Source organism: Cervus elaphus, chromosome 1 (genome assembly GCF_910594005.1).
Source record: "Cervus elaphus chromosome 1, mCerEla1.1, whole genome shotgun sequence".
NCBI classification, from domain to species: Eukaryota; Metazoa; Chordata; class Mammalia; order Artiodactyla; family Cervidae; genus Cervus; species Cervus elaphus.
The window spans coordinates 28,321,859-28,805,808 of record NC_057815.1 but is presented as its reverse complement, the minus strand read 5'-3'; the positions used below and the strand labels follow the sequence as shown (position 1 = coordinate 28,805,808).

At 41.2% G+C, this 483,950-nt stretch overlaps 3 protein-coding genes across 10 annotated transcripts; 1 reads left to right on the top strand and 2 right to left on the bottom strand.

Annotated features, from left to right (window-relative positions):
- Positions 1-20,127: 20,127 nt before the first annotated feature.
- Positions 20,128-417,405, bottom strand: MAML2 (mastermind like transcriptional coactivator 2). Its single transcript, XM_043897378.1, has 5 exons — positions 415,558-417,405; positions 151,617-153,140; positions 41,437-41,640; positions 28,835-28,946; positions 20,128-24,456 (listed from the first exon to the last, which is right to left on the bottom strand). The coding sequence occupies exons 1-5, from the start codon at positions 416,062-416,064 to the stop codon at positions 23,438-23,440; spliced, it is 3,366 nt and encodes a 1,121-aa protein (XP_043753313.1). The 5' UTR covers positions 416,065-417,405; the 3' UTR covers positions 20,128-23,437.
- A 4,367-nt stretch (positions 417,406-421,772) lies between these two features.
- On the bottom strand, positions 421,773-452,573 carry CCDC82 (coiled-coil domain containing 82). Of its 8 annotated transcripts, none has more exons than XM_043897417.1 (10): positions 452,467-452,573; positions 451,982-452,166; positions 450,146-450,229; positions 446,684-447,417; positions 445,985-446,198; positions 436,050-436,142; positions 434,638-434,762; positions 431,516-431,686; positions 425,810-425,995; positions 421,773-422,047 (listed from the first exon to the last, which is right to left on the bottom strand). In XM_043897417.1, exons 4-10 carry the CDS (start codon positions 447,401-447,403, stop codon positions 421,982-421,984), a joined length of 1,575 nt encoding a protein of 524 aa, XP_043753352.1. In that variant the 5' UTR covers positions 447,404-447,417; positions 450,146-450,229; positions 451,982-452,166; positions 452,467-452,573; the 3' UTR covers positions 421,773-421,981. The 8 variants fall into 8 exon arrangements, with proteins under 8 accessions (XP_043753352.1, XP_043753465.1, XP_043753424.1 ...); XM_043897530.1 differs by lacking the exon at positions 452,467-452,573 and adding an exon at positions 452,401-452,419; XM_043897489.1 differs by lacking the exon at positions 452,467-452,573 and adding an exon at positions 448,529-448,590 and having other exon boundaries at positions 451,982-452,394.
- Positions 452,574-452,630: 57 nt separating this feature from the next.
- On the top strand, positions 452,631-456,595 carry JRKL (JRK like). The gene has a single exon (XM_043897883.1). It carries the CDS (start codon positions 453,241-453,243, stop codon positions 454,813-454,815), a length of 1,575 nt encoding a protein of 524 aa, XP_043753818.1. The 5' UTR covers positions 452,631-453,240; the 3' UTR covers positions 454,816-456,595.
- The last annotated feature ends 27,355 nt before the right edge of the window (positions 456,596-483,950 follow it).

The window sequence follows — 483,950 nt, the reverse complement described above, 5'->3', positions numbered from 1 at the left end:
AAAAGATTTCTGGCATCTTGGGAAGGATGAATTTGTCCTGGAGGAGATTGCATCTTGATGTATTGTTATTGAATCTCCTGGAAAGTGTTGTATGAACTGTCAAGCCTTGGTACCTGCTTTGAGCATCTAATGTTGGATATCTAATGTATATCACATTTATGTGGTGTGAGTTGTCTATACGCCCAAGGTCGTCTACTGCATTTTTGCTCCAGCTCGTAATAACTAAAGGGGGTGTATGAGACAACCACCTCTCCTTGACCTTAAATGAAGATTGTGTTTGGAGCTGAAAACTAATCAGAAACCTACTTGTCTTCACTTAGGGCTGCCATTACTTTGAAACATTCAGAACTGAAGGTAAAATTGAGTCAGAATGACTTGGAGTTTTTTGGTTTTTTGCTTTTTTCTCTCTTGTCATAACATGATGGTTTTGACACATCTTTACTAACAACTTTTCTATCCTAATACTAATGTCCTCACACCTCCATCAAACCTTTGTTCACATGTCTCCTTCTTGAGACATTTCACGTAAATTCTACAAACAGCCCTGCACTTCTATCTTCCTTATCCTCTTCTAATTTATTTCATTCTACTTTTCATGGTAGTCATATACGTTACTTATTTATTCCATTTATTGTTATTATCTGTCACCTCTAACTAGGAATCCTTGTTGGTTGTAGAAAAGAGCTTGGCAAAAAGTGGGCATTTGACAATACATATTTTTTTTTTGAATTTCTTTATTTCTTTTTGGTTGCACTGATTCTTCGCTGCTGAGCCCCGAAGGTGAGCAGGGGCTATTCCCTAGTTGCGGTGCATGGGATTCTCACTGCGGCAGCTTCTCTTGTTGCAGAGCACAGGCTCAAGGGCACACAGCCTCAGTAGTTGTGGTGAACCTGTTTAGTTGCTCCAGAGCATGTGGAATCTCCCTGGACCAGGAATCTAGCCCATGTACCCTGTGCTGGGAGGCAGATTCCCAACCACTGGACCACAAGGGAAGTCCCAATAAACACATATTTGAATGAATGAATGAATGAATATATCTCTCAGGCACTTCCAAGAGAATTCATGATCTGATTTGATAGTGTTCATGAGAACACTGCCTAATCACAAGGGAAAATGATATTCACTGTCAACAATGTTTTGGGTGAGTGAGGGATGACTTCCTGAAGAATATGTTCTCTTGGCGGGATATATTTGTATTCTTTCCCCTACCAGGCAATCTGTCCATCACTAGGTTTAGTTCTAAAATGCATGTTCATTTCTTTGTAATGCTTTCACATTTTTCCTCATCTATAGTTGCCTGTATGTTTCAAGATATAACATCTGTGCAGTATGACAAAGATCAAAAACTAACAACATTTTTTGCAGTACCCCAAAATGGATCTTTGGATCTGCGTATAATAGAGATCTTCAGATCTCTGCTTCTGAATTTCAAAGCTTGAATTCTGTCATCACACAGCTATGTTGATAAATGTTATTCATACACTCGAAAGGACTTATAGCAAATTAAGTACTGATTTTTTTAAAAATAGAGAAGCAAAATAATGGGAAATCACAAAAAATCAGTGACATGCTTAGGAGTAATTTAATGACAGAGCAGAAACACCAACAACTCCCCACCCCCACCCCCTGCATCTCAGGGCTGCAGTTGCAAAATATGAAGAATTCATATATGTGTTTGCTGGGAAGGTCAGCAAAAGGAAACTTGCATGTAGCATTTGAGGGGGGAAAAAAAGATTAGTGCAAACGACTTGGAAGGAAGATAATCATGAAGCGTTGCTTCCGGAGCCCAAATGTATTTAATTAAGTCCTTGGAATACAATTTCAGGTTTAATAACCCTTTCCATACTGAAAACAGATTCAGTAAGAATATTTAAACAGGTCTAAACTGATGCAGTTGACTTCAAAAAAACAAAGAACCTAAACTAAAAAGAGAAACAAACCAGAGATACTGATTTAATAATTCATCTTTGCTATAGATAAGAGAATTTACTAGAAGGTTGCCTTCTTCATCTACATTTTGTTTTTTAAATATTTATCAGAATCTCACCTTTTCCATACAAAAGAGCTTACATAATCAGTTATATCATCCTCATTATCAGAAAAGAGGAATCATGAATTTTTCAGAAGAAAGAAGAGCTTTTTATAGTACTGAAGATATATCTCACAAAAATTTTATGTAAAGGATATTAAAAAAAAAAAAAAGAAAGTGAAAGCCACTCAGTCGTGTCCAACTCCTTACAACCCCATGGACTGTAGCCCACCAGGCTCCTCTGTCCATGGAATTCCAGGCAGAAATACTGGAGTGGGTTGCCATGCCCTTCCCCAGGGGATCTTCACGAGCGAGAGATCTTCCCAAACTGGTGATCAAACCCAGGTCTCCCACATTGCAGGCAGATTCTTTACCGTTTGAGTTACTCAGGAAACCCAAAGGATATAAAGTAATGTATGAAACAGCAGTTTTGTGGTAAGTTCAGTAGTTTATTATATGTGGCTCTTTGTTGTAATAATTTTTTAAATGAACATAGGTAACATGATCAGAAATAAGTTTAAGGTAGTTTGGAAGCACTGATTAGGGATAACTGGCTCAACCTAAGGTCTAGGGGAGGCTTCCTAGAGGAGATGAGTTCAGTCACTCAGTCGTGTCTGATTCTTTGCCACCCCATGGACTGCAGCATGCCAGGCTTCCCTGTCCTTCACCAACCCCTGGAGCTTGCTCAAACTCATGTCCATCGAGTCAGTGATGCCATCCAACCATCTCATCCTTTGTCATCCCCTTCTTGTCCTGCCTTCCATCTTTCCCAGCCTCAGGGTCTTTTCCAATGAGTTAGTTCTTTGCATCATGGCCAATGTATTGGAGTTTCAGCTTCAGCATCAGTCCTTCCAATGAATATTCAGGACTGATTTCCTTTAGGATTGACTAGTTTGATCTCCTTGCAGTCCAAGGGACTCTCAAGAGTCTTCTCCAACACCACAGTTCAAAAGCATCAATTCTTCGGCACTCAGCTTTCTTTATGGTCTAACTCTCACATCCATACATGACTACCGGAAAAACCAAAGCTTTGTCTAGACAGACCTTTGTTAGCAAAGTAATATCTCTGCTTTTTAATTTAAAAACTTTTAATTTTTAATTTAAACCTTTTAATTAAAAAAATATGCTGTTTAGGTTGACCATAGCTTTTCTCCCAAGGAGCAAGTGTCTTTTAATTTCATGGCTGCAATCACCATCTGCAGTGATTTTGCTGCACCCCAAAATAAAGTCTCTCACTGTTTCCCCATCTATTTGTCATGAAGTGATGGGAACGGATTCCACGGTCTTATTTTTTTTAATGTTGAGTTTTAAGCCAGCTTTTTCACTCTCCTCTTTCACCTTCATCAAGAGGCTCTTTAGTTCCTATTTGCTTTCTGCCGTAAGGGCGGTGATATCTGCATATCTGAGGTTATTGATATTTCTCCCTGCAATCTTGGTTCCAGATTGTGCTTCATCCAGCCCAGCATTTCTTGTGATGTACTCTGCATAAAAGTTAAATAAGCAGGATGATAATATACTGCCTTGACGTACTCCTTTTCCTATTTGAAAACAGTCCATTGTTCCATGTCCGGTTCTAGCTATTGCTTCCTGACCTGCATACAGATTTCTCAGGAGGCAGGTTAGGTGGTCTGGTATTCCCGTCTCATGAAGAATTTTCCACAGTTTGTGGTGATCCACACAGTCAAAGGCTTTGGCATAGTCAATAAAGCAGAAGTAGATGTTTTTCTGGAACTCTCTTGCTTTTTTGATGATCCAACAGATGTTGGCAATTTTACCTCTGGTTCCTCTGCCTTTTCTAAATCCAACTTGAACATCTGGAAGTTCTCGGTTCACTTACTGAAAGCCTGACTTGGAGAATTTTGAGCGTTACTTTGCTAGCGTGTGAGATGAGTGCAGTTGTGTGGTAGTTTGAGCATTCTTTGGGATTGCCTTTCTTTGGAATTGGAATGAAAACTGACCTTCTCCAGTCCTGTGGCCTCTGCTGAGTTTTCCAAATTTGCTGGCATATTGAGTGCAGCACTTTCACAGCATCATCTTTTAGAATTTGAAATAGCTCAACTGGAATTCCATCACCTCCACTAGCTTTGTTCATAGTTTGTTCTGAGTGACGCTCTTAAGAGGAGATGATGATCTCTTGAAATTGAGATATATGAGTTAGCCAGGTGAAAAAAGGCAGAAAGGGTATTGCAACAAAGTAAACAGAATATCTATGACTTGCTCTTAAAATAAGCTGATGTTCAAATAGCTATATAGCATAGTTAGTGTGTTTGGTATATTTTCTTTTCTTTTTTTTTTTTTTGGCTTCATCTGCATGATATGTGGGATCTTAGTTCTTAGTTCCCTAAACCTGTTCCCCCTATGGTGTGAGCTCTGAGTCTTAACCACAAAGCACCAAGGAAGTCCCTGATTTCTTATTTATATGAGTAATTCAGCAAAAATTGCAGCCACTACCATTCTAAAAATCTCAATTGAGTTATTTCATTAAGTTATTTCAAACCAAATTTGACCTGGTTCCCATGAGAAGAGAGAGAAATTGAGGGGAAATACTAATAGGTCACACAGTATAATGTGCTCACAGCTGTCCTTCAAATCCCTGTGACATTCCTAAAATATAAAACACTGTGAGATGGATTTAGGGAAGCATAGAGTCCTTAAAATAACACAAACTGGGCCCTTCCTTTGGAGTTAGAGGTTCCAGTGTACAACATATGCAGATTATAAATGCAACTGTGTCGGATACTCTTTTTCTATCATCCACCTCATGACTCTGGAAAAGTAATTGCAGTTGGGAGTATCTTCTAGGTTGATCATCCCCATCTTTTTTTATCCAAGTATAACCGAGATGATTTCTAGAATAAAGAATGGATGATTTAGAATGGCTCCATTCGTCATAGGATTGGCTCCAAACCTATGAAGAAGAGCAAAAGATATAGATAGAGCTGACATATTTCCACTCTGGTCCAATAGAATAGTTTATGAGATGGTGATTTAAGGCTGACGCTTCAGCTAAAAAGAAAGACTATTTGCTTTCCTAGACTGTTGTCTGTGTTTGGAAGCTTGGTCAACTAGTATAATGGCCAAAGGTGGCAGGATAAAACTTTGAAAGTAGGGATCATAAACATACCAGGACTAATACTATACACTTAAATAATCCTTTTTTAACATTGCTTTGATAACAAGGCAAATCAGATAGATCTTTGGAGGCAGACTGATAAAAGTATATTTAAAGCTTTGTGTTTTGACATATTGTGCCCTCCTAAATTAAAAATAATTTACTGATGATTTAAAACCACCTACTTACTTGCTGAAATTAATCCTGCTGATGAATTAGCCAGCTGTGTGACCCTGAGAAATTTATTTATTCTCTCTTTGTTTTACGTTCTACTTCAGTACCAAAGAAATAATCAAAACTTCATAGAAATTTTAAAGATGAAATTAGGACATGCTAAATGTGTGTCTAATATAAAGGAAAAACTTAGTAAGTATAAATTGTTAAAAGTGTAGTTGTTATTATTATCAATATGTAGAATGATCTGAAAATAGACCCTCTCAACTCCCCCTTTCACTAGAATAAATATTGATTGGATAAATGAATGTTTAGTTATGTATCACCTTATAAAAATAGTACTTTTTTTCACTGCTCAAATGGATCTTCTATAGGTAAATATTTTTACCCAATTTATACATTCAAGGACTTCAACACTTAAAGAAATAGGGTGGGGACTAGAATGTTCTAAGGGAAGTTGGATAGACTAGGCAGGGTACACTAGAGACAAACCATCCAGCTTCCATTACTCAGGCTGTGGACAGTCCTTACAGCTTCTTCCCTTATATTAGCTGTTTGGCATTTAATAAGTTTCAAGAGCAGAAAGGAGTAAGAAATAAAGTGTAATACACTCAATGTATTTTAAAATAATCTTTAAAACATTAATTAAACAATATATTGATAAAAGAGAAATGTAAATACCTTTTATCATTAAAAATATTCATCTTTGTTTCATTTAAAATAAATATAAATTTTAAAAAAAAAGAGAACTGTAAGCAGATGGAATAATACAGTAGAAGCAAATATGGGATATAGGAAATGAAAAGAAGAACAAAGAAGGATTAAGAATTATTGATACATCCAGCAAAATAATTACAACTGGAGGACTGACAGATGAAATAGTTTAAATAATAAAATAGGCTGAAACTGTATGACTATATCTCCAATGTGTGATGTTAGGTGGTGGTGGTTTTGTTGCTAAGAGACTCTTTTGTGACCCTATGGACTATAGCCCTTCGGACTCCTCTGTCCATGGAATTTCCCAGGCAAGAATACTGGAGTGGGTTGCCATTTCCTTCTCCAGGGGATTTTCCTGACCCAGGGATTGAACCTTGTCTCCTGCATCGCAGGTGGATTCTTCACCACTGAGCCATCAGGGAAGCCTGTGGTTTTAGGTAGAGCTGATTAAAAAAAAAAATACATGTAAGTTAAATGGGAATATTAGGGAGTTCCCTGGTGGTGCAGCAGCTAAGAATCAATTCTCCCAATGCAGGGGACCCAGGTTCGTTCCCTAGTTGGTTAACTACATCTCACATGCCGCAGCTGAGAGGTCATATGCCACTACTAAAGATCCCGCCTGTTGCCATGAAGACCAAAGATCTGACATGCAGCAGATAAGACCTGGCTCAGCCAAACAAAAGAACAAACAAACAAACAAATATATATATATATATATATATATATTAAAAGCCTGCTTTATAAAAAGAAAAACAAAAGCAAAAACGGGGGAGAGGGTAATAAGTCAGCACTAACAGAAAGGTAATAGGAAGATTCCAGTGAAAGTATATATAATGTCTAGAAGAGTCTCAGCTACTTTTGTCTTCCCAAGTTTTCCTCAAAGATGCCTTAGGCTAATACTCCCAGAACACAGACCAGTATTCTGTGACTCTGCTCTATGCCTTGAGCCTCAAAAGCAGCTTTTAAACTACAGCTATCTATTCATCCTCCAAATTCTTTCCTTCAAAATAGCAGAAGTCAGGTGGTTTCCCTTACTCTGACCCTCTCATTTGAAAACTTACGTTTTTGATATCATTATCTGCAAAGTATCCGATATTATGTGAGACAGTGCTCCTGAAATGTCTTTGGTCTCTGTAGCACTTTAGTGAGGCCAAGCAAACAAACAATGAAAAGACTGGTGCTGACCTTGAAGAGAAATCAGTACCACGTTAGAATTTTATTATCATATAGAAAGTATTTTTTCATTGCAAATGCAAATATATCAAGGTTTGAATTTTATAGAAATGGATATTCTTTTAAAGTCCAGCCAGAATACCCTATTTGGTTAAATTACATAGGACAGCATTTGTCTAACTATACCATAGAATGTCAATTGGGATAATGTGAAAAAACTCAAATAAAATTTTAGGGAATTGTAGTTTTAAAAATAAGTTAAACAGTTTTGTTTACCAAAGAAAACTTTCAAAACACCATATATAAGTGTCCCTTATATAGATATAAAAATGCATTCTAGTACTTTTCAACCTAATCTGACAATGGAAGTCCTTTGTGTGTTGCAAAGCTCGGAACTAGTAGTTCATGAAATATACTTTGGGAAGTGCAGCTTTAAGAACTATACACAGAGATGGGAATTCTAGTTCTCTAATAAAAGCTCTAGATTCTTTAAATCCAACTGTATTATTAAAAGACTAAGAGGAAATATCCATAATGTAGTTTCTGACTTTATATTGCAGTAGGATGAGAAGCATCAGATATTTGGGAAAATGATAGAGTTAAATGAACTTTTAAAAAAATCTGAACTTTCTGAATGGAGCACTACACGTTTTAACTTTAAAACAAAATAGTTTGAATGTATTTCTCGGAGGTGAAATACATCTTGACCGATTTGAATTTTTTTTTTTAAACAAAGAAATACACACATGCAGTGTTTTATTTGTTTAATAACTCGCAACCAGGGTTGGTGAAATTTCGAGATACAAATTTTTACCCTTTTTTTTTTTTTTTGAAATGATCAGCTTTTCTCTTCCTGTCACAAAGAGAGCTCATGTCACTGCCCAAGTGCAAATAACTTCTTCAGGAAAGAAAAACTACTGGGAAACATGCACAAGTTTGATGTTCTAAGACATCTGTGGGTGCAATGGACATTCAGAACTCCCCAGTACACGTTATTTTATAAGCCTTTGCATATTTAGTTTTCAAGTTCTATTATTATTGTATATAAAAGAAGTGAAACTTTTTCTCCCTAATATTATCCATAACCTTTGAAATGCTAACGTGAGAGCCTTTGAAATGAGTTTTGAAAAAATCTTAATAACCAATATCATGATAGATATGTAACACTAAATGAATTCACTCAGTCACTGCCCTTTAACAGCTATGTTTTTTCCTTATAACCTTTCATGCTAATGTTTACAACTGTCTCCTCCATGACTATACTCTCTGGATTAGATAAGGGACGTGGAAATTTTTCCATAATGAAGTAGTCATCTGGATTGAATTGTCAGAATCCAATCTGCACATCACTCTTACTTTGTTATGTGGAATGAACAAAGACGTCTACTTCGACACACTCAGAGCAGGTCTAAGACATCCTTCAAACCTTCCGATTATTCCAAAGATTAACAAAAATTCCCTGCTAACTTTGACTAAAAGACTAGATGTAATCTTCTATTTTTCCAGTAAGTGTTGAAAGGCAGAATCACACAAATGGAGACACATTTATAAATGAGGTTCATGTCTCTCTCTCTTTTTATATATTTAACATTTTCTTCAGTGCTTTGTGAAGTGACATGTTGCTTTCAAGCTAGTGTATGAGTGAGTAATGAGTAAAAACTAGTTTGAAGATTATTTATGTCGTGTCCATTCACATTGGAGATAATCTTCCTTAATATTTAAGCCTTACATCTTCTCAGGAATGAATGTTGAGGATCAAGCTTACTTTTCAAACATATATAACCTCTGTGCCATTCTATCCTCACCTCCCAATAGTTCTCAAAGCCTTATGCAAATTAAAGAAATTTAGTTTATCCCTTAATGTTTAGTAGAATAGATGTCTTCCTGTATGATGTCAACAGAGCTGGTAGTTGGTCGGTTAATTTTAGAAAGAAAATAAAATTGGATTAAAGAGAAAATTATATATCTATGCATACATAGATTATATACATACAAATATACATACAAATTAAAAGTTTTAACAAAAAGTAAATTTTAAATACTAAAATATGTAGCTTATAAAGCACCTTTGTACATAAATTTTTTGATGTGAGGACCCAGGCCTTTCTTTTTGGTATTGTTTTGCAAATGGGAGGTCTCTGAAGCCCTTCTTGCATAAATCACATATGTAATGCATCTTGTATGATTTCAAGCTCTGATTTCACTAAAATGGGGTGAAAACAAAACACTTGCTAAGCAATCTGAGTGCAAAATCCTTGCACTTAGTGATCAATTGTTTGATTAATTGCAATCTTCCTTCTGTCTTTCACATACCTAATATGACAGCACTTAAAAATTGTTTGTCATGAAGTATATCAAATACAAAGTATAAATAAAATGCATATGTATAATTTAAAGAATAACTGGCGTACACACAACCAGGTTAGGAAATAGAATATTGCCTGTACCTTAAATGCCCTTTCTGTTACACACCCCAGAGGCAACTATTAGAATGACTTTTATGATAATCATCCTCCTGCTTTTCTGTCCAGTGTTGCTGTCCTATGTGCATCTTTAAAATATACCTTTAGTTAGCTTTTTAAATGCGAAACAGAATAGACCTGTATTTTGGTGACTTGCTTCTTCCCCTTAACATTGTGGTGATGTGTGTAGCTAATTCTCTTCTGCAGCATAGCATTCTATTTCAGGACAACACTTCAATTTACCCATTCTACCACTGATGGACAATTTGGGCTTTTAGTTTAATTCTCCCCAAAGTAGATCCTAAGGCAAAGATTTGGGTATAAGCAGCTTTTCTGGGACGTGATTCTGGGAAGCATTGTAAAGTAGGAGGAAGTAAGACTCAGAAAGAAGAAAAGCTGATAAAATGTGTGTTCACGAACAAGTGATCACTATGGTTTTATTCCTGCTGGCAGCTCTGAAAGAGTACGAAGCACACAGAAGATATATCCACTAAGGGAGGTGGAACTTAGAATATTTATCCACCCATTCCTGTCCTAAATTGGCTGAACATCACCCTAGGCCATCCACTCCCCTTATGGCTTGTCCCTGTGTGGGTTGCTGAGGGTGCCCGGAAGCAGAGATACACAGGAAGAAATCATCTTGCACAAGAACTGTCCAGGATAGGTGGAGAGAATAAAGTGGAGTCCTTCTTGGATCTGCTACAAAGCGGCCGTTGTACCACTCAGATCCACTCAAGCCCCGAATAGTTTCACTCTGGCCTGTCACTGATTCTTCAAGGTTCAAGATACAGTTCCCTGAAAAGGGGAAAAAACAATAACGCGCTAAACAATGGGTGAGTTAATGGGCCAAAGTGTAGTTGCTACAGCTGTGGTTGGTCCTAAGACTACTATTAATATTCATCAACCCCTTTACCACCCTTTATAAATTTCTCTTGGTCAGAAATTCTCAAGGAGCTTGCCTTGGTGGGGCCATCCACTCCTTCATCTTTGAGGGAACTGAATTCTTGGTTACTTTGCCTTTGTAAAGACTCGATTGTAGAAATTGTCTATATGCTACTATCATTGACATGGAAGCACCAGGAAGTATCCTTGCAAATCCCTCTGCATTGGATAAAGTTGAAGACACTAAAATATGGAATCTTCCTGTCCAAGAACCTGGTATGACTTTCTATTCTATTCTTTCTATTCATTTTAAAATGATTTTTATTAAAATTTAATCTTTTTATTCATACAGAGCTTTATTTATATTCAATACATCCTAAATTTTTGTTTTTGATGTTATCATGAATGATGTTTCTCAAGTTATACTTTTTAATAGTTGGTAGTATACAAAATTCCTTCTATGTATCAATTTAGTATTAAAAAGATCCTCCTTGGATTCTTTGGGGGTTTTCTAGATAATCATATCTATTGGTGATTATCCAAATAATGTTTACTTTGTCCTTCTTATGCAACGTTTATGTGTTTTATTTCTTTTCTCATTTCATTGCGTTGAGTAGACTGAGTGAGAGGGATGATAGCTGGCATCTTTATCTTGTTCCTATCAATTTTTAAAATATCAAACCAAACATATTCCCGGGAGAGACCCAACTTGGTTATAATGTACTATGCTTTTTATATATTATACTACTGGGTTGTGTTGACTAAAATTTGGTTTAGGGATTTTCAAAACTATGCTCATGAGTGTGGCCAGTCTGTAATTTTCCTATCATGTTCCTTCCATCCATGTCTTGTTTTGGCACCAAGGTTATGCCAACTTCAAAAAGTAAGTTGGAAAGTATTACTTGTTTTTCAGTTCTCTGGGAAAATTCATGTAAAATTGAACTTAACTATTCTTTGACTGTTTAGTAAAATCTTTCTGTTAAGCTGCTTTGTTCTGCTGTTTTCCTTATAGTAAGATTTTAAACGAGTATCCCAGTTGCTTCAATGTTTCATGGTATCTGGGTTCTCCATTTTTTATTAAATCAGTTTTGGTGAGTAGTATTTAGTGGTAGTTCATTCATTATCTCTAAATTTTCTAATGTACTGCCATAAATTGATTCATAGTAGTAAATAGTTATATTTATTTTTAATTCTTAATATTTTTTCTCTTTCCTTTGATGAGTGTCTCCAATAGTTTTTTAATGTCTTTAAAGAGCCAATTTTTTATTTTGTTACTCTTTTAATTACATATTTACTTTTGCTTTTATTTTTATGAATTAAACTTTTCTATTTTTACTATTTACCTACACTTCCTTTAGATTTATCATCCTACTGCAATGGAGAAAACCTGGGTTCCACCTCTGTCTTGGGAAGATCCCCTGGAGGAGGGCATGGCAACCCACTCCAGTATTCTTGCCTGGAGAATCCCATGGGCGGAGGAGCTTGGGGGGCTACAGCCCATGGGGTCGCAAAGAGTCGGACACGACTGAGCGACTAAGCACAGCATACTTCTAACTTTTCAAGTTAGGTTTTTAAAATTTATTCTTAGCCTTTTTTTCCCAGACGAGAAACGTTTAAGGGAATAAATTTCTCTTCAGGAACTCCTTAACCAACATACATTTTCTATTTTTGTTTAGTTACAAACACTTTGTATACTGCTACAGTTTTTTCATTGATCTATGAGTTGTTAAGATTTTTAGAACATTTTCAAATGAGTGGAGTTTTCCAAATAATTTTAAAGTTCATTTCTAATTTAAGTGAATTGGGAATGGTGAATGTCGTCAGTGTAATACTGATGCTTTGAAATTTGATAAGACTATTTCATGGTATATAATGTTATTAATTTTTATGAATATTCCTGGCACACTTAAACATTTACTAGGGACAGTATTCAATTTGTGCTGCTATTTCTAAGCTTCTGTTTCTTTCTTTCTGTTTATTTCATTTATATGTATTAAGTTTAGGGGGTTTTTTGGTGTCCTTTCCAACATCTGGGTCTTCTAACTGTCTGTTGTTTATGCTGGTTCTCCCTTATAACGCTTTGTTTACTTGTATGTTTTGTGATTTTTGATAATGGATCTGATGCTGGTTTTCTCTGGAACTTAGTGAAAAACTTTTGAAACTTCCTAAGAGCAACTGGGCTTCCCTGGTGGCTCAGTGGTTAAAAAAAAAAAAAAAGAAAGAAAGAAAGAAATCCACCTGCAATGCAGGAGACTCGGGAGTTGCAGGTTTGATCCCTGGGTTGGGAAGATCTCCTGGAGGAGAGAATGACAACCCACTCCAATAGTCTCACCAGAAAAATCCCATAGACAGAGGAGCCTGGCAGGCTACAGTCCTTGGGGTCACAAAGAGTCAGACATGACTGAGCAACTAAGCACAAAGAGGAATTGCATTTGTTTTCTTTTTCCTGAGAGCGCAACCAACCTGAGGATAATTCACATAAAATTCTACACTCATGTGTTTTGTTTGTTTGTTTGTTTTGGAATGTGCAAATTTCTGTGTATATAAACCCAAGCTCATTTGAATGCTGACTTGATTATATGTTAGGGCTTCCTTGGTGGTTCAGTGGTAAAGAATCTGCCTGCCAATGTAGGAGACCTGGGTTCAATCCCTGGGTCAGAAAGATCCCCTGGAGAAGGAAATGGCAACCCACTCCAGTATTCTTACCTGGACAATTCCGTGGGCAGAGGGGCCTGGAAGGCTGCAGTCCGTGGGACTGCAAAGAGTTGGACACGACTGAATGACTGAGCACTTCCAGGGAAGAATTCATCCCCTTTGTACCGGAGCACGGTTTATTTCATTTTCACCCTTATGCTGTGGTTTTATAATTTTGGATTAGTGGCTTTTTGTAGGGATCTTTTAATTGAACTTCTTATCTTGAACATGCCCTTGCCTCTATATCCTGTTCCCACACCCTGTGAAGTTGCCAAAATCCAAATTCAAGGTCTCCAGATTTTAGCAGAAACCGTCAGGGCCAAAGCTGTTATTGACACTTGCCTATGTTCAGGGATTCCCGGTCTTGTTTCATTTCTGGGCATGGCATATTGGTTACTTTGGTGGCAACTCACTGAGATCTATTTTTTTTTAATGCCCCTTTATTTTTTCTTCTTAAAATAGTTTTATTGTGCTATAAATCACAGAACATAAAATTGATTCATTTGATATGTCCAATTCAGTGTTTTTCATATACTTATTATATGTATGTGTCTGTATAAACATCCTACTAGTTCTGTGATTCTTTTTCTCTGGAGATCTATCCTGATATTAATATTGTAGCTATCTTTTCATTTCATTGATCATTGCCTTGGCTCACAAAAGTTTTTTCTTTGGATGAAGTCCAATCCATCTATTTTTGTTGTTGTTGTTGCTTATGTTTTTGGTGTCATATCTAAGAAACTATGGCTCAGATGGTAAAGAATCAACCTGCCAATGCAGACAAGGGTTCGATCCCTGGATCAGGAAGATCCCCTGGAAAAGGGAATGGCTACCCTCTCCAGTATGCTTGCCTAGAGAATCCCACGAGAGGAGTCTGGTGGGCTAGAGTCCACAGGGCTGCAAAGATCTGGACACAACCGGGAGACTAAGCACAAGAAATCTTGCCTAATCCAAGGTCACAGAGATCTATATCTGTTTTTTCCTAAGAACTTTATACAGTTCTTAATTTAGGTCTTGTGAACCATTTTAAGGTCACTTTTGTATACGGTGTGAGGTAGGAGTCCTACCCCATTCTTTTGCATGTGGATATCCACTGTCCCCACACTATTTTTGAAAAGACTGTTTCCCCTCCCTTGAATTGTCTTGGCATTCTCAAACATTGTTTGACTGTAAATGTGGGGGTTTGTTTTTGTACTCTCAATTCTACTCCATGGGTCTTTATGACTATGCTTATGCCAGCCACACATAGTTTTTATTTTTGTAGCTTTTCAGTAAGTTTGGAATCTTCCTTTTATTTTAAAATTTAGTATTTTAGTTAGGATGGCCTTTCAGTGTATCTCATCTGCATACCACAACAAATCTAAATCAATCACTGTTTATATTCATTCATTTATTCACAATAAAATGTGTTAGTGAAAACTCCAAATAATTTAACTTAGTTTTCATTTCATTTCCAAGAATCTATTTCAGATATATAAAAAGGCATCAAAAATAGCAGTCATGTAATTTTCATTGGAAAATAACATAATTTGAGTCCCTTGTGTGTACCTTCTCAATCACATTTCTCTATAATCCCTCAAAGATGATTAACATCTCGAATTTATTTGTTTTTCATTCTCATGCATGTCTTTATACTCATATTTACCATCATTTCCAACCACCTGTTTCCCTTGCTATCCTTTGCTATAGTGGCTACAACTTTAAATCCTTAATACCCAACCTCTCTTAAAGATCTGAAAGGCCATAGACACAGTCATAGCTAATGAGGTGTGGTAGAAGTCTCTGAGGAGGAGTGACCTTTCCCAAATGGAAAACTAAAGATTTTCTGTAAGCAACATTTCTTGCCCTTCATAATTTTGCCTTTCATGTTGCCAGCTTGGGACACAGACTTGAGGCTAAGGTAACTCTCTTGTCATCACAAGGTGACAAGAATGAGGAAGAAGACGTCTGTGCTTCCTCATGCAGTGGGGAAGAACAAGTCTGACTCTACAGTAGCTCTGTTCCTTTTACTTAAACCTTGTGCTCTGAAGAAAGTGAAAGTGTTAGTCACTCAGTCGTGTCTGACCCTTCGCTCATCTCAGGATGCCCTAATCATCCCATTCAGCTTCTCAGCTCATCCATCACCCATGGAACCAATCCTTAGCACCAATTCCTTGCATCGGAGTTTCTCTGACACTTTAACGATTTGAAGTGGCTCTTATTTCCCTGACTAGAAGCCGGTGATACTTTTTGACAAGCTGAACTCTCAGTCCTAAACTAAAATGACCGCACACTCAAACAGATAAGCGGGAGATATAATTGGGACTTGAGATAAGTCAGATCCCCTGGGCCCCACCCCAACACCTACTGTAATATACTTCCTAAGGAAAGGGGCGATTATTCTTATTGTAAAATGCAGCTGGCTTGCATCCTGAGGAAAGAGGGGAGTTCCTAATGCTTCTCCTGCCCAGACCACTGATGTGAAGGCTCCAAGGCAGAAAAGTCTTGATTCTTCTTGGTCGGAAGGATGTGATGTTTACATGTCAGTTTCTCTTCCAAATAGAACTCCTTATTACCACCATCCTATTCTTTCTCCACCTGCTTACACTGGGAGGGGATAAACATCTTTTGAGCTTAGATTGCTGGTTCATCTTGACCTGGCAGAAGAGAGTGTATCTCACTAGGGTGTGTGGGACTAGGAGGTGGATGCAGTAAGTAGGTTTGATTTGGAAGTTGTTGAGTATGCTCGAGTTGTTAGTGAGATTTTGACACTGACGATGTGAGAAAAACAGTGTGTGTGGAAATACTGCAATACTGCAGTCAAAAAATGATAGTATGCCTTTGGGGTTTTATTTCCAATGTCTTTATCTCCCTCCCTTGCCCTCTGCCCTCCTTCCGTCCCTACTTCCTTCTCTCTTCTTCTTGCTGCAAGAAGGAGTCAATTCTGACTCCAGGTTGGAATTATTTCTTTGACTTGCTTTCCGTTGCTTTTGTTATTATAATCATACGTAAAGGCCTGCTTCAGAGAATCCTGCCCCTCTGCCTGCCCGTTAAAGTTCCTTAGTTCAGGACCCTGTCCACCTGTGGATGTCAGGAAGAAAGAAATTAACACATCCCCTCACATGGCTTGCCATTCTAGGGGGTATTTGCAAGATTAATGGCCTTTCTACTTTGTTTCCTTACCTCCCCCCATCTCTGATCTCTGATGCATAAAAGAACCTGGCATCCAGACCCAGGTAAGACAGTTATTTGGAGATATTACTCTGCAATCTTCTCAGTCAGCCAGCTCTCCAAATAAAGTAATTCCTTGCCTCAACACCTCTTGGATTCATTGGCCTGACATGTGGCAAGCAGAGCGAGCTTGGACTCAGTAACCCTCTTTTTTTCTGACAATACAGATTTTCTTTTGAGAAATCACCTCTTTTCTACCCTTAGTTCATATAGTTTGGTAGTATTAACACTTCGTCTGCCTCCAGGGAAAGGCATTTGACTCCGGGCTTGCTAATCAGACCTCACCTCTCTGGCCAAAGTGATCGTCTGGGAATGGGCACGTGCCCGAATCAAAGCTTGTGAGATGCAAAGTTGGTCACTTGAGACTGGGAGTTCCAAGGATTTGTCTGGAGCTTCTAGCAACCATCTTGCCACCATGAAGAGGGGCCTGCCTGAGAATGTAGTCAAGAGAACAGGGCAGCAAAGGTGAGGGACAGAAAAGAACCAATTCTTGATGATGTTGTTATCTGCTGGATTCAGCTGTGCCTAAACTCAGAACTAGCACCTGGCGTTTGTAGTTACATCCACCAGTAAATTCTTTTCTCTAAGCCTGTTTGAGGTCTTTTTCTCCCTTTCTCCCTTCCTCCTTCTATCCTTTTTGCTGAGAGAACCCTGTAAAAACCTTCTATGTATTTACAATCATTTACATACTCTTCTCTCTTTCTCCTTTCCTTTTTCTGATAGAATTCTAAGTATTGTAAAAAAGTTTCTACATAGTCATGCACATCCCAGCACTAATGTGGAGAAGGAAATGGCAACCCACTCCAGTATTCTTACCTGGAGAATCCCTTGGACAGAGGAGCCTGGTGGGCTGCCGTCTATGGGGTACAAAGAGTCGAACACGACTGAAGTGACTTAGCAGCAGCAGCAGCGGCACTAATGATGATTCAATTTGGCAAAAAGGAAACTCAACAAAAGCCCGCTTTTAATATTATTGCATGCAGGTTAGAGACGACAGCATTTAGTTTTAAAAACCTAAGGTCAATATGTTTTCTTAATTCTCACGGTGTGGTGTTTTAGTAATGTTATTATTGACAATGAAGTTAACAGTAGGGCATTACCTGTACTTTGTCTGTTATAGGAACTTAGGAAGTGTATTTAAAAGATATTATACTGCCATTTAAAACTCACGAAAGTCCATTATTATATAGCCAATGAAGTACACTGCTCATTGTATGTATGAAGTATGGAATTTCTTCTCACTGGTAGGCAAATATTTTATGAAATTCTATGATCTCACAAGAAAATGACCATTTACTATCACACCCCAGCTTTTGATTTTCAGGACTGGTATTTAGTCAGTGGGCACCTACATCTATGTTATTTTTCTATTTGTCTATACACAAGTTCTGGCTTACTTTTGATGAAATGTCATTCTCATGTGATTTAATTTTCAAGGAGAAGGATGCTTTGGTAAATAAAGTTGACTAGAAATCTGAAATTTTTCAAAAGGTTGATTGGACAGTGATTTCTATATTTTGAAAATGATGCTTTGAGTCTTTTTGGTTAACTTTCCACTTAGCTTTGGAAAAAAATCATCACAGAGTTTTAGAGTTGGGAAGAAATGGGAATCATCTCAGCCCCAAGTCCTCATCTTGGAGTGAGGAAACACAGTCACAGAGATATAAAATGGAAATAGCAGATACACCGTTTAAGCCTGTGCACTACCTTTGGCAAGCACAGAGGAAGACTCTGAGCTTTCTCTCTCTTTTGCACTCATATGTCTACCCTCTTTCTTCTCAGGTATCCTTCTATGGGTACATACTAGGATTGATTTGATAATTTTAGAATTATATATTTCATCTTTATTTTTCCTCTTTTATTTCCTTTTTTCCCCCCTGCACTTAAAATGGGTAAATTTTATGGTATATGAATTACATCCCAATGTATCTTTTAAAAGTAAAGTAAGGTTATAAACCATTTGCATATTATATGTTGAAAATATACTTCTCCATTTGTCTTAGGCCAGGGAAATGCAGGAGCTGAAGGACATGCAGTTTCGATTCCCTGGGTCAGGAAGATCTCCTGGAGGAGGGCCTAGTAACCCACTCCCATATTCTTGCCTGGAGAATCCCATGGACAGACAAGCCTGACAGGCTACAGTCCATGGCGTTGCAGAGAGTCGGACACAACTGAAGCGACTTAGCAGGCAGGTAGGCAGTCTTTGTTTAGTACAGAAAAATTAAGTATCTGTGTGATCAAATCTGTTAATCTGGTTTTTTTTTTGTTTTTTTATTTCAATAAAAATTATTATCCTTCAGGATAATTGCTTCACAGAATTTTGTTGTTTTCTGTCAAACCTCAACATGAATCAGCCACAGGTACACATATATCCCCTCCCTTTTGAACCTCTCTCCCATCTCCCTCCCCACCCCACCCCTCTAGGTTGATCAAAAAGTAGTTGTAATGCCCATTACTTTCACACCCCTCCAGCCTGTGACTCCCACCCCCCCCCCCATATCTCATAGTTCCTGTCACCCACCAAAGTTTCTCTCTCATTCTTATTTTTCTATTTTTTTTTCCAAATTCAACTCATCAGGAAGCCATTAGAATGATCCATTCAATAGCTCAACCCTTCATTCATTTATTCTATCAACACAAACACTTGTGTTGTCCCATGTTGATCATATCACCTATGCCTTACTTAGATTAAGTATAAATATAATGTGTAGTGTGTTTACATATACGTGAAGTGTATATTGATGTACACTTAAAAATTTTCCAATTTAGACTCCCCCACTTCTTTTCTCTCATGAGGTTTTCAATCAACTCTGACCTTGCTTCATTCCTAGGGTCTCTTCCCTCTCGAAAGTACAAACTGCATCCTGTAGGAGTCTCTTGCCTTTGTCTTTTCTACCTAGGAATTTTTGGTTGTCATCCATTTTTATTTTTCTTGACTCTTTTTTGGCATTTGGAGACATGATTGCCCCATGGCAGACTTAATAGTACTGGGTAGTATAAGAAAGATGAACAAAAAAGAAAATATAAAAATGTGTCCATTGGCTTAACCTCACCATGGGCTTTCAGATAGACTTTCTAGTTCCTGGACACTTTCTGTCCTTGATGTCCTTCTTGGGTGGAGGAGTAAGTCTTCATAAATCATGAATAACAGTGGATCCTATTGGCTATGGGTTTTTTTTTTTTTCTTTTTTTTTTTAATGTGCTCCTTTTGTTATCTTTTTTTAAAAATTTATTTATTTTTATTGAAGGATAATTGCTTTACAGAATTTTGCTGTTTTCTGTCACACCTCAACATGAATCAGCCATAGGTACACATACACCCCCTCCCTTGTGAACCTCCCTCCCGTCTCCCTCCCCATCCCACCCCCCTAGGTTGACACAGAGCCCCTGTTTGAGTTTCCTGAGCCAGACAGCAAATTCCCGTTGGCTGTCTATTTTACATACGGTAATGTAAGTTTCCATGTTACTCTTTCCACACATCTCACCCTCTCCTCCCCTCTCCCCATGTCCATAAGTCTATTCTCTATGTCTGTTTCTCCACCGCTGCCCTGTAAATAAATTCTTCAGTACCATTTTTCTAGATTCCATATATATGTGTTAGAATACGGTATTTATCTTTCTCTTTGATGCTGATTTTATTTGTTTACAACCTTCCAGAGTCATTGGAGAGGCACTGGACATAAAATATCAATTTTATTATTGCTCCGTTAATAATGCTAATAAAAAGGATAATGTCACACATCTTTTTTTGGCAGAGGAGGGAGGGACAATGGAACCCCAGCAACATATTTCAACAGTTGAGTGAGAAAATTTGATAGAAAGGTTCCCCTTGTCTCCTGCAAAGGCCCATCTTTCTCTCAATCTCCTTGACTCCCAAGAAGGACTGTGTAAATATGCTCAGTGAGGCTGTGTTTACCTTGTTTGGTGTTCAGTCAGCCTGGCCGACCAAATGCCGCACAGCAGGCCAGGCAAGGGTTCACCATGCCTGAGAATTAGGCAATGTTTCTCCAGTATTTGGTAGTTGTTGTGGATCAGGGATCTTAATACAAACTTTCTAAGTGAAGTAAAGAATATTGAAATGAGACAAGTCAGCACTTCACTAGTAGTAGAAGCTTCCCAAAGAATAAATTTGCCCATCAGAACTTTCTGTGATAGTGCAACAGTATTGTTGGTGACTGAAACATGATTTCATACAAGAGAACCACTTCAGAATTTTTTAAGCTATTTTTTTTAACACATGAGATTATACACGATACAAAATACTTGTCTTACAAGTTGAAATCTTTACAGTTATGGGTACAGTTACAGTAATGCAAGTAATATTAGTGCATTTACTTAGAACAGAGTTATCTGTCTTCATTGGGCTTAACACAAAGCCAAGAATGAATTATCTGCTTAAATTACTTTCTAGTCTTTGAATTTAAAAAAAAGGAAAAATCACTTCTACCTCATGGATACTGTGTCAGAATGATAAGCAGTGCCAACAATTAAGAAGTCTGGTATTTCTATAAAAGGGAGATTGCATTCCCATAGCTTTTAAGTTGTAAATCCTGAAGTTTTGGCTGCAAATGTTTATCAAATTGTCATTATCTCAGCTTACATCATCTTTGGTAATAGGCTGCCAACAAACAGAAACTATAGACTACACCATTTTTTTTCCAAAGAATCCTGTATTTTAATGAATAGCTGAATAAATAGACATTAATTATGAAATTCACATTAAGATAGAAGAAAATCCAAACATTCTGATTGCTTTATCTCTTAAATTTGATATCTACTACAAAAACATACTATTTATGTTAGGGTAAAAATAAGCTGAATCACAGGAGTGTAACTGGGATGTGCTGGCAGATATATATACAGTAACATGGAGGAGCCATAAAACAAAAGTGTTCATATGTACATAAATTCTTCCTTACTTTTTTGCATGGAGAAACACTGTTTTATAAAAATGGGAAAACACAGTAGAACATGCAACAAGGACAATACACTGTGCGTAGCAGAATAAACAAGACACGGGAACTATGGGCTTAAAAGAGGATTTGGGAGCGGGAAAAATAAAAAGGAAAGAGTTGAAACCTGGAATGCTTTCTTATTGAGGTTTCAGAATATAAATTTGTCTAACAAGCCTCTTGATAGTTTTCAAAAGTTCCCACTTGACCATCTAGGGTGAAGTGTAAGAGCTAAAAATAAACCATCATATTATACAAAACTTTGTATATTAGCATACAAAAGGTAACAATTTACTTTTTGTATAAAATATAACCTTTTGATAGTATATTTATTTCACATATGTATAAATATAACCCAAAGAATATGCTTTAAGTATTTCTACCAAAATATTCTTTACAAAAGTTTACAAAACAAGTAATTTATTTATATTTACAACCTAGCACAGAAAAGATTCTGGGCCAGTGATGTTGGTATTGTGTAAAAGAAAGAGAGTGCTTCTAGACATTTTAAAGATCACAAGAGGGCTTTGCAGAACTTTCAAAATGTGTTCTTTCTAGAACAAGTATTTAAAGAGTTATTAAATGATTTCAGTTAAATATCTTTTGATAATTGAATACGTGAGTATATAACTAAACAGGCTAAAGATAACCTGTGTTCCTCTGTAATGAGGAAAATGATAGTAATATTTTGCATACATCCCAAATCAGCATACATATTCCCCATTTTACAGCTGATCTGTTTCAATTCAGCAGGAACTCTTTCTTTGATACAGTGCTCTGCCCTGAGGGAGAAAACCTGGATATGAAGGGCCCATCTAGCATGTGGTAATGATTCATCACATCAGGGACAACAGAATGAGCAGACTGCTACTGACAGATCACATTCTATTTAGTTGTTCACCCAAATAATGTGTCTAAATAAGGCCAGATTGGTTTTTTGTTTCAGTTACACTTTCCTTCAAACCCTATGACATAGATGTGTACCCACCATCCCTGGTTCTGACCTTTTGCTTCTTACCTTTAACCAAAACATGACACTTTATAATTTCAGTTTTGGTTTCCAAACTTCATCTTCTTACAAATCAGTCACTGACCATCAAAATAAGCAGACAGGGCCAGGTTCAGTTTCACTCAGTATGGAAACTAACCAGCAGGCATCATCAACAGTAAGTAACACCTCAGGCTATTTGTGGTTAATACATCTCCTTTAAAGCAATGCCCAATGGAGTGTTTTCTCTTTTAAATAGTGGGATCTGATGCAGACTGGTGTGCACTAATATTTCAGTATGATTAGGACAGACCATAATTGAAGCTTAAGATTCAGAAACTGGGTTTGGAAACTGGTTGTAGAAAAAAGTTGACCAGTTCTGCGTTCCTGTTCCTTACTAGACACAGCATCTTGCTGAAGGACAGGATCGGTGGGAAAACTGGAAAAGTAAGGGATGAATCTGGGGAAGAAAGTTGAGAGTTCACTGGATATTCTCTGTGTTCTCCGGTTTTCCCTCACTTAGGACACTGGTTACTCCAAACAAATCTATAACATTTCAACCAACCCTGGAAGTTTTAGGAAACCTAAATGAAAAGATGGAGTGGAGAGGTTAAATCACACATACATCTGTTGGAGCAGATTAAGGAATTTGTGGCTCGTTGCTTGGAACGAGTACCTCTGCATGGGGTTTAGACGAGCTACAAGTTCTATTCCTTTTCTTTCAGGGAGAAGAGGACCTTGGGAAGCCTATTTTATACAACTAATTGTACATCGACATCACCGTTCTGTTTGGATAAACTGGATACTGTGCCCTGGGGTTTAGACAGGCAAAGGTGATCCCAATGCTTTACTTCCAGGTTTGAGATTTAAAACAAGCATTTGGACCAAAACGTTCACCACTACAGTTACTTTCTGCTTTCCATTTTTAAGCCAAGGTATCTTCCCTAGAGTCCAACTAAAAGTCAACAGTTTGGCCTTTCCAGAGTCCTTGTAAAATACCGCCTTCTAGTGCTTGCAGTTTGTGAACTGTCTCCCTCTTCTCCTCTAGGAGTTGTTCCCCAAGATTTCATCAAGATTGATGTCTTTCATCCAGTCATCATTACCAGGCTCTGTCTTCAATAAAGAATCGATGAAATCAGCATCACTGTTTAGGGCAGGGCCCATGTTATCAGTCTGCTGGTTGAGAAAGTCAAAAGCTAAGTCGCTGCCATGGTCAGTTCCTTGAAATGCCCTGGAACTTTGGTTGGGTGAAGGAAAACCGCCGGCTGCCAGGGAGGGTGGCTGGCTGACTGTCCTCGACTGGCTCAGCCCTGTCCCTGCCTGGTTCATCGTCGGCAAAATCTGTGTGCTTAGCTGATTTGGTCTGAGATTCAGACTTCGGAGCGGACCCATGTTTTGTCCATTTAGTGTCTGGCTCATCTGGTTCATGGGTCTCATTTGCACGGCTGGTGTTAACTGATTAGAAGGAGCCACTGCTCTCTGGGAAAACTGCTGGCTGCCTACCGCCTGTTGCAGTGACTGGTTTGGCGCATAGGCTGTAGTCGTGCCGGAGGGGAAGCGCACTCCTGCAGACTTCAGCGCCTCCTGTTGTTTGGCTGTTGTTTCTTGAGAGGCCCAGTTTGGTGCTGCCGTGTTGGATGTGATCATTACATTTGACGTTCTCTGTGCTGGCATGCTGGCCATGCTGTGGGTTAAATTTGGTCTTAACGGTTGCGAACTGCCAACAGATCCAGCCCCAAAAGTGGCCACGTTGTTACTGTTGTTATTACTGGGCCCTAAAGTGGGCGGCCGTGGCATCAGAGGGCTGTTTTGATTTGCTATCAGTTGGTTTGGGTTCCTCGGTTGGGTCAGTTGACTCATTCCTGAAGTGACGCTGTATGTGCTGGGTTGACCACAAGGCAGGTTCCCGAACATCCCTACGTTCTGAACGCCTGTGGGTAAGGACGGCATTCGTGTCCCATGAGGAGGAGACATGAGGCTGGGATTTGGAGTTAGGATGGTGTGCGTTGAAACTGGGTTTGCCAAAGCCTGGTTAGAGTTTAAATTCGCTGTCGATGAGCCACCTAAGAAAAAGAAGAGAATTATGTTAGTTCATAACAGCAGGTTATCTCCTCTCTTAGAGCAGTTGACAATAGCTTATTGGCTCTGAGGCTGCCTTTGGGTATAAGAACAGAGTAAGAGAAATAATCATCACAGCATATTACATAAAAGGACTGACAGCTTTTGGGGGGAAGCATCACCCTAAGTTATCCCTTGGTCAAGAGTTTACACATGATAGAAAAAAGACTGAAATAGAATGGTTCTATTTTTCAGGCTTTACTCTCCTTCTGGAAACACTGAGGAATGATAGTCAATCTTCCATTCTGAATTACCTTTACTCTGTTTCAAGACCAAAGACTACAACTTTGACTTTCCAGCTGTCCTAAAATCCATGCTACAGGTTACCCCCCGGGTCCAAATTAGAACATGTGGATGCATCTTATACATGGCTACTAGATCAATGGTCCAAATCTATGGCCTTGAAAATCATGTCCAGTTTTCATCTTTATCATCCCCACTCAAGAATTTGCCACAAGATGGGTAAATTCCCATCTCTTCAAACATTTGGAATTCAGTGCAATCCCTGCTCCAGTGATAATCTCCATACAGAAAGTACTCTGCTCTAGGAGGTACAGTTATCATGGCATTGGTATCCACACACCATGAGCTACTTCCACTCATGCCATTTCCTTCTCACAGGATGCCCTTCTTACTTCACCAAGTCCTATCTTTTCTCCAAAGGCTCAGACCAAGGTCCAGGCTCCTTCATTAAGCCTTCCCTGATATTCCAGCCTCCTCTCCCAAGCAGCATTTGCTCTTTCAAGTTTTACTTAGCATTTAGCTTCTGTACTGGGAAATCCATGGAGCTGCAGTTGAGGCTACATCGATGCCTGGAAATAAGTGATTGAGCGTGGGACTATTCAACCACAGCCTGCTAAATAGGGAGGCTCCACCCTATCAGATAGTGATTAATCAATACATTGAAATCTTCCTGGCTTGGGGAGGTTAAAATCATCATGGGAAAGACATCTTGAGAGGTAAAAATGGAATGCCAGAAAGGTAAATAAAAATGCTTGCTAGATGATAAGTTACCTGAGAGAAAGAATTTTTGCCTGTTTTGTTCACTATCATATTCTCGAACTGTAGTGGATCAGCATTCAACTGATAATTATTCAACTGATAATTATTGAATGAATGAATGAGACAATGAAACAAAGCTATAACTTGGAAATCAGAGATACTGAGAAACAGATAATTAGACACATATGAAAATCAGAATGGCAGTGTGTGAAAAGAGAATGGCTGCAATTATAACCCAAGGCTCTCCCCTACCGCTTGAGGATAGCTAGCATGGTACACACCTTGAAAGACAGAAGTCCTTGCTGTTTGTTTAAAAATATGTGCTACTAGACTACATTCCTCTTGAAGCAAGAGCTGTCTCTTGTGTCTCCCTGTATCTCCAGGTTTAGCATAGGGCCCTGACTGTGTTTGCAGGGCAGTGTTTAATGAAGAGCGATCAGAGTCAGATAGGAGATACTTGGACAATAACTCAGAGTTCACAGGCTGCTAATGACATTAAGCAATATCATCTTGGTATCTGGAGGTTCACGAAAAGGCAATTTCCATTATAGAAATGCTATGGAAAACACTTTAGAGGCTTTACAAATCACTCCCTGTAGATGCCCCCTATTTTAACAATATGCTCTGAAAAGGTTTGTGAGTAGAGCTGTGCTTTTTTATGTTTTCCAAAACATTTATTGTTAGGGTCACTTAAGTAGCAAGCATCTGGGGTGACATTAGCATAGAATCAATTTTGCAAAAATTCAACTTAATTCAATTTTCCAAAGGTGATAGCCTGTAAGACCAAAGTCTAGGATGGTGATGGTTATGGAGTGAACATGTTGTATTAAGAGGACATCTTTCAAAAGTTGATATATTTGGTTGGTGTTATTAAGTCTTTTTTTTTTCTTTTCAAAATTTGCACCCTTTATTTAGGTTACTTTACACTCTTAAAAATTATTCATTTATTTATCATTCAAAGTATTTTTTAAACTGCAGTATAACTGCTTTACACTGTATGCACACACACATTATTTATTAATTAAAAGGTATTCATTATTTATCAAAGTATTTTTTAAACTGGAGTATAAGTGCATTATTACCACGTTGTCTTATTTCCTGCTGTGAACATGAATCAGCTATACGTACACATATACCCCCTCCCACTCCCCCAACCTACCCCTCTAGAGAGCTATATTTTTAAACGATCAGAAGAGAATTTCCATAAAGATCACAAAATATTAATCACAGTTAACATTTAGAAGCTCCTGATATGTGGTAGAAATTGTTCTAGGTGCTTTTCACATAGCATTTCTAAGATTAACATCTGGCCGAAGTGACTATTATTGTCCTCAGATTGAAATACAGAATGATAAAAGAGCTTGTGTTGTGCTTGATGTTTATTTCCTTCTTAGAAGACATGGGAAATGCAGTACTCTAGAGCAGTGATTCTTACCCGTCTGGGAGTTAGCGCTAAGGATGCCTCCCTTACGAAATGCCCAAATACACTGTGGAAGAGACACAGGTCTAAATCACCAACCTCCACGTCTCCCTTAGAAACACAGCCTTCATTTCGCAACAATGTGCCCAGCTGAAAAGCCACAATTTGCCAAACTTCTTTGCTGATGGGGTGGGGGTGGGGGGGCCCATGTGAATAAATTCTGGCTAAAGGCAGAAGTTACTAGTTGAGTATCCCCAAAAACCCTACTTTTAAAAGGGAATCTGATTCGTTTGGAAGGCCATTTTACTTCTTCCCTTCTTTCATCTTTCTACCCGGAATGTGGAAACGAAGCTGGGTGATGTGGTGGCCAGGCAACCTTTACAATGGAAGCTACATGCTCAAGAAGGCCGAGCAGAAAAATAAAGAAGCCTGGACCCCTGATAACATGATAGAGCCACTAACCAGCCTCTCCCTGCTCTCGCTGGGAATCTCACATGGCTGGGGAAAAAAAAGCCCAAACGTTCGCTTTGAATGTGGCATAGTATTTCAAAGCGTGCTTAGCTTACCCCAAGCCCACTGGTGGGCCAAGAAGGCTGTGGTATAAGAAGCCATGCTCCAAATAAAACCCATCTTGTCATTCAGCCTCGTTGAGGACAGATTCAAACAGCGAATCCTGTTTTTGCCCCGAGGCAAAGGAATCTTAGAGAATGGAATACATATATCGCACTCCCGATTTTAGTGGAAAGAGGCAATCTGTTGCATTTGAAAGAGGTGAAATAAACTAGAACAATATATTGGCTACTACACTTAACAGGATCGGAAAATATTAATGAACAGAAATATTCACATACCCCTCCCTCTTTAGAGCATCTCCTTTATGGTTTCCTGGACAGATGAAGATAACAGGTAAAGCAGAGAGAATCTGGGACACTCAAGGACAAGCTTAATTTACATGAGAAGGTCCAGGGAGTTCTGGACAGAAAAGACTGGAATAGATGCTGACTAGGAGAAAGCAGGGGCCGCGCAGGATAGGTTTGAGAGAGGTTTTTTAGAGTTCAGAGACTGGAAGGAGAGAGATTTTAGGGGTAGTGTCTGTCATCTATGTTATATTGAGAGATCTGTTAAGAAGTTTTGTTTTATATATATATATAACATATATATATATACACACACATAGCTTTATATAAACATATATATGTGTATATACACACATATGTGTATATACATATATATATATATATATATGGCTGCACTAAATCTTAGTTGCAGTATGCCAACTCTTCATTGAGACATGTGGGATTCTAATTCCCTGACCAGGGATCAAACCTGGGGCCCAGGCATTGGGAGCTAGGGATCTTAACCACTGGACCACCAGGGAAGTCCCTTGCTTTATATTTCACATGTAATCCACCTTTGGTATTTTTGAGAGACTTCCTAAAGACATAATTTGCTTTTCAATTATTTTTTGGTAATAGGGCTATTTGTCTTAGGGAGATGAGCCCAAAGTGGAGACAGAAACATTGGACTCTATGCAAATTACAAATGGGACCGTGAGGGTGAAACATCTGCTTATCTTACACTGTCTGGGTCAAAATATGCTGTTGGGAGAAGAATGGTTGAACCTAGCATTTAGAAAATATTTATGCTTTTTAGACTCTCAGAGGTAATCCCGAGAGCAGTGAAAACCATGAATGAGGAACAAAAATAAGTTAGAAAAACTAATGCCTGGACTAAAAAATAGTCCAGTTTGGTCCTGATTGAAAGTTAAATGGGAGCTAGAGAAGGAGTCTAAGAAAGATGTTACAATTAAATATGAAATGAGGAAAGGAGGGAATACTAACAACTGAACAGTGTTCTTCTTTTCACAGTTAGGATTTTTATTAATTTTTAAGAACACTTACCAGAATACTGAGCAGCTGGTTGCATGTTGCCCACATTTCTTCTTTGGTCTTTATAATCTGGGGGTGGCCTTGTCAAATGTCTGTTTATTTGATCTTGTGGAGCAATTTTCTCCTAGAAAACACAAATGAAAATATAATAAACTGCATTGTTAGTTTCCCACTTGTAAAAATGTATAGCTGTTATTCAAAAACGTAAGAATATTATTATTCAAAAGGTAACAAATTCTGAATAAATACTGTTATTCAAAAGGTAAGAACAATTTTGCAGTCATAGTCAAGAATCATGGATCTTAGTTTTTTGGTTTTTTTTTTTTTTCATGTTTTCAAGTCAGTGGCGAATCATGGACCTTACTTAGAGACTGATCTTTTAGATTTCAATTTCCTTCATAAAAGTTTAGTTTCTACCTCTCGTTAACATGCAACATGTATTTTGAGTCTAGTAACTACTCTCATTTTCTTTACTATGCAATTAGCTTTCAGAGAGGACAGATTTTCTGTGACTTCACAGATGGGTATTTCTAGTTTTGTTTTGTAGCACACCTGATATACTTTGGTACCTTTATGTACTTCTGGCCCCACCATGTGTGGAAGTTGTAGGAATAAGACTGTCAGACAAAATGCAGGACACTCAGGTATTCTTTGTTTTTATTGGCTAAATTTGGCAACCTGAGAGATAGGAGGAGATAACCTATCAGGCAACTGACATAGGCATTCTGTGCATATTATCTCATTTTCTCCTTGATAAGGTTGGTTAGGGCAAAGGCTAATAGAATTCTGCCAAGAGAATGCACTGGTCATAGCAAACACCCTCTTCCAACAACACAAGTGAAGACTCTACACATGGACATTACCAGATGCTCAACACTGAAATCAGATTGATTATATGCTTTGCAGCCAAAGATGGAGAAGCTCTATATAGTCAGCAAAAACAACACCGGGAGCTGACTGTGGCTCAGATCATGAAATCCTTATTGCCAAATTCAGACTTAAATTGAAGAAAGTAGGGAAAACCACTAGACCATTCAGGTATGACCTAAATCAAATCCTTTATGATTATACAGTGGAGGTGAGAAAGAGATTTAAGGGACTAGATCAGATAGAGTGCCTGATGAACTATGGACAGAGGTATGTGACATTGTACAGGAGACAGCGATCAAGACCATCACCATGGAAAAGAAATGCAAAAAAGCAAAATGGCTGTCTGGGGAGGCCTTACAAATAGCTGTGAAAAGAAGAGAAGTGAAAGGCAAAGGAGAAAAGGAAAGATATTCCCATTTGAATGCAGAGTTCCAAAGAATAGCAAGGAGAGATAAGAAAGCCTTCCTCAGTGATTAATGCAAAGAAATATAGGAAAACAAAAGAATGGGGAAGATTAGAGATCTCTTCAAGAAAGTTAGAGATACCAAGGGAACATTTCATGCAAAGATGGGCACAATAAAGGACAAAAGCAGAAGATATTAAGAAGAGGTGGTAAGAATACACAGAAGAAATGTACAAAAAAGATCTTCATGACCCAGATAATCACGATGGTGTGATCACTCACCTAGAGCTGGACATCCTGGAATGTGAAGTCAAGTGGCCCTTAGAAAGCATCACTACGAACAAAGCTAGTGAAGGTGATGGAATTCCAGTTGAGCTATTTCAAATCCTGAAAGATGATACTGTGAAAGTGCTGCACTCAATATGTCAGCAAATTTGGAAGACTCAGCAGTGGCCACAGGACTGGAAATGGTCAGTTTTCATTCCAATCCCAAAGAAGGGCAATGCCAAAGAATGCTCAAACTACCACACAATTGCACTCATCTCACACACTAGTAAAGTAATGCTCAAAATTCTCCAAGCCAGGTTTCAGCAATATGTGAATCCTGAACGTCCAGATGTTCAAGCTGGTTTTAGAAAAGGCAGAGGAACCAGAGATCAAATTGCCAACATCCACTGGATCATTGAAAAAGCAAGAGAGTTCCAGAAAAACATCTATTTCTGCTTTATTGACTATGTCAAAGCCTTTGACTGTGTGGATCACAATAAACTGTGGAAAATTCTGAAAGAGATGGGAATACAAGACCACTTGACCTGCCTCTTGACAAACCTATGTGCAGGTCAGGAAGCAACAATTAGAACTGGACTTGGAACAGTAGAGTGGTTCCAAATAGGAAAAGGAGTACATCAAGGCTGTATATTGTCACCCTGCTTATTTAACTTATATGCAGAGTACATCATGAGAAATGCTGGGCTGGAGGAAACACAAGCTGGAATCAAGATTACCGGGAGAAATATCAATAACCTCAGATATGCAGGTGACACCATCCTTACGGAAGAAAGTGAAGAGGAACTAAAAAGCCTCTTGATGAAAGTGAAAGAAGAGAGTGAAAAAGTTGTTTTAATGCTCAACATTCAAAAAATTAAGATCATGGCATCTGGTCCCATCACTGCATGGGAAATAGATAGGGAAACAGTGGAAACAGTGTCAGACTTTATTTTTCTGGGCTCCAGAATCACTGCAGATGGTGACTGCAGCCATGAAATTAAAGAGTCTTACTCCCTGGAAGGAAAGTTATGACCAACCTAGACAGCATATTAAAAAGCAGAAACATTACTTTGCCAACAAAGGTCCATCTAGTCAAGGCTATGGTTTTTCCAGTGGTCATGTATGGTTGTGAGAGTTGGACTGTGAAGAAAGCTGAGCGCCGAAGAATGGATGCTTTTGAACTGTGGTGTTGGAGAAGACTCTTGAGAGTCCCTTGGACTGCAAGGAGATCCAACCAGTTCATCCTAAAGGAGATCAGTCCCGGGTGTTCATTGGAAGGACTGATGCTGAAGCTGAAACTCCAATGGTTTGGCCACCTGATGTGAAGAGCTGACTCACTGGAAAAGACCCTGATGATGGGAGGGATTGGGGGCAGGAGGAGAAGGGGACGACAGAGGATGAGATGGCTGGATGGCATCACCGACTGGACGGACACGAGTTTGAGTAAACTCCAGGAGTTGGTGATGGACAGGGAGGCCTGGCGTGCTGCGATTCATGGGGTCGCAGAGTCGGACACGACTGAGCGACTGAACTGAACTGAAGGTTGATTATTCCCACTTATACATAAGGAATGGAAGTGTTAGGTAGGAAGTTAGGCCTGAGGGGTGGCCTGTCCGAAAAGGATGCATACTGATCTCTAAACCCCACCCCAGACAGGCCCCAAGGCGGTACAGAATTCACAGATACGCTGCAAAATAACCAGAGACGGGGCCAACTCCTGCGCATGCGCCCTAGGCACCCAGTAATATAAACTGACCACTGGGGCGTCTCCAACTCCAGGGCATGGCCATTGATGCAAAGTTGTGTCCTCAAGTGACCTTAGGCAGCCGGGAGTCTATTAAGGGTTCATAAATAGTCTATACACACATGCATCTGATTATAACAGTCTGAATTATGGGAAAGACAATCTGTTGTTATGTAACTCGCAACTGTCAATCAAAACTGTCAGTCCACGCCCACCTAAATGAATATGTAAAAGCCGCGTCTTTAACAACCTCCCCCACTCCGCCCCCACCTCATCCTTCTGGCGCCAGTATCTCCCTGGGCATGGCACACCTCTCTCTTGAGGTTCTCTTTCTGTTCCTTCTTCTCTTTCTGTTCTTCCTTCAATAAACTTGTTTCGGCCATGGGTAAGACCTCAGCTTCTTCTTTGTGTCTTTACCAAGGCCCACGGAGGGAGGGTCCTTTTCGACCTCCCGAAATCCATGGGCAGAAGTTCCCTTAGGTTGAGTAACGTGTCCATCATCACACAGTAGCAAAACTGAAACCCGATGCTGAGTCAAAAACTTAGGCTTTCTGATCACATGATACAAGGTTCTCTCGCTGCTTTGTTTCTCTGCACCCCATTCTCAGAGTCCAGACATTTCCCAGATTCCCTTCTTTTCTTCTTTCTGGTATCAGCCACCTTTAGATCTTTAGAGTAGGTGAGTTTGGAGGCAAACAGAGGAAATGGGGGCATTCTTTTTATATGAGGCCAAGTGTTAGTCACCCAGTCGTGTCTGAATCTTTGCAACCCAATGGACTGCAGCTCCTCAGGCTGCTCTGTCCGTGGAATTCTCCTTCAAGAATACTGGAGTGGGCTGCCATTCACTTCTCCAGGGGACCTTCCCAACCCAGGGATCGAACACGGGTCTCCCGAGTTGCAGGCACATTCTTTATCATCTGAGCCACCTGGGAAGGCCCATGTGAGGCCAAAGAACATCACCAATGCAATAGGGAAGAGCAAATCTAACTCCATGTTAGCTCTGCTCCTCTTCCTTCAACCTTTGTGCTCTGCTGGCTGTGCTTAGTCATGCTGGCTCGGCACCTTCTGAAAAAGAATGTTGCCTAGAGCCTGAAATGTATTAGATATCCCATTCTTGGGGATCTGATCTTTAAAAGTCCATTCATACAGAGATAAAAAATTGCAGAACAGATAATGACGTCTGTCTTCTTAGAGGTTTTCAGGAACATTGTCACCTGACCTACCTGGACAGTTGCAAAAGCAAAGAATTCTGACACCAAGAAGTTTGCCATAACTGACCACTCCCTCCCTCACCTTGCCTTTAGAAGTGCTTTGCTGAAACCCTTCTGGGGTTACGGAGTTTTGGGGCATGTGCCACCTGTCCCCTTGGCCCTGCAATAAATCTTTCTCTGTTCCAAGCTCTGACGTTTTGTGTTGCTTGCACTCACTGTGTGTCAGGGACATGGATTTGTTTTCAGTAACAGGAACATACCTGTTGGGTTTACCATTCGTTGGAGGGAGGACGAAAACACATCACGAGGGACAATAGAGTATCTCAGCAGAACTGTATTAGAATATTACAGGATTTGGGCTTTGATTGGGTGACTTAGGGTGGGTCTAAGGAAGCGAGGATTTGTTCTAGGTTATAAGCAATCAGAAAGTGAGGTTGATTCTATCACTGAGTAAAAAACTATATGTCATGCATTCAGCAAAAGATGGGATATTTTCCTATTTTGTGAATTGCACAATGACCTTGTATGTGTTTGTTTGTAGATAAAATTATGAAGTGGCCTTCTTTTGTCTCATTTTATCATGTCTCAGAGCAATACTGTCTGAGCTTCACATTCTGTAAAACTGTTTAAGTCCAACAGAAAACAAAATAGCCTGGCTGTGAGTTTCATATCAGTTCTGGACACCAGGAAATGCTTTTGTCTTTCTCAGTATGGATCAGGAAGTTTATAGAATTTTTCACTGCAACTTTACATGAAGCTCAAAGGAACTCAATTTTTCGAAGATAAAAAAAATTGGCACAAGTTCAGTTCAGTTCAGTCACTCAGTCGTGTCCGACTCTTTGTGACCCCATGGACTGGAGCACGCCAGGCCTCCCTGTCCATCACCAACTCCCGGAGTTTACTCAAACTCATGTCTGTCCTGTCGGTGATGCCATCCAGCCATCTCATCCTCTGCCATCCCCTTCTCCTCCTGCCTTCAATCTTTCCAAACATCAGGGTCTTTTCCAATGAGTCAGTTCTTCGCATCAGGTGGCCAAAGTATTGGAGTTTCAGCTTCAGCATCAGTCCTTCCAATGAATATTCAGGACTGATCTCCTTTAGGATGGACTGGTTGGATCTCCTTGTAGTCCAAGGGACTCTCAAGAGTCTTCTCCAACACCACAGTTCAAAAACATCAATTCTTTGGCACTCAGCCTTCTTTATGGTACACTCTCACATCCATACATGACTACTGGAAAAACCACAGCTTTGACTAGATGGACCTTTGTTGATAAGGTAATGTCTCTGCTTTTTAATATGCTGTCTAGATTGGTCATAGCTTTTCTTCCAAGGAGCAAGCGTCTTTTAATTTCATGGCTGCAGTCACCATCTGCAGTAATTTTGGAGTCCGAGAAAATAAAATCTGTCACTGATTTCATTGTTTTCCCCTCTATTTCCCATGAAGCGATGGGACCGGATGCCATGATCTTAGTTTTTTGAATGTTGAGTTTTAAGCCAGCTTTTTCACTCTCCTCTTTCACTTTCATCAAGAGGCTCTTTAGTTCCTACTTTCTGCCATAAGGTTGGTGTCATCTGCATATCTGAGCAGATGATTGCTGAGAATCAGCAATCCTGATTCCAGCTTGTGCTTCATCCAGCCCAGCATTTCGCATGATATACTCTGCATATAAGTTAAATAAGCCAGGGTGACAGTGTACAGCCTTGTACTCCTTTCCCAATTTGGAACCAGTCTGTTGTTCCATGTCCAGTTCTAACTTTTGCTTCTTGTCCTGCATACAGATTTCTCAGGCAGGTAAGGTGGTCTGGTATTTAAGAATTTTTCCATCTCTTTAAGAATTCCCACAGTTTGTTCTGATCCATACAAAGGCTTTGGTGTAATCAATAAAGCAGAAGTAGATGTTTTTCTGGAACTCTCTTGCTTTTTCGATGATTCGATGTTGGCATTTGATGTATGGTTTCTCTCTTTTCTAAATCCAGTTTGAACATCTGGAAGTTCTTGGTTCACGTACTGTTGAAGCCTAGGTTGGAGAATTTTGAGCATTACTTTGCTAGCGTTTGAGATGAGTGCAATTGTGTAGTAGTTTGAACATCCTTTGGCATTGCCTTTCTTTGCAATTGAAATGAAAATCTTTTCCAGTCCTGTGGCCACTGCTGAGTCTTCCAAATTTGCTGGCATGTTGAGGGCAGCACTTTCACAGCATCATCTTTTAGGATTTGAAATAGTTCAACTGGAATTCCATCACCTCCACTAGCTTTGTTCGCAGTGATGCTTCCTAAGGTCCCCTTGACTTCACATTCCAGGATATCTGGCTCTAGGTGAGTGATCACACTATCATGGTCATCTGGGTCATGAAGATCTTTTCTGTATAGTTCTTCTGTGTATTCTTGCCACCTTTTCTTATCATCTTCTGCTTCTGTTAGGCCCATACCATTTCTGTCCTTTATTGTGCCCATCTTTGCATGAAATGTTCCCTTGGAATCTGTAATTTTCTGGAAGAAATCTCTAGTCTTTCCCATTCTATTGTTTCCCTCTATTTTTTGCATTGATCATTGAGGAAGGCTTTCTTATCTCTCCTTGCTATTCTTTGGAACTCTGCATTCAAACGGGGATATCTTTCATTTTCTCCTTTGCCTTTCGCTTCTCTTCTTTTCACAGCTATTTGTAAGGCCTCCACAGACATTCATTTAGCCTTTTTGCGTTTCTTTTCCTTGGGGGTGGTCTTGATCACTGCCTCCTGTACAATGTCAGGAACCTCCATCCACAGTTCTTCAGGCACTCTGTCTATGAGATCTAATCCCTTGAATCTATATCATTTCCACTGTATGATCGTAAGGGATTTGATTTAGGTCATACCCGAATGGCTTAGTGGTTTTCCCTACTTTCCATAATTTAAGGCTGAATTTGGCAATAAGGAGTTCATGATTGGAGCCACAGTCAGCTCCTGCTCTTGTTTTTGCTGATTGTATAGAGCTTCTTCAGCTTCGGTGGCAAAGAATGTAATCAGTCTGATTTCAGTATTGACCATCTGGTGATGTCCATGGATAGAGTCATCTCTTTTGTTGTTGGAAGAGGGTGTTTGCTATGACTCGGGCGTTCTCTTGGCAAAACTCTGTTAGCCTTTGCCCTGCTTCATTTTGTACTCCAAGGCCAAACTTGCATGTTACTCCAGGTATCTCTTGACTTCCTACTTTTGCATTCTAGTCCCCTATGATGAAAAGAACATCATTTTTGGGTGTTAGTTCTAGAAGGTCTTGTAGGTCTTCATAGAACCATTCAACTTCAATTTCTTAGACATTATTGCTCGGGGCAAAACCTTGGATTACTGTGGTATTGAATGGTTTGCCTTGGAAACGAACAGAGATCATTCTGTTGTTTTTGCAATTGCATCCAAGTTCTGTATTTCAGACTCTTGTTGACTATGATGGCTACTCCATTTCTTCTAAGCGATTCTTGCTCACAATAGTAGATACAATATAGTTACAGAAAAATCAATAAATAGAAAAGAAAACCTTGTAACAGATGGATAAATTAGATGGAAGTCAAATGTGGTCTACCTAATTTAGAACCCACTTAAACCATGTATTTCTCAGTTTCCCATCAAATTCCAAACCTTCTAAGTTGAATAAATCAACTATAAAGGGGAAAAGAAAGTGGCTTTAAAACAACAACAAACCAAATTCAAATTCTTGTTTCTAAGGAGAAAGACTTGAAAGGCTCAGAGGGAATTTGGGGCATCAAGTAATTCATATAAAACACAATTTTGATGAGCTAAGTGTAAATGAATCAGAAACATATGGCTTACATTTCTTTTAAACATCGGTTTACAAATTAAGGGAAAAAGTGGTTGGTGAAACTCTTTCTGGTTTTGCCCAAGCCCTAAATGTTCAAGAAACAGCTTGAGATGTTCCATGAACCCAAATGTGGTGATATTCAACCACTCCTGCTGTAAACCATTGTGCAAGCTGACAGTTTTGATTTTTATGCCAAGCATGGGACTTTCTGAAGTCTTCTCTTTTTCAGAGGCATCCATCCTATTTTCTTACGTAATTAGGTGTTTTTGTTCAAGAAAACAGAATTCATGCACATACACATGTGATAATTAGGCCCTTGGTTCTCCATTAAGGACTAGATTTCAAATCTGGATTTATTTTCGTATATATTCAACCTACTTATTGATGTTTTGTTCTCCTGAGGGGTTACTTAGGTTGTTCAAAGAGTAGCATATATATCTCTGGAAACCGAGTTTCTTAAAGTACTTGTTCAGAAATGAGTTAGAGTTCCTGGCCTTAAACATGGGCTGGGATAGGACTGCCACCTTGTCACTTTATGGTGCTCCCTTTGTGGTGAAGAGCTACACTGAATGAAGCCTGCTCCATTTGCAAGAGAATGGCATCCCCATTCTAAGCAAGTGTAAACCCACAGACCACCCCTGTGAACTATTTCTGTGCAACATGAAATTTAACTTCACAACTGGTGTCTCATATTCTGGTATCTTGGACCCGAAAAGCTAACATAGAAATCATCTTCTGTGGCCCATATCTGTCTTGCTTCAGTTTTTCCATCTCAAAATGTAAAATGTGGACAATTCTAGGACCTCCCTCAAACTCCCCTTGAAAGGATTAATCCTTTTAATTCTGTAAAAGCTCCACATGGTGCCTGGCACGTACATAGTAGGTACCCAAAACACGTTGGTAATTCTGATGCCCGTTGTTAACAAGTTCTACTCATTTCTCTTCTTTGTGTCTCACTGGTGGGAGAATAATAGAGAATAAGGATAATACACTTTTATGAGAAAAATGTCTCAATTTAGGAGTCTATCTAGTCTTGCCAACTGACTGCAAATGACTACAAAGCATATGCTAATGTAAAGCGGCATCAAAGACGGTTTCTTCCTGGATATGCTAAAAAGCACAGGCACCCTCAATGGTGGCCAAACAAAAAGAAATGTGAATGGCTTATAAAAATCACAAAAACAGCAGCCTCATTCCCATTCACCTCCCATAGCTTATGCCCCTGCCCTTTGCACCTGCCCCAGTGGTGACTCAGCCGGGGCTCCACAGGAGCCAGGATGGGGCCGGGTCAAGACCCTCAGGGGACTTCTCCTCGCCTTTTAATGCGAGCTGAAAATCCAGAAATTCAGCCTCTGCCTGCTGTAAGTCAACAAATTAGTAGTGTTGATGGCAATGATGAACGTGCACCCAGTGAGCCAATCTTAGATGATCTGCTTTTTTCGTCTACTGCCCTTGTTTCCAAGCTGTATTGTTTATTGTTAGGTAGTTAGAATAGGGAAAAGGAGTCCAAAATGGCGATGGCTAAAAGACAAGGAAGGGAAAAGCCCGCGAAAATAGAACAGAGGAAGGTCAAAGGAAGGTCCGAGGACCGGATTGAGGACTTCAGGTAGAACAGCGCTCCTGCCTAAGCCCAATTTGCATAGGGCAGGCCCAGGGGGAAGAAAAAAAACATATAAAAAGAGGAGCCAAAGGGCTCCCTCTCTCTCTCCCCCACACCTGCATATGCTCTTTCTCTCTCTCCCACCCCCACCCCCCACCACCCCGCACGCTGGCGCGCTCCTCCACTCTCTTCTCTTCTTCGAGGATGGATTCTCCTGCTACCTTCTAAATAAAATAGAGCTGTAACACTGATTTGTCTAAGAGCTATGACACGGTTTGTCCAAGACCCGAGAGCTGTGACATGCCGAGGGGACTTTAATGTCTGTCACTCCAAATCTTTGTTGTGACGAGACAGAGAACCGAGGAGCATACACTCGCCTGACATTTATGAAGGTCATCAGAAGGGAGGGAGTGGGTAGGAGGAATGGAGTTTTCAAAACAATGATTTGTGGTAGAAATTAGTTGTGTCATTTAGCCATCCGGTCAGTGGGTCCCCTATACCTTAGGGCAGCATTCAAGTTCACCTGTAAGTTTGTTTCTCACTATTCCTTATTTGAGTCAAATAAATTTATTTCTCACTATTTCTTTTCACATGCTCTGGACTCTAAAATTAATTCCATTTTGTCATATCTTTAAAAAAAGATTGTTATATTGTGATTTATATTTTTCACTATAAATTAAATATTTCATAATACAGTCTCAAACTAACCAACAAATACACACATTAGGCTATCCCTTTTGGTCTCTTTACCAACTGAGCTATCAGAAATGGCAACCCACTCCAGTATTCTTGCCTGGAAAATTCCATGGACTGAAGAGCCTGGTAGGCTATACAGGCCATGGGGTTGCAAAGAGTTGGACACAACTGAGCGACTTCACTTTTGGTCTCTGGCCACCCTCAACCCAGGGATCAAATCTGTAACTCCTGCATTGTAGGCGGCTTCTTTACTGTCTGAACCATCAGGGAAGCCCCCCCCCAAAACCAACTCTTTGGGACCCCATGGACTGTAGCCCACCAGGCTCCTCTGTTCATGGGATTTCCCAGGCAAGAATACTGGAGTGGGTTGCTATTTCCTTCTCCAGGGAATCTTCCAACCCAGGGATCAAACCTATGTCTCTCTCATTGGCAGGCAGAATCTTTACCACCGAGCCTCCTGGGGAGCCCTTTATACCTTTATTATAATGCAAATCAAATCTGAATCAAGTACTTATTTGTTGCTAAGTTACTTCAGTCATGTCTGACTCTGTGCGACCCTATGAACCGTAGCCTGCCAGGCTCCTCTGTCCCTGGGATTCTCCAGGCAAGAATACTGGAGTGGGTTGCCATGCCCTCCTCCAAGGGATCTTCCTGAACCAGGGATTGAACCCACATCTCTTATGTCTCCTGAATTGGCAGGCAGGTTCTTTACCACTAGTGCTACTTGGACAGTGCTTATTATGCTGCAAATCAAGTCTGAATCAAGTACTTGTTTAAAATGCTTTGAAGTCCTCTCCATTGCTTTTCAGACAGTGCAAATTCTGATTTGCAAATGCCTCTGGTCTCTGATCTCTGGCTTCCCTAACTTTCATTCCCTATCTGTGTATACATGACCTCCCTCAGCAAGCCCAGTATGTTGTATACTTCATTGTGCCCGAGTCTTTGAATATGCTGGTTCTTCTGGTTGGACACTCCCCTGTTCTTCCTTCCATCTCCTTCTTCACCTTCAGATCTTCGGTAGCTATAACTTCCTCTCTGAAACCATTTCTGGTAGTTCCCACATCACAGTATTTAATCATATATATTACAATTGCCAGTTTGACACCCCCAGAAGGCTATAAGCTCCTTAAGGACAAAGACAGGGTTGTCTTGTTTATGGCTGTAGCCCCATTGTGAATTAGTAAATGTTTACCAAATGAATTATAGCCCTTATTACACCTGGGCCTCTGCTCACTGCAAAGCTCCTTGAGGATAAATTTGTCCTTATTGTATTTTCTGTGTACCTTAGCTCTATCAATCTGGAAATGGTTAATTTTCCTCTTTCTTCTTTAATTCGGCCAAGCAGTTTGAAAGGAATGAAGAAAATCTGGAGAAAGGGCTTTGGTCTTAGGAGGCAGGAAGGGTTTGGATCAGCTGTTGAATGTATGAGTTTGAGACTACAGAAGGGACGAGCAGATACCTGGGTAATAGGTGGGAGAGAATGATCTTGCCTTTAAGGTAAGGCCACTGAAATGTGAAGAAAGTGGGAAATACACTTTCAGTTTCCTTAAAAAAAAAAAAAAATCTACTCTGAGATGCTTTATTTTGGAAGCCAAATTTTAAGTTTTGGAACTCCACACTGGCTTTTAAAGCTGCTTTGAGAACTCTTTTATCTCTAAAATCAGTTTGGATTTGAGTTGATTAAAGTTTTGTCCCTATTTTCTGCCCCTCGGCACTGGGGAACAACACTGGTTTCTTTTTCCTGATTCCAAGGCCCATGTGGTGGTTCTGAACATTCCTGGGCTGGGCAGGGCTAATCAGTCCAGGTGCTGTGGATTCCAACTGTCCAGCACCTGGTAAATCAAGTTGTTTTTTTTTTTTTCCCCCTGAAGCACTTTATGTATGGAATTAATCTCTCTTACAGTCAAGACACCCTTGTTGCTGTGCCATAGACGGACACATATACAAGTGCAGCAAGTAGAAATGGAAACTGATGAATTCCCTCTGTTGGGTGAACAGGTATGCACAGTAGGAATTAGGAGAACATTTTACCGCATCAGCCAGCATCTGCTGCTGGAGGAGAAGCTGCTGTTTCTGCTCCATGATCTGCCTCTGTAGAGTCTGTTTCTTTCCCATCAATTGCTGATTCAACAGTGATTGCTGGGAGTTCATGTAACCACTTCCAGTGTTTGGATTTGAGCAGGGGTTGGGACTTGGACTGGGGCCCGCGTTCTGGCCTACCACAGAGTGTTGATCCTGAAAAAGAGAAAGGGAGGGGGGCGGAAAGCTACTGTGAATTAAAAGAAAAAAAGTCACGCCGAGATCATAAGCTTAGATTCCAAACATTTTTCAGCTTGTTAAGATCAAACAAGGTTAATGGGTTGGAGATCAGAGAATCGCTTTTTAAATGTAGGAGAAATAATTGCATGTCACAGCAACCAAAGCAGCTGGGTTAATGACATTAAGGAACTGGAAAAGCTCTCATATGACTCTGATGGTGGAACCTCCACATTCCAGAAGGTGTTTATAGAACCTCAAAGAAAATTGTCGTAAAAACATAAGGCAAACCTCTCAATTGCTCAGGAACAAACACATCATAAAGTAACAAGTTCCTCCTTTTCCCTAAAGTTAGCCCATATCATGGCTGATCCTGCAATAAAAATCATTTCAATTCATGTATTTAAATGTTGAATAACCATTTTGGACAGAAAGGGCCTAGCTTTCTGTGATAAGGAGAACCTGTGAGTTTCTATTTCACAAACACTAAAACTTGTTAGGGATTTCACCTTTCAGGGGTTTGTTTCCCTGGTGGCTCAAATGATAAAGAATCTGAAAAAAAAAAAAAAAAGAATCTGCCTGCAATGCAGGAGACCCAGGTTCAATCCCTGGGTTGGGAAGATCCCTGGAGGAGGGCATGGCAACCCTTTCCAGTATTCTTGCCTGGAGAATTTCCTGGATAGAGGAACCTGGAGGGTTAGTGTCCAGATTTGTTAATTTTCCTCCCTGATCAATAAGACAAGAACTGCAGCATATCAAATTAAAAGAACACCACTGACAATTAGAAGTTATTGGTCAAAGACTCACAGTTGCATATTAAATAGTATTGGTGAACTGCCATTCTGATTTGAGGTATCTATCAATCTTTCGGCATTGACAGGTCAGGACACTGAAGGGCACAAAGCTAAACCCAGCCAGAGATTTTACTAATTCCTAATGGTGTGTGCGTGTATAGGATTGATCTGTACACTGTTGGGGTTACAAGAAAACTAGAAAACATAGTCCTCATTTTGGAGAATTTACCAGGAAGAAATTACATGTTTACACATCAGATACAAGAAAATATAAACTCAAGTTTTAGATAAATGATACAAGTACTAAATCAAAGGGTCTGCCTTGCTCCAGAAACTCCGAGGCTACAGATCAGGTACCTACTCAGGCGATTCTAATGCTCATGGGTCCAGAGAATGCTCTTTGAGAAACACTAGATACATGGGAGCAATAAAATCCAACTTTCATTCCCACCTGGACTGTGTGAGGTTACAAGAGATTAAAAAGATAAAGCAGCTCCCATGATGTCTGATGAGTGGTAAGCAGTAGGTACTCCATGTATGGACTTGCCTTCTCTTTCTTTAGTTATCTGTTGAGCTTAAAAAAGAAAGAAAAAGCCACCAGTCCAAAGCCTGGGTATGTATGTGGTCTTGCTTCAGTAGTCCCTGGGGATACAGAGTTCACCAACTGCCTCAAAGGCAAAGGTATACAAAATAATTCTAAAATGACCATGCACTAAGGTTTGTTACAGGCCAGTCACTGTGCTTAAGGGGCTTCCCAAGTGGCTCAGTGGTAAAGAATCTGCCTGCCAACGCAGGAGACCTGGGTTCAATCCCTGGGTCGGGAAGATCCCCTGGAGAAGGAAATGGTAACCCACTCCAGTACCCTTGTCTGGGAAACCCCACAGACAGAGGAGCCTGAGGGGTCACAAAAGAGCCAGACACGACTGAACATGAGCATGATATACGCTGTGCTGAGTGGCTTAGTGTATGGCTCAGCTGGCTTAATGGCTCAGGTGATTTATTTCAATTCTTCCTCCTCACAGAACAATGAGCAAGAACTAGCGTTTTCATCCTAATTTTGCAGATGAGAAATCTGCCTCTGAGAGATCACTTGGCTTTAAGTAGCTGAGGAATATTAAGCGAGGCCTGCCTGACTCCAGAAATCCAGTTCTCAATCACTACACTGTCTCTTAGTTGAGTCAGGAAAGATAGAGCTTCATACTCTGGGCCAAGCCATCTCTCTGTGTAGCAAACGCGTGTTGAGCATTCCTTTCAGGGGTGACTCTCAATCAGGCACCTGGAAAGGGCATGTTTTGGGGAGAAAGGCAGAGCTGGGGGGACTGGTGGTCCTCCTCACCCGTTCATGAAAAATAATTAGAGTCAGCACTGAGGTAGGAAAGCTCTGACAAACCTAGACAGCATATTAAAAAATAGAGACATCACTTTGCCAACAAAGGTCTGTATAGTCAAAGCTATGGTCTTTCCAGTAGTCATGTATGGATGTGAGAGCTGGAACATAAAGAAGGCTGAGTGTCAAAGAACTGATGCTTTCAAGTTGTGGTGCTGGAGAAGACTCTTGAGAGTCCTTTGGACAGCAAGGAGATCAAACCAGTCCATCCTAAAGGAAATCAACCTTGAATATTCACTGGAATGGCTGATGCTGAAGCTGAAGCTCCAATACTTTGGCCACGTGATGTGAAGAGCCAACTCACTGGAAAAGACCCCGATGCTGGGAAGGATTGAGGGCAGGAGGAGAAGAGGGCAACAAAGGCTGATATGGTTGGATGGCATCACCGACTCAATGGACAAGTATTTGAGCAAATTCCAGGAGATGGCGAAGAACAGGGAAGCCTGGGATGCTGCAGTCCACGGGGTCGCAAGGAATCAGACATGACTGACTAGACAACAACTGAGGCAGGAACATCCTCTGAGCAGCTTAAAGGAACGGAACTGTTCCTAACACATCTGTGCCCAACGTTCAGTCAGAGCTCTCAGCCTTAAATCTATTACGACTCTTGGGAAAGATGGTTCTGCAAGCCACCAAGACTCTCCCTTGGAGTGTGCATCTCTTGTGTGGATTAGGGGTTCAGTTTAGGGTCCTGCTACTTTGCTCTTTGCTGTGCTGTTTTTATCATCCAATTTGACAGAGCAATCAGTATACATTTACTAGGTACTCTGTCTTAATTTCCTTGTGTAAAATGAAGGTAATTTTATTTATGACCTAAGATTAAGCTGGATGAAATTTAGAACAGTTCTAGGCACTAGATGAATTGTAGCAATTACTATTTTTCTTATTTCCCTATTGCTGTATTTGTGTGGAGCAGAGATATTTTGGAAACAGCTGCTTTTGTGAAGGAGCTTGGGCTGTATGCACACTTGGACTGCATGTGTGCTGTGTTCAGCGCCCATCATTTTAGAAACACCGAGAGGCTCATGCTCTGCAGGTGGCCACAGTCCCCACTGCTCCTTATTTTATTACTTGCACCCTTTCCCCCTCATTTCTATTAGTTATCTGGCCCACGTGCACATTTGAAGTTAAGATCTCTGGCTTTATATTTTAAAGAAGACATACAGATGGCCAACAGGCACATGGAAAGATGCTCACCATCCCTCATTATTAGAGAAATCAAAACTATACTGTGGTATCACCTCACACCAGGCAGAAAGACCAACATCAAAAAATCTACTAACAATAAATGGGAGAGGATATGGAGGAAAGGGAATCTTCCTGTTGATGGGAATGTACACTGGTGCAGCCCCTGTGGAGGACAGTTCCTAAAAAAGCTAAAGATAGAGTTACCAGTGATCTGGAAGAGATGAAAATTCTATTTTGATGGGTGATTTTTAATAATTTTATTTAGCAAATATGATTTAGTATCTATTGTGATTCAGGTACTATGCTAAATGCAAACTGTACAAAGAAGAATGACCTATTTTATTGTGTATTGATTGGAAGTTAATTTTTTACAACTCCATGAAATTAAAGGAAAATTAATATAATTAAATAACTGTTGGCTGTATTGGTAAGTAGAATGTTAAAGCAATTAAGAGAACTGATTGTTGTTGATTTCAGCATTATACTCCATGAAAACTGTTTTAGCAGAAACGTTAAATTTAAAAAAATAATTGGAAAAGATACATGCACCCCAGTATTCACAGTGGCACTATTTACAATAGCCACGACATGGAAATAGCCTCCATGTCCACCAACACTTACATGGATAAAGAAGATGTGGTATATAAGCAGGCATGTGTGCTCTATAGCTTCAGTTGTGTCCAACTCTTTGTGACACTATGGGCTGGAGCCCATCAGATTCCCCGTCCATGGGATTCTCCAGGCAACAATACTCAGGTGGGTTGTCATGCCCTCCTCCAAGGTAACTTTCCGACTCAGGGGTCAAACTGGCATCTCCTGTGGCTCCTGCATTGCAGGTGGATTCTTTCCTGCTGAGCCACCTGGGAAACCCATGTGTGCCTATATGTACACACACACACACACACACACACACACACACACACACAATGGAATATTACTCAGCCATAAAAAGAATAAAATTATGCCATTTACAGCAACATGGATAGATCTAGAGATTATCATACTAACTGAAGTAAATCAGACAAATATATGAAACACTTATATGTGGAATCTAAAAAAATGATACAAATGAACTTATTTACAAAACAGAAACACATTCTCAGACATAGGAAAAAAAACATAGTTACCAAAGGGGACAGGAGTATGAAGAAAGGGATAAATTAGAAATTTGGGATTAGCAGATACTACTATACATAAAATAGGTGAACAACAATGTCCTACAATAGCACAGGAAACTATAATCAATATCTTGTAATGAATTATAATGGTTTCTATAATATTTTGTATAATATTGAATATACATATAAATATGTGTGTGTGTGTGTGTGTGTCTGTGTGTTAGTTGCTCAGTTGTGTCTGACTCTTTTTGACCACCATGGACTGTAGCCTGCCAGACTATTCTGTCCATGGAATTCTCCAGGCAAGAATATTGGAGTGGGTTGTGATTCCCTTCTCCAGGAGATCTTCCTGACCTAGGGACCAAACCTGCAGGCAGATTCTTTACCATCTGAGCCACCAGGGAAGCCCATATGTGTATATATGGGTTTATGTATATATATATGAACTGAATCACTTTGCTGTATACCGCAAACCAACACAACACTGTAAATCAACTACAGTTCAATTAGAAAAGGATCTCCGGGGACTTCCCTGGGGGTCTGGTGGTTAAGATGCCGCAGTCCCAATGCAGGGAGCATCGATGAACTATCTCAGGTGCTGCGCAGCATGGCCAGAAAAGAAAAGGAATCTCTGTGGCTTACATTTTATCTGGGAATCTATGATACATGCACCACAAACACCACATATATACTGAAATTTACTGCAGTAAAAAGCAATGTATAATAATCTGCATTAGGTGGTATGACACTAGTGCCTGAGGATTAAAGTCCAGATCTCCTTATGCCCAGTCTTGTCACCTGCACATCCATCCATTAATGAATTTGATAAATTTTACTGAGTATCTCCTATGTGCTAGGCAGTCTTCTATGTTCTGAAGACTAAGAACATATTTAGGAGGAAAACAAAGAGAAAGAAGAGTGGTGGACCGAATGCTTGATGTTGGCAGAATTGGTGAACACCATCAACATAATTTCCAGTGAAATCTGGAAAGCCACCCTCTGCTAAGATTTATAAAAGATCTGCATGCCAAGAAAATGTAACTCTGTTTCTTCCTCTCTCTAATCAAACAGATGGACTCTGCCAAATTTAGTCTCATTCCTTTACAATACTAAAAGATACAAAAATAAGGACAGGCTCTCTTTTGGAGTTTTGTAGATTTTTAAACCTTGTAGTCTGTAGCCCGTGGGCCTTACCGTGTATTCTACCATACACGTTCTTTCTGCTCATGATGGAAGGAATATTCGGCTGCCGCTACATTTTTTTGCCCTTATGTTAGCTATGAAACACAAAACACCTCCTTACACAGGCTTGCTGTCATTGCCAAGATGTTGTGCAAACTTTAGTACATAAAATATTTTGAAAGAAAAATATGCTCCCATCCGTTGGCTTTGATTTCCATACTCAGCCTCACTCTTTGCCTTACACTCAGCCCATGAAGAACTTGACTTAATAGAAACCACCTGTTTCTCCTTCAACACTCATTTTCTCCTCAAAAGCTTGAAGACCGTGGTAAAAGGGCACAATCTCAGCCTCTACGTGACAGTGTGTGTGTGTGTGTGTGTGTGTGTGTGTGTGACTGTGAATGAATTAAGCTATTTCTACTAATGTCATCTTTTATATGCTAGAAAACTTATTTCCCAGAGACTAGTGCAAATTATGAACTTGAATGATCTTTCATTTTGTGTGGGTTTTTTTTCTGTTTTTCCAATAAATTACGGTGTTTGATGCTAACATACAAAACAGGCTTCTGATCCTATCCTCCTGGGATTTAATATAAATTTACGTTTAATATGCACTTATAGTTTTCCACATCTGACTGTGTGTGTATGTACGTCTGTGATATGTATTTAAGATTTTGAATTTCTTTTAGAGCACCGGCTCAGCCACTGAGTTAGGGTTGTATGCCAAGTACTTAAACATGGTTAAAGATTCTGAATTTTCATTTCAGCCCTGCGCAGGACTGCTAGACTTGTATCTTTTTAATAAAATTCTGCCAATAATCAAGCTATATCTTCAGAATTATTATCTTCCTCTACTCTTATTCATTCAACAGATAATTTGTTGAACACCTATGGTGCCTCATGCCTTTCTCGGGCCCTGGGGATCAAAAACCACTCAGCTGGTTGAAAAACCCTGAAGTTTGTCTATCCTTCCAAGTTTTCGAACTGGACTATGGATGGGGAATTTATTTTCCAGAATGGTCTTGAGGATGTTAGGAGATCATGTACATGATCAAACCTTTTAGCTGGATAAATCAAAACATGCTCACAAGTGAGTGGCAGTGTGTAAGGTTGATTAATGTTTATAGGAAACTGGATACATATTTTACTGTATGGAAAATATGGTAAACGTATACTTTCCAAATGAGTTACTTTATTGACTTCAGATCTTGTCCATGGATCAGCATGGGAAGCACTAACTTGACAAGATCACAAACTGTGTCAGTGAAATCTGGCAGAAGATTAAGGAAACACCTGAACTCTTCTAAATGAGAACCTCTTTTCCTTAGAGGACAAATTACCTGTCCTTATTATCACCTAAGGACTTCCCCGGTGGCTCATTGGTACAGGAGACGCAGGAGACTTGGGTTTGATCTCTGGGTTGGAAAGACCCTCTGGAGAAGGGCATGGCAACCCACTCCAGTATTCTTACCTGGAGTAGCCCATGGATAGAGGAGCCTGGAGGGCTACAGTCCATAGCATCGCAAAGAGTCAGACACGACTGAAGTGACTGAGCATGCATGCATGCCTTATCACCTGTTTCCCTTTAAACATTTTCAAGTCCTTTTGAAAAAAATGTCCAAAGTAAAAATTAGAAGCAAACCCCACTATTTTAGTCCTAACAGCTAATTCACCAATACCCTCTTCTTTACAATTTTCAGGCATAAAATAATTAAAGAGTATGTATGAAGGAAACCCCACAAACCTCAGTAACAAACACCAGAGTATAGACCTGGCCCCAGGTCTGACTGATAAAATGGCTCTGTAAGTCCTGGTCAATATGTGAGCGATCTTTTTTAAGATCTTTTTAAAAAATGTTAGCTAATAAAAATGCCAGAATTTCCTCTTTCATTTGAAAGGCATGCAGGGGTTCTGTGAAGCAGGATTGATTTCAGCAAAAGGTAGGATGGCGTCCAGTTAGACATGTCCTAAAGCAGCAAACAAAAATATCCTTAGTTGTATTGAAGTATGTTGAAAAATTAAGACTCATTGAATTCAGTCAGCTTTACTGTTAAAGCAGTTTTGTGGGCTGAACAGTGACATAATAAGTTTCACAAAGCAAGAAGTTATCAGACAACCATTGTTCTCTTAATATTAAAAAAAAAAAACAAACTAATAATCTGGGCATCTGGGTAAAATGAGCTCTCTGTTTCTCTTGACTTATTCTGGAAGGGGAGTATATAATGGTTTTTTTTCCCCACAAAAATGAAGTAATGTAAGTTACTTAGGATCCATGAGAGTGTTTTGGCGGGGGATGACTGCCCTTTCTTTTTCTTGGCTCCTAGAGCGAAGCATCTGCAATTTGCAAAACAAATTCAAGATAAAGTACCCAGCTGGGCAAGTCTGTACAGTAGGTCTAACAAACTGGTTTGCTGTTTCAATCAATCTTTCTCTTTCCCTCCCTTGTCTCTTTCCCTCTTCTTCTTTCCCTGTCTCCGTGAACTAACAGCTCAACTGTTCCTCCAGGCTATTCATCTTCTGAGCTATCTGCTTATGAAGCCATTTATTTATCTCTATGCCTGAGAAACAAGCTGCCTTAACTGTTTCAGATTCCCGACAAGACCGCAGGCCCACTTAAGATATTTATTTGGGGGTATGGAGGGTGAGGTGGCTGTGAGTGGCTACAATAAATGAAAAGTTATTGTTTGACACAACAACAACGGTTACAATGATAAGAGAACGAAGATCAGGAAGTCCTCCAGGAAACAACCTTTAAACAGAAAGACTGGAGGGATACAACGCTGCTGTCTTTGGGTTTCCAATCATTTATTTCAAGGGTCGTTAAACTATGACATGATCAGTTGAATCCAACTCGCTACCTTTTTTGGTAAATAAAATTTTATTGGAACATAGCCATACACATTCATTTATATATTGTCTGCAGCTGGTTCCACGCTGTGACACAGTTGAATAGTTCTGACAGAGGCCTTATGACCCACAAGCCTAAAATATTTGCTATCTGGGCCTCTGTGGAAAACAATGTGCTGACCTTCGCTCTATTTGGCTGTACTATCCAAGTCATGCTAAGTATTTTGGTCTTTTACATTAAACTGATAAAGTGCCTTAGAGGAAAGTACCCAGCAATTTTGGTAGGAACTGGCAAATTGGGAATTAAGAAATATCTATCATGAGGTCACCAACTTATAGCATCACTGACTCAACGGACATGACTTTGAGCAAACTCCGGGAGATGGTGAAGGAGGGGAAGCCTGGCATGTTTCAGTCCACGGGGTCGGAAAGAGTCGGACACAACTTAGCAAGTGAACGAGAAGAACAACAATCACGAGATCTGTTTACAATAGCCCTCCAGTCCAGCCACCACTGCAAGTAGTGGAAACTGAAAAGCGACTTACATCATTCATCCAACTGCATTTTACAGTTGAAGACACTGTCCAGAAAGGTTAAGGAATTGACTTATAACAAAGTTACAAAACCCAATGAAAAGATGAAAAACCATATCCAAATCCAGGGAAATACATTAAAGAGAAATGAATGGAATAAAGTCTATATGCTTGACAGAATGATAGCTTGTCGGATACAACTAGCTCGCTGGGGGTTGGGGGATGGGTCCGGAGCTATTGAAAGGTAGAATATGCAAACACAGAAGGATGTATTTCGATTAATGTTTTTGTTTATCCTTTGGAACTCTGAACAGTAACTGCTTTTCTCTTCTATTTGATAGGGCATTTTTCTTTGCTTTGCTCAGAACCTTCTCCTCTACCCCGCAGGGAAACCCTGGTCACATGTTTACAATCTGTTTGGTTCAAATGATTAGAATGAGTTTGTGGTCACTGTAGAGTTCATTCTTCAGATGTTACCTAATTTTCAAGTCACCCGAACACTGTGTCTATTCTTAGCCTCTGGGGTGGACATTTACTTTGGGTTGGCACAGAAGAACAGTTCCATGAGGGAGGAAGCAGCATTCAGGTGGGAGCGTGGCCAGGAACAAAACGTCAGCGGGTCAGGATGGAGTGGGAAGTGTTTGGTAACTCAGGGGAAGAAATGAGAACGTTTTCTTAAAAGAGAAACTCTTCAACTTCAGAAGGGCTCTTTGTGGCAGACCTGAAATGTCTGCTCTGTAACAGCTTTTTGCTTGCTCCCCCTAGAGCAGTGGTTTCAAACTTCTCTTTGGATAACAGTGTCTGCTGAGGATTTTACAAAGCTGTGGATTCGGTCTCTACGGCCCTCCCATCAAGTACACACACAGCCAACAATTTCGTTTATAATTTCAAGGTGCTTACAAATCTTTAAAACATTCACAGACCATCCAGAAACCTCAGGTTGAGCACTCCACCTCCCATCCCTCAAAGGTTGGTGTTTAGGAAAGAAGAGAAATGATTTCCCCCTTGGATATACTCTCTATACTGCAAGTCTGGGTTAAAACCATTCATGGATCCTCCCTGCCTTTGGAATCAATCCTAACTTCCCCAGATAGTAGAGAATTAAGGCCTTTTATGATCTGGCCTCTGTACGTTTCCTCCCATTTCATCTGTCAACATGCCCTTTATTTACTTTACACCATAGTGATATTAAACCACTCGAAATCCTCCAGTATCCCAGACCTCTCTCTCCTCTCCACAATTTTCTATGTGCTTACATCCTTTCTGCCTGGGAGACTCTTCCCATGTCCTTCCCTACCAAGTAAACACTCATTCATTCCAGGCTCAGCTCAGATGTCGTTCTTCAGGGAATCTTCTCTGACTCCCCAAGGCTGTGCAGTGATCTCTCCTGTGCTCCCCTAACCGCTGGTACTGATCTATTAGGTCGCATTTCTCACCCTGTATCCCAGTCACTTGTTTGCTTATATCTATCTCCCGTTACAAATGCTTAGAATTATAAATGTCCATCACGATACTCCCAGGGTACAGTGGACTCTATGCATGTTTTTGTATAAATAAATACATGAAAAAATGAAGCCATGGCAAGTAGCAAATGAGGACAGAACTTGCTGTCAGGCAAATGGGATGAAAACGCTGGCTCTTTTCAAAGGCCACTGGAAAGCCAGTGCAGAAGAGAAGGCAAAGGTGGAGTGAAGCTGTTAAATCCAGTGTTGCTTTAATGGGTGTGCCGCCTGAGACGGGCCCAGGGCATAAAGGATGTGTTAGGAAGGAAAAGAGCTAGTGGTGAGTGATGATGGAGGTTTTGACGATGATGATGATGACAATGACAATTACTGCCTGTCTGTGTTGTTAGGCGGGAGGAAGGCTTACTGATGAAATACAATTTCTACTGACAAGTTACCAGATTTGAAAGCTATATGCCAGGGCATGCATTGCAGGCGTGACATTTATTACCTCTTTAATTTTCACACTAATTCCGTTTAAATTATGATTCCAACTTTAAAGAGGAGGAGACAGGCTAAGAAATTTGATTCTTTTTTCAACACGTATGCCTTGAAAATGCAAAATACTTTGAAGGCTTAATAAAACAAGGTAAAGGGCAAAAATTTAAAAAAAAATCCCTTTGTTCTAAAAGCAGTTTGAGTGGGTAGGTAGCAATGGTGAAACAGTCATTCTGGGATCGAACAAAACTAGGTTCAAATCCCAATTCCATTTTTTCCCAAAGTTGTGTGTGGGTTCTAATACCTCAAAAGGTGGTGGTTAAGAACAAATGACATAAAGTAAATGAAGGGCTTCATATAGTAGCAGATGTGCAGTAGACTTGGAATAAATATTAATATTTCCTCAAGTCAATTTGATATTTACTGAATATGAATACAAATATAAACATAGTCACACAACAAGGCATAGATCTAAATAATATACAATTTCTGATTGTCAGATAGTGAGGAGAGTGTGATCTTTGTAATAATATCAGCAATAAACCAGCAAGCATTAATCATCCAGTGTAGAAGGAAATGGAAACCCACTCCAGTTTTCTTGCCTGGGGAATCCCATGGACAGTGTAACCTGGTGGGTTGCAGTCCATGGGGTTGCAAAGAGTTGGACACAACTTAGTGACTGAACAACAATAATCATCCAGAGATGTGCTCAGTGAGTAGAATTTAGCAACAGCTAAGTATTATCACCATTGCCTCCACCAACTAAAACAAGACTAGGAACTTGTGTTTGAGCATACTTTTATTCTTTGTTGAGTTTATTCTATAAATTGTGTCATATTAATCCCCCTTTCTTCTTTCTTTGTATAATGGATAACTACATTAAGCTTATAATGCCTGTTTATAAAAACATTTATTTCAAAGCAACATACGTTAGGAACCAGGTTTATACCCTAAGGTCTTCCCTGGGGACCCACACAGTGAAGAACCCTCCGGCAGTGCAGGAGACTGGGGTTCGATCCCTGGGTCGGGAAGATCCCCCGGGGCAGGACACGGCAACCCACTCCAGTGTTCCCGCCTGGAGAATCCCATGGACAGATGAGCCTGGCGGGCTGCAGCCCATGGGGGTGCAAAGATTTGGACATGACTGAGTGACTAACACATATACCCTAAACTTGTGCCATTCCTCTAGAAATGTTTTGGAAAGTATTATGGTTTTGAATGGGATGTGTTATCAGCATTTTCTGTTATTATTAAAAGTTAAGGTAATCCAGTAACAAATAGTAATGGAGAATAAAGAAGGGATAACACCACAGTTCAAAAGGAGCCAAAAAATCTCTTTTAAAGGGGTGGTTTTTAAATCAAAATGATGTCCAAATTATATATGAAACAAATCTGGAATTTTTAAGATTTCCAAAGATGGTTTCTATACCTTGAAAAAATATATAAGATTTTTTCCTTTGGAAATAGAACAAAAATCAACATGGAATTTTGGCCCTAGAATTTCAAGTTAATAAAAATTTTATAAACTACTTTTAGCTTTTTGTATCTTTAGGTTGGAGAGATGAGAAACCTGAGAAAATTCTCACGCATCTCATGTGATATCTCATGGCAAAAATACTATAATGATGAAAAATGCTGCTTTTGTAGTCGGAATGCCTGGGTTGAAATGTTTCCTCCATAACTTACTAATTGTTCTTGGGCAAGTTATAAAAGCCTCTATGTCTCAATTCTTAACTATTAAGGGGTAACTAATTAATAACCCCTTCCTCATACGATTGCTGTGTTAGCTTAAATTAGATTATGTAGGTAAAACATGTCTCTGGGTCAGAGCAGGTATTCAAGAAAAGCTAGCACCTATTTACACTATTGTTTTCTTTGACCATTTTAACTTCTTACACATTATAACATTCTTTCATTGACTCTTGTATGAATTTGTTTCCTGTGACCTGTGAACCTTGTTAATTTCGGAGTCCTCTCTTCTTACCTCCCTAGGCTTTACTTTCTCCAACTTTAAGAGAAGGAAGTTAGGTTAAAATCTCAAAATTCCATTCTAGTGCTAGAATAGTTGAAATTCCATTTGTATTGAAATCAAGGTGACAATAAATACCCCTGTGATGAAATAATTTGATTCCTTTCTTCTTTTGAGTCTGGAATGCAATCTAACAACAGGACATGCGGTGGTTTTGTGTATAGTGAACAAATACAAGATCGATCCAGGTGGGAGTGGGGAGTGGGGAATCAGACAGGTTATCTTCTTAAGTGACTGAGGGAAATGAATTGAGCTTGGGGACAGAAATGTTGAAAGATATATTAAACCGAATAATGAACCTGTTCATATGTCTCTGTGTGGAAGATACAACCATATAGACACAACCATATGGCAAGTAGAACCATATATATACAGCTTTGTTAATAATATCTGTCTTTACTGAATTGATTCTGTGAAGGAATCTGTATTTTTCCTTGATTCTGTAAAATATATCTACAAAATATATTGCTAGAGGTAATTTTCGCGATTTGAATATCCATTCTGCTCTAGAATATATCAAGTGTATTGACCTGCAAGTAGCCTACAAATTCTGACGTGTCTCCTCTTATGGAAAAGCAGAGAACCTCTTAGTTATTGAAGGTTGTCTGCTGTTGTTTAGTCACTAACTTGTCTCCAACTTTTTCGCGACCCCATGGACTGTAGCCCGCCAGGCTCCTCCATCCATGGGAATTTCCAGGCAAGAATACTGGGGTGGGTTGCCATCTCCTTCTCCAGGGGATCTTCCTGACCCAGGGACTGAACTTGCGTCTCCTGCATTGGCAGATGGATTCTTTACCACTGTGCTGCCAGGGAAGCCCTGAAGGTTGTCTGACAGACATAGAAATTTAAATGCAATGATATGGGATGGGGAATACATGTAAATCCATGGCTGATTCATGTCAATGTATGACAAAAACCACTACGATACTGTAAAGTAATTAGCCTCCAACTAATAAAAATAAATGAAAAAAAAAAATAAATGCAATGATACAGTACAGTGACTATTGCCATTGTTCTCAAACATGTCCATCTATTCTAATGTGACATGATTAGCTATTTTTGAATGTATTATTAAAATGACCACAAAGGGCATTAAAAAAGGAGCCATCTGCTCTCTGTTAAATGTAGCCCTGAAGTCTCCCTTGGATCAGTGAAGCAAGCCACTAAATACTTCAGTGGGACTTCAAAAAGCTGAGTTCTCCCTAATAATCACTATGGGATGAACTTCAAAAGCTTAGAGGTTTCACTTGGATCAGTTCCCAGAAAATCAAGTTATTTACCAAATCTTATTTATGCAAACTATACAAACACATTTTGATCTGCAGAGTACTAAAATAATGTTTTAGGAAAATGATAACCTTAAATGGAAAGTCTACCACATAGGAATGGGAAAGGTCAACTTTCTTTGGTCTGATTATCTTGTCTGTCTACACTGGTCAAATCAGATGTACACCTATTACCAGATCTGTTATTAGTGTATGACTATGAATCTAGAAAAACACCTAAAATTTAACTAATTAAGTTGAGTAATAAAATAAAGGGTATCTAACACACACACACAGTATTTTAGCTTCTCTGTTTTTGTTCTTTGGAATTACAAGGTGGCGTAGACTAAATTATTTTTAGATGTCAACCAATTTTTAAGACATTTTTTCATCTACAAAAATTTCTAGTTACAAATTTGGGCTCACAAGCTGACTCTTCATATTAATTCATTTGAGTAGAGAATTCAGACAAAGGTATTAGAAAATTCAGACAAAGTCACATAGGTAACTGGGGTAACTGGTGTTGCTTGAGTCTCAAATATATTTTGTGTTTATTTTATAGACTATAAAACTTATTTACTTACATGTTTATTTTCTCTTGCTACACTATTATTATTTTAAGAATATGGACTGTTTTATTCATCTATGCATCCCCACTAGCATACATAAGCCTGGCATAACATAGATACTCAGTATATATTTGTATAAATAATAAATAATTACTTGAAAATCAAACTTCATTTATAACATGATTTGTAGTTATTTAGGTTTTATTAGAAAGTAACATGGCTTATCACAAACTTCAGTGAAAGGCAAATATCAGTATCAAGTATGCAAAATGCGTTGCCCAAGAATATTTCTTATTATTTGTCAGTTCAAGACACTATAAAATCTTCTTATGATTAAAATTGTGAACTTTAATTCAGCATATACAGGGTTATCTGAACTTTTAACCTTTTTTCTCAGCAATCTGGGTATGTTGATTGTGGATTCTGTTATATAACTGGAAACAGATCCTTGATTGGAACATAACTGTCCAGTGATTTTTCAACTGGGTAAACATTTGTGGCTTATGTTCCTAACTGCTGATCAGAAGAGAATGTAGGAAGGGAGACTGACACATTATACAGTTTCCAATGTTTACACTTTTTTGTGTTTTCCAGATCCATGTGGTACTTTCTAAAAAGATATACATCTGGGCCTGCAACAGCTCTTCAACTCCTGGCTGGATCCAAATAACAGTTCATTTAGTATCTATCTGGGCATTTCCGAATATTTAAATCAAACTGTGACTACATTTGAACCAATTGGATTCCTTTTATAATTTGAAAATATTGCTATCTAGCCATCCACATAAGACAAAATAAACACAGAAATAATTTCAAAAATTTCTAGCTTGTCCATAAACTTAACAGAACTTGGGCCAAATATGTGAAATCCCACAACACTGAATATCATGGAAAGTTAAAATCAGTCAACTATTTTTTTGGCTTATGTATTTCCAAATAATTGGCTTGCAAAAGTTATGGTGGTCCAGATGTTAAAAAACACGCCTGCAAAGCAGGAAACCTGGGTTTGATCCCTGGGTTGGGCAGATACCCTGGAGAAGGGAATGGCAACCCACTCTAGTATTTGTGTCTGAAGAATTCCATGGACAGAGAAGCCTGGCAGGCTACAGTCCATGGGGGTCTCAGGGTTGGACACAACCAAGCCACTCACACTTTCATAGTTTTTACCCTTCAGAATCATTCAAGTAGTTTTTTTTGGCCTATGTGTTACCAAAAAATTGGCTTACAAAAGTTATTTAAATTAACTAAATCAACCAGTTGTTTCAGTATAAGCTGCAGCTTGATTATCTTATCTAAAGACTTGATTTACCTGATAAGATTTTTAGTTGAAATTCATCACATTGATCTAATCCTTGCCAGGTCTTGACTTCAGACCTTGTAGACACAGCTGTGTTGACAGCATTTTAAAAAGTTGATTTTTTTTTTTTTAAGATATTGGGCAAGCATTAGTATTTCACTTTAGAAAGGTAATTAAATTAATAAATATTTTGAGGGTTAAGTAAGTTTAAAATATTTTGAGTTCGTTAGAAACAAAGTAATACTATTATTATTATTTTGGTCATGCCACATGGCTTGTGAAATCTTAGTTCCCGACCAGGGATCGAACCTGGGTCCTGGCATTGAAAGCTCTGAGTCCTAACCACTGGACACCCAGGGAATTTCCCCCCACAACACTGTTAAATATAATATTAATATAGCTATCCAGATCATATGATAGGAGGGACAAGTCAGTTCCTTTAAAATAAATACCTATCACTTAACACTAAGATGATCATTCTCTTGTATCTCAGTCCTTCTGTACCCCAATGCTGCAACTTTTCCTTGGCCTTTCAAAAATCTGAATATATTTCTCACACATTTTCTTTATCTTAATCATTTTTTTTGGCAGCTGGATTCATGGTTTTTTCCCAGGAAATATGACATTCATTCATATACTGTGCTATAGATTTCCATACCAAGAAGGTAGTAATCTTTGGATTTCCCCTGGTCCTTGGTCATAAAAGAAAGTGGGATGGTCACTGCTTTTAGAGGAAAAGCAATAAATCTGGATAATACAGCTTATTTTAGTAACTTGATTGTATTTATTACTTATAAAAGATTAAAGAGAGGCTGTTGGTATGTAGTGAATAGCTTTTAGTCAAATTTAACATCAGTGAAACTAACTTGTGTACTTAACTACTACATTGGTCATTAAAGGGTAGAAGAAAACAACATGGGCATTGATATATATAGTCCCTTCAGTTCTTAGGGAAGCCATGAAAAGTATGGTAATTTACTTGTAAGCATCTGTTATAGTAAAGGAAGGCAGTAGTGTTTCTATTTAAATGCAAAGAATAATTCACACTGTTGTATAGAGAGTGATTTATTTTGATACATACTTTTTTTCCCCCAGGATTTTAAGCTAGTTTCTAGAAATATTGCCCAAGGACATCTGTTCAAGGATCTACCTTACAAAATGGTCAAGTATTCCTTACCATTTATATCTCTGGTCAAGGATGAAAACACAGTCAGGCCTACCAAGATTTATAAAGCATGTCTTATTGAAAGATATTCCTTAGTGGGTTGCAGTTCCATGAACTGAATCAAGAATGATTTGTAGCTTTGAGGATAATCCACTTGCTGCAAATTATAATATGTCTTAAATGAACAAATCAGTTACAATTATCGTTATCATTGTGAACCTCCTGATTTCGGTCTCAGTTTAGGATATTTCCCCATTGTAACTTCAACACATAAATACTGTGGTCAGAGAAAATTTACATTCTATATCTTTAATTACATGTGGATACTTATATAAACATAGAGGCAAGACTATGAAAATTGAAGTGTTTACAGGTTATATATATTGTGACTATTCTGGCAAGCAAGCTGGATTTCTATTTAGAGATTTAAATGAAAAACTGGTTTTCCTGTCTGGGAGGATTAAAACAAATCAACTGGGAGATACAGGGGCTGATGAGCTGGCCTTTCCCGGGTCCCTTCCTACCTTTATATATAGGGGGCACTCTGGAAGAGGCAGGGCCTTGGGTGCTACAGGGTCCTCATTGATGTCAGTGCAACATCCATAGTTTCCTGAGGACTAGGGAGAAACATAGGATGCCAACAGAGGCCATATTTTAGATTGCTGGAGCTCCAAACAGTCCCTACCCGACTTCCCTGACTACCCTGTAGACGAGTTAAGGGGAATGGAGAGCAAAAAGGAGAGAAGAGGGAACTTCCTCGGCGGCCGAGTGGGTCAGAATCTGCCTTTCACTGCAGGAGATGTGGGTTCGATCCCTGGTTGGGGAACTAAGATCTCACAGGCATTGGGGCCACTGGGTGCATCTGTCACAACTAGAGAGCATGTGTCGCAACTAAGGCCCGAGGCAGCCAAAATTAATTTTTCTTTTAAAAGGAGAGAAAAATGGGGACACATGATACTCCGAACCAAATAGTTACATATTATGAAAACCAGAAGAAAAGTTGCTTCATGTAGTCATCACAAAGCTACAGCAAGCTTTTCTGTCAGAGAGAAGTAGTTATGGCTAGGGATTAGTAGTCATAATCTGAGAATGTCACCACAGTTTTAGTTCTTCTATATCTTTTAGTACTTTCACATAGGTGTATATTTATAAAGTAATTTAATGATAATGATGCAATAATGGTTATAAGGTCACATTAACCTAGAAGAATAACTTTTCACATTTAAAAATAGTTTTTCTTCCTGTAAAATGTTCCATTGATCTTTTATAGCAATAAAATAAAGATTCAAAAATAGTTATGCAAAAGTCTAGAAACCAAGTAGACAATGACAGAATAAGTGCGATTTTTTTTCCTTAGTCTTTAGGAAAATGCCAATACATCCTTCAGCCTTTCACACAATTTGGTGCTTAAGCATTTGTTTTGCAGGACACAACTGAACATTTTATTTATTGAAGGCAAGAGAAATGGTAACACAACTTAAAATTTTAATTTCCGAACATCTGTGTTGCCAAAAAGGTGTGCATGTATGTGGTTGGGGGAGAGTCTTTATACCGTTATATTCTTAAAATCTACTTTTATGTACTTTTATTATAAAAATTCTCTGTTCTTTGTTTGCTAAAATCTCATATGCTATAATTCAGCGTAGCCAAACTCTTGGCTATCTGCTCTCTACTTTGGGAATGGAGGAACATTTGGTAAACAGCACGTCCAGAGCCTCTTCTCAAAGCACCACTAGCAGGCACTGTTAGAGCATTTTCACTCAAGTTTATTCTGTTCAGGCAAAAAGGGAACAGCGACTTACATCCACTGAGGATCAGTGAACACAATCTCATAGCAACAGACACCAAAACAGTCCCTCATTACAAGCCTTGTCCAACAATCAAGTCTTTAACGAGAACAAAGGTTGACAGTGATTAATCATTAAGCGGCTCCTTGTTCCTTGATGCACGTGTTCTCAGCAGCCTCCCTGCAGAGGCAGTCTGGCGTATTTCCTGTCTCTGTGCTCCACTGTGCCATGTCTGAAGGGACGCCTAGGCAGCCGTCTCACTATTTTAATTTCAAATGCTCCAAACATCTACAGAGTTTCTATGTGCACATGTCTTGACTTTTATTCCAAGCCTGGCAGACTCTGAATGGATATAGGGAGTGAGAATATAATAAGCCATTAACTCCACATCTGCTTACTAGATTATGTTCAAAGATGGTAGGAGAAATTGATTAAACACTGCTTTCTGGAATAAACCTTTGAAATCTGTTTGTTTCCTTAAGCAACACAATGACAAGTTGATATAATTTAGTTGTGCAGTGAACATAACTTCACTACTGTTTCCACATAAGAATAACTTCTATGTTGACAAAGCACCATGTTTTGAAAAGCAGTAAAAATATTTTCAGAATTCCTCCTTCAAAAGACTCTGTTTCACAAGGCAACGGAGTTGTAATGTTAACTAACACCATTACCGTTTTACTCAGCTGTGCTTTTTAGTGACTTGACTAAGTACTACTTATCTGTCTTAGTTGGTCATGCAATAGTATATTCATATTAATAGATGACTTGGAGGTTCTATTTTTTTCTTGTTCACCATGTAAATATCACTAACAGGAACCCCGTTTTCTATGAACTAGGAGGGCAGATGAAGAGGAAAGAGTAGCTATGAGACAGCTTCTAGGAGGCAAGGGGCAAGGGCTAATGCAAGTAACAACAAAATTACCATGGGAAGTCAGTTATAAAAACAAATACATTTTTTTCCCCAATAATAAGCATCACATGTAACAAAATTCAAAATGAAGTAACCCTGAGGATTCTCTGTATTTATTAACTCCACTTTTCCAATGGGTCAAAATTAAGTGATAGCAGGTCTCCTATAGTTCAAGTAGAAGATTTTAACTAGTATGTTTACCATATAAAAGCTAAAGTATGAAATCCAATCACAAAATATAAAATATGCAATTCTCCTGATGTACTCAGTGTTTTAGAATACAGCTGAGTTAATCAATAATTTCTTTAAGCTGAGTTATACTCACTAAGGAGGATGACAATGACATTCTACAAACAAAAAGGCCATCTTATTATTGGTAATTAAGCTCTTCACACAAATGTATGTGACAGGGATGACATAATGGTCGTTGACTCATGTTAAGATCAAAAGCAGCCTGTTAGGAAACCCCAATCAGAAAATGAACATCTTTTGACTGGAGCCTCCTGGGATCAACATTTAAAACTAACAACAGTGAACTCTGAACTGTGAAGGAAAGCAATGATGAACTATAGAAGGAAAGTTTTCAGGGCTTGCGATGGTCTTAGACTCTATTCTTACAAATCAACCAATCTTGATTATTTCAACTGAATTCAACTTGGGGTAATCTACGCTAACTGGTTCTATATATCTCGAGAGTTAGGGTAAACTCACCTCACAACACACAAATTACTTTTAAAATACAACACTTGGCTTCAACTTGTTGCTTATCTTCAATCTTTTTCCAATTACAAGCTAAGTTTGTAACATTTGGGGGCTTATGTCAAAGTGTTTGGACAAAAACCTAAATCAATTACAAGTTAAGGGACTCTCAAACTATGTGTAGATGGCATGGAACACTAAAGCAAGTTATATATCATGGGTTTGCAAATCTCAAGGAAACGCCAATACATATTTATTTGAGTCATGATACATAGATAACGACACGGCTCTCACGTATGGGGAACTATTGGTCAGTCACCATGCTGGGCATTTTATGGACTGTCATATTTCATAACCGAATAAAACTTCTACGGTAGGTGCTATTAATATCCCCATTTTACACATGAGAGAACTGACATTTAGAGACATTAAATAAGTCATCTAAATAGTAAGTGATGGACCTAAAGTTTTAACTCAGGCAGCCTGACTCCAGAGCCCTGCTGTAATACTCAGTTCAGTTCAGTTCAGTTGCTCAGTTGTGTCCAACTCTTTGTGATCCCATGGACTGCAGCACGGCAGGCTTCCCTGTCCATCACCAACTCCCAGAGCTTGCTCAAACTCATGTCCACTGAGCTGGTGATGCCATCCAACCATCTCTTCCTCTACTGTCCCCTTCTCTTCCTGCCTTCAACCTTTCCCAGCATCAGGGTCTTTCCCAATGAGTCAGCTCTATAAAGTTAGTATGTGAAATAATACAAATCTAACTCAGCCAGAAGGCTTCCCAGGTGGCTCAGTGGGAAAGAATCCACCTGCCAAGCAGGAGACATGGGTTTGATTGCTGGGTTAGGAAGATACCCTTGAGAAGGAAATGGCAACCCACTCTAGTATTCTTATCTGGGAAATCCCATGGACAGAGAAGCCTGGTGGGCTAAAGTCCACGGAGTTGCAGAGTCAGTCGTGACTTAGAGACTAACCAACAACAACAAACTCAGCCAGTCTTTGTTATAAAGCAGTGTTATATATATACTTTTTTCACATAATATGAAAATGTAAGCCAATGTGGTCTAGTGTAACAAATAAACAATTTGAAGATATAGGGCCTGCATTTGCTCTAGGAATAACAGCACACTGAATAAGTTGTTTCCTTTTTTTGAACTCTAATTTCTCAACTGTAAAAGTAGAATGATGCTTAATTCCCAGGGTAGCATATGAGATAATACATGCAAAAATTACTTTGTAAACACTATTCCAGTTGGCTAAAATAAAAGCATGGAACTGCAGACACATTTTCTGTTGAGCCAATCCAATCTAATAAATGAGGGAGAGCACAGAATAATGAAATGAAAGTGTTAAGAAGGCAATTCATGGAGGCATATTAACTCTGACCCAAGGATGTTAAAATGTGTAGAAGATTCTTTGAATCACAGGGAAGACAGAAGCCAAAGTTAATTTTCTGCAGGCATTATGGCACAGTTTACTAAGAATGTGGACTTTGCACTTAAACTTCAGGTTAAATCCTGGGCAAGTTGTGTGTGCGTGTGTGCACATTCAGTCACTTCAGTCACGACTGATTCTTTGTGACCCTATGGACTGTAGCCTGCCAGTCTCCTCTGTCCATGAGATTCTCCAAGCAAGAATACTGGAGTGGGCAGCCCTGCCCTTCTCCAGGGGATCTTCCTGACTCAGGGATTGAAACTGTGTCTCCTGCGTCTCCTCATTGAAGGCAGATTCATTACCCACTGAGCTACCTGGGAAGCCTGGGCAAGATACTCAAGTATTAAGATCTCTGTTTTTCTCAATACTGAAATGGAGATGGTGAATGTAGGGACTGCATAAGATGTAGTGTTATATTATAACATATGTATTATATGTTATATTATAATATATATTATATATATGAACAGTGTTTCATATTAATATGTTGCTGCTGCTGCTGCTAAGTCACTTAAGTCGTGTCCAACTCTGTGCGACCCCATAGACGGCAGACCACCAGGCTCCCCCATCCCTGGGATTCTCCAGGCAAGAACACTGGAGTGGATTGCCATTTCCTTTTCCAATGTGTGAAAGTGAAAAGTGAAAGTGAAGTTGCTCAGTCGTGTCCAACTCTTAGCGACCCCATGGACTGCAGCCTACCAGGCTCCTCCATCCATGGGATTTTCCAGGCAAGAGTACTGGAGTGGGGTGCCATTGCCTTCTCTGTCATATTAACATAGCTCAGTTAATACTGGTGACTATTATAATTGCTATTTAATTTATCATGTCATTACAGTTTAAAAGAAAGAGTAAATTTTATGAGAGGTATACATCAGAGACCACATATTTGTGGCTTCCAGAGCCAAAAACAAAGGAAGCTAAGTCCCTGGGAAATATACATTAAAAAAATGGCATTGGGGGCTGCCTTTAGGTTTATCATCAGGTTGGTTCTGAAGTCCTCTGGCTGAAAGCTAAACCTTTACACAAACTTATTGACCTCAACGGCTCTTTTCGGTACTTCAGATTGGGTCTCTGTGACTGTGTGGATAGACATAGATAGTTTCATGCAATGCAGTGTTATTGATCAACTTATGACCTAGCTCTCTGCCCAGTCATGAGGACAGACACTGCCTATTTGTATCTGGTGGTAGTTGGGAGTGGTTCATATTGGGAGAGAACTGAGCCCAAGAAATGAAGTAGAAGGGAAAGACTAGAAGATGAAATCTAGAGATCAAAGAGCCCCAAAGCTAGAGATCCTACTCCTCCCTGCAGTAGGAAGCTTGAGGTGATCAGTTTATCAAATTACCACCCACACCAGAGTCTGGACTTTTCATAGACCTGGTCCCCTCCAACGTGCCCTCTGACACCCTACTCCTGCCAGTATTTTGAATCTCTTCCTCCCCAAGTTTGAAGGGAGCATGTCCACCTCCTCTGGCAAAAGAATGTTAATTGTGGGAATGTGGGATTCCCTCATAGCTCAGCTATTAAAGAATCCGCCTGCAATGCAGGAGACCCCGGTTCGATTCCTGGGTTGGCAAGATCCTGTGGCGAAGGGATAGGCTACCCACTCCAGTATTCTTGGGCCTCCCTTGTGGCTCAGCTGGTAAAGAATCCTCCTGCAATGTGGGAAACCTGGGTTCAATCCCTGGGTTGGGAAGATCCCCTGGAGAAGGGAAAGGCTACCCACTCCAGTATTCTGGCCTGGAGAATTCTATACAGCCCACGGGGATGCAAAGAACCGGACATGACTGAGTGACTTTCACTTTCTTGCTAACTATAATAATATCTTACAAGGGCTTCTGGAAATAGAGGGCTTCTTAGGTCCATTGGTATATAAAGACTCAGAATGCTGGTGTAGGTTGCATTTGCACTGAATTATGGGCTAGAGGAACATAAAGAAAGGCTTCCCAGGTGGTGCTGGTGGTCGAGAATCTGCCTGCCAATGCAGGAGACTCAGGAGGCATGGGTTTGATCCCTGGGTTGGGAAGATCCCCTGGAGAAGAAAATGGCAACTCACTCCAGTATTCTTGCCTGGAAAATTTCATGGACAGAAGAGACTGGTGGATTACAGTACATGGAGTCGCAAAGAGTCAGACACAACCGAACATGTGCATGCACACACACATATAATAAGTCATAAAAGATGAGAGTTGAGAATTGACCGTTGAAATGGACAACTGGGTATCACTGATGGCTTTGACAAGAGCTATGTCACTAGAAGTCTAGAGATAAGAACCTTAGTGGAATGGGTTCAGGATAGAATGAGAAGAGAGGTGAGAGTCAGGGTTTTGAAGAACTTTTTCAAGGAGTACTGATGAAAAGGAGGGCAGAAAAATGGAGAGGTAGCAGAAAGAAATGTGGAGGTTTTGTTTGACTGGGTTTAAATGCTTATGAAAGTAATTTAAGGGGAAATGGCAAATGCCTTAGTAATGTAAACACTTACCTTATTTCATCTGCTTCACAATACATGCAGTTTTGCACATTAGTTTTGCTTATATAGAAAACAATACTACTAATAAGTATTACTAGTGAGGTTATAAAAGTACCAATGATAGTTTTTAGTTATCTTGATCATAGCCATCATTTTCAATGTAAATGTAATATCTACAGGGCTTGGTCTCTAATACCTTTGAAATAGGCAGCTATTAGCTTCATCTTGAAGTCTTCTGGTTGGAAATGCTTGCTGGATATGTTCCAAAAGTTATAGACAAGGTTTTGAATAAAGTACACATTATGGGGAAAATGTTGTAGAAAGAATTAGCCATTCCAGTCAGTTCAGATATAACTCCTGGCATATCAAATTTTACCTAGGCTAAGGTAACTCAGCTTTCTGAGTATACAAATACATTTAAATTGCCCATTACAGCTACATCAGCAGTGAAAGGCTAACAACAGCAGTAATAATAATGTAGAGGTTGAACCAGAGAGCTGGCAGTGAACAGTGGGTGCACTAGCTGCTGGAAACAGCGCAGCTTGGGGAACAGGTCAGATTCAGAAGACCCGAATATTAGAAGGATGTGGTAGCACATGGAAGTCCCTTTTGGGAGAAACTTTTGTTCAAATAAAAAAATCTAGTTGCTAGTTTATAAATCTCCCAGTGCTGTCATGACTTAAAGGACACGAGATTTTGGTTGTCATTGTGAATCCCCTGGTTCTGGAATTTATGCTATTCCATTGTCTAGTGCCATTTAATGAGGCTACGGAGAGCTTTTGGTCAATGGATCCCCGTTCTACATGGCCAATGCTGGGGGCGTAAGTCATTGAAGGGTAGTGCATGTAGATGGAACAATTTTGCACGTGCAGATTTAGCAGGGGAAAAGGAACAGCAACTGAGAAGGGGCCTCCTGTGTCCTTACCTCATTTTAAAAAATTTTTTAAGTGGAGGAAAATTGCTTTACAAAGTTGTGTTGGTTTCTGCCGCACAACAACACAGATCAGCCGTGTGCTGCGCTGTGCTTAGTCGCTCAGCCGTGTCCAACTCTTTGTGACCCCACGGACTGTAGCCCGCCGGGCTCCTCTGTCCATGGGGATGCTCCAGGCAAGAATACTAGAGAGGGTTGCCATGCCCTCCTCCAGGGAAGCTTCCCAACCCAGGGATCAAACCCAGGTCTCCTGCACTGCAGTGGATTCTTTACTGTCCTCAGACAGTCACCAGGGAAGCCTAAGAATACTGGAGTGGGCAGCCTATCCCTTCTCCAGGGGATCTTCCTGACCCAGGAATCAAACTGGGGTCTCCTGCATTGCAGGCGGATTCTGTATCAGCTGAGCTACCAGGGAAGCCCCAAATCAGCTGTAATTACACACATATCACCTTCCTCTTGATTCTCCCTCTCCTCCCCACATCTCACCCTTTGTGGCCACCACAGAGCGCCAGGCAGGACTCCCCGTTTTATGCAGCAGCTTCCCGATGGCTCTCTGTTTTACACCTGATAGTGTATACATTTGTCCCACTGTGTCCACAAGTCCGTTCTCTACATCTGCGTCTCCATTCCTTCCCTGCAAACAGGTTCATCAATACCACTTTTCTAGATGCTATATATGATACAAAGTGAAGTAAGTCAGAAAGGGAAGAACAAATATAGCGTATTTACACGTTATCTATGGAATCTTCCCTCACTTCTAAATGCCGGCTACGGCCACAAGACCATCTCCGAGTGAAAGAGTACAAAAGGCACAAGATGCCTTCAAACTCCTTTTCCCTGCTTCTACATCTTCCCCCTCTGTCATCAGATTTTCATTTTTCTTAAATAATTCTCTTCTGCACACGTCCTGCCGGTTCCCAGGCCCAGCATCCCTCTTCCCATGAAGCTGGGTTTTAAATGTGGTCCTGAAGCAAGTCTTTGGTTCTGAAAGGAAGGCGATGCCTTCGTTCCGAGACCAAGTTCACACCTCAAAGCTGGTTCTGACTTGAGGGGCCCTTTCAGGTGTGGGCAAACACGTTCTGGTCTCTGCAGCACGGACTCCCCAGGGTGAGGGGCACTGTCTAGCTTTTGCCTTCCTGGGTCCCATGACCGTGCTCCCTGTCTGCCTAGATTTCTGCCGCTGCTCCTGCTTCTCTAGCCAGATGATCCACCCGCCAGTCAGGACATCCTGAAGACACTGTTGAATTGCACTGCGCTGAATGAATAACTGTATTCCCACCAGTTATCTTTTGCTGTGCACTGTCTGCCGCAGTGATCTCTATTGCTGGCCCCTGTCCTGAATCTGTCCCCCAATCCCAAAGGCTGCCCTGTTATAATCAGGGAATTTTGTCCCAGTTTCCTGCCTTTCCATTCTGCCCTGAATCACTGCAGTTAAATGGGCCATGTGTATTTGTGTCCAGAGACATAACAGATGGGATCTTGGGGATTATGGTGGCAAACAGAGAGCAGAGTGCTTTTAGAAGGATTAGTCTTTCGCCTGGTGGGGAGTGTAGAGAAGGACACTGGGGAGCTGATTTCAAAATGGTCACTTGGCCCCATGAGCATATGTGATGGTTGCTGGATTTAGTCCACTCTCACTGTCCCTGGTCTGTCTGTAAAAGAAAGAACCCTAGCCTGAAAGTCAAAAACACAGGGTTGAGTGCTAGCCGTGTCATTTACCGGCTCTGTGACCTCACACAGCTAAAGTAACCTCTCTGAGTCTATCCGCTCAGGTGTAAAATGAAGCTAGTAACACATCCTTAATGCGGTCGGCACGATCCCCTGGAGGAGAGCATGGCAACCCACTCCAGTATTCTTGCCTGGAGAATCCCATGGACAGAAGAGCCCAGTGGGCTACAGTCCATGGGGTCGCACAAAGTTGGACATGACTGAAGCGACTTAGCATGCATGCACACAATGTAGCCCTTAATGAGGCTGATGGGGGTTTTGTAAAGATTATGTGTGAAGATCATGTGTTTGCAGAAGCACTGAGCCTACTATAAAGAAGTTGATTAACAATAGGTAGTGTTAAGGCAATGAGGGTGGAACAGACAGAGGAAGATGAACTAGTTCCAGGGGCATCAGGCTGAACCTTAAAAATAAGTGATGGTGGCCTCTTTATATTTGAATAGAACCAGGCAATTGTCACATTGTAGGAAAGGGATGTGAAAGATCCTGGGTCCAAGGAACCCAAGGAATGCAGGGGTCCTCTGGGATTGGAGGTATGTAGACCTGAAACAAGATTCAGTGAAGAAGAGCGTTTAGGACCGTGAAGTCCGAGAGAATCAGGCAGAAGAACCTCTCTGCAGAGGGTGGACCAGAGTCAACTATCCCTGGCAGGACACTGAGCTAATTAGGCTACTCCTGACAGCCCGGACCTTCGTCTCCCCGGCAAGTCCAACCTCGCGGCTTCTCCTCATCTGCAGCTGCGCTGGGCAGATGTGCAAGGGGATAAGCTACAGATGGCACTGTTGCCATGGGATGGAGTCACTGCTCGCCTGTCTTGTTGCCGGGTAGCCTGGAAGCCTCTGGAGGACCTCTTTGCTCTTTGATGAATTCCCAGTGCACCCACTTGCTGAGCCCAGCCCTGTCTCCTCACCTTTCCAGCACAGTTCTCACACATGTGGAAGCTTTGGCGGCTGCCAGGGAGCCAGGCATCAGCAGTTGGCAAGGCTCCCCGGACTGGAGCCTGGACCACCCAGGTAGTCAGAAGGCTGATGTGGAATGTGGGAGAGAGCAAGGCTGGACCACATTGCTGCATGGGGTGTCCCATCCGTGGGAGCGGGATCTGTGGGGCCATGAGGGAAATGCAGACAGACTCCCCGAGTTCTCACAAGAGGCCCTGGAAACATGGGGTGGGGGTGGGGGTGGCCACTCATCACCGGGTTTCTATTAGGCAGATTTTCCTTGAAAGTTGTTCACAGTGCAAACATTATCAGGCTTCGAGCAAGCCGAATATGCCAGGCAGAGGTAAGGGAGGCCCAGGAGAAAAGTAGGGAAGAGGTAGAAAGAATCAAGTTATTGAGATGAGATGCTTCTAACACGAGGTGGTGAACAAGAGGCAATTTTGCTGAATAAGGCCGGAATCACCTTTGAAATGGATAAGTCTCCTGCACGAAAGTGACAGATTAAACTGCAAACACTCTCAGTTGTCTAGGGTTGGAGAAAATGAAGATATAGGATGATCATAAAAATGGAACATCCAGATATCAAAGGCACAAAATAGCTGAAGCAAAGCCTAGGGATAAGCTGGTTAAAGGAGATTTCAGCAGTGTTTTAGAGAACTAAAATAGTGAGGGGAAGATCTATTTTTTAATAGACAGGAGTTCTTATTCAGGGTAAAAAGTCTTACATTGACAGTGAAAGAGTTACAATAGTAGAGAAGGTCATTTCTTTTTTTTTTTTTAAGTATAGTTGATCTACAATAATACGTTAGTTTCAGACATACAGACAGTGATTCAGATGTAAATACATACAATATAATACATATATATATTATATATTCTTTTTCAGATTCTTTTCTCTTATAGGTTCTTATAAAATAATACAGTTTCCTATTCTATGCAGTCAGATTATTTTACATACAGTAGTGTGTATATGTTAATCCCAACCTCCTAATTTATACCCCCACTTTCACCTTTGGTAACAGTGTTTCTTGAGAAGGTCATTTCTGCAAAGTGCCAAGGCCTTAGATGGTTTACAGGCCCAACTCCATGACTTCCTAACTGTGTGATCTTGTGCATGTTTTCCTCTATATGAACTGGAAACCTTAGTGATGCCAAATCACAGGGATAGCATAGGCTTAAAGCAGATCATGTATATGAAAGTTCTCTCTAATCCACAATGTTCAAACAAATGTTAGCTATCATTATCAAAGAATTTCTCTAGTTTCTTACACTGTATTTTTTATATCTTCTAGGTATGCAGCTACATGTCCACACTGCAAAAAGCCATCTGCTTGCTGAGTAGTTTGGTGGTAAGGGGAGATAAAAGGAATTAATTAAAAGACTTTCTTTGGCTTCCTACTGACTATAGAGCAAATTTCCAACCATTTTATCTGCGTGTGTGTGTGAAAGTCACTCAGTAGTGTCTGATCCTTTGCAACCCCATGGACTGTAGCCCATCAGGCTCCTCTGTCCATGGAGTTTTCCTGGCGAGAATACTGGAGTGGGTAGCCATTTCCTTCTCAGGTCGATTTTCCTGACCCAGAGATTGAACACAGGTCTCCAGCACTGTAGGCAGATTCTTTACCATCTGAGTCACCAGGGAAGTTCATTTTATATGGCAGAGATATTATCTCCCCAGCTTGTGTCTAAGCATAATCTTTGGCCACCTTACCCATTCACCTTATAGAATGTCTCTGAAGCGTTCTCTGAATTGTTGCAGTATTTTCGTGACTCTGACTCTGAACACGTTGTTCTGGAGACCCACAATGCCCCTCCTCTGTTTCTTCATATGCTTGCCTCTTACCCCATCCTCAATATCGAGCTTTGATGCCACCTTGGGAAACCCTCGCCTAAGTCAAATTCATCACGTCCTCTCAGTATTCCCTCAGCAGTCTGTTCAGACTCTGTCACAGCCTCTGATAGTAACAGCAGTAAAAACAAGGGGCAAATAAGCCACAGCTAACACTTACTGGGGGCGTACAATGTTCCAGATACCTTAAGACAGATTATAAATAGATAATCTCATCGACTCTTCCAACACATTTTTCCTAACTTAATGCTGTTGTTTTCCTCACTTTTTAGATGAGAAAACTGAGGCTCAGAGAGATTGAGTGACCATCCCCAGTTAGACTATAAGCAAGTCATTAACTTGCTTCCAATTTCAAATGCAGTAATCAATCCTTGACGCATGTGCATCATCCCCCTCTGGTACTATCATGTTATGATTTGCTCATTTGTTAGTCTTCTCAATTTTCCATTAGACCAAGTATATCTAAAGAAGAGGAATCATACTTTAGCCAGCAGTGTACATGCAGGTCCTCAATAAATGTTTGCTGAAAATAGAAATGCACTCACAGATCTGGGAAACAAACTTGTGGGCACCAAAGGGGAGAGGGAAGGAGAAGGACAAATTAGGGGTATGTAATTAACAGGTGCAAACTTCCATATATAAAACAGATAAACTATAAGTATATCCTGTATACCACAGAGGATTGTACCCATTATCTTGCAATAACCTATAATAGAATATAACCTACAAAAATATTGGATCACTACGTACATCTGAAACTAACACAATGTTGTAAATCAGCTGTATTTCAGTTAAAAAGTGTTTCCTGAATAAAAGCATTCATTTATCAATAGGGGTTCTCATACTGAGTTCCCAAGATGGCAGAGTAGAAGGACGTGCACTCATCTTCTCCTGCGAGAACTCCAAAAGTACAACTCTTGTTGTTCAATGCTGAACAACCATCGGCAGGAGAATGTCGGGTCCCACCTAAAAAAAGATGCTCCACGTCCAAGGGCAAAGGAGAAGTCCCAGCAAGATGGTAGGACAGGTGAAATCGCATTTAGAATCAAATCCCATACCCACCAGAGATGCTCGGAGGGCTCAAACAAAACCTTGTGTGCACCAGGAGACCCCACAGAGATGGAGTTTGAATGTCTCCAGCAGAGGTCCGGGTCGGCAGTGGATGCTGCAGGGACAGGGCCTCTGGGTGCAGCAGACCTGGGTATGGCATAAGCCCTCTTGGAGGAGGTCACCATTGACCCCACCACAGAGCCGCCAGAACTTACACAGGACTGGGGAAACAGACTCTTGGAGGGCACAAACAGAACCTTGTGTGCACCAGGACCCAGGAGAGAGGAGCAGGGACCCCACAAGAGACTGGCCCAGACTTGCCTGTGAGTGTGGAAGAGTCCCAGGGGAGTGTGGGTCAGCAGAGGCCTGCTGCAGGGTTGCAGGCACTGAGTGTGGCAGTTTATGCATGGGACCTTTTGAGGTAAGTGGCCATTGTCTTCATTGCCTCCACCAGTAGTTTGGTCTCAGGTCAAACAACAGGGAGGGAACACAGCCCCGCCCATCAACAGCAAATTGGATTAAAGATTTACTGAGCTTGGCCCCGCCCATCAGAACAAGACGAAGTTTCCCCCTCAATCAGTTTCTCCCATCAGGAAGCTTCCATAAGCCTCTTATCCTTCTCCATCAGAGGGCAGACAGAATGAAAACCACAATCACAGAAAACTAATCAAACTGATCACATGGACCACAGTCTTGCCTAACTCAATGAAACTATGAGCCATGCCGTGTAGGGCCACCCAAGACGGATGTGTCATGGTGGAGAGTTCTGGCAGAATGTGGTCCACTGGAGAAGGAAATGGAAAACCACTTCAGTATTCTTGCCTTGAGAACCCCATGAACAGTATGAAAGAGCAAAAAGATAGGACACTGAAAGATGAACTCCCCAGGTTGATAGGTTCCCAATATGCTACTGGAGAAGAGTGGAGAAATAACTCCAGAAAGAATGAAGAGATGGAGCCAAAGCAAAAACAACACCCAGTTGTGGATGTGACTGGTGATGGAAGTAAAGTCTGAGGCTATAAAGAGCCTGGACTTAGGTCCATGACTCAAGGCAAAGTGGAAGTGGTCAAACAGGAGATGGCAATAGTGAACATTGACATTTTAGGAATCAGTGAACTAAAATGGACTGGAATGGGTGAATTTAACTCAGATGATCATTATATCCACCAGTGGGCAAGAACCCATTAGAAGAAATGGAGTAGCCATCACAGTCAACAAAAGAGTCCAAATCCAGTTCTTGGGTGCAATCTCAAAAACGACAGAATGATCTCTGTTTGTTTCCAAGGCAAACCATTCAATATCACAGTAATCTAAGTCTATGCCCCAACCAGTTATGCTGAAGAAGTTGAAGTTGAATGGTTCTATGAAGACCTACAAGACCTTCTAGAACTAACACCTCAAAAAGATGTCCTTTTCGTCATAGGGGACTGGAATGCAAAAGTAGGAAGTCATGAAACACCTGGAGTAACAGGCAAATTTGGCCATGGGGTACAAAATGAAGCAGGACAAAGGCTAACAGAACTTTGCCAAGAGGACACACTGGTCATAGCAAACGCTCTCTTCCAACAACACAAGAGAAGACTCTACACATGGACATCACTGGTATTTCAGTCAATACCGAAATCAGACTGATTATATTATTTGCAGCCAAAGATGGAGAAGATACAGTCTGCAAAAACAAGACCAAGAGCTGACTGTGGCTCAGATCATGAACTTATTGCCAAATTCACACTTAAATTGAAGAAAGTAGGGAAAACCACTTGACCATTCAGGTATGACCTAAATCAAATCCCTTATAATTATACAGTAGAAGTAAGAAATAGATTCAAGGGATTAGATCTGATAGACAGAGTGCCTGAATAACTACGGACAGAGATTCGTGACAATGTACAGGAGGCAGAGATCAAGACCATTCCCAAGAAAAAGAAATGCAAAAAGGCAAAATGGTTGCTTGAGGAGGCTTTACAAATAGCTGAGAAAAAAAGAGAAGCTAAAGGCAAAGGAGAAAAGGAAAGATATACCCATTTGAATGCAGAGTTCCAAAGAATAGCAAGGAGAGATAAGAAAGCCTTCCTTAGTGATCAGTGCAAAGAAAGAGAGGAAAATAACAGAATGGGAAAGACTAGAGATCTCTTCAGGAAAATTAGAGATACCAAGGGAACATTTCATGCAAAGATGGGCACAATAAAGGACAGAAATGGTATGGACCTGACAGAAGCACAAGATATTAAAGAGGTGGTAAGAATATATAGAAGAACTGTACAAAAAGATCTTCATGAACCAGATAACTACAGTGGTGTGATCACTCACTGAGAGCCAGACATCCTGGCGTCCGAAGTCAAATGGGCCTTAGGAAGCATCACTACGAACAAAGCTAGTGGAGGTGATGGAACTCCAGTCGAGCTATTTCAAATCCTAAAAGATGATGCTGTGAAAGTGCTGCCCTCAATATGCCAGCAACTTTGGAAAACTCAGCAGTGGCCACAGGACTGGAAAAGGTCAGTTTTCATTCCAGCCCCAAAGAAAGTCAATGCCAAAGAATGTTCAAACTACCACACGACTGCATTCATCTCACATGCTATCAAGGCAATGCTCAAAATTCTCCAAGCCAGGCTTTAACAGTACGTGAACAGAGAACTTCCAGATGTTCAGGCTGGGTTTAGAAAAGGCAGAGGAACCAGAGATCAAATTGCTAACATCTGTTGGATCATTGAAAAATCAAGAGAGTTTCAGAAAAACATCTACTTCTTCTTTATTGACTACGCCAAAGCTTTTGATTGTGTGAATCACAACAAACGGGAAAATTCTTAAAGAGATGGGAACACCAGACCACCTGACCTGCCTCTTGAGAAACCTGTATGGAGGCCAAGAAGCAACAGTTAGAACCTGACATGGAACAACAAACTGGTTTCGAATTGGGAAAGGAGTACGTCAAGGCTGTATATTGTCACCCTGCATTTCACATATATGCAGAGTATATCATGAGAAATGCTGGGCTCGATGAAGCACAAGCTGGAATCAGAATGTCAGGAGAGAGATCAATAACCTCAGATATGCAGACGACACCACCCTTATAGCAGAAAGTGAAGAGGAACTAAAGAGCCTCTTGATGAAAGTGAAAGAGGGCAGTGAAAAAGCTGGCTTAAAGCTCAACATTCAGAAAACTAAGACCATGGCATCTGTTCCCATCAGTTCATGGCAAATAGATGGGGAAACAATGGAAACAGTGACAGATTTCATTTTTGGGGGCTCCAAAATTACTGCAGATGGTGACTGCAGCCACTAAATTAAAAGATGCTTACTCCCTGGAAGAAAAGTTCTGACCAACCTAGTCAGCATATTAAAAAGTAGAGACATTACTTTCCCAACAAAGGTCTGTCTTGTCAAACTCTGGTTTTTCCAGTAGTCATGTATGGATGTGAGAGTTGGACCATAAAGAAAGCTGAGTGCTGAAGAATTGATGCTCTTGAACTGTGGTGTTGGAGAAGACTCTTGAGAGTCCCTTGGACTGCAAGGAGATCCAACCAATCAATCCTAAAGAAAATCAATCCTGAATATTCATTGGAAGGACTGATGCTCAAGCTGAAGCTCCAGTACTTTGGCTACCTGATGCAAAGAACTGACTCTTTGGAAAAGACCCTGATGCTGGCAAAGACTGAAGGCAGGAAGAGAAGGGGACGACAGAAGATGAGATGGTTGGATGGCATTACTGAATCAATGGACATGAGTTTGAGCAAGCTCCAGGAGTTGGTGATAGACAGGGAAGCCTGGCATGCTGCAGCCCATGGGGTCCAAAGAGTAGGACACGACTGAGCGACTGAACTGACTGAGTAAAAAGCATAAGATGGGCTCATTAAACAGCCATAAAATGTCAATATTCTCTAAGAATTGAAGTCATATGTACCACTTAAGAGAGACAATAGTTAACATTTGATTGGCTCCCTGGACATCATTTTCTCTGTGTCTCATCCTTTTGGTAACACCACTGAAAGTATCAGCTTCCCATGAGGTGAGATGCTCCCAACACTCCCCTTGCTATGAAATGATTCACAGTCAGCAGCACCCTGTAGGGCAGGGGGCTGGACGTCTTCCTTCGTTCTTCATGTAACCTCCTCTGTGAAAGTCCCTGTGATAGGGATCAAAAGTATTCCTTTTGCACCTGTGTGCTCAGCACACATAGCTACAATGGAAAATAGAGAATATATGAGAATATCTTTATATTTATACCTCTATTACTTTGTCAGCAACAGTCCATCTAGTCAAGGCTATGGTTTTTCCAGTGGTCATGTATGGATGTGACAGTTGGACTGTGAAGAAAGCTGAGCGCAGAAGAATTGATGCTTTTGAACTGTGGTGTTGGAGAAGACTCTTGAGAGTCCCTTGGACTGCAAGGAGATCCAAGCAGTCCATCCTAAAGGAGATCAGTCCTGGGTGTCCATTGGAAGGACGAATGGTGAAGCTGAAACTCCAATACTTTGGCTGCCTGAGACAAACAGCTGACTTGTTGGAAAAGACCCTGATGCTGGGAGGGATTGGGGGCAGGAGGAGAAGGGGACGACAGAAGATGAGATGGTTTGATGGCATCACCAACTCAATGCACATGGGTTTGGGTGGACTCTGGGAGTTGGTGACGGACAGGGAGGTCTGGCGTGCTGCGGTTCGTGGGATCACAAAGAGTCGGACACGACTGAGCGACTGAACTACTAGATAGGGGAAGGGAAAGAAGAAATGATGTTGGGGTACAGTAGGTACAACATGAGGTGGGACTGAGGTGGTCCCTGGGTGGCCAGGGGGAGGAAAGTTTCATATACAATGGATTTTTTTAGTATCCTAATAATAAGGAAGACATCTCATCAAACCTCCATTCCATCACTAACATCTCTCCCAGTCTCTGGAATGTAGAAGGTACTTAATAAGTATTTCATGAATGAATGAAGAAGTGAATGAATAGCAGTGTGAGAAGTTTCTTCTTCTACCTGTAGGAAGGCCAGGGAGCTGGGAGTCTGGATTCAGAACTTAGGTAGGATAAAACGAGAAGCTTAGCTCCTTAGGCAGCAGCTGAGGCTGTTGCCATCAGCACCCGTTTGAAGGATATCTGTGCCTCTGGAGCTTCTGGGTAAGGTGACAATGTCCAGGATTGAGCTCATGGGACTCTGATCACTGAATTGGCTACAGTCTATAAAGAGAGCTCTCTTGTAAATAAACTAGACTTCAATAAAAAGAAAAAAGAAGGAAAGAAAGAAGGAAGGAGGGAAAGGAGCACTGAACAATCAATCCTGTGAACAAGCTTGACATTTTCTCATTCATTCATTTCATCCAATTCACCGAATTTTTATAGAGTGTTGTCACAGCTAGACCCTGTGCCACACACTTCACATACATTATTCTCAAATACTTAAAACAGCTCTAAGAGGCGTATACCATGATTACCCCAGTTCTAAGATGAGGAAGCCGAGTCTCAGAATTAAGTTCTCAAGGATACACAGCTGATCTATGATTTCAACTTTTCACCTGATGAACTCTGACATCAAAGGCTATTCATTCCTTCCATTACACTTGTCTCACCTTAGGAACTCAAAATTGAGCAGCAGGGTAAGCTGGAAAACAGACACAGTGTGAAGAGTGTTCTGACCAGAGTGCACAGTGCCATCAGAGAGGAGGGGTGTCTACCTCGGATTGGAGGAGGAAGGACCCAGGAAGGAATCTTCCTTGAGGGGACGATATGCCAGGTCTTGAAGAAGAGTTCGGAGTTCATTAGCCAAAAAAGGCAGAAATACAAAGGAAGCATAGTACATTCTGATTCACTCTCCTCCAGTTTGTATGATGGACTCATTATAAACGAGGCACCAAGAACGTCTGCTGCTGCTGCTGCTAAGTTGCTTCAGTCGTGTCCGACTCTGTGCGACCCCATAGACGGCAGCCCACCAGGCTCCCCCATCCCTGGGATTCTCCAGGCAAGAACACTGGAGTGGGCTGCCATTTCCTTCTCCAATGCCTGAAAGTGAAAAGTGAAAGTGAAGTCACTCAGTCGTGTCCGACTCTGAGCGACCCAATGGACTGCAGCCCACCAGGCTCCTCCGTCCATGGGATTTTCCAGGCAAGAGTACTGGAGTGGGGTGCCATTGCCTTCTCCTGAGAATGTCTAGCTGTCTGCATGTCTTTACATTATTCGAACCAATGCAGGGGAACCATCCACAGTTTGAGTACACTTGTGCTAAATATTAGACACTTTTTTATATAAATATTTTTTAATTCTAATCTGCTTCCTCAAGACATTTATACTCCACTTGCCACTTGCACAGCCACGATTCTCTCTGCCTGAAAGGCTCCTCTAGTCTCCCTTATAAACATTTTACCAATTGTCCTCGGCCAATTGGTAAAATTTATTCTTCAAGGGTCAGGTTAAACACCACTTCCTCTGGGAGGCCTTCCTGATCTCAGGGTTAGGTCAGGTCCCCTGAGAGTATCCCCTAAATCTCTCCCATCTTTACACTCATCATGCTTTCTTCCCCATTGACGTAATTGTCTATCATCTCCTGTAAACTTTAAACGCCTAAGGTTGTCTCATTTACTCCCATATTCTCAGTGATCAACAAAGTAGTACATGATAGACACACAGTAAATATTTGTAAAAGTAATAAATGAATGACCATGTTTTTGATAAGTTTTTTCTTATAAAAAGAAAATTAAAAAGCAAAGTCTGATATCTAGGAAGTAGTCAAAAGAATAAAAACAAGAATTTTTTATTCTAAGAAAAGGCAAGGTAAAAAAAAGAATAAAATAATGCCATTTGCAGCAACATGGATTGGACCTAGAGATTATTATATCAAGTGAAGTAAATTGGGCAGAGAAAAATATTATATGATATAACTTATACATGGAATCTAAAAAAATGATACAAATAAACTTATTTACAAAATAGAAACAAATTCACAGGCATACAGTTACCAAAAGGAAGAGGTGAGGAGTGAGGCGTAAATTAGGAATTTGGGATTAACATATACACACTAATATATATAAAATAGATAAACAACAAGGACTTACTGTATAGCACAAGGAACTCTATTTAATATTTTGTGATAACCTATATGGAAAAGGAATCTGAAAAAGAATATATATGCTTATATGTATATCCATATATGAATCACTACGCTATAAACCTGAAACTAACACACCATTGTAAATCAACTATACTTCAGTTTTAAAAAAAAGGATGTGAATGATGACAACTTAAATGTTGTCCTAAAGGGATTGATAACATACACTATTATGGAAATATACACAATGGTATTCTTTTTCTTCTGGTTTTCACATTTTATTTTTACATATATTTAAATTACCATTAAAGGATAAACTGAAAGGCAGAGTAAAACATGACACATGTGTAGAATTTATAGAATTGCATCCTTTATTGTACCTCCCACCAGTACTTCCTTAAACACATAGTAATTTGCCAGATCTCATCAATAGTAGAATTCAGTTTTCATATATTCCCAACACATGGGCCATTTTGTTGAAAAAAAAATAAAGGTTATAAAAATGTTACTCATCACGTTCAGGGCGGCGCTGCTCTTCGCCAGATTTATGGCATCTGAATAGCATGGAAAGGAAACCCTGCAAGCAGAGGTATTCTCTTTTCAGGCCCCACTTACTATATTCTAAACATTTTGATCTGAATTTTACATTTTTAACTGGCTCAATTTTTCATTTCAGTCCAAAAGTCCCCGCCTGTTTCTGAAATTTGCAACATCTGCTAGGGAAGTGAGGAGTGAAACAATTTTTTGAAGATCAAGAAATGAAAAAAAAAATCTTTCTTGAAGGACTGTGGATTTTCAATTTGTTCCACATGAGACTATTCCAGGAAATTACCTTTTAACTGGTACTCATCTCATTTTGTTTGGTATTATTCCCCTGATAGGGATGGACTGTGATCTGAGAGATTTTCATTATGTAAAAATTCTACTGGTCTGTCTTCCAAAGACAGTATCCGGGTTTCTAGCTGTTTGCCATCTCAGTGGGATTCTCTATGTATGTGGGAGACCACATTTTTTTTTCACTTTCTAAAATGACTCATAATTAAGACAAAATTATTCTTTCCTGTGAACAAACTTTACAGAGGATAGTGTATCTAGATAATGTAGTTTTCCAATTACTGGATATTGGTCAAGGATAGTAATAGGAAAAACTCTAAGAAAAAATGGGCCAGGTTAGCACATATCCCCTCATCTGTTTTCCCATCTTCTCCTCTGACCCTGTCTCTCTGTGGGCTGGAAATCCCCACCATTAGTCATTCACTGGCTTAAAGCTCTCACTTTCTATGTTCAGTTGACATCTTATAAGCTTGGTGAATGAAAGATTTCAAGGGCTGAAAGAAGGGCTTAGAAGTCACATCTAGAGACACCATCTCATGTCAAGTAGAGCATTTATTTTTATTCATTTTGTAGGTCGACAGGTAACAAAATATTATGTTTGGAAGAACTTTTTTTAATAGACTCATTCTAAAATACATGTGGAATGATAAAAGTTCAAAAATAACTACCATATTTTTGAAAAAAAAAAAAAAAGAAAGATAAAATAGGGGGAATTACTCTTGCAGGTATATGATGACTTTTCATTGTAATTTAAACACTGTGAATTGGCTTTGGAAGAAATGAAAAGACCAACAGAGTAGGATAGAGTCTAGAAATAGACTCACAAACACAGGGAAGGTTGTCATATGGAGAGGAAGGACATTATAAATCCACAATAAAAGAACAGAAGTATTCAATAAATGCTTCTCTGACAACTGTCCACCCAAATGGGAAACATAATTAACATCTCCACATCTATGGGAAATTGTAATTAAACCAAACTGAAACAATTTATTTACAACAAAATATCTCAAAGTCATTGATATGCTAAGGTGAACTATTAATTTCCAGAAAGGAGGATTCCTTTACATATTTAAAAACAAACAGTTCTTAAAAAGTTTTTCTCACAATAAATCTTGGCAAAATGTAGACTAAAAGATTCCCTGGATCAAAGGATCCAGTTTTATGCATTCGGTACTTGCCCACAGTACATGGCATAATATGGTCAGGTAAAGGGTTTAATGTACCAGCTACTTGACTTCTGTGTTACATTCTTTAGTTCTTTGTACATCAGTGGGCCAAGATAGGGACATGCTATCTCTCCATCTAAAAGTGAGCCCATGGCCTTAAATTTCCTCAAATTAAACATAGCCAAGGTAAGTCCTGGCTAGAGTATGGACCAGCTAGAACCCTTCAACACTGAGGTCAGGAAAGCAAAATGGTTGCAAACACTTTGGAAAACAATTTGACAGACTTTTAAAAACATACACTTAACACCTGATCCAACAGTCCCAGTCCTAGGTATTTACCCAAGAGAAATAAAAATTTAGGTTCCCACAAATACCAAATTGGGAAGCAAAATATCCCTTAGCTGGTGAATGTTTAAATAAACTGATATACTCATACAGTGCAATACTATTAAGCACTAAAAAGGAAAAATTATTCATACATACAACTACGTGAATCTCAAATGCATGATACTAAGGGAAAGAAGCCAGATGCAAAAGATTCCATATTACCTGATTTCATTTATATGACATTCTATACTAAAAGACTATAAGGTTAGAAAACAGATCAGTGGTTGCCAGGACTGAAGGTAGGGGAAGGATTGGATTAAAAATAACACGGGAATTTTAGGGTGATGAAACATTCTATTAATAGATTCTGGTTATAGTTAAATGGCTATGCATTTGTTAAAATTTGGGAAACTATGCACTTAAGAGAACTTTATAGTATGTAAATTATAAACCTATATTTTTTAAAATGGGAAATCCCTTTCAAAATAGCCTATAGCTTTATTTTCTAAAATAAAAAAATATATATATAAATTTGCTCTTAAAACTTTTTCTTTAGTGGCAAGGAATATATCACTGTAACCTCCCAAGATGGCTGCAGCTCATAATTCATTCAAATTCCTCTTCCTAACCTTTACTTTGTATCTGAGTTGGCTTCCAAAACATTACCTGGGGACATGGGGACAATTACACCTGCTACCACTTCTCTGGCTCGGTGAGTCAAGAATCCGCCTGCAGCGCAGGAGACACAGGATACGAAGGTTCAATCCCTGGGTTGGGAAGATCCCCTGGAGGAGAGCATGGCAACCCACTCCAGTATTACTGCCTGGAGAATCCCCATGGACAGAGGAGCCTGGCGGGCTGCAGTCCATGGGGTCCCAAAGAGCTGGACACGACTGAGCACAGGACAGCACCACTTCTACAGTGCCTACTGCCATACTGCCTTATCTTTTTTTTTTAATATTTATTTTTATTTATTTATTTGGCTGTGCCAGGCCTCAGCTGCAGCATGTGGGATCTGGTTCCCTCCCAAGGGAATGAGCCTGGGCCCCCTGCATTGGAGCACAGAGTCATAGTCCCTGGACCACCACGGGAGTCCCGATACTGCCTTAACTTATAGTTCTTCCTCCATGTCTTATCTTCTCTAGATTTCAAGTTCCAGGCAATAAAGAACCATGCCTTCCTTGTACCCACCAGATTGCCTATTAAAATGCCTGGCAGAAGTGCTATTAAAAATGCTTAATAAATAACCTGTAAGCCTATGAGTCCTTCAAAGACTGTGAGCTCCTTGCAGACAGGGGTTGTGCATATACAGTTTTGACCTAGGCCTGCTGCGCTGCAATGCTCAAGAACTGCTTTTTAGTCATTATTGAATGAAAAGGACTCCCAGGGATTCTGATTATGCTTATGCTTTTGTTAAGAGGTGGCAGGAGAGGAGAAACTGGTTGTTGAGAGCAGACCTGGGCTCTGGGGAAAGGACTCATGAGAGGAGGAGAGGGTGTACCCTGAGACACGTCTTGGCAGACCTGGTGGCAGAGGGTGAATGTGCAGCCTTCCAGGCTGCAGGGCTAGGTTTCATTTCTTATCATGAGCATTTTCGGAGAACTCTTGGAAGGGAGATACTCGATTTGAATCCAACTGGAATGACTAACTGGGGATGGGCTGCAACACTGCACGTGTCCAACTGTGTTTCTTAGGCTTGAAACTGTTCCCAGAAGCAAAGACTATGAAGGTTTCATTTGTTAAGCAGGAAAATAAAAACACTTTATAAAAGGTTTTAAGGCAAATCTTTTCTTCTCTTTTATTCTTATCTCCCCCTACTGTTGGCCAACCCCAGGAAGTTTTAATCTCTTTTGGGAAAGAGCAATATTCCTTATAACTATTTTTCTTAAATCAGATTAAGTGGAAGCAGTGAATCCATTTTATTTGATGCATTTTATAAGGTTTTAATTGTTATAATTATAGTTAAACAGCTCAGCATCCTAAACACCTTAGTCCTTTAGGTGGCCTAAGGGGAATTGGTCTCATAAGGATGTTTAATAACATAATGAACACTTGTAAAGCCAGAGTTTTATGCTCTTTGTATTTGATGACTAACACACTGGATCCAGGAAGCACAGAATCAGACCTCCAGTTCCTTGTTCTTTCGTTGCTTCTGAAACAGCACAGCCAGCCGGCTAGGGCAGTTGGTCAAATACTTTGATGTGTGTGTTTGCATATAATTTCTTCTGGTTTAAAAGTTTGATATTAATAAAAAAACATTTGTTATTTATTAAACCATTTAATTAAAAGTGACTCCATCAGCTTGCTAGAAACCTCCTTCTCACTTAATGCAAAAAAGCTTTCTGGTAATAGAAAAGTAATAAGAAAAGTCCTGTAACATTTCAAGTTTGGCCCAGAATTCCTTATCCTCAAATTATTTTTGATACGTTATTGAGTAATCATGATAGTTTAGGTATGATGTGAAATTTTAAAGGCATAGTCTAAGGAAAAAGATAAGTGCTAGTCCTCAGCATGGGCCTCAGACCATCCACTGTGAATTGGAGTCAGATGTTTGTCTAGTTGCCTATCAGAGAATCAAAGTCTGATCTAACATATAGAGCCTGTTAGTTTTGCCCTGGACCCCAGTCATTGTAACTATGGTTCTTTCCATATATGCTCTAGGTCACAAGGGGACATAGGGGTGTCTGGGAGTTTCAGTTTAAAAGTTTAAAAAGGTTCTCTGCTTTTCAGTATGACCTGAGCTCTTCTCATAGGCAAAGGGACTGGAATTAAGAATAGATGCACGTCATCACTGTGTATGGAGAGGGACCGAATGGAAAGCTACCTAGAGGAAGTAGAGTTGGAATTTGACTACTAAATAAAAGCATTTGCATAACGACCACAAAGAAAAAATATTGGACTCTGAGAATTGTTTGCTAGTCTGTAAGGAGGCAATCAAGATAAGAGTGAGATAGGTCAAGAAAGGGTCGGTTGACTATCATCAGTGGGAGGCATGTGGAAAATAAACAGAACTAGACTAGAATAAAGCTACTGGAAGCCAAGCAACAGTAATTTAAAATTTGAAATAGAATACCTAAAAAAAAGAGCATGTGTTTCACGCATGCCCGTTATTTTCTCGTAACACTTTCCTTTGGAACAGTGTGCTTTGCCTGCTGCTGCTGCTGCTAAGTCGGTTCAGTCGTGTCCGACTCTGTGCGACCCCATAGACGGCAGCCCACCAGGCTCCCCCGTCCCTGGGATTCTTCAGGCAAGAACACTGGAGTGGGTTGCCATTTCCTTCTCCAGTGCATGAAAGTGAAAAGTGAAAGTGAAGTCGCTCAGTCATGTCTGACTCTTAACGACCCCATGGACTGCAGCCTACCAGGCTCCTCCGTCCATGGGATTTTCCAGGCAAGAGTACTGGAGTGGGGTGCCATTGCCTTCTCTGGTGCTTTGACTAGGTCAATCAAATTCCCATTTTTTTTTTTTTTTTTAAGGATGTGAATTCTACGGAACACATGTAGGTTTAGTCTGTCTGTTGTTGGTTCCTGGACTTGTGGTGTAAGAACTGGCATTAATGTAACCCAAAGCTCTTGCAGGCTGAAGTTAGTGGGCAAAAGAAACTAAGATCCTCAAAGACCTAAGAATGAAAGAGACAATGAGGTCTAGAGAGAAATATAATAGAGATGCTACTGTGACTTTCTCATTTTCTTGAATCACAGTATCCTCCCAATATCGGGTTCTCTAACACTTCATTGTATCCATCCAGAAAATCTTTTATTCAAGAGAGGTTGAGGAGATTTCTGTTCCCTGAAATCAAGCAATGTCTCACATACAGAGATGAGATGGAGACCAACAACCTTGGAAAAGGGTGACCTGCATTGTAATCTTGACTTCAATCATGAGACCCTGGGCAAGTTACATAATCTATTGTAAAGCCAGCAGGTAACAAACCAAAAATCCTTCATCTAATGAGTGATTTAAGCCCGTCAGAATGATATCAAACACAGCTCAGTTCAGCTCAGTTCAATTCATTTCAGTTGCTCAGTTGTGTCCAACTATTTGCTTCCCCATGGACTGGAGGACGTCAGGCTTCCCTGTCCATCACCAACTCTGGGAGTCTGCTTCAAGCTCATGTCCATCTTGTCGGTGATGCCATCCAATGATCTCACCCTCTTTCCTTCAATCTTTCCCAGTATCAGGGTATTTTCCAATGAGTCAGTTCTTCACATCAGGTGGCCAAAGTATTGGAGTTTCAGCTTCAGCAACAGTCATCCCAATAAATATTCAGGATTGATTTCTGTTATGATTGACTGGTTGGATCTCCTTTCAGTCCAGGGGACTCTCAAGAGTATTCTCCAACACCACAGTTCAAAAGCATCAATTCCTTGGTGCTCAGCTTTCTTTATGGTCCAACTCTCACATCCCTACATGACTACTGGAAAAACCATAGCTTTGACTAGATGGACCTTTGTCAGGAAAGTAATGTCTCTGCTTTTTAATATGCTGTCTAGGTTGGTCACAGCTTTTCTTTCAAGGAGCAAGCGTCTTTTAATTTCATGGCTGCAGTCACCACCTGCAGTGATTTTGGAACCCAAGAAAATAAAGTCTGTCACTGTTTCCATTGTTTCTTCATCTATTTTCCCAGAAGTGATAGGACTGGAAGGCATGATCTTAGTTTTTTGAATGTTGAGTTTTAAACCAACTTTCTCACTCTCCTCTTCCACTTTCACCAAGAGGCTCTTTAGTTCCTCTTCGCTTTCTGCCATAAGGGTGGTGTCATCTGTATATCTGAGGTTATTGATATTTCTCCCTGCAATCTTGATTCCAGCTTGTGCTTCTTCCAGCCCAGCGTTTCACATGATGTACTCTGCATGTAAGTTAAATAAGCAGAGTGACAATATACAGTCTTGATGTACCCCTTTCTCAATTTGGAACCAGTCTGTTGTTCCATGTCAGGTTCTAACTGTTGCTTCTTGACTTGCACACAGATTTCACAGGAGGCAGGTCAGGTGGTCTGGTATTCCCATGTGTTGAAGAATTTTCCACAGTTTGTTGTGATCCACACAGTCAAAGGCTTTGGTGCAGTCAATAAAGCAAAAACAGATGTTTTTCTGGAACTCTCTTGCTTTTTTGATGATCCAGTGGATGTTGGCAATTTGATCTCTGGTTCCTCTGCCTTTTCTCAATCCAGCTTGAACACCTGAAGTTCTTGGTTCACTAACTGTTGAAGCCTGACTTGGAGAATTTTGAGGATTACTTTGCTAGCATGTGAGATGAGTACAACTGTGTGCTACTTTGAACATTCTTCGGCATTGCCTTTCTTTGAGATTGGAATGAAAACTGACCTTTTCCAGTGCTGTGGCCACTGCTGAGTTTTCCAAATTTGCTGGCATATTGAGTGCAGCACTGTAACAGCATCATCTTTTAGGATTTGAAATAGCTCAACTGGAATTCCATCTCCTCCACTAGCTTTGTTCGTAGTGATGCTTCCTAAGGCCCACTTGACCTCAGACTCCAGGATGTCTGGCTCTCAGTGAGTGATCACACTATCATGGTTATCTGGGTCATGAAGATCTTTTTGTAAAGTTCTTCTGTGTATTCTTATCACCTCTTCTCAATATCTTGTGCTTCTGTCAGGTCCATACCATTTCTGTCCTTTATTGTGCCCATCTTTGCATGAAATGTTCCCTTGGTATCTCTAATTTTCTTGAAGAGATCTCTAGTCTTTCCCATTCTATTGTTTTCCTGTTTTTCTTTGCATTGATCACTGAGGGAGGCTTTCTTATCCCTCCTTGCTATTCTTTGGAACTTTGCATTCAAATGGGTATATCTTTCCTTTTCTCCTTTGCCTTTAGCTTTTCTTTTTTTCTCAGCTATTTGTAAGGCCTCCTCAAGCAACCATTCTGCCTTTTTGCATTTCTTTTTCTTGGGGATGGTCTTGATCTCTGCCTCCTGTACATTGTCACGAATCTCTGTCCGTAGTTATTCAGGCACTCTGTCTATCAGATCTAATCCCTTGAATCTATTTGTCACTTCCACTGTATAATTGTAAGGGATTTGATTTAGGTCATACCTGAATGGTCAAGTGGTTTTCCCCACTTTCTTCAATTTAAGTCTGAATTTGGCAATAAGAAGTTCATGATCTGAGCCACAGTCAGCTCTTGGTCTTGTTTATGCTGACTGTATAGAGCTTCTCCATCTTTAACTGCAAAGAATATAATCAATCTGATTTCGGTATTGACTATCTGGTGATGTCCATGTGTAGAGTCTTCTCTTGTGTTGTTGGAAGAGGGTGTTTGCTATGACTAGTGCATTCTCTTGGCAAAATTCTATTAGCCTTTGCCCTGCTTCATTTTGTACTCCAAGGCCAAATTTGCCTGTTACTCCAAGTGTTTCATGACTTCCTACTTTTGCATTCCAGTCCCCGATAATGAAAAGGACATCTTTTTTGGGTGTTAGTTCTAGAAGGTTTTGTAGGTCTTCATAGTACTGTTCAACTTCAGCTTCTTCAGCATAACCGGTTGGGGCATAGGCTTTGATTACTGTGATATTGAATGGTTTGCCTTGGAAATGAACAGAAATCATTCTGTCCTTTGGAGATTGTATCCAAGAACTGCATTTCAGACTCTTTTGTTGACCATGATGGCTACTCCATTTCTTCTAAGGGATTCTTGCCCACAGTAGTAGATATAATGGTCATCTGAGTTAAATTCACCCATTCCAGTCCATTTTAGTTCACTGATTCCTAAAATGTTGATGTTCACTCTTGCCATCTCCTATTTGACTTGGTTTGACTTGATTTATGAACCTAACGTTCCAGGTTCCTATGTAATGTTGCTCTTTACAGCATCGGACTTTGCTTCCATCACCAGTCACATCCACAACTGGGTGTTGTTTTTGCTTTGGCTCTGTCTCTTCATTCTTTCTGGAGTTATTTCTCCACTCTTCTCCAGTAGCATATTGGGCACCTACCAACCTAGGGAGTTCATCTTTCAGTGTCCTACCTTTTTGCCTTCTCATACTGTTCATGGGGTTCTCAAGGCAAGAATACTGAAGTGGTTTGCCATTCCCTTCTCCAGTGGACCAAACACAGTTAGACAATCACGAAAAGCTGGGTTTAAGATAATCCTGTCTATAGGATGGAGCCACTGAAACAAGATGGTTGTTGTGGTTCTGACAACCTGTTTTTGTGGCCTGAGGTTGTAAGTGGTTCCGGAGTAGTTCTTTCTGCTCACTCTGGAGAGTTCTATTTACTCTCAGAACGAGCAGTGATTTATCATTCATCCATTTTAAACCCTTTTAGCAGTGTTGTGTGCGGGAATATGATGGTGAAGAATGCAACAACCATCTGACCCACAGCCACTGGGACTGACCTGGTGACCACCACGGTCACAGCTGTAGTGAGGTGTCACAATGGAAGACAAGCTGTTAGGTGCACATAACAGGAGTACACTGTGATCTTGGGTTTAGCCTTACCTCTTTCTTATAAACTAGATGATAGTAATAGGGCTGATGGTTAGGGAAGTTAGATCTCAAGATTTGAAAAGATAACCAATATTTTTTAATGACTGTAAACGCAAAGTCAGCTTTAAAAGTTGTAAAAAAAAATTGGCTGCAAAAATTTTTTTGAAAATATGTTGAATCATGTAACTTTAAAATTAGAGATTTAAGCAAGTGGTTCCATTTGGAATGACTCTGGAGTCAAGCTGCTTATGATACAAAACCATGAAAACTGTTCACCCCAAATAATGCTCATTGTCCCAAATCCTCCAGAAATGACCGTCCGTTGCTGACGTCCATGTGCACCGACGCCTTGTGGTTTTAGCTGCTAAGTCGTGTCCGACTCTTTGGCGACCCCATGGACTGTAGCCTGCCAGGCACCTCTGCCCATGGGATTTCCCAGGCAAGAATACTGGAGTGGGCTGCCATTTCCTACTCCAGGGGATCTTCCCGAGCCAGGGATCGAATTCACGTCTCCTGTGTTGGCAGGTGGATCCTTTACCACTGAGCCACCAGGGAAGTGTTGCTTCCTAGTGAACCAAAGTGAAACACCCCGTGACACTGGCAGACATCAGAAGGTGCTCTCCCTCTAGCCCCTACTCCCAGTTTAGATGTCCGCAATCTTAGACACAGGGCATCACCGTAGACAAGTGAAAGCAAAGCAGACAGTTTTGACCATGATCTACCTTGGAAATTTGATTCCAAACGCCGCCTAGGTGGTTCCTGCGCTGTACTTATGAGCCAGTGGCCCTGGGCTCTTGCCAGGACTCACTTTCAGACCAATCAGCAGATGCATTCTGGGGTGTTTCTGCCCACAAGCAAAACTTTGGCTTGTTTTTCTGCACAGCAACGAATGCCTCAGAAAAACCTTTGGCTTTGCAGTTTCCCTGCTGCTTTTAAACCTGTAAAGCTAAGTGCCGCACCCACCATAAAATAAGAATAAATGCTCTTTTCACCTTTTAAAATTTACCAGTGGCTATGAGAATTCTGGCTAAATTTATCCAAGAGTCCAGGAGTCCAAGAGTCCAAGTGTTCCCTCTCTCGCATACACACACACAGGCATTTTGAGACAAAAACACTCAGACACAGTTGTGAGACAGTTACAACTGTGAGGGCTGTTTGCAAATTGAGCCTTATTACATGTCTCTGCTGCTGGCTGATGACCACGGAAAACCAATAAATGTTTACTTAAGGAGGGAGAGATTAGGGAGCAAAGAAACACAGAATGATACTAGGATTGCTGAGTTTTAAGGCCATCACAAGTCATCTAGCGCAATTCACAGAGGACATGCGAAGCGGAAGAGATCAAAAATACACAGACAGTCAGAAGCAGGGGGAGCTGTGTTCAAAGGCTGCTCATTCATGGAGTCTGGATGTATGTTACCACGTAGGACTTACTCTCACTGGGCATTCTGAGCCTTCGTTCTATTCCCTTAACTGCCATTTGTTTATAGCAAAGCTTACAAACCTGTCCTTGATATTTTAGCTCCGAATCCTGACAGCAACCAAATATCCCAACAGACAGCTTTGTTAATAGTGTGAAGATCACTAGATATATATTAAAATTAGGCAGCACAGAGCCGTGAAGATATATACTATATTAACATAGGAAAGAGACTGTTGAAAATCTAGAGTCTTCTGTCATTGATCGAATGATACTGCACTATTCTGGTGTTCATACTTTAATTTAGTTTAATTCTATAAAATTATGAAACAAAGTCAGGTAAATGTTAGGAGTTTAATAAATATGTACTGGATATGAAAATTAAGGAATCTGAAATGACATATTCCAAACTGAATTTTATGAATTCTAGTGTTTTGTGCTTTATTAATGTGTATTCCATGGGAGAAACACACATTAGAAAATAATGAATTAGGCGTTTTGTTTTTTACTGTGAGACTTAGCAATGTCCACGTTATACTGGTAAATATTATGACTCCTCTTTACTTCTTATACTTATTTGACCACAGAACCATATATGTGTGGTGTAACAGATTTTGCATAATTCAGTTCAGGATATATTCTATTTAACACATTTTAGAAATGCTTCTTTCAGTAAAAATGTGAAATGGATTAATAAATGACAAAATCTTGAATAAATTCAATCACTCAGAATTTTCTGCATCTAAAACAGTAAGCTAGGCACCCAAGCCTTATCCCAAGGAACACACATACACACACACGACTCACACAAGACTCACACAGAAGCCTGCTCTAACAGCGGGCCATCTGCACTTGCTGGTTCCTCTGCCTGGAATGTGCTTCCTCATAGTTCACTTCCTTACTTATCTGCATCTCTCCTCCAGTGTTGTTGATATAGGGAAGTCTTCCTCATAACTTATCTAAAACAGCACCCTGTGTGTGTGTGTGTGTGTTCAGTCACTCAGGTGTGTTCAAATCTTCACGACTCCATGGATTGTAGCCTGCCAGACTTCTCTGTCCTTGGGATTCCCCGGGCAAGAATAAAGGAGTGGATTGCCATGCCCTTCTTCAGGGGATCTTCCTGATCCAGGGACTGAGTTTGTGTCTCTTGCGTCTCCTGCATTGGCAGGCAGATTCTTTACCACTGAGCCACCAATCACTTTCCAACTCTTCATCTTAATTTCTTTCAAAGAACTCCAAATAATTGTACATGTGTATTTATTAGCTTATTGTCTATTTACCTACTGGAATTTAGTCCCATGAAAGACAGTTTTTGAATTGAATTTTTGAATTTTTCAGGACTCGAATTTCAGCCTTGAATTTTTCAGGACTTAAAATAGCATCTGGGACTTCCCTGGTGGCTCAGACGGTAAAGAATCTGTCTGCAATGCAGGAGACCTGGGTTCTATTCCTGGGTTGGGAAGATCCCCTGGAGAATGGAATGGTTACCCACTCCAGTACCCTTGCCTGGAAAATTCCATGGATGGCGGAGCCTGGCAGGCTTCAGTCCGGGGGACACAAAGAGTCAGACACGACTGAGTGACCTCACTTTTAAAATATCAGATGCTCAATAAATATTTGGCAAATGAATGAATAAAAACAATTCCAGAAGAGTATCATAGAAAGAGTAAAAATAAGACGCTAGAGGAATTTAGGTTGAGGAAAAACCTCATTGAGGCATTATGGAGAAGATGGCATATGAACTTGCCTTTGAAGATGGGAAGGTTTCCAATACAGGTCAGATGACATAAATATTCTAGGATAAGGAAAAAGCCCTCTTAATTAAAAGTGCTGAAGTAGCTTTGAGAAGCAGCTTTGAGACAGGCATGGGAACGACCATCGCAGCCTTGGGGCTAGCATCCTACCCACCACACTTGGGAAGGGGGACTGCCAAGGCAACACTGGACCTCGACTAGGTTCCACTTGCATCCTTGAGTCTGGGTCATTTTATTCATGCCTTCTGATGCAATGCTTTGTTCATTCATTCTGATACCTTTTGAGTGCCAGGTACACTTCAAGGTCATATAGAGGCAGAAGTGAGTAAAATGCAGCAAAATCCCTGCTCCTCCTACACTCTAATGGGGAAAGAATGTGATAAACACCATAATTGCAGCTTATATTAGAAAGTGATAAGTATTATGGAAACATGGAGTAAGGGAGATGAGAAGTATCTCTGGGGAAGAGTTGCACTTTGAAAATTTTATTGGAGTATAATATACATGTAGAAAAGTACACACATTGAGATTTCCTTGGTGGTCCAGTGGCTAAGACTTCGAGCTCCCAACACAGGGGACCCAGGTTTGATCCCTGGTCAGGCAACTAAATTCCACATGCTATAACTAAAGACCCCATCTGCTGCAACTAAGACCTGGGGAAGCCAAATAAATAAATAATATTAAAAAAGAAAAGTGCACATACCATTAACGAGCCACTCTCTGAATTTTCACACACTGAACTAACCCTGTGTACCCAGCATGCATAATAGAAAACTGAATCTTCCCAAGAATCCATAAACACTTCTTGTGCTCCTCTGGGAACCAACTCCCAAGCCAAAGGTAGCCGTTCAGTTCAGTTCAGTTCAGTCGCTCAGTCATGTCCGACTCTTTGTGACCCCGTGAATTGCAGCACACCAAGCCTCCCTGTCCATCACCAACTCCCGGAGTTTACTCAAACCCATGCCCATCGAGTCCGTGATGCCATCAAGCCATCTCATCCTCTGTCGTCCCCTTCTCCTCCTGCCCCCAATCCCTTCCAGCATCAAAGTCTTTTCCAATGAGTCAACTCTTCGTATTAGGTGGCCAAAGTATTGGAGCTTCAGCTTCAGCATCAGTCCTTCCAATGAACACCCAGGACTGATCTCCTTTAGGATGGACTGGTTGGATCTCCTTGCAGTCCAAGGGACTCTCAAGAGTCTTCTCCAACTGTTACCTGGCTCCAAATCATAGAGCTCAGTGGGGTCTATTTCTGCGCTTTTATACAAATGGAATTGTCTGTTAAGAAGTCTTTTTTAATCAGACTGCTTTTCAGGCAGTATTACATTTACAAGATTCATCCATGTTGTTGCATATGGCTGTAGGTTAATCATTCACTTTGATGACTATATGGTATATTTCAGGGTGTGATTATACCACACTTGACCCTTTCAGTTCTTCTTGGGCATTTGGATATTTTCTACTTGTTGGCTACTGTAAATATCCCTGCTATGAACATTCTGATGTATGACTTTTGGTGGGGGTGTGGATTTAAATAGGTTTGAAAGTGAAAGTCACTCAGTTGTGTCCAACTCTTTGTGACCTGATGGACTATATAGTCCATGGAATTCCCCAGGCCAGAATACTGGAGTGGGTAGCCTTTCCCTTCTCCAGGGGATCTTCACAACCCAAGGATTGAACCCAGGTCTCCCACATTGCAGGCGGATTCTTTACCAGTTGAGCCACTGGGGAAGCCCAAGAATACTGGAGTGGGTAGCCTATCCCTTCCCCAGGGGATCTTCCTGACCCAGGAATTGAACCGGGGTCTCCTGCATTGCAGGTGGATTCTTTACCAACTGAGCTAGGAGGGAGCCCTTAAATAGGAATATCAGGGTAAAACTCATTAAGAAGAGGATGTTCAAACTAAAACTTGAAGGATCTCAAGAAGTCAGACATGGTAATCTGGAAAAGAGTAGTGTAGTCAGTGAGGACACTCATGAGGCAACACATGGAAGCAACCTAAATGTCCACTGACAGATGAATGGATAAAGAAGATGGGGTACATATATAGACGGACCTAGAGAGTGTCATACTCTGTGAAGTAAGGCAGACAGAGAAAGGTAAATATCATATGGTGCTGCTCATATGTGGAATCTAAAAGAAATGATACAAATGAACTTATTTACAAAACAGAAATTGAGTCACAGATGTAAAAAACAAACCTATATTACCAAGAGGGAAAAAGAAGGATAGGGATAAATTGGGGGATTGGGATTGATATATACACACTACTATATATAAAATAGATAACCAATAAGAATCTGCCATATAGTATAGGGAACTATGTTCAATATCCTGTAATAACCTATAATGGAAAAGAATATGAAAAAGTATATTTTATATATATATATATATATATATGTATATATATATATATATATAATGGAATCATTCTGCTGTACATCTGAAACTAACAGAACATTGTAACTCAGCTATGTGAAAAGCGAAAAGTGAAAAAGTAAAAGTGTTAGTTGCTCAGTCGTATCTGACTCTTTGCGAACCCAAGGACTGTAACCCGCCAGGCTCCTCTGTCTGTGGGATTCTCCAGACAAGAATACTGGAGTGGGCTGTCAGTCCCTTCTCCAGGGGATCTTACTGACTCAGGGATTGAACCTGGGTCTCCTGCATTGCAGGCAGATTCTCTACCATCTGAACCCCCAGAAAAGCCCCAAGAATCCTGGAGTGGGTAGCCATTCCCTTCTCCAGGGGATCAACTCAGCTATACTTCAATTAAAAACAGAGTGTGCCTAATGTGTGAGAAACAGGAAGGAAGTCAAAGGAGCTGGAGTGAGTGAAGAGATAGGGGAGGTGGAAGATCCATTGTTTTTCCTGAAGGGTCTTTCAAATTTCTTTTTCCTTTGTTTCCACTGTCTTCCCTGATCTGGGCCCACCTCTCCTCACATGGACTGCGGCCTCAGCCTCCTAACCCGACTTTGAATGCCCACTGGTCTTCCACCCTGAAGTCAGAATTACCCTTCTAATCATTTCTGTCACTTCTTTGTTAAAAGTCTCACTGTGCTTCCCTATTGGATGAAGTCCAAACCTTTAGTCTAAAAATCAAAGTCCTTCACCATTGGGTCTCCTCCTACTTATATCTTTAAGTCAGGGTTGTGTCTCATTTATCCAATGTTACAGGGCAGAATCAAACCCTAGCTAATATTATGCAGATTACTAGCCAATGCTTAACATTCTGTAACCCAGGTACTGCCTTTAAGTTAGGGTGAGGTCCATTGGGGAACGGGCTTTCCAGGTGGTGCTAGTGGTAAAGAACCCACCTGCCAATGCAGGAGACGTAAGAGATGCAGGTTCGATCCCTGGGTTGGGAAGATCCCCTGGAGGAGGGCATGGCAATCCACTCTAGTATTTGTGCCTGGAGAATCCCATGGACAGAGGAGCCTGGTGGGCTACCGTCCATAAAGTCACAAAGAGCTGGACATGACTGAAGTGACTTAGCACACACACAAGCACCGCTGGGGAACATATGAAAAACACCATCTTCTTTTAGCTCAGCTAACTTATTCCTCTATTTACAAGTTAACCTAGGGAGTGAAGGAGCAACAACAAACACTGATATCATTTTACAGGCAGAAACACAAAAGATCAGACACATTAGCAAGTGGATTTGAGTTCTAACTAGCAAAACAGGCTTCCTCTCATAGAATCAGTGCAATGACTAGACAGTAATGGACAGGGAGGTCCAAAGAGAAGGTTCAAACCCTCTATCCAGGAACAGAAAAGCACTTGAAAAGAAGGAGCAACATAAAGAAGCCTTATAAAAATTCTCAAGTGGAAATGTGAAGCAAACTTTGCCATCTGGGTTACAGAGAAAGAGCTGCAAGGGCTGCCAAATGCACGTTCATGGTCATTGGTGGGAAACCTGGTTTCCCCATATAAAGGGAAAGGATTCCAGAACGTATGCTGCACACAGATGGCAAAGCAATTTGCATTTAACATAAAAATTTTCCCACCAGAGGAAGAGCAGAATCAGTCAGAAATCCCTGCTAATTTCCTCTGGTTAAAACAACAACCAAAACTACATGGGCAATAAAATATCTGGTTGAATAATTCAACAAAGAAAAAATATCTTAGGGGCAATTATTACAGACAAGCCACTGTGCTCAGCAAAAATGGTGTTACAGAGGTGACTATGGCAGATGGTTTTCTTTCTAGGAACTTCCAGCTGAAAGGAGTAGAAAGACACATTATATGTAGGAAGAAAGTTGAGAGGAGACTTCCAGCAGAAGCTCTCAAGGAAAGGATTCTGTAAGTGATTTTAGTCACTATGGGATGCCCCTTTCACGGCTTTAAAATAAGCAGACAGAGGTGAGTGGCTATGTTGGTCAGGTGAGTAGGGGGCCAGGGCCTGGGATTCTGGGAGCAAAGTATTTGGTGCCAGAGAGAAATCCCAGAAATCACACCTTGCTTTGCACCAGCACGAAGGCTAAGGTTAAGGTATAATTTCTAGACTGTATTGCTAGTCTAGGGGCAAGATAAGGAACAGAAACCAAGCCGTGGGCCAGAACAGAGTCTGAAAAAAATCCAGGAGCTCAGAAGTGCTGGTATCTGGCTGGGCAAGAGAGAGGCCTATCTGGAAGAATTTGGAGGTAGAATATGCGTGTCTGAAGCAGTTTTCCATGTGGTTGCACTGACGTCTTAAGATTCTGGAGAATATAGAACAGAACAGAACATAAGGCCTCTCTGCCAGGACACGTAGGGTGGTTATGAAGGTTTCCTGACCCCAATTTTCCCCTTCCTGGGCACTGCTTGATGAGACCTGAATCTCACCATTCTTAGAGTATCAGATGCCTCCCATTCTCTTCCCTCCATCCTTTCTCATATATTTATTGAATGGACATTATATACCAGGCATTGTGCTGGGCTTGGGAATTTCTATTAAAACATAAATACCCCAGAAAGGGCAAAACCTTAAACCTGTCACAGGCTGAGTTCTCAATAACTACTTTTCAAATGAAGGCATGAGGCCACCGTCAGCAAACAGCTGGGGAAAGACTGTGACTGCAAGCCAGGAGGGAGGGACAGAGCAGGTAGCTGAGGAGGGTGCAGCCTCTGGCTGCTGAAAGGAGGTGAATCGAGAGGGAAAGAAGTCTTTCTGGTATGTTTCTCTGACTGTGCGGTGTTGTTCAGAGCTGAATTTGGCTCAGTTCTTCGGAAATAAGAGATGCTAAGGAAAAAAAACAAACAAAAAAATCTGTCCAAGTCCTTGAAGATGAGTTTTTTCCCCCTTTATCCACTATAAGGAGAGGGCTCTTGTTCCAGATGAGGACCTCGGAATGACCCTTTGTGAATCAAGGGGCTGGCTGCATCTGTGATTCTCTTGATCCATGAGCACCCCCTGGTCAGGACCCCGACATACATGGTCACACGAGTTTTGCCCACATAAGAGTACCCAGGTGATGGACCAAGTGGGGACTGAAATATATCCAGCCTGCATTTTGCTAGGCTTTGTACTTGGCATAGGGTGAGGGGTGGGGGTGTGGATAAGCCCTGAGGAAGGGGAACATTTTTCTAATTTTCTCAGAGGTAGTTCTGTCTCTGGAGGTTTTCTAATTGGTCCTGGGAAAGTCATGGGTCACTAAACACTGGGCAAACTCTGTCCTACTCATTGCATGCTAAGTCACCTCAGTCCTGACTCTTTGCGACCCCGTGGACTGTAGCCCACCAGGCTCCTCTATCCATGGGATGCTCCAAGCAAGAATACTGGAATGCGTTGCCATGTCCTCCTCCAGGGGATCTTCCTGACCCAGGGATTGAACCTGCATCTCTCATGTCTCCTGCATTGAAAGACAGGTTCTTTACCACAAGCACTACCTGGGAAGCCATCTGGGAAGTCCTGCTCATTAGGTTCTATGTTAACTCTTAGATCCAGGACAAAAAGCCATCCTTGGCAGTTGGCAGAGCCCACTCTCTAATGTTGGCACAAAGGGACTTGGGCGACAGTGTGGTGCTTGCATATATTTAAAACGGAAAAGAGAACAGGACTGGGGCTGAAGATGCCTGGTGAATCTTTGTCCCAGCACCCCTTCCCTGTATGGCAGTGCAGAGGTCACCTCTTAGTCCCCATCTGTAACATGAAGGGTGTAGATCAGGGAATCTCTGAAGTCCCTTGCAACCTCAGATTTCTGTGATCCTCTTCTAATGCCATCAGAGATGAAGGCCTTCATCCTTTCAACAGTCCTTTCTTGCCATTAATAACCAGTTTCAAAAAAGAAACCCACTAACTTCACTCTAAGTCTTGTGGTTGGAATAGGTTGGAATCAGAGTTATCCAGGTATACTCCAGAGATAACACTGAGAGAATTTACCTTCTCGATTCCTTTGGAAAGTAAGACAAAGATAAAAAATGCTAATCGAAGGCTATCGCACAAGAGAGAAAATGAAAAAAGAATTTGACAAGTATTGGAAAGTGTCTCTGGGGCTGATCAAAAAAATCTTTGATTCAGTCCAGTCTAGTTCTTAATTTATGCACTGGGTCACAGAGGGAACTGGAATTCACCAAATGGAAGGAAGATTTTTGTTACCCCTCTAACAGCGTTAAATGGAAAGTGCCCTCCAAATGGGTGAAACTCCCTTATAGGGCCTAGAAGGTAAGTCAAGAGAGATACTGGTGACCGGAAGAAACACGTGGTTGCGAAGTGAGGTAATGATGGGCGTTTTCCCCTCTTAACCTTTTGTTGCCCCCTCTCTAGTTTTCTCCCAGTCAGCAGACTTCTGCTTTTTTCTTGTTTCCACTTCTGTTATGGTTTTTGGTCTTGCCCTTGGCTTTCTCTTTTGCTCGGTCTTATTTCTGAACGAAAGGCTGTTCAACCGCAGGACTGACTTTCGAAAGAACGGGTCTGTTTCCTCCTGCTTTTTCTCTGCTCGCCGGCTGCCATGCCAGCATGCAGGGCTGCTCGGTAGGAGGAGCTGGCGGGGGATGAGTCCGGGGTTGGAGCGGGAGGAGGCGGAGGGAAGGGGCGGGCGGTGGGGGTGGAGGAGCAGGGGGAGGAGTCTGAGCAGCCCAGGTGAGGCCGCGGCAGAGCTAATGAGAAGCATATGCCGCCAACCATTTGAAAGGCTGGCTTGAGCCAAGGGAAGTGATGAATTGCAAGAATGTGTTGTGTTCAGAGCCGAGGAGCTGGCAGAAATAGCCTAGTTAGAGGACTAGGATGGAAGGTTTTTTTTTTTTTTTAAGAACTCAGACTTAAAAATACATTTCTCTTTGTCAGCAAAATGTTCTAGTTTCCAAACTATGAATGGTAGATTACCTCTGTCAGACTAATGCATTCCTTTTTCACCTCAATTTTTCTAAGACATATAACTTCCATTCAAACGAAAAGACAAATGTTTCCAATAAATGGGCTTATGGGATAGTGGAGTTCTGAGCTACTTCGAACATTTTTAATACACAGGACACTCTCTGCCCCTGAATTTGCATAAGCAAACGGCATGTGTATCAGAGGTCCCTGGGGAAGACAGGTGAAATCTGAGCACAAATCCAGGAAGACTTGCTCTTCCCTTCCCTGTTCTTCCTTCCTTCCCTCCCACAATTGTGTGTACAGTATCTTCTAAGTGCCAGGGTCTCCTTAGGGAAAGACATGGTGCAGAAATGGAATCTCGATCATCACCTCCAACAACTATGCCCTTCAGATCAGCTGGGACGATTATCAAGCCTCTCCCAGAGGCCTATAGACTACAACTTTCTTTAATGTTTAGTCCTCAGAATCATGGCCCTGACTTTCTAATGATGTATTTGTTAGGTTTTACGCTGGAGAAAGAGCTCAGCCCAGCTCAGGTCAGAACCTGATGACGGGAAGAATGAATGTTTCAGTTGAAACTCTCAGTGGATGTGTATCAAAGCTTGCCTTTGGAATCCTCTACCTCCCCTTTCTCATCTCTTTCCCCGGGGTTTATAGTGCTGCTTCTGGCTACTCAGTTCTCAGCTAAGTGACAGGAGTACAGAATCCTCACAGTTATCATTCACTCTCGTTTCCCCTGGGGTGTGGCATAGGGCTGGCCCTTAACAGCTAATCAAATAGTTGTTGAATGAATCCATGAATGTTTCCCACCCCCCCACCCCAAATGCCCCTGTTCAAAATTTCCTTTCAATTTCTTGCTACTCAACCAACTCACTTCCCAATCCAAACTCCAAGCAGTTTTATCTCAAATCCCAGTTCTGGCATCTTGTCATAGGAAACCTTGGGCAGACCATCCCATTCTCTAAGACCCTGTTCCTCATCATTCAGTGGGATTAACTGAAATTTATAGTTATGCTCTGAGGATCCACTAGGTGATTGATGATTTAAATAAAATGCCTAGCCCACCTCTTAGCGTATAGGAAGCTTTCAATAGATATTATCTCTGTGTGTGTCAGTTGCTCAGTTGTGTCCAACTCTTTGTGACCCCATGGACTGTCTGTCCATGGGATTTCCCAGGCAAGAATACTAGAGTGGGTAGCCATTCCCTTCTCCAGGGGATCTTCCTCACCCAGGGATTGAACCCAGGTCTCCTGCATTGCGGGCGGATTTTTTTTTTACCGCTGCACCACCTGGGAAGATGATTTTAATAAATATTAGAAAAAGAAATTGCTCAAAGGAAGTCATGCTAAGGTATGAATAAGGAATGGCTTGTCTTCATGGTCTGTGGCAGAAAATATGGAAGTAGTAGCTGGGATAGGTTGGAGAGGCTTAGACCTCTTAGGGTTTCTCTCCACTCTGTGCTATTTCCATTCGTCACATCCTATTTGGACAGTCAGGACCCACTCTAGCTACCCTGACACTCTAGACTAGGTGCCATTATGAGGTGTTCCACTTTGAAACACTGCTAACCCTCACATACACTGCAATTCATATTATCTAACCTTTATTTAATGGGAGAGCAAGTTAACAGAAATCAAAGAAATCTGGATTGAGAAATTAGATTGTAAAAGAATCAAAAAAGGTATTATAAAACTACATGATTAAGGAAACAATGTAAATAAATATCAATTCTCTGTTTTTCCTTTGATGTCCCCAGTAAATAAACTTTAGGGGGATGAAACTATTCTGATAAAATCCATCCTGTATTTGCTATAAAACTAATCTTTTGTACTTTAATTCAGAAAGGAAGGAAATGATTTTAACTAAAAAAATTTTTTTTGTACATAGAGGTCATTTTATTCACACACCTCTTTTCTGAGAGAATGTCTTAAGAGGGGTTGAAGGAAATAAAGTGAATTATAAAGTTTTATTACATTTACTTTCACCAAAAAATTATATGATTGAATGGATTTCTTCAAGTTTCCTGGAAAAAAAAAGTGATTTTATCTGACAGAACCAAAGTCATTCATTTTCTTTTTTTCCCTTCTCTTAGATTGGCATGATCTATGAGAAAACACGCATTTATGGGTTCAAAATGCCGACATGTCTACATTTCTCCCCACACTCCATGCAAGTTTTAAAATTTATTTGACAATTAAACTGCCCAGTTTAGAATTTTTCTTGCCAACTGCAAATTCTTTCCTGCACAGATCTGTGAATTAATCAGAACAAAGTAGGAACGTGCTAGCCGTAAGTAGAAGAATTTAGCTTAATTTTTCTTTTTGGCAGGAATACATGTTCAAGTACAATATAAGTAGACAAAACATGGAGTTGAAATTTTGGGGAAAAGCTATTAAACTTTCCACTATAATAAACCAGTGATGCTTCTAATATCTCAAAGAGAATTTTATTGATTTGGAACCCGTTCTCATGCTATTTAGCATGTCTTCAAGGTAGATAATGAGTTGTAATTACTGCTCCTTTGAAAGGGCTCTGACAAGACCAGCTGTGGTGACTTCAGAATGTGCATGCTATGCCTATTTTTCTTTAGTTCCCTTTGTACTTTATGCCCTTTTTTCCCTGGAGATATTTTAGAATAGATAACAATATAAAATAGAGAAAAGAAATTCAAATAAAATGAGAACTTCCTTTTGTTTCACATATATTTCCATCTAAACTCTTTTTCCTATTTCAATAAAATCCCTTTTCCTTTTTGGGGAAAGGAGGTAAAAATAATTTTTAAAGGCCATGTAAAATCCATTCCTACTGCATTCACAGATTGGCTAAATGGGGATAATGTATAACCAGTAAGCCACCTCCCTGAAGATATCACAGAACAAAGAACATGAGACCCAGTCTAATATTAATACTAAACATGGCCTAGTCCCTGGCTTTGCCACTACAGTTGAGTGACAGTTGGGAAAGTCTTCTATTCTTTCTGAGTTTTGGTTTCTGCTGAGAAATATAGTTAGTGATATTTGATGACTAAATGAGAGAGTGTAAGTAAAGCACTTTGTTAATAATTTAATAAATAGAAACTATTATCACCACTGGGGCAGGGAAATGAATATACTAAGACAAGTTGGTACTCACCAAATTCTCTGGGCTTCTCAGATGACGCTAGTGGTAAAGAACAGCCCTGTAACGCAGGAGACTTAAGAGACCTGGGTTTGGTCCCTGGGTCAGAAGGATCCCCTGGAGGAGGGCATGGCAACCCACTCCCTGGGGTATTCTAGCCTGGAGAATCCCATGGACAGAGGAGCCTGGCTGGCTACGGTCCATAGGGTCGCAAAGATGCGACTGAAACGACTTCACACACACAGAAACTTTCTACCACATCATGGCTGTTTAAAAGATGAAATGATCGGAGAGTTTAGTGGTTCCCGTGGGTCAAAAGAAATATCTCCCCAACTACTTTTAGTAAAGATGGCTATCATCACTAATAATTTAAACCAGGGAAGTTGAGACTGTTCTGTGCTCCCCACTTAGGCAGATCTGATGCCACTCACCTGTATTTGGGATTCACTCCCATTCACTGAACAGGAAAACTAGTTTAAGTTTTTACTATCGTCCTTTCAATGTTTTGCGTCTTTTAATTTCATTTTATCCTCCCAACAACTCTGTAAGGAAGGGCAAAACTCAGAAGATCCTTAATGGTGTGACTTCTACGCTAGGATAATCTATTAAGATGATACGGGTCCAAGGAAACTGAAATCTTTTGTGCGTTTGTAAAAGTGAGTGTGTAAGGGGCCAAAGAACTAAACAGACATTTCTCCAAAGAAGACATACAGATGGCTAACAAACACATGAAAAGATGCTCAACATCACTGATTATTAGAGAAATGCAAATCAAAACCACAATGAGGTACCATTACACGCCAGTCAGCATGGCTGCTATCCAAAAGTCTACAAGCAATAAATGCTGGAGAGGGTGTGGAGAAAAGGGAACCCTCTTACACTGTTGGTGGGAATGCAAACTAGTACAGCCGCTATGGAAAATAGTGTGGAGATTTCTTAAAAAACTGGAAATAGAACTGCCATATGACCCAACAATCCCACTTCTGGGCATACACACTGAGGAAACCAGATCTGAAAGAGACACGTGCACCCCAATGTTCATCGCAGCACTGTTTATAATAGCCAGGACATGGAAGCAACCTAGATGCCCATCAGCAGATGAATGGATAAGGAAGCTGTGGTACATATACACCATGGAATATTACTCAGCCGTTAAAAAGAATTCATTTGAATCAGTCCTAATGAGATGGATGAAACTGGAGCCCATTATACAGAGTGAAGTAAGCCAGAAAGATAAAGAACATTACAGCATACTAACACATATATATGGAATTTAGGAAGATGGTAACGATAACCCTATATGCAAAATAGAAAAAGAGACACAGAAATACAGAACAGACTTTTGAACTCTGTGGGAGAAGGTGAGGGTGGGATGTTTCAAAAGAACAGCATCTATACTATCTATGGTGAAACAGATCACCAGCCCAGGTGGGATGCATGAGACAAGTGCTCGGGCCTGGTGCACTGGGAAGACCCAGAGGAATCGGGTGGAGAGGGAGGTGGGAGGGGGGATCGGGATGGGGAATACGTGTAAATCTATGGCTGATTCATATCAATGTATGACAAAACCCACTGAAATGTTGTGAAGTAATTAGCCTCCAACTAATAAAAAAAAAAATAAAAAAAATAAAAAATAAAAAAAAAGTGAGTGTGTGTGTAGAGACCTATCTGTGCTTGGTCTCTGAAGAATGAGATTGCTGAATGGAAGTGGGGGTGGGTGACAGTGGGGGCAGGTTAGTGTCGAGAATTACTGTGCTTGACTCTTGGTTGTTGAAGGGAGGGTGCAGAATGTGGCCACACCTATATAAGTCTACTTTGGGAAATATATCTGGCAGGTATGAGATGTAAGAATGAGTTTTTCACAGGGATGCCATATAGCTTTCTCAGACTGCGCTGTAAGTAACTATTTAGATGGAGTGGGCATAGAGTTAAAAAGTCTTTCCCTTTTTGCATGAGAATCTGACCTTTGGTTAACTTCTTAGCTTGGTTTCCCTAGAAACAGATAAAGATGGTATGTGTCAACTATGTTACTAGGCAACACTGCATATGGTAAAAAAAATGACCCCTTATTGGTAGACTGCACCTGGACTGGGGGGTGGGGGGAGAAGTACAAATGAACTGTAAGTACCTGATGGGAATGCCAGGCTTTGGACTCCTCTGAGTGCAGCAGTTCTTGTAACTAGAAGTCCCTTGAGAGGACCCTGCAAGCTGTGTCTTTGGAGCTGTTGTAAGAGTTATTGACTGCTGCAGCACATAAGGCTTTTTTTATGCAAAGGCAGCTCCTTCACCTGCCCAGCGTGGAGTCCATCAGCTTACACCTGCGCTGGTAGGGGCTCTGGTTACAGGAGAATGTATGAGGCTGATCTGCTGGCAACTATAGTTCCTATCTTATATCCTTCTCGGTAGGCTGATGTCAAACACGGTGTAACAGTAGTCTTGTGAGTCTGAATGTCTAGCTGTGCCTAAGGAACTGCCGGCTGGATGTTGCAAGGTGGTTTAGTGTCATGGTGACTTCCTTTGTGCAACATGTGAGGCATGACTTTCTAGGAAGGGATCTGGAAAGAATGAGATTTTTTTTTTTGGTAGTGCCTTTATCCACATAAACTAAAATTCATTTATCTATCCAGCCAGCCAGCCAGCCAGCCAACCAACCAGCCAGTATTCATTAAGAATCTACAATGTACCAAGAATTGTGCTAGATACAAAGATATACAAGATCCTTTCTCTTACTTAGCCTTCCTATCTTATAGAAAAAGAGGTATGTATTGATTAGTAATAGTAATATTAGTGGCCAATATTTATTAAAATACCAGATACTATGTTAAATGGGCTTCCTAGGTGGTGCTAGTGATAAAGAACATGCCTGCCAATGCAGGGACATAAGAGACGCAGGTTCGATCTCTGGGTTGGGAAGATCCCCTGGAGGAAGGCATGGCAACCCACTCCAGTATTCTTGTCCCTGAGAACCCCAGGGACAGAGGAGCCTGGCAGGCTACAGTCCATGGGGTAGCAAAGAGTCGGACACAACTGAAGTGACTTCGCATGCATGCACTGTGTTAAACACTTGACATGCATCATCTCATCTAATCCTTAACAAGAATTCTGTAAAGCGGGTATTCTATGTATTTTATAGACAGTGAAGTTGAGGCATAGAGAGGTTGCCTCAAACTTACAACTCTAGTGTGGAGTCTGAACTCAGGCGGTCTGGCTTAACTGGCATATTATGTAATATGGGTGTGCACTTTAATAGTAATTAGCTATTACAAATATTTACTAAATTATTTTCATACATAAATAAATAAGGGAATCAGAAGCCAATCTTCTCTTTTCTACGTCCTGAAAGTGAAAGTGAAAGTCACTCAGTCGTGTCTGCCTCTTTGTCCGACTCTTTGTGATCCTATGGTCTATACAGTCCATGGAATTCTCCAGGCTAGAATACTGGAGTGGGTGGCCTTTCCCTTCTTCAGGGGATCTTCCCAACCCAGGGATCAAGCCCAGATCTCCCACATTGCAGGCGGATTCTTTACCAGCTGAGCCACCAGGGAAACCCTAACACCTCAGATGAACGACTCTACCCTACTTCTGCCCAGTCTTTACTAAACATGGCCTTGACCACCAAGGACTTCCTACAGGAATTTTTCATGAAGGCGCTCCTACCTCTCCATCTCCTACAATGCCTGAGAGCCTACCAGTTATAACTTATTTGCATTAACATGCAACTGCTCAGGAGGCATCAGCATAACCAGGGATATATAGGTCAAGGGCAAAAAAAGGGCTGAAATTTACCTGGATCTGATTGTGGGTCAGGCCCGAGTCTCTCCTTCTCCAGAGAAATCTTAAGCTACTCTCTGATCCACTCTGATCAGCTTCCTTTTCTACTTCTGAAGGGCCTGGCTCAAAACTGGGCAAAAGTGAGCCCTATGACACTCTGTCTCCAACGATTCCTTTTAGAAACAAGATCATGAGGTAACATGTCAAGTGACAAGCACTGTACCTGTCAGGTCATAAGCACTCTATGGTGTTGTTGTTCATTGCTAACTTGTGTCTGACTCTTTGTGACCCAGCACGCCAGCTTCCCCTGACCTCCACCATCTCCCAGAGTTTGCTCAAATTCATGTCCATTGAGTCGGTGATGCCATCCAACCATTTCATGCTCTATATAAGCACTCACTAAAACACAGCGGTTATAATTCTTTCTTTCCTGGTGTCCACGAAATGCTGAAAATTATCAGAAAGGCAGGCATTTCAGTGGCTTTAGCCCCTAGTATCCTCTTTAACCATGCAGCTTCTTTGTGTGTCTTGTCAAGAACCCTCCTTAGGTGCTCACTGGGTGGGCTGTGAGGTCTCAGAGACAAGACAGAGGTCCTCCACTTCCATCAGGATGCCTGCGACACACTCAGGAACACAGACTGGGAAATCTGCAAGTGCCTTAGGAACCCTCACAAAGAGGCTCCCACCACACAGAAATCCAAGTCTCTCCAAGCTCTCCAAGTCTCCTCCAGGAGAGAGGCTTGTTGAACTATGGAGGAAGTTAGCTGTTACTAATACGAACGAAGCCATTTTCACATAAATAAGGGAACCAGAAGTCCATCTCCTCTCTGCCACACCCCAGTGCCTCAGATTGAACGACCCTCCTCTGTTTCTGCCTGGCCTTCACTAACACAGCCTTGACCAGCAGCCAACCTGCCTCAGGTCCAAACACTCTGTCATGAGGAGAAACCATAATGCTGGGCGGTGCTTCCTTCTTGTCAAAGCCATTTGGGTCTTTTCTGGGTCTGGGGTCTCAGGCCAGTTTCCTACTTTGCGATTTCCTTCAAGTCCTAAAAGAACAGAGAACTTCTCTCCAGATTCCACTTCCAGAGATGCTCCAAAGGTTCAGTGCCCATCCGACATTTCGAGACCTCAAGTTCCTGGACTTCTTTGCCGAGGATGAGTCCCAGAGTCAAAAGTAATCCAAGACGAAAGACCTCAGGGGAAGGCCCTCCTCGGATGGGCTTGTCTGGCCTGGATGTCTGGACTGAGACTTCAGAGCTGGTGTGTCAGGGAACCTGACGCTGAATGGTGGACGAGCCCAGACCCTGCTCAGTGCTCAGTTCACCGAATGTCCACTGGGGAGGTACCTGCTACAGTTCAGGGGCAGAATGCTGATGACGCCAAGGTGCCTTCCACTGAAAAACTCAGACTCATTTATTGTTCCTGTAAGATAAAACACACTCGCCAGTTCCGCAGCAGAGGCGGGGCGGGGTGGGGACGGGGAACCACACTGATTCTCAAACTCTCGCAGAAGAAATGTTCACTATTTCCTCTAGCCTGGAGTTCTAACATGTCTGACTCAATGAAGAAAAATGCCATCAACTGCCACCAGAGCCTCCCCAAATGAGAATTCTGTAGCAGAGTGATCCTGATTATCTCAGAAGCCCCAGACAGAAATGGAAACAATATAAATAAACATAAAAGAAAATAGAGGTGCTGTAACACGACTATAAATTGCTCTTCGCCCCAACTTTCCTCCAGTCATCCAGGGCAAAAGAGGGAAGTTGGTCTTTGTGGCAGAGAATAGACCAACAGCTGTTCTATATCCTGCCAAGAGGAGAGAGACTTATTATAAATAAAAGCCAACAATATGTCCTCTGGGACCAGAGACTCAGCCAGTCGGAGGGAGGGGGGTGTGGAGGGGAAAGGGAGGGTTAATGGGATGTGGGGGGCGGTGACCAACACAGCCCAGGATGAGTTAGGAGAAACCCTATCAAATTTTCCTGTGTACTTATGTTTCTATTACCTCATTAGGGTGATTACATAATGCCACTCCATTTATAAACTAAAAGGGAAATAGGGGCAGCATTCTCATTAGTAGTGGCTGATGCGAGACATTAACCCACCAGTAAGTCATGTGGGTGAACAACAAATATGTTTGGGAGCATCTTTTCTTTCTCTCTTCATCTGTTCGGTATTTTGTCTGCTCCTTCCCTCCTTTTAGCCATATATATGGATCTGTGACTCAGAAATGGAGATGGAGCCGACAACTTGGGTGCCCTCGCTCTGAGAGTTCTTCATGTTAGACATTTACGGGCTGGGTTTTACTGTTGTGTAGTCTACGGGTAGACGGGATAAAAAAGAACCATCTTCTAGCAATCTGTGGGTCACTTCCTGCAAACTCCGCATAGGGCTTCCAAGCCAGTTAGTTGCAGACTAAAGTTCTGAAATTTCGTACTTCTTAGGATATTTTTCTACTTGCAGAGAGACACCCTTCTTTCACAGACTGCCTTGTCAATGTCCGAATTCTACATTGTAACTCTAGATGGAGATATTTTGGGGGGCTTCTGTTTATGGATATACTATTAATTTGCATCTCAATTTTTAAAATAGCTCACCAGGAGAGTAAAATGGGCTTCCCTGGTGGCTCAGACAGTTAAGAATCTGCCTGCAGTGCAGGAGACCCGGGTTCGGTCCCTGGGTCATAAGGTCCCCTGGACAAGGGAATGGCAATCCACTCCAGTATCCTTGCCTGGAGAATCCCATGGACAGAGGAGCCTGGTGGGCTACAGTCCATGGGGTCGCAAAGAGTCAGACCAAGCAACTAACAACAAACAGTACAGTAAGATTCATCAAGTAATATTTGACAGAAGAAGTTACTGAGTCCCTAAAATGTGAAGTAACCTGCTTAGGTAATCAGAGGAAGAGCCCAGGCTGGGATCCAGAATTAATAGGAGTTACCTAGACTGTGATTGTAATATATAATTTCTAAGGGAGGTTGGGTAATTTAAGGCATGTCTGCTTTATCCATGGGTCTTCTAATGAGGGGGTGGTGTGGGGGTGTTAGGTGGAGATCAATAGTTTTCACGGGTCCCTTGGAGAACGAATTAGCTGTTTAGCCTGTATTTATGTCTAACATGTGGTTTTGATTTGATACACTTATCCTTTATTCCTACATAACCCTATTTCATCTCTGTCTTTTTCCATTTTCTTTTATATTATCTCTGTTTTAATTTGAGTGGCTTCCAAATGCATTATTACAAGTTATCCTTTCCCTGAAGATGAGCACTTATTTTGCGTTTGTTCTCATGATTGGAAAACTAGGTGAAAAGTCTGAGGGATATAATATTGTGTATGAATAGGAAGGGATATCTTTCTTCAGAGTAGAAACAAAAATAAATTTCAACATTTAGACTGCAGACAATAAATTTGGGACATTGCACTGTAGCTGGGGCCTGGGAATTGTTATGGATGTTGGCTTAAATTAGCAATCAGTCCCCTCTTGAAGGCATTCCATTTCATATGTTTTCCCTTCACACTGATTTTGGTTACAGTATCTTAACTAACCAGCAGATGGCATCTGCTTCAAAACTCTCATAAATTCCATTTACTTTTCAAGACAAACAAGATACTAACATATTGAAACCTCCCTTAATTGGCTCCTACATTTGATACCTACAAAAGCCTGCTAGAAACATACTTAAGAATAGACAATTAATTCCCTTTGGGAAGGTAAGAGTCATTCTTTTTTCCTTGCCAAGCCCATGGCAGCATCATGGCTAGTAGGAAAACCTCGGTCATTTGAAAGGAAACATAATCAGAATTAAACCCAGAAGCTCTCTTTAAAAACCTATTGCTTTAGTTACTTTCAGCACCAAACAAGAGCTGAGTATTAAAGGCAGATTCAGAAAAACAAAGGTAGTCCTAAACCTCCTCTGAGAGAGAGAGAAGGGAAAAAAAAAAAAAAAGGGAGCCAGTTCCTATAAGAAGCAAGGGGTAAATGAATACACAAAGCTTTATGGATAGTTACCATACAGAGCCTTCTTTACTGCGTATGAAGAGATGGGTGTGATTGAACGACTTCTAATGTTTAATGACACCTTTGCTCCAGTGCTTTGTAAAGCTCACACATGAATACACTGATCCATTTCCAGATGATCCTGGGGGCCCCATCCTTTTGTGTCAGGCACAAAGAAAAAGGAGAGAGAGGGAGGGACAGAGACGAAGAAACAGCCCATGTAACCAAGCTCCGAACATGATTTAAACAACCAACTTAGTAAACATCAATCTTAGGATGTGTTATGTGAAATGGAGTCATACTCCAAAAGAAATGTTGGCTACATTTAAAAGATCACTTGGTCGAAAGAAAATGCCAAGTTGAATTTCCAAGCAGTAAGTCATCTTTCTACAAGAAGCTGACAAGACAAAAGCAACAATGGTGAAAAGATGGTTCCTCTGAAAAAAAAAAAAAAAGTGTTATAACCCTGCTACTTTTTTTTTTTTTTTTTAATAAGGGTCTGGTCCTCTTGTTTTATATTACATATTTGTTAGGGATCAACGTGGCTCTGAAAAGAGCAAGGGGTTAGAAATCGGGACTGCTGTGACTTGCTGTGCTACAGGATGTGACGAGAGTCGCCTCCCTGGACCTCAGTTTCCATCTGTGTAGCGGAAGAGGATTGGGTCCGAGGACCTTGGGGTTTCTTCTCAGTGAATGTTTCCTCTGATATGCCTCCCTGTAGCCATGGAGCACCTCTTAGCCCCCAAGTGTAAGTGTGAGTCACAAGGATGGACAGTGGGAGCTTGGACGGGGGTAGGGTCTGGAACTCGTTTGCCAAAACTGAGCCATTGGAAAGGTATGCAGCTCGGAAGAATTTTAGAATCCTTTGAGTTGCATTTTCCCCCTTTTAGTTCCACAGCTATTTTCTGAGAAACAAAATAGAAGCTCAGCTTTGGAAGCAAAGTCTCAGTAATGAATCCGTTTTGTTCTCACTCTCAGCTCAAAAATCAAGTACGTTCTGACCGTTCAATTCTTTGCGTAGAGCATCACACACATCTGTGATTCTCTATTAAGTTCGAGATTTAAAAATGCCTGACACCTCCTCCTGCCTCAGCCGCAGTTCATATATACAACGGATTCTTGAGAAATGCAGAGTTAGAATGTTTGAAGCAGCTGAATACTGATTTCTATGAAAGCTGAAAGTGTACAGTACCAATAAAATGTATCTTTGACATCTTGGCTTCCAGAGAAACACACTTCCTTTGTTCATTCACAAGTCTACTCTATTTCCACCTCAGATTTAATTATCGTCCCAGTTCTCATTTGCGTATGTGTAGGCTACCATTCACAGTGCGCCAAGCCCTACATGCATGCGGGGAGGCACAAATCTTTTCATTCAAAAACAAAACAAAAAAAAAGTGGACAAGCCATTTTGACTGCATAGTATGTGCACTAGACAAAGCTCCAAAGATGTTGGTTCCAAGAATACCAGTGTCCTTGCAATAAAATTTGCTGTTTGTTGCATTCATCTGTATCGCTTAGTTGAGACTTGCAACTATGTGTCAGATGCACAAAAGAATTAATTTTTTCTATTAAATCCTGAGCTGCTGGAATTGGGAGGACCTTTAGAAAATGATCTAGTTCAATCTCCTCATTTTACAGATGAGGAAAATGAAACCCAGAGATGAAAAGGATCTGCCCCAAATCACTGAGATGGATAGTAGGAGAAGGGAGACTCGGGTATTTTTAAACTTCTGCATCAGAATAGGTAACACATTCACGGTTATCACACCCGCCAGATCCACACATCTCTCCATCCAAAACCATATCACCTTGGAGTTGATCTAGACCCGGTAAACAAAATGAAATATCCCTGTTCTTCAGGAAGCTCAGAGTACAGTTGAATTTGACCCTTACTAACCCTCTGGTGAAAAAAGCCAGTTTTCTAGCTGTTCTTAACAAGTTTTAAAAAAATTAACATTATTACAACGAATGTTCCATTTTCCTCCGTCTCCAAATATAGCAACACTTCATTTATTTGACTTGGGCCGTGCACGAGGTCTTCCAAGTAAGTAAACTCTACAGACCACCGAAATCAAAACTTTTCAACAGAACTCTTCTTTAAAGGCTATTTCCTATTGCCTTGCCTTGGGAAACAAAAGATATTGAACATGACTTAATTGTCTTTTTTTTTTAAACATGACTCAGAGTGATCTCTTAGGAATATTCATTATCATACTGGACAGTGACACTGCCCTGTGTCTAATTTTCCAGGTCTCTCTCTTTTTTAAATAGCACTTAAGAAGAGTCAGACTTTTTAAAACATTTTAATTAATTTATTTATTAAATGTATTTTTGGCTGGACTGGGTCTGCGTGGCTGCACAGGCTTTCCTCTGCTTGTGATGCCTCCTCTGTTGTCGGCACAGGCCCAGTCCCTCCACGGCATGAGGGCTCCTCCAGGGGCAGGGATCAAATCCCCGTCTCCTGCGCTGATAGGCAGACTCCCCCCCACGGAGCTACCAGGGAAGCCCCCAGATCTCTCTTTCAATCTCAGGCAGTTGGCACTGGTCACTGCAAGTTGTCCTGACTTCTAGCAGCTTTCTCACAATCTGTGTTAATTTGCAGGGCCATGAGTCATTTCTGAAAATTCATTAATAATTTTATCTTAAATCTGTGTCAGAGGCAGTGAGGCTCCAGTAAGGGTCTGAGGTGTAGGATACACAACTTTAACGGGCATGTTTGGGACCCCGCATGACAGGTTTTCTTTTCTGATCACGTCCAAGCTTAGGGCAGTGCAGGGAGGGTTGGGGATGCCATGCCTTTGGAGTGGGCTGGCCAACACTGCCCGCTTCACACCAGGATCTGGCATCGTATCCCCAGAGCAGAGACCACTGATGAGGCCACAGACCCTCAAGCAGTTTCCAGCAAGAGGGAGATCGCCTCTCTGAGGTGCTTGCTTTAAGGAGAACCCAGTTCTCTCTATTTCGGTTTAGGAACCACCAGAACTCTGCCCAGCTGCGTGCCAGGATACCTCTTGCCCTACGGAGTTCAAGTCCACCAGGCCCAGGCTCCACTTAGAGCGGGACCACACCAAGTCCCATGCCAAGGCCTTTACGCGCCAGGGATTCACGTGTCACAGCCGTGAAGTAAACGCCACTATCTCACTTCACGGGAGGAACCTAAGGCACGGAGAACTGGGGCGATTTCCCTAAAGTAGGCTAGCAAGTGGGGAACTGGGGCTCCTGACTTGACTCTCTTTGCCATGGACATTCAGCCCAAGACGGCGACTGCAAAACTATGACTAAAACAGAAATGAAATTTCTTCAGTCTTGTTCCATTTATACCCGATGACAGCACCAGGTTTGAAATGAGAGCTGCATGGTAGTAAGCAGCAATTTTAAGAAAAATTTCAAGCTGGATTTTAGCTGACTTCTTATCCCTCTGTGGACCTTGGTTCAGGTTTTCTAATCCCCTATTTTCATGACCTCTGTGTACGCTTTATGGTGAATTATCAGGTCAAGGAAAGCAAAAAGAAGCCCAGATTATGTGAGAAGCATAGAAGTGGGTAAGATGAACCTCTCTCATGTATTCCCAAAACATTTCCTGGGAGCTCACCATGGAACAGACATTCTCCTAGTCACCAAAGACTTAAAAAGATGGGAAGAAAGTGGTCCTTGCCTTTGGGTTTCTGATTATCCCATGGGAGAGTTAGGGTTACCCATGCATTCAATGCTAGAACAGAAATATGCCTAACCCTGAACTCTGTAGAAGGAGCTGACCAGTAAACTAGGACTAGTCTATTGAGCAAAGCCAGAAGGCAAGGGGAAGGGTACTTCTGGCAGAGGGAACCGCAGACAGGGACAGGAATGGAGGAGCTTCGTGTGGTGCAGCTACCGTGGCTGAAGACGAGAGTTGGAGTGGTGAGGTGAGGAGGGTGTGTCCTGAAGCTTAAAAGAGTTCTAGAAAATGATTCCATCATAATAAAGCCCATTTTTATAAATGCAATCACTAAGTGAACGTAGGACTGAATTTTCCGGCACAACTGTAAGTTGAAATTTTTGGAGAAAGGACACTTCACACTCCAGTGAATCAGTGATGCTCTGATATCTCCAAGAGAAACCAAGCCATTCAGAATCCGCTCCATGCTATTTAGCACGTTTCTCTTCAATTACACATTTTGGTCCCCATGTCTCTGTCAGTGGATCTGGACTTTTCAGACCATATAATCCTGATTTTTTTTTTTAAATAGAAAATAACACTATCTACATTATCACACAGCAGAAAAGCACCCAAATAACCATTTTATGACATTTCAATGGGAAACATTAATGCAAGAACAGAGGGCCTGTATCTAAATGAGAAAAAGACCTAATGAGAAGAAAATGGGAATTTAAGTGAAAATTACAGGGTGTTGTGCTTTTTTTTCATGAGTATAAATGTGCTGTAATCCTTTAAAGCTGAGGCCCTCCTTTTAAAGACTGAAGTGCCAGGTTCAATGTTACTACTCCTTGGGAGAAAATTAGGGCCCCTTGAAAATTAAATCATCACTTTTACAGTCACTGCTAAGTTTTACTTTACTGACAGTAGTCTTGTGGCTGGAATCTAAAAGAGTTACTCCTTTCAAAACTGTGCAAGGCAGTAGCTCAAAGAGTGGATAATCCAAACCTGTGTCTTGAATATCATAATCTGTTTCTCATGATACCAGAGGAAAGTAGCGTTCTTCAGTGTCATGGAAAGGGAAACCAAGAAAGCAAGATTCTGGGTCTCATGAGAACTTGGACCTGGAATCAGTAGCTTTGACTCCCATGTTATTCTCAAATTGAAATCTGTGCATATGTACAGATGAAAGAAACTCAATGAGCAGATAGCTGTGCCCTGTGTATCTGGTGATTTGGGGACAATCACTATTTGCTTGATCATTTCTCCTTGAGGAACTTGGTTGTCAAATTCCCAAGAAAATGCTCCCATGGAGATGCATTTAGAAATCCTCTAAGTTTGTCTTAAGCACAGTGACAGCTATTCTTTTGATGACAAGAAGTTGTCTGCTTGCACTGTTCTTTCCCTCAGGTTTTTCTGGATGAAGTTGCTCAGTTGCTTAGTCGTGTCTGACTCTTTGTGACCCTGTGGACCTCAGCATGCCAGGCTCCCCTGTCCTTCACTGTCTCCTGGAGTTTGCTCAGATTTATGTCCATTGAGTCGGTGATGCCATCCAACCATCTCATCCTCTGCCGCCCTCTTCTCCTTTTGCCTTAAGTCTTCCCCAGCATCAGGGTCTTTTCCAATGAGCCTGCTCTTTGCATCAGGTGGCCAAAGTACTGGTGTTTCAGCTTCAGCATCAGCCCTTCCAATGGATATTCAGGGTTGATTTCCTTGAGGATTGGCTGGTTTGACCTCCTTGCAGTCCCAGGGACTCTTAAGAGTCTCCTCTAGCACCACAATTCCAGTACCACAATTTTGGATGAAGAGATGGTGTGATTTCCTGAGATGGGTGAAGGACAAAAATTTACCCAAGAGAGTGAGCATCTGAAGGGTAACTAAGGGCTGGAGATAGGAAACCAAAGTAACGCAGGCCCTTTTCCTGAATAACGTCATGAGAAGAGGAAAATACAAAAGTGGAAAGCAAGTTTGAAAAGATGAACACAGTTCTCTATTAAGTGCACCAGTTGTTCAAATAGAAAAAAGGAAGCCAGACTTGTTTCCTTGAAATATGGGTGTCTACCACCAGTCTGGTTTTGACATCTGGATATCAGGACACTAACACAGAGTGGAGGATCCGCCAATTCTATGAGACCAGCAGCTTCCTTTCTGTAGGAAAGGTGTAAACACCTGAACATCAGAGCTTCAAAAGAAATATTTCCAGATAAGTAATTTCCATTTCAAACAAAACTTCCTTTGTTCCTTCTTTCTCTGTTTTTTCCATCTTCTCTTCCCTTCTTCCAGTTTTCTCATTTCTGATGCTTTCTCTGTGTTAGGAGGAAGTATCTCAGATGAATCGTGCTTAATATAAATATGTGGTGTGCTCAGTCGTGTCCGACTCTTTGCAACCCCAGGGACTGTGGCCCACCAGGCTCCTCTGTCCATGGGATTCTCCAGGCAAGAATACTGGAGTGGGTTGTCATTCCTTTCTCCAGGGGATCTTCCCAAGCCAGGGATCAAACTCGAGTCTCTTGAATCTCCTGCATTGGCAGGTGGATTCTTTACCACAGAGCCACTTGGAAAGCCGTATTATAAATATACCCCATAGGTATAAAGGTAACAAAAGAAGAAAAACTAATTTCTCTGTCATTCTTCTAGTACTTCTTCATGAGCAAAAAAGCCTTTGCTTTTCACTTTATCTGGCTTAGAGAGGTACAAGCTTCCCAGCTGCACATGGGGTACACTTTCTGATGGACAAGTTGATCGCCGTGAGTAACAATAATGCTAACTGAAAACAACAGATCCAAAGGGTGACCAGAGGTTACTTAACCTCAGGGACAGAGGGTTCTTCAAAGCAGCGTGAGACACGTTTACTGAAAACCTGCCACGTTCCAAGTAAGGTGAATCAGACAGTTAGCACGAAAGCGGTGTTCGGCACAGGCACGTCACTGAAGAGAAGTCTCAGAACGAAATAGGAAGCCTGCGCCCTGGGAGAGAGAAGTTCCACTCTCACCCCGATTCAGAGAAAAAAGTTTATTTCAAAGAGAAATGGCTGTTTTAGCCACTGCATGAAAAAAATCCGACAGCTCCTTGCCCTGATGTTCATGCGTTTAGTCAATAAAGAGAAAGTAAATAGAAAGTTTGAGAGGGGCGGGAGCAGGGTACTTTTCGTCTTGGTTCATCTTACAGAGAATGACTCAAAAGAAAAAGAAAGTTGCTGCAACTGTGATGTGGCATTTATAATAAATGGCTCAACCTCGTAAGGGCCAGACACTTGGCGATTTAACTGGTAATGCCAGGGGGATGATGTAGAATTTCCTGTACTGTTTTAACTTCTCAATAAGCATGTAGACACGGCAGCGAAGCCCAGGTAAAAAGTTCACAGCTGGAGGGGGTGTATAGGAAGTGCTCTGGAAAGCTGTAAGCTTACATAGGCATCCGGCTGGAAACGGCCCTGGAAGACGGCGTGGGGGAGGGTGGTGTCGGGGGGGTCACACATGGTAATAATTTGAAATTTACAGAATATGGGTTTTAAGCACTACGGTAAAAGTAGCGGAGTTTTCTCCCAACTGGGTTCTGAAATACAGCCTGGCAGAAGGATGGGGGAATGTACAAATAGCACCAGTTAACAGAATCTGGGTGTGCTGAAACAGTACGGCTATAAATTTTACTTCTTAAGGTATCCAGGAGGGCAAGCACCCTTCACCACCAGCTCTCCTCATCCAAAGAGTGCCCATTTTTTTTTTCTTTATTTTTTATTGGGGGTATAGCCAATGAATATACAATGCGATAATTTCAGGTGAGCGGTGAAGGGACTCAGCCATACATGTGGTGGTGGTCGTTTAGTGGCTAGGTCGTGTCTGACTCTTGCGACCCCATGGACTGTAGCCTGCCCGGCTCCTCTGTCTGTAGGATTCTCCAGGCAAGAATACGGGAGCGGGTCGCCATATATGTACATGTACCCATTGTCCCCCAAACTCCCCTCCCATCCAGGCGGCACATAACCACGGGGTTCCCTGAGCTACGGTAGGTCCTTGTCGGTTACCCATTTTAAATACAGCCGAGTGGACCTGTGCACCTCAAACTCCCTAACAGTCCCCCACCCAAAGGCTGCCTATTTTTAAGATGAGTCTCAAATGCTGCATCAACTACCACTCCCTCTTCTAAAGTCTCACCTACAACTTTGTACCCAAGAGTACTCTTGTCTTCCTGGACCTTCTTTCACCGTGTCCTTCTCTTTGTGACCCCTTTCCTCCCCTTCAGCCTCTCCCACCGTGAGATCATAATCATCTCCATGACAAGGATCAACTCCTGTTCTCTGTTACCCTGAAGCCAAGGATGATTATGTTGCCAACATTCCCCCCATCCCCCGCAACCCACAATAAACATTTTAGTGGCTTCCCATTGACTTTAGGATCAAGCCTAACAAGCTCTTTAACGTGGCTCGTACAAGGGTCTCCATAATTCGGCCCCAGTCTGACCCACCCTCCCGTCCATCTCTGGCCCTTGACCCATCTTTTCTTGCTAGCACATTCCTGCTGTCTCACTCCTTGGTTTGTGTGTGCCGTTCCCCTGCCTGGGATAAGCTGCCCGCCCATCTCTGCCCACCTCTGTCTGCCGCTGACTCCCTCCTCACGGCTCCTAGTCTTCTTCGGGGACCCTTTCACACCCGCAACAAAGTTATGCATCCCCGAACTTTCCTGTATTTCCGCTCTCACCGCTCACTCCTCATTTTTATTATTTGTATCTGCTTTAGTGTCTGTTTTCCAGCTCGATGGCAAATTCTAGGAAGTCACGGTCCCCCCCCACCCAGCCCTCTACCTTCAGTGCCTAGGGCATAAGGCGTCGATGTATGGTTCTACTATATGAGAACTCAATAAATGTTATTATTTGAGTCAGTGAATGAATGAATGAATAGCCACTGTAATAAGCACCGCCATGTGTTGAGAGCTTACCAGGTGCCGATGAGCATGCCGCATATTTTATACACATTATGCCACCTGACCATCACAGTGGTCCCATTATTGCCTCTGATACATATTATTACTCCTGTTTATAGACGAGAAAACCAAGTCTTGGAGAGGTTGTTAATGACTTGGGTTACCTAGCTGGAAAAGGACAAAGCTGGGGTCTGTGCCCAAGGCTGCCTCACTCCAAAACCTAGGACTTTTTATGGGGTCATAGGTTTCTCAAATAGCTACCCAGTAAATGCTCATTAAGAAAATACTCGGAGTATTGAGTAGAGTTCCCTGTGCTATACAGTAGGTTTTATTAGCTATCTATTTTATATGTAGTAGTGTATCTACGTCAATCCCAACTGCCCAGTTTATCCCTTCCTCTCACTTTCTTCTCTGGTAACCATACGTTTGTCTTCTACATTTGTGATTCTATTATGGGGAGAGAATCTAAAAGAGAGTGGAGATGTATACACATATGTGTGTATATATATATAATGGATTCACTTTGCTGGTCAGCAGAAACTAACACAATACTCTAAATCAACTATATGCCAAAAAATTAATTAAAAAAATACACACATACAGAAAGACTTATGAATATATAAAGTTCTGATTTGAGAATCCCTTTGTAACTGTATTTGATATGAATTAATGTGATTAGAACTAATTCCAAAAAAGTCTCTAAATTCCTAAATTCCTCACCCAAATCCAGTCCTGAATTTCTTTTTTCTTTTTTTCCTATTAATACAATGTCTTCTGGACCAGAGTTCAACCAAGGGTTTCACTTCTGCTCAGATATTGCCTAAGTGCTTAGAAGTGAGATGAGTTCACGTCTGTACAGCAAGCCACGGATGGCCAGAAATCTTTTACCAAAGGGATCTGAGGCTCATGGCTGGCCAGCTATGGGACACGATTGTATGACACCTTCTTATTCTGTTGCCCGAAAGATACGTGATTTGATGTAGTACCAGGTTAGTACCAAGGTTCCTAAGAACGACAATATTTACTTCGCATATTATAAAACGTGTAAGGTTAGGTTACAGCACATCAGCTTAATATAAGGAAACTCTCCACTAAGAGGATGACTCAGCAATGGACCATCTGTGTTTCTGGAGGATGGATGGATGGAAGTAGGAGCTGGGTGACTACAGATCAAGTCCACTCTCGAAAATGATGTGTACTTTAGGAGGATAGTTAGATAAGGACTTCTAATGTCCTTTCAAATTCTATGAGGAGGAAAGTTTGATGAAATGTTTACATGAAGTATTTTCTGGCTTTGTCTTAACGATGAAAAATACTTGTGAAGTATATATGTACATATTGAATATATTCAAGCTCTGGATTCAGACATCCCTAAGTTCAAGTCCTTTCTCTATCCTTACCAGCTATGTGCCTTGGATAAATCTCTGGGCCTCTCTTAGCCTCAGTTTCCTTTTCCATGAATAATAAAATTCACCTTTATACTTATAGAAGACAATCTATTCAGACTGTTGGATATTCAGATGCATGATCTTGTGAAGTTAAATAATCCCCACACACCTCATTGTGCTGTAATATGTGGAAGATAATAATAATATCTTTCTCCAAAAATTATTACAAGGATTAAATAAATTAAAAACGTAAAGTGCTTGAACTGTGTTTGGCACAGAATAAATCTTCAATTGGTTTTAATTACTGTTATTATGATCATGGAAAAAACTTATTTTTTCTAAAAACTTTTCATGTAGGAGCTTCATACTTCCTAAACTCCATTGCTGTTTGTCCTTTTGCTTGAATTCTAACCGTGGAATAAAAGTTTAGAAATGATTAGAATTCATGCTCTAAACTGGGAAGCCAACTTCTTAACAAGGGACTGTATTCTTAAAAAGCGAGAAGGAATGTTTTTGTGTCAAAGTGGACAGGAAATAGCTGATTTCCAGAACCTAGAGTATCAGAAAAAAGTGATCTTTTGGTAACGATTTGGAAAATGTTCTGAATACATGTCTCGCAGGTTTTAAAATGCTTATATGTATCTTTTTATTGAATAAAAAAGGTACAAGAAGAGCTACTAAGGAATGTGTTGGTTTTATCAAATATTTATCCCAAAGCCAAGATGAATAGAGTTCTTCTAATGCATTCATGTTTACAGATATTAACTCTCATGGCGCAGTGGGGCAGAGCATGCTTGCTTTTCTAAATCTCCTGTGTCATGCCTGGTGCACAATGTGCTCTCTGTCTCTGCCTCCCTCTCTCCTCTCTGTCTCTCTTCTCTCTGTCTCCCTCTCAAACACACGCGCGTGCGTGTGCATGCGTGCGCGCGCGCACACACACACACACACACACACACACACACGCACGCGCGCGCACGCAGATCAAAGAACCTTAGCTTGGCTGTTAGTTTTCCAAAGTCCTCTGGGATGACAACATAGAGACCTAGCAAGAAGAGTCATGATTCATCCCATAAATCTCTCCAATATTCATAGAGGGTGATTCAGGTCTTCTCTGGGGAGTTGCCTTGTATTGTGAACTTTCACGTTCCAGGCACTGCTGAACAAAAACGGTCTCATTTAATCCTTATAATAATCATGTACGGAGGATAAAACTCTCATTCTATAGACGATAAAACACGAGAGCGGAGGTACTTTAGTGACCGTCACACAGTTAGGGACTAACAGTCAGGATTTGAACCAAAGTCTGTCTGACGGCAAAACCGATGCTCTTAATCACTCTCTGCACTGCCCCGTGTCGGAGCCATGGAGGGCAGAGCTGGTGCTGGCGGGATTCGGCCACCACCAGCCTTCTCCTTACGTTCATGCTTGGTCCAGGCTCAACATGGAGACCAGTTAAGTTGGCCTTTGACCCACCCAGCCTCATAGGCCCACTCCCCTTTCCCTCCTCAACCTCTTCCAGAAAGGATTGAAAACTTTGCTCAAAAGAGTCAGTGACTAGTAATCACTAGGTACCCTGCCAGGGAGCTGTGCAATTCAATCAGCAGCAAAACCAGTGGTTCTTCTTCAGAAAAGCAACCCTGCAGGGACAGTGGTATCTTCCTCTGCCCACCTGACTCTTCTTAACACTGCCCGGGCCTTGCTGGTCGGACTCCAGGGCTACAGAAAACTCTCATGGTGACAACGAGCGTGCAAACAGCGTCGCCAATGTGCTGAATGACTCACTGGGGCTGGCACACGCCGCCATTCTGAGCGTACGAGAGCTCTGATGTTGTCATGGAAGAGCAGCAGCTCCCGAAGGAGGACGGGATCAAGGTCTTCATCCTCAAAGGATGCCCTGCCCCTGCTGAGCAGGCACTGAGTAAGCTCAGCGCCACCGAGGCTCGTGGAGGAGGAAAGGGAGGATGCAGGGAGACAAAGGCGAATACGGTGTTGCAGAAGGACTGGATGAGCCGCTAGACTCAGCCTTGAGCCACCTGTCTGTAGACCCTTTCTACACGCTCCTTGGCTTCCCAGGTGGTTCAGTGGTAAAGAATCCACCTGTCATGCGGGAGATGCAGGTTCAACCCCTGGGTCGAGAAGATCCCCTGGAGAAGGAAATGGCAACCCACTCCAGGATTCCTGCCTGGGAAATCCCATGGAGAGAGGAGCCTGGCGTGTCTGCAACAGTCCGTGGGGTTGCAAGAGAGTCAGACACTACTTAGCGACTTCAACAACAACAACGGGCTCTTTATTGATGAAGGCCTAGTGATGTCTCCTTGGATAAGAGTTGACGTAAAGTGAGATCAGATCGCAATGAATCATGGAGCCAGACTTCTAGGAGCAGATTACATTGGATGAGGAGTAGGATGAAAAGTCTTCTACAAGTTCAACAAATATTGATCGAGCATTTCCTAAGTGCCAGACACTGAGATATTGGGTAGACAATAGTGAGTGAGACTAAAAGAGCCCCTGGTTTTCACGGTGCTTACATTCTAGCCAGGGCAGACAGTCAGAAACAGACAGGTAAACTGAACAGTGGGTCCTTAGGTGATCGGAACTATGGAGAAAAGGGAACCTGGTAAGAAAACTAGAGAGGTGGCTGGAGAGAGACTCAGAAGTGCACGCTGAGACGAGCAGGAGCTTGGCACGTTTCGCGGGGGTGAGTGTGGCTGGAGAGAGTGATGGAGTTTCCATCAGAGGAGAGGGGTGTGTGTGTGTGTGCGTGTGTTCCTGCACCCGCGATTTTACAGTCAGATCCTGTAAAGACCTTGAGGACTTAGGCATTTCCCCCTAGTGAGATGGAAACCGGAGGAGGGCTCAGCCGGGGACACACTTGATAGAACACGTGGTCAGAATTCCCCAGGGTTCAGGGCAGCCTACTGCAGACGTCTAACTTGCCTTCCCAAACAGGCCCACTGGCGCCACCCTGCAGAACTCTCGCCTGCGGCTGATGAACTTCCATTTACACGCATTTTTCTCTGGCCATAGCATCTCCAGTCTCAGGGCCCAGCTGTCCAGTAGAGCTTGACACTACTTTAAAAACAGCTCTTAAAGACTGCCTTTCAAAATGTCTTCTTCCCTGAAACAGGGCATGAATTTCAAGAGATAACAATGGGCCATTTCTATTGAAGCAAATGTGTTTCTTGCACCCAACAGCAAGGCCCTAGAACAGTAACGTTTCTATTCCAGAAAGCGAGTCTGTTTTGTCAGCAAGAACCCTTTAAAACCCAAAGCTGTCACATGATCCCCTTATCTATGAAGGATAAGTAAAAACCCAATACATGAAACATTTCTGCTGAAAATCATATCCCTTTTGGATTTTGTTTTAAAATCTCTCATTGATAAACAGGATTTAGAATCTCAAAATTGCCTCAAAAGTTTTGCTAGGAGAGTCAAAGGAAGGAAAGGAAATGATCGTTTATCAGGGCCTACTGAATTCTTTGAACACGATATTTTGTGTTAATATGAAGGTTGGAATAGAGACAGGAAAATGCATATCCAGGAATACCTGTCTTGTTTTAGCTTTCATTTCAAATCCATCTTACTTATACATTCCCAAAGAACAGCTTCAAATACCATATTCTGTAAGTTTGTGGTTTCAAGTTGCTGATCTAAGGTCTTGCTGACCTCTGGACAGAATTTTAACGTTTTTCCCCTACTTTGTCAGCCTGAGGGTGATGACAGAACCAAGTAATGCTTATAAATAGGACCAAATAAATAGAAAATTCTCTCCTAGGAAAGATGCAGTTTTAGGAAGAAATTATCTGCCTAGGACAGTTTTTAAAAAAACTTCTCATCCACTGACATTTCTGGTTCAACAACTTTTCTTCTTAAGGTAGTCAAATGTCAACAAAAGTGTTACTTCTTAATTATCTGAATATCCTGAGTCATAATAGTAATGCATCTATCACTTCACTTAGGAAATGTTTTATTCTCAATGACAGTTATTTTTATGAGAATCTTTACACAGCCATTGAAAAGAAGATAATTTTCCTTTGATGATTCTCTCTACTACAGTAATTGACCTCAGTTGATTCCCTTCAAAATTACGTAAGAAAGCCTGACTTTTCAAAGCTGGAGATAAAGCAAGTCTGTGAACTTCCCCCCTCCCGGTACTTCCCCTAGAACTGTAGTTCTCAACTCTGTTGCACAGTAGAATTTCCTAGGGGAGCTTTAAATATATTTCTAGAAAAAGAGAGAGAGAAAAGATAACCAGGCTCAAACTGAAGAGATTCTGAGTTAAGTGGTCCAAGGTGGCCATGTGTGTGCATGCTAAGTCACTTCAGTTGTGTTCGACCCTTTGCGATGCTATGGACCGTAGCCCGCCAGGCTCCTCTGTCTACGGGATTCTCCAGGCAAGAATATTGGAGTGGGTTGCTGTGCCCTCCTCCAGGGGATCTTCCCGCCCCAGGGATTGAACCCACGTCTCTTACATCTCCTGCACTGGCAGGCAGGTGCTTTACCACTAGTGACACCTGGGAAGCCCTCAAGAAAGTATGCGAAAACACTTATGTGGAACCCCCAAGGAAGTAACTTTGCACAAGATCAGAATTCTCAGGTGAGAAGGTAGAGGAAGAAGCTTGTAGCCTGTGAGATGTCAGTTTTGATCTTATGTGACCTCTCTGGAAAAGGTCAGTTTTCATTCCAATCCCGAAGAAAGACAATGCCAAAGAATGTTCAAAGTACCACAAAATTGCACTCATCTCACATGCTAGTAAAGTAATGCTTCAAATTGTCCAACCTAGCTTCAACAGTACGTGAATCGAGAACTTTCAGATGTTCAAGCTGGATTTAGAAAAGGCAGAGGAACCAGAGATCAAATTGCCAAAATCTGTTGGATCATCAAAAAAGCAAGAGAGTTTCAGAAAAACATCTACTTCTGCTTCATTGACTATGCTAAAACCTTTGACTGTGTGGATCACACAAACTGTGGAAAATTCTTCCAAGAGATGGGAATACCAGACCACCTGACCTGCCTCCTGAGAAACCTATATGTAGGTCAGGAAGCAACAGTTAGAACTGGACATGGAACAACAGACTGGTTCCAAATTGGGAAAGGAGTATGTCAAGACTGTATATTGTCACCCTGCTTATTTAACTTATATGCAGAGTATATCATGTGAAATGTCAGGCTGGAAGAAGCACAAGCTGGAATCAAGATTGCTGGGAGAAATATCAATAACCTCAGATACACAGAAGACACCACCCTTATGGCAGAAAGGGAAGAGGAACTAAAGAGCCTCTTGATGAAAGTGAAAGAGGAAAGTGAAAAAGCTGGCTTAAAGCTCAACATTCAGAAAACTAAGATCATGGCATCTGGTTCCATCACTTCATGGCAAATAGATGGGGAAAAAATTGAAACAGTGACGGACTTTTCTTGAGAGCCACTTGGACGGCAAACCAGTTTGGACTGATCAAAAAGGTTTGGTTTGGGCTAATCAAACCTGTCAATCCTAAATGAAATCAGTCCTGAATATACATTGGAAGGACTGATGCTGAAGCTGAAGCTCCAGTTCTTTGGCTACTTGAGAAGAGCTGACTCATTAGAAAAGACCCTGATGCTGGGAAAGATTGAGGGCAGGAGGAGAAGTGGGTGACAGAGGATGAGATGGTTGGATGGCATCACTGACTTGATGGACATGCGTTTCAGTAAGCTCTGGGAGTTGGTGGTGGACAGGGAAGCCTGGTGTGCTGCAGTCCATGGGGTTGCAAAGAGTCGGACATGACTGAGCGACTGAACAGACTGACCTTATTCGTACTGATGGGCTGTAGAGACGTAGGCATTTGTGTGCACTGGGTATTACCCCATCCTTTTATTTCTTCAGTCACCAAACCCCATGTCTTCCATCTGTACTACCCCAAAGGCCCCATTTCCTTTCTCTACCTGAGTCCATCCTGCATGTGCCTAATATACAGAGATAGATTAAAAGAGGTCAACATTACATATCACCACTGGCCATTCTGAAGATTGGTTGTCTTCACAGGCAGTCAATCAGACTAGCCACAGCCACAGAAAAATTGCCCTGCGAGGCAGCTTTCTCTAATTGCATCAGCAGACCCTTAGGGAGGAGTCCTTCCTTCATTTTTCTTGGCTGTTGAGCCAAATACACCACAAAGCCTTAAAATGCATATTGCATTACAAAAATAAAGGAAACTGAGTTGGTGGAGTATAAGATTTGGGGAGACAAGAGATGTATTTTGTTTAATCTTCGCTTTTTTAAAAAAATGAAAATTTCAAGTTGTTATGGAATTTCTCAGATTCCTCAGTGATAGTCACCATTTCCCATTTACACTGATCTTGCCTAGGCCAGTTGCTGAATAAAGATCTTAAAAGTCAGGCCACATTTCTCTATAGCAAAACCTTGTTTTCAGTGTATATCTTGAGGGTATATACGTTGAGGGACTTTTGCATGCTTCTTACATAGAATTATGTGTATCCTTGGTAATACTCCAATTCTAGAGATTCACGGGAAGCTGACCTTGGGGGTCCATTATTATTCTGGAAATCAGATCACTGTTCCTAATCAGGGGTATGATGAGTGAATTAACTTGGAGAAGCTACTAAATTTCTCTTGTGTTTGTGAAAAGGGAGCAATGACTTTATTAGAAACAGCTCTAAGGTTCATCCCACCTCTACTGAACCTACATTGGAGCATTTACAGAGTTGAAATAGGGGAAACAGTGGAAACAGTGTCAGACTTTATTTTTTTGTGCTCCAAAATCACTGCAGATGGTGATTGCAGCCATGAAATTAAAAGATGCTTATTCCTTGGAAGAAAAGTTATGACCAACCTAGATAGCATATTTAAAAAGCAGAGACATTACTTTGCCAGCAAAGGTCCGTCTAGTCAAGGCTATGGTTTTTCCAGTGGTCATGGATGGATGTGAGAGTTGGACGGTGAAGAAAGCTGAGTGCCAAAGAATTAATGCTTTTGAACTGTGGTGTTGGAGAAGCCTCTTGAAGAGTCCCTTGGACGGCAAGGAGATCCAACCAGTCCATCCTAAAGGAGATCAGTCCTGGGTGTTCATTGGAAGGACTGATGCTGAAGCTGAAACTCTGATACTTTGGCCACCTGATGTGAAGAGCTGACTCATTGGAAAAGACCCTGATGCTGGGAGGGATTGGGGGCAGGAGGAGAATGGGTCGACAGAGGATGAGATGGCTGGATGGCATCATCAACTCGATGGACGTGAGTTTGGGTAAACTCCAGGAGTTGGTGATGGACAGGGAGGCCTGGCATGCTGTGATTCATGGGGTCGCAAAGAGTCGGACATGACTGAGCGACTGAGCTGAACTGAAGCTATTTTTGCCCCCCTCAGCCAGGGTGAGGTTCAGCAAGGAAAAAAGGAAGAGGGTTGAGTCTGCTCAACTTCAAAGAGCTCTCTCTCTAGGAAAGGGCTGTTTTCTAAAACCTTACTTCATTCTAAGAACAGATTTACTACAAAATGAACTCTGTACGGAACCAGGGATCCAATCTCATGCCAAAGTGACTGTGCCTTTAAAGCAATGAATGCCAAAGCTGGCCTCTTGCCCTGAGCTGCCAGAGGAAGCAAGAAGGCAAATCCAAACCTCCCCAAGTGATAAACTCCATTTGTCACCTTCTCACATGTGCCTCCAAGACTAAACGTGTCTCTCGGTGGCTCCATTTCAGTTAAGTACTTTTAGACCTCAGTCCAAACCCCTTCTCTTAGGATTTGGCTCAAAATATTGATAATCATAAATTTCCATATTTATATTTCCAATCTGTGAGGACTTAAAAAAGCTATTATGGAAACCAAGTACAATCTTAGGGAACAGACTGTGTATTTAATTTATACAATGAGACTTGGGCTGCAACATTAATACTGTAACAATACTGAATAATTTAACTAAATTGTATTACATTCTTTATGCTGTAAATTCTGTTACTTTTGAGTCTGGGGCAAAATCATCCACTGAGCCTTGCAAAAAAGACTTTCATTTTGCTTTTACATTCTCCTGTCGCTTTGACATCTCCATTTGAAAAATCTGAGTTCCTTGTTGTTAGATTCACTTCTAACGGAAGGAGTCACTTCAACTAAAACATGACAATTTAATGGTGCAAAGGACATAGACTATTTTGGGTGGACATAATATGATGTGGTTGGCAGTGCCTTCCATGTTCTAGTTGGCTGGGTGCTGGAAAACATGAACACCTGCAGTCCAATGAAGGAGGCGGTGATGCCTCTCTGGTTGGCTTTTCATTTATTTACTCATTTGTAAATTCCAGGGTTGTGCTTAAAATGTAGAGTTGGAAGGAGCCACAGAGATCATCTCATCTAACGGTGTTCTATGGACATGTACCCATTTCCAAGTAGGTTTTCAGTTACCAGTGGAACCAAAATAGAACCCTTGTGTTGTGAGTCTTTCAAATTGCTAAATTTAAAGGATAGACACTTATTCTGCAGGGTTGTTTTTTTTTTCACTTTTTAAATGCTAAGATGCATTTTCTTTCATGAAACAATGGTAGTAGTTAAGTGGTGGTTGTTTTCATGTTTAGTGCCTTTACACAGGAAAATGAAATATAGTAAATTCATGTAAGCCTCCCTATTCTAAAGATGACCTTGAAAGATAGAAGTCTGGGGACCACACATCTGGTCTGATCATCTATTTCATGAGATGTGGGGGAAAGGAGACCGAGTGGTGACTAGTTTGCAAGCAGCCACCCGATTCATCAATGGCATCAAAGCTCCATGGCTGTGGACAGTCTCATACTCTGGAGGTGTAGCAGTGGGTGAGGAAAGCACAGGCTGTACCCACCACACTCGGCGGGCTACCTGGAAACAATGGTAACACGGGATTCTGTGTATAAAGTTCTTGTTCTTTTTTGGTGTCATGAGAGTTACAACCAATAGCTGAGAAATGTAATTTCCATCAAGAAACAACCAGCAAAAAAGTAACCAAGGCGAATGATCCCAAAAGATTCACCTCTTCAATAGACTCTATCTTTGGAGAGGTCAATGTGGAGGAAAGATTCAGGGTTAGTGTACTGTTTGTGCAGGTTATGATGGTGGTGTCAAGGCCACCTAAAGTCATTCACCTTTGCAACAAGCCTTGGGTTCCATCTTTCTGTCTGCATCAAGCACGGAGATGCTGGGTACTGCGAGAGGAATGAAAAGTGTACTGAGGAGCATCCTTAATATGAAAAAGATTTCAAGCCTTTTTTGACACTGGAATAAAAGTTAGATTTCTGTGTCTGAGATCTCAAGTTATCTTTGTTAAATGGCTCTCTCTAATTGAGTCAGCAAACCCTTACGGGAAAGACTTTTCTTCCTTTCTGTTGTCTGTTATGCCTAGCACACCAGGAGTGCTCAATAAATAATGCTATATGGATACAGGAGGCCAAGAAGTGGGTGTAACATATTTTGCTTTGGATTGTTCCTCTGAAAGAAAGGAATTAAATGACAGAGTGACAAAAGGAGTAAGTAGCAAAGAAATGTAAGAGGAAACTTGAGCGTGACTATTTCACTCTTTAAAGCATTGCTACGTGGCCAATTATATATTAGCTTTCAGTTCTGAAGTTCAGAAATTCAATGTTAGATACCATACAGCTGATCAATAGATTTCCCAGAGTAGCTATTGATAATATGTCATATTTTCTTCCTGATGTAATTTTCTCCCAACGAAATTCATAGACTAATTATTATTGATATTGTGCTACCCTGGCAGCAAACTTGAAATGTAAGGAAATAGGATTCTATTCATTATTTATTATTAGGGAAGTTAATAAATCAGGAAGAGAACTAATACAGTTGTCTTTCATCAGTAGGGTTCTCACAAGTTCAACCTTCCTTTGTTTTCTTTTAGAAAGGGTGTTTATAAGTATTAAAAAATTTAGTAAGTTGTCTGATGTCTTGCTTCCCACAGGGAGTCTACTGTCTTCACTTCTGCGTCATAGGCCCCTCAGTACTCCATCAATCGTGGAACACAGGTGGTGGTGGTGTTCAGTCGCTAGCCTTGTCCGACTCTTTGCGACCCCGTGGCCTGCAGCACGCCAGGCCTCCTGGTCCCTCATATCTCTTGGAGTTGCCCAAGTTCACGTCCATTGAATTGGTGATGCCATCAAACCATCACACCCTCTGTTGACACCTTCTCCTTTTGCCCTCAATCTTTCCCAGCATCAGGGTCTTTTCTAATTGTCAGTTCTTCACGTAAGGTATTGGAGCTCCAGTTTCAGCATCAGTCCTCCCAATGAGTATTCAGGGTTGGTTTCCTAATTTAGGACTGACTGGTTTGCTCTCCTCGCAGCCCAAGGGACTCTCAAGAGTCTCCTCCAGTACCACAGTCCAAAAGCATCAGTTCTTCAGCGCTCAGCCTTCTTTATGGTCCACCCCCCACATGTGTACATGGCCACTGAAGCACTGCTGTAGGTGCCTTGAAAGTGCTGGGCTGTGTCCTGCTGGGGTGTGTACTGCGGCTGGGGATTGAGAGGTGACGGTTGTTTCGTGAACAAGACAGATCATTCTGGAAAGAGTGAGAAGGGCCGAGCAAGCGGAAGTCGATGGGGGTGGATCTGTCTGACCAGCTTCCTAAAGGAAGTGATGCTGAAGGGGAAACCTGACTGATGAGTAGGAGTTTCCCCAAGTTCTCTTTTTCTTTGTCTTTTCAGGTTATGGGAAAAGCTGCTGGGGTTTGTGGTTGAGAACATACGGTTTCATGTGTCATCTGCGACAATGGTAGATGCGAAAAAATGTTTCTCCTCTTCCTAACTGGTGTTCAGATAGTGCCTGTCATATCGTCAGTCACAGGCTCATGCATCTGAGCTCCCTGGCCTTGTTGCACAGCCTCCTCATGCATCTCTACACTTGAATCATGAAGTGAACCTCGGGGTGTGGGGCGGTGGCATCCTGTGCTGTGAATCCCCTGTGTCCACATGGAGGATCAACTTGTTGACCAATTCTGCTCTGTCCTACGTCAGGGCAATGCGTAGGTGAAAAGCTTCTTCATTTTAAAAGAATTACAAGTTATTCTGACTCTACGGTTGTGAGATGTGAGTCTCACAATCATTTGAAATATCATCCGAGCTGAGTCTCAGAGACAGTTCGGGGGGAAAGACAAGCCTGTAAAAGACAAGCCTGGAAGTGTGAATGGCGCGCATCTTGTAGTTGACTGAACAGAAACGCCAGCCTTGGAGAGAGAAACCAGCTCCCGTCCTAGTCTCTTTACTGCTTTCTCTCTGTGTAATTTTAAATTCCACCGATACTATAATGGATGGCTGCTCTCATTCTGAAAAAGCACGGATACATGTATACTCATGACTAAATCGCTTTGCTGTACCCCTGAAACTAATGATTTACAACACTGGAAGTCAACTCTAAACTCAAGTATAAAATAAAAATTAAATTACTGTAAATCAGCTAAAAACTTCAATATAAAATACAAATTAAATTAAAAAAATCAACATTTACAAGTTACTGATAAGCACTCTGAATCAACAACTCATAGGAGTTATCACTGCTTTACATACACGCCAGGTATTTTTCTTCTACCAATCTAATGAATATGATAAGGTGTCACATTGTTTTAATTTGTATTGCCTGTTTACCAGGAGTATATTTTATCCTGTGTTTATCGGTCTTATTTTCTAAAAAATTTTCCTTTTTTTAACAAAAGATGCCTGTTGGTGTCATTTTCCTAACTTTGTATTGAGGTTTCCTGTTGCTTTTCTCCTATTGATTGGTGTGCAGTTTTGTGATGCGTGTAACTATACATATTCTAGGTATTAACGATTTTTTAAATTCAAAAAAAATTTTAAATTCTGCATGTACTATAATGCAGTACTATAATGTACTCTATAAAGGCTACTCTCTTTTCACTCACACACACACACACACACACACACACACGGGCACAGCCCTTTAGGGCTGCCTGCTTAACTTCTCCCAGCAACTTCCTCCACTTGGGAGGGGCCGTGGTCCCCCAGGGAAGCCGCGGCATCTGAATTTGGCAGGGAATTCCATTCCCATGGAAGTCGGGGCTGCCCTCACACTCCCAAGGAACAGCTTGCTGAAGTTCTAACCCATTTGCCTCTGGCGTCCCTGGAAGACGTGTGCACCCAAGGTGGACCAAGGAAGGGTCCCTGATATTCCCCAACGTCATGTACACGGGGTGAGAAAATGGCTTGCCTCTAGGTACGAGGAGAAGGAACTCTCTGGGGATCTTCATGAACCCACTGCTCTACAAACGTGAACGTCCACATCAAAATTGTCCCACTGGAGCCTGACCTTTGGGCCTTGGGATGCAATGCTGAGCTCACATCCATTTAGATCTGACCCCATTTCAAGTGTTCAGAGAAATGTGAAAGAATTTTACAGCAGACCCCTCATCACCTACCCTCCTCCACACCGAATGAAACGTGAGGAGGAAGCATGAATGGCGAGATCTGTGAGTGGCTGGCTTCGTCTGCATGAGCAAACAGAAATAGACAATTTGTCAGAGCTTAAATTGCCTTATAAAGTATCTTTATACCGAGGAAGAGATGGTCAGAAATGCATTTTTTGGCCCCAATTTCCTTTCTTTCCCCCTGGGGGTCTCTTTTTCCCTACATTTTACCCCATCTCTCTGACCCTCTGGTTTTCCCTCCGATTTTGGCAATGTAGGCAGTTTCGATGTCATTGCACATGTGGGTGGAAACCTTATTTTAGGAATAATCGTGGTTGCAAGAGAACTGCTTTTTCAGAAGCAAATAGTTCTGTGCACTTGATTTACAGCACACAAAAAACAGCCTCATCGGCCAAGCACTGCCTCCTGGGGCTGGTGTGGAGTCCAGAGCACGGCCTGGTGGGGCCCTGGGCCAGCTGTCTCCCTGGCATATCCCTCACTGCCCGCTGCTCTGTGCGACCCCGTGGGCTGCAGCCCGCCAGGCCCCTCTGTCCACGGGATTCCCCAGGATCTTCCCCACCCAGGGACTGAATGCTGGTCTCCTGTATTACAGGCAGATCCTTAACCTTCTGAGCCACCAGGGAAGCCCCCTTCATAGACTATGCAAATGGAACTGATGGCTCAAAACTGTTCTATCTTGATAAATCAAATTAACAAAATTTAGTCCACGAAACTGGTATAGATGGGCACCTTTAGGTAGATAGATAGTAGGTGACTCAGATGGTAAAGAATCTGCCTGCAGTGCAGGAAACCTGGATTTGATCGCTAGGTTGAGAAGATCCCCTGGAGAAGGGAATGGCAACCCACTCTGGTATTTTCGCCTGGAGAATTCCCTGGACAAAGGAGTCTGGTGGACTACAGCACATGAGGTCGCAAAGAGTCAGACACAACTGAGCGACTAACACTTTCATACTATCAGTTCAGTTCAGTCCCGTCACTCAGTCCTGTCTGACTCTTTGCAACCCCATGAATCGCAGCACGCCAGGCCTCCCTGTTCATCACCAACTTCTGGAATTTATTCAAACTCATGACCATTGAGTCGGTGATGCCATCCAACCATCTCATCCTCTGTCATCCCCTTTTTCCTCCTGCCTTCAATCTTTCCCAGCAACAGCGTCTTTTCAAATGAGTTAGTTCTTCGCATCAGGTAGCCAAAGTATTGGGATTTCAGCTTCACCATTTGTCCTTCCAATGAATATTCAGGACTAATTTCCTTTAGGATGGACTGGTTGGATCTCCTTGCAGTCCAAGGGACTCTCAAGAGTCTTCTCCAACACCACAGTTCAAAAGCATCAATTCTTCAGCACTCAGCTGTCTTTATAGTCCAACTCTCACATCCATACATGACCAATGGAGAAACCATAGCCTTGACTAGATGGACCTTTGTTGGCAAAGTAATGTTTCTGCTTTTTAATCTGCTGTCTAGATTAGTCATAGCTTTACTTCCAAGGAGCAAGTGTCTTTTAATTTCATGGCTGCAGTCACCATCTGCAGTCATTTTGGAGCACAAAAAAATAAAGTCTGTCACTGTTTCCACTGTTTCTCCATCTATTTGCCATGAAGTGATGGGACCAGATGCCATGATCTTAGTTTTCTGAATGTTGAGCTTTAAGCCAACTTTTTCACTCTCCTCTTTCACTTTCATCAAGAGGCTCTTTAGTTCCTCTTCCCTTTCTGCCATAAGGGTGGTGTCATCTGCATATTTGAGGTTATTGATATTTTTCCTGGCAATCTTGATTCCAGCTTGTGCTTCATCCAGCCCAGCATTTCTCATGATGTACTCTGCACACAAGTTAAATAAGTAGGGTGACAATATACAGCCTTGACGTACTCCTTTCTCAATTTGGAACCAGTCTGTTCCATGTCCAGTGCTAACTGTTGCTTCTTGACCTGCATACAGATTATAAATGTCTGTAAATGACCCCTAGGAATGAAGAGCTCTGTGCCCCTTCCCTGTTGATGTTTTATTTTTAAAATTTATTTATTTTTAATTGGACGATAATTGCTTTACAATGTTGTGTTGGTTTCTGCCATACATCAATGTGAATCAGTCACAGGTATACATTTATCCCCTCCTCCTGAACCTCCCTTCCACCTCTTGCTGATGTTCTGACTAATCTCATTTTCCCTCTTCCCTTGGGCTGAGGGCCTGCTTACCTCTGCCATGAAGGTTCAGCAGAAAAATACTCCTATTTTCTGCATTCCAGACTCGGAGCCCGGCTAAGGGGGGGCGCCCCTTCCTGGGGGTTTCCATGGCAAAGAGCTCTATACACACCTGGGGTGCACGTGTCTCCCCTGTCCTGTAATCCTCTGCTTCACCAAATAGATTGCATTCCTGATTCCACCACTGCTTCTGGCTCAATCAACATACATTGAACAAATTTTGTTTTTCTTAATGTAATGCTAGAGAAATCACGGTTGGTGCTCTAATCGCTCACCGTCCACATGAGTCAAATAGACTTTAAACACGCTCGCCTGAGGACTTAATAAACTTTCTTTAAATTGTTCCTATGGAAAAATGCACCAGGGGTGCCAAGCAACCAAATTAAAAATGAACTTTTGGAACCCAACACTCCAAAGTGGAGACTGTTCAAAAAGCAGTTACCTGCTTCTAATTTCTGACCGAGTGAAAGGGTTCATGTTTCTGTCTCCGAGAGCCGATGTACTGAAACAGCCGCCAAGATGATGCTAGAGAACAGTGCTAGGGGTGTGGAGGAACTTCCCCTTTGCTTCAGCCCCAGAATTTTACTGTGTCAAGAGTCTCCCTGCTTTAATGATAGCTGTAGCTGAAGCCTCAAGCCCGCCAGGTGAGGAAAGCTGTCAGAGGGCTTCACTGTGCCAGCAGGAATGAAATGCACCCATGGTATTTGTTTGCTTCCACGTTACTAACATGTCTACTGATTCCATCTTCTTTCAATCATTTAAAAATCCTTTCCTGTGTTTCCAGGCAATGCACTTACAATGTACTTACTATCCTGCTTTGTTTCTGAGAGAGCTAACGGTACAGATTTCCAGGCAATGAGAGCTTGGTGTAACCCGCAGGTACAGTACACAGCCAGAAGCATGTATCATCCCTTCTATGCAGTTAGTTACCCTGGATGTCCCTTTAGGCTGGAGCTAACTGTGATAAATGTCAGCCAATGAACTGACTGGCAGAGAAACCAGAAATCCACCAGGGAGAAGGGCAAAACCACTCTCATATTTTCAGTTGTAACCAGATCAGACTGTAACTGCCTAATCCCTAATAAATAGAGGGGGATAAAGAATAGAAATCTCCTTCGAAGATAGCTCTGTTCCAGAATTTCACAGAAAAAATATACTGAAACAATGTACATGGGACTATGAAAATAGATATTCTATTAACCAGAGTTAAACTGCACACACACACACACATATGTAAAAGGGCAGTCAGCATATTGGGCCAGAAAGTTGTCTGACATTGGATTAAAGACATAGTTGAGCAAACTCCTTGAGGGCAAGGATTCTGCATTCATGCTTGTTGGCTAAGAGACACAGTGAATGGAGTGTGGTTAGAAGCAGAAAAACATGATGTGAATTCCAGCTCTGCCACCTGAGAGCTGTACGTTGCAGGCAATTATTAACACCAAGTCACTCATAGATAAAGAGGAGAGGGACTTCCCTGGTGGTCCAGTGGATAAGACTCCGCCTGCCGATGCAGGGGACATGGGTTCGATCCCTGGTTCAGGAGGATGCCGCATGCCTCGAAGCAGCTAAGCCCATGTGCCACAACTACTGAGCCTGAGCTCTAGAGCCCACAAGTCACAAAGAACCCACTGCAGCTACTAAAGCCCGCGTGCCCCAGGGCCTGTGGTCCACCACAGAAGCCACTGCAATGAGAAGCTCGCATGATACAACTAGAGAGGAGCCCCTGCTCGCTGCAACTAGAGAAAGCCCTTGCAAAAAGCAATGAAGACCCGGTGTAGCCAAAAATAAATAAATAACTTTTTTAAAAAGAGGAGAAACTGATTCTTATTTCTTAGGAATGTCCCATAAGGAGCATTTAGCACACAGTCGGTGCTCAATAATGAAAAGGTCTTTCTCATTCCTTCCTGCACACTGTACAGCTAAGTATGCTTTACGAGGACATTGTCTATGGTCAACATTTTTTTTGCTTCATGTTTTGAAATTTTTTCCCTATCGTCTCAAACGGCTTATGATTTCTCGGAAGGTTTCAAGATTTTCAGGAAGCTACTGGCAGACATGTGAAAAGTCAAAGTCGCTCAGTCATGTCCAACTCTCTGCAACCACATGGGCCACAGTCCAGCAGGCTCCCCTGTCCATGGAGTTCTCCAGGCCAGAATATCGGAGTGGGGTAGCCATTCCCTTTTCCAGGGGATCTTCCCGAATCAGGGATTAAACCTGGGTCTCCCACATTGCAGGCAGATTCTTGACCATCTGAGCCACCAATAGTCTACCAAAATGAGAGTACATAGACAAATAGAGAAACACAAAGGAGCCAGAAACAGGGACTCTGACAAAGGAAAGACTTGAAGGGATTCCCAGCATGGTGGCATGAAGGCCTAGGGTGATGCTGTGTCAGCAGGCCTAGAGAACACCCAGCAGGCTCATCGTGGGTACAGAGGACTCAAGGGGAAACAAACCCAGAAAAGGAAAAGGAGCAGAGAGATTCTCTGACAGGAATCACAGTGAGGAAAATGTGCTGAGATGTTTTACAGAGCTGCTGGCTGGTATAAGACTGAGCCAGAGTCAAAGAAACTTCACAAATGAAAAAAAAAGTTGGACACGTCACTCGGGAGAGGAATTATAGTTATATATACTGCTGGTCTTAGCAGGAAACACTATTTCTCTCTCCATGACCCTGAAAACACTGATAAGGACTTAAGCAAAATTTTGACATAACCCTATGGTAGCAAAGGGGGAGAGGTAGAAAGGGCTGGGAATGGAATGAAAATCTTCATCCATTATAATCAGAAGTAGTAAGCAGTGCTCGAAATGAATAAATCAAGGGTATTTGGTATGGATAAAATTAGAAATATGATGCAGAAAAAGCAATTCAAATGATGACAATGTTTCCCCTAGAGACTAAGGGTAGGAGATGGGGGTGCCAGCGAATGGCTTTTGCATTTTAGCACTGCTTGTCTTTTAGAATTATGTGCATGTTACTTTGATAAAAATAAAAATTTTAAAATGAAGCCACTAACTATATTTTGGGCTTCCCTGGTGGCTCAGCAGTAAAGAATTCGCCTGCCAATCCAGGAGCTGTGGGTTTGATCCCTGGGTTGGGAAGATCCCTTGGAGTAGGAAATGTAAACCCACTCCAGTACCCTTGCCTTGGGAAATCCCATGGACAGAGGACCCTGGTGGGCTACAGTCCATGGAGTTGCAAAGAGTCGACATGACTTAGTGACTATACACAACAGCAACACTTCTATTTTATACACATAAAATTCAGATTGTAGAATTAAACTGTAACAAAAGAAGTAAAGAAGGTCTGATCACTCAAGGTACAATACTGAGCAACAAGTCTGGTTCCAGAATATTCCTGCACTGTATTTCTCATTCCCACGCAGCCCCTTTTCATACTGGTCATGGAGTTTGTATGAAGCTTCAATACATTGGCCACCAGATGTGAAGAGCTGACTCACTGGAAAAGACCTTGATGCTGGGAAAGATTTAAGGCAGGAGGAGAAGGGGGAGTAAACTTCAGGAGATGGTGAAGGATGGGGAAGCCTGGCGTGCTGCAATTCATGGGGTCGCTAAGAGTTGGACATGAGTTAGTGAACAAGAACAATGCAGCCCCTACCCACAGCATATTGATTTGTTGCATGTCTCACAGTAGCTGGCCTGGTTTTCTGTATACACGAGGTGCTTAAAATATTTGTTGGATGATAAATATACCAATTGTTGATTTTTTTTCACGGTGATTTTTAATGAGCTTGGTGAGTCACATCTGAAGTTTAAAGTTTTGTTTTGTTTTATATGGAAGGAGAAGATTATAGCTTAAATGGATTTGAGAAGTCTCCCTGAAATCTGATTCTGAGGTAGACATTCCACAGGTCTAATCTGCTTTACACAGTGCAAGGGTTTGCCAGAGACTCATTCAAAACAATTGATATTTGAGTGAGGCAGTCTAATGGGAATTTTAATTATGCATTCCTATATGATCTCTAAACTCTGCTCTTGGGATAAACCAGAACTCTGGTTTGTAATCTTTGCCCTAAAGGAACCCCGAAAGGGGGAGAAAAGGAAAGAAGTATTCTTGCTAAGAGTGTAAGAAAACCACTGAACAGGGTTGTAGAAAACATTACGTCTGACCACATTATCTCAGCTTGCTGGGGAAAAGTAGTCACTGAATTAAAATCTAGGATGTTGGCCTCAGATTTCATAATGCAGCTTAATAACAGAAACATCAAAGTAAACACTGCCAGCATCTTCACAAGATTCCCAGTGGAAGACATCCGTCACGTTACCTAACTCCCCCAGTGATAAATGGGCCTTGGAATTTACTTCCAGGAAAAACTGTGCTTGCATTGATGAACCAGGACACTTTCTTTTATATTAAAAATAAATAAATAAAGAAAGAACCCTTACATCCCCACATTATTCCTTTTGCTTTAGTTGTCTGGAAACACCGAGTTAAATGAGAGTTCAGTTTTGGAAATCACCCGTTGCAAGTGTCTACTAACATTTAATTTGGATTGTTTGAATGGATTTGGTTTGGAGGGTCCTTATTTTGTAAAGAGAAGCAAGCCAGCACTTGTGAATTGCCTACCAGGTGCAGGCCTTGTATTTGTCATATGTCTTATGGGTTATTTCATAAACTGTATTCAAGAATCCTGTAAAATAGGTGGTGTTCTCACTTACAGATGATGCAGGTCAGTTTCAGGGATATTAAGTGACTTGGCCACGACTGTGGTCATTAAGGCACTTACAACATTTTTAGAAGTAAGCGATGTATACAGTCTCAGTAATGTACATTTGATATTCAGATCAGTGTCAAATTATTCAAGCCTATAATTCAAGACCATACAGCCTTTGATTTCAAGATCACACACTCTCTCTCACACACACACCATAACTTCATTTTATTATCCTTTACCGAGTTTTTAAAATTAATTTTTACTGGAGTATAGTTGATTTATTTCCCTTCCTTCTTTTCTTCTTTCCTCCTCTCTGTTTCTGGGTCTGTATGTTGGGACTTTCTCTGTTAATCCTTGGAGGTACAAAGATGAATGATAAAGAAACTCTGGTTTCAAGCTTACTGCTTAGTGGAAGGGTTAAAATACAGACTTAACGACAATTAAAGGTTGAAAAAAGCAATGAGTGCAATAAGAGATGCAGAATGCTTTATGAGTTCAGAGGGAGAAGGGAAATTCCAGGGTCCAAACTCACTAGGAATTCACAGTTCACTGGGCCGAGCAGATACTGAACTGGAAGGATAATGCAATGTTTAAGAACTGTACTGGAGGAGTTTTCCCTACGCTGCATGCACCAAAGGAGGGAGAAACGGGACTTTCTTTCACAGCCTGAGGACGGCTGGTGACATCAGCAGGGGCTTCCAGTAAGGGCGGGGATGGAGGCGGCCAGGGCTGGTTGTCCAGGACACCTCACAACTGCCTGCGCTGGTGAATAGGATCTGCGGCCAGTGCAGAAAAGGCAGTGGTTGAGCAAAAGACCCTCAAAGGGAGGAGAGCTGCTTCTGAGAAGTGAAGGAGCCTCAACGAGGGATTGGATCTTGGGTAAGGCTGTAATTCCAGTGGGGAGGCCACAAGGGTGTCTGGAACCCCAGCCACTCGTTTCAGCCCTCAGGAGTATAGAGCGAGGCAGAATTCCTTAGACCCGCTCTCCAGCCCACTACTGGGAGGGATGGGGGAATACTGCAATAACATGAACCTGTGGCCAGCAGTAGTGGACACGGAGAAGAGAAAGAGGTGTGGATGACCATCAGCGGCCTCCGTGGTACCAACCCGGGAAAGTGGACAGGGAAGAATTATACTGATCAGAGGTCCTGAGCCTGGTTACTGGGAAGCTGGGGTGTCACAGGGGAGGGATGCTGGTGAGAAGTTTTTTTGAAAGGGTGTTGAAGACTTGAGCATGCTTGAAGATGGAAATGTAGCTATAAGAGATCAAATGGATGGACCAAGTCCTCTGGAGCAAGAGCGGAAGTCCAGGGTTGGCCATAGAAAAGCCATGTGTGAGGGATGGGGTGGGGGAAACAGAGGACCAGTGAACCAGCAAGGACATTCTAGGGTCCCTGCCCTAGACAGAAGGCAGGAGCTTCCTGGGCCCACAGCAACTGCATGTTCAAAATCTCTGGAATGTTCTTGGCATATAGATTTGGTGAAGGTGTCTGTGCCCCTCGCCTGGGGCCCCCCACTGTATTCCCTACACTGCAACTTTTCTGCAGAGCAAATCTGTTTCTTTAACATTCAACATGTCTGAATTTCGCAGCTACTCTGTGGCAGGCAACAGCTATGCCTCTGTTTTAAAACAACCTGTAGCCTTCTCTCCATAACTTCCTGTTGCCCTCGGGATGAATTCCTAACCTCCTTACAATGGTGTTTAAGGCTCCTTATGATCTGGCCCCTGCTTACCGCTCTAGTCTTATCTGTCCTCTCCTGACCTTGCACTCTGCAGTCCAGCCACATTGAACTGCTTGGAATCTTCCAGAAGAACTCAACCCCTGCCTGGAGGGGCTTTTCCCATCTACCTCACTAATTCCTGTTCTTCCTTGAGGTAGGCGCTTAGATGATACCTCCTCCAGGAAACCTTTTCTGGTTCCCAAGGCTGTCCTAGGTGCTTCATCTCTGTATTCCCAGATTACCTGACATTAACCTCTATCAGAAATCTTATAAAACAACACGATAATCACTTGTTCCTGTCAATTACTTATGAGGAGGGATTGTGTTTGGTCATTATTAGTACATTATTGATGTTCTATACCTATGGCTGATTCATGTTGAGGTTTGACAGAAAACAACAAAATTCTGTAAAGCAATTATCCTTCAATAAAAAATAAATTTAAAAAAAGCTAAAAAAATCACATGGAATATCGTTGATAAAACTCTTTATTGTTCTTACCAACAACATTGGACAGCAAGGAGACTGACCCAGTCAATCCTAAAGGAAATCAAGCTTGAATAGTCACTGGAAAGACTGAAGCTGAAACTCCAATACTGCGGCCACTGGATGTGAAGAGCTGATTCACTGGAAAAGACCCTGATGCTGGGAAAGATTGAGGGCAGGAGGAGAAGTAGGTGACAGAGGATGAGATGGTTGGATGGCATCGTTGACTCAATGGACATGAGTTTGAGCAAGTTCCAGGAGACAGTGAAGGACAGGGAAGCCTGGCGTGCTGTAGTCCATGGGGTCGTGAAGAGTCGGACATGACTGAGTGACTGAACAGCAACAACTGCTGATAAACCTCTTACTTACATGATCCCCCAGGGTATAGGTCAGTCCAGCTTCCATCAAAAGTGCTTGTGCCTGATCTCTTTCCACAGGATTAACCCAGGAGGCAGCTGAGAGTGAACTCTCTGAACTGCTGTCAGGCCCAGGGGGAAATGTCTGAAGGGCAGAGTTGGTGTGGAGCAAGGTGGAAGGGCTAGCTCCTTCCCTACCTTCTGAGGAGGAGAGGCGGTGAGTTGGTGACCGTAAGCCCTCAGAACAGAAGGAAGGATGGTGGGCCAGTGGTACAAGTCCTTTGTTCATTTCTTCAGCAAATATGTTGTAGGTGCCAACCACAGAGTAGGCATATGAGGGACTGGAGTATGAGGGTGAGCGAGAGGGACACGATTCCTGGCTTCAAGTGGTACGTAGTTCAGTTGAGGAGACACACAAGAGCAAAGATGATGAAAGAGAGGAAGGAGCGGCAACCAGCAGAGAACACAGCATAGGAGCTAACTCAGATTGGGAGGCCAGGGAAACCCTGTGGAAGAAACGGTTTAGTTGAGATTGAGAAAGCTTAGGGTTAGGTTAGCCAGCCAGGGTAGAGCAGGAGAATGTTCCAGAAAGAAGGAACAGCGTGTCTGAAGACCTGCCTCAGGGCAAAAGCCTGGTACTTCTCAGGACTCGGGGGACACGTCTTTTGGAGCGAGCTGGAGGGCAGGGGTCTGAGGTCACAGAGGGGTCAAAGGGCAGGCCGAAGGGAAGAAGAATGCTGGGAATAGAAGTCAGTCAACCTGGGGTACTTGGTGGGAGCCAGGTCACACGGGGCTTTCAAAGCTACACAAGGAGCTGTATTTCATTCTGAGAAAATGAAGACCACTTAAGGGGCTGAGGCCGGTGACAGACATGGTTAAATTCCCATTTTAGAATGCTCACTCCAGTGGCAGGTCAGGAAGACGGCAAGGATACAGGCCAGGCGGCAAAGACTTGATGCAAGAAGGATACTGTTTTGCCCATGGGGGTGTCCACTCAATTCATTCACCTGCGCCAGAGGCTTGCGGGACCCAGAGGTGGCCTGCCAGCTCACCAGGCTCTCCCCAACACGCATCCTTTTCCAGGAAAAGTCTCTTCACTCTTGTTGCCAACAACAACTCCAGTGGCTAAATGTCCTCACCACCCCCGTTTTCCAGGCCTGCCATAAAATGGGTCTCAGAGGAGTCCAGGGAAAAGAGGCGAGTTCAGAATTGGTCTGTTCCTAAAGAGTGAAACAGGAGACGGTACAGACAAAGGCAGAGGGGACTCGACAAAGACTCAGAGACACAAAGTCGAGATGTGAGCCAAAGATGTGTGGGCCGCAGGGTGCAGGGCCAGAAAAGCTCCTTGTTTATGAAGTTCATGTTTCCTAAAGGTGGAGCTGGACTTAAGCTCCTGTGAAAAGCAAACTGTGGAAAATGCCAGTGATTCATGGTGGAGGGGAATCAGCAGTAGAAAGAAAGGGAAACAGGTCAATTACCTCCATCCTGCCATCCCCAGGGACCTTGAAACTTGATTTTTGCCGAATGCACTGGCGAATACTCACTGGCCTCCCTCTATTCTGCTCTAAAGAAGGTGCCACTTTATTGTTCAGATTCATTGTATAAAATACAAATATTCATCCAGAGTTCTCTAATTAGCATCCAGAGAGCTGCCTTGGCTCTGTGCGTGTAGGTTGAATCTTCCTTGCTTGCACCACAATGTATTAATAAAAGAGTAAGATGATTCACTCACATCACATCTCTCTGATCCGAGAAGTCTAAATATTTATGTGGTCTTTCGTTTCAAACCTAGAACTTATTGTAAGCACCTTCTGAATCTCAAGTCTTTGTGCCTGACTTTAATTAACCATTAATAGGAACATTTACTGACTGGTGCGCAGGCTAAACAGGTTTTGGCTTCCTTTTGATTTCACAAGAAGAATCCACACCACCCCCCTATACCGAACTGATAAGACCTGACATCTGATTAGAAAAGGCAAAACTAATTAGAACTGGTGCAAAGGGGATTGTTTGAGTCACTTACATTAATGCACATTACAGTTAAATATCTGTCAGATTTTCCATTAACCCTCTTGCATTTCCATCTCCAGGATCAAATCTATTTCTTAACCTCATACCCCCTTTTTCCCTAGTTAGAAACTTGGTATTCAACAGGCTAAATTACCACTAATGCTTTAAATGCATAGCTCTTATGGACTGATGCAAGCCATGGACAAAGACCTTGAAATGAGAATAATAGAAGCCATTCCCCTAACGATGGATTTAAACCCTATGTATTATGATTCCAAGGCCAACATACTCTTCTTGCTACTATGTTTATTTCTTCATGGAGGGAATCAAGAGTTAATTGTTGCTTTATACCAATTCACTTTATTGTGATCCAAGCTATTGCATACTAGGATGATAAGGTGAAATATGAATGAAAGTGGAATATCCAGCAGAGTTCTAGTTTATGAAAGGTTAAAATATTATGCTCAAAGTTGAACTTGAAAACTTGGGAAAAAGCCCAGATGATTTGTGCTCAGTTACTACATAAAGTGGATTTCAGGATGACGATGAGATAGTAGGTGTACCCAATGGGAACCCAATAGTATTAGGGACAGATGTCTCCTTCTGATTAAAAACTCACTGAGGAGAGGAACCATGCCTTCCTGATTTTTAGATGAATGCAATGAGGGTTCTTTGGATCACTTAAGCTTTTAGTTTTCAATTCCAGACACACTGTAGATTCTCAATAAATTTTCATCATATGAATGAATGAATACATGCAAAAATTATGGTTTCACCCTCTTGTAAAACTCTGTGACCCTGAACAGTTTCTGAAATCTTGATGGATCATGTTAAAGGAAAAGAGAGTGATTAAATTTTCTTTATCAGTTCAAAAATCTAACAAAGCCTTTGGATTTTTTGCTTTGCAAACTAAATCACATACCACTCCCTTGGGTTTTTCCCATTTTTATCAGGGATCAGAGGTACCAGTAAGCCTGGCAACAAATCAGCCTAGTAACAGAAGCAGGAGTAAGTCCACAGTATGATGAAAATAGAGCAACTTGAAAACACTCTCTGATATTTTAATTTTTTAAAACTTAAAATATTTTATTTTCTCCCTTACTACATCACACCTTCATCTTTTTTCTCAGTTGTAGTATCAGTAAATACTACTGATAGAGAGTAGGGACTCAACAAATATTTTTTTGAATGAATGAATATAGCTATTGCTAGAGTGAAGACTAGAACTGTACTCAATTTAGCTTAGAATCTTTAGTTCTTGGCTCCAGGTTGGGCAAACAGGAGATTAGAGATCTGTAGATTGGGATAAGGCAACTGCAACAAAACTAGCTCAAATTTTGCCTGATGTAGAAAAAAACTGAGAATGTAGACAACAGTGAAATGTCAAACAGATACCACAAAGAAAGACCCTGTTAGCACAACTCAGACCACCTATAGCTATTTCCTTAGGCAGCATGGTGTTTATCACTAGGCTTAAAATCAGATGAGTTACTGACTAACTCTAAGCAAGTTATTTAACCTCTCTAAGCCTCAGTGTACTCACTTACTGATATTAAAAAAAAGATTAATAATATCTACCATTTGGATGGTGAAGGACAGGGAAGCCTGGAGTGCTGTAGTCCATGGGGTCACAATGAGTCAGACACGACTGAGTGACTGAACAACAGCCATTTGGATGATTTATAAATGGCACAGAGTTGGTACTCTTGTTAAAATAAACCAATGAACACCAATAGAATGTGAGCAAAATCTCTTCTGCTAATTTTGCCGGTCAAGAGTTTTCAGTACAGATTATATTAACATGTGTGTCTGGAAATTTACTCTGGATTCTGGCCTTAGCCCTAGTTTCATGGGGCATCAAAAACAGATTTTGCTTCCTTTGTAAACATAAATGATGTACTATCAAAGATAAAATGAAAATATAAAAATAATGCTCCTTGCCTGCCACGGGCAACACTTGCACCAGCTCTTTTTCCTTTTGCCAGCCTAACCCAGCCAAGGTAAGTCATAATGGAAATCATCAAATGGTTGAGGGTCATTTGTGATGACCACCTAGACTTATCTCCCAAGTCTCTATCCTAATTTCAAGTCTAGATTTTAGGTCACTTGTGAAATCATGAGTTTGTTACCATCTTTCAAATTCACTCCTGGATTCTGAGTATACTGACTAATCTTGTTTGCCAGCATTTTTAGGATTTTGGCTAGGTTCTGTCTTTGGCCCTTCATGCTCCTGACTTCCCCTCACTTGATTCTGGCCCCTAAAACCAAACCCCGGCACTAGCCTAACTGACTGACACTTTAACCAACCTCTACCCCCAGCAAAGGGGTGAACTGAATGTTATATTGTTGTAGAACTATGAATACTAGTAGTATTCTCCTACTAGAAAAGGCATTCCCAATTGATTGAAGGTTCTATTTCTTCTCTGGAACTTTCTCTGGGCAATTAAAAGGATTCAGAAGCATTGTCAGTACACGAGAGAATGCTCCAACGTCAGCTAGGCCAATTGGGAAACAATCTTTTGAGTGTTCATCTTTAAGATCAGCTACACCCAAGACTAACTTAAAGATGAGGGGAGGAGAACACTGCTTGATTTATGCCAATGGTTGATATACAGAGTACTGAAGGATAAACTTGGCTAGGTAGAGAGAGTGGGTTGAGGTTCCTAATATATGATCGAAGAACTTGGCTTTAAACTAAAAAGGAAATGTACAAATTTATGTTTTGGTCATAACAAACCATCCATTCACTGGCTGCCTTCCCTCTCAGAATTTTTAGAGATGGGAAAATTCTAAACCAAATATAGAATCCACTCGAGTTTCATGGCTCTAATGTTAGAAAAAAAAAATTCACACTTTCAAGTGTCTGATTATATAGCTCTGAAAAAGACTGTATTCTAGTTGAAGAGGTTAAGGCTTTGAATTGAACTCTCATGAGCCCTGGTCAACCAATAATTCTCTTACACCTTAAAGCAAGTATTCAGTGACTTGAAGATAAATCAGAACTGCATGCACTACACCCCTCTCCTGCCCTCTCCCATAACCTTCCAATAGGAAAAAGAAGAAAATTATTGCCAGGAGGGATTTCCATTTGCCAAGCCCCAAACATCAGCAAGACAGAGTTGCTGAAGACATTTTGTGAAACACCAAATACCATTTGTTCTCCCAGCCTCCAGGGAATGGATTACTTAAAACCACTCCAGGCATGGAATGATAAAAATGTCTCCCAACAATTCGATTATGCTGTATCCAACTCTTGGGTGTCATTCACATCTAGGAGAACAGGGTACCCAATAAAGAGAGAAGGACATATGAACCCCTCAATTTCAGCCTCTGCCTGAGCATGCAGCCCTGGGTGGGTTCAGAGTTCTGAGGCTGAAGAGAAGGTCATCTTTGCCTAACCTACTGGGTAAATTCTAAACAAATGATCAACAAATTCAATCTACTATTTTGTAGCAGAGAGCCGAGATTTCCACCATTCCCGAGCTAGAGTGTCCCAATTAGCATATCTCATTAGTAAATCTTCCTGTGTTTGACACAAAGTAAGTATGACAAGCAGGAAAAAAAAAAAATCCATGACTACTATTTTTGTTCAGGATTCTTTAGTTGATAAACATAAGAACTGTTTAATTTCCAATCCCTGCTTGCCCATAACTTTGGTCATGAGTATCAGAGATTTGGCTAATTTGAAATGAGAACACAGATCTCTACTCTCTGCTATGAATGGCAGAGTCAAAACTACCCTCTCGGAGTTGAGAATACTTGGCAACATACTAGATGAGACAATAAAAATGGAAAAACCTAGAAATATGTACATCCAAGTGAAAATCACTTCTCAAAATGATCATCTTGGGAAGCAACTCATTTACTTCTTTATTATCTTCAGAGAAAGTTCACAAAGAAAATTTGCAATGCAGTTCCATCATACTGTAGCTATTCTTTGTTTTTTTGACCCAATGTAGCAATACTCAGTTTGACTGTTTTAAAAAATAACCCTGACAAGATGAATATTACTGTATTGATAATAATCTCCTTGATGTGCTAAAAGCTTTGAAGACAATCCCTGGGAAAAAACTCTGCAACTGTAACAGCACCATGATGAGAATGGGCCCAACCCCTCTAGACGTGAATGCTTTCAAAAGGGTGACATTTGACTACAGAGCTGTGATACACTTGCTCACAGCTCAGACACAGGACACTTGAGTCATACTTCATCAAACTGTTGAGTCGGAAGGGACAATACAGTTCAACTGATAAGGTTGAGGATTAGGCTTTGAATGGAGAGCCACTGCCTGCCAGCCAATGTCACCCACCATGTCTGCTCCCTGAGGTCCTTATGAAGATGAAAATTATCTTGGCATCATAAGTGTCGCATGTACCAGGAAAAGTAAAGAACTATCTAACACACTGGAAGATGCTTGTTAGTTTGTCCATTAGCACCCATTGGGGTGCTTGGGCCCTGGGGAGCTGGGGTGGAGGCCAAGGAGTCAGAAATGTGGTGGACAGTTGTTGACATGAGCGATGGAGGCGGAAACAGGACAGAGGATGTTGGAGGTGGCAGGAAGGCTCCCAAAGAAGGGCTGATGGGGCACCAAAGAGCTATATTTCCTGTTGCACATTGTTTATTTTGGTTAAGCTCCGTAATGCTCATTCTCAGGAAGGTCAAAGGTCACACAGATATTTTTTGATTTTTTTTCTTTAACAACTCTGAAGGTAATTCAAGATGAGACTTTACTACCCCCCAAACTTAATTTACTATGTAGATTATGTAAATATGGCTCAGTATTATAAGAAATATTTCTTTTGAGAATTTCACAATGATCTACAAACTCATTTCCAAGCAAATCCTACTTGTGAGTGGTACAGCCTCATGGCTGAAAGTACAGCCTTCAAAGTAGACCATTAGAATCATGCCTCTGCTACTTGTTATCCGCGTAACTTTGGAAAACTTACTTAACTTCTCTGAGCCTCAACTGTCTCACCTGTAACATGAGAATAATGGTAATTACTTTATATGAGTAAATGAGATACCAGTAAGGGAGACAGAAGTCATGTTAGTCCTAAGTAGTCAATAAATCATGACTCTTAGTAATATCTCATTATTTATTATTTCCACTTTTACAGTCAGAAGTCCAGGCCCAGGAAAGGTAAATCATTATCCACTCACCATAGTGCTAGACAGAACTAAGTTCTCTTTTATTCCTCGAGTACTGCTTATGTTAAAATCTGAGACTTACTCCAAGGGATCTCCTACATAAAAGTAATGCTTGTTAAAAATATTTTGATATCATATAAGGCCTTTTCCATGATAAGCACAGTAGTAGCCAACTTTATTCTAGATGCTGGTCTAAGAAAGCTATCACCTGTTCTCCCCAAATCCTAGGATATACATTATTACCCTCATTTACAGGTGAGAAAACTAAGGCTGACAGAGGTTCACTGATTTGATTGAGGTTCATACAGCTAGACTATCCGAGTAAGAATTTAAACCCAGATTCAGTCACAGCAAAATGGCTACACATAATATTAGAAAGTAATTCCACAATACTGTTTGTTTTCAAATGATCCCAAAATTACCCATGTTAAAAATGGAACTTTGTAAAGTATACACAGCACTCTACTCCAAGCCCATTCTTCACAATCTACGATGTAGGCGGTTAAGAACCGAGAGCTTTCTGTGGGACACAGCTCTTGAATCTGGCTGGGTCTGGCTTCCTCCTGGCGTGTATCTAGGGCGAAGGTTAGCTTGGCCGCGGTCTGTGCGGCCGGTGGCATTCTGTTCTGGGCAGCAGCCGCACAAACGACTCGAGGAATGTGATTGGAATGAGGCTCTGCGCCGTCACACTGTCCTGACATATTGTTTTGACATGTCACATGCTGTCTTTGTGCTTGGACACTAACAGAGACCTGTCAAATTACATGCACAAAGCAACATCCAGTCTCCCTTCCTGACTTCCTTCCTTCCTTCCTCCCTTCACTTATTCCAGGAAGGATTTTTTCCTTTCAAATTCCCTGGGGAGCAGCTCTGATTCACCAGTGCTCTGGAGACAGAGCTATCTCCTCACACGATTCCTGTTTGGGGCAGAATAAGATCTCCGCTTTATGTTAACCGCAGGATATAAGGTAACCACAGCCTTTTTTTTTTTTTTTTTCTGTTTGTAGTCATGACAATTTCACCCTTTAACATTAACTCACACATTACTTTCTCCAGCAATCTTCCCTGATGTCCCCCTGCTCGGTAAATACCCAGCCTTCGTGCTCCATATATCATTATCCTTTCCACTCAGTATTAAGATGATTGTTTTAAAAGCCTGTCGCCCTCTCCAGACTGAACTTGAAGACAGAGAACACGTCTTACTTGAGGGGGGTACTCAAGCCTTATGCACAAGCGTGGAGTCACAGCAGGATCTACTATGATGGGTTGGACATTTAGACATCTCAGTGGGTTGGTGTGGGTGGATATTTGTCATTCAACACTCTTAATATCACGTCTGGCCTTATTTCAGTACTCAGCATAATCACTACATCATACACACGGCAGGGACTCGGAACACGCATGTTGACTTAATGACCGATTTATCGACTGAATGAATAGGCACCAGGCATGGGCATTATCAGAAGATTACTGCCAACCGGACATGCCACTAAAGGCACTGATCCTCAGGCGACACTCTTAACAAGCAAGAGCAGACCCCAGGGACAGTGGACGATGCTCTTGCCTCCGGACGCCTCAAGGGAACCGTCAGGAGGCCTTCAGAGGCATCTGTCAGGACCACTGCTGTCTCTGGGGTCTTGATTCTGTCCTGACAGGAGCACAGCGGTAACCAGAGCATGCAGAGCGAGCTTTGGGGGACTCTGGGTGGGGAGGGGCGCGGCCCTTACCTGCCTGTGCTGCGGGGAGACTTGGTACCCCAGTCCCGTGATAGGCTGATTCTGCATCTTCTGCAGGAGGATCTTTTGCTGCAGTGGTAACGGGGCCCTCAGCAAGGGCTGGTTCGAGAGCGACTGGGTGGGCTGGGCCGCTGGCTGCTGCGCGGTCGGCTGCGGCTGAGGCTGCTGCGGCGGCGGAGGCGGCGGCGGCTGCGGCTGCGGCTGCGGTTGCGGCTGCGGCTGCTGCGGCTGAACCGTGACGGAGCTCTGCTGCGGCTGCTGCTGGGTGTAATGCAAGAGTGAAGGCTTGCTCTGGGAAGGCAACACGGAAGGCATCTGCTGGTTGGCTTGATCCGAGTTGAAATGGAACAAAGGCTTGGTGCTGCCGTGCCGGGGCTCCATGGCCGGGTGCGGGGTGCTCAGAAAGCTCCGGCTGAGGTCCTGCGGCTTGGGTTGCAGGAGCACGTCCAGCGGCCCCCCCTGGGCCGAGGGGCTGGCCTTGTACAGGTAGTTCGCCATGACCTTCGACGGGTTGCCGCCGCCCGCGACCCCCGGCATGGTGGTGCTCTGGGGGCTGAACGGCTGCTGGCCGAAGGACGGGCTGGGGATCTTCTCCTGCCCGAAGGGACCTGGGGAGGGCCCTGCCGAGGAGGGCAAGGCTGGCCAGCTGGCGGGCTGCTGCTGCTGCTGGTGCTGGTGCATCCGGACGTGCTGCTGCCGGTTGGCGGCAATCTGTTTGAGCTGCTGAGCGTGGGACACTTCCTGCCAGCTGGGCAGGGCCCGGGCCGCTCCGGAGGCCGGCGGGGGCTGCGCCTGGCTCTGGGGGACCGACGGGATCGGGGATGAAGCGGAGAGGCCCGAGCTGGCCATGGAGAACGGGGGCCCGGCGGATGAGGGCCTCAACTGCGGGGAGCCCGAAGAGCCCTGGGTCAGGCCAGGGGAGTATTCGCTTTTGATCACCGTCTTCTCCAGGGGCAAGGACGGCCGGGGAGTGCTCCTCTGGCTCTGCTGACCCAAGTCGATGTTAAACGGGTCATCCTGCTTTATGGTGGCATTGATCATGTTCTCCAGCTCAAGGTCACTCATGGGAGGCACAGATATATTGGTCAGTTCGTTAAACAGCTCCTGCAGTTCGGGATCCATCAGCTGCTCCCCGGGATCATCTCCGTACCTGTTAGAGAAAATATTCTCCTGGGTCACTTGGCCATCCCCGTGCTTGCTGCAAGACAGCGTTTCTCCAGGCTCCTTCTTCACTTCCTTTAAGCCCATGTTGAACAGACCATTTCCAGGAGAGTGGGTAGGAGGGGGCGGCAGCGTGGCAGTCTTTCTCAGGGGTGCTTGGCTCATGGGCAAGGTCCCCGACATCATCTGACTTTGTCCATTATTTACTGGGAGGCCCCCTGGTCCTGCAGCGAGATTTTCACTGACACGGATTCTTTTGATATCAAGAAACGAGTTGTCGACAAAGCCATTGGGCCTCTTGCTGTTGGCAGGAGACAGGTTAACGATCTGTTTTCTTTTCAAGGAACCCTGGAGCTGAAAGACAGATGGGGAATACAAAAAAAAACAGAGCATGAGATATTAATCCAGGTATGTGTGTAGTCAAAGGAGACAGAATATTTGAATGTTCTTACATTTACACATGTGCAGGATGAATTCAAAAAGAAAAGCAAAAATGCGGCCCAGTGTGGAAGATAAGGAAACTTAACAGTAGCACAGACAGGGCAAAATGTTCCTGGAGGAGCATGCCAACGAAGGGTGGGAGGTCACAGAGGTTCCCATGATTGGTACCCTGGTCAGTGGGTGAAGAATCCATCACATGTCATCGGGAGTTATTGATAATACCTATGGTTAATCACCAAAGTGGTGCTGTTTTCTGCAACAGGCCAAACTATTCCACACGCATGCACACACAACTCACACAGACACAGGCCACTGGACTGAGCATAATTTTGACCAAGATGGGAAACAGCACAGAGTCTAAAGCTGAGACCCAATTTCCAGTTTCTTTTGCACAGATTCAATCCCTTCACCACTCTTATCTTCTAAGTGAGTAATTAGAATGTTTGCCTTGTCTAAGGAGACAATCTCTCTGTTGTTTAACTATTTTTCTTCCTATGATTCTGCGGCTTTGCATTCAAGCCCCTGTAGCAACACTGTGTGGGTGCATGGCATCTATGGGATTATCACTTATCATCTGAAACCCTCTAAGCACGGATTTTCCTGGGGATTCATTTTTCATGTGGCCTGTCTGTAAGTCTTTTAGCCAAAGCCGAGGTGTAGAGAGGCAGTACTGCATGATGGTTAAGTACTCAGGCTCTGGAACTAGTTAAGGTGAGCTCAAATCCCAATCTGTCACTGAGCGCTAAGTGATTCTGGCTCTTGACTTCTCCAAGCCTCAATTTCCTTACCTGGAAAATGGGCACAGGACCACTTAACTCATAGAAAGACATGAGACACTGGCTATCTAATTTTACGTTTGGTATTGTATATGTTTCAGTGCTACTCTTTCAATTCGTCCTACCCTCTCCTCCCCACTCTGTGTCCACAAACTTGTACTGGGAACTCAAATGCAGTGCTCTGTGATAACCCAGAGGGGTGGGATGGGTTGGGAGGTGGGAGGGAGGTTCACAAGGGATGGGACATACATATACCTATGGCTGATTCGAGTTGGTACATGCAGAAACCAACACAATGGTGCAAAGCCATTATCCTCCAATTTAAAATAAATAAGTTTAAACAAAAAACCAAAACAATTACCAAAAAAGAAAGACATGAGACATGCAAACATTTGGACAGGCCATCCCCTGGAGAAGGAAATGGCAACCCACTCCAGTACTCTTGCCTGGAAAATCCCATGGACTGAGGATCCTGGTAGGCTACAGTCCATGGGGTTGCAAAGAGTTGGACACGGCTGAGCGACTTCACTTTCACTTTCACTTTACCAAAATAAGAACTCAATAAAGTATATTTTATAAAAAATATGGCTTATTATATTCTCAGAGAGGAGCATCTCTCTAAACAGCAACAAAATATCAAAGGACTTCAGTCACTCATTCAGTGATTAGACTGTATTCCATTAACTTCAGACATTATATAGAGAGATTTAAGAACCAGTAAATTAATAAGAAACATAAAATATACAGATTGATCTTGAGATGCTTGTTGCTTTGCCTCTAAAGTGGGAGGCTATATGTAGCAAAATGTGGCTTTCCCAGTGCAGCTGAACCACTTCAATTATTTCTGTTTGCTCAGGATAACCAGAAATTACCTGAGGCAGAAGGACACTTCCCAGATAAAAAATTCTATCACTTCTCTCGTCCTCCCTTTTCTCTTACCATCACTCCTCCACCCTCCTGAAGATTTCCAGGTAACTTAATTAGAAAGTGAAATTAATATTTTAATTATTACTCTTTAATTTTTAATATTTTAAAAAATATTTATATTTTTAATATTTTTAATTTAAAAAAAAATTAAAATATTTTAAATATTTTAAAATATTTAATATTTTAATTATGAGCACCTATTACTTTAGCCACCTGATGCAAAGAACTGACTCATTTGAAAAGCCCCTGATGCTGGGAAAGATTGAAGGTGGGAGGAGAAGGGGATGACAGAGGATAAGATGGTTGAATGGCATCACCGACTCAATGGACATGAATCTGAGTAAACTCTGGGAGTTGGTGATGGGCAGGGAGGCCTGGTGTGCTGCAGTCCGTGGGGTTGCAAAGTGTCAGACATGACTGAGTGACTGAACTGAACTGAACAACTATTACGTGCCAAGTGTTTAAATTATGATTATTTTATTTTCCTTACTATTTACAACAACCCCATTAAATATGCTTTACTTCATAGGTAAGGAAACCAAGGCTCAGGGAGGCTAAGTAAGTTGCCCAGTGTCGCACAGCAAATAGATGTGGAAACAGTGACAGACTTTATTTTCTTGGGCTCCAAAATCACTGCAGATGGTGACTGCAGCCATGAAATTAAAAGACGCTTGCTCCTTGGAAGGAAAGTTATGACCAACCTAGATAGCATATTTAAAAAGCAGAGACATCACTTTGCCAACAAAGGTCCATCTAGTCAAGGCTATGGTTTTTCCAGTGGTCATGTATGGATGTGAGAGTTGGACTGTGAAGAAAGCTGAGCGCTGAAGAATTGATGCTTTTGAACTGTGGTGTTGGAGAGACTCTTGACAGTCCCTTGGACTGCAAGGAGATCCAACCAGTCCATCCTAAAGGACATCAGTCCTGGGTGTTCATTGGAAAGACTGATGCTGAAGCTGAAAGTCCAGTACTTTGGCCACCTCATGTGAAGAGTTGACTCATTGGAAAAGACCCTGATGCTGGGAAAGATTGAAGGTGGGAGGAGAAGGGGATGACAGAGGATTAGGTGGTTGGATGGCATCACTGACTCGATGGACATGAGTTTGAGTAAATTCCGGGTGTTGGTGATGGACAGGGTGGCCTGGCATGCTGTGGTTCATGGGGTTGCAAAGAGTCGGACACAACTTGAGCGACTGAACTGAACTGAACTGGGTAGTTCTAAAGCATGTGTCATTTCCACTATTTGATGCTGGAGTCAGCTTGTTTAGAGGTAGGGTTTGCCTTGTGTAAGAGGGAGGGGGCAGTGAGCACAGGATGAGGAACCAGAGAATGGTGGGGATATGGTCTAGGGCTGAGTGTGAACAATATGTTCCTTGTCATGTAGTTCAACAATACCTGTTTCATTAATCCATTACCTGAGGTTGTGCCCCTCATAAGTGTATATAGTTACGGAGGATGTACCATGTTGGTATAACCAGTGCTTACATTTTATCACTGCTAATGGGTAATCAGGAAAAGGAACCTGACCCAAGCTGGGCTAATCATTCCTTCCAGGAAGATTTTGAAATTGGAGAAAGTGAAGCGAGGCTCTTTTTGGGTGACTGCGTGGTCATTTATGGGCTTCCCTTTGGCTCAAACAGTAAAGAAACTGCCTGCAATGTGGGAGACCCAGGTTAGATCCCTGGGTTAGGAAGATCCCCTGGAGGAGGAAATGGTAACCCCCTCCAGTATTCTTGTCTGGAGAATTCCATGGACAGAGGAGCCTGGCAGGCTACAGTTCACGGGGTCACAAAGAATTGGACATGACTGAGCAACTAACACTCTTAACACACGGCTGTTTATAAAACCTGTGAAGTGTTGCACCATTAACCAACCAGAACCACAGAGGAAGAAAGTCTGTGGAAAGAGAATGAGGGAGAGAGAAAGGACACAAATTTTAGAGCATCTGAGGGCCTGATTTAAACATGAGGCCACCTCTACCGCTCTCCTTGTTTTCCTTGCTACACTGTGGAATCTTTATAATAAAGTCTCCTTTTTCCTTAAGCTAACATGAGTTGGGCTTCTGTTACTTTCAGCCAAGAGCCGGAACTAATAAGTCCCATGAGATCTAACACTGGGGGATGAGCAGTTTGCAACAAGGGGTACCGTGCGCTTTGTCCCTGGTTGTGGAGCTTTTATTTTCCCCATCTTTGCTGTCTCTCCATGTTTCCCTGACTCCTAATGTCATCTCTCCCCTGATGGAGGCCAACATTATCACAGAACACTGTCAGTCATCACTACATCTGGCGCCCACTGAAAGTGGTCACTGTCCTCAGGGGGTCAGAAAGAGCACACACTGCAGAGAGTCAGCCAAGCTGCCTCAAAAGTGGCCATGCTGATTTATTTCAGCATAAGTTACTTTTTGAAGGTTTTTTTTTTCACACTGAGTAAAGAACAAACAAAGGAAAACATTCTTTTTCCAGGTTTGGGTTATTGCCTTTGATTTATTTTCCACTGCTTTGAAAAAACCTGTTCTTCCAGATTCTCCTACAGCTCAGGCCACTCCCCGGGCAGCTCAGTACATACCCTGGGAAGCAGCTCCAGCACTTTCTCTAAGTTACCAGGACTGGAGAGGCAGTGATAGAATTAGTGGTGGTAGCAGCAGCAGGAGTAGTAATAATAGCGACAACAACAAAGTCGTTTACTGAGGGCTGTGTGCTAGGCCTTATGCTAAGCTCTTTGTATGGGCTTAGCATGTTAATGGTGCTAAATTAAATTAAATCTCATTTAATTCTCACAAACAACTCTAAGAATCTTTGCAACAACAACTCTATAAGGTTGATACTATTTCTACCCTCTCCCTTCCCTTTCACTGGTGAGCCAGTTGAGACTGAATGACTCTTCTAGGTCACACAAATACTAAGCAATAAAGGCCAGAATCAAACCAAGCATTCCCACGGCAGAGCCTGTGCTGGTTAGTAAATGGCACCCAGGCCCTGAAGAGGGAAGCGGTGCCCACACATGGGTATTGAGGACACTGGCCCAGGGTCTAGTCTGATTCTGGCATTAATTTGTTTTGCTGTTTTAGGTAGGAAATTTTCTCTTCTATGGACCATAGTTCCCCCCTTTATAAATAAGGTTAACTCTGAGAATGCTTTCCCAATGAATCCAGAAAATAACAGACACTGAGGGAGTTAGAATTGTTTTTTAGGCACATGTAACATGGTGTAAGGTCACCACCAAGCATAGCTGGATGGATGACTTAAGCTGGGGAACAGAAGTCCTCCCCAGTGACATGTAGAAGACATCTCCATGGATAAAGAGATTCCACTAGGACTTCATCAGGCATGACCCTTAACCAAGAGAACTGGGAGACAGTCTATGTCCTGCCTTGTGGAAGCTTCTCATCACAGTTACGTCATCAAGACCCAGTGAATGCATAGAGGTAGAGGCACAATACAATCTCAGGGATTCTTAAAGCTCAGTCTTTGCTCTGAAATATTTTCTTTGCTGGACTAAAATGCCTCTATCAGATATCTGGCTTGGAATGATGACACAGAGTCTCAAAAAGTTCTGTGACAAAGCGCAGATATTCTAGAAGGAGTAGAGAAGGAGCACAGAGAGTCATATCATGAATACCTCAGTGAGAAATAGTTTGTTAGAAAAATTCAGTGCCGCCTCACCAGGCCAGGAATAGTCCTAAGGGAATGAGACTCAATCAGAAGAGTGAAGACATGGGTTTGCATTGAGAAAGACGGTGGCTGGACGAAGGAACTTGGGAGCTCCAACGGTGTAGACGTTCCAGGTGGCTGGGAAGATGGGAGGGGTAAGGCAGAGGCAGGGTATATCCTGAAGGCCAGAGGGGCCAGACAGTTTTCAGAAAGCAGTTACTAGCATTGAAACGGCAGAGGAAAGAAATTCCAAAATAAATCTGTCAGTCAGGATGGTGCACCCCTTAAACTGCGTAGATACAAGGCCAAGGGACCACAGTAGTCTTAGGGACCCATGAAAATGATTTAAGATGGAAGACAAATTGAACTTTTAGGTTGAGGAAATCTTTTAATATATAATGCGTTGTGTTGTCTTAAGTCGTGTCTGACTCTTTGAGACCCTATGGACTGTAGCCTCCCAGGCTCCTCTGTCCATGGGATTCTCCAGGCAAGAATACTGGAGTGGGTTGCCAGGCCCTCCTTCAGGGGGTCTTCCTGACCCAGGGATCAAACCTGTGTCTTGCATCTCCTTCATTGGCAGGTGGGTTCTTTACCACTGCACCACCTGGGAAGCCCTAGTAATATCTTTATCTCGATGTTAACACAGTCATAAAATATCATTTTTAAAATTTTTTTAAGGAAGAAGGGGCCTTCGAAAGCAAGACTGTCCAAGGCCCCCCAGAGGCGCTCCCCTGAGAACTACTGCATTCTGAATGCTTATTTCAAGACACATGCTCTTCAAACAAGAGTTGTATACAGTCCCATGTAATCATCTCCCAGCTTTCTGCACATGTGTTCTGATCTTCCTCTTACAAGTGAAGAAACGGCCACTCCTAACTTTAACATCACATAGTGAAAAATATGGAGGCGGGTGGCCAACCTGGTCTGATTCCAAATTCCTCCTCCTTAATCAGTAACCAGACTGCTCACTTTCCTCTTGGCCTTTCATTCGCCACATGCCAACATTGTTCTCAACGCGGGGCACAGAAAGCCAAGACAAAGGGGTGATAGAACGGAGACGCATGGCAGGCACGGGGCAGGGGCAAGGGCATTTGGGGCTCAGAGGGATGGACGCGAGGGGGAACGGGGTCGTCACTGGTTGGAGCTGACAGTGAAAGCTCAGAAAATCGCCCTCAAGGCTCCAACGGAAGGAAGGGAAGAGACAAAGGGTCACTTGGTCAGTCAGAAAGATTTACTGAGCATGCAGAGAGGGTTCCGAACCATCCCTTATCCAGTGATCATTGGCAAGGGAGAAAATATGCAGATGATGAAGCTTGTGGTAGCTTGTAAAGGCGTCGCATGAATGCTACATTCCAATGTTTATATTTTCCTAGGTGGACTCAGAGGCACTTTTTTGTTTTGTACAATAAAGCTGCAGCCCAAAATTACTATGTTTAAAGTGTGAGATGATGCATACAATCTCCCCCTTTCACTGGCCATCCGAGGAAGGGACTTCTTTTGGAAAGGATTTCAACGCAGCAAGTCTTGTCTGGGTGGCGTGCAGGACTCACCCTGCTTCCCTTTGCTGAGATCCAGTAGCCTGTTTCCTTTCACTCTCATCCTTGTTCTGACTCTACTTGAACACCTCGATGCTATTTGAGGCCTGCGGTCTCTACGGGGGAAGGTGTAGGCCTGCTCAGGGCAGGGCCCAGACACAGTGGCCTGCCTGCCCTGAGGGCTTTGGATGGAGGTGCCGAGAAGCCAATGGCCAAGAAAAATCCAACGGTGGAATGGGGCCTGCAGCCCCCTGATAAACTCGCCTTTTTGAACAGCTGTGTTCTACTCTTTCAAAGGACTCGAAACATAAACTTCCTGGAGGGATTTAAGAATGCCATGATTGCACAATCCTCTGGTTTCTGTTTCTTTCCCTGCCCCCATCCCTTTCCACAAAATAAATGCATTCTTTGTCTCCCATGCTGCCCTGGAAACAGGGAATATGCTACACAAAGGTAACAATTCAGTCCATAGGTCACCTTTTTTTTTTCCCCTTAAGTAGATTTCTGTCTTTCTCAACAAGAAATAAATTCGAGAACTAAATTTACCACTGCCTAGGTCCTTAAGGGGGTATCTTGGTCCCATTACTAGTAAACGTTTTGCTCAGGCCATTTTACTCACGGCTGATGAGAGATGGGGTTGAGGGTAGATAACATGAGAAGTGGGCTTCCCTCATAGCTCAGTGGGTAAAGAATCTGCCTGCAATGTGGGAGACCTGGGTTTGATTCCTGGCTCAGGAAGATCCCCTGGAGAAGGAAATGGTAACCCACTCCAGTATTCTTGCCTGGAGAATCCCATGGACAGAGGAGCCTGGCAGGCTACAGTCCATAGGGTCACAAGAGTCAGGACACAACTTAGCGACTAAACCACCACCACCACCATGAGGAAACCAACCTCTGCCCCAATAATTTATGACTCTTGATTTGATTCTTGAAGTAAAAATGTTTGAGATCCTGAAACAGTCAGTTCCAGCTCATCCCAGTACTTGAAGGTAAGACTGATTCTTCCCTGGCTCTCCTGCCCCCACACAAACAAGATGGGATTTTAAAGCCTTCTGCTGAAGACATCAAAAAGCTCCTAGTTCTCATCTGGATGTTGAAGACCTCTGAGCTTCTCCTTTAGTGCTCCCCTGTATTTTGAGGTATTGTTTTATGTCCACATAGTAATTAGATTTGCCTAATTTCAAGCTAGATTTCAAGCTCTTTGAGTGCAGACACTGTGTCTTATGACTTCCCAGGTGGCACTCGTGATAAAGAACCTGGCTGCCAATGCAGGAGATCTAAGAGACACGGGTTCTGTCCCTGGGTTGGGAAGATTCCCCTGGAGGAGGGCATGGCGACCCACCGCAGTATTCCTGCCTGGAGAATCCCATGGACAGATAGCCTGACAGCCCACAGACCCTACAGGGTTGCCAAGAGTTGGACATGGCTGAAGTGACTTAGCACGCACGCACACACCTTGTCCTACATTTGACTGGTTGCTTTTGGTCTCACCCACAGTTCTGGGCACATTACAGGTGTTCAAAGAGTAGTTTCTTGGATGATCTCAGTACTTGGGAAGTTGTACCCTTCTAACAGTACCCTTTACTGAGCAGTAAAACAATGTTAAGAAGGCTGTAGTAATTATTTTATTAACCAATTCACAAGCAATTTAGTGGTTCCACTAGAGCTGTGCTTTAGTGATCACTTTCCTCTGAACCCTGAAGTCCAGGAATAAGAAGCCCTGAGAACCGGAACCGTGTTTTCATCCACATAAACCAAATGTGAAGGGGTGTGTGAAGCTTCATGATGGATTCCACGGGGTGCTGAGCCTCCTGAACGGATGCCAAAGCTGGCATGTAATTCTTGACTCCTTCTCGACTCCATGCCCCATGTGAATGAACACATGAAACCACTGCAGCTCAAAGAAGTTGGGCATGTTTCCTATATGATTTTTAGGAATTTCCATTTTTACTCCTTCAGAGTAAAGCTTTTTTTTTTTTTTTTTTTGGTGGGGTGGAAGGTGTCAGAGAAAGCATGTTAGAACTATATGGAAAAGTAATTCTGTAACTTTGTTCCCTAAGGTCTAGACTCTGGGGAATGTGACTACTTAAGTCAATAAAATAGTTCTTTTTTTTTTTTTTTATCAAACCAAAGATAAAATTTTCTATAGAAACCAGAGAAGTGCAAATTCAGGATCTTTGTAGAGAAAACAAGTCAACTGTCCTTCTAAAGATGGTAAATGCCAAAGTGTCCCACATTCAAACCTGCTTTCATGCTTCTCCCTCCCTTCATATTGTCATGGCTACTTCTACAAGAGTAACCAGAAGAGCTGGAAATTGCCCCAGAAACACACTCCTCATTACAGGGCAGAGGGAAGGTGTTTCATTATGGCATTTTTCAGTTTGCACACTTTTATCCCTTGTCCTTGGAGAATGTTTCAAGTCTATCAATTCATAACATTCACAGAGGGAAGAGGGACAATAAATAGGCTCTCTGAGGCAACTCAGAGATGTGGCCATCTCATTTTTTTTTCTCTTTAATTGAAATACAGTTGATTCGCAGTGATGCATTAATTTCAGGTATATAGCAAAGGGATTCAATTATACACACATACGTGTCTATTCTTTTGCAGATCCTTTTCCATCATGGGTTATTACAAGATATTGAATATTGTTCCCTGTGCTATACAGTAGATCTTTGTTGTTTACCTCTTTTATATTCAGCATTGTGTATATATTAATTCCAAACTCCTAATTTATCCCTCTTCTCTTTCCTTTTGGTAGGCATGAATTTATTTTCTATGTCTGTGGGTTTATTTCTGCCTTGTAAATAAGTTTATTTGTATTATTTTTTTCAGATTCCACATATAAGTGATATATGATATTTCAGACATCCTGTTTTAGCTAGGTGAATGGGAGGCTGTGGGATCTCACAAGAGGCTGAATTCAGCTGCTAGTGAGCCTGGGATAGGAAGGCTGCTCCCCTCCTGTTCACTGAGCGTGAACCAGGCCCTTCCGTCACTGTAGGACGGGCGCTCAGGACGAGCAGGGGCCTTGTCGGAAAGCACCAGCAGCGCGCATAGCGCAGGACAGCACTCCGTCGCTGGCGGCTCTTTCCCAGGAGAAGAGACAGAACTTGAGTCTGAGCCTGTGAGATGCTTCCTGCCATCCTGACTGTTACATGCCAGGCATGTGCTAGATAAAGGCAAACTGAAGGCAACAAGATGAGCTTCTCCTCATGTGTAAAACAACATTTGCTTACTCATCCATTCAACAGATATCTACTTAGCGCCAAGGAGATGTTCTGTGAGACTGAGTGTCTTAGGGTTCTTGTTTAGAGCACAAAGAGCCTGCAAAATTTGTTTTGGATCACAGTGCTCAATACATGCGAGAGCTGACAAAACAAACAAATAAAAAGGAAGGTACCAGTCTGTCTGGAAATAAAACGGAAAGTAACAGTGCAATGTGATGGTTGCTCCGCAGAGGGGAGCATAGGATTATAGCTGTGGAGGGGAGTGGCCTTTGCTTGGAAAGATAGGAAGGAGCCCCTCTCCCTTCCAAGGAAATGTCCCCCAGATATGCAAATAATATGATTGATTGATGATATTCTGCTACACTGCTAGTGATGGGGTCAACAAAACTTGTTGTCTAGCAACAGGGGAATGTTGAGATGAAATTAAAAAGTTCAAGGTAGAAGTATTCTGCCATAAAGAAGTCTGAGAGCTGAAGAATTGATACTTTCAAACTGTGGTGCTGGAGAAGACTCTTGAGAGTCCCTTAGACAAGCAAGGAGATCCAACCAGTCAATACTGAAGGAAATCAACCCTGAATATTCTTTGGAAGTACTGACAGTTAAGCTGAAGCTCCAATATTTTGGCCACCTAATGAGAAGAACGACTCATTGGAAAACACCCTGATGCTGGGAAAGATTGAAGGCAGAAGGAGAAGGGGACAACAGAGGATGAGATGGTTGGATGGCATCACTGACTCAATGGACATGAGTTTGAGCAAACTTCAGGAGACAGTGAAGGACAGGGAAGCCTGGCATGCTGCAGCCCATGGGGTCGCAAAGAGTCGGACACGACTGAGCGACTGAACAACGAATTCTGCCATGTTGTCTACTCGCTTAACCAGTTGTCACTCCAGATCTACTTAGCAGTAACCAGTGTGAGTATCCTGGTGACTATCTCCTTGGTCATCCTGACTAGTTGCTACAATCGTCAGAGAGCAGGGGCCTGCAGGGCCACTTTTCAGAGATGGACCCTCTGTGTTTGACAGAAAATGAACAGAAGGGTCTGTAAAAGCCTGAAAAACCCAACCACTTTGTGCATGAAACACTTTAATCATGACTCATTTTTTCGCCCAAAATATATTGAAGCAAAAACCAAAGCAAATGCTTTGTCTACAATGTTGACAATACTCTGGAAATCTCTAAATGTCCTCCTCAGCAGTACAATGTATTAAGTACCATCAATCAAGAGGCTACTCTCCTCCTCAGCTGGAGGGCCCAGTCTGGAAGCTTTCACTCTAAGGGGCCGAGATCAAGGTCAACGCATCTCCCTTGTGAGGCCTCCCTCTTCTGGTCTCCCTCACGTTCTTTCTTCCTGCTTTAATGATTTTAGCACGATCTGTCTAATAGTGTCTTTGGTCACTGATTCAGGTCTGCCTGTCTTTCCACTTCCTTGTGCCTCCAAGGAGTCCATGGGAAGAGAGAGCGTTTGTCCATCTCACGTCACAGGAGCTCACTCCAGCACTAGCTCCAACTCACTGGGGGATGATTGGACTCACTGGGCAGCCAGCGGCCTGGGAACACTCGATGAGCCAGTTTACGGGACGGCCATGAGCCTCTGCCGCTGGCCGTGAGCCACACCCGCTTCATAAACCACAGGACCGACTCTCAGCCGCTCTCCGTCCAATGGCGGGGCCGCCGGGCGCTGGGCCGAGAAGTCCCGGAGTGAGAGGAGAGGCGCGGTGTTCTCAGAGCGCGCTCTTTCCTTGTGCTGGCGGCTGCTGGACTCATTCCAGAACGCTGGCCGGTGTGAACGTCAGGAACACCCCCCAGCTGGCAGAGAGCGTGCCCTCGTACCATCCCAGGGCTGTCGGTCGGTTCATTATTTGGGGGGTTAAAGCCGGGTACGGGGAAGTTGCCCCCTTTTTGTAAAATAATAATAATAAAAAAAATAATAACCCCCTCAGTGACTCCTAATTCCCTGTGGCGTTTCCCTCTCGTCCTCAGTGGTTTGTCCGACTTAAGTGGCTATAAGCTTCCCTGTTCGCTCAGTCTCCGTGTCTTCGACCACGTTCTTCCTTCTCCCCCGGGCCCTCTCTGCTTTCGGCACCAAGTGTTTGGGAACCACATTCTGAGAACCTGACCCCACATTTCGCCTCTCTCCACATGACTGTGCCTCTACCCCCCACATGAATGCCGCGCGGCCCCGTGTGTTCTCATAGCAACGAGACAGGACGTCCCTCTCACGCCTGAGCTGCTGTATTACTTTCTAACAATTTCCCCAAACATCAAAGGTGACTTCAGCTTCAGGTCTTCAGTGTGTGATGTTCTGGAACTCTCCACTCTCTCTACCCTTTCCCATTCTTACCATAGCTAGCTCCTTTTCCTCCAGTGTGACCCTAGCAGAGGTTTTCCGTGACCACTGACCTCAAATATGCCCTCAGGGTTCTCTTCCATCTCAACCTCTTGACTGTTCCCTCTACAGTGCTTATTGTAGTTCTGGAAGACTTGTGTTCATTTGCTTCCATTTTTTAAGTCCGTCTCCCATGTTATAACGAGCCCCAGAGAGGGAGGCTTGGTGTCTTGGTGACCACTGTACTTCGTGTCTGTCTTGGTGACCACTGAACTTCATCTCTAGTGTAACACAAACCAATAGGAGATAAAAAATTTGTTTAAAGTCAGTGAAAATGTCTAGAAGGAAACACTTCAAGATTCTGAAGTACTTTCTGGTTAGCAGGATGATGATTTTTCCCCTCCCACTTCTCACGTGTCTGTCTCTCCTAATTTTTCTACATAGAGCATATATATTACCTATGGAATTAGGATTGCAGTGACCATGTTATTCAGGAGGGCTGCCCTTGCTAAATAACCACGCTTAACAAGAACCTGGTACGGGGCTTGCTTCTGATGGCAGGACACCCCATCTCCCTGGGCCCCAAGCAGGCTGGATCAAGGTGGACATTTGATTCAAGCAGAACCATTTTAATGATTATTTTAGTAATCAGAAATTGAAACAAGACCTTCTCAACAGTCTCTGTGCCCTTGAAATGGGAGAGGCGGAGGGCTGCCTGTTACGGAAACATTCTCAGTTGTGTATGTACAATGAGCGGCCAAGAAAGCAAGTCTATGGAGATGGGAGAATGAAACTGACTGTGGAATTGTCAGGATGAGAAGCCATGCTGAAAGAGAGGCGGAGGGGGAAGAAGTGGGGGAGAGACAGACAGACGAGATTCCTGAAGCTTTCCAATTCCTGGTTCTAGCCCTTTGGGAGTGTCAGTTGTATTTCCCACAATTGAGATACCCTGTAACCTTCCAATAAATCTCCCCCCAACACACACACCTATGCCTCGTCTTCCCATTTTGATACTTTAATTAAGGGGCCTTCTGTTACTAACAACAAATGATTCTCAACCAAAGATGTAATAAAGCCAATAATTACGTTCCAGTTAGAGTTTTCATAAGGTAAACGCACTTTTTTTTTGGATTGATTAAAACTGAAAAGCTGAGCAGAGGCTAAAACACATTTACTTTGGTTTCTCTTTCAACTTTCCACGTGTGGTCATTAACCCAGCTCTTCCACAGCCTTTATGAAAGGAGAGCATTATGAATTAAGAATGAGGGCGGCTGTTCCATGACAACAGGATTCTAACAGGGTTCCCATTGTCTGCACAGAGCTCGACAGGGCCTAACCCAGGGGAGGTCCAGAGATGATATCTCCACCAATTCTCCCTTCAGCGCACAAGAACATCCTGAGCATAAGACTTCCATCTGAATCATGTTTAGACAACCCAGATCTGCAACGTGTTAACTGGTTTGGATGCGATCACCTGGAGACAGAGGTGGGAGGGATGAGCAGACCTTTTAAGAGGTCCCTGCAATTTCAGGCTCATCTTTAACTCCATTACAAAGGAATGTTAAGCAGCATTTAGAAGGTCGTTTGGCAAAGTACCTTAAAGCACCTAACAGCTCCTTTGATGTTCTTGGCATTGAGGTCATCATTCTTTTGAAACTTTTGAAGAAATATTTTTTTTATAGCAACTGTATCTAAGTTCAGTGCAGGGTGTTGATGTGTGTTTTCTCTGGTCTAATGTTAACCCGAGTAACTATGAACCATACAGAGAGATGCTCCTTTAGGGAGACCTCAGCTTTCACTCCAGCCTGTGTTTATTTTCACATCAAAGACACATCTAAGAGGAAACTGCTTAACTGGCTCTATGAAACATGAAGAGGTTTACAGAGATATTTGGTTATAATTGAAAAAAAAACCCAAAAAAACCCCCCAAAACCTACACTTCAGCTAATTTAAGCCTTTCATGCCCGGAAATGAGAATGCATAATGGAAGACAGAAAACTTCCTTTGCTTTCCAGGAAGGTCTCAATGCAGATTTTTTTTTTTTTTTTTTTTCAAGCAGGAATTAAAATCCCAGTATTTGCCATACATTCATGGGAAATGATTGTTGATGATTTAAATGACATGAAATGAGGGACAATAAAGCCTTTATAGTGTTTGCAGTTTAACTGCTCTTTGAAGCAATGTCCTATAGCAACACAATGCCCTCACTTTGATCTAACCTGCTCAGCCCAGTAATTACATGACTGAGATGAATTCTCCACCTGACAGGTTCCAATCCTTCATGTGTGGCCATATTCTTTGAAGAGGGAAAATAAACCCACCTAGATTGGAAAATAAAACTTTAAACAAGTCAAAATTGGGAATCAACAGTAATTCCCTGTGTCAGAGCAGCAGACTAGGCAGAAAGTCTTTCCCAGCTGATGAGAACCTCTGTTTCCCAGGACAGGCTTACATTCTTCTTGAAACTTATCTTTAAGCTGAAATATGTCACGCTTCCTTTCTGTGAATTCATTTCATGATAAATCAACACTTATCATTCTTAAAATAAATGAGAGCAGAATGTACTAACCTGGGCCTTGAATTGACTGCTAACTGACTGCTCCCTGATGGAAAAAAAACAACCACCACCTATCCAGCCCATTATGAATGGCCATGGTATAAATCAGACAAGTAAAAGAGCTCATTTTGCACCATTCTGCTAAGAAAACTGTTTACTATCTTGCTTGAGTCTGCTTAAAATATTAAAAGCACAGTCTTAACTCAGAAAGCTCCTAATCCTCCAAAATATTGCTACTGTTTATTTCATTTGCCTTTTAGATACAACCCAGGACAGATTTAAACTGGGAAAGCTCACCAACTGCAACCTTCTAAATTGCTTTTAATCCAGGATGTCAGCAGGATTGATGCCTCTGGGACTTGAGCCCCTATCCCCAAACATACATTTCTTCCCTGTACCTGGCTCACGATTAATATCTCGTATCCACTAGTTGGATTTCTAGAGGATAAAATACTTCCTTATACATGACTGGTTCTCTGCATTTGTCATGTCTCCCTATATGCCATTTCAATCTCAAAGAGGGTCTTTCTTTTCAACCAGTGTATTTCTTTCACAGTCTTCAAATCCCAGATCAAAACGCAACCCTTCTCAGAGCCTAATTGCAATCACTGCTCTACTATTTTGGTCCCCAGTAAGCGACTCTATCCACGATTTGCTTTCTTTGTGTATTTAAGGCTTCTGGTTTATAACTATTATTATGTCTTTCTCAGTGGCCCCAGAAAGATTGTAAATACTGTTTTCTGTCTTCTAATGTCTTTTGAGGCAATAATACATTGTGGTGGTTAAGAGTCCAAGCTTCGACCTCAGAGATCTGGATTTAAGTCCTGTCTCTGTCAGAGCCCTTGGAGGAAGAAATGGCAACCCACTCCAGTATTCTTGCCTGGAGAATCCCATGGACAGAGGAGCCTGGCGGGCTATAGTCCATGGGGTCGCAAAGAGTCGGACACAACTGAGAAACTAACATACACTAACACTTCTGTCCTCTATGAGATAGTTTGAATAGCTTAGTTAACCTCTCTGAGCCTCAATTTCCTTCTCTGTATAATGGATATAATAGTTCTAACTCAGTAGTTATGTGTGTGTCCAACTCTTTGAAACCCTGTGGACTGTAGCCCTCCAGGCTCCTCTGTCCATGGAATTCTCCAGGCAAGAATACTAGAGTGGGTTGCCATTCCCTGCTCCAGGGGATCTTCCTGACCCAGGGATCAAACCTGGGTCTCCAGAGTTGCAGGCAGATTCTTTTCTGTCTGAGCCCCCGGGGAAGCCCAGCTCAGTTATAGTGAGCCCAGCTCACAGTTATAGTGAGTCTCAAATGAGGTAATGTCGTAAACTCTGTATTCAAAATGTGACAAATAATTAAGTTTTAATAAATATCAGCTATTATTTTCATCTAGTCTTCTGGGTCTCAACAAAACCTGGATGAGTGTTCAGCATACAGCAAAAAAGAGGAGGAGCCAACAGCATTCACCAAGGGACCACTCAGTAGAAAGTACTCTTCATATATCATCTCACTGAATTTCAGCTTTCTGACTCGCTATCACTGTGACCATGGGCAACTTGCTTAGCTTCTGTACCTCAATTTTCTCATCTGTAAAAGGTATATATAGAAATGATACTTATAAAGGTGATGCAAAGGTTAAATAAATTCATGTAGAATGCTTAAAACAGCCCTGACATGCAGAAAATGACTGATAATACCAACTATTCTTATCATTACTATTAAATCCTTACTACCTTGAGAGGAGATATAGGGAACCTCATTTTATAGATAAGAAAAAATGAGGCTACAAAAATTTAAGCCACTTGACCAAGCCAATAACTGAACCAGATTCATCTGACTGTGAAAAGCCATGCTGTTTATGAAATGCATTCACTGGAGAAAATTTCAATTTCATGCTAGGAAGTTGTTCCAGGGAAGCCCTGGAGGTACAATGAGGTCCTCAGGTAACTGTCCATCGCAGGTGAGGCTAAGAGTGAGGCAGGCCTGCAAGGTGGGTAAGAGGTAAGGCCACTGAGAGGCAAGAGATGACCTCCCTGGCTTGCAAAGCATGCAGAGAAAGATGAGCTTAATTGTGGACCCCATACATAGGCATCAAAGGACTAAGCAGGGGAGTGACACGAACTGTTAAGATATTTTAGAAAAAATACGCTACCAACCAAATATTTGTGAGTGGATTGGAGAAAGGAGAGTTTAAGCCAGCAGACCAATGAGAATGTCTCAGCTCTCAGTAAAGGATGGTGAGAATTGGACTTGAGGTAAGATGGTGGCAGTATAAACAGAGGTGACGAGAAAGAACTTAGGAACCAGACACCAAGTGAACTTCGTGAGTAATTCCACGTGAGATATGTGGGAGATATGAAAAGACAGAAATGTGACAGACAGAAAGGCCAAATCCAGATTCCTGGATTAGTGACTGAATAGATGATGGGGTCATGTGTGAGAAAAAGATGGTAGGGAGAGGAGTATGTTTCATAGTAGGGGTGGAGTGTTAATCGTTCAGTCGTGTCCAACTCTTTGTGACCCCATGGACTGTAGCCCGCCAGGCTCCTCTGTGCATGGGATTCTCCAGGCAAGGATACTGGAGGGGGTCACCATGTCCTTCTCCAGGGTTCATGATGGGGGTAGAAGGCAAATAATAGGCTTAAGTTGGCATATGTTGGATTGGAGATGTTGTAGGTCACGTGAGCAGAGATGTCTCCTTACTGATTAGATATTTGGGTCTGTAGGTCAGGAGCAATCTTTTGGCTGCCTACAGAGTTTGGGTTGAAATGCGTCTAAGCATCAGTGAAAGGAATGAACGAGATTGTGAGTCCAAAGAGTTTGGAGTGAGAAGGGAAGAGAGATGGGAAGGGAGCTCTGGGGAGCACCAAAACTAAGGATAGAGCAGTTTTGAGGAATGAGGTAGAGGAGATGAAGAGTTGAAGGAAGAAGGGAGCTTCACAGAGGGAGGCAGCAACCTCACCCAATGATGCAGAGGTCACGTGGAATAAACGCAGAGCTGTGCGAGGGGACGTATGTATACCCGTGGCTGATTCATGCTGATGTATGCCAGAAACTAACACAATGTGTGTGCGTGCTAAGTCTCTCAGTCGTGTTCCCCTCTTTGTGACCCTATGGACTGTAGCCCACCAGGCTCCTCCATCCACAGAGGAGGCATGAATACTAGAGTGGGTTGCCAGGACCTCCTCCAGGGGATCTTCCCAACCCAGAGATCGAAACAGCATCTCATATGTCTCCTGCGAGTTCTTTTCTTTACCACTAGTGCCAACTGGGAAGCCTGACAATCACAATATTGTAAAGTAATTATCCTCCAATTGAAAATAAAACAAACAGAAAAACAATCAGAGCTGTATCCATAGCATCTGATATTTGATGGTGGTTAGGGTAAGAGTCAAATCACAAGGGGCTGAAGACAGACTGGGAAGTCACAGAAGGAAGCAAAGTGGGTACATTATTTTTCCTAAAAGCTTGACTGAAAGAAGGAGAGACAGGATAGCAGCGAGAGGGAGTTACCTGCCTCATCATTTTTAACATCCTTCACAGCAGTCCGTAAAATACTTTGTAAGGATGCAGTTAGACATTTTTGAAGGGATGATTCTGTCATCTTACCTAATTCTGCCCCTTTGTCTCATTCCTTTTCTTCCATGTTTTCTCCTCTTCTCCATTAAGGGAGGTAGTGAGGCTGTTTCCTTGTTCAAATACTAGATAGAGTTCACCTGTTTTTCCATGAGTAGTTAAACAGATTGCAAGCACTAGGAAATTCTGTATGCATTTGAAATCAGCCACGAAATAAGAGAAGTCAGGCCCCAAGAACGATAGGTATCACTGAGAAAACAGAAGTGCTGTATCCAAGTATTCTTTTCCTTGGGCTTCGTGTCCAAATAAATGAATATATAGGAAAATCCTGTTTGAGGAACAACAACAAAAAACTACCCAAAGCAAGATGGATAGCATTGGGTGGCTCCAGTGAAAATTTCAGTAGCACAGATTTGCAGGAAATCTAAGGCTACTAAGTATGAAAATGGAAGTGTTAGTTGCTCAGTCTGATTCTTGTGACCTCCGTGGACAGTAGCCCGCCAGGCTCCTCTGTCCATGGAGTTCTCCAGGCAAGAATACCGGCGTGAGTTGCCATTCTTTTCTCCAGGGAATCTTCCCAACTCAGGGATCGAACCCTGGTCTCCTGCACTGCAGGCAGATTCTTTCCCGTCTGAGTCACAAGGGGAGCCAAGGATACTAGAAACCTATTTAAAGTGGAATCCTACTTGATCTTGATAACTAATGATAGTTCAAAGCATTGGGATTGGGTCTAATCGCTTGTTAAATTATGGTCACATATGGGAATTGCTTTTGCCCAGATAGTTTCTTGCTACAGAACAAGAAGGATCTAATGAAGTTTGATCTTTGGATGCCTATCACCATGTATTATCAAGCCTATCATTTTCTCCATCAAAGAAAACACAGTCAGAGAAGAGGGAGAAGACGAGAGAGAGAACAATCCAACAACCTCAATCCATCTAGGCATCAATTCAGACTATTCTCCGTTATCTGTGTTCACCGAACAAGCACACATCATTTCATTTCTTGCTTTGGCTTCTCATCATATTTTTAAACTTTCAATATCATTTAGTAACATTCTTTTTTCCTCCAGGATATCTCGTGTCACAGGTGCCTTTTTCTTTCTCTTTATTACTTTTGGCAGTAGAAAGAGATTTTTTTTCTTCCTCTCTCCCACTGACCTTTGCCTATTCCTAGCAAATTCATTGCTGGATGGCAAGAGCTAACATGGTCATACGCAGATACAATTTATCTTTGCACGCAGTTGGTCTGCGTGCATGTGTCTGAGAAGTGTGCTCCCATTGTTTGACTGCTTTTAACTCCACTCAGATCTCTCTAATCACAGTTTGGAATTCACCTGAATTTCCCTGCTGTGAGAGCTGAAAACGCTGACATCAAGTTGCCAGGACCACCACAGCTCTGAAAAGGAAATAGCCCTTCTTTATTGGTGGGACCCGTTAAAAGATATGAATGGGCGGTTTTTTAAGTAAGATGTTGCATACATATGACCTTGAGGTGTTTGACAGTGACACTGCCCCACATGTTGGCCATCTCCTCCATAATTAAAGAAATGCTTTGTCAAAGAAGGGAGCTGTTTGATTTTCACACTGAATCATTATTCTGGGAATTCAGAGCCCACAGCTTGCTATGCGCAATCCAATGCATAGAAAAGGTTCATACAAATCTCTTCATGGGGTTAAGAGAGTCTTCGACATTCTAGCTTCATTCTTCTCTGAGGGAGAAATTTTAATTTCTTATGATTTATGTGCCCATTTTCAAGTTTAGTTTTTTTTTTCCCTCAAAAAAAAGTTGCTATAGCAACAACCACCCATCACAGGTTCTTCCTTGAGTACTTATAAAGGCTGCCTGTTAACAACAAGCAGATCCCGATGCCACATGGAAGGCCAGGGAGAAACATAAGCGTGTCAGATGGAAAAGATAAACTAGAGGTGAAAATAAGCAATTTTTGAGATAGCAATGGACGCACCCACTGATTAGATGGGGCACTCCATACAGATGAAGATGGTTTCTCTACAACAAAAACCAAGCCACCGTTTACATGGTGACCAGGCTTGAAGGCCCTTGGGGGAGGTGACAAAGAGGAAATGGGACTCAGGCCACTGCTGAAGAGAGTCCGAGCTCTGGCTCCATGCTTGTGGCGTGTTGGATGACCTGAAGGAACGTCCACCTTGAGAGAGCGGGCTTGGGCCTGCCGCTCTGTGGGGCAGCTGAATTAGCACAGACAGAATAGACTTGAGGGTGACACGGGGGCCAGGGTGTAGGGGAGAATGGGATGGGAGTTTGGGGTTAGCAGACGCAAGCGAGTACATACAGAATGGATAAACAAGGCCCCACAGTACAGCGTAGGGAGCTATAGTCAATATCATGTGATAAACCATGATGGAAAAGAATATCTAAAAGAAGAAAGTGTGTGTGTGTGTGTGTGTGTGTGTGTATGTATAACTGAATTACTTGGCTGCATAACAGAAATTAACACAACACTCTAAATCAATTATACTTCAATTTAAAAAAAAAGAAGGCTGACCAACTGGGTGTGCTCCTTGACTTACCTCAAATTTCACTAATAACCTGTGTGCTGAGTACAGTCTCTGAAAGACCAGTAGGATATGGACACCATCTGTAGAACCAGAAAGGGATCAGTCTTCCACCCTTCTCTCCTCTCTGTGCTTCCACTTCCTAGGCCAGGGCCAGCGAGGGGGCTCTGACCTTCCATCCTTGCCCCAGTTTCACCCTCCATGGTTGTGGATTTGACATCCAGGCAGTAGCCCTCCCTTCCTTGCGTAACTGAATTAGTTCGAAGGAAAGCTGGCAATACATTCCCAAGACTTGACTTGCTCCTCCCCTTCTGTGGAATAAGGAGCATACCTGGTCTAGAGTGAAGTGTCTTCTGAAAGAAGTGGAAAAGGGGAGGCCGGGGGAGAAAGTGTCAAAGCCACTGAGTCAGGTGCTGAGAAGAAAGGCTGAGATTTCCCCTTGGGGATTTGTCAGCAAGGCTCTGCCCTCTGCCCTCTGGGCCCACTCTGACTTTGAGTCATGCAGAGTCGGAGAGCGACAGGCAAGAAGGCAGACATGTGTTCAGCCTCATCTTTTACAAACGATCCGAATCCAGCCTGCCTTGTACAGTGCACAAAAACAGCCCTAGGTTTTCTAACAGACACACAAGAAAGATGCAGAAGAGAAGGAAAATAGAATGTCATAGAAAAGTCTTTGAAAGAAAAAAAAAAATACTTTGTAGGGGTTCCCCCTTCCCCCACTTTCTTAATGACAACTAAGGGATATTCATGTTTAATCATGCCATTCAAAAAGAAACATTACTGGGGCAAAATTTATATGAGGAAAATTTCCCTGCGCTGCGTTGGTTTTATTTCAGACTGCTAGTTACTTTGAGTCTGTATTTTCAGATTCTTTCTTCAAATATCTAGGCCCTTGGGCAGATATATTAGCTCGTTTTGTATTGAGAATCTCATTACATCAAGTAAAAAACCCTAAGCCTGATAAAATGATTTACCCTCTCAATTTAACTTTTATTTTAGTCTCCCACCAGCTTCCCTGAAGTGGGTTTGCTGCCAAGTTATAATACTATTTTAGACTGAGTCATCCCGGCACAACTGAACGGCTTTTACTCTGCTCCTAATGTTTCCCTATCCTTGTTGTTTGAATAAAGAGAATGTGTTCTTCTATGGGTTTGCATTTGAAATGGTTACTAACGAGGGAAAAAAGAAAAAAATGGAGGCTTAAATCCAGGGTGTTTGGCCCCAAGGGAACAACGCCTCCTCCCTGCATCTCTACGGCTCCCTAAAGGCGGGTGGAGGGCTATACATTTTTAAGCTCTACTGATGCCTAGAAACCGCTGGAAGCGCATGAAGGCAGTGATATATCTGAGTACACAATGCTTCATTTATTCATGGGGAGAAAGTATTTGGAGTCACTCAGAGAGGGTGTGCTTAGAGGCACCTTCTGGAAAAATTAAAAATAAAAATGAAACATTAGGTGAAGTCCTGCTCCAGGAAACTGGCATGCCATCATCAGCGTTGCGGGGTTTTGAAAAATAAAAAATAAAAACAGGAATCTAATGAGGGAAATCCAGACCGTTCATTCTTTGATTGCCCAGACTTTGCCCTGGGGCAAAAGATGGTCCAGACTGAGACATGTACAATGATGATTCCTGGTGAGGAATCCGGGGTTTCCCAGGTGGCGTTAGTGATAAAGAACCTGCCAGCCAACAGAGGAGACGCGAGAGGTGCAGGTTCAGTCTCTGAGTCTGGAAGATCCCCTGGAGGAGGGCATGGCAACCCACTCTGGTAATTTTCCCCAGAGAATCCCGTGGACAGAGGAGCCTGGTGGCCTACAGTCCATAGGGTCGCAAGGAGTCAGACACGACTAAAGCCAACAACAACCTGATTTAGCTTCTCTGTCTCAGGGTCATTGTTTTACCCTAATCTGCTCAGCTCCTATTCCTTCTCACTTCCTCCCACCCAAAACCTCAGCTCTAAATGAACTCCTGCAAGCGGCTCCAAGTAGTCTTGGTTTTGCAAGTCCCACTCTCGGAGTTCTGGCTCCTTTGACTGTGATCTCATACGCACACGCCCTCCCTACACATCTAATTGATTTCTGTTGCTGGCTCTGTGGATGGGAAAGCCTGAAATATTTTCAGAAATAAAGCAGCATCTAAAGTTTCACCCAACAGAGAAGCCCCCACCATAAAAGGAAATCGTGGATACTGAAGCATCTCTCTCACTGTTGGACGGCCCTGAGAGCTGGTTCGGTGGCAGATCTGAAGGACGCACACTTAGGCGTCCTTGTCAGCAGAAGCGGCTCAGGCCCCACGTGTTGGGCTCCCGTGGTGAGCAGTAGGTCGAGCTGGAATGTGAAACAGAGCCAAGAACTCCAATCCCAACAGGCAAGAGGTAAACAGGAGCAGGGAGGGCGGGGGCGGGAAAAGGTGAGCTGCTGGGATTAAAGACACCTCGACCCAGAGTCGCCACGGGAAGCAGAGACAGAGAAAGGGAGGCATCATTAGAAACCCAGGGTGTCACAGTTAGGTTTCTGCCGAGGTTCTGAACCAGGAAAACCAGAGGCAAGAGGGGACCGGTAGGTTCCTGTGTTGGCTGAGGCCACCCTGGGAATTTCTTTTCTTTTTTTTTTTAATTTTTTTGTCATACATTGATATGAATCAGCCATAGATTTACACGTATTCCCCATCCCGATCCCCCCTCCCACCTCCCTCTTCACCCGATTCCTCTGGGTCTTCCCAGTGCACCAGGCCCGAGCACTTGTCTCATGCATCCCACCTGGGCTGGTGATCTGTTTCACCATAAATAGTATACATGCTGTTCTTTTGAAATATCCCACCCTCACATTCTCCCACAGAGTTCAAAAGTCTGTTCTGTATTTCTGTGTCTCTTTTTCCGTTTTGCATATAGGGTTATCGTTACCATCTTTCTAAATTCCATATATATGTGTTAGTATGCTGTAATGTTCTTTATCTTTCTGGCTTACTTCACTCTGTATAAGGGGCTCCAGTTTCATCCATCTCATTAGGACTGATTCAAATGAATTCTTTTTAACGGCTGAGTAATATTCCATGGTGTATATGTACCACAGCTTCCTTATCCATTCATCTGCTGATGGGCATCTAGGTTGCTTCCATGTCCTGGCTATTATAAACAGTGCTGCGATGAACATTGGGGTGCACGTGTCTCTTAGAGAAGAGCTAACACCTATCTTACTCAAACTCTTCCAGAAAATTGCAGATGAAGGTAAGCTTCCAAACTCATTCTATGAGGCCACCATCACCCTAATTCCAAAACCAGACAAAGATGCCACAAAAAAAGAAAACTACAGGCCAATATCACTGATGAACATAGATGCAAAAATCCTTAACAAAATCCTAGCAAACAGAATCCAACAACATATTAAAAAAATCATACACCATGACCAAGTGGGCTTTATCCCAGGAATGCAAGGATTCTTTAATATCCGCAAATCAATCAATGTAATACACCACATTAACAAATTGAAAGATAAAAATCATATGATTATCTCAATAGATGCAGAGAAAGCCTTTGACAAAATTCACCCTGGGAATTTCAAACACAGCGAAGCGGGGCTGAAGCAGAGGTGGTCTGTTGCTCAGTCGTGTCCGTGCTCTTTGCGACCCCATGGACTATAGCCCGCCAGGCTCCTCTGTCCATGGGATTTCCCGAGGCAAGAGTACTGGAGCGGGTTGACACTTCCTACTCCAGGGGATATTCATGACCCAGGTATCGGACCCATGTCTCCTGCATTGGCAGGCAGCCTCTTTACCCCTGAGCCGCCAGGAAAGCCCATGAAGCTGAGTGGGGCATATTAAATGTTTGCTGATAAGAGGTGAACTTGTTTTACCCCGAGTAATCGTGCTCAGAAATCTAAGATAATTAAATTGGCCAATATATGCCTCGCCTGTTACCTCCTATGGACACTCATTCTACAAACACTGACGACCTCTGTCCCACACATGTGAGATCTAGTTGTGAACAAGCAGACCATAGTCTTCAAAGACTCCAAGGTCCAGGGGTTCAGATCCTGAGTCTTAGTGTCTGTTGGAGCACCATTTTCAAAGGGCCCTATAGAAACTGGCTTTGATGAACCCACACGGCCACTTTAGCACATGCGAGTCGAACCCCGGGGCTCAGGGGTCCCCTGAAGGCTGGTAAACTTTCTCTCCCGCCCTGACAAATCTGAGGCTGGGAAGCCAGATACCCCTGAGACTCTGACACAGCATCATAGGCAGCAAAGAGGCACCAGTCTTGTCCCAACTCTTGCAACCTCACGGACTGTAGCCCGCCAGGCTCCTCTGTCCATGGAATTCTCCAGGCCAGAATACTGCAGTGGGTAGCCATTCCCTTCTCCAGGATCTTCCCAACCCAGGGATAGAACCCAGGTCTCCTGCACTGCAGGCAGATTTTTTACCTTCTGAGCCCCAGGGAAGCCCAAAGAGGCACCAAGTTCCTGTAAATAACACCAGCTTTCTCAGCAGGAGGCAGGGCGGTGCTTTTTTGTCTCCCTTTATTAAGAGTGGATAATGGACTGCTGCCTGAATTCTATATGCTTTTCATTCTTAGGCAGACTCTTACCATCCATTTAAGTTTGTACATGTCCCTTCCCACTGGACGCATTCATAAAGGGGACTTGAGGAACTGTATGCTTCACCCTCAGGGATGACAGGCCAAGAAGGACAGAGACACAGCTCAAACATTCTAACCTGCACTGCAGGAGGGCCATATTGTGACTCTGAGGATTCAGAATCGGCCGGTTGCTCCTGGAATGCAGCGTGACCCAAACAGAGTCATTCTGTAGCACCGTGTACCTTGCCTGTGTTCGTGTTCCTCTCTGGTCTGACAACATGGCAAGTAGGAGGTGCTGGCTTCTGTGTGGAATTTAGAGACAGGTTTTGTGCTCAGCTGCTAAGCTTTCTGGTGTTCAGCCACTGGAACATATGGAGCTGAGCTGCCTCCACGTATGCAGGGTTGGAAGGAAGATGGTGGAAAAACGAAACAGGTCTCCAAAGCACTTTTCCCCCAACAAATGATTCCTCCAGCTTGAATGTGCTTCCCTAAGTGGACCATCACGCTGATTCGCGTGTGTGGCAAAGAGACTGAGACTTCAATATTCAGTCCATTAAGGGAATCACCACATAATGACTCTGTTGAGTACTCCCTGCTATGGCAACCCACTCCAGTGTTCTTGCCTGGAGAATCCCAGGGATGGGGGAGCCTGGTGGGCTGCCGTCTATGGGGTCGCACAGAGTCGGACACAGCTGAAGTGACTTAGCAGCAGCACTAAATGCAAGGGACTATGGGTAGCCATACAAAGACATACAGAAATAAAATACAGAGCTCATTAAAATAACAATAACAAAAGCGAAGTTCTATACATATTTTTAAAGAACAAAGGAAAAGCAGTTAGTAAGTCTGTGGTTAATGAGTACATCATTCACAAGTGGTGTACAAATGAACTGACAGTCATGAGTTTAGGTGTCTGAGTGAGTCAGAGTGGCCCAGAAGGTTAAAGTCCAACCTCTTTTCCTGGGTCTAAGCAGAGACAATTTGAGATGGACGGAGTTGAGATAAGTGATGTGAGGGGAGGACAGTGCAAGGGATGAGAATGTGATGAGCAAACGCAGGGAGAAGATAAACAATAAACCCTACAAGCAGACGAGGCATGGGTAAAGGACCGGCCCTGTCCTTCCAGAGCTGATTGCTTTCGGAAAGTAACATGGCCTCGGACTCCTTGATGGGTTCAGTACCTGTTGTGCTGTAGAAGCATTCTAGCAACTCTGGGGCTGAGAAAGAGCTCTGGAATACTGCACCAAGAATAGACAAGGCAAATAAACGATCTAAAACATCTAACCCATCACTGCCTAGACAATACATCATCCTCTGCTTAGACAGACTAGAAGCACCTTAGAGCAAAGGTGTTCTGTAGTCCGCTGAAAGCCCACCCTACCCCAAAAGAGCAAATGCTTAAAATAATCATATTTAACTGACAAGAATAAACTCATGCAACCAAGGAACAAAAGGAGGTATATAATAAGTCTGAGAAGGACCTAAGAAATAATTTGATCCAGGCCCTGCCTTTTAACAAGTGAATCCAAACCATCCCAGAGAGGTTTCTACTCTCTTCTTAAATTTAGACAGATCAAAGACTCCCTCACTATGGCAAGAAATCATCTTGATGGTTAAGAAAATGTCCTCTATTTGATTCAACCAACACCGGTTAAACCTACAATTGTAAGTCACTGGGGCTGTACCACAGCAGAAGCCAAGCTATATTCTGGTGTTTCGTCTTCTAGTAGCAACAGCAAGCAGCCACACAGAGAGCTTGGACCCAAGGCAGTGAGTGAACTCCTTGAGGGCAGAGACTGTGTCTTTTTCATCTTTAAATCCCGGGAGCCTAGCATGATGACCAGCATACTGTACTTTCTCAATAAATGTTTGTTAAACTGAGAAAGACATGCAAAAAAGACTAAAAGAAAACGACATGGAAAGACAGATTCACAGTAATGTAGTTGGAGCAATCTTTTGGGTCTGATTTTAGTCTTGAAGGTTGAGAAGGAGCAAAATAAGTCGAGTGATGCAAGAAAATCTGCCTCTTGCTGGCTCTTTCATGAAACGAATATTTCTGACGAGCAACTACCTCATAATATTTCTATATCACTGAGGACAACAAAAAAGTTGCCTTTTTGGTTTGTTTCTTCCAAGATAAACAAACCCCCCCTCCTTTAATTTTTGCTTTCAGCACCTTTCCCCTGCTGTTCCATTCCATTTCTTCTTTTCCTCTGAATCCTCCCACCATTTCTCTATATCAAAATAAATACAGAACTCCTTATAACTACTGATTATTAAGACGTTTGAAAACACTTCTATGCCCATTACCATATTTGACTTCTACAATAACCCTCTGAGGTGGGTTGAGAAAGTAACAATAATCTTGTTATAAAGAGCAAGACAGGCAGGCGTGGCATTGTAGTAGCCAGAACAATATCCCCACCCCCACCTCCCGCCCCCAAAGATGGCCATGCTCTAATCCCTAGGACCTTTGAATACCTGGTACAAGGGACTTTGCAGGTGTGATTCCTTAAGGATCTTGAAATGGGGAGATTAGCCTGGATTTTCCAGGCGGGCTCAATGTCATCACCACAGTCCTTATAAGTAAAGTGAGTAACAGCAGAATCGGCTAGATGTGAGGATGCCACACTACTGGCTTTGGAGGTGGGAGGGAGCCATGAATCAAGACACGAAGGCAGCCTGTAGAAGCTGGAAAAACCAGGAAAGCGATTTTCTTTTAGAGCCTCCAGGAACACAGCCCTGCCAACACATTGACTTTAGTCCAGTGAGACCCATCTTGGACCGGCAATGTAATAAATTCTGTGTTTTCAATGTTAAGCCCCCAAGTCTGTGGTAATTGCTTAGGGCAGCAAGAGAAACTAATACAGGCAAAAAGTTCTCGCGTAGCCCAAGGCTATCAGAGCTGCGTCTAGAGCCCAGGGCAGGCTCCGTCTACCACCTGGCTCTGTCTTTCTTGGAGTTACCGTATTTACTCTAATGACTCTCCCCTGCCTCTTGTTTCCTTTAAACCACTACTATAACTTGTAATACTTTTCTTTATTTAAGGAGGAGTTTGTTTATCTCTCTTCCCACCAGAATGTAAGTTCCAGGAGAGGACCTAGGCCTTCAGTCTGCTCACCCTGGAGTCCCTCATGCTTACGATGGTACTTGGGAGACACTCGGTGCTCAGTACATATGTGTTGGAAAAATCATTCCCTCAAGCTAGACAACAGCTGAGCAGGGCCATAGGGGCTGAGATGGTGGCCCAATGTCTACCGCAGACCTGAAGGATCGGGAGTGATCTGCTTCTTGGGAAGTAAAAGGGAAATTTTGTTGTCCCCATGGCAGAAAGTGAAGAACTAAAGAGCCTCTTGATGAAAGTGAAAGAGGAGAGTGAAAAAGTTGGCTTAAAACTCAACATTCAGAAAACTAAGATCAGGACATGTGGTCCCATCACTTCATGGCAAATAGATGGGGAAACAATGACAGACTTTGTTTTCTTGGGTTTCAAAATCACTGCAGATGGTGACTGCAGCCATGAAATTAACAGATATTTGCTCCTTGGAAAAAAAGTTATGACCAACCTAGACAGCAGATTAAAAAGCAGAGACATTACTTTGTCAAAAGGTCCATCTAGTCAAAGTGATTATTTTTCCAGTAATCATGTATGGATGTGAGAGTTGGACTATACAGAAGGCTGAGCACCGAAGAATTGATGCTTCTGAACTGTGGTGTTGGAGAAGGCTCTTGAGAGTCCCTTGGACTGCAAGGAGATCCAACCAGTCCATTCTAAAGGAGATCAGTCCTGAATATTCATTGGAAGGACTGATGTTGAAGCTGAAGCTCCAATACTTTGGCCACCTGATGCGAAGAGCTGACTCATTGGAAAAGACCCTGATGCTGGGAAAGATTGAGGGCAGGAGAAGAAGGGGACGACAGAGGATGAGATGGCTGGATGGCATCACCGACTCGATGGACGTGAGTTTGAGTAAACTCTGGGAGTTGGTGGTGGACAGGGAGGCCTGGTGTGCTGCAGTCCATGGGGTCACAAAGAGTCGGACACGACTGAGCCACTGAACTGAACTGAACTGAACAAGGGTCGTAGCAGAGGCCCCCTCCACAGGCCCAGGTGTGGGCTGGAAGCCCAGGTTTGAAGAGATCACTTGCTGGTGACATTTTAGCTTCCATTTCTCTTATCAGTAAGCCTATCTCCCAGTCCCCTAAGCACTTTGTTTCCACCCTCCATCTAATTGCCTTTGGATAATTGTATCATTAACTCTTGGAAATGAATAATAAAAAATAAATCAGGTTTGTGTAGGGCTGTGGAGCAGAGGCCCGGGTGAGCCATCTGCAGCTCCTTCCGACTCCTCCTGTCTCTTTCCTCTATTCATCCTCATCCCCTGCTCTCTCTGACCTTTTGCATTAAGAATCTCAGCCAAGCGGGGCCAAAGAATCAGGATTTTTAAAGTGTCTCTGGGTGATTATGAAGATCAGTGAGGGATAGAAACCACTGACCTGGAGGACAGAATCCTCAGAGACTTAAGGAGAAATTACATGATTCCTATGTTTACATTGGTTCTTTGTGCCAAGCTGCTCATGGGATGGTGTCTTGCCTTTTGCAATCACTCCAGGACCACTGCTGTGATTCTCAATTTACAAGATGGGAAAATGGGGCAAAGAGAAATCCTCCTAGACAGGTAGCTAGATCCATCACTGATGAATACATACTCATCTGAAGAACGCCAGAGTCAGGAGAAAGTGAAGGAAAACAGGGACACTAAGCCAGGTTTCTGGCTCATTTCTGGGAGCACAGAGAGCAGTGAGGGTTCCTGAAGCCATCGATGTCAAGCTGGACCCCACAGAGCCCTCGCTGCTCCATGCCAGCCTGCAGACAGAACCCAAACGTCTGTCCGCTCTCACCCTGGACAGCCGGGCTGGCCATGACCGTGACCATGTGGAGTCGCTCAGTCGTGTCCGACTCTTTGCGACTCCATGGACTGTAACCTACCAGGCTCCTCTGTCCATGGGATTTTAGAGGGATTTTACAGCCAGCCTGGCCAAGAAGCTGCCAGATCATGAGAGAATCACCTCAATTGACAATGGAAGGAGCCACAAGGGTCTCAGATCTTAGAAATGAGCAGACTTGCTGGGGTATCAGAAATCTTCATCACAGTGTGTTCCCATTGATACGCAGGAGACGATTAGTACTTGTTCAGCTGTGAACTGAACTTCCTGCTGTGGAGGAGGAGGCCACTCACACACGGGGGCGTGATTCCTTGTTACCAGGAAGGAAAGACTCATGTTTGTCCGGTGTGTATCATTGCCTGACGGCAAAAAGCATTTCATAGACATGGACTAGGGTGCCGTGTGCATAAACCCTCAACAAACATGTTCCAAAGAAGCATCACTTTATTTTTTATTTTTTCATTACTTCAAATCTAAATTTCAGCTTCTCAAACTGTTCCTTGTTAATTATAATGAACTCATCTAGGATTAACTTCTAATCGCTGTGATTAACGGGTGAGTGTCCTGGCAGCCTTTGCACTACCACAGCAAGGCATTCTTTCTGGCAACATGTAAAGAAGAGAGGAAATCAAACTGAAAAGGAAGAGCTGGGAAACCAAGGCACTGTTAGTCTTGTGCCCATTCCATAGTCCTGTCTGCAGGGGTCTTAATTGCCCTCATAACTGGTCTGCCAATGTTGCCCTGGGGCAATAGCACAGATCCACTAGACATTTCTCTAGACATGTAGACACACCCGGGCTTGGCCTCCTGACTTGCAGATAATCTCTTGGAGTTTCTAAGGCACGATTCCCTACTAATGGGCCAGAAAACCTTCCCCCCTCCCATGGGTGCCATTCAAATCACTTCTGCCTTCTCCCCAGTTGCAGAAAATTCTCCTGTCTGCTTAAGTGCCCTATTGTAAAATGGGTTTGTGGGAGCAGCCACGAAGGGAGGGAAAGAAAGCCAGACAAAGGAGACAATTACATAAGAAACGAGGTCGGACGAAGGCAGATCTTTCAGGTCGGTGTGCGTGTGTTTTTCCGAGAAACCATAAGCCATTTAGTCATAAGAAATTCAATCTCCACCTCTGCAGTAAAGCATCACACCTGTGGGCTTTTATTTCTAACAGAGGACCCTGTAAAATCCAAGGCAGCAAATCGGAATTCTGTGCGGTTTAGAGGGAATGCAACCACAGATTCCAGCCAGGAGGGAAAAGATCAATTATCCCATTCTCTACATGCCCAGTCTCGCACTCAGAAAGCCCCGTGTAAGTGAAATGTGAGCCACTGGTCCTGGCCAGGGCAGAGGAAATGTAAGCTGCAAACCTGGGTTATGCCTAGTGAATGCCCTTTATGGCGCTGGTGCTGAAACGACAGGTCTAACAGCCACTTGCCTGATGGGCTTGATGGGCAAGTGAATGATGTCATGGACCATTTCAGGGACCCGAACTGAGCCATGGGCTGGCTGAATCCATTGTTTGGAAACCCTTTAGAGCTGGAGGCTTCTCCTCTTGGAGACATTTGTACACAGGACCATCAAGGAGGAGCTGAGGTCCAAGGTGGTGAGACACCCTCTCTGTCTCATGACTAGTACTACCCCTACTGTTCTAAGCATTCCCTGCCTTGCTTCCCACCTGCTTTGTGCCCGTGACAGCCTTGCAGCTGGCTCCCAGGCAGCCTCCGAAGTAGGAGCCAGGTCTCCAAAATATGTCACTAGAATTTACCTGGGAAAAGTGTGCCTGAGAGACGTTCAAAGTCTTTTTTTTACTGGTAATCCCACAATGGCCCATTTCTACACCTAGCTGAGTCCTCCAGGTCAGGAAGCTCATCTGGTTGTTCACTGCATCCCCGGCATGGCACGCAGTGTCTGGCACCTTAACAAGAGCTCAATAATGCTTGTTCAATAAAGAGGCTGGCAATTTATCATTTGCCCTGGACATGTTTAACGATCCACATGCATCGGGCCTTGTGGTTGCATGCAGTGTCCCCATCCTTGCTAAGGGAGTCTGGTCCTGTCAAGGAAAGACCTAATTCAGATACGTAACATTTTTAGAGCCAGTTCTAAGAGCTTGTCACAGTCACCCAGGGTTTTGTCTTGAGTCACCAAGAGCTGGGCTGGCAAATAAGGGAAGGAGCAGCCGCTCCAGCCTTTATGAACCAGAGAACCATGTGAGCTGAGGAACAGCATCCAAAGATGGGGAAGAAGGGAGAGTGACGAAAGCTTCACGGGTAGGGATGACTTAGAAATGCCCCCATCCTGCCTGCCATGGACCCCCTTCCTATCCTCTCACGGGGCGGCTTCTGCAAGTGTTCCGGAGGACGTGCATCCTCTCCCTCCCCTCCACTTACAGTAGTCCTCCTTGTCAGGCACTGAGCTAGAAACTGACCTGAATAAGACCTACGCCTGCCCGAGTGCTCCCAGCGGACAGCAGGGGTAAGATGATCACTAACTACAATGCTCTGTGTTCTGTGGTTTGACTCCAGTGGGGTAGGCGGGAGAAGCACCTGGGTTAGAGACGGGAAAGAAAGCCTTAACTCCGGCTCTCTTATGATCTTTTATCAGATCAGTTCCAGGTGCCTCATCAGTAAGATGTTCATCATGATATCTACCTTACCTAAGTCAAATGGTTATTTAAAATATTTACTGAGATAATCCCTGGGAAAGCATATTTTTTTTTAATTAGTTGGAGGCTAATTACTTCACAACATTTCAGTGGGTTTTGTCATACATTGATATGAATCAGCCATAGATTTACACGTATTCCCCATCCCGATCCCCCCTCCCACCTCCCTCTCTACCCGATTCCTCTGGGTCTTCCCAGTGCACCAGGCCCGAGCACTTGTCTCATGCATCCCACCTGGGCTGGTGATCTGTTTCACCATAGATAGTATACATGCTGTTCTTTTGAAATATCCCACCCTTACATTCTCCCACAGAGTTCAAAAGTCTGTTCTGTATTTCTGTGTCTCTTTTTCTGTTTTGCATATAGGGTTATCGTTACCATCTTTCTAAATTCCATATATATGTGTTAGTATGCTGTAATGTTCTTTATCTTTCTGGCTTACTTCACTCTGTATAAGGGGCTCCAGTTTCATCCATCTTATGAGGACTGATTCAAATGAATTCTGGGAAAGCATATTTAAAGGGATAAAACCATATAGATACGTCTTCTCCTCATCATCACCATGCTTTTATTTCAAGTCAAAACTGTGTGTGTGTGCATGTGTGCTTGTGAGTGGGGGAGGGGGGCACACATATATGTATATACCCAGTGAAAGAGCATGAGATAGAGAGGAGTCACATAGCACAAATATTCTTAAAAGAGTAAATGTGGATCCAGAAGTCAAATGCTAAACCTTCTATGGTTTGCTAAAAGAAGCTGGTTATGTATTAAGCTCAAATGTAGCTTTTTCTCAACATAATTCCCAACCCAGGGTCTCTTTTGCTTCTTTCTTTCCCCCTAGGTTATCCACTAGTGAGAATAGGTGATGGCCACATTAATTGGCACTTATCCCCTAATTTGGATCATTTATTACCTATCTCATGAGCCACCTTTTATTATTTTATTATTGCCTCTTGATAAAGCATTATCTGCTTGCAGCCATTAAGCCACCACTTAGGAAGAGATGACATTGCTGGCTTTTCCTAAGGGGAGGGTTAATTAGTTGCCCTTGAATGACCTGAAAAGTTCATGATTTATGCAGATTCCTGGCCATGGAGGGAGGGGAGCAAACGAGCAGAGAGAAGAGACAGACAGTGAACAGAGACAAGTGACTGAAGCAGAAGCACTTTGCCTCGGACAGGCTGGATTGTGAGGTCCCTGAGCCACGCTGCACAGGGAGGTCGCGGAAACACCTCCCATCGCCGAGTCTCAGGCCCTGGGATCTGTCAGCAGAAGGGGCAGGAGAGCTCTGGGGAGGACACCTGGGACATGCCAGGAGGCTGCTGCTGGAGGCAGGCACTGATTCTGGAACAATGCCCACGCCACAGAGGTGTGTGCTCACACCCGTCTCTCCGGGTCTGCGCTGCAGATGGGGAGGCAGGTTCCACAGTGTGTGTGTGCCGTGCTGGCACACGCATTACTGTCATTGTGCTCAGTCGTGTCTGACTCTTTGAGACCCCATGGACTGCAGCCCGCCAGGTTCCTCTGTCCGTGGAATTCTCTAGAACTGAATACTGAAGTGGGTTGCCATTTCCTCCTCCCCCTAACCCGGGGATTGAACCTGGGTCTACTGCGTTGCAGGCAGATTCTTTACTGTTGGGGAAGCCCCTGGCACATACCTTATGAAATCCTAAATGAATCAGGACTATCTACCTGTTCTCTGGGTCACAAACGGTTTGGGTTATTTACGACCCCGGCAGCCCTTGACATTACTAATGGTGAAGTGAAAGGCAAGGAGTAAAGGTTCTTCAGTGAGACCAACATTCAATAAAGCCCTTCATCATCTCCTCTTCCCTTTCCTTGTCATTCTCCAGAATGGCTTTTCTGGTGTTACGTTAGGCCAGGCAGTCATGTGAGTCAGGCCGGAAGGATGAAGGAGAAAATAGGGGATCAAAGCCTCCTTTAGAGGATGCTTACTTGCTGGGAAGCAAAGGGTTCTGGTTGTGACTGCAGTGTTAGCATGGGAAAGAGGTCCGCAGTGGTCTCCAGCCTCGGTGTCTGCAGGAACCCAGGCTTCAGGGACCCCTGGAAAAGCCTTCTTCTGACAGTAATACTTTTGCTGGTGTCCTGACTCATGAGTGGTAACCACAGAGTAAGCATCCATGGCATGCAAGGTGTTATGCCAGGAGGTCTGGAGGATATGGGACATCATCTCTAGTTACCAGACACTTAGAGTCTAGTTCCAGACATGCTGTATGGAAACGGAAAGGTAAAAATTTATGAGAGACAATGACAGCACCCAAAGGAGTAATAGAGAAAGCAAGTACTGGGCCAGGGTTCAGGCAGAGATGTTATCTGAGACGTTGAAAATGAGAGAAGCTGCTCAAGAGTATGCTGTACTTGAGTTGGACTTTCGAGATGGGGATGACCTTGGAAAGTGGAGAGAAAGACAATCATGTCAGATTGGCTGGGACACAACAGAAACCTAATGTACACATTCAGTCATTCCACAGACACCACCGAAGGAGCACTTCTGCTGTGCTGAGCACTGCGTTAGGCCCTGAGCATGTAAGGCCGACACAAGGTGGTCCCCACCTTCACGGGGTGTCCCGTCTCACCGTGACAGGAGTCAGTTCAGAGTCCGTGTAACAACAGAGGCGTAAGCCAAGCATTCCTGGAGCATAGGGGAGGCAGATGATTCTGATCAGGGTGATTAGGGAGAACTTGCCAGGAGAGAGATTATTTGAGCTGAGCCTGAAGGATTCCGAGATGGAAGACCAAGAGGCGAGGAACAGCACGGGGTCAAGGGTGGGCACGGGCAAAGACATAAAGGTCTAAAAGTCGGGTCATACTCAAGGATCAATGGCGCTGGACACTGTGTTGTGTGGTCCAGGTACCCCAGGACGAGGCAGGCAGGGGGCAGGCCATGCCATGAACGCCACGCGAATGTCAGACTGTAGATAACGGAGCCACTGAGCGTCTCTGAGCAGACAACTACGCGTGATGACAGTGCACGGAGGGGCAGGTGCGGGAAGCAAATGGAGTTTGAAAAGGCTGGAGCAGCAAGGTCAGGGCAGTAATTTCAGGGATGGCTCCTGCCGGATGCCATAAAACACATGGTTCCCCGATCTCTTGCTGACTCAGTGTTTCCACCTTCAAATTAGGGAAACCACAGCCACTGTTTCTTGAAACCTTTTGTAAAGCTCACCCTGAAAGGAACAGAATACAGGTGGGAAAAACTACCTGAGCAGTTATATGGGCTTCTCTTCACCTGTTCAAAGCGGAAGGGCGACCTGTTGAACGGCACACAGGGAATCATGCTAAGAGGTTGGCCAGCGTGTTAAGACTATAGCTCTCCCTGCTTGGGGCCATTTCAATTACTGCTCAGTTAAGAGAAAGCCTTTTCTCTGGATTGAATGGTCCACTATTATGGGATTACTTATTAAAGAGGACTGGTAGGTTGAAGCTGTTTTCACTTAGGGTTTGTATGACATGTTCATAACTGAAATGGAGAGTTGCCATAGTTACCTGTGTGAGCTGTTAAACAGAGCACAATCTCCGCTAAAAAAAATCTCTCCATCAAGGTCAACTAGACATTTTCAATCAGCACCAAATCATTTGCTGCCTAATGGAAGTTAATGAAATTATTAAAAGAGCAGAAGAACTCGAAAATAAAGTTAATATGATCTACTTTATATGTAAGTATCTTTTAGTGACCAGCCATTTCTATGGGGTTTTTACCAGCTGGAAATTCTACAGTGTAACTGGACATCTGGAGGGAAGTTTAGAGTGAAAACACATTTGAGTTTTGGCACAGATTACTGCCTTCCAATGCAGCCCATCATTAACAGCTTCTGTACAGTATTGTTCTTCCTCTAGGGGCTATAAAAATGAACCGAACCTTTGTTCAATCTAAACTTCCTTTCTTGGTCAGCTATTCCTGCTGATTTCCCATCCTAGTGAGCTTATTGTTTCCATTGGAAATGTCAGAATGGAGAGAAATACAGGCTGCTTGCTTTATAAGCAGCACGTTCCACTCCAGTAGACCAAGGAGAAGAAAACAGACATGTGAATTGAAGTGAATCTTTAGCTCAGTGCTTCTCAAACTTTAATGTGCATATAAGTCACCTGGAGAGCCTGTGAACCTATGGATTCTGAGTCAGCAGGTGTGGAGTAGGGCATGAGAGTCTGTGCTTCTAAAGATCTCCCAGGTGACACTAGAGATGCTGGCCCATAGACTGTGTGAGTAGCACAGTCCTGGTCTGCTTCATCATTTGCCGATTAGCATCATCATAAACATTACCCCTAAAATGCCGCCACACCACCTTTACACATGACACACAGATGATCTGTCCCGTTCACACAGGCGTTAAGAGTTGACTGATGTGGCGATGTCACCCAGTTTCCCATCTCATTAAGCCCAGAGGACCTGGGGCTCCCAGGACTCTCAGATACCTCCTGTTGGATTGAAATTTCTATTTACTTTACCATACAGCATCTAACCAGAAGACAATAAGTAACTCAGATGTGGAGTTAATGAAATGTCTTCATCCCAGGCAAAATAGTGTTGAACTGATCTTAACTCTTTAACAATGAAAGAAGCACAAATCAAAAATTAATCATTTGGTTCAAAGCAAGTCAGAATTCCACTGATGTGACATTGACAAAATATACATAAAGTAAGTGTGAAATCTAAAATTGCAATTTATTTAAAACATGGAGAGATTCCTAGTATGGCACAGGCTGATATTTTAACATTATAGTCTATTTTAGGACAATCCATTGTTGGACTTCCCCATTTTTTTTGGTGGGGTAATGTGCTATGTGGGCTTCCCAGGTGGCACAGCTATAGAGAATCTGCCTGCTCATGCAGGAGATGCAGGAGGCATGGGTTCCCTGGTTCCCTGGGTCAGGAAAATCTTCTGCAGTAGGAAGTGACAGCCCACTCCAGTATTCTTGCCTGGAGAATCCCATGGATAGAAGAGTTGGGCAGGCTACAGTCCATAGAGTTGCAAAGAGCTGGAAGACTGAGCATGCACATGTGCCTCATGTGCTATATATCAGTGGTCCCTAAATTCTTTGGGCTTCCCTTGTGGCTCAGCTGGTAAAGAATCCACCTATAACGCGGGACACCTGGGTTCCATCCCTGGGTTGGGAAGATCCCCAGGAGAAGGGGACGGTTACCCACTCCTAGTATTCTGGCCTGGAGAATTCCATGGACTATGTCGCTAAGAGTTGGACATGACCCACAGACTTTCGCTTCGCTCCACTTTTTTGGCCCCAGGTACCAGTGTTGTGAAAGACACTTTTTCCACAGGTAAGGGTGTGGTGGGGTAGAGGGATGGGGGCGGGTTCAGGAAGTAATGTGAGCGACAGGAAACGACGGGGAGCAGCAGATGAAATTTCAGTCTAGCCCGCCTCTCACCTCCTGCTGTGTGGTCTGGTTCCTAACAGGCCCCAGACCATTTCCAGTCCACGGCCTGGTGGGTTGGGGACCTTGCTATACATTATCCAGAGGAACCATCCACATAGTACACTAGACAGTGCTTCATTCAAGATTTAACAAGCATCCCACTTGGGGAAAAGGTATATGGGGCAACCACTAAATTAAAATTATAGATTTATATAACTCTATACCAGCCTATACCATGGACAACCTCCCCTCCCGCCCTCATCCCCCCAAACTGATTAATTCCTACTAACCATCTTTTTTTCTTTTTTTAATTATTTATTTTTTACTGAAGGATAATTGCTTTATAGAATTTTGCTGTTTTCTGTCAAACCTCAACATGAATCAGCCATAGGTACACATATATCCCCTCCCTTGTGAACCTCCCTCCCATCTCCCTCCCCATCCCACCCCTCTAGGTTGATACAGAACCCCTGTTTGAGTTTCCTGAGCCAGAGAGCAAATTCCCGTTGGCTATCTATCTTACATATGGCAATATAAGTTTCCATGTTACTCTTTCTATACATCTCACTCTCTCCTCCCCTCTCCTCCTGTCCATAAGTCTATTCTCTATGTTTGTTTCTCCACTGCTGTCCTGTAAATAAATTCTTCAGTACCATTTTCCTAGATTCTGTATATATGCATTATAATATGGTATTTATCTTTCTCTTTCTGACTCCAACTTCACTCTGTATAATAGGTTCTAGGTTCATCCATCTCATTAGAACTGACCCAAATGCGTTCCTTTTTATGGTTGAGTAATATTACATTATGTATATGTACCACAACTTCTTTATCCATTCATCTGTCAATGGACATCTAGGTAGCTTTCATGTTCTAGCTACTGTAAACACTGCTGCAATGAACAATGGGATACATGTGTCTTTTTCAATTTTGGTTTCCTCAGGGTATATACCTAGGAGTGGGATTACTGGGTCATTTGGTGGTTTTTTTCCTAGTTTTTTAAGGACTCTCCATACCGTCTTCCATAGTGGCTGTATCAATTTATATTCCCACCAACAGTGCAAGAACAATCCCTTTTCTCCACACCCTCTCCAGCATTTATTGTTTGTAGACTTTTTGATGAGGGCCAATTTGACTGGTGTGAGGTGATATCTCATTGTAGTTTTGATTTGCATTTCTCTAATAATGAGTGATGTTGAGCATCTTTTCATGTGTTTGTTAGCCATCTGTATGTCTTCTTTGGAGGAATGTCTGTTTAGGTCTTTTTCCCACTTGTTGATTGGATTGTTTGTTTTTCTGGAATTGAGTTGTATGAGCTGCTTGGATATTTTGGAAATCAGTCCTTTGTCAGCTGTTTCATTTGCTATTACTTTCTGCCATTCTGAGGACTGTCTTTTCACCTTGCTTATAGTTTCCTTTGCTGTGCAAAAGCTTTTAAGTTTAATCAGGTCCCACTTGTTTACTTTTGTTTTTATTTCCACTACTCTAGGAGGTGGGTCATAGAGAATCTTGCTTTGATTTATGTCATCAAATCTTTTGCTTATGTTTTCCTCTAAGAGTTTTATAGTTTCTAGTCTTACCTTTAGGTCTTTAATCCATTTTGAATTTACCTTTGTGTATGGTGTTAGGAGGTGTTCTAATTTCATTCTTTTATGTGTAGCTGTCCAGTTTTCCCAGCAACATTTACTGAAGAGGTTGTCTTTGTCCCATTGTATATTCTTGCCTCCTTTGTCAAAAATAAGATACCCATAGGTATGTGGTTTATTTCTGGGCTTTCTATCTTGTTCCATTGGTCTATATTTCTGTTTCTGGGCCAGTACCATACTGTCTTGATGACTGTAGATTTGTAGCATAATCTGAAGTCAGGAAGGTGATTCCTCCAGCGCCCTTCTTCTTTCTCAGGACTGCTTTGGCTATTCCGGGTCTTTTGTGTTTCCATATGAATTGTGAAATTTTTTTGTTCTAGTTCTGTGAAAAATGCCATTGGTTATTTGATAGGAATTGCATTGAATCCGTAGGTTGTGTTTGGTAGTATAGTCATTTTCACAATATTGATTCTTCCTACCCAGCAGCATGGAATATCTCTCCATCTGTTTGTGTCATCTTTGATTTCTTTCATTAGTGTCTTATAATTTTCTGTGTACAGTTCTTTTGTCTCCTTAGGTAAGTTTATTCCTACATATTTAATTCTTTTTGTTGCAGTGGTGAATGGGTTTGATTCCTTAATTTGTCTTTCTGATTTTTCATTGTTAGTACATAGAAATGCAAGTGATTTCTGTATATTCATTTTGTATCCTGCAACTTTGCTAAATTCACTGATTAGCTCTAGTAGTTTTCTGATACTATCTTTAGGGTTTTCTATGTACAGTCTCATGTAATCTTCAAACAGTGAGAGCTTTATTATTCTTTTCTGATCTGGTTCCTTTTATTTCTTTTTATTCTCTGATTGCCAAAGCTAGGACTTCCAGAACTATGTTGAATAATACTGGTAAAAGTGGACACCCTTGTCTTGTTCCTGAACTTAGGGGGAATGCTTTCAGTTTTTTACCATGGAGAATAATGTTTGCTGTAGTCTTATCATAAATGGCCTTTACTATGTTGAGGTAGGTTCCTTCTATGCCCATTTTTTGAAAAGTTTTAATCATAAATGGGTGCTGAATTTTGTCAAAGGCTTTTGCTGCATCTATTGACATTATCATATGGTTTTTATCTTTCAATTTGTTAATGTGGTGTATTACATTGATTGATTTGCATATACTGAAGAATCCTTGCATCCCTGGAATAAACCCAGCTTGCTCATGGTGTATGAGCTTTTTGATGCATTGCTGAATTCTGTTTGCTAAAATTTTGTTGAGAATTTCTGCATCTGTGTTCATCAGTGATATTGGCCTGTAGTTTTTCTTTTTTTGTGTTGTCTGTGTCTGGTTTTGGTACCAGGCTGATGGCCTGATAGTATGATTCTACGAGGTAGCCTCGTAGAATGATTTTGGAAATGTTCCTTCCTCTGCAATTTTTTGAAAGAGTTTTAGAAGGATAGGCATTAGCTCTTCTCTAAATGTTTGATAGAAATCTCCTGTGAAGACATCTGGTCCTGGGCTTTTTTTGGGGAGATTTTTGATCACAGCTTCAATTTCAGTGCTTGTAACTGGGTTGTTCATAATTTCTATTTCTTTCTGGTTCAGTCTTGAAAGATTGAACTTTTCTAAGAATCTTCCTATTTCTACCAGGTTATCTATTTTATTGCCATATAGCTGTTCATAACAGTCTTTTACAATCCTTTGTATTTCTGCATTGTCTGTTTTTCCTTTTAATTTCTAATTTGTTGATTTGATTCTTCTCCCTTTTTTTCTTGATGAGTCTGGCTAAAGGTTTGCCAATTTTGTTTATCTTCTCAAAGAATCAGTTTTTAGTTTTGTTAATCTTTACTATTCTTTCTTTCATTTCCTTTTCCTTTATTTCTGCTCAGATCTTTATATTTCTTTCCTTCTACTAATTTTGGGGTTTTTTTGTTCTTCTTTTTCCAGTTGTTTTACATGTAAAGTTAGGTTGTCTATTTGATGTTTTTCTTGTTTCTTGAGGTAGGATTTTATTGCTATAAACTTCCCTCTTAAAAACTTTTTTGCTTTTGCTGCATCCCATAGGTTTTGAGTTGTTTTCATTGTCATTTGTTTCTAGAAATTTTTTTATTTCCCTTTTTATTTCTTCAGTAACCTGTTGGTTATTTAGAAACACATTGTTTAATCTCCATGTGTTTGTGTTTCTTACACTTTTGTCTTGTAATTGCTATCTAGTCTCATAGCATTGTGGTTGGAGAAGATGCTTGATATGATTTAAATCTTCTTGAATTTACTGAGGTTTGATTTGTGACCCAAGATGTGGTCTGTCCTGGAGAATGTTCCATGTGCACTTGAGAAGAAGGTGTATTCTTCTGCATTTGGATGGAATGTCCTGAATATATCGATGAGATCCATGTCATCTAATGTATCATTTAAGACTTGTGTTTCCTTACTAATTTTCTGTTTTGACGATCTGTCCATTGGTGCGAGTGGGGTGTTAAGGTCTCCTACTATTATTATTATTGTGTCACTGTCAACTTCTCCTTTTATGTCTGTTAGTGTTTGTCTTATGTATTGAGGTGCTCCTATGTTGGGTACATAGATATTTACAGTTGCTATGTCTTCCTCATTTATTGATCCCTTGATCATTTTGTAGTGTCCTTCCTTATCTCCTGTAATCTTTTTTAAGGTCTACTTTGTCTGATATGAGGATTGCTACCCCAGCTTTCTTTTGCTTCCCATTTGCATGGAATGTATTTTTCCATTCTCTCACTTTCAGTCTATATGCCTCTTGAGGTCTGAAGTGGGTTTCTAGTAGACAGCATATATATGGGTCTTGTTTTTGTATCCATTTGGCCAGTCTGTGTGTTTTTGTTGGAGCATTTAATCCATTTACATTTAAAGTAATTGTTGATATATATGTTCCTATTGCCATTTTCTTAATTGGTTCGGGTTGATTTTGTAGATCTTTTTTCTTCTGTTGTATTTCTTGACTATAGAAGTTCCTCTAACATTTGTTGTAAAGCTGGTTTGGTGGTACTGAATTCTCTTAACTTTTGCTCTTCTGAAATGATTTTTATTTCTCCATCAATTTTGAATGAGATCCTTGCTGGGTACAGTAATCTTGGTTGTAGATTTTTCCCTTTCAGTACTTTAAATGTATCTTGCTATTCCCTTCTGGCCTTCAGAGTTTCTGCTGAAAGATCAGCTGTTAAGCGTATGGGGTTTCCCTTGTATGTTACCTGTTGCTTGTCCATTGCTGCTTTTAACATCCTTTGAGTTTAGTCTTGGTCAGTTTGATTAGTATGTGTCTTGGTGTGTTTCTTCTTGGGTTTATCCTGTATGGTACTCTTTGTACCTTTGGGACTTGATTGACTATTTCCTTTTCCATGTTGGGGAAATCTTCAACTATAATCTCTTCAAAAAGTCTCTCATGCCCTTTGTTTTTCTGTTCTTCTTCTGGGACCCCTATGGTGCATTTGATGAGGTCCCAGAAGTCTCTGAGACTGTCCTCAGCTCCTTTCATCCTTTTTACTTTATTCTGCTTTTCAGAAGTTATTTCCACCATTTTATCTTCCAGGTCACTGATTTGTTCTTCTGCTTCAGATATTCTGCTATTGATTCCTTCTAGAGCATTTTTAATTTCAGTAATTGTGTTGTTTGTCTGTATGTTTATTCTTTAATTCTTCTAGGTCTTTGTTAATTGATTCTTGCATTTTCTCCATTCTGTTTTCAAGGTTTTTGATCATCTTTACCGTCACTATTCTGAGTTCTTTTTCAGGTAGTTTGCCTAGTTCCTCTTCATTTATTTGGACTTCTGTGTTTCCAGTTTGTTCCTTCATTTGTGTAGTATTTCTCTGCCTTTTCATTATTTTTTTTTTTAAGTTATTGTGTTTGAAGTCTACTTTTCCCAGGCTTCAAGGAAAGCTGAATTCTTTCCTTTAAGAAGGTTGAATTCTTTCTTCCTTTTGGTTTCTGCCCTCCTAAGGTTGGTCCAGTGGTTTGTGTGAGCTTCCTATAGGGTGAGATTCGAGCTGAGTGTTTGTTTATTTGCTTGTTTTCCCTCAGATGGGCAAGGCTGAGGTGGTAATCCTGTCTGCTGCTGAGTGGGTTTGCGTTTTTGTTTTGTTTGTTGTTTAGATGAGGCATCCTGCACAGGGTGCTACTGGTGGTTGGGTGATGCTGGGTCTTGTATTCAAGTGGTTTACTTCGTGTGAGTTCTCACTATTTGATATTCCCTAGGGTTAGTTCTCTGGTAGTCTACGGTCTTGGAGTCAGTGCTCCCACTCCAAAGGCTCAGGGCTTGGTCTCTCCTGTTGCTAGAGGCTCCACATTTCATCTGGAAAGGACATAAATCTGGTGATCTCACTTTAGGACTAGCCCATCCACCTCAGGAGAGGATGACAAGGCCAGCAGGAAGATGCCACACTTTCTTCTCAGCTTTATCCAAATGGCTCCACACTTAACAGTTACATATAGGAATCCAGTGTCCAACATGCCAATGTGCTTCTCTGTAGAAGCAGTGGAATCATCGTCTCCCGGGGTCCCTTTGAAGAGCCATGGTTCAGGCCAAGATTAAGGCCATAATCCCAGAAGGCCTTCCCAGTGCTGGAATAGGGAACCCGTGGGCATGGGGCTGGTGAACAGCCAGCCAGAGCCAGGAGGTGGACACAGGGTGAAGAAGGAGAGCTGGCAGGTACAGTAAGGGCCACGCAACTGTAGTTTTACCCCTGGTGTCAGACGCGTCCTAAATCCTACTAATCTTTTTTAAAAGAACACTTAATAATTAGTAAAAAGAGGCCTTCATTTTAGACCAGTGGTTCTCAAACTTGAGAACACATCAAAATTGCCTGCAGGGTTTTTAAAAACACATTGTGTTGCTAAGCCCCAGCCCCAGAATTTATGATTTAAATGTGTCTAGGCTGGTGTCTCAGACATTGCTTTTCCGCATGAGCTGATGCTTCTGGTACACACTTTGAGAGACACTGTTCTAGACAACAAGTTTGCGTCCTTGGTTATATATTAAAATCATCAAGGGAAACTTTTGAAAATCCTAACACTTGTGTTGCCATCCAGACAAACGAAATCAAGGTCTCTGGGGTGTGGGATCCAGCTACAAGCAAGTTTTAAAGCTCCCCAGATGGCCCCATGGTTTACCCAAGGCTAAGAACTACTAGGTATGATGGAAAAGCTTTTTTTGCAGCTGAGATATACCAAATGATTATCTCAAGCTCATTGTCCCACTTTATGATGATTCCAAGAGCATAAATGAGCAAAATGATGAGCAGATAAAATGTCCAATGACTATAGGAGATATAAGCCCGCGGAAAGTTGCAGTTTTATCGCCTGATTTTCCCAGCATTTACTCTGTGTGTATGTCCACGAGCACACACACGTCTGTGTGTTTGGTACTTGGATTCCATGCAGGAATAGGCTGCCAATCGTCCCATGCAGGGCTTCTTGTGCAGAAGGCTAAACCAGAGGAGCCACCTACAACACTGAGCCACAGAACCTTCTTCAAGACGACTTCCAAAAGAATGTCATTTTTCTAGTGAAATCATAACAAGGTTCAGAAACCCAGAGGGGATATGTGACACTTTTTCCCCCTTCCTCACTCAACAGCTTTCCCTACCTCATGCCTCATCACAATCTTCCAGTTGGCAAGACGTTAGAGAGGGAAAAGAGAGAAGATTCCAAAATGCTCTAAGTTTGCCAAGCCATGATATGTACCATGGCTTGCTGTTTTAATCTTGAAGAAAGGATCCAATCCAGGGACATGAAAGATGAAGTAAGATCTATAACTTGGATTTTAGTTGCAAGAATAATTTGCTATAGTTAGATCATCTGCCATTCCTACATTCAAGGCTCAAGATTTCTTTATAAGGGAAAAAAATCTTAAGTTTCTTTAACTCTAAATTACACTTCTTTGTAACTTCTACCCATTGTCTTATACCAATCATCCAGGATCACTCAAAACTGGGATGATTTTTTTTGAAGTTAGAAATACTTACTGAATATCTACCGTGCTAGGTATGGAATGGCTACAAAGATGAAACAGACTATTTAATTAGGAGTTGAAAGACAAAAACACAAATTATATAGCAGAGATATGGTTATACAAAAGTAGGAGTGAGCAGAACTAGCAGAAAGACTGAAAACTACTTCAGAATAGACAGCATTGAAGACGTGTCTTGAATGCATATAAAATTTTAGCAGGGTAGGCATGAAAAGATAGCCTTGAGGAAAGGGAGCAGCATAAATAAAGGCAGAGAATGATGAAAAGCTTAATCTCTCTAAAAGACAAAACAATTATAAATATACATGCATCTAAAAGCAGCTTCAAAATACACAAAGAAAAAACTGTCAGAAGGAATAAAAAACAGTAATAGTTTTTGACTTCCAACTACTATTAGTAGGGTATTGTACACTCTACTTTCAATAATGGATGGAATAACTAGACAGACCACCAAGAGAAGACTTGAATAACCTTTTAAGCCAACAAAACCTAACATAATATAGAGTACTCCACACAACAGCAGTAGAATACATATTCTTCTCAAGTGTACATAGAACATTCTTCAAGATAGATCACATATTTAGAATTCCATTTATATGAAATGCCCAGAATATTCAAATTCATAGAGACAGAAAGTAGATTAGTGGTCCAAGAATCCAGAGAAAGGGGGCAATGGTGAGTGACTTTTAATGTGTATAAGGTTTCTTGATAGAATAATAGATTCTGGAATTAGATAATGGTGATGACTGCATAATTTTTTAAATATACTAAAAACAATGCATTGTACACTTCAAAGTTTCTGGTAGTCCAGGATCATGTATTTGGCAAAGGAACAGAACACACAGTTAATAGTGTGCACGTATACATATTTTGCTCTCGCCCACACCACTTATAGAAAAGGATCTCTAAAACGTTATTCTCTGAGCAGGAAATTAGGAAAAAAAATTCATATACAGAATGAAGTCAGGCATTTGAGACAACTTATCTATTCATTCATTTCTTCTACAAGAATCTACTGAGGACCTACTGTGTGAAAGGCCTTCTGTAAAGTGCTAAGGATTCAGAGGTGAATAAGACAGACAATAATTTGCCAGAGTCTACGCTTTAGTGAGTCTACACTGGAACTAGCCACACTTCAATCTAAGAGATCAAATGTGAGCAGGAAGCATAATTACTTTTGCATTTATAAAGCTATAGCATAATCATCTGATTTTGTAAAGTTTTCTTTTTAAATTTATTTTTAATTGGAATATTATTGATTTACAATGTTGTGTTAGTTGCTGATGTACAAAAACATGAATCAGTTATAAGTATATATATAACCCTTCCATCCTGAGCCTCCCTCCCACCCCCACATCCCGCCCTCTTGAGAAAGAAACACAGAGCTGGAGGAACCAAGCTCCCTTGACTTCGGATTATACTACAAAGCTACAGGAAATAAGACAGTATGGTACTGGCACAGAACCAGAGATATAGATCAATGTAGCAGGATAGGAAGCCCAGAGATAAGCCTACACACCTATGAACACCTTCTCTTTGACAGAGAAAGCAAGAATATACACTGGGGAAGACAGCCTCTTTATTAAGTGGTGCTGGGAAAACTGGATAGCTATGTGCAAAATAGTGAAATTAGAATACTTCCTAACACCATACAAAAAAATAAACTCAAAATGAATTAAAGGCCTAAATGTAAGGCGAACACTATAAAACTTTTAGAGGAAAATGTAGGCAGAACACTCTTTGACATAAACCACAGCAAGATCCTTTTTGACTCACCTCCTACAGTAAAGAAAATAAAAGCAAAAATAAACAAATGGGACCTAATGAAACTTAAAGACTTTTTTATTTTATAGAGTTTGAAGAAACAATATGTGTGAATGATGGTCAGTATAACAATAAAAGAGGAGGAATCTCAAAGAATAGTATGTCTCAGATAGAAATATGAGCCCTTCTGCAAACATAAACCTGTGGGAGAGATACATATGGCATCCTCTTACCTTTCTGATAACAGCACAGCAATGTTCCTACCAAATATTATGGCTCTGATTCCATAGTCTATGAGGAACTTACCTTGTAATATGTCTCCTTTACACACTGGAAAGGGTGAATTCCTCTGTGCATTTGGGTGTTCTGGTTCTCTGCTGTGTGTTATGGTTCTCACTGGAAAGGTCTAAATTGGTATTTGGGTTTATACATCAATCTTGTCTGGGTTGAGTAATGTGAACTATCTGGAAGTCTGGCAAGATTTATATTAAATCCTGGAACTTAATGATCACACTCAAGATACTGCTACTCTGTGATGTTTGTGGAAAAAACACTAGAATAAAACTACTTAACTGTGACACATCATTCAATAATATACAGTGAGTGCTTTATATTCACATGATACTCTGCTTGGAGGTAGGTGAGATACAAGACATGTAAGACAAAACAACCTCATGTGGGCACTCCTGGATAAAGATATTTCCTGATAACCTTTATTCAAGGTACTTAAAGCACTTCGCAGACATTAATTAAGTTCTGTGAATATCTGATTACACTTAGAATTTTAAATGAAAATCAGTGAGGATATGAATTCATTTGATGTTTAATGGAATGTTTCCTATTAAAAGTTCCTATTGAACTTTTAGGTTCAATATTGAGCATATTAAAAATTACAAGAGAATCATTATAAAAAATGGTTCTATTAATATGAAATAGATATGCTGTTGTCTTTTTTCTAGAAGTCTATATCCTGATTTCAGTTCTTGTTGAACATCACCTGGGAAAAAGTAGCTGAATACATTTGTTCTTATTTTTTATTTGTCTTTATTATTTTTGATTTTAAAGTTCCATAGGCACCTAGATCTGTTATTTCTGGGCCATTTTTTTGTCTCTAGACAAATGCATAGCAATCCATATAATCATTACACACCTTGATTTTCTTCCCTCTGAAAGATGATGTGAACATTCACCCTTCTCTAGGCCAGACCACTTGGCAGGGAACTAGTTTAAAATAGTGAATATATTGAAACATGGAATATTGAATGAAATGGGTTTTATGTTTTTAAGAAACATACTGTACTTCTGAGGAGGAATATGGGCTTTCAATAAAAGTCTTTAATGACTGCTTCTATTACTAGGTAGGAAAGGCTTACAATTATAAATTGGGCTTCCCTGGTGGCTCAGATGGTAAAGCATCTGCCCTGCAATGTGGGCGACCTGGGTTCAATCCCTGGGTTGGGAAGATCCCCTGGAGAAGGAAATGGCAACCCATTTCAGTATTCTTGCCTGGAGAATGCCATGGACAGAGGACCCTGATAGGCTACAGTCCATGGGGTCGCAAAAGAGTCGGACATGACTGAGCGACAATTATAAACTACTGATAACCATTCTTCCCATGTGTTTAGTGCCTTACAGTTCATAAAGCCTTTGTAATGATCTCTAAGATGGCTTCAGATTCTATTATTCCATGGATCTGTGACTTATTCAAGACCATACTGCTAGTAAGTATAGGAGACAGAATCCTATTTATTTCCTTTATAGCCCTTATTACAAACTAGAAATACTTTATTTATTTATTTACTTGTTTATTTTCTTTCTCCCCTACCACGTTAAAGTTTCTAAGTACTTTAAGATTCTGGAATTACTTATTTGCTTAGAAGATTATGCTTCTTATATATTTAAAATTGGCCACACTCTTGTCCAAATAGTATACTGAAATAAAAGAATGAGCCAATGAAGTTTCACTGTATGTAAATTAATCTATCCTCTTTCTCCCCAAATTCTGACATTGCCAATGACCTGACACATAGAAATTTTATCATGATATTCTCTATTCTTACCACATTGTGGTAAAAGCAAGTGGCATGTTCCAACTAATTCAGCTGCAATTGCCTTCATTTCCTCAGCTAAGAGGGGTAAATAGAAATGGTTACCATGGAAAGACACAAATATCACTGACTGCTATTTCCTCATTGGCCATGATATCATTTATTACAAGAAACAGCAAGGGTTCCTTCTAAGAGGTGAGCTTCAGGCATGTACCACATATTCGATCCACAGTGTCTGAAGCCCCTCAGGCTGTCCAGCCATAGCAGAAAGAGGGATCACAATAACAGGGGACATTTACTGAACCTTTGCCCAATGCCAGATACTGCACCAAAGCTTTCTATACATTATCTCATTTCATACACATACTAAGCCTATGAATTAGATCTTACTATTAGTGTACCTTTACAGAGGATGAAACTGATACTGAGACATTTTAAACAATTTTTTTTCAAGCTCACTCAGCTACTGGGTGGCAGAATTGAGGTCCTAACCCAGATCTTTTTTAACTTTTTAAAACTGTGGTAATGATTTTATGGGAGGTTTGTGCTGGAGATAGAAAAGTAACAGAATACGTACTCAAAGTAAAGACTGATTTTTCTTATAATTTATGCAGTTTTATTCCTGAATGAGGATGGCATGTTCTCTGCCACCTATGGAGGAGAGATTCGTCTGGGTCACTGCTCGGGGAGGTCCTCTTAATCCCTGATACTGACACGCGTCTCTGAGCGACAGCACCCTAACCTGTGAACAAAATGATTCTTTCTATTGGGAGTCCAGGGTTGGGGTTTGGGGGGAGAAGGGATGAAGGAGGCATGGCTTGTAACCCAAGTCTTTCTGATTTGAACACGTCAGTGTTCAACCTCCATGGGGCAGTATTCCACTGGCCCTCCTCTCTGCCACAGGATTTCAGTGAACCCCATGTCACGGGTCTCTTGGCCAAATCAGTCCCATCATGCTCACCTGATGTCAGAAGACCCTGGTGTCAGGCAATGGAATGTGTAAGCTTGGAGGTCATCTTACTTTTCTGCTTTTACTTTGGACATCAGACCAGGGGATCATTTTAACGACAAACACATTACAGATTATAATAAAATGAACTGTGGCCCCTGCACCAAGCTAAGGGCCTGGAACACAGTCAGTACTTTTAAGATATTTACTGAACTAAATTACTGCTGAACTAAACTTGCCAACTAATCCAGTTGAGGACCAACATGGAACCACGGAGTCCTGTACTCATGTACCAGTGAACCCGCTTATATGTGTCCATCTAAGCACATCTAGGAATCAATCTGATGACCTGGGGTAGGAAGGAGTACAAGATTTGTAGGTAGACATATTATTGGAGGAAGTCCAAACAATACCTAAATATAAAGCTATACGGTAAATTATAATTTTCTAAATTGTCTTTTTCCTCACCATCAGGTTTCTCCTCTTCCTCTTTTTACCCTGCAGAATGAGCCACATAATTGTTTCAATTTGCCACTTCCCTCTGACAGATCTAGTTATACACATGCACATAATACATACACACTTACATAAACATGAATTGAAGTCAATTTAGATAACAACTGACAAGAAATTAAATATTTAAAGATGTTGTTGATTATGTCGTTGTCACAAATGTCTAGTTAGCATCCTACACTGGAAAAAAAATCCACCATGATGATTTCATCTTGGCAGTCTTCCTTGTCTCCCCCCAAACTACAACTGCTACATATTTACTTAGAAGCTTAATTCACAGTTGTTTATTTCCTGTTTTCACAGCAAAGTTGGGGAAAACATACCTTAGTGAATTTCAAATTTCAGAGTTAATAGCATACTACTGGTATGGTAGGTATTCATTTAACTTTAATGTAAAAAGGTAGGCATCTGTTGTTCTTTTGACTGATGACACAGTTCATTTTCCCCTGAATAATAGACACATTTGAAAATGCATGAAAGCTCACTTTCTGCTTCATTTCCTGTAAATATCTTTACACTTACTTCAAAGCTGACCTTTCATTTAGATTGAAATCCATGTTACTAAAAACTTGCAGAGAAAGAAACTGAATCAATAAGTTGAACATTAAAATAATTTATCTTGCTTGATTTACTGTACCCTGAACACCTCTGAGGGTTTGTAATTTCTGGGGATACCCTGAACAGTCCAAGTGAAATGTCTGCCAAAAATCACATCTGACGAGTGCCCTGTTATTTTTTTTCTTCCACTGCTGTTTTTAAAAAGTGCCATCAGGAAGTTTAACTACAACAATTCTCTTTCACTGTCGTCAACTTTCCATGAGTTCAGGCAGGTCACAGTACAGATTTCAGATACACAGAAAAGTGTAATTGGAAACCGGGTTAAAAGGAAAGGAAATGTTGTGTATACTTAATATCATAGAAATCAAGTATAAAGGAGAGACCACTGAATTGTAGAGTAGAATCAAGTTAACCGTCTTAACTGGAAACAGAATTCAAATTACCTTGCGCTTGGTTACTGGAGAGGAAGGAGGAGGCTTTAAAAATAGACACCACTGTTTTCGGCCTTTGTTTAAAATAGTAATTCCCAAGACTAAATTTCTCTTTGCTGTCTTTAATACGCCTGGATCAAAAGAAGCAAATCTGACTGGTTTAGGAAAATCTTTAGGGAAAACCTAATTCCTTTTGTTTTCTCAGCAAAGACTTTGGATAAGAGTCTAAGTTTACTTTAGCCTGGTGCATTTTGAGAACTGGACGACACATTTACTGGGAGCCAGAAAGAGCTTCCTCACATGATCTAAGCTGTGGAATTCCTTTGTTTCTTGCCTCTCAGAGAGAAGAATAACAAGCATTGTATTGTCCACAAACTCACTGACCATCCAGTCACCAGCCTAACATACTACACACACTGTGTGTGTGTGTGTGTGTGTGTGAGAGAGAGAGAGAGAGAGGAGGAGGTAGGAGGGAGAGAGAGAGTGGAGAAAACTGTATGGGTGTTTATGGCCCATATTAATCCCATAGCTAATGTGTATTATGATGAGCAAGTTAGAAAACTAGAATTGGGCTAACCCTGAAGATTATTAAATATATTGGCCTTTAATACTTCACTCCTTTATTTATAAACAACCTTTTTAATGTACTAATCATATCAAAAAGGCAGTCTCTTTCCATCAAATAAATTCCCTTCCCATACTGTTCCCGACAATATTCCTATACCCATCAAGGAATTGTGTTATAATTGTGCTTTGGCCTCTGTGATTCCCATTTTGGACAGCATGATTCAGAAATGGCTATGGTAAATGTTATTCACCTTAGAGTTATTAGGGCCCAAAGAAGCCTTAATACATCTAGGGTAATAAAAATATAAGATTCTTCTTTTTATATGACTTAAGATCCTTCTATTGTAAGAAAAAATGCAAAGTCTGAAAACGGTGAAGTGAAGCAAAATGGCATATGAAGCAATGAAGAAAAAATATGCTTTCCTTTATTCCATGTTGATACCCATATTAGTTTTCTCTCTCCCCAAAGCCTCCTCCTTAGTCACCCTCTTCAAGTGCTAATTTCCAGACAGCCACCTGAGCTCATGTTACTGTCCCTGGACTTGGAGATCTTTGCTTCATTCCTAGCTCTAAAGCTTTGTGGTCAAAGGAAGTTATTAATGCCATCTGTAAAAGAAGGAGCAAAAACTACTCCTTATCTTGGGTTCCACAAGGCTACTCAGGAAATTTATGAAAAATCTATTTCAGTGGCTGTTGAGCTCCTAATGGCTGCTAATGGGAGATCTTATTTCAGTCTTCCTGTTTTCCTTACCCCCAAGTGGTCGGCCTGTGTGTTGGAGAGGGTGAGAAAGATGGGGGGAGTTGTGAATAATGTTGCTGGGTGAATGAACCACCAGGGGATGGGTTTGATAATGCACCCTCACTTATGAATGCCCGAGCAGGAAGAACCTGTGAACCACAGCACAAGAAGGGCCCGAGAAGCTTCCTAGTTAGAGACCAGTGGGTTTCTACGACCCCCCTCAAACTTGTGAATCTTGGGAAAACTTTACATTGTTCTAGGCTACTGAGTCCCATCACTACCTTTCTCAAACACTTGGGGAAGAGTCCTGTCCTCTACCATACGATGCTGATGAGAACGATTTCACAACCCATTCTAAAATTTAAGTTGTTTCTTCTTCCTTCTTCCAAGAAGGTGAAAAGTAGTTGGTTACACTTTCTTCATATAGTAACTCCAGAACTCTTGAAAATAGTTACTTAATCATCCTGCAACTTTTGTTGCCTAGGATGTCATTTGATGCTTACAGTTCCTTAAAAATGGAATATGCAAGAACCATGTTCTAATAGAACCCCCCCCCATATATATTCATAATGTACCATGGGCCAAATTAGCTCTCCTAACACAAATCTGTACACAAATCAGATATATTAGGCTTATCATCCACAGTCTGTGATAAAAGACAGTGGTATTGGTGGTGGAAATGTAAATTGGTGCAATCACTGTGGAAAACAGGTATGGAGGTTTCTCGAAAAACTAAGAATAGAACTACCATGTGACCCAACAATTCCACTCCTGGGTGTATAACTGAAAGAAAAAACAACCCCAAACACTAATTTGAAAAGATACATGCATCCCAATGTTCATAACAGCATTATTTACAATTGCCAAGATATGAAACAATCTAAGGGTCCATCAATAGAGGAATGAATGAAGAAAATGTAGTACATATGTAGAAAGGAATACTACTCAGCCATAAAGAAGAAGGAAATTTTGCCATTTGCAGGAACATGGATGTATTTGGAAGGAATTATGTTAATTGAAATAAGTCAGACAGGAAAAGATATCACTGCATGATATCACTTATATGTTGAATCTAGAAAATACAGTGAACTAGTGAATAAAAAAAAAAGGCTCATGGATATAGAGAACAAACTAGTGGTCACCACCGAGGGAGGGAAGCAGGGAGAGGCAGTACAGGGGTAGAGGACTAAGGTATTAGGTATAAAATAAACTACAAGGGTGTTTTGTATAACATGGGAAATATAGCCAATATTTTATAATAACTATAAATGGAGCAGAGTAGAAAAAAATTAAAAGTAATAGTCTCACAGTTGTATGATTCTTTGCAACCCCATGGACTATAGCCTGCCAGGGTTCTCTGTCCATGTAATTCTCCAGGCAAGAATACTGGAGTGGGTAGCCATTTCCTTCTCTGGATCGAACCTGGGTCTCCTGCATTGCAGCCAGATTCTTTACTGTCTGAGCCACCAGGGTGTATATATAACCTTTAAAAACCGTGACTCAACTGTATTGTACATCTTAACTTATACAATAATATAGTATACGAACTATTTAAAAAAAAGACAAAGTTATCAACAATTACTATCTCAAATATTGGCTACATAACAATTCCTTTTTCTTGATCTGTAAGAGAATATTAAATCTCCAATTACATTAAATTCTTTATCACAAGACTCTTCTGAACCCTAGAGAAAGGTAACTTGACACCTGGAAATCAAACTTCTGGAGCTCTATCTTCCCTTTTTACTTCCTCATAATTGCTTCAGTCAGTAGTGACTGCTGCTTTTCAGAACAACAGTATAGAAACTTTGTCTCTCAAGACAATACCAGACAATGGCAAAGACCAAAATACAGAGAGTCCCAGACTCAGTGATGGCTCAGCCTAATATTGTTCGGCTTTACGATGGTGCAAAAATGATACATATTCAATGGAGACCATACCTCACACTGGGAATTCTGACCTTTTCCTGGGTTGGCGATACAGAGTATGTTACTCTCTGGTTATGCCACAGCTCCTAGGCAGCCAACCATTACGAGGTAAACAACAGATACCCTTACAATCATTCTGCTTCCCAGGTGGCTCTAGCGGTAAAGAGCCCATCTGCCAATGCAGTAGACATAAGAGATTTGAGTTTGATCCTGGAGGAGGATGTGGTAACCCACTCCAGTATTCTGGTCTGGGAAATCCCATGGACAGAGGAGCCTGGCAGGCTATGGTCCACAGGGGCACAAAGAGTCGGACACAACTGAAGTGACTTAGCACCTAACCACATAATCATCCTGTTTTTTCATTTACAGTACAGAATCCAATAGACTACATGAGATACTCAACACTTTATTATAAAATACGCTCTGTGCTAGATGAGTGAGCCCAACTGTAGTCAAATATAAGTGTTCTGACCATGTTTAAGGTAGGCAGATAGAGAATCTGCCTGCAATGCAGGAGACCTGGGTTCAATCCTTGAGTCGGGGATACCCCTTGGAGAAGGGCATGGCAACCCACTCCAGTATTTTTGCCTGGAGAATCCCATGGACAGAGGAGCCTGGTGGGCTACAGTCCATGGAATTGCACAGAGTCAGACATGACTGAGTGACTAACACACACACAGGCTATGATGTTCAAGTAGATTAGACACATTAAATGCATTTCAACTTAAGATATTTTTGACTTAATTTGGGTTTCATCCTGATAAACCCATCATAAGTCAAGGAAGATCTATAATACAAAATAGTTAGGCAAAGGCAAACATTAAGGACCTTTGAAATTTCCATCTCTGTTGCTTATTTCCACTCTTTCCACCCACATCTAATCACTGTGATACAATAAAGACATGGGTATGTGGGTAGTAATGACTGCATAATTTTGTCTTTTTGAAAAAAAGCTATTGAATCAAGGAAGCTGTAGAAAACTAGGAAAACTTATTGAAAACCTTCTGAACAAAAAGTTCCCAAACCTGAGTAAATTGCTGCCGAGGCTTATCACTGATGATGTTTCGCTTTCTTTATGCGGTTAATTGCTTCCTTCTTCCATGGATGATTTCATCCCTCTTTATCTCCTCTTGTTTTGTCACAAATCCCAGGCATTGGTATGGTTCATCTCGGCCTCCATTAGACTTGTGGCAAGCACAAAAGCCAGGACTGAGGGGAGAAAATTAAGATTCTATCCTGTTCACGTTAATTCATTTTCACATTTCTTGCCTTGGCCTGATTTCATCATACTGTTGACAAATTATATTTTTCTTGTTAGTTATTCAATCCTCAAAGGCTTAACATAAGCCCAGGTAGATGAGGAATAAAGGAAGACAAGAAAATGCCATTATCACTTCTTCTGAGCCACTTAGATTTTTGGGCACAGCATGAGTAGGCTGAGATGAGCCGAGTCCAGTCCCCAGGGCAGAATGGCTGGCAGAAGTCATACAGGGCACACTGGAGCTTGGATTTTCTCTGAATAAAGTCTCAGGAGCTCCCCCATAAGATTCAGCCTGAAGCAGTGGAGCCAGAGGTAGCTTCTAAAATTCCATCTCTCTTATTCTCCAAAGATTTTTCTTTTTAAAAAAAAACATTTTAAAATTGTTGTTCAGTTGTTTAGTCATGTCTGATTCTTTGCAACCTCATTGACTGCAGCAGGCCAAGCTTCCCTGTCCTTCACTATTTTCTGGAGTTTGCTTAAATTCATGTTCATTGAGTTGATGATGTCATCCAGCCACCTCATCCTCTGTTGTCCCCTTCTCCTCCTGCCTTCAATCTTTCCCAGCATCAGGGTCTTTTCCAATGAGTCAGCTCTTCACATCAGGTGGCCATAGTATTGGAGCTTCAGCTTCAGCATCAGTCCTTCAAGTGAATATTTAGGACTGATTTCCTTAAGATTGACTGATTTAATCTCCATGCTGTCCAAGGGACTCTCAAGGGTCTTCTCCAGCACCACAGTTCAAAAGCATCTATTTTTCAGCTCTCAGCCTTCTTTATGGTCCAACTCTAAATTGTATTCTTTTATTTGCATCAGGTCTTAGTTGCACCATGTGTGATCTTCCATATCGGCATGTGGACTCTAGTTGTGGCATGTGGGCTCATAGTTACGGTACGTGGGCTTAGTTGCTCGACAGCACGTGGGATCTTAGTTCCCCAACTAGGGATTGAAACCACATCCCCTGCATTGAGGGGCAGATTCTTAATCACCGGACCACCAGAGAAGTCCCCCAAAGACTTTCACCACTCAAGATATACAAGTAAGACATATCTAGAGTCTAGAACTTGCTGATTTGGTGCTGTGTCCTTCCTTAAGAACCGGGAAGGCCGTCTGGATTGGGGTGAGCCTGGGGATCAGGGGTTCAGAGACAGCTGACAGTCCCATGTGTTCTGTCAAGGGCTGCCCTGGGGCTGTCACTTCAGGGACACACTGGGACTATTACTGTCCCTGCCCTTCCAATGGCTGTTTGTTGCAAGATTGCCTGGTGTAGCAAATAAAAACGCAGGACACCCAAATAAATGTGCATTTTATGTAAACATCAGACGTCACTTTTTAGTAAAGGTATGTCTCATGTAACATCCTGCCTGATTCTCACCACCCTGTTGACCATTTATTTTTTTCTCATTAGTTGTTCAATACTCAAAGGCTTACAACAAGCTCAGGTAGGTGGGGATAAAGGATGACGTGACAATATCGTTATCACTCTGGGGAGGTGTTTACTTTGGGGCCCAAGAGCAGCACTTCTTAAGTATAAGTATATCCTGTGAAGTATTTGAGACATACTTTAAGAATGTATTTGTTGTTTATCAGATATTCAGCTTTAACTGAGTGCCCTGTATTTCACCCCATCAGGACCCTCGACACCTCTCCTGAAATCCAAGGGAGCAAAGTCTGCTAATGCACTAAGAGTTTTACAGAGCAGCGAGAACTGCCATTGTGTTAACCCTCAGAATCAGACGTATTTGAGTATATCAAATGGACACAGGGAAGGGACATCCCACTAAGCTCCATTTAGATCAGGAGCCAGAGAGTATCCTGAGGAAAAACTCAATTCTCAGAAATAAAAACCAAGGCACATGAGTTTGAACCACTGTCACAGAGAAAGTGGTGATGCTGAGCCTGGCGGATCTCGGCTATCAGGCTGCTTTCCTTATCACCTCTTAAGGCCATGCCTAGAATGTCCTAGAAAGAAGGGTGGGGGTGCAAAGACAGAGGGAGTACAATAAGTGAACAAAATGAGGCAGCATTTGAGTCCGGGTCTGTGCATCAGCAGAGGGGCCATGACCCACCCAGATGCTGATATCAGCAGGTGCCCACGCTCTAGCTGATGTTACCAGTGGGGCCAGCCGTCGTCAGGGGAATCTGTGGGAAAACTAGAGGAAACTGGCGAAGGCGAGGGCACAGTCAAGAAAGCTAGTCTGAGAAGATACTAGTTTGTTACTAGTTACTAGTCTGAGAAGATACTAGTCAACCTTTATTAAACACCTACTGTTGGAGAAGGAAATGGCAACCCACTCCAATATTCTTGCCTGGACAAGCCCATGGACAGAGGAGCCTAGTGGGTGTAGTTCACAGTGTCACATAGAGCTGGGACACAACTGAAGCAACTCAGCATGCAAACACCTACTCTGCTGCATGTAGCGGGCTAGATGCCACAAGTCTAACACTGAAAAGACACGGTCCCTCACATCACATTGCTCACAGCCCAGTTTAGGAAACCAACAAATCTGAGATGATCACAGGACGATGTGATTAGAGCTATAGAAGTCTGCACGCTCATGGGAGGGCACCCAATTCCTCTTTGCTTGGCTGAGGTAGGTGTCCTAGAACGATGGTTTCTAACTGAGGTCCCATGGACCAGTCAGAATGAGTCAGGAGGAAGAGACATACTTACTATACATAGCATACATACATACTATACATCTCTTCCTCCATAAGAGATGCCTCTAGAGAATTTCTGATCTATTAGGGAGATATCGAGGAGGCCAAAGTTCCCATGTGAATGGGTGGGAGAGTCAAGGGAGTTCTGATTTGTGTATGTTATCTTGACCTTGTTTTCCTGTTAGGCTACTGTGGCTGCCACTCAACCACTAATGGCTCAGTCTGATCCTTATGTTGAATAAATACCAAGAAGTGTAAATAACACGGAGCTGGAAGACCCTTACAACTCTTAGGTCCAAGTGCCATCTAATTGTAGATTTTCAGGAGCACCTCACAGGGATCCACGCATTACAATAAACAGTATATTTTTACCATACATGCTGCACTTTGAAAGTTCTTTCTTAATAAAGAAAGTATTGCAAATGTCAAGGAATTAACGTATCCCTCTTCCCCACTGTCAGTTCTAGGAAAGGACCCATATACACAAGCGACCCAAATGCAGCATCGATGAGGTTATGCTGCTCCTCTTGAAGGATCTCTCTGTCAGGTTCTGCAAAGCTGATTTCTTTTCCTCTGGTCAGAGTAGCCTCAAAATAATAGGTTTCAGAATAAGAAAACAACAATTTTTTTTTGTTTAATCTTAATAATAGGGTATTTCAGGTTTGTCTAATGAAAACCAGAAGCCGATGATCTAACGTAATCAAATACTAGCTTTTGTGCAAAAAAGAAATAGTAAAATAATGTAGGACCTTGTCTAAATAAGAGTTATAAATGATGCCAGCTAAATGGGAAAAAATAGCAATAACCTTTTAAAACATTAATTTAGACTTTTATTGGAATACAAAGGATCTCTAGTGTCTGAAAGCAGGCATTGTCTCTCTCTTTTTATTTCAATAGAACTGTGGCTTGAATACAACACAGCAGGGTGTGTGTTTTCTAAAGTTGGGTCATTATCAGGGTGTTCACTGCCGTTTGCCAATAAGCCTTTATTTGGCAAAGTTTAAAACTGCTGACAAATGAGATTCTTCCTGTAGCAGTATAACATGGTGCAGCTAAATATGCCTAATTACAAAAGCCCTACAAGGACAGTGGGAAAATGCACACTTTTGAGAAGATTCACAGGGACAGTCCTCAAATAGGAAACAGGAACACCTCTGAGCCTTTGGGCACCTTGTACCTGCTTCTAATATTAGGAATTTTAAGTTGTAGAGATGTGTGCGATGATTCAAAACAATATCTAATTTTATCCAAAGCTGCAAGGCTCTGGAGGCATTTAAAAGACCGTTTTCACTTCGGCACATGTTGGTCCATGGATATCTGTGGGAGTCTGTAACGTTCCTTCCTGTTCTAATTTGTTCCCGTTCAGAGATGAGCACATTGGAAGACTACTATCCAAACCTCCAAACGCTAATTCCTTACACATACCTTGTGCTTTTTTAGTCTCTATGATTGATGATGGACAAGCTGTTTAGAACTGGGAAGGGGAACCAATGTCCAATCATTCTATCACCATCTGCATCTCCCAGCCCCTCTGAAAGAACAGAAGCCTCACTTGAACTGGCTTTGCTGGGAAAATGTGTGCTGCAAACCTTGCTCTCTAATTATAGCTGGAGGAACACGAGGTTTGTTTGGAATCAGATGTAGCTTTCCACTACCATAATTACACATTTTATTTCAAAACACCTAACTGCAGTGTCTGAAGATGTTAGCTCAATTGTACTAAAGATCAGGCTGGAGTTCTCGCTGGGGAGGGCTGGAGGTTATAAAGGAAGAGGACAGCTTTTGAAATGATGGGCTTTTGAGGGCCTAATAATTTTGTGGCAGGAAGGCAGATAGGTAAAGAAATGAGCACTGGGCTTTCCCTTCATAGCTTGGAGTCCTCTTCCAAATTCTGATGCCTAACTCATTAGGCTTTTTCTTAACCGGGTAAGGCAATTAACAACTGAAAACACACTGCTGGGTGGATGCTGAGTAACATCAGTCAGGGCCTTGAGGGACACAAACCAAACGTATAAATACATCTAGAGAACTCTCATAATATGGTCAGGAAGAATGCTTATGTAGGAAAAAAAACCATCAGTGTTTAACACCAGGGCTAGTTGAAATGTTTAGTCATGGGCAGATCTTCCAGAAACTCTAGGAGGAGGGATCTGGGAGAGGAGGGAGGTTGAGATCAGAAAAATACATGATGGTAGGAGATTCTGTTTAACAATATGTGGAATTGTTAAAATGTGCAGCATTTCATCAGCTCAGAGCCCCAGATTTAATCACTAAATAATCCCCCAAATATTTGTGTGGCAACCTTCATGTCACTGACCTTAGAAGACAGGGAGCCCTGGGCTTGCTATCTGATGAATAGCTCTATTTTTACTGTGGAATTAGAGGAAGTGGAGTAAACTGAGAATGACAGAAATAGTAACAAATAATAAGAACGCTCACTGTCCTACTTGGGATCATTTGTTAGGCTATCTGATGGGATAGATTTCATCACTGGAAGTTTTGAAGAAGATGCCAGATGTATATACCAAGTACTACTCTAAGTCCTTACAGACATTTCCTTTTATTCTTTTTCACTAGAGTATAATTGCTTTACAATGTTGTGTTGGTTTCTGCCATACACAAAGTGAAACAGCTGTGTGTGTGTGTGTGTGTGTGTGTGTGTGTGTGTGTGTGTATCCTTCCCGTCTCGAGCCTCCTCCTCACCACCCCCCATCCCACCCACCTACGTCATCACAGAGCGCCAAGCGGAGCTCCCTGTGTTACACAGCAACTTCCCAACAGCTCTCTATTTTAAACATGGCTTCCAAGGTGGCACTAGTGGTAAAGAACCTGCCTGCTAATGCAGGAGACATAAGAGGCCCGAGTTCAATCCCTGGGTCGGGAAGATCCCCTGGATGAGGGCATGGCAACTCACCCCAGTATTCTGGTCTGAGAATCCCATAGACAGAGGAGCCTGGCAGACAATACGGTTCATAGGGTCACAAAGAGTTGGACATGACCGAGGTGACTTAGCATGAAACACAAGCGTATGTATGCCAACCCTGATCTCCCAATTCATCCCACCCTCCCCTGTCTCCTACCCAGCCCTATCTCCTACCCATTCCACCCTGTCCACATGTCCCTTCTCTATGTCTGCATCCTTTTATTCTACAAACCCTGTGGAATAAATATTTTCCCTATATTTGATTCAAGAGGGAAAGAAATGTGATCTAGAGTGAAGTGCAGTGCATTCTTTTAATTCCATTGTTTTCTCAGTGAAGTGGAATCTCTGCGATCCATTAATAATATTCAAAAGCATCCCTTACATTTGTATGGCATGTAATGTGAATAGTCTTCCAGGAATTTGTAATGCGTTACCTTACTGGATTCTCAAAAACAACTCTGTGAGCTGGGCAAAACAGGAACAGTTGCCCTCATTTTAGAGACAATGACACTGAGGCTCAGAGTGTGACCTGCGTTCCTCAAGGCCAGGACCAGAGGCAGCTTCTGTCAGTACTAACCTCACTTCCTGTTTTCTCTCTGCAGACCTTGAGGGAGACTGAGAACCACCGGACAGCTACCCCCTTATTGTTACCCCTGCACTGATTTGTGGACAATAGTCTCATTAAACACTCATGCTCTCTGGATGGAGCCCAAGAACCCTCCTATCTTTGAAAAAGATCTCTACAGAAACATTTTTCTCTCTCATTTTTCTCCTCCTCCTCATTTAAATGCTAAAATCTTTACAGTGATAGGCCAGATAACATCGTGCTATCTTGTGATTTTTCAGGGAAAAGATGAGAAGCACATGATAACACTGGGAACTTTCAACAGCCTACCTAGTATAGTAGAAAGAACGCTGGTCCAGAAGTTAAGAGACGTGGGCGCTGGTCCTGTCTCCTCTGTGAATCAGCTGCATAACCTGTCACTTTAAACCTGCTAGGACTCAGTCTCCTAATCTACAAAAGGGACTGTCATAATAAAATCATAATAAAATCATGATGTGTAAAGGCTTTAAAAAAAGTAGTGTGTGTGCTCAATCATGTCCGACTCTTCGCCACCCTGTGGACTGTAGCCCCCTGGGCTCTTCTGTCCATGGAATTTTCCAGACAAGAATACTGGACTGGGTTGCCATTTCCTACACCAGGGGATCTTCCCCACCTAGGGATCGAGCCCTCGTCTCCTGTGTCTCCTGCATTGGTAGGCATATTCTTTACCGCTGAGCCAACTGGGAAGCCCTTAAAAAATGGTACACATATATAAATGTAAAAGATTGCAATCAGAGCAGTTTGTCACACACTAACATGGTGACATGCAGTATGATCACATAAAATATGGATGACTTTTCCATCCACTTCCAACACCCCAAGGTGAAGGGAAAGGTTTACCTGTCGCAAGTACTGTGTTGGGGTCCTGTCTTATATAGGAGCACCTTTGGGATATAAGTTTGAAGCTATTGGTAGCAGAAAATTCATGGTTTGAAGAAAGTCAGGTTTCTTATAGGAAATTCTATCTCTTGGAACCCTAAGGTTATGCGATCTGGTAGGTTTCGATGAGAAAAAATGGGAAACTATTCTCCAAATCAGTCTGGCTACATATGCTTACTACTGTGACTTGTACTTAAAATTACTAGGAAGAATTGGGTATAACATTGCTATTAGTGGGCTTCCCAGGTGGTGCTAGTGGTAAAGAACCCGACTGCCAATGCTGGAGAGGCAAGAGATGTGGGTTCAATCTCTGGGTGGGGAAGATACCCTGGAGTAGGAAATGGCAACCCACTCCAATATTCTTGCCTGGAAAATTCCATGGACAGAGGAGCCCAGAGGGCTACAGTCCATGGGATCACAAAGATTCGGACATGACTGAGCAACTAAATATACACACACTTGCATGGCTTAGGATGCAAGTTAGGTCCTCACATGACTGTACCATGGAGGTATAAATGTTTATGGCAAAACTTATTTTGACACTCCCTGTACTTGCTTTTAAAAAAATTTTATCCTAGAATTAAAAAAAATTTATCCTAGAATTTATAATAGCCTTAGAAAATGGTTCAAAGATGCATTAACACCCTTCCTTAGTTAGAAGTGTGAAAAAGTGTATCACTAATTTCTTTCCTTCTAAATCACAGATCCAACTTATTGCTTCTACAGTTCAAATCAGAATTTTCTGGATTCAACTCTTCCGTGAGTAAAGGCTGTGCGTTGTAGGTAGAAAAAGTTTATCTACCTTTTGTGCATAATTGAAGAAACAAAGCCAACTAATTTAGCTAAAACTTTCCTTTTTCTTTCTCTCCCGTGATTTCTGGCTGGGATGAGGTTTGCACCAAAGAAAACTGAATGACTGAGTTACTAGGAAGAGAAAATAAACTCAGAGACGATGGAGGCTTTTTGCCCTCCAGTGTGATTTCCAAATCTATTACAGACACGTTTGGGGGTATTGTTAGGAGGAAAACATGCGTTTAGGGTATTTCTATTTCATGTCTTGAAGGAGGGGGCACTGTTTTTGAGACAGGACATAGAAAAGAAAGGTCTGATGCATGCTAGTCACAGCACCTGCCACTCTGATAGAACAGCGAGGGGCTTTAAGCACAATGAAAACGAGGAATAAAACGCCGGGTGTTTATCTCCAGCATTGCAGATAGAAATATATCTCCGCCCAACATGAAACATCGCCTTTAACAAGACTGTCCTGCATTCATCTCTCCTGCATACACTTGATGAGCACACCTCATCCGTCACGTCGAGACATGTTAAAAGAAACCGTCTTCCCCTGTTCCTTTCTACTTTGAATAAGTAATTATGAAAAACAAATCATGACCATGTCTCTTTCTTTCTTTAGTTTTATTGGGTTTTGTCTGCCTGTCTCCCATGGACATAAAGAATTGTTCTGTTCATTCAGATCCGATGATTTTCTTTGGGGGGTTGTTTCAGATATAACAGAAGGTCTGATTTTGTCAGGAATGTAGCTCTGGAAGTCTCTAAGAGCAACTATGCATATGAATTTGAGGGCAAAATGTCACCCTCTAAGTGAACTGAATGGAGAAAACACAATAGAAGTCTGTTAAAATGCTGCTTTGGGCAACGAGAATAAAAAAGCCTGATGCGATCATTCTTTCTGAAGGCCTTGGAGGTGCCGACACTAATGACGATTTGAGGGGCGCCCACCAGCCCGCGTTTGGGTATTCTGCGGATTGTACTGCTCTGGATAAAATCCAGGGAGTTATTTTTTTGGAGAAAATGGCCTTCTAGCCTGAAAAGTCTTATTCTGAAATGTACTCAAGCCTACCTGATAAAAAGCAGAACACAGTAGTGTGTGTGTGTGTGTGTGTGTGTGTGTGTTGATCAGATTATCTCATCAAGCAGTTTGGAAAGTGAAGGGCAGAGGAGTTGGGACCAAGCTTCAAGTTCACCTACATTTTGATGAATGAGATTCTACTTAGGTAGAAGGTAGAGCGGATTCCCAGGTGGCACTAATGGTAAAGAACCAACCTGCCAATGCAGGAGATAAAAGAGATGCAGGTTTCATTCCTGGGTTGGAAAGATCCCCTAGAGGACTGGCAACCCACTCCAGTATTCTTGCCTGGAGAATCCCATGGACAGAGGAGCCTGGCGGGCAACAGTCCATAGGGTCACAAAGAGTTGGACATGACTGGATCAACTTAGCACGCATGCATGCAGAAAGGTAGAGATATGAAACAGGCCTGTATAATCTGAATGTGAAGTTGGTTTCTGGATCTTGACCTCATATCTAAGCCTATTTCCCTGCAGGATCTCTCTCTTGCTGGCTCCTGAAGCCCTCTAGGACTAACATTGCCCTTACGTGGTGACCTGTGACACAATCGTGTCCCTCACATTGGATGTCACAGAAGAAAGGGCTTCAAAAGGAAGCCCTAAAGTTGCTGCCTTCCATCTACCTCCATCTGACCCTGTCTGCTCTCTGACTCGTTCTCTTTGTGACTCTTTTCCTCCGTTGGCTGTCTCTTTCCCTTTGTGTCTCCTTGTCACTGTCTTAATCTGATCCCCTTCCGTACTCTTAACTGTCACCCCCATGCGTAGGACTCCTAAGCCATTGTACTCAAATCTCAATGTCTTTCTATGTTGCACACCAAAATGTCTAACTAGTTGTTGGATATCTTCACCTAGATCTTCTGCACCTCAAAGTTACCACGTACCAAACTAGATTTGATTCAAAATGTAAACAACTTCCTTTCTCGCCAGACATGACAAAAACAAAAGCCACGGCAACCAGGCGAGTAAAACTGCTCTTCCTCATGACTCATCCATTCATTCATCAAACACTGATGAGCCCCTACCTTGTTAGGATACTGAGGTCGCAAAACTGAAAAAGATAAAACCTACACTCCAGAAGCACGGGGTCAATGACAGGTATGTCATCCGACTACACCATGCTTTGATCAGAGACCTCCCAAGATGTCATGAGAGCACATGGGCAGGAGACCGAATCTGGCCTGGGGGAAGGGGGTAGGTGAGGGTACCAGGAAGGCATCCAAGAAGAGATAACACCTGACTTGAGTCGCATGGGTTCTGTAGGAGTTATTCTGGTGAGGGCCTTGAGAGATACATTTCCTAGCATTTCTTTCAGAATCAGCCACATGACACAAGTCCAGGCAGATAGGCAGGCAAGTCCAGAGAACTGTGAGTGGTTCTGGGTGACCAGAGCACAGTCTGAGGGGAGAGGCATGCTCACGGCACCCATGTCTGCAGTCTGGGGGTCTTAGGGTCACCTGTGACAGCTCCTACTCTTCTCCCTCACAGTTTGTGAAGTAGCTGTCAAGCTCACACATTTCACTTCCACCAGATGGTCCTCCACTCTAGTTCAGACCTGCTTTATCTTTCGTTGGGCCAGTGTTCCAAGCCCTGTTTTCCCAGCCTCCAGCCTTCTTCCACTTCAGTGTTTCTGATCTCCCATTACCGCGCATTTTTAAAGCCTTCTTGTTCAGACTGTGCTTTGTAGTCCAGTAGCAGGAACATGACCTGGGAGTTTCTGAGAAATGCACACTCTCAAGTCCCTGCCTGAACCCGAATCTGCATCTTAACAAATCCCTTGGTGATGGGAACACAAAGTGAAGTCTGAAAAGCATTGCTCAGAAGCACAGCTTTACTGATATTCCATCACTGCTGAAAAACAAAATCTTCACTGGCTCCCTCATACCCAATGAATGTAGTTCAAAACCCCCCATATAATTTCTGCTTCTTTCCAGCTCCCCAGGACACATTCCTGTTCTGGAACATGCTCTAGCCTTCTCTCTTCACCCCCTTGCCTTTGCTCCTGTTCTCTTCACTTGGAGCCCTCTTTCACTTATCAAATCCTTTTGATCCACGGGGCTGAGGTGTCTCCTCTTAGATCCTTCCCAGGTGTGTCTCTCTCATCTCTGAATGTCCAAAGTACATAGGCTATTTCTTTTTTAGTCTGTCCTATCTTGCAGTAGAGTTATCAGTGACATTTCCTGACTGCTAGTCATCTATAAATTCCTGAAAAGCAGAGACCACAGCTTCCCCATATAACTGTTCCTCATGATTTTAGCTAATAGGTGCTCTATACATACTTCTGGGCTTCCCAGGCAACCTGGGAAGAACCTGCATGCTAATGCAGGAGACATAAGTGGGTTCGATTCCTGGGTCGGAAAGATCCCCTGGAGGAGGGCATGGCAACCCACTCCAGCAGTCTTGCCTGGAGAATCCCATGGACAGAGGAGCCTGGTGGGCTACAGTCCATGAGGTTGCAAAGAGTCAGACATGACTAAAGTGACTTAGCATACATATTTCTAGGATAAATTATTGAAAGAAAATGTTTGTACTCAAAGGGTGAAAAAGAGTAAACACGTATTTCTATCGATAGCAAAGAAACCCAATTAGCACTTACTTCGTAACATTTGGGAAATGACCTCCATTGACTTGAAATTACCTATCTGAGAAACAACTTATCCCCAAATACTACAGCTATTAAAAAAGAAGGTGGACAGAGAAACTGACCAACTATTAGAGGTTCTGTCCAAACGTCTACATTTCAAATTTTGTGCCTCCCATTTACCTTAAATATCATAGGGTACATGGCTGGCAAGAATTCTACGTTTATAGAACATTTTCTCCTCTGTCCCCACTAAAGACAGGGAAAGTGGAAACTAGCCATAAGCCCTTTGATCTTCTTTAATGTATCAGGTACAGTTTGTAACTAACTATGTTTCAGTCTCCTGACACATGAACACATTTACCACAAATATTCCTTTGAGTCAATTTATATAAAGCAAGGAAGAATCACGGCGGGAGTAGCAGAAACATGCAATTTTCAGGTTAGGAAATACCATGTTGACAGAATGCTGATTTGGACAAAGAAGGAGAGAAGTTTTCCTGGGAGAATACCAATGGAGTTGAACAATGCAGCCCAAACATGTTGGGGCATTCCAGGTGACCAGCTCTCAATGACAAGCCCTCAAGACAAGCAGCTTGCCTGTCTGCCAGAATCTCACAGTTTGGAAGCAAGGAAAATGCTCAATCTCTCTCTCTCCAAAGGTGGACGGACCAAGGAGGGCAGTTATATTAAGTGATTCTAATTATCACATTCCCACAGCCAGAATGCAGAGTAGCTCTCCCCACTGATTCTCCCAGCAGGAGCCAGCCAGAAGAAAAATTGGGAGGAAGCTTTGGAAATCATCTTCCTTTTTCATACTTAAGTTCAAAGATAGCCAAGCTATGAAATTGAGGGCCCATCTGAATTTTCTGCTTCTGTTTCTAGGTGGCTGGGTTTGTTTGCTTGCTTTTGTTTTGCTTGAGGTCCCAATGAGTTTGGATCCATGAGGCACCCCTGTGACCCAAATGCTACTTGCTCCTAGGCTTGGACCCTTCCCTTCCCAATCAGAACACAGCAGTGGGAGTAGACAGGTGGTCCATGGCATCTCCATTGAGTAAGCAGTGTCTGGAGTGAACCAGCCTGGGTTCGTCTTGACTCTGCTTCTTACTGTTATCATCCTGACACGTAATTGCAACCATTCTGATTGTTGGACCTTTGATATCCTGATCATTACTAATTTATTAGCACTATTTTTGATTTTTAAAAATATTACATTAAAATATCATTAACCTTGATTACTGAGTTTGGGGCACCCTCTTAAATTTCTCTCCTTAGGAGGAGATTGCCTCCCTTGCCTTACCCTAGCCCTAGCTTTGTGTCTCAGTCTTCTCATCTACAAAATCAAGTGAAACACAATGACCATTTCATTGGATTGATGCAAGGAATAACGGAGATAATATACTTACAGTGTTTGGAACATTGCCTCACAAATGATGTGAACTCTTACTATCATTTCTTTGACGCTGAAAATCTGTTCTTTCCACACTAGAGGAAGCACATTGCAACGATGCTTCTTGAACTTTAGCAGCCTGAGAATCACCTATAGGGCTTGTTAAAACACAAATTCCTAGACACTGTTCACAAAAACTGCAATTATTAGGAGCAGAGTGGGGGATCAGGAGTCTGCATTTCTAACAAGCTCCTAGGTGTTGCTGCTGCTGTAGACATCAAATTTTGAGTCTGAACAACATGGAGGTTGGGGTGCTAACCCTATATTTAGTCAAAAATTTGAGTTTAACTTATAGGCAGCCCTTGACACACTCGGTTCCTCCATATATCTGGCTTCCCTGGTGGCTCAGATGGTAAAGAGTCTGCCTGCAATGCGGGATACCCGGGTTTGATCCCTGGGTCAGGAAGATCCCCTGGAGAAGGAAATGGCAACCCACTCCAGTATTCTTGCCTGGAAAATCCCATGGATGGAGGAGCCTGTCAGCATACAGGCCATGGGGTCGCAAAGAGTTGGACAAGACTGAGCAATTACAGTTTTATATCCCTGCATCCATGCATACAACCAACCTTGGGTCGTGTAACACTGTAGTGTTTATTTATTGAAAATAAAAATGTGTATAAGTTGACCTGTGCAATTTAAACCCATGTTATTCAAAGGTCAACTGTACTTCACTGCAGGCAACGTAACTGGATAAAGCTTGGATTGATCCTTCACCAGCAACATGTTTGCAATTAATCACCAGCGCATACACTAACTCTCAACTGGGCTGCTCACACAAACATCCTCTGTACAGGTTCACGGTGATAAACAGAATCGGCTGCCTCTGCAGCTTTTATCTACATATTATAGCTTTTGCTTTCCTTTAGAACTGCTAGAGCTGCCTCTTATCAGTGCTTATCCTGACTTTGTAAATGAACACTTAGGAAAACTTCTCAGAAGTTTCTGAGACCACCCAACAACAAAGTCTTTTCAGCATGGGTTGTAAAAGAGGTTCAGTATCCCAGTTCAGTGCCATTCAACCAACTCTTACCAGTACCTGCTGGGTGCTGGGCACTGCAGACAGAAAGATGAAGGGACCCATTCTAATGGGACATCATTCTAATGAAGGGCAGGGCAGAGAGGCACGTGAACAGTAGTCATAATTCAGGATTACATGTGACAAGACAGCCATATGCAGGGAGGGCTGCAGGGAGCAGAGAGGGCACTTTAGCCTAGTCTACATGCTCCGGGTAAGACATCCTGGAGGAGGCATCAGATGAAGTGACTTCACTTTCTGCCAGGTGTCTGTGAAGCCCCACAGTTTGTAACACTGGCCTCCAGGCCCTCAATTTACTCTGCCAGGGGTGTGCGGATCCTGATGCTCTGCTTTCTCTTGGGCACAGCCGTGCAGAGAGTGCTTCTCTGCTTCTCCAGAAGGTAAATCTCACCCCTCAGGCTTTCCTGGTGCGCAGGCCTTGAGAAAGATGTCTGCCTAAACTTGGAGTCTAGTTGGTGAATTAAGTCTCCCACCATAGTCCCTTTTTTTTTTTAATTAATAATGGTGATATTTTCTACTGTATCACAATTTAATATTCTGTAGTAACCTATACGGTAAAAGAATCTGAAAAAAATGGGTATATGTATACGTATAACTGAATCACTTTGCTGTACACCCGAAACTAACACAACACTGTAGATCAACTATGAAAGTGAAAGTGTTAGTTGCTTAGTTGTGTTTGACACTTTTGTGACCCCACGTACTGTAGCCCATCAGGCTCCTCTGTCCATGGAATTTTCCAGGCAAAAGAATACTGGAGTGGACAGCCATTCCCTTCTCCAAGTAGCAAACCCGGGTCTCTTGCATTGTTGGCAGATTCCTTACTGCCTAAGCTACCTATACTCCAATATAAAATAAAAATCAAATTAGAAGAAGAATGGTGATGCTTCTCAATTTGTTTGGGACTCAGTGGGACAGAGGGATGCTGTAGCTCGGGCTCCCTCAGAAACTCCAGCAGAGATTAGTAGCTGAGGTGAGTCAGAAAGGCTGATCAGGGGACTTCCCTCGTGGTCTAGCGGTTAAGAATCCGCCCTCCAATGCAGCGGACATGGGTTCGATCCCTGGTCAGGGAACAAAGATCTCACATGCCCTGGGGCAACTAAACCCGTGCACTGCAACGAAGAACCCGCCAGCCGGCACAGCCAAAAATAAAAATAGATAAAACTAAATAAATATTAAAAGAAGAAGAAGAGGAAGAAGGGGTGAAGGACGAAAGGTCCTGGGAATGCTGGCGGGGCTCAGAGTGATCTGAGTTCCATCTGCCTTCTTGCTGGTTATGGTTCTTCAAAAGGCCCTTTAGGGCAGGGTCAGACTATTAGGAGACCTCGTGCATTTCTCTGAGTCTCATTTGCCTCCAAACCATACCACGCACTGGACAGGGCTGTAACAATTCACTAAGAACACCTAGGAGGAAAATCTTGGGCTCACCAGAATGGCCTGGTCCCATATTCAGTCACTACCTCTGCGTCACTTAGAACAGGGCTTTGTGCTGTAAGAATGCCTGGGAGGCATCGTCACTTCTTTAGAGAAAGGGCGACAGAAGGAACCTCCCCCCGCCCCCACCCCACCCCCGCCCCCTCCTGCTTTCGAGAAAGCAGAGATCAGTGAGCTAACTCATGATCTAAACATATCCAGCCCACAAGGCCTGGGCAAAATAATTGCAGCCCGAACAATGGCTCCTGGCTGATGTAGGTCTGAGACGTAAGGGCGGTGTGGCCTCTTTGGATTGAGTACTATCAAGTATTACAAGAGGAAACATAAAAGAAAACACAGCGCATAAACAAGCTCCCTGGATCACTGACATAACGAGCTCTTTCACTTTGCTTGGTAAGCCCCACAGAGCACAAGGGTTCTGCTGACCACCCCCTGCCGCTTCCTATTTCCAGCTCATCGAAGAACTGGCCCTCCGCCTGCCTGCAGACAGGAAGTGCTCCTGGTTTGCTGACACGCTTCGCCTCCGTCACCCAGGGCCTCCATCTGTCCACATGGTCAGATCTCTTCCCTGACCAGGTAGAGGAGCCCCTTTTCTTCTGAGTCCTGCTCGCATCTCTCCCTCAACCCCCTGCGTGGCCTGAAGATGGCTCACACTGGCCCTGGGCCCAGACAGCCTCCTCCCCCCTCCACCCACCACACAGCAAAGGTTCGTTAAATTAGTCACTTGGACTTTCCAGAGTGAAGCTGAAGGTCACTTGCTGTAACTGTCAGCCGGCGAACAGGCCTCTCTGGGGGACGTTTCGGAACCACCGTCTCCTTGAGTGGGAGGCTTGCTCTCGCCGCCATGTTGCTGCCCCCAGACAGCGCAGGCGCGCAACGGCCCTCCAGCGAGCAGGCAAGGGCGCCCGCCGCCCGCCACCCAGGGCTCCCCAGTGACGGCCCAGGCTGCCGTCCCTGACAGGCCAAGCCAGTTGCCTAAGCAGCTCTTTGTGCTTCATTTTTTCCCACTTGAAAAACAAGGATACTTAACTTCATCAGAGGGTGACCTGAGGACATATTAACCAGTTCCTGAAAACCATCTAAAGAGTTTGACCAGTGGAGGTAAAGAACGGCCCCTGTTCATCCAGAAGCACTGAGATTAAATAACAACTACAACTCTACCTACTTTGTTGGAGATGAAAAACAAATTACGGCTGAAAGCAAACCGGGGTCCCTTTATATAATGTTTCATCTCCAAGTTGGAACTTAAGTGTTATGAGGCAATAAAAACAAAACACAACGGAATCTTAAACTCAGTGTTCTCTTGGCCCCGTGTCTCACTTGCACTGGTGGGTGGACTCTGTAATTACCCTGGTTGAGAAGTCCCCAGCCACGTCTCAGTCCGGCGGGCAGAGCAGACTCGGCACTGTATTAGCAACAGCAGTCATTGGAGAGAGCCATCCAATGGCTTCCCTGGCAGCATCGTCATGATGCAGCAGCAGAAGAAAATGCCAGAAAGCCAGACACTACAAGAAGAGACTGATAAACATTCTGTGCTTTGTATGTCTCTCAAAGCTGGCATTTGGAGAATGCAGTGAAGTTTCTAAACTCCAGAAGCAAAGATATTTGTAGGAGCCGATCAGACCTATACTACACAAGCTTCATTTCTGACAGGGAGTGGTTCCTGGTTGAGAGAGGGGCTGTCCCGCTTGATATTTCAGTGTCCAAACTGAAGGACTTTCCCTAAAACATCTTGACACAAACACCACAGAGCTTTGTCCACGAAATCACAGAAAATACAGAAAACATTGTTAATCCATCTGTGTCGAGAGTAGGAAATGGCAATCCACTCCAGTATTCTTGCTGGGAAAATCCCATGGACAGAGGAGGCTGGCAAACTACTGTCTGTAGGGCTGCAAAGAGTTGGACACAACTGAGCAACTGAGAACACATGCATGTCTAACCACTGTGGTTTGTGGAACAATGGCAGGTACTACAGTAGGAAAGTAATTTTAATCATGAACCTGAGGACTTTGACAAGTTCTCATCAGCCTTCTGTTGAACTAAATGCTAGCTCTTCTACCACCACTGGTTGTTCAACTAACAAGAATGACACACTTATGCAGGAGGCATGAAAATCATATCTTTTAAGTTATCTCTTGCTATATAAAATTGGACTCTTGCAAGTAGCCAAGGAAATGGCAACCCACTCCAGTATTCTTGCCTGGAAAATCCTATGGATGGAGGAGCCTGGCAGGCTACAGTCCATGGGGTTGCAAAGAGTCAAACATGACTGAGCGACTTCACTTTCTATGTAACCAAATAATTTTACTTATCTATACTTATGATCTTTCATTAACATATCTACTTAATATTAATATAGATAAGTAGATATAAAGCTCACATATGTGGTTCACAAACATTTCAAAGAATCCAAATAAAGAAAATTCTTAAAGTCTATGTATTTGCTGTTTATATCACCTCTGTGGGTAATAACTTCTGTAACCTAACTGATCATTTAAGATTGCATTTTGTTTTTTCTTTCCTTTCATTTTTAACCCCTAAAGTACCTATTTCAGACTTCAAGAGGAGGTCCCTGATTCTTGTATTCCATTTTGTTTTAATTCAGTTCAAGGAGAATTATCTATTGTGTTTCCAGGGCTGTGGTTTTAGTATTCAAACAAAGTATAAATCACATATCCTGTTCTCAAGTATTTCAAGTCCTGTAGGGAAGGCAAGGCTAAACACAAAACATGTTTTTCTGAGAGAGTACGATTACTGCTAAAATGAATTATACGGATAAGAGGTGCTACAGAGTTCTACAGACTCCAAGGTTTGGTGAACACTTATAGTTTATTTACAAAAGAAAGAGTCTTAATTCTCATAGTCTGTTGGCATGTGTTGGTTTCCCTAACATGGTGGACCACCCAGTTGTCTTCTGGCTTTGTTTTGTTGGTCCTGGGGTGACCAGGCCCACACATGGAGACAGGCTCTGAAAGCAAGATGCTGCCCAGGTTGACCATCTGTCTAGGTTTTCCTGTGTGACACGGGGGATGTCCGGAGTGATCGAGAATGCTCTCAAAGGTCAGCACACAATGAGCTGCTTGGGAGCGTGTCCAGAGCTGGCAGGAATCGCCACTCCTCAAACCTCTGCAAAGTCTGACGATAGGTCAACAAGAGTAGTCTTGAAATCAGAGCAGATTTCTTTGTGGGGTGAAGGCTGTAATTGGCAAGTCTTAATTTATGTATGAAGCCTATTTTTTAATTTCACAGAGGAGCTGTCACGAGGTTCAAGCTAGAATGATCGGGAGTGAGACAACCCTGCAGGGAATGAGCCAAGGGCATTGCTCTTCCGTGATCTTCCAGCTCTTGTTAAAATTCTCATTTAGAACACGTATCATTCAAATGCCCAGGTAGATGGAATTTGTTAAGAGGATGTGGGTAAGCCTTTTTCTCAGCCTTACCTTTTAGGGAAAGGAAATAAGATTTGCTGTCTTAGCAGAATAAAGCCTTCTTTGGGGGAAAAAGTCAACGGTAGAGGAAAAATGTGAAAATTCCCAAAGTTGCGCCTTTGAGCCTTCCTAATTAACACAAGAGCACAGCTCTCCTTCTGTTTCCTGTTGACTAGTGGGCAAAGGGTGGCTGCTCTTCCTTATGATCCACAGATGTGAAAAATATTGATTTGTAAGAATCCCTGAGGCCCTAATGAAATTAATATGATTTTCATAAATACAAACTGTATCAGAACTGTTGTCATAGAAACCTGAGTGGGAAGAACAGAAAAGACAGGAAAAAGTGGAGAAATTTGTGATTAGTTCTGGTTCAGAGTGTTATGGTCCCTTGAATCTTACTGTGAAGCAGTAATCTTTCTAAATGTAAACTTCATTAAAAGGTTTGCCATCCACACTTCATCCCCTTGCTGAAGTCCCTGTAGCACAAAGTTCAATGCCTTTAAATCAGCAGCCCTGAATTACCTACCCAGAATAATTTGCTGTTGGTCCCTTACCCCATCGCCTAGCAAGCCAAATTCAATTACCAGTCAAATTCCTAATCCAGTGTTTCTCAAACTTCAGTGAACAAAACAGATTGCTGGTCCCCACCCCTGGGGTGGTGCCTGAGAATCTGCATGGCTAATATATTCCCAGGTGATGATGGCCTGATACTGCTGGTCCAGGGACCACATTTGAAAAGAGCCACAGATCCATTGCCTCTACTCAGTATGCCCATTCCACTTTATGTCAAATAATATCACATTCTGAATTTATTGTAGTTAGTTGGCATGCCCTGCACTGTAGTGTTTATGGTCTTGAATTAGGAAACAGTATATGTTCTAACAAACTTTGTTACTCTCTTGCCTACTGCAAGGCTTTTTCACTATAGAAAGGGATCAATAAGAGTTTGTTGTTAAATCAGGGGTGAACTGGGCAGAAATGACTATCTTCAGAGCCTCCAAAATCCCTGAGATGCTTATGGTTACAGAATGCACAGAGCTACTTAAATCAGGGGTGGAGCCCCCGGCTCCTCCTGCTTCCATGGACCCTTCAGGAGGCCATCTGCCTCCTCTTTCCCTTTACAAGTATTCCTGTCATTTGAGCTTGGTTCATAGTAAGGGGTCAGAAAGCCCTGTACTTTTAACTTAATTTTAGTTTCGTATTGGAGTGCATTAATTTGCAATGTTGTGTTAGTTTCAGGCGCACAGCAAAGTGGTTCATCTATACATATGTGTGTACAGTTGCCAGGTTGTGTCTGACTCTTTTGCAACCCCATGGAGTGTAGCCCGCCAGGCTCCCCTGTCCATGGGATCTCCCAGGCAAGAATACTGGGGTGGGTTGCCATTGCCTTCTCTAATACATGTACATATACCCATTTTTTTTCCCAGATTCTTTTCTTATATAGGTCATTACAGAATACTGAGTAGAGTTCCTTGTGTGATACAGTAGATCACTGTTGGTTATCTATTTTATATATAGTGGTGTGTGTACGTTAATCCAAAACTCTTAATTTATCCCTCCCTCCCTCCCCCACCTTTCCCTTTTGGTAACCATAAATTTGTTTTCTATGTCTGAGTTTGCTTTGTAAATAACTTAGCTTGTACCATCTTTTTTAGATTCCATGTATAAGTGATGTCATATGATATTTGTCTTTTTTTCTGTCTTACTTCACTTAGTATGATAATCTCTAGGTCGATCCAAATGGACTTATTTTATTCTATTTTTTAATAGGAAATCCCTGGTTTTGAACCCAACTGTAATACTTTTAAACCCCATGGACTTTGGTAAGTTGATTGACTTAAGCTTCAATTTGCCCATTTCTAAGATGAAGTCTAATGATCCCTAATTTACAAATTTTTCTTAAGGATTAAATAGAATGATGCATAGAATCTGTGTAGCTCTGTGCCTGCTACAGTAGGGACTCGCTTATACAGCCTCTGTTATTTATCACAAACACAGATTTGGGGGAAAGTGTAGTTTGCTCTGCACCCTCTAGGGGTGACCCTTGGTGCCCACTTGCCTATAAATTACTCTACAAGGCTTGACAAACGGCTGCAGGATAACCTGCGAGTCACTGCACCTTTCTGTGAGTATTAGTGACCCCAATTTCGGCTGGGGGGATAAATCTTCTTCCATTTTAATAAAATTTCTCAAGCGTCAGTGGAAAGTAGACATGTCACTGCAAAAAGCCTCTAGAAACTGCAGAGCTGAGAGTGGAGAGCATCCCTGAGGACTAGTCTCTGAGAAGACGCCTGTGTCCTGTGATGGGGAACATTTAGAAGCTGAAACAGTACGAATGTGGTGGGGAAAGCAAGGGAATTCAATCTCCTCAGCCTCCCCCACACAAATCAATCACCAAGGAAATAGGCATTTGAGGGAAAAGTTCCTTTAGAATGTATTTCTATTTGTATTTCTATTACCTCATCTCATAAATCTCATTCCTTCCTAGTATGATTCCCTGAGCAGAACAGCCTGGATCTCTTACAGTCTCTTAAAGGGCTCATTTTTGGACTCTGTAAAGACAGACAAAGGAGTCTTGGAATCCATCAGATGGGACGGGGGCAGGTTAGAGGACCCACGAAGGGTCACGTCAGGCTGAGACAGGATGATGGGAAGCTGACCCTCCAAGTAGCGTCAAGTTTCTGGAATTTTCTACTCCTCTGCTGAAGGAAAAATTCAAGGCAACACAAACATAATTAGAAGATCTGCACTGTAACTTCTTTAAGACTGCATTGTTTCATGTTCGGCATCCATATGTCCTGAATTTTAGTCAACAAGCACAGTGTCATATTTTATTCTTCTGTTTGAATGGCATCCTTGTGTCCAGAAACTTTCCATAGCTTAGCTCCCAAATTGTATCACCCAGCTCGCCTCGTCTCCTACATGATGAGAATTGGAGTAATTTTTGGCTTGGGAAATATAACCATTGCAATACACACCTTTCATTTTGTGAATGAGGAAAGTTATATCTTAACACAGGTTGGTGTCAGCACCAGGGGACTGAAATCCAGTTTTTCTGACACTCAATGCATTACTCCCTTCTAATACACTATCCAGCCATCATATTCATTTTAAGCTTTCAAAAGGCTTTTTCTTTAATTAAAGAAGCACTTTAATCCTGACAATACACTTGTTACTCCTGACAATATACATGTATATATATATAATTTAACTTTATTAACTTTACATATATATTTGTGTATAACATCATTAGGGCCATTCTCTCTTTTTTTTTTTTTTTTAGGGCCATTCTCTTTATCAATCTAAATTTTTGTTTTATTTTACTTTATTTTTGTGTGTATGATCAGCATATCCATGCAGAATCAGGCCAGAACTGTTTTTGCATCTATGAGAGGCTGATCGAATCAAGTGTTGGCCTCTCTATTCAGCTTAAAGCATTTCATATGGCTAATAACATACTCAGAAGCCTTCTCCTCCAGGTCTAGCACCTTCTATGTTCTAGGGACGATACTAGGTATTACATATTAGAAATTTTAAAAACAATAGACCCTACCCTTTACAATTGAGCTTAAGCGACCTGAGAAAGGGTGTCTAGGAAGTGCTCTTAGGCTGTCTTGGACACAAAAAAAAACCCCAAGGTCTGATGCAGTTTAATTAAATGACCATCCTTCCCAATTAGCCATGAAAAACACTGCTTGTATAACTATGTCATTATCACTTCCTGCCTGGATTAGTGTAATCCATGATATGCAAGCCTTCTGTGCTCCAGCATTTCCTCTGGGGATTTGCAACTTTTGCAAAACCCCAGCTTTAGAATGCTGGCTAGAGCCAGAGCTTCATTAGTCACATTACTCCTATGCCAAGCGAGCTTCCCGTGCTTCCTTGACGGTGCAGCGCACACTGCTAACACTCTGCCGTTAGAGGGAGGAGCAGAGAGCGCTCCCCCAGACCTGGGGCTGTCTCGGCAGTTTAAACACACACTTCCCGCACCCCAGGCAAAAGCTGCCAAGTGCCAGCCCCAGACAACACATGTGTTCATCTCCTGTTGCCTGTCAAGGAAAAGTTGGATCTCATAGAAATGATTCAGACCCTCAAAAGGATCGACAGGGTTCTTTCTTCCAACTCTACAATTTTGTTTTTCTAGAATAGTTACTTCCTGAGGGACTTCTTCAGATAGGACAATTGTCTTTATCCCCATAATATCTTTTTTTTTTTCCAATCAAAAACTCACCTTTTTTTTTTTTCAGAAATGAAAGAATACTACAGATCAATTAGAAATATTTCAAATGAGGAAACTGCTGCTGAGAAAAAAAGAGAGAGAACATATTTAGACAAGGCCACAGCGAGGATTAGAATCCAAGTCTCTTAACTGGTCTGAAAAACTACTGGGTGGGAGGGAGGGGACATATGGCTGACTCTTGCCGATGTATGGCAGGAACAAATACAATATTGTAAAGCAATTATCCTCCAATTAAAGAAAACAACAACTGCTGTGTCCTCTCTCATAAATCGTTCAGATTCCAGTGACCTGTGCTTCTCCCTCCTCATTTATGGAAAGGGCCGTTTCTATTTACAAGCGCCCCAGCTCCTCGGTACTGTAGTGGAAAGGGTTCTGAATTCCAAACACCATTTCTCATTGATAATATTGCTTAAGTAAATAACTCAAAATAGATTTTCAGCACCAGAGCAGGAAGACGCCCATGAAAGGAAGTCTCAGCTTCTGAAAAAAATACCACCAGGCTTTCGCAAAGCCAAACTGTATGAAACAGATCAAAGAGCTTTACACTGCCTTCTGGTTATGGTCACTCTACCTCTGTGAATCTAGTCATAAAAGCACCGAAATTCAGAGCTGGGAGGGACCTCAGAGATCATCTTGTCAACTCCTTCAGTTTAAAGGTGAAGAAAGCGAGACCCAGAGAACACGAGAGACTTGCCTCAGGCACAGGCCTGTCTTTTCCATCGTGTTGTCCGGTAACAAAAGGCCGAGGCCACCTGATATATTCAGTGGTTGTGCCAACAAAGCACTTGCTATTGAGCTCTTTACATGAAATTCCCAAGAGTGGAGAAGATGCTCTTTATTTTTTTAGTGATACAGATTGTGACGAAGCCCCAAAGTGACCCTGTCCAAAGCAGAAGACCAGCACATGCTCATTTGCAACAATCCCTGGACACAACACAGAAAAAAACCACCATCCCACAACATAGGAAAAAGAAAGAAAGAAAGAAAATCACCCCGTCATGGTCTCAAAAGAAGTTGAGTCTGAAATCTGATGTTCACCATTCACCACATACCCTTTGATGTACGATGCTTAAGACAGCTAGTGTGGCACTTTCATAACTAAAGCAAGTACAAAAAATGTCAAGTCCTACTTTAAAAACAGTAACACTCCCCACACAACTGAGTAGGGGAGAAATCAACCCATCCTTTCTGTTTCTCTCTTCACTGAACTTGGGCTATTTATTTCCTTAAATGTCTGGTGCTCAGAACTTTCAAGGGTAAGAACTTTGTAAAATAACAGTTTTTACTAGAAAATTGCATATAATTATTATAGAAAATTTGAAAGAGACAGAAAGTCATCAAGAAAAAAACCAAATAGAGCTACATATTTACCATCTGTAGATAAATACTGTTACTAAAAAAAAAATCTCTATTAATATTTTAGCTAGACATGCATACACATAGACATTTTTTCAAGGAAATTGGCCTCACATCATTATATATTGTTTTGTAGCCTATTTCTTCTTGTTTTCACATTACAACTTATTAAGAACCTTTTTTTTTTTTTTTCCCAAGTAGTTATCAAACTTTACTGAACATGAGAATCACCTGGATGGCTTGTTAAGACAGAGTTCGAGTCCCACTTCCAGTTTCTAATGTAGTACCTCTATGGTAGACATCCATAATTTTCATTTCTAACAAGTTTCTAGGAGATATTGATGTGGTTGGTTGGGGAACGCCCTTGGAGGGCCATGGTTGTAGTACAGTGTAACTTTCTTTTTTTTAAATTGAGGTTGTACATAACTAGATTCTCAGAACAGAGTACCAGCAGCATCTCATTTTCTGATTTCCTAGAGCAATCAGGGTATTGTAATTTTGAAAACACTTTTACCAACTTGAGAAAAATAGCACCGTATTGTTGATTTTATTTCTTTGACATCAGTTGAGGTTGAACATTTTCCCCCACATATTTATTTGGCATCAGTATTTATGATTTTGTGAATTGCTCTGCCTTAGGCAGGATATCTGTGTAGGTATCTTGCATAGCACAGACCATGAGGACATCGGCCATCTTAATGGACACAAGGAACAATCCTATGTAAAATGTTATTTCCTTACAATTCTCCTTAAACACCAGCATCCATTTCTGTCTCTTTTACATACACACACACACACACACACACACACACACACACCCTCAAATTGTGAAGGACTGCCAGGCTATGGGCAGTCCCAGGGAAACTTCCACTAAGGTGGCAAAAACACACCAGCCTAAAAACCCCCAACTGAATTTGATGAGTCAGTTATACTACAAATAGCCAATCGAACTGAGGTAAAGGATAAGTGCTACAATGTATATGGAGTTAAATTTAAAAGAAGGTGTTTATCTTAATAGGTTTTTCTCCTTGTTTTCTGCTCTGCTCTGGGGGAGGCGCATGGACTCAGCAGGGCCGTGGCTCCCAGGCTGAGTAGAAACTGGAAGGAAGAAGGTCTGAGGAAAGAGCTGTAACCGCTGATCTTTGAAAACTTTCCTAACTTGCCACCATGGAAGCCTTAAGGTCGAACACCAACAGCTAAACCTTTGGTGGAGGATTCTGCATTCTTGGGCTCTTTGGCATTCACTGGGGGAAATGTCATGTCTAGATTTTCACAGCTGAAGGAGAGCTGGTGTCCAAAGCATCCAGTACAAAAACACTGTGTTCTAAGTTTCAGCTTGTCTACAGAGTTTTGGGGGCTTCCCAGGTGGCACTAGTGGTGAAGAATCTGCCTGCCAATGTGGGAGACTCAAGAGACATGGGTTCTATCCCTAGGTTGGGAAGATCCCCTGGAGAAGACACTAGCAACCCACTCTAGTATTCTTGTCTGGGAAATTCCATGGACAGTGGAACCTGGCGGGCTACAGTCTGTGGGGTTGCAGAGAGTTGGACACAACTCAGCATGTAGACACTCACACCTAAATAGGTCAGAAAGCAAACACACACACACACAGGATTTTTAAGAATTTTCTTTGCCTAAAATTCTTCTGAATAAATACTAAGTGACTCTTCCACTAGACCAGCATAATTTGAAATTATTTTTCTCTGCTTTGTTTGCCGTACTGACCGCCCACCTCTTAAAAGCAGTGTTTTATGAACACTTCCTTAGTCCTCTTCTTTCCTTTCAGTACTTTCTTCCTAAGGATGTTCTTTGCTCCCACGGCTTCAACTCCCATCCTGAGGCTGATGGCGCCAAACATCACATCTCATTGGCAAATATGCTCCTCCACCATCTCGATGAACGCCCTCTGGGAGTTTAGTTTCACTGGAAAGGTTGGAAAAGCTGACAGAAGATGGAAACCTCACCTGTTTAAAAGGAAACTCTTTAACTCTCTCCATCTCAAACTTTCCTTTTTATTTATTTTAATCTCTATTTTATATTTTAATTTTCCTCATTTCAGTTGGTGGCATCCCCACTTACATTAAAAATCACGTCTTATCTGGATATCCTGTATTCACTTGGTCTTTGAATCCTGCCTCCTCTACCTCAAGCAAAGGCAGTCCCTCCCTGTCTACCCCCTGCCCTTAGGCATTAGCTCAGACCTTTCTAATCTCTGACCCTCACTACTTCACCCCTCCTGTCTGGCCTTCCTCCTAGTACACTTCATTCCAATTCACTTTGTGCCTTCCAAATGGCCTCCAGAAGTGCCTTCCTGTTCAAGGATTCTGATCGCCTCACTCCCTGGCCTAAAGATGGCTGCCCAGAGGACCAATCTAAATTCTTTGGCGTGGCATTGAAGACTTTCCACTACCAGTCTCTTCTTTCTCCCTCCTCACTTCACGCCACCCAGCCTCCCTGGCATGCTTTCCTCTACTCACATGGAATCTCTGTTCCCAGAACAAGAGCCATTTTTAACCATGCACTCCTCCAGGTTGTGTGCATTCTTCTTCCTCTTATTTGTCACAAAATTTCCTCCTTATCCTTCAGTGCCCTCTGAAATGAATCACCTCATTCATTGATTCATTCACTCATTCAACATAATTATTTTTAGCATCTAATAATTGCAAAAAAAAAAAAAAAATCATGCTAAAGGAGCCATACAGACAGGATCCCTATTCTTGGAGAGGTATGAATTCTTCTTGAAGACTTTCTTGACACTTGGGCAGTTAATGATTTCCTCTTTACCTGCATAGCATTTTGTTCATCCCACTATGATGGCAGTTGTGTGGGTATCAGTCACTCAGTCCTATCCAACTTTTTGTGACCCCATGGACTGTAGCCCGCCAGGCTCCTCTGTCCATGTAATTCTCCAGGCAAGGATACTGGAGTGGGTTGCCATTTTCTCCTCCAGGGATGATGGCAGTTAATAAGCCATAATGTGATTAAGTCTGGATTCCTGATTAGACCCTGAGCTCCTTGGATAAGGGGTCGAAGGCCTGCACTGATGATGGAGACTCACTCATCTCTATACTTGAGGAGGCTCTTCAGTGTAGTGGTTAAGGCCATGAGTTCTTAGACAACTACCTGGGTTTATATTCTGCTTCTACCATTTACAAGCTCTGTAACTTTAGACAATTTAAAAAGTCTCTCTGTGCTTTGGTTTGCTCCTCTGTTGAGTGAACATAATAGTAGTAATCCATAGGGTTGTAAGGATTAAAGGAGTTAATGTATGAAAGCAATTACATAGAGTATGGTAGGTACTCCATTTTTTATTAATTCTATGAGGCTGCTAGTGATAGGAAGCCCTTCATAAAGGCTGACTTAATGAGTGGATGGATATTATTTAAGTATGCTAAAATTTATTTATTTATCTACCTTACTCTAAGATCATACCACCTTATTCACAGGTATGAGAATGGTCAGGCCAGATGTAACCCACAGTCTAAAGCAGTGATTTTCAAGCTTTAGCATGCTTTAAAATCTCCTAAGGAACCTACTGGGGCTTCTGGTTGCTCAGCAGTAAAGAATCCGTCTGCAATGCAGTAGCTGCAGGAGATGTGGGTTCAAACTCTGGGTTGGGATGATCCCTTGGAGGAGGGCATGGAAACCCATCCAGTATCTCACTTGGAGAGTCCCATGGACAGAGAAGCCTGGTGGGCTACAGTCCATAGCATCAAAAAATGTAGGACATGACTGAAACGACTTAGCACGCACGCAAGGAACCAATTTAAATTCATATCTCTGTCCCCTTTCTGACTTACTTTGGAGTCCATCTGAGAATGTGCATTTGTAATAAGCACTGTTTGGATGGATGATCCATAAGCCACACTTTGAGAACTACTAGCCCTGGCTGGTACCTCAGACTCTTTCACCTGCTGCTAGTCCCAGGACTACACATTATCTCACATGAGGAAAGGGTCTAGAGGGGTCCTGAAGATCAAGGTAATCTCACAGGATCCTTCTATGGAAGGCAATCAGGGAGGGAAATGAAGTACCTAAAATGGATTCTGTGGAGACCTGCTACAAGGACATCTGCGTCACAAAGCAAGGCTAATTGTGGGGGTGGATGAAAAATTTCCTAGTAATCCCTCTTGGGTTATTTTCCAAGAACTGGCAACAGAATGATGGTATTTAGGGCATGTAGATTTTGCTGTTCAGGGTTGAGCTTTATCATCAGTTTCATGTTGAGTTAATTTATGATTATCAATCTGCCATAAATTACCGATGTGACATTTGACAGGTCACTCTGCCTTTCTGGGGCCTCTTCTTTCTATGAAGACTGGTTGGGTTAAAGTTTCTTTAAGAGTGCTTCAATCCTCTTATTCGCTAACTCCTTGGCTGAGAACAGCAAGCCACTGACTGAAGGCCTGAAAGAATTCACGACTCTCCTAAGAGAGAACAGTTGCCTCGGTATTAACCTCAGAGGCAATTTCCAAACGTCAGTCGGTAGCAACACCCCCAGATTCTGAATGGTGAAGAGAGAGTGCCAGCTCCACTGGGTGGTCTGCGCCAGTGCTCAGCTGAAACAGGAACCAAGAAGCCACCTGAAACAAAGAGCTATTCTCTTCCCTCATGCCCTGCTGCTCCATCCAGCACGTTCTCCAAAGGCCTCAGTCTCCCATCCTCACGCTCTAGGGATGGCCATCAGGAGGCAGGTACTTGAGCTACTCCTTCCTGAAGGATCTCACTGGGGCCATCTGTAGGAAGTCATCTGCTCACACCCTTGGGAGCAAATCTGAATGTACTAGCAACAGTGAGTCCGTGCCTGTTTTTCTGGAAATCCAACTCCCGTTCTTGCCTTTATTTCTGTTAGACCATTGTGGTATTGTGACTTATACTAATAAATATATGTATTTGGTCTCTGTTCCAGTTTATGGCGCCAAGCTCCTAGAACTCTTGGAGCTTCCTAAGTGATGAGAGTAATAAAAGCGTCTTTAGTTATGTTAATAGGGCAACTTTTGGACCACATCTAAGGATGGGGGATGGCTGCCCACGGAGCCAAACCTGAGGTTAGAGAGTTGGAACTTTAAGTCCCACTCCCAAATACTCTGGGAGGGGAGAGGGATTGGAGACTGAATCCCATCACCTATAGCCAATGACCAGTCAATCATACCTTGGTAATGAAGCCTCCATAAAACCCCTAAAGGACAGGGTTTGGGCAACTTCCAGACTGATGAATACATGGAAATTCTGGCATGCGAGAGAGGAGATGAGGGCTTTGCGTCTTCTCCCCATAGGGTTCTTAGTCATTCAGTCATGTCCGACTCTTTGTGACCCTTTGGACTGGAGCCCGCCAGGCTCCTCTGTCCATGGGATTCTCCAAGCAAGAATATTGGAGTGGCTTGCCATTTTCCTCCTCCAGGGGAATCTTCTTGACCCAGGGATCGACCCTGTATCGCCCGGGTCTGCTGCACTGCAGGTGGATTCTTTCCCGGCGGAGCCATAGGGGAAGCCCTGCCCTATCCACATACTCTGCCCTAGGCATCTCTTCCATCTGGCTATTCCTGAGTTGTATTCTTTCATATTAAACTGATAATCTAGTAAGCAAAATGTTTCTCTGTGAGCCACTCCAGCAAATCAACTGAATCCAAGGAGGGGGTGCTTGGCACTTCCAATGAGTAGCCACTCAGAAGCATAGCTAACTTGGGTCTGAAGCTGGGAGGGGCAGTCTTGTAGGACAGAGCCATTAACCCATGGGACCTGACCCCATCACCAGGAGATGACACCACAACACCATCAGCAGAACTGAGCCGAAGGACAGGTCACCCAGACAGTGCTGGAGAATTCTTAATTGGTTTGGGAACCACTCTCACTGAAACTGCTGTCAGAGTTGGGGCCATCAGTGGAGAAAGAAAAAGGAATGGGAGATGAATCTTTATTATTGTGAGTGGAAAAGATGCTGTTGCTGGGAAAAGATTGAAGGCAAGAGGAGAAGGGGATGACAGAGGATGAAATGGTTGGATGGCATCACCAATTCAACGGACACGAGTTTGAGCAAACCCCGGGAGATGGTGAAGGACAGGGGAGCCTGGAGTGCTGCATCCATGGGGTCGCAAAGAGTGAAGAGCAACTGAACAACAGAAACCTAACATGTGGTAGGGCCTCTGTTGCTGCTGCCCAGCCATTCAGTCGTGTTCGACTCTTTGCGATCCCACGGACTGTAGCTTGCCAGGCTCCTTTGTCCATGGGGTCTTGAACTAGTCTGCTGTAGATTATATTAATACTAAGTGTGGTCCACAGGGAAAGTGCCTTCCAGATGCACGCTTCAGGAGGACCCAACTTGAGACAATGTAGATGCACGTCTGCATCACACAGTCCCTTTCTTCAGGGTCAGGGCACAACAGGCAGGCGCGTGCAACTCTTTACTCCTGCCAAACCCATGTAGCCGATGCCCCCTTGGCTGATGTGTTCTAAGCACTTAACAAACAAGGAAATCCTAATTTTTTGTCAATTTTCCCTTCTTGGCCCAGATTATGTGACAAAAGATTCTTCTACCCATTAATTAAGTTATAGTGTTTTGCCATTTAAAAACTAATCAGAGACACAGAGAATGCCTAATCAATGCTTCCCATCTTCTCCCAAGTGCCAGTGGAATCATTATTATTGTTCCAGTGAAAAGCAGAAAACTGGCGGTGAGTTTATTTAGTCTTATCACAGATAGTTTGCTTTCAGATGAAGCTTTTTAGAAAATGAAGGCTAGTTCCAGAACTTCTAGGATGTCTGTAACTCTGCATTTTGACAGGAAGGTGAGCAAAGGCTATCTCTCATCACGATGAGAGGTTCCAGGGTGGATGCTGGATTACCAGGTGGTGAAAGATGATTTCTTGGCTAAAAGTGTTAGTCATTCAGTTGTGTCCAATTCTGTGACCCCATGGACTGTAGCCCACCAGGCTCTGTCCATGAAATTCTCCAGGCAAGAATACTAGAGTGGATTGCCATTTCCTTCTCCAGGGGATCTTCCTGGTTCAGGGATCGAACCCAGGTCTCCTGCATTGGCAGGCAGATTCTTGACCGTCTGAGCCACCAGGGAAGCCCCACAACAGATGTGTGCATGCTCAGTCACTCAGTTGTGTCTGACTCTTTGTGACCCTATAGACTGTAGCCTGCCAGGCTCCTCTGTCCATGGAATTTTCCAGGCAAGAATACTGGAGTGGGTTGCCATGCCCTCCTCCAGGGGATCTTCCTGATCCAGGGATCTAACTTGCATCTCTTGCATCTCCTGCATCGGCAGGTGGATTCTTTGCCATTTGAGAAGGCCTTGGCTAAAGCACGTGGCTGAAAGCTGTGGAGAGAAAGGGTGAGAGAGGAGCATGGCTTGTTTTTACTTCTTTGTCTACATCTGACTGGGTGCAAACTCCTTCAACCCTCTGTTTCCACCTGTCCGTTCTCTTTCTCACCTGCCTCTTTTCTTCCTCCGTCCTGTGTGCTGATGGGGGGACCAGAGAGGAGGAGGAGGTACAACCCCCTGCAGAGAAGAGTGAAGCGGGCCACCAGACTGTACGTGGTCTGAGGAGAAGGCCACAGTATTCACTGTTCTTTTCATCTGTCTGATGGCGACATATGGCTTTATCACATAGGTATTTATATCTTCCCCTTGACCCGGCTCCTGCTTCTATGCCTGACTCATTTCTGCTTATGCCTCAAGACTTTGCCCACTCAGAGTAGGTGCTCCTTTTCTGTCTTCCCAAGGCATTGTACTTAATTACTGGCTCATTTTTTTCTGACAATCCCACTCTATTCTGCAAACTATGAGAGTATCACTGTGCCTAGGGCCTCAGTAAAATGCCTGAATATGACGAGTGTTCAACAAATGCTTTTTAAAATGAATTACTAACAATTGGTGTAAATAAATGCCACATCAAGGGTAGTGTTTCACTCTGATTGTCAATGCAGACCTGAGATTGATAAAGCAGAAAATAAGTATTGTCCGAAGATACATTCCAGTGGGAGATGAAACAGTGCCCCCAAACCTGGTAAAAAGAGTCAACTCAGAGCTGGAGACAGGGTGATGGTAGAAGCCAAATAATGAATGGCAGAAGCCGAAGGATGGGGGTGAGGCAAGGACAATCAGGACACGAGGGGAGAAACAATGGCTTTTCTGAGTCTTTGGGGGAGGGGGTCTCTGTGGAAGGCCCTTGCCTTCATCCTTCAACTTCAGTTCTATCCATCTGAAGACAGAGGACTGATGAACTAACCCCTGAATCTGGTGACTTCAGCTAGATGGATGTTTCTTTCGTGGCAGGACCATACCTTCTCTGTCTTTGGGGTTCCAGCAAGAACTTCCCCCAGCTGCTTGTAGAGAGACAAGCTTGAGTAGTAAGCGCTGATAAACAGCATGGCTACCTCTGTCCTTGCTGAGCACTGATGTATTCCAAAAGTCCAGACTTGTGCTTGTCACAATATTCATGCTCAGTAAACATCTGCTGAATGGATAAACGAATTTCTAAAACCTTACAGGAGGCCCCTGTCTCCATGGCCAGAGCTGAGTAGTCTTTCAGGGTAGTATTTTCAATGAACCCTCATCAGAATTACTCAGGACACATCAGCAAAGCAAAAGGAGATAGTAAACCATAATCCGGGAACATTCATCACCTAAGAAAGTACATTGAGAGTTTGGAGGGTCTCCTGATTGAGTGACTTCTGCCTCACTTTTGAAGCCAAATTAAGCAATCCCTTTTTAAGAAGTATGTAAGTGACAGGAACAAGGGGACAGCTTCTTTCCTCAAACTGATCTCTGCTCAGGTCCTGTTACCTAGAAGGGAAACTCTGTGTCTGTTAGCCACTGATGACCACATTTCAAAAGTTATGGGAAAACTCCTCCTTTCAAAGCATGCTTTTTTTTTTTTTTTTTCATCCTCAAATATCAACCTTAAGAACAGTAATATGAAAACACAATACTGGTAGTGGAATAAATTTCACATGAAGCAGCTCATGTGTTAAAAGCATTTACAGCTCCAGAGAACGTGGGTTTACATTTCACTTGTCCTGCTTCAATGTCCTATGAATTGACTCAGCTGGTTTTAATCATCATAATTTTTTTAAGTGGTGGGAATATCTTTCTGTGTGTACATTACCAGATGAGAGACTCTTGCAACAAGAATTTAACACCAGCGAAAGCACATGTGTACAGATGGAAAAACACGAGTAATTCCCTTTCATATGTTTCCCAACCTCTCTGAACATAAAACACCATGCGCTAAAATGCCAGGGGTGGATGTCTTTCTAACGGGCATCCTTTATGCAACTGCCATGGATGCTAAGAATGTATTTCCTCCCTGACATCCTTCCCCTCCGTACACACACCAGCGCAGTCATTTTTGGCATTTACAAGCTATCTCTTGTGAGCTTCTCGCCTATGCAAACCTGCCACCCCTCCTCCCCCTTTGCAGAGGCTCTGGAATGCAGGGGGCAGTGGGAAGATGGGTTCCAGAGCCCTTGGTCACACACAGCAGCCGTTAGCCACAAAGCATCTTGCAGGAAATGTTTCCCTACCCAAGAAAGGCTCTTATATTTGTTCTGTGACATTCAGGAAGCGGGAGAGAAGAAAATGGGTTCTAAGGAAAACGGTCTTGGAAATAAGAGATCAGAGAGTTTCAGTGGGCAAAATCACATTTGTAACAGGTTGAGTCTGAGTGACCTGAGTTGAGAAATAAGCCCTGGAGACAGAGGTCTAGAGCTCAGGCCAGTCTGGTTGGAGCGGCATAGATGTTGAGAGTCATCTGTACTCAGAGGGCAGCTATAGGGGAGGGAAAGGGTGGGAGACACAGCTGAGGCCAAACCTTCCGGGCCACCTGCATCTAAGAGGCGATGTGAAGAAGAACGTTGGGTGAAGGAGGCAGAAGGATTCACAAGAAGAAGAGGTGGACAGGCTCCCTGGATGCCATGGAAGCAACAGGGAGAAAGGATGTTGGGAAGCAGAAGGGGGATCATCAGCCATGCCAAAGGCTGCAGAGGATTCTAGAAGGTAAGGACAGAAGCTTTCTCTCTTGCTTTCTCTCCTCCAAAATCATCATCTTTCTCCAGTTCACTCCAATACCATTCTGACTGTTTTTGTTGTTTAGTCTCTAAGTCATGTCTGACTCTTTTGTGACCCCATGGACTGTAGCCCATCAGGCTCCTCTGTCCATGGGGTTTCCCAGGCAAGAATACTGGAGTGGGTTGCCATTTCTTTCTCCAGGGGATCTTCCCAACTCAGGAATCGAACCCACATCTCCCGCATTGCAGGTGGATTCTTTACCACTGAGCCACCAGGGAAGCCCCACTATTCTGATGAGAATCAGCTGAAAGAGGGTCAGAAGACATGGGAGTCTTCTCTGTTATATTAATATATTATGCTTTTGCACTTTTTAAGGAATGTGACCATTTTATCCCCTGCCTCTCTAGAGGACAAGGGGACAGAAGGAAACATGAAGAGTGGCTCCCATGGGCTAAGCAGTATGTGGAGTAAAATGGTAACAGACACATTCAAATAGCAAAGACTTAAGAGAAAGTGAGCACCAGAATCATCAAGGCAGGAGTGGGAGGCAACCCGGCCTGCCATCCAGGCCTTCCAGACCATGGAAGGGTCCCACTCACCTCTCTTTCCCTTTGTTCTGTAGAATGAAACCTGCCCAGCTCACTCAGTGGTTGTACAGTCATACATGCTAAGTCACTTCAGTTGTGTCTGATTCTTTGCTATCCTAGGGACTGTAGCCAGCCAGGCAGACTCCTCTGTCCATGGATTCTCCAGGCAAGGATACAAGGAGTGGGTTGCCACGCCTTTCTCCTGGAGCTCTTTCCAACTCAGGGATCGAAACCGCATCTCTGATGTCTCCTGCATTGGCAGGCCAGTTCTGTACCACTAACGCCATCTGAGAAGCCAAGTTGTTTGGTCACAGAGGATCTAAAAGGCACTATTGGGGGATGTCTGCCTCTTTTGTCCTGGAAGGCACAGAGGTGACAAATGTGCACCCTACAGGAAGACCTCCCTGGGACACACCAGGTTATGGTCATTTCCCTCCTCTGAAATTTCACACTAAACGTGGAGGCAGCAATTCTCTTTCTTTATTATTTAAGTGCCCCGCGAGTCTGCTCTCCTGAGTGAAACTAATCTCCTTGAGAATAGTGCCTGTGTCCTAGGCTGGTGGGATACTTACAAAGCCTAAAACGCATTCAATTGATAACCTGAATTAAATGTCTCGTGTGGCATCCGGGATAATTCAAATCTCTCGCTACCATTTCCCCCTGACAGTGGATTTGTTTTAAGGAACACTTTCTTGAGTTGGCCTTCGGCTAGAGTGATATTCTTGGAGCCCATATACCCTAAGGCATTGTTTTATAATTGCCATTCAGCGTTTGCAAGCATTTTGGGAAACACGGGGTGAAGCAGCTCCTGACTAGCGTGTGTTGTACGAGCGACGTGGAACAAAGCAGCCAGGGAAAACTAGAGGGAAGGATGGCCCAAACTCCTAGGGCTGACAGCTTCTTAGTCCAAGCCTTCTAATAATGACCACAGAGGAATATTTGTTTCAAGTGTCTTGCGTGCACTTTCATTTCTTCCTCTCGTGCTTGTTTTGTGACCCAGAAAATTTTGACCATCCTTGCAAGAATAAAGGAGTGTCAGGTTTTCTTGCAGTAGAGATGCTATTCCTCATCAAGGGACATGGAAACCAAATTAAACTTTGTTCTGCAATTTAAAAACATATCTCACATGCAAGCCAACAAAAATCTCCCTGGCTCTAGTTGGATTTTTTTTTTTAAATCGTGTACAAAACAAACTGCCAGCATAGCCCCTGGGTGCAGAAGCCTCGAGGGGGCCCACAGACCCTGTCATACCCTGGGGGATGGGGCGAAGGCAGGCCTGGGCGGCACAGGACTTCCTTCCTCTACTGTCGTGCTTCAGTCTGTTTTGCCCTTAACACACCAAGGAAATGGAAAGTCAGGTGTGTTTTTTTTTTAATTAATTTTTATTGGAGTATAGTTGATTCACAATGTTGTATTAGTTTCTGTAGGGCCAAGTGAATCAGTTATACATATACATATGCCCACTCTGTTTTAGATTTTTTCCCCCATAGAGGCCATTACAGAGTATTGTGTACAGTTCCTCATACAGTAGGTTCTGATCTATTTTATATATAGTAGTATGTATATATAGTTAGTGATAATATACTTTATATACAGTTACTTATCTACTTTATACATAGTAGTATGTAGGTGTCAATCCCAATCTCCCAATTTATCCCTCCCCTGCTTCCCCCTTGGTAACTACACATTTATTTTCTCTATCTGTGACTCTATTTCTGTTTTGTAAGTAAGCTGAAAGTCAGTTTCTAATGCCTGTGCTGATGTTTGCTGAAATCTCAGTTCCATAATTCACCTCTTGTGAATGCAAAATACAAGCTGCCCCCAATTCACATAACATATATTTGCCTGGGAGAAAGAAGATGCCTTGATTTGCACGATGCTTTAGTATGTAGAACACAAAATCACAGGCACCATCTCTCTTAACCTTTGTCCCTACCATATGAGGTATTGTGACCCAAATTTTACAGATGAAGATGAGATTCAGAGATGCTGAGTCATAGGAAGTCATGATGAAAGATGGTACTTGAAGCAGGGTTAAACTCCCTGCCAAGCTCACGCTTGCCAAACCTCATGATGTTGTCTCCACATCTGTGATATTAGGAGCTTAATATTTGTTATAATTCACGGTTCCAAAAGACAGATTTTAAAGTTTAACTCATTATAACAATGAATAAGCTATCAATTATTGAATGCTTACCTGGTGCTAGATAGCATATTAGATAACATATATATTATCACACTTAATTCCATGGGATCAAAAGAGTCAGACACGACTTAGCAACTGAACAACAAATCTTAACATAGTTTCTGAGAAAAAAACAGTGTCTTCGCAAGTAAGGCAGGGGGATCATCTCGAGGTAGGAAGGAGCTAAGGTGCCTAGGATCTATTCTGGGGTGCTGCTGCTGCTGGTCAGTAGAAAGGAATCATTAACTTAAACATCAGTTACAACCTAACAGTTGAGTTATGTTTTATTTGGTGGAAACTTTTAAGACTTAAGTCCAGGAGGCAGCATCTTAAGTAACCTTGAAAGAACTGCTCCGAGGAGTGGGGGAGGAGTCAGGTTATGTAGATGTTTTCAACAAGGGGCTGGTAGTTGGAACATCAAAAGTATTTTTGTGAATTAAAGGAAATCAGATATCTCAAGTATTTGGTGCTTCTCTATGTGTGAGAAGATCCAAAAGTCTGGGTTCAATGAAATCATCCCTTTCACATGCATCTCAGCTCTCTGGGGCCCATATCCTGTGTTTTTTCGCATCCTGGTCTCCACACTCACCACAGGGAGTGGCTGCAGCCTCATGGCTGCTGGATAACAGGTACTGTTCTCCTTCCTGGATGTCCTAAAGGGCCCCAAAATTCACATTTGGAGGGCAGTCACTGATAAATGTGACATTCTTGTTTCCTGATATTGCAGGAATACTCCATTTCTCAGAATTCTTTTGGGTGGGCACAAAGTTTTGACACTTAGAAAGTCTCAGTTCCAGCTCTGTCCTATGAGGGGTCTAAGAGAAGACTGAAAAAGTGAGGTCACCTAGCTGTAACAGAGCTAGAAGAGATGATGATTGAGGGAGGGCCATCAGGGGTTCCAAGTGAAAGCCATCAGGTGGTGGGGAGGAAGTAGGTTGGTTGCTTGGGCGTGTGTGTGTGCTAAATTGCTTCAGTCATGTCCGACTCTTTGCAACCCCATGAACAGTAGCCCACCAGACTGCCCTGTCCATGGATTCTCCAGGCAAGACTACTGGAGTGGGTTGTCATGCCCTCCTCCAGGGGATCTTCCCAACTCGGGGATCAAGCCTCTGTCTCTAATGTCTGCTGCACTGGCAGGTGGGTTCTTTACCACAAGCACTACCTGAGAAGTCCCAGCTTTGTTGCTTGAGGGCCAGAAAAATAATGCCAGTCACCTTAACCCTTCCAGAGCTTAAAGGGGCCTTGTGGAGTTTGGATGCAGTGATGGTGATGGATGGGAGCTCAAAACCAAAGATTATTTTCTTGACTGATATTCCACCAGGCAAGGGAAGTAACAACTGAGCACATCATATGCCAAGCACTATTGTAGGCACTAAAAATACAGAGGTAAAAAGGAGAAAATATCCCTGTCTTTTTAGGACTGATTGTCTCATGGGGAACAAATATACCCTTTGCGGTCCTATTTCAGGCCACAGTGGCCTGAAGAAGCAGGAGTTCCATGTGTGAACCAGACAAGGGAATATTTGAGCTGAAGGCCATTTTACCAACATCTCTCCAGATACACTGTTGCCTTAACTCTTGATTGAACCGTAAAAGTATAGTCGCCACCAAACTGCCTGGTGTATTCAATTTCTTGAGTTCACTTGTCACTGGCAGGAGGCCCTTTGAGGATTATGAATCATTACACAGACCATGTTATTAAACGGGAAAAATATGTTACACTAGAATGTGACTGTCAATTTTCAGGGGCATTACAGTCCCCCGGGAACCGCACTGCGTCACAACAGGACAGGGTGACACGGGAAGAGGAGGAAGAATGAGGCTGATATGTGAGTTCAAGTCTCTTCATAACTTACACGGTAACGAGACAGGTTTTATCCAAAGTAACATTAGCAGCATTTGCAGACAACTATCCAAATGACAGCCCACTGCCAAAATTACAAGGCATGTCAGTGTTTAACCCTAAAAAGCTGACAGCGCTGTGGGGGATGGGTTTTCACTTGCGGCCGAGTCTTTCTAGGCCATAAGACACACTTAGAAACACATCTTCCTTCATGCGGAAGCCGCGATGACATTGAGTCTGTGTCTATTGTTTTCAAATCCCTTTGGATCCAATCGAAACATTTATCCTGAAATTATTAGCAATCATAAGCCCACATTTAATCAAAAGAAGAGCCATAAAAGATAGAAAGTGGGGTGGGGGAGAAACGAATATCCATGGGAGAAAGTAGAGCTTGGGGGTAACTCATTTTTTCATATTGGGATACAGACAGTGGGGCTTTTGAGGGGGTTTGTGAGAGAAATGGGAAAGGCTGAAGATCCTGAGACCTTGGTTCTGTGTTTGTATGTATTTAAATATGACACTGTGTCTGAGATACAATTTAAATCCTGATGAGATCTATAATTTTATATTCTTTAACTCTCTAAGCCCCTCTAACTTTCTAACTTAAAACACTAATAATAAATTGAAATAGCATCCCTTTAGGGGAATCTTTCTTTTTCCTTTTTTTTTTTTTTTTTTTTGCTGACACAGCCAGGCTGAGACAGCAACACTTACAAAAACTGTGGGAAAACACATTAAAAGTGATTAGAGAAACAATAAAAGACATCCGTGGGTTTGTACAACTCTCTCAGACAGCTTTATAGGGAGGGATTAAAGACGTGAGCCTCGACTCTGTGGTAAACAGAAGTCGGCTGCCACAGTGAAGACTTGGTTCCACATCAGTGGCTTGTTTTTCCTGCCCTTGGGGAAACAGCAGACATACAGCCTCTGAATGAGAGACCACCTCTCCGAAATGACTCCTGACTATGATCAGGAGACAGAGCCAGGGATGGTACAAATACATATGATCTGAAGAATTAAATTCTCCCCCCCCCACCAGCTTCCAGGGATGGCCTCAATGATGCTGTTTCACCAGCCACAGAGGAATATCAGTTAATCCCTAGCAGAGATCAGGAAATGGCTGCAGGAGTGATTCTCTGTGAGGCAAAAAACGGGAGCTGGGCAACCAATCTCCTAAAACTCCGGACACCACGAGGAATCAGAGGAAGTCACAAAAGCCAGCTTTAATCAAGCCTGATTGTGGTAAACATAAAAACACACACAGCTGAGGCACAATATCTTATTAACCGTCCCCAGTGTTCCAAAAGCTAGGTGTTAATTGTCTCTTGTGCTTCTCTGGACATGTCTGGTACCCAGTTTTGCTGCTGACTTGAACACGGATTAGACGTGAGGAATAACAAAAGGATCAGGAGGATTTCTAGGCAACACGGTCTCTAACAAAAAATGACATGGCTATTGCAGGAAGAAGATAATGCTCTGTGGAATTCTAATTTTGACCCTCTTCTGAAAAAAAAAAAAAAAAGGAATCCAATTTTCATAATCGTTGTCCAATGAAATGGTCATCCTTGCAGTGCTGCAGGCTGGACGCATGCATGAATTTGATTAGACAGCATCCCGAGAAAGGGTTCATTCTGCTTTTGTCCCTGGGAGCTTAGATCTGTGGGACTGTCTGGCAAGTCTGTATTATTCTGCCTGACCTTACATTTCCTTCCCAGCCACGTGGTACTGTGTCTTGTGTCAGTGACCTTACCTTCTAAACGGCTTTAAAAATGAAAAGTCTTGGTCACCTGGGCTCATTATAACTATACATATCCTTTAATCGAAAGAGACATAGTTCACGTGTCCGAAAGGAAGAATGTGAATAGATGTCACAGAAGCCAGGGAATGGTGAAAGTACCTAGGATCAAGTCTCAGTATCAAACCCGACTTCAGGGTCTCTAGTCTTCCCATTACCCTCCAAACTCCTTCTTTATTTCTTTAGCCCCCGTCCTCAAACTCTTAATAATCTTCGTGTTTCTGCTTCTTTCCACCCAAGTCTACCTACAGGGAAGGCTCTAACGTCAGTAATGGCCTGTCTGGGGCTCAAAGGCAGGTGCCCTCACCAAGCAGCTGTGACTCTTATCCTGCTCCTCCATTAGGAGATATTTGGGAGTTGGCCAACCTCCAGATCAAGATGACGTTTACAGTCTTACATATGTTACAAAAACATTAAAAAAAAAAATTCTACTTTTCTGCTAGACCTATACAAACATCAGCTGGTACAGTTTGTGCAACTATTGCAATAACCAAGAAAACCTTCCATTACTAGGAAAACCTTTCTTATCTTTCTTCTCTTTGCTCTGCCATACTCCCCACCACCCCATCTTATCAAACTTTTCAAATATAAATATATTATTTGAAAACAAGCATAAGAGGTAAAAAAATGTAGCTTTTGGACAAGTGTCAAAACAGACTTGACACTGTATATAGACAACTGTCATTAAAGCAGAAGATTTGCCTCTGGTGGCCTGTGCACTAGCCAATGCATGCTGTTGGCCATCAGTGACCATCAAATCTCAGCCTGAAAAGGAACGAGTAAGACTCTTTCAATGCTTTTGTGAAATGCATGGTCACCAATCGATTCTTCTCTACATTTGTTCTCAGCCACCTTTTCTTCATGCAGCATCAAGAGCAACCACTATCTAATGCAGCAAATCTTCCCTTATATTGCAAATTTCCAACTCAGGCTTATGACTCATCTATGGTTTCTTAAGTGCTTAAAATGCAGCCCCCCCACCCCCCCAACTGGTGGGTATAGGGAAAAAAGACATGCTAACTTTCAACAGATACAGTGGAAAAACTGATGTTAAATTAGAAGAGCTGAATTCTAATTCTGTTCTTTTGATAGATTTTTTGGTGTGATTCTCTATGTACCTCAGTTTCCACTTCTACAAAATAGAATCTAAGATCTTTCCTACCTTCCTCCTAGGTTTTGGTTTATCTTATTAAATAGGTATAAATACGCTTTGGAAATTGTGAGGTTCGAAGCAATGCTTCTGAGAACAAAATCAATCAATCTGGACACTCTTGGTCCAGAACTTTTTGCATTTAACAAATATCTGTTGGGGGACTTCAGTGCGTCAGGCAGATGTCTAGGTATGTACTTGCATATAAGCAATCTTTATCCCTCTCCAAGTTTCTTTCCCCACCAAGTGACTTTCCATCGAACTGACCCAACACACCTCTTCAGAGAATTAAACCACAAAAGCAGGGCATTGCTACCAGAAGCTGATTAATTTCAACTAACATTTGCTAAGCATTGACTATGGCTAGTGGTTTCATTTACAATATTTCATCTAATCCTCATAATAACTCCATTATGCTCATGTCACAGGAACACTGTTTTACAGATGAGAAAACTAACAGCCAAAGCTGTTAAGTAGCTTGCCCAAAGCCACATAGCTAGTGGGAAAGCAGACCTGGGATTCAAACCCAGGCCTTACTGTAAGCTCATTCCAGAATGTTCTTTCTTGCTGGAGAAGCAATGGGGTGGGGGAGCACCTTACCATCTACCAGAGGAGCAGGATTTTTTTTTTTTCATTATACCAGTTAATGGTGGTGCAATAATAGGAAACTTTCCGGAAGCCCTTTCTTCTTAAACATCCTTTCTAGAGCTTCTGTATTTAGCATATCTGCTTATATTTTCCAAGGTGATGAGCTTTGCATTTCTTTTATTAACCGACCATTATTTTTTAGAGCCGTTTTAGGTTTACTGTAAAACTGTACTGAAACGACATAGTTCCACATACTCCTCCCTTGACTTTGCATTTTTTACATTATTATTTTTCTCTATTTCTATAACCTACTAAGCATGCTTTTCATAAATCCTTGTTGTACCTTTCACTGTCATTTATTTAAAATATCCAGTATTTTGCTGGAGCTGGGTGAGGGATTCAGAAATAAATCAGTAAGTTTGCTTTTCGGACCGACTGTGGGAAAGCTACCTGGACTATACGGAGGTCAAAAGTTTGTATTTGCATCTGCGAAGCAGGGAGAACCTTTGGTGGACTATGTTCCTAGTGTAGCACTTCATCTGTTGTCACCAGGCCAGGGCAAGCAACACCCCAGGAGCAATGTTAGAGAAATAGGCACGAGCAACGGTAAAGGAGAAGACCTCAACACTTTATAACTCGGTGTCTGTACTAAACCTTGAATTCCAAGTGGAGTACATGGGACCCTGAATACAGTTGTGACTTTTACATCTGTCCAACATTTCTAGGATTTTTAAACATTAAAAAAAAAGGTACTTCTAGGATTTACCCTTTTTCCCCTTCAGAAGAACTGTCAAGGGAAGATGTGGAGACACAGAGTCCATTCTATGTTTTATTGGTCCAACTGGCACCCAAATCCACTAAATATAGACTTCGCACACCTTGATTTTAAAAGCCCATTTGATGTAGGAGTGAGGAATGGTCCACAGAGCTACAGACTGCAGTGACAAAGGTCAAGTCAAGTCTGTGATGCTCCCTCGTGTGGTCTATCAGCCTCTGTTACACGTGATTTTCGAAAACAATCGGGCCTTGGGAGGACCCAGCCTTCTAGAAAAGGAGCCAGCGAAGTGTTGAAACCAGGGCGCTTTCTCTTGGTTGAACAGCTGTGGCCTGACCAGGTGTCTGGCTGCAGGTTTCTCTCTTTTTATAGCCTTGTTTCCAATATGTTGTCACAGGTGCTCGTGTGAGAAGGTGGTGCCTTGCAGTGAGGTTTGGCCATGTCTGTGGGGACTGAATACTGGGTCTTCCACAGAAAAACTGCTGTCCAGGAAACGACCCACGACCGGAGGAATGTTCACACCAATTCCTCAGCCCGGCCCATTCCGGCACTGCTACTGCTTTGGGGTCTAGAACACGGTGTGGGCGGTCGACTAGCAGCCCCAGCATGGCTGGGGAGCTGGCCAGAGACCCAGAAACTCAGGCTTTCCCCCAGACCTGGCCCATCAGAATCTGCATTTCTACGAGACTAGGGATCTATGTGCGCAGGACAAGCAGAAGCCCAGATGCAGAGAACTCAAAATTCCTCCCTTCTGGTGGATGGCATCCCAGATGCAGAGAACTCAAAATTCCTCCCTTCTGGTAGATGGCATAGTGTACTTTCTTACTTCAATAAGCAGCATCAGATACTTGCACGCTAGAGGAAATCATACAGCAATAGAGCATAATGAGGTTTTGCTTCTAAACGAATTATATATTAGCTTTTACAAATTGCCTATCAAAACACAGGAGAAACAGAGTACTTTTTGAGTCCCTGGAAAGAAGAGATGCACACAACTGTATTATAAGAGTGGTCTGGGGATGGCAGAAGGGGCTAATAGAATAATCACTCTGCAAACGTTAGCTACCATGGTGAGTAACTCACATGCATCATCTCATTTTCACAACTCCACTCGGTACGAAGTGTTACCATTCCCATCTTAAAGGCAAAAACTGATGCAGGGAGCTTGAAATCACTTCCCAAGGTGACACAGGTGGTGAGTGTCAGACTCTCAAATGGAACCCAGTGGGTTCTGGCCTCAGAGTCCTACTCCTAACAACTACAGCTCACAGAGCCTCACAGGGAGAGAGTCTTTTTACAAAGGTTTCCATAAGCATAAAATATCATGAGCAGGATGTGACTTGATAAATGCAACTGGATTTAAAGAAACAGGTTTCAGTGACTTTCAAATCACAGCTCAAACAAACAAACAAAACCAATGTGATTTAGCACCTTTGTCCACACTCCTGCTACCCCAGCCCCCTGCCACTTAGCAATTATCTACCCCTCTGTCTTTCCTGGGGCCAAGCTATGTTCCTTTAACTTAATTCCGAACTGCCAGGGTATCCAGGAACCCTCCGAAGGGCTTTTCTCATCTCTGTGACTCAAGCTGCTCCTGAGCACCCCTTTCATTGCCTTCTCCACACCTTTCTTAGAAGTTAAGTGTGATAGAGAAACAAGATATATGAAGTGTACACATAGTAGATCTAAAAGAAATACTTTTATTTGACTTATTATTGCTCAAATATAGATTCTGGGTTCCTATTTTTTTTTTCCCTCAGAACTTTAAATTCATCCATTAGCTATGGCAAGAGACATGTATTTGGAATTTCCTTGACATTCATTGAACCAGTGAAGTTGTTCAGTCGGGTCCGACTCTCTGCGATCCCACAGACTGTAGCCTAACAGGCTCCTTCATTAGGTGCCCTCGAAATATCTGTATTTTAAACGAATGAATGAATAAGTGAAAGAATAAGGGTATTAATTTAACTTCCCTTAAGAAATCACAGCCAATTCTATTCTAGGCTGCCTTGGAAGTAAATGCTTGAACTTCCAGTGTCACTTATCCAACGTGACTAGACATTTTTTAAGTGTCAGAGTCACGGCCGGGAATGGGCCACTTATTACTGTCCTCCGTCTTGCTCCTTTTTCACCCTGGTCTATGGACTGAGCCCTCCTGAGGAGGTTTTGCTCCTGACTCCCGCACTGTGCATACTGATGAATTTGGCTGGCATCTGGCCTGGCACTCAGGCGGCCGAGGTATCCTTGGCCTCTGGTTAAATGGAGTTGTCCCTCAGATGTTTCTGACTTGGCAATGAAGTCTTAGCAACCGGAGTCATCACCACAGCACCCTACTATTTAAACTTTGGTGGAAAGTGATGAACACAGACCTCACTTGTATGAGAATTCTTAGGTTTAGTGAAACGCACGTGAGAAGCTGCCAAGTCTGTGCTTAGACACAAGCACATGTTTGAAACCCTAAGTTTTCTTTTTCTCAAACTTTCTCGAGTTGGGAGCTTATAAACACAGATGCGAGAGTCTGATTTTAGCAGTTCCTATTACCTTCCTAATTCAGTTTTTAAAATCTACTTTTTCTTGCACAGAAATTAGAAACCAAACAAATCCCCCGCCCCCTGGCCACTTCCTCTCTTGAATAATCTAGAGACTTGGGCAATCCTTCCCTTCCCTGGGGATGTGACTGTAGAGTATTATTTTATTGACTCATAATGAAGAACTTCTGATGGGAAAATCAGTCAAGAGGGGAAAATGGCTTGGCGGGGGGGTCCCACAAGCAAAGAGAGAGAAGACATTCTTACTGTGGCAAGTGCAAGAAACCGGCACGAGACGCCCTCGTAGAGGAAAATGCCCTGGAAAATATCAAGTTCTCTCTGTGAACTCTATGCCCTTTTTGAGGAAGTCAATTTTCTTCTCCATAAGGTGTAATGAAAATGTGAGCAGTAGCCCGAACCGCTCTAAGATTTGAGGAGGACACGAGCTGGTAAAATGGCATGTAGGCGGGGACCGACAATGGAAATTTGGTGGTGAACACGGAGTGTGGGCAGAGGGAAAAAAAGCACATGTGAAACATCATTGAAAGGAAGCGTCACAGGAAAAAGTTATGAGGCAGCATTCTACAGAGCCAGTCAGAGCCGCATCAAAGTGCTGTGCCCTAGTTCACGAAAAAAAAAAAAGAATCCAACAAACAAATAAGCAGAAGATTGCAAATGTCCAACGAGCCACTGATGAGAAACCATTCCTGTTTGAACTGGACTAACATTCCTGGAATTCAGTCACATCGTATTAGCCAAGAGAAGATTTCAGTTCAAGTGCTAGGGACTGGATTTTTTTTTCTACATCTGGTTCCACTCATAGAAACGACCACCTCTATACCCATCACTCTCCTGACACATCTAGTTTAATAAAAGAGGTGATTTCCCTACTGGTGCCCTGAGGTATGATTTGATGAGAGTTTGGTAATACATGTAAATGGATTTCCATTATAAAATTAAAGCCAATAGGGCCTAATCTAGACTTCTTACTGAAATAGATTTTGTTTCTAAAGTAGTGCACATTTTCTGTAGTATAAATTTTGTGCTTATTCATTTACTACCTTTATGTTATCTTTTATTATATGTAATTACTTCATGTATATTATATATGGGCTCAGTCATGTCCCACTTTTTGGGGCCTACCCCCCGCCCCCGCCCCCGCCATGGGCTGTGGCCCACCTGCCAAGCTCCTCTGTCCATTGAATTTTCTAGACAAGAATACTGGAGTGGGTTGCCATCTCCTTCTCCAGTATTTTCATATATTATCTGTATATTTTAGCTTTGTATTTTTTATCCCCAAGAATTACTCTTAGGGGAATATGAGCTTATAAAATAATTTTAAATGGATGGTTTAGATTCTCCATTTGAAATATCTGAAACAGTCTTTAACACTGTTGTGGGCTAGACTAGAAAGAAAAGAGTCTCCTACCACGATGACTAATTTCAGGTGATTGAAAATCTATGGCCTTGAAATCATGGTAAAATTGGTTAATTTGTGACAGCAAACCTGTTTTACTCCTGACAGATTTGTTAATTCATGTCATGTTTCATCATATCCATTCTGTAGATACACAGTGCAACTATTAGAACTCCAAATCAACTTACTACCTTGTTGGTTGCAGATTCGATTACAGGTGTCTTTGCTGCATTACCCAGAAACATTTGTAAGAAGTAAAACCTTCATTCAGAAGTGAATACATCACAAGAAGAAATAGCTTTAAAAGATGGAACTAGGATATTTATATTTTTATTCAGTTGGCTTAATCTATTATAATTATAAAATATTAAAGATGACTAAAGAATTTTTCTTCTAAAGTTCAGGGCCAAAGCATACTAGGAATTTATGTAGCTGAGGTTAATGATGCATGTTACTAGATGACATAAAGAAGGAAAAAAATCCTAATTCCTATTTTTTGTAAATCCCCCTTCCTTAAGGAAATGATTTCATACTGAAAAATTTGTTAAGAGGAAATAAAAAAGCCACATAGATGAAGCAATTTTAATACATCATTGAATTTTTTACTTTCAATGGTGAACCTAGACAGAGTCCATGATATTCTTGTATACAAGATGCAGACAAATTAGGTGAGGGAAGGAGCTGGGGAATACTGATGGGTGGGAGGCAGGTGCCAGGCACTTGTCCATAATTCACAGCCAGTGCCTCATTCAGTGTGCTCCCAAGACTTAGGAAGAAAGTATTGTTATAGATGAGCATCTGTTGATGATAAATTTTAATGAACTTGTTCAAGGCCACACAATTAGTGAGGGAAAAGATTGGATTTTGAAATCCACTTCTACTTGACCATAGAACCCATGATCCTACCGGCCACCTCTTTCAGAGGGATTTGTAATGAGTTAAACATCCATACACAGAGCTCATTCACTGAAGAATGACAGCCTGTAAGGCCCTTACAGCACTCCATAGAACTCCAACCTCTTCTCCATCTTGTTTAATAATCTGTGTTGGTGACTTGGTTAAAGTTTGGAAAAACATGCTTAGTCCACTTATCAGTGACATGGAGCTGACAGCAATAAAAAATATTTTGAGCACAGAATTTGAGTACAGAGCAAAAATATCTCAACAAGTTAGAACCATAAGTCAGCTCTAAAAAGATGTTGTTTAATGGGATAAAAATTGAGTCCCTGCACTTGGACATAAAATATCAATTGTATAAAATGAATAGGGTTGGAGAGAAGAAATCTAACAGGGGCTCATGTATAAAAAGGATTTAATTTAAGTAATCAAAGTTTTATTGAGGGCCTGTTCTGAAAGAGATAATGGGGTACCGAGAGTTTCAGTTGACACAGGTCACTCGATGTCGCTGCTGAAACAACTAATGTTATCTGAGATTGCATATATAGGGTTAGTTCTCAATTCTGCTCTTGCCAAACCCCATGAGGAGTGTGCTGCTCAGTTTTTTGGTTTCCCTTTTAGAAAAGAGTTAGCCAAAGTGATACTTGTTTAAAGGTCATGCCAGGCGAGATGGAGAGAGAATCTGAACTACTGTGATATAAGAAAGATGAAACAGAGCTGAGGACATTTAAGCAGTAGAAGATGTACCTCACGGGAAGCTTAAGAGTTATCTGTAATCAGCTGAAATTCCAGCATGGGAAAGAAGGGTTCAACTAAGTGGGTGTAGACTCAAGTTCTTGTCTAGGACTAATTCACAGAGTTATAAGAAGCCCAACTCAGAGGAAATGGACAGCCTCAGGGAATACAAGGTCTGTCGGTGAGAGTGTTAGAGGTCTAGCAGCCCAGCTGGAAGGCCACAGATGGAGATATTCTGGCAGAAATCCCCACATGGATGGATATCCAACTGGATGACATATAAGGCATTTTCACACAAATGCAGATAACTATGTGAAGTTTGGACTTTCGCAGTTGCCCAGACCATGACTAAGCAGAATCCAAAGGAGGACAGTAGAAGCTACAAACTCGAGTGAGGCTGAGCCTGAGCCTTCTGCAAAGACCAGGGTCAAGGGCGGCCAAGGAACAGGGTCGGGAACCTGTGACACTACAAGGCAGGGAGCCACATGGTTTCTCTGAAGGTTGGGCTTTGCTCTCACTTTTGAGAAAAATTATATGCAAAATGCATCAGACCCTCCAAGACAAGGTCCTTACAATCCTCCTCTGTGGTCCTTTATCGCAAGGAGTGTCATTGTGACAGATTTCTTTCTGGTTTGATCTAAGGAAGAAGGAACCCATCAGGTAAAGAGCCTTGGAATAGGAGTTAACATCTCCTGCACACAGATATGGTTAAGGTTCAAAGACCTCTATGTGCGTGCCTGAGTGCTCAGTCATGTCTGACTTTTTGTGACCCCCTGGACTGTAGCCCGCCAGGTTTCTCTGTCCATGGGATTTCCCAGGCAAGACTACTGGAGTGGGTTGCCATTTCCTTCTCCAGAGGATCTTCCCAACCAGGGATCGAACCCATGTCTCCTGTGTCTCCCGCATTGTAGAAAGATTCTTTACCACTGAGCCACCTGGGAAGCTACTTCTAATTGTGAGAACATAAATTTTAAGAAAAACGGAGGTTAAATCTATGATGAGACATTTTGTGATTTTATAATTTCATCCCTTATCTTCCATTCCAAATCTAAACTGTTCAAAGATGATTGTTTTCAAGATTAAGAAGAAATCTGTCTCTAAGATAGCATTCCCTGGAGTGATCCCTTCTAGACACTTAAACTCACAGGCTTCAAATTATCTGGAGGCAGAGTAAGACTATCTTTTAGTCTTATTAAGGGCAGTTAGATTATCCATAACTGGGATGACCTATACTTGGGACATATGCCAGTATGAATGATCAACTGAACTAGACATTGCCTAGTGACCATGAATCATGGAAATTTAGCTGGCCTTCTTCCTGCAGGCCATCTGACCCTGCCCGTATGTGAACCAGAATTGAATTATTTTAAGATAAAAATTCTAGTGGAGCATATGCTTTAGAATAATTTACTATACTGTGAACTCCAGGAATGACATCTTTAGGTACACCACTAAAACTCGGGTAAGTGGTTCAGGAACCATTTTGTTCATTCTCTGGCACTTGCTATCTGCCATTGATTAAAACATGATGTCAGGGAGTGGAATTATGTGGCATTGCATTTCGCCGGCTAGAAAGACACCATCAATTTGATCAGACTGCAACATTCACTTGACAGAACACCATGTTAAAGACATGCTGATAGATGTTTGTGAGCTATCCTATACATAATGTCTATAGCTCCAGAAATAAGAAGAAACTGTAATACAACAGCTAATCCTGTGAGGTTCAAAAAGACAAACTGCATTTTCTGGAATGTTTGCAAAGCAGCCATGTATTTACCAATTTCAAATGAAGCATTTTCCTTTGTAACAAAATGGAAATTGCTCTTCGAAGAGCAAGATCTTTACTTTTCAGTGGTCTTTATCCTTTTCCTTATAAAATGTGAGGAACACATACCTGACTTTTAACCAGACCGTCTCCTCATTTTCGGGATCTGCATATACTACCCTGACCTGAATTTTAAGAGACGTTAACAAAAGCAGCTGACAAGTTCCACCATGTGGTTTGTTTCTCCTTTTTGTCGTTCCTTTCTAATTCTCACTGTAGCTGTGTCTGCAGAGGGAACAGTCCCCAGAGGGGAGAGGATCTAGGCCTCTTTTTAACTGAACCCAAGCATCCTTTTCACACCCCTACTCTTTGTCTAAATGGAACTGAATGAGACAAAGCATGGGTCTCTATCCATCAAAGGGTAAACAATCTAGAACTGGCTTCAAAATAAGGAACAAAACCTGATGGTCACCGAAATTAAAAAAAAGACCAGGCCTCTGTAACAGCACACCAGGCGGTCAGTCTAATAAATTCATGCAAACAAATGGTCAATTGAATTAGAGGAACAGGGAAGCAGAGTGGACGGAGAGTAGGGTGGGGGAGTAGGGGTATGAGTTAACTAGACCAGTTTGGTAATTTTATTAACAGGTTTTTTTTTTAATTTTTTAATTTTATTAACAGTTCAGTCCCAGTGTTTGAACTGGTGTTACTGTGTATACATAGCAGGAGCCTACATCTGAATAAGCAAAGTGAAGGTGAGAATTTATGAAATTCTCCTCATTATTGGGGAAAGAGAGTAGCTAGGTGCTCAAATTATGGAGTTGGGGCTCTTTCTTCAGCTTGCATCCACTAGATAATTTCCTCCATTCTATTTTGTCTGAGCAGAAAAACAAGCCACCTCAGTACAAAGCAGTGTACTGCAAGGAAAGAATAAATTTCTTAAATAATTTGCCCTCTAGTTTACAGCCTAAAGTTGGGTGAGATGAAATCCAGAAAATCTGCAAGTAAAAGAACCACATTTTGAAATTTTGCTTTCTTTTGTTCGGATGAACTAAATGTTCATCTCTTCTTTATTAGCCAAAGGCACAAGAACTAAATACAAAATTCCTTGGGGAAAAATGTTGCTATAGGGCTGAGTCCATTGGCTCCTTTCCCTGCCTTTATTCTCAGGAAGAAAAGACACCGAAGGGAAAGCATTAAAATCCTTTGGAGAGGTTTAGTTCACAGCCCCTCCCTGCCCGGCAACCTCTCCAGTGCCTCTGACATTTAAAGGAACACTGTCAAACTGGTGGGGATTATAATTAGAATTAAAATGCTTAAACATTCCTAATGAGAACAGATACAATTCTGTGATACATATGCTTGCTCGGGAAACAAGAGACTAAAAAATATTCAGACCCTGGATTTTTTTTCCTGATTGTTTTTGTGTGGGCAAAATGAAATTAGAAAAGGCAAATATTCTGAACAGTGTTGGTATCCAAGCTGTAGCAAATCCTCTGACCTCATGTTCTTCCTCATCTGTAGGCTTTTTTCCCTACTGACCTGATCTCTGATAGAACCACAAGTCATGCAATTGATCATTCATTCAAAAAATACACATATATATATATATATATATATAGAGAGAGAGAGAGAGAGAGAGAGAGAGAGAGTTAGAGAGACACCCGACACTCTCTGAAAAAACCTGTGAAAGGATGGTGTATTCCTGAGAAAAATATGATTAGCATATTTATTACAAATATATAAATATATACATGTTCTAATACATAAATAAATGTATAAAAATATAATTAATACATTTAAATCTACAAAATATTCCACAGAGCTCTCTTAGATTTTACCTCTACTTACAGAAACACCCCCAAGGATTATATACCAACTATAGTTCACTACTTGGTGGTGCTCGGTAAGTTCCAGTTAGGGGTAAGAATATTCTCCGAAGAAGACCTAAGGAAGTAAGTGGCCAAAGATGGAAAGCTCAGAGGATGAGTCTACAGGAAGGACCAGGGATGGTGGCATTCCCTAATGCCTCCAGTGGTAAAGGACAGAAGAAGATCAATGTGATTCCTCCATCAGCTCACAAACTCAGAAAACTAAGTATGACCTGTCTGTGCCTTCTGAGTGTCTTCTTCACCAAAAAAGAATAATCTCTGCTACTGAACACAGGCAGAAAGCTGAGTGGAAGAGGGGCATGATTTACTAGAATCCGATGCAAGTGAAAGGTGACTTGCATGAGTAACTGGTTGTGTCCATCTGCTGTGTGGACAAGAATTCCAGATAACTCAGTAAAAAGACAAGTGTGGATGCATATACTTAAAAATGGGATATTAGGAGTTTTTTGGAAAATTATACTCTGAGTATCAAACTATAGTCAATTATTAGACAACAAAAACTACACGTTCTACCATCTTTCCTCTCTTGCTGATTTACAGTGTGACACAAAGAGTTAACATTCGCTCTCTCCCTTAATCCCTACAGCAAGTAGGTTAATGATTAATTGTACCAGTGGGTTTTGTTTATAGAATTGAAACACTGTCATTGTATATGTCAAGAGAATTAAATCTTTCTGATCACCGACACAATCTAAAATGTTTAATTTCACTGCACGAAAGTCTACAGAAAGAGGCATAGACAGTGCATTTTACAGCACCAAAGCAATCAACAATTAAATTTTTAGAGGGCAAATATAAATAAAGAGGGACTATTGTTAATTAATGCTTTGTACACACAATATTATTAGCAGCTGCATGCCTTTTAAAGCAAGACTGGAAGAGACAATAAGATTGTTGTTCATGAGCTTTCTCGAAGCAATCAAGAAAATAAATAGTTCATGCCGGTTGGGTGATTTTCATTCTAGGAAAAGTTATCTCCAATCAGCCTCAGAAGTAGACAAGACTTGAAAAAATCATTTTCAAGGTGACCACTGTCCTGGCCTGCATGAGCACAAAATCTCTCCTCTTGGGAATGTGCTGTCTGTTTGCCTATTCATCTACTTTTTAAAAAATATTTATTTTTTTTAGCTGCGCCAGGTCTTAGTTGTGGCACCGGAATTTTTGTTGTGTTATGCAGGGCTCTGTTTAGTTGCACTGTGTGAGATCCTTCTCAGTTGCCATGTGGGAACTTCAGTTGTCGTACGCGGGATCTAGTTCCTTGACCAGGGAACGAACCCAGGCCCCCTGCACTAGGAGCGTGGAGTCTTAACTGCTGGATCATCAGGGAAGTCCCGATTTATCTACTTTCTGCTGGCCTGTGTGGACCAAGAAAAGGCGATGTGGGCACCTGCAGAGCAGGCAGGGACTGACCATGAGGTGACTGACCAGAGGTAATGCACAGGTGGTGCTGAAAGTCCTACCCACTTAAAGCCAATGGCGCATGGAGAATCTCACAACATAACAGGACGCCCTGTCCTCATGCTGGTAAGAGGAGGTCCATGCCTGGGTCTAAGTTACTCTTCTACTGTCTGCTCAGATCCGAACAAGAAATTGTTACATCTGGAGGGTGTGTGTGTACGTGTGTGTGAGTGTGTGTATGAGCTCAGTCGTGTCCCACTCTTTGTGACCCCATGGACTGTAGCCCGCCAGGCTCCTTTGTCCACGGGATTCTCCTGGCAAGAATACTGGAGTGGGTTGCCACTTCCTTCTCCAAAGCAAGTTAAACAAAGTTATACATTAAATGCAGTTTGTCCTCTACCTGCTCAGCCTACTTGGAGTTCCTGGCCTCTCCTGTTTCAAACTTCTCATTTTTCTACTCCTCACTTACACTTCCTGCAGCCCAATGCTCCAATACATCACAAAAGGATCCAATATATGTCTACATAAATTTAAATCAATGCATCATTCTCACGGTCCTTGAATTTGAGGCCTCATCTCTAAACCTGCAGTGTTAGGCATTAAGAAGCAAATGGCAGTAGGTATCTAAGGGCAGGAGTTTGTTCAGAGCCTGTAAAAATCACTCCAGGAAAAGGCAGACACGAGTGACCAGCCCAGATCACGAAGGTCTGGTGGCCAGAGCTGCCCACGTGCAAACCATGTCAGGTCCCCCAGCGCCGCCCTACTCACTGAGAACCACAGTCATGTTCTCCAGGACAGATGAAAAGCCAAACAAGATTTAAGTCCCAGGACACATTAGCGATAGTCTATATACCAAGGAACCCCTTGCTCCTCCTTCAACATAACTAATTTTGAATAATAGGAAATAAATCTGGGTCAATTTTTTGGAGCTGTAAATCCAGACCCGGTAACTCTGACCTCCATTAACATAGCTAGTATTTCAAATTCCATTGTAACAGTTGCTCTGACTCTTTGGGGGCTAGGAGGCAATCCAAGTAACCCAAGAGAAGTATTTCTTTCACATGCCTCAAAATCACCACTCCAGAAAGAATGTTCGGGGGGTGGGTGGGGGAGGCTGGAGGAAAAGACACTCTTTAATGTATGGTCCCTTCCTCCTGACTCCTGCCTCTATTGCTTCTTCCTCATCCTTAACGTTTATGTCCCCTCAGCTGATGCTTGAGTATCTTCTATAACGTTTCCATATTATTTTCAGGCCCCTAGGATGATCAGGAGACCAGACTCTACTTACAGACAGCTTCCAGTCTAGCTGGAAAGACAGATCATTAAATAAGCAATCATAGTAATCGTAGAAAATGCTGTGCTAACTGAGGTGTCAGAAGTTATGGGAAAATCCCCTTCTGAGGGGGTGGGAGTGGAGGCTTCAGAGAGGAAGCGATGATTCAGGAGGTGTAGGAGTTAGCCAGGTGAAGTGTGAGAGAGAGTGGAGGAGGGCGTTCTGGAAGAGGGAATGACGTGGGCAAAGTTCCAGAAGGGAGAGAAATTTGACACGCTGGGGGAAGTGGAAATTCTGTCTGGAGACTCAGACTGAGGAAGCTAAGACCAGGTCAGGAGGAACTGGGTGGCAGAAAGCAATGGGAAGCCCCTGAGTGAGGGGCAGGGATCTGGGAAGTTATCTGATCTACCTTCTGATCGACATTCAGAAGATGGCCAATGGCAATGTGGAGAACGGACTGGAGGGATAGGAAGACTAGAGCCAGGATAACATGTTAGAAAGATGTCAACGGACCCTGCAGTCACTGCTTCAGTCCCTGGGACCGAAGCAAGTCCGCTTTCTCTGCACAGCTCAAACTCAGGACTCCCCTGAGGACTTGGAAATGCTCCTTCACATGGTACCTCTGGTGAGACTCACTGACTGGGGCACATTCTAATTCAGGTGTTATGTCTTCCCCATGGTTTTCTTTTTCCTCAGAAAGGAGTAAATTCCAGGTGAAACATCACCAGTTCTTCTAGCTCTTCCTCAGGTGACACAGCTTGTTTAACCAACCCTGAGGAAGACGGAGGGTCCAGGCCTCACACAGCCTGGCAATTTACCTCAGAAGTGACTTGTTCACATATATCTCTTTTGCTGTGTGGGTCCTGGGACTGAAAAGCATACCCAAGGTGTTCTGTGACTAAGACAAGGGTAGAGAAGGCTTTTCGCCTCCCGTGGAGAGACCACTAGGTCTCTGGAAGTGGGCCGAGTGCTGGCAAGGTTCCTTCTTCATTAGTCACACCATCCCTGGTTTTCAGCTGCCCACACCACTACTCCAAGTAAAGGTGACATGTCCCCACCACACCCGCAGCTAGCGGTGACCAGGTGACTAAGGCTTACATGGAAGTGTTGTGAGAGACTTCTGGAAGGAGTCCTTTAAGAGAGGGGAGGTCCCTGCTGCCGCTGTGGCCGCCTCCTCCTCCTTCCTGACTGAGCTTGGAGCAGCGTTCTTGTCCCCCACATGGAGGTCACATGTTGCTGAGGCTGGGAAAACAGTGAGGGGGTGCCTGGATCTCTAACACTGGGAAGTGCCTCCCTCTCCTGGGCCAACCCTTGGGACTTCTTTCATAAGAGAGAGAAACAAACATTTATGCTGTTTAACTTCCTGTGATTTTTGTGTTTTCTGTCACTCACAACCGAAGCTAAAGCTGACTGATACACATTCCTTACTTGAGATAATTTATGTTTATTAAAGAAGCCTAAGAATTTGCTGCCCTCCCTACCACATCATGTTATGAAATGACTTTTAGCCTTTTCCTTTTGATCAGCCGTTAAAGTGGCATGCTTCTTCACTGGAATGATATGTTAAAAATCACTAGGAATCTTCAAAGGAAGACTTGGCTTCAAGGATGGACAAAAAGAGAGGTGAGGTATTACACTGGAGCCTCATTCCTCAAAGCGGTTGTACCCTCTCTAAGATCCAGGTTTCTGGGGCTGTGAGTCTAATGAACAAGAGATGATAAACTGAGCACGTCTTTGTCTATCACGTAGAACTTGTGCTGGGGAGACGTGAGGTGCTGGGGAGACGTGAGGTGCTGTGGGGCTACGGTGACTCCACTGTTTTGAAATCTATTTGTCAGTGCTTCTGTCTGAGGTCTCACTGGCCCCCTGTAACTCTAGTTTCCCCCACATCCAAAGCCCTGGTGCACTCAGGATTGCTAAATCCAACTCTGCTTAGTCAAAAAGGTTTCTGTTGACTCATGTGAATATGCATCACTGGAAAACCGTGGCAACATTAATTGGCAGAAAGCCAAACCAAACCAGAAGTCTTCACATTTTCTATAAAAGATGAATACAATAATGAATGCAAACATCCATGTATGCTTCATCAGTTTGGTCTAATGCCAAAATGAAGACCAACCATCTCATTAGGCAAGGTTCAGCTCCCATTCTCTCCAGAAAGGTATCACTTATTAGCATAAAGAGGACTTGCTGAAACTATTTCTTGAGGGATGAGCAGGCGAAGGTCAGGAATCAACTTAGGTAAATGAAAAAATTAAAGTACTTTCTACATATCTGAGGCATTCTGTTATATTGTTATATCACTGACTAGAAGTTAGTAGTTAAAACATGAACGATCAGTCACAATGTCATCTTGTAAAGGAAAGAACAAATCTGACTCCATATTAGATTTCTTTCTTTTCCATTAAACTTTGCATTCTATTGTTTTTGCTACAGGTTAAGAATGTTGCCTATAGTCTGAAATAGCCCATTCTCAAGGCTCTGATCTTTAAAGGTGTAATACTTTTCCATTCATCTAGAGATAAAGAGTTTCAGAACAGAGACTATGATTGTCTTGTTGGAGGTTTACAGGAACATCATGACCTGATCTACCTGGACAGCTGCAAGAACAAACGATTCTACCAAGAAGTTGGCAACAACCAACCACATACCTCTCCTTTTAGTATGAAAGCTTGAATTCTAACTTGGGGGAAAGATGGTTCTTTGGGACACTAGTCCACCATCTTCTCAGTCTATGGCTTTCTAAATAAAGTCACTATTCCTTGCCCCAACAACTCATCTCTGGATTTACTGGCCTGTCATGCAGACAGCAGTATGAGCTTGGACTCAGTAATAACAACAAAAATGTAAAGATGACTCTCATTAATGACACTGCCAACAATCAGTCTCTTTGTAGACATGCATTTGCCGGCTTAGTGTTCTAGGTGACTGGGACTTTCCCTGGTCAGCAGACTACACGGTTGAGCACTATATGCCCCGGCTACAAAACGGAGAAGCTCTAGCATGGACTTGCTGATATTCCCTGTCCCTGGTTTTGAATCAGATCTCAGAGTAGTCACAATTCTCCTAACAACTAGCTCAGCTTCAATCTTTTTCTTCTGTTTCTCTATGAGGAATGAATGGAATCTCTCTTGGGAATTGTCCTGTGCCTAAGCGAAAAACAAGAACAAAAGTTCCCACATTTGGAAAACTAAAAGCCTAACAGATTTCATCAGAGAAAGATGTCCTAAGTTAGCATGTTCCTCCCAGAAACACTCCTGCAATTTGTTATTTCCTTCAGGTCATGGTTAAGCCTCACACGGCCATTTCTTCCTGCAGACATCTCCACAACTTCTGGGCTCTGAAAAGTTAACCACTGTAGTAGTGCGAAGTGTGTGTGTCTGGGGAGGGAGGCAGGGATGGGGTGGAGAAATGACTGAAAACAACCCTTTCAGGAAAGACAGCACCAGTGTATAAAGCAATAAAGGACGGGCAGCGGCACCATCCTTTACTCACATAACAGAACAATGAGGTGGTCAAGGAGGGAAAAAATAGGAAAGGCAATTTCATGTGACAAAAGCAACCACGATGGTAAGTTTTACTTCTGAAATTCTTTGCTTTTATGATTTAGAAGCAATATTTCATAAGATTACAATGACTCATACCTCTTTTGAAAAAAAAAAAAGACTGCTTTTGCTTGTCTTTTCCTTTTCTTAATAAAGAGAAGAAGAGAAAGACCTCATTCATTTATGGCATGAAATCTGAAAATACATTATAAAGGATTACAGCTGACCCTTGAACAATGTGGGTCTGCACTGCCTGAGTCCACTTAGATGTGGATGTTTTTCAATAGTAACCGTGACAGTACCTCCTAGTCCATGGTTGGTTGAATCTGAGGATATAGAACCAAGGATATGGAGAGTTGATATAAATTGTATGTGGATTAATCCCCATGTTGTTTAAGAGTCATCTGTATTTTCATGAACAAATTCTTCTGAGCAATATATATTTATACTATTTTATAACTACTTACAATATGTACCTACTTGAAGAATCTCTCTTACATGTAAATGTGAATATTTACAAAGGGGAAGTGGATCTTTGAATCCTCAAGAAAAAAAAAAAGGGAGAAAAGTAGGAGGGAGGAGGGGGAAATGGAAGGTGGAAAGGAAGAAGGAGGATATTTAATTCCCTACGGGAATGTACACTCCCCAATTATAACAGTGTCTTGCCATGTACAATTCCCTCATAAACTCTGCAACCTTTAGAAATCTATTTGGATTAAGAAACAATTACTTTAAGTTTGGAGTTTTATTCAGTGTGTTCCAAGTTCTGAGACCACTAAGCCTACTCCAGAAGAATGACTCACATCGAAGATGTATTTATAGTCAAACAAGTAAAAAGTGTTTGTGAATAAATCAAAATGTCTGTGAATTTAAAAGCCTGTATAGATTAACTGGAGTCATATAAAAGCCTAATAAAGGACCTTGGAAAGTCTCTAATGGAACCATGACACCCTGCAAACCTCATGTGAACCACAGACAAGGAGAAGATTCTGTTTCTGCCATAGTGGATGAGGTAGAAAAATATCATGCAAGAAAAAAAATAGCCTTCCAGCAGTTTTATTGGAGTAATCAAGTCCACATGAAAAGGCACAACATGGTCACCAGTCACAGAATCCCAGAATAGCATCAGGGGCTCTTTAGGAACTGCTAATTGCTTCAGTATATTTCTGCAAAACTGGCAAAAATCAGAGGTTGGGAGAGTGGAGGTACAGGCTTGCTTTGAGCAGAGGTATTCTGGTGCAAAAGAAAAGCCACTGAGTGGAATCCACCCATAACTCGGTTGTGTTCAAGAGAACATTTTTCAGATGTAGAACATGAGCTCCTAAAAGAAACTCTATTTAAAGAAACAGAATAAGAATGAAATAAATATTGGCTGAGAAAACGAACCTAAATTGTCTCTCTGATCATTTATGAATGACAATATGCAACTGCAAAAACATAATGGACAACAATAATATAACCAAATTCCAAGATATACATTTAACCAACAAATACAATGAACACTTACTAAATGCTAGTCTCTGTTTTAGGCATTGGGGAGTCACTAGTAGACGAAACAGAAAACAGCTCTGACTTCATGGTGCTTATACATCAGTGATAAATGCTTTTACCTATCTGAATTGTGGCCTAAACTGATACATATAACACTCTTTAAAGGTGGACATTTTAATGATTCTTCAAATTATTCTTCCATGAATATACTAACTGTACGGTTATACACTTTCTTAAGAATTGTTGATTCTGGAAAAGAATGCATCAAGTACAATCAAATTAGCCCTTAAAATAATGTGCAAAATATTTCTTGTCAGATATGGTTTTACATTTATTAGTCTGTATTCATCATCATATATATCTAGATTTTTTAAAGATATTTGTCACCCACAGAACCACCAGCTCTGAGGCTTCATTTAAAAAGAAAGAGATGGCACCCTTTCTCTTGAGGCACTATATTCTAACACAAGAGGTTATATTCTAACACAAGAGGTTATATATTCTAACACAAGACATGAGAAAGACATTTAAACACCAATGGCCAAATGTAAACATAAGTAATTATATTACTAAGTCAAATGCAAAACGCATTTGTGGTGTAGACACTGAGATGAATGTGTAACAGCATACTTGGAGGATGGGTGACTCAGAGAAGGACAGTCTATACAAAAACAACTAGCCTTTACAAGGATTTACTTGTCAAAATGTTTATCAAAAAATTCAGGGTGGTTATTCTCAAAAATGTCAGTATCAAGATACATTTTAAACTGAAGTCGTTTTCTTCTCTTATCTACTTTAGCGAGGGTGCTGGCAGGAAATAGGTGGTGTGCTTCAATTAGGATAATTCGTGGAGTGGGTGAAGGGTTAATCACCCAAGTGTAGGTAAGATACAGGGAAATCCCAAGGGCTAGAGCAGGAACCCAGGGCTAATAGCAGAGATGGTCAGCATTACTAAAAGGACTAGAAGAGGAAGAAGATTCTGAAGCCAAATAAGAGAAAGTCCCACAGAGTAGGCTACCTTGAAAGGCAAGAACTTTCTTGCTAGAACAGGGTAAAAACGGGTGGACATGGATCCAAACAGATGGGGCAAATAGAATGTGTCTGACACATACCCAAATGTGCCTGCGCTAAGTCGCATCAGTCGTGTTCCGACTCTTTGTGACCCCATGGACTGTAGCCCGCTAGGCTCCTCTGTCCATGGGATTTCCCAAGCAAGAACACTGGAGTGGGTTGCCATTTCCTCCTCCAGGGGATCTTCCTGACCCAGGGATTGAACCCACCTCTCTTATGTCTCTTGTACTGGCAGGCAGGTTCTTTACCACTAGAGCACTTGCGAAGCCCCATATGCTATTGCTCAATTAAGTTTATTAAATATTCCTTCAGTATTTTGAATGGCTACCCACTCCAGTATTCCGGCCTAGAGAATTCCATGAACTGTATAGTCCACGGGGTTGCAAAGAGTCAGACACGACTGAGCGACGTTCACTCTTTTCAGTATTTTGAGCACTTACTACATGTCAATCCCTACACTATGCAAGGAGTCTAAAAGATAAGTCAGTCATGGTATTTGCCCTCAAATAACGGAGCCTAGTGTGGATGACAGACATACAGACCGTGTAAAAGGCATTGCCTCAGGCAGATTCTGTAACAGAAATAGGAGAAAGTGTTGGGAGAGGAAGCACACTAAAGAAGTGCTCTCCTTTGGAAAGGGGACATGACTAAGAAATGGCTGACACAGCCCAACCTGTAATATCAAGTTAATTATCTTCAGGATAATAAAGAGGTCACTGAATTATGGGCTTATAATTCTACTGATAGTGTTTATAAAGATAATAGCAATTGCATTACGAGGTCTTGGCAAACCCTAAATGTGTTTTGGGTTTTTTAAAACCACAATTCATATCAGAAATTGTTCAATGTCTTCATGTTACAGATGAAGAAATCTGCTTAATCTATTTAGTAGCAGAGAGACAGAGCAAGGACCCAGGTTTCCTGACTCCCTGCCAGGTAGAAACAATGTTAGCTGAGCCTAAATTAAGTCACTTACTTCTCTCTCTCATTCCTCTTCTACTACATTTCTTTTTCATTTTAGCCTTCATTCTTTGTACATTGGTTGGAGGGCCTCTTAAAACTGGCATCAATGAAGTTCTTAAGAATTAGAAGCTCAAATACCTAAAATCTGTTACTAAGCAGTACACTTCAGTAATGTGCTTTTCACTCTACTATTTGTGGTAGCCTGTACTTTCCTGGTGTGATTTCTTTTTATATAATGTGTGAATTTTGCAGCATGATGTCAACATGGTGAGATGCATAACCATATGGTTGCCACGCAATTGAATGCTCCAATCTGTGGACTGTCCTTAAGCAATTACTGTAGTGACCTACTTGTTACCATTTATTGTTTTGTTAGTGACAATTATTCGGAGTACTTTAACACAACAGATCCACCCAATATCTTTCATTAAATAATTTCTACAAGACTGTGTAAGAACTCCCAAGGATTCCATAATTGGTTCATCATTAAACACACATCTAGTGTCTAGTATATTTCAGGTACTGCATTTAGGGGTTAAATATGAGATATAGTCACTCCCTTCAAGAAGCTCAAGCTAAGTTTACTTCAATTTCACCAATTTTAATTGACTCATACTATGTGTCCAAGCACTGTGCTGGTGAAGACATGGTAGTAATCACAGTGGTGAGATTCCTGTAGGGGCTGCATTCAATCCCTCTCCCAACACACTGGAGGCCGTCTTGGCATCAGAACCCTGGTCTTTCCTAAAGAGGTCAAAGATTTGCCTCCTTCCTTCCATCCCCATTCTTCTTTGTTACTTCTATAGAAAGACTCCCCAGTTTCTGGTTGAGAGCAAAAACAGCTAAACATTGAGGTCTTGATCCCTAAAAGAAAGTAAAATTCCATTTTATTGTTGATCCTTCAAGTGTTTTGTTTGGGTTATCCAAGTAAGCCCTCAACAGAAGATTTTTACACATTTAAGGAGAAATTAGGATTGCATATATGCTGAAAGAAAAATCAATGTCTTTGGCAATAACAGTATGTCATATGAGCTTTCTGGTTCTCAATGCCTGCCTAATTTGTGTTTTGAAAAACTTAATTTTCACAATTGGGCAAGTTAAGCAATAAAGGTTTTGATCAGTTACCTAAAATTAGTTCCTCAATCTTTTCAAAAAGCTTTGTGAACATAAAAAACAATTTTAGCTCATATGTCATTAAAAATTGGCTTATTTCAGGCCAAAAGGATAACTGTGGTGATTGATGAGTAGTATTAATACAAGAGAAAAGTAAATAGTTCTGTTGAAAAGTTTTTATTATTGTAGGGATAATGAAATTGCCAGAAGGCCAAGAGTCATCAGGCAATCTATCTCATTTTGCCCTCTTTAGACAAAAAGAAAAAGAATGCAGATTCTTTTTTCTTTTATTTTTGCCTGAACATACCACATATAAATATAATTAACTATGTGAGAAAATAGAGACTGTCCTGAGTATGGAATCTGGGGCAAGTCTGCAACTCCATAATACTGTTTATCAAACACTTTGGACATTTCTGGAAATAATAGAGGTATAAAAAGGAATATTAGGAGGATATATGGTTTTAGCAAGGTCTCTTAAAATATTAAGTTTGGTGAATAATAGAAAGGTAAAAATTATAGAAATCATAAAGTTATGAGGATAAAAAAGGTGAAGGAAAAATATCATCCAACCTCCAGAAAAAACACAGTAAATCTGAGCCATACCATTCTTTCAAAGTATCTTAAGGGAAGATGTTAAATCCACTTCCCTTTTTGTTTTCCTAAAAGAGATTTACTCTGTCCTCAATAAAAGGATTTGTTTTCTTGTCACTGCTCCAGTTAGATTTCTCTATTGTAATCTGGAAATCTATGGCTTTGGGGCGCTCTGAGCATTGTTGTGTGCTCTTTCTGCTGTGTAAAGGATGTCATTTCAATTACCCGCTGGTCCATCTTTTAAGTCCTTTAAAGGTTACAGGGCAAATCCTGCCCAAACATTCAATATATTGCTAAAGTTGCTATTTAAAAGTCAATGGGCAGAACCGTCTTAGACTCCGCGACTCTAGGTTCTCATGGTTTTTGGTTTATGCTCGTGACTCCCTCAGTTGAATGGTAAGATGTGGTTACCTTAATGATATTGCTTCATCCTTAAACGAGAGTGGCCAGAAACAAGTTTCAGCCAGCCGGTATCACATATACCAAACTGATCACAGATTACACGCACTGACATCACTGCCTGGGGCTGCCTCTTTTTACCTACACATACAGCGGGTCTTGTGTGAGGACTGGTGCTGGCATCCTGGGTAATATCCATATCACCTCCGCTACTGTATCTGCAAGGTGAGGCTGCTTCAGGCCATGCCACTGTGCTCAAAATCCAGGCAGTGTATGCTTGGCTGTGAGTAAATCAATGATCATAAAATACAACAAATTCCCAAAAAAAAAAAAAAAAAAAAAAAAAATACAACAAATTCCCAACCAACTAATCCAAGGGCTTTGAACTTGCCATCATCAAATAGAGAACGCACTTACAGGATTTTTTTTTTTTTTTTTTACAGTCGATGTACTGACTGTATAAACATATAGAGTCATCACTAACTAGATGCCTCTCAGTTACAGAGTCAACAAAGAACAATTTTTTTAAAAGCCCCTACTTCCTCCCCAGGAAATGGTCTATGTTCAGAGAGGAAGTTGTCTTCCTGTTTTCTCCATGCGAGCACTCTTGCAAGGTTTTGGTCTAAACTTCCAAACTCAGAGTCTCCATCGTATGGAATACTCTTCTTAACAACTGGCCACATTTTATAGCAGTGAATTAAAAAAAAAAAAAAAAAAAGATTTGTTTCCTACGAAACATAAGAAGTGTTATGAGCCTAATTTGTCATCTACTATATTCCTAAATACACTATCCCGCCCCAATCTCCATTGTATTCAATGTAAAGCAAGGGCACTAGATTAATCCGTTGGGGCTGTTCTGTCAAAATTTTTTTTTGCAAAATATATCAACCCTGAGTTTCACAATTACTAAAGAAACTTGACAGGGCACCTGCTTTTTATTATTTCAGTGTTTTGTGATACAAACCCAATGTGCCTGGCACCCAAGAATAAAATATATTTCAAGAATGTTTTGTACATTCTGCTCTCAACTTTTAGCATTTCTGGGGCTATTAAAAAGAACTTTCAGAAACAAACAAAAGTCACTTTTTTCCCCTTTTGAGTTTTTAAAGTCAGTTAAGGAGCTTTTGTTTCATTTATTTCACTTGGTGATACTTGAAGTAATAAAATTCAGATAAAATTCAGACTAAAGGCAAGGCTAGACCTAGATGATATTTTCAATGAGATGAATTTTGAGTTTGGTAAATTTTCACTTTTTTTTTTAATGTGTGCTTCTACTTCCAAGTTTATGTCAGTTATCCATGAAATCAAGGTTTTTCAGTGTTTTCCAGAAGACCATCTAAATCAGAACAGAAAAGTGCTTGTTAAAATGCAGATTCCTAGATCTCATCCCAAACCTATCAAATCAGAATCTTTGAGACTAGGCCTGGGAATCTGCATTTGACAGCTGCCCAGTGTGATTACTTAATGATATGATAAAGACATACAGGTTTATCTCTCCCAGGAAGAGTTACTTGTTAATAGCAACTGAAGACTTGATAATCTTTAAAACATACAACTTTTCTTTCTTCTTTTTTACGGACAAAATATTTTGGGACAAGAAAATATTTTCCATGCCCCTCAAAACCTGTAATAAAAGAAGTTCCATCTTCATTTGCTATTTATAAATCAAACTCTGGAGATCAAACATGAAGAAAAAATAATTCTGACTCTTTATTGGCAGCCTATATAGCATACTGTGATGAGTAGATATTCTGAAACAATTAACCTGGGGAAAAGCTTTATAATATCTGTAGGCTCTTTTAATCGTGACTATTTTGAGAACATTTACACTTGTACAGTGCCCACAAAACTTACTATCAGTTATTTTCTTTTTAATTATCCTTCAGCAGGAAACTATATTTCCTATATCATCTAACAGACCTGAAAATCTCCCACTGTGTTTTTAAAAATATATTAGTGGTCATTCCTGACAACTGTCCTGTTTAAAGAAAGAATTTTTTTTTATATTTCTACTCAAGAAAGAGTTCTAGTTCCAGGAAACACAAACAAGCATACATTATAGCAAATGAACAAAATTTTTTAAAAAACTTTCTGTTTTTGGCATAAAGCCAATTAACAATGTTGTGATAGTTTCAAGTGCACAACTAATGGACTCAGCCATACACATACAGGTATCCATTCTCCCCCAAACTCTCCTCCCATCCTCGCAGCCACAGAGTTCCCTGTGCTGTACAGTAGGCCCTTCTTGGTTATCCATTTCAAATACAGCAGAGTGCACATGTTGATTCCAAACTCTCTAACTAACCCTCTCCCTTACCATTACTAGTGGTAACCATAAGTTCATTTTCTAAGCCTGTGAGTCTGTTTTTTAAATATGCTCACTTGTATAACATCCTTTATATGTGGCATCTAAAAAGAAATGATATAAATGTTCAATACTTTGATAGAAAAGCAGACTTTAAAGCAAGCTAATGTGTAGATTTAAACAACAAATACTTTTAGAAAACCAATACTTAACTTTGATGATTCTCAATAACGACTATAGCATGTGCCAGATGTCTTATCATTTTAGATGTAGCAAAACAGCTTATACAAATTCATCAAATGATTTATCAATGATTTACTAATTAATATGACACCAAGATGATTGCTGCTGCTGCTGCTGCTAAGTCCCTTCAGTCGTGTCCGGCTGTGCGAACCCATAGAAGGCAGCCCACCAGGCTCCTCTGTCCCTGGGATCCTCTAGGCAAGCATACTGGAGTGGGTTGCCATTTCCTTCTCCTATCAAGATGATTAAAAGGCATTAACTCATGTAACACAGAACAACCAGTTAGACTTACAATGAAACAGCTATAAAAAGTGTTGTTTGTCGTTTCCTTCCATGTCATTCAACCTTTCCAAGATTCATTTTACTCATCTGTAAACGGGAATAGTAACAGGAACTGTCTCAAAGAGGTATTGGGAGGATTAAGTGATGAATGTAAAGTCCTTATCACAGACTCTAGCATATAGTAAGTGCCTGATAAATGTCAGTTATTATAATTATTATCCTTGTTTTCTTATCTCTAGGCACTGTGTTAGACAATTAACAATTCATGATAGTTTTATAAAACTAATATATCATTCAACTCCTAACACTTATTTAATATTACAGCATATGTTAATATAATAGGTTTATTTAAGTTTTGAAATTCTTCCTCTCTTCCTTTTCTATAGCTTCATATATGCATTACTTCCTCAAACTACATGTTATATTGACTTCATTCTATCCATCTATTGGGAAACTTTAAGATTGAAAGTCCTCATCTATCTTTGGATTTAATATAATAGTCAGAAATTTGGAGTCAATGAGTATAAGTATAAAGATTATTTTTTTAAACAATTAAACAATTTAAGTATATTAAAATTAAACTATAGGGAGACCTGAAAGTTGTTGAAAGCCATAGGGTACAGAAATATTTTTGAAATCCTAACTCTCGACTCTTATATCTTGATGTGACAACAAAGCCATTTGTGAAGGCTCTTCTTATTAATTAGTTTGTGGAGTGGTAAGTGAATTATTTAGTAAATGACTATCAACAATCAAATATTTCCTCATGGAAATAGAATGATAAATAATTTTCCTTGGGTCTTAATAATAGTCATAAGTGCATTCATTCAATAAATTTTTATTGAATTCCTTCTGTAAGGCATTGTCCAATATGACAGGGAAATAAAACAGGGAATTTCTTTGAAATTAAAAAAAAAAGAATATTATTATCTAATCTGATGAGCTCAAAGCTTTACTGGAGAGAGATAAATAAAAAGAGACCATAACAGAAAGTTATGAATAAAGGGAGGTGAACGCACAGAAGATGGAACAAATAATTATTCATGTAAAGTGAAGTCACTCAGTCCTGTCCTACTCTTTGTGAATCCATGGACTGTAGCTCACCAGGCTTTTCCATCCATGAGGTTTTCCAGGCAAGAATACCGGAGTGGGTTGCCATTTCCTTCTCCAGGGGATCTTCCCCACCCAGGGATCGAACCCAGGTCTCCTGCGTTGAAGGCAGACGCTTTACCCTCTGAGCCACCAGGGAAGTCCCAATTATTCATGAGAGGGATTTTAAAAGATTCTTTCTTAAAGGCTCACTTGCTGGGACCTAAGGGGGAACTGTAAGAGAAGGGAAGATGAGAAATATGCGTGGGGCCTTTAAGGAAGAAATCACACGTCTCCTGCATGACAAGCACTTGGGGAAAACTGGTCAATTCAACTCACAGGGTACCTAGTGGACGGAATGGGAAGAGGTTAGTGTGTGTGTGTGTGTGTGTGTGTGTGTGTGTGTGTGTGTGTGTGTGTGTGTGTGTGTGTGTGTGTGTGTGTGTAGGGGGGCAAATAAGTTCACTTTTGTTGTGTGTGTGTGTGTGTGTGTGTGTAGGGGGGCAAATAAGTTCACTTTTGTTGTGTGTGTGTGTGTGTGTAGGGGGGCAAATAAGTGCACTTTTGACCAGAACTTGTTTGATATGTGGCTCACAGGCAGCGGTGTTAAAGGGACATCTGGACCTGGAGGTTAAGAAAGAGATTCGGCGTGAAAGATAAAGGACTTGGGAGTCAGTGTCGGATAGATGGTAACTGAGGACAAGCGTGTGTACCGGATCTCCCAGGAGAGCAACAGAATCAAAAGAGAAGTCCAAGGGCAGATCCCCAAGGAACACCAACATTCAAGCCGTGAGCCGCGGAAGAGGATCCCGCAAAGAAGCAACAATTAGAGCAGAACGAGACAAGAGGAAATCTGGAAGACAACGTTGCGGAGGAGACATTTTAGGAAGTGTAGATGGCTGTTGTTTTCTCAGTCAGTAGCCGCGGGTGAGGCTTCTCTCTCAAGAGGCAGGGCTGCCAACAAGGAGTGAATTCACCACAGTTCCCCACTCTTTCACAATCTCCAGGAGAAGTGCTAGAAGAGAGAGAAGGGTCCCATGATAGAGATGGCAGTGGAGAGGAAGAAAGACGGAACAAGACGCTTAGATAACTCATGAATGAGTCATCAGCCCATAAACAGGAGACAGCCAGCAACATGATCGGCCCTCCTGAAATAAAGGAGCAAAAAGAGCTCTCAATTAAAAAGAAAAAAGTCTCCCTTAGAATTGAGGCAGCGTAGTAATTTAGACAATGGCTTTTGAATCCCCGCGTGCACACTGCTTGGGATAACTCAGTGAGTATTTGCTGGCGGATGAACCAGAGAAAGACACCGTCCAGAGGGCTTCAGTTTCCTCCTGTGATCACTCAGGGGAGTAGTCCATTTGGGTCTCACAAGTATCCTACGTGGCAGGGACTATTTTTGGCCCACTTTATAGATGAGTTAGCCAAGATATAGAGAGTTAGGAAATTGGCTCAGACAGGTGACATGCAGCAAAGTTAAGTTTCAGATTTGGGGCTCTCTGCCCACAAAGCTCATGCTTTGCTTCCCATGGGGACTCTTAGAACTTTCAAAGTACTTAAATCTGCTTCATTCCCTCCCCCTCCCCACCCACCCCCGCCTCCATAAATGTAAGGCTATGAGGGAAGCTGGTTAAGTATTGTTACCTCCGCAACAGGTAGACAAACTGAGGATCTGCCTGTCAGTATACGGAACCCAGGTCTTCATACTCTATTTTATGGCGTTTTAAAGATCAGTAAATGTATTACATTAACAAAAATTAACTTTGCGACCAAAATTAACATCTTGGAAAGAAACTATTGCTACTCTTAAAACTGTATTGAATAGCTTTCCTTTCTAGAAATTATAGCACTGTGAATTATAGCAAATGAATCATCTGAGATTCTGTCTTAAGAAGTCGAGATGGCAGTTTAAGTGTAGTCCTCTAAAAAGTAGCAGCTTTTCTTCCATCATCTTACTAGTTAATCTTCCTGGGAACAGGCTGATATTTACTCATCCCAAGAGAGTGTTGAATTGTCTGGACTCCAAAAGATACCAAGGATAAGGTTTTAAGTTCCTCACCATTAGTCATCACATAGAGTAAAGTGACAGAGCTCTTTACAGAGGCATTGCTTTTTCTTTGCTCTTAAAATGGCAGCTGAAACAAAATTCAATGGGTTTAAATGAGGAAAAGTCAGCAAAGAATGCCCTCCCTTCCTAAAAAGTGATCTGTTCCCCGGGTAAGATGTGAAATACTCTGCAGTCTCTAGACGACAGGATCAGATAGGCTAACAATGCATTTGAGAGCTTTGTAAAGAAATGTTAGACAAAATAGATCAGGTTAAAGTGGACACAGACGCCCAACAGCAAATTCTAATTATTTTCACTCCCAGTCTTGGAACAGAGACAGTTGCAAAAAAGACAACAACATAGATTGCATGTTTACGTGTGTGCAGTGAAGGCATTTCCCCCTCATTTGTTGTTGATGTTCAAAATTTCTGCATAATATAATACATAAGCAGCCTAAATACTTGAATAATAAAAAGTTAATCCATCCTTACAACCAGAAAAATGCACATTTCCAGCATAGATTTTTTGAGGCCATGCCCAGGTTATTCTGGTAAACTGATGTAGATAAGAACAAAGTCTTCTGAGTTAAGAAATTCTGGATTCTAATTCCAGCACTTCCATTTCTAGCCATCTAGATCTCAGACAAGTTAACTTTTCTGAGCTTCAGTTTTCTTTCAAGGTCTATAAAACAGATGAAAAAAGTACTAACTTTTAGGGTTCTTACGAGGATTAAATGTAATAAGGGAAATAAAGTCTCCAGAATCATTTGTTCCCATTTTCCTCTACAGATTCCTTCTTCCTCCCTGAAAGCCCACAATAAAATAGGAAACAGTTGCCGATGTTGGTAAGTAAGCCATGAACTCAATTCCAAGGCAGAAGGTTTAAATAACCAAGAAAACTCCAGGAATTGTTGATGCAGTTATCTTCCAGATGAGAAATGCTCATAGTCATGTGGAACACACTGTACACTTGCTTGAAGGTCCCTGGCCAAAATTCCCATCTTGAATAGCAGTGGTTGGCTACCCACACTACCCTCTAAATGCAGCTATATTTCAGCAGTTGTCAAAAAACTAACATGTACCGAAAACTGCAAAAAGTTGCCTTTTCCTCCTTAAATTATCAAATCATATCCGTTTGCACAAAAATGCCCCAAATGGATGAGTTTTGCCTTTCATGAGAAACAAGACTTTAAACTCAGGTCCACTATGAAGTAGGGGCTGAGGATTCAGGAAGAATTCTGTGCCTTTTGAAGTTAATTACCAGTTTCATTCTCTAGCTGATCTTGGATTGTTGAGCTCACATCAAGCTGTTCCCTCCCTGAATTTGCCTCACACCTAGAAAAGACCCAGCCTGCAAGAGACATGCCTCTCTGTGCTCCTTTCCTGTACAAAGAGGGAAGGAAGCTACGTGGCTCATGAAATCATGAGTCATTTGTGTAGTAAAGTGAATTGGCCACTCGTGTTTGTACAAAGTTGAAACGGGGATGGGCTGAGAATGGGGCAATTTCAACATAGAAATAAATGCTCTCGGAAGAATCTATGCTACTTGAGATGCTGGGGACTGCTGGGTTCACAGTGACGAGGTCCCCAGTATGGCCATCCTCCTAAGTCACAAAGCTTTATGGAGGCCTGATGACCTCAATGACACCAGCAGATGACACATAACATTACTGGTCACGGAGTCCTCTCCCTTCCACTTCCTGTTATTCTTACTTCCTTATTGCTTTGTTTCATGTGTTCTAAGGTCTGACGACCACCTCCATTAGCTGCTCTGAATGAGACACTGGGCCATGATTCCCCTGATGAATACACATTGTTAGCTCTTCTTTTGGGATGAGGACATCCAAAGGAGAAAATGGCCAGTGGCTTGCTCAGGGTGGTGCAGAGGGGAGGAGGCCGACCATGCCCGTGAGCAGCTGCCCACTGAACCATGCTGCCACCTGGACGCCCGCCCCTCTTGCCCTTCCGCCTCCACACCTGCAGCTGAACACAGATGCACCCTGCCCTGTCCCCCACCACCGCCTCGGCTCCTGCCTGCCAGCCCCTCTCCGTAACTCACTTCCTCCCACCCTGGGACTTTTTAATCCTCATCATCAAATGACATTTCCGAGTCCAGAAATTGAAAGAGTTATGATTGAGGACCACAGAAGAAATGAGAATGACTTTCTGGTTTTGAGCTTGAGGTCACAAGGGATCCCAAATATAGTTCAGAAAATTATAACAATAGGAAATTTGAAGGGGGAGATAGGTACTGCACACTTTGAGGCAGAGTTATGGACTCAATTTTCTAAAAAATTATTTAACATCTTGGCAGATCTATGTGTCCCCAGCCAACAGGAACTCCACACACAGCGTCTACACAAGTTTTTCAGTGAGAGCTGAGTCCCTTTTAGGCCTGTCTTCTAGACCAAAGGAAGATGATGGATCACTGGATGCTGGAAGAAGAGTCCCCCCGCTACCTGGAGTGAAGAATGGGGAGATTCTAACCTCCTCTTCAACATAGACCCTGCACTCATACTTGGCTCTCTTTTCAGTCCATGTCCTGGCTTTTCTGTCCTGCAGTCTATGAGCTCCCAGGAAGAGGAGGCCACTGCCTTCTCCCGTTTTAATGCCTCTGTCCCAGCCCATCCAAGTTATACCTTCTCCGTGCAGACTTCCCCAATCCTTCCCCCAGAATTTTACTCTCCCTTCTCTCAACTGCCACAATTTCACTGCCAGTATCATTAAGTTTAGAGCGTGACAGACAGAGAAGGGCAAATATCATATGATATTGCGTGCATGCGGAATCTTAAGAAAAGATACAAATGAACTTATATGCAAAATGGAAATAGACCCAAGACATAGAAAACAAGCTGATGGTTACCAAAGGAGAAAGGGGAGGGGAGGGATAAATCAGGAGTTTGGGATTTAACATACACACACCACTCTACATAAAATAGATAAACAACAAAGACCTACTGAATAGCACAGGGCACTGTACTCGGTAACTTGTAAAAACCTATTAGGGAAAAGAATCTGAAAAAAAAAAACCAGACTATATGTATATATATATATAATTGAATGACTTTGCTGTACACCTTAAACTAATACAACATCGTAAATCAAGATACTGCAATAAAAAAATAAAAAAATTTTTAAAAAGTTTAGAGCTTTGTTATCTAGCTATTTTAGATATGTCAGTCTCTGGTATTGTATTTGTCTTATACCACCATCCCTCCTCCAAAGTGCCCAGGCCAGTGGCATATTCCAGGTGACATTGAACAAAAGCCTATTGATCACCCATATGTGTCACATGGGCTTCTCAGGTGGTAAAGAATCCACCTACCAAGCAGGAAACGCAGGTTATATCTCTGGGTTGAGAAGATCCCCTGCAGAAGGCAATGGCAACCCACTCCACTGTTCTTGCCTGGAGAATCCCATGGACGGAGGAGCCTGGCAGGCTACAGTCCACGGGGTCGCAAACAGTCGGACCCGACTGAGTAACTGGGCATGCGCACATGAGTCATCTATCATGCTCTGTTCTGAGAATAAAAGGAAGAAAAAGACACAGTCCCTGGCCTCCAGAAGTGTGGAGCCCGCTGAGATAGGAAAGCAAAGAAGCCACTATCGGGAATCCATGTTAAGTGCTTTCTCATAGAGGGTGTGAATGCAGACTGGAGGAGAGTGGAGAAGAGACTGGGAGACAGTGGAGGGGAGACTGGGAGCAGAGGTCAGAGGGTGCTTTTTGAATTCAGTTTTGAAGGCTAAGCGGAGCTTTACCAGGGAGACAAAGGGCAGAGGGGAAACCCACCACAGGCAGAAGGACACGCAAAAGCAAACAGGCAGAAAGTGGCCATGGCGTGGGGTGTTCAGAGAATTTTCGAGAATGACTGGAGACCAGGGAATATGACAGCAAGGCTGCGGGAGGTGTGGAAATAAGGTCCAGACATTCTACTTAAAAGGATGTATGGATGCATTCAACATAATCACTTTACTTGGTTCTTAGCACATTTTACTGCTGCTCGTATTAAAGTATAACAAGAATTTGCTCAGCTGTTTTATAACTTGTTAGTGTATACCTCTGTGTCATTAAAATGTTTCTCTTGATTCTGGGAAATTTATTGGAGGACGGTGAGAATGCTTACACCTATGCATTTACTAAAAAAAATCTTATACAAGTGTAAATGCATTGTCCATCTTAAAACACACACACACACGCACACACACATACACATGATAAGACTAGGTAACTGTCACTTGACGGTGCTGATGGTACACAATTCACATGGCAGTAAATATACTGTTCCCATTCAGGCCATGGGAGGTAGACAGCTTTCAGATTCGTCAGTTTAAAGCTGACGCTTCATACAAAGAACACGAGTCACTGACAGTGTATTCGAGCATCCTCCCTCATTGCCACATCTGTGCTTTTGTTTTTATGGCTTCCCTTCTATTTTATAGACTCAACCTTCAGGCCCTCCTCTCTTTTTGAAGGTAAGATGACAAGTCACAGATGATGGCAGGAGTGGGTGAAGGCAAATAATGGTTGGCAACTTTCCAGGTGATTACATAGCTGAGAACATGTCACCCTAAAGGAGGTTATCTTTGATAACCACAGCCTGCTTTAGATACGTTACAAACATTAGATTTTACTATGTAGCCACTCTGTTAATTTATGCATCGTTTTCTTGACTGTTCATTTTTAGCAGTATTAACCCAGTGTATTTCAGCACTTCCTTGGTAAGCCTTCCATAGGAAGATTAGAACAATTTTAGTCACTATAAACTATCTAGGCTTAGCAGATGCTGGTAATCTACGGGATTGTGACCTGAAAGGATTTCTGTCCAAATGTGATTTCAAGTGTCTCCCTTTTCAAGACTCCATTTCACATTCTCTCAAATGCTTTACATTCTCTCAAAGTACATTATTTCTCTGCAGAATCCTGTTTTTTGTTTAATAATTACTGGCAAGGTAGATATTAAATTGGTAAATATATTTGCTTTCTGCTTTGGTGGTGTTTGTATTAATTTTGAGTCATTTTGAAAAATGCACTAGAAAAAAATTTTGAGTGTGCCTTTAAATTTTTCCACAATGGTGTCAGTGACAGAAGGCAGCTGCAGCATTGACTTGAACTTGGTTTAAAGGCTGATATTTGACTCCAACTCTAAAAACACTCATCATTCTTACAATTCAATCTGAAGGCACATGCCTCCTCAATGAACCCCTCTTAATCATCATCTTTAATGGGGGCTTTCCTTGGAAATCCAGTTTTCAGTCTGCCCTTTCTTATCCTCAGGGTACAAGGCATGAAATGTATTTTTATCTTGATACAGAACAACTGACTTACTTGGGTCAACCCCAACTATTACCTCAAGATCAGAATTTCTTGAATGAAAATATAAGGTATCAAAACACAAACATTTTACACCAGTTCCACAAAACTATCTTGTGATGTAACTCCTTTCCTGCTCCATTGATTTCATGTGAAAATGGAATACATTTCATAGTACAGTGAAGCCCTAGTGATCATTTTTCCTTTCTTTTTTAGTTGATTTGATGTTTTCGAACAAGGGAGTTTTTACACAGGTCAAAGAAATTCAAATCTCAGAATTTTCCCTCTAATTCTTATCTTGCTATGGTTGACAGACAAAATGCAGGGGCCCAATTAAATGTGAATTTCAGATAAACAACAAATAGCTTTTTTTAGTATAAGCATCTTCCAGTCAATATTTGGGACTACTTGTACTAAAAAGATCATTGGTTTATCTGAAATTCAAATTTAACTGAGCCTCTTGTATTTTTATTGGCTAAATCTGGCAACCCTATATCTGAGGGCAGTTGAATTATGATCAGAATTACATTATCTCTAGATTGCAGGTCTACTGAATTCCCAAGGGGCCATTCTTTTCATGACTATGTGCAAAAGCAGAGACTGTTGCACTGGCCATTCCCCAGGGTCCCATGGAGCCATCTGGCTCGGGGTCTAATGGATCTAGAAGACACTGGAGATTAACCAGTCCCTAAAAAGCTACAAGGCAACAAAAATAATGCCCTTCATAGAGTGGGTGCTCCATGTATTTTTGTTGAAATCTTTCATGTTCATTAGTGCCAATCAAGAGGAATAAGATGATAAAATATGACATCTTAAAAACAGTTTCTACATAAGCCTCACCTCGAAATCTAAGCACATCGGATTCTTCAGGAACCAGATATAAATGCCACCTTGTTTAAGAAGCCTCCCCCCTATCGCCTCACCGCATCTCCTGCCCCATCTTGCCAGCATTTACCATTTACCCCATTCATTTGACATGCGACATAATCTGCTTACTATTCGAACTGACCTTCCATTTATAAATTCCCTGGGGGGAAATCTGTAGGCAGTGGTAGCATAGCGCTGTGATTTAGCATGAGAGCCCTAGAGTCAGACCAATTTTGGTTTCAAATGGTGCTCTTCCCTTCTTAGCTCTATCACCCTGGACAAACACATCTCTAAGGTCTCAACTGATTATCTTCATCTCTCAGTAAATTATAGTGTTGAGTTCAATAAGATGACATATGAGTAGTGTCAACTCTTAGAGAGCACTGACCCACGGTAGGTAATCATAGTCAGCATCATCGTCATATTATTATCATTATCTTCTTTGAATCTACACTCCCCAAAGTGTCCACTGCTCATCAGAACTTATAAGAATTGACTGAAGAATCGGCGCCTGAGACTCCAGGCAGAGACTCCAAATTCCCAGTCACCCAGAGAGAGAAAAGCATTGCTTGGGGACGGATAAATGAGCCTCATTCACTCTACAAGGTAAAGATTTCATTTTCTTATTTCTTTATTCCTCTTCACTCCTCTAAACCTACACATTTAAACCACTGCATTGTGCATGTGACAAGCAGGAAAACTAACTGCCTTAGAGACTTGTTTCCTTAGTGGCACCAGCATAGGGAACCCTCTGGGACTCTGGTCACTGCACACTTCCTGCCTGACTCTTTATTGACTATTTGCTGCCTCTTTATTTTTCTCTCAGTCATCAGTGAGGAAGTTGCATAATTTAAAAGCTAAGTGGGACTCACTTTCTTGCAATCCAAAGTCATGCATGCTATTTTTCCCCCCCCCTGACTGTAACTCCTTTGTAAATGCTGTGGAAAATGTTCTCCTAAATTCAAAATGATTTTGTTTTTTTGCATCCTGGAGTATGCATGAGATTGGAGTTTTGATATTTGATTTCCAGTTTTACTAGAATCACTAGAACAACTGGGGATATATATGTTAAAAAGCAAAATGCAAGTTGCAAGTATGTCCTCTGATTTCTCTAGTGGCTTTTTCCAAAAATCACATTCAAAATCCTTTACGTGAAAACAAAACTGTCCGGGGGCATCCATTCATGAGCATAACATTTGCAAAACTGCAATATCTTGGGAGGCTTCTGCTGTGCCAAATTCATTTTTTTTTGCATTGGGACCCAATGCCTTTCTCATAACAGGTATTCAAGGAACATTTGTTGAGCCAACCAAAGAACAAGTATTTTTTCAAGAAATATTTATTGAGCACTTAGGAGATATATTGCCCTCAAATCCGTTTGCAGTATAGAGTTATTATCACTAAGGTCATTAATAAATAATTATTTCACCGCAACATTGTTTATAATGCCGCCAACCAGCAAGCCAGTATCATCAACTCTGGGAGTCTGGGTGATATAGTTCTTAGCTTCTGATTGTTTAGACTTAATGACAGTTGACCTCGTCATTGCGATTGTTACCCACAGAGAACAACATGTTCCCAAGACCCCACCGATCTTGTTTCTATTGATTAATAAAGTCATTCCAAGCCCATCAAGACTCAGAGGCAGTCTGAAGCCTTTCCTTCTCTAGTGGTCGAGTTGGTTTTGTGAGCAAAGTGCCCCTCCTACAACCTTCAGTGGGACCTGTCTGTTCCGTGTCCCCTGTCATTTTGGGAGCAGTTCAACACTGCAGGGGCCAGGCTGACCCTGAGGTTAGAGACCCCACCTCTAAAACGATTACTCTGGGAAAAGCGGGAAATATTGTTTCAATTATAAGGCGAGCACACGGACAGCCATGAACCACTTAAGAAGTTGCATGGTAGTTGACTTTAACCACAAAACCAAAATCACTATTTAGCAGTTCGCTTCTGCACAGTATAGGGAAGATGGAGCGGCAGCTCAGTCAAGCTAGCCATTTCTTTATTTATTTTGACTGCTCTCCGGTCCTGATTTGGCTATTAAAGATTTCCAAAGCCTCAGTGTACTTCAGCGTTAATAGAAAACAGCTCAATGTGCCCTGTTGGCAGATGCAAATAGAGAGCAAGGTGAATACACTTAGGAGCAGGTCCCTTGTACACAAGGAGTGAGTGGAGTTTCCAGAGCAGCTCTTCACGTGTCTCCATTCTCCACTGGTTTTCATTCCCCCTTTCTGATACATCACTCCCTCGTGTTTCACCTCATTTCCTCCCCGTTTCCGTCTCTACTTTGTCACCTACTCACTGAGACCCTTGTAATCTTTCATTTTCTCTGGGTAGGATCTGGCGGCTTTATTAAAACCAGACTATTTCACAAGGGGAAAAAGTTCACAGGTAAAGCCTTCATGCCGGCAACCTCTATCCCCCACGGCCCCCCCCCCCCCCCCCCCCCCCCCCCCCCCCCCCCAAGCCATCCAGCTGTTGCAAACCTAAGGACGCTGAATCGCTTACAGGTGATGCTAGGGATCAGTCCCAGCCTTGCAGCCTGAGCCTTGTGCTTCGGAGAGCCACAGGGGATCAAAAACACACACAAAAGAAATGTACTAGCAGACAGGTGGTCACTTGGAATTTGACACTCGGGGCTGCCCAACGCCACTAGTCACCATAAACATCCACTCTTACTGAGGAGCAGTGTTCTGGCTCCAGGGGCGTGCTTCTCTGGATCTCCTGCTTTGCATCTTGGAAGCCCAAGGTGGCTTCCTTCTGAGGGTGGGAAGGGTCCTTCTAGCTTCTGATGCTGCCGAGGTCAGGGGACACTTTGGAGGGTGGGGAGATTTGGGCAGTGAAAGCACTTAGGTATGAAAAAGACAAATTAATTAACTTGTCAAGTTTTTCCTCTTGGCATGAATGCAAAAGGATAATGAGGGACCATTTCCCAGTAATGCTGACCTTCCACTTTGCTGCTTCTGTTTGTTCTGATTCTTGGTTCCTCCTATTAGCAGGATATTCCCCACAGATGCACACGTGGCAGAAGAATATCTTATAATATTAAACAAGTCTTATTATTCTTGAAGTTAAACGAAGGGCTAGAAGTGACCTGTTTGATAGTCTTTGGCAATTAGCTTAACACCAATCATTAGAATTGTTCATAGTTTTATCTTTATAAAATTATTTAATAAGATTTAAATTCCCCCCAAAAAAATTTTCATTTTAATCATTTTAATTTAAAATCTACATTCATTCATTATACTCCAAATTTTATCTTTTGTTTTACAGAAAAGTGAAGATTTTAGGGGAAAAATAACTTTTGAGAACACGCAAAAATTTTACTTTGTCAGCTTTCTGTTTAAGCTACACTTGTGATGAAACTTGTGTCCACCTTGAATAAAATTACATTTTACTTTTAATACTTTAGAATTTAAAGCTTAGATCATGACAGTCAGTAGAAAAAAGTTGCATAAAAATCTTTTCTATGACAACAAGATTAGGATTTTGGCATTATGAAGGCAATAAATGAATGTTATAGATTAATAAATACTTTGTTAATTGTGAATAACTTAGTTTTCTTATCATGGAAACATCGCCAATCCAAGAACAGAATATCCAGATGTGCACAACAATAACTAAATCCAGTCATTAGATATTTTGTTGACTTTCAGTCATACAAGAACCCTAGCCTTCCATATATTTTTTCACGTTGTCACTATAAACGTATATGTCAAAGTAGGAAGACAGAATATCTAACTGTTTGTTAGCCCGATTTGTAATTTTTTAATATTTAGACATATGGTATGTAGGCCACCATTTGTCTTGCCTTGAGCTCTGCAAATGTAAGAAGCCAGGTCTTCTCAATATTTTCTTTCTGAAGCTATTCTCAATAGTACTGGTCTTTTGAACCATCTCTTTATGGTCACTGGTGTAGGTGCAATAGGATTGGATTTTTCTCCCCAGGAACTTAATTAATGTATGTTCTCAATAGGTAATTGTCTTACAGATAGAGATAAAAGAGAAAAAGACAAGAATACTAAGTTCTTTGGTCTTATAATCAGTTTACTAAAGTATTTTTTGACAGTCTATGTGCACTCTTCAATATACTTCCATATTTTATGTATAATGTAGGAAAGAGTTATGTATGCATGTTAAAAATATGGTCCTGTGAAGTCAGACAATCCTGGATTTGCACTGTAACCCTGCCAATCACTTGCAGAGAAATTTATTTCAACTATTTAAGCCTTATTGTCTCGATCAGTAAAACAGTGATGGAAATACACTCATAAGGTTGCACTGAAGACTAGAGATAGTACACACAAAGTGCTTAGCAGATAGTAAACATAAAATAAATAGTTATTATAATTCCCACATGTTTTAATTCTTAAAGTATTAGTATGTTCATTCATTTAGTAATCCTCCTGTTCAAAATCCTTTGGGCAGGTACCAGGGTGAATGGGGTTGGGATGTGGGCAAAATGGATAAAGTAGGTCAACTTTATGGTGATGGTTGGTAACTAGACTTGTAATTGTGATCACTTTGTAGTATATAAAGATGCCAAACATACTGTTGTACACAGTGCTCGTGGTAAAGAACCTGCCTGCCTATGCAGAAGATCTAAGAGATGCGGGTTTCTTCCTTAGGTCAGGAAGATTCCCTTGGAGGAGGGCATGGCAACCCATTCCAGTATTCTTGCCTGGAGAATCCCATGGACACAGGAGCCTGGCAAGACACAGTCCACAGGATCGCAAAGAACTGGACACAACTGAAATGACTTAGCATGCACACATGCCCACCTGAAACTTACATGATGTTAAAAAACCCCAAGCCCAATCAAACAACCTTTTCATAGTTTCCACTGCCCAGAGTATTCCTTCTCATGGCATTCGAGTGCTCTAATTTGTCCTTCCATCCTTAAATTCCAGCCTTCCTCTCACCCCATTACAACTCCCCCAGGAGATCTATTCCTTCCTGCCTCTATGTTTTTACTACCACGATTCCATCTATTTGGATGGCCCTTCATCTTCCAAGGGTCAGTTCAAGTGGCACTGCTTGCAAGAAGTCTTCCCATTTTCCAATTTCAATTAAATTTCTTCTCTTTGTGTTCCTATAGCACTATCTCTGTAGCTCTATTAGAAAACTCAATTCAGTGAGCTTGGTATTATATCAAGTTTTGGGTATGCACACGTCATCTCTGCCCCGCTATCCACTTCTTCAGGTTAGATTATGTCTTTTTACCTCTGTATCCATGCCTGTTCTCTTCCCAGTGCATGTAAGTAACACAGTACTTGGTACAAAGTAGGTGCTCTTAATTTTTCAAAATCTGAATTTATTGACATCGACTTCAGAGAAATAGAATACAATAGAACGAAAAAATAAAAATAAAGATTACTATTCAGATTCTTCAAGTACTGGTTATTCTTGGTCTCATGGTTATGAGTTTTCTTGTTGTTTGTTTTTTAAATGGCATTACTTATACTTCAAAACAGTTTGCTGATTTCCAGGAAAAGCACTTTGTCTAAAAGCACTTCTTATTGACAAAGGGAACATTGTGATGTACTGTACCACTTAAAAAACATGTAATTTATGTTAATATATTGGAAAGATTTCAATATTTTGATATCTCAGTGGTTTCCAATGTCCACAAATTCTTTGATATTCCTCCCTTCCAAGGCAGGACCTAAATGTAGGTTTGACTTAGTGACTTACTTTTCTCTTCTAAGAAATAGAATAAAGTGGCAGTGATAGTATGTGACTTGGGAAAGTAGATCATAAAGATGATCTCTCATGGATCACTCCCTCCGGGGGAAGCCAGCTGCCATGTCATGAGGACAATCTGGCTGTTCTATGGAAAGGCCCACATGGTAGGGTCTCCTGCCAACAGCCACACAAGTGGGCTTAGATCCTCCGGCCCTATTCGAGCTTTCAGATGGCTGCAGACCCAGCAGCTGGCCTGGCTGCAAGCTTATGAGAGACCCCCAGGCAGAACCACACAGCTAAGTTGCTCGCAGAAACTGTGAGATAATAAATGTCAGTTGATTCAAGGTGCTAAATTTCATGAAAACTCATATTCATGATAGATAACCGATACAGATAGTATAGAAATATTATGTGCATGCTCACTGTAGATATTCATTTACACATTATTACACATTCATTTACACATTCATATTACACATTCATTTACACAGTTTAACATCTGTGGTCATTAATTTCTGGAAGTGGTGAAAAAATTCGCAGCAGTTACCTAAAGTCATGATCTGGAACCCACTTTGTACTACCTGCAGTGCATTCGGTCAACGAATTACATTATAAATACGTATGGAAGTGTCTGCTATCGGGCAGTCACTATTCTAAGTCTTGGGAACACAAAGACAAATCAGGTAAGGTGCATGTTTTTAAAGGCTCTAAATTCCAGTGTTCTCCACCAACTTACCCACCACAAATAATAAAAGGAGCCCCACCTACTTGAATGGAAAATTATTTAAGAATTATTTTGTGTAACAGAGAAAGAATACAGGTGGAATTCAAGAAAAGGCTCTGGGCCAATTATGATTTTAGCAGGTAGGGCCCCACACAATGCCAGGCCTGACAAACAGCTTCAGGCTTTTAAATCAAGGACAGTTGTCTCAGGGTGTGTGACAAATGGAAGTTTGATAAATGGTCTGTCTATCACACAGAAGAACAATCACTGTCAATAATGCCATCCTCAGGGATGAAGGACAGTGACATCAATGGCAGGGAAAATATTCCATTAGTAAAACAGTCCCTAATTAATACTAATCTGTTCCTTGGAAAAGCTGCTTTAGTGGAAAGATTCCCCACCCCCCACCCCTGCCCCACCCTATGCCAAACTGCTGAGCATTAATTTGGAAAATTTCCCATTTACTTTCAAGAAATATTAAAAAGCTTCACTTAGCAAAAATTAAAAATGAATCTATTTCTTAGCTCACATAATATACAAAGATGAGTTTTTTTGTTTTTTTTTTTTTTACAGGCAGTGTCAACTCCTAATTGAGCATATCAGTTAAAAGTAACTACGTTCTATTATTCTCTGAATTGACATTTACTATCCCTTCTTCCTCTTTACCATAAAAATGCACGTATTAAGTACCCAACTGCATGTAATCTTAGGAACTGTAATACAACAACGACAGATGTAGCTCTTGCTTCCCTAAAACCTTGAGCAGCCCATCAGATAAAATTAGCAGAAAGCAAATAAAAAATGCATAAAGAACAGTGAGAGTATTTTCATATCAGTTCATCTGGGGAAACAGTAAGAAATGTTAGGTTCAGTTGAAGAATATGAAGCACCTTGAAGGTGACATTCTCACTGCAATTCACATTACCTGTGGACAAGCATTCAGAGACTGAGTCAAGCTCTCTTCAGCCTCAGGGTCTAGTGCTTCCTGCTTTGCATGTTCTCTCTGCCTGGTTTTCAGCCTTTCACCTTTCAGACCTAAGAACATGTTAACAAACACGGATGCCAAGGGCCAAAGCTGGGAGGAGACTCAGACCGACACACTTAGACTGCTGCTGACACTGCTTGGAAAACAGACAACTCGTCAACCCTGAAGCTCCAGTACTCTGGCCACCTGGTGCCAAGGGCTGACTCGCTGGAGAAGCCCCTGGTACTGGGAGGGACTGGGGGCAGGAGGAGAAGGGGACGGCAGAGGGTGAGATGGCCGGATGGCATCGCCGACTCGACCGACATGAGTTTGGGTAAACTCAGGAAGATAGTGAAGGACAGGGAAGCCTGGTGTGCTACAGTCCATGGGTCGTAAAAGAGTCGGACACGACTTAGCAACTGAACACCACCACCACCGATGAGAACCTACTGGATAGCCCAGGGAACTCCCCTCAGCGCTCTGCGGTGACCTCAATGGGAAGGAAATCCAAGAAGGGGTATATGTGTATGTATAGCTGATTCACTTTGCTGTACAGTAGAAACTAACACAAAATTATAAAGCAACTATGCTTCAATAAAAATGTAAAAATGATAATAATAATAACAAAAAGAGCATGTGTCTCTTTCTCTGGGAAGTGCTCCTTAACTTCCCCTAAATAATACCACATATTCTCAGTATGCATCCCTTTCCTTAATCTTATTTATCATAGTTCATGGCTCCCTTAATAACAAAGATACACTCATCTTCGTACCTAGGCATTCTCTGTCCCCATCAACTTTCCTTACTATTACTTGTCACAGATTACAGCTATATATTTATATCATTATTTCATGAACACATGAAATAAGTTTCAGGCAATACGGGGAGGAGGGGTGTCTCTTTTCTAGTGCCTGGCACATTGTAGGTACGTAAAACAGATGTGACTACGTGAATAAATGAATAAACGAGCAGTGCAGTGTGTGTCCAGAGCCTGAGCTCTCAAGTTAAACATACTTGGGTACAACCCAAGTTCTTACTATTCAGTTATGTGACCTTTGGCATGCGTTTTTCCTCTCTAAGATTCAGTTTCCTCATGGGTAAAATGGAGACAATAATAGCTTCCTCACACGGCTGTCATGAGCTTGAGAAAATGCATACAGTGAATGTATTTAGCTTGAAACCTGGCATAGAGTAAGCGCTTAGTAGATTACTGTTTTTGCTGCTGTTATTGTCGTAACTGCTTCTGGTTCTACCTCCAGCCGTGGAATGAAATCATGATGAACTTAATTCCCCAGTTTTCCCCTCTTGGTCAGTAGGGTAGGGAAGAAAGGACTCCTTGCTGAGCTTCTGGTCAGCCTAGTCTCGGTCACTTGTGGCTTCCTGTCACCTCAGCCGCCTGGCTCCCTCCCAGCGGCCTTGGCTAACTTCACCCACCCCTCCCTGTAATCGCTGGGCTGCATTTTTATTTTCCTACAAGTCTTTCTAGACCCACTTCTTTAATTTACTTACTTTTATCTTCTGTGACAGCACCCAGTTCCTAGGACCTGGCATAGTGTCTCTGAAGGGAAATGAATTCACACTCGAAAATGGCTGCACTTTCCTGACTTCCAAACACTGTCCCCAGACCAACCGCCTACCCCCTGACTTTCAGGATGACTTCCTGCCCCACTTAGGAGAGTGTCTGGCAAGAAAATGGATGGCTACTGTCCCCCTGTCCCTTGGGACATTTTAGCTTTGGGGACAAACAAGTTTAGTCACCGATGCTGAGGAAGGCCTCGTGCAAAGAGAGCTTGCTTGCTCAGTCAGCCGGACCAGACCAGACCAGACAAGCCTGATTTGCCTCAAGGTCCTGGCTCTCGGACCCTCACTGTATTCATAAGTCTTAACAGTGTAACTGTGAATTCCATTCGGGTGATGCTGCTTCTGGCTGGCGCAAGGCCATGGTTTCCCGTCATTCACAAGCAATTTTGAGGCCTGCTGATATGGGCATGGAAACCACTGGCGTTCTTTTATGTAACCGTGTGCATGCATTCTCTTGTTAAGGTTGTTTGGGATATCTTTTAAATGTATTAAATATTTTCTGAAAATATGGCTACTTCCAGTTGGAAAAAGAGAAAAAAAGTGTTTTCTCTTCTTTCACCTCCAAAGATATTGCTTTGCAGTACACCCTATAAAAATAAAGAGCTTTTTACTGAGTTCAGGATTTAAACAAAGACAAAGAAAAAGCAGTTTCTAAGCAGAAAAATGCAACAAAGACTTTACTTCTTACCAAATAACTTAAGAATGTCTGAAGAAAAACATCCCAAAACCTGGTCAGTGCCAGAATTTCTCAGATAAGTAAGAGAGGAGAAAAACACAAATCCAACCCCAAAGCACCGAGAAATCTATTAATGGCAAAAAGAAAGCAACATGCAGTCGAAAAAGCTGTTAAATACTTAAAGAATCGAATTCTATTTCCTAGAAAGAGCAGTTATACCTCAGAGAGTCTCTAAATGCTCTTTTGGAAGCAGCTGGGAAAACCCTACAGGGGTCTACCTCTTCCTCCAGGAAGTTTTCTGCGACCCCAAGAGCTACAGGCCTTCCTCTCGATCACCGCTCTCTTCTTAGAGGCTCCTTTACCCCATAATGATGCTTGTGCATCACGTTGTAAAGCACTTCCCATTGTTTAGTCCCTTTTTTGCGACCCCACAGACTGTAGCCCACCAGGATCCTCTGTCCATAGGATTTCTCGGGCAAGAATACTGGAGGGTGTAGCCATTCCCTTCTCCAGAGGATCTTCCAGACTCAGGGAGCGAACCTGACTCTCCTGCACTGCAGGTGGATTTTTAAATTCTCAGCCACCTGGGAAGACCAAAGCATTTCCCACCAGGTATCTATAGTCTTTCTTCTAGTCTGTCAGCAGCCTGGGTGTAAAACATAGACTTCTATTTTCATTACCCCTTCAGCACCTACCAAGATGCCTTGAACACAAGAGATCAATAAATATGAACTGATTAACTCACTTCAGAATTCACAAATATTTTCTTTAAACCCATAAAGAATACAAATAGAAAAGAGTGTTTCATTCCATTATACTAGGAAAAAAAAAGTAGAATCTGCTATTCCAGACATTTTAAATTATTTGGGGTATTTATTCAACTTTTGGAGAAACTGTGGAATCTTTGGGCTAGAAAGAAAATAGCCACTTGGTGTCTACTTTCATATAACATTCTACCTTGCAAAATCAAAGCTAGATATAAAAGACAGAAAAGTGGATGTGGATATGGAAAACACAAATTTATTTGCTGTATTTTGGTATCCTAGAATCCTCTGATTCTAATCTTCTCTTAAAAAGGAAAATGTTATCTTAGGATACGAACGTTATTCTTATCAGCAGTTGGCAAGTTTTCAAAATTGTTATCCTCAATAGGATAACGTGAAAATTGAAACAGCTTTAAAAAACACTTTTAATGAAATCTGGTCTGATTAATGAAAGATTTTCTACCATATGACTGTCCTTTGGTCCATTTTTAGAAAGAAAATCTTGTGCTCTTTAGAATATGGATATGATAACATTTGTGCAAAAATTTCCAGTTTACAAAAATACATCAAAATGCATTAAAATATTCTTTCAAACATTTATATATTTTACCTTATAAATATATATATTTATATATATTAGTACATATTGATTCTCAGTTTAAAAGCATTATTTCACTTAATGCTCTTTTAATGATTTATACATATGTTCTTTTGATGATTTATGCATATTTCTTTTAAATTTAGGAAACTGAAGTAGCTAACATGTTGGAAGAACAGCACTGCATCTCATTTATTTTATGGCATCCTATCTGCTGAGATTAAGACCAGATTATACTAGCTGTCTTTCTTCAAATGAGTGAGTACACCAAAATTTAATTATTTACTAAAGAGCATAAAGGGGCAACTGATTCTTGGATTTTCTGATTTTCAAGACTGCTAGCATCAGAATACGATGATTCTGTCTTGGCCAATCTGAGATTTACAGAGTTACCGGGTTCTCTGACTTCATTCATGTATATTTTTGAGGATGGCTGACAGGAAATGAGTTGATACTAAGCTTAATATGTTGTGATGTCTATAGAGTAGATGTGACACTTGCCTGGCTAATTAATGCCTACCTCTCTACCCAGATGGAGGCTTTGTAAGAGATCATCATATTCACTCCTGCACTTCCTTCCTTATTTAATGTTCTCATGGTCACATGAGATCACCAAATGCTCAGGTCCTTAGCTACATTTCCATGTTTAGTAAATCAGGAAATAGTGAAAGATGTGTTTTGTGATTTTCATTCCAAACTTAGATTAGGCATGAGTATTTAATGGCAAGTGAATGGAATGAACAAGAAAGACATCAAGATTTTAAAATCTGAATTGATATCTAAGACAATTTATAATAAAAACTGTAAGTGTAAGGAATTTTAATCAATATAGTTTTCCTCTCAATGAAAACTCTCCTGATTCTCACAAGTAAAATCAATTATTTGCTCTTCTATGTCCCACCATTATTCTCATCATGGCACCCAAAACATGTGATTGTACTTGTTTTACACACTTGTCTTTTAAATATGAACTTACTAAGGAAAGGCATTATATTTTACTCATCTCTGAATCCCTATTAACTTCTAAAGTGCTGGAACATAGTGGATACTAAATATGTTTGCTTCCTAAACACTGAAAAAATAAATGTTTGTGCAGTCAGTGCTATGAAGGATTCTGTACTGGAGCTGGGAGATGATCAATCACTCAATATTTAGTGGTACTTACTATAGGAGGTAGAAGAGGGCAACAATGAGATGTACACCTGAGGAGTCAGAAATGACAGAAATGAGATTTCCCTACATATAATGGGAAATCTCTGCTCTGCTCAGAGCAGAGATGAAAAAAAAAAAAATCAAATTCAAGAGACTAAGACTTGACTGGAAACTAACCAAGTCTATTTAAAGTCTTTAGAAAAAATTTGCTAGTAGGAAAGAAGGTTGGTTGCTCATACATAGGGTCATTGAGAAAGTCACAGAGTAACCATTCATACAAGCGCTGTCTAGAGTTCAAGCTTATCCCACCAAAGGTCACTACCTTTCCAATTCTGTGTGCAGGCTTATCCTTATGGTAAAAACACGTCACCAGTCTTAGAACCAGTCATTAGTCCTTTGTTCTAATCCCTTGACACTCAAATAATTTGACTAACCACGGTCACCTTGATTCCATGTTCACCAGGAGTTCTGATGGTTATACTGGAACTCACACAGCTTGCTCAGAGGTAGCCGATGTGTTCAACTGAGGGCCTGAGTTATCCTAGTTTTCATGTTGAAAACGAATAAACCAGCATTCTAATCAGCTTCCGACAATCAGGTGAAGGTGAGTTTGCCTTAGTTGATGCTGCAACACATGGTATACTGACATTCAAGTCATTGTGCCTGTGGGTCTGAGGGCCAGAGTTTAATTTTAACCAACCCTCCAAGGTAATTCCTCCCTGTGGGTACGTGTGGCCCTCCCTAAGCATCACATCTCAGTGATGTGACTCTCATGAGTCCTCATGAGCCATTTGCCTTTTCTTCAAATGGCTGCACAGGTGATGTGCTTCTTACTATGCTTTAAACCACCAGAGAGTGATCCAAATTAACATATAATTAAGTGAGAAATTGTTTGGCACAAGCTGAAAATGTCATACAAATTCCAAAACAGTAAAGATCTTTGTGGTGGGCAATTATCCAAGGAAAGATCTCTAAAGACCTGTGGTCCCAAGAGAGGGACTTGAGGTCTGGGTAGGATGTGAGTGGGTGGAAAGGAGGAGAAGGGAATTTCTACCAGGAGGACATAGGTCCACGGATGTAGGGGCCAGAAGCCTTGGGTCACACTATTGAAGTATTAGAGCTAGAGATTGGACAACGTGTCCTCTCTTTACCCCCTTTTAATAAGTCCTGGAGACCAATAAAAGAAATAAATGTCTTATTTAAGCTTTGAACTGTAGACATTAATAAAACAAAATAAAATGAAACCCAACATCTTAGTATGTGCTTAGTTTCTGAAGAAGGATGAAAAAGAAGTGAAAGTGTTAGTGGTTCAGTTGTGTCCAACTCTTCGCAACCCCATGGACTAGAGCCCACCAGGCTCCTCTATCCATGGAAGTCTCCAGGCAAGAATACTGGAGTGGGTAAGCCATTCCCTTCTTTAGGGCTGTTCCCAACCAGGGATCAAACCTGGGTCTCCTGCATTTCAGGCAGATGCTTATTGCCTGTGTCACCAGGGAAGCCCCCTCAGAAGGATATTAACCTCTTAATAATTTGCTCGCATAGACCAATTGTTTAAATACCATCAATTATGCAATGAGAACATTTACATGAACTTCTAATGCAAACTGAAGAGAAAAAAAAGTAATATCCACTACCAAAAGAAAAGCAAGTTTGAATAGTCGGGTTATTTATCATCCCAAATTTATTTTAGAGACCAACACGACCACAGGAAATGAGTGAGGCATTATGGTAATTAATTCTTAATAAAAGGAACATTAAAATAGATAACTTTCCTTTTAATTACCCTCCAAATAATTGTTACACATAGATAGAACTATTATCTTTGAAAATGAAACATTTATAGTGGAGGAAAGTTAGATATGTAAATGCTTTCCTCCATTCTTTATAAAATAATACCAAAGTAAAGAAGAAAATGAAAAAGAACTAAAATTACCACTTCTCCCAGATCAACCTTGATTCACAGCTTTTAAAGGTTATACTCCATTTATGCTTATTATAAAATATTGGCTATATTCCCCATGTTCTACTCTATATCCTTGTATCTTCTTTTATACCTAGTAGTTTGTACCTCTTCAACTCCTTCCCTATACTGCCCCTCCCCTCTTTCCACTGGTAACCACTAGTTTATTCTGTATCTGTGAGTCTGCTTCTTTTTTGTTATATTCACTAGCTGGTTGTATTTTGTGTAGATTCCACATATAAGTGATATAGTACTTCTCTTCTTCTGTCATACTTATTTCACTTAGCATCTTCAGGCCAGCTATTGTTAGAGATGTAGGTAATCCCTCTGATTTGCCTCTTAAAGATTTCTATTTCTGTCTCTCCTTCTCTCCCTTTCTCTCTCTCTCTCTCACACACATACACATGTACACACTCATTTACACACACATGCAAACTTAAGAAACTTCAATATTTCTCTGTTCGAAGAGAAATACTACATAAAAATGTAAGGGTATTTTAGAAAAACTTCATTTTCATTTCTTAAGTGCTATTAAACTGGAAAACTCTTTGGAATCCTGTTTCTGAAAAACATATTTTAAAAAATTTATTTACTTTTAATTGAAAACAAGATTTTTAAAGAGATTACTCAAGTTAACGAAATCCAACAGTGACAATAGAAGATCTCTGTGGTGAGTGGGTTTAAATTCTGAAAGGCATATGAAAACATAAATTTTCCACATTTAAGTGAAATAATAGTGACATAAGGACAATCCTGAAGAATGACTCTTCAACACTGAAATTCTCACAACCTTTTCTCAGGAAAGCTATAAAAAGAGTCAGTTTTGCCAGAGTCAGAGCAATTTTATCTAACTAATTGCACCCTCTGGACCTTTGAAAAATTGACATTCTCCATGACAGATCAAATTTGGATGTGGCTCATAAAGAAGCTCCCAAGGAGACTTTCATGCTTATTTTCCTCCTTAAGATCTAGAGCAAAGGTTGGCAAACCATGGCCTGAGGACCAAATGTGGCCCACTAACTGACTTTGTAAATAAAGTTTTATTGGAACACAGACGCACTCATGTTTACATACTGTCTCTGGGGCTACTTTCAGGTACAGGGACAGAGTTGAGTGGTTCTGACAGTAATCATGTGGCTCACAATGCCTAAACTATTTGCTCTCTGGTCCTTTACAGAGCAAAGTTTCCTGTCTCCTGACCTGGAGGAATCTGCATCCCTTCTTTAGACCGAAAGTCAAAATACCTGGATTTTAAACTGCATTCTGCCAGTAAACCTCTATCTGACCTTGGGTAAGTAGTCACTTCCCTCAAGGTTGACTTTTTATCTATAAAAGATGGAGAATTAGCCCACGTGATCATGTATTCCTTATTAATTCCCTCTAAATTTCTATGTGACTAGGGTTAAGACCTTTCCTCATTGTATGATATTTTAAAGAAATCCAAATCAGTTTTAAAAAAGCCTTTCTTCAAAACCCAAGTTTACAGTGAAATGTTTCACATCATTTCAAGCATTTAACAACCAAGTGATGATACCCCCTTGCTACCGTATCATGGACATGCCAGAAAGCTGCAGATTAGAGCTGGAAAGAGAATGTAAACAGCAATAAAATCTGTTTCAGACAAGGCAGCACATCTGGCCCACACTTTCCTAGAACAGATGCACCGTACTGCTTGTGCCAGAGATGAATGCTCTTTTTTGTCGTGTTTTTGGTAAGTGAGCGTCCTGTCTCTGCTGCCGCTTTGGAATCCTGAGGGAAATGGCAGGAGGCCTCACACCAAAAAAGCACTTTGCACTGATTACCAAAGCAAAATATCTTCGCTTCAGGAGGAAGGAGGCTGTGCACTCTGCGAACTTGAATGCTACGGGCATATTCTACATCACACAATTTCTCTCTCGACACATGACAGAAGGCTACAAAATTAACGAAATCATGCTAGAGCAGGAATAGTCTCCTTCCTTCCAAAACTGCCCCAACAACTAAATGAACTTTTGTGTCTGCTGTCTTTACAGAATAAAATACTTGCGATATAATCCTAAAACCCGAACACCTAAAGTGCTTGAAGCAGAGAGCAGAAAAGGCACTAGATCTCAATGCTAATGACTATGATTTTAAAACCAGCAAGCCTATTATCTTCAAAATAAACATTTTTCTCCCATTTCTTTTCTGCCTGGAAAATAAAGGTGTTGGCAGGTATCATTGCATCTCTGAACCAGAAATGATTGGTTCTTGGTCTCCATAGCAGGGCATTTTGAATAAGAACGAGCATATATGGAATTTAGAAAGCAAAATGAATGCTCACACTGAAACACTGTATTTTGAAACATGAAGAAGTACTTCACAAATGAGAGAGCTTTCCCAAACCCAAATAACCCTGAATAATAGAGCTTGGTTACCAACATCTCATGCATATCTTCTATGCATATCTACCAGCTGGCACTAGTGGTAAAGAATCTGCCTGTTGATGCAGGGGACACAAGAGATAGAGGTTCAATCCCTGGATTGGGATGATCCCCTGGAGCAGGAAGTGGCACCCCACTCCAGCATTCTTGCCTGGGAAATCCCATGGACAGAGGAGCCTGGAGAACTACAGTCCATGGGGGTTGCAAAGAATCAGACATGACTGAGCGCACATGCACACACACAAGTGATACCGAGTTCTCTGCATTTACCACACAGGATAGACTTTTAGCTGGCACCTTTGTCCTCTGTAGTGCCTTTCTTTGCAAGAAAAAGACACTAGTGCACCATCCATCATTTCTGCTAGATCATCTTCCCAAATCCCCGAGAACAGCACTATCTGCTTTTCTCTCTCTCTCTTACAGAGAAACCTCTGAACTGGATGCTAATATTTTGCAGACCAAGCATGAGCCAAAATGGATTAAAAAATCTAAGCTGGCATAGCTGCATCAGTCTGAGGAGTTTTCAAAGGAAGAACTGCAGCGTTAAGCTGATTAGCGGAGCTGCGGCTCTCCCTGCCCCCGCCCCTCCCCCAGCCCTATATTTTACTTTACCTTCACTTCTTGGCCAGTCAGTAATTTTCTCATCCGCTGGGATCCTGCTTAAGTCCCATCTCTGTGATCACACTTCTCGCCAGCCCTCACGATGCTTTGAACATAGAAGGGGCCTATAAATACTGTTGGTTTGTTTTGAGAGTCTTCCTAGATGGCCTCAGCCCATGTTGATCTCCACCTTCCTTAATGCCTCTGAGGTTGACTGTCTCTCCCACACAATTAACACCTTATTATTCTAAGCACTAAGAGTCTGGCCCACATAACACATTACACTTCTTCTTTATAACTGGTTCGTGTGAGCTGGCTTTCTTTCTCCAATGAGATTGTCAGCTCCCGATGGATGAAGCTGTTTTCCGTAATATCTAGTGAACTGTTAGGCAGAAAACATCCCATAAATACTTTTTCTCCCCAACCCATAACAGCAGTTTTCATATAGCTTGAAAGCTTATATAGCTTGAAAGCTTACGTAGCTTGCCAGTTGTATTGTGGGTGACTACAAGTCAAACTTTTAGATCAGAAACAGCAGTAAGGTCATACAGTGGAAACCCCCAAATGGGGTAATTTTAATAAATATATATGGAATGGCAGGGCCAAATGAAAGGGACCGTTTCAGTCATTACTTGCAGGCTGGAATATCTAAATTCATAAGAAAAGAGCTAAGTAAATGAAGAAGGAGATGTAGAGAGAACACATAGTAAGATATGAAATTTAACTAACTGATCAAGTACAGGCCAAAACAGTTACAAAACTTAACAGTTCATTCCTTCTTTCTTTAATGTAATAATCATTACATGAGTCTGGCTACGGGTATAACCCATTTGGAAAATGACACAGTCTTCTACAGTCTGTCCAGTTTCTTCAAGGCTCACAGATTTGCACAGTTCACACCTGCCCATTGTTCAGAACGCTTGTGCAATGAGAGGAAACTGCTAAGCTAATGTTTATTTCAACCAACACTTTGGGTGCATCCTGACAACTCAAACATCTGTTTTAAGTAGAAACACCAACCGAGCCGGCTTACTACATTGATAAAATTGGGAAATTGCTCAATATTCTGCTTTGTTCTGCTCGTATGAACACAGCCTAATGTTTTCCATGCCACCGAATTAGTACTTAAGTGGTTAAAGGAACCAGAGGAGCTTTTGCATACTCCATGCCAGCTGCGCTCTAGAGAGAATTAGGCCTGAAATACCCCGCTTGGAGGACAAGCCATGAGTATAGGTTTTACTTGTTTCATTAATATGGAGGAGACAGGAAAACTGCTACTTACACTATCATAGAGTCTGATCTACGCACTTCATGCTCGGACACCTCACCTAAGAAACCAGTGACAGGTTTGTATAAAGGGGAAGAGAAGCATTAGGCTCATCAAACACAAAACAAAGTGAGCCAAGGAACATTTGTGTTATGTTTCAAGTCCAATAGCACATTCTTTACTTCCTAGTGAGAGAAGATCTACTTTTTTCTCTAAGTGGCCAGCCTCTGGAAACCATTTGAGAGACCAGGGAAAGAGAACCCAAATTTGAACGAAATCTCCACAGTGACTCCAAGCCTGGTTGTCTCTGCAATGGCGTTTTCATGACGGCTGTGGTTGTCACTGTTCCCAACGACCCCCCCAGAGAAGTTCAAGTTCAAGTTCAGCTCCTGGATCAACAACTCTTTTTCCAACAGTAGGTGTCATTGTAGCTACTATGGCTGTAGATGAAACTTCCATTTTAGATATGATACGTCAAGGCGTGCTTACTAATGCTTTTTTTTGTCCTAGCTTTATTGAGATGTAACTGACACACCATTGTGAGTGTTTAAGGTAGACAACAGGATGATCTGATAAACATTTATCAGATGCAAAATGATTACCACAATAAAGTTAGCTAATACATCCTAACCTCACAGTTACCATTTTTTGGTGTGTGTGTATGTGTCTGTGGTGGGAACATTTAGGATTTACTCTTAACGACTTCCATTTTTTATGTTTATTTTACTGAAGTATAATTGATTTACAATTTCGTGTAAAGTGCAACTTTCAATATACATTGCACTATTGTTAGCTACAGGTACCATGCTGTACAGTCGATCCCCATTCATTCAGCTTATAAGTGGAAGTGTGGACCTTTTGACCACCATCACTCATTTCTCTCACCTTCCTAGGCCCCGGTAACCCCCAATCTAGTCTCTGTTTCTGTAAGTTTGGTAGTTTAGATGCCACGTATAAGCGAGGTCATCCAGTATTTGTCTGTTAATGAGCCAGGATCTACTAGAAGAGGTAAGACAAGAAATGCGACTTATTCAAGTGTCTGGAATGTACAGAGTCAGTCAGATAAAGAACTTGCTCACAAAATGGGGGAGAGTATTATTGAGTCACTGATGGAGTACAGCTGATGGGAGCTTCTTGGAGAAACCAAACTAAGTGGAAAGGAATTTAACGAGGGGTGTGTTGAAGGGTCATTGTCCAAAGGAATAAGTAGCAACTTTGGGCTTCTGGAGACTGTGGAAAAAACAGAATGAAGAGGTGCATGCATGCCTGCATGCTAAGTTGCTTCAGTTGTGTCCAACTCTGTGACCCTACGGACCATAGCCTGCCAGGCTCCTCTGAGCATGTGATTTCCCAGCAAGAAAACTGGAGTGGGTTGCCTTGCCCTCCTCCAGTGGATTTTCCCGACACAGGGATGGAACCCATGTCTCTTACATCTACTGCCATGGCAGGCAGGTTCTTTACCACTCACACCACCTGGGCAGCCCAAATGAACAGGTGCTGTGGTCCAAGTCCAAGCTGGAAACAGCATGTAACACCAGGATGAGACCTAAGAGGCACAGACTGGCCAGCCAGGGCGGAGGCAGGTTGGCGCAAGTACAACTGCAATAAAAGACGTAAATCATACTCACACCTTTAAGAATGTAGTGTGTGCTGCTGAGTCGCTCACTCATGTCTGACTGTCTGTGATCCCATGGACTGTAGCCCACTAGGCTCCTCTGTCCGTGGGATTCTCCAGGCAAGAACACTGGAGCAGGTTGCCATTTCCTCCTTCAGGGGCTCTTTCCAGCCCAGGGATGGAACCCTCGACTCCTGCGTCTCCTGCACTGGCAGGCAGATTCTTTACCACTGACCACCTGGGAAGCCCTCTTAAGAATGTCAGAACTGTTTTATTAAAGACTCAAGCTCCCACACTTGAACGCACTGATACGGTCTGGCTCAATCCTTCTGATTTTCTATGACATAAATGCTGTGCTATTCTTTCAGGGGCTGGCAGGTAATGTCAGGTTTGGATGATTCAACACGTTAGAAGGAGGGTCTCTAGACAGCAGATCACTGGGGTAAATTTTCTTCCTTCTCCTGGGTGACGGCAGCGCAGCAGATGCAAGTGAACAGCTTTTGACTCTTTTTGGAGTCGTCACCAGTGTTGCCATTGCTCTAAGGCAGAGCTCTTCAGAAAGCCACGCACAGAATGCGGCAAACACTCTGGATATTTTGGCCAATTTCAGAGTGAAGGCAAATCACTGGGACAGAATCAAGAACTTTCAAAGTTTTGGTTTTCCTAAAAACTGAGGCCATACCTAATGTGATTGTACTTTTTCATGTTTAAGAGTTTACACATTCAGTGTGAATTAATGCACTTTGAGTTTCTTTTATGTTTTTCACTTCAAGGTACCAGGGAATCAATTAAAAAAAAAAAAAAAAAGTCACAGATCCTGGTTTCAAAATTCCAGGGCTATCATTTACAAGCTGTCCACATAGAGTTTCCACTTAGAGTCTGTTTTTTATCTTAAGAAAATGGAATAATGGCACCTGCATCTTAGAGCACAGTGGTAGCCGCATAACAGAGCAGAATGATGGTCAAAGAGGCAGATACATCAGGAAGTTCTGGAATATTTGTATCCCTCCCTCCCTGATCCCTCTCACAGCTATGCTGACCTGCTCATGTCTTCATCACACTTCCAAGCTGCAGTTTTCTCATTGGTAAAATAAGAAAATCATTGATTCTGAACAGAGTGGTTGTAGGGATCAATTGAGATTAAGGGAGTATATTCTTGTTATTAAAAGCTTCACAGGCACCGTCATCAGTTACATTGTATGAGGACATATTAACCAGTAACTTTTTTCTTTGTTGCTATAGAGCGGTTAGATTTATAATCTACATTAAAGACCAAAGCTAAACAAAAGCTAAGGGTCTGTGCCTTAAAATGCTAAATCACCATTAAAGTAAACCATTTGGAAAACACGATTAGCTGTTCAATTTTATACAGTAATGATTCTTTCCCCATGTTTTCCTCACAGACAAAAAAAAAAAAAAAAAAGAAAATTTGGTTTGTTTTTCACAGTATTAAGAAAAGTTGATGAACTGTCTGTGTCAGTGTTATATATTTAGTGGATTTATTATTACTTTTGCAGTGCTTTGGCACAGCTCAATTTTAGATGCAATTACCACATTATAATCTTGGCAAAACCCACTGTTCCAAATAATGCTCTGATGTACAAATGAATCTTCCTCACAAATGAAAACTGCCAAGGGAAAGGTACCGTTACAATATGTAAAAATGAAAAGTCTCATCGAAGCACAGAATAACTATAAGTTTTACTTCAAAGGCACACACTATATACACACAAACTAAAAAAAAAAAAAATGTTATAATTAAGATGTCTAACTCTCCCGAAATAACACTCTAATATATAATAATTCATTGTAGGGTATGTAGGCAGCCTGGATCAAACAGCATCTCCCCACACTGTGAACTAGAAATACTAGACTCAAATGTGTCAAAATATTTCTGCCACATTTTTACAGAGTATGAAGATAAACACTGTGTGGTCAGAAGATTCTAGAATCATTTTATCACTGACACCATAAATTGGTGTGAGGGCAAGTTTCTATAAAAGTGTGTGCTTATAAATAACTTATAACTTCTATAACTTACAGTATTTTCCTTAGCTCTGCCTCACAATAACACCATACATGGACTTTCTAACATAAAGGGCTTCTTGCTTTAGTAGAAGAACCAGCTCTGAAATGAAGACTAGCAGGACTTACTATCTATTAGGTGATCCTTCTGGGCAGATAAATGTATACAGCTTTTCTTTCCAATATCTCCTGGACATTAATACAATCAATACAACTGATATAACAGCATTTTGGAAACAATGTTGATGACTACCCCCCCCCCCCAACCCCGGCCGCCAAGGAAATTATCCAGTCTAAACTCGAGTTGCACCAAGGGTGAGAAACATCGTCCTTTGGGGTTTGTATCTCAGGGCTTCCCTTGTGGCTCAGCTGGTAAAGAATCTGCCTGCAATCTGGGAGACCTGGGTTCGATCCCTGGGTTGGGAAGATCCCCTGGAGAAAGGAAAGGCTACCCACTCCAGTATTCTGGCCTGGAGAATTATATGGACTGTATAGTCCATGGGGTAGCAAAGAGTCAGACACGACTGAGCGAATTTCACTTTCACTGACAACATACCAGGTATTGCCCCTTAACACTTCTTTCCTGAGTCAGTAGCCTTGGATCAGTCATTATCGTGAGGGTCGATATCAGAGCAGGATCCAAACCCTTCACTTCCAGCTGGGATCCCGTAAACAACACAGGAACACTGATCCAGATCGATGAGCTCTTGGTTTGTTTCAGGCTAAGTCTGTGGAATTTTTTTGAAGTTCTAGTTTGGCTTTGTTCAGTCATGTTAGAAAGTACGTAAGTATCGTGCCAGTTTAAACTAGTTCATCAGGCCTACTTATGGACATGTTTTGGTTCAGTTACAGTCTTGACATTTGGGTCTGTTCAGTTCAAGGTGCAGCCCATTCTGCGATTCTGGATTTTGGCTATGGCCATTTGGTTTATGGCCTGCCCACATAGTGTGAGTGAGCAGAGAGCTGTGGCTCACCACCAGTGATGGCCACAGAACCTTCTGTGCTCCAGAGGAGTTAATTTGCTCTTGACTTCGTTTTGCAGGAGGACTCATTAATGCAAGCACCAAACCTAGAGTTTTTAGGATGCATGGACTCCCTACTTTCACTTGGTGTAAGATTCTAAGACTTCACTAAGAAAACTGGCTTATTTCATATTATATTTACAAAAAGGTACAAAAGTCTCAAATGTTTCCAAGTTTTCCTGAAACTGTTTACTTGAGTACACTGTGGAAAAAAAAAAAGAAAGGAAAAAAAGTTCTTAAAAATCTCCAGGGATTTAAAAAAAACAAAAACAAAAAAACACCCCATTTACTCTTATTTTGCAATGGCCCAGGTTGTGAAATCATCAGGCTGAAAAACACTGCAGGCGTGTTGAGGGTGGCTTTTAGTGACAAGATTTCCTTAAGGCTGTAAACAAACCAAATTCATTAAGAGAAAGAAACAGAAGTGGCAGATTTCATCATAAAATGGAGAACACATTTTCCAGCTGAATTATAGATACAGCACAAAACGTGGTTGCTTCATTTTTTTTAAAACCTCAGTTTCTGCAGGCTGAAACAGAACATTTCAATTGGCTCAGATCAGGAAAGCCATCTGCACCTGCTCACAAAACAGCTTAAAGGAAAAAAAAAAAAAGTCTGCACAAAGGATTTTAACTTACACAGACAGTAAGGAATAGCCTCTGGCCCACAGGCCCCCATAAAAGAAGGAGCAGTATGAAGCAAAGATCATAATTAAAAAAAAAAAAAACTACCAATAAATAATCACCTAAGATCAGCTTATAGCATTATTTCTGTTTTACCTGTGGTAGCTCCACTTGACTGTATTGGTTGTATGTTAAAAAGTTAGGCGATTAAAATTCAATTATGAGGGTTTTTCTTTTATGTAGCCTAGGGTTGAATGAATTACTGGCAGGAAACTTTAGCTCATGAACTCAATCAAAAATCCTTTCATTTGTCAGAGCTGCTTCCTGCCCCTCTCCTTTAAACATCTGCTTCTCCAGTTCAGGGACAAAACCAACTCTCTCTGTCCCTCCTTCCCTCCCTCTTTGTTAAAATAATAAGCAATCACCAAAAGTTCCCTTGCAAAAGTTACAGATTTTCTCTTAAACACACGCTTGCTCCCAGTAGAGTTTATTTAATATATCTTTAATAGCTTCCTTGTATTCCTCGCTTCCTTTCCGCTTTTAAATGCTGGAAAATCTCAAGCTGACAAAAGAAGACATTTTTAAAATGCGAACCTTCGCAGGGCTAAGCCCGGTCGGTCTCCAGGCCAATTAGCTGGGAGCAAGGCGGCCCGGCGGGGGAGGGGGCCGACTGTCGGGAATCGCCTGCACTCCTTAAATGGCTGGCACTTCCTGCCAGAAAAGGCCAGCTCTGCACAAACAGAAATAGGGTGGAAAGAAAACAGGAGGCGTTGCTCAAGTTCCAAACAAGCTGCGCGTGTCCACGCGCGCGCCGAGAGGCAGCCCAGCCGCGGCGCGCGGGCCTCGCCGGAGCTTCGGCCGAGGAGCCCACCGCCCGTTGGCATCAGCCTGGGGCCGGGGGGCGCCCAGGCCGCCGAGAAGGGGGGCCCGGCCGTGCAAGTCAGGGGGGAAGCGGACAGTGCCCTTTGAACAGCCAGCCTGCGCTGAGCGCGACCTAACCCCTCCGGTCGCCTGCGCGCCCTCCATCTGCGCAGAGTTAGGGCAGACCTCAGTGACTTACTCTTGCCTAAAAAAATCAGGCTGGTTCTTCCTCTAGAGAAGGCTGGGTGAAAGTTTGTACAATCTGGGGGCTACGCTGCCTAATGATCGCAACCCCATTAAAGATCTTTTATTAATAAAATGTTATCACCCTTTTTGGGAATCTCGGTGTCACCCTAGAGGGAAAGACCTATTTTAAGAATGCTTACCTAGAATTTATAAACATTTTAAACTGCACGAAATTATGCTGCTTTAATAAGGCATGGTACATAATACAACCAGCTGTTGTATCATAGTAAAGCTTCTGAATGTTTTCATATCTAAGCTATGCTTGTAATTCTAAAATTAGATAAAGAAGCTTCCGGTTCTTTTACCCTTCCCTGTTCCTATGGATGGAAGAATTTGAGCTATAGTGATTAGAAAATTACTGGTATCAAATCTGCTACAGTCAATACATTCATAATTCTTACATGTTGTAACGGTTTACTTTTAAATTAAAAAAAAATGGGTTATGTGGTTAAAGCCATGTATTCTTATGTTAATATGAGTAATAACAACAGCTAATATTTCTGAGCCCTCACCATGTGCCAACTGTGATACAAAGTTCTTTACATGCATAATTTATTTTAATCTCCACAACCCTGGCTAGAACTATGATTAAGCACATTTGAAGAAACAGAGGTTTATATCTTTAATTTGCTCTAGTCCAGAGAGTTAGTATGTAGCAAAGCTGTGACTTGTACCTATCCACCTGCACTCAAAGCAACCACCCATCCATCTATCCAATATGAAATGTCTATTATTTGGAAGATGCATTCAATCAAATAGATAAGAGATACACAAAACATTTTTTAAACTTATACATCTATTTTATCAAATTGAAACACAAGAAACACAGTATATTTTTAAAAATTAAAAAAAAAATAAAAGTTCACACATCAGAATAAAATACATACCTACTAAATCATAGAAACAATAAATAGTACAAGAAAAAAAAAGCAAAAAGTAAAAAAACAAACAAACAAACAAAAAAAACACCTGCTAACAAGAAATCCAATATTCCTTTGACATACAAAATCTAACATTCAAGGTATTTCTCAAAAGACCAATTTTTTTCCTTGAATTTTCCAAAGAATTTTCAAAAATAAATTCAGGGAACATTTGGGAATAGCAAGTTTCCAAAACAAAACATGCATAGCTAGATTAGTTTGTCAGTTTTGCCATTTTCTTTTTCAGTGGAAAGTTCATTGGACAAATTACAATCTCACCCCAGACAGGATGTGAGAATGTTTTTGTAAATCACAATTTACGGCATATTAATGTCATGTGAAAGTTTTCCCAAACAAGAATCCACATGAAATTTGGTTATTAAACTTTAAATAAACCTGTTTTCATACCTATAAGCTTCAAGTGGAAATTACCTATAAATGGATTTTTAGATTTCTTTTTAGTTTAATTCCTGAGTGTGGTGGGCAAAAGGTTACATCCTTTATATAAACTTTTGCTTTGGGCTAAAGCCAATACATCTTTGTTTTGATATTTCATCTGAAATGCATCAAGTTGGTTGACTTACTTCAACACGACCTTGCATGGGCTATAAAAATGTGGTCCAATTCAACTATTTCTATATTCATGTCAAGCACACTATCATGCTTAATTCTTTGCATGTCACATTCAACAAAAATGTGAGGGCTCATCACAGCACCAGGTACTAACTATGCTAAGCTCTAAAGACACGATAGTACATAAAACACAGTCCTATACTGGAGAAAGTTCCTGAGAGACCCAGAAGTAAATTCATCTTCAGAACTGGATAAGTGCCCCAAATGAAGCATAACCCAAGTGTGTGGGACTCATCAGAAAAAGTGACTAATTCAGGGAAGGCCCTCTCCTCTACAAAGCATCTGATTTATCCATTCAACAAATATTTATTGGATTTTGAGGGATAAAGCGGATATTTACAGGTGGGGAAGGTCAAAGAAGCATCATATGCGAAATCATGAAGTTCCGAAAGGGACTTCGAGTTCAGGGACACGGGGAAAATACGTACAAAACACCACGAGAGCACCAGTGCTCAAGCGAGCCATCCTTTCCGGGGGTGGAGGAAGGCATCAAGACACCAGAGGACTTTGTGAACCCCACTCCTGTATCCACAAACTCCTCTTGTAAACCGCTAATGCCAAAAGCGGTCAAAGGCACAGTACAGATTAAGCGCTCAATCCCTTTAACATCAAGCCAGTGAGAAAATTCCTGAGACATCTCAGTAAAAGCCCGAATGCAGTCCAGTGGACCTAACTTATTTGCTGAGGAACAATGAAGCACTCCTGCGTGCACAGTAGAGAAAGTTGGGGCCATGCTCCCTTCAGCATCACACCCAGGAAGGGAGCTACGCAAGATGACTGAGATAGGGGGTTCAAGGGGGCAAGTCTGCTCCGAGGACACCATGGAGGAAGGACATGCAGCCAGTGTGTCGATTAAGAACGGAGAACCACCTCCCTCAGACCAGCAATTCTCAGACTCCTCACCCTGTCTCAGTTCTGAATTCCAAGTAAAACAAGGGCATGATTCATATCCCCAGTTGCTTTTCTTTTCATGTGTAGCATGATCAAAAGAATAATTATACAGAAAGAAATTCTGCAAAGACAAAAATTGCGTGTGATTTGCCTTACATAAGGACCTCAGTGTGCCGCTGGAAACCTCTGATTTGTTCTGTTGACTGGCAGCTTCAGGTTACCAGCGGAGAACAGAGAGCCCTCATTAACATCTTCCTGGGCTCCAACAAACACAGAGTCAGCTCAGCACACCACTGTGTCCTGAAAGTATGTATCAGATTCAGACCCTGCAAAAAGAATAAACCTCAGTAAACAGTCTGATGACTTCCAAGGAAAGAGAGAGATGGGTCACCCACAGCTCAGTGAAGCGACCCTGGAGAAAGAACTTGGAGAGCTTGCTAAGAGAAGAATTCTAAGATAGGAGTTCAGTGGCCGAAAAGAAAAATGTCACTATGCTTTTAAACCCTCCCACATGCTCTCGCCTAATGTCTCATCCTCCTCCTCACCCGCCAACCCAGGCATACAAAGCCTAGATCAGGCAGAATAAAGGGCAGATTTCCTATGGGCAAAGTTTAGCATTTTCTACTAGATGGACTGCCTGGTGTCTGCTTTCCAGTCCGTTTCAACCCGGTTCACTCCAACTCTTGTACATGCTGCAGATGCTCCTGCCCCACCTCTGCAGAAGAGAAAGTGGCTGAAGAAAACCACACACTCAGGATTGCATGTCTCACGTTAAATTCTGGACCATTGATCTCAGGTGGCTCAGTGGTAAAAGAATCCACCTGCTGATGCAGGAGACATGGGTTCTCTCTCTGGGTCGGGAAGATCCCCTGGAGAAGGAAATGGCAACCCACTCCAGTATTCTTGCCTGGGAAGCCCCATGGACAGAGGAGCCTGGCGGGCTACAGTCCAAGAGTTTGCAAAGACTCGGACACAACTGAGTGAGTTAACAACAGCCTCAAGGGCACCATCAGTGCCGCCCTATTCCTAGTACATTTTTCCTGTTCCACTCACTCTGTCGTTCTCCTCCACGACTATTCCACATCTTTTCCTCTCTCCTCAAACCTCTAGCACCTTCTGCCCAATTCTCAGTCCCAGTTGCTGGATTACCTTGAATTCTATTTCACTGAGAAAATAGAAGTAAATAGAACTTCTACGATCCCCACCCCCCACAAGGCATAATAAGCCCTTCACTCATTTTTATACCTGCCTTCTCCAGTCTGGCCACCTGTAGCTACTGATGACGTGAACCACATTGAGATGTCCTTTTTTATGCCATATACACAGGATTTTGTAATTTTATCAACCATGAATGTAAAATGTCTCATAAATAATTGCTTTCTATTCAGTACAAGTCTGAATAATTTGTATATATTGGGTTAAATCAAAGAACTCAAATTAATGTTTCCCTGTTTGTGTTTTCAACATAGTGACTAGAATGTTGAGATTATAGCTCACACTGTCCTGTCGGGCAGGGCTGCTGTATTCCCTGCTGGGACTCCAAGGGGACTGTCAGGCTCTCCGCTGAAACCGAGGCCCCCTCCCTGTGCATTCAACCCTTCTCTTTCTCCCACTCAGGGCCTTCTCTCCACCAGTTCTCACTGCTTTCTTCTTCACCAGTTTATAATTGAATCGTTGCCATCACATATAAATATGCTGCTATACCTCCTGTTATTATAAAGAACGCCCCCCCCAAAAAAACCCCAAAACAAACAAACAAAAACTCTTGACCACACATCTTGATCTGGTTACCACCTTATCTCTATATAGCAGAACTCCTCAAAAAATGTTGTCTATACTCACTGTCTCCAGTTCTTCTAGTTTCATTCCCTATGAATCCACTTGCCTCCCCATGCATCCATCAGAACGGCTCCTGGCAAGCAGAGTACACAGGAGCTAGCTGGAGCCAGCGGTCAAATTCAACAATTTTACAAGCTTCCTCTGAAACTATAGGTAGCTTGAGACAGACTACGATGGAAGTATTTACAGCATGGGAATTGGCACACACTACCAACCCGAAGAGCAGCTCTGAATGAAAATCATGACCTTCCCCAAGTTTTATAATCAATTATCAGTCCTCAGATCACCTAATTTATTGGCAGCATTTGGCAGGGACACACACTCTCTCCTTAACTTCTTTCTCTATTGGTCTTATGGGGCACCGTCTTCTCTCATGTCTTCTTCACTGACTGTTCTTCTGTCTCCTTTGCTAGTTCCAGTTAATCTCTCTAAGTACTGGAGAGTCTAAGCACTCAGTCTGAACATCTCTCTTCTTTCCCCCTTAGTATCACTGAATATATGCCATTTATTTCTCCTATTGCTTTTATCACTATAGTATAATATAAAGCTTCTAATCAAGCATGCTATGGTTGTGTATTCGAGCTCAAAACAGTTCTAGGTATCAGGTTGGCTTAGCAAACAGTACCCAAACAAACATCTTACAACGGGCTTTTCCTCATAAACAGAATAAGCTAGCCAAAGGTTTTTTACTTTTGTAAGCTTGAGAGATGGGAATACCAGACCACCTGACCTGCCTCTTGAGAAACCTATTTGCAGGTCAGGAAGCAACAGTTAGAGCTGCACATGGAACAACAGACTGGTTCCAAATAGGAAAAAGAGTACGTCAAGGCTGTATATTGTCACCCTACTTATTTAACTTGTATGCAGAGCACATCATGAGAAACGCTGGGCTGGAAGAAGCACAAGCTGGAATCAAGATTGCCGGGAGAAATATCAATAAACTCAGATATGCAGATGACACCACCCTTATGGCAGAAAGTGAAGAGGAACTAAAAAGCCTCTTGATGAAAGTGAAAGAGGAGAGTGAAAAAGTTGGCTTAAAGCTCAACATTCAGAAATCTAAGATCATGGCATCTGGTCCCATCACTTCATGGCAAATAGATGGGGAAACAGTGGAAGCAGTGTCAGACTTTATTTTTTTGGGCTCCAAAATCACTGCAGATGGTGATTACAGCCATGAAATTAAAAGATGCTTACTCCTTGGAAGGAAAGTTATGACCAACCTAGATAGCATATTAAAAAGCAGAGGCATTACTTTGCCAACGAAGGTCTGTCTAGTCAAGGCTATGGTTTTTCCAGTGGTCATGTATGGATGTGAGAGTTGGACTGTGAAGAAAGCTGAGCGCCGAAGAATTGATGCTTTTGAACTGTGGTGTTGGAGAGACTCTTGAGAGTCCCTTGGACTGCAAGGAGATCCAACCAGTCCATCCTAAAGGACATCAGTCCTGGGTGTTCATTGGAAAGACTGATGCTGAAGCTGAAAGTCCAGTACTTTGGCCACCTCATGTGAAGAGTTGACTCATTGGAAAAGACCCTGATGCTTGGAGGGATTGGGGGCAGGAAGAGAAGGGGACGACAGAGGGTGAAATGGCTGGATGGCATCACCGACTTGATGGACATGAGTTTGAGCAAACTCTGGGAGTTGGTGATGGACAGGGAGGCCGGGCGTACTGTGATTCATGGGGTCGCAAAGAGTCGGACACGACTGAGTGACTGAACTGCACTGAACTGAACTGAAGCTTGCTTTAATATTTTGTCTGATTTTTTTTTCTTAAAAAACTCCCTAAAGATATAAGGATGGTGAATGGCCTCCAGTCACTGTTATAGGTCTGTTTGTTTTTGTTTAAGCCAAAAACTATCTACACTTTTTCTCTGGTGCTTTTAGTCTTGTGGTCCTAAATACCCAAATGTACACCTTTAACAGATCTCACCCATGAATTGCATCCAACCTATCCCCTGCCTACTTGACATCTTCTAAGTTGTCTAGTTGGCATATCAAACTAAACATATCCAAAATAAAAATTCTAATTTTCCTCCTCCTTCCTCCTCTGTTGCCAAACATGATGTTTCAATAATATTCCTCAGCTCAATTAATGACAGTTCCAGGTACGCAGCCACACAGGTTGAGTTATCCTTGCTTCTGCACTTCCTTTGACACCTGACATCCAGCACATTGCACTCCTAATGCTCTGTCTTCAAAACATATCCTCTCTTACTTAGAATAAGAGCAAATCCTCCCAGTGGTCCACAGAGCCCTATAAAGTACCCCTGCTACCTCTCTGACCTCGTCTCCCACCCATCTCCTTGAGCTTCCTCTGATCCAGCTGGAACATCTGTGATGCTGCTGCCTCAGAGGCTTTGTCCTTGCTGTTCTGCCTGAAAGCGCCTCTCCCAAATGGTCACATGGCCTGCTCCCTGACTTCCTTCTGCAGAACCAACTGAAATTAATCCCCTCCATGGCAATTACCATCTTATGACACACGATCTTCACCTGTTGGTGTATTTTCTCATCATCCTAGCCTTAGCAGGCATATTATTTGCTTTGCATTGCTGTACACCCCGCATCCATCAGAATGCTTGGCATCTATTAAAAGTTTAGTCAATGTTTGTTGAATGAATGAAAAATTGATGTCATATTATTAGCTTGGGATCCTCAAGAAAGCTACTGTCACTTTCTGTTCTGTGTGAAGCATTACCTGATGGACACATCTTGAATGGCATAGCATTTGGTTTTTCTGCCAGGCTCTCTTTGCATACAAACTCAGTAGTGAGGGTGAAACAGTGAAATCTGGCTCAATTCGGAATTAACAGTGATAATGACATTACAAACTGTTTTCTTCTAATACTGCCTTTTTAAATGAGGGATTTGAGGGATGTCTTCGTCTGAAAGCCTTTCAATACCATATCGGGAGTACATGGAGGAAAAACTGATGACAAGTGGAGTTATCCCTACAACCATGGCCTTGGGTAATTTGTGGAGAGGTGGAGTGAGGGGTGAAAGGAACATAGGGGACAATAAAACATGCCAAAGGTCTTAATAAGAAAATAATCTTTACAGATGACATATACTTACTAATGGTGATTTTTAATAATGTTTTGTGGTTTTTTTTTTTTGGCTGTGCCATGCAGCATGCAGAATCTTAGTTCCCTGAGCAGGGATTGAACCTCTCCCCCTGCAGGAGAAGCTTAGAGTCTTTTTTTTTTTGAACTTTTTATTTTATGCTGTGATAGTTTTGGGTGAACACCGGAGGGACTCAGCCATACATATATGTGTATCCATTCTCCCCCCAACTCCCCTCCCATCCAGGCTGCCACGTAACATTGGGAGCTTGGAGTGTTAACCCCTGGACTGCCAAGGAAGGCCCAGCACTGGTGATTTTTACCCCATAACCCGTCTTTATTTTCTCCATTGATTTGCACAGAAAACCAAGGCTGAAGTTGCATATTGGAAACCATATCTCCCGAACTCCTGTCTCTTAAGTAAACTAAAGGTGATGGGGACAGACAAGAGGTGACTCCCTCATCCTCATCACCTGTGGGATTTCCACAGGGGGGAGGTCTCTGGTTTGTCCCGACCCAGAAGTCAGACTACATACCTCGACTCATACACGGTTAGCAGAAATGTGCAGTACCATTTTTTTCTTCAATATACTGGGATAATTATATAGGTAGGCTTGAATTTTAATGATCATTGTAACATTATTTTTATGAGGTATTATGCGATCTAATTTCTTGTTTTATAACTGAATTTTGGGAGTGTATTTATAAATGGGAACGTGCCTGCATTGTGATTACTATTAATTAGGTTTCTAGTCAAGCCCAAAAGCCAAGTGGATTTTAGCTTTCTGTGGTGGTAGGAACAATCAGCTGTGATTATTCCTTTGATTTATGAAATATTAGGGGTTCCATCCACAGTTGAAAATGTTTGAGAAGCATCAGTGGAAAAAATAGGCCTCTAAATAAGGACAAAACAGGCACCAGGAAGTATAGGAAGAACTCTCCTAGATGTGTGGCTTGGCTGATATCCATTCTGTCTTATAGACTTCGACCCATAAACTTATGGTTTTTTGTGTTGTTAGGGAATATGTGCTTTTCTCCCTTATTACACACACACACACACACACACAAACACACACGCACACACACACACACACACACGCGCGCACACACACACACACACACAAAGACGTATAGAGTAGACAATGAAGTTAACAAATATTTACTGAGTCCTGAAAACATACCATACGCTGTGTTGAGCTCTCCACATAATGTAATAGTTACTAGTTACCTCCTACATGAGTACCAAGCATTTAATCCCCACAAAAACAAAAGCAAACCCTCAGGTAACGCTGCTTGCAGGGCACTGTTCTCAGTTTCCCTTTCCTCTCTCCCCTTAGATGCTCAGCACCGCTGTGAAGTGGGTACCGGCATCGTCTCCATCTTCAGATGAGGCAGCTGAGGCACGCAGCGAGGATGAGATTTGCCCAAGGCCGCATCAGCTACAAACAGTGCAGCTGGGATTTAAACACAAGCAGTCTGGTTTGGGTCATGTTCTTAGTCAAGTGGCCCTTGCTGCCCTTTCATAGTGACCTCGAGGCAAGAGTCTTTATTACCTCCCTCTTCCAGATGAGGACCCACATGAAACCCTCTGCACCAGGTTGCTCAGATAGTAGGCAGAGGCCGGATCCAAGATGAGGCATGATGTGAAAGCCTGGCTTCTCACAACACTGCATACCCACTCTCACAACTCCCACTGTAATATCTTATCTCTTTAAATGAGTACTTAGTTCCTCAAAGTCAACTGGTGTGCCTTCAAATTATTTTGCATAATCCCCCAACCACAGAAATACCCAAGGCTCTACCTATGACAGATATGCAGTATGGGAAAGAAACTCATATAAAGAGTGATTTCGCATGGAAGGCAAAGATGAGCAAAAAAAAAAAAAAAAAAACCAAAAAAACCAAAACACCCCATCAACACCACAGCTTCCCTTTGTTTCTGAGAAAAGGCCGACGAAAACTGACTTTGATTTTCTGGGTCTTCCTTTGCTTTGCACCACTAGAGGTAAATCAATGCTAAAATAACTATAGCCACCCACCGGAGACATGCTGATTTAACATGACAAATGCCAAGGAATTTAGACATTAAATTGATCTTGGAAGCTAAGCTCCCCTTCTTGAACTCCAACAGAAGAGGAATCACAAAATTCACAAGTAGAAATCTTCCTATCTGGATTAGAGGTGGGGCTTGTCGTTTACTAAAGGCAGATACTTATCTCCAGTGCAATCTTGTTTACCAACCAAGCAGCTAAGGTTGTTCTGTACTCAATGGAATGCTGCCTCTTTATAATGTCATTGGCGGGATTGTTGCTGGCAGCACATGGACGAGGTTGGCCACCAAAATGTGTCTAAAAGGTTTGGAGGCTCTTTTAATATCTTTCTCTTGGTTGAGAAGTAAAACTTGGGACGTAAACCCTATTTCCCCTCGAGAAAATGGGCAGCTCTTCCAGCACATGTTTTAAATGATTTATATCGTCTGACAATGGAAAGGTAAATTCTCTCACAGGATTTACGGCATGATTCTCAGCCATCTGAGTTTTGTTGATTTCACCTTGTCTCATTGCTCAGAGAATTACAATTAGATAAAAACGCCTAATGTCAAGACATCCAATAGCCCCAGCATGGGACATGGTGACAGTTACAAGCATTTTTCTCTGTGAAAATCACCAAAGTTTATACATAACTACCATGCCCTCCACCATACACACATTTTGACACTTTCAGACATATTTAAGGAAGAGATGATAAACTTTTTAACAAGGTAACAGGAATAAACACAATATGCTGAAAGAATCACCCAAACAGGTTTTTTTGAGATTAAAACTTATGTGGGAATTGTGAAGGAATTTTGACAGGTCCTCTTAAGATTATTTTAAAACATATAGGTAAATTTATTTGAAGTTAAATAACGGCAAAAATCCATTTACAAAAACAAAAATAGTCTTTTGAGACTTTCACTCAAGATAAAGTTCGACTTAATCTATGCAAATAGAGATAGCACTTTCTAGAAAGAGTTATAAAGTCAGTCACACACACAAACCTCAGTGGTGGCTCAAAAACATCCTTTGTTGCCGGACGTGAGAAAAACACACTCGCTTCTAAAAAAAGCCATAGGAAGGAAGTGGAAGAACCTCGGGGGCGAGTGGGAGTGTGAAAGGAATGCTGGAGCTCTTCCTTTTTTTTTTAAACATGTAAGCTTGCCGTGGTCCTTAATAGTAGGGCAGTAGTTCAAGTGAGCAAAGTAAAATCTTTGTGATTTTTTTCTCCTATTCTGTAGGTGCACTATCAGCCAAATAGATTTGAAAATCCTGATCAAAGTAATTTGATTCTCTGGCATTAAATTGCCCCAGGGTTAAAATGTTTTTCTAAAAAATCAAAGAAAGTCAAACACCTGCATTTGATTCTCATTTCACACATCTCAAAACAACTTAGATTGCCAAAAAAGTATTAAAAGTCAGCCGGGCGCAAACACAGGTAAGCAAAGCCTTGTGCGGACAATTTGCTATGTCACACAACCGGCTGTATCTGTTAGGGGAGAAACCTAAGGCTCTAACACAAATGTGATTATGCCCCTCCTTGCTTAAAATCCTTTGATACCTTCTCATTGTGCTAAGGATCAACACAACATGATCAATATGACTTACAGAGCTCTTCAGGGCCTGATTGCGGCATACCTGTCAAGCACAAGACCTGAGCTCATATGGGTTGAACGCTTATTATGTACTCAGCACAAAAATTCTTTCAGTTAACCCCACAACAATTGAGGTGGAGAGTCTCATTGTTCCCATTTTTCAGAAGAGGGATTAGAGAAGTTGAGTTACTTGCCGAAGATCATGAAGCTGGAGAATGCTGACATCAGACACTGTTTACTGAGGAAACCAATACCCATTCCCGATCCCTTCTCACTGGGCTGCATCCAGGGTCACAGCTGGTAAATCTACATTCTCACTTTCCCAGTTTTCCTTACTATTTGGGTTGTGTTCTGGCCAGTGACACATAGGCAGAAGTTCACCAGCAGATTTCAGAGAAGCTTCTAACTTTTCTGATAAAGAACTTGGCATTGTACACTCTTCCTCGCCCTCTCCCTTCCAATGGCACCGTCATGCCTAGGACTACTCATGGCTCAGACATGACGGAGCAATACTTAACAAAGCCTATGATGAACTCCTGAGTCTTGCACCAATCCCGAACTGCTTATTTTTAGCCTTTTTGTTTTGTGGGGACAATACATTTAGATTGTACTTTACATCCTCCCTGTTTTCCTGGCTCAAATGGTAAAGAATCTGCCTGCAATGCAGGAGACCCGGGTTCGATCCCTGGGTTGGGAAGATCCCCTGGAGGCGGGCATGGCAACCCACTCCAGTCTTCTTGCCTGGAGAATTCCATGGACGAGGAGCCGGGCGGGCTACAGTTTGTGGGGTTGCAAAGAATCGGACACGACTGAGTGACTAACACACACACACGGTGTACTTGCCTGGAGAATCCCACGGACAGAGGAGCCTGGTGGGCTACAGTCCATAGCATCCCAAAGAGTCAGAAATGCCTGAAGCGACTTGGCATGCACGCACGCACAGCCTCACCAACCTCTGAGTTCCTCAAAACTACCATGTTCTTTCTGCCCCCAAACCTTTACTCTTTCCTCTGCCTGGAGGGATCGCCTACTTATCCTCCAGATCTCAGTTTAAATATCATCTCCTCAGGGAAGCCTTTCTTCATCTTCTTACATCTTCCAGACAAACTCTATTCCCCTTCAATTTATTCACAAAAACCTATACTTGCCCTCTGTAGCCATAATCACAATTACAAACAAATGAGTATTTAATGCTCATTTTCCCATGCTACTTGGTAAGCTCAGGAGGTGAAGAATTGTGTTCCGATTGGACAGAGTAGGACGTCAATATGCATTTATTGAATTAATCAATAAATATCAGCTAGATATTTATTCTTGAGCTAGACATAAGAGGTTATTCATCTTACACAGCTGAAACCACACGGCATACCAGGCTGGAATATGTCTTATTAGACTCTATTAGCTGCCATAAATCTCTCAACAGAAAGGAAGGGGGGAAACTGAGCTGCAGAGGCTGAGTGTGAAGACAGAGGCAATCCCAGTGAGAAAGAAAAGAATGCTTCCGGTCCCAAGATAGTGGTAGTCCCAGAAATAGAAAAATACACCAAGAAGAAAACAGTAAGAGCAGGATGGGAGCTGTGAATGAAAGCAGGGAGGGCCTTGTAAAGACACAATTTTCAGGAGGCCAAATATAGGCACAATGGAGTATTTTCTGCAATCTCAAGTTTTGCGTTAGGCATTTTGGAGGTTTTCCTGGGAAAACATATCCAACTTTATAGTGGAGTTGTAGGAAAATGTTTCAGTTTATATAAATCTGTCTTATTACCAAATTTCCTGTAGCCCATCTATTCCATAAGCAAGAGGTAACTGGTTTGCATCATCCTTTTAAAATTACAGCTCTTTGTGTCATTGTAACGCTCTCTCATCACCCTGAAATTGATCTTTTCATACTCCTTTCTCCTCCATTAGGGGCTTCCCTGGTGGCTCAGTGGTAAAGAATCTGCCTGCCAAGTAGAAGAACAGGCTTGATACCCAGGTGGGGAAGATTCCCTGGTGAAGGAAATGGCAACCCACTCTAGTATTCTTGCCTGGGAAATCGCATAGACAGAGGAGCCTGGTGGGCTACAGTCCATGGCGTCACAAAAATTTCAGACACACCTTAGCGTCTAAAACAACAACAACTCTTCCATTAGACTATAAATTTGAAGGTAGGAGTCTTGCGACTTGTTTAACTTTGGATTTTCAACACAGAGCAAGTGCCAGCACAGAATATGAATTCACTCTATTGTATTATAATGAATCAACAAAATGCATAGGGATGTCAGGCATTTAGTAAATACACATCAAATTGAATCTTTGATACATGACTTGGAATTGTTTCCCTTCCAAGGTATTTTGTTCAGTGAGCATAGTTAAAAGAGCCTACAATCCACCAAGTCTTCTTTGTATACAGAAAAACTAGAAAGGAGCCTTTGAGTTTTCGAGACAATATGAATTGAAATGGCAACCTTTTATCATGTGCATACCTCAAGTGCAAAAACAACTCAAAACCTGCAGTTAAAAAAAACAAACCTATGAAATTTCTCTGCTCACCAATTCTAACCATCCTCTATTCTCTCTTAATTCTGTGTCCTAGAGTGATGGGAAAAGAAGAATGTAAGAAAGAGTAGATTGAGATGAAGAGCAAGGACCATGAAAGGGAGGGTGAGGATTGGAGAAACAACAGAAAATACAAAGAATGGATAGTCAATTCTCCCTTATTTTCTCCGGTCTGATAAAAATGCATGCAGATCCTAATTTTATGGCCTACTCAAACTTCATAACTTATTTTAAAATAAATTAATTTAAAGCTAAATGCCTTCGATTTTTACAACCAACATGTGTGTGACTTTTGAATCTTTTAGTCCTGTTCACTAAAACCATCAACCAAGTTCTAGAGGTATAGAAGAATACCCTTAGTTGATGATGAATGCAATCTATTTCCTCATTTACAGAAAGTGAAACTTTTTTAGTGTACATTATAATCTACCTGTGTCATAAATATGCCGTGTTTCATTTGCATAATGTACTAATTAAATATATGTTGATATGAATTCAGTTACCTGAGTGGCTTGTAGAAATGTGAATGGAATCAAGTCCTGATATGGGATATGACAATGACAAAAAAAATACTGGTAGCAAGAAAAAGAAGTTTGCTTTAAATAGCTGAATTATTCTTTTCTAGTTTAAAAAAGAGTGAAACTGAAAGAGGCAGCTTGAAGAAGTTTACACGTGTTTGAAACCCACATCCTGTTGTTATCCACCGTGCTGGCACAGAGGAGCTGGGAGCTGAACGTTCTCAACAGGGTCCTCTTAGCTCTTATTTGCAGAAGGCTCCCCCCAGAAAGTCACATCCACGCTCACGCCCCCTCCACATGGCTGGGCAATGGTCCAGGCACTACCACTGAGGAGCATCATTTACTGAGTAAACATCTAAGTCCAAGAATACAGTGGTCTAACTCGGTGAGCTTAGGCCTTAAGTTTAAAAGATTCTCCATGCTTCATTCCAGCCGCTATCAGCAGATTCCAAATCACCCATGAGCTCAGGGCCCATCGGCCTAAGGCTTGAAAGACCTTATAATTATAACCAGAGAGGGCTAATGGCAGTCAGCCGCTGAGAATAACAGCAACATTAGTGTACCCAGACTTTTGTTCCTTTTTATTTATTTATTTGGTTGAAATGCATCTGTTGTTGCTTCAGGCAGATGTTGGTATCCTAGCCTTTTGTACAGGAAGCTGTAGAAGGAGGGGGGGATGACTGGTAGGAAGCAAGAGGAAGGCTTGTTGGGTGGGAGCAGAGAATATTTTATAGGCCAAATGACATTTTTTATTGTTGTTGGCCCAACACTTTAAAAACAAAAACAAAAACACTATTTGTAACTCTGCTCAGCACCGTTTCAAAAGTGTAAAAACAATCCTAACAACCTTACAATCCAAAGAATTGCAGATTGTTGTTTTAAACTTTAAAATGGCTGTATCTTGAATTTCATCCTTTATGTTATTCTATTTAACAAGCACTGACGCTTCCTAGGCTACCGCATGTCTTTTTAATTTTCTAAGAGGGGACTGGCCCCCTTTAAGATGTTCCACCAACTCAGCCCTGTTTTCCTCAGATGTTTCTTCGTTTGCTTCTTCTGAATAGCATGTGTTGATAGACTACAGGGACTTGATTAAGATTTATTTTTTAGACAGTGCTTTCCCCTTGCAACTGTGAGCCGGCCTCACTCGGATGGGAAACCAGGGCAAATGATTCTAATGCACTTTCCTCCAAGCTTCCATCTCAATAACCCTTTAAAATGAAAACTGTAGAGAGTGAAATGAAAAATTTGTTTGCATCTGGAAGCGTTTACACACAGAGGTGTCCTTAGCTTCAGTTGTTTGTCTAGAATTTCCATTTCTGAACCGACTTTCTCCAGTGGGGGTGCCGAAGACAACTGTTGGCAGAATCCTTTCTTTTTTTTTCGCAAAAATCCAGAGGCTCCTTCAAGCTTAATCAGGCTGGAAAGGCTAGCCATGACTCATAAGATTCCCCCGACACACACACAAAAGTCAGAAGTCAGAAGGAGAGCCAATCTCTGATTGCCCAGAGCAGCCACCGGCTTAACTGACAAGTCAGCGTATTGTCATCAAGCCAGTTTCCTGCTTGGAAGACCTTGACTCCTCTTAGCAAAGGTGTCAGCACCTCTTTTCCCGAACAATCTCAGCATGAATGACAGGGCCTGAGTCCAACAGAAGATGTCTTAAATCTTTTTATGGTTCAATATAAAGGTTACCTGAAAAAAAGCCTTAGGATACGCTTTCAAGATACTGACTTCTGATTTTTTTTTTATAAAACATCAGTGTATTATGGTTGGATTTGATCATTCTTTTAAAGAAGCAGGGAAGAAGGACTGCTGGACATCCACAGAGAGAGTGTATTCAGCAAAACTTCCTATGTGTTGATGTTTGGTAGAAACCAATGCAATACTATAAAGCAATTATCCTTCAATTAAAAATAAACAAAAATTAAAAAAAAACTTCCTATCACCCTAGGGACACCCGTACAGATTCCTAAAGGCTTGTCAATCAAAGGACTCTTTTGAAATGCAGGTTCCGACTGGCTTGGGTATGTGGTCACTCTGTGCGGTGTGTTTGTGTTGGGGCCACGTAGAAGAGTCTAGAAGGATGGAGGCAGGACGAAGAAGGAGCAAGAAGAGGGGACATCTCAAACTGGGGTGCCCCATAAGACCCAGATGATGCTGGAAAAACAAAACTTTCTTCACGAACAAAGAGAGCGGCAGACACTCTGTCACCCCACACCCCATCTCCATTGCCTAGCCCTTCATCTGACTTTGAATGACAATATGGCACCTGGAGCTTGAGCCTATGAGAGAAAGGAGAGAAAGATCACAGTTACTGATCCTGAGCCTTGTTATTACTCAGCTACTCAACCAAATACCAGTGATGACCTATCTCCAGAAACACGGTAAATGTGAGAAGACACGTCTCTATTTGTTTTAAGCACCATCAATCAGTGTTCGGTTATTTGCAGCCTCGTTTGAGCACACTCCGGGAGATGGGGAAGGACAGGGAAGCCCAGCGTGCCGCCAGTCCATGGGGTCACAAAGAGTCAGACATGACTGAACAACTAAACAACAACGAATGCCCCCCCTCCTCAAAAAAAAATTGATTTGGTAAGGGCAGCAGACCAAATAAGAAGCTTTTGAAGGACTTCCCTGGTGGTCTAGTGGTTAAGACTTCACCTTCCATTGCAGGGGTGAGGGCTCAATCCCCGGTCACGGGCCTAAGATCCCACATGCCTTGCAACCTAAGCAGCAAAACATAAAACAGAAGCAATACTGCAGCATATTTAATAAAGACTTTTTAAATGGTCCACATGAAGGAAAAAAAGTCTTAAAAAAAGTTATCTATTCTTAGAAAACTTTGTGGGGAAAGGAGAGCTTTGAAAAATTCAAGTGAAGCCTAATATTCTTTAGAAGGTAAAAACCAATTTATCATACCCTGCATATGCGAGCTTAGTCCCTCAGTCATATCTGACTCTTTGCAACCCCATGGGTTGTAGCCTGCCAGGCTCCTCTGTCCATGGGATTCTCCAGGCAAGGATACTGGAATAGATTTCCATTTCCTTCTCCAGGGGATCTTGCCAACTCAAGAGATCGAACCCCGGTCTCCTGCACTGCAGGCGGACACTTTCCGGGAGCCTCATAATTTGTTTTAAACTTTTATGTCTGCAACAACTTAGCATCATTACGCCATCCCCTAGTTCACGACATTTATTTAGAGGATGGACAAGACATATCATATAGTTGTCACTATGCAACTGCTTTTGTTGACTGCATATATTTTTACCCAAGTTTCTAATCTTATTTTTCTGTATAAGGCAAAGATATCAGCTAATGGGATGCTTGGCTTATCCTCAGTCCTTTTTATAATACTGAACCAGTACCAGAGAATTTTAAGAGAAATGTAACATAAGGAATCGGAGAGGGCGATGACACCCCACTCCAGGGCTCTGGTAGGAGCCTGGAGGAGCCCATGGGGTCGCTACAAGTCAGACATGACTGAGCGACTTCACTTTCACTTTTAACTTTCATGCATTGGAGAAGGAAATAGCAACCCACTCCGGTGTTCTTGCCTGGAGAATCCCAGGGACGGGGAAGCCTGGTGGGCTGCCGTCTATGGGGTCGCACAGAGTCGGACACGACTGAAGCGACTTAGCAGCAGCAGCAGCAGCAACATAAGGAATGGAAAGAGCAAAACAGTCTTATGTGGTCACTAGCAACCTACATGACACTGCAAGCTACTTCAACTCTCTGAACCTCATATGGCTCATTTATAAAATGAAGAGTTGACTTAGGTCATTCTTTCAGTTTTATGTTCTAAAAAGTTTGATTATAAGCAACCAAGTTGTATAATCACAGACATCTGTATAATCCTTTTTTTGACTAACAGGGAAGATGTCATATTTCTAATCCATCACCATGAACAAAAATTTAAATTTTAAAACTTATATTTGATAGAGTCAGAGTTCATGAAAATCAACGACATTCTCTGGCTCAAAGAGCCACTTCCCTCCTGATTCATGATTCTCTGTTAGTGTTTTCAAAAGGTGGTCTGTGGTCCTTGCATCTGGCTGGGTCCCACTCAAGAGATACTGGCTAGAATTTCTGGGACATCACCCAGAAATCTGCCCTGTTCACCAGCATGTGACACGCTGACCTACACCAAAGTCTGAGTACCACTAATTAGACATAAGTGTCACTAAAAGTGAAATTGAGACATAAGGAGCCTAAAATTATATAGAGGGTGTGATTGTCAAGGGCTTCCCAAGTGGTTCACTGGTAAAGAATCTGCCTGCCAATGCAGGAGATGCAGGTTCGATCCCTGGGTCAGGAAGATTCCTCTGGAGAAGGAAATGGCAACCCACTCCAGTACTGCCTGGAGAATCCCATGGACAGAGGAGCCTGGCAGGCTCCAGTCCACGGGGCTGCAAAGTCAGACACGACTTTACACAAGATGATCAGACAGAAAGCTCAGTCACAAATTCAGCTCTTTATTTTTCTAAATGTGCTGACTTAAAGTAATTTATAGTGTTCTCATAGAGAAGATTAAACTTGACCCTCAATGCAGTCTCGATTGCATACTTAGAATTCACAGAAATCAAAGTAAAAAAACTTCCCCCAGGATTCTGATTCCTGCTCATTTTGTTTCCTCTTGTTTTTCTCTTCCTGTTACCATTTGTTTTCATTTTTAAAATTTAATCCATGTTTTAAAAACCCTTGTTTTAATGCTCTATTTCATTTGCCACCCCAGAAATGGCAAGTTTTTGGTTGCAAGTGCCATAATTTTATGATTTACTATAATCTCATCTGCCTGCACTTTCTGGCTTGTTTTCAATCCTATCATCCATTAATAAACCAAAGAATTTGCATTTACTTTGCATCTATGTGTTTATAGATCTTTACATGGGTAAGTATGACAGTAATCATTATACTGCTCCTCCAGGAGTTAAATGTTTGAAAATTCCTATTCTGGTTTATGTATTTTATTGGATTGAGTATACTATGGTATTCTCATATCTACATAAACAATTTACTTCTCAAGAGTACTTTATTCACCCTAAGATTAGTTGTACTATTACTTCTTTAACCAATTGTGGTTTATTCAGTTTTATCACAAATCAGTAAAAATAAAATGTTCTGTAAAATCCCATGTCTAATTCAGGGATGTTTTGAATCTACTTCCTATGGCTGCTAAAAGTTGGAGCTAGATCTGTAAGAGAACAACACTGCTCGCTAATGTTTCAAAGCCAATAAGACCATTTGAAAGGCAAGATAAAACAAATCAAAACAAACACATTGAGTAAAAAAAAAGGCTGAAGCCCTAATAATTCCAACAATTTAAGAGCGATCTTAGTCATTGTTATTTCATCACAGTAATATGTTCGGCATTTCTAAAGTGTTTCTCAATCAAAAATGTCCGTGTATCTTGTAAAAAATCAAACTATTAATGAATCATCCAGAATGCCATAAAAGGAAGTCTGATGTCCGCTGTGAAGGATGAAGACCACAGAGGCAGATGACCCCACACTGTGCCCTGCACTCCCCCCACGGGAGAGCAAAGACGGTCCTGAAAGAAGGGGAAAGTGGGGTGGGGTTCTGAGAGTTCACACACCCGTGAGCACACTATAAATGCCCTCAGTCCGTGAGCACACTATAAATGCCTGCAGGTGTGGAGGGAGGCTGGGGGGGCACAGAACACTCGGAGCAGTCAGAGTGGTTGGTCTCATTAAAAGGGGACCCGGAAGGCAGGAGACGAATTAGGAGTTTCAGATTAACGGAAGCACAGTGCTGTATATAAAATGGATAACCAACAAGGACCTACTACATAGCTCAGGGAAACATACTCCGTATTTTGTAATAACCTCTAAGGGAAAAGAATCTAGATACACACACACACACACACACACACACATATAATTGAATCATTTTGTTGGACACCTGAAACAACATTGCAGATCAACTATACTTCAATAAAAAATAAATGCAAATACAAAAATAAAAATGAAAGGGCACCCAATTCGGAATCAAGAGACCTGACTCTGTGTATCCTCATTTCTTAGTTGTGTAACCTTGAGCCTGTTGAAATCTCCCGGATAGAGACTGTGTTTGCCCTCATAAAAGATCTGTAACGGTGTGCCAACATACTTCCTTCTCGGGGCCTTTGTGAGGGAAAATTGAGATAATGTATGAAAATCCCTGTGAAATAAATGTTGGTTCTGACTGTAATTCACATAAGAGCCGGATCACTTCCCTGGATCCTGTAACCTGAGTTGTGGCCACGTGTACCCGAGTGTCTCCTGCCTGGGCTGTCTTTCCCACATTTGCCCGCATTTGCCTCAGCAGCTCTGCATCCCCATGGAAACTGGCTGGGTTTGCAAAGCCGCCTGGTACACCAAGGTGTTGCCAGCTGTCGCAGAATTGGCTACAACGTGCGGACCCACCAGTTCATGTCTTGTATGACCCAGACCCCCTACTCAGCTACGCATCTGGAAACTCTGACTCTTGCGTGCTGCAAGAGAAAAAATGATCTCCAAACCAATACCTACCTCTGGCAGGAATGTGCACTGGAACAGACTGAGGCAAAAATAAGTCATTCGAACACAATATGCAACAGTGTGTACAAATATGCTTTATGGCTGAACTTGAGCTTTTTCTGATTGTTAACATGTCCCGTTCTTTTGTGCCACCCACACAAAAATGTGTTCTATTAGCAGTCAGGTTCTATTCCTGACCCTCTTAGTCAGACTGGGCAAGCTGTTTTAATTTCCCTCAGCTTTATTTTATCCATTTTGGAATCTCTCCTCATGGACTCTACCTTATTGAAGTTTCAAGTTATATCTTTGAAGCTAATAAAGGAGGGTCTGCAAATGAAGCATTAGAAATCGTACCCGATGTTGTAATAAAGAGATGTGATACTGGATCACTTCTCAAGATGCTCCTGAAACGAAAAGGCTGAAAGAAGTGCAAGTCCCTGACATATTTGCTGCACTAAATATGCATTTCTTCAGCCATAAACATAAACCCTTTCATCAGAAGAGGAGTTCTGAACAGCAAGACCCTCTGACTTTAGCAAAAAGTTAGCAGATGGCAGAGACTTAACCATACCAGGGCTATAACATTAACATAAGGAATTCAAATTGCTATGGAAACAAAACATATTATTTACTCCTTAGGGCACGAAACAAGAGCTTTCCCGGTGGCCCAGTGGTAAAGAATCCTCCTGCCAGTGCAGGAGACACAGGAGATGTGGGTTCGATCCCTGGGTTGGGAAGATCCTCTGGAGAAGGGCATGATAACCCACTGCAGTATTCGGCCTGGAGAATCCCATGGACAGAGGAGCCTGGTGGGCTACAGTCCGTGGAGACACAAAGAGTCCGACACAACTGAAGTGACGGGGCAAAGCAGAAGGCACGAAACAGCGTCAACTGACTTTTCTGAGGATCTTGGTAGAAACTGCCACGGAGGACGGCAGACTCCAGAAGAGGTCAGAAAGCTGGCAGACCAACACGCTCAGCGCAAAGCATCTTAGTCCATGCAAACGGACGGAAAAGTGAGGCCCCTTTCCTGACCCCAGTGCTCGGAAGAGGAGAGGAGAGTCGGCAGGGGCAGAAAATGCGACAGGAGAATGACAGAGACACCTTGCTCATGAATTACTGCTGGAAGTGGGGCAGTCCTTTGAGGGAGCAACTGAAATACGGCCTCTGAGATAGCGGCACTTCACTGAAGCCTGCAGCGTGGGAGCTGAGCTCAGGAGAAAAAGGAACAGGTAACTCAGCAGTTACTCGGCGGCCCTCCTAAGTCAGTCCTGGGCTGGACTTCTAAGAGAATGACAGCCTTTCAAAACCCATACTCGGGTGCCATTCTGAGCGTCACTGGTAAAGTGAAATTGACCACATCTCTTGAGAAAAATGAATTGTCTCTCAAAGCAGTCAACCAGTTTCAAATGCAGGCTTCACTTCCAGGAGAGAAGCTGGAAACTGATATGTTATTTCCTAGGTGCTGAGTGGCAGGATGCGCGTCTAAGTTTCCTGTGCCATGACACCCTTGCCCCCTTCTGGGGCTGGGTGTGCTCCAAGGACACACCTCGATAATCATCATACTCGGGGAGATGTGTCATAGTGGGGCCCCCCTGTGATGGAATATTCAAGGCATATAAATTTAGAAATACTGGAGACTTACTAAACCATAACCTTATGGAAAAGTAAATCTTCCATTGAGCACATCACATATTCTTTCACATAGTAGGTCCACAGGTCATTTTTAAGAGAATGAAAGAATGGCCACGCAGCCTTCCAAGGAAGGGTATAGCATTCCTAGTGCCTAACTTGTATATGTGCACAATCTAGGAAAAACAAGGAAAAAGATTTCCTTGCAAGTATAGAAAATTTATCAGCTTCTTGGACTTCGATAGAATATACAGTCTTTAAAGGAAAGGGTGAAAAATAGTAATAGAGTCAGTACTGAGCCGATGGCTGAGGTACAGAAAAACATTCTAATAGAGAATGAGCTGGTTTCAATAAGCCCTAAGACAAGAGAAAAATCATGTCTTCATTGAATGAAATTCCTACCCCACATATTAAGGCAGTGGCACACACATAGACCGAAGAGAGGAAATATATGATTATAGGTGCTGGGCTCGGCCAACACAAATGCAGCATGCGTATCTATTTCAACAACAATGTGGAACTGCTCCGTTTCTAGCCAGGGGACAAAAGAAAAGGAGGCATCAGGAGAAAACAACAACAACAAAAATCCTTCCCTACAGTTTCCCCAAGGCAACCAGAAAGTGAAACTTAATTAAACAACCGAAATGTAATTACCTACCGCTTACCACACGCGGTGCTGACGTGTGCTTCCCATTCTCCGAGCCTTATTAACTGCCCTGTGCTGCCTGGAGGTGGAAGAGAAGCGTTGGATCGGGATAGCCTTGGCAGGCCGGGGAATAAGGAAAGCACTGCTGACTCTGCTCCCCCTTCAGGGGTTCGATTCCTCCAGGAGCTGGTTTCAGCTGGCCGCACTCCAGGCTGACACTGTGAGTTGTGTTTGTTTACACAAAGGTCTGGAGTATATGGTGTACAGACTTACTCCCCCACCAGTGGAGCGGCAAAAACAAAAAGGGGGCTTCTTACACTTCCTAGGCCCTGACTGTGCCTGCTCATTCAGCCCGTTTGTTATTTTTACACTCTGTTTTGAACGACTCAGCAATTCCTCCTATAGGAAGAAGCATCAACATATGGCCCCTGTGAAGCCATATGACATTTGATTTCATCTTGACTCTGCAAACATGCAGTTGGCTTTCTCTTCCTGACAGGCACATACCTCTATAACCAGGAGGATGTCACCTCTGCTCTCTAGGATTTTAGTTTATTATGAAGGTTCTGCTCTGATGGTATTTGGCTAGCTTTATTTAATCATCTGAAACTTCCCCTTCGACCAGAACATAATCAAGCATACACCTTAAAAAGGGTTTCCCTGGTGGCTCAGCTGGAAAGAATCTGTCCGCAATACAGGAGATCCAGGTCCAATCCCTAGATTGGGAAGATCCCCTGGAAGAGGAAATGACAACCCCCTCCAGTATTCTTGCCTGAAGAATCCCATGGACAGAGGAGTCTGGCGGGCTAGAATCCATAGGGTCTCAAAGAGTCAGACACGACTGAGCGATTGAACATACACACACACATCTTACAGGTAAATATATTTTCTTTCTTGTTTGCCCAGAAACAAACATTTGAAAAGTCAAAAATATGACTTTGGAGGAAAATAAATGAAGCAAACGCTGAACTGCTTGAGTGAAGGCATACGTGAATTAGGCTAAATCTCTGAAAACTCAGAAATATCCTCAAAAGTTATACATCAATGTAATGTCAGCATAATAAGTTCACTTCATTCATATACCATGTTAAGGACTTGGCCATTTTTAACTGCAGCGGCTGCCAGTTAGAGGAATTCAAAGAAGCACCACTGTTCTCGAAAATGTGAAGTCACCTGTTATTGAAAATGATTAAGAATAATGGTGGGATAAATTCACGATGGGAATTTTATATCAGGTAAATTAAAATGGGTTTCCCTTCAGGACTTGTCCAAAGTAAGCATCTATGATTCTGTGGCTATGGTGAAATTTCTGGGACAACTGGTCACAGGAATCATGATTGCACACATTTGCTTCAGCTCTCTGGTCAGCCTAAACGGCTGTTGGGTGACATACTCCTGAGACAATACTTAGATGGGTGTGATACTAAAGGGACCAAGGTTAAATAGCTCCTTCTTTCTGGCTCTTCTCACTTTGGCATATCCTGGTAAATATGTGCAGCCCATCAGAAAAGGGCCTTTTGCTCTATGTTTCTCTGAAGTGGGTTCATTTGGCTCCCGATCTGTCCTCCCCTTCATTTGCCCCTCCGTCGCATCTCCCTTGGGTGTCCCTCCCTATCTCCTTTATGTCTAAATGTTGGGAGACCCAGAGCTCAGCCCACAGGCTTCTTCTCGAGCCTCATGCCTTTAAATAATGCCTACGATTCGAGTCATTGATAACTGTCAAATTTATATCTCTAACCTAGGTATCTTTTCTGAAATCCAGACTGTTATGTCCAAATGATATCTCCTCTTAGATATCTGAGATTTAACATGTCTAAAATAAGCTCCTAATGTTTTCCCCCAAAGCTTATCTGTGAAGACAGTCTCCTCCTTCTTAGCCCGGAGCAACCCCATCCTTCTACTTGCTCCAGGAGAAAACTTAAGTGTCTTTGTTGATTCCTCCTTCTTCCCTCAGAGCTAAGCCATTAAGAGTGCAGTCATTGAGACAAGATATCCAGAAGCCAGCGAACTGTACCACTTCTGCCAATATTGGTCTGTTCCAAGACACCATCATCTCTTATTTGGATTAATACAACAGGCTCCTATGCAATCTTTAAATTTATCAGTCTTTCTCCCTCCAGTCTTTTTTTTTTTTTTTTTTTTAAACACAACAGCCAAAATGATCCATTTAAAACCCATGTCAGATTATGCCACCTCTCTGCTTAAATCTCTCCAAGGAGTTCCCCCACCTCATTTAGAACGAAAGCTAAAGTTCTCAATGATGGTCTACAAGGTCCTTCACAATCCATCTCCCACATCCTCTCCCAGACTCCAACACCTCTTTGACATCAACTCCATCTCTCCCTCCCTGGCTTACTGCTCCAGCCAGGCTGGCCACCTTGCTGTTCCTAGAACGTGCCAGGGATGCCCCTGGCTCAGACCCTTTGCTCTTCTAGATCAGGCTGCTGACGCTCTTCCATCCACTCTGCATGGCACTCTCCCGTACCTCACTCAGGTCCCTGCCCAAAGGCCACCCTCATAGTGAAGCTTGCACAATCTTTCTATTTAAAGCTGGCCCCTTTCTTTGCCTCATATTATTCCACAGCACTTGCAATCATCTAACATTTGTTTATTGTACTTTTATTTTGGTTTCCCCACTAGAATGTAAGCTCCAAGACAGCTGAACTTCTGTTTACTGTGTGCCTACTACAGTACCTGGCACATGGCAGGAGCTCAGCAAATATTTGTTGAGCTAATTGATAGTGTGTTAAGAAAAAACAAAAAAAACACACCTTGGTCCACATACTCACATACTACCTTTCTCTTCCATGTTAAAAGGCTTCCATGATCTCACAAAAGATACCCACCTTACCTGGATGAGAATTTTCAGACATCTTTTAAAATGTAAATGGTCAACTGCCAGAAACTTAGTGCTTCCATAGTGGTTTGGTGGGTAAAGAATCCGCCTGTGACACAGGAGACACAGGTTCAATCCCTGACTCAGGAAGATCTCCAGGAGGAGGAAATAGCAACCTACTCCAGTATTCTTGCCTGGAGAATCCCACAGACAAAGGAGCCTGGTGGGCTTCAGTCCATGGGGTCGCAAACAGTCGGACACAACTGAAGCGACTCAGCATGCATGCATGCCAGAAACTTAAGGTTTTAAGAAAACAGACCAGATTATGAGCTAAAAGCAAAAACAAAACCCAAAAAACAACATGTATTTAAATACCTTCCAAGCAAAATTTCAGAAGCAGCCCACCACATATCGTGCGCTTGGCTATGTTGCTTTGCAAAGAGTGGAAACATAAGGAAGCTCTGGAAGTCAGCAAACACCAGTATTTGGCCTTAAACTGATTTAACACACACAAAAATGGCACTGTGCCTTTGCAGACCTGGAATGTAGCATTACAGGTTTTCTCCAAAACAGCTTCATTTACTTAACATTACTCTGACCCTTTAACTTCTAACTTGCTGCACAATTAAGCCATTTAAACCTTCAACTTAGCTCTCTTTGTGCTACAATCTGGGTCTAAAGTGAAGCAAAAACAACCCTACACCTTACTGTTTTGCTAAAGTTTGTTCTGTCCGATGAATATGTTTGCATATGCAAATCTTAGCACCACATCTGATTAGCATGCAATTGTACGGCTGAGACTTTTTTTTTTTTAACTCTTTCATCCAGTAAATGTTTATTCAGCCCTACTATGTATATCAGGCACACAGAGTCAGGTTTTCCTAGTCTGTTTCAACGCAAAAAGTTTTTATATAGTGCTGATCTCAGTAAAGTTTGTTACCATAGAAACAAGGAGGAAGTCACAATCAGAACTGGCGTCAAGTTGCATTGAAAGGATGGTACTGTTTTTGACAGCAATGAGAAACAATCTGAATTCTGCACTGTTTATAAATTAAGGCAATAATCTTGTCTCTCTTGCATGGTCTGTCTTATTTTCCCATAAAATTGCAAAGGTTTTGGAAGAATCATTTATTTACCTCTTGAGAAGTTAAAAAAAAAAGCTCAACTTAGATTAAAAGGGACAGAATTTACTAGGTTTCATCAATATTTGGCTTGGGAAAAATTACGCTAGCCCAAAATAGTAATTTCATGCAAATGAAAGTAATTTACTTTCACATATTTATACAAATGATTGTTAATTTTGGAAAGCTTTTTGGTAGCTTTCATTTCTATCCCTTTGTTTACTTTATTTACATTTTCCCTTTCTATTACAAGTTATTCTCTGCAGTGCTAAAAGAGAAAAGAAAAACAAACAAGCAAACACTGAATTTAGGTTAAAATATCTAAGTTTGAGTCTGGATTATTCTATGGCATAGTTATGTGGGTTAAGACAAACAACTCTGTGACCACGAGACTCAGTTTTCTCATCTGTAAAATGGAGAGAAACTTACCAGAATTATTCTGAGGTTTAAATAAAATAACCTTTAAGATGCCTGGTAAAAAGCAAAGAGATATCATATTTGTGACTTAAGGCAAGATGCTTGCCTCTCCCAGGGCTTCATTTCTCATATAAAAAATGAGGATTAAAAACTACAAAATTTTTAGGACTGTTGTGGGATTCAAATCCTTAGTTTAATTATTATAACACATAATTCACGCTCATTATAAGGTTCAGTTCAGTTCAGTCGCTCAGTTGTGTCCGACTCTTTGTGACCCATGGCCTGCAGGGCGGCAGGCCTCCCTGTCCATCACCAACTCCTCAAGTTTACTCAAACTCATGTCCATTGAGTCGGTGATGCCATCCAACTGTCTCATCCTCTGTATTCCCCTTCTCCTCTGGCCCTCAATCTTTCCCAGCACCAGGGTCTTTTCCAGTGAGTCAGCTCTTTGCATGAGGTGGCCAAAGTATTGGAGTTTCAGCTTCAGCATCAGTCTTTCCAATGAACACCCAGGACTGATCTCCTTTAGGATGGACTGGTTGGATCTCCTTGCAGTGCAAGGGACTCTCAAGAGTCTTCTCCAACACCACAGTTCAAAAGCATCAATTCTTCAGCACTCAGCTTTCTTTATAGTCCAACTCTCACATCCATACGTGAGTACTGGAAAAACCATAGCTTTGACTAGATGGACCTTTGATGGCAAAGTAATGTCTTTGCTCTTTAATATGCTGTCTAGGTTGGTCATAACTTTCCTTGCAAGGAGCAAGCATCTTTTAATTTCATGGCTGCAGTCACCATTATAAGATAATATCATTCAATTGTCCTGTCTCTTTGGAGTTTTGCAAATTTGCTTGGTAGTTTCATTTATTCTTAGTTCTCTTTCAAAGTATTTCTCATCTTTCTCTTTATGGACATCTTTACTCATACCTCTCTATCTCTACTACAATTTTCTTCTTATTATATTTGTATTTCTCTGATCTTAATTTAAAAAATTTAGTGCATTTATGCAATTTTTTTCTTTATATTTTATGAATCTCATAGTTATATCTATTGTGAGTTTTTTAAAAAAAACAGAAATATTAAATTAGGTCACCTATCAATTACATATATTTCTAAATGAAAAGGGCAGCAATGGTGAATTGCACTGGAAAACTAAAACATTATTTGAAACAGAATCTGCATAGAGTGATGTAGTTCATATAGCTATATGCTCATACAACTATTCTTTTTTTACATTTTTAATTTCTTTTAAAAAGATAATCTTTTGTAAATATTCAAACAATACAAAAAAACTCTAAAGAGAAACAAGTATCACCTGCATCCAGCCACCTAGAGGTCATTACGATGAAGGTTTTGTTGAACCGTTGTCATTAATCCCATTGCATATATGTAAATACACATTAGACTTGTATGTGTGTGCATACTCAGTCATGTCCAACTCTTTGCAACCCCATGAACTGTAGCCTGCCAGGCTCCTCTGTCCGTGGGATTGTCCAGGCAAGAATACTGGAGTGGTTGTCCATGCCCTCCTCCAGGGGATCTTCCTGACTAAGGGATCGAACCTGCAACTCTTATTATACTGCATCGGCAGGTGGGTTCTTTACGACTAGCACCATCTGGGAAGCCCTAGATATGTATAATTTCACATAAATGGGTTCATGTACAAATGATATTTTGGTGCCTCCTTTTTCATTTAATATCTTGCCAGGTTAATTCCATGTTAGTGCAATATATATATATATATATCCTAAATTTTAATGGTTGGGTAACATTCCATCATATAGAGCTATCAGGGAAGCCTGACTCTTTGCAACCCCATGGACTATACAGTCCATGGAATTCTCCAGGCCAGAATACTGGAGTGGGTAGCCTTTCCCTTCTCCAGGGGATCTTCCCAACCCAGGAATTGAACTGGGGTCTCCTGCATTGCAGGCAGATTCTTTACCATCTGAGCTATCAGGGAAGCCCTAATATATATAAATGTCCTGAATTTTAATGGTTGCATAATATTCCATTATATAAACGTATCATAATCTAGTCAATTCCTTATGGGTGGACATTACGGTTACTTCCCCCTTCCAACTATTAAAAACAATACTGCAGACAATAACATTTATGCCAGATCCCTTCAGAATAATGGCTCAGAACATATTTGATGAACTAGTTTTTAAACACATCCTAACTTACACATTTTTCTTTGTCCACAAACCAAGGAATTTTTTTCCTTGTTGTAGAATTCAAACCTTGCAACACCTTAAAGTGAAGTTCACTATCAGTGCTCCTGTAAATACAACTCTCCGTATGGGACAGTGGAAAAGGGTAGAAAAACTGTGTTGCCTGATCTATGACTTTTTAGTAATTTAAACATTTTTGCAATATAAATAGTAGCGCTTAGACCAAAATGCTTCCTTATGCTACAAATCAATAAAAATATTTCATTTCCGTTTTTACTCATTTCTATGTCTACTTTAACTGAACATTTTTAGTCCGTAGAAGACCCTATTCACAGCCTCCAGAAATGTACATTTCTTCAGAAAGAGGATTTTACAATGACTAGGAAAAGTCTAACCTGGTGGATGTGTTAAGAATTCATAAAGTTCAAGGCAAGAAAGAGGGCAGGGAAATCACAATTTTCAAATCTCCTGTCCATGCAAATTAGCACAGGATCGCAAGGAAAAAATATGAAATATAAATAACAAGTCTTCTGGCTCATTCTCAATTTCTAGAGAAAGCAATAATGGGGGGTGGCGCTGAATATAGTATAAGAGACTTTTGTTTCGTTTTCTTCCTTTAGCATGATTAATTCTACTTTGCGGAAGACTATGCATATTCACTCTGGATCCCTGATAACTCTGCACTGCCGTGTTGTACTCTGGCCGTTCCTCATCCTGAGATGAGGGGGAGAGGATAGCAAGAACAGTTTCTTTCACTTGTCAATGCCCCCCCCCTTTTTTAAGCTTAGTTTTAAAATCCAAAGGAGAAGGAAATAGCAACCCACTCCAGTACTCATGCCTGGAAAATCCCATGGACGGAGGAGCCTCATAGGCTACATACAGTCCATGGGGTCGCAAAGCGTCAGACATGACTGAGTGACTTCACTTTTTAAAATCCAAAATGGAAAAAAATAAAATAAAATAAAATCCAAAACGGGCTTCCCTGGGGGCTCAGTAGTAAAGAATCCATCTGGCAATGCAGGAGCCACAGGAGACACGGGTCCAATCCCTGAGTGGGGAAGATCCTCTGGAGGAGAAAATGGCAACCCACTCCAGTATTCTTCCTTGGAGAATCCCACAGACAGAGAAACCTGGTAGGCTACAGTCCACAGGGTCACAAAGAATTGAACACTACTTACTGACTAAACAACAACAAAAATCCAAAGCAGAGGGCCACTTTTAAGGAAGGAAACATGCTTGTCTGTCCTTGAACAGAGCACCCCCAAAGCCAAGAGTGATGTGTTAAAGTCATGCCAACCAGTGTTGATACCCACCGTACCAACCAAACAAGATTATATACTTGGGACAGATTATCCAAGCCTGGTAGCTTCTGAGATTGATGGAGTTAAATTAATCCACACTTTAAAATATCTATGCCTTTAAAACACCAATCAGGCAGAAGCCACTTGAGAAACAGCTACCCCCCCCAAAAAAAAAAGAGGGGAAAATATGGTTATTTCTCCATTTCCATAATTATTTCTCCCCTTCTCTTCCATATAAACAGATGATATAACTTCTTAGATGAAAAAAAAAGAAAGCTTTTAATCCCTGCTCTGTGTAGTGCAACAAACTAAACAGTACAAACCTAAATCTGGACAGTACTGTGATAAATTCATGAGTCATTCACTCATCCAACTGATATTTATCTAGTGTTTAGCTCATATGTGGAAGTGAAGTGAAAGTCGCTCAGTCATGTCCAATTCTTTGCGACCCCACTATACAGTCCATGGAATTCTGCAGGCCAGAATACTGGAGTGGGTAGCCTATCCCCTCTCCAGCGGATCCTCCCGACTCAGGAATCGAACCAGGGTCTCCTGCATTGCAGGTGGATTCTTTACCAGCTGAGCCATCAGGGAAGCCCCATACGTGGAAAGTACTATCTAATGCAGAGTAGAGACATAAAACAGGGTCTATACTTTGTAAAAGCTCACAGTTTGAGAGATAAGCCAGCTGTGTAGATATCTATGATTCAAGGCAATATATTCGGAGTGTCACTTCAGTGCCACAAGCCAGTGTAAAAAAGTGAAGAATCACTCCTGAAGAGCAATGAAAAACTGCTTTGTGGAGGATGCACCATTTTCACCTGGCCAGGAACTACTGCAACTCAAGACAGCTGTATCTAAAATACTTTTAGATAGAGAATAAACAGAATGAAAGCTATCTTAGCAGATTTAAATCTTTAAGTGCTAATCTGGCATCATGAAAAAGTTAATAACAAAGTTAACATGGTCTGGCACCTAACAGGCACATAAATGCTAATATCCTTCAGTAGATTTTTCTCTTAACCCCAGGAAGTAGTTGTCAAACTAGGGTAACCACTACGGTCACCAGGAGGATTTGATAAAATAGAGGACTAAACACTAGTGGTAAAGAGCTGACCTGCCAATGCAGGAGACATAAGAGATGTGGGTTCAATCCCTAAGTCGGGAAGATCCCTTGGAGGAAGGCATGGCAACCCACTCCAGTAGTCTTGCCTGGAGAATCCCATGGACACAGAAGCCTGGTGGGCTACGGTCCATAGGGTAGCAAAGAGTTGAACACAACTGAAGCAACTTAGCACACACAGACTCCATCCCCAGGGTCTCCAGTTCAGACAGTCTGGGATGGAGTCCAGTAATCTGCACATGTAACAAGTTCCCAGGTGATGTTGCTGCTGTTCTTCCGGGGACCACACTTTGAGAAGCACTGCCCTAGGGAATATTTTTAGGTGCTGTGGGAATACGTGTCTGTAATTTTTCACATCAGAAATAGGTTCCATAGGTCCCAGCTTTGAAACTGTGTTTTTCTTTTTAATGTTTTACTAAAGAAAAGGGGGGAAAAAAGTAACGCCATTTTATATAGACCTGATCTTTTGGTAAGTCTGGGCAACGACTTCCCATGTGGAGTAAATTAATCCTTCATGCATGCTTTGTGCTCTGGAAAAGGTAAACAGATTCTGTTCACCATTTACCAAATGCTTCATCTGTTGCTGGTCACTGTGCTAATAAGCCCATCAGAACCAGTCTCTGCCTTGAGGAGTTCACAGTGAAGTGAGGTGGACAGCCCAGCAAAACAGAGTTCAATGTGTGAAGTGCAGCGATGGGATACGTAAAACCATACGATGGCTGAGTATTAGGAGAGGGTGAAAGAGGAGCAAACTCAGGCTGGCGAGCTGGGGAGGTGGTGGATCTTTCCTAGTAAGATGACCCATGATTCCCTGAGCACTGAAGCATGAACAGGAGTTTTCTAAACAAAGACTGCAAGAGCATTCCAGGTGGGGGGAACAGCACAGTGACATTAAGGGAGTTTTGTGTTTCTTTTTTTGTTCAGTCACTCAGTTATGTCTGACTCTTTGTGACCCTGTGGACCATAGCATGCCAGGCTTCCCTGACCTTCACCGTGTCCTGGAGTTTGCTCAAACTCATGTCCACTGAGTCGATGATGTCATCCAACCATCTCATCCTCTGTTGCCCCCTTCTCCTCCTGCCCTCAATCTTTCCCAGCATCAGGGTCTTTTCCAATAAGTTGGCTCTTCACATTAGGTGCCAAAGTACTGGAGCTTCAGCATCAGTCCTTCCAATATAGTTCTTGTGTTTCTAGGGCTGCTAACAACTTTGTTCAGCAACATCACATTACAGAGGTTTTTGTGTACTTTGCTGATGATTTTGAACTAATGATAAACATTTTAAGAAACCCACCCTGGCAGCTTCATATTGGGAGGGATTAGCCTGAAAGCAGGGTAACTGCTTGGGATATTTTTGTTGCTGTAAAAGTGAGTAAATGTGAGATCAGGACCAGCTAACATTGTGGCAGTGGGGATAATCGAGAAGATAGGAGAGGTGAGAAAGTAAAGCAGCAGAAAATAGAGGAACTGGGTCATTTATAGAAAACTGAAAGCTGAGTGAGGGTGGAACTTACAAGAACACTCACATTTCTGCAGGAGGATCCTTCACTGTCCCAGCCACCAGGGATCTGGCTGGGATGAAAAGACCATCATTGACTATCATAAAGAATATGGGAGAAAGAACAAATTTGTGAGTTTAGGACATTGAAGTGGACATGACCACCAGGTGTCATCCAAGGAGATGTGAGAATCACACAGCTGACCATGTGGGCTTGGGCACAGGATCAAGGATTTAAAACCCTCGACTTATCCACCAGCACCCAGGAGAGAGTGGAGAGTGAGTGACTCTACTATCAAGTTGATTGTAGATGATATTTTCATTATAGGGAGAGAGGCAATATCAAGAAAGTCTCCCCATTGCTGGGGTGGACTTTGCAGTGTTCAGGGCATAAACTCACAGTCTGTCCTTAATGATGACCTTTTGTTCATTCCTACACTCAGTACACAGAAGACGCAAAGGAGATGCTGTATATCGCAGTCCTCTGCAAACTACAAAGTTCTGTACAAAATTTAAGAGAAGACACACAAGGAGAGGAGAAAGAGGAAGACCACAGACCAACTTCTCAGGGCTTAGCCGAGAACTAACATAGCGAATCTAGTTCTCACTGATCCTTAGTCACCTGGACTTCCTCCAGTACCCTAACATGTTTTTCATGAAAGCACTTTTTCCTTTTATGAATGTGCCATACCTATGGCTAACCTGTGTCTTTGCTGACCCACAGGTTTGAACAACCTGGAACTGGCAGCAGGAACTATTGGGGGCTGATATAGGAGCAGCTGTATGCCCCTACACAGATGAGGATGTATCGTAACCCACGGCATGTCTGTGTCCTTAGGGGAACTGAGCACTTTGTAAAGGGATTTTTCTGCATCTCAAAAAAAGTTATAGAGGAAATGGTAACTACAAGAGCTCATTTCTCTTATTTGAGTGAGGGCATTATCAGAAATAATACTTTATTCATGCTGTTTTACGCTGGGATCAGTTCTACTCTAAATGTATCTGTCATGTATAAAATGCAACTATAAATAGGTTCATATAGAGATAGAGCTCTACACAGCCATTAACAGATTCACACACAATCATTCTTTCATTCCAGGTGTCAACTGTTGTGCTGTTTTGCCCAGTTCAGACACAGGTTGTGGGCTTTCAGACTAATTTTGGAAAGCAGACACTGTGGAGTTGGTAGGTGGAGTAAAAAGAAAACAGAAAAATTAGTATTCATGCCCCTCTGGCCTTATATTTCTCACAGAAAGGGGAAATAGTCTAAAATTATTTAATTAAAAAAAAACTTTAAAGGAATGCAATGATGCAGTAATTTCTCCGTGTCACCTTCTAGAAATGTGTTTTCTGGCAAGTGAAAAGCTACAGATTTTGAAACTCTTATTGAACCCCTTCTTTCTCCTGCACAATGCCCAGACTCATTTCTTTTCTTCAGATTTTTACTATTCTGGTTGGTTTGTTCCATTTTATATCCTCTATTTCTTAAAATTTCCTTCCTAGGAGGTCAGAGATGATTTCAAGGAATCACGGAAACTGGTTAATTGAAAGGAATCTTAGTACATCAGCAATCTGCCTCACAGATAGTCAAGTGGGTTGGGGCCTGAACCCGCCTTATAACGAAGGCTTCACTTGCCTCACACCAAGCTATTTCCATTACTTAAAGACAACCACACCATGCCCTATTTGCAACATGAACTGGAAATTTATATTGAGTCATAATGATGAGTGGTGGCTAGAAGTCCTTTCCCCCGGTATAATTTAATTTTGAACTCAGTTTAATTTACCTTCATAATCCCATTTTGCAGCCTATACCCTTTTCATACAGCACACACATCTCTTACTGTCAACTGTGAGCTCCCAGGGTAGGTACCATATCTTCACTTCTGTATCCCCAACACCTAACAGGATACACTAGAGGAACACAGGACATCAGTTTAACTCTCAGATGAAGGAACTGCAGTTTGCAATGGTAGTTTCAAATGTAGCACATGGGAACATTATTTAAGTAGCAGTGATATTAAAAGGGAAATTAGTGTACTTACTCTTTGCAGCTTTTCAAATCACACACTTACAAGTTTTGCTTTTAAGTGGACCACAAAACTGAACATTCAACATGGTTGTCACTGGGTGTAATCTTAAAAATATTGAACAATATAACTGAATAAGGGGGGAACCATTAAAGAACCCACTCACTGATTCAAGAGACGTAAGAGACGCAGGTTTGATCCCTGGGTTGGGAAAACCCCCTGGAGGAGGGTATGGCAACCCATTCTAGTATTCTTGCCTGGAGAATCCATGGACAGAGGAGCCTGGTGGGCTACCATCCGTAGGGTTGCACAGAGTTGGACACAGCTGAAGTGACTTAGCACAGGCCCAGCACACAGTTCCCACAAGCAGCCACATGAGGGTAATTCCCGGGGAGGACAGCCACGGCTGGGGAGGACGGGGGATGGGACATGGAACACTTGCCCAAGAGGCTGCTAGTGTTACTGCCAAGAGTGCATTCTCCCTGGGGGTCGAATGGTTATGGCCGGAGAGGAGGAGCAAGCAGGCATGGGGCTCTCACACAGGAACCCCAGAGCCTCAATAGGGCAGCCCCTCCATGCCCCCGTGGATTCCCCCCAGGGGTCCCTCCCGCCTGGGCTCACGGGATGGCAGGAGGCACTGGTTGTGGGGAAAGGAACAGTGGCTTCTACCCACATTTATCAGCTGAATTAGGGGTCATCAAAAATAGAAAATCTGCCTCTGATTTTCAAGGGGGAATTATTATATTTTGCAGTGAAAGTTGGATGGATTCCCCACTTTAAGACCCTCTGATATACTGAACAAACTACCATAACAACCAAAGAAACAAGAGTTGAAAAGAAAGAAATGCTTGTGTGTCTGTATTTGGGGTGTGAATGCCCCTCATGGCGGCATTCTCCACTGCACAAGAGACTCACAAAATTCACAACAGATTTTTTTTTTACTTCAAGCCACTTGAGTGGTTTATTTTTTAATCCGAAAATTTGTTTCCAACGCAACTTTTCAAGGACACATCTATTGCCTAAGACAAGGTATGCTGATGTCCACCCTCATACAGCAGGCCAGGCCAGGTCAGGTGGTCAAAACTGGAACAGAAGTTTGTAGCAACTTTCCTGATTTAAAAAAAAAAATTTTTTAAGCTCATTCTGTTTAAAGTAGACTTTCCTTCTTAATGTCAGAAGATATACTTTCTGCTGGAAATTTGGAGAGGGAATAGTAAGATTTCTTGGTTCAAATAAGGCAGAAAATCTTGCTTAGACAACATAACTAAGATCAGATATCATCTTCCTACAACAGTAATCATGTTGAATTTTTATAATTCAAATCTAAATAAATTTAAAAAAATTTATACACTACATTTCAGAGGTAATTTTCTTCATGAATTAGTAAATTACCTTCAAAAACTGGAATGTGAACTCAGTCACCCCCCCTAAATCCCCTCTCCCCTTTTCAATTCAACCTTAAAGTATACACTTGCAAAATTTCTCCCTCTTATATTCTCCTTTAAAGGCCAGTTTCTAGCAGACAATTCAACCAACTGCTGTATTTTTCCATATATGATGCCAGGGAACAGAAACAAGTGAGATAGTTTCTTATATGATATAATTGTTTCCACTAAAAATTCAGGAAAGCAGGAACCAATCCATCAACAAGGGCAAACAAAAGATTGTGTAATCCACAAATTTAACTTTTGATCACTTATAAAACTGAAACCTAAATAAGCCATAAACTAAAGAGATGGTAACTGTCAAGGTGTAGAGTTTCTTCTTCATTACCTGCAGAATTATTAAACTTTATACTCTCTGTGGCCTTAAGATCTAACACCAAAATTACAATTGCAGCTTCTTTGTCTATTTTAATGTCACATCCATTTTTTTTTTTTTAAACCAGAAATTAAGCAAGGGCAACTCCATTTTAAAGTGCTTTTTTTTTGGGAAGATGTGTGAGGTTAGTACTACTTTCTATGATGTCTACTTACAGGGTTAATAGAGAATATCAAGATACCCTTATACCAATAAAAATGAAATGTGCTATAATCTTCTCTGCAAATGGAAATTGACCCTACTGAAACAATCCCATAGCCCTCAAAGAACTAAGTTTGAGTCTCCAGCTGGAGAAGTCATTAAAAAGGTGAGAAATGTGATTGAAGCCAACATTTAAGAAGCTAGAAGAGGTACATGATGACTCATGAACCTACTGGACCAACCAACAGCTTTCCTCTACATTCCAAAGCCCTGCTGTTTTCACAAGTCACCAATCATTCTCAATGGAGCTATTATGCACTAGCGATTTCCCCTGCTTTCTTTTACATTTCAATCTCTTCTTCACTTATTTACGTACTTTGGCCACCTGATGCAAAGACCTGACTCATTAGAAAAGACCCTGATGCTGGGAAAGATAGAAGGCAGGAGGAGAAGGGGACGACAGAGGATGAGATGGCTGGATGGCATCACCGACTCAATGGACATGAGTTTGAGAAAGCTCTGGGAGGTGGTGAAGGACAGGGAAGTCTGGCAGGCTGTAGTCCATGGGGTCACAAAGAGTTGGATATAACTGAGCGAGTGAACAACAGCAACAGCAGCTAAATGTATTCACTGTGCTCACCTAAAAATAATGCTATTCCGATCTCTAATTCCTTTCCTAGGAACTATTTCTTTTTTACACTATTAACATTTTTGAAAGAATTTTTCACAAATGCTATGTCCACAATCTCTACTGCCCCATCTATAACGTCCATTCTCCAAACTTCACTGAAAGTACGTGTCCCTCTGTTCTCTAGATGTTCATGTATATCCTTTTGATTATTACACTTTTCTTTCCATCCTCATCCTCTTACATACTTCTGCAGCATCTGATTCTATAGAATATCACTTTTGTTCTTAAGACTCCTTTCTCCCTTGCCTACTAGTCAAGAGGAAAATCACTTCTCCATAAAGAGCCTTGGAATGTAGGCAATTCCTAATTTAGTAATAAACTTGCAATTTATCTACTTGGTAAGATCTTCCACCTCTACAAATTTCATCTTCAAAGACATGCATGTAGTTTTCAATCACTGTCCTTAGACTTAAGTCCTCTCCAGAGGCCTGGACTGTCCAATAAACATTTCCATCTGCTATTTCACCTGCTAATACTCCTAACTCCACACATTCCATATCAAATGTCACCATCTCTAGCCCATTTTTCCTCCTGTTCTTGCTCCTACTTTTTTTTTTCAATGGTTCCATCTTTCTAAGTGAATAATGGTTTCTTCTCTTTCAGTTTCTTCTCTTTTAGTCCTCAATACTGAATTGATAAGCCATTCTCCAAAGGAGAGATGTGGAAATATAGCGGTGAATCAAGCAATGACACTGAATGCTTCCTGAGGATAGAACTAGTCGTTTGGGGCTTTGAGAGTCAACACCAGTCTGATGGTACCAAAGGGCCTGTGATAGCATTTAGTTCGGCTTGAAAACAGTTTTTGAGCGTGACTTATGCCTGGAGAACCCCAGGGACGGGGAAGCCTGGTGGGCTGCCGTCTATGGGGTCGCACAGAGTCGGACACGACGGAAGCGACTTAGCAGCAGCAGCAGCAGTATGCAGGACTAGAACTCTGCTAGCAATGCAGACTTCCTTCCCCAGGAATTAACGAAAAAATGGTATGAGCTTGAATCAATGTCTTAACTTTCTTGAACAGTCTCCATGAATATTTGTTCCTAATGAAGAGTCAATCTCTTGGGAGTTCCCTATCATTACACAGTGGTTAGGACTCATACTTTCACTGCCGAGGACCCAGGTTCAATCCTTGGTCCGGGAACTAAGATCTCGTGGCACAGTCAGAAAAGAAAAAAGAAAGAGAGAATGTCTTCATTTTTTCTAATTCAGCATTTTACAGTGATAATATGGAGAAGGAAATGGCAACTGACTCCAGTATTCTTGCCTGAGAAACCCTATGGCCAGAGGAGCCTGGCGGGTAACCCCAAACAAAAACAACAGAACCTGTAAGGTGCTAGGCGTTGTTTAAGCGCTTTAAAAATATTTTCTCTGCTAATCCTCATCACTAGCCTCTGAGGCACCCATCATTACCTACTGAATGATGTCACGTAAGACTTCATGGAGTTGTGCAGTGCACAATCTGTGCAACCGTGTCTCTTGGCCTGATTTTTCATTTTACAAATGAAGATATTCAACCACAGAGAGAGGTTAAGGAACTTGTCCAAAATCATGCAGCTACTAGGCCAGTATTAAGCAAGGATTCAAACCATGTAAACGGCTATTCTGACATCTAATTCTCTGCTTAATCATTATACCAAACCACCTTTTCTCGTGAAGCACATATTGAAAACACTTGCTTTTACACTTGTCTCCTCACTTAGAATGTGAATCCCACTAAAGGAAGAAATTTAATTTCTTAAATTGTTATTCTTAGTATTTATAAAAAGAGCCTAGAATCTGGCATATAGCAGACACTCAGTAAATTGTGGCTAATATCATTCATTTTTATCATTCTTATTATTGATCTGTCACAAAATCAGTTATCAATTAATGTTTGTTGAATAAATGACTATGCTAACTCTCTAGTGTGTCAAAATAAATATATGAGAAAAATAAGTATGTGGTGAGGATGGTGAATAACTTTTGCTTCGTATAAGCTTTCTGATTAACATCTGAGACAGAAACCTATTCAACCATTCCAATGGGGAACCACGCAATTTAAACAAATCCTTACACTGTCATGGTATCGACCAGTGATCTTAACATGGCCCGCAAATTATGCAGTCATGGAGAGTTGTATATTTTAGAGCTAAAGAAAAGGTAAGAATGTATTCACAAGAGAGGGCAGTCTGAAGGAATGTTTCAGGGATGAAACTGAATGGATGGAGATACTGTGCAAAGAAATTAGCAGTGAGCACTTAACAGATCTGAAGAAGAAAAGATGTAAACCGAGCTTCCAAGAGTAAAGATGATTGTCACCAGAGAGTTTCATAAAGGAGACCACAGACAACCTGTTATTATGTGTGTTACACCATGGGAGAAAGTGAAAAGCAATAGCTCTCTTAAATTTATTTGATTAATAACATCTGCTAAAATTCTCTTTAACAAATGACCACAGCCAGAAGTATATATGTCCTAAAGAGAAGCTGTTGGTAGCTAAAAGGCCCTTTGGGGGAAATTCATCTGATGAAAACCCTTAGGAGGATGCAGGGGGATTATGTGAATACATATGTCTACTTCTATCCTTGGATGGGATACATTTTTAAAAGCAAAACAAAATTCAATGTTCGGTGGGCAGGGCCTTACCAGTGGTTTTAGGACTGGCAACCTAAGCAAAATATACTAAGAAAACTTAATTTCACACAATTATAGAAACATAAACTTTGATTTTTGTCCTTTTTTCTAGTTTGAAAGACTTCTATGATAGGGCAGACATTTTAAATATAATATTGATTTTAGAATCAAAACACAGGGAGCTGGAACAGTCCTAATAAACAATCTAGTGCAAGTAGATTACAGTAAGTGAACTTACAAAGTGGAGTCATTAAATACTCAGTCATCTTAGTAAGGAAAGAATCAAGCCCTGATGTTATCTTTTCATGTTCTCACCATCATAATACTCTCCTTTTGATACATTTTATTGTTTAATTCCATGTTAGGAGATTAAATAGCTAAAAGGCTAAGGAAAAACTAGTCCTTTATTTTCATATTAACTCACAAAGACTGCATGAAAGGAGGGGCTTATCAACTGGATCATTAAATACACTTTGCTTGCAAATTTGTGGAACTGAGACACTGAATCCCAAAAGGGCCCCATGTGAACTCTGAGACAAAGTGGAATGGTATCCTGACACATTTATCACTGTCACTGAAATATTTACATCAGGTGCTATAAATCTGAATGACAAATCTTGGAAAGCACCTGAAAACCACAGGAAATATTCTATTCTTGCTTAATATATGGAAATACTTAATGGCAGAAAAAGAACTCAGAGTTCAGAGCAGACGTGCAGTATCTTTTAACACAAGCGGGGTCCTGTTACTGGTGGCTGGATATCTACTGTTCTGCAGATTATGTGAATTGGCTACCATCTAGAACAAGGAATAAAAGAGACAAGTACATTTTCCACCTGGCCTGTACAATGATAATCTAACTGCTAAGCCGTAAATGGTAATAGCATGATTCTTCATGTAATACCAAGTCTGACTGCTCACTAGCCTCCAATGTGAATTTAAATTAAGCTATTGAGGGTAATAAATATGTGGCATACAAATACTCAGGCATTATGAATTTAAATGCATTTTCATGATTTCCAGAAAGTTCAGCAAAACTCTAAACGTTTTTATATTATACAGTGAAGGTCACCCTGGAATGATAAGGTCACATTTAAGTTAAAAATGTAACTTTCCTTTCATCCTAAGTGAAGGAAGTCAGACAAAGACAAATATCATATAATGTCAGTTACGTGTGGGATCTAATAAAAAATTATACAAATGAACTTAATATAAAACAGAAACAAACTCACAGATCTCAAATTTATGGTTACCAAAGGGGAAACATGGCGGGGGGGGGGGGGGCGGGGGCGGGGAGTGATAAATTAGGAGATTGGGATTATCATATATACACTGCAATATATACAATAGAAAACTAATAAGGATCTCCTGTATATGTATAGCACAGAATTATTATTCTGTAATAACATATATGGAAAAAGCATCTAACAAGAATGGATATATATATATATATATATATCTGATTCATTTTGCTGTACACCTAAAACTAACACAACATTGTAAGTCACCTATATTTCAATGAAAAAGTTTTTAGAAGATGAAAAAAATGTAACTTTCCTACTAATAAGTGAAGCCAGCAGGTGTTGAATTCTTAATGTTCTTCATACTTTGTGTTTTTCCGACTATATGGCTGTGGCATGCACTTAAGTAGGGTTAGAATTATGAGGAAAGGCAGCATGATATGGGTAAAGCCTGCTTCGTTTTCTAACCTTCTTTGAAGTCTATGTTCAGTTTTACTATTTTAGTCATGAAATGGCACAAGGATAGAAAATGATTTGGACTGATATCGAAGCTTTTAGTTCTACCTGACATTTGGCTTTCAAAAACCATGACTGTGTTCAGCCTGTATTTTTATTTTTTTTGGTTCATCCTTTTAACTCTATGCAGAATCTAACCTCACCTAAGTAACGTTACTTTGATTTATGCATGAGTCAATTAAGCTTCAGGAATAACTGAACTTTTATATGATTAGACAGATTATAAAATTAACTGGAATATATGGACTGTTAATGTCAAGAAACAGAGCCTGATAGCTACACTGCCTAGAACCTTAGTAGGCAGTTCATAAATTTTGTGCAATTCTATATAACTCATGTGAATAAAAAATGATTTTTTAGTTGTTGACAGATTTAAATATGGAGTCCAGAGTTTTAATATATCCATAAATGTTAACCTTCTTGGTTTCTTCTGATGCCTAAAACAATCAAATTTTAGTTAAGAGAAGACTATGCTTATAGTCACTAAGCATCTTACATTGGGTATTTATTTAATACCCATTGGGTATTCATTGGGTATTCATAAACCTAGCTCACCAGAGACCTTTGGAGAGAATTCATGGAATATAAAGTGTAGATAGGACAAGGTAATGTGGCTAGATTTGTTTTTAAGAGCATTTTTTTTTATTTGGCATCTTGTATTTATTTGATGTGTCTAACTTTCTCAGTGAACTGGGCACACACATCACATATTCAGAGGAACAGAATTTCCCTTCTTTGATCATTTTGAATGGTTTGTTTTTGATTACTTAATGTCCTTTTTATTACATAAAACTACTTGAAATGTTCGGAGGGAGATTGAGTATAAATATCAACTAAATTAATACTTGGAATCGGGGGAAAGGTCCTCTAACCTCCCTCACTTTTCTGAAACTTAATAGTAGTGTATTTTATTCCTTCATTAGCTTTTCAGAGAGAATGAACAGCAAGTACCATTGGACCACCTCCTCTTGATGGCTGATAACCATTTGGCCCCATAGAATAATGGGGAAATGTTGGTACTTTGGGCAATATCTTACACCCTGGGGGCACTTAATGGCCTTTATTCTCCCCAAAGCTTTTCTCACATTCAGGTAATATGTTGAACTCTAAGAGCGATGCAGTTACTCTTTCAACCCAGTAGAGTACCGTTTGATTTACCACTCTGCTGCACAAAATGGTACCCTGGTGGCTTGAAAAAGACAGTGGGGAGAATGTGGCTCATTAAATAGTAATTGATGCTACTACCAATGTTAGTGCTACTGCCAAAATAACTGTGGTGCTTCCATTCTGCTTCTTCCATGAGCCTGAGAATAAGCACCGTTCATCCCCATGGACAATCAATTGCCAGGCAAGCCTCGTGGACTCACAGAGGCCAAGCTGACTGATGAGGCAATCAAGATTTCAAGACTCTAATGTGCTCCATGTTGCCTGAATCACACTCTACCTCCACAATCCACAAATGCATTACAAATCCTCACAAATCCTGATGAGATATTGTTTCATGTAAGTAAAATTTCAGGTATTTGATATTTACCCTTGAAGAGCCAAATTTTCCTACTTTCACAAATGAGCCTGGGAATTTGTCAGAAATTGTCTTACACACTGTCTACTTGTTTAAAGAATATTTTGACCATAATCCAATCTGTTTAAATAACTGAGAACCACCATTATGAACAATAATTATTACACTGTACTGAAAAGTGGCAAAGCCCCCAAACCATTCCACATGTAATGCAACGTGCCATAGTCTCTGGCTACTGGGCTTTTCTGTTTTGTTTCATTTTGCTTTTTATAATTTTTCTGACTCCTTCCATCTTACTAGGCTTGTCATTTTTTGCTGCGATCATGATATCAGAGAAATTTTTTTTTTGTAGATGAATTCATACAATTTCTGGAGGCACAAAAAATTTGAAAAAAATGGTGTTTGGTAATTAAAGGCTTGGAAAATAGAATTTATTTTTAAAGAACTACATGATATTTACTTAAAAAAATTTTTTTTAACATTTTAATGGAGGATATTTACTTTACAATATTGTGTTAGTTTCTGCCATATATCAACATGAATCTGCCATAGGTATACATATGTCCCCTCCATTCCACCTCCCGCCCCATCCCAACCCTTGAGTGCTTCAGTGAACACTGGGGTACACGTGTCTTTTTCAATTATGGCTTCCTCAGGGTATATGCCCGGTAGTGGGATGGCTGGGTCATATGGTTGTTTTATTCCTGGTTTTTTAAGGAATCTACATACTGTTCTCCACAGTGACTGTATTGATTTACATTCCCACCAACAATGCAAGAGGGCTCCCTTTTCTCCACACCTTCCCCAGCATTTATTGTTTGTAGATTTTTTGATGATGGTCAGTTCGACCAGTGTGAGGTGACACCTCATTGTAGTTTTGACTGCATTTCTCTAACAATGAGTGATGTTGAGCATCTTTTCATGTGTTTACTAGCCATCTGTATGTCTCCTTTGGAGAGATATCCATTTAGCTCTTCTGCCCACTGTTTGATTGGGTTGTTTTTCTGGTATTGAGCTACATGAGCTGCTTGTATAGTTTGGAGATTAATCCTTTGCCAGTTGTTTCATTTGCTCTATCGTACATATGAAAGTGAAAGTGAAGTTGCTCAGTCGTGTCCGACTCTTTGCGACCCCATGGACTGTAGCCTACCAGGCTTCTCCGTCCATGGGATTCTCCAGGCGAGAATACTGGAGTGGGTTACCATTTCCTTCTCCAGGGGATCTTCCTGACCCAGGGATCAAACCCGGGTCTCCCGCATTGGAGGCAGATGCTTTAACCTCTGAGCAACCAGGGAAGCCCATCATACATATATATAATTGGAATATTACTCAGCCATAGAAAGGAACACGTTGAGTCAGTTCTAATGAGATGGATGAATCTAGAGCTGATTATACAGAGTGAAGTAAGTCAGAAAGAGAAAAACAAGTGTCATATATTAAGGCATGTATATGAAATCTAGAAAGATGGTATGATGAACCCACGTGCAGGGCAGCAATGGAGACGCAGACGCAGTGAACAGACTTGTGGACACAGTGCGGGAATGAGAGCGAGCGACCAAAGACTAACATTGAAACGGATACATTACCATAAGGAAAACAGATAATCAGTGGGAATTTGATTCACTCAAACCTGGTGCTTTGTGATATACATATTAGTTCCTCATAAGCATTGTGTTGTTTACTGCCTGGTCCGTGGATATATTCTATATTGCTGAGATTTCAGGAAAATAACTTCCGGATAAGTGAAATCTTAGTTGATATGACTCAAAACACTGTTCTTAGAATATTATTTTCCCCTTCATTTTGTAGTCTCGTTTTCCCTTTTATTGGTATTACTTTACTGAGGCCTCCTTGGGCCTTTTCGGAAACTTCCATGAGTGTATGCACATGTATAATATTTGTACATGCACATAAAGGGGTTTGTGTGTATGCCCATGTCACCTCTTTATTCAGAAAACATTGCTGCTCATCACAATCACTTTGAAAGGTATAAGAACATCTGCCAATGTAAAAGATAACCACTTGCGATTACGATTTTCATCTCCTGGATGTATATCACCTTTGGCCAGGACCTCCTGCAACACCAGAAGACAGATTCTGAGATGTCTAGCTCTCTCCTGCCACAGTTCTGTGCCACTAGAACATCTTGTTGCAGCATATATTAGGAAAGTCATATATTAGGAAAAGCACTATTATTAGGAATCTTTAGGAATACTTGAATACTAAAGTGCCACCATTCGGTGAACGCATATAACATATTACCTCCTATGTGTTATTGCCATGCACCATTCTACTTTGCAGCACAGAATCATTGCTGTCTTCCTTGGATGGAACTCAGCTCAGTCAGTTTCTCTTAGCTAATCATATTTACTATTGAGTAAGGCAGCATATAATTGGTTCAGTGTAAAAAAACCTGAATTTATCACAGAATCATTAAAGTCTAGTACTATATATTAAGTGGCTTTAAAAATAACACTTTGAGTAGCAGGAATAGGCAGACTTCAAGAAACAAAAGAGAAGTCTGTGAAGGGAAGGAAATTAATTTTCATCCATTGGATGCCCACTGTGCACTGCACTAAATGCTAGAGACACTTTTCCTCACTTAATCCAAAGGACAATTCTATAGGGTGGCTATTATTACCCCGTTTTGTAGAGGAGAAAACTGAAACCAGAAATAGTGCATTCATTTTTCCCAAGCTTATGTTTATTAAATCGAACAGTCATTATGTAAACCTAGGTCTATCTGACTCTGAAGACTGGGTTCTTTCCACTGCTGTACTCCATGATGCCTCTCTTCTGTAGAAATTTCCCTGTATATCTGTTGCCAAAATTCATTTAGATGCATTAGTCATTCCCAGAAACACTTAAAAGACTAGCCTGTTCTAACACCTATTCTTCTGAAACTATTTCAAAAAATTGCAGAGGAGAGAACACTTCCAAATGTATTCTGTAAGGCCATCATCACCTTGACACCAAAACCAGACAAAGATATCATAAAAAAAGAAAATGACAGGTCAGTATCACTGATGAACATTTATCTCAGGAATGCAAGGATTTTTCAGTTTGCAAATCAATCAGTGTGATATACCCCATTAGCAAATTGAAGAATAAAAGCCATATGATCATCTCAATAGATACTGATAAACATTTTGATAAAACTCAACATGCATTTATGGGAAAAACGCTTCAGAAAGTGGGTATAGAGGGAAACTATCTCAACATAATAAATGCCACATGTGACAAACCCACAGCTAACATCGTAATCAATGGTGAAAAGCTGAAAGCGTTTCCTCTAAGATCAAGTGCAAGACAAGGATGCCCATTCTTGCCACTTTTAGTCAGCATAGTTTTGGAAGTTTTGGCCACAGTGATCAGAAAGGAAAAAAATTAGAGGAATCCAAATTGGAAAAGAAGGAGTAAAACTGTCAGTGTTTGCAGATGACATAATGCTATACAAAGTCAAGAGACTACCAGAAAACTGCTAGAGCTCATTAATGAATTCTATAAAGTTGCTGGATTAATTAATTGATGTACACAAATCTGTCACATTTCTGTACATGAACAATGACATATCAGAAAGAAAAATTAAGGAAACAATCTCATTTACTATCACATCAAGAAGAATAAAATACTTAGGAAAAAACCTACCTAAGGAGGAAAAGACCTCTGCTTCGAAAACTGTAAGATGCTGAGAAATTGAAGTGTCTGTAAGATGCTGAATGAAACTGAAGATGACACAAACAGATGGAAAGATATACCATGTTCTTGGATGGGAAGAATCATATTGTTAAAGTGACCATACTACCCACGGTAATCTATAGATTCAATGCAATCTGTATCAAATCACCAATGGCATTTTTCACAGAACTAGAACAAAATTTTTTAAAATTTGCATGTTAATACAAAAGACCCCAAATAGCCCAAACAATCTTGAGAAAGAAGAATGCAGCTGGAGGAATCTGACTCCCTGACTTCACTATCCTACAGAGCTACAGTAATCAAAACAGTATGATACCTGCACGAAGATGGACTTACAGACCAAACAGAATAGAAAGTCCACAAATAAACCTGCGCTTTTGCTTTTTGTTTGCATGCATGCTCAGCTGTGTCCAAGTCTGTGCAACCCCATGGACTGTAGCCCACCAGTCTCCTCTATCCTTGGGATTTCCTAGGCAAGGATACTGGAGTGGGTTGCCATTTCCTCCTCCAGGGATCTTCCTAACCCATGGATCGAACCCATCTCTTGCATCAGCAGGCTGATTCTTAACCTCTAGCACCATCTGGGAATTAATCAATTAATGAATAACAAAGGAGGCAAAAGATACAATGGGGAAAAGATAGTCTCTTCAGTACATGGTGCTGGGAAAACTGGACAGCTACGTGTGAAAAATAATGAAATTAGGACATTCTTTGACACTATATAAATTTATATAAAATAAATAAAAAAAAATAAATTTAAAATGGATTAAAGACCTAAATATAAGACCAGTTAGGGTGAAACTCCTAAAGGAAAACATATGCAGAACACTCTTTGACATGAATCACAGCAATATTTTTTTTGGATCTTTCTCCTAGAGTTTTGGAAATAAAAACAAAAATAAATAAGTTGGACTTAATTAAACTTAAAAACTTTTGCACAGCAAAAGAAACCATACACAAAATGAAAAGACTGGGAGAAAACATTTGCAAATGATGCTACCAACAGGGATTAATTTCCAGAACATACAAACAGCTCAAACAAACAAAAAAAAACCCTAATCAAAAAATGGACAGAAGATCTAAATACAGATTTCTCCAAAGAAGACATACAGATGGCCAACATATACTTGAAAAGATGCTCAGTATAGCTAATTATTAGAGAAATGCTAATCAAAACTACAATGAAGTATCACCTCACACCAGTCAGAATGACCATCATTAAAAAGTATACAAATAATAAAAGCTAGACAGAGTGTGGAGAAAGAGAAATCCTCCTATATTGTTGGTGGGAATGTAAATTGGTGTAGCTACTATCAAGAACAGAATGCAAACTCCTTATAAAACTAGAAAACTGTAATTTGAAAAGGTACTTGTACCCCAGTTCTCAGCAGCACTGTTTACAATAGCTAAAACATGGAAGCTACCTAACAGTCCATCAACAGATGAATGGATAAAGAAGATGTGGTATATATGCACAATCAAATATAATCAGCCATAAAAAGAATGAAATAATGCCATTTGCAGAAACATGGATGAACCTAGAGATTATCATATGAAGTGAAGTAAGTCAGAGAATGACAAATATCATATGCTATCACTTATATGTGGAATACAAAAAAATTTAAATGAATTTATTTATGAAACAGAAATAGATTCATAGATACAAAAAAAAACTTATGCTCAGCAGAGGGGATAGTGAGAATGCAGGGAGAGAAATTAAGAGTTTGGGATTAACATATACACACCATTATGAATAAAATAGATAAATAATAAAAATCTACTGCTAGCATAGGGAACTATATTCAACATCTTGTATAACCTTTGCCCATGAATAGCATGAAAAGGCAAAAAGAGATGATATTGGAAGATGAGCCTCCCAGGTCGGATGGTGTCCAATATACTACTGGGGAAGAGCATGGTGCAACTACCGTTAGCTCTAGAAAGAACAAAGCAGTTGGACCAAGTGGAAATGAGGCTTAGCTGTGGATGTGTCTGGTGGTGAAAATCTGATGCTGTAAAGGACAATATTGCATGGGAAACCAGAATGTTAGACACATGAATCAAGGCAAACTGGATGTATTCAAGCAGGAGACAGCCAGATTGAAAATCAGCATCTTAGGAATCAGTGGGTGCATGGGCAAATTGAATTCAGATGACCATTATATGTACTACTGTGGGCAAGAATCCCTTAGAAGAAATGGAGCAGCCCTCATTGTCAACAAAAAAGTCTGAAAAGCAGTCCTTGGGTGCAACCTCAAAAATGATAGGTGATCTCACGTCGTTTCCAAGGCAAACCATTCAACATCACAGTAATCCAAGTCTATGCCCCAACCACTGATACTGAAGAAGCTGAAGTTGACCAGTTATGTGAAGACCTACAATACCTTCTAGAACTAACATCAAAGAAAGATGTTCTTTTCATCATAGAGGACTGGAATGCAAAAGTAAAAAGTTAAGAGACACCCAGAATAACAAGTAAGTTTGGCCTTGGAGTACAAAAATGAAGCAGGGCAAAGGCTAACAGAGTTTTGCCAAGAGAACTCCCTAGTCATAGGAAACACCCTTTTCCAACAACTCAAGAGATGTCTCTACATATGGACATCACCAGATGGTCAGTACTGAAATTAGATTGATATGTTTTTTGCAGCCAGCGATGGAGAAACTTTATACAGTCAGCAAAAACAAGACTTGGAGATAACTGCAACTCAGATCAAGAGCTCCTTATTGCAAAATTCAGCATTAAATTGAAGAAAGTAGGGAAAACCCCTAGGCCATTCAGATATGACCTAAATCAAATCCCTTATGATTATACAGTGGAGGTCATGAATAGATTCATGGGATTAAATCTGGTAGACAGAGTGCCTGAAGAACTATGGACAGACGTTTGTAACACTGTACCAGAGACAGTGACCAAAACCATTCCAAAGTAAAAGAAATGCAAGAAGGCAAAGTGGGTGTCTGAGGAGGCTTTACAAATAGCTGAGGAAAGAAGAGAAGTGAAAGGCAAGGGATAAAGGGAAGGATATATCCAACTGAATACAGAGTTTCAGAGAATAGTAAGGAGACATAAGAAGGTCTCCCCAAATGAGCAATGCAAAGAAATAGAGGAAAACAACAGAATGGAAAACACCAGAGATCTCTTTTAGAATACTGGAGATATCAAGGTACATTTCATGCAAGGATGGGCACGATATAATGACATATGGTAAAGACCTAACAGAAACAGAAGAGATAAGAAGAGATGGCAAGGATACACAGAAGAATTATACAATAAAGGTCTTAATGACCCATATAACCACAATGGTGTGATCAGTCACCTAGAGCTGGACATTCTAGAGTGTGAAGTCAAGTGGGCCATGATTACGAACAAAGCTAATGGAGGTGATGGAATTTCAGCTGGGATTTCAGATCCTAAAAGATGATGCTGTTAAGGTGCTGCACTCGATATATCAGCAAATTTGAAAAATCAGCAGCGGTCACAGGACCAGAAAAGTTCAGTTTTCATTCTAATCCCGAAAAAGGACAATGAGAATTTTCCATACAATTGCTCTCATTTCACATGCTAGCAGGGTGCAGCTCAAAATACTTCAGACTAGACTTCAGCAGTATGTGAACCGAGAACTTTCAGATGTACAAGCTGGGTTTAGAAAAGGCAGTGGAACCAGAGATCAAATTGCCAACATTCACTGGATCATAGAAAAAGGAAAGGAGTTTCAGAAAAACATCTATTTCTGCTTTGACTGTTTGGATCACAACAAATTGTGGAAAATTCTTAAAGAGATGGGAGTACCAGATCACTTACTTGTTTTCTGAGAAACCTGTGTGCAAGTCAAGAAGCAGCAGTTAGAACTGGACATGGAACAACTGACTGATTCAAAATTGGGAAAGAAGGATGACAAAGCTGTATATCATCACCCTGCTTATCTAACTTATATCATGTAAAATGTCAGGCTGGGTGAATCACAAGCTGGAATCAAAAATGCCTGGAGGAATATCAACTACCTTAGATATGCATATAATACCACTCTAATGGCAGAAAGTAAAGAGGAACTAAAGAGCCTCTTGATGAAGGTGAAAGAGAAGAGTGAAAAAGTTGACTACAAACTCAACATTTAAATAAAATGAAGATCATGGCATCTGGTCCCATCACTTCATGACAAATGGAAGAGGAAATGATGGAAGCAGGACAGATTTTTATTTTCTTGCACTTCAAAATCACTGCGGATGATGACTACAGCCATGGCATTAAAAGACACTTGCTCCTTGGAAGGAAAGCTATGACCTAGACAGCATAATAAAAAACAGAGACATCAGTTTGCCAACAAAGGCCCGTGTAGTCAAAGCTATGGTTTTTCCAGTACTCATGTACGGAAGTGAGAGCTGGATCATAAAGAAGGCTGAGTGACAAAGACTTGATACTTTTGAATCATGGTGTTGGAGAAGACTCTTGAGAGTCACTTGGCCTGCAAGGAGATCAAACAAGTCAATCCTAAAGGAAATCAGTCCTGAATATTCATTGGAAGGACAGATGCTGAAGCTGAAGCTCCAATACTTTGGCCATCCTATGTGAAGAGCTGACTCACTGGAAAAGACCTTGATGCTGGGAAAGAGAGGAGAAGGGGACGACAGAGGATGAGATTGTTGGACGGCATCACCGACACAATGAACATGAATTTGAGCAAACTCCAGGAGTTAGTGGAGGACAGAGGACCCTGGTGTGCTACAGTCCATGGGGTTGCAAAGAGGCAGACATGATTTAGTGACTGAACAATAACAAATAACCTATAACAGAAAAGAATCTGAGAAAGAATATACATATATATACACACATACATACATACACACATACATACATACATATAACTGAGTTATTTTGCTATATACCTGAAGCTAACACAACATTGTAAATTAACTGAACTTCAATTTAAAAAGACTATTCCATTTTTTTTTTGCAATAATTTAATCTTTTTCTGTTCCTCTATTTCCTCCAGTGCATTGATATATGGCTATCGAGATGACAGGGAAATCTGTGAATAAGTCTGCTCTAACAGCACAGTGTGAGTTTACAGGACTGGAATATAAAAACAAGTGAAGAAATAGGGATCAAAGTCTAGCAAAGTCTCACATAAGAGAGCCCCCAAAATACCTGAGTAAATTCAAGTACTAAAAGTGGATCTGATATACGAGTTAATCATTAGTTGTAAATTTTCTACCTTATGCTGATTTTTTTCAAATATTATACTGCCTTTCAAATGAAAATTAAATATATATTGCTTGGATTATGCTTGAAAACAGTATCCATACCTTACAATATGCACAGTTTTTTAAACAACAGCTATGAAGTCATGTGCAACTATGTGTTTTTTAAAAAGAATCACTAGTGAAAATGGGCATGACATTACCTTTGTCATGTCTAAACTATCTACATTTTTACTGTGAAAGCATCCACAAGCAAAGTTTCTGCCCAATTCAGTAGGCGTGTCATACATACTAAAAATCTGGAGCTTGCTCATTTTAATCCACTTATCAAGTACTAAGTGTGAGCCTGTGGCAGATTAGAATATATATTCAAAACCAAAACAAGCAAATAAAACCCACTGTAATCAGATGCAAAATTTTGTTACATCTTTGAATTCATTAGAACAATGAATAATTTTCCTCAGTCTCCCATATGCTGAAAGGGAGTAACGCCATAGGGTTTGCATTTTTGGTCATCTGAAGCATGTTAAATCATACAACTTTTCTGATGCACATTAAGATAATAACTCTAAATAAGTCAAATGCTTTACTAAAAAGAGAAAGTTTGAAGCATTGCCAACTAAAAGGAAATAGCAATAGTAACAAGAGCAGGACTTCAACCTTGAAAACTCAAGCAGTAGGGACCCTCAGAAATGTCAGGCTGAAAAAATTAGACACAGCTTTAACAGCCCATGGAAAGTATACAGAACAATAATCATTTTGAGAGCATGCCATTCTCATGTGTCAGCCCAATCAAAGGAAGTGAAAGTGAAACAGTCACATCTGAACAGACTGGTCAAAGTTTCAAATAAAGATGAAAACACTGAAGGTTTTATACATTTAGCAGAGGAGTAGAGAAGAAAACTATAAAATGGTAAATGGTTCATACATCCAGGGTCTACAAAAGTGGATTGGATAAATACTTTCTTAGCCCTTATTTAACCTTGGCTATTCAGGCAAGCACTGACTATCCAGTTGTAGCTAGAAAATAAATGCTGAATGCCCAAAGTTTAGGAAGCACTCTGGAGGGATACTAGTGAATTCTAAGTGTTATTTTTAGCATTGGCTTAGCTTTCATTTTTCAAACAGTTCTTCAAAAGACTAATATCTTCTTTCTTAATTATTCTTGCCCCGCAGTTCTGTCCCCTAGAAATAAGTACTTCATAAAGGAAACCCATACAAATGCCAAGCTCAAATATTTTCCTTTTGACAACAATGCCAGCTCCAGAAACGTTGTACAAAGAGCTGAGATGTGAATTTTCTGTCCTCTGGAACAAGGATGTTCTATCAAAGGTAACCCATTAGAGAAAACATTTAATGTGTGTGTGTTTTTTTTTAACACACATCAATTAATTCTAAAGATGTGGTTGCCCTAATACCAAAACCACATGGTAAACTTGGGGTGGAAGAAAAAGAAACAACCATTTTGTGAAATTTTCATCAGTTGTAGCTAAATGATCAGCATCTTATTATGAGCATCTTCTGTTTATATTTTTAACAGGGAAAAACTTTAAGGATTCTAAAGGAAAGAGATGGCAGAAATGACTATTTCTAAGAAGCTCACTGTTTATTCAGAGGTTCAGTAATCAAATGTCCCACAAGTAAAAAATCTTAACTTTATATAATTCTCATATAACTGTGATAAGAAGAGAATCTCTTCTAGAATAAACAAGGAGATAGCATTTACTGAAAACTTACAATATGCTAGGGACCATGCTTGGTCCTTTATATGCACTGCCTTGATTCATCGACACTATAATGTAAACAGTATTATTACCTCCATTTAACAAATGAGAAAAATAATGCTCAGGGAGGCTATGAAAATCGCTCTCTGCCACAAAACTAATAAATGTCATTTGGGAACCCAAGCTGTTGGATTTCAAGCGTCTGTGTCTCTAACACCTAAGAGAATTTACTAGGAAATGAGGTATTTGAATACAAGTTAATTTTGTTCCCTTTGGCCAAGAAGACTGAATTCAGTGTAATGACAGCAGCCTCAATATAAGGGCATATTTAGGAATTTCTGCCAGTTGTAGAAATACAATTTCAAATAATCTTGTCCAGCTAAAGTTCAGTCAGATGCTCCACCAAAACTGAGGTAACACCGGGTGAATGAAAGCCTTATTTAGTTTGGATTTAACTTTGAAGTATGCAAATGTAATTTCTATTACAAATTCACTTTTGCAATAGTCAGAATTTTTCTGAAAACACTGATATTTTAAGAGAGTTTTAAAGAGTCACAGAAAAACCACAGGTGAATAAACTTTCAACAAAAACAGAGACGGTCAGGATAAAATGTTTTACTATATATAGAAACATAAAAATGAACTGGCATTTTTCAAACTAATTCGTAAGGCCAGATTCACACCAATGCATTCAAAACTGCTTCCTGCATGCCCAAGTGAGTTGAGCCGTAAACAGAATACAATCCACACAGATACACTGCGGAAGGCCCAAGAGTAACAACTAAATGTCCATCATCTGCAGTCAGTTTCATCCCAAGACCCTCAGAAGCCTACATTATTATTTAACCTGGCAGCACACTAGTGATTAAATGTTCAGTCATGTTATTTGATAAAATCCCAACTGTGTATTAAACTACACTGTGGTTTCAATCAAATTACCACTGTTCCGCTGCTCACGTACACACACATACATGAACATGCATGTACCCAGGGGTGTCTGATGAGAGTGTTAAAAATAAACAATAAAGCAGTAGCTTCAATACTAATACTCAAGTAAACTGCTCATCACTCCTCTAACGCAAATTCTTCTTTGCAAGCTTTGCACTACTTCTTAGTGGTTTTCAAGCTATTTTGACTGTAACCCACAGCAAGAAATGTATCTTAGATCATACCCAGGACATACACACACACACAACTGGAACAAAATTTCAGAAAGTAGTACTCATTCTTACCAATGCAACTCATTAATTTCTGCCCCATTTCACTTTTTCTTGTGGTTACAACTCACTAATTTGGTTTCGTGACCAACCAATGGATCATGGCCCGCAAGTTGAAAATCACTACCCTCAAGTGCCTAACTGTCCGGTCAAAAGTTTAAGGATGAAGTACAGATGTGAATAAGAGAAAGAAGGGATTAGAATGTTAGAGTATTCATTGTTAAACTCTAAAACGTTTAAAGAACATAGAATTATGAGCCTTGTTAATTGTACTGCATCTTAATGGACAAAAGGGAAAGGAACATTTTGGGTTGGTGGCCAAGAAATGATTCAAGATATTTGAAATGACCCTTGAATGACAAAGAAAAAATAGTATAATATCCACTGAACAAACAGGAAAACTGAAAGAAAAGAGGACAAATGCTTCATTTGTTTACTCAGTCCACAGTAGAATCCTCACATGAATTGAATCCTTATTGTGGTACGCAGTCAACTCTTAACAGAAAGAACACCTTCCCTTCCATAAAACTGCAAAGTCTATATCAATAATAAAATTATGGCAATTATAGGTCTGGTCAAAGCAGGAGCCCAAATTATCAGAGAATGTTTCATTCAGTTCAGTTCAGTTCAGTCGCTCAGTCGTGTCCAACTCTTTATGACTCCATGAATCACAGCACGCCAGGCCTCCCTATTACCAGCTCCCAGAGTCCACCCAAATTCATGTCCATCGAGTCGGTGATGCCATCCAGCCATCTCATCCTCTGTCATCCCCTTCTCCTCCTGCCCCTAATCCCTCCAAGCATCAGGGTCTTTTCCAATGAGTCATCTCTTTGCATGAGGTGGCCAAAGTATTGGAGTTTCAGCTTCAGCATCAGTCCTTCCAATGAACACCCAGGACTGATCTCCTTTAGGATGGACTGGTTGGATCTCCTTGTAGTTCAAGGGACTCCCAAGAGTCTTCTCCAACATCACAGTTCAAAAGCATCAATTTTTCGGTGCTCAGCTTTCTTTATTGTCCAACTCTCACATCCATACATGACCACTGGAAAAGCCATAGCCTTGACCAGAAGGACCTTTGTTGGCAAAGTAATGTCTCTGCTTTTTAATATGCTGTCTAAGTTGGTCATAACTTTCCTTTAATTCCCATTAAATAAGAAACAGTGATGACCTTGGCTATAGCATCTAGGATATCAAAAGAACAGGTACAAACTGGCCAGTGACTCACTCAGTACATAGCATAGACTAACTTCCTCTCTCTGCTCTTGTCTTTTCACAGAGCACAGCAGTAGGCACTCAGTAAATGTTTGCAAAATAACAGAACAATCCTAACGGTAAACTGGCACCTATGACAGAAACAGATTTTTTTTTTTTTTTTTTTTGGATATGTTTACTTACTATAGAAAGCAACACCCAGGGGCTTTATTTGCAGTCTGTTAACCTGTTTTTGTCTTCACAATTCTAAAGTCTAAAAACTTCATAGAAGTATTTCTGGTATGCTGATGATGCTTTATATAAGGAGAGAAATATATAAATACCCATATGTTAAATTTTCTTTTTAAATGCAGTTATAAAGATTTCCATTTCCTTGATTTTTAGAGACTATAAATCCTACTCCGTGCCCTAACTCCTGCCTTTCACCTATCACTCATACCCCATCTTCACCTTCTCATTGCTTCCCCCAATTTCCCAGAAAACTACTATGCCCAGGAAACAGGACCATTTTAGTATTTCCCCCCGACGTCTGTATGATCATATTGAAAGCTACCAGCCTTTCTGCAGCACTGATACTATCTTGGCAGGTATGTGATATAAAGGCGTCTTCTAAGTGCTTCAAATTAGTAAACGGCATGCTACATGCTCCAACTGGGGTAAATTAAAAATGAAATGTGTAGAAGAGTCAAATGATTATAACTATTTAAAGAAAGTTTTCTGCAGAAAAAGTGTGAGGATGGAAAGGCTAAGGGATCGGGAGAAGAATGCTAGTAACGGACAGTATGAAGTTCTGGAGGAATAGAAATGGGCTGAGTTAAAGGCTAGCCTTGAACAGGAAGAGGGTCCCTCCCTTTGAGACTCAAGGAATGTATAAACACAGGGTAGGTATTCTGTGCTGAGAAGGCACTGAAAAGTTGTGGAGTCAAGAGCTGATGGCCTGTTTTCTCTGTGAGATCCACAAGGCAAGGCCATTTGCTTCAAACATTGGGATTATACAAGAGGAGATAACTACGCAGATGAAGGGCTAATGAGTTCCCATTATGTGTTAGTCACTATGCTAGGTCATATATCCATACATTTATATCTATATTACATAAAATACATGTTACAGATGTTAATATATGTATGTTTTATTATATACCCACATATATTTATTATTGCATCAAACAATTTATATAACAAAAAAAATCAAGTCAGCACTAATATTCCGATTTTACAAAAGAGGAAAGCATGGCTTGGAGAAGTTTGTTATCTGTCCAAATTCACAATGTGGTAGAGCCAGAATGTGAACTCAATCTATCTGACTGTAATCATAAATCCCAAGGGAAATGAAAGAGAGGCAACAAGTTAAAAGATCATAGAATGTTATTTATGGGTCCTGCCAAGATCAGAAACTAGATATTCAGAATAGCACAAAGTACGGTTGGTATTCAGAAGGCCAATCCCTTGTAGGGTCAATCCCACATTGAGAGTTTTGCAGAGTAGATATATACGAAAGATGCCGCCTGTGTACCCACCCATATAGTCTTGGCACCCACCTTTCCTCTGCACACGGACAACTTCTTAACATACAAGCAGCTGGGACCCTCTGCCTTGGGGCCTTCTCCAGCTGTGGAAGCAGGCTTGGCCTTTAGACAAGGAAGGGACAAGAAGTTCTAGGGAAGAAGTTCCCCTGGAAGCATCCCTCAGTCCATGACCCATGGATGTTGGTGGAGAACTATGCCTCTGGTGGGAAGGCAACCCTGAGACCTGCGGCCCACATTCGCCCGAGCTCCACAGTCAAGCTGAGCCCTGGTTACCCGCAGCAGCAACCTGCTTAACACACCTGTCACGGCTTCCTTCTCTCCATCTCACTTCCCCACGTCCTTACACGGACTTCCCAGAATCACCTCCTGAGGCCACTATCTCCACTCAGTTCCTCATGATCCAGCTTCTGGGGAGTCAAAACCAAAATAATGAGAAAAGGTGCTAAAGAAGTCACAGAATTGAAAGTACTGTGAGAGAGTTAATTCTCCTGCCACCCTTGAGATTCAGTGTGGGTAAAAACAAGAAAAAGAATCAAGAGGAAGTGGAGAGAGGTAGACACTGTGGAACGGTCAAGATGGCTGAGGCCTCCACAAGGAAGACAGGAGGTGAGACACTGGGGACGCGGAAGCAGGGGAGATCGTGTGATAATTAGAGTTTGAGATTTCATTGACAGGACAGACTGAGGTGTCGATAAAGTCAAGGGTGAGGCCATGGGAATCCAGTTCTCAGTGGGGCTGAGGTGAACGCTAATGAAATCAGGAGTCAAGAAACTAAGAGCTGGAGTGTTTGAAGCATTTCCTTCAGGAATGTGAAATCTGCTGGGGTGATGAGAGTAGGTGGGAGGAAGAGAAACCTCGGCGGCTGTCAAAGCGTGGAAGTGACCGGAATAGAGGCAGACAGCTATGACAAAACGTATTAAAGGCAACAAAGCTGAATGGTGTGGATTTCAGAGGAGGAGGGAGAAGCTGAAAGGGGCAGCGTGGAACTAAGGTAACGCTGATACGTCATGTACACACAGTGGTACATCATGGTACATCAGCGCTTTGAGGTACCTCAAGCTCCTCCATCTTTTATCTGAGAGGAAAAGAAGGAAAGAAATGTTCGTAGGAGAGAACCAGGTTTCACTGAAGGGCTGGAGGTAAAGGCAGTGGCATGCCACGTGGAAACAGGATGGGGAGAGGTTTTTTGCACAAAGGAAAAGAGTTTTCAGCATGCACGGTGGAAAGAACTGGAAGGGAAGTCAGTGAAAGGACAATAAGCTGTTGGGAGAAAGGGAGGCTCCCTGGACCAGATGACATCATTAGGGAGGATTCATGACCACAGAGCTTATGGAGGTGAGTAGGATGGAGTGGGGGACTAGAAATAACCTGGTAAAAGGCCAGGATGGTGGTGCCATAACAGCAGGGTCAAGAATGGGAACTTTGGAGTCAGACTCTGAAGTTAGGTGCTGAATCTGTTACTAACTCTGGGACTTTAGTGACTTTGGGATCCTGGTCACATTACCTAAATGGCTATGCCTCAGTGTGGGTGATCTGCACCATGGGAATAGGAATATGTGGAGGATAAAATGTAAAATGCTTAGCTCCACTTCTAGCTCCCAGTAAGCACTCAATAAATGTTAAATATTTTTTATTATAGCTAGCCACATGATTTTGAGTGAATCCTTTGGTACAAAGGATTTTAATACCAACTGACCAATGGTCTCAGGTATTGTTCGGACTCTATCATGCAAAAATTAAACAGAGAGATTGATTGGTAAAAATAGATTCCTTTTTCCTAGAAATCAGCAATTCTGAATCTGTGTAAATGTCAGCTTTCCTGTCAGTAGGACTGGGACTACAGTAAAGTGTAGAATTTATGAAGACACTCACACCGAGTGAGTGCAGAACTTGAGAATGCATTCACTCTTAAATTTTATGCCCTATGTGTCTTGATTTCCTCATTCTAGTCTTGGCCCTGTCTGTGAATAACTCCCTTTAGACTAGGTTGGTAGTAATCAGACTCTAGGGCAGAACCATTCAACTTACAGACCATGGGGCCAAACCAATCGATTTCAGTCTATGGACACATATTAAAAGCAGAATGACTATCTTGCCACTCTGTGTATGACCCAAGACTAACTGATATGAACAAATATATTTCTCAGAACTTTTCCCTAGAGTTTATATATGCTAACAAATTCCTAACTTACATGATGCATCTTTTCACTGTTGTAAATTAAAGTATATGCCCCAGTGACTCAGATGGTAGAGAAACTGCCTGCAACACAGGAGACCTGGGTTCGATCCCTGGGTCAGGAAGATCCCCCTGGAGAAAGAAATGGCAATCCACTCCAGTATTCTTGCCTGAAAAAGTTCATGGACAGAGGAGCCTGGCGGGCTACAGTCCATGGGGTCGCAAAGAGTCAGACATGACTGAATGACTAACACTTTGTTATCTGTTAATAGATCTGTTTGTTATACCATCATCAAGGGCTTCCCAGGTGGTGCTAGTGGTAAAGAATCTGCCTGCCAATGCAGGAGACACAAGAGACTCGGGTTGGATCCCTAGGTCAGGAAGATTCCCCTGGAGGAGGAAATGGCAATCCACTCCAGTATTCTTGCCTGGAAAATCCCATGGACAGAGGAGCCTGGGGGGCCACAGTCCATGGGGTCCCAAAGAGTCGGACACGACTGAGCGACTAAGCATACGTGCACACCATCATCAAAGATGTTCTACGAAACACAAAGCTGGGGAAATTATTCAGTCACTTTATGAATTGTGCTTCTTGGATTCACACTCAGGTAATACACTCAGGTGCTGGCGCTGTTGTTGTTTAGTCGCTAAGTCATGTCTGACTCTTTTTCGACCCCATGGACTGTAGACTGCCAGGTTCCTCTGTGCTGACAATTTTACTTAAAAAAAAAAAAATTAATAGCACTGGCAGAGAAAATCTAACCATAATTCACACATTTTACAGTCATTATCACCTGCCATATATAACTTGGCAGTTGCTTTCTGCCTACTACATAAACATTGAAGAGCTCTTGCAACCTCATTCTTCACACCTAAAAGTCTTTATTTGGGTTTCATATACACTTTCTGTGTGTGTGCTAGTCATTGTGCAAAGAACTTTCTCATGTGTTACATCATTAATCCTCATCAAAGCCCCATCAAGTATTTCCATTTATTAAGATATTTCTACTTAGTGTTAAAGACACAGATTTGCTTTCATGCTTCAGTTGCTTCATGCAGTCAATATTTTCAATGTGTGTTAACTACTGCAACAATATGATGCGAGTTGTCTCTACTGACACTGACTTTCTAAGAGAGACGTGTTGTTGATTAAAATTACTTGATTTTAAAAATATAGGAAAGTTTGGATTACAAAGAGAAGAGAAAAAAATCTCACCATATCCTATACATGTGTTGCTTTGGCCTGCTCCGAATCCACTCTTCTCTCTTCCCTGTGAGTAGTATCCTCCCTACTTCCCTAGCATTGCCACCCGCTCCTTCTGCATTTGATCTGGGTGGGATTGTTGATCATGGGCCTTGTTCCTCTGTTCACAAAGTGGACATGTGATCCAAGCCATATCCAAGAGACTCTGATTCTCTGGAGATTGAGGAGAATGACACCTGGACAGAAATCAGGTAGAACTGACTCTCCCCTGAGGAGGGACCCTCGAGACAGGACTTTCCGGTTCCTGCTGCCTGGAGCCTCAAAGCTGTCCTCATTCCTGTCCTTCCCAAGGTTTGGTTATTCAGACTTTTCTCGGATTCTGTGAGAAACCCCCTGTCCCTCTAACAAATTACATCATCGATTAAATGAGCCAGAGTCATGTCTGTTGCTCGCAACCAAAGACTTTACACAAAGACACACCATCTTAAGACTTCTGTTATAATTTATCTCTATTATTTTCCAGGGCTTTTCATAATCATATTTTCATATAGGTAAAATTCACTTAATTATGTTCCTGTTGTACATATGGATGTTTCCAAGCTTTTCTATTATTATAATAAATAATCTTACAATGATTATTTTCATGCATATCACTTTTTCCATATTTTGGATTCTTTCCTCTGAGAGATTCCCAGAAATGACTTTACTGAGTCAGAGGGCACAAATATTATTGTGGCTCTTGAAAGATATTCCCAAAATGTTTTCTAAAAGGGCTCTGCCAATTTATAATGAATTCAACGACTCATTTTTACTAGACTTCTGGTCAGCACTGACCATCCATGTAAATTTTGACATTGAAGCTGTTTCCTTCACTCATCTTGCTAGAATTATAGTTATCTCTATAGTAAAATAGCAAGTTTTCCTTAACAAATGAGTCATAGAGTAAGGAGCCAGTAGGAACCAGTTTTCATGAGTTCTGCTATAGCACACATGAGTTTTGTGTGCTATACCAACACAAAAAACTGTGGAGACAGCCATCCTAATAATTCTTTATGGTGCATCTAAGAATTTTTAAATAAAGGAAAACAAAGGGACCTGTTTTCCTTTCCTCTTTTGAGCTATTTCCAAGAGTGGTAGTGACTATGTCACAGGCCTTTGGACAATATCTTAAGTGTCTTATAACAACAGACCCCCCCCACCACACACACACACCAAATGAGCCCTAGAGGGACACAGATGGGCAGCAGCTGCCCTTGGTATCCATACAAGGCCAGGGTAGTTCTTTGACTCCTGGATTCACTCTAGATTCTAGAGATGACACCTTCCCCATCCTACCTGACCTCTGATCTCAGCATCTGACAAGGTGAAAACAAACATTCATTAGCATGACAGCTGTAGGTCAGTGAGTCCTATATGAGTAAATACTTAGTGCACAATTACTATTTACAAGTAAGTAAAGAGTAGAAATATTTACAAGAAATTCTTTACAAGAAATTCTTCTTCCTCAATCCAGCACCTTTTGATGCTCACAGGATCCACCCGTTCCAGTCCTTTGAATCTCTGAAGGCTGGGTGGGTCCTACTTCTTACAAGTCAGCTTCGACCCCCCCTTGACCCCAGAGTTAAATTCTGACACCAGTTCTCCTGTTGAGGCCGAGTTCACATTCTCACTGCTCAGAATGAGGAGTCAGGATGACTTCTACTACTGTTGTTTCCAGTAAAGTAACAAACTTAGAATTCACCCGACACTGGGATTCACAAAATTCAGAGTCTGTAAGGAAATTCAGATTTTTTCTGTAGGCCAAGGGTGCCGTTTAAAAGACTTAAAGCAGGGACTTGATAAAACAAGTGATGTATTTAAGACAGTTAACTTGCAAAAGGATGGGAGATATGTTGAAAGGATAAGTGGGCAGTTTGGAAGTATTGCAAGAGTTAAAATACAAAATGGGAAGTGGGCTGAAGTGAATTTAGAAAAGAGAGAGATGCTCCGACCCTGTCTATCCAGCACTGTTTCCTGAGAGTAAAACTAACGTTTGTCTTACAACTAGAAGAACATCCTTTTACGTTTTGTGGCATCTATTTCCAAAAGTTGTTCATGCTTCCCATTAGCCCTAATTTCCTTAACAACCTTTTATAGATCTACAAGTAATTAATAGATTCAAATAACTCTTCTTGGACCAGGCAGAGGAGCCATGGAGACCTGAGTAGATAACTGCAGTCCCAGATCACATTGAGACTACACCAGGTTCATCCAGGAAGAAGGCTCATTGAAAAAGAAAAATCTAAATGTGTCTGTGCCACATTATGCTCTTATGTGTTATGCTATTTATGCTTCTATTCTGACTTAATCACTTTTTGAAATTTCCAGAGCCCCAGAAGGCTGCAATTCCCTTGACTGAGAATGGCATTCTGAAATATATATAGGTCAAGGAATTCCCAAGTATGGTGGAGGAATTATTCCATTTGTAATGAGTTCTTAATGCAAAAATAAAGTTCTGAGATTAAAAAAAAAATCACTTTTATTCATTTTAAGTGGCTTTCAAATTTTTGAGTAAAAATTAAAGATAATGCATGTTAAAACAATAAAGAAAAAGTAAAACTGTGGAGACAGTAAAAAGATCAATAGTTGCAAGGGGTCAGGGGGAGGGAAGGATGAACAGGTGGTACACAGATTTTTAGGGCAGTGAAACTCTTCTGTATGATACTATAATGGTGGACGCATGTTATTGTACATTTGTCAAAACTCATAGAAGATACAACACCCAAAGTGAAGCCTAATGTAAACTATGGACCTTGAGTATTAATGATGTGTCAATGAAGGTTCATCAGTTGTAACATATGTACCACTCTGGGGGAAGGCTGTTGAAGAGGCGGTAGCTATGAATGTGTGGGTCAGAGAGTATATATATGGAAAAATCTCTGTACCTTCAACGCTGCTGTGAACCTAAAATTTTTCTTAAAAATAAGGTCTATTTAAAAGACAATGATGACAACGATGATGATAATGAGACAATTTGTCTTATATTAAAATACATGTGAAACTGTACTAAACAGAAAACACTTGGGAGAAAAAAAAAATCTCATCAATTTCCTAACCCCCAAAACCTAGATATCTGTAACTTACTATTTGAGTCATCTAGTACACAAAGGAATTTTTTCCCTGTATTATAAAAAACTATTCTGAACAGTTAATTGGAAATATAGTAATTGAAAATTAAAGCAGATTAAAGTATCTATTTCTCCATAAAATATGTCCCTCTAAGGTCAAATTCAGTGGAAATAAATAGCTAATCTGGCAACAAATACAAGAATAACACTCTGAAAAGTGTTTCCAAAAGATAAACTGAAATACTCCTAGAAAATGGACATATTAAAAAATATATATGTAAATCATCTTCTGCTAGAAATCATACACTTTCTTTATTCACCCACCTATGAAAGCCTTTCAAATCTTAAAAAAAATAAAATAAAATGAACAGTGAAAATCTATCATGTGAAATTTTTACTCCAGTATTTTAAGACATGAAAAATACCTTTATTCCTGTTATGCCACAAGACAGGTACTTCATTTATCTGAAACATATATATTTCTTACAAGTCTCTGGATGAGAATAAATTGAGAAAACATGGAGTACTTCAGTGGTATCTTTGTGATCACTGTTCAGGCCCAGGCCTCCAACACCAAACGAAGAAGAGTTAACATGTTGACATCTGTTTTAGGCTAAAAATGGAAATCGTGAAGTTCTCTCCCCTTCCAAGAGTTCCCTGGAATGGATCAAAAGGCTTCAGAAGACTTGGCACCAAGGGAACTTCTAGGCAATGTCTACACAGCACAAAATGAAATGGAGACTTGGCATCTTCCTAAAGAATGAGGGCTGTGTTGACTACTGCAGAAAGGGGGCCACAGCCAGCATTTGGGGACCTGAAAAGCCGAAATAATTTACAAAGCTCCATAGTTTTTCTTTACGTGAATCTATATATCAACTTGCCATAGAATCCCAACAAAAACTCCTTGCCTTTGGCGTGACTGGACAATGACTAAACATCTCGGCAGGACCACGTTCTAAGCTGGACCCTTTGGCACACATGGACGAATCTTCCAGATAAGTGAGGCAAAGGCCTGTCTGAAGTATGAATTGAGAAGCAACCTTCCCAAACGTCTACTTTTTTTTTTTTTCTTTTCACACCAAATCAACTCTGCCTGTGAAGTTTTGCTTTTCTTGAAGCTGAGTCAAGATGAACTAGCATTTGCGGGCGGAGTGGTTATTTGAGAGCACACCATTCTCCACAAGGGGTCTTTCTATGTAAAGCAGAAGCAGTTTTGTTTTGCCTTTGAGTTGGGGTGAGCGCAAAGAATTGACTTGTTTTTCCTCCAAAGGTAAAAGAGCCAACCCAGAGACTACCAAAACGTTGGCTTTGTTTATCATTTCCAAGTTGAAATAAAGCATAATGTGAATACTCAGTGCTCTATCTTTCCCTGATTAAAGCGATCCTGCCCTTTGAATTGCTACTCAGGATACTGTTCCGTGCGGCTCACTCACAGGGCTGTAATAAGTCACAACAGCTTGGCACCTCGCCCAACAAAACACAAACTCTCCTGAAGTCTTGAGCTTTCCCATGGCAACACCACAGTCACCAACACAGCAAACAATCGCTCCCATCCCTACCCCCGCTCCCCTTTTCTAACAGCAAAGGGTATCATTGCAGCCAGCCTCCTAGAACTGTGCTCATTATCATCTCTGAAAGGAGATAGCGACAGAGATCAAGTTGCCTTCAGTGCCGAACTTAAAATGAGATCAAAGGCAGGATAGCTCCAGGAGCACACGGAAGTTTTACATATACTTTCACTTTAAAAGAAAAGTGAGAAGCCGTATGTAAAGTATATTCCTGAAGGATTAATGTGCTTTGCTGCCTTGATTATCAAGTGGCTCTGGCTGGCCCGCAACCTTCATACAAAACCCCCATTCACGTTAGCCCGGGCTCTCTCCACAGCGGAGAGGGGGAAATGCCATCTTAAAGCTGCAGCTCCGACACATTCCTCAAACTGCAACATTGGAACCATTTTCAAACCTCAGCTGCTTTCTCCAGCAGAATGCTCATTCTGCTCAGATGGGAAGGCCGCCTAGAGCAGGGTGGCAGCTTCCTATAGCAGATTAAAGCGCTGCCACTTCCTTTACGACCGCCTCTTTTCAGATTCAAATAACATCCTTGGGGGTGACAATCTCTTCTCATGAGAAGTGTCTGGGCTCCCAAAAATCCCCTACAATGATCATCTCTCCTTGTGTATTAATTTGATTTTCAGGCGACGGATGGCCCATGAGAGTTCAGGAGCAGAACTAAAACCAAACCCAAGTGAATGAATGATCTGTGACTCATGGGTGGAGATCACTTTACTGGGGGGTGGGGAAGGCAAGGCAGAGAGTCTCAGCTTCGTGTGGTTTTGAATGCTGATTGTTCCATTCTGAATTCTAGCGAGGGCCTGCACATACTCATGGAAGGTTTTATAATTCTAGACTCAAACCTTAAACAGTGCTATAGATTACACTTGGGATCCCCGCAGCCTCAGAATTAGAATAAAAATTTCAGAGCAAATTTCATTTCAGCACAGCTACAATTTGGGGGGGGGGGGGTTAGTCCATGTAATAAAGACTATAAAACACTAATGACGAAGTATGGAAGTAATTATACCTGGGTATTTCAATGATATCCTAAACCAGGAGGGAAAAAAATCCTGTGATTTGCTAAACAATAGCAGAATTCTGAAATGTAACTGAAGCCTTTTGAAGATACATATGGGTGACTGATGTGTTATTTAAGACTCTACATGTATTCGAATACGAACCCACCAAATCTATTCAAGTGATGATTTAAATAATTATGATATTACTCTAAACTCTGGCATCACTTTTTCACTTACTACAGACTCCACTATGTTTTATTTTCTATTATCCAATCATTTCCCAAACCCCTCAATCTAATGATGTAATATTTATCAATAAGAAACCGATCACAGATATAAACCACTGAGCTAAAAGAAAAAAAAGGTATGGAACAGAGTTGCTCTAGCAGCCCTGAATGCACTTTCCAAGATTATTTCCATAGCTAATTCCTACTCCTCTATGTTAAATTTAAAGAAAGCTGGACTCTGTGGTCAAAAATTACTTGCTATTACAGTATTTTTTTTTGTGTTTGCTTGCTTTTAATCCATTTCTCTGTTAGAATCTAAAGTCCTTGAAGTCAGGAATCATGTCCCTAAACTGGTGTCTTGAATACAATGGATATTGAACAAATACTGGTTGAATGAATGAATACAATGGATATTGAACAAATATTGGTTGAATGAATGAATCCTTCATTTATACACAGTAAACAACACATGTGCTATACTTTCTGCTCTGCATATTCCTGCCCAAATTTAAAAGTCTGCAACAAAAAGAAATAAAACAAAACAAAGACAATTCACTGCTTAAGTTCAGCAAAGTAAAGAGCTAAAGAGAGAGAGAGAAAAAAAGAGAATCAAGTGTCCTTGGTGGAGTTAGCTGGCAATATTTTAATCAGTATGTCTTGAAATTTCTGGATGAATGTTTCTGGGTTTTTGGAGAGAATAAACTCCCACAAAAATGAGTAATCCATTGTATCTGACATCATACTGAGATCTGGAATGCTATTGTATTTTACTGTGAAGGGCTTGACAATGCATTCACACTCAGAGGCCCAAGCCTCAAAACTGCCCTTCAGTTTAACCCGGTAAATGTGGTTTTGTAGGAAAACTGTAGTAACTGTATAATTTTAAGTTTATCACACATTATTCTGCTCATAATTATGAATGATTCATTCTTACCTACAACCACGGAATCTGTACAGAGAGAGGCATACAACTCAGTACCAAGATTACTGAGACCATCATGGATGGTGATGATGGTGATGATGGGGTGATGGGGATGATGGTATCGAACCTACTACTGAGCACACCTTCTCACTTAGTCCTCACAGTAATCCTGTTAGGCAGGTTCAATTACATCATCATTTGATAGAAGGGGAACTAATGCCTTAGAATGAAATCATTTCTCTCAGTTTGCTCAGTTAATAAACAGTAGAGCTTGGATTCTTTCTACTGCCCAAGGCCTTAACTATTATCATATTACATCTCCCAAATGGATGATTTTTGAGACTCTTATTAATTTCCAACATTTGCATGATGACAGATAGGAAGAATACTTGCTACTTGCTCTTTTAAAAACTAATGTCACATTTGGAGCCAAGAAGTTACAAGTTTATGCTGTGATTACGTCAAAAAGGAAATTTTACTATAGATACATAGAGAACTGGTATGCAAAGGAGACTACTCCAGAGGAAACAACCAACACTGCTATTGTTGTGTCAGAAGTGTAAAGTTTTTTTTTTTTTAATTTTACGAATTTATTTATTTTTGGCGGTGCTGGGTCTTCCCCGCTGCACAGGCTTTTCTCCGATTGTCAGGCGACGGCTCCCCTCTAGTTGTGGTTGTGTAGGCTTCTTGCTGTGGCGGCTCCTCTTGCGGAGCGCAGACTCCAGGGCCCGTGGCCTTCAGTAGCCGGGGCCTGTGGTTGCGGTTCCGGGGCTCGGGTGTGCGTTCAGTAGGTGCGGCACACCGGCAGAGCATGTGGGGTCTTCCCGAATCAGGGATCTAACCCGTGTCTCCTGCATCGGCAGGCGGATTCTTTACCACCCAGCTACCAAAGAAAGACTCTAAAGTTTGTTTTCTTTTTTAAACAAAGTAATCTAAAAATCAGTATGTGGAAAGTCAAAGTCACTTAAAAGGGCTAAAAATCCTGAAACAACCTTTTGGAGATTCGTTCTGCTTAAGAATTCATCAGGGTTTCCACCATCTCAACAACGTTATTACCTTCGGGGTAGCTAGAGTATGTCAGATTTCACCCCAGTGTGAGCTGAAACTGCCAGGAACATGAAATCCCTGGAGTCATTTTTCAAGTTACCACATTGTTACACACGAATCAAAAATTTTCAGTACATGGAAGAAAAATAAATATTAAAGCCCTATTCAGAAAGCGTGACTTCTTGGATATATTTTCTAAAAAAAGAATTATTAAAGCAAGAAACACGTAAGCGTTTTCCTCCTAGTTTTAAGTTGGCAATACTATGGTATCAGTGATTAGAAGACACTTCCTCATAGTCACAGAAAGCACTAGATTAAACAGTCTGGACTCTGACTGACTCTTCACTCTGCCTAAATCAATCCAAACCAAGTCTCCTCTTGGGGCTGTTTCCTCCTATGCAAAGACAGGAGAGATCATCACCTCCTCTGATTCCACAGGGTCGTTCTAAGGATCAAAGAAGAAATTCCTTTATAAGCTATAACCTGCTATGCAAATGCACAGGATGCTTAGCACACATATTTTCACAACACCACTTATGCAAATGCTGATGAGTGCATTAACCATATGCCAAAAAAGTGGCAATAGATAGCTCAAGAAAGCATGTAATAATACTAATGGCCAACACTTAATGGAGTTCCAACTATGTCTAGGCACTAGGCTTAGCACTTTACGTGTTTTATCTCATTTAATCCTCACAATACCTTTTTATGAGTTCTTATTCCATTTTATACATAAGAACGCTGTAGCTCAAAGAGGTTAGGTAATTTGTCCACAGTAAAATCCAGGTCTGAATAGCTCTTCATCACTCTACTACATTTCACTATGTTTATTTACAATATACTGACTCAGAGTTTGAGAAATTATGTAAGCACATTCCTGGCATGCAGTAGAATCATATACGAAACACAAGAGGCTGAAGAGTGGGAAGAAAGAGAAGTTGGATAGTCACGAAATAGTTTAATTCCACTTTATGAAATCATTAGAAATCTTTATTACCTAAGATATTCTTGCAAAGCATCTTATAAAATCACACTGTGATTTCTGAAATAGCTCCCACTTTGAATGTTAGTCATTGCTGAGATGTGAACGTACAACTTGCAACCTGCCCCCCATGGGGATGGCAGCAGTGGCTGGTGCTACAGATGGCTAGAGACCGTGCAACCTAGACTGGGTTCTCATAGCTGAGGCCAGCAAAGACCTCTCTTCCTGATTTTCCAAGATCCATCCTTAAGTTTAAACTACAGTCTCACATGTAGAAGGTGTTACAGGAAAATGCATGCCAAGTTATACACAGTGTGCTTACAAGCTTTGGGGATCTAACTTGCTTATAATAGGGGGACCACCTCTGTGATGCTGAGTTTCACTCTGAGTTGGGCAATTAAAAGTTGCCTGTATTTGATTTTCTAAATGATTTTCCCCAGATCCTTCTTATGCTTTTTATCAGGAGGTCTTTTTTCTTTTTTCCTATCACTGTAGTATTTGATTTTAAGAACAAAGATATCTTTTCTTGCCAGGGTAGTATGTAAGCATAAAAAAAGAGGTTATAGACACCAGATAAAGGCCTATGTAACCAGAATGCATGAATGGCCCATATTTCTCCAAGTTCATCATCTTACAAAGGGAACGTTCAAAGCAAAAGATAGGCTGTCTCAGGCCAAGTCCTTAAGGGCATTTTCTCTTTCAATCATCCAGTGAGAATCCAGAAAGGTGGGCTTTTTGTGTATGAGAAGCGATTGCAATTCAATATTAAGGACCTTAAAACATCACTGGATTCATCTTTAAAACTGATTTATCAGAGACTGCATTGACAATGGTAGGCCTAGAGAGCTCTCCCAGAGGATGTACAATATGTGTTTCAAAATCTAGCCGCTGTTCAAACTAAGTAGGCTGATCTGGACAATGGTTGCCAACATATATTGTAAAATGAATTTCCCTATAGGAGATCATAAGGGAGGGAGAGGAAAGTAATACTGAGGCCATCTATCTTATTTTCTTTAATTGTGGTAAAATACATGCAACATAAAATCTACCATTTTATTTATTTACTTTTTCTGATACACTAATTTTTAAAATTTTTTTTAAAATATATTTTTTTTTACTGAAGTATAGTTGATTTACAATGTTCTGTTAGTTTCAAGTATACAATAAAGTGATACAGTTATATACATACATACAGCATAATGGTAAAGAATCTGCCTGCCAATGCAGGAGCTGCAGAAGACAATGGTTCGATCCCTGGGTCAGGAAGATCCCCTGGAGAAGGAAATGGCAACCCGCTCCAGTATTCTTGCCTGGAAAATTCCATGGACAGAGGAGCCTGGTGGGCTACAGTCCATGGGGTTGCAAAGAGTGGGACATGACTGAGCACACACATATACATATTTCTGTATATATATTCTTTATAGATTCTTTTAACTTACCATTTAACTCTAAAAATGTTTTAATCATTTTTAAGTGTACAGCTCTGTGGCAATAACTACATTCATACTGCTGAAATACCATTAGTGCCATCCATCGCTAGTCAGTCCATTTATGCTTACCTGTTGTGAAAATTAGCCTTTGATGGCTTTCTTATCAGGAATTAATTCCAGCTAGTTACATACTATATTGTGACAGAGAAACAAATAGCTAAGTTGGAATCTGATCAAGTCCATCCTGTTATTAAAGCTCTATGAGTCATATCGCCTCTTTCATTAGAATAACAACTATATTCGCTATTTCTCCAAAAATGTAGTGGCACCAGATAAAATAATGATTTTTAAGATAGTGGGTGCTTGGAAGTGTTAGGCTTTGCTAAAAACTTCACATACATCAACTCAGTAAGCCTCGCCATGTTTAACTATCTTTATTATTCATATTACATGTGAAGGAGAATGAGATACAGAGGTTAGGGAAACTGTCAGGGTCCCACAAGTAGCAAGGTGTAGAGCTGGGGTGCATACCCGAAAACCATCTGACTCCGAAGACTAACAGTCCAACTAAACGGTTCACAGAGTTCACTGCAGCAGCAGCTGCATCACCTGGGAAGCTGTCAGAAATGCAAATCCTCAGACCCTGCCCCTGAGCTGCTGAATCAGAAACTCAAGGTGGGGGGAGGAGCAACAGAGGTCTAACAAGCCCTCTGCGGGGCCAGGAGGCTCACTGAGGTTTAAGAACCATTGCATGTACACTCATGGCTGATTCATGTCAATGTATGGCAATAACCATTACAATACTGTAAAGTAATTAGCCTCCAATTAAAAAAAAAAAGAACCATTGCCATAACCACTCTCTCATTGCGTTTCCCTTTTCTCAAGCTTCTTTCTTCATTTGCCAAGATCCACTACGAGTTCCAGTCACACCGTCTCCATTTTTGTGCTCCACCTAAGCCTAGCCTCCCAGAAATTGCCCCATTCTTCAAACTGACTTCCCCCTTCCTCTCTTCTAGTCTGTCTTCCTCCCGTTAAGGATTCCTCTGTCCTGCCACTGGTTCCTGCTATTATTTAGTAGAAGAGCAAACTTAATGAACAAATCCTATGAGGCTTTGTTTCATTTATTCATTCAACAAGTATTTACAGTGCCCTATAATATTTTTGGTATTTTAGGAAGTGATCTAGGTATCCGGGAGACATTTATGAATAAAAGACAAAGATCCCTGTCCTCACGTAGGTTCTCATATGTTATTGAAAATGTTGGTAACGACCTAGGAGGGTGGGATGCGGAGGGAGGTGGGAGGGATGTTCAAGTGGGAGGGGATATAGGTAAACTTATGTCTGATTCATGTTGATGTTTGGCAGAAACCAACACAATACTGTAAAGCAATTGTCCTTCAAATTAAATTTTTCTAAAAAATTAAAAAAAAAAAAGAAAATGCAGCTATTTGGGCCCTGCCACACATTCAGATTCTCTAGCTGTAAGACAGAACCCCAGAATCCGCATTTTGTCAAGCATTCCAGGTGATTCTGATGCCTGAATCAGGTGCTCTGTATATCCTGAAAACACGCCCTGGAGTAGTTTGGTTAGGAGCACCCAGTAATTTGCGTGTTTTTTTCTAGGTTTCTTTTGCTTGTTTTTTTTCCCTCAGTGGGGTCTTCAGGTGGGAAATGAAAAGAAAAAACTTGAGGTACACCGAAGCAGAATGCTTTCAAGAAGGGAAACTCTCCAAGGCCTCCTGGGACTAGTTCTGCAGAGGGGATCTTGCTCAGCTTGAACCCTGGCTGCTGAGATTTTTACAGATAACAACACAAAGAGGCAAAGGGGCTCTGGTAGCCACACCAGCCAGCCCACACAGCTTCTGGGAAGACATGTGCAGCCTGTAGACCCTGGCATGGGCAACATTTCTGGATTTTTCCACAGTCCACGCCTTTAACTCTGCATGGTAGTTTGGAATCATTTTCAAGTCATCTTGGAAGCCCCCTGTTTCCTAATACGAATAAGACCAGTTTGTTTCCTGTTTCCTCATACCAGAGATTTTATTGACGAGGCCTCACCCTCTCCCAGACAATCACTGCATCCTCCCCGTGTTGGCGACCCACGCCGTATCTGAGAGGGATAATGAGCCCTCTGCCCCATGCCACTGCCACGGCCTTCTCTTTGTTTCAATTCCTTCTGCTGCGATAACCTAAAACACAGGGAAAATATTTCAACTTTTTCCTCCCTTTTCCAAGAGGCCTCCCAAATTCCTGCCTGGTGTAAAATCCTGTTCCATTATTCTGTTCAGAAGATAATGGAGACTTACTTTGTACCCAGAATAAACATGAGGCCCCGAACGGTTCACAGGGGAAGCTGCCATGGGCGTGGCAGGGGCAGGCAGGGCTCCATACCCGCCCGCAGCCGTCCAGACTCTAGGCCAGGGGACAAATGAAGTCAGCAGTCTGAGCTGGAACTGGGCGACACAGAAGCCAGGAGGAAATGTGTTCTTACAACGTACAAGACCAAACACTGGTGCTACTCGAGACAACAGGCAGCTTCTACCTATCAACTCTAGAGCTTCTATCCAGGTGCCCAGGAGGCACTGGGAAGCTTCTGAGATACACAGTATCGGGTTCCTAATCTAATTCCAGCAACCTGGGCCATTTACCTCAGTTCTAAAGAACAGGCTAAAAAAGAGCTTCTCAGCCAGACAGGTTTTGTCCCCAAGGGACAATTGGCAACTTCTGACTGTGGTCATGGTATATAGTTCCATGTGTATAGAAAGTGCTGAATTAATATTTACTGAAAGGATAAGGGACTAAATGGTACCAAGGAATATTTTGTGGGAGAATATGGTTATCCTTATTGTAAACCTCAAAGATTAGAAATGATACTCCCCCAAAATCCCTAAATAACACGTTCTGGTCATCTATAAAGTATATTTTGTTGTTGTTGTTCAGTAGCTAGGTCGTGTCTGATTCTTTGCGACCTCATGGACTGTAGCCTGCCAAGCTCCTCTGTCCATGGGATTTCCCAGGCAAGAATACTGGAGTGGGTTGCCATCTCCTTCTCCAGGGGATCTTTCTGACTCAGGGATCGAACCAAAGTCTGCTGCATTGGCAGGTAGGTTCTTTACCACTCAGCCACCAGAGGAGCCATATAAAATATATTTATGTTGATCTAATTTATTTCACACTTCTCTGTTCATTCAGCCTGCTACCTCTTGGGATTAGATTTCCCATAAATTTAGTATGTACTATATAAAACAGAACTACCATTTGTTTATTCAAAGGCTAGCTCTTTTGAACTGTAACATTTGAACTAGCCCTTGAGTCCCAGGATGTTGAGAATGGCTTCCACATTTCTTTCATATGCCCCTTTAAAGAATTTTGTTTCTTTGAAATCAGAGTTTTCATGTTCTATTGGTCCGTGCTAGTGGTTTGTCCTCCGCATTAACTCACCTATACTGACAGATCAGAATGACCTACTCTCTTCCTTCATGGTACCCAGGAGACCCAACAGAGAAGGGAGCAGTCTGGCACGGCCCTGAGGACACCTGGCCCAAAACCTCCTTATCACCCTGTGCTGGGCTATGCAGCTCAGCTCAAGTGTCCGCAGGCACAAAGGCGCTGGCTGCGAGGAAGCTGTGGAGACCCCGCTCCTGTCGACACATGCTTCAGTTTTCTGTAACTTAACTTCAGAATGCATTTCTTTCCAACGATCTGATCAACAGTCAGACCGAGTCAAGAAAGCTGCCAAAAGCACCAGTGAACTGTGATAACCACATGTTCTATCACATGGACCCAGCCTTGCTCTCACTTGGGCAATATGTCAGCCCGCGACTTCTCTGAAGAACAGAATCAGAGCATCTATGGTTCCTCGAATTTCAGTCTGGGTCAGTGAGTCACTTGTGGCACAGTCCTACATTGCCTTCCACTGAATATTCTAGAAGGATGACTGCTTGGGAAACAGAGGCAGTTATTCCCACTAATAATCCTTCTTCATACTCTAGGAAGTCAGAGTACCTCTGCTCATTCAACAAGCGACCAAACACTCACCACAGATACACTGGTGAAGAAGAGAATGCCCTCTAAAGAGGATGATGGACCAAAATGGGAAAAAAAATAAGTAAATTTTAAAGTGTGTGTGTTTATCGCTCAGTCGTGTCCAACTCTTTGCAACCCCATGGACTATAGCCCACCAGGTTCCTCTGTCCATGGGATTCTCCAGGCAAGAACACTGGAGTCGGTTGCCATTTCCTTCTCCAAATTTTAAAAAGACAATGCAAATTGTAATGACTATTGTATAGAAAACAAAGACAGGGCAAAAATACAGAATATCAGGAGAGAAGCCTCTTTAGAAGGGATATTTAGCAAGATCATGATTTAAGTAGGAATCTAAAAATTAAGTGGGAGCCAGTTAGGTGACAAGTGAGAGAAATCACCCAAGAAAGGGCTCGAGGAAGGAAAGACCTTGACTCACTTGGATAGATCAGCGCTCCACACGTGGCTGGAGCATGGTAAGCCAGGGCAAGGGTGGCTTGAGAAATACAGCAGGGAGCAGACTGTGCAGGACTCATAAGCTTGGGCAAAGGGTTTGGACTTTATTTTAAATGCAACAGGCGGCCACTGAAGACTTTTAAGCAGGGACAGGATGTGAAGCAGAGGGTATGGGCTTCCCTGGTGGCTCAGATGGTAAAGAATCTGCCTGCCAATACAGGAGACCTAAGAAATGCAGGTTTGATCCCTAGGTGGGGAAGATCCCCTGGAGGAGGGCATGGCAACCCACTCCAGTATCCTTGCCTGGAGAATCCCATGGATAGAGGAGCCTGATGGGTTATGATCCATGGAGTCACAAAGAGTTGGACATGACTGAAGCGACTTAGCACGCACGCACACACATGACGTGAACACTCTCATGTAGCAAGGTCACTTGTGTGGCTGCATGTGTACCAACAGGGGCATGGGTTCATTGGCTGTTGCAGCAGCTGAGGGTAGAAAAGGAACTGACCTGGGCCAAGACGGCGACCAGACAGAGGATTCAAGCCATGTCTTGGAGGAATCGAGAAAGCGATCCAGCAGACAGAGAAAATCAGAGAACCAGATGATTCCTCTGCTGTTGGGGCTCCAAGTGTCCTTCCTACCCTGGTGGGCAGTCACATTTCAAGGTTAAGCACTCAGCCTCTTGGCCTTCCTTATCTTTCCAAGCCCTCTGGTTTTACTTGTCATTCAGCTTCAGGCCTACATTCCACAGATATTCCTGGGTGTCCTGTTCCTGCTTGCATTTTTAAATGGTGCCCATGGAAAGTAGTAAATGGTTCCAATGGGTCACACAGAAAGCTGACAGATTTTCCACAGAATGGAAGGTGCACCTTCACAAATCTCTACCTTGGTGCCTTCCAAAGCACCCAGAAGGCGCAGGGAATCACCCACTGCTCTAAAATACCTACGGTTCAAAAGCCAAGAGAATGTGTTTCCCATCTGAGCTCCACAAATGTCAAATGTTTAAGCCGAGGTGATTTCAAAACTTTACAAGACTTGGAGTTATTCTGAAGCCTGTGCCTCCAAATGTGGCTTGAGACCCTTCTAGAAAGATCCCACGTCAGAGCTCCTGAATTTCTGCTGGTGAAGCTCAGCAATTTAACACACTCCCCAGTGACTGCTATATACAGTAGTGCTGAGGAGTGAAGTCCTGGAAGCTGCAAATGTCTTTTCCTGAGAAAAACAATGTGATGATCTACATTGATTAACTTAGAAAACTGATAGAGTGTAGGGAGGAAAAAGTGCTTCCTGGGATCTTGTTTTTCGGCTTGTTTATTTTTTTTATTGTTCAAGTTGCTAGGCGATTTACATACTCTCACAGGTTGGTATTATTCTCATTTTCTATATGAATAGGCTTGGATAGGTTAAAAAATACCATTCCTCAAGGTCATAGTATCAGAGTCAGGATTCAAACTCAAGACTGTTTGACTTCAAGCATCTGTTCCTTGCTCCCCAGTCCTCTCCACCCTCCTGGTGTCTTCAGAATTCCTTTCCTCCTAAGCTAATCCAGAGTCCAGAGCCCACAACTGCCTGGAAATTGGTAACATTTGTTTGTGTCTTTCAATAGTTGAAGAGATTATGTATCACCCATGTATAGATTTCTTGCCCAGTGAAAAGGGGTGGGGTGTGTAAAATGCACAGAGTTCCAAATTACCAGATATCTCCAAGAATTATACTGCACCTCCCAAGATTCCCTCGTGGCTCAGATGGTAAAGAATCTGCCTGCAATGCAAGAGACATGGGTTCAATCCCAGGGTTGGGAAGACTCCCTGGAGAAGGAAATGGCTATCCACTCCAGTATTCTTGCCTGGAGAATTCCATGGACAGAGGAGCCTGGTGGGTTGCAGTTCATGGGGTCGCAATGAGTCGTACACAACTGAGTGACTAACACTTTTCCCTCCACTAAAATATACCGAGCTGCTCAATCTGTATATTCTTTCCGGGGCTGGCAGTCACAAGGGTCCCTTCCTCCTCACTGCCAGTTTCTCTAATGGTATTACTCCAGGAAGGAAAGTGAGAGAGGAACCCAGAGTGAGGCCACAGGCTTCCCAGCCTTGGGAAGGCAGGCATCTCTGTGACAGGAAGCAGCTGCCCGCTCAGTGAAAATTCAGGGGTTTCCTAGCACAGGGACCCAAGACTAACATGAGAGAGAAACCCCTGAGCACATGAGCCTGTCTTCTCCCGGTTGCTTTGTTGACAGATGACTTATCAGTAAAGTATATTCAAAAGAAACAGCATCGGTAGGAAACCAGCAGGTGGATATTGAAAATATTTTTACACTTCTAAATGGTAAACTCCTGATGATAAACCAAAGGCTTCAGCACAAATTATGAAGCCCAGATTGAGCTATTCTTCCCACTTAACACACACTAGCAGCAGCCATACTTCTGGAACTAACATCACATTTCTTCTTAATGTCTTGAATGGTTTAGTGCGGGTTGAACTAGGGGTCACTTCTGACAGCACCTTTGGTAATGAGTCTGTGTGCGGCACACAGATGCAGTCAGAATGAAGAAAAGGCAGATAAAACGGAGTGATATCTATGTAACCAAATCTTAAGATGAGTACCTTAAGTCATTTATGGCTTACAGCTCCAAGAAGGATGACATTGTTCGCACCATTTTACAGATGACAAAACTGAGAGTCAGATGAGTTAAACAACACACCCAAGAGAGCACAGTAAGAAAGCAGAAGAGTGTGACTCAAATCTGGGAGGGTACGGCTCTCAAACCTTTATTCTTATGTAACGCACGCTACTTCCCTTAATTCTTAAGTAATGTACTCTACTTCCTCACTTAGTGACCAAAGACAAAGAAGTCATCATTTAAGACAGCGAGTTAATAAAAGAATGTAATCACTAGAGAGATTATATTGTTAGGACATATTTCAAGAAGTCTACCTTTATTCTGGCTGATAAAATAGTTACTGCCGTTCCAGTTGAAGCTGGTCAAATGCAAGTCAGCCTGCAACAATGGTGTGAGATCCAGGTACTTACTGTAATCACTTGGACCCACAGATCCATGGAATCTGCTACATGCAAAGCAGAATATAAAACAGAGTGTAAGATTCATGAGGGTGAGGACCTTTGTTTTACTCCCTCATGTATCCCGAGTGCCCATAGCTGGCTCTCAATAAACACAAGTGAAATGAATGAAAGGCCTAGTCTTAGAATAGTCAGTATAATCTTCCTTAACATCATAGTAGGAGACACGGCAGCCTGGCTCATGGGTCAGTGTTTACTCGCTAATATATTAACTAGCCTCCTGGATGGCTCCCAACAATACCTACTCCTGGTGCTCCCGTCTCGCGCTCTCTCCTCCCACCCTGTATCAGGGTGGGTCCACGTGGCCAACAGAATACGGTGCAAGCAAATGTGCGTCCCTTCTGAGACGAGGTGGTGAAAAACAGTGATCCCCGAGCTGGCTTTCTCCCTCTTGGCCCACGCTGTCTACGGGAAGCAAGCTGCTGTGACCGAGAACACACAGACAGCCTGTGGAGAGGTCAGGGAGGCCAGGGACCAAGGGCCAGCAGGGAACCGAGCCCTGCCAACCACCATGCGGGCGAATTTATTTATTTGTTTAAACTTTTTATTTTATACCGGAGGACAGCCGATTAACAATCCTTGTAATAGTTTCAGGAGGACAGCAAAGGGACTCAACCACGCATGTACACGTATCCATTCTCCCCCAAACCCCCCTCCCATCCAGGCTGCCACGTAACCCTGGGCAGGGCTCTCTGTGCCCTATAGGAGGACACTGTCGGTTATCCCTTTTAAACATAACTCTGCTACCTGTCAACCCCAATACATGAGTGAATTTAGAAGTAGATTCCCCATCTTCAGTCAGTCCTTGAGGTGACTACAACCTCAAGAGACACCTGGAACTAGCAAGCCCCAATTCCTGACCCTTAAAACTACATGAGGTAGGAAGTGTTTACTGTTTTCAGCAGCTAAGTGTTGGGGTAATTTGTTATGCATCAATAGATAACCGATACAAGTAACTCATCTTTTTATTCATTAACAAGAAATCCAACTTTTCAACAAAAATCCATGCTAAAAACTTTTTTATAAAGAATTCTAAGAATTTAATTCTGCAAATTCTTCTCCCACCCGAAAGTTTTAAAAACATAAATACGTGTTCTTCTTATTTATGATGGCCACTTTTTCTTCGCTAATCACTGAACAGTCAAGTGCATTCATTTTAGTTACAGGGGGGCATAGATGTGGTCTTATGGTTCTGTTATTCTGAAAGAGGTTGAGATCAGGGGCAAGTACCCTCCTCTCCCATGGAAGGGAAGAGATATTCTTACTGATCTTTAGGAAAAATTTTCCTACTGATATTAAATTAATTTTAATTCTAAGTTTTTATAAACTCACATTCAATAGTGGAGGAAGTACAACCCGTTAAACAAAATGATTAGATTCCTTTCAGGTTGTAATAAGTATCACAAACTCAATGAACATATCACAGCTCATACAGAGAAGACTTACCCTGAGAGAGAATTGGTTGTGATTTTTCTGAATTCAGCTAATTACCTAAAGTGGTACTTTGCTCAAAAGATTATGCAAAATGACTCAGTGAAAACCATCAGATCATGCTGCAGAAGCCACAGACAACCCTCCAGGATAGTTCAAGGAGATAAGAGACACTCAAACTAGGCAATGATGCGTTTTCCACCAAAAGGGTGTTATGAGTTAGGATATATCTATGAAGTACTTGCAGTTCAACAAGGGGAAAATAAAATGAAGTGGAATTAACTCCTTGTTACACTGATTGGTCTATGTTACCTGTCACCTAATGCCCCACTGGAGACCTAATAATGAAGTACAATCAAAGGTCTGATGACCCACTAGGAGTCTAGGGAAGAAGAGTCACTATGAAACGTACCACTTTCAGCATCACAACAGCCCTAAAGCAACCCTGGTCAGTGGCCTAGAGAACACAGTTTTGAGCTCATTCCCTAACCCTCTGGTATACTCCAGTTCATAGCAACTCAAGATGGAAGCTCAGGGCTTCCCTGTTGGCACAGTGGTTAAGACTTCACCTTCTAATGCAGGGGTGTGGGTTTGATCCCTGGTCAGGGAACTAAGGCCCCACTTGCCTTGTGGCCAGAAAACCAAATAAGACAAACAAACACAAAACAGAAACAATATTGTAACAAATTCAACAAAGACTAAAAGTGGTCCACATCAAAGTGAAGTCCAAGTCACTCGGTCATGTCTGATTCTTCGCCACCCCGTGGACTGTAGCCCGTCAGGCTTCTCCATCCATGGGGTCCTCCAGGCAAGGATGCTGGAGTGGGTTGCCATTTCCTTCTCCAGGGATCTTCCCCACCCAGGGATGGAACTCGGCTCTCCTGCACTGCAGGTAGATGCTTTACGGTCTGAGCGAGTCTAAGACAGTCCACATTAAAAAAAAGAGAAGGAAGTCCCTTTCATTGACTCTGATGACCCTAGCAGAACGGCCTGTCCTGTCCCTGAGCAGACGGGGAAGGAGCAGTGGGCACAAGGCCACTGTGAGGCCGTCTGTGTTTCTCTCCCCTGCTCGCGTTCTTCTGGCATGGAGACGTGCTCTTGCGAATTTCTGGATTTATATACGTGAGAGTCCTCCATTCGTTATCACTTTAAGAAGATGGAGACAAGAAGAGCTTGTGAGGGTCATGTGCATGTTTAACAGAAGGAATGTCCACCAGGACCAGAAGGTTATTGTCTTTGAAAACATGAGAAAAGGTGAGTGACCTAAAAGTCAGAGCAGGAAGAGTGGCAGTGAGACGTCACACCACGTGACAAGGGCCAAGGAGGCCAGTGTCCTCAGCCGCCGTGGAGTCCACCTGCCGCCGGCGTAGGTGCTCATCTGTCTGGGACGTGGGGAGGATGCAACAGCTAGAGGCAGCCTGAGGGGTAAGAATAACACTGAGGAAAGATGCCTCCCGGCAGGATCTGTACGGAAAAGATGCCCTCATCAACTGGCCAGATTTCCAAGCCAGACATCTTCCATGGCATGTGGCTGCCCACTGGGCTCATGACCCCTGAAACACACACACTCCCGTGTGTGTTTATTCTCTCCACCTCGTAAATGCGGCCAATCTTGGAAGCACAGTTGCTTTTCTCTGTTGCAAAAGATTTCAAGAAAGGCTCAGCCCTCAAGGGAAGCTGGTATTTCTCTTATGATGGGGCACAAGAATTTGCCTAACGTTACTTTTAGAATCTTAAATCACAAGTGGAAGACGTCAAAGTTGAACCCCTCCTTTTGAACATTTAAATTCCTTAAGTTTTAGGGCTATAAGTCACATTCTCCTCAAAAGATTAAAATGTGTTTTGTTATACTTGCTGAAATTCCTCCCAGAGATAAAAGAAATAAACATATTTGTGATTCCTTCATCAAATTTCTCAGTAAGACTTTAAGGTCCCCAGGCATCAATGATCCATGTATATAGGTGCACATTGACGAGTCTGGGATATTATTTATATTCTCTTAATGGGACCTGTACAGTACAGTACAGACCAGAATTAAGAGTGTGCAGGAAATATGTCCATAGAAAGCTTTTATTCTAAATATAGAAGATTATAAGGACATAAGCAATTTACTCTGTGTACTGGACTGCTTTTCTTTGGGACTTTCTGGTCAACCATGTAAACAAGTGTAGCAACCATTATTCCCTCCATGCAAGTCTGACGGGCATATGTCAAAGTAAAATGAACTAGCCGTTCCATTCCTTCCTCCCCTCAAATTACCAATATGACTGGACCATCAAATTAAGCAACTAAATGCCAAATTTTCTTTTTTTAGATTGCACAGAGTTTTGAGTTAGACGAGTGGAAAAACAGTTCCAAAGTCTGAACTTTTTTTTTTTTTTTTTTTTATATAACAACTTTTCAACAGTTAAACCACTTTTGGTAAATATGAGTAAAGAAAGCGAGTTCCCAGTCACAGCACATGTTTACAACTAAGTTAAAGGCTCTTAAAAATAGGGTGTTTGATGGTCCACTGCCAAAATGAGAACTGCAGTAGCCTGGAGTGCACAGCTAATAATAAAGAGTCAGTGTTGCTACAAAAAATCCCCGAGACGGAGCTCCAACTCAGCTTTGCCCTTTCCATTGCAAAGCTCCCCACGATGACCCTGAGACATAAATGTGGACTTAAGAAGTCAAGGTGGGAGGGAAGGGAGGCTCAAAATGGTGGGCGGCCACTTAAAAACACAGGAAAACGTTGCCGGACGGGGCTCCTAACAACACAGCAAAACAGAGTGGAGAGTCCAGCCACCACCTGAGGACTGCTTGCCTTTTGGAAAGAAGAAAACGTTTAGATAGATAACAAAATAGGTCACAAAAGTCCAAGTTAAAGGAACTACGTTAGGCATGAAGAAACCTTGCTTGTTGTTCAGATTCCTGAAGCCAGAATGAACAAGGAAACATCCAGATCTCCGAGAACTGGCTGCCCTGTGCAGACTGAAGAATCATACTACCCTAGTTTCTCTGGACCCTTCTTCCCAAAACCACAAGCCTCAGCTCCAGGTTCTTTGGCCCTTGGAAGTTTTGGAGAATCTGACAAAGCTATGGACCAGGTTCGCATGGAAAATGTGTGTACGCCGTCACACAAAATTCTGCATTCAATTCAGGGAGTGCCAAAACTCAAGATGCTACATCCCTTATCTTCTAGGGCGAGGGTGTCCAACCCCAGCTCACCTCCCCTGGCCACAAGGCTGCAACCTATTAGGGACTGGGCTGCACAGCAGGAGGTGAGTAGGGGGCATGCAAGCAAAGCTTCATCTGCAGTTTCCCATCATTTCCCATCACTCACATTACCTCCTGAAACTTCTCTCCCCACTTCTCGGGTGCATGGAAAAACTGTCTTCCACAAAACTTGTCCCTAGTGCCTAGTTGGGGAAAAGGTTGGGGACTGCTGTTCCAGGGTCAAAGCAGGCTTTTGATAATATGCAAATGCTTTCCAAGAGACCACAGAACCACCCCATTCCTGGTGCCTACTCTGGGCTGAACACAATAGCTTAATACAAATTTGCTAAAAATGTTTTAAAAGCAACTATAGCAGGATTTGATTCCCCAAAGAAAGTTCCAGTGATCTCACTTATGTTTAGGGCATGATTTGCTCATTTCTACATTGTTTCTGTCTCTGCTTCTACCAAAACTGGATTTCCTTCAGAATATTGACCATAAATAATGGCATCTCCAGAATTTCCATGTCAAAGGGGGTTGAGGGGGTGGTAATCTTATTGCAAGTTAGGGAGGAAGTGCAGCTGAGTACACTGTACCTTACAAAATACTGAAGAAAGCCTCAGTGACCTTATCTGAGCTCTTGAGAGAAAGCAGATGTTATCATGTCTTCATGGGACTCACTTGTCTTCAAGACACCACCAATGAACTTACATAAACCTAAATTTCTTCTATAAAGGCCCCACTCACAGTGTAATTAGCTCTTGATACATTCCTCCATGGGAAAAGTCAACATTTCACCAGGAATCTATATTCAAGATCCTCCAGGTTTGGATTCCTGAATCTTGAGGGTATCAGTAATGAACCACCATGGCACTCTTTCCCACCCAGTTTGGATATTGCCTTAGAATCCTTTAGGCAGTCCTCTGGGTAACTCCTACCAATCTCCCCTGACTTGCAAGTTGAAACATATTTGTTACTCACAGATCCTATATGTTCAAGCATTTTCTATCTTTTCAAAAACAGGAAAATGGCAACTGTCTCAAAGAATAACCTGTGGCCCATAGGCATTCATTCTGAATTCTATCTGTACTTCAGACGATGATCCTAATCATTATTGACTTTCAAATGTCTCATTGAACGTGGCTTCCAAACTCAAGCCTGGGTCATGGGTGAGCTGGAGTCTGACATTCTCTTAGATGTAGTCAGATACCATGACTAGATACATGGGCGGTGGCATCATTCACTCTGTTCATACCCAGCCTCCACATGCATGACTGAACGACCTGGCCGATATCTCCATCTCATGCCTCAACTTCCTCATCTGTCCAATGGAGATAAGGTCATACCTACCTACTTCATCATGGATTATGAGGAAATATGAGTTAATACTCAAAAAACACTTAGAAGAGTGCCTGACATGTTAAACACTTAGTAAGTGTAACTTTAAAATGCTGAATCAAAAGAATATCTTAAAGATCAATGTTTCACAGTTGCTGCACTGTACATTTAATCACAGAAATATAAAGGATTGGGTCCCTTCAATAATGCGTGCTCACCACATTTACCAAATGCTTGTTTACAAGAGGTTTGATACTACTGTAATAGTGGAACTACATAGAAAACTAGGCACTTCGCCATCTTGAAACAAAAATTCTAACAATTATGAATGCCTATATTTTCTCCAGGTACTGAGAAGACACCCATCAGCCTGGAAAGCACATTCAACCTGGATCTGAGTACATTCAAAATCACTTTTCAGCAGAGAGCTGCTGGTCTCTCTTTTAAGCTGCTTCTAAGATCTGCATCCAAAATAAGCAACAGCAAGGAGAAAAACTTAGACCAATCTTGGTTTTAGAGATGAATCTGCTTCTTTGATTCAAGATCAAGTTTCTCTTCATAGCAACCTTGGAGCCCTTTTTCCCCAGACCTGCGGGTTGACTCACCAGACTCACAAGAAAAAAAGTGTAGGTTTTCATGAATTAAAACAGTTTTCTCACTTCAACTTGTATTCTGACAAATTAATGAATTAAAAACAAAACAAAGCAAGACTCTTTTTCCAGTTTCTCTTATTCTAGATTGGATGTGCCCAGGGTGTCTGACATCCTCATGCCATTCATGCTTGCCGTTCTTTCTAGGCGAGTCATTGCTTCAAAAATATGTGTGGGTGTGCTTCTGGGAGCTCAAGACACTCAATGTCCTCATCATAGATGCAAATTCAGTGGTGCATTTGGGGCCCAGCTACTGCACTCTGCCAGCTGGGCGCCCCGCAGACCCCAGGGGTCAGGATGGCTCTGGTCACTAGCGGAGTTAGCACAGGCCAGGGAGCCACTTAGCTGTCTCTAAAATGGGTATAATAACACCCCAGGGGATAAACAGAGATAGTTTGTGTATACACATGTGACAAACTGCAGATTTGCTATTCAAAAGCAAGATATTATTAGCATTCCTCAGCTGCTCTGACTTTGTTTCCCATAATTAGAATAAAAAAGCTACACTCACGGCATTCACAGCTCAGGGCCTCTGTGAGAACTGTATGGCTTGTGTACGTGTAGGGAGACAGGACAGTGACTGTTGCAAATGCCAGCCCTCGCTTCTGCCTGCTGTCTGACATCCTGCTGTGCTTCCCTCTCCTTTCGGTCCTGGTGCTAACTTCCTGACCATCGCTTTTCTGTTTCTATAGCTAAAAAGATAGATAATATTCTTCTTTTCCTCCAAAGGAGCCTTCCAGCCATTTCTCCTTAATTCTCAAACTTCAGTGACATCCAACAAAACAACCACAACCGTTCCGGGGACAGAAGGTGGCTGACACGGCCCTCCTGCCTAGGAGCATCAGAACCAGCATCTTGCAAGCCTGGCCAAAGCAGCACCTGGCCTGGACCGGCAGGACCCCTGTGCAGGCGGCTGTCCCGGCCCAGAGCAGGCACCGGCCAGAGAGTCCATCTCCCAGCTCTGAGGGTAACTGTTCAGGGGTCATCACTTTGCACCTCCCAGAGCGCTTGCTTCCTTTTAATCAACACAGATCCATCTCCAGTCAGCCACTTAAGGACCAAAGAGCTGTGCTTTATCGTATGACTAGTTAAACGGATCATTCCTTCGCTTCCTCCCTGTCCCTACACCCTTTCCCGCTAAAATATAAACTCCATCCAACAGGAACTCTGTCTCTCCTGTGTGGTCCAAGGGCCTGACATGGGACCCAGCAGAGAGCAGGTTCTCAATACGTGTCACTTCTATTCCAGAATCCTTTCCTTCGCACCAACACTTTCTCCTCACGTGATAGTGGGCTACAAAATTACAATCTGGGAACAATCTTAGATCATCATGTCCCTTTATCCTTCAAATAATTGTGGCACTGAAGCCATGTTTTAATCACACTTAGACATATAAATATATGCCTCATATTTATATATATATATATACACTTTACATATTATATACTTCATATATACATACACATATATAAAGACATTAAGATGCTTATATATATTATATATATTAATATAGATATACACATGTGCCATAGAGTTTATATATATGTTATATATGCTTTATATATATATAAGTTTTTACTCATATGTCTATATTATTTACATATGTGTATATATTATATATACAATATATATATTTACATATGTTGTTGTTTAGTAGCTAAGTCATGTCTGACTCTTTTGTGAGCCCATGGACAGTAGCCCACCAGGCTCCTCTGTCCATGGGATTTCCCAGGCAAGAATAATAGAGTGGGCTGCCAGTTCCTTCTCCAGGGGATCTTCCCGACCCAGAGATCGAACCCACACCTCCTGGTTGGCAGGCGGATTCTTTACCATAGAGCCACCTGGGAAGCCCCCATATAATTATGTATACATACATATATACTATACATATTACATGCATAATACATACACATATACATAATATACCCCAAATTAAACAGGAAGTGGAGACTCTGGAGGCCCATCACTTGCTCCATCATCTCTTTCCTACTTCCATCCCTGAAGGATTCATGAGACATTTCTAGTTTTAAAAGTCACTAATCCTAGTCATTCACGAAACGAATATTTACTGTGAATCCAAAACATCCCAGGAACTGCTCAGCGCTGGGAATACATGGGGTGAACAAGACTGACAAGTTCCCTGGTCTCACACAGCTCACATCCCGTGGAGAAAGCCAGGAAGTGCACAATGAGTAAGGAATCAGCATGAACTCAGACAGTGATAAAAGTCATGAAGACAACAAAACCTCTATGAAGGGGATGGGGAAGACGTGAGAGAAGAGATCAATCATGCATGTCTCCATGAGTTAGAGCAGCCGGGGAGGTCTCTCCACGGAGGTGGTACACAGGCCAAAAAGTGTGTTTCAGGAATAATCCAGCCAAGCAAAGCGTTGATGAATGCAAATCTTTGCTGTTACAGACAGGGATGCTAAGAAACAAAAGAGGACTGGTCCCAAGGTCATGCTGTTAGTCAGCAGTGAAATCTGGACCAAATGGAGATCTGTCACCCCACACTTACCACTGGGATATAATGTTCTCTTTCCTACTTTCTGCGATTTGGCATACTCTTGCCTTCTGGAGCAATTTCCTTTCAAAAGAATTTTCCCTATACTCTTTCATACATTTCCTCACTTCTATTTTCTCTGTAAATTCACCCATATAATCAACTTGTGTCTCTACATACTAATAATACTATACTATATGGATGAAAAATAACCACGGTAAACAAAGGGTGTGTGTGTGTAATGAGAATTTGGGGCACATTTTCTAAGCAAAAGTAATACCCAATCTACTGGGTAAAAAAAGCAACACAACTTCCTTTATCTTAGAATTTTTAAAAAGAAAAGCCACATTGCAAAACGTAATATGAAGCATTTTTGACTTAAAAAAAAATCTTAGAAGTAAAACTAAGGAGTTTAGAAGTTCCTAGGAAAAATATCAGCATCCCAGGTGGAGCTAATGGTAAAGAACCCGCCTGTAAATCCAGGAGATTTAAGAGATTTGGGTTCAATCCCAGGTCAGAGAAACCCTGGAGGAGGGCATGGCAACCCACTCCGGTATTCTTGCCTGGAGAATCCCATGGACAGAGGAGCGTGTGGGCTACAGTCCATGGGGTCGCCAAGAGTCAGACATGACTGAAGCGACTGAGCAGGCATGAACAGGAAAAATATCACCATGTCTCTGGCTCTGCTCTAACAGAGAAGCCAAGTGTGTCTACCATTTGAAACAAAATAAACAACCACCACAACTAACGCCCCATCTATCTCGCTTTGTGAAAGAAAATGCGCTGGACTCAACCAGCAGCCAAAGATGTGATCCACAGGCCCCCAAAATTCTAGGAGCTGTAAAGATTCAATCTGTAGAGCTGTGTTCTAAGTCAAGGGATAGGGAGGAAAAGGGTACTAGTAAACAAATTCTCAAGATTGAATATTCGGTTGGGTAAATTTTCCTTTCTTGGTTTGGAGCAGATTCTGTGCATTTCTTTTTTCCAGTTCTATTAAATCCTTAAACAGATCTGAGTTTTAAGGGCTTAGGATTGCCCTTGGAAAATAGATGATCACACTCTCTGTTTAGGGTTTTAGTGATATGGGGAAAAAAAAAGTAGGCAACGGATTGAATTCCCCTCCTCCAGATCAATTTCTCAGTGACTCTCTTTTGTAGTTCCCATTTAAAGCAGAAACATGTTTTAAAAATGAAGTGGTGACATATAAAATCCCATCCATTAATCTTCATTTTTCAATTGTTATATGTATAAAAGAGAGACAAAGAGATGGAGAGACTGATGCATACAGAAAAAAGATTACTCAATTTCTGAGGAAGGAAGGCTCTACAAGTCTTTTCACTTTACATTTTATATTTCTTGTAATTACTTCACAGGGGTACTAGATTGGAAAACTTCTTTACCCACAGAAATGTTCCAAGTGTAGTTGGGAGGATCTGGGTGAAGAAAATTAGTGTTTTCCCCCCAAAGTCAATTTAATAAATCAAACTCTAGTCCTACAACTGTGTTTCTCATACTGGAATCCTAAATCCCATTAAATAGGGTCAGATATAGAGTGATATACAGTAGAATTTTGAGTCCTTTAGGCAACAAATGCTCAGTTAGTAAAGAATCCCCCTGCAATGCAGGAGACCCCAGTTTGATTCCTGGGTTGGAAGATCCACTGGAGATGGGATAGGCTACTGACTCCAGTATTCTTGAGCTTCCCTTGTGGCTCAGTTGGTAAAGAATCCGCCTGCAATGTGGGAGACCTGGGTTTGATCTCTGGGTTGGGAAGATCCCCTGGAGAAGAGAAAGGCTACCCACTTCGGCATTCTGGCCTGGAGAATTCCAGGGACTGTATAGTCCAAGGGGTCGCAGAGTCAGACGCGACTGACAGATTTTCACTTTCACTTTCATAATGTGATATAGTCCTTTGGACTGCAAGATCAAATCACTCAATCCTAAAGGAAATCAACCTGAATATTCATTGGGACGACTGATGCTGCAGTTGAAGCTCCAATACTTTGGCCACCTGATGTGAAGAGCTGACTCACTGGAAAAGACCCTGATGCTGGGAAAGACTGGAGGGAAAAGCAGAGGATGAGATGGTTAGATAGTATCACTGATTCAATGGACATGAATTTGAGCAAACACCTGGAGAAAGTGGAGGACGGAGGAGCCTGGTGTGCTGGAGTCCATGACATTGAAAAGAGTTGGACCGGACTTAGCCACTGAACAAGAATGTAGAGTTACATGTTCATGACTTCTAGGAACGGTGCTGAGCAATTAAGATGGCTGTGCCCTCGCCCTCTGCCACAGCTGGCTGGACCCTGCTTCCAAGATTACTTCAGACCCTCCTCATGAATACTTCCTCTAAAAACCAAAACAAAGCATTTTCACCCTTGTCACCTCTTCTTTCCATTCTTCCTGTTCATGCTCAGTCCACTCAGTTGTGCCCGACTCTTTGCAGCCCTGTGGACTACAGCCCGCCAGTTTCCTCTGTCCGTGGGATTTCCCAGGCAAAAATATTGGAGTGAATTGCCATTTCTGCCCCAGGGGTTCTTCCCCACCCAGGGATCAAAGCAGCATCTCCTGCTTGGCAGTTCAGTTTCTCAACTGTGTCCGACTCTTTGCGACCCCATGGACTGCAGCACACCAGGCTTCCCTGTTCATCACCAACTCCACAGTTCAAAAGCATCATTTCTTTGGTGCTCAATGCTTGGCAGGCAGATTCTTTACCACTGAGCCACCTGGGAGCCCCTCCATTCTTCCTAGCAGATACCTTTAAGGAGAAATTGAAGGTTGAAAAACAGAAGCCAAATATCAGGGAAGTTATTCAAAGCATATCACCTGAAAAGGGGCCTTAGAGGCAGACCAAGACACTCGCCAAGTGCCCCTCATTGTTTTTCCAAGAAGGAAAGTTAGCATCCAGGGATGTAAAAGGACTTGACTAAGTTGCTACTAGTTGGTATCAGTGGGAGCACTGATATCAGGGGGACCTTCAACATTCAATTCCCAGGCCAGTCCTCTCAATTATCACTAATAAGTATAAGAAGGAAAATATAGTACTGCTATATCACTCCCTCTTTATTTATTTGTTCATTTATTGTGATGCATAAGAGGGAAACAATGAGGCACTCAGAATAATTTGATACCAAAAAAAAAAAAATACAAAAACAATAACAAGGGTAGACAATAGACACTCTGCTCTTCAAGACAGAATATGCTTACTTTCCCCTAGACATCACACTCATGGGCAAAGTCTTCTGTGACCTGGAAGAGGGAAGGCAATTCCATCGCCCATACAGATCTGCTACACTGCTCAACTCTCCCAAGCGCAGCATAAGAGTGCAAGGGGAGTGACGTCTTTCTGAGGTTAACCCTTTTCTGTTTCAAGAGGAGACAATGGAAGGCAGTGGTGTTCTGTGGAGCGTAACAAGAATCGCTGGAAATTTGGTAGCTAAGAGCACCAAGCAGTCATCCAGAAGGAAAAAATAAATTGTGCAGAGGAGCAGTGAGCTGGTGGAGCCTCTGAGAACACTGATGTCCATGAAGTGAAAGTGAGATAGTACAATAGAAGGGTGCGGAGCTGAGTTATAACACAGTGTGAAGAGGCTAAGGATGAAGCAAGGAAACTGATGTCTGTTAAGCTCTGCCATGTGCCAGACAACATGCTGGGTTCTTTTATGTATTATTATCATCACACAATCCTCACAACCTTTGGAGATAATTTCTATTATCACAAAAAGCAGAAAGTGAGTCTTCAAAGATGTTAAGTAACCAGTCCTGGGGTAATACACCTAAAGAGACCAGACTGTTCTCCACACTAAGGTGTTCTGGTTCTGATTCAGCCAACTGCTGCTAAGTTGCAAACCACCCTCAAAACTTAGTGGCTTGAAGCAATTATGCAGTATTTCCCATGATCGTCTAAGCTGTCTGGGCAGGTGCTCTGCTGACTCCACCTGGGCCCATTCGCTCACCTGGCTGCACTGAGCCGGAGGATTGGCTGACCGAACATGGCCTCACTCCTGTGCTGGTAGTGGGTGCTGGTGAGAGGCTGGGGCACCTCGGTTCTCAGCATGTGGACACTCATCCTCCAGCAGGCGAGACCAGCTTCATGATACGGTGGTCTCAGTGTCCCAAGCAGGTTGTTTTATTTTTGCATTGGTTTGCTTGCCATTTTACTAAAGTATGATTGACAATAAAGAGCTGTATCTATTTAACATATACAACTCCATGAGTTGGGGATAAGTAAACACCCAGGAAACAATCATCACCTTCAAGGTCAAAAACATATCCATCACTTCCCAATGTTTTCACCTGTCCTCCATTTTTATTTACTTATTTGTTTGTTTGTGGTAAGAACACTGAAGACCTACCCTTAACAAATTTTAACTCCAGAAGGGCTTTTTAAAGCCCATCCTTAGAAGTAGCATGATGCCATTTTCTGTCACATACTCTTGGTTAAAACAAGTCACAAGGCTATTCCAGGTTCAAGGGAAGAAAGAGCATCCACTTCCCAATGGAAGGAGAGTTAAAGTCACATTACAAAGGGGCGTATGGCATGGAAGGAATCATGTGATCACTTAAAAAACAATTCACCATAAGGTCTGGACTCTGTGTTCCTTCTACTACCAAAGTGAAGTGAAAGTCATTTAGTCGCGTCTGACTCTTTGTGACCCCACGGACTATAGAGCCTATGGAATTCTCCAGGCCAGAATATTGGAGTGGGTAGCCTTTCCCTTCTCCAGGGGATCTTCCCAACCCAGGGATCAAACTCAGGTCTCTTGCATTGCAGGCGGATTCTTTACCAGCTGAGACACAAGGGAAGCCCAAGAATACTGGGGTGGGTATCTGATCCCTTCTCCAGCAAATCTTCCTGACCCAGGAATCAAACCGGGGTCTCCTGCATTGCAGACCTTGAATATAAATCCCACACTACCCTTCAGTGTTCTTTTTATAGATTTATTAATGGGACTACTTTTTATAACCTGGAATAGATGTCAGAAAACTTCTAGCTCTATCTTTACTGCTACTGGAACCTGGAGTGTTTGTTTTTAAATGGGTCTTACTTTTCTCACTTGTGAGAAAAGGATTTGATCCGTTATCTTTCAAAGGGCTTATGAGACTATATGTTGATAGAATAGTGTCTATTTTTAGATCAATATGAACTAGCCCTCTTGGGGGAGGGGCAAGATGGAGATGAGAGAAGGTTAGAAATGAGATGGCTTCTATTTTGCCACATGCTCCCTCTTTCATTGCTGTAGGCTTGGAATTGGGGGCAGAAACGTCCTTCCCATGGGTGGTTGAAATCTTCCACAATCTGGGTGCTGTTCTGATCATTTCCATTTATTATATTCCAGGACGACGTGGGTCCTCCCACATTATACCAAGATTAAGAGTACAAGTCCTCACTCTAAGCGCATCTAGACCAGGTTAGACAAAACATTTCCCATACAACACACACTCACAGCAGCGAAGCTGACAGCAGAGGCAAGAAGGCTCTTGAGCTGGTCTCTTCCTGAGGGAGTTGGGAGTGTTCTCTGAAAGATATTGTTGCCTAGTCTTTGGAAGATCAGGTTCCCAAGGAGAACACTAATGTTTAATTTAGCACAAAGACAGCTCAGAATCTCTCTCTGGGGGACTGAGCCTGCAAAAAGACCCACATGCAAAGAATCTAAGTGAGAAAAGGAAGCTCTTGTGGGTGCAATGACTACAGGACTTGGGCACAACTCTCCTAAACAAGCGCTTCTGCCTGGGTTTCTGTTAGGAGGACCGCTGATCTTTCTCGTTTACCCTTGGGTCTGTACTTTGCTCTTTTTCAACACGTCTGTGAAACAGCCAAAGAGGATAACACCACCGGCACACGGGTTGTGCTGTCTGAAATTACACGGTGCAGCGTGGCAATCAGATGCGCAAGCCTTAGCCGGTTTAGCAAGTATGGGCCTACTTAGGGGAACAACAACGAGAAATCAGCTTCTCAGCTGCTCAGCCAGACAATGTTTTTATTTTTACATAATTTAGACTCCAGAGACCTCCAGAAATGAGCAGTGTACATTGAAGTATGGCAATCGCCATTGCAAAGACACAGTACAGCACACACTGTATTCAATTAAGCCACTTCTTTGCACCCTGGTTGCCATGACTCTAAGAGATTATACTGTGTATCCAACAAACCCCTGGTAAGTTATTAGCAGCTGAAGCAAACTTTGGCCTTAAGTAAATTTTCTGGGGAAAAAAAAAGAAAAGACATGTAATTAACTTTCTGTTCAAATCCTTCAGAACTACCTGAAAAGAAGCCTGTTGTGCAGTGAGGAATTCAAGATGCTGGGCTTCATGTGGGTGGGAGTTATTAGAGTGCTGGAAAACTCAACCATATATTTCTGACAAAAGAGAACTTTTAAAAACGACAATGTTAATGATTCCACATTAACATAGGAACCGGCTGTGACTGAGGAAGCAAGAACACGGTTAAAAACAAATATCAAACACAACGAACCCAAGACGAGTTTGATTCCACCTTTCCACAGAATATTATCCTTCAAGAGGAGGAGCAGGGTCTGAGTTTAAATGATGGGGAATAAAGAGACTGAAAGAAAAGTTTTAACTCCAGTCTGTGCTTGGAGTTAGAACCAGCAAATCTGTCCTTCTTCAAACCTCATCCACCGAGAACAAGACTATTCTCATTCTAATCCTGTCACTTCTTCACAGAAACACTGAGCTTTTGATTAAGAAGCGTCCTCACAGAAACTTGCTTTGAAGCCTTGGCAATGTTTTCCTCGCGTTTCTTATGGAAAGTCACACTTGAGGAGGTACTGAGCGAAGAAGAGATTCCAAGCGAGGAACCACATCAAGGGGGACATTTTCAGCATGCTCCAGGTCGGGGTTGGGGAGAGGGCAGATCCTTGCCGCGCGGTGAGAGGACCGATTCCCTAGCAACTTGAGAGAGGGACCTGGCTTTCAAAAGCGCACATTTAAATCTCCACAGCAGGGAACTGCTACCTCTTTGTGACTCTGTGGCCAGATTCCCTTAAGAATTATTCATCAGTCTGAATGAATAATTCAGTTAAATTGGTAAATTTCGACTCTTCCATTCTAATCATTCCAAATTCTCAACAGATAGTCTCAATTTCTCATTGACTCACACAACCCACCCACCACACTCCCTGGGCAACTGAATGGAAACCGAGCCTTTCTTCTTGAAGAGGCAAGGAGTCAACCTCTGACTCTAGTCAAGTTCTAGATGAGGAGTCGTGCAGTCCCAGGAGTGGAAGAGATAGGAATTGATCCTGTTCTGAAGACGGGTACTATTCAACCCATTTCAGAGAAATGTAAACCCGTCCCAGACAGCATCTGCATAGTAAACTCCTTAAGAAAACTGGATAATGTGGCATACTTCACCATCCATTTAAAAGAAATAAAAAGAGAAAAGCCACATCCTTCCACAAACTATCCCTGACATCACTTTGGAGGTAGAATCCTGAGCGGGGAAACCGTGACTCTGACTTGCGTATGTCACTTCTCACGTTAATAAGAGCAAGTTAAAAGTTACTGAGCCTCCTCTAGGTGCTAGGAAGTTACCTCACTCACTCACCAACCCTCTGTAGTCAGTTCTAGGACTATCATTCCATTTTACAGGTGAGAAACTGGGACTGGAGAGTTTAATTAGCCAAGAAGTGGTGAGCCACTGAGAGAAGAGCTGTGATTGAAACCGGGTCGTCTCACCCCCACCCCAGATTCTTAAGTGCTATGTTTATCTTGTCTCCATCAGCTGATGTTAAAACATCCCCACCCATTTCAGACTGTAAATTCTAAAAAGACAAAGGCTATATCAAATTGCTCATCGTGGATACATTCATTGTCCTGGTATAGAATAAATTGTTTATTGAATTAATGGATAGGTTCCCCCAACTCTAAAAAGCACCCATGTTCACAATCGTGATAAGAAATTTCAGGACTTTTGCTAAAACCATTAAGACCCACGGGGACCACAGTGCATGTCAAATACTGTTATAGCCATGCCTTTGACCCTACTCTCTAGCTTTATTCAAGCTTCACTGAGAAGTATGTAAACCTCTCTCTACATCCTCTCTCCAAGGAAACAGAACAGCTTTCATTCTTTCCACCCGACCCTTGGATATGCATAGGAAAGGGCCAGAGCTGAGTGGTGGAGACAGAGCCCACCAGAGCTGTGCCTAGTATCTTAGCATCCTGCCTGGAATCAAGGAGGGAAGGAGGTGCTAGTTCTTCCCCTCGGCCATCCACTCCACGGTGAGCCTTCCCCGTGCTCTGCGAACATGGACCAAATGGGGGAAACTGCTATTGACCAACCTCCGGGCAAGGAAAATATCTGTAACACACCGGCAATTAAAAAGCAAGGAAGAAAGCCAGCGCATCTCAAACACCATCTGGACTCACAGCTTCTTATAAATTTCTGCGCATGATTTTTTGTTTGTTTGTTTTAACGAAAAGACCTTTTCCAAGTTAGTAAACTCATTTGTTGGAAAGGTCAGTTTACACATCCAGAGAACCCACGGGGGCAATCCTGATTTGCGCTGGAAGGCCTAGCCAGCCTGAGGAGAGAGGTGTAGCTGGTTCTGCTTCTTTTAGCTTCTCTTCTGCGTCTAGCAACTGTGCTTTTAAAACCATCTCCTTTCGATGCCAAAGGCCATGTCACGCTGTATATAACTCACAGTGAATGGGAGAAGTGTGTAAATAGCAAGGCATTAAGCAGCTCAAGGGACTTGAAGATAGGTAATAGAGAACACTTAGGCAGTGCGCGATGAGAAGAGGCTGCTGGAGGGGAAATGTAATACTTGTCTTCAAGTATATGAAGGATTGTTATTGCTTCAGAGACACTGACTCCTCTGAGCCTTCCTTGCCAGACCATTTCCCAGGGCCTCTGATACACTCTTCCCTGGTGGCTCAGATGGTAAAGAATCTGCCTGCAATGCAGGAGACTCGGGTTTGATCCCTGGGTTGGGAAGATCCCCTGGAGAAGGGAATGGTTACCCACTTCAGTATCCTTGCCTGGAGAATCCCAAGGACAGAGGAGCCCGGTGAGCTACAGTCCATGGGGTCACAAACAGTCGGAGGCAACAGAGTGCCCTTCACTTCACTGATACACTCTTGCTGGAGCTTGAGACCCTCCGGGGTGGGGGGGATCGACCTCGCATGGGCCCCTCACTGCTCACACCCAACCACAGGGTCAGCCTGGCTCCACTCTCTGTCCCCAAACACCCAAGGTTTACCCAGATCTGCACTCACTGGCCCCGGTGCTCACTTCCACCTTCTCTCTTGCTCTTCCCAGGCCTGCTGGGAACCCACATTCTACATGCAGCACCACCTGACCTGGGTTTGACTCTCTCTGATGCCGGACTACCAACAGCACTCTTGTTCTGAGCACCCACTATGTGTCAGGCACTGCATTAACTGTTTTGCTGAAGAATATTAGCTTTCTTTTACAGATGAAGATTTCCCAGGTGGTGCAGTGGTAAAGAATCCACCTGCCAGTGCAGAAGTAGACTAGAGATGTGGGTTCGATCCCTGTGTCAGGAAGATCCCCTGGAGGAGGGCATGGCGACCCACTCCAGCATTCTTTCCTGGAGAACCCCATGGACAGAGGAGCCTGGCAGGAGTCCATGGGGTTCCAAAGAGTCGGACGTGACTCAGTGACTAAACAACAACAACAAAAATCCCAAACAGCAATATCACAGAGGGCCACTTTTAAGGAAAGAAACATCCTTGTCCATCCTTGAACAGAGCACCTCCAAAGCCAAGGGTGCTCTGTTAAGATCATATCTGCTTGTATTGATGCCCATAGTTCCCACCAAACAAGATTTTATACTTGAGACAGATTATAACAATGACCCAATTTGGGTTGCTGCTCAGTAACAGATGAAGATGCTCATGCCCTAAAAGAAGAAAATTATTTCCCCAAGCTCACACAGGTAGTAGATGTGAAGTAGGGGGTCACACAAGATCCAACTAGAAAATCTACGCATGAAATTCTTCTCTTATCAAACCTTTAAGCCTCAGTTTCCTTATTTGTAAACTAGTCAAGTGTTGCTTACTCACCTCTCTCTTTTTTTGAGCATTACATAAATATATAATAACAGTGTCTGGATATTCTAGGGCTCAATAAATATTTACTCCTCTCTCTCTGAATTTCTTTTATCAGTTTTGGTCCATGCTACCTAGTTAAGCATTTCACTGTTACTGTGTAAATACGGTCTTGATTTGCTAACTAGCCTGTAAGTAAGAACGGACTAGGTTTTTAGCTCTATTTCCCCATTCTCCCACAGAACCTGTTAACGTGTGAGGGAAATCATCATGAAAATGCAGAAGAAAGAACTTGGAAATGTTTTCCTTAAACATGATCCTACCTATGAATGTATAAAAGAGACAGGATTAAAACACAAGGAAGTAGTCGAGTCTACTTGGAATGGTTTAGCTGCCATGCATAGCAGAACTGGATGGTTTTTGTTTTTTTTTTTCAAATTTCCTTAATAAGCTTTTGGAGATTAAATAGCAGGGCTAAACACACACACACACACACACCACCACCAACAATGAAAACAAAAACAGCCACTCAAGCTACTTCATTTGAAAACCCATGTTTGTCTCGTAACTTAACAAAAGGTTTACCAGCATAGGGGAGTCATACAGCATCAAACTTTAAGGTTTAGGAAAACTTGATAAACATCACCCAGCAATGACATTATTTCAAATAAAACAGAGGCCTTCTATAAACAAACACTGACCTAAACAAGCAAGACGTCTTGGTGACATAATTACACTACTCTGCTGGCAAAACAAGCTTTCTATCCATTTTTGATAAAGGATTGTACCAACTTCTCTCTCCACTTGAACTCTTTTGCCTTTGTGAGATCTTATATTTACTGGAAAGAAGTCATAGGAAGGTCCTGGATAAATAAGAACTCTCTCTTTATTACTTTGTTCTGGAAAACAGAACAAAAATAGGTCAGTTCTTAAGGAAATGATGGCTGCATATATAAATAATGTAAACACTCCTATCACTGTCCCAGGGAGGATATTCATCACATGGACAGCTACAGACTCCCAGATCTGGCCAATGAAGTGTTTCTATTCTCAGCCCCCCTCCCACGCACAGCCCTCCAATTCTGAATTGTCAATTGGAAACTTGATTATTATCAGTTAAAAATAACTGGGGAACTCTGGCAATGATTTAACTTGTTTGACTTTCTTAAGCTAACAATTAACATTTTAGACTATTGTTGACAAAATATTTAACTTTCCTGTGCCATTTGTGCAAACGACTTTCCTAATATTCCTGACACACTCTGACAGACACACCTTTCTGAAGCTGCTTAGGTCTGTGCAGGGGCCGTAAAAGACCCTAAACACCTTCACACTGTTGCACATTTTAACTAGGATTTCCTGGGACCTCTGAGAACGCTTAAGTACACTGATATCTCAGTTTTCTCTTGACAGCACTGAATTTGAAATACAATCCCTCTATTTACAATAAAAGCTATTTCACTATTTAAAACAGAGAACTGAAAGCGTAAGTACACTTTTAATCCCTGGAAAAACTGGTATTATGATTCCTTGTTTAGCATTTATTATTAGTAATACTAGTAATAATGCCTTGCATTTCTGCAGCGCTTAATTTTTTCCAAAGACTATCCAGAAACACACATTCATTTGTTTTCTCAACAAGCCAGGGCAGCATTATTGTTCTGTCTTGCAGATGACTGCTAAGTAACTTGTCCTGGGTCACCCAGCTGGTTAGTGATCAAGCAGGCCCAGAACCGAGGATACAGATTCCTTGTCCGATCTGTTTTCTTTCCTCCACACTATGTTAGGGAGAAGATAATCTCTGAAGCCAAAGATGACTTGGAACCACTTATCTATCTATCCTAGCAACACAGTCTAAGCAACAACAACAACAAAAAAGAGCCTGTCTCAGGCAAAAGGGAAAGATTAATAATGCACCACGGAAGCTCTAAACCTTTCTGTTCCATGGACCAGCAATTATTCAGCTTCACAGTTCATTCAAAGATTCAAACATACTTCACCAGGAAATGATTTAGTGCCGAAAGCCTGCTCCAAGTGGTTAGAAAGGCAGACCTGCTTAAACCCTTACAATCCAGGCTCTCCGAAAGGCCCTGTTCCTGCCATCTCTGCAGTAAAGGGGCTTCCTCTGAACTTGTACTTGAGCTAAATGAAGAAACTGGCTGAGTAAGGGCTGCAGAATTAGGCTATGTGGACAGAATTAGAACCGGCTTGGAGGTTATTCTGACATTGTTCTGGAAACTTAGGCTATTGAAAATCTCAGACATTGTACATGTCTTGCAGTATCACCCCCCCTCAAAGTCAACAATCACCCGAAGAATGGAGGCTCTCTTTCCACTCTCACTGAAATATTACTGCCTATATCCAAGGCATTGTATTAGCAGATATGCAGGATACAGACCTCTCGTCTGAGGGCACTGTGCATGTTCGATTTTAGATGATCAATACGTTCTCCCTTTCTTCAAAGGACATTTATGGCCACTTAGGGCATACGAATAAACTATTAAAGGGATACCTTCCACACACCCAGACAGAAATAAATCTGGTTATGGACAGAACAGTAAGAAAGAATTCTGACACCCATTCTGTGCAAAGGCCCCTTTAAATGGATGGTGTTTCTGAAAAGAAGAGGAGCCTGAGTGAAATGAGACCAGCAGATTTAACCGGCTTAGTGAATCACTCCCGAACGCCCAGGCCTCCCCTTTGGACACAATGTTATCAGGTTAATACAGTACTTGCATCACCATCTCTGAGTACTATGCTGAGTAACAAAGCGCCAAATTTAGAAGCTAAAATGGAGAAGGGAATTTCCAATAACCAAAAAGGGGGCGGTGGATCACCCCTTGCCATGGCACAGGTCTGCAGTGAAGAACCACCATCAGAAATACACTGGTCTTTTCACTCCTTCCATGCACAGCACATCTCATCAATCCTCACGGCGCTTGGGGAGGGAGCCCCTCTAAGCGGGTGTTTCAGGAGATGACTGGTAGTGAGGAGAGAGAAAGCAGATTCCCCTTTAGAAAAGGGGTGACAAAGCAGCTATCTCTGGCTTCTATAGCACCAAGCCTCCAGCCGAGAGAGGCCAGACGCTGCCGGCACGGACACTCCTGTCATAAAGTTACAGTCACCAGTGAAGTTGGTTTCATTTCGCATCCCCAAAACCCCAGGAAAAAGAGGCAGCCTCAGCTTCCTTCCAAGTGGGAGGAGAGCAAAAAAACCGAAAGAGCAAGGCCATAAGCAGACACCTTCCTTGCAGCCGCTGGGATGTGAAGGCCACATCCAGGCTTGGCACCCAGGACAGAGGTCTGTCTTCTCTGGGGCTGGGCGCCTAGTTCCCTGTATCACCCCAGAAACACTTACCAGGAGACTGTGAAGCATACAAGGCTGTATTATTGGGAGACTTGCAGACAGATTATAAATTTACTGAGGACAATCAAGGCATTTAGATGCTTTTGGCCACAAATGCCAGTGACACAGACACATACAAACCTCATTCTTCTTTCCATTCGAGTGATTCTTTACCCGCTCCCCCCACCCCCAGCATCTTTCTTTCACGAAACAAACTCCCATTGCTGTCGTAGGGAATTCCAGAGAGAGGTGAGGATACAGCAGGTGGAAAGGAACGGAAATTAGGCCTGAAAGCATGAAATAACCCCACGGGCTAACTGTATCCAAGGATAAAACAACAAACATTGAGCAGTTTAACTGTTAGCTGTTATCTCTGGTCTGGAATTGGCACCAGGAAGTTGCAGTTCTAGGCATCCCAGGCAAAATGTGTGTGTGGTGGAACAGAACAGAACAATTCAGCCCCCAGGCTTTCTAGAAACTTCACGACCCAGGCCAGGGATAAGGAGAAGCCACAGAGAAGCATCCAGCGGCCTGGCTAGGGGCTCTCCCCAGAGCTCCTTCTCAAGCCGCCTCCAAGAAAGAGCTCGACCTAGTGCCTTCCTCTCCTTTGGGCTTTTTGAGGACATTTCGGCTTGGATGGCCATTTCCTGTTGCTGACTTTCATTAGGGCTGGCTTGGGCACGTGGGAGCTGTTCTGCGAGTGGACACAGGACTTCCGAAGCCCCAAGGAACGCAGAAACGGAGGAAGCTTGCAGGGTCACAGGGCCGCGGGGCTCCACCTTCTACCCAGAGGCCAGGGCCCCAGCAGCTTTGCGGGGGAAGCCCGCACAAGCCGGCGATCACCCGACCAGGACTGGCACAGGAACCAATGAGTCAAGGGCTACTCCCTCTGGGCTGGGGTGTGTCTGCGCCTCTGAGGAAGAACTTCCAGCCAGAAACCGAATCACAACTCTCAGGTAGGGTACTCTGTCGCCAGGAGTGGCAGAGGACAAGGCACTTTCTAGGAGGACAAACTGGAAACAGCCCCTTGGCGCCTGCACACTTCAGTGAAGGCTGCAAGTCAGCACTCTCTGATTGCAGTGCCTGCGGAAAGAAGCTAGGTGGGGACAGTGGGGGAGTCTGGAAGAAACCAGGGAGCAGGCCTCTCAGAAACATTCCCTCACACGTCTTGGGGAGAACTCCCCAAGTTTTTGAGTGAGGGGGCGCTCAGGGAACTTGCTCTGTTAGGGATGACCACTTGTGCTCTCTTGACCAAGGAGAAGGGGCCACTTCAAAGAGGGAAAGGGAAATGGGACAAGAAGGAAAAGGCTTGGCTAAAGGTCAGCTGGACTGGCTGCTAAACAAACGCTTTCAGGCTAAGTGTGGCTTGTCGGGCCTAATCGGCCCTGGCCTGCCAAAGTGAGAGGCTCCTTGAGGCAAGGCCTTCTTCAGTGGCTCAGAGCTTGCCGCTTGGGGCCAACTCTTCTGCAGTCTGCGGACCCCAGAGAAAACTCTGGAAAACTCAAGTTTCTCACCCCTTAAGAACTACTCTACAGGTGGAAGGACACCAATGCATACGCAACCGCAGAACGTGACGAAGAAGGTTTAACAACGCGGCACCAAGCGGCCGCCCAACGGCCTTTGGGGTGGGCAGGCGGGCCCGGAGCCCTCCGCACTGCCGTCCACTTGGCGTCAGGCCGAGGCCAGGGCCGCCCTGACCGAAGGCCACGGGACCGCCGCCGGAACGAGGAGAAAACCAGGGGTCTTACCGCAATGAGGGCCGAGTTCCTCTGGTCCCCTGGGGCGGAGGCCGGCGGCGGTGGCTGCTGCTCGCCGTCGATCCCACCGCTGCCACCGCTGCTCCGCAGGTGCTGCTGGTGGTGACGGTAGTCCGGCGGCGGCGCCGGGGCCGCGGGCGCTGCCGTCGGGGGCGCCGGCGGAGGGGCGGCGGGCGCCGGCGGGGCCGCTGTGACGGGCGCGGTGGAGGCCGTGGCCTTGGCGTGCTTGCCGGCCTTCCTGGCCCCCTGGCCGTGCTGCACGAGGCTCAGGAGCTGCAGGGTACTCTCTCTCTCCCGGTCCGAGCTCTCGGCCCTGCCCCGCTCGTAGCGGCCTTCACAGCTCAGGTGGTGCTGGCGGCAGACGGCGATGCGCGCTCGAAGGCGCTCCACGATGGCACTGTGCACTCTCGGGGTGACCGAGCCCCCTCCCAGGAGCCCCGCCCCGGGGGCCCCCCCCAGCCCTCCCGTGGGGGCCTGCGGGGGCGCTGTGTCCCCCATCTTCCTGGACACAATGACGGCTGCCTGTGGGATGGTGAGGTGGTGGGAGGCTACGGCTGGTTAGCACAGGCAAGTCTGCCTTTGACAATGTGCGCTCAGTGCTCAGGACCACATGAATAGAGGTCTTCAGAGGCTGGGGGCGCTGGTGGGGGGGGGGGCGCGTAGTGGAGAAGGTATGGGGGAGGGGAGTGAGTAAAAAGAGGGTGAGGAAGAAGAATAGAAACCAATGGCAGAGGATAAGTTGGAAACAAGCCCTGATCAACTTGCTCTAATTGTATCTGACAGCTCTGGAGAAGTTGGAGAGAGTTAGTGGGGATTCCCCCCGCCCCCCCCAACTCACCAGGCTGACAAGAGCCACTGGGTACTTTGTAAACACACGATCTGGGGGTTAGAGCAAGAATTCAGGGATTGTCAAGCAAGAGACAGGAACAGACAGCAAAGGGAATTGTGAGAGGTATTACAGAGAGCTGGACTCCCCCCTCTCCTCGTTGTTTCCGAAGATTCTTTTATGGGGATGTTTCTGCAGAGAAACCCATATCTACCATGGTCTCTGTAACCCACGGCCTTTACTTTTCCTCAATTTTTTTTTTTTTAAAGTGCTGTTTCAGAAGCTTTTTGAAGTCAATGTTCAAAACGTACAAAAATCAAACAGAGACTGTCTTTTGGCTTTTAATCCCCCCCCCCTTCCTTTTGCTCCGGTGTTTTCTCCTCTTTGGGGGTGCTGTAGGATGTGGTCTTCTCCCCAAAGAGGGAGACAGCTTTTCAATTGTTAATGTCAGTAATTGGACTTCTGGACCATGCTTTTTTCTTCAGCTAATCCAATCACCGGTAAAATCCTCATTCCCTCTAAGGTTTCCCAGCCTTAAATGAAAGCAGTCTGAAGTCACTAGCCACTGAGAGAGAGATCCTTCAACACATTTTTTTTTTTTTTTTCTTCTTTCCCGCTTACGTTTCTAGTCCTCACCCCCGGCTCGATTCTAATACAGTACCAAGAGAGACAAACTCTTCCGAGAGTAATTTACAAACGATGGTCAAACTTACAAACTTCCAGCAAATTGCACCGAGTCATGTCCAGCCACTTTTCTGTCCACTTTTGTACATTCCATCCCCGGCCAGTGGATCTGAGGGTCTGGACTCGCAATAAGCAATGTGGTTCTATCTCTTGGATTGCTCCGCTTTTAGAGATGGAAAAGAAAGTAGCCGGTCTTTTCCTTTCTCTTTTTCCCGTCTGTTGTTCGCCGCTGGGCTGACACTGGCTCCGCCGCCCGGAGTCACGGCGATACACAGGCTTTCATTGTGCTCCGATAGGAGAGGGAGAGAAAGAGAGAGAGTGAGACAGAGGGAGAAAGAGAGAGCCAGCGAGCTGCAGGGGGGTGGGGGGCGGAGGGCGGGGGAGCGCTCGCCCGAGGCTCCCTGGTGGAAGGCGGGTGCCACTGCACGGGCGAGCGAGGCGGCCGGCGCGGGGAAAGGGGAACGCAGAGGGCCTCCCAGCGGCAAGAAGTGGAGGATCCCGAAGCCTGCGCATCTCGGCGTCGGCGCGCGCAGCTCGCACTCCGGCTCGGCTCGGGCAGGAGGGGGGGACGTTGGGGAAATTCCCCAGCCTCTACCCGACTACTTCACCAGCCCGAAATGGTGCAGAAATTCCCGGCCAGGGGATGTATTTTCCCTGCCAGACCTCCGTTACGCTCCCCCCCTCCACCCCCCGAGAATATCACTTTCATTTTTCAGTATGTTGTCTATGACACCCCTGGGCACTCTAGCGAGAGCTGGGTGAACACGGAGGAAATGTTCCTGGGTGTCAGAAAGGGAGGCGTAGGATGTGTGCGTATTGGGGAAACAGAGGAGTGGGTGCAGAGAAGAAATTACATCGTTAGCTCCTAAAGGGCAGGCGAGTGTCTACCTGCTCGCCTGTTTTGTCTGTCTCTGGTTAAGTCAATCTGGGTGATCACAAGCAAATCAGTAAAAATAACTAAAATATGCTACCACGATGAAATTACAAATATCACTTCTCAGAAAGGAAAAACAACAACAACAACAACAAAAAAAGACTTCTCTGAAAATACAGGATTCCCTATGACAAACCTAATGCAAGATCTGGGGCCTTCACGGTAGTCTGTTTACATATATAACAAGGAAAATCATTATGCAGCAGTCCAGTTTCAAGAAGTTCACTAACACAAAACAAATAGATCTCTGACACACAACTGTTGTCTCCTCATCTTCAGATAATTCTACCTTTAAGCTCTCAAAATGTATGCTGGATTCTGCTGATTACCAGTTATGTAGGATAAAATAAAGTGAGCACAGTATTGCTCTAGTCAGGACCATATCATCTGTTATGCTCATTTGGAAGTCATTTGGATTTGAGGTGTCAAGCAATGGGGCTTTGTTAATTTAAACCACCTCTGGCATCTCAGTTACAAGATTCTGCTTCAAACTGAGCTGTGGATAGAAATGAATAAGATCACTGCAAACATTTTAAGACTGGATTTATCTACAGTTTAGTTCTTGATAGGCTGGCCTACATTAGTTCATTTTATTTTCACGAATTCTAGAATGTTATTTTGGAATTTGGGACAACTGCATTCTGATGGAATGTAACTTTTTACTTTTCATTGGAACATACTGCTGTCTGTCTGTTCCAAGGCTGTTCCTCACCACTCATGGAGAAAGGCAGAAATACCTTTTTAAGGTATGCAAATCTGAAAGGAGAACTCTCTCATGAGGTGTCAGTAAAATGTGAAGGAGTTCTGATCATTTTAGACTTGGTTTTTAAAAAGGTGTATTTATTAGACATTATCTTCTGTTACCATCAGCACTTTATATTCAGCAATCATACCTGATGAAAGAGAAACACTTCAATAAATTTAAACCTACTGTTCACTCTACAGTCCTGCAGTAGCATGATTGTGATTAACAGTTTTTGGTCAAAGCTGCTATTTCTAAATGATGTAAACTTTTATTTCTAAGCTAGACAAGGACACACCTTAAAAACTTGTCCAGCAACAATTTAGTAAATTTTCCTACTATATTCTAGTGATGTAGGACACGCCTTTACAGAGTCTTTTGTGCACATTTGCCCTTTACAGCCATTTAATTTCAAGCTGACATCATTATCATCCACATCCTCGTTTCCACTCACGTCATTACTATTTATTTAGTCACTGTTTCAGGCACAGTACTTTGCATGTATCTCCCTCAATCCACCAACAGTCCTGAGGGAGAGGAATTATTAACCCCATTTATAAATGAGGAAACTGAGGCTTATTGAAAATAAACTGTTTAACTAGGAAGTAACAGATCAGGACTCGAACTCAAGCCTAATTTCAAACCTATCCTTTCTTAACCACTGGACTTGCTGCCTCAGTATCAAGGGTGAAAAGAGTTACAGGGAAACCAGACTATGCCCAGAATAGCTCAAGGGCTGCAATTACACCTCAATCAACATGCTGGAGTCTAAGCAAGTCCTATAATACCTCCAAGAAATGAGTAGTGAATAGAACTACTCATCTGAGTATGAGAGCAGACAAGTGAGAAAATATGCTCAATTACGTCCAGCTGCCAATAAAATAAACATTTTTTTCCTTGTCTTCCCCTTTTATGGAACTGTTCCCTCTTATATCCCTAAAGCTTCTATAAGAGCCCTACCAATTTTTTTAAAGCATTAGTTCATTTGTCCATCTGTCTTCCTCATCATCTTTGCTGTTCATAGCTACCTAACATAAAGCATTTAATGCTATAGTGATAAATGTCAAGATTTCAAAAGTTCATAGATATGAGACTTGTAAGCTTACAAACCATTTTTTGTTATATAGAATCAGTGATATCAATTATGATGATAAAATAATACAGTACGTCATAATACCTGCTAAAGTTAATTCCAATTTTGCAACATTGTTTTCTTCTAGACCACTTGCTTTTGGCCCCCTGATCCATGCTAATTCTCATTTCCTGATAGCCTGTCTCTTTGCAGTTCTTTTGGTGTAATCATGTACAAAAAAGTCTCTTGTACTCTCCAAACACCTTCTGAAGAAGCTTGCTCGGTTGCAGTGACCTCAGACATCAGCAAAACTACTTATCAGCATTTCCTGATCAACAGTCAGAATACTGTTCTAACAAGAAAAACGTTTTAAGTCAACAAGAGGCATGACCTAGGAACTGAGTCAGCTGCCATAAAAAGTCCTTAAAGTCGTTAGTGCTTTCATTTTTATAAATTAAGGAATGCTATTTATAAGAATAGATAAATATTTTTAACGTTCAGTCCGTAAGTTCACTCCTCAGTTGGTTCAAACTTGTCTGTAGTGTCACATGTGAGAAATGATGCTCCCGAGGTCTTCAGAGATACTTTAGAGATCATTCCTTTGTTTCCCCTGGACTTCTTTTTTGACAAATCATTCACGATCTTCACCCTTCCCAACTGGCCATCACTTTTTCTCTAAACTCTGCCATATATCTTTTCGGACACTATCACTATATCTTCAACTTTCAACTGTACCTTCATATAGCTAAGGATTATTTCCATATAACAGACAAGTAAGAATAGGAATAGATGCGTGATTAAAAATTTCTATTTCATAGTTTTTAAAAAGGTATGCACTCTTCACATGAAAAGTCAGCAGCAGTATTCTTACAACTTTGTAAGTTCTTTCTACCTGTTTTGTTTACAATTGTAATAGGGATAATATTGGAAAATTAATTGTAGAAAATATTAAATCTCTATGTAAGGACTTAATACAATGCAATTTTTAATGTATATAATGAAGACCATTCCATGAACCACATAATAGATGAAGCAAAGCTCAACTGACACTTGAAGAAACAAGGATCTAAAATTCACAAGGAACTAGACCCTAACAGAACAGCACTTTTAAGAATTAAAGATACAAAATAGCCAGGGTCCATTTGTTCACTCTGAAACCATTTTACTTTATTATATTAAGGGAAAATTTAGAAGTGCAATTTAGAAGCAATGCAGATGCCAAAATGTGACTTTAAACTATTTTTGGCAGAATTTGTCTCTCTAAGATCTTCTGATCCTAATAAATACTTATAGGGGAAGAGTAATGGATAAAAATAAATAAAATACATCTTATTCGTGTACCTGTAGACAAAATTGGACAGGAAAAAGAACGCACGCTATGACCTATGCAAATACATATCATGAAATTATTCCTGAATGTGAGGATTGGAAGACTTTGCAGGCCTGAAGTATATTTGTAAGGGAAACTTTGTAAAAGGGAAAAAAGCATTCCTCTACTTGGAATGGGTAAGCTATAGTCTGATTGTGATGCCAGAGAATTTAGTTGAACATAACACTGAGGCTTCTTCCATGGCCCACTGATTTAGATAATGATGGCAGTAAAAAATATGTTAGTGAAGATCATTTAATACTGCAGAAGGATAATAAGCAGATCTGGGCAGGAATACACATAGATGTTAATCTAAATACATTTTTAAAAAACATGGTTTTCTAATAAACTGACAGGACATGAACAGCTCATTCACTTGATAGTCATCTGATATAAAGGCATTGTTATATAACTTTAAAATATACTTAAAAGTTAGGCTTATGTTTTCTATGTACAGTAGATAAAAGTTTTATTAGACTGCAGAATGTTGTTTCATGGAAATTAAGAAAAACATGTTTCACACAAGACATTTTGCCATGAAGTGAAGTGAAGTTGCTCAGTCGTGTCCGACTCTTTGCGATCCCATGGACTGTAGCCTACTAGGCTCCTTGGTCCATGGGATTTTCCAGGCAAGAGTACTGGAGTGGGTTGCCATTTCCTTCTCCAATTTTGCCATGAAGCTATACATATAATATATAAATATGTCACATGATACAGAGAAACGAGACTTGTGATCTTCACATTTACAGGAATTTACAAAATCTTCTCTGAAGGAAATGTGTTAAAATTCAGTCAAACTTCTCATCTTGAAAGTAATCCGCAAAATTGAGATATTCTTCAAGTTGATCATATTTCTGTGTATACAATAAAAAAGCTAGTTATTTTACTCAAAGCAGTGAAGATAAACTAGGCCTTTTGAATCTACAGACAAATAGTAACAAGTTTATCTCATGGCAATCATGAACAAATATCTTTTTATTATAAACAGGGACTCAATTTCAAATAAGCATTTCTAATTCATAGAAAGCATTGGTAAGAGATCAAAACGAACATTATTATTAACTTCATAACTGTCTGATAAATTATAGGTTTTCTATTATCATATTTGTAGAAGTGTAATAACTTCAATAACTTATTCAATAAAAATTTGTTTAACACATAACATATATCAAATACTTCGCTAATGCATGCATGCATGCTAAGTTGCTTCAGTCATGTCTGACTCTTTGCAGCCCTATGGACTGTAGCCTGCCAGGCTCCTCCATCCATGGGATTTTCCAGGGAAGAATACTGGAGTGGATTGCTGTGCCCTTTCCATTGCTTTCCCTGCCTCTAAGGAGAACAGAGTTCACCAATGACAACCAATAACAAGGGGCATAAAGAAGTATAGACACTGCTATGAGGGTTCGGAAGAGGGGTTATGGTTAGCTGAGGTGACCAGGAAGACTGGCATTTGAGCTATCCTAGGGAAAAAGACTTGGTAGGTGATCATCTGGTGGAAAGTTTTCTCTAGGAGACAGAAGTCCATAAAACAGTGACAAGACAGAAAAGTACAGAGTTTGACTGCAGTCTGAGGTTTTCCAGGGGAACTGAGAGAGAAGACTGAACCAAAGAGGTGGTCAGAGAATAAAAAGTATGAAATGTTAGGTCATAGAGTTTAGCAATAATGTGACAGGCAATGGAAAGCTGCCAAAGGTGTTAGGGCAGGAAATTGACACAATCTGAGGTATATATATGTGTATATATATATATATATATATATTTTTTTTTTTTTTAAAGGGTAAAACATCCAGTCTAGAATGGTTTGGAAGCTAGTCATGAGTCTACTATAATAGTTTAGGTAATGAAGGCCTAAATCTGAGTGACAGCAATGACGATGGAGAGTAAAGACCAGGGCCGGACAAGAGGAGAGAGGAGCTGGGACGGTTTGGAGATTTCAAGGTTGACAGAGTTCAAGTGCTTCCTTCCGCTGAGGAGATGAACTGACCTAATGGTTTCTTAACTCTCCTTATGAGCTCTGCTTCTGCTTCCAATAAAAGGAGAGACGATGTTGATAACTCTGACGATTATGGTGATAGGGACTGAGACCTGATGTTCCTGTGGACATACTTTTTTCACTTCCTGGTGTTATGTGTTCACTACCCTATCCCAACAATCCTGTCTTCAACTGCCCTGGAAGTCCCACCATCAAAGGTACTCTCAAAGAAAAATCGTTTGTCAGCATTTGCCAGTGGCATATGACATTATGTTCTTCACTTCCAATTTAGAATGAGGCATGTATTACTATTATATGTTATATATTTTGATTTTATCATAATTTTCTTATCATTCGTTCTTTTCTTACACTTGAATTGCTCCTATCCTTTTAATATCATTAGGTTAAAATCAGATCTCCTAGTTCAACTGTTAGGAGGAAGTATAAGAAGAATGAAGTCATTCTAGTTGGCAGGTCTTTGGGAAGAAATTCTGAGAGATCCCAAGATAATGGAAGAAAAATGCTTGGAGGAAGAAGAGGCAGGTAAGGGAAAAAGCAAGGTATGAAACGCAAGCTGGGGGGGACAGACAGGAACAGAGTTTATACAGTGTGAGAGAGGAGCCTCACATGATAACTGAGCGCTAAGGGCAGAAAGAGCCATGGATGCGCCACTCAAGGAGCACAGAGCCCAGGTATTCTCAAGGTTTAGGATAGCTGGTGGCCAAGAGGAAGGCGTGCATCACAAGAGCACAGGCAGTGCTACTACTCAAAGGCAAACACACTCTGACGGGGAGGCGGAGTGATGTGGAGAAATACCAGGGCATCTGATAAATTCTGCAATTTAATCATTGCACAAAAAGCTACCTATGGGCTGACATTGGCTAATAAACTTGTTTGGTTTCCAGGAAATCTTTTGAGAATATCTACTGACAAATATTTTTAAAGTAGGAGGGCTCTCAAAAAGAAAATGAAGTTCTTTGGTATTTTATGTGAAAAAATATGCATGTTGTCCTAAATATGCACCATCCTGAAATACTTTCAATGCCCAATGCTGTGTTATTTTTTTAAGCATAATGTGACTCTTGGCTTTCTTAAGAATCTCTTTCTTCTTGCAGGTCCCTTCTGTTGTCACAAAGTTTATTAAGCTTTCTCTAAGGTACATGATTTGGAAATGCTTTTACTTTTTTCTGTAAGAAGTTTAATGTTCTTTGCCATATATAAAATTATTGTATAGTGTATACAATGCAGAGTGATTTTGCTACACCTAGTACATAATTCTTTTAATTGGTGTCCCAAAAGGTCTTTTAATGCCACTAGAGGGTTGGTAACAGTTCAGTGCATCAATAAATGCACTTAAGAATTTCATGTCACTGAGGAAAACGAAGTTGGGACTTACTGGCTACATGATGGCTCTTCCCCACAGCAAATGAAAAAGCACAGAGAAGGACAGGGAGGAAAGAATTGTGAGTGAGAGAACTGGAAGCAAAGTAAAAGATACAAAGCTGAAGAGAGTAAAATGAAAACAAGACGACTGAAGAGTCAAGATGCGGGGAGCAGGCAAGGAGATCCCCGGCTGGTGGTTTGTGGTGGGTGGCTAACTGTCAAAAGGGAAACCAGTCTTGATGGCACTCTCCGGCCCAGGACACCCCTGTGGGACATGTCACGTCCTAAGAAGTTCCTGTTTTGTTTGTCCTCATTTTCTTTCCCTTGGCTCATAAGTTTACTCTCTAAGCTCTTTTTATTTTCCTCTTTTACAAATTTCCCTATGATATAAATAACCCAGGCTTTTTTTTTAAGATTAAATATACTGTTGATCTGAGTATCAACTCCTATCTGAGTTGATACCTGAAAATCTCCTATCTGTTCTCTCTTATACAGTCATGTAACTAGACTTGCTTTAGAAGACTGCAATCATGTTAGCATCCTTGCATTCTTTCCATGTACCATAACAATTCTAAAAGCTCTGTGAGTAGACCAGAGCTTATGAGCTGCCAGCAGATCTTCGGGAATCCAGTGCACTCTTCAAAATCCCCACTTTATCCTTGGTATCAAATTTAGTGATCAACAGGATATGGGGGAATCAAAATCAGTGCCGTGGCCTGAGACCTCTGCATTCCCCTTGATCTTCAGTTAGAGTGCTCACTGCTCAGTCCCATGTCCTCAAGAAGAGGATGTGGGTGGTATTAGAACTGGCAGCCGAGATCCTTTCCTCAGACTGGCATCAGAGGCTTCTTCACTCTCAGGTCACAAGAACTGTTCTAAAGATAGGAAGCAGACAAGCAGAGGTGAGTCCTATACTTTGTCAAAGAAAATAAGGGGACTTAATATATATGTAAGGAAAACCACACATACATAAAAGTGAAAGGACAGAGGTCCTTCATTAAAGGACTGTATTACTCCTGATTAAAATTTATCTGATGAGCTAAGTGAATGCTCAGAACATCAGGGCACTATTCAGGGTACGACAATGATAAGCGTGGAAGGAATGGGTGGAAGAAGAGAAAATACAAAGACAGGGAGAGCAGGAGAGGTTCTCTTTTAAAAGTCACTGTCTTCTATTCTCATAATTCACATCCTTTCGCTGATCAGTAGTAGGCTCCAGAATCTACTGAATGAAATGGTTCTTCTATATTCACCTTACCTCTCTAATCCAGCCACTGTTTCTTGACTGATTGAAAATTCTTTTCACTGTTTCTTTAACCTGTTCATCCTCAACCTCTTCTGTCTTTGCAATGGAGCAACACTCTTGGTACAGCTCGAATTTAAAATGTTTCAGTTTATGGTAAATTCTGGTTCGCTCAGCACAAATTCTGCCAACAGTAAACACCTAAATCAAGAAATAAAACATCACCTGCTATATGAAATGAATATATAGTAGTGAATGTACAGCCTTTCTGGTTTTCAGATTTTCTTTAAAAGTAGAATCCATGCACTATTTTTCAAAATTTTTTATACAATAATTCCTTCACTTTCTTTTATTTATACAACCAGAATAACAAAAAACGAGCAACTGCTGTTTCAAGTACTGAGTTAAGCACTGGAGATACAGAAATAAAATATGTGCCACCTATATCAGGGGAATTTACATTGCTCGGAGAAAAAACCAAATGATTACAAATCAAGGTGCCAAATGCAATGCACGAGAGGCAATCAAGATACAGAGAAGGGACAATTAACACAATCCAGAAAGTAGAAGGGTTCTAAATTAGGTGATGTGTGAACTAAGTCTTTAGAAAATAGTTAGCCAAGTTTGGGAAAGAGGAGAAAGATGGCTTGTAAGGCAAAAGGACAACCATACCTCAAAGCAAGAAAAGCATGCAAGCTACTATACATACAGTTACTGAGGTAAAAATGCTTGAATTATGATAATTTTCTAGCTTATAAACCAGCAATCCCCAATATTTTTGGCACTGGGAACCAGGTTCACGGAAAACATTTTTTTCCCCCAAAGACCTGGACAGGGGAATGATTTTGGGATAATTCAAGTGCATTACATTTATTGTGAACTTTATTTCTATCATTATTACATCAGCTCCACCTCAGATATCAGGTGTTAGATTCTGGAGGTTGGGGACTCCTGTTACAAACAACATGTAAACTGAAACAGGCTCTCATACCAATATCAAAAATAGACAGCTTTTAACCAAATATTTTTTTCTAAAATATTCTGCAAGTAAAAAATCACTTCGTGTTTAGTTATATTTTTTATCTTAATTAATGTGTGCTAAGTCACTTCAGTTCTTTCTGACTCTTTCTGACCCCATGGACTGTAACCCTCCAGGTTCCTGTCCATGGGATTCTCCAGGCAAGAATACTCGAGGGGCCTGCCATTGCCTTCTCCAGAGATCTTCCCCACCCAGGGACTGAACCTGCATCTCTTACCTCTCCTGCATTGGCAGGCGGGTTCTTTACCACTAGTGCCAGCTGGGAAGCCCGAATACTGGAGTGGGTTGCCATGTCCTTCTCGAGGGGATCCTCCCAACCCAGGGATCACACCCAGGTCTCCCACATTACAGGCAGATTCTTCACCGTCTGAGCCACCAGGGAAGCCCAAGAATCCTGGAGTGGGCAGCCTACCCCTTCTCCAGGGGACCTTCCCAACCGAGGGGTCAAACTGGGGTCTCCTGCATTGCAGGTGGATTCTTTAGCATCTGAGCCACCCAGGAAGCCCCTTAATTAATGAGTCTGATGTAATTATAAACATTACTATTTTATTATTAGCAAACTGTAAAAATTTTGATTTCTATGTTTATGTAGACTTCTAGGATCTCATGATTAAGAATACTCTTCTTGTGAAGTCAACCATCCATTCTCTTTTAGAATGTTTTGAATGTATACTTTTTTATATACACCTATAGCTAAAATTGGAAAACAGTGTCACTGCACTGACCAAATTAAATGTAATTGTACTTACATTATTTCACCCATTGTAGAAAATGCATCAGAAAGGACTTCAAACTTTATAACATGACCAGTCTTGTTCTCATGGAGTAACCTCAGGAAACAGACAAACTTCTTCCTAACTTACATATTTGTCTTTGTGTCTACATACATGATGGGTTATACTCTGGTGAATTCAGTAAGAATGATGTAGTTACATTACTGTCCTATGCAACGTGTATTCTATCTGGCAAAGAACTGTCCTCTTTTTCTGAAGTCACACAATAGGGATCACACAGGCAATGAGGTAAATAAATAATACAAAAGTTGGCAAAAATGAATAAAAGTTCAATATGATGGTCAGTAACAGTCAGCTTTGATGCATCGTCTTGTGAAGATGACATTTGGGATATCTTCTAACGTTTCTTAAAAATTTCAAAATGCTGAGGAAAAGCACATACATATTTCTGTTTATGATTTGGGAAAATCTGTTTTTCACATCATCAGAAACAATCAGGTATTACTGTTCATGGCTTGCTTACTCTAAGTATTGTTCCCATTGAAACATTTTCATCAAACCAGTCATATAAATTACAGTTCATTTGCCAATACCTCCCACTTTGAGTAAAAAGATACCACAACAGTTGCAGTGAACTCTATGGGGAAGTCCACTTCTACCATTTAAGTAGATGATGCAGGAGAAATCTCCGATGGCTGGTCTGGATAAAATATGGTAGAAGAATAATACAATTTTTTGTTTTTATTACATTGTATTCTGTATTTCCACAAAACAAGAACTTATCTGTATAGAGATTGTGAGTTGGAACAAAAGGAAAGGAGAAGTGTTTAAGATTTTCTATTTTAATTTCTTTTTCTAGTATGAAACAAAACTATCTATTGAAAATCCTTTTCATTTCTAATTCCTACCCTCTTGGTGTCTACTTTACATTTAGTTTATTGACACTGGAGAGCAATAAACCCAAAATTACCTTTAGAGTATTCTCATACTATTTTTTTCCCCAAACGTGAGCACATTTTATACGGAAGAGCCTAAATCACTGTAAGTAAGGCTTCATAAAAGCAGTAAATATACATAGTATGTGTACACAGTTGCTGCATACACTGCAAGCAGACCTCTCCTTTCACCCCTTCCCTGTTTTAGGGTATTGTTACAGCCAACTATACCTTATGAATTAATGTATATAGTACATCACAGCTTATACTGTAGCATTCTATTTACATGAAGTTCTAAAAACAAGTAAATTAAATCTATATTGCTAGAACAGTGTCCTTAAATGTCCAGAAATGTGTTTAGAGAGTACTTTTAATTAACTGATTGCATTTCTAAACAGTAAGGACACTACTGGGGGGAAATTATCTGGTGGTTCTGTGGTTAGGACACAAGTGTTTTTACTGCCAAGGGCCCAAGTTCAATCTCTGGTTGGGGAACTAAGATCCCACAAGCCACACAGTGCAGCCAAAAGAAAAAGAAAAAAAAATAGAGACGCTAGTCTCACAAGATAGACAATATTTAAAAACACCAGAGAGAAAGAGAAATGGCAAGTTCTGTGATGATTATCTCAAAGCAGATAAATGATATATAAATGATAACTAATCCACTGTGTAGGGTTAGTATAGTTCTATGAACTGATAAATCTGAAGATAACTGAATCATCTCAGTTATCAGTGTGAACTAGGGGCCTGACATAGCCAAAGATTAATCAGAAGCAAAGCTAAAAATTGTCATCAAATTTTCCTAAAGCAGAAGATGGTGACTGCAAAGCAATAGAAATAATCTGCTCTATAATTTATTAGATACAACACCTGGAAATGTAAATTAACACTGTTTAACAAACTAAAGCAAGGAAATACAATGAAACATGCATTATGTACGTTTTTAACACTGTCGGTAGCTTTTTGAGGTATTTCTTTAGGCCCTCATATACAGAGAAGCAACCAGTTCCTTAAAGAAATTAAAATATGGAGAAGAAAGAGAAAATATCTTCAAGGATAGAGGAAGGATGGGAAGAAATCTACTGTCTATTCCCAGATCTCTAAGAACATTGGGCTTCCCTGATGGCACAGACGTAAAGAATCTGTTTGCAATGTAGGAGACCTGGGTTTGATCTCTGAGTTGGGAAGATCCCCTGGAGGAGGGCATGGCAACCCAGTCCAGCATGCTTGCCTGGAGAATCCCATGGACAGAGGTGCCTGGCGGGCTACAGTCCACAGGGTCGCAAAGAGTCGGACACGACTGAGTGACAAAGCACAGCTAAAAACGTAAGTGCAACAAGCTGAGTTAAGGGATTCTGTTCCCTCTCAGCCTGTTCTTTGCATGGACGCATGACACATGGCTAGGCTTCCTTGGTGGCTCGGATGCCAAAGGAATCTGCCTGCAGTGCAGGAGAACTGGGTTCACTCCATGGCTCAGGAAGATCCTCTGGAGCAGGGAATGGCTACCCACTCCAGTATTCTTGCCTGGAGAATTCCACGGACAGAGGAGCCATACAGTCCATGGGGTCGCAAAGAGTCCGACTCACTTGAGCGACTGACACTTTCACTTTTCACCTTTTTTATTACACATGGCCATCTGCCTGAAACTTAATGCCTCTTCTCACTGGATCTTAAGTGTCTTGAGGAGTCTGGACAGACTCTGGGCAAAACTGAAAAACTTGTTAGTACTCCTGACTGCCTTTCAGACCGCATGTCTCTTTCCTCCAGGTGATTTCCCTCTTCTCTAATGCCCTCAGGTATCACCACAAGCTGGTGGTCCAGGGTTCTGATCTCAGTAACCCATCCAAGACTGTTGTAGCTAAAACTACAGCCACCCCTCACTCTCCTCAGGACCCTCCCTGATGCCAGAATCCACAGCTGCCCAAGTCTTACATTTGGGCTTCTCTATCTGCAGATTAAACCAACCACAGGTGTAAAAATAGTATAGTTAAACCGTGAACAACATACGCTTGAACTGCATGGACCCATGTAGATATGGATTTTTTAAAACAGAGGACCAACTGTATCTTTATATCAGTGGATGAGGACTCCACAGAGGGAAGTCCAGAGAAAGCTCTCAATTTTATTATTTTTTGTACTTGTAAGTGTAATCATTTTACAAAGAGTAAAAAAATAAATAGAAGTAGTATGCACCTGCATCTTTTTTTTTTCTGTCTTCACACTGCACTGTTCTGCTCTTGTTTATCAAATACTTTTCTTCAAATATTTCAAATATTTTCTTCTGTTTTGTCTATTCGTTCAAAATTAATAGTACCTTAAATATACAGTGATGGTTCTAGGCTCTGAAACACTTCTGATGTAGTGTAAGTTGAAGCACAGTTTTTCTTCAAACCTCATTATTGGGGTGAATTTCAAAGTGTTAGTCACTCATTTGTACCCAACTCTGTGCGACCCCGTGGACTGTACCCCGCCAGGCTCCTCTGTCCATGGGATTCTCTAGGCAAGAATACTGGAGTGAATTGCCATGCCCTCCTCCAGAGGATCTGCCCAACCCAGGGATCAAACCTGGTCTCCCACACTGCAGGCAGACCCTTCACCATCTATAGGCATCTTTAATTATTTGTTTATAGATTGTCAATTTGGTAGATGATCTGCCCTAAAATTTCCACTGGGGTCAAATTCTCCTTGGGACTCAAAAAGGCTTTCTGCTTCCTCTGGCTCAGTTACCTCCCTTTCATCCTTGTCCCCTCTCCCTCACGCCCCTCACCCTCACCCAGTTTGGGTGAAGCACACTGAGACAACAGGCACTGATTTCAGTACCTGACTGAATCTGGAGTGAATCTGCTGTATAATACACCTTTTCACATTAAAAAATGGCACACTCTTTCCCCATGCTCTTTTTTCTTCTCCTGGTGCTTTCTCCATTTGTGAAAAGAACTTAGGGTTAACTATGCAGGCTTATTTAGTGAAAATTCTAATTTTTGAGAATTAAAATGAGAGGGGGAAAAAATACCTGTTTATCGTGTGACATGAAATCATCTGTCTCCATGGTCCTGGTGTTATACAGCTTTCCTGATAAACGCACTGAGTATGTACAGTGGCGATGCAGCCCACAAGCCTGGCAGCAACAGTTCTCAGGATTCCTCGGTTGGATACTTACACTAGAATAATTTTCTACTCGCTCCTGAAAATAATTTCAAAATGTAACGAAAGTTTAAAGCATAAGAAAGACAACAACAAAATAAAACATAAGAGCCCAACCAAACTAAAATTAAGAATAGGAATCATAATAATAGAATAAGATGTAAGAGCAAAACACACTGGTATGTCTCACTTTAGTATTGAGCACACAGTAGGTGTTTGACAAGATACATTTAAATTTTAAAAATAAATTTATAATGTAGGCTGTTAAAAGAAAAGAAATCAGATGAAGAAAGAAACTAGCTTCATTTCTCTCAAACGTCTAAGTTACTACTAAGGTTTTAATTTACGTCTTATCTCTCTTCTTATCTCCAGATGTTGTGATTAGTTAAAATAGGAAAGAATGAGCAGAAAAAAAATGCAGGATAATATAATTAAAAGATCAGTTCATTTAGGTTAATAAAAATCGAGAAAAAAACAAGATCACATTTAGTCTCCATTGCATGAATTGTATTTTCCACAAAATATCCCAGAAATAATTCAATTCTCCTATAGTTGCTTACTAAAGTACTATGAAAACAGACAAGTTTGAACTAGGATTGCTAGGTTGCCAGTATTACTATGGCCAGTCTAATAGCTGAGTTAGCAATGGACAAACAGAGAAAATATTTGGCATTCATAAATAAGCTTTATTAAGCTGTGAAATTACTTGTGCTTGAGCAGTTTTGCTTAGGCTCTAGACCTGTGCTAGACACTCCTATTCTAATTAGTAGTGTGGATGAGCTTACCACAATATTTGAGCTGCACACAATGAGCATATTAACAAGGTCACTAATCTGCATTCTCTATCAGCCTGACAGTAATTAAGTATCCAGTAGAGTTTCCTTTTTACATTTAGAATTCACAACAACATTGTCTTGTACTTTTTAGTGTTTCTCTTATTTCATGGTACTTCATGACATGTGTCACTACAGGCTGACATTCAGAGTAAAAGGTGACTAACCATCTTCCCTTCCTGCTTCTCTGGAACTCACAGCACATACGGAGGTGAAAGTTCTATCAGCTTGGCTCCCTGAATGACTACAATTAATAGAGCACCCCTACTGACTCACAGTGAACACACAAGTGAAAAATAAACTTTGTTTAGTTAAGCTGTTGAGGTTTTCGTTGTTAGTTTACTTTGTCACATTATTTATTTCTTGCAGCATAACTTAACTTATTTTGAACAAGATCGTACTGAATTGATTATCTATGTGTCTAAATTTTTAAGCTAATATTATCTTGTAACTTATAGTTATTATTTCAAAAGTGGGTTATCCAAATTCCACATAACCTATCATAGTATGCAAAACATATTACAGCAGAATTGATGGGCTTTGAAGTCTGAGGAACCCTAGACCTAAGGTTTGTGCTTGGTTCAAACAATGGCCTGACTAATATTAGCTGTGTAACCTTACATTATTCAGTTTTTCTGGGTCACAATTTTCTCATTTCTAAAATAGAGGAAATAGTAGTACCTTTCTTGGGGGGGGGTTACTCTGAAGATCAGCTAAGATATTTTACTTTGCATATAAATTACTTGGCAAAATTGAATGATCAATATGCTACTTTTATTTCTATTAAAGACAATGATATATATTATACCATATCTTAAAAGTTGTGCCATGTACTTTACCTTAAAAATTAGTAAATATTTCCCTTTAAAGTGGGTAAGTATTTTCTCTATCTAAGGAAGAAACTGGAATTCATGGAAGTTAAAATCACTCAAAGTCAAAAAGAAATACATGGTGACTCTAAACTCAAATGAGTGAAAGTCACTCAGTCGTGTCCGACTCTTTGTGACCCCATGGACTATCCAGTCCATGGAATTCTCCAGGCCAGAATACTGGAGTGGGTAGCATTTCCCTTCTCCAGGGGATCTTCCCAACCCAGGGATTGAACCTAGGTCTCCCACATTGCAAGCAGATTCTTTACCAGCTGAGCCACCAGGGAAGCCCCCTAAACTCAATCTATCCTCCAAATTGAAGTCTTCTCTCTTTTTTTTTTGTAATCCCGTAACTGTCCCTTAAACCTAAACCATCTGTAGCTAATTTATCTTCAAGTAATACAAGGCTGAACAGGCACTGGATGAAGCCAAATCTCCTGACACAAATGAGGTAGAGTAGCTAATGATTTAGGTGCTAGAAAGACTATGTGGAACTTGAACTTCTACTATCTTGCCTTTTTCTTCTTGCTAATTATTAAAAGATAAAAAGTTAGAAGTAGGGAGGAAAAAAAGTCTTGTAAATCATATAAGACAGCCTGTACTATTAGAGATGATAAAATAGAAATCTAGGGGGATAACATGGAATCAATTAGATCTTATAAATTAAAAAGAATATTCTCCCAAATTGGTAGAATTACAAAATCTTAAGGTGGAGAAAGATGTCAAAGACCACGTAGGCCAGGGCTTCCCTAATTATCTTATGGGAACCAATATCCTAGAAGGTAATAATAGGTATTTTATGAAAAGGAGCCTCATAGTAAAACACAAATTTGGAAAGTATTATATTCTATATTGCCCTCTAGAAGATTTACAGTATAAATTCACACATTAATGCTTCTTGAAAAGCCCTCCCGCAGTTAAGTTAAACCTACTGTTTCTCGACCTTCTTTAACAGTGGAACTCTTTTTACTGAAATAGTTAACATCCTATGAGACAACTTCCTCATTTTACCAGATGGGTTAAGCCCTAGAGATGTTTTAAAGTTATCATTTATAACTACTTAATTATTGGATAGATATAACAAGTGGGAATAATTAAAACAATTATAACCTTAGAAGAGTCAAGAAACAAGCTGATTATCTAACAAAGAAAAATGCTAATAATTTAGAAGATTAAATTTAGAAGATGAATTAAAGAAGTGTGACTGGTTATTGAAATTCCGAGAAGACTGCCACTCCTATCCCACCTCACCCTCAAGCAGAGATTCAAAAACAAGTAAAACTGTATACCTTGTATTGCTCTCTCCAACGACTTCTAGAGACTAAACTCTCTAAACGAGGCTGAACAAAGCGGTTATCCAAATAATGAAGAGAAGTCAACATATCTTGTGCATACGATTTCTGCCTGGTGCCATCTGTTCAGGGGGACAATAACAACACCAACAAAAACAATCACTTTGCCCTTATAAAATATTTAAATAATGGAATAGTTAAAGATTTCGTCCCATAGATTTAAGCAGATACTTGGCTGGTTGATTAGAAACATTTTAAATTAAAAAAAAGTAAAGTTAAAGGAAATCATTCCATCAGAGTATCAGGGAATAGAAGAAACCACACAGGCCCTCTAATTGTTCCCTGAACACCTCAAACTTATTCTTTTCTAAGGCTCTTTACACTTGCTGTGCTCTCTGCTAGATTCATGCATTGCTTCCTCCTTCCCTTCATTCAGGAGACCTTTTTGAGCAATCTAACACAGACTTTCCTGTCCTATATATTCTTGATTTCCTTATCCTGTTTTATAATTTTTCAAGAACTAATCCCTAGCTGACATCATATCATATTATATATTTGTTTACTCATTGTCTGTCTCTCCCATTAGACTTCAAGCAACACAAGGGCAAGATTTGTCTATGTCATATAGTTACTGCCGTATTCCTGCAGTTTTTCTCAAATAATGCCTGGCCCTTAGTAGACACTCAATGGATATTTGTTTAATAAAGTTTGAATGAAATCTTGCTTAGGCACATAGGTAGATATTCAGCATTATTTATGGTCTTTATTAAGAGCCAGATTCTGAGCTAGATGCAAGGGGTATGTATATAGAAAGTATGGTTCTTCCCACACTCTTGAAGAAGGGAGGAAGGCAAAAATACAGTTTCAATACATTTGAGAAGTGCATATATATCAGTGCCACCATACTCAGGATAACAGCATAGATGAGGGAGTGAGAAATATTACTTAAGTGGGTCACAGATAACGTTTAGTGGAAATTACACTTCTTAGAAAATCTAGAGTAGAAAGGGATTATACTCTAATGAGAAACAGCAAGGCACAAAAGCATGAAAAAGCATATAACTTTCGGTGAAATTAAAGGAGCTTAGCGCTTAGGCTGGGACAATGCAAGTGTGTTGAGTTACCCTATTGCTTTATTAATATATTCCCTATATCCTCAAGTTTACTGTGGAACTCTCAAAGGAGAGGGAAAATATTTCTTTTGTACTTTCACATATCACAAATAATAAACACTAACAAGTTTGTGATGTGAATGGACTTTTGGTGTAGTTGATCCTAGACGGAACAATAGGAGGGCCTTAAGATTGGGTCTCCTTGGTTTTATTTAATATACACATACAAATATAGAACAATAAGATTGTTTAAAAATTGGAAAAAAAACCCTGATTGCTCCATTTATATTAACTTACCATATAATGTTCCCAGAAAACATTCATCTAGAGCATTGATCAGAAGAGCCTTCACAACTCTTTCAAAGTGAGTATAGTGGTCACTAAAAGAATCTGAAATTAATTTAAAATAAATATTAGAATCTGGCAGACAAAACAGTTATCTGAATACAATGGGTTCCCTTCTCCAAGGCTAAGAAATTAATGCTATACATTGAAATTGCTTAATTATTCTAATTTTCTAGCTGGCTCAGTGATTTGTCCAGTCACTGAGAAAATCTCCATTTTCCAGATTTACTGACTTATAATCCAAAGTTTCAAGTTCTTATTTCAAATCATCTTCAATTTTCAAACTTATTAAGGGAAAACTGTTCAGGAAATATTAAGATATTTTGTGGAAAAAATAAAAATCATCCCCTATGCACTCAAATTTAATTACCAACTTGACAATTACAGCAAGGAAGAAAACCTCTAAAGGCAGATTGCTCAGTATGTGAATGAACTCCTCTCTTATTCCTTATCTCTAAAATATGTTACATATGAAATTGTTCAGGAAATTGCTACCCTAGCCAGAACCACAATGGCTACAAAAACTCAATATCCTTTCTGATGCCACAGCTTTAGGATTTTCCACATCAATTAAGAAAAGTTATGTTTCCTCTTTTTCATGCCAAATATAAAAGCCTACTTTCCCACTAACTCAGCTTGGCCCATGGAATCATCTCTTGTGGTGGGTCAGGCGAAATGATGAGAGAGAAGGTTCCTACTGTTTCCCATTTCTCTTGGGTCAAGGTTTACTATGGCTGTGGAAGTGTTCTCTGTCAAACACGACCCCTTCTTTGATCCAAGCTGTCATCAAAGAACACCTGTCCCTGCTCTAGGCATTGTGAAGATATTAACAACTGCTTGAGTGTTTCCAGAAAAGTAGAAGATGCTCAACAAGGGATTAAATCAAAATAAAACTGATCAATAGTATTAGCATCCATGAGTGATTCTTTGATTTCAGTTGAAATAAAGATGAAATTTAACATGAAGAAATCTTTTAATTTACATTTTAATTACTAAAAGGGTTGTATAAATCTTAGACTTCAGGGAAACTTTTAGTATGCAACCATCTTTAAGAAAACACCTTATTGAGATACTAGAGTTGTCAAAACAAAGCAGTAATAAAACTACTGGACAATAGCATATAATTTGCACTGGGGACCATAGACTTTAAAAGCCGGTTTAATTGAAAATTTCAAAAAAACTAACAATAGCCATTTATGAATACAATTGGAAAATGAAGTGATAGTTTAATAGTATTCAATTGCGACTAGACTTTCATCAACCTTTGGGTATAAAAGTATAGTGTTGGTACATATTTGATTTACGAGTGTTAAAATGAATTTAAATTCTGTCTAGCACGTACCAAACTGAATTAGGTGAAAACTGTTCTGGAAATAGTAACTGTTGTGTTGAGAAAAAAAATCAAATGGACCCTCCTTCACATGTGTTTAACTATCAAAAAACTGAAATAGAATTTAAAATTTTTATTCCACTGAATCTATCATCAGTCTTAAATATGCTAATGCCCAGTGTTACTCATCTGTTACAGAGTTTGAATAACTGATGCTCTATTTCAAAGATAGTGCTAACAGTGTTTAAGACTGGGAGTGAAAGAACAGGGCAGAGATCAGAATCATCTGAGGAGTTCTTCTAAACACAGCAAGCCTTTCCTACTAATGTGTGTCAGAATCTCCTTCACCAGAGTCAGGAGGAGGGCCTTGATTTCATTGTGCTTGAATAGATGGGTAGGTGGTGGTGGAATTATGCTCCTGGCATAATTTTTTCTCAAGCTGAATAAAAATATTACTGAGCAGGTAAAGGCCAGGCATCATTTTATGCACTTGCATACACTGCTTTATTTCTGACAACAAACCTACAAGGTACTATCAATACTCTCAGTTTATTTCTCATTGAGGAAACAGATACAGAGAGGATGAAAAACTTCCGAAAGATGAGAGAACCAGTAAATGTTGGAACCAAAGCTGGAACAGACAACCTGACTCTAGATTTCATGTTACAATCCCCTACAAAGATGTCGTTTTGCATGGTAGTTAGATGTGATCCTTTCATACTTCAGAACGTGTAATTTTAGAGTTGGGTGGGAAATTGAAGAAAATAAAATCCAAATCCTTTATCTTAGGATTAATCCTTTATTTTAGGATTAATGACACTCATGATGAAATAATTTATCCAAGCTTACACAACTAGATAGAAGCAGAGTCAAATCCTGACCTCCTCCAGAGCTTTTCTCATCATTTTAATCCCTATATTGGATGGGTTTCTAAAGGATACCCCAGGAATACTGTTTAAAACTTTCCTCCTTGATTACAAAAAAATTCAAACGGATACAGGAGAAAACCAACAATATACATGTTTAGGCATCTTTATTTTTACAAGGTAATCAACTCCCCTGTATTCAATCATCAGTTTAGTCATTCTGTTGATTTTCTGTGCATCCTTTATCATGCATTTCACATATGCTAAGATTTTGTTTAGCATCTGACCTTCCCACTACTGATTTTGTTTTCTCACTTCAGTACTACATTCCTTTACTTACTGAAATTTTATAATTATTTTTATATCTGGTGGGGGCAAGTTTGAAAATGCTATTTATTCTCATACATTTGTTCTTCCAAGCAAACTTTAAGACTGTGTCCACAAGGCTGAATGAAAGAATTTCAGAAGATAGAACTTCTTGTATAATTTATTATTAATACCTCCCATAAGCATTCTTATCTCTTTTACTCACATTTCCTTTTCTATTTCACAGTAAACTTTATCCCTGTACCTATAAAGCTATGCTTTTCTTCCTTAAGATTAGGCCTAGTAGCTATTTTGTTCACTAGAGTAAATGGAATTTTCCCACATTGTATCTTCTAAATAATTATTGACAGTATATAAGAAAACTATTGAATGTTATGCATTTATTGTGCATTAGTCATTCTTGAGACCTTTTTCTAAGGAACATGAGCTTCCTGGAAAATCGCAGAGCTGGAGAGAGAGATACTGTTTGCAAATTCCTGGGCACTGACTGCTTTCTCCCTTAACCCTGAGGAGGATGTGGTCTTGCTAGTGCTAAGTTTATTTCTAGAACCAAGAGAGGTTTATAAGTATTCTGTTTGGTAGAGGCACATGGATTGTTGGTGTACTTTCATGTCAAATGGAGATATGAGCCCAGAGTAAAAGGGCAGGGGCAGAGCAATAAAAGGAACCCTTTTTCTATTCTAACAGGTGTCCCTCTATTTAGAGAAAAAAGAACTTAGGAAAAATATGGGAATAGACGCTGTCTCTACTCCTGCTCTCAATATATGCACATCCTTTCTCTCAACTTTCGTATCTGTGGTTAAGTAAGTCAGAAACCGATAGCTTGTATATGTAGTCATATTATGTTCAGTAACAAATGTATTTTCCTTTTCCATAGTTGTATTTCTTGTTTTACTTTTGTGTCTGTTGCATTGTTGAAAACATCTAGAACAAAGCATGCAATATTATTGTCTTGTTCTTTAAAGAGAATACCTTTAGCGCTTCATTACAATGTTGGATTTCAGTTAAAATATTCTTTGTTATGTAAAGGACATATGTTCAAACTATTTTTAAGACTTAAATTAGGTGTGGGCATTGAATTTTATCAAGTACTTTTTAAGAATCTATTGAAATTATTCTTTTGATATATGTAACACATTAATATGGCACCTAATATTAGGCCATTTTTATAACTCTAATGGTTAGAGAACTTTTTCTTTACTCTTGTAACCACAAACATATTTCCTTCATATGCCTATTTGAAAATCTTTTTCATCAACTTAGGAATGTGAGCCTCTTTAATCTGTCACAAACAACTGCGTTTGGCAACTCAGGTTATGTTTTCTTCTATCATACCTTTGAATTCACATCTGCACGTCTTTATATCCAAAAACAAGGTAAGCCTTTTTAGTACATTCAAATTTCCTTTTTCATATCTCACTAAGGTTATATAATTTTCTTTAGATTTTCATTTGTTATTTTCCAAGCTAAGAATGTGTGAAATAATGTCTTCATTTCTATTCCTTTATGTTATCTTCTCTGCAGAAATGTTTTTTCTCTCTACACTAGAAACTTCTTGGGTTTAACCTACATATTATTGATGAGATTTCTAAACTGCTAACTCGGCTCTCTACTGCTTCCAATATATACTTCATTTCTGATTTTATACTTTTCATTTTCTGGCAGTTTATCCTTAACTACTTCCCTTTCACCTCAAATTGTCCTCTCCTTATGATTTCTTATTTCTTTTTCTTAAGATTGCAAGGCAAATGCTTTGTACAATTTTCTTATGTTTCCTTTAATGAAACATTTTTTCATGAGCATTTTTTTCGCTTGGGTCTTCAGGGTAACGTCACCTCTCCTTTGTGCCATATGATTTTACAGGTATTTTTTATTTATCTTAGAACAAGAGGAGAAGTTCTCCAGAGGAGAGGATTTAATATTTAACATAAATGGTTGTGAGATTGGTCTTAGTCCTATGCAGTGTACTGACAGAATGATTCTGCTTAATTGCTAGGTGGAGACCAAGTTAATGTTCACTCAATCTAACTTTCAGTAATCTGGCAAGTATTTTTCTACCAAGGCACTAGTAGACTGAGATGTACTCTGATAATTTACTACTTGGTTCTCTGTCACTGTGAACATATGATAAAGTACCAGAAAAATAATATAATATCTACAAATCAGAAGGTGTTCCTCTTTACCTGTGTATAAGATTACCATGTGAACCATATAGATCTGGAATTAAATGAGCCACTGCTAGTCCATCCCTTTACTTCCTTTGGTATCTTTTCTGGGAGTTGCAGTCTCAGAATAAATAGAATAAATAATAATAGGGATTGATGAGAAGAGGAAAATACTCTGATTAAGTCCTTGAACCATACATTTGGAAGGAAACTATTCTAAAGTGCTACAGGTGAACATACCTCTCAGAGCCAAATGGCAGACAGCAAGGAAGTGAGAAAATGTCTTCCTATAGTAGAACTGTTCTCTTCAAAAAGGTAAAATTGGATATGCCACTGATTGTCTCAATTGAGAACTGAATTTGGAGTTACGAAATGTCTCTCCCAAATTCTGATCACATGTTGAATATGAGTAGTTGTCAGTGTTCCTATAGAGGTTGAGGCAGACGGTAGAATGAATCTGGGACTACCAACCTAACTCAGGTCAGAGAACTGTGTTCATATTCATCCTACATATTGCTTTAATGAGAAAATATATTTTGATTTTCTAATGTAAGTATTAACTTACAGCAACTTTTAGAACATAATCCCTTGGCATATAAAAACTACATATACTTACTGTATTCATAAATGGCAGTCACTAATAAGTATTAAAAACATTAACCAAGTCATTAATTATCATCTTAAAATATGTATGTTGTTTTTCCTCTGATGTTTTAATAAATCTAGTAATACTTCACATTTTTCTGTCTTTAGGAACCTTCAGTTGGTATGTTTATTTTAATCATCCATCCATCCAACTAATAAGTTCCTATAATGTGTCAGCAGGTCTAATGTGTATTAGCATTACAAAGAGAAGAGAAGTTGATTAACTACCTAGGTTATTTTTTCAAAGTGGGGATGGCCATTTGGATTTCTTTACTGAGTTTTACTTTTTCACATACCATAAAATTCACTCTTTTTGGTGCACAGTTCTATGACCAAAACACAAAGTTGTGTAACCACCAAGACAATGAAAAACACAACTTCTATCACCACCCCAAACTTCCTTATGCTCCCTCTTAATCATTTAGATTTGTACATATTGAGTCTGAGATGTCTAAGAGACACTGTGATGAAAATGTTCAGTAAGAAGATTAAAATATTGGGCCTTACACTATAGAGAAGTCTGTGCTGGAAATAAAAGCTTGGGAACTTCCCCAGAGATTAGGCTGAAGTTATGGGGCAGAGACTGCCTGAAGCCCAAGTAAAATGAAGGCAGTGTGAGGATGAAACCGTTAAAAACATCAATATTTACATGGCAAATGGAAAAAGAGGAATGCAATATTATAAAATTATAAAGAGGAAGACAAGAAGCTAAAAAAAAAACCAAACACCTGAAAATGAGAACTGTCAATGGCTAGTGGCAAAACACACAGCAATATCAGGTTAACATAAGGACCAAAAAGCATTTTGACAACTTAAAAGTTGTCACTAATTTTAGTAAGAGCAATTTCACTGGACTGATGGCTCTAACAGTCTAAGTGCAGTGCTTTGTAGTTATTGGGAAACTCTGAACAAAAAGGTAAGTTTAGAATAGTGGGTTACAAACATGACAACTCAAGGGAGGAAAGGCATTAATACGGTTACGAGTTGAGAAAAGGGAGACTGTGAGGATAGAGTCAGAAGGAAAAGCTGTAACTAAGAACACAAAAGACAAAATATATTGCATAAAAATTAGGTACATCTCCTTCTAAGGTGGAGATGATCAGTGTTAAAAACAAGCACAGGGCTCCTTGATATTTACCCAAATGAATTGAAAACTTATGTCCATAGATAAATTTTCACACAAATATTTATAGCAGCTTTATTCATAATTGCCAAAACTTGGAAGCAACCAAAACATCCCTCAACAAGTGAACGGATAAACAAACCGTGGTACATCCATACAATGGAATATTATTCAGTGATAAAAGGAAATGAGCTATCATGCACATTAAGACATGGAGGAAATTTAAATGCATTATTAAGTGAAATATGCCAATCTGAAAAGGCTACATGCTGTATGATTCCCATGATAAAAACATTTTGGCAAAGGCAAAACTATGGAGACTTTGAAAAGGTCAGTGGTTGCTAGGGGTTCAGGGGTGGGAGGGAGGGATGAGCAGGTGGAGAACAGGATAATTTTAGGAGTGAAACTGTTCTGTTATTGTAATGGTGGATACCTGTTGCATCATTATACACATCTCAAACCCACAGAATGTACAACACAAAGAGTGAGCCTAGATGCAAACTATGAACTACAGTTAGTAATGTATCAATGATCAATACTGGCTCATCACTTGCACCAGATACATCAAGATAATACAAGATGTTAATAACAGGGCAACTGTGTGTGATGGGTTATATAGAAACTCTGTACTTTCCACTCAACTTTTCAGTAAATCTAAAACTTAGAAAATCAAAGTTAAAAAACCAAAGGTAAGCATTAAAGTGTAGGATAGAGAAGAGAGTTAAGATACTTTCCATGTGCTGGACTTTTATTTGGAGTGGCTATGAGTGTGTGGTTGTTGTTGAGCCGCTAAGTCATGTCTGAATCTTTTGCAACCCCCATGGACTGTAGCCCACCAGGCTCCTCTGTCCATGGGATTACCTAGGCAAGAATACTGGAGTGGGTTGCCATTCCCTTCTCCAGAGATCTTCCAAACCCAGGGATCGAACCCGCATCTCCTGCATTGCAGGTGGGTTCTTTACCAATGAGCCACCAGGGAAGCCCCTATGAGTAGGTATCTCTCAGTAAATGTTCTATCACATCCGAGATGCTAATATCCAGAATGATGGGACACCTCCTAACTGACTTTCTCTGAGATCAAATGTCCTGATGGCATGTGAACCAGTGCTTACTGATATAAAGAAAACACTCATTAATTTTCAACATACAGATGCCTATGCCTATCACTGGCATCTCTGTAACTGATTTCTTGATTTTCTTGAAATTTAATTCATATCTCAATCTACTATTTTATTTAAATCACAGTATCTAAATTCAATCATATTAAACTTAACTTTAGTAAACATGCCTTTTAAATTCCTTTTGGAAATATGCATTCTTGAAGGGAAAAAAAAATTTTCATCCACCATCCTGTTTCTACCACAGTTGTAAAACATCATAATAACAGTCTTTAAATTTATGTACAATTATAGGAATCAGAACAATAATGTACACATTTAAAGACACCCTAATATTTTAGGGTCCTATTGTTTATTATATGTAAATATAAATTATTCTAATCTCCTGACAGGTTTCACTGCGTAACACTTCAAAAGTCCAGATAACACCAGTGGTTCTCAAAGTGTGGTCTACAGACCCCTGTAAGTCTCTAAGTCCATTTAAGGGGATCGGTGAAGTCAAAGCTGTAATATTAAGATAATTATCTGTTGTTTTTGCCATTTTGACATTGTCACTGATGGTGCAAAAGTAACTATGGATAAGGCAGCTGGCTCCTTAACATGAATCAAATGTTAAGGAGCTGTGGAATCAAACTACTAGTAATCACTATAGTCACCACTGCTATGCATTCAGTAAAAAAGCTACTTTCATTTAAAAATGTCCATAAGGAAGCAGTAAAAATTACCATTTTTATTAAGTCATGAATCTGAGTATACATCTTTTAAAACTAAGTTGGGAGCCTCATTTTTCAGATTTATTTGAAACATCAAGTTTACCTGAAAGAACTGTTGACCAACTATGGTTATTCAGGCATCTGCCAAATATTTTATCAAAAATGAACAAAGAGAATCTGTCATTTCAAGAACTCACAGTGTTTGTTACCAAAGATAAAAACTGGTGTTTGAGCAGAAATCAGAATTTTGAAAAACTTGTATTTGCTACTATGAGCTTGACAATTTCCCAATACCTAAAGAATTTTTTGATGATACTGGTGGTGATATCAGTGAATGTGATTTTTAAAATATTATATAGTGGAATGTGTCAAAATATGGAAGATTCCCTCATAGCTCGGTTGGTAAACAATCTGTCTGCCATGCAGGAGACCCAGGTTCAATTCCTGGGTTGGGAAGATCCCCTGGAGAAGGAAATGGCAACCCACTCCAGTATTCTTGCCTGTGGAGAATCCCATGGACATAGGAGCCTGGTGGGCTACAGTCCATGGGGTCGCCAAGAGTCAGAAACGACTGAGTGACTAAAGAGAGAGAGAGATATAACCAGTATATAGACTTCCCTGGTGGCTCAGACGGTAAAGCATCTGCCTATAATGCAGGAGACCAGGGTTCGATCCCTGTGTGGGGAAGATCCTCTGGAGAGGGAAATGGCAACCCACTCCAGTACTCTTGCCTGGAAAATCCCATGGACAGAGGAGCCTAGCGAGCTACAGTCTATGGAGTCACAAAGAGTTGGACAGGACTGAGCAACTTCACTTTCACTTTCATATAACCAGTGAACCAATATTTTCCAAAGAACCAATGCATGATGTTACAAAATCATGAATAGGTAAAAGATCCATTCAAATTGAAAGACATATCAATGGAATGAAATGTAAGTACTAAAAGTTAATTTATATGCTTTCAGACTCCAAATTGCAACTAATCTTTAAGAAACTTAAGAACAAGTTCTTTAAGAAATTTGTTGAATTTTGGTGCAGTGTCAGTGAGAATATTCACAATTATTTTGAAAATGCTTTAAAAACAACCCTCCTTTTTCCAGCTATCTACTTCTACGAAACAAAATTGCTTTCCTCTAATTTAATGTCAATATAGACTGAATGCAAAATCCGATACAAGAATCCAGCTGCCTGTACTAGGCTAGATATTAAATATAAAACAATGCCATTCTTCTCATTTTTTTGGAAAAGTTATTTTTTCATGACTGTTATCTATATTAACATGTAATGAGCTTATCACATGAGAATTTTAAGTCATTTAATTAATAAATATATTTTAAATTTCTCTTTTGTATTTCTACAATGGTAGATGTTGATAGATATAACCCACAGAAACAAAAGCTCTTTAGGGTTCTCTATTATTTTTAAGAGTAAAGGGTTCTCACAAACCATTAGCATAAACTATTAGACAGATAGTTACCTGAAAATGAAACCATAGTTCCTAATCAAAGATTTAGAATATGATAATAAAAGGCTGATTCAATACTCAACATAATATAATAATTAGAGTAAGTCATAAAACATCTCTTGATATTTAACTTACAAAGAGAATTCTGTTTTACTAATTTCAGTTGTGAGGTAGTCAATTGTTCTCCTCGTTGGCTTTTATTTTCTTCATCACCCTCCTCATCTTGTACTACAAAGTCATCAATAATATAATTATCTCCATCTTCACCAGATTCATAATCATTGTCTTCTTCCTCTTCCTCCTCAACATCATTTTCATCACTGCTGGGGGAGGATTTCTTTTCAGAGTCCTAATTAAATTAAAACATATCTTTTAATAAAGTGTACCTTTAAAATTGTCACTATGGATGTGAAATTAAAAGATCAAATCTGAAACAAAAAATGATCTGTAGAAAATAATTTCATACGTTAAGGTTGACAAAAATCTTGTCATGTTAGATGTTGAACTTTTGAAATTAGGAAAAAGATAACATACCCCAGTAAGTGATAAAATGTTTAAAATGGACATTAAGGTAATAAGTAGAAATAAAAAATGGGAAAAGTCAGACAAAACAAAATCTTTAAATTTCTAAAAAAAGAGTGAAGGAATGAGGCTCATAATAAAATATTATTAGATGCAATACTGCAACCAAACATGCCCAAGGATACTTGACTAAAAAATAAATTCTAGAGTTACTGCAAAAGAGAACAGACTCAGGACTTTGATTTTTATAAAAGTTAAATAATTTAAATTAAAATTTAAAAACAGTAACAAAACCAATAAAATATAACACACCTCAAACTCTCTACTACTATTACGTCTCTGACGAGATCTCTGTTTTGAGAGTTCTTTCAGTTTCTGCAGCTGTTCTCGCTTTCTTGTGGCTGAAGTTTTTTCAGGATTTTTTTGCTCCATCTCCACTGAAGAACATTCGTCTTCAACCACTCTACGTGGACGTTTAACACCCACTTTGCTAACTAGGATATCACTGTCATCACTTTCGTCACTGTCACACATCACAGAAGAGATCCTTCTCCTCTTCCCTCGCTTGATGTGTTCTTCTTCTAAATCCTCCTCTGTTATTTGTCCAGTGTGTTTGTTGAGATCACCCTCCTCTTGACCTGAACCCTTTTCATGATCTGCTAAGTCAATACTTCCATGCTTAGTTTTGTTCTTTTCTTCTTCATATATTGAACTGTTGTCAGTGTTAGTGAGATGCTTACTGTTGTTTCCTTCACCTTCAACATTAATTAATTTAAGCTCTCTTTCATTTTCTGGCTTCTTAATGCAATCAGGCCCCTTGTTACTGTCTGGATCTTCGTCACTGTCAACACTTTCATTACTGTCAGCACTTTCATCACTCTCAAGCTCGTCACCACTCTCAAGCTCGTCATCACTCTCACATAACTGCAAGAGACTACTTCTTTTAGTCCGCCTCCAATCCACTCGAGATTTCTGTTCATGCTCTTGAGTTTTAGAATTACTCCTTGTTTCACGTCTTCTAACATGTACCATTTTCACTTAAGCTTCTACAAAATAAAGTTATTAGGAATATAATAATGACAATCAGATTACAACAACGAACACATTTATAGTACAGACTATATTTATTTGATGTTATTAAATGGTTCACAAAGGTAAAATCACATGAAATAACTGTGTGAAGATGGCAGAATACTTATTCAACAAATAATTCATTGAACATCTATGAAAGCATCACACGAACATCTGTTCTGCATTATGCTATGTATGTTTTAAGGAAAGAGGTTTATACAAAAATCATGGTCTTCTTCTTCATTATTATCCATGTGTAGAACTAAAACACTGAAACATAATAATTAAGAAAAATACAAGGTAGAATTCATTTAGTACAAAATGAGTGATAAAAAGTAACTGCAATAAAAGTGTAAAGATGCAGGTAGATCAGAACAGCAAGTATTTCACTGAAGATTTTGTTGAACAGCTATGACCTGACACACCTCTGAAGAAGTGATAAATCTGAACAGAAAGAAGGAAAGAAAAAGGGATTTCAGGCAGGAAAAAAATGATAAAGTAAAAATTTTGGCACTGACAACAAACCCGTTTAGTAAACAAGTATGACCAAAAAGACATGAAAAAAGGCTTTATGCTGGAAAAAAGGGATTGAGATAGAAAAGTAGGGTGGCATTACAGAACAATTCCTCCCATAAGCAAAGAAGGATTCTGAACAGAGAAATGAATTTTAACACAAAAGATTAATCATACGTATGAAGAAAGTTATAGAATAGTAATAGACATAAAAAAAGTCAATGGTGCAAAACTGAGCAATAACTTATCTACTAAGATTTCAGTCTTTATATACTTCAGTAAAATGGTAATGGCTTAAACCATTAAAAACTAAAAGTACAACATAATCCAATAGAAAACTTACTAACAATCCAGTAACATGGGTGAAAAAACAGTTGAATGGCGAAACAGAGTACATTATTTGGAAGGAAAACAAATGCTCTTAAGTTTCTGATTCAGAAAACGGTGAAACAAAGTGTAAATGTTAGTAACTCAGCTGTGTCTGACTCTTTGTGATCCTATGGACTACCGCCCGAAAGGCTCCTCTGTCTATGGGATTCTCCAGGCAAGAATACTGGAGTGGGATGCCATTACCTTCTCCAGGGGAATCTTCCCGATCCAGGAATCAAACTTGGCTCTCCTGCACTGCAGGCAGTCTTTGACACAGAGCCACCAGGAGCACCATCAAAATCATCACAAGTATAAAGGAACAATTAGAGACAAGATAACTAGAAAAACAGTTCATATATATATATATATATATATATATACTTCTATGGTTGCTAAGGAAAAGAGAAATATGATCACAATGCAATGAGATGACCTCAAAACACTCATGTAAGAACTTACGTATTTAACTATGTGCTATCTCCTTTAAAGAAATCACTTTATGAGGTTGATTGTTCTAATATTTCTACCATGGCACAGAATATTCTGGAGATTTTCTGAAAACCATACTTTCAAAAAATATGAAAATACTCACACTTTGCTTTTTATCCCAAAGAGAGGTTTAAATATCCACTTTATTCATTTGTCCTACTCAGAAGGGACTGTTACTAGCTTCCAGAAATTAAATCTAATTTGAAAAGATGAAGACTAACTACTATTAAAGATATTTTTTAAATGTGCTACAAACTGACATTCCAAAACTAGAATGTCACACCTTTTTTGAGCAATGGAAGTGTTACTGAACCAAGTTTATGGCTCCCCAAGATGATTACTTTTTTTTGGTGGGGGAAAGAGGTATCACCTATTTGATTGTACAGATTCTGTTATGTTTATAAGACAATGTAACTGCTTCTAAAATGGTAACAACTCATACAAAATAAGAACAGTTGCTAAAACTATACAAAAGAAATTATAATGTAGGCAATCTTATGACAGTAACTGCTACAAGATACATTCAGCATTCTACTAGCAATTGAACAAATCCTAGTCCATAGACCAAATATTCTGCTATTTGAAATTACACTCAGATTGCATCTTACAGAAGATATATATTAAAATAAGCAAAGAATAAAACTGTACTTTTTCAAAGATCTCTATATTGCTTTACAAAGTATGGATTTTTGTACTCCATAATGCTTCAAAATATGTCCACCCAGTTTCTCTTTCAAGTTTTAAACTGATTACTGTTTCTTTTTATTAAGCACTAGGTAAAATTATACAGGTTGTATTTTGAAGCCATGTAGTACAAAGAAGGATTTTTTAAGCACATATAGTTATAAATTTGTACAAGCTAACTGTATATGTACTTTTCACTGTAATAAGAAGGTAAGGCTGTTTTATAAAAATCTCTCTGAATTGGGAGAAGTAATGGAAAAAAAGTTTATGAAAACCAAAGACAAATATGGCCTCAGCAGATACACTAAAGAGTGGCCTGTAGGAACATTAAAGTAAAAGATGCCTTTTATTAGTACTCAAAAGCAGTTTCATACACACTAGATGTTTATCTCACAAAACTGTACCATGTGAAAAACAGCTATTTATCGTATCAAGAGGTGACTCTTATGATGGTAGAAACAACTAAGAATGTCACACTATACAAATACCTGTGACTGCCACAGAGTTAAGCTATTAAAACACCCTTTATGTAATTTCAGGGCATTTTCAGATATATTTTAACGTCCTGACAATGATCCTAGAAGAAAGATATTATCTATCTTCAATTATAAAGGTCAAAGCCAAGTACATAGATTTTAAATGACTTACCAAAGATCACACAGCTCGTTAGTGACAGAACAGGGATTAGAAACCAGGTCTTCTGATTCCCAGTCCAGCGTTACACAATGACTGCTGCCAATATTATATTTGTACAAAGTAGGAAAAGTTATGCTTTCAAAAAGTCATTATTGTATCTCTCATTCATTCTAAATTTTAGTTTCAAAAAATAATCATTAAAATAGTCTGAGTAAGTTTACAAACATGCTTTTTCAATTATGTAACTGAGCACGTGAGCTAGGCCAAAAACTTCTAAAAATTATTTATCCAAAACGCAAAACAAGTATGTGCAACAGAGATGAAAATTTGAAGGCTTCCCTCTACCACCTTACTGACAACACTGATTACAAAATTTAAGGGATTCCCCATTGAATCCAAATGTAAAGATTCAAAGAAAGGCAGTCTCTGGTGAGAAAAAATTGATTTTGGAAAACTTCAGTGTTGAATATTGAGGAGGCAAACTTTACCTAAACAAACAAAATTTCATTTGGCCAAGTGCCAAATTTCCAGGGCCTCTTTCATATGTCAAAACTGCTGTTTATGTCAATAATGTCAAAAATTCTGTCATTGAAAAAGATAATTTGATTATGGCTGGCTCTTTTTTTAAATTGTGGATACTTTTACTTTGTGAGCTAGGGAGAGAAGAAGGATGACAGAGGGAAAAGGTGAGTGAACTGAACCTGAGGAGAGAAATGAAAGGTTGATGGATAAAACATCTCTTGAGCATGAGAATTCACTCGGAAAACAGTCCAGGCAAATGGATGTAATTTCTATATAGGCTGAGTATACACTCAATTTCTTGAAATCAAAGTTTAAGCAAAATTTTAATGATACCTAACCTTTTAGGCAAAGAGAAAAATAGAAGCTCCAAACAGAAAGCATTAAATAAGTGAATGAAGATGATCAGTACTATCACATCTTTGTGCTTCATGGTGGAAATCACTTAAGATGCACTTACTATCTTGTCTGCCAAACAATGTCAGGGCAATAACCCATAAGGCGTGTGCTCTTTGGCTAACACTGGGGTAACTAAACGGGGTACTTTGATGCTACCTGAATTTCTCATCAGAGAAATATCCTTTATTCTAGACTTTGAGGTTAATTCATCAAAAAAAGATTCATTCTAGGAATCATCCACTTGCCCTATGAAAATGTAGGTGGTAGTTTAAAAATCAAAAATTTGAAGGGCAGTGGAACTTCCACCATTACCTGAAATTCCACCTGAAGGGATGCGCCCTATCTGAAAAACATTACCTACCCCTCCTTAAGGTTTCCTTTTGTATGACAGTTCGAAGAGGAAACCGTGACAAACCAAAGCACTGAATGTATACACTATTCGCTGGCACCAATTCGGAGCTGGGGCGTTTCTCGAAGAATTCAACCACACGGTCTCAGCTCCCATGGAGCTCACAATCTCATGAAAGGGAACATCTAAACAAGCCAGAGTAATACATGATTTAAGGGCTACAGAATATGATTCCTTTTTTTTTTTTTTTGCTCTTATCATATTGCTGGGAACAAATGCATCATAGTTCTTCCACGAAAACAGGGCAGCACTACAAGACACAAGTAGGAAAATAGCAAGAAATATATAGAAAAAGCCAATGTCCCCCACTTAGGCTCACCGTTCAGTATTCCACAATTTCGCAGAGAGTGAATCCTGCCAGCTGGCATCCCAGACTACTATAGCATTCATCGAAATCTATAACCCTGAAGATGGTTCGCTAAATTCAGCAGGGCTGAGGGGTTGAGGAAGGAACAGAGCCTCTGGGGAGCTAACAGCAGAGTGCAACACCAGATACTCTGGTTGTATCTCGTGATACAAACCTGGCTCCTCCGCGGGACACAGACGCCTGGCGCAGCAAGCCCGCCCGGCCGCCACTCGCCACCTGATGGGAAGGGCGCCGCAGCTGGAACGCGGGACCCTCCGACACGGCTCGGCGAGGACGCGCGCGGGACGTCACAGACCCCCAGGGCTTACAGGCGCTCGACCCCCAGAAAGCAACCGAGATCTGGAAAGACCAGAGAAGCGCGCGAAGTCACCCTCCGCGTCCCGTGCATCCGGCCGGGCCACTTCCCCTTCGCGGAAGGAGCGGGCGACACACCCGTCGCAGCACGGACCCCGCGGCGCGCGAGGGGAACGAAGCGCAGTGCGGGAAGCAGTCCCGCCCACCCCGAGCGCGCCCGCAGGAACGTTTCCCGCCTGCAGGCTGAGAGGAGCGGCTTCCCCCGCCCCTCCAACAAACCCTCAGCAGCCGGAGCGAAAGCGAGTCCCCGCCCCGAGGGAGCGCGCACCGCCCCCGCGCTCTCACCTTTCAAACCTCCTCAGCCTCCGCCTCCGCCTCTGCCTCCGCCCAGGTACCCAAGTCCGGACGGGCGACGCTCCTCCTCCTTCCGGGCGCCAAGGGAAGTCCCGCCTCTGGGCGGGGCGAGGGGCGGGGCCGCGCGGCGGAGGGGGCATCTTCCGGGAGCGGGCGCTAGTGGGAGGAGCGGCTGCCGAGCGTTAGGCAGGGCGCCGCCGAGGGGTCTTATTCCGACTGAGCTTGGGAGAGGGTCTCGGCGGGCTTGTGAGGGGCCGGGAGGACTGTGCAGACTAAGTAAGCACGACGCGGGGAAGTGGGGCTTGCTGTGGAAAGGTCTGGCTGCTGGGGAAGGAATCCAGCGTCACGTCCCTCTGGGGAAGGGGGCCAGTCCCCGACTCCCTGACTCTTCCGCTCTCGGCGGTAACTTTGGGGTGTGGCAGAGGTTAGTGACGGCTGGTGACCCGCGATCTGGGCCTGAAGGAGGTTTGTGGTCGCGATGGGGAGCTAGTCTTTCTCGCGGCCTCTGGGGGAATAAAACAGATGTTTGTAATCCGGATTATCCGCGGTGACTTGGGCCTCCTCAGCTGCCCAAGTAAAGTTAAAGGCCTGAGCCCTGAAACTTCCCCCAGCCAAGCCCAGCTAGGGACGGGGTCAGGGCCACCGGGTTCCTGGTGAGGTTGAAAGAGTGAGTGTGTAAGGTTGTGTTAAAGTGAGTCAGTGAGAGTAGGCAGAATTTTGTGGGTTGCTTCCGTGAGTGTGCGAACTGGGTCCCACAGCCTCACCATGTCAGGGAAACGGAAGCGTGTGGTGTTGACCATTAAAGATAAGCTTGATATAATAAAGAAACTTGAAGATGGAGGTTCCTCCAAACAACTGGCAGTGATTTATGGAATTGGCGAAACGACAGTTCGAGATATAAGGAAAAATAAGGAAAAGATCATAACTTATGCAAGCAGTTCAGACTCTACAAGTCTTCTGGCTAAGAGGAAATCTATGAAACCATCCATGTATGAGGAACTGGACAAAGCGATGCTAGAATGGTTCAACCAGCAAAGAGCAAAAGGGAATCCCGTGTCTGGACCAATTTGTGCAAAAAGGGCAGAATTCTTCTTTTATGCTTTGGGAATGGATGGTGATTTTAACCCCTCTGCTGGTTGGTTAACTCGTTTTAAGCAGCGGCACAGCATTAGAGAGATTAATATTAGAAACGAAAGATTAAGTGGAGATGAGACTGCTGTGGAGGATTTTTGCAGCAACTTTCGAGACTATATTGAAGGAGAGAATTTGCAGCCCGAGCAAATCTACAATGCAGATGAAACTGGACTGTTTTGGAAATGCCTGCCTTCCAGGACTTCGGTAATCAAAGGTAAATGCACAGCCCCTGGGCACAAGTCAATGGAAGAAAGAGTCACTATCATGTGTTGTGCCAATGCAACAGGTTTACACAAACTTAAGCTTTGTGTTGTGGGGAAAGCAAAGAAGCCTCGCTCCTTCAAGTCAACTGACACCTCAAACCTGCCAGTCTCTTATTTCAGCCAAAAAGGCGCATGGATGGATCTTTCCATTTTCCGACAGTGGTTTGATAAGATTTTTGTGCCCCAAGTTCGAGAGCACTTAAGATCCAAAGGGTTGCAAGAAAAGGCTGTACTCTTATTGGATAATTCACCAACACATCCAAATGAAAATGTCCTGAGGTCAGATGATGGCCAAATATTTGCTAAATATTTACCACCTAATGTGGCTTCATTGATTCAGCCCTTGAATCAGGGAGTCATAGCTACAATGAAGAGAAACTACCGAGCACGTCTTCTCCAGAACAACTTGGAAGAAGGCAATGACCTGAGGTCATTCTGGAAGAGGCTAACTCTACTAGATGCACTTTATGAAATAGCAATGGCATGGAATTTAGTAAAGCCAGTTACCATCAGCAGAGCATGGAAGAAGATTCTCCCTACCATAGAGGAGAAAGAAGGCCTGGACTTTGATGAGGAAGATATCTCAGTGGCTGCCATTGCTACCATTTTACAACACACCAAAGGATTGGAAAATGTGCCTACTGAGAACATTGAAAAATGGCTTGAAGTGGACAGTACTGAACCAGGCTATGAAGTCTTAACTGACAGCGAAATCATCAAAAGAGCACAAGGTCAGACAGATGAATCCAGTGAAGAGGAGGAGGAGGAAATAGAACTGATTCCAGAGAAACATATTAATCATGCAGCTGCTCTCCAGTGGACTGAAAATTTATTGGATTATCTAGAACAACAAGGTGATATGATTCTGCCTGATAGACTGGTGATACGTAAACTTCGAGCCACCATCAGAAATAAACAAAAGATGGCAAACTCAAGTCAGTAATGGCATATCTGCGTTAGCATTGTTTTGGTAATTGTGTAACTCTTGACCTCTTTGCAATATGGCTTTACTTGGTGTTCTGAATTCTCAGACACAGCCCTGTGAAATATAGATACAAAAAAAAAAAGTATCTGAAGCGGTTTAAGGCTTATGTGTTTTGTAGCATCTGTCCCATTATTTGTGTAGATAATCAGAAGCTGATTTTGTATAGGTGTAAGTTACATATGCATATGTATTCACTTTCATAGATCTACAATTACCCCTTCCATTACAGTGGTATTCCATAAAATTTCTAGCAGAAGATACAGGTAACAGTGAACAGATAGAGCACTTTCCTGAAATCTTTTGTTTGTTGTGTGAGGGCAGCCAGTTATCTTTTATTGTGCTAACCATCTTAAGTGATTATTTGTATATTTGGAATGAGTGATCTATAATAATTCAAAATGAAAAAACTGATCTGTGAATTAATAAAATAACTTAGGAATCATGCTTTTCTTTGTTTTAGAGGGGAGATTTCTCTGGAAATGAAGTAAATATAGGAAGTGGTGCTAACTTCGAAAGCTAGAAAATTTAGAAAACTATTGGAAAGCTGATATTCTGACTTATTCATTTGTAGAAACAGGGAAGTGAAAATTTGGGGAACTTTAGGTTATTTATACAAAGGGAATAAATAGACTTGTCTTAATTGGATCTTATTATATTATTAATTGGATAACAGTATAGGTCTAGTATTTATTCATCTAATTATAGTACAGGTTTTGTAATGTTACATATGGTTATGTGAGCACCCACCTATATGTGAGGGAATATTTTGGGTATTTGTAAGTTTTTTTTCTTTTTTACTATATACTTGAAAGTTATAATTTGAAAAGTTTGGTGATACTTTCTCCTTTTATATGATGTGAAAAGAAGAGTGAAAAGAGTTTTTATTTTTAATAAGCCATAAATTATGATCTGTTATGAGGAAAGCAGAAATAATTATGGAAAGTGGCAGATTCTAAGGAATTTCATCATTATTATTTTGACATTTGTAAAATGCTATTTCAGATAAAATGGTTTGTCAGAATTTTGATACTTGTTTAACAATGTAGGTTTACTCAAGGCATTGAAAAGACTGCCTATATAAATATTAATTTCATTTGTAATTTAAAAACTTTGGCCCTAAATTTTAAAAAAGTCATTTTTGAAATGTTTTAACTTTTTCATTGAAACACTTGCATTTTGTAGTGATTTTCTAAAGCTTTCTAAAGTGAATTCTAAAGTTTCAGAAATATTTTAGCTTTCCATAATTTCTGTTCTTTACGATGTATGTTTAGATTTTTAAAAAAGACTTATCTGTGTCGACAACTGTTTAAAATTGTGTTTGTTGCATGAATTGCCTCAGTAAACAGAAGAGAAAGCATCAGAAATTAGCATACATATTGAATCAGATAATTACACATTCTGGTGTAAATTAAATTGTATATAAAAGTATTTTTCATTTTTCTAAAATGAAAATAGGTACTAAAAATCTTGGAATTACTGGATTTGCTCAGTTTTAAAATTAACCGTGTGAGTGAAATTCAGCTGTATCATTGCCACCTAGTGGTAAAGTTAACATGACTGTTAAACTGTGTGGTTTTAAGCTTTAATATCTAGTAAAAGATTGACTGTGTTGTGGCCTTGAGTGTGAATCTTGTGACTCTTTCTCTATCCTGTGAGAAACTACTCTTCATTCTTAGGCTTATAGCTATTTACTCATTTCTGAAAACTGTCAACAATGGTAAATAGAAAGTTCTGTTTTGGACTCTTCTTAAAACATAATTATAAAAGCTGCCAATTACTGAATACCATGTTATGTTCTAAGCAGTGTATTTCTATCACTAACCCCCAAATTATCAATTAGATGGAAATACTGATGCTCAGTTTATACTTTTAATTACTGAAGACCACTTGGCTACAGGTAAGAATTTAAATCATAAATTATCCATAGGGTCTCAATCTCACTAGTCTTACGAGGTTTTCCCCTTGGTGAGCCTTGATCAACTGCATTACAGAGTTTCTCTAATCCCACACTCCGATTAGCCAAGAAAGCTCTGAGAGTAGGATTACCTGCAGGGGATGATGCAGGAATTAAGAAACTTCCTTTATGAGAGATTTGGGCTTTTGTGGGGGTAGATGGGAGAAGGGAATGCAATTCCTTGCTGTATCTAAAGGGGAAGAGTGGTTCATGTCCTAGAGATCTTGAAATCAAGGTAGAAAAATAATGTATTTGAAAAGAACAAAGCCATCTGGTCTATTTATAAGCATTTAAAACAGCCAACATAATGTGATATGAATTATGTAAGGAAACCATTATGATTTAGTTTGCTTATTAATGCCTTCAGTGGCTTCTGCTCTTTACACCCTCTATGTTTTAAGGTTTTGGTCTTTACTACTCCTGAGTGACTTCCATTTCCATTACCTCCTTGCTTAAGATCCCAAATTTGCTTCCAGTCACCCAGTTGTCAGAAGTACAGATTTGTGTCTTCAGTTGAGAAGCAGTATTCCAGCCTGGATGGGAAATTTAAATTGTTGCTCTGAGATTCTTTAGAGAGAGTAAAGAATATACTCTGCTTATTAACTTCCTTCTATCAGAAATGATACACATTATTTCTGTTCACGTTCTAATGATAAGCACTCATCATCTGGCCCTACCTTGATGCAGGGGGCGCTCTAGAGTAACTCCCTAAGAGGCAGGTGCTTCCTAATATATGCCTGGATTCTTGCATCAGGTCTACTTTTTGTTATATCTATATTCCTGGTCCCAGCTCTCATAGCCTCATTATATAGAATACAATTTTCTCACACATAGTTTATGGTCCTCCAAAAGTTTGCCTTGGTCCTTGGCTGCCTTTATGGTCCAGCTCACATCCATACAACTACTGGAGGAACCATAGTTTGACTATACAGACCTTTGTTGGCAAAGTGATGTCTCTGCTTTTTAATATGCTGTCTAGGTTTGTCATAGCTTTTCTTCCAAGAAGCAAGTGTCTTTTAATTTTAGGTCTGCAGTCACTATCCACAGTGATTTTGGAGACCAAGAAAATAAAATTTGTCACTGTTTCCACTTTTTCCCAATATATTTGCCATGAAGTGATGGGACTGGACACCATGATTTTTGTTTTTAGAATGTTGAGTTTTAAATGAGCTTTTTCACTCTCCTTTCACGCTAAGTACAGTTCAGTCGCTCAGTCATCTCCAGCTCTTTGCGACCCCATGGACTGCAGGGCACCAGGCTTCCCTGTCCATCACCAACTCCCGGAGCTTGCTCAAACTCATGTCCATTGAGTTGGTGATGCCATCCGACCATCTCATCCTCTGTTATCCCCTTCTCCTGCCTTCAATATTTCCTAGCATAGGGTCTTTTCCAATGAGTCAGTTCTTCTTTGGTGGCCAAAGTATTGGAGCTTCTGCTTTAGCATCAGTCCTTCCAATGAATGTTCAGGACTCATTTCCTTTAGAATTGACTGGTTTGATCTCCTTGCAGTCCAAGGGACTCTCAAGAGTCTTCTCCAACACCATAGTTCAAAAGCATCAGTTGTTCAGTGCTCAGCTTTCTTTATGGTCTGACACTCACATCCATACATGACTACTGGGAAAACCATAGCTTTGACTATATGGATCTTTGTCAGCAAAGTAATATCTCTGCTTTTTAATATGCTGTCTAGGTTGGTCATAGCTTACCTTCCAAGGAGCAAGCGTCTTTTAATTTCATGGCTGCAGTCTCCATCTGCAGTGATTTTGGAGCCCAGAAAAATAGTCAGCCACTGTTTCCACTGTTTCCCCATCTATTTGCCATGAAGTGATGGGACTGGATGCCATGATCTTAGTTTTTTAAATGTTGAGTTTTAAGCCAGCTTTTTCACTCTTCTCTTTCACTTTCATCAAGTAGGTCTTTAGTTCTGCTTTGCTTTCTGCCGTAATATTGGTGCCATCTGCATATCTGGGGTTATTGATATTTCTCCTAGCAATCTTCATTCCAGCTTGTGCTTCATCCAGCCTGGCATTTCACATGGTGTTTGCTGCATATAAGGTAAATAAGCAGAGTGACAATATGCAACCTTGACGTACTCCTTTCCCAATTTGGAACCAGTCCATTATTCCATGTCTGGTTCTAACTGTTACTTGTTGACCTGCATACAAGTTTCTCAGGAGGCATGTAGGGTCATCTGGTATTCTCATTTCTTCAAGAATTTTCCACAATTTGTTGTGATTCACACAAAGGCTTTAGCATAGTCAATTAAATAGAAGTAGATGTTTTTTCTGGAAATCTCTTGCTTTTTGTATGATCCAACAGATGTTGGCAATTATCTCTTGTTCCTTTGTCTATTCTAAATCCAGCTTGAACATCTGGAAATTCTTAGTTTATGTACTGTTGAAGCCTAGCTTGGAGAATTTTGAGTATTACTTTGCTAGTGTGTGAGATGAGTGCAATTGTGTGGTAGTTTGAATATCCTTTGGCATTGCCTTTCTTTGGGATTGGAATGAAAACTGACCTTTTCCAGTCCTGTAGCCACTGCTGAGTTTTCCATATTTGCTGGCATGTTGAGTGCAGCACTTTCACAGGATCATCTTTTAGGATTTGAAATAGCTCAACTGGAATTCCATCACATCCACTAGCTTTGTTCGTAGTGATGCTTTCTAAGGCCCACTTGACTTTACATTCCAGGATGTCTGGCTATAGGTGAGTGATCACACCATTGTGATTACCTGTGTTGTGAAGATCTTTTTTATACAGTTCTTCTGTGTATTCATGCCACCTCTTCTTAATATCTTCTGCTTCTGTTAGGTCCCTACCATTTCTGTCCTTTATTGAGCCCATCTTTGCATGAGATGTTCCCTTGGTATCTCTACTTTTCTTGATGAGATCTCTAGTCTTTCCCATTCTACTGTTTTCCTCTATTTCTTTGCATTGATTGCTGAGTGAGGCTTTCTTATCTCTCCTTGCTATTCTTTGGAATTCTGCATTCAAATGGGTATATCTTTCCTTTTCTCCTTTTCACTTCACGTCTTTTCACAGCTATTTATAGGGCCTCCTCAGAGAACCATTTTGATTTGTTGCATTTCTTTTTCTTGGGGATGGTCTTGATTCCTGTCTCCTGTACAATGTCACGAACCTCCATCCATAGTTCGTCAGGCACTCTATCAGATCTAGTCCCTTAAATCTATTTCTCACTTCCACTGTATAGTCATAAGGGATTTGATTTAGGTCATACCTGAATGGTCTAGTGGTTATCCTTACTCTCTTCAGTTTAAGTCTGAATTTGGCAATAAGGAGTTCATGATCTGAGCCCCAGTCAGCTCCTGGTCTTGTTTTTGCTGACTGTATAGAGCTTCTCCATCTTTGGCTGCAAAGAATATAATCTATCTGATTTTCATGTTGGCCATCTGGTGCTGTCCATGTGTAGAGTCTTCTCTTGTGTTGTTGGAAGAGGGTGTTTGCTATGACCAGTGCTTTCTCTAGGCAAAACTCTGTTAGCCTTTGGCCTGCTTCATTCTGTACTCCAAGGCCAAACTTGCCTGTTATTCCAGGTGTTTCTTGACTTCCTGCTTTTGCATTCCAGTCCCCTGTGATGAAAAGGACATCTTTTTTGGGTGTTCTAAAAGATCTTGTAGGTCTTCATAGAACCGTTCAACTTCAGCTTCTTCAGCATTACTGCTTGGGGCATAGATTTGGATTACCGTGATGTTGAATGGTTTGCCTTGGAAACGAACAGAGATCATTCTGTCATTTTTGAGATTGCATCCAAGTACTGCTTTTTGGACTCTTTTGTTGACTATGATGGCTACTCCATTTCTAAGGGACTCCTGCCCACAGTAGTAGATATAATGGTCATCTGAGTTAAATTCACCTATTCCAGTCCATTTTAGTTTGTTGATTCCTAGAATGTCAACATTCACTCTTGCCATCTCCTGTTTGACCACTTCCAATTTGCCTTGATTCATGGACCTAACATTCCAGGTTTCTATGCAATATTGCTCTTTACAGCAGCGGACCTTGCTTCTATCACCAGTCCCATCCACAACTGGGTATTGTTTTTGCTTTGGCTCCATCCCTTCATTCTTTCTGGAGTTATTTCTCCACTGATCTCCAGTAGCATATTGGGCACCTACCAACCTGGGGAGTTCCTCTTTCAGTATCCTATCATTTTGCCTTCTCATACTGTTCATGGGGTTCTCAAGGCAAGAATACTGAAGTGGTTTGCCATTCCCTTCTCCAGTGGACCACATTCTGTCAGACCTCTCCACCATGACCCGACTGTCCTGGGTGGCCCCACACGCTTGGCTTAGTTTCATTGAGTTAGACAAGACTGTGGTCCTGTGATCAGATTGGCCAGTATAGCTTACAAGTATATAAATCTAATATTTTATTCAAAAAAAGTTCATCAAGTTTAAAAGAAAAGATCAATCTGAAAAGGAGTGATGTATAAGTAAATAATATCAGATTAGTGGCAAGCCTTTATATAATTTATCTTTTTGAATGAGGAAAATAAAAATATGTTTATTAAATGAATCATCACAATGATGGCAGATTTATTTTTAATACATTTTAGAAATATGATCATACTGGGATAATTTCAGATTGACTGAGAACAGTTTGTTTTTTTCATTTCCATTGCAAAGAACCCAAATAGCAGAGGGAGTCTACTTTTTCACTAATCACATTTTGACAAAAGGTGAGAGAGATGGTTGGTATTCGATGCCACTCTGATATTAAGGGAATAAATGGTATCAAGCAGCCAAGTATCTCTTCCATTCCCCCTTTTTATACATAATGCATTTTGTCTCTCAGTCTAACAAAGCATATGCCTTCATAGCAGCTGATTGTTGCTTATAGCCTGAGCTTCAGTTCTCTTGCTTCTACTGTTCTCTACATCCTCACAGAATAATGACAAAGACCCTAAATGGATTTGCCTGGTACTATTATTGACACAAGTGATAGGGAATTGTCAGTACATATTACATGGGGGGAAATGTACATAGTTCATTCTTTATTAAAAAACTTACTTGAGCATGAGACAAGTGCTCCGGCCTGGTGCACTGGGAAGACCCAGAGGAATCGGGTGGAGAGGGAGGTGGGAGGGGGGATCGGGATTGGGAATACATGTAAATCCATGGCTGATTCATATCAATGTATGACAAAACCCACTGGAAAAAAAAAATAATAATAAAAAAAAAAGTGAAAAGGTTTTAAAAATAGAAAAAAAATAAAAAATAAAAAAAATAAAGTAAATACCTGGCTCAACAACAACAACAAAAAAAAACAAAAAAACAAAACAAAACAAAAAAACTTACTTGATAAGGCCTTTTTTTGTATGAGGCACGTAAAGACACATTTTTTGTTGTTGTAGAAAAGTATGAGAGCTCCTTGGCAACTGAAAACAAAGAGCTGTATTTGACCATTTAATTAAACATAATTTTCTATTTTCACTTGAATATTTACAGCTAGCCCATTTTTATTCTGTATATTATAGATACTTTAACAAATGAAACAATTGAATGTGATATAGAAAAATAAACTATCCATGAGTTAATTTTTTAGCTATATTTTTACCCTGATAAGTAGAATCTCCTTTTTTTCTAATCTTAAAGGGAAAAAATGTTTCATACAAGAAAAAATATGTCCCTTAGATAAACATTTACCCTCTTTTAATTCAAGTACTCTGTAAGTTCCTTTAATGTTTCTATGAAATTTTGTCATTTATTCATTCATTTGTTCATCCCAAATATTTAGCTACTCCATAACCAAAAATTTAAATAATCATTCCCCAGTTTCTTCATGCAGGTTTTTGTGATCAGGAGCTTTAGATTTAATCATACATTTTGCATGTTAGAAAAATGACACTTGTACTTTAGTGATCAATGAGATGATGAAGGTTTTTGATAATTTTTAGCATACAAATTGGTTCTTAAAACCAGAATTATTTTGAGGTTGTCATTTAGAAGTGCTTATAATATGTAGGGCTTCACTATTGACTCAGACAGTAAAGAGTCCACCTGCAATGCAGGAGACTCAGGTTTGATCCCTGGGTAGGGAAGATCCCCTGGAGAAGGGAATAGCATCCCACTCCAGTATTCTTGCCTGGGGAATCCCATGGACAGAGGAGCCTGGCAGGTTACAGTCCTTGAGGTTGCAATGAGTTGGACACAACTGAGTGACTAACTAAATATTTGGTTTCTGTAAACACTTGATACAAATAATCTACTTTTGGACATATATCCCAGATATTTATACAAAATACCCATTCTATGTTACCTAGAGATTAAATGCTGGCTTAAAAAAAGGAAAAATCCAAATATAAATAAAAGCAGAAAATTTAAAGTGTTCTATAATGATTATATTCAAAAAGTATTAAAATAGCTAGATAGTAGCTTTGTCTTAAATGAATTTTCATGAAATCTCTCTCAAAGTAATGAATATTTTATTGAATTGCACAGATGCCTGGTTTCTAATGTGTCTTTTGTTTTTACAGTTATTATGATAGTTGTTTTAATATCAATTATATATCCTAGAGCTAACAGAGCTGCCTTCTAATCAGACTGCTGTCACCTTTCTGGCTTAAATAGTTGGAATATATGAATTTAGTCTAATAATAGCTTAAAACTGATTTGGATTAACAAAGAGGCCTGCAGATATTCTAAAGAGAAAATTAGTTTTCAGGGATTCAATATATTTCTTGTCAGTTTATGACGATATACAAAGTTACATAACATTTTATAAAAGGGTAATACACAGAAAGCTTCAAAATAAAAGCAGACACGTGGAACATTTCTGTTTGCTAGATTAGGATACCCTTTTCTATTAAAACTGAGTAGCACTAAAAAAATTCCATACATGATTGACTATGATAAATTATATCATCTAATGAATTAAAATTTATCAAAGACAACTAGTGTTCTTTTGTCCAAATCTGCTCAACAGTGTATGTGTAAGAGAAGAATGCGGTTTGTGGGAGCTAGTGTAAAAAAAAAAAAAAAAGGCTATGGATAGTTTAATATCAACCAGTAATTAATGCAGTGTACATTAACAGTATAATGCTTAATGAATATTTACAGAGGGCTTACCTATGCCAGACATTGCTCTAGGTACTTGGAATTCAGCAGAGACGATTATGTATTGCTCTTAGCCCATGGTAACACTCAACAAATTATTTTATTTCCCTGTGGATCTGCTAAGAACAGAGAATTAGTTTGTGGCTCAATAAAAGGATTAATCTAGTACTAGAGTTATCTTCAGATTTAATTGACTTCCTTCAAAAGTATGGAGTTTTCCATCACTTTTAGAGCTAGAAGATTCATTAGACAGCCTATTCACTAGGCCTTTTTAAAGAAGGGGTTCAGTCACCATATTTGTTGAATGAGATTACCTTTTCAACCATAAGGCTCCATGATTCTTTTCACACTGAATTGTTGTAGGGTGAGTGCTGATCATACTACCAAATAGCAATAAAAATACTTTTAGAAATTTTCATTTATGCATTCAATAAATATTTACTCAGTGCTTGTGGGCACTGTTCTAACCCTTAAGGAACTATCTTTAACAATAAGTATGATGATTTTTGGAATGAAGCCTTTTATTTGATTTCTCTGATTTCAAAGAACCACATTTTGCCATCAAAATACACCAATTTAGAATCTTAAAAAGAACAATGCAAATCCAGAAAGAATTAGACAATAAACATGAGACAGGTAATATGCCTGAATTTCAATGACATTTTATGCTGAAATTCACAGGGATTTGTAGGGGCTTCTATGTTGAATGCATAGTTATTTACAAGTATTATATCCTCTTGTTGGATTGATCCCCTTAACATTATGTAATACTCTTCTCTTTTAACATTCTTTGTTTTAAAATGTATTTTGTCTAATGTAAATATGCCATTCCTGCTTTCTTTTCATTTCCATTTGCATGGAATATCTTTTTCCTTCAGTTCACTTTAATTTTGTGTGTGTTTCTAGATCTAAAGTGAGTCTCTTGTAGTCATCTTGTATGTAGGTCTTGCTTTATATCTATTTATTCATACTATGTCTTTACTTAAACATTTAGTCCATTTACATTCAAGATAATTATTAATAAATATGTATTTCTTGCCATTTTACTGCTTTTTGGTTGTCTTTAAAATTCTTGTCCCTTTCTTCTCGTTCTATTCTCATGTTATTTGATGACTTTCTTTGGTATTAATTTTTATTCCTTTCTTCTTATTTTTTGAGTATCTGTTATTGGTTTTTTGTTTTTGGTTACCTTGAGGTTACTATATAACAATCTATGTATATAGAAGTTGATTTTTAGTAGATGGTCACTTAAGTTTGAACTCAATTAAAAATAACTGCATTTTTACACCCTTGCTAATGTTTTATGGTTTTGATAATTTATATTTTAAAATTTTGTGTAGTACTTTATTTTGGATGCTTTTGGTTTTTACTACTTTTATCTTTTAACCTTCTTTCCAGTTTTATGGGTAGTTGATCCACTATCTTTCATATATATTTGCCTTTACCAGTGAGTTTTTTTTTTTTCTTTCATAATTTTGTTTGTAGTTAGAACTTTTTCTTTCTTTAAAATAAACACTTTTTTTTTTTTTTTTTTTTTTTGGTAAGGACACTTCAGTGGTGATGAATTTCTTTAGCTTTGCTTGTCAAGGAAATTCCTTATCTGTATTTCAATTCTGAATGATAACTTTGCTGGTTAGGATGTTTTGGGTTGTAAGTTTTTACCTTTGAGTACTTCCCTGTTGGCTCAGATGGTGAAGAATCTGCCTGCAATGCAGGAGACTCGAGTTTAATCCCTGGACCATGAAGATCCCCTGGAGAAGGGAATGGCAATGCACTCCAGTTTTCTTGCCTAGAGAATTCCATGGACAGAGGAGCCTGGCAGGCTACAGTCTATGGAGTCTCAAAGAGCCAGACATAACTGAGCACTTTCACTTTGAATATATTATGCCAGTCTCTTTTGGTCTATAACCTTTCTGCTGAAAACAGATGATAGTCTTATGGGGGCTCCCTTGTACATAACTGATTTTTATCTTGCTGCTTTTAAGTTTGTATTTATCTTTAACTTTTGACATTTTAACTATAGTGTTTCTTGGTGTGGGTCACTTTAGGTTATTCTTTTTGGTAATCTTTGCTTCCTGGAATTGGATACCTGTTTTCCTTTGCCAGGTTAGGATAATTTTCAACCATTAATTCTTTGAGTAGGTTTTCTGTCCTCTGTCTCTTCTCCTTCTGGGATCATTACAATGCAAATGTTAGTATGCTTGATGTTGTCCCAGAGGTTGCTTAAACTAATCTTGTTTTGGGCAATTCTTTTTCCTTTTGCTTTTCTGATTGTGTTTCTATCCTGCCTTTATTCTTCTGCATCCTCTCATCTGCTGTTGATTTCCTGTAGCATGTTTTTCATTTCAGTTATTGCCTTCAGTTCTGATTATTTTTAATATTTTCTCTTTGCTGACATTCTCAGTGAATTCATCCATTCTTCTTCCATGTTTTGTGAGGATCTTTATGACTGTTTCTTTGAATTCTTTATTTCTGTTTATCTCTGTTTTACTTATTTTTTTCCTTGAAGTGTTGTCTTGTTCTTTTGTTTGTAAGGTATTTTGTCTCTTCATTTTACCTAATTCTCTCTGTGTTTATTTCTATATATTAGATATATCAACTACATTTCCCAGTCTTGAAAGAGTAGCCTCATGTAGAATATGTCCTTTGGGGCCCAGTGGCACAATTCCCTATGGTCACTTTATCTAGGTACTCCAGGTCTATCCCCTCTGTGGGCTGTGTGCCCCCTGTTCTTGTGGTTGGGCTGAGATTGCTGCAGGCATGCTAGTGTGTTGGACTTGTCCCCTGCAGCAAGAGCTTTTGATGGGGCACTGATGCTGTTCAAGACCACTCACCAGGTGGGATAGGACTGATTCCCTGGAGCAGGAACTACTTGGAGGAGTGCTGTGGCTGGCCAGTGCTGCCTCCCAAGTGGGATGAAGTACAGGCCACTTTGGAGGAGCAGCTGGTATAGTGAATTGAGAAGTGGTGGTACTCAGGGGTATGCTTGGGCAAGGCACAGTGTTAGCTAGGTTGATGAAGGGTGACAGAAATGGTGCCTGCCAGTGCTGGGGCAGCTAGGTGGAAGGAGAGCAAAATAATGCTGCCTGCCTTCATTTCCAGTCCAGGAGAAAATTCTGTCAGATCCCTGCCCCTCTGGTGCATACTATAAAATCAGTCAATGAATCTCTTTCTTGTATGACCAAGTGCTTTTCAACCTGCTGATTCAGTACTGGAACTTGGAGCAGGTGTGTGCATAAGCTCTTCAAGAGTGGAATTTTGGTTTCCCATAACCATTCAACTCTCCTGGACATAAACCAGATATTATGTAGGCTAGTCTTCCTGATGAAGGTCTCCCATGCTGGGGGGCAACTGTGGGGTTCAGACCCCTCATTCCTCGAGAGGGACCTCCACAATTGTGATATCCCTCCTGCTTGTGGGTTGCCAATTGGGAGTGTGGGTTCTGACTAGACGGCATCTCTTCCCCTCTTACCCTTCTTGATGTGGCCTTTAAAAAATATTCTTAGTTGTAGAATATCCCTTTTGGTCTTCAAGTCGTTCTTGAGATAGTTGTGCTACATCAAGTTGTATTTTGGTGTGTCAATGAAGGACAGGAGCTCAGTATCTTCTACTCTACCATTTTGATTCAGATCTCATGAGATTTATTTTCTTAAAACATTCATGACAACAGGTCTCCATTTGTTTGAGTTTATCTTTAAAATGCTAACTGTGATTTACATCTTTGGAGTCTTTTTAAAATTTTTAGCCAAAGTGAATTAAAAATTTTGTAGATTGGGTTTATAATTATCTTTTTGCTCAGAAAAATCAAAGAGGAGGAATGATGAATATCAAATACTTTATTTATTGGCTGTAATTCAAAACCAGAAATTACAAGGAGGACTCAATTAGAAGTTGTTATGCAACCCACATATGCATTGATTTACTTCATTCAGTAATTTCTTTATTCAATCATTTATTTGACAAAAATTTTTAAAGTTTATACAAAGGTTAGTTAAGGTAGGATATGTTAAGATAAATAAGACAACCCCTGATTTGGAGTTTAGGGTCATAATTCCATCTTCAATATTAAGATCATTAGAGTTTCCCACATCCACAATAGAAGCTTGGACTGTGTAGGTAATGAAAAGATTTTCTAATAAAATCCCTTAAAATGTCAAAAGTACCTTAGATGACTAGACTACCTAGATGTATGCACCTTATGCAGAGTTTTATTTGAAACTGACAATGTTATACTAGAGCTCCAGTTAATTTCACAAAGCCACTTTTAATAATATCCATTACAAAGTATCATAAAATGTGATAAGATTACCTGTTTTTTATTAATAGACTTATTTTTAGAAGAGTTCTGAGTATACAGAAAAATTATACAGAAGGTATAGAGAATTCTCATATGCCTCCTCTTCCCTACTGCTCCCACACCCCCACAGATTGATGGTGGTGGGTTCATTGCTAAGTCATGTCGGATCCTTGCCACCTCATGGACTGTAGCCTGCCAGGCCCCTCTGTCCATGGAATTTCCCAAGCAAAATTACTGGAGTGCATTGCCATTTCCTTCTCCAGGGGATCCTCCTGATCCAGAGATCAAACCTGTGTCTCCTTCATTGCAGGCAGAGTCTTTACCACTGAGCCACCAGGCAAGTTCCCCCAACAGTTTACCCAGTTACTAATATCTTGCATTAGTGTTGCACATTTGTTATAATCAGTGAACTGATAATTAAACACTATTATTAAGTAACACCAAAGTATTGGAGTTTCAGCTTCAACATCAGTCTTTCCAATGAATATTCAGGACTGATTTCCTTTAGGATGGACTGGTTGGATCTCCTTGCAGTCCAAGGGACTCTCAAGAGTCTTCTTCAACACCACAGTTCAAAAGCATCAATTCTTTGGTGCTCAGCTTTCTTTATAGTCCAACTCTCACATTCATACATGACTACTGGAAAAACCATAGCCTTGACTAGATGGACCTTTGTCGGAAAGTAATGTCTCTGTTTTTTAATCTGCTGTCTAGGTTGGTCATAGCTTTTCTTCCAAGGAGTAAGCATCTTTTAATTTCATGGCCGCAGTCACCATCTGCAGTGATTTTGGAGCCCACAAAAATAAAGTCTGCCGCTGTTTCCACTGTTTCTCCATCTATTTGCCATGAAGTTATGGGACCAGATGCCATGATCTTAGTTTTCTTTACACTATTGAAGGACATTTTGATTTCTTCCAATTTTTGGCAGTTATGAATGAAACTGCTATAAACATTTGTATGCAGGGTTTTGTGTGGACATAAATTTTCAGCTCACTTGGGTAAATAACTAGGATTGCAATTGCTGAACCCTACAGTAAGATTATGTTTAGCTTTGTGAGAAACTACCGTACTGTTTTCCAAAGTAGTTGTATCATTTTGCATTCTTACTAGCCATGAGTGAGAGTTCCTGTTATTCAAACTCTCACTGGTATTTGGCTCTGTCAGTATTATGCATAGTAGCCATTCTAATGTAGTGATTTCACTGTTTTAATTTATAATTCCATAATATTTAATGATGAGTATGTTTTCATAAGCTTATTTGTCATTTATATGTTTTCTTTGATGAGCTGCACATTTAGATGGCCTAGTTTTAAATTGGATTATTTGTTTTCTTAGTCTTGGGTTTTAAGTGTTCTTAATATATTTTGGATGCACGATAAATGTTCTTTTATGAAATATATGATTTTTGATTTGTAAATACTTTCTCATAGTCTGTGGTTTTTCATTACCAGTATTTTTGGAAGAGCAGAAATTTTAATGAAGTCCAATTTACCAATATTTTCTTAAATATTTTCTTAAATATTCTTGGTGTTGTATCTAAAAAAGTGTTCACCCGATACCAATGATCCTACATGCAAGACAGCCAAGGAGACACAAATGTAAAGAACAGATTTTTGGACTCAGCAGGAGAAGGTGGGGGGGGCGGGATTTGAGAGAATACCACTGAAACATGTACATTACCATTTGTAAAATAGGTTACCAGTGCAAGTTTGGTGCATGAAGCAGGGCACCCAAAGCTGGCACTCTGGGATAACCCAGAGGGATAGGTGGGGAGGAGGTGGGAGGGGGATTCAGGATAGGGAGACATATGTATACTTGTGGCTGATTCATGCTTAAGTATGGCAAAAATCATCACAATATTGTAAAGTAATTATTCTCAAAATAAATTAATTTAAAAAAATAAAAAAGTCTTCACCAAACCCAAGATCACCTAGATTTTCTACAATACTATCTTCTGGAAGTCTTATAATTTTGCATTTCACATTTAAGCCTATAAAGCAATTTGAGTTAATTTTGTATAAAGCTTGTAAAGTCTGTCCAGATACATTTCTTTGCAAATGGGTGTCCAGTAGGTCCACACCATTTATTGAAGAGTGTCCCGTTTCTCTAGAATTGTCTTTGGTCCTTTGTCCAAGGTCAGTTCACTACACCTGTGTGCATCTATTAGGGCTTCTTATTTGTTTCCAGTAAACTATTTGTCTATTTTTTTTTGCCAACACCACACTATTTTGATTATATAGTTTCATAGTAAGTCATGTGGTATTGGTTCTCTTCCTATTCTTCAGCTTCAATATTGTTCTTTCTATTCTGTGTCTTTTACCTCTCCATATAAATTATAGAATCAAGTTGTCAGTATCCACAAAATAACTTGCTGGGATACTGATTGACATTTCATTGAAACTATAGATCAGAGTGGGAAGAACTGACATCTTGTCAATATTGAGGTCCTCCTATCCTTAAACATTGACTATCTCTCCATTTATTAAATCTTTTTTGATTTTCTATCAGAGTTTTGTAGTTTTCCTCATGTAGATCTTGTACATGTCTTACTGGGTTTATGCCCAAGTATTTCATTTTTTATTGGTGCCATTGTAAATGGTGGAGTTTTTTCTAATTTCAAATTCCAACAATTCATTGCTAGTAGCTGGAAAGCAATTCATTTTTGTATGTTAGCCTTACACAGTGCAATTTGTTCAGATTTTGTACATAAACAATCATGTTATCTGTGAACAAAGGCAATTTTATTTCTTCCCTAACCCATATGCTTTTATTTCTGTTTCTCATTTTGTTGCATTAGCCAGAACTTTCAATATGATGTTGAATAGGAGTAGTAAGAGGGGACATGGTTACTTTTTTTTAATTTATTTTTTTATTGAAGGTAATTGCTTTACATAATTTTATTGTTTTCTGTCAAACCTCAACATGAATCAGCCATAGGTATACATATATCCCCTCCCTTTTGAACCTCTCTCCCATCTCCCTCCCCATCCCACCCCTCTAGGTTGATACACAGCCCCTGTTTGAGTTTCCTGAGCCATACAGCAAATTCCTGTGGGCTATATATTTTACATATGGTAGTGTAAGTTTTCATGTTACTCTTTCCATACCTCCCACCCTCTCCTCCCCTTTCCCCATGTTCATAAGTCTGTTCTCTATGCCTGTTTCTCCTTTGTTGCCCTGTAAATACATTCTTCAGTACCATTTTTCTAGATTCCGTATATGTGCATTAGAATATGATATTTATCTTTCTCTTTCTGACACACTTCACTCTGTATAATAGGTTCTAGGTTCATCCACCTCATTAGAACTGACTCAAAGGCATTCCTTTTTATGGCTGAGTAATATTCCATTGTGTATATATACCACAACTTCTTTATCCATTCATCTGTTGATGGACATCTAAGTTGCTTCCATGTTCTAGCTATTGAAAATAGTGCTGCAATGAACAATGGGATACATGTGTCTTTTTCAATTTTGGTTTCCTCAGGGTATATGCCTAGGACTGGGATTGCTGGGTCATATGGTGGTTTTATTCCAAGTTTTTAAAGGAATCTCCATACCATCTTCCATAGTGGCTGTATCAATTTACATTCCCACCAACGGTGTAAGAGTGTTCCCTTTTCTCCACACCCTCTCCAGCATTTAATGTTTGTAGACTTTTTGATGAGGGCCATTCCGACTGGTGTGAGGTGATATCTCATTGTGGTTTTCATTTGCATTTTTCTAATAATGACCAATGTTGAGCAGATTTTCATGTGTTTGTTAGTCATCTGTATGTCTTCTTTGGAAGAATGTCTGTTTAGGTTGTCTTCCCAATTTTTGACTGGGTTGCTTGTTTTACTGGTATTGAGTTATGTGAGCTGCTTATATATTTTGGAGATTAATCCTTTGCCAGTTGTTTCATTTGCTATTATTTTCTCCCATTCTAAGGGTTGTCTTTTCACCTTGCTTATAGTTTCCTTTGCTATGCAAAAGCTTTTAAGTTTAATCAGGTCCCTCTTGTTTACTTTTGTTTTTCTTTCCATTACTCTAGGAGCTGGGTCATAGAGGACCTTGCTTTGGTTTATGTCATCAAGTGTTCTGCCTATGTTTTCCTCTAAGACTTTTACAGTGTTTGGTCTTACATTTAGATCTTTAATCCACTTTGACTTTATCTTTGTGTATGGTGTTAGGAAGTGTTCTAATTTCATTCTTTTACATGTAGCTGTCCACTTTTCCCAGCACCATTCTTTGAAGAGGCTGTCTTTGCCTCGTTGTATATTCTTGCCTTCATTGTAAAAAATAAGGAACCCATAGGTGCATGGGTTTATGTCTGGGCTTTCTATCTTGTTCCATTGGTCTATATTTCTGTTTTTGTGCCAGTACCGTACTGTCTTCATAACTGTAGCCTTGTAGTATAATCTGAAGTCAGGAAGATTGATTTCTCCAGCTCCCTTCTTCTTTCTCAAGACTTCTTTGGATATTGGGGTCTTTTGTGTTTCCGTATGAATTGTGAATTTTTTTTGGTTTAGTTCCTTGAAAAATCCCCTTGGTAATTTGATATGGATAACATTGAATCTGTAGATTGCATTTGTCTGTATAGTCGTTTTCACAGTATTGATTCTTCCTACCCAAGAGCATGGAGTATCTCTCCATCTGTTTATGTCATCTTTGTTTTCTTTCATCAGTTTCTTATAATTTTCTGTGTATAGTTCTTTTGTCTCCTTAGGCAAGTTTATTCCTAAATATTTCTTTTTGTTGTAATGGTGAATGGGATTGATTCCTTAATTTCTTTTTCTGATTTTCTTTGTTAGTATATAGAAATGCAAGTGATTTCTATGTATTGATTTTGTATCCTGCAATTTTGCTAAATTGACTGATTAGCTCTAGTAATTTTCTAATATTATCTTTAGGGTTTTTAATGTACAGTATCATGTCATTTGCAAACAATGAGAGCTTTACTTCTTTTCCGTTCTGGATTCCTTTTATTTCTTTTTCTTCCCTGATTGCTATAGCTAGGACTTCCAGAACTATGCAGAAGAATAGTGGTGAAAGTGGACACCTTTGTCTTGTTCCTGATGTTAGGGGGAATGCTTTCAGTATTTCACCATTGAGAATAATGTTTGCTGTAGGATTGTCATACATGGCCTTTACTATGTTGAGGTAGTTTCCTTCTCTGAATATTTTTTGAAGAGTTTTAATCATAAGTGGGTGCTGAATTTTGTCAAAGGCTTTTTCTGCTTCTATTGAGATTATCATATGGTTTTTAATCTTTCAATGTGTTAATATGGTATATCACATTGATTGATTTGCATATATTGAAGAGTCCTTGCATTCCAGGAATAAACCCAATTTGATCATGATGTATGAGCTTTTTGATGAGTTTCTGAATTCTGCTTGCTAAAATTTTGTTGAGGATTTTTGCATTTATGTTCATCAGTGATATTGGCCTATAGTTTTCTTTTTCTGTGTTGTCTTTGTCTGGTTCTGGTTTCAGGGTGATGGTGGCCTCATAGAATGAGTTTGGAAGTGTTCCTTCATCTGCAATTTTTTGAAAGAGTTTTAGAAGGATAGGCATTAGCTCTTCTCTAAGTGTTTGATAGAATTCTCCTGTGAAGCCATCTGGTCCTGGGCTTTTGTTTTGGGGGAGATTTTTGATCACAGCTTCAATTTTAGTGCTTGTAATTGGGTTGTTCAAAGTCTGTCCATTTCTTTGAGGTTATCCATTTTATTGTGAAATAGTTGCTCATAACTATTATGCCCGACAACATAAATAGTTGTTCATAACTTGGTGGCTGTGACCGCACATGAGCACGGCCTAGAGGAGCTACCTCACGTCCAAGGTCAGGGGCGGCGGCCGAGAGGAGTTACCCCCTGTCTGAGGTAAGAAGCGGTGGCTCTGCTTTGCTGGAGCAGCCGTGAGGAGAGACCCTATGTCCAAGGTAAGAGAAACCCAGGTAAGACAGTAGGCACTGAGAGAGGGGATCTGGGGGCAGACAGACTGAAACTACAGTCACAGACAACTGGCCAGTCTGATCACATGGACCACAGCCTTGTCTAACTCAATGAAACTAAGCCATGCCGTGTGGGGCCACCCAAGGTGGACGGGTCATGGTGAATAGGTATGAAGAATGTGGTCCACTGGAGAAGGGAATGGCAAACCACTTCCGTATTCTTGCCTTGAGAACCCCATGAACAGTATGAAAATGCAAAAAGATAGGACACTGAAATATGAACTCCCCAGGTCGGTAGGTGCCCAATATGCTGCTGGATATCAGTGGAGAAATAACTCCAGAAAGAACGAAGGGATGGAGCCAAAGCAAAACAACACTCAGTTCTGAATGGGACTGGTGATAGAAGCGAGATTTCATGCTATAAAGAGCAATATTGCATAGGAACCTGGAATGTTAGGTCCATGAATCAAGGCAAATTGGAAGTGGTCAAACAGGAGATAACAAGAGTGAACATCAACATTCTAGGAATCAGTGAACTAAGATGGACTAGAATGGGTGAATCTAACTCAGATGACCATTAAATCTACTACTGTGGGCAGGAGTCCCTTAGAAGAAATGGAGTAGCCATCAAGGTCAACAAAAGAGCCTGAAATGCAGTACTTGGATGCAATCTCAAAGACGACAGAATGATCTCTGTTTGTTCCCAAGGCAAACCATTCAGTATCATGGCAATTCAAGTCTATGCCCTGACCAGTAATGCCGAAGAAGCTGAAGTTGAACAGTCTATGGAGACCTACAAGACCTTTAAGAACTAACACCCAAAAAAGATGTCCTTTTCATTATAGGGAACTGAAATGCAAAAGTAGGAAGTCAAGAAACACCTGGAGTAACAGGCAAATTTGCCCTTGGACTACAGAATGAAGGAGGGCAAAGGGTCATAGAGTTCTGCCAAGAAAACGCGCTGGTCATAGCAAACACCCTTTTCCAACAACACAAGAGAAGACTCTACACATGGACATCACCAGATGATTGACACCAAAATCAGATTGATTATATTCTTTGCAGCCAAAGATGGAGAGCTCTATACAGTCAGCAAAAACAAGACTGGGAACTGACTGTGGCTCAGATCAGGAACTCCTTATTGCCAAATTCAGACTGAAATTGAAGAAAGTGGAGAAAACCACTAGACCATTGAGGTATGACCTAAATCAATCCCTTATGACTATACAGTGGAAGTGAGAAATAGATTTAAGGGACTAGATCTGATAGCGTGCCTGATGAACCATGGATGGAGGTTCATGACATTGTACAGGAGGCAGGAATCAAGACCATCCCCAAGAAAAAGAAGTGCAACAAAGCAAAATGGCTGTCTGAGGAGGCCTTACAAATAGCTGTGAAAAGATGTGAAGTGAAAAGCAAAGGAGAAAAGGAAAGATATACCCATTAGAATGCAGAGTTCCAAGGATAGCAAGAAGAGATAAGAAAGCCTCCCTCAGCGATCAATGCAAAGAAATAAGAGGAAAACAATAGAATGGGAAAGACTAGAGATCTCGTCAAGAAAATCAGAGATACTAAGGGAACATTTCATGCAAGGTGGGCTCAATAAAGGGCAAAAATGGTATGGACCTAACAGAAGCAGAAGATATTAAGAACAGGTGGCAAGAATACACAGAAGAACTGCACAAAAAAGATCTTCATGACCCAGATAATCATGATGGTGTGATCGCTCACCTAGAGCCAGACATCCTGGAATGTGAAGGCAGGGGGGGCCTTAGGAAGCATCACCACAGGACTGGAAAAGGTCAGTTTTCATTCCAATCCCAAAGAAAGACAATCCCAAAGAATGCTCAAACTACTGCACAATTGCACTCATCTCACATGCTAGTAAAGTAATGCTCAAAATTCTCCAAGCCAGGCTTCAGCAATACATGAACCATGAACTTCCAGATGTTCAAGCTGGATTTAGAAAAAGCAGAGGAACCAGAGATCAAATTGCCAACACCCGATGGATCATCAAAAAAGCAAGAGAGTTCCAGAAAAACGTCTATTTCTGCTTTATTGACTACGCCAAAGCCTTCGACTGTGTGGATCACAATAAACTGTGGAAAATTCTGAAAGAGATGGGCAAACCAGACCACCTGACTTGCCTCTTGAGAAACCTGTATGCAGGTCAGGAAGCAACAATTAGAACTGGACATGGAACAACAGACTCATTCCAAATAGGAAAAGGAGTATGTCAAGGCTGTATATTGTCACCCTGCTTATTTAACTTATATGCAGAGTACATCAGTACATCATGAGAAATGCTAGGCTGGAAGAAGCACAAGCTGGAATCAAGATTGCCAGGAGAAATATCAATAAACTCAGATATGCATATGACACCACCCTTATGGCAGAAAGTGAAGAGGAACTAAAAAGCCTCTTGATGAAAGTGAAAGAGGAGAGTGAAAAAGTTGGCTTAAAGCTCAACATTCAGAAAACTAAGATCATCGCATCTGGTCCCATCATTTCATGGGAAATAGATGGGGAAATAGTGGAAACAGTGGCTGACTTTATTTTTCTGGGCCCCAAAATCACTGCAGATGGTGATTGCAGACATGAAATTAAAAGACACTTACTCCTTGGAAGGAAAGTTATGACCAAACTAGATAGCATATTAAAAAGCAGAGACATTACTTTGCCAACAAAGGTCCCTCTAGTCAAGGCTATGGTTTTTCCAGTGGTCATGTATGGATGTGAGAGTTGGACTATAAAGGAAGCTGAGCACCGAAGAATATTAGCTTTTGAACTGTGGTGTTGGAGAAGACCCTTGAGAGTCCCTTGGCCTGCAAGCGGATCCAACCAGTCCATCCTAAAGGAGATCAGTCCTGAGTGTTCATTGGAAGGACTGATGCTGAAGCTGAAACTCCAATAAATTGGCCACCTGATGCGAAGAGGTGACACATTTGAAAGGACCATGATGCTGGGAAAGATTGAGGGCAGGAGGAGAAGGGGACGACAGAGGATGAGATGGTTGGATGGCATCATCGACTCAATGGGCATGGGTTCGGGTGGACTCCGGGAGTTGGGAATGGACAGGGAGGCCCAGCGTGCTGCGGTTCATGGGGTTGCAAAGAGTCTGACATGACTGAGCGACTGAACTGAACGGAACTGTTCATAATAGTCTCTTATAATCCTTTGTATTTCTGCATTGTCTGTTGTAACCTCTCCATTTTCATTTGTAATTTTGTTGATTTGATTCTTCTCTGTTTTTCATGATGAGTCTGGCTAACGGTTTGTCGTCTTCGTTAATCTTCTCAAGGAACCAGCTTTTCATTTTATTAATGTTTACTATTGTTTCTTTCATTTCTTTTTCCTTTATTTCTCCTCATATCTTTATGATTTCTTTCCTTCTACTAATTTTGTTTTTGTTTTTTTGTTTGTCTGTCCTTTTTCCAGTTGTTTTAGATGTCTTGAGGTAGGATTGTATTACTATAAACTTTCCTCCTAGGAACTGCTTTTGTTGCATCCCATAGGTTTTGAGTTGTTGTGTTTTCATTGTCATTTGTTTCTAGAATTTTTTTTTTATTTCCCTTTTGATTTCTTCAGTAACCTGTTGGTTATTTAGCAATGTGTTGTTTAATCTTCATGTGTTTGTGTTTCTTAGAGGTTTTTTCCTTGTAACTGATATCTAGTTTCATTGCATTGTGGTCAGAGAAGACGGTTGATTGATTTCAATCTTAAATTTACTGAGGTTTGATTTGTGACCCAAGACATGGTCTATCCTGGAGAATGTTCCATATGCACTTGAGAATAAACTATATTCTTCTGCATTTGGATGGAAAGTCCTGAAAATATCAGTGAGATCCATCTCATGTAATGTATCATTTAAGACTTGTGTTTCCTTATTCATTTTCTGTTTGATGATCTGTCCTTTGGTTTCAGTGGGGGTGCTAATGTCTCCTACTATTATTGTGTTACTGTCAACTTCTTTTATGTCTGTTAGTGTTTGTCTTATATATTGAGGTGCTCCTATGTTGGATACATAGATATTTACAATTGTTATGTCTTCATTTGGATTGATCCCTTGATCATTATGTAGTGTCCTTTCTTACCTCTTGTAATCTTCTTTATCTTAAGGTCTATTTTGTCTGATATGAAGATTGCTACTCCAGCTTTCTTTTGCTTCCCATTTGCATGGAACATATTTTTCCATCCTCCCACTTTTAGTCTATATGTGTCTTTAGGTCTGAAGTGGGTTTCTTGTAGAGAGCATATATATGGATCTTGTTTTTGTATCCATTCAGCCAGTATGTGTCTTTTGTTTGGAACATTTAAACCATTTACATTTAAAGTAATTATTGGTATACATGTTCTTATTGCCATTTTCTTAACTGTTTGGGGTTGATTTTGTAGATTTTTTTATTCTATTTCTTGACAATATAAGTCCCTTTAACATTTGTTGTAAAGCTGGTTTGGTGGTACTGAATTCTCTTAACTTTTGCTTGTCTGAAAGGCTTTTTATTTCTCCATCAATTTTGAATGAGATCCTTGCCGGGTACAGTAATCTTGGTTGTAAAATTTTCCCTTTTGGTACTTTAAATATATCCTGCCATTCCCTCTAGCCTGCAGAGTTTCTATTGAAAGATCAGCTGTTAAGTGTATGGGGTTTCCGTTGTATTTTCCTTGTTGCTTCTCTGTTGGTGCTTTTAATATTCTTTCTTTGTGTTTAGTATTTGTTAGTCTGATTAATATGTGTCTTGGCCTGTTTCTCCTTAGGTTTATCCAGTATGGGACTCTTTGTGCCTCTTGTACTTGACTGACTATTTCCTTTTTCATGTTGGGGAAATTTTCAACTATAATCTATTCAAAAAATTTCTCATACCCTTTATTTTTCTCTTCTTTTTCCAGGACCCCTACAGTTCAAAAGTTCATGTATTTGATAATGTCTCAGAGGTCTCTGAGACTATCCTCAGTTCTTTTCATTCTTTTTACTTTATTCTGCTCTTCAGAAATTATTTCTACCATTTTATCTTCCAGCTCACTGATTCATTCTTCTTCTTCAGATATTCTGCTATTGATTCCTTCTAGAGTATTTTTAATTTTAGTAATTGTGTTGTTTGTTTCTGTATGTTTATTCTTTAATTCTTCTAGGTCTTTGTTAATTGATTCTTGCATTTTCTCTATTTTGTTTTCAAGGTTTTTTATAATCTTTACTATTATTATTCTGAATTCTTTTTCAGGTAGATTGCCTATTTCCTACTCATTTATTTGTTTCTAGTTTGTTCCTTCATTTTTGTAGTATTTCTCTGCCTTTTCTTTTTCTTTCTTTCTTTTTTTTAAAAACTTATTGCATTTGAGGTCTCCTTTTCCCAGGCTTCAAGGTTGAATTCTTTCTTCCTTTTGGTTTCTCCCATCCTAAGGTTGGTCCAGTGGTTTGTGTGTTTCGGATAGTGTAAGATTTGTGCTAATTATTTGTATGTTGTTTGTTTTTCCATTGGTGGGTAAGGCTGAGTGAGGTGGTAATCCTGTCTGCCGATGATTGGGTTTGTATTTTAGTTTTGTTTGTTGTTTAGATGAGGCGGCCTTCATAGGGTGCTTCTGGTGGTCGGGTCATGCTGGGTCTTGTATTCAAGTGGTTTCCTTTGTGTGAATTCTCACTATTTGATACTCCCTAGGGTTAGTTCTCTGGTAGTCTAGGGTCTTGGAGTCCGTGTTCCCACTCCAAAGGCTCAAAGGTTAATCTCTGGTCAGGAACAAAGATTCCACAAGTGGTTTTTTATGGCATTAAGTGAGATTAAAACAAATATCCATAAACGAGAAACCAAACATGAACTCCAGACCAATGGCAGTTATAAAATCAGGCAAATAATAATTAAAATAATGGAATATACACATGTACATATATACCCATGAACAAAGTCAAAACAGTCCAACAAAAATAAAGTAGAATAGATTGACCTGGTGGACAAAGGAAATAAATTATATTTACCAGTTAAGAACAAAACTAACTAAAGCAGAAACTGTAAAGCAAAACTAAAGCAAGGTGACAGGTGGGGGAATAAAGCAATGGAAACTAAGCTAACAAATATGTTGAGAGAAAAGGAAAGAAAGAAAAGAAAAGATATATATGCAAAGTTACATAGAAGAAGATGAAGAAGATTTATATACATTAAAGATTAACTGCAAGGGGAAAAGAACAGTAGGAAAGGCAAACAAAGGAATAAATGTAGAAAAATATTGTAGGCTTAAAAAAATCAAAATTAAAAAAAAAAAAAAGAAGAAAGAGGGAAAAAGACAAAAAAAACTCTACAGAACTTCAAAAGTCCAACATAGAGGCAGTGGTTTATAACAACAGTAATAAGTGTGATTACACTTATGTGTATACAGAATATACACATATACATATACACCCATAAGCAAAATCAAGTCAGTCCAACAAAAATAAAGTACAATAGATTGATCTGGTGAACAGAGGAAACCATAAATTATATCTACCAGAATAAAACTAACTAATGCATGAACTGGAAAACAAAAGTCAAGAAGATGCCAGTTCGGGAATAAGGCAATGAAAATAAAACTAACAAATATGTTGAGAAAGAAGGAAAGAAAGAATAGAAAGAAAGAGTAGATATGCAAAGTTAAATAGAGGCAGATAAAGAAGATTTATATACATTAAAGGTTAACTGCAAGGGAAAAGAACAGTAGGAAAAGCAAAGGAAGGTATAAATGTAGACAAAATAATAATAGGCTTAAAAAATTAAAATTAAAGAGAAAAAAGAGGTGGGGGGGGGACTCCCCAGAAGAGCAAAAGCCCAATGTAGAGTCAGAGATTTATAACAAGAATAAAAAATGTGACTTAGAAAAAAAAATGCTCAAAATTTTAATTAGATATCATAGTGTCAATAAAATTGACAAATACAACAGAGGGGGGAAAAAGAAAAAGAAAAAAGAAAAGATCCAAAATAATCTACAGAACAAATCAAAACATCAGAAGAGTAAATATTTTTCTTGAGTCACTGCTGTCAGAGTCCTTCCCTGCTGGGAATCATGGTCTACTCACCTCCCTAGGATGCCCTCCAACACTGTGCTGATCTCTGGACCTGCTGTGGGGGCAGCTCAGATTCTAATCTGGTCCTACTCCTATGTGTTCTTGCCTCCAATGTCCACAGCCATCAGAACTAGTGCGTTTTCTTTTGTGGGAGCTCTCAATGTCCTTTTGTATATTCCATAGACAGAGTCTGCCTAGTTGATCTTGTGGATTTAATCTGCAGCTTGTACAGCTGGTGGGAAGTTTTAGGGTCTTCTTCCTTAGCCACACTGGCCCTGGGTTTCAGTTGTGGTTTTATTTCCACCTCTGCATGTGGGTCGTCCACTGGGGTTTGCTCCTGAGGATGCCCTGGAGGACTTGGGTTTGCCCCTGTGAGGACCAGATGTGGAGGTGGTGCAGCTGCTTGGATTCCAAGGGTTCTGGCAGCACCAGGTACCCAGGGGGGTTGGCGGCTAGGGCAGCAGGAAATATAGTGCTCTGGAAGGGTATGGCAACCGGTGTTGGCCAATACACTCCAGTATTCTTGCCTGGAGAAACCCCCTGACAGAGAAGCCTGGTAGGTCACAGTCTACAGGGTTGCGAGGAGTCAGACACTACCAATATGACCCTGTACACATAGACGCAAGAATTTTTTTGCCTGTTGCAGCTCTACCCCAGTGAGAATTGAGCAGGAAGGTGGTACAGCTGCCTGATTTGCAGGGACCCTGGCATCGCAAAATGTTCAGGGACACAGATTGCCTCTACCGCAGGAGTTATGGCCTTATCAGAGTCTTTTTTCGAGCCTCTTGTAGCTGGCGATTAGAAGGCCTCTTTGGCCAGTCTTTCTCCATAGCTTCGCCTGTTCAGACACTTAGAGAGCTCCTTTGCCTGGAGTCCTTCTCTGTTTTTCAGCGCGTCAATCACATAGAGGGGCCCCCTGGCTGGAGTCCTACTCTGTAGTTCAGTTCATCAGGTGTTTGGTGGACCAGCCTCTCTACTGTTCAGCTGCGGATGCTGGCGTGTGGGGAGAGAGGCTATGGTGATGGTTCCACCCCCTACTCATGACTCAGCAGTATCGCCTTGCTTCCATGGCTGCCTGGCTTTCCTCCACAGGCATTTCCCACCACAATCTCCTCCCTCACGTCCCCTCAGTCCGTCTCTCCACAGTCAACAGCAGCCCTTGCCCTGGGATTGCTCCACAATCCCCAAAATCCAGCTCCCAGCCACTGTGCCTTCCAGGAGACCTGCGTCCCTATCCGGGTATGCATGGCTGTGGCAAGGACTGTCTGATTCTCCTTCCATTTAGGCTGCCACAGATCAGCTGTTTAACTCTCAGCCTTAAATGTTTCTCTTCAGACTCAGATAATTGCCCCGATGTGGGGATTGGACCCCTGCTTCAGTTCCCCCGTCCATCAAGTGCAGGTCCAGTCCTACTAACACTCCCGTTTTCCCCCCTACTTCCTTAGTCCTCCCAAGTTTCATTTGGTTCTACATATTCTTTTTTTTTTTTTTTTCATTTATTTTTATTAGTTGGAGGCTAATTACTCTTTACAATATTGTAGTGGTTTTTGCATGGTTCTACATATTCTTTTGCGCTGGTCAGAGACTCTTGTCCACTCTCAGCAGGAGTTCTGCATGCACTTCTGTGTCTGAAGGTGTGTTCCTGGTGTATCTGTGGAGAGAGATGTACTCCACGTCCACCCACTCCTCCGCCATCTTGTTCTCTCCATTGTCACTTTTAAAAAATAAATTTTATTATTTCATGAATTTGATAAGTGAAATTAAGCAACTCAGTTCCATGTTAGATAAAATACAAAATTTTGATCAATAGATAACTAAGTCAAATTCTCCCTGCACACTGTGATTTCTGAATGGTATAGTAGATCAAAATGAGATTTGCTTTTCTACTTAAGTCTGTCCACAAATCATGTAAATCAATTGAATAGGAGATTTCTCTTGTATCAACTTCAAGGCATCCAGAGGAACAAAAAGTATTTATAAACATACACTCTCTCTCTCACACATACCTATACCCTACTCAGGGAACATATAAAACACATAAAGTGTTTTTCTATATCTTAATTTGGTTTAATAATAATGGCTACTTAAAAAATCAAACATTTAGTGGATTTAAGGGAGAGAAATAGGAGTAGTTAAATAGAGTTAAAGGGTGGGGAAAAGAAAGAAATATTTTTGAGACTGTGAACTACCTGAATCTTCTGCTATCTTAAGATTTTTTTAATGGAAAAAACAGAAGAGATAAAGAAGAATAGAAACAGAAAGGAGGGCATACACACATGTTCACAAGACTAATGCAGACATGACTGATCCTGAGATTATAACAGGAGCTGGACACAATTTAGAGAGACAATTATGGTGATAACAGAGTCACAGCATGGGAGGCACACATATAGAACAATAGAGTAACAGAAGGAAAGGACAGTCAACACCTGGAAGATAACACACACACCACGCACACAAACACACACGAGTGAAGATGCATATAAAAGACAAATGTGCAAAGAGAGAGGAGACGCAACATAACTCATACTTCCCTGACACATTTTAACTACAAGTCACTGTTACAATTTTGTTATTTAAATAGTTTTGAGTCTAACTTCATTTGGAACTATAGAGGGTCTCGAACTCTTGATTTTTGAGGAAGTATTAATTAAGCCCTATGAAGAAAGTTTAAAGGGAGAAAAAAGGCCATTTTAAATGGAGTAACATCCCCATCTTGTGGTGTTTCAGAATATTGACTCTGCTTTTTAATGGCATTTCGAGTTTACATAATTAAACGATAGCTAACTTGATTATTCCTGGG

What these genes read in the sequence shown, in the direction of transcription:
- MAML2 (XM_043897378.1), bottom strand. Translation starts at nt 416,064, where the DNA reads ATGGGGGACACAGCGCCCCCGCAGGCCCCCACGGGAGGGCTGGGGGGG. An exon ending in GGAACTCGGCCCTCATTGCG is followed by an intron (nt 153,141 to 415,557) that starts GTAAGACCCCTG and finishes TCTGTCTTTCAG; the next exon opens with CTCCAGGGTTCCTTGAAAAG. An exon ending in ACCAGCTGCTCAGTATTCTG is followed by an intron (nt 24,457 to 28,834) that starts GTAAGTGTTCTT and finishes TCTTTTTCTTAG; the next exon opens with GTGGCTCATCGACAGCGAAT.
- CCDC82 (XM_043897417.1), bottom strand. Translation starts at nt 447,403, where the DNA reads ATGGTACATGTTAGAAGACGTGAAACAAGGAGTAATTCTAAAACTCAA. An exon ending in AGTAAAACAGAATTCTCTTT is followed by an intron (nt 436,143 to 445,984) that starts GTAAGTTAAATA and finishes AATTAATTTCAG; the next exon opens with ATTCTTTTAGTGACCACTAT. An exon ending in TCATGTCACACGATAAACAG is followed by an intron (nt 425,996 to 431,515) that starts GTATTTTTTCCC and finishes TTCTTGATTTAG; the next exon opens with GTGTTTACTGTTGGCAGAAT.
- JRKL (XM_043897883.1), top strand. Translation starts at nt 453,241, where the DNA reads ATGTCAGGGAAACGGAAGCGTGTGGTGTTGACCATTAAAGATAAGCTT.